The sequence below is a fragment of the Mauremys mutica genome, chromosome 11 (assembly GCF_020497125.1).
Source record: "Mauremys mutica isolate MM-2020 ecotype Southern chromosome 11, ASM2049712v1, whole genome shotgun sequence".
In the NCBI taxonomy this organism is placed as follows: domain Eukaryota; kingdom Metazoa; phylum Chordata; order Testudines; family Geoemydidae; genus Mauremys; species Mauremys mutica.
Window position 1 is genome coordinate 5,749,128 of NC_059082.1, and position 424,193 is coordinate 6,173,320.

Consider the following 424,193-nt stretch of genomic DNA (forward strand, 5'->3'; position numbering starts at 1 on the left):
CTCTCCATACTCTGAGTGATGATTTTATGTTTTCTTCCATGTCATTGGAAAAGATGTTAAATAGCATAGGATTGCTGGACACCTGCCTCTCCCCCCCCCCCCCCAGAAACAACTTCACTGCCATCTGTCTTCTTTTGTATTTCTGCCTTGGGGGGAGCAGCATTAAGTTTTGGGAACTCAACTCTGTGAGGGGAAGAAGGTGGGGGGGAGGGGGAGAGGGATTGCACTGAATCAATACATCTCCAACCACTATGTATCTATGTCCCCTCTGTGGCCAGTTCTGCCTACTTTTGGGTGTGTTCTGGCCTCTCGGGTGGCAGCAGAGAAGTTGTGATATAGAGCAACCACCTCATCCCGCACAGTGAACTTCCTGCTGCCTGTGATGATACCAACATTAGCTGCTGTGACCCAGGGCTGCATCTAGTCCAGAATTTAAAGAAACAGAGGCTTAGCCCTTGTATTAAGTAGTGCCCATTTGGATGACTGGTAGATTCAGAGAATCGGTAACAGGCTACATAGAACCTGTGGCCTCTAGGCTGTGTTCACAAATCTAGACCAGATTGTCTGTTCACTTCTGACAGCTATCTGGTGACCTATGTGAAATGAGTTTCAGGGCCAGCTTTATTACCCGCGGGGACCAACTGGAATACTCGGTGGCGGTCCGGGACTTCGGCAGCACTTTGGCGGTGGGGGATCCGCTCTGGGTTTTCTGTGGCACCGAAGGACCCCCCACCACTGAAATGCTGCCGAAGACCCCCAAGAGCGGACCGCCAGAGCGGACCCCCCTTGGGCACGGGGCCCACTTCAGCGCAGGGCCCGATTCCGGGGAATCGGGTGAATCAGCTTAAAGCCGGCCCTGATGAGTTTGATGGGTGAGTGGAGTTCCCAGTGTACGGATGTCCACCAGCACAACTGGCATTAACTGGCAGCTTCTACAGACAGATAGCAGACTGGGCAGGAGGGGTGTATCCTCTCACTCCAAGAGGTGGTTCCTCCAGGTTAGGGTGGAGGTGCTTTGGGGTGGCAATGGGCCGCTCACTTCCCTCATTGTAGCAGTGATGGGCTTAGAAAGAGGCAAATCTTGTCTCCAAGGCCATCAATCTAGCAGTTTTCATTAAAAAGAAAATAGTTGCTATTGACCTATTTGCCATTGCTAATTAGTTATGTATCCTATGTGCTTCCTTCAGTATTTTTTTTTCATTATAAGGGGTCTCTTCTCCTCTCAGTACACATGCATAACTTTCATTAATGTTAACAATAACTTAAAGTATCCCAGAGTGATTGTCCATCTATTTCAGTATCCTTCTCTGACACTGACCAATGTCATATGCTCCAAGCAAAGGCAAAACTCCACTCCACATTAGCCAAAACGCTCTTGGGGACATTAGGAAATTTTGTGCAGAATACATGGAGAAAAATATTTTTATTGACCTCAGGTGGCATTCAGCTTATGCTTGAAAGTATGAGGATTGGTAAGTTTTGTAATTTTATCCTAGCTAGCGTGACTGCACAAGCTATTCTTATTCATAGACATAGATTAGTTGTGTAAAAAGATTAGCTATTATTTTAGTAACATCCTGCAACAGGATGTTCCACAGGTGATTATACACTACACTTGCCGTTGTTGCCTTTAAGTACACTCCCTCATCTTGTATGATGATGAAGGATAAATCACCATGCTCAATTACTTTTCGTTATGCCTTTTGTTTTTACATACCAACATTTAGCTAAACGTTGGGCCAAATGTAGCTCTTATGTAAGTGGTCATAATTCCATTGAAGGTAACAGTGTTGCTTCCACTTATGAGGACTAAACTGTTTCTTCTAACACTATCATATCTCCTTTTACTCCCATCCTTATTAAATTAAGCACAATAGTATACCCTCCAAAGCAGGTGCCTGGCACTCACTAAAATCAAAGAGAGCTACATGAACACAACCCATGGCAGAATTTGGGCTTGTATAGGACTAGACTTGTAAGAAATCCATAATCACTAGCCTCGTCTCAACTAATTGTCAATGTCTTTCTCTAAAGCCTGTAGAAGTTTACTTGCACGTGGTCCGATTATGGGCCTGATCCAAACTCCACTGAAATTAACAGACTCCCATTTACATCAATTGGCTTTGGATCAGGTCCTACAGCATGTTTTTTGTTTTTCTTCAGCTCTGAGGGTGAAAGATTAATTTAGCATACATCCTTCTTACTTGAGAGAGTGGGTCTGTCTTTAAAGGTAAATGAAGGTTTTATCTGGACATAGGCCCAAATAAGGAATATGACATCTGGACTCCTTCAGGCTTTGGGGGACCCATCTCTACTTGTATTAGTCAACAGCCATGACAGGGAATCAAATGAAATGTCATTCCTAAAAATGCAGAAGTTAGATTTGTAATCAAGGGCACAATCCTGCTCTCCTTAGTCAGGTAAATCTCCCAGTGAAGTCAAGAGCAGAATGCAGAATTGGGTCCCAAGAAGCTGGATTTTCTACTGTACCTAAATCTAATATATTTTGATCTAATATGGATGTTTAGTATTAGTAGAATGGAGCTGGATGTAAAGGACGCCAGAACTATTATTCAACATTATTAATGATGATGTCTGCTGGTAAGTCTCAAAAACTAGAAAACGAATAAATTTTACATATTGAAAAAAATCACAGATAGATCAAACAAATATATAAATTCTTTAAAGTATTTAATATGTGTTAAGAGGACAGAATGATAAATTCAATATTGAAAACCAATATCAAGTTTACAATTATATGCCATTTATCATCACTGATTGCACAGACAGTGTCTTATTGCAGGGAACAAAGTGATTCATAAACTGAGACACTGAACAGTTCTATTAAAAAAAAAGTGTGTGTGTAAAAATTCATGCTACATCTTGGAAGCCTTGCTTTTTCTTCTACCGTTATTGTCAACAATCACTTGCATTTTCAGAAATAAATTATGCATGTTTAATTTCTTGATCTTTAACATTAAATGGGCAATACTTTTGTATGAGGTGAAGCTGATACTTTTACAAACAATAACATGAGCCAATATTTTGTTGTTCTCTACAGGACTGCTTCTCCCCCTTTGGAAAAGAAATGGCATATAGAAAATGTAAAAGTAGATAGGAAGTCTGAATTAGACAGAGGTAAGTATTTTGGAGGCTTCTATTTGCCTGCTTCCGAGTGTGGATTGACTATGAAAAGAGTGTATGAATGGCACCTTCTTACTCAACAGACCTAAGTTCTGGGTAAATTCCTTGAAATCAATGGCAAAACTCCTATTGACTTCAGTGTGGTCAGGATACCCTGTGTGTATTGAAAGTCAGACATTCTTGCTTTTGTGAAAGAGATATATTACTTTTAACTCTTGTCATCCCAGAAGAACTCTGGGAGAGGGAACTGGATTCTCTTCTGGCTTGCACTTTATCAGCAACATTGTAAAGTAGTTTGCAGTTGCAGAATCATCATTGTAACTCCATTGTCTTCAGAATCTGCCCTCTGTTAAACTTATGGTAGGGTTGCATATGTGTAACTAAAGGCATAATTTCAGGACAAGGGGGTTGCACAGGGTGTAACTGAGCAGAATTTGCCCTTCAGAATCTTGATAGGTTGTTCCTGGCTCATTAGTCAGATCTAGTTAACTTGACTTTGGCTGAGTTTGTAGGGACATAATGCAAGTCTGAACAAGTCAAGCCCTCACCCTTTTACTTGTAAACTGAGCACATTTAATATGGAGTAACTGATTGTATTTTAATGTGGAGCCCCACAATGCTTTTTTCTTTTTACACTAAGTCCCTTTGTAGAGTAGAATTGTACTTTAAGTAGAGATTGATATAAGGATCTGAGTAAAACACTAGCCATCCACAAAATGAGCAGTGTTTGTTTTTTTTTAAATCAAATCTACAGCCAGATACGCTCAAATCTACTAAAATGTTTATTGCTCCAGCCCTTTTTTCTCAGAAAGGGCAGAATCTTACGTTCAGAGAGTAACAGAATAGTCCATCAGTGGCAGCTTTACTGGTAAATGGAACTTTTTATTTGAATGGGATTTTGCCAATACAAGAACTGCAGATCAGGCCTTTTATCTTGATCATGGAAAAAAAACTACATTTAGGAGAAGTGTAATTTTTTTATCTTTGGTACCAAGAATGCCAAGGACTGTCACCATTTCAGATGGTATCCTGGACTTTTAATTGGGAATTCTGAATTAGTTGAAAGACATGTACAAATAATGTAGCACCTTGTTGGCTACACAATTTAGGAGGCTTAAGACAGCTGTTTGCTGTAGGAAGGGGCTGGATTAAATTATGTCCAATAAATGAGTTCTAGCTTCACATGTTTCAGACAGTGTTTGTGGAATAACCTGTATGTACTTGTTAACATTGAAGATCTGGAAAGCAGGAGATTTTTCCACAGGTGGACAGTTGTGAAACCTAGTCGTAAGACACAAACTGTGTCATAAGTACAGAACAAGTGGAGTTTTTAATATCCTTATACAAATAGTAAAATAATTAACCTGACTATTCAATAAATTTATTTCAAGATTTAATCAATATTCAGTGTTAAATATTGAAAATAATTGAATAAAGATGGTTGATAATTTATTATTGATGTTGTTAGTTAATAGGAAGTCGGTAAAAATAATTAAAAATGAGGCTGGAGGGAGAAGTCACCTTATAGACGCACAATTCTTCAGCTCCTGATCATGTTGCCTTAACTACTGGTGATGGGTGGGGGAGGGGGGAATAGCTTTCTGGATTTTGTGATTGAGTAAGGAGCTGGGTTTGGAGAAAGGTGGATACGTAGCCAACAGTCACATAATCTTTCCTCCTTGTCTTGGCTCAAATGGCTGATGGGGGAGCGAGGGAAGTCATAGTGCTGGGTTCAGAAAGAAAAAACAAAAAAATTTTTGGGGCAAGTGCTGTGGCAGGAATCAAGAAGTTTACTAGGAAGCTGGGAGATTACAGCTGAAATGGAGAGTTTCTCACTGAAAATCCAGGCTGAACGGGGCCTCGGTGAACTATGTCCTTTTTGGGGATTTGCTATCACCTGGCAATGTGTAATTGGCACGGTACCAACAAATCCACAATGTAAGGCAAAGGATGCTGGGAGCCCCTACTACATACATAAAGCATTCGGTCGGCTGGAATTCCATGATGAGGCTATGAGAACAAAATAGGCCCCTGAGCGTTGTAGCTGTGTTATAGAGAGGGGTCTGCTCTTGTGTTCCTTACATATGAACATAATATAAGGAATGCAGGATCAGGCCCAAGGTTGTTACAGGACTTAGAAAATGATAAATATTAACACTTGGCGCACAGTGTTTTTCATCTTCAAAAAATTTTACAAGCATGAAATCACTTAGCTGTTGAACTAAGTAAATTAGTAGTGGATTGTGCCTATATTTGAAATCACAGATCATAAACATTTTCTTTAAAGGAATGTTTTTATATTACCTTTGTCACTATTTTAATACATCGTTCTGAGGAGAAATTACAAGCAAAGCGAGAGAACCCTCCGCTATTTGGGTATCCAAGAGCCCTGAAGAGTCCAAAAGCACCCCAATGCCGCAGACCAATGTAAGAATCAGAAGGCTGCTGCTCTGGATTAATAGGGGATTCTAGGGAAGAGGCAAATTTTTCATAGTGCTTCCGCCTTCTTACCAGTCTTGCCTGGTGGCAGCTTTAGGCAGCTGCTGTCCATCCAGGGCTGATTTGAGCAAGGCAGCGAGAACGCTGCGTTTGTTTGCGTGGGAATGAAGGTGCCGGCGCCACATAGGAAATGCATGCATGTGCACCAGCAAATCCAGGCACACGGAAGTAGGGCCAGAAGTTTGCATGATCCCCGGTAAGCAAATCCGCAGAACTGGCTAGGTCCGGAGCCCTGGGTCTTTCAGCAGCAGGGAGTAATATTGCTTTCTGTCGCCTACGTGCGGCCGGGCTGCCAAGTGTCCTTTGCAGTTAGGGAGTTTGCATCTTCATGCAGATACATCTGCAAAGAGTTTGGGTCTAGTCTTGTGCTCGGTGTGGGGTGCAGGCTTGAGCCTCTGTCCTTTTGAGGCTAGTCGTGTAATTTTCATATAAAAGAAAAATTATCCTATGCAATACAACCCTCCCCCCTCCCCTGCAAAACCAGCCCCCGGACACGCCCCCCCAAACCACGCCCAGCCCCCCAGGGAACTGGAAAGTTTCTCCGCTTTGGCAACGTCTGCAAATGCACGAATCCAACGAGCCGAGCCTCAGCCCCGCGCGTCTGCAGCAGCCGCACCTGCCTTTGCGCACCGAGCCTGCTGGGGGGTTAGTTGCATCCCGGAGCGACGGTCCAGAGACGTGGCCGTGACCGGAGCTGCGCCGCGGGCTGAAGGGCTCCAATTCCCCCGCTTTCCCCGGGTCCTGCTGGGAGGCGGGTTTAAGGGGCGTCGCGGGGCCGCTGCAACTTTCCCAACAGAGCCAAAGGGGCGCCCGGAGCCCCCAGCAGCAGCCGCCGCCGCTGGAGCGGATCCGAGCGAGCGGCCCCGGCTCCCCCCACTGCAGCCCGGGCTGCTGCTGCGCCGAGCGCCGCCGCGGGAGGGAAGGCTCCGAGGTAGGTGTGAGCGTGGGGGGCGCCCCGATGTCCACCCCCCGGGGCAGGGGCTCCCCTCGCCGTGCTGGGCTGGTGGGGGGCCCCGCTGCACGCAGCGCCCTCTCTGCTGGATGCGGGGGGGGGTCCCCTTCTCCGCCTCTGGCTCCCCGGCGCTGTCCGGGGCCGGGGGTTCCCCCAGCCGCGGGGCCCGCCCCGCTATCCCAGCGCGCTGTAACGCCGCTAACTTTCTTCCGGCTGCAGGAGGCAGGTCCGGCTCGCCCCGGCGGGAGCCCTGCTCGGCTTGGGGCGCTGGGAGGGGGACCCCCCGCTGCCGGCGGGGGGATGAATGATGCGGGGGGAGGGACTGGCCCGATCGCTGCCGCTCAGTGCGGCCAAACGCGCCCTGCCTCGGGCTGGAGACACTTCCAGGCTGCTGCTGCCGGGTCCGGTGGCTCCCAGCCGGCAGGGAGGAAGCTGGGGAGTGTCGGAGCATCAGCAGCCTGGATGCCCCGGGCAAGGAAACCAGCCGCCTCGCGGAGATGCTCGAAGTTCGGTGTCATTAGCGTTCCGCTGCAGACATTGGGCGCCTCAAGGTACCGCATCGTATTTAAACAAATCCAGTGATCCTTAAATAACATGAAGGGTCTGACTGAAACCTACACTAGCCGGAGGAAGCTCAGAGTTAACTGGAGAGCGAGGGCTGAAATTCAGATCTTAATGCCCCTCCTGCTGGTTATTACATAGAAGGTTCCAAAACCCATCTAGGTTCCAAATTCAGTCAGACTGGAGAGACCCTGGTAATATTCTGCCCTGTGTATTAGTTGTATAAACCCCACTCTTAACTTTATCTCCTAGTTTGTCTTAGATCTTCTGATGTTACTTTAACAGAGCCAAATAAAAGTCTGTGGCTTTTGCTGGTGATAGTGTTAGATAAAAGTGAAATGAACTGACTGTACTTGTCTCAGTGGAAGTATGTTGGAGACCCCACTGTGGGATATTAGTTTGTGTGGTCACTTACAATCTAAGGCTCTGCTCCAGCAAATTCTTACGCACATGAGTAACTACACGCATGGGACCCTATCCCACTGAAGTCAGTGACTTCATTGGGCTTTTTATCAGGCCAGTGAATGATTCTGTACCCATGTGCATAAAGTTATTCACGTGTTTGCAGGATCCCTCTTGGTGGAAGTACATGAGTTTCTGCTTGGCAACAACTAAGTTACAGGGAATCCTTGAATAGCAAATGTTCCTTGAACTTGGTTTTCGTAACACCTTCTGTTATGCAAAGGCAGCTGTGAAGCATCTCACTCAGTCTGCTTAGTAAAGATTCATAGGGATATTTTGTTGAAAACGTTTATGGCCATATACAGATCAGTCATTTTTCAAAACAAAAATTTGTGCTTCCCTCTTCGCACCCTGTCAAAAAGAAATCACTGCTTTATAAACTTCCATAATTCAGTTGACAAGTGGGTGGCTGAGGCAGTTTACTGTACTATAGTGAGGTATTTTATGTGGCGGTTGTGGCTTTAATTAAAGCACTCAGCAATTTGGATGAGTGCTTATCATTATAATTAAAAATAAATTAATGAAGTTTGTGTTTTTAGTCAGAGCTATAAAACTGAAGGCGCGATCTTTTTCCCCTTTGTGCATGTGGGTGTAGGAATTTTTTTCACATAAAAATGGCCAAATGAATAATTCAGACTTTGCTTGAACAATCCATCATGCTTTAGATGTTAAATACCAGAATTCATTGTAAAGAAAATATACATAGTAAAATTATCAATTCTCAAAAATAGGGGATTATAATAGAAATGTAAATGCACTTTTAAATGCAATTTGTACAAACTACCTCTCTGTACTAAGACCACAGTTCTTTCAAGCCTTTTATCTATGTCAGTAAAATCATTTCTAATTCCATGCTACTACAAAGTGCGTGCCTGGTTATTGTTTTCAAAATCATGTGGTATGAGCTACCCCATGATTTTATATCATATAAAATTTATGATACGGCTTTGATGGTTCAGTTTAGAAAGAGAAATGCTGCATACTATTGCATACTAAATGCTCCTATATAATTACTATTTTTTGCAGTACTGTTGCAAAGTCCCTGGGGGCAGGAATGTAAATGGAGTGTTTATATAGTTCACAGTTACTTTATATAAAAGCTATAAGCTCTTGTCTACTTGGTGTACCAGAACTGCAGAAGTTGGGGAGCCCAGCAGAAAGCCTGTAGAGGGAGCACAGTCACATGTAGTGTTACCATTCACACCTTTCTTTAAGGGTTGGAGCATGTATCCCAACTGCTGTTGGCCTCTTAGGGCTGTCAGGTGCACAGTAAAGGTGTGCTGGTGTCCCCCCAAACTGCCCAGCCAGACCCCTTCAGGTGTAGAGTATCTCTGGATGTACCTCTGCACTTTGTGCTCTGGTTGTACAAGCACCCTCATTCTTCCTGCCTCCTGCACGAGTGCTCTAGTGAGCAAAGTGGTGCCTGTTGTTGTCCCCCCACGTTGCGCACACACGCTGTGACAGTCGGAGTCTAGCTGTGATCCAAAGCACCCTGAAGTCCTTGGGAGTCTTTCCACTTACCTCAGTGGGCTTTAGATCAGACCCTGTGTGAATACGTGTGTTGCCTATGTCTCAGATGCATATACGGATTGTCTGCATCTCAGGTGTAACTAAGAAATGATTTGCACCAAGTAGTAGGAAAAGCCTGAGACAACTGAAATAGTTATAAGTGATCATGAGTAAATGAGTTACCACGAAGGGCTGTCAGGTATTAATGAAAAGGATGAAAAAAACCCTCAGCATTGTTGCTGAGGCTGACAGAACTGATGTCCGAGTCAGCTCTGCTCTGTACATTGGAATTTGCAAACTGATGTTGTAACTCACTGGGCAGGTTCTATAAGCTAAGAAGAGAGGGATGAAAAAGTTTGTAGAAGAGTTAAAGGGCTACTCGCAAAGTAGACAAACTCCAAACAGAACCTGCTGTAAAAATTGTGGGTCAGATCTTGCCCTGTGGTGCTCCCCTGTGACTCCCGGTGGCTGCAGTGTGACTTGTGCATGTGCATCCAACGTCTTTTAAAAAATGTGATACTGACCTTGGAAATTAGAGCGTATAGGCCAGGTCTCTGGAGCATCACAGATTTACACCAGCTGAGGATCTGGCCCAGTATTTCCAAAGTGATGGCTGTAGCATAAGGAGAATCCCAGTTTCTCAGCCAAATTGTCCAAAACCAAATCCAGAATGCTGTGGGATTTGTGTGATTAAAAATAAGTGTGTGTAAATGATAGAATCATGTAGTCCAGGCAGTTACTGTTCTCTGGCTACCTGGCCTATACTTGCTAGGTCAGGGGTTATCACATGGTACTTCATTTCACCGCAGCCCCCTTCTGACAACAAAAATTACTACACAACCCCAGGAGGGGAGACCAAAACCTGAGCCCCCCTGCCTCGGGCAAGGGGGCCAAAGCCAGAGCCCCACTGGGCTGGGGGGGAGTGGCAAAGCCAAAGTCCGAGCCCCACCACCCCATGCAGTGGAGCTTGGGCATAGGCTTTGGCCCCAGGTGGTGGGGCTTAGGCTTCAGCCCGCTGGCCCCAGCAAGTCTTAACACCAGCCCTGGCAACCCCATTAGGTCCCAACCCACAGTTTGAGAACCGCTGTGCTAGGGAGAGTATTGAAACTTACATGAATCCTTCTCTCTGTAAGAAAGAAATCCAAGAGAAATGTCAGTGCTCTGCCTGCTTACAGCAATTCAGCGGGCAGAGATGAGAGCCTGTGCTACCTGCACACCATTGCAAACGATCAAAGCTGGTAGGTCTAATAATCTTTAAATTATTTGCCATCAGAACTGGTACTGAGTGTTACAGCCTCAGCAGAGAGGCTAGCAACTTGAAAGGGCACACAGGCTAAACTACATTCATTACTGGAGACATCCTCCTTCCAGAACAGGTTTTGAAGCACAGTGGTTAGAAGTATGGAGAACCCAGCTCTGCTCCTGCCTGTGCTGCGCCTTCTGTGACTTCATTCAGCACTGTCAACCCAACACCTTTTATGGGTGCTGAAAGTTGCTTTGAACATATTTTAAAATATTAAAAAGGTACCACAGAACTTCTTGTGTTAGGATATAACAGCTTAAAGGTGTGTCAAATGTGAGAGGTGTGATCCTTCTAAAGTCGCCGTTGATTTCACCTTTAGGTCTGATTAGAGATGGGTCCAAGTTGCAAAGTACAAATCCAGATTTGAGTTTCCCCAAAGTTCAGCGGTTTTTGGATTCCACATTTAGATCTAGACTTTTGCCAGCTCACAGTTTTATCACAAGTCTTGTGATTCTTGGTATTTTCGTTAAAGCCTCAGCTTCTGGAGTCTTGTGAATGCACGAGTATCTCAGCTTTCATGTACAACTTAAAAAAAAAAAAGGAAATTTCTAGCCCTTGTAGTTGAGGAGAAAAGCTCGAAAATGTGACCCCTTAAAAGCTCCAAATTTAGAAGAAAGAACCCAGCTATTATTATTTTTAAAGCCTCATAATTTTTAATTTAAATTTAGGATTTTGAGGGGGGCCTGGGTTTTAATGCTTCGGGTTGGTGATATTGGGATCTGAGCAGCACCACAGGGTGTGTGTACACGTAGAGCTGGAGATGTAAATTCCAGCTTGAGGAGACATACCTGTACTAGCTGTCGTGGTGGGTTAGCACAAGCAGGCATAGACCCTGGAATAATGATGCTGGCATGAGCTATTACAATAATAAAAGATTGGGAGCACCCCTTTGAGCGAACCTCTCTTTGAATAGCAGAGGTGGGAGCCTTTGGTATGGATTCTCCCTCCTTCTCAGTGTAAATTAGGGTTGCCAGGCATCCAGATTTTGACTGTTAAAAGTTCTGTCGGCGGCGCAGCAGGGCTAAGGCAGGCTCCCTGCCTACCCTGGCTCTGCGTGGCTCCCGGAAGCAGCCGACATGTCCCTGCGCCCCCTAGGTGCTGGGGCGGCCAGGGAGGCTCCATGCGCTGGCTCCAATGCTCTCATTGGCTCGGGGAAGGAGCAGGGCAGGGGGCGGGGGAAGGGTGTTTGGATTTCTGCAAACAGAAAGTTGGCAACCCTAGCATAAATCAGGAGTATGTGGAATTGCTTATCTTGATTTTTACATCAGCATGAGCGGAGAATCAGACTCTATATTTTGTTTTTAAAATCTACCACGCAAGGGCAGCATGGATGATTTGTAAGCAGTTGATTGGCATTTGGTACCTTTATAATACCACTATGTTCATATCACCATCTGGATTGATGTGCAATCTTTCAAAAAGGAGTTTGAGTCTAAAAAGAGAAAATAAAGTGAAGTCGCTTAGTAGCTCACAAGCATTTGGCTCAGGAGACTGGATTGGTCAGGAGATAGGGAGCGGGACATCTGGCTTGGTTGGAACGAGCAGTGCAGTTCCGAACAGACAGCAGCCCGTACCACAGAAACCAGTTAGTACACTGGGTTATGGTCCGGAAATACTCAGGGCAAAATATCGCACCGATTTGCATGGGATGTAGAATTTGGCCCTTCGTAAGGAGGCTGGGATCCTGCCCTTCGTTAGCAGTCTCAGCAGAGAGGCTGAGGATCGTATGGGATTAGGGACTGAGTTCTGTTTCTGCAGAGGGAACCTTCGCATTCAGGCTGAGGCCAATGAGTAGGCAGTGTCGGGGAGCTGGTACTGCCACTCCCGACCAGTGGATGACTGTTACCACAGGCTGCAGTTTAGACTCCTCCGATCAGCCCTCACATTCATGTTAAGAAAAGGGAAAAACAAAAAACCAAGCACCAGCCATTTTGGTCGAGTCTGGTTTCAGGGCATGTGTGTAAAGCCCTGTGTTTTTCACAAATACGAAATAAAATGAAAAGGTATAAAATGAAAAACGTCACCCCGCAGCAGTGGCTGTCCCACGGACTGGGCCTTGCTCCCTGCTGCGGGCTTGGTGCCCCGGGTCACAGAGCTGCTTACTCAAATTTGGCCTGGCCGCCCCTCTCTCATCACGGAGGAGCGGAAGCTGGGCCAAATCTGAATGGGGCTGTGACCGGAGTGGGGAGCCAGGCCCAGGCCTGTAGGGCAGGAGCTGTAGCTATGGGGTGGGCTTGCTCTGCAGCCCAGACCCCCATCCCTGGCCGGGGTCAGGAGTCAACCCTCCAGAAAGTCTCCCATATCTCCCAGATGCACGATCCAACACCTCCCCCAGGGACTCCCCCCTGAGTGCAGGATCACTAGGACCACTCGTCCCACCCCTTGTAGAGAAAATGAATAAAACTAAACATCAGTTTCCCTCCCAAATAAATAATAATAATTTCATGAGGCTCAACATATGATCTACCCACCTGTATTAGGAGGGAAACACTCCTTGAAGTGCAGTGTCATTTATAGTTCTCAGGTAAAGTGAAATGATAAATGCTCTTGAAAACAGAAGAGCTGTCAAAACAGAATTTGGCAATGTTTCAGTCTTTAAAGGGTTTAATTCACTTGCCACAGCTAGCTTAATTTCTAATGAAGAATTAAAACAATGGTGCTGTATGTGGCATTATTATAGCATAAATTACACTTTTGTTTGTCTTTAAAGAAGCCCTGGCAATTAATTTGAAACGAAATTTAACCTCTGGTTGTAAAAACAGGTACAGGAAATCAAAACCATTAAAGGTACAGTGCTCTACCATTTTTCAAACTCAGTGAAAATGTCTAACGTTGAACTGTTTTTCCCTTCATGCCCCCTTTAATTCCCCTTTTCTGCAAATATCAGATAGGCATTTTATCAGGTAAACAGGGCCAATTAGTTATTTTATAGATATCACAAAATTTACCTCTTCCAGATTTTGTTATGCTTTCTGCACAGCACCATGTGAATACTCATCCATTGCAACTCTGAAGAACCAAGTGTTCTAAGCCAACCTTTCCTAATAAAGGGATTTATAGGTTTTGTTTTTTTTTTAAGATGTTTTGGAATAATTTGTCAGACATCCATATCCATATGTGGTGGGGTGCACAAAACCCACACAGAGCAATAAGGGGTTAAGGGATCATTTTGGGCTCAGCCAGCCCCGTAGGGTTGCCAACTTTCTAATTGCACAAAACTGAACTCCCTAGCCCCACCCCTTCCCTGAGGCCCTGCCCCACCCCTTCCCTGAGGCCCTGCCCCCCGCTCACTACATTCCCCCTCCCTCGGTGGCTTGCTCTCCCCTACCCTCACTCACTTTCACTGGGTTGGGACAGTGGGTTGGGTGTGGGAGGGAGTGACATCTGTAACTCTGAGCCGTGGTTTCAGTGTGAAGGGTTTGGATAAGCCTATAATGTTATACTGGGTAGAACTTTGCATGTATTCACATGCATCTGATGTACATTATTAGAATTTTCTTTAATTTTTAAAATTTTCACTAAACGCTAAGTGGAGCCTTTCAAGTATAAAAATGGTTTGAGAGATGCATTTTACTATCATAAAAGCCAAAGAGCAGAGCGTATAAAAATCAGAGTGAAGACCAGGTTAATTCACCCAGCTCTTGTTTAAATTTAATGCAATGTGAATTTCTGCTGTACCCGTCCATTAAAGGGAGATGGCCCTGTGCAAACTATTTTTATAGGTGCCTTCTTTTTATTGTGAAAATATGGATCATCACTTAGCAGACTCAGTACATATTGTGTGCGTAGATTGATGTGTTTACTCTTTTAAGTAAAGGCGTGTAGTAATGTGAGTTTTCCCTGAGTAAGGATTTCAGGATCCAGCTCTATGTACACTATGTAATGTTAGGATCGTGAAAATTCCTCATCATTCAAATTTTGTCACGTAAAGTATTGTTTTGAGGCCCGAAGTACAGTATCAGCATTTACTGACTGGAAATACTATCCATTGCTTTCCCAGGAAATTGCAAAAATCCTGAATGATAAGTACCCCAATAAACCAATTTTCTTTAACTGTGTAAGTATAAATTGTAGTGAGAGGTTCGTTTGGTTGGAGTCTTCAGTGCCATTAGAACGATCATTAATTATGTATTAAGTGTTGGAAAGGAAAGACATCAGTAGCCTATAGGATATATTTGCATAGTAATTGAGGATTGATTAGATGCAATATCTGTAGTGAGGGCTACTGGGAATAAGTCACAAGTAATTTACAGCAGTGGTAAATTACATTTACAAAACATTGCCTGATAGTAAATAAAGATGATTAGAAATATCAAAAGAATTCTTATACTTTGCAGATGGAATGAGAGTTACAGTAACAGTAGTGTTCTGTTTCTTGGTTACTTACCATTAGATTGTAAGCCTTTTGGGGCAGGGATTGTATTTTCCCCACATACAGTGTGGTCTCTGGGTGCTTCTACTCTACAAATAATGAAAATAGGTCAGAGTCTCAGCTGGGGTAAATGGAAGTATGCCTGTTTACCCCAGCTGAAAATCTAGTCCTCTAACAATAAAATAATAAAGGTGTTAGCAAAACACCTACTAACAAAAACTGATTGAAAACTCTGGGCAATTCTAACAATGAGCAGGAATTTTTGTCCATTTAAGTCGACAGGAATTTGGCAAAGGCTTTTCTTTCCCATGTATTTTACCAGTTTGGGTAATAAAAATATAACCAACGTGCTTCTCAGACTGGTGCACAGGATCATCTGGGAGTTGGCGGGGGTTGATGACAATCTAGGAGAGCAGCACTCGTTACACCGGGGTCTGCAAAAGGGAAAAATGAAAGGGAGTTCCTGTCTAAGGGAAAAGTGTGTTAAATAGAAGAGGCAGAGGAGAACGTCAAGAGGGGCAGGAGCGGCAGAGGGGGCAATGACAGGGAAGGTCAAATGTATGTGTACAAACCAGCAAGGTAGAGAACCACAATTAAGCAAACAAACAAGAGGAAAGAAGGGGACAAATAAGATTTGATGAGAGATAAAGGGTTCACCCAGGAGTTGCTGAATTAAATGGGAAGGTAAGAAACCAGTTCTGTGCTGGATTCACAAACCCCCCAGAAGTATTTAGTGTGGTGATGCCACATTGATAACCTTCAGTATTAAAAGTCAATGTTTTATACATAACCCAGGTCTCCTTCTCCTCTTCTTGGGTGCGGTGTGATTCTCCCCCCTCTTTGCCAGTTAGGTTGTTTCCTCTCTCATCCTCCCCGGCATTTCTGGGCTGCTTCTAAGGTCTGGCCTATACTTAAAAATTAGGTTGACATAATTATGATGCTTTGAAAAATTCATACCCTTGAGTGCCGTAGCTTTGCCAACCCAACTTCAGGTATAGCTGCAGCTAGATTATTGGAAGAAAGCTTCCATCGACCTAGCTATTGTCCCTGGAGGAGGTGGAGTTCCTATAGCGATAGAAAAATCTCTTCTGTCGCTCTAGGAAACATCTACTGTACGATGCTACAGCAGTGTAGTTACTGCGCTGGAGCTGTGCCACTATAGCGCCGTAGGGTCGATATGGCCTAAGAGAGAATTTTCAGGTTGAACAGCGGCTTATCTCCAGACGTCAGTTTTAGGACCTGTGTTCATTTTATATTACATGGGCCTAAATGTAGTCTACTTTTCCACTACTGTGACGAAGTGGGAATGTTCTTAATATGCTCTTTGAATGCTGACTGGAGAGTATTGACCTGGGAAGGTTGCAGGGGAGTTTTGCTGGGACTGTCTGCATTGGGGATGGGAGACTTTCCTTGAGGGAGGATACCTGAGCATGTAACATGAGAACCCAGGAAGGGGGTTGGAGGCCAAGTGACACCTCTGCCCGGAAACTGGACAAAGGCTGGGGGAGGAGCTGGGGGGAGGCTGAGTGAGACGGAGTTTCAGTTTTGGAGTTGGCTGGGAAAATGGAGGGGAGCCCAGATGGGGCTCTGGCCTCCCTTTCCCCTCTTCCCCTCCCCTCCCCTCCTCCCCAAGATGCACCTAACTGAGGGGGTCCTGTTGTCTGTACCTGCAAGGCCTGTCTTGGACTGTGTTCCTGTCGTCTACATAAACCTTCTGTTTTACTGGCTGGCTGAGAGTCACAGTGAATCGCAGGAAGCTGGGGGTGCAAGGCCTCGTCTCCCCCACACTCCGTGGCACCTACATGAGAATGCGTCTTCTGGCTCTTCTTCTGCAACTGTTGTGGCCTACTCCAGGCTTCCTGAAAATCCATGCAGTTCGCAGGAATTCTGCAGCCAGAACTGTGCGGGAGATTTCTGGGGCTAGGCCTATGCTCAAGGGAAGGGTGGGGTGGGCGTGTCAGTGTATGCTAATATGTATGGTGCTGCTTGACTCTGCTGCCTCACATCATCTTCAGGTTATTCCTGACCCTGTCAGGATAATCTGAGGGCCGAGGCCAGAATGTGGGTTTACAGTTAGAATAAAAGCCCCCTTTAATAGAGGAAGCATCTGGTTCATAAGCTAGTAAATACAGGAGCTTTCCTTCTTGTCCCCAGAAAGGGCCAGGCCAGGGGATAAAAAGGTATTTCTTTTTCATACAATGGAAGTATCACTTATTCCAAGGGGTGTTTCTCACTTGGGATGAATTCGTTTAAATGGATTTTTACTTTCTACGCCTTTTCTTAATTGAATAATTTTAATTCAGAACTCTTCACTGTGATGTAAACCTCCCGTTCAGTTAATTGAGTTCAAATTCATTAAGAGTGGGATCTGACCCATAGTGATCTTGGTAATGGGGTACAGAGCTTTTCAATTCGAGGCCATGAACTAGAGCGTGACTTAAGCTGCTAGGGACCCAAAAGCGTTATCTGATGGCTGTTTGGTGGCCTTTGTGAAACGAGTGAATGTCTTCAATCCACTGTGTAGCTGTCAGGAGTTCATGTTACAAAAGTGTCCATCATGAGTCTTGTTGGCTTTATCCTGCAGAAACCAAGCACTGGATCACCTCCAGAGAAAGCTTTTTCAGGTCATGCCGAAGAGGGCAATGTGGGGAAAGCTTACGTTGCTGTTGCTTGTGTCAGACCTGTTTGATGGAGAATGGACTTCAGTTTCCACTGCTGCCAGTGCAGCACCTTTCATGAACACTGAATTCACTTATAAGCATAATTAAAAATCATTCCTGTCACTACTGCTGTTTTGCTTGTACTGTTAAGAGGCAGCATTGCAGATCTGTAGATGTTGTGTTTACTTTAGCTGTGAGCATGTGACTCTATCTATAGGTAAATCATTTTCCATATTTTAAAATTGGTGTTCTGTAAATTCTGGTTTTCTTTTGCATGCAGCGTCTTCACTGCATTGCTCAAAAAAAAAAAAGCAATAATTATGTCAACTATTTCATTCCTGCACTAAAGGAGAAATCACTAATGTCTGCATGTGCAAATAGTTAAACTTAGTAGGCAGTCTCTTAAATTACAAGCTAAGCTTCCTATGCATGAGAGCTGGAGCATCTGTTCCATTGAAGTATTCAGGATTGCAGTGCAAGAAGAGTGCATTCTTAAGAAAAGAAAAGAAAATCTGTCAATTCAGTTAAATTCTTAAGCCATGGTGGAGAATATTCCCTTGCAAGCGTATCTGATACCAAATTAGAACAATTGATCCTCCTAAAGAACAAGCAGGGCATATAGAAATGCACATATTTTATGGTACTTACAGCTGTTAGTCTGACACTTTATTTTATACTGTAATGGTACACCTCACTTCTTCAATAGCTACATGCAAGAACAAACAAACAAACAAAAAAAGGAAAAAGCGCCCAGTTATAGGTTCCCTGTCATAAACATCAAAAACTAACTAAGCAGAACTGCTTATTTACACAAATAAATGTCTTTATAGATTAGGTTTAGTGGCTTGGTACGCATTGTCTGCAAGATCGACAGCGAGAGCGTCCCCTCTTCCAGCTAACACTAACCACACAGGAGCTTCAGAGAGTAGGTTGCTTGGAATTGGGGTCAGGTAGCTTTCACTCCACCCTCCATAACGTACAGCTATTTATTTAACTCAGTGTCACGTTCCTCCACTCATACATCAGCCTGTCAAACCCTGGCAGCCTATGCAGAGAACGTGGTGCTGTTATGTGTTCGTTGCTAATGCATGATGGATATACAAGCCTGCAGCAGCATTCTTGCCTTCACTAAACCAAGGATGTCACCTTTGCAATGTTCCCAGCCTCTGCCAGCTAATAGGGTCAAATTTCAAATCTTATCTCAAACCAAGGTCTGCCATAATGCAAAGTGCTACCAGTCAGGCCACTAGACTATTACACAGAATTCTTGATATTCTTTTAAAAGGTAGAGCTGCTGTTGGACAGTAAATGGTGCTCTAAAGTCCTGTGGAAAGTACCTACTAGTATCTTCTATGTTCCTTGGCGATTTAGTCTGATATTAGCTATAGACCCATCTTTTCAGTTCTCTTTAGATTTTATGCAACTGACTTTCCTGTCAGGTGCTAGTAAGTCCAAAACCAACCAGTTTTATTCCAATTTATTGCTATATTTTGTGCCATTGGATGACCATAGTTTTCTTCCAGACCCGATTATATATCAGCATTCCAATCCAAATGGAGTCTGCTTCAAAATAAAACTGGTTGGGTAAGCAAAGTTGGATTGTTTGATAAACTCATCATGGACTTTTCTTCCCATAGATAGCACTTCTAATCAAGCAGAGTTATGTGTAAAAATTGTTGGGAGCAACAGAAATACCATTTTAATAAACTATTAAACATTAGGTCATCCACGTCAGCATTGATTCTACTTGGATTTAAATTACAATATGTGAGGAATACCAGCAGAGGATTGTTTAATTATTTTTATGTAAAATATTGCTTGCTGAGATAGCCTTGGAAGATAGATACATCTATCCATCTGTTTTTCATGAGGCCACATAGGTCTCCTTTTCAAATTTGAGTGTCTGAAGTTAAGTATCTGAATATCTGGTTTAGTCATAGCAAGTGCTGATGTAAGCAACTTAAATGAGGATATAGATGTCAAATGGACTGATCCAAAACCTGCAGCAGTCAATGAGCCTCTTTCTTTGGACTTTGGATCAGTCCCTAAATGAGGATTTGCATTGAAAGAGACACCCAAGTTTGTAAAGTGGAATCAGTGTTATTCAGTAAAATTTCAATTAAATTAAATTCCTCTAGCCTACAGAAAGACCTGTTGGTTTTAAAAGAAGCACAACTATTAAAATTTGCATCTGTGTTTCTAAATATGTAAAACTTGGAAAAGCCATCAAATTTTCCTTAGTCATGCCACCTCCCAAAGATATGTGCCCAGGTAATTGTTTTTCAAATAGCAAGAAATTGAGTTTGTAAATTGAGACGTTGTCTTGACTTATCTACCTGCTCCTCTGGAGTTTCTTATGCAATACAGTAGACAAGTCTAAATCATTCATCTGCAAAGTGGTGAGATACTACAACAACAACACACAAAGGTCGTTGTATGATTAATTTTAATGCATGATTGATAAAATACAATTTCCTCCAGCTTAGACAATAATTTAGGAAACATTTTAATTACCAAAATTGGGATCCGTATTTTAGAGACGGGTGGATTCATCCTTCTGAGTGCTGGAGAATTGTCTTTGCAGGAGTCCAAAAAACACTGTTGTTTTCAAACCACTTCCTTCAATCATCATGCTTCTGGGGAGAAATTTGATTTTTTGTGTAGCTTTTAAGTAAATCTTGTGGACAGCAGGCAGATGCATTAACTGTTCTGTGGACTGTGCTGGAGTTCACATGCACACTGCAATTACAAATGTTTCTTGTTGAAATGATTTTGTTGCAAGTTGCTTTATAATACACATTTAGGGTTAAATTTTCCAACTGCTTGACCACAACTACAGGGTCATGTTCATAATGCGCTGCTTCATGTCCATATTCTCCTCAGCAATGTCTGGAGGAACACAGGAACGGCCATACCAGATCAGACAAAAAGATCAGTTTTGTCCAGTACGCTGCTTCAGGTGTATAATGAGCAGATGTGCCCATATTATATACAGCAGGTGCAAAAGTTGCACTAGAGAATCAGGACCAATAGCCAGATAAGCCACAGTAGTCATGGTGCATGTTTGCTTCAAAATTAGAAAGAGGAGATCTGTTTAGGAATGTATTGGTTTGCTGCTGATTTGGGGGGAATAAAAGTCTTGTCATTCTTAATGGATCTATTTTTATTTTCATTTCAAACCTATGGCCCTGATTCAGCAAAGCACTTCAGTAGATGTTTAACTTCAAGCACATGCTGAAATCCTGTTGAAATAAAAAACCTAAATGTAAGCATGTGTTTAAGTGCCTTGATGATTCACAGCCCAAGTGTCCGATTCTGTCCTTGCGGGAGTTTGAATAGAGCACCCATTAACATCAACACACCCCAGAGCAGAATTTAGCTCTATAACAGCAACATATTATGTAAGGTAAGTAAATGCTTGACTGTAGAGAAGTCAAGAAAAGCTGAATATCCTAATTTAAAAGTACTTACAAAGTTGTGGGAGGAACATAATTCCCAGAATGATTATCATAACCCTGCAGTTTTTGTTTTGTAGAACTCGAAAAAGAATTACTGAAAAGTAAGCTGCATTAATAGGCATATTCTTTCATATTTCAGTAATTATTCTGTCACCCACCTAAATTTTTTCTTTCTTGAAGCAGTTTTTGTTGGTACTGAAAATCGCTGTAGGACAAGTGAAAGCAACCTAATTGAGATTCATAAATCCACTTTTTAATAAGCACAATTAGGAATAGTTATTAGAGAGCAGCTTGAAAACATCAGGGATAAGATTTTACCAGAGAAGGATTTTTATGTAGTTTGAAACATAGTTTGATACCAAAATCTAAATTAGATCACCAGAGAAATGAATCTGCTATTTAAAAGCTAATTTGTACACAGACAATTAATTCTAAGTATTCCTATTGATTAAAAATTATTAGGTCTTTTTAAGTTGCCTATTTTTGAAGGCAGGCCTGATGTGTAAGATGTTTCTCCTATCTATTGAAATAAGAGAAGTGGCTATTTGATTACACTGAGTATATTCGTGTCCAGTGGCTGTGTAATAAACTTCAACATCAGTCAGTTCTTCTATTACCTAAATTATGTAGAGCAGCATGCTGGGCTTCATCCAGAGAACATTCAGTTCAAAGAAAAGCTCACTGACTTCAGTGGGTTTTGAATCTGGCCCATCAGGCAAAATTTGTAAAAGCGCCTGACTGACTTAGGAGCCTAAGGGGCAGATTTTCAAAGATATTTAGGTGCCTAAAGATGCAGCTAGGCGTTGAATGGGATTTTCAAAAGTGCTTAAATGGATTAGATGCTTAACACCAAAGTCGCTATTATTTCGTTCTAAGAAGAACCAGTGCTTTTGAGATTAGTCCCCCATTGAGGAAATTTGCTTCTTATCAAGTTTAATTTTTTTCAAATGCACCAAGAAAACACTCTAAATTAAATCCTTATGTTGACTATGTCTGATATTCAGTAGTGTTTTGCAATAGCGGAAACCTAGCTATTTGAAAATCCTTATTAAAACATTTGGTAGATTTTCACATTAATTTTATTTCAATGCAGACTTTATTTTGGAACCGCTGTTGCAACAATGAAAGAATGCTTTTAGCTTAATTGAACTGAGTGTCTTAAAACAGCAGCTCATCAGTCAGCTTTGAGTTTGTTCCTTTCAGTTATGGTTAATTGTATTTGCTTCCAGGGTTTAGCCAAATCAATGTAAATGACAGAAGATATTTTTAGGAATACATAGATAAACAATTGTCAGCCACAATAAACCAGCTGCAAACAATAAAAATGTCTAATTTTTGGAGAAACATGCATCCATAATGTAATTTCATTGAAATCAATGATGCTACGCCAGGGTTGAATTTGCCCCACAATTGAATAATTCTTATCAAATTAGGTTGCATTTTCAGAGTTAGATGGGAGCTAACACATAGATGTGAAAGGAACTTTTAGTACATTCCTGATTGATATCAGACAATTTACATCCGATTACATTGATCTGTTGTGACCCAGATGTGCAAAAGGGAGGGCAGTGAGCAAGGGGGAAGTCTTTTCTCTGCTCTACGTGTGCAGCCTTGTTGGTTTTACGGAAGGTGCGTGGGTGAAACCAAGAGAAGAGTGTGTCATGAGCTCTCTTCTGCTGGAGCGGTTCGCTTAGCGGATGTTCAAACTGAAGGTAACAGAGAGTGAAAGTACTGATAGATGGCAAAGTGGGGCTGTGACCGTGTTAGAGCCTGGCCGTGCCATAATGGCTAGGTAGCTGGCCAGTGGGGACAGCTGTTAGTTATTTGAAAATAATAATGTATGTGTTATCCCTCTTTCTCATCCTTTCGGTGTTGCTTAGGGCCTGACTCAATGCCTGTTGAACTCAGCGGGAATCTTTCCATTGACTCCAATGGGTGTTGTGTAGCGGCCTCAGTCTGTGAGCTCTTTGGAACAGGGACTGCATCTTGTGGGTGCTACAATACACCCAGTAAATAATAATGGAGCTACAGTACTTACGGGCAGGCTTCAGGCTGTAGCTTTATGCTACATGGGCCAAAGGTAAATACCGGTACCCTTTATATGTATGTGGCCACCCCAGAAACAGCTATGCAGTTATTAAACCCAATGCAGGACTCGCTGGGTTATTCACAAGGTCAGACTAGAGGGTCAGAGTGGTCTGTGAGATTGGAGAAGTCTGCGAAATCCTTGTGAGGTTGTGATAAAGGGTTAGACTTTTCTATTAATTCTGTGATGTTCTCTGGTGATTTTAAACAATGTGTCTGTTATTTCAACGAGCAGAGCTTTCTAAGTTTCTATCTTAAAAAAACAATCCCTGCTTTCCCCCCCTCTGCTTAATGACCCCCAAGGTTCAGTAGTTGCTTAGCAGGCAGGAATTAGACATCCTCCTCATTGTCAGTCTGCTCCTGGCACCTCTTTCACTCTGGAGGATAAGGGGGCGGGGAAGGAAACCTCTCTGTCTGAGCTGCACACCAGATAGCTCCAATGTTGATCTCACTTAAGCTTGTAGTGGAGGAAAGGTGCGTAGGGCTTGGTCTACACTACAGACTTATGTCCATATAAGTACATTGCTCAGGGGAAATCCACACCCCTCAGTGACGCAATTATACCAACCGAATCCCTGGTGTAGACAGTGCTACGTCGACCAAGCTATTGCCTCTCGGGGAGCTGGAGTACTTACGCTGATGGGAGAAGCAATCCTGTTGGTGTAGGTAGTGTCGTAACTAAGCGTTAGAGCGGCGCAACTGCTGTGCTGTATGTGTTAGATAAGCCCTAGGCCTCCTTACACTGCTTTGCTTCATCTCAGGCATGTAAATCAACCAAACACGCAGCCAATTTATATACCAGCCGGTATATGAGGCAGAGGAGAGAGCAGGGTAGAACTTTTTGGGAGATTTGCCAACTTCTTTAGATCAAGTTCTCTTAGCTCTTACAAAATTGGGTTACCCATAAACTGGGAAGGAGTTTTTATTTGCTAGGTATAATTAAGCTGATTTTAGTAAGGCCAAAACCATTTAGTTATGATTGGTTATCATTAGTCGTATTTATATCAGATGTTATTAAGGACCCATCACCATGGTATCTGGGGCACTTTCCTCCAATAGGAAAGGACTAACACCATGACCAGAATGGGGAGCCTCTGTAACAGCCTACTCAGAGTTCTGTCAAAGTAGATCGTATCCAGAAGATTCAGCATCAGGGAAACCTTGTGCTTGCTGTTGCTGGAAATTCTGGATGAAAAGATTTCTCACCCTGACCATGGGCAGGCAGGCGCTCAGGTATATTTCCAGCAGGTTTTGTTCCAGATGTAGGGATGTCACGGACTCCCCCAAATTTCAGCCTGTGAGTATGTAGTCCAAGTGCACTTACCTTGGTAGGTCACGGGGGTGGGATCTCAGATAAATGTGGCTTGGACCATTTAAAGGCTTGTAGCTCACAAGCAGGAGGAGCCTTCCCAGAGCAGCCTCAGCTAGAACCCCTTGCAGCAGTCAGGCTGGGAGGTGGCAAGAGGGCGGCTTACCATAACCTATTCTGACCAGCTGGGAATAAAAGAAGCCAATTCTGGCCACTGCAATATCTGTGCTTCCGGGAGCAGTGAGACGCCTAATGAGACTTCAAGACTGAATTACTTTCACAACTGAGGTGGGCAGAGACCTTCAGTTGAAGGAGCCTGGACGAGCTTTGCCAGTTCACCAGAGTGCATCTCTCCGTTGACCATTCTAGTTCTACTGGACTGAGCTTAAGCCAGTTGCCTTCCATTCAGGTCCCTTAGCCCTTGAGGGGATGGGGGCGAAATCTCAGGATGTGTGGAAAAGGAGATGCAGCACTGAGTATTGTTAACATGGGGGTGAAACATTTTAACTGATACCAGTGTGTCCTCATGGAGCCAAATACTGCTCTCATTGATAGTGGTGAGAATCCAGAGTCATACTATTGACTTCAGTACATTTGCTTTGGATTTGCAGCAGAATTCATCCATGATCATATAGTACTGATGCATTCTCATTCTGACTAGGAAATAATTTGATAACCTCTCTTTTTATCTACTGCATTTCTAAAAGCAAAATATTTGCTAATTTGAATGGTTTCTAGCTTGGTACATGCAAAAAGTGTTCTTCCCTGACATGCTGTATTTCAGTATTCAGAGGGAGTCCAGTGGTGACCTGCATGACAACAAACTTCATTGTCATCAGCCCACTGCATGCTGGTGGCACTGGTAATCCTCATGGCTTTGACTCCAGAAATGTAGGCCTTTCACCACTGAGCTAGCTGAGAGCCTCCACTAATTCATCCAGTGGAAGGAACTTCAGGGAGTCGTATGTTTCCGAGCGCTCTGACTTGTTTGCCTGACTTTCAGCGATTGTGTGTTTCTAAGACTCCTTTCTCTGCTTAATTACCATCATGCTAATGGGAAAAAGTCCAAAAGGGCTGATTTATTGGTGGATTGCTTGTGCTCCCAAGTAATGAGGGATATGTCAAACACATACTTGACGTACGAGATATATTTACTTTCTACCTTCTGCATGTTATAGCAGAGTTAATAAACTGAGTGTTAATAATTATTTGGTAGCAACTTGTATCCCCAAAGGATCCCAATGTGCTTTATAAATTATACTCTGGTGACATACCTGGATCACTTCACCTGCCTCTTTGTGGAACACAGCAATGCACAGCAGTTTAGGATAGCACGTGAAGAAGAATGCTTCGGTTAATTGCAAGGAAGATTTAAGTAGGTTAAATGTACGTCCTACGGTTGGTCAGGATGCTTCAGTGACTTGCAAAAAGAGCCCCTGGACCTTCAGTGACTACAAGTGATCATCAGGACTTCTGTTGTTCATCTCATACAAAGATGGCAGAGTGTCTCCTGTCTCGGATGGATTAAAGTCTGGTTGGGAAGGAAGAATACTGCCTGTAACGCTTCTTGCAGTCTTTTTCACATTATTGTGAGGTCTCCTATGCAGAGAGATCAGTCCTATGAGATGAGGGAAGCTCACTTCCCAATGCACTGTAACATGGCTACAGGCAGCGAGTAGTGCTCTACCTTTCTATTTGCCGTCTCTCCGGTGCCCAACCTCCGGCCCGCGGGGTGTACATGGCCCACCAGAGCATTTCATAAGGCCTGTGACCTGCTTCAGCACAATATACTAACAGCCAATTCATTAGCGTTTTTGTCATCACATGTAAACTAAAATGATGTAAACAAGTGAGTAAATAGGCAATACTGTACATAGGTTGTTTCTATCTAAATACATATGAAACAAGCTGAACTTTAAAATATAAATCAGTACAGGTGACTTTAAATCTTATTAAAATATGTAGAATCTGTTTGGCCCACACAAGGTTGTGCTTAGGTTTGGACCCTCCTTCCTATGTAATAAGCTTGGACACCACTGTCCCAGAGGATCCTGTAAGTACATGTGTACTTAATAGACTGAGGATATTTTAAAATTTTTAAAAGCCTATTGTGGGGCTAGCACAGACCTTCCTTTCCTTCCCATATGTTGTTCCCTTACTTTTTTTTTTTTTTAGACCAATCTCTTCATGCTGTCCCTTCTGTCTTCCTTTCTCAACCGATGTGTGGATAACTGGCTGCTTCCACTGGCTGTCCAAGCCGCTCGTGCACTGAAAGAGTTCACCCACCAAAGGTCACACGGGGAGGGGGAAGGGAGTGCTTCCAATTAGCTTGTTACATGTGAATGTCAGATTCCTGGGGCTTGATGGCAGGCAGAAAATGATTGTATACTGGTGGAGCTCTGCTTCTTTCAATCATAATGCCTTGAAACCAGCCCTAGAGGGGAGAAAAGCAAAAGTAACCGTTAACACACCTGCTCTGTTTATGAACCAGTTGCAGCTGTAGTTTGTTGACCATCCAAATTGCTTTGGTGTAAGATTTCAGGTGAAAACGTGTCATGAGTTTCTCTTTGGTGCTATATTTTATTTTATTTTCCAATGCTGCTTCCATTTCATTATTAATTTTATCTGAATAATCAAATTCAGTGCACGGTAAGAAGTACAATCTGCCAGAGTTTATATGCATAATTCCTTTTAATGTATTGGCACATCAAGAAGAAAATATACCTCTTGGTGTTCTCAGAGTCTCAGCTTGACTATAAAAGATATATTTCTGCAGCAGATGTACACACATGCCACCATTATAAGGATACTGCAAGCAACATTTTCAAAGACTGCAAAATGCGTGAGCCAAACAAACTAGGGGTGCACTCCTTGACCACAGAAATCCTCACATTTTAGTGTGCAAATGGTTATTTCTGGGTGTAAATGTGGGGCTTTGATTTCACAAAGGACGCATATGCGTTTTACACAGTTTACCTGTTGCACAGGGCTTTTAAAATTAGGACGTAAATTACAGGGACAATTTGCAATGAATTACCTTAGTACTATCGTCTGAAGCCTGGGGAGACTTCTGAGCATTAAGAACCGCTTTATATTGAAATCCTCCATGGAGAACTGTGGGAGATGAAACATCAGGAAAATTGCCTTCTTGTGTCATGCTCCATGTAGCCAAAAGGACGACTATTCTTGTGCCTCTGAATGCAGGACTATCGACTAGGGGGAGTGTAGTTATGCTAGCGGCCCTTCAAATTGGGTTTTTCTGTATTCGAGCACTATGCCACGTAGCTCTGGAGATTATACATTTATATTTACATTTAAATGTCTGTTTTCCAAACTTCAAATTAGAGTCCCCCCCACCCCTTCTTATTTGGTTAGAAATACACCACTTCACTTCATTGCTGATAAAAATCTTCATTATAAATGTCTAACTCTACATTTTGTTTGCCTGTATAGGAAATGTAATTTTTCCCATCAGGACAAAGTCATTTTCGGATGCGCTCTGTGCTACTCTAATAGAATGAATTAATGTTTGTATTGTTGTGACAGTCTGTTTTGTTAAAAATAAAATGGGCAAATTAAAGTTGAGCTGCTGTAAGCACATCGGGAATATTCAGCGCTCAAAACAACTCCTTATAGAGCTTTGGGGCTGTTTTTAATATGCAAAAAGGTTGTGGGGGTGGCCATAAATTCATGGCTTTTGCTAAGCATATAACAAAATCAAAGAAAAAGCAACACATGAGAACAGATCTAAATAAAGTTACAAAGACCCCCCGGGGACCTTGCAATAAAACCAGGAAGTACCAAACCACTCTCATATTGTGTAAAAATAATAATAAATTTAGAGATACTAATCTGGACTGAAATAGAATCCAGAACATAAAATTTTATTAATTGTTATGCAGTGCTTTATGATGGACATAAAAAACCCCAGAAAACTGCAATGGCATCATGGCAAGGAGGGGGCATACTGGCTAATATATTTTAGGATTATTTTTAAATTTTTTTTTATCCCATATCGCTCATTAATTGTGAGCAAATTGTATACATTCTGGGCCAGATCTTCAGTTGGTGAAAATCTGATTTGCCACGGCAGAGGATCTGGCTAGTGGCTATTGGTTTATGGGGAAACATCTAAGCCAACCAGCCAGAATCTTTAAAGAGTGCAGAGAGAGAGTTCATAATATTGGGGTCACACTGGGGTGATTATATTTAGTAGTTTGCATACATTTTGACTGCACACTAACAAAAATCAGTGTAGGGGTTAATTACAGCTCATTACAGTTGAAGCCCTACCCATCAGTATTTTTATTACACGAATATTCCTCTTCATACATTTTGAATGGCATAGTGTGAATACTGGTGCTAATTTTCATCAATATCTTTATCAGTCACTGTGTTTAGCTTCTTTGACTGCGTACTGGAAAAACTTTGTGTTCTGAGAAATGGCAAGGATCATAAATTTTATTAAAGCTAATGTTAAAAAATTATATAGTGCACAGGTTGAGAAAAGAGTGTCCGTATATCTGGGCATAGTGCTTAGATTATCCACAAATACAAAGTTTGTTTTTAAAGTCATAAGATACACACAGTGCATTACTTTTGTATAAATTACATGGAAGTAGGTGGTTTTGCAATTTTTCTGGTTAACTTGCATAAAACTCAAGGTTACATGGGATGTAATTCGTTCATGAATAGAGACATTCGTCGCCTCATTGAAATGCCCGGGCAGTAGGAGTGGAGTGCTTGGAAACTTTATAGCTTAGCTACTGCTAACTTTTATTGGAATTTTACATATTTTCCCAGTCTTTTTCTTCCTGCAGTTATGTTTTTTATCGTATCTTGTTGTATCTGATTGCAAATGTTATAACTAACAATTTTTTGTCAACTGATGGGCATAATGTACCATGTTAAACTATTGCTCTTTTATCTTTCTCTTGATCATATATTTAGTTTCTTGAATGGATGTTAAATTGAACCTTGTATCATTTTATCTTTCTAAAATACCCATGAAGAAACGAACTCTATTCATCATTCTTATTTTAAATGCTATTAACTTCCAGTGTATAAAATGTATCCTCAAACATGTGTGGCTGGTTCTATAACACATTCCTCTTTCACCGTAAATGACATTATGTTTGAGTAAAACATGCATTAGGCTAGTATTCATTCTTACTGTTTGCATTTTGCAGTTTTTCCTGCTTTTAACAGACACAGAATGGGCCAAAAGCAGCCTGATGTAATTCAGCTTACACCAAAGATGGATTTTGGCTCTGTTTTACTGACAAGGCCATACTGTGGTTAAGACAAAAGTCTCTTGTGATCTTTTTGAAGTATTCAAGTAAATCAGTATTAAAAATCTGTTTAAAATATTACCCCATCCCAACCACTATCCCAATAAGGGGCAGAAACCCCACCCCAAACTAAGCAGTACTGAGTAAAATTGCTTTCTTATTTCTTAATCTTCCATAGGATTTATTACTTCTCATAAACTTTATATAATGGGGCTGGCCAGTCAGAGCTAGTGAAATCATTGTCCTAAAGATCAGTGTTTTGGAATCACTTTAAAGGTCCCATAGACCCACTTGCTTGCATTAATATTGTAGCATAGGAGTGAAGTGAGTTTATCTTAATGGACGTCTCGGGCACAGGACTGAAAATGCTAGCAGCGTCCTTCTGATAGAAGGCATGGTGTTTATTCTTTCAAGTTGTCAGCTGAGTGAAAGGTTTTTTCTGACTGCTTAAACAAAAACAAACATAAAAGGAACATCCCTTATAAACATATAGCAAGTTGTGATTGTATTTGCACTTCATTTTAATGTTTGGCTGGTAAAGTTTATGCTCATTTTGACTGATGCATTTGCTTTGAGCTTTCCTTGGTCAAATATGTAAACGTTGGGCAAGATTAATCTGTGGTGCAAGTCTCTTGGGTTCAGTGGAGTTACAGCAGGGATGAATTTAGTCTGATATGTTTTAAGTGAGTTGTCTGACTTCATTCACCTCTGTCACCATCCTCCATCACCTTTCCTGTGTTGGACAGCATCAGCATAAACTAATGTTTATTGGGTGAAACGTGAAGCTAGCATATTTTTATTCATAAGCATTGTCTTAACCTGCTGCAGCATCTGTGATTTAGCCCACCAGAAACATTGCTAATGTCATTGCCCTCATGGGGTGAACATTTGCATTTCTTATAAGGAAGCAGGTCATGTTTTCTTTCTCAAAAATGACTATTAATCGGAAGCTTTGAGAGTCGTTGCATTCAATCACTCTTCTGGTGATTGCTCTTTATTTCAGTTAAATATTTCATTGCAAAAGACTAGGAGTTTTAACAGGGTCTGATGATGGTTTTCTAGCTTATTTAACATTGTTTCTTTATTCCAGAGCTGTAGAATTATCATCTATTTTAGGTTAAATACTGCATGATCATCTGCCTTATTGAAATCAATTTCTGCAAGCAGGGGATGATAAGGGCCAGAATGTCAAGCCTAGCTCCTGTTGTTCCAGGCACAGTTTGCACCACAACTAATTGTGTCCACAGTGAATTACTGGTGAAAATATTAGTAGGTGAGGTCACCCATAACCAGCTGGCTGGTGGACACAAGCAGATAAACATCTAACTATTCATATGTTCTGCTGCAGATTGCAGGTGATAAAGATGCAGGTGTAGTTATTTGCTGGCATGAAATTCTTTCCACCAGACTGGAGGCCCATGTGAAACTCCCGGTTAGTCTCCTTCAATCTGTCTAGTCTGGATTTGATTTTCTGAGCCAGGCATGAAGCTTTTAGGAGAACAAAGATATAACAATTTTAGTTAACATTTTGTCTGCACAAAAAATACATCAGAAGATTTATGCAGTGTTCAAAGCTTGAGTTCTAGGCAGAGATTGATAAATAAGTAGAGTAATTGCACAGACCATGGTAAATTGGATGGCTCACTGCTGGGCTGCACATCTCCAAACCTTTTGTAATTTGCAAATACCATGGATTTAAAAAAAATAAAAGCCTCCTCCCTTTTATGTGATTATCCCTCTGAAGACAGAAAGTGTGCCAGGTTCCTGGGACACCTTTTAAAAGTTTCTCTCTCTGATAAATGGTGACTGATCTTTGAAGAGCACTTCTCTGGTGCATTGGGGGTGTTGCTTCATATCTAAGGTTGCTGTTGCAGACATTGTTCAATTATTTCAGATCAGGACAAGAGCATTTCTGAAGTGTGTATACAGAGATCTCTTCAAGTTCTGATACCATCCTGAAAATGTTGGTTTCACTCCATACTGCCTGCAAGTGACTACTTTTTTGAAGTAACTAACACTCAGTTACCAACCTTTGCTCCTTTCCTTTGTACCAATTTCATACTTGGATAGGATTCTTTAAAGGGGTCTCTTGTAGGTTACACATGACCCCTGTAGGTCACACTTTACCCTGTCTCTACAGGAACCTAATAGACTTTCCAGTTACATATGAAAAAGTTCGTTTCTAAAAATATGTATGGAATGAAACACGAGACAGTCTCTGTCCTGGAAAGCTTACATTCAATAAAGACAAGTGCAAAGTACTGCACTGAGGAAGGACAAATCAAATGCACAGCTACAAAATGGGGAATAACTGGTTAGGCAGCAGTACTGCTGAAAAGGATCTAGGCATTAGTGGATCACTAATTGAATATGAGTCCACAATGTGATGCTGTTGTGAAAATGGCTAATCTCATTTTGGGGTGTATTAACAGGAGTGTTGTATGTAAGACATGGGAGGCAATTCTCTTGCTCCATTCAGTGCTAGTGAGGCATCAGCTGGAGTACTGTGTCCTGGGTGCCACAGTTTAAGAAAGATGTGGATAAATTGGGGAGTGTCCAGATAACAACAAAAATGACAAAAGGTTTAGAAAATCTGACCTATGAGGGAAGGTTAAACTAGCCATGTTTAATCTTGAGAAAAGAAAACTGAGGGGGGACCTGAGGACAGCCTTCAAATATGTGAAGAGCTGTTCTAAAGAGTATTGTGGATCGATTGTTCTCCGTCTTCACTGAAGGTAGGACAAGAAGTAAGTGGCTTAATCTGCAGCAAAGGAGATGGAGGTTAGATATTAGGAAAAACTTTCCAACTCAAAGGGTAGTTAAGCTGTGGAATTGGCTTCTAGGGGAAGTTTTGGAACCCCCATCATTGGAGGTTTTTAAGAACAGGGCAGACAAACACCTGTCAGGGGTGATCTAGGTTTACTTGGTCCTGCATCAGCACCAAGGGGCTGATCTAGATGACCTCTCGAGGTCCTAGCTAGCCTTTCATTTCCATGACACGGCTGAAGGACTGTGTATTGTTCTGCATCACATGAAGATGGATCCCCAGAACACTCAATCAGTACAAGACGTGTGCAACTTATTATGAAGCCTGAACAGGATTTGCATGGTTAAGTTAGTCCTTAGCTTTTCATTTTCTTGATGGAATGTCATTCAATATCAGACCTTCATTCAGTTCACTGCACAATAAAGATTGCACTGTGCTGTTTCTAAGCCTCTTTTTTCCCCCCCTGGGGCAAAACATACGACATTCTGCATATCTGGCAAAGGCTCCCACTTTGTCTCTCCCCCTTTCTAGCTAGCGGCCACAGCTCATCCTACCTTCCGTTGATTTCCATTGAGTTGTAGCCCCTGTCCTATTCCTTCTTTCAGTGTGACCACCAAGAAATATCTCTGTTTATTTAGAAACTCCGAGGGCCGACTCCTCAGCTGGTTGTCAGTTGCTGTAGATGCATTGTCTTCAGTGGAGCTATGTCAGTTTACACCAGCTGGGGCCCTTTGATTTCAGTTGAGCTAGGTAAACTTTACACCCGCTGAAGATGTGGCCCTTGACTTCAACAGAGCTATGCTGATTTACACCAGGTGAGGATCTGGGCCAGAATGTGGCACTCGATGCCTTCAGTAACTTCATGGCAGGCTTCAAGCTGCTCTAGGCTAGTATAGGATACTGCAAAGGGTCCTGCAGATTTCTCCATGAGAGTTTACAGCATCCCTCGAGGACCCTATCCTTCAGATAAGTCACAGCAGGGGGCACCTAAATGTGTGGTGATAATTTTGCAATTTCATTCCTGAATTGAGTTTTTTCATTGTATTGTGATGTATGGAGAATTTCTGGCTAGCCAGGCGCCACCTGGTGGCACTGTGTTTCCAAATTGCACATCACCTCAGTGCCCCTTTCCATGAATTGGCTCAGACCTGCTGGAAATCTCCATGTATGCAACTATGGGGTTGGTGCTTCCACCTCGCCTTGGATGGTAAAGGTAGATCTGGAGGTTTGTCTTTTTCCGGGAAGAACACAGAGGCATTGACACAACGCATGGTGTGAGTTGATGTCTCTTCATTTCCATGGAAACAGATATTATAGGCTAGAGTCTGATCTGGACCATTCGGGGGGACGCAAATTGGTGTTAGATACACGCCGAAGACCCCAACTCAGGCAAGCGCTCAAGCACATGCTTATTTTTAATTGTCTGCTTAGGTTGCATTGACTTCAGTGGAACATGAGCCTGTGCTTAAAGTTAAGCATATGTTTATAGTTTTCCTGAATTGGATACGAAGAGATTCTAATTTCAGGTGAACCTTTGCTAGCTGAGCTGTCAGAAACGTGGGAGACCCAAGCATGCAGAGAGGAATGACTTACGAAGACTTAACTTTATTACCACAATGCATGAACGCTTGCGGAAACAGGGCAAATCAGATTTCCATATATTGCTCACCAGAATTCAATTATTCTGTCCTTTATGTCTGACATCCCTGCTCAGTTAGGTTCAGAAATGTACTCTTCTCTTATAGACAGAGTTGGGGGGAAAGATCTGCCATCGCAGTTCACCTTCCCTGGTAGCCCTGTGACTGTACATTTCAATAGTTACAAATTCTTTCATAATTTAAATCGCCGAATTGCCTGCTCATCTGGCAGTTTCTCGAGAAATGCTCTGCACCTCGTCCTTGTCAATAGTAAGGAGGTTACACTTCTGAGATGCATCATAATGTCTGGTTGAGTAGGCATATTGTCAGTCTTCACTCTATCCTCTGTAGATATTTTTGGTGGATTCCTCAACTGAACCAAATGCCATGCAGTCTACAGCCTGCCTCCCAAACTTGGTTCTGAGTAGCAGTCAGGCTCTGATGTACCAGTGTTCTTGCTTGTACGTCGTCCAATAGCACTTTCATTTAAGAACTGTGTTCATCAAAGGTCCCACTGTATAAAAGGACACTGACTTGTGGTTTCAGCTCCCTCAAATTCCTGGAGCATTCCCCGATTGTTGCTTTGTCTGTCAGTAGAGAGAGACATGCTTATCACCTCACCTACCGTGTCTCGCTAAAACCCTAGGACCAAAACAGCCACAACAAAACTGCAGAAACCATGGACAGCTCCATTAGAGTCAAGCCATAATCCAGGGCCTGTAGTATAAACTGTATGTGCTACTCTACTACAGCAGCGACCTGTTTAGTCCATAGGGCAAGCTTGCCTTCACTGTATTTTAGCTGCTTTCGTTATATGCAGCTGTAATGCAAGAAACCTACAGGCCTGTAAGACATTAACTGAAGCATAAGTTAGCACAAATGTGGTTAAGTAGGCCATAACCTTTGGCCTAGATTAACGGCCTAACAGTTACTTGAGATTTTGGGGACTAAGGAGAGCTTACTCAATGGTAGGCGTTAGAATGGTCCAAAAAGTGCTGCCCCAAGGCACGTGGATGTAATAACCGCAAATCCATTTAAGCAAGGGCTGATGGGTCTGAGAATGAGCTGAAATGGCAGTGACGTATCACTATTTTAACCGGTAGAATAAGAACACCTCAGTATTATGTGGGTGTAAAGGTTAAAAATAGGCATGGAGGATTGAGCATGAGCAGATGATGCTCACACCCCATAACAGGGCAGTTACCATGTGGTTTGGGGCTTGATCTCTCCTAGACTGCTTCCATTGCTGTCTGCTTTTCCACTACTTGCCTCTTCAACTCATTCAGGAGCTTGGCCCATCAGACACTGTTGCACGCCAGAGACAGGGCCTGGCCTTTTGTCTCTTCCCACCAGGTCCCTCAACAAAGGGCGGGAGTGTGCAATTCTAAGAGCTTATGCATAGAATGATACCACAGGTAACCCCGATATTGTATTATCTCTATCCTGTTATGTGGCTTGGGCCTTTTCTAGCTTTATCCGTTATGTTAATAAAGATGTCTAAGGTTTTACATTGCCTTCCACGTGAGTGTTCCTGTCATCCACCCCGAGACTCCCCACCAGATCCAACTCTAGTATTAGTTCGGTGTAGCCTAATTCTGGGGGAAGAATCTTATCGCAGTCAGATCAACTGGCTATTAATCCAAACGAAAGGGTCAGGCAACAGAGGGGGACAGGATATGTCTGAGAGATCTTGAGAAATTATAGCTCAGTATTTGAAGCAAAGCTCTAGTTCTGTTAGTGCTCGTGCTCTGGGTGGTAGCAGGATAAAAGCTTTCTATTGCATCCCTGATGTAATCTTAATGAGCAAAGTATAATAGAAATAATATACAGTGGTTATCAATCCCTTTCCCACACTTAATAAAGTGTTGAGTGGGTTCTGCATTTTCCGCCTTTATTGGGGACTGTTGTTCATAGCTGACTGCGCCTTTTTTCTGATTAGCCTTGCTCATACTTAATTTTTAACTTCCTTTATATGGCTGTAAATCCCCAGCACTGCTTGTGGACAAGAACAGATGATTGAGTACCATCTAGTGCATTAATGTACAATCAAGCACAACATACGATACAAAGGCAGCCTTGTTGATTATGCTGTCCAAAGACATGAGGCAGGAAATAGAAGGACACAGTACTGGGTATTTACTTCCCGAATGAGCCACTTTGATCTTGAAAAATCTTTGTATATTTGTCTTTATAAGTGATCTGTAGGCTTCTCTGACTGCCACGTTGCCGTTGAATTGCTTTGTACCACTGTATCCTCCATGAACACTTCCTTGTTCAGAAAGCTAAGCAAAGCATTAGTGGGAACAACTGGAAAAGATTTGGAGACTCTCACGTGGCATGAGTTCAGTCTTGCTTGAATAAGTTCAGGAGAAATTCAGCTCTCCAATCAAACATAGCTCTTTTTTATATGTTCCCTGGTTTCGCCTTCATACCATTTGTAATTTGGCCCTTTTCTAGCTCATGGCAGATGTTCTAAGTTTGCCAGGTACAGAACATCGATTTGGCATTGATTGTGATTTTCTCTGCAGTAAAAGGTGCTCATGCTGCACCTGGGGACCTAACACTGAACTCTTGTGGCACACTTTTTATCCAACAACTCAGTGTCTTACGAAAGAAGGGCCCTGTTTTATAGGTCGGGGAAATTGAGGCAGATGAAGTAATTTGCCCAAGTTTATACAGCAAGTCACTGTCACAGCCAGGTTAAACGATTTGTTCTGAGCAGCCGTTCTCTCGAGAAGCTCAGGATATTTTTTGGAGAAGATAGCTGCAGCACTCAGATTCCCTAAAGCCAAAGCCTCTGACATAGCTAACTTTAGTGATTTTTAATACCAAAAAAAAAAGTATTAGTATTTTTTTCATACAGTCCTCAGTTTGCCCTATTGAAGGTTATATTTTACTGGTTCCTTAAGAAATGCACCCGAGTGCCATGACAGTCTGTGCTACTGCTGTACGCTCCTTTAGAGCAGCGCCTTTCCAACACTACGTATTGATCCTGCTGCACATGCTGGTTTAGCAGCACTGTATTACTTTTAATTCCTTCTTTTTTGTTTGTTCTTCCTTGCCTGGTTATAATGGCTTCAAAGAATGGCCCTTCCCTGCTCATTAGTGCTACTGTAAATCTTACATTACCCTTTCATAAGCACTGTCAGTTTTAGAGATGAGACACCTGTTGAGGTGCTGTGCAAAATCCCTCTTGAGTTGAATTCCCTGGTCAGCATTCAGAAATCTACTACTGTAGCAGCTTTAAAATCCCTCCTTAGAGCCTGCTTTTGCTGCAGTGCCTTCAGATAACAAACACGTGGTACTCGTTACACTAGTGGCTAACTGTGACAGCTGAAAGCCTGGTACAAATGTTACCTAATACAGACACTCTCTTGTCTTTTATTATTCCTTTTTCCTCCCATGGGTCTGCTTATTCACCTGTTGCAGATTGTCAGGATCCTGGATGGTGAGCAGGGGCGGCTCTAGGCACCAGCGCAGCAAGCGTGTGCCTGGGGCGGCAAGCCGCAGGGGGCGGCCTGCTGGTCGCTGTGAGGGCGGCAGGCAGGCGGCTTTCGGCGACATGCCTGTGGGAGGTCCGCCGGTTCGGCAGCAATTCGGCGGCGGGGACGCCGGTGGCGCAGCACCGGTGGACCTCCTGCAGGCATGCCACTGAATCTGTGTTACCAGTGGACCTCCAGCAAGTGCGCTGCCGAAAGCCACCTGACTTTCTTGCTTGGGGCGGCAAAAAACACAGCTGCCCCTGATGGTGAGCAGTCTTGGGCAGGGACTGTCTGTGTTCCTTAAAAACAGCAAGGAGTCCGGTGGCACCTTAAAGACTTGTTTGTATAGTGCCTAGCATAGTAAGGCCTTGATCCCTCATTGGGTCCCTTAGATGCGATTGCAAGGGTAATGATCAGTAATAGCAATTGTAGGGCATATTGGGATTTCAGTAGATACATTTATAATGACAGACTTCATACAAAAGCAGTATGTTTGGGAAATTACCGAGCAATTCAGTGACCAATAGCTATCTCTGCTGTTTTTTCTCCTGTATGCAGGTCAATGCCTTGAGTAACAAAACAAACTGCAGTACTTGCCAAAGTCAGATGTGCTATTTGCTTCCCCTTTCTTTTTTAATGGGCGCGTGCCTTGTTGAGAAGGAGAGCTAATACCAGTGCATCGGTTTAGATAGAGTGCTTAGCATACTGGCTTCGGTGGCTTTTTTTACCTCTTGTCCCAAAGCTGCTTCTATCCCACTTCTGCCCTTACTTTATTTAATAGAAAACGCGGTGCTGTTTCTGGGATGCTTTGGGGTGGAAATCCCAGTGTTAAGGATCAATGAAGTTTATTAGTAGTGATTAATGAGAGAGTGTTGATTGTTGACTGTACTCATTAGAATTACAAACGGTCAGGCAGTTGGCAGGGAAGTGTAGCTGTTCCAACTGCAAAGCCAATTTAGATTCTGTTTGTTGCACTGTATGCAGTTTGCTTAATCTTCTTTAACCATAACACTAATTAAATAGCTTGACTAAAAACTACTGATGCAAAATTGCATATTGCATGCCACCATTAGTGCAAAAATAGTCTTTGTATTCTCTATATCAAAGAATCTAGGCTGACCTGTGATCTCAGTCATCCCAGGGTAAATCTGGAGTAGCACAACTGGTTTCAGTGGATTACTCTGGATTTACCCCAGTGCAACTGAGATCTGAAACAGGCCCTTGGGTTGCTAACTTGTTGTGGAACAGATTCTGACGGACTTACTTGTAGGTCTACTTACGGAGTAAGCTTGTACTCTGTGTGAGTGAAGCTGGCAGTATATGCCATGAAATGAAAGGGGAAAATGTGTGCATATAATGTATACAGAATTTCATGGACAATTTGTCAGACAAGGTAGGTGAGGTAATATATTTTATTGGATCAGCTTCTGTTGGTGAGACCTCTCAGTCCTCATCATCAAAGGAAACCTGCACAACACTTTTGTATGACGAGTCTGGGAGCTTAAATTCATAACCTTTTTTTCTAGACACCAGAAATAATGGACTGAATAGAGACACTGGATTTATGGCTTATTATAATAATCTGTAACCCACTAACCTCCCTGTCCCCAGCTGCCTTGGAGGGGTATTCACCTTGAGTGGTCCCTTGAAATATGTGTTAACTACTTATGCTAGACAATCTGTTTTACCCTGTGTTTAGCTGTGACAGAGTACCGTTCCCAGACCTGCAGAATTCTGTGTAAGCTTGAAAGCTTGTCTCTCACCATTACAAGTTGGTCCAATAAAAGATATTGCCTCACCCACCTTGTCTTGCTAATATCCTGGGACTGACACGGCTACTACAACACTCGTGGCCAATTTGTGTTTGTTTATTATTCTCATTTTATTTTCAGTGGGAACATGGCATTAGCGATGTACTAGGCACTCTGCAAATAGCAGATCTGTGAGTAAATTTGGTGATGGTAGTACATAGCTACAAAATTCAACCCTTCCCTTTCATCATGTCATGAAAGAAGAAGAATGCACACTTCCAAAGAAAACCTCTTTCTTTTAGCATGACATAACCCCTTTCTTAGCTGAAAGCGTAGTGCCGCCAGTTGAATTGCATGCTGTTTAATCTGTATTAGAAGCAGCACTATTTAGCCTTTGGCTGTCTTTAGGAGAGTAGGAACTGGTGAACAAAAACAAACAAAAATACATGAATGTCTTTCTAGCACAGATAGCTATTAATGGACTGCAACTCAGGCCAAGCTTTTACTCAGTAGCACAGCAGTTTTTTATATACCAACAGAGGGCTTTTTGCTCTTCGTGGCTTCATGCTTTCCTGCTTATAAACAAGAAAAGAAATAAAACTTGTGTTCACTTGATGAGAAACCTAAACTGACTTTCCTCAAAGAAATACTCTTTCCCTTGCAGTGGGTTGTGAAATTACGCCTTCATAATTGAGAAGGGGTTGCCAGGTGGAGTCTTGTAGAGGAAGAGTCTGATAAAACGATCACGTTTCCTGAGTTTTTGTTGAATTTGCTTTCTCTTCTTTTTATCGTTGTTAAAGAATTTGCCTGTGTTTTTCAGCACTGCTGTTCAGGTAGAGGAGCGTTTTCAGTAACCAGAGATGAAGAACTTAAGATGTAAGGAGATAGAAAAGAAGGGTGGGCTTATGGATAAAGCACTGCTCTGGGGCGCAAAGATTTGTGCTCAGTCCTTGGCTCTCCAGCAGACTGTCTCCTACAATGTGGTTTGCACAACACTTGGAACGCTACCCAGGAAATGTACATGACCAGGGGCGCTGGAACACTTTGTATCGTGGAGGTGCTGAGAGCCATTGAACCAAACTGTGAACCCTGTATTTGATGGAAACCTAGGGTGGCCAGACAGCAAGTTTGACAAATCGGGATAGGGATGGGGGGGGGGTAATAGGAGCCTATATAAGAAAAAGACCCAAAAATTGGGACTGTCCCTATAGAATTGGGACATCTCGTCACCCTATGGAAACCACTTCAAGCCAGGGGGTTTGGCAGCACCCCTAGTTCCAGCACCTATGAATGTGGCTTGGACAATTGATTTATTTGGAAATCAGAAAGCATCCTTCTGAGATGGATGTGTGGAAGAATGGAGCTGATCTTCTTCTGTAGTATTGCAGTTCCCACAAGTCAGGAAGAGAAGAGCCCCCTTCCAGTAGCTGAGTCGACAGTTATCGCCCATCTAGGCTTCTCCCAGCAGCCAAAGTGAAAGGGAAGGATGGAAGACGTTAGTGGAATGAGAAAAGATGACTCAGAATTGTCTCTTCCTCTCGAATTCCCTTATTTACAAGAAAGAAACAAACTGGGAAATTAAATCCAGAAAATGTTTATGCAACATTAATATTTAAAAATGTGAAAACAAGTTAGGAAAATGTAAAGTTTCTCGTGGTGACACTAACTCAGTCACATACACTTACTTCATCTTCTTGAGCATTACCAGTTAGGTTTTTAGGTGGATCCAGTACTTCGGTATACAGTATGTGCCAATGGCGGGAATCGGTGCAAGGGGAGACAATATGGGACCACACACTGAAATCCCTGGTAAAATTCCTCCTCCTGCTTCAGATTTCCGGTGTGTGGTCTGCAGCAGCTGAGAACACGTGGCCCATTTTTGAGCTTTTATTGACAAAACCGGTTTTGAGATGCGGGGTAGGGGTGCTCTGAAAAAGACAGAGTAAAATTTTCAAAAGCACCTCAGTGACTTGGGAGTCTGAGTCCCATTTTCAGAAGAGACACAGTCACTTAGGAGATTACATCTCATTGATGGGACTTTAGCTCCTGCATCCTAAAATAGAGCAAAGAAAACACTATCTGAGCTTTTGAAATATGGGAAACGGGAAATATTTTCAGAAGAACCCAAGTCACGTAGGAACTTCAATCCCATTTTCAGAGACTTACACTATGAAGTTCCTAAGTCACTTATGGGTAACAGGAAATGTTTTCAGAAGCACCTATTTTGAAAACTCTTCTAATGTTTTCTTTGACCTGCTTTGCCTCAAAAATGGCTTGTCCTAAAAACTTAAAATGAAAGATGTAACAGAATGTCTTGCCCTCTGGGCTGGAGAGCTTGGGGTTCAGCCAGCCAGATTACAGACTGAGCCCTACCTGAGGGGAACCAGGCAGTTTCCCCATTAAGAGTGGGAGATAGCTTCAGTAATGGCAGAGAGCCAGGCAGAAAGGTCAGAGCGTGAGAAACTCCCCAGGCAGGGAGAGAGCCTGATTAAGCAGGCAAGAGACAGAGGAGAACTTCAGAGGCTGTGTTCCCCCATCGGCCCCAAGGAAGGGACATACAAGCCCATCACAGAGGTTATCCAGCCCAGTAAGAGGGGGCTACAGGCTGAGGCAGAGCCCCAGAGAGGGGGAGAGATTTTTGTTTGTGTTAAGGACGGTTTTTGGGACTTACAGTTTGCACATTTGTGACCCTGGAAGGGGTCGACTAAAGGTGGTGACCTGGCTGGAGGGCGAGTCTCTGGAAGGGGAACCATCGCAGTGACGGTAGGGGGCATTAGCCCAATGAGAGTGCTGCTGTGCCATGCTGGTCATGACGGGGCTCCGAGCAGAGAGCATTCTCGGCCACAAAAAGTGTTTGCAAGATCTAGCACGTGGGATGTGTTTTGAGATAGGAAAAAGTGAATCTTTTGGCAAATTAGGCACATTAGAGTAGACTGTTCTGTTCTATTCAGGTTCTTACACAGTGCCCATCACCATGGGATCTGGGTGTGTTGGACTCTGTCACCAAATAGTTGTTTCTTCTAAATTTCACCTAATCTCTGAATTTTCTGATTTCTAATTGTGATTGTTGGATAACTAATGTTCTTCTAAGCTTTTATAACTTTGAGTTACCAATATTTACTCCTTACCTTAACTCCTGTTTAACCAAGTTTTATTTTGTTCTTTAGGCCGGGATATAAAATCCGTTCGATTTCATGTCAATGTTTTGTTCATGTGTTGCAAAATGATTGTCATAGACTTGCCCTGGCTTCTCTTTGCTTAGCTTAGTTTTGCTATCATGCCTCATGCTTGTACAGTATTGACATCCTCTCAGGTGACTAGGGAATCAGAACCGTAACAATGGCAAATCTTTGTATTGTTTCCCATGAGCTAGTAAATGGTTGGCTCTTGCTGTCATTCTGTGTGCAGAGCTCTCACCCGTGCCAGTGGCAGCTCTGTTTGCAGGTGAAGGGAGAGCTACAGAGCAGGTCTGTAACTTTGAGGATAGGCAGATTCCTCCAAGACAAAATTGCTCTTTGTGTGGCCTGAGGTGTGATATTTCTCATGCCATTGGAGAATGTGAGCTTTGCTTCTGGGAGTCCTCCTGCTTCAAGCTGGCCTGAGAAGCAAGAGCCCTGAGGATTCCCCTGAGCCAGGATCTTCTGCTTGGAATTCGTACAAACTTTTTTTTTTTTTTTTAAAGTCAAGGCAGTTTTTCAGGGCGAGCTTTGAAAAAGCATTTGAACTCAAGTGTTGTTTCAACTTTATAGATGCTTAACCCTTAACCTGCAAAATTATTTTTTCACTTCAGATATCTACACCCAAACGACTTTGAGGTGTCAGCTGACAAATTGTGTGGTAAACTTTAGTCCAGGGCTATATGAAAAAGACAAGATACCAGATGCCTCAGAACGATGGTCCTTAATAGACCTGGGAGAAAATTTTCAATCAAAATTTTTTTTGATGGAAAATGCAGATATGGGTTGACTCAGAACATTTTGCAAATTGGTGTAGATTTTGCTTAGTTGTTTTGGTTGGGGAGGAGGGGGGGCAATTGAAACGTTTTGTTTTGACTTTTTTTGAAATGAAACATTTTTGATTCAGAACAACAATTTAATTCAGCTTGTTAAAAACCATGAAAAGAATTGAAAGAAAACATTTAGTTTTGGGTTGAATGAAATGTTTGTTTGACCCTGTGACAAGACCGACTAGGCTTGGAGGCCTCAGGGTCCTGCCACACCCTGTCCCAGAAAGGAGCAGAAGAGAAGTCCTGCAAGCAGCCTAGAGTGGTTGCAGGGAAGCAGCCAATGAGAGAGGCTGCAGAGAGCAACCAATCATGGCCTAGTAGGGTCATATAAAAGGAGCTGCAGGGCCACAGTGAGTTCAGTCTGCTGGCCAGGACCATGAGAGTGATAAAGTGGCTGCCTGCCTGCCTGCCTGCCAGGACCGAGCCCAAGACAGTTGCTGGCAGGGACCAGGGGGAACAACAAAGGAGTTCCTGGCTGGGTGATGAGATTGAATAAGGACTGAGCTTGGGGAGGGCCGCAGAAAGGTAGTGTCTCCAGGGAGGAAGCCCTGGGGATATGGCCCCATACCAGGGCCGGGACTAAAAGACTGAGCCCAGGGAGGGCTAGAGAGATGCCAACCGAGAGAGGCCCCTGGTGAAATGTGTACTCCGGAAGGGGTCTGTTCTGATTCACATACAGACAGTGTGTGAGACTCGGCCGGAGGGCTGTGTCGCTGGAAAACATCCCAGGGTTTTCTCAGGCTGCACAGTTCCCTGGCTACACTGTGAGTCCCCAGCAAAGTGGACTGCTTCAGAAGGCCTGCTTTGCCTTCTCCTCAGACTGTTACTGCCCTCACAGCCCTTTCTAAGCAAGCACATTTACCCTTAAGATAAAAACATTACAGAGTAAACATTAAAACAAAAAGAACCTACACACATGCTAATAAACTCGCCAGAGATCACCCCAAATCCAACCGGGGCTCTGGCAGGTGAGCTGTCTTTCAAACCCCACCAGGGGGTTTTCTGTGGTCACCGGTTCAGGTCAGCTGTTAGGTCAGAACAGGCACTTCCAGGAATCTAAGAGGCCCTCTTTTATCCAGTCTGGGTCTTTGAAATGCAGAGACCATGACAGACAATGGTCCCGTACTCAGGGCAAAGCTTCAAAACGGTTTTTACATAAACGGAGCTGGTCATTCACCTGCGGCAGGTATTTCCTAGGAAACCTGCTTGGTTTGTCTGGCACATTGTTTGTCTTGGTTTGTCTGGCACATTGTTTCAAATAGTCCTTTGAAGCTCATAATACTTCCCCAGGTTTATATTGGGCATGTCCTCCCCCACCCTGAGAAGTTCCCTGCAAACCCACAATAATACATCAAATTTGCATTTTTAATGCAGTGGACTCCAAAGATACTTAAACTTAATTTAATAAGCTTTAACTTCATTTCATTGAGGTTTGCTCAGGGTATCGGAGGAAATTGCTATATCTGTTACACATGCCTCCTCTCTCACTGAGTTTGTGGCAAAGCCCCAGTCTAGCCCTTTGTAAATAAATAAGGCTCTGTTCCTGCCAAAGCTTTGCAAGATTGGGGTCTAAAACTCTGCTAAGTTGTTAGTCTCAACATGAAAAAAACACCCTTACAAAATGTGTAAGTTTGAAAAAAAATATCAATATTGACTGAAAATGTTTAAACTGATGAGCACACACTGAATCCATAGCTATATCAGAGACTGCGAGGAGGAATCCAATTCTCCTTCACAAACGGATGCTATGTTGACTAAAGTCAGCAGTGTTTTGTTTTAGTAACGGGTGGGGTTTTTTCCTCCCCCGCTCAAACATTCCAAGTAAATGATATTTAATCCATGGTGCATTAGACCTTGTCTGAAACTGTTCTATAAGTATTTATAATAAATTAATTAAAGTGGACGTTTTTAAACCAATCAATTTTGATGTGATTATGGTGTTGGTGTTTGCTACTCAGCAGACGGAACAATGACTCTTAAGCAGGTTTTTGTTTTATTTAAATTAAACCACCGATATCTTAAAATAAATTCTGCATGCGACACAGAGATGATCTCTGTGATTTGCTTTGGGATGGGAAGAAGTTCTGCTGGGACTCTCCTCCTTCTCCTCCAATTTCTAATGCCCATATCACTTCCTCTCTTTGGCAATGAAGGCTGTAATAACTCCCAGCCGACATCCTTACAGGGCTCTAGCCAAAGAGGAGCAACATGAAAATGAGCCGTTTTGTCCCCAATAAGAAGAGAAATCTGCCTCTGCTGCACCCCTAATCCCTGCTGTCTAGTATTCCTGGGACATGCCCATTTTCAACAGGGTAACCCTTTGGCTTGTGAAGTTTGCTCGTAGGATGATATGGAATTATGAAAAAATTCTGGAGCCAGTGAAACATCATGATGGCAAATTGCTGTGGGATGCCAACATTGCATGGCCAGATTGGAGAATGGCACCAAACCATGGTGTGGTGGTGATTGCAGACTCAGGCCTGCAGTAGCCTTGGCATCTGAGCGGTGCATGTTCGCATGCACATGCACCTCACCATCTCTCACGCACCTCACCATCTGCACCCCTGGCCACTGTTGAGCTGTGCTCTACAGCATTCTCTCTGCTCAGCCAGATTTTGAAGATGAATCAGCAATCTGCAATCACTGTCCATTGTGATTGCAGATTGCTGATTTATCTCCAAAATCTGGCTGTGCTGAGAGAGTGCTGTAGAGCACAGGGGTGCAGATTTCCTGCACCTGCACCTACACCCCGCATCCTGCCTCCGTTCCCTTCTTCGAGCTGGGGATTAGACAGGGCGCACTGTTTCCCCAGGAATGACTTGTTTCTGCAAGCCTGTGAATCTGGGATTCCTGTTTGAGCACAGACCACCAGAGAGCCTACTCTTAGAAGAAACTTAAGTAGTTCAGTGGTCTCCATTTTGAGGCAACCTCATTCTCCATTAGTGGGGATGGTGGGTTGCGTTTTGCATCTTGCTTAAAGGCTTGATCGATAGCCCACTGCAGTCAATAGGCAGACTCCCCTTGACTTCAGTGGGCTTTGGATCAAGGCCTTTATAACTTATGTTTTTCTCCCAAAAACCTTGATTGTATTGGGTATTGCTGAAGAGAGGGCTTTCTGTCCATTAGCGTATAAATAAAAGTCATGCTTCAATTCAGTTTTTATAAGGAGTGTTAGTACGTTAATGATTTTTCAACTGTTAATCCTAAGAGTGTGAGTGTGTGTGTGTGTGTGTGTGTGTGTGTGTGTGTGAGCGCGCACGCACGCATGTGACCGGCCCCGGTTTGCTCAAATGGCAGTTGGCCAAATTTGCTAAGAGAAGATTGTAAGTCATAGTCAACAGCAAATTCTGCTGACACGAGTAGACAGTCTGAAAACATCTGAAAGGCCAATGTTTGTTGTTGTTTTTTAAACAGGAGAAAAAGGTACGACAGGACTTCCTACTGTTTGAGTTAAACTGGATACTACAGGGCCTATGCTAGCTGAGCCGCATGCTGCTAGACTCGTCCTGATCTTTTCCAGGGGAAGTCAGTCTAAACCATATGACAGTGCCTTTGAGAGAGATTTAGGAAAGTAATTTGACCAAACTGTGATAAAAGAACAGTAGTTAAATCTGATAGATTGATAAGAAATATTTTTCAAACTCTATTTGCAAATTCATTGTTATGTTATATTAAGTAGATATTTTGATTATTTTTTAAATGGCTAACAAGTTGCAGCAGAGCATACATACTGGCTGGGGAATAAACTAGCTTTTAAGGCCCAGTAGCTTGTTTTGCTCCCATCCGTGAAGGCAAAGAAAAGAAAGCGGACAACACATTCAGAATGATAAATTTCCTGAACGAAGACACGTGCTGCACACACTCAGGACTATTGAATAGTGTACAAGCAGCGACCTAATTCCACTAATAAACCGTCAATGGAACTCATGCAGTGAGGTCCATTCAAGCATGCTGATTCCTTGACAGAGACCTTAGATGAGAAAGAGAGCAAATTAAATAGAGGAGGGATTTATTTTAGATTGTGACATTTTAGTGGAAAACTTCAGGAAATGGAAAGGCTTTTCATACACTGTTTTTTAATACATTTATTTGGTTATTTTTGGATCTTTTCCTGGAACTTTGAGTCATTCTCCCGTGGGGCCCCCACAGTCTTACTAAAGGAAGTTTAAAAATCGTGTATTTCAGGCAGTGATTTATGCACAGCTGGGATTGGAATTGTGCCCCATTTTACAGGTCAGATTAAATGTTTTCAAATACATTGGGGGTGGGAGGTGGAGGCGGGAACCATTACCTGAAAGTGACTGTGTTTGAGTCATTTTCAGTGGCAATGCTCTTAGGATCTGGCATTTAGAAACCCGGATGGAGAAGCATAGAGCTTACAACAGGGAGCCCTCCCTTTTGCTGAATACCATTAAGCATTGGAGATGATGCAATGGTGTGTGTTTTTAGAGATGACTGGATCTCCAATCCCTTACCCTGGGTTATTACTAAGAATATACATTATGTGATATCTCAGCTGCCAGAGTTTAGTCTAGGTCAGGGGTCGGCAACCTTTCAGAAGTGGTGTGCCGAGTCTTCATTTATTCACTCAAATTTAAGGTTCTGTGTGCCAGTAATACATTTTAACATTTTTGGAAGGTCTCTTTCTATAAGTCTATAATATATAACTAAGCTATTGTTGTATGTAAAGTAAATAAGGTTTTTTAAATGTTTAAGAAGCTTCATTTAAAATTAAATTAAAATGCAGAGCCCCCGGACCATGACCAGGACCCGGGCAGTGTGAGTGCCACTGAAAATCAGCTCGTGTGCTGCCTTCGGCACTCGTGCCATAGGTTGCGTACACCTGGTCTAGATCTCTGATTCATGGCAACCGACCGGACAAGCCTCTCATTGTCTACTGTGGGCAATGACCTTTTGAACTCTTTAATAGAACCGCTATGGATTTGGCATTTGCTTTGTTGCTTAGCTTAGAAGAGAGCCTCGGGGCAATGAGATTGTCAGGGCAGCTTCTGACGCTCAGCAGACACCTAGCATTTTTCTCCGACTCAGCCGCATTGTGGAAATGCTTCCTCCTGGGAGCGTGGACCCAGGCTCAGATGGAGTAAGAGCCTTTCTGCACCTGTGTCGATCTTTGTTGGATGAGGCTGGTCCTTGTGTGACTATATTAAGAGTTTATTTGAACAATACTGAATCCACCTTTGGACAGGTGGCTTGATTAATGTACAGATCCACTCCGTGCCAAGGAAACACTGGTATCAGATGAGAAAACCTGCTATTTCTTTTCTTAAACCAGATCTCCTTCTAACAAGGGACCTCTACTCTGTCCCAAATCATCCTTAAACGTTGATTACAATCTCCCACTGCTTGTCCTGCCAATCCCTCTGTTCAATCTACAATCCTGCCACTCATTCACATTCTACTTCTTCTTCAAATCCACTTATTTCAGGAAGCATCCACAGTTGGCTGTTTACTTTTCTGCTCTAGTCCTGTGCAGTACATCTTCTCTGAGTTACCTTGCAAGCTCCTTGGGACAGAGAATCTTTTCTTTCTGTATGTTCTTGGAAAGAGACCTGTTTGCTCATGGCACGCTAGAAATATTAAACAACATTATTATTAAAGGACGATATTCCTCATTGCAGTGCATTATGCAATATGGTTTTATGACACTGCAGCATTAGGCCCTAATTCTGCACGCTGCTCCCTGTAGATGCACCCTAGCATTCATGCAATGTTCTGTGCAAGATTGGGGCCTTGGATTGCACAGCATCTTTCAGACCAACTTTGGCCCAAACCCTGCCCTACTTGGGAAAAAAACAATGGCAGGACCACTGGGAATTTGAACTCATGGGGTTTCCTACACATCAAGCTGTTGGTGTATGCGTTCATTAACAGCCCCACCATACGCTCCCAGATGGTCAGAAGTGTGGCTTCCAAAGGACAGTATAGATATAACAGGAGCACAGAGTAGGATGCCCATTTCTGAAGTGGGAGGGAGAAGAGAGGCTACCTCCAAGTTTTTATGACCACACAGTATTCCAGTTAGGGTCAGTGTTGTCTTGTGTCGAATCGGAGGGGGGTGATGCTGTGCATTATGTGGCCCTGCAGGTAACAGTTATAACTATAACTAAGTGAAATCTTAAAATAAAATAAAAAGCGGTGAAAACGGAAAAAATCTTAACTTTCAGAATATTGGAGACTAAAACAAGCGAAGATTGTGAGCAGATTTCAAAAGAAGTGAATTGTGCTAAAAGATTCAAAAGAACTCATAAGCAAAAGCAAGAATGTCAAGGTCACTATCTACAGCACAGCCTCTCTTGGATCGAAACTGTACCGTGAATATTTAATAAACCAAAGCTCCATGTTTGGCTCTGTGGAATTTTTTGGAACACTGGGCTGGGGCTTTTTACAGGACTAAAAGACTAGTTTTGCATTCCTTACATCAACTAAAAGACTCCAGTTTCTTTAAAGTGGACGTTTGTCAGTGTAATGAGGGCAGGTACGGGTTCCAAATCGCCGCTCTCAAGGGCATTTTGTGATATGCAACCCAATGTGAATGGATTTCTCTGGGTCTGTTTAAAAACCAGATTTTTGCAAATTGTGGTGAAGGGAGTGACAGGATCCCATCACTGTGTAATCATTTATGGATCAGATAATGATTTTCTCCTGTGCCTTAATGACATTTCTCTACTCGGGGGAACCCAGACACATTTGTCAAATGTTGCTGATACACCCACTTATGTCTGCCAATGCTGATCAAAGAGAACTGTCTTATTTATATGCACTCTCATTGTTAAGTGAGCAAAGGAATTAAGTAAGAATTGTCTTCATGCAAAATCACTTGCGTGAAAATTCCTTGTCACTTCAGCAAAATGAATGTAGAAAATTGATTTATCCATAATGAGATTATTTTAAAAAGAATAGCCATTTTTGTGCTTTTTGAGAATTTTTTCAGTTTAATGTTGGAACATATGATTGGATATTACATTTAATAGGTATAGTTACTCCTCTGGGAATTCTGCTCCAAAAATTAAAAATTCTGCACACTATTTTAAAATTCTGCAAAATCTTGCAATTTTTTTTGTCAATAAATTGCATCTGGGTGCAGGGGGGCTCCAGATGCAGAGATTGAGGCTTGTTATGGTGTTGGTTCGGGTTCAGGAGAGTCAGTGGGGGTGTTCTGGGTGCAGGGGATGAGGCTTGGCAGGGTGTTCTGGATATGAGATGGTGAAACTGTGCCTCTGTGTGTCACAACTGAGGATGCCAAATTTAAGACAAACTGCTGAGAAATAGGGCAAACATAACCCAAAACTGGTGGCTATTCTTTCATAAGCTATACCAAACCAGCTATGAAAGTGAACTCCTGTTTCACCACACTGGCTAACAAGAAGTCATAAAAGCACTTTCCTTGGGCATTCCAGTTCTTATATCGCCACCAAAAACACTGGATTCAGGGATGAGTGGTTCTTTACAACCAGTCTCATCAAATAATAGGTTCTTCTGATCCCAAAGGACCAGCCACACACCCAGATCAATACATAACTTAGATCTTACCCAAAAATCCCGCTGATGCCAATCCTTCAGTATCTAAGATCTAAAGGTTTATTCATAGAAAGAAAGGAAGGTGAGAGTTAAAATTAGTTAAAGGAATCGATTACACACAGTAATGGCAAAGTTCTTGGTTCAAGCTTGTAGCAGTGATGGTATAAGCTGCTGGCTTAAGTCAAGTCTCTGGAGCACATCCACAGCTCGAATGGGTCATTCCATAGGCACCAACTTCCCCTCTGCCCAGTGGGTGTTCGACCGTCCCGTCCCGCCCCACCTTTTTCCCACCCCAGCCCTGCCCCCTTCCTGCCCCCATTCCACTCCCTTCCCCCAGGTCCCCTCCCCTGCTCTGCCTCTTCTCTGCCTCCTCCCCTGAGTGTGCTGGGTCCCCGCTCCTCCCTGCTAAATGCTGCCAAACAGCTGTTAGGTGGTTGGTGGGTGGGAAGCGCTGGGAGGGTGGGGGAGGAGCAGGGATGCGGCGCTCAGGGGGAGGAGGTGGAGCGGAGCTTGGCGCCTATGGGTCATTTAGTCCTTTGTTCAGAGCTTCAGTTTGTAGCAAAGTTCCTCCGGAGGTAAGAAGCACGATTGAAGACAAAATGGAGCTGTTTCCAGGGTCTTTTATAGCTTTTGCCATGTGGAGGGCTGTGGAAAATTACAGCAACAAGATGGGGTTTGGAGTCACATGGACAAGTCCCATGTCAATGGAATTTCCTGCTGTGACTAGGCGAAATGCATGAAGTGTAGAGGGGTTCTCCCATGGTCCATTTTCAGTGACATGTTCTTTTGATGGGTCACTCAATTTGAATAGTCCCTCCAAGATGTGCTGGCTAGCTACCTTGTGGGCGTTACCCCAGGAGCAAATATTTGAAATTGAAGTATAGAGCCAATGCTTCTAACTTCAAATATAAAAATGATACAGGCATACAGACAGCATAATCATAACCAGCAAATATAACCTCTTCATAGACACCTCACTTGACAACCTTTATACAAGATTTGCAGCAAATATATAACAGTGGTTGCAACAGTGGTCTATATGGTCATATTTTAATCAGATAACGTTACAGATGGGTCCAGATACATGGGGGTTGGGTGGATGAGGGAGCAGCTCCCTGCACAGCACCCCCTGCCCTCCCCTATGGCTGAGGAGTGATGGGGGCAGGAAGTGGGAGTGGTGATGTGGAGCTTCCTGCAACCGGAGAGGTTTCTGTGGGTGGGTCTGACCCAACCTTGGATGCTGCTTGCACGGAAAGAGGTATTCCTGTCCTGCCCAGCCCAGCCAAGACTAGCAGCTTAGCTTGGCACAGGGTAGGAGCCACTGGCTGGGGCGTCCCCAGCCCCCGGCCCCACTGATTTACCTTCCCGCTGGCTGCTCCGGGCCCCCAAAACAATGCACCCACACTGCTGGGGAAGGGCACGTGACAGCTCTTGCGGCTTCCCTTTGCTTCCACATCAGAAAGTCACTTTTCTGCGGGGAAGCAAAGAAATCTGCAGGGGACATGAATTCTGCGCATGGGCAGTGGCACAGAATCTCCCCTGGAGTAGTATAGAGGAATTCTAGACTCTTGCCAGAAGCACATAACTCAACTTATTTTATTTTTAATACAGCAACATAGTTGATAAGTTGTAATGGTTTTTTAACCATGTATGTGCCCCTGGAAAGGAAAGCTCGCTCTTTCTCTTACACATGCACTTGCACATACATATACAGGCACATGTGTACCATACCGTGTTTAAAAGTGTCCCAACATACATCATTTAAATTGCAGCCATTCAATCAGATAGCTTGACTAGAGTATCATTCTGCACCATGTCCTAGAATTTAGTTTTCCAAATAAACTCAGTGTGTCATTGATGCCCAGGGAGGATCAATAGAATGGAAATTGCTTGCAGTTTCCCCTAAAGTGTTGCAATGGATTATTGCTCTCAGATTTTCACTCTATAGTCTTTTCTCTGCCAGAGAGGGCATGCGTTCATTCCAAGCACATACAGTTTTAGGAAACAGAAAAATGAAATCTACAGACTGTGCCCAGAGATCATACTTTTCCTTCTCTTTTCTCTGTTACGTGTTTGTGCCCAATCCTGGGAAGTGCTAAGCTTCTTCATCTCCCAAAGAAGTCAGTGGACTCTCAGCACCTCACTAAAGGTGCTCAGAACCTTGTGGGATTGGGCCCTTATTTCTCAAGTATTGTGTATAGGTAATTATGAACAGAACAGTTTTAAGAGAGTTATAAAGAAGTGTGTGTGCGTGTGCACAAGCACCTGCCTCCTCTGATCATGGGTCTGCACTGCCTCCTAGGCCCTGGATTAAATCAGTGCAGCCTTAAGGCTGCTGTAAACGACACTAGCTGTTAATGCCCCCTAAGGGTGTTCCGGCTACTCTCTCTAACTGGTAGCTGGGAGAGATTGGTGTAGGATGCCTCTACTCCACTGGAAGATTCCCTGTGCAGGGGGAATCCTTCACTGGCTTATCTGCCAGCTTTGAGGCAGTTTTAAGCTGGGAGAAGGGAACAAAGCTTCCCTAACAGATGTAAGAAGTAAGCCTAAAACATGTGTGGCTATTTCTATGTGGTTTACTGAGCCCTTACTCCTGTGAAACCCCCATTGAAGTCGATCCTTGACAAGTTAATTGAACAAGTTAAATGCCACCAAAGCAGTTAACAGAAGGCTGTACTGCTGAAAAGTGTTCAGTAGCTAGCCAGGTTAGGAGAGTACTCTCCTTTTTGTGTAAAGTTTTTTGCCTTAGCATTAATGGGAGTTACTCATTTGCATCAAGGGGAGATTAGACTTCACAGATTGGTTTGTCATCTTTCCAGTTTTCCCTTCCCCACCTTATATTCCGTCTGCCATACAGTGTTTTTGCATTGTTTGATATTTACCCATATAAACTCAGTAAAACAGCATATGATAATGCTTAGGAAAATACGGGTACCTTGGTTAGAGATCCAGTTTCTATTCCAAAGCAAATAGCTTACACTTTCAAGGTTGAGTCACTCAGTATGTACACATGATGCAAATGAGTGAACTGCCTTTAGTGCTAGGCAAATTACATGCATTTTGAGACAAGACTGGACTCCAGCATTCACTAGCTATGCCCTCCTGAAACATAACCATAAGCATTTAGTTATTACTGTGCCTGTTTAGCAGCGCAGCCCACTCTTACCGTTTTCTAGTGTGTTCAGTCTGTAATTATTGCCAAGCTTTGAGCTCAGTGGAAATTTTGCCTGAGTTGAGGATGGAGTGAAAATTAAAAAAAAGGTCCTCAGAATCTGCTCTTGAGATTTGTATCAACCTATCTGCCTCTCTAGGGTTTTGTTAGCTCACCCATCACTGTGGTATCTGACTCCTGGGGTCTTTCAGTTACCCGTTTCAGTGACTTAGACAGTGGAAGATTTTGGGGCTTTCACCTAGTTCTTCTTCTGGGCTACTGTCATCCCCATCTCTCTCTGATTCTGGATATGTCTGCACTGCTTGTTTGCAGTCACTAGGATGAACTCAGAGACTAGCATGGACTTATTACCCATAATCCACCAAAGTGGGCCCGTCTCTCCCACGCTCCCCAGAGTAGTTTTTCCACTGCAGCGTGAGGTGTGAGAGTCCCATTAGGGTCTCTCCCTTACAGGGGTCTCCGTGGCGATCGTCTCTACCTACTACTAGTCCTAGGATTTGGTTGAAGCAAAACAAGGCCCCGGAACTTGGAACTTCATCTGCATACAATAGGTCAGGAGATTTGTTTGGCACTTCCCCGGTATCGGCCTCTATTTATATGTTCCCTGTGATTCCACCATCTGTGGATGTTTGCTTCAGCCACTGAATGTTATCCCAGTGCCCTGTTGTGCTGCCCGATACAAGGCCTGGCCTCGGGAACAACCTCCTTTCCCCAGTGTTGAGGAGTTCAGACCTATCAAAGGAGTGACACTTCCAAGCTTTGGCAGGGAAGCCGAGGGGAAGAGGTTGTCTGCTGGCTCTGTTCTTTCAGCCTTCCTGAAGGCCTGCTAATGGAACACCCTCTTGGCTGAAGAGAGGGTAGCGAAATAGTGCTGTGTGTATGGGTGAGGGAGCAGGGAAGAGTGTAGGGCTCCAACTCTGGCGTGTGTATGGTTATCTCATTTTCACCTACGGTGGAAGGACTTTGCTCTGGTGCTCCCTATCATCTGGCTGTTTGGCGCAATAGGCAGATGGGCACGTTTTCCAGATTCTTTGAGTGCAATCAAAGTACATGCTGCAACAATATCTTTCCTGTATACATGGAAAAAGCATTATCAGATAATTAGGCCGCCTGTGTCATGGAGATGTAATAAAAATCTTTAGGAAATTAATTAGTGTTCATGTACAATAGCCCCTTTTAAGCTGCAACATTTTAGCCATTTAAAATTAGGGGTTTTTTTAAATAGCAAAAGCAATTAGTTTCCTCTGACTGATCGTTTGCCAATTTTTTATTTCTTAATTTATAGCATTTCTGAGTTATGAGCGAAAAAACCAAAAAGTGCCTGTTCTTAGCTAGGAAAGCATCATGCCCTATAATTTTCTCTCTGCTCCATTTTTTTCTTGCCTCCTATAACCTTTAAGTGAAGCTTTGAAACTTCTCATTCATTGCATCTACAACTATGAGCTGATTGACTCCTTAGCATCAACTAATATCATCTGAGTTCACATGGAGGAAGTCAGGCAGCATTTGGTAAATCAGATAATTCCCTCCTGCTGGGCTGATTCTGGAATCTTACAAACCTGTCTCCCGGTTCACGGCATCCTGGGTATGAACTCAAGACCCCCATTATTGTCCCTGGCACTTGAACCAGGATTTTAGAAAAAGTAACCCAAAGATATCCGATGGGAAAGCTGTAAACACAGCATCTCACTAAAACACCAATAGGCCTTCAGCACTGAACTGAGTTTCCACATTGAGCCCGGATTCAGCAAAGTAGTGAGCACATGCCTGACTTTAAGCATGTGAATAGTAGTCCCCTTGGCTTCAATGGGTCTAGCGTTGTGATTAAAGTTAGGCACGTGAGCGTGTTGAATTGTTGAATCTGAGGGTCACACATTATTTGCAAGGGTTTGTGTGGTTACAAATAAATAACACTGCCCCTCCACCCCTGGGGCAAGGGATAGCTCAGTGGTTTGAGCATTGGCCTACCAAACCCAGGGTTGTGAGTTCAGCCCTTCAGGGGGCTATTTAGGGATCTGGAGCAAAATCAGTACTTGGTCCTGCTAGTGAAGGCAGCAGGCTGGACTCAATGACCTTTCAAAGTCCCTTCAAGTTCTAGGAGATACGATATCTCCATTAATTTAAAAAAAAAATTTACCCCCATATACAGCCAGTTACTGTTTGTAGCTAGAACTTGTTCATTGGTGGGTATTGTCCTGGGACTTGTGGGGTTGAAGAGAACCTATGGTCATCTCTCTCCAGAGAGGTTAGGCAGGCACATGGGGCCACATACTGCAGCCATATCCACTGTCAGCTGGGGGCATGTCTAGTCCTCCGACCAGCTCGCAAGCATGCTGTTCGTGGCAGCAAGTGCTAGCCAGGGGATTCATAGTTTCCTTTCAGTGTGTATCCCAGAACATGCCCTCTGGCTGGCAGGATTCCTTGAGCAGAGGATCTGTCTGTCGGTCTATCCCTACCCATTCCTACACTACCCACACAGCAAGAAATGGCCTCTACATTTTAAGATCCTGTGGTAGGAAGAGACGAATTATTGACTATGTGACAAAGGAGAAGAAGGATAACTGTGCATATTAAACAGGGGAAGAGTGATTGCTGAATGCCTGATGTAAAAGGAGACGCTACACAGAATTAAATACAAACTTTCACTGGAAAGTAACTGTTGCCTATAACGTATATTACAGGGTCAACATATAGTAAATTGTCTACCGCTGACTGCCTGAGTTTAATTTTCTTATAATTTCTGGTAGACACGTTTACCTGCTTCCCTTTCACTTTGGTGAATGTCCTCCTACAGCATCAAGCATTTTGCCTCTAACTGCTGTGTGCACATACATTTTTTTAACTCTTTTACATATAACAATTTCAAGAGAATTACGAATAACCTTGTGAGGTTTGGGGTTTTCTTTCAGTCTCAAGGTTCTCTCATTGCTCATAAACCTCTTGAGCTTTGCTGTCCAGGTTTATGACATCAATCAAAATCACTGGGTTGAATTATAGTTGTATTCTGTTCAATGCTGCTGGATTTACAGCGTCCACAGGTTAAGCAAAAGGAAAAAAAAATTTGCGTTAAATTAACTTAAAATGTTACTAAAATGTGATTTTTTTGCTGTATGTTAAAGGGCGTATTCTAGCCTCAGATAGAGGCCTACATTCCCACTGTAGGCAGCGTGACTCCCAGGCCCCGTTACGCTGCTCTGGCAGTGAAGAAGAGCTTAAAGTGGGAGTGAATATAATCCATAAATCCCCTTCGCACTGCCAACGTGGTCTAAAGGGGCCTTGGTGTCAATGAGAATCAGACTGTAAAATACAGAGAACGGTCAGACAAAAATGTACTGAGAGACACAGAAAACAGTAATAACTTAGATTAAAATTCTGTATTTAAATTGGGTGCTCACTGGGTTGTACTGAGAAGGGTTAACGTTTGACCAGCTTGCTGAAGACGTATTTTCAGGAGGGATTTGCGTGAGGAGAGGACGTGGTTTTAGCATGCTAGGACAGGGAGGTTGACAGGGTGGAACGAGGCCCGAAGAGGTGAGTGGGAGAAGGAAATGAAGAGAGCCCTGGGGCTGGCCTCCTGAGTGGAGCAGGGGAGACAAAGTGGGATGTGACAGTAAACAAGAGCAGAGATGTAGGTGGGAGAAGCAATTTAAAACCGAACGAAGTGGAGGGAGGGGGCTGTTTGACCTTTTGGTATTTCTGGCAACTTTCATCAGAGCTTGTCACTATTACTTTGTGACCTTATGGATCTATCTGTTAATGGTGAAGTCTCCTATGTGTCATGTCATTAATAGTGGAGCTTATTCAGCAAGAGTGTGTGACCTGTAATCAATGGCTGAGACTTGAGATGGTAAATTAAATAGCATTTGACTAGAACCTGAGATTGGGTACTGCATAAGCGAGAACTACAGTAATGGCATCTTATGAATAACATAATAGCCAAGAACCAATGAACAAGTGGAAATACCTGGAATGGAAAGCAACATGATGGCTAGTTTACCTATCACTTGACGTTAAAAAGGGTATAGTCACGGTGTCAGACAGATTGGATGCTTGTTGAAGGCTCGCATGGGGGCATGATCATTTTGCATTATAATCAGTAACTTGGGTGGGTCAGCAATGCTAAAGAAGAGGTGGGGTCTTTTATCTGTGTGACTGAGGATAAGACCGAATAAAGGCGGCTTGTCCACCTATCTGTGGAATATGGATTTTGACAGCAGATTTGCAGAGGGTTGTATTTTTAAAAATTGCTAAACACTAAGGCTGTCACCGTTCCATGTGTCTTCCCTGAAAAATGAGTGCTAACGTAATGTAACTGCAAACAATTTTTAGGCTTCTCCGAGCTACTGCTTGGGATTTGTTTAAATATTCCTTTTGTTTTGGAACATTACTATGTAAAACCAAAAGTGAAAGGAATGGACATTGTCAAGTAATTTAGACCAGACATTTCACCTGATTTAACCCTGGTGGTATTTAGTGGGGGAATATCCTCTAGTGTTAAGATACCTGTTTTTAGGGAAAAAAACAACACTCCCATAACTGAATTTGAAAAAAAACATACAAGCCAACCCAGTAGCTACTCTTGGGATTAATCTTCTGCTGAAATGGACTACAGATGCAAATAGGCAGCCAGCAGAGGGAGCTCAAGATAACTAACCCTGGGCCCAATCTTCCCACTGCACAGGGCCTATTAGGCCATTTAGGAGGGTCTATTCTTGTGCTTAGGAGCCAGACCATTCTCCAGCACTGATGGATGGTCAAGTACATTTTTTATAAAAATCTTTGTTTTCCCAAAATGTCAATGCTTATTCCTACATTTCTGTAAGCTCATGTGTTGAGGAGTTCTACCTGTTAGCCTTTCCCTTTCCCACAATGCACCCCAACGCCATGTGCTTTAACATTAAGGCTAATAAAGCTCTCTGTCTGTTTGGGATCTAGTTTTAGAACTGGCTTGTTTAGCCTATTTTCCTCTCAAAGCTGCTTCTCTTTAATGTAAAACAAAACTTTGGCTAAGGCTGATCTGCTCCCTTGTGCTCCTAGCCTCTTCTAGCCCTTGTGCTGATGTGTGCTCCCAGCTTTATGTTGGATCCAGAAGAGCCTTTCGGGCAGAGGCTGCTGAGGGGATGTGCTGAATTTGTATAGTCAGGGAGGGTCTGCTCTCCTCTCCTCACTTTTTAACCTGTGCTAGTTTTTATAAGGTCTCCAGTGGTGGGGAGAATTGTAGCCACTTTCCAGCTCCATTTGGTGGACTTTCCAAATTGGAATTCTGTCTGCATTTACCTTGGTGTAATCAAGCTTGCAGTCTGATCCAATATTGCCAGACACAGGCATTCAGAAATAACACTAGGATCCCAAAAATCATAAAATTGGCTTAAAAATCACAGGATCTTAACACACAATAAAGAGAGTCCCATGTTTGAGTCTTCTAGTGCCATAGCCATTAGAGGTCATGTTTTCAAGATTTTTCTTTGAAACCTTAAGGGCTAAGACCTTTTTAAAATGAAAGGTAAGATTCTCATGTAGTCACGTGACTCCAGGAGCTTGAGCTTTAAGCAGAGCATCAGATATAGTGAGGCTGATGATGGTTGGCAACTCTGTTCTATTTGAATATCTTAAGGATTGAAGAAGTTAAAGACCAGGCACTCAGATTTGATGAGTGCAATATAAAAAGCTGAATAGGGTAGAATCGTTGTTGCAAGAAGTACAAATGGGAGGCGAACTACATATCGAATGGAAGGGATTGTCTGTACAGGCCACCAGCAATGATGGCGTAGAGATAAGCTGGTAGTGGTGTGCTTGGTGATGACATCCTGAGATGTCCAACTATTCCTCGCTTCAGAGTGAAGTCCCTCACCTTGCAATTACCTCAAGGCCCATCGTTCTTGTTCTCACTATAACAAAACTTGATTGTGGCACTCAAATTTCATCACTCCTGCACTACTGTTATAAAAGGCGAAAAATCATACTCTGTGATTGGTAGCAGATTTTATTAATCTTCTTGTCAGCTGCTGGAAATCTTTCCAATTAAAATATAACGTATACTCATGAGAACTACCAGAAGTCCAGTGTCTGCCCTCCTCATCTCTTCTTCTTCTAGGAGCTTTAAACAAACGAAGTTGGGTTTTTGCTACTTGAGGTGCTGATAATTACTTACCCACCTCCCTGGTGTGTTGTGAGGATTAATGAATGCATGCACAGTGCTTGGAAAATACTGTATAAATCATTGTGTAAGTGCTAAGTGATATTATTATGTGACTGTTGTAATGTGCAATATGTATAGTGCGTGGTGTGGGACTCGGTTCTGTCGCTGCTTATTAATGTATGTTAGGCAATTAGAGGCAGTTTTGACAAAAGCCTGGATTCTTTACAATTTGTGCACAATTTGTGCTGGCAGAATTTGCACCCACACAGTGCACTAGGGCTGTGTAATCTGTGCCTGTCTGTAGGAGTGGGACTTGTCCCTCTTGCGGAGCTGGTCACATAGTCCTATGGCTTTGTCACCCTGAGATTAGATTACTGCATTGTGCTCCACCATGGGGAGACCAGGTGGAAACCACAGAATGTGGCTGCCAGCTTAATGAGCTGTGCGTCGTGCTCAAGCCACTGTGCAGCAGGGCCCTGTAATCCCTAGAGCCCTGCAAATCTGCAGATATCAGCTCATCATTTTTGCAGATTGCGGATCGGATGCAGATACAACTTCTGTATCTGCGCAGGGCTCTAGTAATTGGCACTACTAGCCAGTCTTTTTAAGGTGGAGTTGGAAGAGTTGGTTTTAACCTATCTGCCCTTGTGATGGCTCAGAGGCCAGGTGTACCTGAGATCTCTCCTCCAGGCACTCCGGGGGTTGCTCTTTCCAAGAGACAGGCTTCTGCCTGTGCTCTTCCAGGGTGGAATTCCACGGGCTCACCCCATTTTAGACAGAACCACCTGGCTACAACAGCCTCTATTCCCACCATATGACCACAGTTACAGGGCAAGCTGCTCCTTGGGAGCCCCTCATGAGTCCGCCCCTCTGGTGAGTGCTTCCACCACCCCTCTCTCTGGGTGGAACCCCCCGTCTCAGCCACTTGGAGACAGGATCCCTGGATGGCAGACCCTTGTTTCCAACTGTGTTAGGCCCAACTGCAGTTGGCACCTGCAAGACATTCTCTTTGGGTGCCTGTGACCAGTGGCTGATGAAAGTGATCCATAACAACCTCTTCCAAACAGATGTCCCTAAACCTACAGAGCAAGCAGGGGGAAGAGTTAGACCCACAGCAGGTCCACACCTGCTGGGGCTTGCCTGCAGCTTGTCACCCCTCTCAAAACTTAGGCGACCCCAGCTGTCGGAGGCATGTCCTAGTTCCTCATCTGTGCTGCTTGTCCTACCTGTCTGTCTCTCTCCCCAGGACAGCTGTCTGCTCTCCCTTTTTTGGTCTTGGCCAGGGTTTTTTTTTTTACAGCTTGGTGTTCTTTTGCTCATAGGCCTATTTTTCCAAGTCCAGAGATTATCACCCTTCTGGCTACAAGCAGGTAGGGATTTCCCCATGACTAGCTCATCCATTCTTTCTCTCAAGGACCCTTAGGATTCTCCCTGGAGATACCTATCTCGGTTATTGTTTCCTTTCCTGCTTGCTCTCCCCAACCACCTTCATGCACTCAGCCAGAATAATACCGAGCAGGTAGACTCAGATGCACATAATAATCATACAGAATAATACAGATATCTCCCTTCTCCACAGCCCTAAGTGGCTTGAGACCTGGTTACCTGAGAGTTTTCACTTTCCCCATAGAATGCTGCTGTAGGTGCGATGAGTGGAGCTGGAGGTCCCTTGTTTATGCAGGGAAGGCCTCTGGACTATGGAATCTGATCCCCCAGTTTGGTCAGCCAGAGACCACGTTTGTAAACCTTCCAGACATGCTGCAAAACCATTATTTTTGCAGGTGGGTTCATGGATTGGTGAGCTGGGATGCAGGGAGTTATTAGCGTGATTATCTGGATGGCTTGTGGTAATGATATAATGGCAGTTCAGTTAATATGATAAGATCTTAATTGGTGGTGTAAAATATTGTCTTTTTAAGCTATGCAAAGTGTATAGGGCATGAGAAGGAGTTTAAAATCTAAATAAAACCACAATGCCTGTGCCTCGGACTTCCTCATTAGCCTCTGCCAGCAGACTGTTAACGATGCAAGCGTCCACATTCCTGCTGAGAGGGTGAAGCCGTTAATGGTGCAAATTGTGCCCACAGAAGGGAGGTCATTAAGGCCCAGTTTCCAAAAATAGAGGCTCCAAGTCCATATGCAGAAAAATATGCATGTGTGCTGGCCAACGCCAGTGACCTCCAGAGCTGAAAGCACAGGTCGCAGCAGTCGGAGCTAAAGAGCGGTGCTTTGTAGGTGGGGCTGTAACAGACTCCCATCCTCTGATATTTGGCACAGAGGGGAACATGGCACGCTGAACAGGGGTTATATAGCACGACTTCATTTACAGCAGGCGCCTACTCAGTTAGCATTGGCAGTTGCCGAAATGTTGAAGGCGCCTTCGAGGAGTGTGTCCGGGGTGCCCCACTTCCGGTGCGCATGCGCCTCCTTTGATGGGGTGTTTTTGATAGCAGCGCCTGTTCTGGCTTGCGCGTGTGCTGTAGAGGTCCTGGTGCCCCATACTGAGGCTAACAGAGCTGTGTGGGCGAACGGCCCTCAACTGCCCTATATCCTGAGATGGAGCATCTAGTAGCTGTAGAGTTCTTAGTGTTAGTTTAATTTACTTAGTTTATTGGGGTTGTCTTCATTTAAAACCCCCTTTAGCCCCCTCCCCCCATCTGAGGGGTTCTCTTCACGGGTTGTTGTTGATGTGGCCTGCCGAGATCCCTGGATTGAAGCACTTCCTCACCTGCTGGGGATCTGACCTTGTCAGCAATAGCCGTTCCTGGTGCAGACGCTGTCTGAGACACCCACATTCCAGATAAGTGCAAAATCTGCTCAGCTTTTAAGAGCAGATCGCTGGGCGAGGGGTGGGGGGTGGCGGACAGGAGATTAAATTGAGGCTCTTTATGATGGAGCACTTCCTTTCATCATTCTCTGACCTAGGCCCAGATACCCCTTTCCATTGACCTCCGAGTGACCATAGTGCCGTGTCAACCTCCGTACCCCACTTGCCTGGATGTTTATGGATTAAGAACACAGAGGGTCCTGGTAAGGCTCCCAGGAAGTGAGGAGATCCAGATCTCCTCACAGAAAGCCTGCTCCAAAGAAGCCTTGGTCACCGCAGAAATCGATTTGTTTTGGAGACCTCATGTCCCAGTATCGCTGAGGCTAGAGGCTTCTCCGGTACTGAAGGCTCATCAAAGACCTTGGGGTCCTCCTGGACCCACGGTACCAAACCTGCCTCGGTACCAAAGATATCCTCAGTATTTCCCAAGCATGGCCACACCAGCAGACACTCTAAACATTGCGACAAGGAAGTCTGCACCATCTATAGACATTTCGGTACTACCTCCAGTGCCAAAACCGGCGCTTCAGACTGTAGCACTGGTATCTCCAAAGTCTTCAACACCTTTGGTGCTGGCACCATCTATTAGGTACCGCTGAAACAAACACCATCCTCAGTGCCGACATCGGTCACAGCAGAGCCTCGTCCAGTCTCACCGCAGATTCACCATGTACCACAGGAGTTTAGATTCTCCAGTGGCTTGTTTGTGTCAGACATGCTGGAATCTTTGTTGTTAATGGGTACTGAACAGCTGTTGGTACCATGAGCTGCTGGTCAACAAGACCTTACCTTTCCCTGATACTCATTAGTTCTCTGGTATCTTCGGCGCCAGGCAGACAATCATCTTCACCCCCAGTGTCTGCTCCTCCTCTAGACTACGCTGGGGACTCCTCCTCAGACTCCCAGATCTCTGTGCAGGGATCCCCTATCTACCCTCACAGGAACATGTCTCCTGACACTATTACAGAGAGAGAAGACAATCACGTGCCCCTTCTTGCTAGTATGAATTGCACTGGTTTACTCCTTGTCTACCTTATGGCCTCCCTCAGTGGCCATATTGGGACCTGTGAGCTGCCATCATCATCAGTTTTCATGCGCTCCCAGCTGTTTCTGTAGGGATCATCGAGAAAGGCCGTTTCCTGCTCCAACACATCTTCCTCAGCATCCTCAACCGTAAGAGGAGTTTTTGGAAGAGCAAGAAGCTTGAGTAGACGAGGTGACACCACAAACTAATATCGCCGCATCTTCACTGGATGAGGCTGCAGTGCCTTCCTTGCCGTTGTATGATGATGACTTTAAACAGTTTCAGGAGCTGGTGAAACGGATTGCAGATTCTTTTCAGATCCCACTGGAGGAGGTCCAAGAGTCACAACATAGGACTTCCTCCATACGACAGCCTCTGGTCTTGTGGCTTTGCCAATGAACGAGGCTCTATGTGACACTGCAAAGACCATCTGGCAGACTCTGGCTAGTATACCACCTACATGTCAACAAGCCGATTAAAAAGTAATATGTTCCCATCACCAATTCCGAATGTTTGTTTTTTCACCCTCCACTCAATTTTTTAGTTGTAGACATGGTCAATGAACAAGGTGGACAACGCCATACTAAGTCTACGCCATACGATAAGGACCAAAAATGCCTTAACCTCTTTGGTTGTAAGGCCTACTCCGCCACGACCCTTCAATTTATTTTGCTCTGATGGTAAAGTATGATCACACCAACTACAGTAAATTCTGCACTTCTATTGAACATCTTCCTTCAGAACATCAAGAACAGTTCCAGGCCATCGTAGCAGAAGGTTAGTGAGGACCTCATTGCAAACCTCCCTAGATATTGCCAGCATTGCAGTTCCTTCCATTTCTACTGCTATCATCATTCATACAACATCTTAGCTCCAGCAGTTGAATTTCCTAGGGAGGTTTAAAACAGTGTAGAAGACCTTCCTTTTGCTGGACTAAAACTTTTCAGTGAGCCCACTGTTGAATCCCTGCACACCCTGAAGGATTCAGTTACTACACACAGGTCTCTTGGCATACACACACCTGCAAATAAAAGAAAATTCAGTAGATCCCAGATGGTACAGAGATCCTGTCCATTCCAGTATTCCAACATCCAGAGATCTACTGAACCACATAAGAAGAGACTGAGAGACCTCCCACTGTGACTATTAACACCACCCAGCCTTCCTCATCATTGAAAAACCAATTTTGATGGTTTGGTTGTGGTCCGGAGCATCCTTACCTCATGAATCCTTAGTTGCACCACTCTACCCATCTCCCACCTTTTGGTCAGGATCCTGGCACCTCTACGGGCTTACGTCCTAGACCTATTGGGTGTTACATATTTGGAAACTGACATTTTTGACCTGTGTGGGAGCAAATTACCTCTGAGAATTGGGAGTGAGAGGTTATAATATCTGGTCACTCCATCCATTTCACTGCCGTTCTCCCTTCTCAGGGACTCATCTCACATTGCTGAGACAGGAAGTCATCTCTGTCCTGGGCAGGGGAGCAAGAACCAGTTCCAGTCCAGTAGAGGGGGAAAGGATTCTATTCCAAGTATCTTCTGGTCCCAGTAAAGGACAGGGGATGGAAACCAGTATTAAATATCAGACTCCAAAACACCTTTGTAGAAATGTAGAAATTCAGAATGGTGACTCTTGCAGCTAGAATTCCACCATTAGATTCCCAGCATTGGTTCACAGCCCTCGACCTTCTGGATATGTACTTCCACATTGCTATTCGCCCCTCTCACAAGAGGTTTCTTTGAATCAGCCTGGGTGACTTCCAGTATTGAGTGCTTCCCTTCAGCCTCTCCTGAGGCCTAAGTGTATTCACAAAAGTCCTGGCAGTGGTAGCCGCTCACCTTCGTTGGCTGGGAATAATCACCTTCCCTTACATTGATGATTGGCTGTCCATTGATAATGGGCCGGTCGTGTGACAAAGCTCTCTCTGCAATACAGACAGCTATGTGCCTGTTCCACATGATAGGATTTCAACTCAATATTGAAAATTCTACTTTGACTCCCATTTCAACAGATAGATGTCACAGGAGCTTCTCTGGATGCCGTAACATCCAGAACTTACCTACCTACCTGCAAACAGGTTTACAACACTAACAAACCTCATATCCAAGGTTTAAATAAGCTCCCAGACAATGGCAAGAAATTGTCTTCAGCTGCTAGGTCATTTGGCAGCTCTTCTGCTTTCATAACACAACCTACCATACCTACACAACCTACATTTCCGCTGCTTCCAGGGATGGCTCAGGACAGTCTATATTCTGAACAAACGCAGTCTAGGCAAACTGGTGTATGTCCCTTGTTGGGTATTAGACTCACTCAATTGGTGGAAGGACCTGTCCAAAGTTTGTGCAGGAGTTCCTTTCACCCAACCACCTCCTAAAAACACTATGTCAGATATGTCCCTCATGAGGTGGACACATACCATTCAGAGCCAGTGATCTGCCCAAGAGTCTCTTCTGCACATCAGTTTCCTGGAATTAAGAGCAGTCAAGAACATTTGGATCCACTTCCTCCTTTAATCAAGTTCCAAGCTGTCAAAGTCATGACAGACAATGTAGCCTGCATGTTCTACATAAATTGTCAAGGAGGGGGTGAGTTCCCTTTCTCTTTGTGCCAAAGCAATAAAGCTATGGAACTGGCATATAGCCAATCACATCCTCATCTTTCCAGACATCATGGCCGAGGATCTGAGCAGGCACTTCTCCCAAGATTACGAATGGAAACTGGCTCCTTGATGGTTCTAGGGGATAGAGGTTTCTGGCTTGACAGAGGTACAAGAAGTCCTACTAAATAACAGAAAGGTTTCTACTAGAAATACTTACCTTCAAAAATGGAAGAGATTTCACCATTGGTATTTAGAGAGTTTTTCCTGTTTTGTTTTCCCCTGTCTGCTGTTCTGGATTACCTATTGATTTTAAAGAAGTCAGGTCTTTCTGTGAGTACCATCAGAGGTCATTTGGCAGCTGTCACCGTCTTTCCTTCTCCTGTGGTGGAATTCTCAGTGTTTGCTCACCTCACAACAGCAAGATTTATCAAGAGATTGGTTAACATTTTCCTGAAGATTAGCGAACCTGCTTCTGTATGGGACTTGAACTTGGTCCTGAGTTTTCTCATAAAACCTGCCTTTGAACCACTAGCTGAGTGTTCTAGGCTACACTTATGAGAGACAGCATTCTTGGTGGCCATCGCTTCTGCCCAAAGAGTCAGAGAATTAGGGGCATTAATGGCTGATCCTCCTATGACCGAATGCACCCCGGTATTCACACCCTAAACACCATTGTAATAATCTTTGTACAAAATATGTGAAGTATCATTTGAAAACTAATAGCTCACTGGTTGATAACATCATGGTGAAATATCTGTGGAAACTTTATATTTGAAGTTATGAATTCCCTCTGAATGATGATGGTGGCACATGTTCAAACCTACATAGCCCCAATTAGACAGGACTGCTTAAGCAGATCTTAAACAAAGGAATGTGTGTGTATCTCAGTTTACACATAAATTGTAAACTGAGCTCTCAGACAGCGAGAGGGGGACGACAGGAGACAAAGAAAATCTGCATTTCAGCAAACAGAAGTGAGACGAAACAGCATGCAGTAGGGTTACCAACTTCCTAATAACACAAAACCGAACACCCTTGCCCAGTCCCTGCCCTGCCTCTTCTTCGAGACCCCACACCCCCCTCACTCGCTCATTTGTACCAGGCTGGGACGGGGTTGGGGTGCAGGAAGGGTGAGGGCTCCGGCTGGGGGTGCAGGCTCTGGGGTGGAGCCAGAAATTAGGTGTTCAGGGTGTGGGAGGAGGCTCCGGGCTGGGGGGTGGGGCTGAGGGGGTTCGCAGTGTGGGAGAGGGCTCTGGGTTGAGGCAGGGGGTTGGGGTGTGGGAGGAGGCACAGGCTCTGGGCTGGGGATGCGGTTTCCGGGGTGGGGCTATAAATGAGGGTTTCAGGGTGTGGGAGGGGGCTCTGGGCTGGGGCAGAGGTGTGTGTGTGTGTGGGGTGTGTGGGGGGGGGTTCCAGGTTATGGCAGGGGGTTAGGGTGCAGGAGGGGGTGCAGGCTCCGGCACAGCACTTACCTCAGGGGGCTCCCTGGAAGTGGCAACACATTCCTTGGCTCCTAGGCGTAGGGGCAGCCAGGCCAATGGGAGCTGTAGAGCCAGCTCATGGGGTGGGGGCAGCGCACGGAGCCCCCCGGCCGGCCCTGTGCCTAGGAGCCGCAGGGACGTGTCGCCATTTCTGGGAGCTGTGCGGAGCCAGGTAGGGAGCCTGCCAGCCCCACCAGCCGGACTTTTAACGGCCTGGTCAGGAGTACTGACCAGAGCCGCCAGGGTCTCTTTTTTTGACTGGATGTTCTGGTTGAAAATTGGATATCTGGCAATCCTAAGGTGCAACCTTTTTCACCACCAGACACTGTGTTGCCTTTTTGGAGAAAATCCAGGCCTGGGAGAGTGTTGAGGTCACCCTGAAAGTAGTAGCCATGGCTGCTGGAAGCCAGAGTCCGGCTGGTGTTTGCAGACAGGCTGCTGGGCTCAGAGTTGCTGGACCAGGGCTGTGGCTACACCCAGACGCTCAGGGTGTGACCCGAATGCTCTTTGACTGATTGTGAGAGGCCCAGGTTGGGAGCTACAGCAGCAAAGCATTGTGAGGTACCCTAGGTTGAAGGGTAGGGTGACATAGCCCCTCACCAGCCTGTACTGCCCACGTTAACCAGGTTATCCACCTCCCTATTTTCCCCCCAAGGCAAGATCAGGGAGGAAGCTGCACTCCATACAATGGACATTAGAAGGGCAATGCCCTTCTATCTGGACAGAACCAAACTGTTTAGATTCTGTTGTTTCGTTAGTGGACTGATCCAGAGAATCTGATTTCCACCCAAGGACTTTCAAAGTAGGTTTCTGGGTATATTCTCTCTTGTTACAAGTCTGCGAAAGTTCAGCCCACTCTGCAGGATCCCAGTCTGTCTCCATGGCCCTGTTTAAAAACATACCAGTTGCCCAAATTGCAGCCTAGCAAATTCCCGCATCAGTTCACACTTTCCCCAAACATTATGCCCTTGTACATGCCTCCAGGTCAGATGCTCTTGTTGGCATGGCAGTCTTTTCATCAGTCTTTCATCTGGCTTCAAATCTCCGTTCTTCAGGGGAGACCGCTCGAGAGTCACCTGAAGTGAGCCACTTATAGGGACAGTAATTGAAGAAGAAGAAGAAGAAGGTGAGGTAACTTACCTCGTACAGTAAGTGGAGTTCTTTGAGAAGGGTGCTCCTATGGGTGCTGCTCTTCCCCTCTGCTTTGGAATCTTGCTTCTCGGAAATGAGGACGGTTCACCTATGCAGCTCTGTGTATCTTCGGCATGGGACACGAGGGACTCTAGAGTGCTCGTGCAGGCCGCACAGACACCACCGCCAAAAATCTCGGGTCACAGATGCATGGGGTTCATGTGCACATGGAGTATGGCACCCACAGGACACACTTCTTGAAGAACTCCAGTTACTGCACAAGGTAAATAACCTCTCCTTTCTACTTTCTGAAAATGTGTCCTTTAAAGGAAAGTATTTTCACTAGCGTGGGGGTGGGGCTCACTTTCTCCAAAAATATCTAATTTTAATAAGCCTTAGACTGCAAGACTAAAGGAAAATATAACATGACTGAATCCATCATGCCTTCCTTTTTATTTTCTCACTTGCAGCGTGCTATATTGTTGTGTTAAATTATCAGGATAATGGACACACACATCTCCTCATCCCCACCAAAGAGGTGCATTATAAACAGAGTTTTATAGTAACATCCAATTCAGTTTTAGTCACCTATTTTACAGTGTAGTTATTTCCCTTGAAATTTGTATCAACCTTCAATAGAGAGGGGTAATGAATTACCCAGAAAGGGCTTGGATCAGGGGTGCCCAACCTGAGCCTGAGAAGGAGCCAGAAATTTAGCAGTGTACATTGCCAAAGAGCCACAGTAATACATCGGCAGCCCCCCATCATCTCTCCCATCCACCAGCAGCCTCGCTGATCAGTGCCTCCCCCTCCCTCCCCACACCTCCCCATCAGCTGTGCAGGAGACTCTGGGGGGAGTGGGGTGGAACGAGGGCACGGCAGGCTCAGGGGAGGGGGCGGGAAGGCATGGAATGGGGGCAGGGCCTGTGGCAGAGCCAGAGCTGAGCAGTGAGCACCCCCTGGCCTATTGGAAAGTTGGCACCTGTTGCTCCAGCCCCGGAGTCGGTGCCTATACGAAGAGCCGCATATTAACTTCTGAAGAGCCGCATGCGGCTCTGGAGCCACAAGTTGGCCACCCCTGGCTTGGATCATTGTCCTGGATCATTATTTTTGGATATCTCAGCTCATGTGTGTCAATATTATCTATTATTGGCTTGTTTTCAGTAGTGCTCCGTGCTAGCTGCTGCACAGACACAAAAGAAGGGTTGGTCCTAGAAGACCAGACAGTCGGACAGAGATGACATAGAAATAACCGGATCAGGTGGTGAATAGCCACGTCTGGAATATACAGTATATTGGTGGTAACTTAAATATTTAGCTGTTTTCTTTAATATATTTTACACCTCCCCCCCAAAAAATCTTATTCTTAAGCACCTCCACTACCTACCCCACTGTCAGCCATAAAGGGTAGGTCTACAACTACACATTTAACCTGGTGATTGGTACCCAGGTCTGAGCCACCCAGGTTAGCCTAGTCTGAGTACGAGCATCCCCGCTGCAAAGCCCTACCCACGTTACTGCGTCTTCCTCGTTTCTGCACTTGACCATGTGTGTCTGGCAGCATGTCCCGTGGCCCTGCGTGCTGAGACGCTCTGAGATTCTTTCCCTATCAGTCATGGGAGAACTTCTCTGTGCCTCAGGGTGGGGAATGGCTGAAGAATTTGTGGGAAGGCCAGTGGACTCGAGGGATTTTACTTGCAGCCTCGCTGAAGCGTGGGCCAGTTCCAGCCCCGGCTAAAATTCAGCTTGGGCTTTAACCCAGCCCCCCAGCTGTGCAAGCAAGCACTGTTTCAAAGTGCAAATAGGCACTGCCTGAGGGTTTTGTGTGTGGACTGTAGGGGTTGGGCTAAAACCACATGTCGGAACATGGGCTAAGAGTACAGTGTGGACGTACCCTTAATTTCCTGTGGGTGTCATGGTAGGACTGGGTCTGCGCGAAGGATTTGGAGGCAGGTAGGGCAGCGGCTTTGCGGAGGGGCTCAGGCTATTCCGTGCATAGGAGGCAGCAGGGAAAGAAGCATGAAGACTCTCCTGGGGGAAGCAGACAAACAGTATTGCCAGCAGGGAGGCTGGTGTCGTTAGCGGAGCAGAGGAGATGGAGGGGACCATGCGAAAAGAACCGAGGGCAGATAAATAGTGAGGAGCAGAGTTACACGGGGCCTAACATCAAGGACAAGAAGCTTGATGCGATGGGAGGAAGAGGAGCCGGTGGAGGGATTCAAAGAGGGGGAAGACAAAGCCTAATATTTCAGGGAGTTGCTTGTTTAAGGTGATGAGTGAGTCCCTGTGCTAGGCTCCAGCCAGTCCACAAGCCAGGAGCTGGTTTTGTGACTCCCAGACCAGGTGTATAAGCCTCACCAGAGGAACAGCAGCTGAGTCTGCTCAGCGTCACTCCGGGGCTCAGAACTTCCCAGCCCTTAACCTGCTGCAGCCTTGCTCTTGCTCTGACCCGGTTCCTAGCCTAGTCCTACTCCAGCTCTGCTCCTAGTGCTGCTCTAACTCCGCCCTCGATGCCTGATTCGGGCTCCTACCACTAGGCCTGTGTGCTCTAGCTCCGACCACTAGGCCTGACCATCCCCATCACAGTTTCTGATAGCTTGGCTGTGAGTGTTAAAATGATGCCTCAAGGAGATCCCGGATCCAACCTGTCACTTAAGAAATTTAGTTTCCAGGCTGAATGTGTAGAGGATGTGATGTGCCCATCCTGAATATCACACATTACACTGAGCACATCTGCTTTGCAAAATTCCAGGGCCAAGCTGACCCGGCCGTTGAGCTACTCCTCAACTTCAGAACACTCCAGGAGCTCGTTTCACACATTGTGCATGGTCTAAGAATAAATAGAAGACTGCAGATTTCAGTGAGAGAGAGAGAGAGCACTTAATTGTCTTGAGCACATGTTCCCTCAGCTAAAGAAATATTCTTCCTTCCTTCTGTTTTTCTCCCCTCTGCCTTTTTATTAGGAAAGAGGACTGCTGCATCTTTAATGCACTACTTTACAGCCTTTTATGTAGAAAGATTAACAAAAAGGAACCGCACTTAATTTAAAATGACAACTTAGGTTTGCTTCTGGATCCTTTTTTGGCAGATGTTCTCTTAGTAAATTACATTTGACAACCTGAAATAAATTCTAACCAAGATTTATGCCTGCATTTGCTCTCAGGACTTCGGTTCATCAGATTGTCTGGTTAAAAAGCTATGAAAAGTAACAACTAATTTAAAAATTGATTTTTAGGCAGTGGGATACCCATGCTACCACTTCATCTAAGGGAAATCAGGGTTCTGAATGCATGGCTGCAATTTTGCAATTGATGATAGAGTTAGTTACAGACATTTGCATAAAAACAAGAAAACAGAACATTACAGAAGACTAAGAAATGGCTCCTAATGATAAATCTTCTGTTGCAACTTAACCAAAAAGAAGTGTTTAAAAACATAGCCAAGGACATGCCATCTTTGAAAGTTTTCCCAAAGGAGAAGTCAATGTTAGCCGAGATTGCCAAAATTTACTTTAGCTATTACTATGGATGAATAATTATGTTCAATTCAGCCAGTGATATGGGTTCACAGCAGGTTAATTGGTAATAATGGGTTTCATTCCAAACAGTGAGGAATGATATTTCAACAAAAAAAAGTTCTCTCCCTGAGAGCTGAAGATGTCCTTGCTTTCAGTGCTACCCATTCATAATGTCACGTGGTGCATGTCCGTGTGCTTGTTTCTATGGCACTCTGTTGCCCTCCCTTGCTCCTGGGGATTGAAGGAGGGTATAGCAACCTGCTGATGCATCTGAGTTTGTACAGCCTTGTCCCGTTTTTTGTAATCAAGAAATTGCCTTCCAGGGCCTCGGACAGTGATGTTATCTAAGGAGAATGCAGTGACCTTGTTAATATCAACAAAGCAGGAAGCTCCTGGTCTTAGTTATATCAGCATCAACCCGGAGTAAGTCATGTGAAATCAATTACACTGGTATTTCTTGGACTGAAGGCAACAATTGTCTGTTGGGGGAGGATGTGTGTGTCGGGCGCCTAGCACAGTGGGGCCTCTAGGCACTACCACAATACAAATAATAAATCATGAGAAACCCAGAACAAATCCACTGACACGAATAGAGGTATTGCAGGTTGATACTGGTATAACCGAGGTCAGAATCTGCCCCTCTCTGAGTGTAATTTCTTCCCCTAAAGCATGGTTAATTTATGGCACTATGTGGAATTCCAAGAAGTAGTCAAGTAAACGTCTGGGATAAGAGGAATCTACATGGGTGAAATTCACCTGGTGCAGAGGGGCAGCAAAGGGCCGATGCACCAGTTATATCCCGTGCCATTCGTGTTTGTGTTCCAAAGGCCCTTTTCACAAGGGTGAATCTCGTCCCATGGGAACTTCTCAGCTTTCTCCTTCTATTAGCATTCCAGTCACCGCTTGCTGCCTTGGTGATTTCTGCATTTGGTGATACTGGTGACTCTGTCAGGAGCTGTCCAGACTGTAATGTGTAAATCTTGAGGTTTTTTTTAAAAAACAATTATTTTAGTCTTTTCATTACTTCTCTTCACACACACACACACACGCGCACACACACCCAGTATATGCAGGGCCAGAAGCAGCTAAATCCAGCTCTAACTGGCAGATTTATAGGCCAGTCAGTCAACATGAAGAAAAGTTGGAAATACATTATAAGGACATTGTCAAGGTTGACTGGGCCAATATTTTATCCTTCACCCTAACAGCATTTTTTTTAAAATATCCTGGAGAGTGAACGGCTGCCATAATATAAAGATCCCCACTCCTTATATTGACAACCCAACCCCAGCAATCCCCTGGGAGTGGGGGCTGGCTGCCGGGGGACTGTGGGGAGGAGGATGATTAATGCATACAGACTAAGGTTGGGCTATTCTGTGAACTACATTCTCCAGACCTGGCAAAGGATTGAAATTGACCAGACTTCTTGCATGTGAACACCCCATTTGCCATAAATCCAGTGCCTTTGGTTGGTTTGTTTGGTGACTTGCCCAGACCAAGAGCTGGGGTGTTCTGTCCATCCGTCTCTCAGACATCTCTCTCCTTACAGAATGCTCATCACCACATTTTACCCCTGTTGCAGCCTTTGTTTTACAGATCTGGTAGCTTTTTCATAAGCAGGGGGATGAAGATGCAAATGTTAAAGCTTACTATATGTAGCAAGAATAAGAGGGAAAGGTATGGATACACTGCTTTTGTTTTTTGACTAGTTCACCTGGATAGAAATTGGTCACATGATAGAAAAAGACTAAGGGCTGGCTAATGCTAGAAGATTAGATCAAACCAGCTACGTCACTCAGCGGTGAAAAATCCATACCCCTGAGCGACGTAGTTAAACTGACTGATGTCCCTGTGTAGACAGTGCTAGAAGAATTCTTCCATCAACCTAGCTACCGCTGTGACGGTGCCCCCATAAGGCTTTATGGAATATGCTTATGACTGTGTATGTGACATAACTGGAATATGTTTTAGACTACATAGATATGTTTCATGATGTATGTAAAGGTTATGATCTACTGAAAGTATTCATCCCTGATATTCAGTCTAAATTTTCCCTTTCTTAATTTCTTCTTATTCTTCCTAGTTATAAGCCCTTGTGCTATCCTGTGCAATTCCTCTCCCTCCTGGGTGTGTATAGCCTTCAGTCATGAGTAGGCTGTTATCAGCTCTAAGCAGAGGTAGGATGCACTGAAGGGAACATATGAATAACTCACCTTGATGCCTTTATCTGCCATAAATAATGTTGGAAGACTGGCCAACAAGGCTGCCTGTCTCGCCCAAGGGTTGTCTATTAGTTCCACCAATGTCTCCTCCTAGAGAGTCCTACCCAGCAGCTGCCCTGCCCTCTCCTACTAGCAAGAGGAGCCAGCAAGCATCCCAAACATTGCTTACTTATGGGAGTGGGTTATATGCACTGTAGTCCATGGGCACACAGGGGGCCTGGTTCTCCTCAGACCGGCATCAGTGGAGATCAGGAAGAACTCTGCTGAAATCAAAGGTGCTGAGCTGCTGTTCCAAGAGCAGATCGAGGCCCAAGGACTTCAGTGCAGAAATCTTTGTGCTGGAGTTGCCGTGGGTCAAATCCTAGGCTCTTGCATGAATCTCTAAATACATAGAGGAGGCCAGATCCCAACTAGAGTAAATCAAAGCTCTGTCGAAGTCATTTTACGTCAGCTGGGGATCTGGGTGTTTTGTCTACTGCATAGTCTCAGATCCACAGTCATGGACCAATTACCCATGTCCATCAACCCTTGCTGCTCTTTGCTGCGGGGGTGGCCTGCCTTCAATGACCTCTCTATGGCTTGATTCTTTATTCTTGCTCCTATGTACAGGAGTGTCCTAGAGCTGAAATTCTGTATTTAGGGTCTCCTGCAGGTGCAGAGGGGAGGTAGGATTAGGCCCCGTGTCCTTGATGACTTCAGTATATTAGAACAACAATCCAAAGGAGTAATAAACCAAACAGTAAATGTGTTGGCTAAAATTAACCTTCTGCTTTGGGCATTATGCCTCTCGGGAACCATATTTTATCCTCTGGAAATATTTCAGTGCTTCTGTCCTCTGAGCCTGTCGCTAGTGTAATTGCATAATATACACACCATGCAAACACGAGGTGAATGCTGTGCTATGATGAAGGGTTTGCATACACAAACCAGGACATTCAAAGTTAAGCCGGGGCCTGATTCCAATCTCCCTCTCACCATTGTGAACTCTGCTTCTGTCTGTGGAATTATTCTGGTCTAAAATGGATGTAAAGCGAGAGCAGAAACAACCGACTAGCTGCTTATTGCTGTGTGCACACACACAGTGCGTTTCTCTCAAAGCAGTCACCTGGGGCCAGATCCTCAGCTGGTGTAAATCGGTATAGTTATATTGAAGGGAAATTTATCTGTGCCCTTAATCTATGGATCAGGCAATCCTGTGATGCTTTAATTTAGGGTGAGGTTTGATCCCCTTAAAAGCCTATTTAAAAATCATAGGCACCTCTGCGTGTGGAAAAAATTGTTTAAAATGTGTCCCCCCCCCAAATGTTTTGAGTGTTCAAAGCCAGACTTGCAGTGTTAGCTACTCTATGGAGATGGAGGGATTTGTAGGCAGATGACAGGAATGAATAGAGGCTTCGAAATTCTATATTGAAAACATTGGGATTGTTTGCTTTCAGAGAGGAGACAAATAAGCAGGACCACGATAAAGATCTAAATGAGTGGTCTAGAGAATGTAGATCAGGAACTTCTATTCACCTTATTCCCAAAACACAAGAGCAGAGGTCATCCAGTGAAAAGAAAGGTGGCAAATACATTGATAAAATGAAATATATTTTTCACACAATGCACAATTAGTCTGTGGAATTCACTGCCACCAGTTATTGGTGAGGCCAAGAGTTTAGCTGGGTTCAAAAAAGGATTGGAAGTTTATATGGATAATAAGACTATCCAATGTTATAATGGTAGGGGTTGAAAAAGAACCTGGAGTTTTGGATGGGATATAAATAGTCATACTTCAGGGCATCAGCCAACCTCTAGCTAATAGTGGTCAGGAAGAAACTTTACTTATGGGTAGTTTATTAGGAACCACTTTTTTTGTTTTTGTTCTGTTTGGATAGCTCCTAGCACAATAGTGGTGTGGTCCATGAATAGGGCTTTGCAACATTGTGGTAATAATAATAATAATAATAATTAATTGCCATCAAGTTTTCTTGCATCTACTTCTCAAGCAGCTGGTCTGACCACTGGTTAGTAACTTAGAAAGAAGGTTGGTCTAAATGGACCACTGGTCTAATCCAGTGTGGCAGTTCCTAGTCCTTATGTTCCTATTGCTTTTTCAGTGTAGGGAATGCTCTAATACAGCAACGATTAGTTACTGTGCAGTAAGTTTTTGGCTTGTCAGTTTAAGGAAAACTTCTGATTCTTCTGGCCTTGTATCACAGGAATTAGACTCTTGTAATCAGATTCCAAATCTTAAATATATTCTCTTACCCAGGCTCAAGGAGAAAATTTATTAGTGAAAAATCAACTTATTGATTTTTATTATGCTTAAGGTAGTGGGAATGTATTGATTGATATCCCGTAATGATATTCACTTCTGTTGTTTATATGTTTTCATGAGTGTAACTCAGATAAATGAGGACATATATCTATAATGGCAACATATTAATTCTGTAATAGTACAAAGATCTAGTTTCCATTAGTGCACCCTTCATACAGTCCTTTAATTCCTTGAGCTGGTCCCCAGACTAGTGATGGGAGCTGCAAAACTACCTCCTCCCGGCCTTTCCCAGTCACTGTTTGCTAAACTTGTTTGATAATCCACAGATTGCATCACCCCTAGTTCAAGGACATAATTTACTCCTGCTGTTTCTATCACCTAGGAAACTGAAACCCATGCCTGACACCAAGATTTTGTTCTAGTTAGGTTTGCTGTCACCTCCCGCCCCTCAGAATAGGAACAGTGCACAGCTTGTTCCAGGTGTGAGCACAGCCAGTTCTCCTCTTTATTTCCTCACCTCTCCCTCAGCCATCCCAAACTGCTCTGCTCCAAGAAGGGCAGAGTAGATGTCTGGTTCTAGTCAGTGCCTCTCCGCTGACTTGCTCATGGAGACACTCCTCCGGTAGTGGGGATGTGTGCCATGTCCCCAAAATATGTGGGGCCCAATTCTCCACTCCCATGGATGTAAACCAGATTGTACTCCATTGAAGTCAATGCGGTATAACCAAAGTGTGCGAATGGAGGGATTTGGCCTATAGAATCTACTGGTCTAGTTAATCAGAGTCTCACATTTGTCACTGAACCCAGGTGGGTCAGAACCAGGGTGGACAACAAGAGAAAAAAATCAGGGTGGAACATAGTCATCTTCAGTGTGTAGGGTTTTTTTCACAGGGGTTCTGATTTAATCTGGATTAACACCAGCCTGGTGTAAATCTCTAGCTGCCTTCCTCCATTTTTACAGATGCTGGGGTTGCTTGTGTGGCTTGGGTCCAGCAAACATACTTTGGGGAGGGCTTGTTAAAACTTGGTGGAGGGAAAGCGATGTTTAAATTAGGCTGCAGAAAAGCCTTAAAGGTTTACTTTTTGTTGCAAAAACCTACCATTGGTAGTAATTTAGAAGAAATCAGCTTTCCTGCATTCTTTGGAAGTGCACATCAACGATCAATATGGCGTAGTCTCTGAGCTTGTGATATCAGCAGGATGTGTGAGAAGAATATTTTCATGCGTCCAAAGCTGTTCATCAGAAAATATTTTCAGGCTTTTAAAAACAATCCGTGTGTGGTTGGGGTTTTGGTAACCTTTGTAAGGCTTCTAAAACTTTAGGGCCAAGATTTTTCTACTGGTTTTGGATCCCTCAAGTTTTGGACGCCTGATTGGTGGAGACACTTTCGAGGGGCTGATTTTTCAGAGGGGGGTGCTCCGTAGTTTCTGAGAACCAGTCCTTTTGAAGTATCTCCTGCTCGGCATGAAAACCTCTGGGTCACTTGTGAAAATTTTGGCCTACACACTGGCGTGCCTGGAGACTTTGTAGACCCTTGCTAGGATAGTACATTACAATTTATATCTGATTGTGTAACACTTCATTATTTATATTTTTTCTTGGCACTATTCAAACAAATGCAGAGCACCATTCATATACAAAGCAAGTAGGAAGAGAACATCTGTCACATTCACAGGTTTAGAGAGATTGAGTTACCTATCTGTAGGATTAGAATTTAAAATAAATTCATATTGCAGTTGTCATTGTAGTGTCTTGAGAGTTGTATTTAGTACATTTTGGACACCTGGAGAAAGTGATTTGTGGCATGAGACTTTGAGCATTTTTAGCTGTGCACGTGTTATCCCATATTCCCTTATTTTAATGATCAGTTTGGGCAATAGAAGTGATTATTTGTTTTAAGGGTTTTAAACATCTTTTTGGCACAGGATCCCTCCTTTCCCCCATATTGTGTTTGAACTTTACACCTCTTCCCATTTAAAAAAAAATAGGACTTTAACCTTCCTTTAAGAAATGCATCAGAAAGGTCAACTCTGTGTTTCCTCTGATTTTCCAGGCGCAGCTGGGAGCTGATTAAAGCTGCCAGCCATGGCTTGTCAGGTTTGTCAGAGACAACTATATAAACTCTTTGTTATTCACTTTGCTGTATATGATAAACATATTTATCTTCCTCTGTCAGGCATCGACAGGACAGATGCTCGAGGAGCAGTGCGGCAGTGGCATTAAATGCGCTATCTGTGTCATTAGTTAGTAACTCACACCAGGAAGCATGCACAGGATATTCAGGAAACTTGCTGTTGCTCTTCCCTGAGGAGCTGAGCGAGAAGGAAACGCCACCAAGTCTCTCCCACCCTGGCATTATTTATTTTTAGGAGACGTGAGCTCAAACCCTTTCAGCAAAGCTTGTGCAGTATTTTGCCTATTTTATTTTTTGGTAGCCTAGAGATCATGGGAGCAGACATCTGTCTTAACACTCCTAGAGAGAGTATAGAGACATTGTTAGTATCAGTGGACCAGGAGCACTCGGAGTGTAACAGCATCTTGTGCAGTACATTGTGGCCTGAAGGTTGTCTCTCTTTGGAGGTGTGATGAGAATTCTCAATATGAATGTTTTTCTCTGACTTCCTCCGGTATAAATCCAGAGGATCTCCTAGGACCTCAGTGGAGTTGCTCCTCATTTCCAGCAGCGTAACAGAGAGAGGTTTTTGGCTCCCTGGCTTTTCCTTTGGTCAGGAACCCGAACTTTGCAGACAGGCCCATATCTATGCTCAGCAGCTGTAGTGGCAGGTTGGGCGAAGGCCCCTAATAAATAAAACACCTTGGTTTGCAGCAAGGAGAACGAAGGAAAAGAAACAAAAGAATGAGTTGAAGTGGGAAGCCAGGCAAACGCAGTGCCTTCTCCTGCCACATTATGTTCCTGTTTCTCTGGAAGTCAAAGGGAGTTTTGCCACTGAGTTCTGTGGGAATAGGATTGGGTCCCTAATGAGATGACTTGCAGTATATTGCTAGAGGGAAGAAAAGAGCAGCTGGGGTATTGAGCCACTGTGTGTGGCTTTGGGAACTGAGAAAGTGTCTGGGACGTGGCAACCACAGAGGACTTTGTCACAGCAAATAAGCCAGAAGATGTAGAGGCCTGAAACCATCCAAGAGCTCTGCAGCTGTGACACCCCTGTGGCTTCATGTAGGGTTGGGACTGTGGTGTTCTGCCTTTGGAGCAATTCAGGGGGCGTTTGCTGGCAAAACTCATCATGGGGTAGTGGGTGGATTCCTTGCACAGAGGGGACCAAATCCTGCTCGCTTCACTCGCACAAAGAAAATGGACTATTCCAGGGTCCAGCCCCAGGAATGCCAGTGGTCTGTGGTTCATGATAGGAAGACCAGGGTGCAGCTTGCACTGTGGCTGGTGCGCAGGGAAGGTGGAAGTTGATTGCTTTTCGGTAGTGCTATGGGGAATTTAAACCATGTCGATTCACTCGGGTCCTTCAAGCGGGGCTGCTGTGAGAGTCAATCATTAGCTTAATTTATGGATTTTTAAAATGTGTTAATTAAGGACTCTATCCTGCTTCCGTTCAAGTCAGTGGCGAGCGGAACAGTCCCTGGACGTTAATATTGTATATAAAAGCAGCACATATTATTTCCAGCCGGTGTTGGATGTTTGTGGGCAAAGTAGAGAAAGCAGGCTAGTGCTGTTAAGTTAAAGGGATGGTTTCCAGGCTTTAAGCCACAATATTCACGCATTCTGTAAATATTGTAGCCCCGTCTGAAAACCAATGGGGCATTTACTTGCCAACCAGTTCCCTGCACCTTGCTGTCAAACTAACAACATACATACTAGGGTAGTTTGGACTCCTGAAGGCAAAACCTTCCAGATGGGGCCATTGTCAAGGTGAGGTCAGTTCAGTTTAAAAACTTCATCAGTGCTCTTTAAAAGTTACTGCTGTGACATTTCACTCCATATTCTTAATGAAAATATGCTTATGATATGAATATGACATAACTGAGATATACTTTATGCAATATGGCTCGTGAGATATCATTGGAAAGGTTATGATTTACTGATATCTTCAATACTGCGTACAGATGTGGTCTCCTCATCTCAAAAAAGATATACTGGCATTAGAAAAAGTTCAGAAAAGTGGAACTAAAATGATTAGGGGTTTGGAATGGGTCCCATATGAGGAGAGGTTAAAGAGGCTAGGACTTTTCAGCTTGGAAAAGAGGAGACTAAAGCGGGATATGATAGAGGTATAAAAAATCATGAGTGGTGTGGAGAAAGTGAATAAGGAAAAGTTGTTAACTTGTTCCCATAATATAAGAACTAGGGGCCACCAAATGAAATGAATGGGCAGCAGGTTTAAAACAAATAAAAGGAAGTAGTTCTTTACACAGCACAGAGTCAACTCGTGGAACTCCTTGCCTGAGGAGGTTGTGAAGGCTAGGACTATAACAGGGTTTAAAAGAGAACTAGATAAATTCATGGAGGTTAAGTCCATTAATAGCTATTAGCCAGGATGGGTAAGGAATGGTGTTCCTAGCCTCTGTTTGTCAGAGGGTGGAGATGGATGGCAGGAGAAAGATTACTTGATCATTACCTGTTAGGTTTACTCCCTCTGGGGCATCTGGCATTGGCCACTGTCAGTAGACAGGATACTGGGCTGGATGGACCTTTGGTCTGACCCAAAATGGCCGTTCTTATGAGTGTGATTATCCAATTTATATGCCTTTATCATTTCTGTAGCTGAAGTTAGGAATATTAACTATGTATCTGTATTTCAAATGTGTTACTTTGGGTGTCACCCAACCAGCACTTCAGGTACAACAATGGAAAAGCCAGGCAGGGCTAATGGGCCATTAGCAGAGACAATGGACTGTAAAAGAGCTTAGTCTTCCCATGGACGCTGGAGACCGCCTACGAGCAATGGCTGTCACAGCCATGGAGAGACATGGGTCTGAGTCACCTGGTGCTGGACACATCTCCTCCCCTTTTGGAATGCCAGTGGTTTTCCACTCGAAGACAAAGGGGGCTCCCACCTTACACAAGAGCTATATAAGGCAGGAGAGTGACATCACCAGGGTTCTCCTCCGCGTCCCCACCTAAAGAGACACTGAAAAAGACCTGGAAGCAAGAACTGAACTGGGGGGAAAAGGGTTGAACCCAAGCTGGAAGGGCATCTAGCTTGTGGGTAATAATACCCGCGGTATTAAGAGGGAGACCAGTGCAGTTGTCTTTCAAGACTTTCTGTAATCTGCCTGCAACAATATTGAGGGTGAGAAATACTGTTTGTAACCAATTTCTTTAGTGAAACTTGCTTAGTTTGCATGTTTGGTTTCATTTGCTTAGTAATCTGCTTTGTTCTGTCTGTTATCTCTTATATTCACGTAAAATCCACCTTTGGTAGTTAATAAACTTATTTCTTCTTTATCATAAAACCGAGTTTATGTAATTTCTAACTGGGCATGGGCAAGAAGTGTGCACATCTCTCTTCACATTGAGGAAGAGGGTGGATTTTTATGAGCTTGCGCTGTGCAGATTTTTCTATACAGTGCAAGACAGTATTAGTGTGGGTTTATCTCCCTAAAGGGGTGTGCATGTCAGTGCTGGGGAGTCCTCTCACACAGAGCGGATTTCAATCTGTGTCTGCAGCGGTGTGTGTGTGTGTGCGCGCGCGTGCGCTTCAAGAGGCCGGAGAACCTAATTCAGCAAAGCAGGGAGAGGGAACTCAGGCTGATTGAGCAGGGGAGGCTCAGTGAAATCCCAGTACATCAGGTGGCATCCCAGAAGGGGGGTCCAGCCTGTCACAAGTGCCTTTGAGTCATAAATTCTACTTTACTTCTGTACCGTTCTATGTTTCCAATATATGGTTATATATGTGTGTGCATGTATATAAATCTAGGAAAATACAGAAGTCTCTTAATGAATAGGCAGATGAGATATGGGCAGACAAGTGAGAGTAATGAGTACACTGAAAACGTATCAATATGCTCCTGGATGGACTCAAAGCATGGAATGGGGAATGAAGTGAGTAGGTAATAACAGAGTAACAGTTTCACTGCAGAGATCTTCTATCCTAGAACTTGATTCTCCCAGTCAGCAAAATAATACAATATGGACCTTAGTCATTGACTTCTTCCCTTTTATTTCTCACGGGCAGTGGGTGGACAGCCCTGGTTTAGGATCTTCTCTGGTTTTTCCTGCAGAACCTTTCTACATTTAGACTAGGCTGGAATATTTGTTTTTAAACCCCAGTAAATTGAAACTAGTGTTGACACACAGTATTTCCACAGGTTTATTGTATTCTACTCTCATAGTTGAGGACATGGCTTTTAGTTGTGCTTAGCCACACAAGCAACATTAATGTTCTTAACAAATTCCCTCATGGACACTTTAATCAGGAAAAGTGATGTTTACAAATTTGAACACGCTGTACAGTATAAAAACAACCTGTTGAAAGAGGAGGGAATAGAGTGGAGAAAGGCAAATGGAGGTTTTCTTCCAGGTCATGTCTGAGTGAATGTATTAATACTCACATTTGAGGCAAACTTAGGTTTCCCGTTATAATCAATATTTGACATTAGTTTAATCACAGGAAAACATAAACTGGGAAAAGAAGCCAGATTTCCCCTAGGAAAACCAAGTGGAGAAAACAATTCTTTGGTGATCCACCTCTAATCCAAACCAGTGCTTCAGTGATCTCTATGCTCATTCATTTGTTTGTCCCCGTTTCCTCGCTCTGGCGTGGTTCCTTGGCTAGACAGCTGCATTAAACAGCAAAGTACTTCCCATGTGGATTTATCATCTTTAATACAGTGCAGGGTGTTTCTTTACTTTTGGTAAAGTAAAAAACAAGTTAGTTTTACTAGTATTACCATATAAAGCGACAAAGAGTCCTGTGGCACCTTATAGACTAACAGACGTATTGGAGCATGAGCTTTCGTGATCATGTGTCTGGCAAAGTGGGTATTCACCCATGAAAGCTCATGCTCCAATACGTCTGTTAGTCTATAAGGTGCCACAGGACTCTTTGTCGCTTTTTACAGATCCAGACTAACACGGCTACCCCTCTGATACTAGTATTACCATCTTTCTTCAGCAACATATTTTGCAGGCAGATACACCTGCATGGTCTTGCCCATGCTCACACTCTAAATTTTTGCCCAGAAGCACAACTGCTGCAGGAAAGTTAGCTTTGTAGTTGAGGCATTTGTTACTCCCATGTAAATAATCTGACGAGCTATGTAATGGGATTTGAGTTGTGACCAAGTGCTGCAGTGTCAGGCATTGTGCCTCTATAAGAATAATGCCTCCTAGGCTCTAGGAAGAAGAGTGGGGCAAGCAACATTTGCTTTACCTTTAAAAAGGTGCCCAGTGTTCCTGCTGCTAGGGCTTGCGTGTAGAGTTGGGTGAAATTTTTCACGCAAAACCTTTTTTCACCAAAATAAAGGAAAAATTTGCAGAACAAGCCAATTAAAAAATTCGAGTTGGTGTTGGGAAATTGTTTTAGTAGTGGGGGGAAAACCCCCAGAAATGTCAAAATTGGTTCATTTCAGCATTTCCAAAATGAAATATTTCAACTTCATTTCAAAAAGGTGTTTTTCGTAATTTCCCTTAAATGATTGAAAAAAATCCTCAAAACTTTAAACTAAACATTTAGTTTCAGGTCAATTGAAACATTTTTGGTCGACCCACAACAAACTTCTTTGGATGTTTTATTGTGTCAGAAAATTTGAAACATTTTAGTTCCAGGTTGATCCAAAACTATTTTTTTTTCTGATCTGCACCAAAACTGGCCATCCAGGTAGCACTACCTGTGAGTCCATGAAGGTGGCAATGGTTCCCAATCCCCTCCTGCTCACAAGCTCCTCCTTTAGGCCACAGAGTGTTGTGTTCAAGGCTGGATTCCTGGCTTGCATTCCCCAGTGCCCAGCAACCAGGCTGTGACTGTCTGCTGCCTACTATTCTCCCTTGTAACCCACCCACTCAGGTCCCTTCAAACTTGTGGGGGATAGAGAACAGAGACTGGCACCCCCAGTCTGCAAACTCATTGTTTGATATAGTCCTCTCCATCCATGTCTTTCTATAGCCTTCAGCCTCTAAATAAGAGACTCTCAACTCTCACAACTGTATTGATTTTTTGAGGAGTTGGGTGGGGCAGGGACTGGCTAGAAAACCAGAATTCCATTTTATGAAAAATATCAAGTTTTCAGAGCTTGTTTTTGTTCCACATTGAACCAAAACTTAGACCTTTGGAAATTGTTTGTGGAAAAAAAACAGGAGCAAGAGAGACCCTCACCCATCACACTATAGTCAGTAGCCTGGGAATAGGGGAATCCCAGGTTTAAATCCCAACCTGGGGCTGCTACATGCCAGGTGAGTGCCCTAACCACCAGGCTATGGCGTCAGTCTCTCTAGCATAATACATATTTAATAATTTATCTGAAGTGAAGCAGCTTCAACAGGCAAGATGGAGAGAGAGCTCTTAGAATAGCCCATAGCTTGGTGATTAGGGCACTCAGCTGGGATGTAGGAGACCCATGTTTAAATCCCTGGTCTTTCAGAGCAGGGATTTGAACATGAGTCTCCAACATCTCTCTCACATGCATCAGAAATTCCATCCTGGACCTTGCTCATTAATTTTGGTCAAACCTGATACATTACTGCAAAAAGTTCCAGTTTTGATGAATTGGCACTTTCCAGTGGAAAAACATTTTTGAAAAATTCCCAACCAGCTGTATTTTTTTCCCTTGTGTAACCTTGGGAATAATCAACCCTCTTCAAAGTCAGGAAATGTAGTATATTAAATGGCCTTGTGTCTTTTCCATTTGAAACTGAATCTTGTTAGTTTGTGAATATAAGGAAGCCCTTAAAAATGGCAGCTATACAGATCAGTAACTAGCGGCGCGTGACAAGTGGAGAAGCTTGGCCAGTTGTTCATGTCCAAAGTACATGGCGCAAGAATGTCATTATCTCTCTCTTCTGAGATGCGATTGAGCTAGCTGGTAACAGACTTTACAGATTATCCTCATCTACAAAGATGAGAATTACGGTAGTATGAAATTAAAATGAATAATTCCATCTTTAGGATATTGAGTCAGAGGCAGCCTAATATTCTAGTGTTTGTGAAACCTGGGATTATTTACAGTCCAGTTGGTTATAGAAAAGTAAACAGGAATTTGAGACATTCAGCGTTTTTATTTTGAAAGAAGCACTGTTTCCTGATTAAGTCTCCATCTCAGAGGTATGTTTGTCTCTTTTTAGGCAAATGTTGTTTGGCACATCTCAGAACTGATGTTTCAGAGTTGAACGGCTAGAAACTGGGAAATCGTTCAGTTGCAAAAATAAGCAATAGTTCAGGTGTTAAACTACTGATGTGGAAAATTGCTCTGACAGTTATGATGTTGCTCTTCCTTTTAGTAAGACTTACATTATCATTTACTTCAAATACATCAGCTGATGTCGTGCTGCCTGGTACAAGCCAACTTGTGCTATTTTGTTGCAGTGATGTGTGCGTGCTAAAACAATATATTGAATGAAGAGGGGCAAAGAACTTTGCTTTATTGTACCTCAGATATGGGAGGAGTTACCTGTGTTGCAAATTCGTGTGTTTGCTGAAGCTCCCTATAGATATTAATGCAACAGACAGGAACGGCTTTGTAAAACCAGCCTTGGGTTTTGTGCCTACATTTTTACAGCTGCAATTTATTTTGGAGGCAGGCATGCAAGCAGTCATTAAAGGCTGTCTTTTGAGTTTAAATTTCTGTCTTCATTTTCTAGATTCGTGATTTGGTGATGAAGGAAAAGCAAATGAAATTAGGAAAAGTTTTGGTATTTCAGATCCTCCAATCTGGAAGTAATTTTAGTTGTAGCTTGGGAGAAAGGGCTACTTTAGAGAACTGTATATATATGTGGCCCGGGAGATTTTTAATAATGGATCTATTTATTTGTTTTTATATGCTGTGGAATTGTTATCCGGGGAAGGAAAATCTGCAAGAGCTGTAAGGAACTAAAATTCTTAAGTGGCGGCTGCTGCTACTTGTAAGACTGATTCTCAGAATTTCCACTCTAGGAGACCAGTAAATCTTACACTTTACTTTAGTGTCATTTCATTCATTGTGGAAGGTACAAGCACACTACGATGGTTTAAAATGCATACAAAAATGACTTTGGGAACTACTTGAAAACATTGTCTGCCTTAGATAGGTACCTTGTGGAAAAACATGCCAGTAATATGATTATGAGAGAGAAAAAACGATAGGCCAGTCACACAAACTTGGTACACTTGTAACTTAGCGAAATAGAATTAGATGGTTCTCAACACTTGCAGTAGGTACATCATTTTTCAATACAGGAAATATATAGAAATAAGCCTTTTTGTTTCCTTTCGCCATTTATATTTAAGTTCCCCTCCAGCCATCAGAGTGATGATCCCAGCGCAGAATCTTTTCCCAAACACATGACTTTTTCTCTACAATACTCAAGTGGCTGAATTTGACTAAGAGTTATGAAGGCTGATGGTGGAAGGGAAGATGAGTGCCCAGACAAATAAAATTTGGCTGTGAGGAATATAAAGACCTCCCTGATGTGAAAACTCCTTCATTCATTAACATCCTAAAACCCATCATTTTTGTGAACACCCTGAGACTGCCAGAAATGGCAGCATGGGGAGAAATGTCAAAGAATGAGCATCAGCTGTGAGGCTTTATGATGTCATAGAATCATTATGTCACTCAATGCCAATTGATTTCTAAGGCTGATTGCGAGCAATCATTAATCATTTTGTATTGAACAGCATGCCAGCTCCATCGCATCTGGGGCAAATACAAGCGGCACCTATTTAACCAACATCCTGCTCTCAGCGCTTTCATTCTTCAGCTTTCAAAGTAAACCAAATTGCTAGAGTTGCAGCAAGGTTGCTTTTTCGTCTTCTTTCTTTTGCCAGAGATTCTAAACTGGTCAAAATGAAAGCCTCAGCATGCTTGTGAGCCCGCTGCTCTTTGCCCATACTGACAGTGATGTGCCACTGAGCTACCAGAATATTTCAGCCTGTTCCCAGTGGAAGCTAGCATGGCCGCTGTAGTAATACTTGAAATTTCAGAACTATAGCACAGTATCATGAGCTCCTACTGAAGGTGTGATATTTTGTATGTGCATTAACCCCAGGGAAAGGAGGGACTATGCTACTGCCCACTATTCATGCCACTGTAGCTTGGGTTGATGAGCCAAAAGCAAGATGGAGGCCCTGTTTTGGAAATGTTTATGCAAACGCTGAGCTTAGGCTCACAGAGCTCAGCGCGTCTACTTCCCATGTGTATAAAATTAATAAGGAAATGCGTAAGCATTTGCAGTTTCAGGGCCATAGCTTGTGGGAAATCAGGATCCAAATGAGATGAGTTTTGTAAATATCAGCCCCCCCCCTCCCCGCCTCCCCCTCCCACAGCAGCTGTCCTACTGCGATACTGTGAGGCATTCTGTCCATTCTTTGTGCTGTTGTCATCTGAAGCCAGGTGATCTTGTGTCTTTAAGTTCTTAAGAAATCCTTCACCACATCACAGTAGTGAAATTAAAGTACCTTTTCACCACACAACTTTGACGCTCATACAAATTTACAGAGACATTTTGGTTTAGAAATCACTTGGAAAGGCATATTTTAATATAAACTTCCCTCGATACCTGCTCTTGGAAGCTATCAGGTATTGGTAGCCAAAATGTCGTATTTCAGGAGATTATTAAATGCTCTTGCTCTGTTCTTATCTCTGATTAAGGATCTTTACTTACTCTTTTGAACTCTCTGCTTCGTTTCTGTTGGTACAGACCTTTATTGCATTGCCAAAAGCCTGGGTCATAATAGATCGGTGTCAGTTGCCCAGAGGCAAAAGAAAAATAAAACTTGTCAAATGGTCCCTTGTGGCTGGTGCTGTTCCACAATTTGGGAGAGAACTCACCTACAAATTCAGGTGTTATAAGTAGGACAGATCTCATTACTAAACTGGGCCATCTGGTATATACGCTCAAATGTCACAAATTATTTCTGTAGAGAAGAAAAAAATGTTAATGCTAATTCCTTCCTAAAGTTTCCTAAACAATAGTCATTGAAGTAAACCTTAAACTACAGATACTACATATTTTTATTTTTTATGTAGCGTAATTAGATAATTCTCCAAGGAACTTTTTAATCACATGTTTTCCTTAATTAACATTAAATGTCATGAGTAGTCAGTCAACTTCACTTGATCAAAGACAGTATCAGTATTTTGAGAAATAACATATCATTTACTAATTATATTATTGATCTTTATGGTCTGAAAAGTCCTAATTATATGTGATGCAAACTGGACTTGTCTGAGCCTGCTGGGGGAACTTTGAACATGAATAGTTCCTGGCAGTTTCCAGCATCTCACTTGTATAAATCACTTCTGGGGCAGATTGTGCATCTGTTTTCAAAGGTGATGATGTTTTAATGGACTTTGAAATCTGAAAAAGTGTGTTCCGTCTGACTCCGCATGAAAGAGGAAAGTGCTTTGGGATTTTTTAGTTCTGATTTTAACCGTTCTGAAAGAGATTTTAGATCTGTAGGCAGATACATTTGAAAAGTAGAAGTAAGATGTGATTAGTTTATTTTAATTAGTGGGCCATACTAATACAGATTTTTCCAAAGCTCGCAACAACTTTTTTTTTTAAATTAGATTTTTAGTACATTCTTCAAAGCTAATGATAGTTTTAAATGTTTGAAATCTTAGTCTTGTGGAAAGGTAAAAATGTGCCAAAAACACGTGTCGGCTGGTGACAATTTGATTAGCACAAAGGCTATATCAGGTAGCAGGAATTATCATTAATGTGGCTCATGGTGAAGGAGTGAAATGCTTTCATAGGAGGGAGACAAGGAATTTAGATCAGTGACATAATTAGAAAATGTTACTCCTTTCCCTTAACGGCTTATACTTAAGAACTTGAAAAGCCCTGTTTTATACAGAGCATGTGTGTAATTAATCTATGCAGTTTCATGACACTGCAGTTTACGCTTAATTCATCGTAATAAGGAAGTAAGACATGACTCGCAGATATTTTGTTTAAACTGTAAAATGCTGGGCATTATTCAGGCCGCAGCCTGATCTTTAGTTTTTCAGCTGTCACTTATGTGCCACATCTCCATTTCACACTGGGATGCTGTAAGGAACGGATAGGGATATGGTGCAGAAATAACTCTGAAGTCTGCAGCAAGATATTTGCTGAAACAATACTGTCGGATGTTTAGTAAATGCCAGGAGCGCCAATTGCAATAAGCAAAAAGGACTGCTCTTAAGCCTTATGGTCACCAAGAAATTCAAGTGTTCTTGTATATTCTAAATTCTGGTTCCGCTTAAGTCAATGGCAAAGTCCTATTGATGAGGCCTTGTGTGGCTGATGTTACTGTCTGTAGTATTGGGAGAGCTTTGTATCAGAAAGTGATTGTGCATGGGCCTAACCCTACTGGCCTTATGAGAGAGGCCCCAGCTGAAGTCAGTGGGATTACTTGTGCACATAGGGTGGGAAGGATTTGGCTTATATGAGCTGCCATAATATGTAGGCACAACCAGGACTCTCAGGAGCCACCCTGCCAGGCTGCGCTTGACTTCCCCGCCGTCTGAGGGTTTTGGAGCTCAAGGAGCACCACCCATAGTGTCAGCTTTACCAGACTCTGATTAATCCTCACAGGGTTTGTGGAGAGAGAGTGTCGCTGAGGCTGATCTGGCCATTCTCACAGATTCCAGTTAGGGTTACCGCCCGGCTGGTATTTGACCAGCCTGGCCAGATTTTTATATGGATTTGCCAGACAAAAGAAAACCGACAGATTACATTATGTGGGTCTAAAGATTTGTGTTGTTACCACTGTACACTCTGATATCTGATGTTAAAAGTTTCTGTGTCCAGCTAAAGGTGCTGCAATGTTCTCACTTCCACAGCTTATGCGATAACCCATCAAAACCATTGAAAATACATCAGCTGTCTGCCCACCAACATGCAAGTGCACTGTGTGTGAGAGAGAGAGGGTTTGAGTGACTATAAAGGCCTGTTGAAGGGAGGGGAAGGTTGCGGAGTTGCCTTGTGGTTGGGGATTGGGGTTGCAGCAGGCTTGTCTTGTGTGGAGGGGTGTATGTGTGCTGGCTGGGTTTTTTTGCATTTCAGAGGTGGTAGCCCTAATCCCAGGCCCCATGGTGGGTGCTCACAGAGGGGCTTTCATAGATTATAAAGCCAGTAGGGACCCAATATAATCGGACCTCCTCTCTGTTTTGGCCACAGGAATGTCCCTGTATTGATTCTTGAACTAGAGCCTACAGGGGGAAAAGGAGATGGTGCAGTAGAGGGGTCATCTTCCTTTGCTTTCGGCAGCCATTAGATCTGTCCTCTCCACTAACATGGCAGCGAAGGTATGATGTTGTGTTGCCGCCTCAAGGGGAGTCGTCAACAAGCCAGCGCTACCCCCTTGCAGGGTGCACACACCTGACAGGAGCAGAATTTCAGTTCCCTCCAGGTGAGCGGCTCTCCGACTCTGGGTCACGACCCCATTTTAATGGGGTTGCCAGGGCTGGCTCGGACTTGCTGGGTTACAAGGCTTCAGCCCTGGGCAGCAAGGCGCAGGTTACGGACCCCTGCCTGGGGCTGCTTTGCCCCTTCCACCCGGGTGGCAGGGCTCGGGCTTTGGGTTTCCCCTCCTCCCCCATGTGGGGCCGCGGGGCTCGGGTGGGCTCAGGCTTCGGTCCCCGCTCCTGAGGTCACGTCGAAATCTTTGTTGTCAGAGGGGGATCGCGGGGCAATGAAGAACCCCTGCTCTAAGTGACCGTTTTAAACGGGGAAGCCCTTTGTGGGATGCAAACACTGGAAAAAACGTTGCTGATCTGCTTCTCAGGCCTTGAAAGGGGAAGAAGGGGACAGGGGAGGTTACCACAGCTACGCGGCCGTCTCCTGCTGATGTTCTGTGGAGCACAGATTGGGTCCGTGGGTCAGTCAGAAACTTTACACCGCCTGTGGGGTAATGTCAGGATAGTTCCTAAATAGGTGGGTTACAGATGCAAACAGTGCCGCCCCCCCTCCGAACCAATCACTCACACCTCTCTGATCTTTCAGCAATAGATGGAATGTTTTCACTCTCGTATTATATTATACTGGAGAGTCCAAATGGGTAAAAAATAAGAGTCATCAGTCTAAAATAGTCTTTAGTTGTGTTAACTCAAAAACTAGCTCTCTTTCTAGACAAAAGAGCTGTCTATCTACATATCTATGTATCTACTATTCTGTCTGTCTGATCTCGCAAGCTCCGTGTCTATCATTCTATCTAGCTGATCTTGCTAGCTCTGTATCTCTTTATTTATGGTATTTTTATCATGCCATCACTGTATCCAGGCACTGTAGGCTGTATTAGAGGGATGGAGAAAGGAGTCCATTTGTCTGATTGGCACATTTTATAAAGCCATTTAAAAACCAGGAGAAGAACTACCCCTAGAGACTGAGAGTAGCACAGTGACAATGCCATTAGTTAAGGGATTGTTTTGAACTCTGCTTCCCAGGGAGAAAAAAAAATCAAGTAATAAAGGTTGTAGCTCTTCTTATAGCAGATTATTTATTGAATTCCCAGCCAAATAATGTCATGAAGCTGGTGTCCTGCTTGTTCAGAAAATATGTATCGGTAACAGGAGGGGGAAATACCCCATTAATAGAATTTTGTGTGTGTGTGTGTTTTTTTAAAGTTCTAAAGCCAGGGCTTTAAAAGCTAATGTTGAACTGAAAATAACCCAAATATTAGAAAGCATGGAAATGCAGAGTTAGGGTACCACTGTGCCTCCTGTCAGGTAGAGATCTGGTGGACTGACCATTGTGCTGGGACTCAGTGTTCTATTCCTGGGTCTGCCATTGAATTTGCATTTAGATAGCACCTTTCTTCAAAATGCTTAACAAACATTAATGAGGCCTCACAATCTCCTCTGTGAGGTTTAGAAGAAGTACTTGCCCTATTTTACAGACTGGAAAACAGAGGCAGCGAGAGGTTAAGGTATATGCATACGCAGCCCTCAGCTTGCATGTGCGAAACATATGCTAGTCTATTCTATTCTTTTCACGTTCTTCTATCACTTTTATCACCAAAGTATCTGAGCACTTTCCAGTGGTACATGAAGTGATGTGACTAATGTCTGTCACGTGTCGTTCATTCTTTCTCTCGTCTTCTCCCCAGGGAGAGAACTTGGGCACATGTACAAAAGCACATGGAAAACTGAGGCTCTGCTTTGCACATCAGGTCTGCTACACAGCTGGGAATAGAACTCTGAACTCTGGACTCCCAATTTTGTGCTTTATGAATCCAATCGGCACCTTAGGAAGAGTGTGGGGAAGAAGGAGCACTCTGACAGAGCAGGCTAGAGAACTGTTCGGTTAGAAAGGGTAAGGTCGAAAGTCTAGGCAAACATTACATGCTTTCATTCATGTGTCCAATGAGGGACCGCAGGTCATACGAAGACCTGGAGGGAGCAGCCTTCTAGAGAAGTTCAAGCTGTGTGTTTCGGGTTTGGTATTGTCCCTTACCTTGTTACAGCCATTTTTATTTCAGAGTTATTGGGTGGGAATCAGAGAGAACGAAAGGTTACTTGGCTGGAAATGCCCAGAGGTTTTACTAATGGTGCCCTATCTAGCAAGAGGAATGTTAGCCTCTCTTTTTTTATTGTGGACGAGGTTAATGAAGTGTAGGCGCAGTGCATGCTCCTGCCCACAGACTCATAGATTCCAAGACCAGAAGGCACCCTTGTGATCTTCTAGTCTGATCTCCTGTATAACACAGGCCATACCACTGCCCCCAGAACGATTCCTAGAGCAGATCTTTTAGAAAAACATCCACTCTTGATATAAAAATGGTCAGTGATGGAGAATCCAACATAACCCTCTCTTAGTAAATTGTTCCAACTGTTAATTACTCTCACCATTAAAAATGTATGCCTTATTTCCAGTCTGAACTTGTCTAGTGTCAATTTCCAGCCATCGGATCGTTTTATATCTTTTTCTGTTAGATTGAAGAACTCATTCCTAAATATTCAAGCTGGAAGGGCATATCAAGTGGGGTCCTGCGGGGATCAGTTCTGGGTCCAGTTCTGTTCAGTAGCTTCATCAACGATTTACATAATGGCATAGAGAGTACACTTTAAAGTTTGCGGACAATGCCAAGCTGGGAGGGAAGTGCTTTGGAGGATAGGATTAAAATTCAAAATGATCTGGAGAAATGGTCTGAAGTAAATAGGATGAAATTCAAGAAGGATAAATGTAAAGTACTCCACTTAGGAAGGAACAATCAGTTGCACACATACAAAATGGGAAATGACTGCCTAGGAAGGAGCGCTGCAGAAAAGGATCTGGGGATCATACTGAATCACAAGCTAAATGTGAGTGAACAGTGTAACACTGTTACAAAAAAAGCAAACATCATTCTGGGATGTATTAGCAGGAGTGTTGTAAGCAAGACACGAGAAGTAATTCTTCTACTCTACTCCGCGCTGATTAGGTGTCAACTGGAGTATAGTATCCAGTTCTGGGCTCCACATTTCAGAAAAGATGTAGACAAAGTGGAGAAAGTCCAGAGAAAAGCAACAAAAGTGATTAAAGATCTAGAAAACATGACCTATGAGGGAAGATTGAAAAAACTGGGTTTGTTTAGTCTGTAGAAAAGAAGACTGAGAGGGGACATGATAACAGTTTTCAAGTACATAAAAGGTTGTTACAAGGAGGAAGGAGGTAAATTATTTTCCTTAACTACAGAGGACAGGACAAGAAGCAATGGGCTTAAATTGCAGCAAGGGGAGTTTAGGATGGACGTTAGGAAAACTTCCTAGCTGTCAGGGTGGTTAAGCACTGGAATAAATTGCCTAGGGAGGTTGTGGAATCTCCATCATTGGAGATTTTAAAGAGTAGGTTAGAAAAACACTTGTGAGGGATGGTCTAGATAATACTTAGCCCTGTCGTGAGTGCAGGGGACTGGACTAGATGACCGCTTGAGGTCCCTTCCAGTCCTACGATTCCATGGTTTCTTCTCAGTGTAGGTTCTTTAACTGTGATCAGATCACTCATTAATCTTCTCATTGTTAAGCTAAATAGATCGAGCTCATTATAACACAGGTTTCTAATCCTTTAATGTACCCATTTAGCAGGAAATGCAGAAGAGAGCAGAAAATGTGGAGTCGAGGGTGACTCCTGGGCAGGTGGTGAAAGCAGCGGTTCAAGAATTATTTGAATAGCCAGGTGTTTAAAAAAATCAAAGGGGCTTTAAAAACTGGATTTGTGCTGCATCTGTCCTTTCCCCCCTTGTCTCTGTCTGTGTTGTCTATTTAGAGGAGCCACGGACCTGCTCCTACAGGTGTGTAAAGCACCTTGTATCCTTTGGGTGCTATAGAAATAATCAGTCATGTGATATGTTGGTTTTGGAGCAGGCAAGAGGTAGTTAGGGTTCTTTGTGTCTGAGGGATGGAAATTGATACTGCCTGTGGCAGGGGAGAAAAGAGGAGGCTAAGGCTGGTAAGAGTGAATGGGTTATTCGGATACAGCAAGGGATGATGAAGCTTGAATGAGTGGCAGGCCCATAGCTGAAATCCCCCATCTGGCTTTGAGGGAGATCACCTTAATCTCATGCCTGCAAACGTTTTCACACAGGAAGAAGAGTTGCTTCTATCTTGGGAGAGGGGTAATCAGGAACATTGTAAGCGCCTGACCCGTTGCCCTACCACACAGCTGGCATACCTGGAGGCCCAGGAGATGCTAAAAGTTGTAACTAAGAGCCTGGGGGCTACCCAGGTCCCCCTGGACACAGGCATAATTAAGTTTGAGTGTAGTGGTGGAGGTGAGTTTTGTGGAGGAATGATATTGAAAGACAGCTGCCAGTGATTTTAAATTGGATTATTCAGCAGTATCTCTGGCCAGCATTGTGTGGAGAAGCAGGACATAGAGGAGGGAGGATGCTTAGCAGGGTAGAGAAATGACTCTCCCAAAACAGGAGGGAAGGGGGAACTGGCCGAGTGCGCCCAAGGGAATGGAACATTATAAAACCAGGGCTGACGAAAGGCAATGCCATTTGAAGTGGGCTGTGGGGAGCTGCGAGGAGCTTCATTTATGTGAGGTCATGGAGAGGAAACAGTAGCTTGTATGGAAAATACAGGATTTCCCTAGGCCAGATGTTAAATAAAACAGGGCCACAAACTTACACTTGCGCTGAACAGTGGTTGAGGTTGTGGATCGGTGTCTAGTCAGTGCAGGAGAGGGGCATGCATGCAGTGATCTACTGAAAAACATTCCTTTCTCTGAGGTTCACCTCTGTCCCTTCTTTTTTAGATCTACAAAGACAGGCTTTAGATTTCTTGGGGCAAAAAAAGGAACATGTAAGAGCGTACTATTAAGATCTGGACTGCTGTGATTTCCTCCCTGGGACATGTCCTCAATCACTCTTGGCAAGTCACGGGGCTCTTTTCTTTCCTCTGAGCAGCTAGGCAGATTCCAACTCGTCCATTCCAGCTGGAGAGAGTTCGCTAACACAGAAGCTTGCTCAGCCTTACATTTAGAATCATAGAACCACAGGGTTACAAGGGACCGCAAGGGTCATCTAACCTACCCTCCTGCCAAGATGCAGGATTTGTTGTGTCTAAACCAGTGGTGGGCAACCTGTGGCCCGTCAGGGTAATCCACTGGCGGGCTGTGAGACAGTTTGTTTACATTGACCGTCCGCAGGCACAGCCGCCTGCAGCTCCCAGTGGCTGCGGTTCGCCGTTCCCGGCCAATGGCAGCTGCGGGAAGTGGCGTGGGCCGCGGGGACGTGCTGGCTGCCGCTTCCTGTAGCTCCCATTGGTCAGAAACGGCGAACCGTGGCCACTGGGAGCTGCAGGCGGCTGTGCCTGCAGATGGTCAGTGTAAACAAACTGTCTCGCACAAGCTGGATAAACCATGGCCCCAGTCCTGCAAACACTTATACACATGGACGGTCCCAGTGAGCTCAAAGGGACTGGTGCATAAACTCTGCAAGTGTTTGCAAGACTGTGGCCTACATGAGGACATAGCAGAATTTAAGCATGTTTTTTAAACCAAGGCCTATGGTTTGCCTGAACTGAAGGAAAATATCTTGCATCCCTAGGGCTGGAAATAGGCATTAAGTCCTAGAAGCATGAAGTTAGGCATGTGTTTATGTACCTCACTAAACCAGTGGGCTGTGATGCAATATTCTTATAACTTCTGGGGATGTCTGGGAACCATTTCTGTTCCCTGGTAGGTCAAATTCCCTGATAGGTATTGGATTGTCTAACTTTGGTTTTGGCTCATGTGACTTTGGTTTGGGGATAAGAGAACTCCTGTTCCAGTGTAGGAGGATATGTGCCCAGGGGCCCTCTCATGCTACATTCACGGTTAACCTCACAACAGGGCAGATTCTGGCCTAGTGTGCAAAGAGGCAGAAAGGGCACAGGGAATTCTGCAGCCCCAACTCTTTTGTGTTCCTGAGCCTGGGTGGGTGAAAATCCGATTGAGTTTTCCCTCTGAGGGCCAGGGGTTTGAAAGCAAGTGGGAAGAGGAGAGAGCCGGTTATGGAGCGGGAAGTAAAAGAGAGTACCTTTTATTGTGACATTCTTGATCAGAGGGCGAGAGAGAAATGTACTTGTTCTCAATTGTGCAGAAATCATTAATATGTATTGGCTCTGAAATTCCCTTCAAAGCCAGAGATCAGCCCACCACTTTTATCTCGATTACAGTGTAACGACTTTGGGAATAACAATAACAGTGTATGACAGCAAATTTAAAAGGGCAAGGCCCGGGAGAGAGATGGATCACAGCCACCTATGGAGGCCAGATAACGAGATCTGCATTTGCCCTTCAATTAATTCCTGTAACCCTCGTGCCATCTGCATCCGAAGACCGAACTGCTCGGTCCAAATTCTCTGCTGGTGGAAACTGACACATTGACTTCACCAGAACTGTGTCATTTACACCAGTAGAAAATGTGGCCCTTCTCTTTCTGCATTATATTTAAGACATTTCACTGCAGTCCCTTGGTTCATTATGGGTTTGCTCTTTCTGATGTATTAATGAATGTTCTTCCCCGTCCCTGATGACAGATTTTTTTGCATGATGCCCTGTTACTGTAAGCCAGGTGCTTTTACCCTTAATGAACAATTTCCTGGAAAAAAATGAAATAAACAATAGATAAAGAGAGCCAGAGAGGCAGCGGAGTGAAGAGCTTAGCACAGTTTTATGTGAAATGAAATAGGGGTTGGGGTCACGTTCTCGTTTTGTCTCTCTCTTCATTTTTCCAACAATTCAAAGCCTTGGAACAAATTTTGAAAGTTTAAATGATGGTTCCTGGAAAGGTAAGGATGCTCTATGGGGCCAACCAACTGCCTGGATCTGCTGGGGAGTCTGGCCAGATCCACCTTTCTCCAGCACACGGCACAAGGGAGAGCAAAGGAGCAGAAACAGTCCCCACACATCATGGAAACGGAGGATTTGCAACTCCCTCCAAGCCCAAGGAAACCCTTCTGTATGAATATATGATTGGGTCCTGTAGGCAGTCAGGGTGTGACTAATGGGAGGGTCAGTGGTGAGGTAGTAACTGGGCAGCGTATTCCCTTGAGGAAGGGCTCAAAAGCAACTGCAAACAGCTCTGAAAATTAGCGCTTCTTCAGCCTTCGCTATCTCCTCCACAGTCAGCCTCCCCTTCGCTGAAAGGGTCGACCTACTCAGCCAGTGTGTGGGGCTGCTGGGGGAGCCAGTGGCAAAAAGGAGTGTGTACAAGGCTGGGCTCGTGAGGCAGACAGAGGAGCAAACTGCCCCATCCATCTCGCTGGGGGTTTTGAGATGTCTCTTCCCCAGCCTTGGTGGGTTTTGAAACCCTTTCTCTGTGCTTCATCAGTGAGCCGCCATCCCCACCTGGCTGAAAGCATGATCTGGTGACAAGGGCCTGACTAGGATATTCAGTATGTGTTTCCCACCCATGGGAGAGGAGCCCCGGGCCTCTGAATTTGGCCTATGTATTTTGCTGTCAGGGTTGTATTCGTTGAGATTTAGGCCCGTTTAGGGGGATGGTCCTTAACTTGCCAGTTGCATTACCTAGGCCTTAAATAACAAAGGTCACCGTTTTCTCAAAGTTATGTGCCTAAAACTAGGCATCTGAATCCACATTTAGGCAACTAAATAAGTGGCTTGATTTTCAGAGGTGCTGAGCATAGGAGACACAGGGATTTAAGAGTGCTCAGAACCCCTGAAGATCAGGGCACTTAGTTAGGTGCCTCAATATGAATTTAAGCTCTTAACTTCAGGCTTCCAACTTTGACACTGTGGGGCAAATCCCTTTACTCCAATATCTACTGTAGTCCAGGGGTCCCCAATAGGGAGTATAGGGAAGTATAAAGGAATGCTATAGCTGGGTAGCCTCATGTGTGTAAGGTAAAATGGGCAATTTTTTAAAGTGCCATCATTACACTTGAATTTTCATGCCACTGGAAATGTAGAAATTGATTAAACAACCCTCTCAGATTTAGCAAGAACTTGGCAGATGGTGATTTATTTTTTTTTAAAGTGAAGTTTCTCTCTCGGCTGCCCTGCCAATGCCTTAATGGATATGAAGTTGGAAAACTTTGGATTAAGGTTTCTAGAGGCTCAGGGGAAAATTGCATGCTGGAAGAGAACGTCTGACTGCCTCTGTAACTGAGAATACTACAGAGGATAGAGTGCTGGGGAAACAAAGTGATCCGGAGAAGGGGATCAGATGAAGACTTACTTTGTCAGACCAGTGAGGTTTCTAAGGGTGTAGAAGCAGGAGAAACAGAGATTGTTTCCTTAGTGTGTATGAAGGAACGTAAAACAAACAGTTTTGACCTGTCTGCAGCATTTCATGAAAATCTGAGTTCAGTTTTCAGCAGTTTTTGTTTTATTTGGATTACAATCTCAAGAGTTTCTTTGGAGACTAAAAGGCATTAGCAGGCTTTGAAACCAGACTGGAAAAACTGAATCTGGACTCTTGTTGATGTCTCCAGGTTTACAGACCAGCCTTCTCCCAGAAACACAGCACTGTTCAGGAATCGAAGAGAGAGGGGCCTTTGGGTGAAAAATGAGATGTAGCATTGGGATTCGATAGCGCTGATATGGATCAGCAGCCATCAATCTAATTTAGTTAATTTGTCATTTGCTCAACTGTTCATTGTACTTGGGCTTTTTAGTTGTTTGGTTCATTATAATTTCCTCCAAGATAAATGTAGACAAAAAAGAGGTGATAAATAGCAGCAGTGTATTCAAATGAAAATACAGAGGAAACTTTGCACTTCCTAACAGAGGCTTCTGCTTGACCTTTGTGCTGCATTAGAATGCTGCTGGATTTGTTCAGTTACACATACTTGAAGTTGCTTATTTTTCATTCAGTTGTGTCAACGTCACTTGTCACTAATCTTGCCCATAATAGAAACACACATGGGTTTGTAGTTCAGGCCGCATCTACGTGCGTATTTTTGCACTGGTATAATTATTTCTGTTAGAGGTGTGATTTTTGTTTGCTTGTTTTTCACCAAAACAATTACACTGGTATGATCTCCTACTGTGGACGCAGTTATACTTGTTTAAAGGTACCTTGTACCAGTATAATGTATTCCTCTTTCCTCCCAAGAAGAGCTATCCTGGAATAAAGCAACTATATACTGGTATAACTGCATTCACACAATGGGGTTCTCAGCTTTAACTGTACTAGTATATAGTCAAAGCAATACGACTTGTGTGTATAGACGAGACCTACGTGTGTGGTTACCCTAGGCATACTGCAGCCTGGTGGTGGTAGGATGTATGGGATACAAGGTCTGTGTTGTTTGAAGTAGCAGATAAAGCAGGGGTTGGAAGTGTTTTAATGTAACTTTTAAATCTCACCCTGTGTCCGGAATGAGGCGATTGGGTGGCTTCCTAGTGTGAAGGATGCTGGGGACTGTGATGGCTACACTTGATCTAAGGCTTCCTTGAGGCTATATGTCACTGTGATCATGTAGGGTGAGCTCTTCAAAAGTGCTTCAGTTGGAGCAGAGTTAGGCCATTGCTGAGCTGGGCCGGCTCCAGCTTTTTTGCCGCCCCAAGCGGCGAAGTGGGAAAAAAAGATAAAACCGCGATTGGTGGCACTTTGGCGGCAGCTCTACCGCGCTGCTTCATTCTTCGGCGGCAATTCGGCGGCGTGTCCTTCGCTCTGAGAGGGACTGAGGGACCCGCCACTGAATTGCTGCTGAAGACCCGCCCCCTTCCATTGGCTGCCTCAAGCACCTGCTTCCTTTGCTGATGCCTGAAGCCGGCCCTGTTGCTGAGTACTTTTGAAAACCCCATCCTTAGCTACGGCTGTTTGCACCTGCAGTGATCACAGGTTGCCAAAGCAGAGGCCATGCTGAGCTCGGACTAGATTATCACGATGGTCATTTCTGGTCTTCGAGTCAGGCTGAATCAAGCCCATTCTGCCTACGCCTGTGACAAATAACGCTGTAGTTCTAGTGAGAGAAACCATATAAACTAAAAGAAAAGCTTCAGTGGTTTGTACGTGTCACTAGAAAGACTCATTACAAGAACAGTTTAATACTTGGGGTGTGGTTGGCTATTTCACGGACTGATGTAGGTGCCAGCAAAATAACACAGTCAGCACACCGAGTTGTGTCAAACAATGCAATTAAGATTCTAGTCCCAGATACTGTAGAAGCACTAACCATAGGTGTTTGGGAGGACATAGTGCTGCAGTGGATCAGCTTACCTGCCTTTCACTCTATTTGAGTCCTAGTTTATAGCATATCAGTCACAGGAGGGAATGTACATAAAGCTGTGAGGGGTGCCCAGGTACTGTTATCTCTATGGGGTCACTCTTCCCCGCCACACACCCCAACTCTCTAGCTGCAAACAGCAGAGCCTGTATAGCTCCATTGTGCAAGGAGATTGAAGTAGGGAGAGGAAGGGACAGTGCCGGGGTTCCCTGCACTCTCCACAGCTCCCTGCATGGCAGTGCACAATAGGCAGGTGAGAATGAGCTGCAGAGGGGTGAGACCAGAGAATCTACCCAGTGGATTGCCAGCCCCATAACGTGGGTGTGTTGGGACCGTGGAAGTCTTCACCAGACATTGGGTGGGCTTGCCAGCTGCTCCATAGCCCACAAGCCTTCTTCCCCTTCAGAGATACCTCTGTGTGTCTGGATTTTGCCCGCAGTGCCTGCCAATGTCCCTTTGGGCGAAATTGCTGTTGAAGTGTTTGCCGTGTGCGTGAGAGTTATTTTACCCCCGTCGAATCCACCATCAGGGCTCTGTGTCGAGAATGAACATTCAAGTCCCAGTGAACTTGACTTCAGAATAATGACCTAAAAGTCCAAACTTTCAAAGACCTGACTGCTCATTTTATGCCAGTTGTTGATTTCAAGCGCAAAATTACAAGGTAACATTTTAATTTTATTCTAAATAAAATGACAGGCCAGTTTTTGAAAAATAATCTCTCTGAAAGGAAACCAGCGATTGTCTGCACTTCGGCTGTGGTTCGCTGACGTTTTTATGTGCTGTTGATGTAGTGTTTTCATTATAGCTGCGCTGGGCTGTCCATTGATTGTAATTACTCAGTTATTTAAGGAAAAGATTTTTTTTGGATTTTTAAAATTAGATCGTTAAAGATGTAAAATCACAAGTATTGACCCCAAATGACATGTCCCAATTTCCTAACATATTGATCTCTATATACCTCTAGTGCCCCACAGTCTTTAATGTATTTATCCTCCCAGCAACCCTGAGACATAGGGTGGTGCTGTTAGACCCATGCTATGGATGGAGACCCAAGGCACAGAGACACTAAGTGACTTGCCCAAGGGCTCACTGCAAGTCTGGGGGGGAGGAGAGATTTGAACACAGATCTTCTTAGTACTAGACTAATGCCCTAACCACTATTGCACTGTATGGCTTTCATAGCCCTTAACAAAACCAGTTACATATATTGCTTTTGCTTTCCTTTCTGCTAGATCATTGAAAAAGCGGATGAATAATGGTCTGTATGTGGCACTCTGGCCTCACTCTCCCTTGAGGGGTTGGAGAAACTCCATGCATTTCCAAAAATAATCTGCAATAGATTGATGAAACTTCTTCAGTTATTATTCATTCCATGGCATTGGCTTTATCCTGCAGTCCTCTATCCAGCCAAGCTCCCAATAATTTCAATGGAAGCTTTCTCAATGAGATCGCTACTGACTGCAGAACTAGGCTTTTAGAGCCAGATTTATTGAAGGAATTTAGGTGCCTAATTTCCATTTAAACTAATGGGAGTTGGGCACCTAAATACTTTAAATAAAGAAATAAATCTGGCCTTTAGATGTCTTTGCAGTATGGCCCATGTACTGCTCTTGGTAACAGTTTAAATTGATACTGAAATATTTTACAGATGAGAAGTTCAAAGATGCTTAATGGATTGGGAAGCTCAATTCCCATTAGAAATGGGTATCCTGATCCCTTGGTCAGTTTTGGAAAACTCAGCTGATGTCTGTCAGAAAATGTGCTAAGGGATGACAACAGGGCTCCCTTTAAATACAATCAACCCCCCTGTATGGTTAGGGCTCCCGTGGGGTTTTCTACAGTCTAAAAGAATCCCTTTTAAAATAGGTCTCGGTAAATGCAATTTCTTCCTTCAATTTTCGAAGAGCAGATTCTGACCCTTGTGATCGCACTGCGCACACTGAGCTCCAGGAGGAGTCCGGATGAAGTAAATTCTCCTCAGATTGAGCAAGAGAATCAGGACCTGGCCCTTTACATGGTTTCACCCTCCCACCCCCCAATTTCTCAGTAAATGTGTAAACCCCATAATTTTTCTTTTTTCTTTTCTTTTCTTTTTTCTTTTCCACATCAATTATCTAAAATGTCACCTGATCCTTGTTTAATTTCTGTTTCATTCCTACCGTTCCTTTTTGCTCCTGCAGTAAAACGTTGGCCGAGCAGCAGGGGTTCATGGCCCTTGTGTGTAATTTTTCTGTAGTTGATAGAATGATTTATCCTGAAAACATGTGTTTCCTGTTGTTGCTGGAACATCTCTACGTCTGGAAGGACAGATTTTGTACTTGTGTCTAAGGAGAGAGCACTTCCGGGCAGACTGCTAGTGCTGCTGGCACTGGCCTCTCCAGAGGGGTTGGGAACCGACCTAGCCCTGCACAATGGTGTGTGTGTGTGTGTGTGCTCTCCCTCCCTTCTGCTCCTGTAGGCCCAATAGGTCCCATTCATGGTTATGCTATGGCTCTTTTATGCTAATTCAGATCTGGTCTAGGTCACCTTGTGCAGGCACCCCCAGTGCATGAATCATATTGGGACTTTTTGCAGAGATGAGTCATTCCTGTACCCCAGCTATTTCCAGCAGCCGGACTGCCCCCTTGAGGCCATAGGCAGAAAGCACAAGTTAAGGGAGCCCCAGGGCTGCTCTAAGCTACACCAGGGCCTGGTTGTGACTGCAGGGAATAAGGGAGGAGGTAGATTTATGATAGCATTATTTTTGCCTGGTGCCCTGTTACTGTAAGCCAGGTGCTTTTACCCTGAATGAACAAAATTGGAATGGCAATGAATTCCAGAGGTTTAAGCAAAACATCTTCGATTGTTAGCAGAAATATTTCCTTGCCTTTCGTGCTGTGTATTCCTATTAACACCTTAGATAATAAATAGAGGAGTAATTCAGAAATGCAATGCCCAATCCAGTGTTTATACCAATGGCTTTATCATTTGCACTTATCAAAACGTGGACAATGAGAATCAATTGAGTTGGTTTCAGGTAATCCGTGTTTTAATGTTGGGTAACAGACGTTTCCAGTAAAAGTTTACCTGTTTTTAAAAACTATTTTCCAGGGGAATTAAAAATAAATCATGGAAACATTTCTATGGGTCTTGGCCAAGATTTTCAAACATGGCTAGTGATTTTGGTCGATTAACCAGAGACCCCGTGAAGTGACTTGATTTTCAGAGTGCTCAGCCCCTCTTTATGGTGTCTGAAGTTGGTAACCATAAACTTGCTAGTCAGTTTTAAAACCCATGGCCAAGCTTAGCTTTTTTTAACAAGATCTAGTGTGAAGCCAAGTGTCTGTTCAACCGGTCCCTTGCTTAAACTATCACAAAACCCTCAGATGGGGAGAAAGGACTGGGTTCTGTCCGTAGGACTCTTGATTCTTCTTAGACAGTAGAATGGTATGATCAACAAACACACAGTCACTTTTCATACTTAGCTCAATGGTGTCTGTCTAATTCATCATCTGCCTTAATTGAAAGGGATAGTTCTGTTGTGTCTTGCAAAACTGCTCGCATACATTTATGAGTGAACACCCCAGTACCCTTTAATCCAGTGCCTATTGATTTCTCCCGTTAGGATATCTGCTTATGTATGCTTGTTTCTCCCATTTCTACCTTAAGCCACTTCTGCTCCCTCTCACCACTTGACTGTACCTCTTGACTGTTTGCAGTGCCCAATGAACTTTTGAAGAGCCCAGCTCTGCCAATGCAGTGTGCGTTCCTTAAAGCCCTGATAGTCTGTAGACACAGGATCCAGGAGGAATTTTCAACACACTGAGGTAAGGCAGTGTAACACAGATGCTTCTGCTTTGTTATAGGGTTTTTAGAGGAAGAAATGTCTTTTTGTTCACTGCATTGGATGGAATCTGTGGACATCTACCTCAAAAACATAGCTTAGGTTAGTGTCCTGATTCTACATTTAGGCACCTAAGGGGGAGAGTTTCAATAGCTCCTGGGGATTTAGGAGCATCAAATACCACTGAAAGGTCATTTGAGTTTTGGGTGCTTTTAAAATCCTCTCCCTTAAAATGCAAGTGTCCTGCCTTTCACAGGTACTGGGGAACCCCAAACGCTACTGAAATCAGTGGGACGTACGGGTGCCCAACACCTTTGAAAAGGGAATATTTCTGCTGCATCTATGGGTCAGGGGGAAGCAATCTGTTTTTATCTGTGTTCGTGTGACACTTCATTCAATTTAAATGATTATCTGCATCTTTCATTGTCTCTGCAAACCCAACCACCGTTTCACCAACAAAGCATTTTGCAAAAGGAACTCACAGACAAATAAATCAATGGCTTGCCACTTAGTGGGTTTTCTGTAGCTAAGATTAGTGGGTTAACAGTGAGAATGCATTACCATTCTGCTGCGATGAAACCAGTGGAGTGGGTTTCAGGAGGCAGGATGAATACTCCTGTGTCAGTACTATAGATAAGGTCATGAAATTAATTCTAAAAAGAGCCTGGTATGTGAAAATGGCTTAATGTATAACAGACACGTGACCCAATCCGTTGTGATTAACAGAGAGCGACACCATGGGAAAAATTACACCATGAACGTTTTGGACAGCAAGGGCCCCTATTTTGTCAGATCATGCCTAGCCTTGAGCACCTTCAACTCTCAGAGCAAGCCTCTGGAGCTCCATGTCGGCCAGCCAATCACAGTCATCCCTGATGGCCCACTACCGGCCCACAAAGAACCCACTGATTGGCTGGCTTGTGGGACTGAGCCTTGAGGTGAGAGATTTGGAAAGGCACAAATGGGAGCTTTTGACCTTCTCTCCCTTGTTGAAATTCTCTCCCTGTTGTTCCTCATTCTCCCTACTTTGTGAACTGGACCAGACTGGGGTTCTTAGCTATGGCTTTAGGGCGCTGTCTGGCGTCTGATGTATTTGGGATGCTGTTTTAGTGGCAGCCGGTAATAACCCACTGCGTTTCCTGGAGTGCATGTGCAGCCTGGTGAGATGGTTTCATTTCTACCACCCTGCATGACAAAGATCACAGCTGTGTCTGTGGTCAGGCTGAGGGCAGGTAGCCTTCACGAGAGGGCTAGTTTCTAAGGGTCAGATTTTGCTCAGGCTTGCGTTCAGCACCGAGGCCGGGTACCAAGCCAATCCTTGGGCTGAGGAGGTGCAAGGATGCAGCGCCACACTTCCAAGGCACAAGGGGAGATGCAGCACAAGGGCCCACCTGCCTCCACGTCAGCCAGAAGAGGGGAGAGGGAGGAATTGCATACTGCAGCAGTGCTCCCTCTTCCCTCCAGCAATGCAGGGCGCCCTACAACGAAAGTGCCTCCAGCACAGCTGATGGCTACATAGCCATGTTACTGCCCTCAATTGTTAGTGGCTTCAGTCATTCTGCAGGTGGGGAAGCTAGGTCCACACTTACAAAGGTATTTAGATGCTTAAAGGTGCAGAGTGGGGTTTACAAAAGGGCCTGAAATCAGTGGGACTTAAGTGCTTTTATAAATCCCACTAGGCACCTAAATACCCGGGAGCGCTGCCAGCTTTTCTGGAAGGTCCCGCCCCCGAAATACTGCTGGTGGCCGGGGCGGCCGCCACCCCCCAAATGTTAGTGCCCTAGGCGACCGCCTAGGTCGCCTAATGGGTTGCGCCGGCCCTGTAAATACCATTCAGTCTGACTCTTAGTCTGTTGGGGGATGGGTTGCCTCATGAGACCTCAAAAAACCCACTTTAGGGTTGTCAGGTTTTGGCCTGGTGCCTGCTGTAGCTGCAGGGCATTGTCAGACATGCTGGTCTGGGTCAGATGGCCAGGGCTGTGCAGACTAGCAGGCTGGGTCCAGCTACGAACCATGAGAAGTCCCTGCACTTTCTCATTAAACTCAAGGAGCTGCCAACAATTAGGAGCCTGGTGCACTTGCCCTTTGCTGTGAGTATTGTCTACACTCATATCGATTAGTTGTGTCTTTAATAAAACTGTGGTCAGTGTGCTCCTTTCCCTTAGAAAGGTGTCGCATCCTCCTTCAGCAGATACCCACAGGCGTAAGTGTATTCTTCAGCGTGCTAACGAGCGACTTTGCTATGTGTTCCCCTCGTTACTAGAGCTATAGACAGGAATAGCTTTGGAGCCTCACAGGAAGGGCCTGATCCCAAGCCCATTGAAATGAATGGGATTCTTTCCTTCTTGTTCTCTGGGCTTTGGATCAGCTTTACCGCTCTTGTTCATTTTACTTTGTGCTTATATGCTCAACGCGACATCTGTGCTGGGCAGGATCAACCCCTTAATGTGGTCTTTATGCCAGTTCCTGCAGTGAGGTAATGTAATGAGAGCCATGTGTTTTGCAGACAGCAGAAGAGAGATCTGTTCTGTTGCTAGGGGAAGCCTGCTGGCAGTGTCTGAGGTTAAGTTATGGAACCGTGTTGGTCACAGTGCTGTATTAGAGGAGGACATATTTATGTCAAATGCCTGAAATGGAAATGGTAATTTTATTGTTCGCTGAGTTTTAATACTTTATTTCCTTAAGAGGCTGCATCGTTGGATGCAGGGTTGACATATTAGCCCCAAGTTTTCCATCCAGCTGGAGTTCTCGACAGGCGTTTGAGAAGTCTTGATTAGTAGCGCCACTCTGGTCTGCAGATCGAAGTATGTTGCCTAGTTGTAATGAAGAGGTTTGCAAAGCCTTTTCCCAGGGCTGTACAGGTTGAGATAGTTGATGCAAGGAGTGTGAAGAGGTTACAGGGGAGCCTTTGGAGTCGTATTCTACTTGGCTTGCTCATTTTAGTAGTCTCTTTGAAAGCTGCTCTCATGAATAAGATAAGAGGAATTTGGCCCTAGGTGATTTTCAGTTAACCTCAATGGCCACAACACTGACAAACACAGTGTATTCAATTTATATTTATAGATCTATGTATAAATCTTCATACATATAGACTAACACTTCTTCAGATACATCTATCCTTATAACATCGATTAGATGATGAAGAATCCAAACCAAATGAGTTCAGGCATTTCTACTTCAGACGTTCAACATGGCTATTATTTATTTCATCATTAGCATGACATGGTGCAATCAGCTGACCTCTGTCACTCCGAATGGACGCCTCTTAATAAAAGCAGAAAAGTGAATTGATTTCCCCTCGGTCATGTAATAAGCATATATCTTTGAGGTCTAGCCTACTCTGACACATGTAAATCCCATTAAAATTAATGGGAGTGGGTTTCACCCATGGGTTGATGGGAGTATAGATTATTTTAATAGCTCAATTATTTACTTTATTTGTGAAATCAGCCTTAATGATCTTCAGTATCAAAAATGTTCTTAGGGAGAATCATGGGTATTGATATCTTGGGTAGTTTCACCCTCAAATTTAAGCTCAAACCTACTGAAATCTAGATTCCTAACTTTAGGACATGCCTCTGCACTGCTTCCTTAGTAGTGGGCTGATTTGCCTTTTTGCAGGTATCAGCCCCACTATTAAGGCTGTGTTGAGATGCATGAATAATAAAATGTATCTCTCACAAATTTACAGCAATGGCTCTGATTAGAGGATGAATTTTTTGAGAATTTTCCGGTAAATCTGTAAATTAGTTTCTGCGTTATAAGCATGTTAATATAGTTCTTTTAAGAAATTATTTGGTGAGTCTCATCTGTTTCTTTTCCAGAGCTCTCTAGTAAATACATTCCTGATTGCTCAGATCTGAATATTGACTCGTCTAGATTGTAGCAAAATATAAGGCATAGGCCACTTACTGACTTTATTATGGTGTCAATATTTTATTTATTAACATTTCTACTGATAAGCCTTTCTGTCCATACCATGATAATAAATAATTGTCACTTGGAAATATTGTTTTCAGTTCATTATGGGTACGAGGAAGGGGATCAAAATGAGTTTGTGCTGAAGTTCAGGCCTAGTGTTGGAAATATTAAGCAGATGTTCTTTCATACTGAACTGTTAATGAACATTGTTTTGTTCTCTTCATCTAGAAACAAGGATGGTGGTCTGCATACTGTTGTGGTGGATTCTAAAAGTGCTTACCCTGTCTTTCCTGCTGAAAACGACTCTGTCCTTAAATCCAGATGATCCTAATGTTTGTAGTCACTGGGAAAGGTAACGTATAAGCAGTGTCTCCTTCGTTTGATAGCCAGTTCAGATTTGTACACGGTAATGGCAGAATTATTATCACCAGGAGTCAAATTCTGTCACCACCCCGCACAAACAGACTCTGATCTATGCTGCAGATCTGTGCACCTGTGTCTGGATTCAGAGCAGCCAAAATAATCAGCACCAGGGCTATGCATGAGGGAACATAGTGCCATACTACTTATCTTCTGTCCTGCTCTGGAATGCTCCCTGGTGGCTCCTGTACAGGAGCTCTCTCCATGCATTCAGGGTTTGAGTCTGTCTCCCTCTTGAATTGCTGGGTGCAGATTTCCTGGCCGGTGGCTGAGCGCAGTGTTTGCCAGTGTTTGGCACCAAGTATTGATCCTTTGTTGGTACAACGTGCAGGTTTGTATTGTGAATTCTGAACTTCTTGGTTTCGCCTGCGGAATTCCCATCAACACAAGTGAAAGTTCTGCATATGAGACAAAGGCAGAATATGCAACACAGACCCCTAGACTAGAGAGCTCTATGCACTAGAGACCCCAATTGAGAATTAGGATAATTTTGCTCACAGCACATCTTTGTTATAGTGATAGGCTCACGTCCCATAACTGGGTCTGTGCAGGTGGGCTCTTGTGTCTGCATGGAGCCGTTTTTGCCTTGAGTGGGGCTCCATACAGATGCAGGGGTCCATTTCCAGAGACCACAGATACTACAGTTGCTGCACTTTTAGGTTTAACTCATGGAGCTTCCGTCCCAGTTACGTGTGTTGTTCCAGCATAGGAGTGAATGGGGCCCTAACATTTCTCCGTAGCTTATACTACAGCAAGCATGGCTCCTGTAACAAGAGTAAATATGCATATGTAGCATAGTGGCATTTATGAAGTTCATTATGATTTGATTTTTGGAGGTCTTTGTTAGAGCGTGAAGTGGCTTACAGGAAAAATGCAGCTGCAAAGAGAAGCATGTTTATGTGCAGAAATGGTATTTTGCAGTCGTGGTGAGGGGCGATGCATTCAGAGCACAGGAATAAAATATTGATTTTGTGTGAAGAAAGTCTGCAACCTAGAGACCCAGTGAAGGAGAAACAAAAATTAAATAGCAAAATGGATTGGTTGTACTGACCAAGACGACTTTGTTACTTAGACGTTAATAAATCAACCGAAAAAGATTAAGTTGGTGTAACGCTGGGTAACAAATAAAATCATAAAATAATAATAAAGATTCGTGAATGTTATTGTTTTACATTTATAACGAGCAATGTAAATAAAAATCCCACCGCCAACGAAAACCTCCAGCAAGTTGTAATACAGAGACCAAAAGTGATTGTCTTGTGGCTGCCCAGGTAGAAGGGAAATATGACAGATAGATCAATGTATTAAGAGCCCAATCTACTGACTTCAATAGGAGTCAACTCTCCAGGAAAATATTTTGACATTGTCTATTGTTAAGAGTGCAGTTCTGAAGCCTTTAATCACGCCAGCAGTCTCATTGACTACAATGGGATCGCTTGCATGATTAAGACCACTGATTTAATTAGGGGCTTGCAGGATTTACCTCATAGGTCCAGGTCCTGCAGTTAGTAAAGACTGTAGGTTTTTGCAGGGAAGATCAGTGCAGGATCAGGGCCTTAGAGTGCAAGATTCTGAGCTTTGTGTTTGCCTGTCTGGCAACACGCACACCTAGGAGACTATGGGTGGAATTTTCTAAAGCATTTAAGTGATCTAGGAGCACTGTATCACAGTTCAACGAACTGCCCCAGTATTTCCCCTCCCTGTTCCCTTAAGGGCACCCAATTCTAGGCTCCCAATTCCTCAGCTGTCACCTATCTCGGGTAGAGACCCACATCTTTTTTCCCTTCTGACTGGGGTTTTTCCAGCCTGCAAAGCTCCCTGCTTACAATGAGTTGTCCCCAGCAAGTCAGACTGCCTAAAAAGTCTGCGCTTTGCTTTCTCTGCGAAGGCTAATGAACAGCTGGAATTGCCAACGGTTACAAGTTACCACACAGCTCTTTATAAGCAAGTACATTTATTCTTAAGGGGAAAGCCTTACAGAGAAAACGTACTGAAAACAATAAAAGAACCTACACGCATGTGATAAGCTTACCAGAGATCACCCCTACTCCAACAAGGGCTCTGATAGGAGTCAGTCCTTCACACCCCACCAAGGGTTCTTTCTGTGGTTATAAGTTTGTAACGGCCTTAGCACAGACCAGACACACCTACGAATAGGTTAGTCTTTCCTTTACACAGCTGGGCCTTCAGACTATAGATAATCAGCAGACAGTGGTCCTCTCCTTCGGGTGTAGCTTCAAAAGGCTGGGTTTTTGCATCACTCGAGGTGGGGAATTTGCATTCACCTCCCCCTAGAGATTCCCGAGGCTAACATTAGACACTGTTTGTCCCAAAAGTCCTTTCTTGTCTGGCCCATTGTTCAGTCTAGTTCTTTGAAGTTCATAGCACTTCCCAGGGTTCAAATCCCATCTGCCCCCCTAGAGAAGTTGCATGCAGTCCCAGCCCACAAGAATACATTTTTTGAGGTCTTTGTTAGAGCGTTTGCATTTAATACAATGGACTCCAAAGATACTTAAATTTAATTCAGTAAGGTTCTTCCAGGATGCTGCAGGAAATTCCCATTGATGTGGGAGTGAGACGTATGGCATTTGTGCTTCTAAGTCACGTAAACTCTTGAAAATACCAGCCTCATCTAAATAAATATAATTAATAATAGTAAGGTAGTACCTGTTGCACAAAATAAGTAATATGTAGTGATGGGGGATGACTGCTGACATCTTCCCAATGTCTTCGCTCTTTGTAATTTTTAACCAGTTTACCCAATTTCTGCACATTGCAATCTGTTCAGGTCTGTAAAAGATAATATCACATTCTGTCCAAATCTCAAAACCTTACCATGCCCAGATAGCACTTAACTCCTAATTTTATGATCTGCAATTAGTTACCAGGTTATTTCTGCTACAAATTACTTAGGATTAAATTTGTGCAGTTTAAAAATAAACACCCTTGAGACCTTTTATACATTATCCCCGGTTTGATTGGTGCTCCCAATATTTGTTGAAGTAATGACGCTCCTTCATCATAAAATGAAATGTAAGAATCCCACCATGCTGGTAAAACTCAGCAGCATTAAGTTAATATGTGCTCACATTTGCATTTTGGTATACAAGCAAAAATTAACAGTCCTAACAGGAAGACCTCTGATACGATTTAAAGACACGGAGCATTTTATAGATCTTCTAAGCCAAACTATTTTGCTCTACATAAGTTTTGTTTTTAGAAAATGTAAAGTGTTTACCAATTGCCCTTCCCAGCTTTTAAAACATGTAATGCGTTTTTTTGGAACATTTATTCCTAACTTCGAAAGAAATGGATTTTTAAATCAGTCGGAAATACTCCATAAATGTCTCAGTTGTGCCATCTATGCAATGGTCCGAGCTGGGAGCAGAAGCTCTAGGAGGGATTCTGCTTCTAGGTGAAAGTGGGAAGATTTCTTTGGGCTTTGGATCAGGCCCATAGTTTCCAAGCAGGGCCAGCTCTAGGCACCACCAAACCAAGCACGTGCTTGGGGCGGCACAGTTTCAGGGGTGGCATTCCGGCCATCTTTTTTTTTTTTTTTTGCTTCGGGCGGCAAAAGCCTAGAGCCGGCCCTGGCAGCAGCAGCGTGTCGTGCATGGGGGGTGCCCTGGGGCCGCTGCGGTTCTCGCCGCAGAGGAGCAGCGCCTGCACCTTGTGGATGGGCCGGGCAGGCTCTGAGTGGGGGACACTTGGGCTGGAGGCTGCCCCATGGGGCACATGGAGCCGCCTGCAGGTGCCGCAGGGTGGCCGCTCCCCAGTGCAGCAGCTGGGGCTGGGTGAAGCGGCCCGAGCCGCCCAGGGACTGCGGCAGGGCGGCCAGAAGCAGCTGCAGCGGGGTCATAGAGGGCGGGACACTGCTGTGCAGGGCCTGTGTCCCGCTCTCTGGGGCTCCGCTCCCTCTGGGGCTACCCTGCCCCGGCTCCTCAGCCCCCTGCTGGGGTTGTCACCCGGCTCCGCCCTCCTGGGTCTCGGCCAGTCCTGGAGGTGGGAGCCCCAGCTGGAGGGACCCTGGGCTGAGGCACGGCCCAGGAGCCCCACTGCTTACCCCGACCCTGCCAGCGCCGGACCGGCTGGAGGCGAGGGGAGAGCGGGCGGAGTCAGCCCTGGTGGGAGGGAGTCCAGGGCTGGGGCGGCAGGGGGTGTGGGTGGGGGAGAGCACTGGTGTGTGTGTGGGGGGGTGAGAGCTCAGGGCTGGGGTGGGGGGCAGCCAAAATTTTTTTTGCTTGGGGTGGAAAAACCCTAGAGCCGACCCTGTTCCCAAGGCTGTCGGTTTAGTTATTTCTCAGGCTGGAATTAGGTGTGGGCGCATGTCAAGGAAGCAGAGGGTTTTTGTTTTTTTTCACATTGTAAAGAACTGTCTTTCCCTCTCTTTCATTGTCTGTTCTTAGCTATGCTGTGACAGTGCAGGAATCTTATGCTCACCCTTTCGATCAGATCTATTATACGAGATGTACTGATATACTGAACTGGTTCAAGTGCACTAGACATCGGTAAGTGCTGTTGCCAAGATATTTTAATTGTCTTTTGCCCTTTCATCTCCCCGTATAACCAAACCTTTGTGTTACCTCCTTCCTGATACCGAAGGAAATACAGGCCTTTCTGCAACAAAATCTTTGTGACTGATAATATTTCAGAAGTCTTTGCACTGAGAAATCCAGAGTTCAGGGCAATCTAGGAAACCAGGAGAGGGACAGTGACTCTCTCCTGAACTTTGATTCAGCTACATCAGGGATTCTCAAACGGGGGGTTGGGACCCCTCAGGGGGTTGCGAGGTTATTACATGGTGGGGTCACGAGCTGTCAGCCTCTACTCCAAGCCTCACTTTGCCTCCAGCATTTATAATGGTGTTAAATAAAAACGTGTTTTTAATTTATAAGGGGGGTGGTCGCACTCAGAGGCTTGCTATGTGAAAGGGGTCACCAGTACAACAGTTGGAGAACCACTGAGCTCCACAGAATACTTCAGTTGCCTAGTGCAATATGGGACCAAATGGCTTGGGATGTATCACAGAGTCTTTCTTTCTCTTTTAGACTGTTAGTTTGAATATGGGTCAGGTTGGAGATGACTAGAAATGGGACCAAGCTACAAAGTTTGCATCCAAATCTGAAGCTGAAACTTCCCATACATTTGGAGTTTGGAGCCCATCTCCATCTCTAGCACGGAGGGAAAGTTGTTGCCATCTGATCAGATTCTCCTGGGTGGTGTGAAACCAGCTATTGGCGGCCTGGCTCCCAGTGGAAAGCCATTCAAATAAACACCCAGCACAACTGATCCTCTTGGGGTCTCTTCCTGCCAGCAGCTACTAATTGGGCCCGATTCCCATTGACTCAGCTGAGGGCACTCAACACCTTGTAGGTTTGGAACTCCATTTTAGTTTCTGTGGTCTGGTGCCCAGAATTGGGCACAGAAGTTGAACTGCTCATGCCAAGAATAGTGGTTTGGTTGGAGTATAGCAGATTAGGTGGGGTTGACTTGTCTAATAGAAAGAACAACAAAGGCTGAGCCAAAGTGCATTTTCCAAAGTATTGTCCTCTCTGCTGCACGGAGAAAGCTAAAACTCCTACAGAATGCTCAGTACGGTGGCTTTTTATTTATTTATTTTTGCATTAGAGGCTCCTGGTAGGGAAGGCTGCCTTACGGTGCTTTCTGGATTGCAGTGTTATGCCATCTTGCAAGGGAATGAAGTCTGGGAATAATTACCTAGTGGAGACAATGCACTTCGGGGGTTAATTTCCCCGTCTCCTGTAACAAGAACTAGAGATACAGCTTGCCAAGCAATAGTTCTTTGTGTGGCATACTGAAAACGTAGTTTCCATAGAAGATTGTGTTGATCCCATTGCTGATAGCTGACCTTGCTGAAACACAGAGAAGAATGGCTATTCCTGAACAAGCTGCTTGCCCTCTCTTTAGTTCTGTGACAATGTTCTCAGCTAGCAGTACCAAGAAGGGCTGTGTAGGCTGCAAATCCTGTGTTTATAATAAATGTTCTATTGCAAGTTTCAAAATACATATTGATTTTTTATGGTGTTTTTTTTAATATCAAATGCCTTCATGCATTTTAAAGTAATTATTGAATGCTCTCCTTGCTATAATTTAACACAAATATAATTCCAACCGTAGGCATTGATTTCCAATACTGTCAAATGGCTTTCTGTCTTGCAATTTAGAATAAGTTATAAAACAGCATATCGAAGAGGACTAAGAACAATGTATCGGCGAAGATCTCAGTGCTGCCCTGGATATTATGAAAGTGGAGACTTCTGCATACGTATGTATACAGTTTTGATTCATACGTTACAATTAAAAAATATCTTCACCCAGAAGGTATAGAAAAATCAAAGATGCTAATACAACAGTAATCAATAAAATTGAGGGCTGATTTCAGAGCTACTGAGCATCCACCACTCCTCTGACTTCAGTTAGAAGTGTGGGTGCTCAGCATCTCTGAAGGTCAGATCTGAGGCCCTGATTCAGGAAATCATTCCAACTTCAGCGCACACTTAATTTTAAGCATATGCCTAAATCCCAGATCGTTTGCATTATTTTTAAGTGCCAGATGTTTGCCACATTACTTTAAAAAGTAGTAATGCTCTGAGTCTCCAACCAAAAGATCAGGGCATGATAGCACAGTGTATCTTTCCAGTGTAATATTTTTCTACCTGTTCTTTCTCTTTCTAATGTGTCAAGTCCCACACTGGTTTTGTCCATATTCATTTTCAAGAGCTATTTCCACTCTAAAGATCAGGTTCTTCACTGATCCTTAACTGCAGTCATCACAGAACCCGCCCCCCCCTCATTCTAGGAGAGTGACTCAGGTGGAGCAGACTGTGGCCTTGTTTACACTGCTAAAAAAGCTGTATTTTTTTAAAATCTTAGAGTAACTAATGTCCATGAATCCGTCTGAGCTATCCTGAGGTAAAAACAAAATGAAAACCAGGCACATCAGTTTTACCAGGAGGTATACAGCTCTGTACCCCTTCCAGGGGTACAATCTCAGTGAGTTTACCTCACATTAAAACGAAAGTGCCTGGTCTTCACTATGTTTTACCAAGGGATAGCTCTCACTCATTTATGTGCGTTGGGTTCCCTGATGTGCAAAATACACCCTTTTCAGCACTGAAGACAACTTAGGTCTGTGTCTACTGTTGAGATCCTTCCCGTCTCTTCCCCTCCTCATCTGCCACCTTGTCTTTGTTTTCTTTAGCCATCCTGCCACTTTCTGTTGGTTATCTTTGTTTGGGATTTTTACATGGTGATCACTACCCTGCTACTGTCACTGGACCATCTCACTCCTAGCAGTGTAAAGTATCTTGCTCCCTCCCATGGCAGAACCCCCAAAAAGAGGCCAGGGGTCACCAAGAAATTCACCTCATTGAATTCCCTTCCAATGCTGCCTTAATGAGAGGAGGAGGAATGGTTTGGAGACTGGGATTCAGCCTCCAAACTACACAGATCCTGGGTCCCACTGGGGAAAGGAAGCTCCAGCCACTACAAAGGAGGTGCTCCTCCACATTGCTTCACTCAGCCAGTCCTTTAAAATCTATTTCATTAGGATTAGTGGGAGTCAATGGCATGTGGCGAGGGGAGACTATATCCCGCAGTGTGTATGATGATCAAAAGAAAGTTTGATTAAAAAACAGTGTGTAGATTAAAGGCTAATTGGGTCTTCTTTCATTAATAGCAGCCTTTATTTCTTGCAAAAGTTAAATAGCTTTGTAATTAACAATGACATGCTTAGGCTGCTGAAGGCTGAGTTTAACTCTCTATTACTGGCTCTTTCTTGGATTAAAAGCAAGAGAGAAGGCTTTTTTGTTATTGTTTTGATCCTTTTCCCCTCTTGTTTATTGTCTCTTTAAAGAGGAATGTTAGATTTCTTTTTCTCGCTTGTTGTGTTGGTATTTTCTGTGTGAATTAGCACTGATATAATCTGTTTTGCTTAGTCTTAACTACTCAAGTAATCCAGAGATGTATGGCTCTGCCTTTCATTCCGTGGTGCCTTTTTCACCCTTCTCATGTCAGTGATGATGCATTGTGGACAGTGGCAGATAGGCAGAGGGTCAAATATTTTTCTTTTTTGAATGGAAAATCTGCCCAATTCTGCATTGTCTAGTTGGAGTGAGATCTCTTCGGGACAGGGACCAGTCTTTTTACATGTCTGTAAAATGCATAGAACAGTTTGGAGTGCAGTGTAACACTAATCTCTAATTCAGTGTCCTGTCTCTGCTACGGGAGCAGCTGTCAATTTAGGTTCTCCTCTTTAGCTCCTTGAAGTCCCCAGCAAAACTCCCATTGCCTTCAGCAGGAGTGCGAGCCGGCCTCTGTGGCTGGGATCATTTTGTTGTTAGTAATGAATTTTGGATACAATAAATCAAAGAATGGATGTTGTTGCTAAGGAGTTGGACTAATGTCGGCAGTTGTTGTGTGACATTTCTTCTCACGAAACTCTGGCAGAATCGTTTGGTTACAACTTATACCACCCCTCGCTAGTTAAATACTGGTAATTTTTCAACAGAGATTGCCATAGGGGCTGAATTGTACAGAGCAGAGCACTGCTTTTCCATTATGGAGGAATGTTTACTAGGAAGTACATTGAGCCCATCGATCTCATTTTATTGGTGACCTAAGATGGATGTGACTGCATGTCCAGAGGTGAAAGGTTAGAGAATTCACCTATTTCAGCATCTTACCATATAGCTTTGGGAATTTAACTTTGAGGGAGGAGTTTGTCTTTGTGGCTTTTGCTTTTATTGCCTTACTAGGCAAGATTTAAAATAAAACAAAACCAAACACGAAAAGTGCATGCTTTTTCCCCACATTGGTGTCTTAGAAATGCTCCCTATCAGTCTGGTAGTTGTGCAAAATGATTTCCGCCTCTCTTTATATTTATACATGACAGAGCTTTCCGCTGAGCTGCCTCTGAAAACAAACTGCATCCTCCAGGTAGTAGATCAGAGCAACTATGATTTAGTATACTTTGTTTGCTAAGGGAAGCTTTTGGCAAAGCAAGTGCATAAACTACAGAAAATCTTTTTTTTTAAAACAACGACAAGGGTTCAAATGCCCTTCAGGAAGGATTTTTAAATTGTACCAACTAGATTAGCATCTGTGGTAGATAAAGCGGCTTTGAACGCTTCCTTGCTGCTTTAAAAAAGAATGTTACATGAGTCTTTTGTTGTTTTGCCCTTTGAGCAGAGTGTAATTGAGGATTTCCCTTTACAAAGTGCGTCAGGTGGAAAGAGCCCCTAATTCACTAAATGGACAGCTGTTTGTCTGGGAGACCAATGCTTTCTTCAGTCTGTCCCTTTTAATCTTTTCTTGCAGATCAGATTTATATAAAGCATCCACAGGAGAAGTTTGTCCTAGGTAGCACAAGGGGCAGAGATCCAGGCATGAGAAAAGTGTAGGGGAAGGCAGAAAGCAGCATATTCTCCCTTCCACCCCAACCCTTGTATATTGATTCTTGGCAGGAAAAACAGTCAAAGGACAGGAGGATGACAATTCACTTTTTCTTCACATTTTGGGCCATAGAGTATTTTAATCACCAGATGGTTTTTTATTTTTAATTTTCAAGGCTAGTATTCTGTTTTCATTCACTTTCTAATATATATCCCTATGCAGTGTGACTGGATGGCTCAGAGATTTGATAATGGCAAATGGAGTTATTTAGCTCTAGGTCCTTGGCTCAAACCTGACCCAAGTCAGTAGTGTCTGAAATTGGTTGTGTCTTGGTGGTGCTCTCTGGGATGAAGCGAGGTGATCACAGCTTGCTCCCAATGAGCAATTATTTGTGTTACAAAAATATTGTCAGTATTACTACTGATTGGCCCCCTTGCTAGCAGTCTTTATAGAGAAACTATGGATTTCACTGGTGGAATCTCCGCTCTGTCAGCCAGAGTGGTGCTCCATCACGGTCAGTCTAGGCACATGATGATGTTTGTGGTTCTGTCTGGTCTGTCAATAAATGAAGGATTTCATCCAGTTGCCAGCGCAAGTAGTGACCTTTGAATTCACTTTTGAACCAAGGAAGAATGACGTCACCATCAGGACGGAGGACACGTAGCTGTGCCTGTCCAGTCTGGGGGCAGCCTACGAGTTCAGCAGGGCCTGCCTGAATCACCACTCTGCCTGGCTGGCTGAGGAAGCCCAATGGCCGCGACTGATCTCTGGTTGCTCAATGCTTATGCCTGCAGCTGTGATTGCTTCTGTGCCTGCCTTGTTCCCAGCCCGGCGCCTGCCCGGTCTGTTCCAGCCTTGCTTCCCTACTGGAGTCCTGGCTTTGGTTCCTGACTCTGGCACAGACCCTTTGGCTCTGATTACTGGCTAGGACCCCTGGCTTCAGTTTCTTGCTCCTGCTCTGATCACTAGATCTGATTCCAGTTCCAGCTACTAGGCCTGACCACCCACATCTGGGTTTCTGACAGTTATTACAGTAGTAAGATAAGGTGGTATTATGTACAAGTGAGTTTTGGAAACTGATTATGGTCATGATTTTTAAATAGTGTATTCCATGTCTAATATTTTAAATACAAGCAACAAATTGCAGTATATAATTTTGTATTCTACTTGTATGACAATTCATACCTTAGCATTATACTGGGTTTACAATGTTGCATATATAGTGTCGTTTATTTAAAAAAAAATCTATGAAAAGATTGTTTTATTGGAGCCATATGGCCTGATTGTTAAACATCTGTGCGGTAGAAGTAACAATTCCAAAGCGTCCTGCCATCTGGATGAATTCCAATACTTGAAGTTTCGTGCATATGATGCAACAACACACTGACACAGCAGTCAAGGATTCTTATGATGAAAAGAAAAATAATAGCGTCTGTGATCAGTGCAAAAGTTGGAGCGTCGAGGAAAACACTGAATCAGCAGTTTTAGCTTCCTGAATATTCATAGCATTTGTTTGTATCATGTCATAAGATTTGTTGATTTCCTGCCCCCCTCCACTGCCCACGGATCATTAACATTTTAAATGTTGGCCTGTGATTTTAAATTTCTCTTGGCCAGCAGTCCTGTAACTTAAAGTATATTTTCTAAGTCTTAACAGGTTTCAAATGATATTTTTTTTTCATCTTTGTAGAAATGTGTTATGCCAGTGTTAGTGCTTTCTGTAAGAGCCTTAGTGATACATTATTCAGGCATCCAGCATTCTGTGCATCAATAATGCATCATAAATAAATGGAAATGATATAACTATACATAGACACTTTATAGCAGGGAACATATATGCTCTTTCTCTCTCTGATTTTATAGGGTGTGTGTGTGTGGACACATACACACACAGAAAAATGGTATGGAAGGCTATTGTTCCTGTGGCCTTAGTAACTATGGAATTGAAGTGACGATGGGAAATATGTTCTCAGCTCAGATATAACACAGTTTGTTTGTAATTCCTCCTTTTATGCCCATTTTGTGTGTAACTTCACACAGGTTCTCCTGTGCCGAGTAACAAGGATACACAAGAACCCCACCCCTCCGCTCTAGCCTTCCTAGCTACACACACCTTTGGGGCAGTGTTCTTAGTTCCTGTCCCTGCTGAGTCTTTCCTCCAAGGGACTAGCTCCCAATTCTCCATTCTTCCTAGCTGGGTCCTGCTCCCTGCAGGCTGGCCCTCCCCCAGCCCCTCTGTCTGAGTGCTAAGGAGAATCTCTGTAGAGCGGCTCAGCCAGCCGCCTTGTCCCTTTCAGTCTCTCACTGAGCTCATGCTGACCTTCCTATCTCCCAGCAGGCCTGGTTCTTGATCACATGCTCCCATCCTGCAGACCCCCGTGCTTGCTCATTCCCTTCACCTTGAGAGGTAGGCTAGGACTTGAGCAGGCGAGACTGAGCCCCAGCCCTCTGAAAGGGGCAGGGTACCCTGTGATTCAGACAAGGTATAGGCAGGGCCGGTGCAACCTATTAAGCAACCTAGGCGGTCGCCTAGGGCACTAGGATTTGGGGGGTGGCATTTTCTTCGGCAGCGATCACGGCGGCCGGATCTTCGGGGGGGTGGGGAGCTGCCGTGGGGGAGGTGCTTCGGGGGGGGGGATGGGGAGCTGCCTCAGGGCTCGGGGAGGGGGTGGAGCAGAGGTGAGCTGTGGTGGGGAGCTGCTGCATGGCTCCCTGGCGGGGGTGCGTCAGGGCGGAGGGGGGGAGCTGCTGTGAGGGGGGGTGCCTCAGGGCGGAGGGGGGGATGGGGAGCTGCCTCAGGGCTCGGGGAGGGGGTGGAGCAGAGGTGAGCTGTGGTGGGGAGCTGCTGCGCAGCTCCCTGGGGGGGGTGCCTCAGGGCGGGGGGGGGGAGCTGCTGCGGGGGGGTGCCTCAGGGCGGAGGGGGGGTGGGGAGCTGCCACAGGGGGGGCGTCTCAGGGTGGAGGGGGGGAAGCCTCAGGGGAGGGGAGGGGAGGGGCAGGGAGCTGCCGCGGGGCTCGGGGAAGGGGGAGGGCGCAAGGTGGAAGTTTCGCCTAGGGCGCGAAACATACTTGCACCGGCCCTGGGTATAGGGCAACTATTGAGGTAAAGGAGAGTGTGCAGACCTCATTGGTGAAGATGTGACAGGCATGATTCTCTTCTGCTTATGCCATTGTAAATCCAGAGTAATTCCCTTGACGTCAATGGAGTTACACTAGTGTAAGTGAGAAGATAACGAGGTCCCACCAAGGGAAGGTGATATGGAGAAGGTGGGCTGGAAAGAAGAGAGGTAGGACAGTTCATGGACATGAAAAGAGAGAGGAATGGAGGAGAAGAATGTAACAGCAGAAGGGGTGGGGTGAGGCTGTAGAAAGTCTCAAAGTTGATAAACATTTAGAGAAAAAAATTAAGGCACCCTGGTTACCTGGGAAAAGGAGGTAGAATTACTTGCTATTTCTGTGGAATGACAAGAGAAACGCTTTCCTGCATGCTCCAGACGGTAGGCAGGAAATACAACAATCGAGAAGGACACAACGAGCGGGATCAAGGTTCAGCAATGCTCACACGTGTATTTGTGTTAGCAGCGCTCCAGTGCAGGAGGGCTTGTGGGAAGCAAACATGAAAGAGTCACAGACACAGTCAAACGTGAATTCACTTTCAAAGTCAAATATCCAAGGATATATTTCTTCAGTTAAGTTGCTTAGTTCTAGCTAGCCCTTTAAATGGAGAGTTCCCAAAGACAGGCTGGTGGAAATCAGCATAGTTCCATCAAAGTCAATGGAGTCTGTGTATTGCCTTCGAGGCTTTATATAACCTTCTCCCCGCTACACTTCTGCTTTAATATCTGTCTTCTCCCCACCTCATGCTTTAGTCTTCTCCCACTTTCCTCTCCCTCTGTCTTCACTGCTCTTCAGTGGTGTTATGCTGATTTGCTCTAGTGAAAGATCTATACTGAATAGGACAATTACTGGATTATAACGCATGCCATATGAGAATTGAGAAATCATCGTCAGTGATGATTGCCACCTATGCAATCAATTCAGGTTTATTATAGGCTTGTCAATCCTCAGTAAGTGACTGATTTAGTCCAGTCTCTGTCAGTTCCCATGTTTTGCTACCCTTGCATGGATAATGGTTGTATATGAATCTTTGAATTACAATTTAAAGCAAAGAAGTTTTAAGGTATATTGTTGGCTCTGGCAGCCATAGCTGCTGTGGTGTTTGTGGCTTGTGGGGCTGGCATTTTGCTAGGGGAGGTGCAGCATGTCCTTCCTTCAGCGTCAGTGTAGTGCCATCAGCTGCTGAGCAAGGCTGTGGCCCATTTCGCGTGAGTAGTGCTGCTGCTGGTTCTAACCATGGCCCACATGTTGCAGTCAAAGGCCTCGGTTGCTCGGCCCATACTCATGCTGATAAGCACCTACTCACATGAGTAGTTGCATGAGGTGAGTGAGTGCAAGCAGCAGGATTCTGGCTGTCCCTGTGTGGACAAGCTCCCTTGCATCACTGCCTCCTTGCACGCTTGTGTGCGAGGCACTTACCCTCAGTGGGCACGGTGAAACTCCGGAAGATGGCAAACATTTTCACCCCAAAAAGGAATTGTGAATGTGATTGATAGTCTGGGAGTGTGGCGATGTCTTGAAATCAATAAGATTGAAAAGCAAAAGGACGTGTGAAATGAAATCCATGTTTAAAATTAAAGTTGTGTTCTTAACCCCTCCTTTCTGTCCCTCTTTAATGGAATGATTTTCCTCTGCTCTGATGTAGTTTTAGGGGGAAGGGGGCAGGGAGGAGAGAAAAAAATAGCAACTATGTCAAGATAACCTTTAAAAAGCACTCCTAGTACACACACAAAATCTGAGCTAGCATCTTTTTCACTTTCTCCTATTGTAGTCTCCTCCAGCTGTGACCCTCCCCTGACTGGTCCCTTGTTCTTTGTCCTACAATAGCTCCCCTGATGTTTAGAGCTATCAGAAATAGGGGGACAAATCTCAAACAGATTCCCTTGTTGATTCAGAGAAAGAGCTACTGGTACCCTGGGTCTTTTTTTTTTTCTTCTTCCCATTTTTGGCTGCCTTACACCTTTTAAACTCTAACTGAAAATGAATCAATATCACTACAAGGACGTTTGACGAGCATATAAAACAGAATAAAAGTGACATGCAACGGTGCCATATCTGATAAAACAGGGTCATCAATAGAAGCCTAAGTGAACTTTCTTGGGTTTACTTAGTCTTTGTAGTTCTGTTGTTCTAATGGCAACAGAGAACCATTCAGAAAGCTGGTGTGAAACAATCTTTCAAAAGATCTTTCTGAAGAAGTGAGGTTTTTTACCCATGAAAGCTTATGCCAAATAAATCTGTTAGTCTTTAAGGTGCCACCGGACTCCTTGTAATCTTTCAAATTATTTCCCAAGATAATTTAATAACCTATATATGCCACTCTCCACTTCCACCTTAAATGGTGAACGCAGAAATCATATACAGTAACTCCTCACTTAACGTTGTAGTTATGTTCCTGAAAAATGCGACTTTAAGTAAAACGATGTTAAGCGAGTCCAATTTCCCCATAAGAATTAATGTAAATGAGGGGGTTAGGTTCCAGGGAAGTTTTTTTCACCAGACAAAAGACAGAGAGAGACAGACAGACAGAGAGAGACAGACTCTCTCTCTCTCTCTAAGTTTTAAACAAACAATTTAATACTGTAAAAAGCAACAGAGAGTCCTGTGGCACCTTATAGACTAACAGATGTATTGGAGCATAAGCTTTTGTGAGTGAATACCCACTTGGTCAGACGCATGTGGTGGAAATTTCCAGCAGCAGGTATAAATATGCAGGCAAGAATCAGTCTAGAGATAACGAGGTTAGTTCAATCAGGGAGGATGAGGCCCTCTTCTAGCAGTTGAGGTGTGAACACCAAGGGAGGAGAAACTGCTTTTGTAGTTGGCAAGCCATTCAGTCTTTGTTTAATCCTGAGCTGATTATGTCAAATTTGCAAATGAACTGAAGTTCAACAGTTTCTCTTTGGAGTCTGATCCTGAAGATTTTTGTTGCAGGATGGCTACCTTTAAATCTGCTATTGTGTGGCCAGGGAGGTTGAAGTGTTCTCCTACAGTTTTTTGTATATTGCCATTCCTAATATCTGACTTGTGTCTATTTATCCTTTTACGTAGAGACTGTCCAGTTTGGCCGATGTACATAGCAAAGGGGCATTGCTGGCACATGATGGCGTATATAACATTGGTGGACGTGCAGGTGAATGAACCGGTGATGTTGTGGCTGATCTGGTTAGGTCCTGTGATGGTGTCGCTGATGTAGATATGTTGGCAGAGTTGGCATCGAGGTTTGTTGCATGGATTGGTTCCTGAGTTAGTTACTATGGTGCGGTGTGTGATTGCTGGTGAGAATATGCTTAACGTTGGTGGGTTGTTTGTGGGCGAGGACTGGCCTGCCTTCCAAGGCCTGTGAAAGCGAGGGATCCTTGTCCAGGATGGGTTGTAGATCACTAATGATGCGTTGGAGAGCTTTAAGCTGAGGACTGTATGTGATGGCCAGTGGAGTTCTGTTGGTTTCTTTCTTGGGCTTGTCTTGCAGCCGGAGGCTTCTGGGTACACGTCTGGCTCTGTTGATTTGTTTCCTTATTTCCTCGTGCGGGTATTGTAGTTTTGAGAATGCTTGGTGAAGATCTTGTAGGTGTTGGTCTCTGTCTGAGGGGTTGGAGCAAATGCTGTTGTACCTCAGTGCTTGGCTGCAGATGATGGATCGTGTGGTGCGTCCAGGATGGAAGCTGAAGGCATGAAGGTAGGCATAGCGGTCGGTGGGTTTTCGGTACACAGTAGGGGGAGGGACACCGCTGAACTGCAGGCAGCTGCTGCACAGGGAACTTAGGGGAGCGGGGAGCTGATGAGGGGGCTGCCAGTCCACCCTGGTTCCAAGCCCCCACCAGCTAGCTGCAATGGGCTGCTCTTCCTGCAAGCAGTGGACAAAGCAGGCGGCTGTCCAGAAGACATTAGAAGGGAGCATTGCACAACTTTAAACAAGCATGTTCTCTAACTGATCAGCAACGTAACAACGAAACAACATTAACCGGGACGATTTTAAGTGAGGAATTACAGTACAGTATTTCCCCTTTACATTGCCATTAGGAATTTGCATGCTAGGAATGATTCTTTTGCCTTACCACTTCCTCTGAATTCCTTACCACAGATCGTACTCATATTAAACTTGCTGGAAAGCAGCAATGCCAGGTGAGCCTGTCACTTCAAGTATTAAGTCAAAATGGTTCCATCCAGTGACATTAGTTATGCTGTGCAATATACTGCATGATGTCTTATGAAAACAACCCGGCTCCTATACAGCTTAATGCAAATAGATTGTATTTTAATTATTAAACAGGCCTTCAAAATGTGTGTGGAACGTAGCAAGTAACCACAGAGGGTGAAATTGTGTTAAAAAAGCCTGTGATTTAGGAGATGAAGTCCCACTTTCAAAAGTGGCTTAGGGACAGATTTGCAAAAGTATTTAGGTGCCTAAAGATGCATATAGATGCTTAGTGGGATTTCCAAAAGTGCCTTGGCACTGAACTCTCCTTGAAATCAATGAGCACTAAATTCACGTAAAATCTCAGAGACAAGAATTAAAGACAAGCATAGATAGATCAAATGTTGAATGCAGGGAGTTTGGATCTGATCTCACTAACTGCTGAAGCCATTGAAAGTTCTGCCATTGGATCGGATTCTGTCTTCCTTCCCCCATGACTAGCGAGCGCTCAGCATGAGTGACAGAGGTAGAATCTGGCTCATAGACTTCGATGGGCGCAGGAGCAAGCCTCTCGTCTTTATACAGGACTGTAAAGAACCAAACATACTTTTGCAATATGAGCCTGATTTTTCAAAGGTGCTGAGTACCTGCAGCAGCTTCTATTGATTTCTCTGGGAATTGTGGTCGCTCAGCATCTGTGAAAGCAAACCCAACAAACAACAATCATATGTGCTGGGGGTGAGAGTGAAACTAACTGGCCAACTGCTGGTTGCAGGGGTGCTCTTGGTGGCCATGCTAGCTTTCCATTTATTCATATAGTGCTGTAATTTCTGTGTGTTCAGCATTCATTGCTTTGGCCTGATGGAAGGTAATGGAGCAAAAGAGCAGGAAACTTTAGTAACCAAAAGTAAACTGAAAAATGTGTGATAGGTTGAAATAGCCAGAGGAAGTGAATTCAGGGCTGGTCACTTGCATGCATATGTCAGTTGTAGGTTTGCAGGGAAGCCATTCATGAAATTGGTGCTCATTTCCGGTTCCCTACTTGTTTTCAGTCAGGGAAGAGGGTGAAATTGGCTAATTGCTTGGAAAGTAGAGCTTTGAAAATCCACGGATATCCACAGCCCGTTTTTGTGGAATGTGGATGGAGGCGGACCCAAATTTTATATCCCAAATTCTGAAAATCTGCGGATAGCTTCTTTATATCAGTGGCTCATTTTTGTGGATCGTAGATTGGGTGCGGATACAAAATTTGTATCCGCATAGGGCTCTATTGGAAAGCGTCTGTCAGCAATTCTGAACTGAGTGCTGTGTAAAAGAACCCATAAAACATCAAAACAGATGTCAGGTTCCCCTCTCCCCCATGTGTTTTACTGTATCTGTAATCAAGATCCCCCCATAGATAAAGGGTCTTAAGGGTCCCACACCATGGAGAAATCTATATTTGCTGCAGGGCCAGGCCTGGTATAAACGCCTCTCTGGATTGGGTACAGAGACACTCCCAGTGCTTTCCTCTTACAGACTTTTTTTCTGTAAGACTGTAGCATTTCACTTTAAATGTGCATGTGGTTGTGTCTTGGAGTCTATACATCCCATGGTGGTTTGACAGCCAAAGGGTTAATGAAGCAACTGTCTGCTCAATCAGAGCTGATTGGCAGCCCCACAGCAGCTGTGAGGATAAGAGGGCAGGGTGGTGGCCAGAGAGACTGAAAAGGAATTTCTGCAGCAGACTGGTGATAAGCTTCCAGAAAAATCCACCACTCCAGAGGCAGGACCAGAGGCTGGGGGAGCCTACAGAACAGGAGAGGTAGGCAGCAGCTTAGGGAGCAGCAAGGGACTGAGAGGGGCTTGCTCTGGCTGCACCCAACAAGGGTGGAACCCAATGGAGAACGCTGGAAACTCATCCCCTACCAACTCCAGCCCAGGGGCATTTGGAGGAAAGGGTCTTAAAGGCAGGAGACCTAGGGCTGATTAGTCCCCATTAGAGCCACAGCTTCTGACTCCCCGCTATCCTAAAGGGAAAGGAGACGACTGAGGTCCTGGCCAGGAGGGCTCAGGTCACAACAAGGTCTTGACAAATGCAAAACTGGGTGTGGTGGCATAAAGGGGGATGGCACCAGGTTGGTGTACCCCCCTGTCTGGCCACAAAAGGGGTGCTAGCAGACAAGGCCCCATATTACAGGTTGGCACTATTGTGGTACATGCATTCCCCTTAATAAGTATTTCTTAAAGTCCTCCAGGGAAATTCTGCTTGAAACTTGGAGCATTAAGAGATTTCATTGAAAAAAAAATAAAATTAAGGTTGGAAGGTTCAATTTATCTCAAGCTCAGTATTTCAACCATTGATATTTTCACTTTCCAAACCTCGTTTTCTTGGATACAGTGGGTAAAGAAACACTGTCAACCTATTTATGCCCAAAGTTTACTGTGCTTTAAAAATACAAATCCCATTTACCATCCCTGATTAACATTATGATTTATTTGTGTTACTGTAGCATAGAATCATAGAATACCAGGGTTGGAAGGGACCTCAGGAGGTATCTAGTCCAACCCCCTGCTCAAAGTAGGACCAATCCCCAGACACATTTTTGCCCCAGTTCCCTAAATGGCCCCCTCAAGGATTGAACTCATAACCCTGGGTTTAGCAGGCCAATGCTCAAACCACTGAGCTATGAATTGGACCATAAATCTGACTATCGCGATAGTAAAGGGTTTCCCTTAACGATTAATTATGAAGGCAAGACAATGGGCCTGTATCAGCAAAAAGAACGAGGAGTACTTGTGGCACCTTAGAGACTAACACATTTATTTGGGCATAAGCTTTCGTGGGCTAAAACCCACTTCATCGGATGTATGGAGTGGAAAATACAGTAGGAATATATATATATATATATATATATATATATATACACACACATACAGAGAACATGAAAAGATGGGGGTTGCCATACCAACTCTAACGAGACAAATCAATTAATGTGGGCTATTATCAGCAGGAGGGAAAAAAACTTTTATAGTGATAATCAGGATGGCCCATTTCAAACAGTTGACAAGAAGGTGTGAGTAATGGTAGGGGGAAAAATTAGCATGTTTGTGTAATGACCCATCCACTCCCAGTCTTTATTCAGGCCTAATCTGATGATGTCCAGTTTGCAAATTAATTCCAGTTCTGCAGTTTCTCATTGGAGTCTGTTTTTGAAGTTTTTTTGTTGAAGAATTGCCACTTTTAGATCTGTAATTGAGTATCCAGGGAGGTTGAAGTGTTCTCCGACTGGTTTTTGAATGTTACAATTCTTGACGTCTGATTTGTGTCCCTTTATTCACAAATATTATGTTGGTGGCCTGAGATCAGAATCAGCCCCAGTAGTTGTACAGCAATTTATGTCCTGGATCTCTCTTTCAGCTCAATTCCCTAAATTACTTTGAAATGTAGCTAGTATTTTGCCACAGTTTCTTTTAAAGGTGAGACTATTGTATTCATATAAATATTGCATCCCCACTAAGGTTAGTCTAGCTCTCCCAAAACACTCTAGCATGATCTTCAAACTGATTGCCCCTCTGTCCCTGATCTCATCAGTATGACCTCCATTTGCAGTGTGGGGACTCATCTGAAATGAAATCTGATGTTGGCCCTGTAGGACACGTGTCGTATAATAGCCCAGCTTCAGTCACAGCTCTAACTTTAGCAATTTGGCCACATTCACCCTATTTATTTGTGTTTTTGGAGGTGGGGGGAGGGGAGGGGAGATTTGTTAGATTTGTTTGATGGAAGTTGGAATATGACCGAACAAGGATCTCATTTGAAAAATCAATACTTTCCTCAGTGCAATACAGGGCTAAAAGTCATCTAGGGAAATCTGTGTAATTCGATTTTATTAGGCCTTGCGTTGCAGTGCAAGGAACGCAAGAGGCATAGCGTGGCCAGGAGTTCTCAATTTGTCTACTTTTGATCTTTCTGATATAGTAATAACATTTTTGTACACCCATTCTTGCTCACATACACAGTACACACGTTCTGTCTATGAAGATCAATCGGCAGTGAAGCAGTGTCACTCTCGGACAGAAAATATTATTTTCATGGGAAGAGGGCCATAATTCATGGCAAGCCAGCAATCAGGGAGTTATGGATATGTGGCAATGTTTTGTGATACAAGAAATATGTTTCACAGAAGCTAGGTTATGATAGATTGAATTTGTACCACAGGGGAATTCACTTAATATCCTGGGTGTATAACTTCTAGGAAAATGTGCAAGCAGTGCAGTTCTGCAGTAATTTCTAGATCTCCAAGGCTGCATAGCTTTGAGACGGCATTAGAACATTAAGGGCCAAGTTCTGCTTATGTCCTTGTCACCATGGCTCCAATTGCACATCTAAGGGCAGAATCTGGCCCTTGTAATTGATGTTCTAATTGCTTTTTTGATAATAGCCCATTTACTTTGGCATTCTCTCCCATGCTTCCTTTATCACAATTGAAATCTGACAGGCACTAGACCAGTGTCGGAAAGTAGAAGGTCTCAGCATTATTTCAGTAATGCCGTCATCGGAATAAGCCAGGGCTAAGCATAAATCAGAGCAGGGTTTTGGAAAATAGTAGAGCTGAATGGGCTAATGTGAGGCCCTGCTGTCTAGGAACAGACTCTCCCTTCAGCTGAAGGGTTCTGTGTGTCCCTGCCCATACATGATAGAAGTACTTACCTGATCATCTAGAAATTGGCGCCTCTTCATCTGAAGGCCTCTGTATGCTCCAACCTCTGTATGTGATGGAAGTGCTCACTTCTCTCTGACATCCCATTTTTAGCCACAGGGGGGTTACTGTGCATGTTGGATATGTTACCGCTTCTAGCTGTGTACTTGGGAGCTGGGACTCCTCTCCCACTCAAAGCCATCCCCTGGGCCACCTCTGCGACAGGGCTCCTATGGAGCCCTGCCCTCACTCATAGGTGCTGACTCCGTGGGTGCTCCGGGGCTGGAGCACACATGGAAAAAAAATTGGTGGGTGCTCAGCACCCACAGGCAGCTCCCCGTGGCCCCGCCCCCTGCTTCAGCTCGCCTCTTTCTCCGCCTCCTCCGCGAGCGCACCACACGTCCTGCTTCTCCTCCCTCCCAGCACTTGCGCCGTGAAACAGCTGATTCACGGGGCAGGGAGGGAGGAGGAGAGGGAGGGGGCGGGGATTTGGGGAAGGGATCCAATGGGGCGGGGAAAGGGGCAGGGGGCTCGGGCACCCACTGGTGCTGGAGGAAGTTGGCACCTATGCCCTCACTTAAAACTGCCCTCCCCACCTAAGCTCTTGAAGGAGGGCACCAGTCTAGCCACTGCCTGTGTCCACCTGTGTGAGTTTAGTTTCACCTTCCCTGGGCCTGTGTGGGTGAATCAACTTCAACCTGTGCAGATTATACCAGGGAGACACATGGTGCAGATCATGCTGCTCAATGGGGACACCTCTCCTGCCTCCATCAGGCACTGCTGCTTCTCTGTGTCCTGGCAAGATGCCCCAGAAACTCCTTAGCTAGGTAGCAGCTCCTCTCGCTCTTCCTAATTCAGATTCCGCAGCCTGGTGAGATCTTACTTCAGCTCAGGAGGAGGGAGAGCTGCACTCCCCCAATCCTAGGAGCGGGGGCAGATCTCTTGCTTTTAGCAGAGCAGGAAGAGTTGGTTTCCCCTCCGGGCCTCATTCAGGCAATACTCCGATTGACGTCAGCGTTTTGCTGGAGTGAGGCCAGCAGGATCAAATCCTTCAAAATCAATAATTTGCAGCACACAGCACGAGAGAGAAGTGTTAAATATTTCTATATTGCTCAGAAAATACAAGTCGTTACCTCACAACAGCTACAACATACAATACCATTCATAGGTAAAATCACATTAACCTTGCCGATACCAAGGATCAGTTTCCAGAAGAAAATCTGTGACTGGAAGAGTGTCTTGTTGGTGAATTTAAAAGAAAGAAAAAAGAAGTTTTCCTAGGTCAGGTGCTGTGTTCTGCTGATTCCGCCCCTGTTTTAACCTCATTAACAAGTTGAACAAGTGTGTTACTCCTTGCCAAGTGCGCTAATGGTTGTTTTAAACCTTGCAGTCGGGAGTGGAAAATCATTTATCAGAAACTGTTAAATGCTCAGAATAATCCCCAAGAATATTATTGTACTAGAACATTGATTAGCAGAATTGATTGAAGCCATGCAGCTTTCACATAGGAGGAGGACATGATTGTTTTTAGCTGGAGCAGCAGCAGGGACTTTATAAAACCAGTTGCTGACTTTCACTGATGCACAATTATTAATATTTAAACCACTTTGAAAGAGTCTTTGGAGGCCCAACCCTACTTGCCTTGAGGACAGAGGAAAAAGATTGGGCCCTAAAAGTGGCAGGGTCTATGTCGGCCTAATACTCGTAGGCTATTATACAAAGAAAGTAGTATGAGTTTGCTTTCTTAACACAATGGCTAAACCCATGGGGTGAGCTTAAGTTCTGTGAAGATTCCTTGCAGAGGGTGAAATCCTGGTCAATTGACGCCAGTGGCAAAACTCCCACTGACTTGATAGGGCCAGGATTTCACCCAGAGTCACACGTCATTGAGGGGCATAATTTACTTCCTTATTCCACAGAGCAGGTTGTGGGGCCTGTGACACTCCCAACACTGACACAAGAGTATGAGTACCAACCTCAGGGTTAAAAACCAGGGTACAAACTCCAAATTGGTTGTGAGTTGTAAATTTAGATTTCACCAACCAACTTCACCAAGTGCAAAGTCCTCAGGCACTTTGACAGCCTTAACATGGCATCACAGACTGTCCCCGTGGATACTCCATCTGACTTGCCAGCGAGGAGAGCGTGTCTCTGTGATAAATGGTCCCTTATGCCAAGAATCATGGCAATATTCAGGTTAGTCCTGGTCCCAAAGGACTGGTCACTTACACCAGGTCAATTTTAGTGTGAAACATAAAGCACAGTGCTTGCAACCAATCCTATAGTAATCTATATGAATGTTTATTAAATAGGAAAAGGAAATTCAAGAGTTATTTACAGGGCTAAAGCAAACGAATAGTCAGGTTTTAAAAATAATACACTTCTACCCTGATATAATGCGACCCGATATAACACGAATTCGGATATAACACGATAAAGCAGTGCTCCAGGGGGGCGGGGCTGCGCGCTCCGGTGGATCAAAGCAAGTTCAATATAACACGGTTTCACCTATAATGCGGTAAGATTTTTTGGCTCCCAAGGACAGAGTTATATCGGGGTATAGGCTTCTTTATTCAGCAAGTTTTGCTTGTCCTTTAGAGCTATTCCCAGCTGGGGATCTCTTGTTTATGTCTAGAAACTCCTAAATACTCTAGGCTCTAATTATCCTACCCTATTGCTGTATGCTGCCTACAATGTTCAGGCAGCATAGAGATCCCTAGTTCCTTTTGGTTGGGGTTTTTATCCCTCTCCTGCCATGTGCACTGAGCTACAATCTTGGCTGATGGGAAGAGTCCACCCGAGGACTCATCTTCATGGGGAAGAGAGCAGAACAGCAATAAGTATCTTTAGTCTTTTTGTTGGGGGTTTCTCGGTCCAGATGTAGGGAGTTTCCAGTTGTAAGAGCCAACCACAGCACATCTGGTATCAATGGGTCTCCTCTCTCTGGAGGGTCTTACCAATTTCTGTAGAAGAGCAGCTCTTCACACTAAGTAATGTCCCTCTCCCGTATGGTGATTCATTGGTCACAGAGGCTCACAACATAACCACTCAAATAGTATGTTACGATATGGAACACAGATATTACAAATAAGATGAATAAATACAGCAACTCACAAGTATTCAATAGAGCTTACACATTAAATGCAGTCCTATCATTTGAATGCCTGTTTTATCAATACTAATGCATGAGTGAGCCAGCCCGATCCTAGCTATGTGTCTGTCAGTGTCCAGTTGAGAGGTGGTGATGTTGGCTGGCCAGGTTCCAGCTCATGCCAGCATCACAGGTCCTGCCTCCCCAACTCCCGTATGGAGGCTGTGGGTCCTGGATCCTGGCTGCATGGATCTCAAGGTTCCCCCTTAAATAGACTATGTTCTTAGCACTCTTGAAACTGGACATTAATATGTCTTCACTGCAGAGTTAGCTTGGGCTCTTAGGTGTTCTCATAACCCCGCGTCTGGTCCACAGAAAACCCCCTCACTTGAGTTTGATGGTTCATTAAACCCAACCTAGCTGGCATGGCTGATGATATAGGCTTGAGCTTGAGTGCTGCTTTCACATGGGCTGGTAACCTGCCCACTTTGCAGTGAGGACACTGGCTAAATCACTCAAGTGCTGATAGTCCTCTAGTGCCCAGGACAGACAAGTTCTCCCACAGTTTACTGGCAAAGAATCCTAAAGTGACTCAGCTTGTGCCCCTGGAAGTCCTAGCAGAGCAGGGTACAAATGAGGAGACAGTAATTCAGGTAGGGCTTTCTAGTGTGGCTGCTCACTCCCAGGCCAGGCTAACCCAGGTGCTCAGACCGAGGTGCTGATCACCCAAGTTCATTCTTCACTGAGGACATACTTTAAGCAGCAGAGATGCCCACCCATCGCATGGTCCCATGCAAGATAAATACACTGTGGTATTTCCAAAGCTCCACAGCCAGGAGATCTGGATGATCTTTCAGGTTATCAGACAAAACACTAAATTTTTCTATTCAACTATTTAGTATCTGGAGCCCAACATTACTAAAGCAATTAAAAATAAACACTAAAGTTAGAGAAAGCTGAATAACAATGCAAAGTCTGGGAAGAATTTAATTTGTAGGTCTATTTCACTGAGGAATGACCTTATATGTGGAGTGAATCAGTGTTTGTAATTATAAAGTGAATAAGCGATAAGTATCAAATGAATTGTTTCAGAACTCCCTTTGTTGACTTTATTCCATGATTAGGAGCAGTTGCTGTGTGACCTTGAATATGGTGAAATAACTCATGCTAAATGCATTGCTACAAAGTTGGCATTTTGGCAGGACTTTGATGTAGGTCATTTTATTACCAGGCTGAATCAAACTACAAACTGATCTGATACTCATGCCAAGAATGCTAATAATAAACTGATCAATGAGATGCTGGATTGTTCAAGAGAAGGTGATCCGGGGGAAAATGCAGACATAAAATCACTGGAATTCCAAGGGTTGACGTGTCAGCCTTTGTGCTGGGAGGGATTATATTACCTGCATTAGTGCAAGTTTTCTTCATTCCAGGGCATGCTAGCTGTGTGTCAAACAGGACGGTGTCAGCACGCACACACTCATCTTTATTTTTCTTGACCTTTCCGTGCAAGTGATTTTTATAGTTCCATTAACTAGTAAGATCATTTGAAAACCACAGTACAAAGTTTATTATGAAGAATGCCTTGGGGCCCATTGTATCTTATAATGTGTAATGTTAATAGAATGAAAAATTAAATTAAACTCTAAAGATTATAGCAAGACAAGACTTCCCATTTTATATGGGAGAATTTGAAATTTTTACTTGCATTGGTAATATTTCGGAGTAATGCCCTACTCTGACCTTTTATATGGATGCTATAGATCTGATTCAGATCAAAGACAATAACAGCATTCCTGATTATACCCATCCTAGAATAAATTGGCTTATGTCAAACTAGCCTTCCACTTAAGGCAGGGGCTTTCTGTACCTTTTACACACAGGGCCAGTCAGAAGTAATTCCATTGATTTAAATGGCTTTACTTCAGTAAGGTTAGAATTGGGGCTCTGCCCTATTCATTTAACACGTCTGTTCTGTCTTGGCAGTTTCGTGTGTAAAAAGACAAACTGGGTCAAACCAACTCAGAAAATTGGTGGCCTCCAAAAGGGAAAGCAAGGCACTGGGTGGTGGGGTGGCATGAGTAGAGTCCTGCAAACCTGCGGCTATCTGCTTTGTGTCCGTGGAATCAGATGCGGATCTCCACAGACCACGTTTGCGGAATGTGGGTTGGAAGTGGATACAAATTGTGCAGGTCTCTAGGCAGTTGAATTTTTGTTTTCATTCCTCTTGGACTTCCAACAAAGTCTAAGATGTGCCTAACTTTACCAACTAGTGAGATGGAGGGTTCACCGATGGAAAAAGCAGATTTTGCCCATTGTGTTTTCATGTCAAATTTTTTTTGTCATAGTGAAAAACGTATCTTTCACATTGCACAGAATGGTGAAAATAAGACTTTTTGTGCAGCTCTCATGCAGGATGCAAGCTTCTTTGTGCTATGTAACAGTAGACATCTATTTAAGGGCTGTAATGTATCACTTTCTCTACCTAGCAGACATCTGTTTGAGGCATAAAATACGCTACAATATGCTTCTATATCTGTTGCCATTTAAGCTTAAATAATAGACCAGTAATGCACTGAAAATGCCAGTCAGTTTCACATACTGCTTAGGTGACAGAAATCCTTATGTGGGAGGGAACAGAAATCTCTCATGGTCAGCCTGCTGCCTCACAATGTATGCCTTAGCCGGGAGCTAAAATAATTACTAGTTTTAAAAAAAAAAAAGGTGCTGCACAGTTTCATGGAAAGAAGATGACCTGCTGTTTAAAATATAAATAAAGGGAACAGAAATATCTTGGACTCTTTTGGTCTAGATTCTCTCCTGTACACCAGTGTAAATCATGAGGGGGTCTCTTGAAGTCAAAGGACCAATACCGGTGTCAGTGAGAACAGAGTCAGCTTCTAGGCTAGAAGTAGGCATGGCATGTGCAAATGTTGTTCAAAGTACTCTCCACAGCTCTTCCAGCATATTAAGCCTTTATATTGACCTGTAACTCCACTGCTGGTCCATACTCGATCTCCTCCTGAGTGTAGATTACCAACTGTCCTGAAATGTCTTTGCTAAACTGTGTGGTGGCTCACATTTCTGTATGAATGAATCTCCATTTCTCTCTTGTCCTTGATCCCATGCTTACAGACCAGAAGAATGCATACCTGTCTTTGGAAACCCTTATGGAAATAAAATAAATGCACAAAATAGGGTAGGATAATTAGAGCCTAGAGTATTAGTGATCAATATTTCATACTCCCTGCAATCCTGTCCAAACAAGAGATACGAAATATGAATGAATTACAGTTTTGACACACACAAAACCCACAAAGGAAACAAGCTGATAGAGAGAAATCCTGCAGTCTTTACAGTCAGGCAAAATTCCCATTGATGTTAATGCAGGATTTGACTGGCTGAGGGCTAGAAGTTTTGTCCCGTAGTTAGGATTATAGGAAAACCACTTACCAGCTGGAGCTGGAGAAACTCTCAGGTGTGAAATCTGAACAGTGTCCCTGATGATCCAAACCCAGAATTTTCAGAGAAATGGCCACCTAGGGTTTAATACCAACTTGTGCTGAAACATGGCTGCAGAGATCCTAGCTGGTATTCAGAACAGACTGGCAAATAAGAGAGCCCTGCTGTCAGCGTTCAAACACATGCCTAATTTGTGGGGATCCTAAGTAGAGATCACAGAGTGATTTCCCCTCGAACACCTGGCCTTGGCCACTGTTGGAAGACAGGATACTGGGCTAGATGGACCATTGGTCTGACCGTTCTTATGTTCACATGATGGCTGTTCACTGGCTAATGTGAAAAGAGTTTGGTGATCACAGTGAGTATCCCAAAAAGATACTTTCAGAGTCGGCGTTCATAATGGCCTTGTTTTAAAAACCACTAAGCTCTGGACATTTTAGTTATGGAAAACCTGATGGCCTTGAAAAGACAGGGGTACACCTGCAGCAATATGTGTAAAATTATTTCTTTTCCTCAGTCTATTTTGACAAATCTGTTTTGGATCTTAATACATATTAACACCGAGTTCTTTTTTTCCTTATGAGCTGTAACACTTTTTTGTCTGATTGTGTTATAAGAAGCTGGCATTCTCAAATTACAATCATAAGGGTCAATTTGGTAAAGGTTTTATTTATTATGAAGTAGTAATTGCTACACAAAGTAATTACTGGTGTCAGGGTTTTTTTCATTACAAAAAGTCAGATTGGAATATGAGATTTTTAATGTCTATCAAGAGAGACCTGTATGGTTACTTTAATAATCTAGTATTAATTAAAATCTGCAAGTAGCGCTTTTGTTTTTTTTTAAAAGAAAATATTGACCTTTATGATGCAATTTAAGTGTTGTGCTTACCAATCATTTCACACATTTGACAATACCGTGTGGCGTTTCTCCTTCACAGCTCTCTGCACAGAAGAGTGTGTGCATGGAAGATGTGTATCTCCAGATACCTGTCATTGTGAACCAGGCTGGGGAGGCATTGACTGCTCCAGTGGTGAGTAAAGGCCCAGTAAAAAATATGGGTATATTAAAGACACACACTGTTTTTAAAAACAAGAAGTCTGAATTAAATCTGTGGCTTAGGATGCAGTTACTTTAAATAGAAAATGAGAAACATCGGTTTGGTTATTTTGCAACAGTTAATTAATTTGGGGAATCACTCGTGCTAATAAAGAGGTGATGGCTTTAATTTTCTTTGTTCTTGTCTTTATAAAGCTTTATTAAATGCAGTGGAGGACATTTTTAAACTCTTATTTCCTGTTAGTCAAACATTAATGATAGATGCTCATACAAGACTATCTCTGAAGTGAAATTGCATTGTCTCGTGTTTTAGCCATGCCAAAGTCTTCATCAAAACACTTCCTGTGATGGACATGGGTTTTGGATGAAATCCTGGACCTGTGGAAGCCAATGGGAGTTTTGCCATTGACTTCAATGGAGCCAAGATTTCACCTCCTGATTCTAAGCTTGCGTGCTTGTCCTTTATCCAAAATGCAGGAATGGATGATGGTAGCTGGTGGGTGTTGTGCTCATTTTAGATATTTTCATTAGAAGATTCATTTATACTTTAGAGCTCAAGAGTCTTTCAGCTGGAGAAGTTGCATATGTCAGAGCTATTCTTAGTAAAAATAGGTTTCTGCTCGTGTGTTTAGTTCTTGCTAGAATGAAACTGCTAGTGTTATTTCCAGAGTAAACGTTGGAGAGTTATGCAACGCAGGCTCCAGCCATTACTGGCATAATGGGAATAAGTTTACATGAAGGCTCTTTGTGAGGCAGGCAACTGCATAAAGCTGCATGATTCTAGAAAGATGCTGCAAGTCACGGACTGAATGGTTTTGGTTCCTCCCACCACTTTCCCAAATTGATTGGAAGCTGGAAAAAGACACATTCTTACCAAGCATCAAGATAATAGACAAGGTAACTGTAGAGAGAGACAGGTTAGAGATATTGACAGGCTCAAAGGGCAGTAGCAGTTAAATATCCCCCTTGGGTAAAAACAGTTCCTGAGATTTTATCATGTTGCCTGAAGCCAACGGGATGGAACTTTGTCTGGCCAAGGACATCATGAATGTTCTGTCTTCAGCTTTCACAGTGTCACTCCAATTGAGGGAGCAGAGGCAGTTGTGGGATGGGAGAGAGTAGGAAGTTCATGAGGACATAAGGATTCACTCTGTTTAGGGGATGGGAAGGCCTCTAAGTCTTCTCCGCCAGGGGAAAAAGAATCAGAAAGGCAGCATAAAATATTGAATAGCTATTTCTAGTAACATTTTTTAAAGCCCTTGGGAAAAAGAACTCCTTCAATTATGAAATATTGCCCAGAATCTCAAGAACAAATTCTACCCTTCGGTTATTTTAAAAAAATAATGCTTTTGCCCCTAGTCATTCAGTATTTGTGCCGTATATAGATAAGCACTTCACTTATGGATGTAGAGATGTTAAAATAACAAACCTGGGAGGAGAAAAAACCTTGTGATAAAGTACATACAGAGTAATAAAAGCTCCATTCTGTGTAATAATAAACAGTAAAGGATGAGATGTCAACATGGAGATGGGTCTCTGGACTAAAACTGCCCAGTGCCTCTTATTAAATTGTACTAATCTTGCAAGTGAAGATAAAAAGAAAAAGGGGTTTTTCCTATATTGAATATTTAGCTTTTTAAAGTAATTAGGAATATTAAAGCACTGACAATGATTGAGATAGAAACATTATTCATAACTTTTATTTCCGCACTGGGCAGCGATCCAGTATATTTCATTTATGAGGTTTCAGCTGTGAAGAGAGGCGAGTTAGCCAATTCTTAAATTAAATATGCCCTGTTAACTTTTATAAATGATATTCCTAGGATTAGCCTCAAACTGTAAGCTTTCATTTTATTAATAGAATTACTGTATTTACTGGACTATAGTGTCCATTGTGTCTCATACCATTTGTAATATGTAGTGCAACAAGCATTCTTGTCTTAAAGCTGATTCAACAAGCACTTACTGCTACCAAGCATAGTGCTTATTACTGTGAATGGTCCCATGGACGTCAGTTATTACTGACCTCCATGGAGCTACTCGCAGTACAAAGTGTTGTGCTTGGTGGTTAGTGATTCGAAGACTGGACCCTTAACCCTAAGGGGCTTTGGTTTTGTTTAGATGAACACGTACACAATAGATTTTGATTCTATATAATACACAAAGAATCACAAAGAGCTTGTTATAATGAGTTATGTGCTGGTAATTTAAAGCAGGTCAAATGCCGGTGCCTCAAGAAGCTTTCTGAGGATGGAATTAATTTCTGGTGAGCTGAGTGAGAGAGTTAGTGAGACCGAGCCTGACCCAGAATAGCCAAGAGCCTGGTTGTTATAGTCCTCACCTTGGTTGTGGGAGAACCAGGTTCAAATTCCTACTCTGAATAAGGTAGAGCAGCAACTTGAACCCGATTTGGCTATTCTGGGCTGGGTCTCTCTCCATCTTTCCTGTTGGAGCTGTACCACTTTTATATAAAAAAATAAGTATTTAGTATGGCAGGGACTTGAACCTGGGTGTCCCCCTTCCCAGGTGAGTGCCCTGGCTGCTAGTCTACTGAGGGAGGGGGGGTCTTTTGGTTTTGTCCTGATGCTGAATGGGAACATTTTTGACATCTTGAAAATATTTGTGGGATGGGACAGCGAGCGTAGCTATGCTGGTATCTTTGTGGGCAAAGACAGTGGCCATTGTGCCCTCAGCACTGGGTATCTTAACTGTTTTAGTGGGAGAGGGATTGCAGAGCAGATTACTTGAGTCGCTGCCTACTTTTTGGGATCTTTTAACTGCTTCCTGGGCAGTCTCATTTAGGATTAGAACCTATTCGGTACTGAGCACACTCCACTCCCGTTTACTTCAGTGGGAGTTGAGGCTGCTCAACCTCTCGCAGGAGAAACGACACTTCCTAGGCTTGGATCCTAGCACCTGCCCAAAACCAAATGTTGCACTATGGGTGAAATTCACCCCTACGCTCAATGGTGCCATTTAAATCTTCAACATTGGACTGAAGTGGGACTTAGCTGGTGCATGGGCTTTCTGTTGGCTCTACACATGGGTGAATTTCACTCTACCAGGAAGGATTATGAGTCGAGGTGCTGACACTGAGCACAAATCTATGATCTTTTTACTCATAGGCGAGACTCTCACATTAAATTTAGATCATTACTGCTAGCAGTGTTAGTTGACTGGAATAGATACAGTTAATGTTTTTTAAATAGTTGCATCCATGGCTGTAGTTACTCAGGCAGCTTCAGACGTTCACGCTGATAACTCATCTGGTAGGACAACCTTCAACTTAGGATTCTCTGCAACTTTCCCATGACTGATGGTATTGCGTGTTAGAGTTCAGCTGTTGCCAAGGTTAAAATAACTTTGGATGAATTGCTAAACAATTCCAACCTTCCCACCCCCGAACCCTGTGCCATATTCATCTCTGCATGCTTCTATACCTGTTTTACTGCATGCTGTCGTACATCTGTTGATGCCCGCAGGCCTAGCCTTGATTTCATACTATAAAGCTGCAATATATTATGGCGTGATTACCATAACAATAAAAAGGGGAGTAATGAGCTATTAACTAAAGAAACTGTTGAATAAAATATTTTAAAGGTCTTGATGATGCTAAAAGAAAGAATTTTCATTCATTAAAAGAAAAATCATTTAAAAACATCACTCTTGCCCCCCTTCTTAAACTTGCTTTCCACAGCCTGCTCGTTTTGGCCATGCAATCTGCAATGTTTTTTTCAGATGCCAAGGAGGACAGCAAATGCTCCATGTGAACTTTCCTGATCACCTGTTCAATTATTTCAAAGCAATTAACTTCAACCAGCATGACATAGTGGCTTGGAGTTCTGGTAGGAAAGTGATTTGGTATGGGGGGCTTCACCATTCTGAATAATAGCCTTCCGGATTTGCGAGCATTTAGGCCCTGATCCAGCCAAGTACTTAGGCACATACTTAACTTTAAGCAGGTGAGTGACAATGGAACTTGAGGACCTGATTCAAAGCCCATTGAAGTCAGTGGCAAGACTCCCGTTGAACTGAACAGGCTTTGGGTCAGGCCTTTATAAAAGTAAGACTTTTCTTTCATTTTAAAATACTGTAACTCATCAGGCCAGACTGTTGAAAGGAATTAATGGGGTGGGTATTTTTCGTTTTGGGGAACATTAACTTGCAGCCCACACCCCCTTCCTCCCAGCACCGGCACTGGGATTCATGTGCATGCGTGAAGAAACTGACAGCGTAACTGGGGATGGGCGTGAGGCACACAGCTGAGATTGAGAGCTGACTTTCCCGAGAGTTTGGGTGCCAGGATCAGGGAATTTAACTCAAGGGAGCAGGTAATAAATGAGGTTTTCAGGACGTTTTATTGTATCAATTTGGGCAGCAAATATAGTACTCACCTAAATAGTTAATTTCGGGAGTGTTTGCATATTACTACCACAGGGCAGTGGGGGAATGCATCCTTCATATCCCCTCGTTTGAGAGACAGAGATTCTAACAGTCCTGACTTGTGACAGGTTATATACAAGTAGTTTAGTTTTCATCAGAATTTTTTTATACAAACTGTCATTAGAGAGAGAACCTATTTCATCTTTATCTCTGTGTCAAAAAATAGCGAAGGTCATAACAGGCAAGTATAACATCTCAGCAAGATCACTTTTCAGGGTATAGCCCTGGAGCAGCTGGAATGCTTCAGTTCTGAGATTCGTGATGAATGAGAATGGTAGCTGGTTTGCTAAATCTGAAGGTGGTTTGCTTGACTAGCCATGAAAACAGTGGTAAAAATCAGAGGAGGAAAACGGGAGTATTTTAAAATGAGTCTGTGACATTTTCCAGGCTTGATATTTTGGGGGGCTCAAATGTTCATAAAAAGCTTTGGACAGTTTCTGCGTGGACAATAAAAGCTCTAGGGAACCGCTACTGATCTGTGAGTACAGGTCAAACTCAAATCAAGGCAGATTTCAAGGACTTTATCTGCCTGAGTCAAAAGTTCAGCACAGTTCTATCCTCAGCTTTTTAATGTAAGAGGGGATGTCTAGTGGAATAAGTGGTTGTGAGCTGTGCCACTCACATGACCTGGACTTTAAGGGGCACATCCTCAGCTAATGAAAATGGTCATAACTCCATTGAAGTCAGTTTACATCAGTCAAGGATCTGCCCCCAAAGGTTAACACACTTCCACAAAGGAATTTAGATATTTCCTTTCATCTGAAGAAAATTTAAAATTGGCCCAAATAAACACAGTTCTTGGGGGAGCGCCGGTTGTGGGCTCACGTGGCAGATACCTGCCTATCTGTGCTTGCTGCTTTGTAGTCCAATAACATTGTCATTCCTTACTCCTGTTGGACTGAAAATCTCTCTTTTGCGGGAGGAGCACTTGATGGAAACTATTGATTACGTGCTAGCCACAAAGAGCTCTGAAATCCAGTTCCCGTGCCCTTCAACATGTTCATTTTCGCCACCTAGCTTGATTTAACAAAAGACTCTGAGAGTCTAAACCAGGAGTGGGCAAAGTACGGCCCACGGGCTGGATGTGGCCCGTCTAACATTTCTGTCCGGCCCACCAGGCTCTTTGGCTGCCCCTTGGCGATCTCCGGGCCACTAAAAGTCTTTCAAAGCTTGGTCCAGTCTTCAGTGAAGTTGGGACTGATTTATACATGTCTGGAGTTTGCAGTTTTAACATGGTCTTTAGTGCAACCAGGTCCAACTTTGACCGTGTTTTATTTTGACTTGAATTGAAAATTAAATGTGAGGATTGCATCATGCAAATGGACGCAAATGCACGTGGATCAGAACAGAAACTAATGCTCAAATGAAGCCCTGCTAAACAAAAACCCACTGAAGAGCCTTCTTGGCCAACCTTTATAGGCAAAGGAGCTTCCTGTAGTAATTAAGGAGCAGAATTGATTTTTGTCTTTTTCAATCCCAGCAATCTGCTCTTTCCTTAAAAGTACTTTTAAAAACACCCCAGTCCATCCAACCGCTGCCAAACTGGTGTAATCACACCAAGGTTAACAGCTTGTGTTTATGTTTTTCCTCTGCTGGATGTTGGGCCCACGCACATGGGCCCATGGGCCCACTTTGTGTGTGTGTGTGTGTGTGTGTGTGTGTGTATTACAGTGTCTCACTGCCAGCATAGGCCCAGCCTACGCAGGGCTCTCTCGGTCCAGAGAAATGATGATGTAAACACAAGCTGCTTTTTAGCGCGGGCAGGAGCACGTAGGGATATTCCTGTATGGTTTTTAAACTTTGGCTGAATCAAACTGGCCTGATCTATCATTTCTCCTTCCATGCCGCTCAGGGAATTCTTTTTCCTGCTGGTAGGTATTAAAATCTGCCTAATAGATTTTTCTCGCTGTTAGTGGCTGGGGAATATTCTCCACTTTGCAACCTCTGTAACAGAGCCACATAAGAAATGCCACAAGCTTTGTCGTGTTCAGGGCGAGATGCAAAGCTCGTCTTTTGGTGTAGCCTTTCCCAGAGCCAATAGAAGACGGTAGCTGCCTGTGGTTTAAAAAAAATGAGTAAGATAAAGCATTTAAGAATGTTTTTGAGAGAACTGGCTGTGCACCTTGATATGACTCATACATTAGAAACAAATAGATCACGTGTCCATCTAGCCCGATACCAGCTGCTTTGGAGAGAGGCAGAATTCACATTCCCTGTGCACTCTGCCTTTTCACACCAAGCGATGCTAGTCTTTGCATCCTTCCAGCTGCCAGAGGACTTTCTTTTGAGTCCTGCTCCTTAAATCAGCTATTGGCATCTGTGATCAAGGGAGTGGCAAGAAGTTTTCTCCTAGCAACAGCAACCTTCCTTTGAGACTGCCCTCTTTGCTTTTGAAGAGTCGGTGCAGCTGATGGACCTGACCCCTCTTGTCGGGCTCTGGAGGGGACTTCCTTGGATCCTAGTTCCCTTTGTTAGGGTCTGACCTAGCAATGTGCTTAAACATGTACATAGTCCCATTAAAGTCGGTAATGGAACTTCTTGAGTGCTCAAAGTTAGGCATGTGCTTAACTCCCTTGCTGAATCTCAGCCTAGGGAGCTAAGATGGGGCACCATAATGATGAAGCCCTCCCCTCTCCCGGCCCCTTACTGATGAGCAATGCAAAGCAGTTCCTCCAGTGATTGACTAGCACTCCCAGGTCGTGCCAATCCAGAGAGGCCGGAGCTTGACTCCAAATATCCTGCATAGCAGAGCACAACCAGCAGGTCAGTGAGCTGAACCCACTCATTAATTTTAAAGAGTGATGTTATTCTAACTTAACAACAACTGAAGTATGTGTGTTTGGGGGGTAGGGGGTGGGAAGGCAGGTTGCTTACCAGGCCTACAGTTGTATAATTAATACAGATTTCAAAATTGTAATATATTATTGGAATAATTCAATGCAATTATCTTAGGGTTACAAGAGTCACTACTTTTATGGAAGAAACCAGTTATTTCCATGTTTGGCTCCTTTGGTTAAGGAGGTGAGCTGGCAATGAGTTACGTGTTGAAGTGAATATTCATGTATAATTTAGATAATCTTCTGGCAGTGGACTCCTGGTCTATTAAAATCCTCTTTCTATTTGTATCCTGTCAGAGTGGCACCTGCTGGAACAGCTTTATGGTAACAGCTTGTACCGTCCACATGGCCTGGTGCCATGCCACCGTGTGCTCAGATCTTGTCAGCGCTCTCACGTGTTGAGGGGGGAATATGGGTCAAGAGTAAGCTGGGAGACCTCCAAGGAACATCTTGGTGCATCAGGAAATACTGTGGCGACTCCGAAGGTCCCGCTGCCCCTTCAGACTTAATATGGAACCAAGGCCTCAGAATTGCACTAGAAGTTGTGCTTTTGGAGGTGCTGGATGGGAAAGTCAGACTTGCCTCGGGAATATAGATGCCCAATTCCCCTTTTATTTCTAATGGGAACTGGGTGTCTGAATCACACAGGTGACTTTGGACATTTCAGCCTCTCCCTTTTTGGTAAGACGTAAATCAGAGACCCTGAGCTGTGGCTAAATTGCGAAGGATGAATTAGTTTATGTTTGTAAAAATGCTTTGAAGGTGTACAGAATGTATAGTGATTGTTCATAAAATAAAATAAAATAAATCTCATGGCACTTTCCCTGGTAAATAGCATATATTAATCCCGGGGGAATAGTGCACCAAAAAAAGTTAAAAATTCTGTGCACAATATTTTAAAATGCTGCATATTTTATTTGTCAAAATAACACAGTATAATCATGCCAGTTTCAATTATTTTGGTAATTTATTTCAAAATACCTGTCAGCAGTATGTCTATAACAATACAGCCAACAGAAAAGATTCAGGAAATGTTTTTTGACAAATAGATTCCTTACTAGGTATATTAATACAGAATTTTGAGTAATGATTTTTTTAAACTACAATACAGAAATGTATTTCCCGAAGCAGTGCAAAGGCTTAAGGAAGTCAGGGGGGACAGAAGAACTGAGGGAGAGAGAAGTAAATTGCTAGGTAGGAGCCTGGAAGTGAAGCTGGAGGGTTATTGGGTGTGGGTGGGAGAAATATGGAACAGTTTTTGAGGGATGGGGGGAAGGGATTGTTTTTGAGTTGGGTGGGGAGCTTCCCCCATGCAGACCCTGGCTGACCCCAGCTGCTCCCATTCAGTCAGGCACATCTGCTCCTGTCCCCATGTGTCCCTGTATGTTCCCTCCCTCATGTGTCCCTGCACCTCCACTCAGACACCCTTCCATCCCATCCACATGCGGCTCTGCGGCTCTGCACCTCCATCCCAGTCAGTCCCTGGCTCAATGCTGCCACCCCCCTAGCTCCTGTGCCCCCACCTCAGTCTATCCTCCCCCACTAGCCCTTCTGAACCCCAGTCTGTGACCCCCCCAGCAGCCCCATGTACCCCACTCTGTCCATCCCCCTCCATACCCCATGTCTCCTCACTTGGCCCTGCAGGCAGGACACTGTGAGGAAAGCAGCCACTGCCCCCTCCTTCTCCACGGCTGGGAAGCCTAAAGTAGGGGCATAGCCAGCTGTAAGCCACATGGCTTCTGGCCACTGAACATGGTGGGCAGTCTGTCCCATTCCACGGGAGTTTGGAGAAAGGTGTGACCTGAGCACTCTGGCTGATCCTCAGGTGGTGTAACAGCTACTGGGGGCTATTCTAGCACCACAAATGCCCCAGGAGTGGCGGTGTGGAAAGGTGGGGGCAAGACAACCCTGCTCTCTTCCTCATTCGCTGTTCCTGGGGATCTGGCCCAACTTTCCAAAGGGATCAAGGGACACTATTTCTCCACTTGGCTATTGTATTATTCTATGGACTGTGATTAAAGGTTACAGTCGGAAAGGAGAGATGAGAGGTTTTGCTCAGAGGACAGACTTGGAATTCACTTTAACTATTTTCCAGCAAATTTTACCTGCTGGAGGCCCAGTCATTCATCATCTGGCATTAGGTGCTTTGAGCAGATGGTTCCTTGAAAGTACAGAAAAGCTAATAGGATCCAACAGCAGCCAAAGAGTGCTTGAGTTTCTAAACCCTAGGGTGAAAGCCTATAAATCGAGTGATTGTTCCGCTACTTTCTAGTAAATCTAAATTGTTTAAAATAGCTTCTCGTGACCTTGATACTAGCTCGAGCACTTGGTTAGAGATCAGCTTCTGCTGAATCACTATGAAGGTTTTAGCTCTTCATTTAAAAAAGTTTAATTCCACTGGCTCAGCGGAGTCACTCCTGATTTATGTTGGGGGAAAGGAGCACAGATTCAATGACCTCAATCAAAATACTCACAAAGAATGCAGCCTAAAGACGTATCCCCAATGCCAGGAAAGGTGTGTGGGTGGGAAGTAAGGAGTTAGGGATGCAGCACTCCCTTTAGCACCCTTCTCCTGGCTGGCTGACTGTAATTTCTCGCATACATATGCAAAGAGGTCACAATGCTGCATTTCCACAAATAGCAGCTAGACTCTTGACCCCTCCCATGTTTTTGCTGCTCTCCTAGCCTGGGCTTAGGTCTGTCTGTAAAGTCAGGGCAGTGCTCTTGTTACTGGCGGAGTGCTGCGTGCTGAAATCTTGCCCCTCACCTCCACACTGATGTTGGGTGGAACCCATACAAGCTCCTACAAGGGGCTGGGTACTTCCAGTGAAACGGTGAACACCTGTAGTTACCACAGACTTGAGTAGGAGTTGAGTGTGATCAGCACCTTAATCAGATCAATAACTCAATCAAAAATTGAGAGACCATGGTGGGTTCGTAAGAGTTCTCCATTTCTGAAGAACGCATGTTCGCCATCAGTGGAAGTTCTTCTTCAAAGGAGAATGAGGTAGAATATGGCACCGAGCATTGATACCATGTGTTGGAATTCAGTAGGCAGTCTGGAAGCTGATTTGCTAACTTTAAATATATACATCGATCATATTTTTATGTCTGCAGAAGAATACACTAAAATTATGGATCATGACAGTTCAAAATGAGAGAATTACAAGCACTGTGTGCTCCTTTGCATAATGGATATACAACAATACATAAACCATTCCTTTTCATAATGGATATACAACAATACATAAACCATTCCTTTACTAAATGTTGCTGGGGAAGTTATTTCCATGTAAGAGAGATTTGTGCGTAAATGCAAGAAATTTTCAAGAGACAAAATTAGCAATAAATATTTCACTCTACAACAGGTAAAATTCAGGTCAGACTCTTCTCTGGAGTTTCCAAAGACATTTTGTAATAACCTCTCCACTGCTTGTTGTTGTGATTTGGTTTTCAAAGTCCTAAGTAGTTGCCCTGAACTCTAATGCTTTTGAAAATAAATCCTTTAAAAAATGGGAAGCAGCAATGGGCTTTCTCGTTTGTACCGTCTGCATTGCCATAAAGTAAGTGTGTGTGTGTGTGTGTGTGTGTTTATGCACACCACTTGCAACAATTTGAGGCCTAATTCATCACTGTGATACTCCAACCTTATGTCGGTGTAACTCCATTCAAAACAAACTAAAAGTGTTTGGAAAACTGAAGTTTTTGTCTCATGAGAAATTTCAACCTTCTGAAACTAGTTTCCATTCAAAGAAACAAAAAGTAAAAAAAAAATTAAAACTTCTCAGAATGCAACATTCCAAAAAGTTTCAAATCAGAAAAGTTGAAATGACAGATGTTGACATTTTTGATCAAATTGAGACCATTTGATATTTTGAAATGATTTTTTTCATTTTGATTCTCACGATCAGATAGGGTGACCAGAGAGCAAGTGTGAAAAATCAGATAGGAGGTGGGGGATAGTAGGAGCCTATATAAGAAAAAGATCCAAAAATCGGGACTGTCCCTATAAAATCGGGACATCTGGTCACCCTACGATCAAAAAATTGAAAAACTTCTTTGAAATCAATTTCCCTTGGAAAATGTTAGTTTCAACGGAGCCACATTTTCTGATGGGAACATTTTTTCATGCATTTTTTTTTGGACCAGCTGTATCCAAAACAGCAGAGTTACATCAGCCTAAGAGGGGGAGGGAGAGCTCAGTGGTTTGAGCACTGGCCTGCTAAACCCAGCGTTGTGGGCTCAATCCTTGAGGGGGCCACTTACGGATCTGGGGCACAAAAAAAATAGTTGGGGATTGGTCCTGCTTTGAGCAGGGGGTTGGACTAGATGACCTCCAGAGGTCTCTTCTAACCCTGATATTCTATGATTCTAACATGGGAGCAATACACTGGTCAGTCAGGCCCATAATTTAAGCACAATTGTAAAGCCTTCTTTGATATCTTGATCTGCATATCTCTATACAAAAATGCATGCCAGTGTTCCTATGAGCCAGTCTACAATAGCAATGGGCCTGGATAGAGTATGTGTCTCCACTCCTGTCACAGAGCAGGTTTGGGAAGCCCTGGAACGCTGCAATCTGTTTAGACAGCTGTTTCTAAGGGAGAAGGAACCTAATGAATACCAAGCAGAATCCATGGCTGAGTTGCCTGGTAGCTCTCAGAGCTTTCATGAGCCAACAGCCGTGGAGGAAAATGTGGTTTGGAGAGTGCTAATATTTTCTCTCATAAAGATCGATAACTCCTGGTTATTCTGTCTCTTCCCCAGGAGCCAACCTTGAGTTCTCACTCTACCCATGTAATGCATTTCCAGACTGCTAATGGAAACAACGTTTTGAGATGCAAACTTTACAAAATGCATATGTTTCCAGTACTTTTTAATTTTAAATGCAAAACACTCACCACATCACCTTAAGAACATTTTAAGCAAATTTGATTTTTTTTTTATTTTATTTTCCAGAGTCACTTTCCAAATTTAAATTTGAGCTTAGATTGGAAACAGAGCTTGCTCTCAGAAGAAAAAAAAATGTTTTACAATTGCTGGGCCAGATGTTGCTCTGGGTTGTATATGTGATTCCCATGGGAACCAGTGTTTTGAATCTACTGCTGTGCCTGATAATCTGTACAAATCTCATCAGCCTCAAGAGAGGCCTAAATTAATATACTGTCATTATGGAAGATGATAAAAACAAAGCCAGTTTCTCCAGTTCGAAGAACAGAGGGATATGTTCCTCAGATGTGGTGGGACTAGTGCTTCTGAATTCAGTTCTGGTGTCCACAATTCAAGAAGGATGTTGATAAATTGGAACGGGTTCAGAGAAGAGACACAAGAATGATTAAAGGATTAGAAAACATTCATTATAGGGATAGACTTAAGGAGTTCAATCTATTTCTCATCAAGAGAAGGTTAAGGGGTGGCTTGACTATAGTCTAGGTACCTGCATAATACAAATGTACAAATATTTGATAATGTGTTCTTCAGAATTGCAGAGAAAGGTCTAACATGATCCAATGGCTGGAAATTGAAGCTAGACAAATACTAACTGGAAATAAGGTGTAAATTTTTAATAGTGAGAATAATTAATCATTGGAGCAATTTAATTTCTGTCACTGACATTTCTTTACATCACGACTGGATGTTTTTCTAAAAGATTTGTTCTAGGATTTATTTTGGGGACGTTCTGTGGCCTGTGTTGTACAGGAGATCAGACTAGATTATCAAAATGGTCTCTTCTGGCCTTGGAATCTGTCATTTAGGCTCTTTGGAAAATAGGACCCAGAGCCCTCAAATTATGCCCTCATGCTTGTCAAGAGTCTTTGCAAAGGGATGACCAGAAGGGTAGCCATAGGAGGACACATCTTACATCTCTGGGTCATGTGACTGTGCATGCAATCAGGTTGCCACCATCTCTTGATAATAGTGAGAGAACTTGGTTAAAAGGCGGAGAACAATTATAAACACCAATCTGATTGTGAATCCAGGAGTTGGCAGAAGAGAGTTTCCGCTCTGGATACCCATAAGTGATGGGCATTTTGCTTTGATTGCTAATCTAGCATTGGCAGGGAATGTAGAAGGGAAAAGTATCCAAGATGAGGAAAGGTGTGGCGACCAAGGAAAATAAATGAATAGATGGTGTGCTAGCCGCATACCTGATGCTTCTAGAGGAGATTAGAGTAGTAAAGCTACCGATTACAATTGTGGTTGAGACCAAGGGGCCAAACCCAAGAAGATCTCAGGGGAATAAAGTGCAGTAACATGAAATCAGAAGCAACAAGAACTAAAATGAGACAGGGCAGGGAAGAAGTCTGGGGAAAGAAAACAGCTAAATCAGAGCAAGCAAACAGGTGAACTGACACAAGAAAACCATTTGGGATGGAAAAGGAGCTCAGTGGAAATAGAAGTGGACAGATGACTGGAATTGAGATAGTAAATCGCAAGGCTCAAAAACACTGTGAGATGAGCAGCACATTGCATATGTGGGGAAGAGAGTTTCACAGACTTTTGAGTAGTCGGTTGCTGGCTGACACTGCTGAGTGTAAATTACAAATTGCATCAGAATGAGACCGAGATGGTGGGAAAACTAGCAGAGCCAGGGCAATGATGCTGAGAAGAGAGAAAAGAAGAGAAAAGGCAGATTAAGAGAAGACAAACCTCATGAGTGTGTAAGACTGTCTCAGACAGAGGAAGCTGACCTACTAAAAGAACGTCTTTGTATCATCCAAACAATTTAATGAAGCAAGAAAGGACCGTATGATTGTAAAGTAGCAGTAATAATTTGACAGCAGAAGGAGTCAGAGATGAGTATTCCCGCTAAAGAGGCATTTATCTCCTCGTGGTGCCCGCGAAGGTATCTGTTAAAGTGTTTATGAAAGGATGTAAAGATCTCTTTTATAGTAGTCACCAGCACTATAGCCTCAATAAACATTGTTTAATGTTTAAACACGACGTATTGAAGTGGGATGCTGGAAGTTACAGTGCATTCAACTGCCAAAACTGCTTTTTCTCTTCTAGAAGAATGTTGCAGGAAGAAAATGCAGTTTTCATTTGTCAGTTTTTAGTTTGTTACTAGCATCAACGTTGGGTGAAATACCAGAAATTTTGCAATTTAAGGAGTATTTCTGCAAAGGGAGAAGTTCACTGGTGTTCTTTTGCTTGTGAAACCATTTGCACGTCTCTACCTTTAACCCTTTGATCATCACAGATTTCTTTCCTATACTGTCTTTAGCCAGCACTACTTTGGGTCACTTCCCTACAGTTCAAAGTCACTTGCCTCAGACCAGAGAATTTGTAGCTTCTCATTAATTAAACAGACCTATGCTAAACCCAGCAAAAATCAGGAAGTTTTGGAATTAAGCGAGAGTCCAGAAATGCTCCATCTTTCTGAAGATAGTGTGGTGAAGGCTGTCAGGGAACCTGATAAAGATCCCTGATAAAGATAGGGGGGAGGGATAGCTCAGTGGTTTGAGCATTGGCCTGCTAAACCCAGGGTTGTGAGTTCAATCCTTGAGGAGGCCACTTAGGGATCTGGGGCAAAAATTGGTCCTGCTAGTGAAGGCAGGGGGCTGGACTAGATGACCTTTCAAGGTCCCTTCCAGTTCTAGGAGACTGGTATATCTCCTATTATTATTATTATCCTGGGAGTTATAGATTTGGGTGTCGTCATCTTTGCGATGGCAAGTATATTGAAATCTGAAGAATGAGGAGGACTGCATAATTGGAGCAGATGTGGCGTTCCTGTGCTTGTGTGACTTATGGAGCGCAATAGAGAGAGAATGATTGCTCCATGAGGAATGATGTTTAGTGAACTTTGGGAATGACTCTGGAGAAGGGATGTGTGAAAAAGAGAGAGGGCATGAAACTAGTAGTGGCCAGTCATGGCTACTGTATGGTAGTTAGGAAAAAAAGCAGAACCCCTATGGTGTATGCTGTTCAAAGAAGGATTTAGGGCCCAGTGGTGATCACAATAACTGCCAAATGGAAATTTATCTGTGTAATGTCACTGAGAGGATCTTATATCAAGAAGTCCTTGGTGGGCTTTGCCTATGAAGAGAAGAGATGAAACATTCATTCTTCATTGTTGGGGAGTGGATATTCTGTGTCCTGTACCTGCATCTCTCCAGTTCATCATTCTTCATTGGCTTTCCTGTCTGGTATGCCATGCCTGCTCATGTTCTATTTGTTAGCCCCTCCCAGGCCAGACGGAAGGATAAAAATAATGTTTGTCTAATGTGGTGCATATTGATTTTGTGAAATTATCCTGCACAGTTCAGGTTTCAGCAGAGCTAGCTAAAGCCTAGGTGGCAGACACCAATACTAATAATAAGAGGTTGAGGGGCTTAGATCTCATCTCAAGCATTCATTCCCCTGACGGAACTCTCTGTAGAAGAGCTGGAGTTTACTGCAGTGTTCCTGCTCATGTCACAGTGTTTCTAAATAATGAAAAATTGATTAGAGGAGAGTTTAATAAGGGCTCAATGTAGTTTTCCCAAGTAAAACCGAGGGCAAGTGTGTTGAAAGTGAGTGAGAATGTCCTTTTGGTTTCCCCCCCGAGCCCACCCTCCACCACCAGGGTTGCAGATTTGCCTGCACAGTTTGCCCCTAGTGAAGAAGGGCTCAGGGCTTGCCTGAAAAACTGAGGAACTGTACTAACACGCACACCCTCTTAGCTGGATTGGTTACCTAGACGGGGGACCGCTCAGTAAGGGGCATTCAGTCTGGGGCTGTATTACCCCTTCCAGGAAAGGTACATGGGGCGGAGAAGGGATGATGTGCATCCCTGCTCGTCCTGCCCTCGGCTTTCCCTGGCCCACCCAGTCTCCAGGCACTCAGAGGGCTCCGCCAGTTCCAGAGGGGGGACAGTACATCAGATGTGGCTGAGCTCCACTTCCCACTCACTGGTCCGGTGTGGGTACGAGCCAGCCCGGAGTATGGATCTTGCGACCTGGCTCAGTGGCTTTGTTTAGAGCATCAGAAGAAGCATCAAGTGGCTCCAGCGCCACACATTGAAAATAACATTGAGACAAGAGGCCAGTTGAACTGGCCCGTCTATAGAACCTGAGGGAGCCAATCCTGTTTCAGGGTTCTCTGTGGCAGAATGTTTGCATCCAATAGGGTTATTCTCTCAATGCTCAGGTAGGGCGTTACAGTGAGCCGTTGTCCTCAACTCATAAGTGGCTCCTAATCATCCTCTGGGGGCCTGATCCAAAGATTACTGAAGTCATTTGGAGTCTTGCCATTGTTTCCAGTGGGCTTTGGATCAGGCCAGCAGGTCACAATGAATTACAGATGATATTGTAGCACATGCAATATACAGGTGGTAGACTAGAGAGCAGTGTTAAAAGTCAATGGGGATCCCCTGCATCTAAGCGGGAATTTGATTCTGTGGATCTATTTAAGCAAAAACCTATCTAGATGCACTTACTGTGAGTTCGTACAATGCTAGGAAAACAGGCTTTTAAGCCTGTGTGTCATAAATGTATTTTTGGTATTAGTAAATTAAGCTCTATGGCTGCATGCCAGTTGATATTCCCTCTTCGTCCTTGAGAACTCAGAGTTCTCCAGCTGAGGCCTAACCAGCACTGAACAGAGCAGTACTATCACCTCCCATGACTTGCATGCTATGCCTCTGTTAATGCAACCTAAAATTGCTTTTGCTTTTTGTTTTGCAACAGCATTGCATTGTTGACTCATGTTGAGGTTGTAATCCACCACAGCTCCCAGATCCTTCCCAGCAAGCCAGTTATCCCCCATTCTGTACTTGTGCTTTTGTTTTTTCTTCCCCAAGTGTAGCGCCTTACATTTGTCTTTGTTGAATTTCATTTTGTTGTCTATAGCCCAGTTCTCCAATTTGTCAAGATCCCTATGAATTTTAGTTTGATCCTCCAAAGTGTTTGCAACCCCCCTCAGCATTGTGTCATCTGCAGTTTTCATCAGTCTGCTTTCTAGTCCTACATCCAGATCATTATTAAAGATGTTAAATAACACAAGATCCAGAATAGATCCTTGTGGAACCTCACTCGAGACCTCCTAATCTGACATCATTCCATTAATAGTTACTTGTTTGCGGCTGTTTAACCAATTATATATCCACTTAATGGTAGTTCTACCGAGCCAGCGGTTCTCCAGCTTACTTATCAAAATGTCATGTGAGACTGTGTCAAAAGTCTTGCTGAAGTCCAGGTATATTATGTCCATTGCATTCCCCCTATCCACCAAACCAGTAACCCTGTCAAGGAAGGAAATCAACCTGGTTTGGCATGATTTGTTCTTAGTAAATCCATGCTGGCTGCTAGTGATTTACCCCTTCATCCTCCAGGTATTTGAAAATCGAATGTTTTATACATTGCTCTAGTAGCTTCCCAGGTATCGAGGTCAGGCTGACTGGTCTATAGTTCCCCAACTCCTCCTTCCCCCCCTTTTTAAAGATAGGCACTACGTTAGCCCTTCTGCTGTCATCCATGAGTGTGCAAATATTATTGCCAGGGGCTCTGAGATTTCTTCAGCCAATTCCTTCGCCACCCTGAGGTGAATAGCATCAGGCCCTGATTTGAATTAATGGAAAATAGTCTGAAGACCTGTGAGATTTCTTTACTTATCCGGATCTGCGTCCCTTCCCCTTTTTTGTCATGATAACTTTGCTAGTCATCTGGTCACATTTTTTTTGTTGTTTTTTAAGAGGACTGAAGCAAAGTAGTCACTGAGCAACTCTGCCTTCCTATCATCTTCCATTACCAGCTCACCTTCTCCATTGAGCAGCGGAGCTGCACCATCTCTGGTCTTCCTTTTTTGTCTGACACATTTTTAGAATCCCTTGTTGCCTCTAAAATTTCTGGCCAGCTGTTACTCGTTCTTTGCCTTGGCTTTCCTGATTTTTGTCCATACATACTCATGCTATTCCCATGTATACATCCTTGGTGGCATGCCCCTCCTTCCATTTCGAGCATGGATCCTTTTTAGTTTGTTAAAAAGGTCTTTGTGCAGCCACTGTGGCCTCTTGTGGCTTTTCTTATCTTTGCTCCGCGTGGGAATAGCTTGATGTTGAGCCTCTAGTATTACATCTTTTAGGAACTGCCAGCCCCCTTCAACTCCTTTTTCTTCCTAATTGGTCTTTCCATTGGACCTTGCCTACTATTTCTCTGAGTTGGTTGAAGTCTGCCTTTCTGATGTCCAGTGTCCTTGTTTTGCTGTTCTCACGCTCAAAGGCATCTTTCACACATCATTATATGGAGGATGGACTGTATGGAACCAACTCTTTGTGAAGACAATCTGGTGTTTGTATGAGAAAAGGACGTTGTTGTGGATAACGGAAAGGGGATCATTAATACCCATATTTCTTCTGACTTCGGTCTGTCTCTGCAAGTTCAATATTTTTTTATTCACAGAAATGAATATCTTTTGCATCTTCTGCTCCCTCATCTTAAAAGCAGAGCATACTGCCCTTGAGAGGATATTGGACCAGGCTCTGATCTGAGTTATAGTAGTGTAAATCTGGAGTAAGCAAATAGAATTATTCTGGATTTGCATAGATGCAAATTATATCAAAACCCATGATCAGATGTTTAAACCTGACATTTAACCTTCCTCAGACTTGTTTGTTCCTAATGAGTGAAGTCCTCCTGATTCCAAATGCTTTTTTTTGTTTTGTTTTTGTTTTCTGATTTGATTTTTGTTTTGCTGCGGTTGGGGGAAAAAAACAGTAGCTCCTATGTGTATAACACACAAACAGTGGCCAGATCCCCTTAAAATTATTTCAAGAACATGTAAATCTAATCCTTTGACAGTGTTTTTGCAAACTCCATATCACCAATGATGTTGAAGTCTCGGTGATGTTGTCATATTACAGTTTGCTCTTGATGCTGTGTTATGGCTTCTTTTATTCTTGGTTCTTCTTAGCTGGCCTGTTGCTGTTTGTTTGGGTGAGATGAACAGGTGGAGTTGAGATGAGGATGCTGAGAGCTAGAACCTCAATGGAGAGAGATTTATTCTCTTCTCTTTCCATAAGCCTCACTGCAGGTGGAAGGCATCTCTTTCAGGAGCTTGTCTGGATCCAAATATCAACTTCTGTGACCTTTTCATCAGCCCAACATCTTCATGGAATGGATTTGGTAGCATCTTCAGCTCATGAATACACAATGTGCCAATGCATATGCAAAAGAGTTGTAGCTTCTCTAACTTTGTGGTTATATTGCTTTGTCTTTGTGGAGGAAACTTCTCAGTTTTAACTTTTTTTTTTTATTCAGTTGGTTTTCTGAGTGATCCTTTCTTTCCATTAATAGCAGTTGAAATTCTGTTTCAAATAAATTCAAACATCCCATTTTCTAAGAAAAAGTCTTTCAGCTTTTGAAATAGTCTTTTAAAAGATTCTTAAAGAGAGTTTTTAAATGGTCATTAAAGAAGGTGGTATCTCTTCTTAACAGTCCTTGGAGAGGTTCTTCCTATCTTTTCTGAGTTTGGAAAGGAAGTTGCTTTAAGATAACCAATTGATTCCCTAATTAGTGTAAATATTTGTATAGTGAAATGGCTTCTTATATTAATAACCTCTTACAGCGAGGTCATTTGATTCTATATTGGCACCTAAAACATCCCATTATTCAATAACGATATCAGGAATGTGATATAACGATATCAGGAATGTGTTATTAGATGCTTGCATTTAGAAAGAATTTGCAAATGAAAATCAGAAATGAAGCTTATACTACCTTAAGTATTTAAGGAATAAACAAAAGTTTTCACCTTTATGTGGAAACATGAGTTTAGGAGTAACCAAAACATTTCCCAACTATTGATGTTTTCCTTAAGGGTAAAAGAAGGAATGCTTTAAAGTGTGCATGAAAGTCTCACTACAAATATTTCTAGAATATTTTCTGTGTGTGTTTAAAAGTGAGGTTTCTCTCCTTGAAGAAATGAGGGGGCGAGAAGGTGATGAAAGCCTCTTGGTTTAGCTTTTGTGGTCTCGATAAACCAGGTGCTACACATCACTTCTCTTTGACATGTACTAGAAAAATGTGTCCATGTTCTTTTAACAAGGGAGTGGTGTCCTGCCCTTTTGAGAAGACACTCCTGGTCGTTGTTTGCCTTCTAATCAAACAGTTCCCAACATTACAATGTACAGTAACTTTATCCACAGTGTGCAATTAAAGGCTTCTACCAAATACTCTATGGAAGGCAAAAATCATAATATTTAAGTAAAATATAAAGTATAAACCTGAATTCTGGAGTTTTTGCAATCAAACCTGGTGGTCATAGGTCCAATAGAAGTTATGGCCAAGGAGGTGGTATTCTTCTTGGCATCATTTTTTGTGTGTGTCCCTTATCGAGAGAGAGCAGAAATTTCCTACCAGTGTCTTTAATTAGCCTTAATATGTCCGTTAATAAAACAAGCAATCAAAAACATAAGCACGTGAGATGTCATTCTTCATGTATCGTGTATATAAGAATAACTATATTTCCTAAAATTCAGTATAGGCAAGTTTGCAATAACTTAAAACTATCACAATAAATTGGAACTGTATTAATAATATATTTAATTAATATCTTTGCTCGAATACTGAGCTTTATCCCCTACACTCCCATTAAAAGATCGCGTTGGAAAGAAGGAAAATATTTTTAAATATTCTGATTGGGGGACCTATTTCTGTTGCCAAAAATTTACCTTTTATAGTGTAAGTCCGTGTATCATGCACTTTGCTCCTCTGTAAAGGGCCAGTGTGAGTTTATGCACATTTAAGTCTCATTTAAGCCCTCAAAGTAGGGCATAAGTGCTGGAAGGACCTGGTGCTGAAACTTAAGTCTAGTGATTCACTGGTCTTGTGTGACTCCTCTGTGCGGGGGTGAATTTCACTCTTTTACAGTACACAGTGCATTGGTTACATTTCCAAAGCTTTGTCATTATCATACTAATGGCTGCATGACTGATTAGCTTTTATTTACCTCACTCCAAGTGTCTTCCTCTAGAGCCATGTGTATTCATGGATGCAATCTAGAAACTGAAATTAAATGTCAACATGGCCTCTGATGCTTCTGAGGAGACAGGTTTGGAAAACCCTTATAAAAATAGTTGAAAGAAATCATTTGAATTTTATCTCGGCCCTAACCCGAGATATACTGGATTCTGTCTATATGCTGGTTGTGTGTAATTGCTTTTTAAGTAAGTGAACAGACTGGCCTCAGATGCAGGATTATTTGTTTGTCTATAATTAGTTAAATTAATCACCAAGTTTCTAGTGCACAGTGCAGTTCTTCTGAAATGAATTGCAAATGACAAATCTAGCTGTTCGCTGTGCTGACAAGGTTTAAAACACAAAGATCGCTAAGGTGAGTCAAACTTGCAAGACTATTAGGCTCCGAGTAAATGAGATGAAGCTTTTAAACAACTCCCGCAGAAGGGCACAGACGGTTAGTGTTACACTAGATATGCTGAGGTTTTAAACAGGGACAGAAACATAGATCCATCTAGTTTAGCAGTTCCTCTTCTTGTGAGCTAAATGCGTGTACATCATTGGATGTTAAGTTCAGGCCACGGATAGATATTAATTTGTTAATGCAACGTTGTCCCACCCTGGGGGCTGTATCTGGGCTGTCTATCTGTGCCTACTGACGTCAGTGATGTGGTTCCAGAAATGTATCTGCTTCATAGTCTGGATTGTTTTGTGTTCTCCTTAAGGGGCGACTTACGTAACATGCAGATTGATAGTGCCACCAGTCCTTTTAAAGACCAAAGTCTATGTGGCTGAAGTCCTTTACACAACCCCCTGTTGTTAGCAAAGGGATATCTGACAATTAATGGGAAATACAGAACGACACCTTAATGAGGCTTTCTCACTTGGCTGCCTTTTTGTGTCAGTTAGTCTTTCAGCACACTGATCCTCTGGCCATGCTGAACATGAATCAGTCCCTTTGTTTTAGTAGTTGGAGTGCAGTCCCATCCCTCATTAAAAATCTTAGTCAAAGCAAACAATGTCAAGTTTCTAAAACTTTGATTTTTGTGTCTAGAATTTAAAGAAGAAAAATCTGTGATTGTTGAATTTCATTTAGTCGTCTATAGCCCAATTCTCCAATTTATCAAGATCCCTTTGAATTTTAGTTTGATCCGCCAAAGTGTTTGCAGCCCCTCTCAGTTTAGAAGTCTCATAAATGTCAAGTTTCTAAAACTTTGATTTTTGTGTCTAGAATTTAAAGAAAAAAAAAACGGTGATTGTTTGTTTATAGGTCTCATAAAGGCTGTAGAGAAGCCCAGCTTTTCCTGGTTACTCTTTAGGAAAAGTCCTTGTGATGTAAATCTGGGCATGTTTTTAAATCAGTGGTTCCCAAACTTTTTCAGGTGGAGACTTTGTTGCTACAGATCAGTGGATAGATAACTTCCAATCCCCTCCTGCTAGGCCCGGCCCCAGACATACTTGCTATGTCTGTGTGTGTCTCTCTCATCAGCACTTTTTTCTCTTCTCATCTTCTCTTTCACTTTCTATTTTCATTCGTTCTCTTCTTCTTTGCTTTCCTCCCTGCCCCCTCTAATACCACATGAGACTTGGGGTGAGCGCTCCAGTGCTGGGACACTTGCCCTCCCCTCTGAGCTGCTTCCTGAACTTGCATCTCTGTATGGGCGAGCTACTCCTGTGGGTAGGGACAACCACGGGGCAGAGAGTAAAGTGGGTTTCAAGGAGTTGCCCACTGCTTTACCTACAACAACTTACTTTCAGTAGAGACTAAATGGCTCTCAATCCATGCAGTGTTTTTTAGAACCCTGCTGCTCCTCTCCTTGTGCTTTACACACTAGTCGCGTGCGAGTGTGTCCCTGAGCAGCCTGCCCCATGGATAGGGAAACTGTTCTATATCATGGGAGGAGTCCCAAATGAATTTCAGAACGACACAACCCTTTTTCAAGCCATCAGCACAAATAATATTTATTCAACGTGGCTGCATTCTGAGCTGAATCATTGTTTAAGTGGGAACAATCAGGCAGTTGTGGTCTCCCTCTCTGATTACTGTGCATTTGCGGATCATATGTTCAGAACAGAGCTGGGCAACGGGAAGCGCTTACTTAGTGTAATTTGTCACAAGTGAATTTAGTACTTGCGAGGGATGCAAGACTGACAGCCCTGGAGACTGAAGTAATCTATTTATATGCTTGAACTTTAATTACCCACCCCCAAAAATACATCATCATTTACCAGATGTTTCTTATAATTTAGGAACTAAGAGCAGACAGTCTGTAAAGCACAAGCAAGCTTGCTGTTGTTTATTGTTTCACTGTATTTTTACAAACTGACACAAGTTCATATCTGCAGAATCAGTGGCTGTTGCTGAAACGCATTAGCGCTACCATCTGAACCTAATTTCACATTGCTCTTCGATACAGGTGCTCCGGCTCCAAAAGCATAATTAGAATGAACAGAATCACCTTTTCGTTAGAAATTGAACCCAAACCAATCTGGGATGCTGGCGTACTCTGAGAGCAGGTGGAGATGATGAGGTTTCTGGTTTTGGCCATATATTGCACCAGGTCTCCTGGCAAATAGACACTTATTTGGTGTCTTTTATTACTTATGATCATTAAAAAGTAATTAGTGGAATTAGTGAGCTCTTTTGGGGGTAACACACTGAATATTTTAAAGCTGTTTTTTGTTTGTGTGTTTGCCCCAACTTATTTCCTGATGAAGCTGTTTCCTTTGGAACTCAACAGGGTCAGAATATGCACATGTAAACTCCTGTGTTTGCTGTGCATAGAATAAATATACGGAGCTAAATTGTGCCCTGCCCCTAGTGGGTGCACGAAATGGAGTGTGCTCAGAGCTTCCCCTCCCTGTGTAGTCCACACAAGAGCAGGCAATAATAACAGTAATGCTCCTCTCCTACCACCCCAGTGCATAAACCACTCCACAAGTCACCCCACCCTGTTTGTACCAATCAATCCCGCTAGCTGTGTGTGTGCCTGGGGATCGGGCTACAGGACCAGAGCAGCATGTGCATTCTTGGTGTGTTACGGAGTTCCAAGAGGCAGAGTGAAAGCACGGTCCCTTTTGGAGTTCCCCCTGGGCTGGTAGTTTGCTTAGCACCAAACTGTGTGCGTGCACGCATAGGTGTGTGATGTGTTGCCATTCATTTGTGTAGCACATTTCATCACCTACCAAAGGATCCCTTACAGATTGGAGCCTTTGGCTGAGATTTCCAAATGGAACTGCCCAAATCTCAGCCTTAAAGTGTAAGTCAAATATTCACTTCAGTTCTGTGCTCACTTTACCATAAATTATTATTTTTGTAGAACTAGCCAAAGTTAACTCAGCTGCAGTCTGAAAGAAGGTGAATATGCAAATATTGCATTAACTTGTGGGGAGCTGAATTATTTGTTTCCAGCGTAATTTTTTATGCACCCTTTTGTATAGCAATTAATATTTAACATTGTCTGAAATAAAACTGCCACAAAATATAGTCTTTGCAATATGATATTAAATTATCTACCTATTCCTTATAAACCGTTGTAATAAAGCACCGGGACAACCATATTGAGTGGTGATTTAGTTCAGTTATATTAATTCAAATACAAAGATGGGGCTTAATAACTCACTTCATCTGATTCCATTAAATTTTTTAGCTTTATGCAAGAGAGAGTTTAAAAAATGCAGGGTATAAGGACTTTTATGATTTTTAAGGTATCCGTTCAGTGGTTTTTTCTCTCTCACACGTTTTGCAGGCTGTCTGGGAATGTATTTCAATTTAATTCTCTAGTTATAAGCAATTTGCAACTTGAGGAATAATCTTCATAACCTTTGCTACAATTGTGTCCTTGATGTAATAGGAAAGGTTAAGGTAAGACATTAGTAGTCCCATGCTGAGCTGTGGCTTTACCTGAGATCTAATGATATTTAACTCTGGACCTAATTTGAGCTTACAAACGATTACAAGCTGTCCTCTGGGACATATGCTGCAGAAGAATTTCCAAATAATTTGTCACTGGTTTTCAACTTAACCTGTAGTCCTGTCAAAATCAATTATCTCGCATGACAACTCAACTATGCATTCTCGTTTGTTGTACTGCAATATGCTAAAAATGGGCAAAAAATAACCAAGTCCATGAATATCAAAATTTTATTATAGGATTACTGTTCCAGATTCTGCTTTTATTGTGCACCCAATACTCCCATTGACGTTAGCAGGAACTTTGGATGTGCATGTGCAAAGAATCCATGTTCAAGCCTATCATTGATAAAAAGTGATTACACTAAAAATGCCACCAAAAACTTTCTGTTTTACACATTATTATTCCTGGTGGTGTCCAATCCATTGGCCATCTTCCACACTGGGGTTCTAAATCTACTTACTATTGATGAGCTCAAGCTGCAAAATTAATTTCTGGATCCAAGTCTGGATTGCAATACCCTTAAAGATTGGGAGTGCGCCAAGACTGCTCTAATTTACACCCTTGGACACAGTGGATGGCAAAGTAAGCTTTGAGCTACCATTACCCCTTTGGACCTATCCTTAGTGCAGTTTAGATAGTCCCCTGAACCTGGCCTGTGCTCTTGAGGTTTTGAAACAGTTGACACTGCTCAGACCTATTGTTTTAGGCTATCTGCAGACTCAGGAAGGCAATGCTGCATCTGTTTATACTCAATTTATGTTTTTAAGGTTCTCTTCCCTACTGTGGTGCCTAGGAACATCTTTTAAAACACATGGAGCCTGGAGCACAATCCTGTAGCTGTGAGACTGCCAAATACATGGGGCCCTGTTTATGACAGTGGTACCTCTTGTGCCAAGATTCTTCAGTGGCTTTGGAAGTCTAAATGAGTAGAAGTATATTGCTGGTGGAAGGAATTGTGTAACGATTCTTTTGCCATGGAGTAAATACAGCAGGACCCGTTAGGATCCTTTTACCCCGGTTGTTCTTTCTTTTTAGTCTTCGCATTGATTTTTCTCCTCTTCGTGCACAATCAGCTGCGTGTCCCTTGACCTGTTGCTTGGAAATATGTTGTGGCACCAGCAATAAACCAAGTTAAAAGAAAAAGCTGGTTTTCAGTATATTTAAAGGGATGGGATCAGTAATATCAGTACATGGAGTCTGAGAAGCCAGTCAGGTTCTGTGCACAATGTATTTATCTGAGGCTTCCTGCTTGTTGCTGAACACAGTGTAAAAAACATAGTCAGTCCTGAGGCTCAGCTATTCTACTGTATTCATCGTATGGTAGAAAAAGAAACCTTGTGCCCGATATTTAGCATTTGACACTGAAACAGAGGGTCAAGCAAATCTCTGCCCTCGGTTTCGGCGCACAGTTATCCAGTTTGCATGTGCTCATTTGCCGAATGCCCTGTGGCTAACACACTGAGCGTGTCTTCTTGCTAAGAAGATATACAGGAGGGGGCAAAGGTGGTGGTGGGGGGAACATGTGTATGTAACTTTGGAAAGCTGGAATAGAGTTCTTAGTCTCTTTTAAACTTATGCAACATCCTCTCAAATGTGCCATTGGCAAAGAACTTCCTGAAAGAACATCTGTGCTTTTTAATGAAAGCCTCCATTTAAGATTTCATGGTTGCTTTTTAACTCTTAGTTCATCCATAGCACTGACCTATATGGACAGTCTGAGCATCTGCAGGTCAAAGTGCAGGATGTCCCACTGTAGAACCTTCTCCTATGAATATAAGGGCTGTTCTCTTTTGGAGCGTTATGCCGGGTGCAGCCACTTCCTCATCCTTTGACAGTTTTTTTTTCCCAAAATGCTCTTAATATTTATTGTTGTCGAGCAGTATTTTAATTTAAAATATCCACCTGGCAATACTTGATATCGCAATTATTTTGTGACTGTTACAAAGAACAAATATAGTGAAGGTAGAAATTTCATAACTCTGTACAGTGCAGCTTTGGATTTTCCACAATGCAATTTTTAATAATACAAATAATGGTAATTGTTTTATTAAAGTAGGACCTAGAGATCCCCAGTCAAGCCTGGAGCCCCATGGCCATAGGCACTGTACATACATAGTGAGAAATAATCTCTTCCCCAAAGAGCTTAGGGGGAAAAAGGATAAAACAGAGACACTGAGAGCCAGGTTTTCAAACAAAGGCACAGCACCCAAAATTGGGGCTGGATTTGCAAAAGACTCAGCTCCACTTTAGGCAGCAAAATAAGTGACCAGAGTTTAAGAAAATCAACTCATTTAAATATCCAGCCATAAGTGGCACAACGGGAACTGCTGGGTGCTGAGTGCTTTGGAAGATCTGGGCCCAGTTGTGTGTGCTGAACACTTAAAACCTAGCCCAAGCAAGTGCAGTGACATGCCTAAGTCACACAGCAGGAGCCAGGAATAGAACTCACGTCCCTGTCCAGACCTGTGCCCATTGGACCATTCGTGCAGTTTTCTAGCACGGTGCATCTGAAGCATCACAAAGGTTTTAATTGCACGTTTTTGTTTTCATTGGAAAAATGTTGCACTTTTCACTGTTGGTGTGTGTGAGGTTTTTTTTGTTTGTTTTTAAAAACACTCTGTTCTACAAAGAAAGATAGGGACCCATTGATAAAACATGTAAAATGAAAGGGTGAAATCTGGGCCCTTTTGAAATCATGGGGAGTTTTGCCATTGACTTCGGTAGGGCCAGGATTTTACCCAAGATATTCTTCTTTGTCAGGGTTGCTCATGTCTGCTGTAATGTAAATAAATACCAGTAGCGAAAGTTATCCAGCTGCAATTACTTTGTGCATTACATCCTAAATATCTACTTGTACATGACATTTACTAAAGAAAAACACTTGCAAATTACATGTTTGATTAACATTACATCTTTCACCATTTAAAAAGGGTAAGGTAATTGAAAGCAGCCTTACTTAAAAACCATGAACTTTATTTGAGATCCACTCTGACTACAAATCTTTCCATTCTTTTATTGAATATTTTTCTCTGGATTTATTAACATGTGTTTCATATTGTGTGTGGGGAAAAAAAGCCCTCTTAAAGCAAACATTCCTGAATCCAAAGATGATGAGTCATTGATATTTCCTGCTTTGTCCTTCAACAATGGGACAGGGAAGATGCTACTGTAAGTAGCTTTAGGAAGAATATATGGGGTGGAATCCTGGTCCTATTGAAGTCCATGAAAATTTTGGACCAAATCCGGACTTCAGTGGAGCTCTGCCAGCATGTGCCATTGGTGAATTGGACCCTACGGTATGTCACCAACCTTGAGGACAGTGGGTGGTTTTTTTCCTCCTACCAGCTGAGGCCACGTAAGGACATCTTAGCTTTAAACAATGGACATGTGAGGAAGGGGAATAACTACATTGTATTTAGGGCGCCCCAGCAAAATAGAATTAGGAGTCTTTGTGAAATGGGCATCTGAGATATTGTGGGCCAGATTCTCAGCCAGGGTAAGCTGGCACAGCTCCATTCACTTCAGAGAAGCTCCGCTGATTAACACTGTAAACTGACTATAAATACATTTAGGCTGGAAATTAGAAGAAGGGTTCTGACCTGTCAGAGGAGTGAGGCTTTGGAACAGCTTCCCAGTAGGAGGAGTGGGGACAGACAACCTAGCTACCATGAAGCTGGGGCTTGATAAGCGTATGAAGAGAATTACATGACGTGCCTGTGATAGCAGGAGACTGGACTCATTGACCCAGAAGGTCCCTTCCAGTCCTATGTACACCAGCTCAGGATCTATCCCCGTTTCTTCAGCTGCTGTTAACCGAGTTCCCTGTATACTGAGCTGAACGATGGCCCTTAGTCACATGGAATGCACTTTTAATGAGAAATAAAATCCTCCAGGTGTCTTGGATGTGAATGCATTGGGAATATGATAGGACTCCGATGGGAATTTTCCTGCACTGCAGTCCAATTCCAATGGGCAAAAACGAGGCTGATATTATATGGATATTTCCCTCTGCAGCTCCTATTTCAGTCTGTGCTGCAGGTGTTCAGCATCTTTGAAAATCAGATCCCTAATTTTTCTGTTTGGGGAGACGGTATTAACATGAAAGTGAATATGATGAATCTTAGCGCTGATCCAAATAAATCGTACCTAGGCTCTTTTGTTGCTGCTTATGATGCGGGTGTGATGTAAATTCTGAAAATCTGTTTTTGTGCTATTGCCAGAAGCCTGGAAGTCGAGTAAATAAGAGTTATGGCAGCATTAATGGCATCACTTATGAGGAAATAAAAAAAGGCAAACATGTCCATATAGTATATATAAATCTATTATAAATTGCTATCTAAAGTTTGCTAGGTTGTTCTCATACTATCTCCATAGCACCATGCAGTTGATGCAGTGGAGAGAATTTACGGTGCATTAAAGTTGCAAACGGATTATTTTGTTTTAAAATACTGGAATATTTTTTTTAAAAAACCCTAATACATTTTAAATATATGAATGGCTGTATAGGGGTAAGATTTGTAAAGTCAATTAAATGTTAATTTGAAAGTTATTATTCATTTGTAATTGCAGTTGGATGCTCAGAAACATTTTCACGTGGCATTTACTGTCCGAGGGCCAGATTCCAATGTCAGCTGCACATGGCATATTGGGATTGATGTTGAGAAAATCACTGCCACCCTTGCAGACACCTGTTGTCAATAGAAATTCCATTTGGAATCCAGCCTCAGAATACCATAACCTGGTTTACTGATGCATCAGTTAGATTTTTCTGTCGCTAGATACATGTGTTGCCTAGATAAAGTGGGCTAGATTGTTACTGTAAGTGCACCCTGAGCATGAGGAATACTTAAGTTGTACTTCCCCAGTGGTAGCCATGGGGCAGGGGGAATACAGTTCCTTCCAGGCCAATTTTTGCCACCGGTGGAGGATGGGCAGTAATGTTACTATTGGCCTATACCAGCTCCACACTGGCTCAGCTGCTCTGGGTGGAGGATGGGGGTGGAGCCAAGGTGCTGGCCAGAATGTTCACAAATGATTAGTGATTTGGGGTCCCTCAGTTTTTGGTGCTGAACTTGACACTTCAAAGGGCCCTGATTTTCAAAGGGCTCAGCACTTTCTGAAAATCAGGACCCTGTTTGAAAATATTGTTCCTGCCCCCTCACCCCATCTACCTGCTGATTGATCGGCAGCCTTCCCACTATCCAACCCTGCCAATCCTCAACAGTTTCCTTCCAACCAACCTGCTTGGAGCCGGGACTCTCCTCTGGGATGCATTTGTGTGGCGGTTACCTTGAGCAGTTCTGCCCCTCCGTACATGGTCTGGCTCGGGTGTGGGCCTTTCCATGTAGTGAATTTTACCATAAAAGATTTGTAGAGTTGAGTGGAATTAAATGGTGCAAAATATAAATTCACAGTTAAAACCTCTGGACATTTCCCCTCAGACTGGGTTTTATGGTATTTTGATTGTTGACCCACCCATACCACATGAGTGTTATCTCCTTATCTCATTACTCAGACTGCGCCACAGCTCCCAGTGGCATTCCCGAAAATGTCATGCTTGCTTTTTTTTCTTCTTCTTTTTTTTTTTAAACCCTTTGGGTTCTGCCCCCTGCAGTGTGCTCATATGCAGTAAGCCATGATGATTAATAATTGTATTTCTACCCATTTTCTTTCTAGTGTGGCCTTTGCCCCTAGTGGAGCAGACAGGTCACTGTGCAATATAATTAAAAATGTAATGACACAGAATCGAAGCACTGTGGTTTAAAAAAAAAAAAAAAAAAACCTGTTTCGGGGAAAGCATTAAATAAACTGAACTGCGCTGGCAAATCTAGGGAAGCTACTGCACTTGCACTGTTCAGGCCTTTGAAGTACAGTTGTGTAATGTATTATTTACCATGCATCTGCTGCTTCCCCAATATCTGCTTATGGGGAGGGATCTTGTAGATGGCATTTAAGAATGTAGAGGAACATGAAGTAGCCCCAGTGAATCACACACGTTAGGCCTGGCTGTTCCTATGTGAAGGAGCTGCAGATGACAGAACTTCCCACTCCTCTGACTGACTAATGACTTATGCGCCGTGAAGCTGTGTCCATGGAAAGGAAAAGAACTGATTTGCTTTTTGTCACTTGGGACCCTGGTCAGCCTCTGCATTAGCAGGGCCTACAATGCCCCAAGGGGTGACCCACCTCCAAGGAAGGGCAGACGGTTTCTCCAGTGCCACGCTCTTTCGGGGAATTGCCAGGCGTGGTCAGAATTCAGGCCTTGATTCAGCAAAGTGCTTAAGCAAGTTCCTATCTTTAACTCCCATTCATTTTGCTGAATGACCATAAGCCAGTTAGGCCCACTGTGGTTCCTGTTTCCCATCCATTCATAATCTGTCCCAGACTCGTCCCCTGCGCTAGGAGCCGTGGAGAGTAGAATAGGCGTTGGCTCCACCAGATCTGTAGCTTCTGGGGACTCACGCATGCTGGGGGTCTTCCTACCAGGGCTTGTACAGCAGCTTTGCCATCCCATTGTGCCACTTGAGCTGTGGAAAGGGGAACAGATTAAGAGATAAAATGTGTCCTGTAGCTCTGCTTCTAATATTGAATCCCAACAAAGCACTGAGAGGAAGAGCTTGCCTAGGCTATGGTGATTCACTTGTGCTTATTGATGCCATAATGGGCAGGACATAAATGTTACGTCAGACACATGACTTTTGGGGGAGGAGGGGAAGGGAATGTGTCTAGTGATTGGAAGCCAATTAATTTGGCAAAGACTTCCAAACTGCTGGCTCTACCACAGACTTGCTGTGTGACCTCGCGTGGCCGTTTTACCTCTCGATGCCTCAGTCTCCCCACCTGTACCCCGGGGATAACAACACTCACCTCAGGGATGTTGTGAGGGTGGATGCTTGTAAATCACACTGGGATCCTCAGGTGGAAGATTCTAAATAAGTGCCAGGAATTATTATCTCGTAACTGCCTTGGGAAAAAAGTGTGTTTGGCTGGAACATTGGCTTTGCAGCTGGTATGTTCCTATAATAAAGATGTTTATTTGAAAATTGCATAAGCTGTTTGTTTACTACTGTACATGAACTAAGGAGGGTTCTCCATTTCAATGATAATGGAATTCTCATATTTGCCTGTCTACATTATATAAATTATCTCCAGAGCACCTAATTTAGTACTATTACAGTCCAGATGAAATATTTGTGTAATTTCCCTTCTTTTGGTATTAAGTTCAGTTATAGGGAGAAAATTGACTGTAAAAATGACATTGTAGGACTCCATATCTATCCTCTCTCAGTGATTTCCATATCAAATTGACTCTGTTTGCCAGTTAAAGGTTTTATTCTTTTCTCTCTCTCTCGCCTACTTGTAAGCATGGCAAACTGAGCATGAAATTGTAACATCATGCTGTGTTACTCCAAATCACACTTGTCACCCTTGCTGGTAATCTCAGCAGAGGAAAAAGACTCACTTGGCATACAGGCTACACCTCTAGCAATGATCCCTCTGCCTCGGAGGAGCCCGAGTCAGCTGGCAAGGGCCAGCAATGGGTTTTTTTGGTTTTGTTTTTTTTTGCTGTGTAGACATACTGTCTGCTGAAAATGAACTGCTTTTCAGGGATGCTTTGCAGGGAGTACCACTGGGAAAGGTGGAGGATAGAGCATGATGTGGAGGTGGTGCTGGTAGATAAAGTCTCTTATTTAGTAGCGGGCCCTGAACACGTCCAGCTTAAAAAGTAAAAGTGACGTATTGAGAAGTGGAAAAGAGCCAAACTAAATTTCACATTAGATGGTTGGGAGAAACTGTTGCAATAAAAGGCTGCGTTTTCAAAGGGAATGGCATTCCTGGGTCGGATACAAGCGGGTGCGTTTCTCTGAGTTTACATTGTCCGCAGTGACACATCAGATGCTCGTTGAATCTAACCCATAACTTTTAAATTGCTCTGTGCCATATCTTGTCTTCCTACTGAAGTTTTTAATGCAAGCGAGGGAGAGAAAAAATTCTGACTGTTGAACATAAATACAAATTTAATGCCTGGCAGGGTATTCCATGTAAAGTCAAACTGATGATCACTGTTATTTTAAATAGATTATTTCTTAAAGGTGAAATCATTTTTTTTAAAAAAAGCTTAATTTAAAGCTTGTATTTTACTGCCAAGAACTCATTGGTTATTGTTTAACTCCGTGATTAAAACAATGAACAATCAGTAAACACAAGTTCTACACAGGGACTTTTGTCCACTTTAATTTCCAAGGGTCTATTATTAATACACTGTTAAAGAACATCCTTTCAGTCCAGTGAGGTACCTTCTTACTGACATGAATTAATTTCCTATGACTGTCATGCACTAGTACAAAACACACTACTGTATATTCTGGATTGTGCCTCAACACTTAAAATTGCAGTGTTCCTGTGCTCTGTTGCTGAAAAAAGGATGGTATGTTCATAACTGTAATTTACAGATGGCAATTAGCTTTCTAAAACCACTAACCTTTCAACCTCCTTCCTCTTTGCGCTGGAATATATTGACATTTGGAATCTGCAAGCAAATGCTGCAGTAAGAAAGTGAATTTTTTTAAGGGAACTTCTGGTGTGTGTGTATGTATGTATAAGTATATATAATTTGCATGCATGTTAATGTATATATTGTTCTGAATTTTAATGGGCTGTTTTACATTGGAGAAAAATAGCTGATGTAGTAGCCAGGACTTAATGAGCATAACTTTAAACATACCCAACGTGGATGAAATTCATCCTCTGCAGAGGGCCAGAATTACTACCCTCCAAACAGGGCTGATGTGCTACATAAACTGTGCTGGCCCGCTGCATAGAGGTGATGCCTACAAGAAGCTTAACAACAGTTACGTAGCTGCTTATCATGCTGCTCAGGACTGTCTGATTGTTTCCTTGTGTAACCCTTCTGCCCGGTGGAGCCAGCAGCAACCAGGGCCGGTTCTATATCTAGAGGTTCCTTTCAATTGATACAACACAGAACTGGCTCAAGCCCCCACCCAGTAACCTGGGAAATTTACACCCCACCCCGGGTGCCACTGAGAGGCAGCACTTCCCTACTCGCAAGCACAGAGTCTGAGTGTGGAAAAGAAACTTTTAATAAAAGGAGGGAAGCAACTTGGTGTTAATTTGGGAAAACACCGCAGACAGGGTTCATAAACATAAACCATGAGTAAAAGACCCACCCCCAAGTAAGTTGGGCAGTGCCCTTTTCCCTTCAGGTTCTTAAGTTCAGCAACCAAAAAGTCCCTTTCACGTGCCCGACCCTTCTCTGCACCCCACTCACAGTTGCTGTCTGGTCAGTGAAGACTCAGAGTCCAAAGGTGCATCTGTAGAGTTCACCTCCCCCCATAGGTGGGGTGAAGAGGAACCTTACTTCCTCTGCTGCTTGGGCACTCGCTTGCGGCCCCTCTAGGCCAGCCACCCTGCTGGCCGCTCATCGCGCCTCTCCGCCACACCAACCACTCGTTCACCAGCTGACTCTCGGTCCCCTTTGCTATCACCTGCCTCTCTGCTGTGACCTCTGTATATCAGTCTCTTTGTCATTTTCAGCTCTTTGCAGGCTGGACAGAAACACTGCCCCATCTCAAGTGATTTCAGCTCTGTGATTTTTAGCTCCTAGCAGGCAGGGCAGAAACACAGTCTTACCACAACTGATTTCAGCTCTGATTGGGCATTAACATAACAAAGAGGCTCCTAAGGAAGCCTCTTTAGCTCTGTTTTATGAACAGTGGGGAGGGCCAGGTTATACCAGTCTAGGGAGGATCCTTGATGAGGGTGTGCAGCCTCCTGGCTGGGATACCTGTCCCCACCCCTTACTTTCATAGGGCTCTGACATTTAAGCCCCTGGCTTAACAAGGTTCTTTCCACTGGGGGTGGCCCTCTCTTTTGGGACAGGTTAAGCACAGTCATGCTTTCCTGTATTCCTACAATAATTTACAACATTGGTAACCATATGTCACTAACCCTGCATTCAGTACAAAGGTGATTTGTATGCCATGCCAGCCAAAGTTGATCACTTTGATACTGCTGTATCTGCTGAATATGTAAGCAGAACAGGAGTAAATTGTATTTACATAAACACACCCAAAGTCCGTCCCCTCCCAGCTAGCTGTCAGGGAAGCACTCATTCAGACCCTGCTTACACTTGTGCTTTCTCTGTCTGTCTGCGTCCATCTGCTGTCTCTCGACTTATATTTAGGTTGTAAACTCCTAGGGGCAGGGGACTGTCTTTTTGGTCTGTGTATGTACAGTGCTTGGCAGCCCTCATTCACCGCTGTGGCTCCTACAAATAAACAAACAATAATTAGATGAATTTCACCCAATAAACTCTCCCCCTCTTTACTTTTTTGTTTCTTTATACCTGGGTGAATGGGGGATGGGAGTAAGCATGGATTCTGCACCAAAGGCTAATTTATCCCAGGCACAATCACAAATTTCTCTCCCTCCCTCCCACCCTTACTTTTACAAATACAATATGCCCCATGTTTGGCTTTTCTCTTGGCTTTCACTGGATGTCTTCCTTGGATGACTTTTTTAATCCGTCTGGTGTGGGGCAGATAAGCCGGGTCCTGAGAGATCTGAGCCAATCACACTTCATCACAGGACAGAGAGAGCAGACTATTACCACCTTTTGTTTTGCTTTTTTGATAACCGGGTATCTTTCCTTTGTTGTCTTATCACTACACTTTTACAGCCCCTCAAAGTTAAGTTGTGTTGATGGTCACCATTAGATAACCGTTGAGCTGAAACCCATTCTGTTGAAGGATATAGCCAGAGTGTCTCTTGGGGTATGTCTACACTACGGGACTATTCCGAATTTGCATAAACCGGTTTTGTAAAACAGATTTTATAAAATCGAGTGCGCGCGGCCACACTAAACACATTAATTCGGTGGTGTGCGTCCGCGGTCCGAGGCTAGCGTCGGATTCTGGAGCGTTGCACTGTGGGTAGCTATTCCCTAGCTATCCCATAGTTCCCGCAGCCTCCCCCGCCGCCCCTTGGAACTTCCGGGTTGAGATCCCAGTGCCTGATGGGGCAAAAATCATTGTCGCGGGTGGTTCTGGGTAAATGTCGTTAGTCACTCCTTCCTCTGGGAAAGCAACGGCAGACAAGCATTTCGCGCCTTTTTCCCCTGGATTGCCCTGGCAGATGCCATAGCATGGCAATCATGGAGCTTGTTTTGCCTTTTGTTGTGACTCTCACCGTATGTGTACTAGATGCCTCTCACAGAGGCGATTCAGCAGCGCTACACAGAAGCATGCTTTTGCTTTTGCATGACAGCAGAGATGGTTACCAGTCATACTGCACCATCCAAACCCTTCCATAAATTGGAACTGGTGAGGATGATTATGGCTACCAGTCCTTTTGTACCATTTGCTGCTGTCATAAGTGCCCCTGGCTGCTCTTAGCCAGGGGCGCAAAAGCCAAAATTGGGAATGACTCCCTGAGTCAATCCCTCCTTTTTGGTATCTAAAAATAGAATCAGTCCTGCCTAGAATATAGGTAAGTGTTCTAGATAACCACTGTATCATAGAACCAGAGAGCACAGCTGCTCTGTGTCAGATCCTGCAGAAACTTGATATGTATGCTATTCACAGGGGGTGCTCCTGTAACAACCCCACCTGTTGATTCCGTTCTTCCCCCAGCCTTTCTGGGCTACCGTAGCATTGTCCCCCCACTTGTGTGATGAAGTAATAAAGAATGCAGGAATAAAAAGACATGGTGACTTGTTAGTGAGAAATGAGCCTCCAGCTGCTATGATAGTCCAGACAGGACATTAAGCAGTGTGTAGGAGAGAAGCCCAGCATCCCTCTGCTAGTCCAGGGGCAACTGAATCTGTTCTTTACACATGAAGGGTGGGGGCTGATGGAGCTCAGCCCCCTGTTGCTATGATGACGATGGTTACCAGCCATACTGCACCATCCACCATCCACCAGAAAAAATTAGAGCCAGGAGCCCTTGATCGACCTGACGGATGCTAGTCAGCATGGTTACTGCCCCATGTGCCAATAGGCTGATGACGAGGACGGTTACCAGTCCTTTTGTACCATCAGCCACCCATGGCAGGGGGGGAGTGAGGATGTTGGTGTTGACGGCTGCAGCATCGTGTCTATCTGCAGCATTCAGTAAAGATAGGGTGACATGTAAAAGAGTCAGAGGATTGTTTTCCCTTTCACTTCTGGGGGTGGGTGGGGGGGGTGAGTAGATTGCCAAGCTATGCCCTGACCCACCGCGGACACTGTGTTTGACCCTAGAAGCATTTGGAGCTCAGCCAAGAATGCAAATACTTTTCGGAGGCTGCAGGAACTGTGGGATAGCTTCAGTCCTCCAGTCCATGAGCGTCCATTTGATTCTTTGGCTTTCCGTTACGCTTGTCACGCTGCAGTGCGCTGAGTCCCTGCTATGGCGTCTGTCTGGAGATTTTTTAAAAAGGATTCTGAATTTCATCTTCTGTAACGGAGCGCTGATAGAACGGATTTGCCTGCCCTTACAGCGATCACATCCGCATGGTCCGTGCTGGAGCTCTTTTTTTATTTTGATTTCGGACTGCATCGCCACCCGTGCTGATCGGAGCTCCACGCTGGGCAAACAGGAAATATTCAAAAGTTCGCGGGGCTTTTCCTGTCTACCTGAGCACTGCATCCGAGTTCAGATTGCGGTCCAGAGCGGTCACTGCTGCACTGTGGGATACCTCCCGGAGGCCAATACCGTCGATCAGCGTCCACACTAACCCTAATCCGATATGTTAATACCGATACTAGCGTTACTCCTCTCGTTAGGGAGGAGTACAGAAACCGGTTTAAAGAGCCATTAAAATCGATATATGGTGCCTCCTAGTGTGGATGGTTGTGGCGTTAAATCGGTTTTACGCTCCTAAAACCGGTTTAAACGCCTAGTGTAGACCAGCGGTCATCACTTCAGTGTTCTGTTAGCAAAACAGCGCGACTACTGTGTGTGACATTAATGCTGGATGTTACATCTTGTCTTGTCTTAGATTTGTTGATCAGTACATGCATATTTTAAAGGGTCACCAGCAATTTAAAAATCCCACTCCTGTCCTACATTTTTTACCAAAAGTGCTACAACTGAGAGATTAGAGGAAAGAAATATTTCTTTTGTTGTTTTTGTTTTATTTTGTTCAGTTGACAGCACTTTGTGAATAGCTAGTTTTACTCTTTCTCCTGTTGGTTGTGTGGACGTCTTACATAGCAACAGGAGTGAGACAATCACTTAAAATACAAAATGGGATTGTAAACCCACAAAAATTAATTGTGGGGACACAGGACCTGAGACAAGTTTTAACGTATGCTTTACAGTTGACTAGGTTTCAAATTGACAGTGTTACAGTTCCACTGAAAATATGTGTATGAAAATACATAGGTAATAACTATATTAAATATATACCCAAATTTGAATGTACCTCTTGGAGTTTTATTAACCATGGGTTGTTGAAGTCTCCAAAGTGGCTGTGAGCAGGTGGGATAATTAATCAGTACCGTAACTATAATTATTTGAAATTTTTGAGGGCATGTGACTGCAGGTTAGTGGCTTGCTTTTCAGAGAGGCTTTGTTTTGTAGAGACTCTTAAGGAGTAGGCTAGAACTGGTACAGAGTGGAATAGCAGTCACGGGAAGCACATGCTGATAATACCGCTGCAGCTGGAATGACTGTATAGAACATTGGTTCTAAAACCATCCACCAGCATGGACTTTGGCAGAAATCTATGAGGAGGATGAGGCTGTGCTGATAGGAAAGAAGGGAGGGAAATAAGGAAAATTTGCATTATTAATGAGCCATGTTTAATCAAAGGTGAAGCTTTACAAAAGCCACAAACTAATTTAACTTAATTCTATGAAACCATAAAAGTGCTGTGGATATCAAGGAATTGTGTGATCTACCCGGACTGTTTACTTGCCTCATGTCTGAAAGGAAATCTCTAGGCCACAAACGATCAAAATTAGTATTTGCATTGCTTTCATGAAAGGTTACCTGGAGAGTGCCGCACATTCATTGTGAAATTTATTTCCTGATGAATCCAATTTACATTAATGTGGGCTCATTAAAAGATAATTATTGTACTGAGAAGAGGGCCACAGCATACATCAATGGAACATCTGTAATTGTGTTAGTCGTATGATAAAGAGATAATCCTGAGTTCAGCATTTCATAATGCCACTTTTATAAATGTCAAAACTAGGTTCTTATTTTAACAGCTATGGCAAAACTTAATTGTCTCATTACTCTTATAATTGTTATCAAGCTGAGGATGCCTGGCACCAGATCACCTCTTTGATGTTACATAGAATAAAATTCTTCAATGTTTTGCGAAATTGGGATTTAAAAAGTGATCATTAGAACCATAAATATTGTAATGACTGAAACAGCTGAGTTCTGCTGAAGGAAAAAGGTTAGCTTCTGATGGATCCTTTCAAAGGGACTATCTACTAATGATCCAGTCGCAAAAACATCATGTACAATTTCCCAATTTTCGATAAAGCTTGGATGAGTTCTGTAATTGTACTAAATGGAAGGTGCTGCTTATTCTGCAGGGATCTGACTAAAGGTTTGAAAATATATACTGCATCTCCAGTTTTATTAGCTGACCCCCTGCTTGACACTACATAATAATAATTAATGATTACTTAGCATTTATATAGCTTCCTTCATTTTCAAAGTACTTCACAAACATTAACTAATGAATCCTCACAAACGGCTGCATGAGGTAGGAAAATATACTGTAGAAGAGAACTCATGTTCTGTAATCCTAGTCTTCCAGGACAAAAGCACAATAATTTCTTCACAGTGTGTGTAAGCAAGTGTCTTGTTAAATGGAGGAATGAATAAAGAAAATGAAATGGGCAGGAAGGAGCTTGTACAGAAGGGCAGATGAAAGACCCAGTCCATGTCCTATTGAAGTCAGTGGAAGTGCTAGTTTCAAGAGTGCTCCATATATGTATGGGGTGTGTGTGTGTGTGTGTGTGTATATATAGTGACAGGGTCAGGCCAGATCGCTATAGGAGAGTGATAGAAGGCAGATATATTAGCCCCAGGTTAAGCAGGTCCCCTTTCCCTGGATAAGATAACAGGGAAGGTTCCAGAACAATCAGGAGCTTTCTGGAAACAATTAAGGCAGACAGGCTGATTAGAACACCTGCAGCCAATCAAGAAGCTGCTAGAATCAATCAAGGCAGGCTAGTCAGGGCACCTGGGTTTAAAAAGGAGCTCACTTCAGTTTGTGGTGTGCATGTGAGGAGCTGGGAACAAGAGGTGCAAGGAGCTGAGAGGGGGAGGGGGAGAGGGAGAGGGAGAGATCGCTGCTGGAGGACTGAGGAGTACAAGCATTATCAGACACCAGGAGGAAGGTCCTGTGGTGAGGATAAAGAAGGTGTTTGGAGGAGGCCATGGGGAAGTAGACCAGAGAGTTGTAGCTGTCATGCAGCTGTTACAGGAGGCACTATACAGCTGCGATCCACAGGGCCCTGGGCTGGAACCTGGAGTAGAGGGCAGGCCCGGGTTCCCCCCAAACTTCCCAACTCCTGATCAGACACAGGAAGATCTCTGAGGCTAGCAAAATCCACCAATAAGCACAGGACCCACCAAGGTAGAGGAGGAACTTTGTCACAACATATATATAGATAGATATAAAAAATAGGTAGCTAACAAAAAATGCACAAATAGATGGTGATCAAGAATATGTAGCATTGTTCGTGGGTTTTGTAGGCTCGGTAAAGTTCATTGTGTTGTGCACCCCAGAAGGCTTCTTTGTGCAGCCGTCCCCATTGGCTCTTAAAGTGCCTCTTTGGACTTTATCAGAGGGGTAGCCGTGTTAGTCTGGTTCTGTAAAAGCAGCAAAGAATCCTGTGGCACCTTATAGACTAACAGACATTTTGCAGCATGAGCTTTCGTGGGTGAATGCCCACTTCTTCGGATGCAAGACTTGCATCCGAAGAAGTGGGTATTCACCCACGAAAGCTCATGCTGCAAAACGTCTGTTAGTCTATAAGGTGCCACAGGATTCTTTGCTGCTCTTTGGACTTTGGCTGCTGGGTTTGGGCCCAAATTGAAGAAGAGATGGTGGGGTTGGACCTCTTTTGTAAAATGAACATACATTTCATTCCTGCTTGTGGCCCCTAGAGATAATGGTGACCAGGGCCGCCCAGAGGGGAGGGCAAGAGGGGCAATTTGCCCCAGGCCCTGGGCCCCACAGGGGCCCCCACCAGAGTTTTTCGGGGCCCCCGGAGCGGGGTCTTTCACTGCTCCGGGGGGCCCGGAAAACTCTTGCAGGGCCGGCCGCAGGAGCTTCTCAGCTCCCGGTCTTCGCCGGCGGGGGGTCCTTCCGCTCCGGGGCGGAAGGATCCCCCGCTGGTGAATTACTCCGAAGACGGAGCGGGACCCGCCGCCAAAGTTCAGCTCGGTCTTCGGCGGTAATTCGGCGGCGGGGGGCCCTTCCGTTCCGGGACCCGCCGCCGAAGTGCCCTGAAGACCCGCGGGGGGGGGGCCCCCTCCGCCGAATTACCGCCGAAGACTGGGCTGAACTTCGGCGGCGGGTCCGGCTTCGGCGGTAATTCGGCGGCAGGGGGGGCCCCCGCCGCGGGTCTTCGGGGCACTTTGGCGGCGGGTCCCGGAACGGAAGGGCCCCCCGCCGCCGAAGACCCCGGGCCCCCGGAATCCTCTGGGCGGCCCTGATGGTGACAGGCACATTAACAACAAGAAGGAATGCTTCATTGTCCAGAAAAGAACAGATGTTTGTCTGCCGAGGCTGTTAAAGGTGAAGTGCGGAGCTGTCAACCAAAACCCTGAATACTACTTGTGATCCCGCATCTGTGTCAAAACTGCTGGAAGGCACGCACGAGGGTAATAATCATACTTTAAACTTCTGAATCCCTTTTCATCGGAGGACCTCAGAGCATGTTGCAAACATTAATTAAGCTTTGCAGCACTTCTCCAAACAGGTAAACGGAGGCACAGAAAGGTTGAGTTGCTCCAGGGTCACCCAGAACATCATTGGCTGTCAACAATTTTTCCCAGAGGTCCTAAGTGCCAGGCCCCCTGATTATACCCCTAAATCATACTCCATCTTCGAACTATAGTACAGCATGTATGATTTTTTCCTATTCTATTTTTTTATTTCATTGCAAAGGGAGAGGGACCTTCTACTGTTTTTACATTTTTTAAGTTTGTGTGTCTATACTTAAGCCCTGATTCAGCCGTTCATCCCTATTTAAGAAAGCACTTAAGCACATGCTTATTAAGTCCCATAAGCATGTACTTAAAGCTAAGTGTGTTCTTTTAATGCTTTGTTGAATCAGGGACAGAAGGAATACCTGACGACTTGATGTCGTCTAAAAGTTGTATCATTGTTTACAAGTACCAAAGCCAGTCATGACTTCTGTGACCATCTCAAATGAGTGTTGATCGCATCTTTATTCCATACTGCCCCATCACATAACTCTATACGTGACACATGCTTTCCAGCCAAAAAAAAAATGTTTTTACAAATGTTCCTCGGTGGATGAAACATTTATTAGAATTCCTATATGTGTATCTGTCTTTAAAGTCAGATGCCTGAGATAGCATGAAGCCAACTATACAGAACTCAGAGAGAGCTTTGAACACCTTCTTAAAATGATCTGTAATAACTTTTCTATACTAAAAAAAAATAAATCACCATTGTAAGGTGCAATATCTTGGCCCATTCCATGGCTAGAAGTAAGTTCATTTCCAAGCTGGGAGTCTCCAGTTACCTAGAATATATCACTTGGATCTCACCAGCACATATATGGTAGAATGAGCGTAGATATAGGTATCTGTATGGGTAGAAGATAATATAGATGTATTGTATACCCACACTATTAAAGCAATCTGTGAAGATGTTTTCATATCCAGAACACACATCTGAAATACCACATCACATTGATTTGTGAAGTAAAACCTAACCAGATGTCCTCCTAGGAACACAGGAGATTGATTTGCTTACTAAGTCACCCAGGGGGCAATGCTGATGATAAAAGTTAAAGCAATTACAAAGAATGGAGAACAATTGGATCCGAATCTAAAGTGATTTTTTGAGAGGGCTGTTCCATTCATTTCCTTTGGCTTTTGCTGTGATGTAGGCATCTATTCCCATCTCCCTGCCAGGGTGCTGCATGCATAAAGCCATGATCATTGTGAGGGGCCTGTATTCCAGGGCCTGGACAAACAGATCTATAGATTCTTTCTTCTCTCTCTTGTTCGGTTTACAAAACCGTCCTAAAGGGATTCATGTCTAGATATATGCATGAACGTGCTTCAGCTTAAATGAAAACTAAAGATCTTGTGTGTGAGGGGAAACGTTCCGCTATTGGTTACCCCTGTGCAGTGCCAGTAACATAAACAGTGGGGTCATATCCTCAGCACCGAAGTCAGTGGAGCCGCAGCGCTTTGTCACTTTATACCAGCTGAGGATCTGGCTCGTTGGGCGTACGCCGTTTTTTCTGACAGCTGAATTTGGCCCATTCTGCTAGAACAAACGTGTGAAAAGAGAGAACAAAATATACTCTGCTAGAGCTGTTCAGTTCCCCTTTACTTGCAATGAAAGTGTTTTGTATTTTAGTAAGGGCCTCTCCCTCACAGTCCAACTTCTTTTGCTTGATCCTGCAATGACGCAATATGACTAGATAGGGCCTCAAGCGATGTTAATCTGTGCAGCTTCAGTGATGGCCGTGGACCAAACTATTGTTGAAGCCAATGGTTTTCAATCTTTTTTTCATTTGTGGACCCCTAAAAAATTTCAAATGGCGGTCCGGATCCCTTTGGAAATTCTAGACACACCACAGGTTGAAAACCACTGGTTTAAGCACAAAAAGTGGCATATGTAGTTCTTAGCAGTGCTTAGTAAATATGGCTGGAACAGCCATGCAAAGCATCTGAAAAGAGAATAGATTTGTGCTGCAGTTTTAATGGTGAAAACATTATCTAAAAGTTGTATCTGAAAGTTTCCCACTGTGGAAGCCTCTTCCCTTTCTTTAAAGGATGGTCCCGCGTGCCATTGAACCTTTGTTACTAGCTCCCTTTTTTATGTTTAAAAAAACCCCATGAGAATGTCATATGCAGAGTTGGAGTTCTCTTTTAATGCTTTATAATCCTTCATTTCAGTCATTCTCTTGCTTTTGAGTTTATTCTATGAGAACAGCTATCAATTCTGTTAAATTGTCTGCCACAATGATCATGAGCTAATTATGATGATTAATACAGCCAGATCTACTCGAATTGAAATAAACCCCGGGTAAAGCACTCTTGACTTGTGAAGGGTTAAAAATGCCAAGTCTGCTTTGTCACCTTCAGCTGTGACACAATGTTCTCCCCTCCCCCTCGCATCTTAACACCAATTGCAATTCAGACAGAAGCCAGCAAGAATCTGAAAGCTGGAGCAAGTCAATTTGCTTAGACAGTTTAATCCACCTTCTCTCGGCTGCATATGTGAGGGGAGTCGGCAAGCACCCAGTTTCTGCTGATTTGGAAAACACTGCTTACGAGTCCCTGCCTGAGAGGGGCTTGGCAGACCTTGAATAAGCAAACCGCAAACATCAGCGCTATATTTAGAAAGGACCTGACCTTCTGTTGTCCTCATCATTGATTTGTGATCAGAAAAAAATGAATAGTGGAATTTGATAAGTGACCTCTGACATGCTGGAATACAGCACTTACATACCGAAGCAGCAGCCAGGGAGTAAGATACCTTTCTGTGTCATTTACAGATGGAAGGCTGATAAGGAATAGGCAGCCATATGTTTCTTGCTTTTTAACTGTCCTTCTTTCCACTGGTTTCTCTCTGTCACCCTCTGTCAGGAGAGAGATGATAGTAAAGAAGTTTTATTACACATTAAATTAGCATCAGTAAGTGCTGTCATTAACTAGATAATAAAAAGAGGTGTTGAAAAATAATTGTTTTTAAAAACGTCAGATAATTACTAAATAGCTCCAACTCCTGCCTAATGGCTAGCTATTATTTCCAGTAATGGAGACCCCAGCAACGCAGCATAGGCTTGTCTACGCCTCCCTCCTACAAAGATGTACGTTAAATGGGCCCTCACCCCTGGTGTAGAAGTGGCTTTGGATAGTAGCTGGTCCCCTCCACTCAGTCCTTGTCGCTTCTGGACATTCCAGAAAGGAACGTTGGCAATGGGATGATCAGCTACAGAATGGGATTATGAACTTTGTTTCCCGAGTAGTCCCAGTGATACCATGGGGAGCAAGGAGTGAGGGAGAGATAGTGGCCCAACCTGGCCCTAAATATTTGTTTCTGTTTAAGCTAAGAGGAGCAGTTACACAACAGAGCAGAGGATGGGGATATGCTCCAGGAGGCACCAACCTTACATTTTCACTCGTCTGTTAAAACATATGTATTACTCTTGATGACACCAATGCAGAGGCTATATAGAATCTCAAACCGCCATCTGAAAACCAGCTTCTCATATTAAGTTGGAACATTAAGCTAACATTTTACATTTTCATAGTGCCGTTTGTGTGAAAAGTGAGCCTGTGTTATTGTGGGGAATGGTTTGGGATAGGATGGGACCCCATTTTCCCCCAGGCCTCTGAAAATTGGCTTCTCCTTTACTGTGCATGGCTCTGACTGAATCTTGACTGAGACGGGTTAAAAATCTTTCCTGTTTATTCAGAGGAACGCTATTTTCACCGTTCATGTTGCCTGCTGTATTTAAGCCCCGATTCAACAAAGCACTAATTTAAACACATGCTTAAATGCTTTGCTGAATGGGGATGGTCTTAGACACCCGTTGAAAGTTAAGCCATTGGATAATTGCCTTGTTGAATCAGGGCCTTTGTTATGATTCTTCTTTTGTGCCCTGACAATTATGGGTCCTGTCCTTCAATCTCTGTGCATCTAAAGCTGTCATTTACTTCAGCAAGTATGCAGCAGTTGCCCAGAAAGAATGTTCAGGAGCTATAGTTGGCTAGAAAACAAAATTAAACTGTCAAGCCTTATTTACAGTTTAATAAGGAATAATCAGTTACATTAATATATTGTACCATCCTGCCTTGAATATTCATGCTCCTCCCCCCATTCTGCCTGTCTGTGTAACACAGTGGATAGATTGCAAGAAACAAATGAGATGTTCCTACAAGTGTTGTATAGAAAGCGCATAGTCCGAACATGCTACCTTTTCACTGTTCTTCAATGCCCATTGACTCAAATGCCAGGATTTGTCCCCTTATTAGGGACAGTTATCAAATAGGTTGATTTCCCCCCGCCCCCCCCCCACATTCCCCAGCAAAATGGCCACCTCTAAACTGAGGCCAGATTATGGGTCAAATTTTAATAGGGAGCTCAGGGAATTAATTAGGCTGTAAAACTTGTCAACAGTAATGAGAGCTCCTTGCCAAATATGTAACCTATGGTTAAAGAAAAGTTACCACCTGGGGACATATCCAGACACTGATTTTTATGTAAACGCTCATTGACTTCTGTGGGAATTCAGTGCATGATGTGAAGGTGGAAAATGACCCTCTGGTCATCGTTCCTTGCCTACAAGGTGAGGTACAGAGAATAGTTCTTCCGGTGGAGTGGCAGAAGGCTTTTATTGACATGAGTTTGGGGTTACTACATAACCCAGCAGTGACAGAACCATTAGTAGATTATGTGGGCGTCCCAGACTCCTGCCAATAAAACCTACATTGTGTGTCACACTGTCGTCTCTTGGTGTGTGTGTGTGTGTGTTTGTGTGTAAAATCGGCATATATTAAGAAAAACAGGTTTGTAAATGCTTTGCAGAGTTTTAGTACACTTTTGTGGGACTATTTTTCATATCCCTGCACCAGGTGTCATAGTTACGCTATGGGTGTCACTGTATAAAAATCTCAAAAAGCAAATCAAACCCTCTAAATGCTCTTTTGCATTTCTGTGTACAGAATTTCATGACTTTAAAGTCTGTTCCCTTGGGACTTTGCAGGCTAGGAGTTAGTGTGGGGCCTTTGCCAATAAGAAGCTGAGAATTTTCCCCTTTCCAGCAGTACAAAACTCTCATTTAGCTCATGGCATGTATAGAAAACCTGTTAGTGTTTCAGGCCGAATCTTTCCCATGCTGGACCCTGGGCAATGAGGTGTAGTTTTGGACAAATGGGGATGAGGTGAGAGGGAATTTCACAGTTTGGGTAAAAGGCAGAAACATTTTAGTGATGGGTTAACCTTTTTTTTAAGTGGTAGCTGTCAGGTAGGGATTTGGAAGATTGAATCAGTCCCCAGGAAGATGGATTAGTGAGCAGATTTCAGGTGAGATGGACAGTTTTGAGATGAGCTCATTTATCCAATGGATTCATATTGTACGTGTGTGTGAATATATGTATGTGTGTTTAGACATATATGTGTGTGCATATGTATATACAATAAATAATATAGGAAGTTTATTCCTTACCAAGAATTATTATTAGAATACTGATGAGATCATTTTGGCAAGGAAAGCATGATGGTATTGAACAACGTCTCAGTAATACAAAGGGAAATCTTTGGTGCATGGCTTCTTCATGAAATGCTAAGTCCAGTAAAGTGACTGCAAAATGCATACAAGGGAGAACCACAAGAGAGAAGAGAGTGAAAAGGAGAGGGAAGAAAAGAGCAAAAAGGAGGAAACTAACGAACCAGATCCTGACTCCGGGGACACACAGGCAATTCCCATTGGTCCATATTCCGATCTCAGTTACACAAGTATGAATCTGGAGTAACTCATTGACATTAATGTTTTGTAGACCAAATGAAGTTAGAGGTGGAAAGGAAGTGGGGTATTAGGGAGTTGTAAAGGAGGAAAGAGAACATGGAGCAAATGTAGGGGTCTCAACAACAAAAGATCTGGGGGTAAAATTTTCAAAATCTGACTGAGGAGCCTACATGTCATTGGAAATAAATGGTAGTTAGGTTCTTATTTGCCTAAGTCATGTCTGAAAATGAGACTTAGGCTCCCAAAGTCACGTAGGCACTTCTGAAAATTTTACCCTAAATTCAGTATTTTAATTATAAAAATTAAACAAGTAAGCAATAAGCCATAGGCTACCGCATCTGTGCAAGTCTTTACTGTGAGTATGATGGGCATTTTCTTTTGTGTTTGTGATTGCTGAAAGTCACTAGTACGGAGGTAAATTTGAAGTTGCTGTTCTTTTTAAAAACTTAGCTACACAGTCGCGAAAACTGGGAGGGGACTTCCTGGGCATTGATTTCTAAGCGTTTCACGTAGTTTGGAACTGAATCCGTGGGATGCTGTATGCAGGGCTTTTATCATTTTTTACAATATTTGGAAAGTGTTTAGAAAAATCAAATATGTGACGAGACTAACATGTTGTATATTAATATGATGCATTTTTGAGGCTCTTAAGCTGTTATTAAGACATTAGAATGAAAAGTCATTCCATCCAGAACACATTATCAGTTAACGCAAACACAGGGTTTTAAAAAAGCTATTACATTCTTTGTTGGTGCTTGCAGCAAGGAAACAATAAAGCAAACACAATCTCATCAGCTCGCATTTGTGACCTCGCAGGGGGTGACAGTACTTCATGGTGCTCTCTGTAAAGTTATCAATAACCCACTGTATGACTCAGTTATTCGCTGTTGAACCACTTAACTCTCTTTGGAAAACAGAGCCCGCTTGGGACAGCTCTGACTCTAATTAGAAGACAATAGGCAGTCACAGCTCCCGAATCTTCAAAGGGGGTCAAGAAAACCTTTTGATCAACTAATAGAAGCGTTTTAGAATGGAAGTCACAAATGTTAAAAGCCCATTTCAAAGCAGTCTTGGAACAGAATAGGCGATGCTCTGAGCAGCTGAGATCAAGCAATTGTTTAGCAGCCGTTCTTGACGCAAACGACAGCGGCTACCTGGTTGGTGAATCAACAGGCTGGTGCTGGAAGAGGGTGAAATTACCTTCTGAGGTTCAAGTGTATGTCCAAAAAACTAGGGCACATTATTCTACAGAAAAGTGCAGCTGCACAAATGCAGACAGCTAGGAATGCATTCCTATTCACAGTAGTGAAGAAAACAGCATATAGTCTCATCCAGGGAGGAAAAAGGGGTATTACCTTGGGGAAAAAATGCATTATGCTGACCATGCAATCTGGTGGGTCGCGCACTGGCTGGCTGCTTGCAATTGATCTCAGCACCAAGGGTGGAGCCACAAGAGTTGCTTCAATCTTGGCCAAACTGCCAGTGGAGAGGGGAGATGTGTGAAAGGTCAGCCCAGGTTGACTGGTAAGGGAGACAGTGAGGTACCTTCAGAACCCAGTAGGTAGCATGGGGAGGTTATCTGCCCCAGGTGCCTGCTTGAATCTGTGGATTCCAGGATCTGGGAGTATTTTTGTGCCTGCATTGTTACTGAGGCCCAACCCAGCAAAGCATTTAAGCCACAAACATAACTTTAACCACAAGTGGGGCCACTGACTAAGTATCATGAACAAATGTTGTGTAATGCTTTAAAAACATTACTTCACATGCATGCTCTGAATAAACGGCACTATAAGTACAATATAAATCATTTAACTAGCAATCTTTAGGGTAGATAGATAAATGTCCACCTCTAATTGAGAAACATGGTTTTGAAAGAGTCCCTGGATGATCTTTTCTTGATTCCTCAGGTGCAATTTCCTGGCCTTACTGAACTGTGGTGTCCATAGTTAGCTTTTGAGTTAGTGTTTGCTCTGCTTCACAAGCAGGAGAGCCTGCAGGAGTCATTTGTTTGTTGTAACTCAGTCAGTCATGTTGTTGGTGGTAATAAGAGTCTCTGTTAGTTGATTAGAATTAGATAGTAGTTTGCCACATGCAATTTTGTCTATTTTGTCACCTTTGATCATCTTATTTGTATTGCTGTAGCATTAGTTACGGACCAGGACCCCACTGTGCTAAGAGCTGTACAGACACCGAACAGAAAGATGGTCCCTACACCAAGGAACTTACAATCTAAATATGAGACAAGAGACAACAGATGGATACAGACAGGCAGGGGGAGCACAAGTTAACAATGAGTCAAAGCTGGTCAGCATGATAGGCAGTGATCTCTTATTGTGTATAACACTTTTTATCTGTGACTGAGTGGTACCTAGCTCCCATATTTGTCTTCATGGGAGGCTGCTGCCAAACTCTTTGGTCTGTATCAGTTTACATAAGATAGCATGTTGTCTCCTGCCAGCTTCTTTTACATGCTTATTATAAAAGATTCCTCAAAATTCTGGTTTTAGGAGATCCACTCGAGAAAATTTCGTCCAAAAAGTAAACCCGATGGTGCCTGGAGGGCTGTTCTGTTCTGTATCTAATGTTTCCATTAGTAAGTAAGATGATGAGCAGTTTCTTTCTGACTTCATGGGATGCAAGTTGCCCTTTAACATTTGAACAAACAGCTCAGTTGTGCCATTGGAGTGTAGAGAGTGGGGGGGGCAGTTGTTGGGTCTGTGATTCTATTTAACATAAATTCCTCAACTCTGATGAAGTAAATTGTGGACCATTCTCACTGGTGATCTGCTTTTGGATACCAGTTCTTGTAAGAGCCAACTCCTCAGCTGGTGTTAATCAGCTCCATTGGAGCTAGGACAGTTTACATCAGCAGAAGATTTGGACATAAGTGCATAGTGCTTGTTTGGTATGTGCTGATGAATACCTCTGGCCATTTTAGGTAGGAGTCCATCACAGCCAGGTCCTGGAAATGTCCCTTGAAATCCACATGCTGCTATAGTATCCTCAGTCTCTCTCAAGAATAGCTGGTGCCTCATCTGGTGTATTGTGTATTTGTTGAAATGTTGAATGTTGGAGAGTGTTTCAATTTGGCTATCCCTGTATTGCCCCCAAACGTAGGTTCTTTCCAAAGCTTTCATTGTAACAATCTCTAGATGGTCTAAATTCAGGTCTTCCAAAGCTTGTTGCTGCTTCCTCAGAGTGGCTATTTGAATGCCCACATTAGGAACCCACTATGAATGGCAAGCTCTTCCTTGTGACCACAGAATGAGGAGAGAATATACTGGTGGTCAGGCCTCTGTCCTTTCATAGTAGCCTAATGAACCTGTGCATAGAGAGGATCACTCCTATTTTCTATCCTCTGTGTCACACAGGATATGGGTCAGGTTTCTATCTGAGATGGAGTAAATACATCCACTGAGTGTTCTGAATGAGCAGAGCCCATCTTAGTCTCATGAAAGCTGGCAGTTCCATTTGCAAGTGCAATTTCTGAGTGCCTGTGGAAGTCTTACTGTGATAAAATCTGCAAGTGGAGGTGAGAACTGTGAGAAGACATATACATGCAACTCAGTGTGTTGGTGGAATTCATTGAGTTAGCGATTCCTCCAGAAATGCATAGATCTGTAGGAGCCTAATGCAAATGCCTCCAATTTGTTTGAGCTTTCAACTGGTGGCACCTTGTGGACCATGAAAAACTAATGTACCCTCTTGTTTTGCATTCCTTTCCTCTCAATATGTGCAATACCCTCCCATCCACTTAGTATGGGATTGTGTTGAAATTAGGAGTGAATGTGATGTGATATATTCCCTAACTCCAGGGTTATCATAATAAGGTTAATACAGGCTGAATAGCAATTAAATTCCTATAATAAAGAAAAGATGGGTTAAACCAGGTGGAACAGCACATGTAAAAGACTTAAAATAAAGACTGGATTTGGAATTTATAACCATGATCTTATAGTCACTGAGAAATAATAGTTCATGCAGCCTTGGTTTTTCTCTTCTTCCCTGGGCAACTGCCCAAATTTGGCATCTCTTGAGTTGTAAGGGGAAGTTACATTTGGCACTAGTACAAATTCCACAGTCACTGAACTGCTTTCTTCATTTAGTTAACAGTCTTTCCGAGCAACACTGGGTTGCATTCATCTTTATTATACAGCGATGGGAGTCGCTGCATGATAGGCTGGGATCGTGAGTTCCGCATAAAATTGTAGTTTACAGATGCTTTTATCTTGCAAACCATTAGCACAATAGACTTAAAATTGATATCTAGGTAGGTGTCTGTCATATCACTTACCTACAAGTGAAGAGTGATGAAATTTAATGTACTGCCTGTGCTTTGGAGCTGCTGAGCTGTGATGTGACCCCCACATTTAGAAGTACAAAATGTCCATCACTGCCACTGACACATAGTAGAAAAATTGTAAATGTACTGTGAGAAATAATCCAACAATTTCTGCAACAGTGGGCAACTTTAAAACGCCTTACCACACTGATACTACGTTTTAAGTGATTTTTAAAAAAAAAGTAATTTTTCTCGCTAAAGCCAATGCATTGAAAAGATAAATGATTCCTATTTAAAGCTGTCCACCATAGAGTGGGCGTCCCAAGATAGCTCTGGATTTTCACATTTAAAAGATATGGACAGAGAAAAAGGCTTTTGAAAATCTGGCTTAGTAGAGTATAGTACAATACAGTTGCAAAGGGGAAAAAAAGCTGCATGCTGAATTTCTAGAGGGTGATAGAAAGGGTCAGTGTGAAGCTGAATGGGGGGAGGGATAGCTCAGTGGTTTGAGTATTGGTCTGCTAAACTGAGAGTTGTGAGTTCAATCCTTGAGGGGGCCACTTAGGGATCTGAGGCAAAAATCTGTCTGGGGATTGGTTCCCCTTTGAGCAGGGGGTTTAGATGACTTCCTGAGGTCCCTTCCAACCCTGATATTCTATGATAATTTATTATGTGGCACTTGGGAGCCCTCAAAATGGACCCAGGACCCCATTGTGCGAGGCACCATACAAACAGAACAGGAAGACAATCCCTGCCCCAAAGAACTTGTAGTCTGAGACACGAGAACAGATGGATGCAGACAGATACAAGGCACACAAGCAAACAGTGAGACAGTATTGGTCGGCATGACAGGTTCTGGTACCAGCACACCAGCTGGCTAACCTTGGCCCAGTTTTTTGTAGGCATCACAGAAAAGGACCGTTTGAACAAGGATAATAAGATAGCTCTGCTGATGTTTACTGGAAGCTCCTCCCAAGTGAGAGGCAATATCACAGACAGCACCAAGGTGCAGTGGAGGCTTGCATCATGGGATGATGGAGGGAGTGGACTTCTTGATAGTGAATGAGAGATGATAAGTAGAGTGGGGACAGACCATGAAGGACCTTGGAAGTACAGCTTATGTACGATGCGATGGAGCAAGCCTGTGGACGGATGCAAAGAGAGAGGAGACCTGGTGAAACAGATGGGCTAGTAAAATGATCTTTGCAGCAGCATTCTGTGTGGATGTGAGAGGGGCAAGGTTGCATTGAACAAGTTCAGGAAGAAGGATGTTGCACAAATCTATCATATACAATACATGATGATTACACAAGGAAGTATGGTGCAATGTAAATTGATGTCTTCTGCAGTCCAGTAAAACATGGGACTCTAAGTATATGCTCAATTTCTCCAAGGGCATAATTTGACCCTAAATTTGGAAATGCTGTAACTACCAGTGTTGTATGAAATAAAGAAATATTAGTGGCTTTACATGCAGTTTTTTCTTAATGCCCCGGGAAGTGTTATTCTTGTAATGCAAACTTGAATCATTAGACTGATCAAACTCTTGGACACATGCTAATGATTACAAAACAGTCATTTAACTGTCTTAGCTTTGGAATTTATGCAAATTGTGATTTTATTTATGGTATTGTTTAGATTTTCCCATGTTTATAAATTTTTATGCTGCTTAAATATTTAGTTTGAGTCTGTGCATAACTGTTAGCTTTTATGGGTTTCTGTTGCCTAAATTATCCTGAAAGTTCCCCCATAATTATCCCCTGGCTTATGACTAAGCACATAAAAATTCCAGCTACAAGGAACTTTCTTGCAGAAGTTTAGAAGAGGGTAATTAAAATGAGGGTTCGAATGGAAACTGTCTCATGACCACAACTGTGGAGTTGCTGTTGTAGCTCCATGTGCTGTAAAATTAATTGCTTAAAGTATGAGCTGACCACATAATTAAAACATGGCTTAACACCACTTTTTTCCTTGTTATAGTCTCCTTCTGCTTCTTCACATATGAATACATAGATTAGATACATGCATGTATGCCTTGGTAACAATGACATTGTTGTTCTGGGCAGATATTAGTACCATCTGCAAATGTTGTATATGGTTAATTTATATTCTGATTTTAGAAACATAATATGTATATGATGGCTGCTGTGACTATATACAATATGGGATCTAAACCTATTTATGTTCAGTGAAACTATTGGTTTTTTTCCTTTTTGATGTTTCGTGTATTCCTCCATGTTTTAGAAAGGAACCAATGGCACTTGTAAGATCTATTCTCATAAGTCAAGATTTTGTAGTCAAGGTTCGTTCTTTCATTTTATTCTTTCATTAAAATGTTTTGACGTGTAGAGGGGAGGATCAAACTCTTTCAAACAATTTATGAATCACAAATCAGAATTAGGAGACCCTTTTCACCCACCCCATGCTACCAAAGGTGCAGTGACTGTTACGTGAATATTGGATGCTTTACTGAAGTTTTTTACGGTTCCTATTTTTTGATGCAATAAAGACACTTGTTAATGATTTAGTACTTTCACCTCTGTTGCCAGAGCCAAAAACCTTTTCTCTGTATTACCAAGGTTCTGTTCTCTGTTTCTGCTCCATTATCAATTTGGGCAACTTTATTGGTTACAGTATCTAAGTTAGAATCAAAACACCCCTCAAGTGTGTGAGCAACTGTAAGATTTGATTCAGTGGAGCTATTAGGTATGGTAAATGGTTAACAGGAAACACGTGTAATGCAAGTGTATGAGTGCAAGTGTAACTTCAGGCTGGTCTACATGACAAAGTAAGGTCGGCTCAAGAGTTCTTCCATTAATCTAGCTACTGCCTCTTGGAGAGGTGGATTTACTTCAGCGACATTGCTATCATAAGTGTCTACCCTACAGCAGTGCTGCTGTCATGTGTCTAGTGTAGACATGGCCTAAGGGAAAACATGGTGAGGATTGGCGCACCAGGGAGGCTTCTTTGTGTTAGCCCCATGTGATGCCGTAAGAGTCTCTGTGAAAACATTTCCTAAGGCAGTTCTCTATCTTCACTTTTATTATATGTAATCCTGCAACCCTTACACAAATATCCCCATTAGAGTCAATGGTACAGGTCCCATGAGTAAGGACTGATCGCTGGAAAGGTAGCAGGAGCAGGCTCTTTATTTGTCATTCATTGATTGTAAACATATTACAAAGGACAATGAAGTGTAAGTTAAGGAAATTAGCGAGTGGCAGCGCAAATGAGAAGTACTGCATTATGACCATACTATTGTGTGCTGTGCAATGCAGCCTATTGATTTGGTGGTCATTTCCCTCTCTCACTCTCTAGTATAAAAACAACACTAAGATTTATATGAACTGTACTGTTTTAGAATACAAACTAGGCCTGCAAAACACAGTGTGAACCTTAGGAAACTTACTATTGGAAAAAAAAGAACAGTCTAGGTTAATTCATAAAGTGCTTTGCAAAATAGGATGAATGCCTTGTGTTACACGGTGGGATTCCTTGGCTTTTTCCCTCACACCTGACTGCCTATTAATCTGCCTTTTAACTGTGCCTGCATGCAGCCGCACATGTCTAAAATCACCAATAAGGTACCTCTCTCCAGGCCTCTCCAAACTGGGTCACCCTTTTGCTATTGGTTAGCATTAAATTATTCCCTTTGAGATAACCAAGACACTCCACGGTGCTATCTATTGTCATGTTCTGGCACTGAGATTTTATAACAAATTATGGGCAGTCTGTCATTTTAGGCTGTTCAAAGATATATGAAAAGTTAGACACACGTTGATCTCTCAAATTGAGGAGTTTTAACAAAAAAATATTTTTTTCTCTTTATAAATGCATGTTCCATTATTATTGCCTTTTAGAAATGTTGTGATTAAAAAAACTATGATATGTAGTTCAAATAAAAATTAATAATTTTGGTGAGTTAGGTGAGCATTTGTGATAACAACATTTGTATGGGTCTTTATGAAGAAGAATTTCAAATACCTTCTGTTACCCTTGCCATGAGGCTCCTCACTTAAGTCAGAAAATGCCAGCCTGCAATAGTGATTTGCATGGACACGGAGGTACACTTAGGTTCTGATTTCAGGATTTGAGCCAAAGGTGATGGGTACTGTGGTGTTTAAATGAATGAATACAGTTATCAGTCAGTTTCACCTTTTGGTTATTCTGTAATGGGTGTGTCCGAAGGTTACTTTAAATGTCTGCTGCTTCTTTTAATTGGTAAATGAAAATCTAAGTGGTTTCCAATACTGATGTTTTGATTTTAGAATGAGGATTTTCACTTTGGCATAAAACATACCTAAGTATGCAGCCTCTGGCCTGCATTCAGCAAAACACCTAAACGTGTGCATAACTTTAAGCACACGCTTAAATCCCTTGTTGACTTAAACACTACTGATGCCTCCTTAATATGTTGTCATTTAGCCCCAGATTCAGAAAAGCACTTAATCATATGCTTAAGAGGTGGAGTTCAGAATGTGCTTCGGTCCTTTCCTGAATTAGGGTGTAAGGACATGATCTAACACCTACTGAAATCAATGGAAACATTTGTATTGACTTCAGTGGGCTGTAGATTGAGCCCATGAGCAGTAAATGTATTTGAGTGCACATACGTGGATCTGAATGGATTGATATGGTATTAAAAACTGTATATGTGTGTTTGGGTGTATTGTATGCCCATATGCATGTTATAGATATGTATTTATATACAGCCACATATGTATGAGTGTGTGTGTGTAATATAAAATAGACCTTCTGTATCTAATGAATGATAATTCCAGGCTTCCTGATGGCTATTAATGTGTAATGAAGACTCTAATCATATGCGCATACCGTAGAGTGAAATAAGCGACACTCTTTCATTTTGCCAGGGTTTTGCTTTATTGGCTTTCATGTCACTTCCTTTTACTGACCCTTATTTCTACTCGATAGTCCTTTCAAAAGAGGCTTTTTGCTAAAATGGAGGCAGCTGGTGCCCTTGACATTACTTTATTTGCTCTTGTCAGCAGTGCTCCCCTTTCTTGCCTTTTCTGCCTAAGGGGGCTTTTAAGTTCAAAAAACGTCATGGTCTTTTTTCCCCAGACATGAATTTGAATAGTGCTCTCTGTCTCGTTGAATGCTCTGTCTACAATCTCTGTCTGGAGTTCCTCTCCTTCAACTCCACCATGCCCCACCTCCACTCTGGCTTCTGTCCCTTGAACTCCACTGAAGCTGCTCTCACTGAGGTTTTCTAGTGAGCTTTTCTCTGCTACCTCCTATCTCAGCTGCTCTAAACAACACCACCATTCCACCCCGTAACCTGGGTGTCATCTTTGTCCTGGACCTCTTTCTAGGTCCTCACCTTCAGGCTATCTCTAAATCTTGATGATTCTTTCTGCACAATGTCTAATGTCTGGCCTTTCCTAGCCATCTATGCAGCTAAAACGCTCATCAGGTCACATCTTGTTTACTGCAACTTCCTTGTCTCTGGCCTTGACAAATACAACCTTGTCTTGTGCATATCTGCTCCGAATGATCTTTGCAGAAGCATTTTCCTAGACTAGCACTTTGACATTGTCATCCTTCCACTGGCTTCCCTTCTGTATCACATCACGCATAAATTATTGGTCCATTCCCAGCCTGTCCTCACCCTACCTTTCATCTCTAATTCACTACTGAGATGTCCGTTTCCCTCCTTTGATCAGCCCAGGATGTCAGCCTCCATCACCCACTTGTTAAATTTTCAATCAAGCACCTTCGTGCTTTCTCCCATGCTGCCCCTGACACTTGGGAGGAGTTCCCTGCAAACGTTCACAAAAATAATGCATTATCCTCCTTCAAAACGCTCCTTAAAATTCTACTTTTCCATGGAAGCCCCCAAAAAACTTGCCAGTGTCGGTTGCTGGTGTACTGGGACCACCGGACATCATGCTGACCAACATTGTCGCATTGTTTCCTTGTACTCTGTCTATATCCATGGGTTGTGTCTCGTCTTTTACTTAGATTGTAAGCTCTTTGGGGCACAGATTGGCTTTTGTTCTGGATTTGTACAGCGCCTAGCACTATGGGGTTCTGATCCATGACTAGGACTCCTATGTGCCATGGTAATACTACTACTAATAATTATTAATGTCTGTTCTGCGCCTCTTCTGCAATATACATTATATGCAGCTCTCCAAGCCCCAGCTTGAGAGCCTGAGGGCTTGGTGCTGCTAGGTGCCGGGTTTGGATGGGACTACTTATGGACGAAAGCACATCCTTAAATGCTCTGATGGATTGTAATTGGTATATTCAGCCACTTGCTGGATCAAATTCTGAATTTGCAAAGTGCTGAGTGCCCTCAGTTCTTGTGGATGTCAGTGGAGTTTTAAGAATTCAGGCCCCAGATCAGCAAGGTACTTTAAACTCATGGGTAGCCCAACTGAAGTCAATGAGACTATCTCTGTGCTTCAAGTTAGGTGAGTGCTTAGGTACTTTTTACTGAATGAGGGCCTCTGAATTTTGCAGACTCTGGCTCTCATTATTGTAAACTCTGGACAGAGGTAATCTCTGATGTATAAACATTGCCTGTTGGTAGCTGTGTTGAACATCTTTACCTAAATCTGTGCGTTAGGGGGAGAATTGTTTTTCAGAATGAAATTTGCAATACAAACATTAAAATGATACAAACTGTTTAAAATGTCTCATCTCAAGTCAGTGCAGTGTGTAATGCTTTCCAGTGTGGCATGTGATTTTATATCTGTGTTTACAGTGGCCATTACAAAGAGAGAATACAAGTGGAGAAGTAATTAAAAAGAATGTATAAGCCAATCGACTTGTTGAATACAGTATATATTTTAATATTATTTATGGAGAGTTTAAATAATCAAAGCAGCAGCTTCAGAACATTATGGAAACTGATTTTATTCTATTATAAAAAATGACTTACTAGCACAGGGGTGGGATGGTGACTGCTTCCGGCCCTGAGAAAAGGCAGTTGGTAGGTGAGCTGCCCTGGGGCTCGCGTGGTAGAGGGTGGGCATAGTAATCTGCACCAGCCCTAAATTTGGCTCAGGATGCTTCCCCTGCTGTGTCAGCTCAGCTGTGCTGGCCAATGCATTAGAAGGATGAAGGCTTTGTTTTACTCACTTCTTGCCCACCTGAATGGGACGGGAAAAGCATCCCCCATAGATTCTGCTCTTCCCCCTCCCCCTGGGATGAGCATTCCAGGTAGTGAACACAAGGGAAGTTAGGGGGTTCGTGGTGCCCCATACACCGCTGCCCGATCATATGGCAAGGGTCACAGTCTGCCAGGGGCAGCTCTACAAATTTGGCCGCGGGAGCAGCGGACCTCCCGCGGGCATGACTGCGGAGGGTCCGCTAGTCGCGCGGCTCAGCTGGACCTCCCGCAGCTGCGGGCGGTTCGCTGGTCCGGCGGCTCTGGTTGAGCTGCCGCAGTCATGCCTGCGGGAGGTCCGCTGCTCCCGGGGCTCCGGTGGACCTCCCGCAGGCATGACTGCGGCAGGTCCGCCGGCCCAGCCTGCCGCCCCCCCGGGAAAGGGCCGCCCCAGGCGGGTGCTTGCCCCGCTGGGCTCTGGAGCCGGCCCTGCAGTCTGCCCCCAAACTGAAACCCTGGTCCTGATCCTGTAATCATTAGACAGGCAACGCTCCCCATTGAACTCAGTAGGGATTTTTGCCTGAGTAAGGATTGCATGGGACCCTAATGCATAACTTCATGTGAGACAAAATAGTACTGTATGTGAAAAGCAAACCACTCATATTTTTTCCTGGTTTAGGCAGTTGTGCACCACAGATACATGTTTACTAACTGGATCTTTATTTGTGTTGTATCTTCCCCTAGCAAACATCATTTTAGGAAGCTGTATTTTATGCATACATTTGGTGTGTACATTATGAACTCTGGAAATGGCATGCTGAGTTGACATGATAAATAAACGTTGGACTCTGAAATGCTTTGCCAGTCTTGGCATCAGAAGCTAGAGCTTAAGCTTCGTACTGTTTTATTGGTCATGAAAAAACCGGCTCTTTTCAGTCTATCTTGCTTGTGTCACTTGATCTGTCTGAATGCTTATAGGTTTCTCATGGTAACCCACTCTCACGTCAACTGCAAGACCAAGAATGATTTTTAAATGGTGTCATAACATTTGTCTCCTGGCTGCTTGGACAATCGAATGGGAGTGCTTGGGAGTTCTGAATGGTGGGGGAGCACTTAGGGATCTGGGGCAATAATCAGTACTTGGTCCTGCTAGTGAAGGCGGGGCTGGACTCGATGACCTTTGAAGGTCCCTTCCAGTTCTAGGAGATAGGTATATCTCCAATTAAAAAAAAAATGTGCAAGGACAGCAGGATCAGGATCTGTGTTAGCTCCTGTTGCAACGGTTCCCATCACATGGCTGAATCTCATTTGTTTGTGAGCCAATGCCTTCATTTGAGTTTGACCTCTGAGCAGGCAGTTTGCAAAAGAAAAAACCCAACAGCTGACTACATATTTGAACCTTTCTTGCTGTGTGCATCAAGCTGCTTGACAATACATAGTACTGTAGTACATACAGAGCCTGCTTTTGAACATTGCTTGCACAGAAAGGTATGTGCCATTATGTTTCTAATTTGTATATGCATTTACCATGATTATGGAATCATGGACAATTAGATGCATAAATAGCCATCTGGGAGTATTAAAAAATAGGCACGGATGTTTTTGGGTGCACATGTGTTTAAGAAAATCAGGCTTGTAATATAGTCCTCAATTCAAGTAGGCTGGAATGAAATGGACTAGACCAATTTGATCTTTGATTTAACAGCCTGTATTCCTAACAAGTGCAAGAAGGGAACTTGAAATCCAAGGGACATAACAACTAAAGCTTTAACCCCAAAGTTTAATCACTGCTAGTCAGGGAAGACTAAAAAGACAGCTTTATTTGACCTGCAGACAAGATTCATAATACAGGGCATGGGAATGTCACGGCGACAACCAGGCTGAGCTGAGGAAGGCCTTTGCATTTTAAAAAGGCAATTTTAAGATCCCTAGAGTCACTAAGAACTTTGTCCTCAGCATTCTGTACAAGTCATATATCTGGGACCCTGGATTATAATGGAGCAGAGAATGGATTACTGCCTCAGTATTAGATAAAGACATCCATATGGAGATATTTACAATAAAATATAGATTTATATAGTACCTGTCATACAAGTATTGCAACAGTTTCTTAGGTGACAGAAAGATGCTCCAGCTACAGATGTTATATCGTGCTGGGAGGAATATCTGTCTTGAGAATAGAATCCATATTCCTAGCAACACCTGCAATAGTGATATAACTGTGCCAGAGCAAGAACAATATTCCAAAGCCGGGTAGCAGGCCTCCCATTGAATAATATCCAACAGACAGGATAAAAGCAAACAATGGCAACAACTATAATAATCTGCTGCTGCAGCAAGATAGGTTGATTATCATCAGCATAGCAACGATCATCTCTGTTCATTGTGAAAGCGGGATCCCAATACACTGAGTCAGTCACATCTCCAAAATTGCTGGGTCTTGATGGAGGGTTGTAACCCCGCAGTAGAAATCCCTCGAAGGAAAACATGTGCTCACTTCTGTGGTTTTAGCTGTCCCTTCACCACTCTCTTAGAAGTAGCTTGCACTCGAGAGGATGCTGGCAGAGAGTATTGCCCAAGACTGTGCCCATCTCCCGCACGTTGGCATAAGATAGAATCCTTGTACCCTTTCAGTCCCCCTTGAGCACCTGCATTTGTCCAGACATGATCTAGTCTGAATATGTATTTGAATCACTCTTACATGCACCTTCTGTTTACTCAGTTTTACTGCATGCTTGTGCAGAGATATGAAAATATAGTATCCATTGCAGCCAGAGTTGGATTTTTTTTTTTTTCTTCAAGCAGTTTGGTAATGAGCTCTTTAAACATTCCTATAGGTTGTGGCACATCCTACAAGTGTCAACATCCTTCTCAAAGTAATTTAATTAGTTGTGGGTGCATTGTTATCTAATGGTATCTGTTGCTGATCATTCTGATTCATTTCCTTGTTTCACGAATTGCTAAATTTCTGAGCACTAGAAGGTATAAAATTGTCAGCAAGGAAGCCTTTGTGTTCTTTGGATAGGACAGTAGGCGGACCTAGATTCATCATGCATGATGCTTAGTACTGTGGGTCTTCCAGCTGCCTTTGGTGGCAGATCTGAATGCAATGGCAGCTCTGGGCCTTTAGCTTCTGTACCTCACCCTCTAACTCTAGTGAAGGGGGAAAGATGTTGCACAGTGAATGCTTCAGAAAGAAGAGAATGAAGAAAGGATTGTTCTCCAGGGGAAAAATAAAATGAGTATTTGTCACCCATACAAAAATGTATACCTCCCCTTAATTCAATCAGGTTTGAGTGAAAGGAAAATAAATGGCATGAATGTATTCATCTTGAGTGAAATTTCCCTCTGTGCAGAGAGCCTGCACCAGGCCTGTTTTAGATTGCGAGCCCTCTGGGGGAGGGGCTGTCAGTTACTAATGTTTGTACAGCATCGAGCACAATTGGTAGGCACCGCCAGTGTGCCCTAGTAGCTAGAGCACTTGATTGGGACTCAGGAGACCTGGGTTCTATTTCTGGTTTTGCCACTAGCTTGCTGGGTAATTCACTTCAACTATGTGCCTCTGTTTCCTCATCTGTCAAATGGGGATAATGATATTGACCTCTTTGGTAAAGCACTTTGATATCTATTGATGAACAGTTAGGTATTATTATAACCACAATATAAATATTAAATTATAAGAACAGTAGCACACCACTTAGGTGCCACTTAAGCCCTCGATGTTGGGCTTAAGTAGAAGTTAAGTGCTATCTTGGTTTTGTGCTGGCTCCGCACTGGAGTGAATTGCATCTCAGATGCATCCTTGAATTCATCACCCCTGTGGTTTTTAGAAGCTCTACAGCACGGAGGACTGGATTTTTCCAAAACAAAACAAAAAACCTCTAGCCTCTGTGATTATTTTTAAGCCTGCAAGTTAATTAAACGCTCCATTTTGTTTTTCTGTTTGCAGTCTCTTTTCACATGGCTCATATGATGTGCAGTCTCATTAATATCTATGTGGCATCATGTTGACACTAAAGACTGGTATGGATTGTAAACAAACACCACCTTGATGAAATTCCATGCTGGCCTTTACATCTTTCCCTACAGCTCAGTCAGGTTGTACAGTATAAAATTAGTGCAGAATCTGACCCTTTTCATGGTCCATACTTATCTTTTCTGAGAAACATATTACTAGGGCTGTTTAAAAAAATTTCCATCACAACTTTTTTCAGTGGGAAAGTGAATTTTCAGTTACATGAAAAAATTTGTGGAAAGTTCTTCTTGCTTCAGAAATTTTTGGCTTTTTATCAAAAACTTTTAGGTCAAAAACCAAAAAAAAATCTTTTTTGGACAAAAAGTTGAAATTTTCCATGGAATTTTTTGATGATTTTTTCCCATCATTTTAAATTGAAATTTCCACCGGGATTTTTTTTTTCAAACCATCTTTCTGTATAATCACAATGCAAACCTGAAATACAAAGAAACTCCTCCTTGGGCTGGTTTCACCAGAGCCCTTAGACAGCTTGTGTTTTGCATGAAAAGGCTGCTTAGCTATTATTATTATCCTGCTTTACTCTCGCAGGACCTGAAATGAAGCCTGTTTAAAGCCAATAGCAGTTCTCCCATTGACATCAGTGGGCTTTGGGTCTGCCCCAAGTATTCTCAGTGTATGTGAAAAATGAAGGTGATAGAGTTCAGTGACAGATGCACCTTTCCCTTCTTTTACCATCTTTTGCTCTTCCATGTCCACTCTTCCCCCCTGCTCCCCTTTCTTTTCCCATTCACTGTCAGGAATGGCCACCTCTGGAGGTCTGGTTGAGCACAGCATCACGCCAGCAGAGCCTAGTGGAAACTGCAGCTACAACAGTGAGTGGTTTCAAAATATCAAGTGTCTAATTTTGGGTGTGGTCGGGTGTGTGTTGGGGAATTAGGGTGTTTTGGTCCAAATTATTCCCTGTGCATGGTTTCTCTCCTACGTGTGCCCTGACTGACCATGTTCCTCTGGAGCCCAATCCTGACAGATGCTGAGCACCTGCAATTGTGCTCCAAGCCAGTGGGAGATGTCTAACTTCAGCTGGTGCTCAGCGCCTTTCAGGATTTGGTCCTTTGTTGTTTTTAACTAAGTTGACTCTTTTACACTCCTGTGTTTTAGGCAATTGATGGATGTGATTTATGGGTCTGTATTTTTTCCCTCCATATCTTGAGCTGCAATCCTGTCAGACATCACAAGCTGAGCAAGCTGAGGCAGAGTTGTTTGAGAAGCCTCCAAAGAGCCAGCTAGATGCTGCATGAAATGGGGTTAATGATTTAGTGCCTGGCATTCTTTCCCAGCCTGGTGTTGCTGAGAGATAAAATTGATGTCCCGATCCCTTGAGGTCATTAAAGATCCCATGACACTTTTCATTAGACTAGAGCTGTTAACTGCATATCCCGGCCAAATTTCAACTTGGGTAATTATGTGGGACAAACCTTGAGGTCCTCGCTCAGTTTTTACTAATTCTTTACTCAGAGACCTAGTGAAACTGGCTCTCATTCAGTTTCCATTGCACAGAGCAGTTTTTGCTTGCCGCTCTATTCTGTTCTGCAGTGTTTCTCGCCACCCAACAGTTGCTGTGTCTTACCCCAGGTTAAAAAGATCTTTGTATTGTCTGTGTCTTAGTTTATCTAATGCCTTGGAAGCCGTTTTCATGAACGGCACTGTATGAGTGGAAGATATTATTACTAAGATTGCATTATTTTTTTCAAGGACTGACTAACAATCCCAAACTAGGGATAGATTCACAGGCTCATTCCAGTTGCTTTGCGCTGCTGTGGCAAAAACAAATCCATCCAGCTAAGCAGGGTTCACAGCTGCTTTGCATCACCAAGGCAATGTAAAGAAGCTGATGTGTACTGGTGAATGTGGTGGTTACTGGTTTTTACTCTGTTCCCCCTTATGTGTGAGTGGCTCACAGTCACCAGTACTGAGGCTCAGTGATAATGGAATGATGATGTGTGTAATTAACACACCAAGGACCAAATCTGCTGCACTGCTGGTATAAGTGGAATGACAACAGCAGAACTGCACCCACTTACACCAGTAATTAATCTGATCTTGTTTCCCTATGAAAACGGTCTTATGAAAGCATGGGACTTTCTTTTGACTAAACTTTGTTAAAATGGTATTTACAACGGACCTGTATTTGCTACTGTTGTAACCTTGGTTTATTTTTTTTCATGCATGTATGTGTATTCACACTGCATGGGCATTTAAATGCCAGCGGAAAATATATTTACAAAATCAATTAAGAGACATTTTTAAAAATGGGAAGTTGTAAAAATGGAGTTTGCAATAATAACCAGACCAAGGATTTGGTATTTACTGTGCTTTCACAAAATAGTGATTCCCTCATTAGTTATGCATGAGTGAAAAGGTATTCCCTTATCTCCTGGAGATAAAGTCCAATACTCTTTCGTTGCTAGGACAAATATATATATGTATGTATAAAGACTTCTTGCATTGCCAAGTAACACTGACTGATTAAAGTCAGACACTTGTTTTTTTGCTCTGATCTAGGATCAACGCCAGCAATATTACACAGCAAAAAAAGGCAGACCAGGGCCTGATTCTGCTCTCAGTTATGCTTGGCTAATCGAGAGCAGAATCTCCCTCGATGACTCGGTTGCTAGTGTAATGAAACTATCTTTGGAATACTGACATTTCCCTTATGAAATCTGGACACGTTCAGAAACAAAGTTGTGATGTAGTTGGAATTTACATAATTAAAAGTTAGGTGATATATTTATAGGCTGTGGACTAGTTTTTGCCCTCGGTGCAGTCAGACATGGGTGATACGTGCATAGGGGTCGCATAACAGCCAGAAACCCCAGGATTAATTCTGGATCTCACACAAGCTAGACAAATTCAGACTGGAAATACATTTTTAACAACGAGTGTAACTAACCACTGGAACAATTTACCAAGGGTTGTGGTGGATTCTCCATCAAGGGCACTCTATAAATCAAGACTGGATTTTTTTCTAAAAGATTTCCTCTAGGAATTATTTTGGGGAAGTTCTGTGGCCTGTGTTATAGAGGAGGTCAGGCTAGATGATCACAGTGGTCCTGGAATCTATTAATTGACACACACAATCAAAGAGATATGTCTGGCAGTGTCCCCATGAAATCAATCCGCAAGTAAAAGACCCATGCTCACATAGTGGGGCTCTCTGTCGCCCTCTAATGGCTGTACCACGTATACGTTTGAGTCTGTAGAGCCTCTGAGTGGAGTCTCATAGCTGATGTAGTAGAGGTTCACCCGTATAAATCCAGAGGTCCAGGGTTCAGTGCCTACCAGAGTCAAAGCATTACATTTGCAAGAGCATGCCTATCCATAGTCTGGAAACCAGGTCTCTGATTTCAGTGTCAATGACTATTCCAGCCCCTAGGGCAATAGATTCTCACTATAATGCTCAATGTGTCTGTCTCTTTCTATACCAATGGCTTGGTTTATGTGATATACCTACATGCACTGTGTATGTATGTGTATTATTTTAAAGACTTGTCTTGTTCGTGGTATTGTGTGTAAAATATACATAGGACGTTGCCCAGGATATTTTCATACAACTCTGGAAAAAGAAGGTATTCGCAACTGTAGTCTTCACATTTCAGCATGCAGTTTGTGTCTGCTAACAGATGGGCTGAATTTTGGCCCACAGTGTTTGTATGTGAAGTCTGCCATAATATTCTAAACTAAATAAAACCAGAAACAAATTATACAGGAAAAAATACATGAACAGTTTAAAAGCACGATTGTGTTCCACATTCTGTTGCTTTTCAGTTGCCATTTCAAGAATAGTAAACATTAAAAATGAATTTAAATAATTTACATCTTAAATTAGACGTCTTCCTTTGTGAAACGAGCCTAGAATGAAAATGAGCTGGGATTCTAAGGCCATGCATAATGGAACACATCAGTGAGACCTACATTCTTAATTAGCTGTCCATCCAAAAGGCGAAAGAGCCATCCATGGCACTCCCAGCTTCTGTTCTGCAAAGCCATAGGCATTGGTGCTATTGTGCAGTTCAAAATCAATCCCTGCCTGTCGTAAGGCCTCACGTGAGCAATTCACTATTAATGTATGATTTGTGCTTGAGACTTTGTGGGACGACTCAAATACTCCTCCTCCCAACCCCCACACACTTACCTGATGCTTCAGCCCAGCACCTAGGTCTCTGCTCTGGGTGCTCCCATAGCTGCAATCTGTCTCCTCTGCCTTTCTCTTCTTCCTGGGCATGTCTTGTCAAACAATCCTGATTTCATTGTGTGAGGAGATTACACGTTTAGGTAATAAAGGTAACCACGTAGATGTAATATACTTACTTTTGTAAGGCGTTTGACTTAGTACGGCACAACATTATAAATTTTAAAAAATTAGCAACTGTACAATGTGTATAAAGCCAGTTCTTAATATATTTAACAGATGCTAATTCAAAAAGTGGGCAATCATCATTGTACGGAAGTGTTTCTCGTGGGGTTCTGTGGGGATTGGTATTAGATCGAATGCTATTCAACATTTTCATCAGTGACCTAGAAATAAATATAAAATCACTGCTGATAAAAATGTGCGGATGATACAAAGATTGGCAAGGAATGATGACAAGGAAGTCATGGAGGGTGAGCTGGATCACTTGATAAGCTGAGCCCATTTAAACGAAACGTGTTTTAATACATCTACAAGAAATACAGGCCATACCTTTAGAATGGGGAGGCTGTATCCTGGAAAACACGACTCTGAAAAGGATCTGGAATCACAGTGGACTGTGTGAGCTGCCAATGTGGTGCTGTGGCAAAAAGGACGCATGCAATCTCTGGCTCTATAAACAGGGGAGTAGTGGGTTGGAGCAGGGAGGTAATTTTATCTCTGTGTATGGTGCTGGTGTGAGTGATGCTGGGCTACTGCATCCAGCTCTGATGTCCATGTTTTCAAATAGATGTTGAAAATTTAGAGAGGGTGCAGAGAAGAGTTGAAAAAATGATTTCAGAGCTGGAGAAAATGCCTTACACTGAGAAACTTAGAGAGCTCAATCCTTTTAGTTTATCAAAAAGAAGATTGAGAGGTGATTTGATTACAATATATAGGTACCTTTACGGGGAGTGAATGCCCAGAACTAATGGGCTCTTTAATCTATGAGAGGAATGCGTAACAAGAACCAAAGGCTGGAAGCTGAAGCCAGAAAACTTCAGATTAGAGATCAGGCACATATTTTTAACAGTCAGGGTGCTTTCCTTTGGTAGTTTGCTCCACAGGTTAGTAGTGGATTCTCCTTCTCTTGAAGTCTTCAGATCAAGGCTGGATGCCTTCCTGGAAGAGATGCTGAAACCAAACACAAGCTGTTAGGCTGAGTACAGAAGTAACTGGCTGAACTGTAATGGCCTGTGTCATACAAGAGACCAGACTAGATGATCTGACTGTCACTTCTGACCTTAAACTCAATGAATCTATAACTTGCTGGCTGCGGACACTGGTAATGGGAGAAGAGCATTTCACCACCAGGGCAGCAGTTCTTTTATGGCCCAGGTCAGCAGAGACATAGACACAACATGTATCTGACAGGACTCAGTACTGCTCTTAGGGCTTGATCCAAAGCCTATTAAAATCAATGAAAAGACTCCTATTGATTTCAGTGGGCTTTGGTCAGGCTCTTAATGCAGGTACCCTATAGCCTCATTGAAGTGTAGTGCTGGAAGAGACCTTGACAGGTCATGTAGTCCAGCCCCTTGCACTGAGGCAGGACCAAGTACACCTAAACTATCCCTGGCAGGTCTTTGCCTAACCTGTTCTTAAAAACTATGGGGATTCCACAACCTCCCTTGGAAGCCGGTTTCAGAACTTAACTATCCTTATAGTTAGAATGTTTTCCCTAATATTTTAAAGTAGATCAGAAGCAGAAAGCCTGCCAAACAGTCAGTGGGGAGGGAGGCAGTACCCCATCAGGTTGAGCATCAAATTGTTGGCTCTTTCCATCATACCATTGCCAAAGAGGCTAGTGGGGATTTCTCCTTCTCACCTTCGGAGTCCACTTTGGCCCAGTGGCCATCCTCTTCTCTGTGGCTGACTGACATAAATCTGTCCTGTGGAAAGACACCAGGTCTGGGGATGCTAAACATATTTGGGTCATACAACAAATCACAAATCTTCCCAGGCTTACTAACCTCCAATTCCACTTCCAGTTATTGTGGGCAGCTACATAGTGTTCCAACCAACACTGCACAACTGCAGCTGGAGGCGTTGGAGAAGTACCTTTCCTTGGAACCCCAAGACTGGGTAGCCAGGACGGTGCTACAGAGGTTGCCTTTCCTCTTAGCCTGTAACATTCTGAGACTTATCAGCAATTCAAAATGGGCCGCGCTCAGCCGAACAAAATCTATCCATCAATCTACATCTGGAACGGGGCCACAGACTACACCCGAGGTGACGGTTCAATTGTACTAATGATCAGCCTCACTTATGAATTCCCTTCCTTCATTGGATTCTTTTTCTCTTACGATAATTTAATTGATTGAGCACGCTGGCTTCTACTTATGAAGCTCTCCTTAGCGTAACTCTCGCTTTTCAGAATCATTGCTTAACATCCCTATAATTAGAGTTTGTTGCTAAATCTGTATCCAGGTGATTACCGGAGTACAAGAGAAACATATCTGGAATTGATCAAATCAGGGAGTTTTGAGAAAAAATGTCCTTGATCCATATTTAACAATTTGTTGATATATTATGCTTTTGGAGTGAGATTTTTTTTCCAGTTCAGATGACTAAATGAAGTAGAATTACTGAGGTTAATGTAGAATTAGGAAGATGAATAGTGAATGAATATACATTAAAAAATGTATAGGATGACATGAATGGTTCTTCAATGTTGTATTTATAATGGAGAGGAACTCAGAACCAACATAGTTATGTTCCATTCTGGAGCCTGCAATGCAATGTATTCCTCTGGTCAGTAAGACCATTCCTTCTTACTATTCCATTCTGCAAGTGATTCCTAATTTTAAAAAAACCCTGAAACCAGATGAGCTGGTTTGAGGTTTTCTTCCAATTTCCAGTGGTTGATCCAGGTTCACTGAGAGGTTTATCAGCTAGCACAGACCTTTGTGCATTGCTTTAGTCCCACTTGTACGCTGGTATGCCCAGGCCTAGTTTGTAAAGGGTCCAAACTGGGTTGGGAGCAAGTCTGGAATGGTGTATGGTTTCAGGTGGAAATGAAAGAAATCTCTTCACGCTTTGATGTGCAACCAGGTGAAATATGGGAGATTTGGCAAGATTTCCCTTTCCCTTTTGTTTTGAGTCCAAACCACACAGCCAAACTCAAGAGGTGCTAACCCCCACCAATCACCACTGAGAAAATGTATGAATGACTTCTGTAAACCTGAACCCAGGATACTCTCCCCACAGTCCAATTGACGACAATGAGGACTTTGCAATTCGTTTCAACAACAGCAGTATTGTGCCTTATGAGAATATGCATAGTAGGTCAATGATTTTCTTGTCATTTGATCTCATTGGATTGCTCAAATCAGCGGTACACATGATTTATGTCTTTTTTTGACTTTATAGGAGACACCAAGGTAAAATTTGATTTTGCTAAATTTATGGTATGATCAATCACCCTAATAAAGAGTAATGGTTCCACAGTCTGACCTTGTAGGGTATCTGCTATGAAACTTAGTATGACGGTGGAAAGATTGTTTACAAGATAACTCTTAGCTAGGGTATGACAGTCTATTGACTGAAATACCATTAATGCGCAAATGAGATTATAACCTGAGAGAGTCTTGATTGCTCTGGGTCTTCTATTTGATGCAGTTTTCTGTTACAGGCAACTTTTGGACACCTTTTTTTGAGACAGTTGTATATAGCCAAGACATTTCTTATGTGAAAAATGATACATCAGTAGATGCTATGGCTGGACTATTTTCTGAATTCTCTTCCATGTTTAAGAGACTTGGCTATGATGGGGCTATTGCCTTTGGCTGCTCTTCATCCTTCAGATCTCAGACTCTGTAATGGTGTCTTGGCTGTTTAGTTTTCTGGAAAGTCCAATGTGGACGAGACAGAGAGAGCAAGCACAATTTTACATTCTAGTGGGGCGTCATTCTGCAGCTGGGGAAGAAGTGAAGAATGGCTTTAGTGGCCAGCCTCCATTCCATGTAAATGAGCAGAACTGCTTTACTTCCCCCTTAGGTATAACAATTATTACGAATTTATATTGCAATTCATTCTCCGTAATAATGAACAGAAAATGTTTTTGCACTCTTAACCTTTGCTGTTAGATAGAAATAAAGAAGAAGCAGTAGTGACTACAAAGTCATCTTATGTGTTTGTGGCACAATACGTATTGCCACTATTTATACTCTGGGAGACAATGACTTTATGCTATATCATGCCTGTGCTCCCTTACAGCAAAAGTAACCGGTTAACACTTTCTTTTTCTTCCTTGTATATTTGCAAAATAGATTGATTTATTGCTTAAATAAAAGCATACAACGTTCCACGTATATTCTGCTTTTTTTCAATTAAATATATATTTAATTTTAAATATAGGAATTGCCCCAAAAGTAGCTCTAATGTGTTGCAATCGAAAGTACATTTCAGTATCTTATTAAAATTTAAACAGCCATTATGTACATGAAAGAATTTTTTGTTGTGGTTTGCGAGGTGGTATAACAATAATTACCAGAGTGCATCAATCATTTTTCATTGCCTAGTTTATATCAGTGGGATAAGTAGCGCCAATTAAAATCCCATTTTACATAAATAGATATGGGTTGTAACAAATCACACTTTGTTTCCCCCTTCTCAGATACCCTGCCATAGGAAATCTTTCTCATTATTCAAAACGTATGCTGTGCACTGCTTATCTTTTTATGCTTAAAAAGACATAACTCTGCAGGCAGGCATGCCTCACTACAGGTTTGGCAGGAAATAAATAACTGTTACTGTAATTATCTATCAGTTTACTGTTCCAAGTATTTTTAGCCAAAAACTGATTTAATACAAATCACATGTTTATTTACTGACACATCATGGATGGAGTAAGCAGAAATAAAGGATGTTTAGTATGCATTAACCACTGTAAGAATAATTGTATTTTCTTTAATATTAGCGATTTGAGCTCTGTCGTACAAGTGTTATGCTGAGGCTGCTTGGACTGTAATGTCGAGCATTGTGAAAAGTGGAAGATGGGGCAATTGGGCTGGTTTCCTATCGCTAGAGTGAAACTAGCCCTGCTGTGTTATGCAAAGAATGGACAGATTGAGCCTTTTTCATTTGCCCCTGTGCACAATAACTTTTCACAGTCCCAGCCCTTCGCCCCTGAACACCAGGCTAGTGATGACCACAGTGCCGGTTCCCTTGTGTGGGGAAGGGCGTGGACATGATCAGCTGCCACTCCTCATTGGCTTTTAGAGCTGGGGGAAGAGGGAGGAACACTTAATAAAGGCTATAGCCAGGGATGTTCTGGCCCATGTTTCCCTTTGCTCCTGGGTGCAGTGTGCTTCTGCACCTCCCCAGTGCATGCAGGCAGGGGTTTACATGGCATGCTCTCCTTCTCGCTGGGGTGGGCCCAGAGTTCTGATCTGATTGCAGACATGCATACACCTGATGGAAGTGCTCCAACCATTGCTGTCACAGGGGAGCTATATTGGTTGTACCAATGGGGTAGGGGGGGGATGCTAGACCCTGGTTTAGAAAAGCACTTACGCATATGCTTAAATCCCACTTACTTCAATGCAACTTAAATGTCTGCTTAACTTTAAGCATGTGCTTAAATGCTGTCCTGAACAGGGACTCTTTGGTGAATCAGGGCCTTAATTGAGACCAGGTTGCAGAGGTCACTGTCAGGAAGCTTTTCCTGATCTCTCTCAAATTTTTCCTTTTCTTCAGTGGACAGTGTCTTCAGAAGAGAAAAGTGAGGGGGGCGGATTTGATAGCAGCCTTCAACTACCTGAAGGGGGTTCCAACGAGGATGAGCTCAGCTGTTCTCAGTGGTGGCAGATGACAGAACAAGGAGCAATGGTCTCAAGTTGCAACGGGAGAGGTCTAGGTTGGCTATTAGAAAAAACTATTTCACTAGAAAGGTGGTGAAGCACTGGAATGGGTTACCTAGGGAGGTGGTGGAAACTCCATCCTTAGGGGTTTTTAAAGCCCAGCTTGACAAAGCCCTGGCTGTGATGATTTAGTTGGGGTTGGTCCTGCTTTGAGCAGGGGGTTGGACTAGATGCCCTCCTGAGGTTTCTTCAAACCCTAATCTTCTATGATTCTATGAATGTCTTCTAGCTTTGCTTTCCCCAGCTTGTCGCTATTATGAAAATGCCCTAGGTTGTATCAGAACCATAAAGCACCAGATTCAATTCCTGAAGTGCTGAAGCAGTAGCTAGTGCCTGTGTTTTTATTTGTAAGGTGAAGAACACCGGCTCATAGCTTAGGGACCATCAGGCTGGTTAGCTGACAGAGTCAGTCCCACTCGTGGGTCTTTTTTTTACTTTCTCAACAGGAAATCAATTCTGTCAGGAACATTGGGATCATTCTACTCTTCCAATCAATAAGCTCTGATTAAACCAGTGGTGTCTGTTGGGTAAATTTGCTGCATCATAATTAGAATTATTAATTAAAAATAGGAAATCAATTGACACAAATTAAGCAAAAAAAGAAATTTGGTTTATTTCTTTGACCTTGTCTCCAGAGTCCCTGATAACTGTGACAACATGGATGTGACTGAACTCATTTGTCAGTTTTTAAAAGTAAGAATCATGTTTTAAAAACTGTCTGCCTGGTGAAATGTAGCGGGTACCTCTGAACTTGTCACCACAGACATGAGGGGTTGCCTGTGTGAGAAATGATCATTTGTTTATTACATTTAATCATTCTCTGGGTGTCGAAGGGTGAGAGGCAAATGTCATCTGAGCATCAGTGAGGAAAAGGAAATAGCTAGAGACTACGGCTGGGTGCAGGCTGTAGCTTACCCCTTCTATCATTGTTCTACATTTTCTCGGTTAACAAGGGTAAACAGATTGATTTGTTGCATAGTAGACCTAGTGGGCCACCCTCTGTTGCTAACTTAGTAATACGTGGTGGTGACCTACATTATTCTCCTAGGCCAAATTATGTGGGCCACTAATGGGGAAACCTTGCTAAATGTTTTTGCAAGGGCAGTAGGAATAAAAGTCCCTCCTTCACCCCCAGCTGTCTTTACCTCTCCCCTCTCTTGTTTTTATTTCTCTCTGTAGTTGTTTATCTGTTTTTTCCCTTCCTCTCTTCCAGCCTTGTCCCTTTTTCCTATTTCTTGGGGGGTGGGGTTCAGATTTGTTGACTTCCTTTCATTCCTTTCTCTTTGCCTTGTTGTTTGTTTTTCATTCTTCTGTCTAATTTTTTCTCTCTCTCCTACATTTTCTTTCTCCTCCTTATCCTCTTTCCAGCAGGCTCAATAGAGTACTGCAACACTAAGCTCAGGAATACTTTGAGGATGGCAACTGGCAAGAATTGAGCCAATGCACAGCCAGTATGCTCTTGGGCACTTTCTATCTGCTGTTAATATCAGGTGATTTGCAATAACCTGCATTCAAAGGGTATTCTAGCTGTTGGGAAGCATGGTAGGGTGCTTATATATGACACTTTGTTGTTGATGCACCACATTAATTCTTTGGGGGAAAACGTGTTCTTAAGTATTTTGAGGCTAAGTTTCTAATTCCTGAATTATGGTTGAATAAATTTTGATATATTCAAATGGTAAAGGGATTTGACAGTGGATCAGGAATGGATAAGTGCTAATCTTCATGTTTTGTTATGATCTCCTGCATAAAATATGGGAATAAGGAATCTCATGCATTTATTTCTTAATAAGTACATGCATGTGATGATTTTCAGTGGGTTCTAAACCAGTTAGATACCTGTATCCAATGACTTCCAGTTAGATTTAGCACGTGACTCCGATCCTAAAGTGTTCATCTGTTTGTGCCAAGTTTTGTTGCCATAGGTGAAGTAAGAAACTGGTTCAAAATGAGTTGTCAGTTATGATGATGTAAATCTAGAGTAACTCCCTTCAGGTCTATGGAGACATTCTGAATTTACAACAATGTTACTGAGAGCAGAATTTGGCTACTTTGCCATAGTTATGCTTAGTAAAATATTAGTTTTAAGTAATATGCTCTTTTCCGAAACTAATGGTTAGGAGCCTCTTCCTGAAGATTATCCTAGCTAGTGAATGTTAACCTATAACTCAGATAACCCCAAGGCACAAATTGCAAGATAGTTTATATGCAAGCAATTAAGGGCCTGATCCTGCAGTCTTTATTGGGACAAAACTTCCATTGATTTAAAAATCAATGTGAGTTTTGTCTGAAGAAGGACAGTGGGATCAAGGCCTCAGGCTGTAAGTAGAGACGTAAGCTTGAAACTCAAAGCTGAACTCACCATGACCTTTGTGGGGAGTGGCTTTTAGATTTAAACCCCTGAATGTGAACCTGCTCCAACGGTTATTGGTTCAGGGTCAGATCCAGATCCAGAAGGAGTCTATTCCTGGATCCAGTTTAGAGAGACAGGGAGTCTCTCAAGATTCCACCATTTGGGACTAAAATATTGTAAGATTTCGGCACTGTCCAACCTCAAACCATTACACCAAACCCCAGCCTCACGTGGTACCATGTCTGGTACGTATCTGGAGCTAAACACTACCTCTTTGACGCATCTTGATGTGTAAGTAGACTTTTTCTGCCACACAAAGATTTGGCCATATATGGGCCCTCACTGGTTCACAGAACGACGTTAGATACAGCATGTATATGCAATGAACTTTCTATCACAACCACCAGATGCTTAAAACACATTTCTGCAATCCCTCCCGAACACTGGGAAGTTTTGTTGAAGAGGGACACAGGAGGGATTTGGCACCTTGAGTGAAGAACTTGTCCTGAAAAGGAGAACTAGACTCAGGAGAGACCTGGAGACAGAGAGATTGGGTAGGTGGGTGGCAGAGCATAACGTGATGTGTATTTACTAATCCTTAGCGGTATTATTAGTTTCCTAATTATATCAATCTGGTCCAATTACTTAATTGCTATAGAAGTCTTGGTCACCTGCAGCATAAAATTAGCATATGTAGAAAATATGCTTAATGAAATCTGAGGCAGTTACCTTGGAAATAATCCTTAAGCAAGAACAGTGGAGTGAGTTTGTGTGCACAGAAGCAAACCTTGTCTCTTCTTATCTTTGGGATAAGTTGAGTAATTTATTTTTTGTTTTTTATAGACATTGAATTATGAGTGGCAAAGTTTCTGGACCATTTACATAAGCTGAATGGCCATGAGCCTTTACTGAAAACTTGTACCACAGTAAGATTTAAGAATCAAGTTTACAACTATTCCATTGAGAGAAGCTTTGCTACTTGGTTTCTATATTAAGATATTATGGTACTTCCTAATGTCACAGTGCACTTTTCAAGTGCTACTAAATGAGCTTCCATTAGTCCACTGGGAACTGTAATAGACATTATTCTTACAAACCCTGGCATTTTTATTTTTATGTTTTTAATGTCCTTATTTTTCCAGGGAATGGCTCTTTTTATTTTAGCATGTAGTAAGTAGCTGATGACCTGAATTGTTCTTCTGGGTAAAAAAAAAATATTCTTATAGTCTTCACACTGTAGGAAATCCAAAGCCTGCAAAAATCTAATCAGCTCAGTTGTGCCAAGCTTAAAATATTTAGGAATTCAAGCCCCATATTTGTTTATGATCAACTTAAAGTTAATTTGGCTTAATAACTTTTACAGAATAAAATAAGGAAGTGTTTTGTGGGGAGACGCTGACAGGAAAACTTTACTGTTTTTTAAATTATAATTAATGGACTTGTTTATTGGGTATTATATTACACTCAGACTTAAAGTAATACTTTACGTTGCTATTTAGTACTAATATAGAATTCTAGTTGTTCCATGTAAGAGGGAACAAGAAGAAGATGATTAAGAAATACCAAAGAATGGTCATGCTGACTCAGACCAGTGGTCCATCTACCCAGTACTCTGTCTTCTGGCAGTGGCCAGTGCCAGATGCTTCTGAGGGAATGAACAGAACAAGGCAATGATCAAGTGATCCATCCCCTGTCGTCCAGTCCCAGCTTCTGGCAGTCAGAGGTGTAGGGACACCACCCAGAGCATGGGGTTGCATTCCTGACCATTTTGGCTAGTAGCCATTGATGGACCTATCCACCATGAACTTATCTAATTATTTTTTTTAATCCAATTATACTTTTGGCTTTCACAGCATCCCCTGGTAACGAGTGCCACAGATTGACTGTGTGTTGTGTGAAGAAGTACTTCCTTATATTTGTCTTAACCTGCTGACTATTAATTTCATTGGGTGACCCCTGGTTCTTGTGTTATGTGAAGGGGTAAATAAGACTTCCCTATTCACTTTCTCCACACCATTCATGATTTTATAGACCTCTACCTATCCTCCATAGTCATCTCTTTTCTAACCTGAACAGTCCAGGTTTTAGAAATCTCTCTTCATATGGAAGCTGTTCCAGATCTCTAATCTGGAGCCTTTTTTAAAAATCAGTGCTACATTAGCTACTCTCCAGTCATCTGGTACAACTGCTGATTTAATTGATAGGTTCATACCATAGTTAGTAATTCTACTACACCTCTACCTCAATATAACGCAACCCGATATAACACAAATTCGGATATAATGTGGTAAAGCAGCGCTCCGGGGGGGGAGAGCTGCACACTCCGGTGGATCAAAGCAAGTTCAATATAACGCGGTTTCACCTACAACACGGTAAGATTTTTTGGCTCCCGAGGACAGCGTTATATCGAGGTAGAGGTGTATTTCACATTTGAATTCCTTCAGAACTCTTGTGTGAATACCATCTGGCTTTGGTGACTTATTACTGTTTAATTTACCAATTTATTCCAAAACCTCCTCTATTGACACCTCATATTTTTCATGTAAAAAGAATGGGTCAAGTGTGGGAATCTCCCTCACGTCCTCTGCAGTAAAGACCGATACAAAGAATTCATTTAGCTTTTTCACAACAGCCTTGTCTTCCTTGAGTGCTCCTTTAGCACCTCAATCGTCCAGTGGCCCCACTGATTGTTTGGCAGACTTTCACCTTCTGACGTACTTAAAAAAATGTTTGCTGTTAGTTTTTGTGTCTTTTGCTAGTTGCTCTTCAAATTCTTTTTTGGCCTGCCTAATTATACTTTTACACTTGCCTTGCCAGAGTTTATGCTCCTTTCTATTTTCCTCGCTAGTATTTGACTTCATATTTTTAAAGGGTGCCCTTTTATCACTAACTGCTTCTTGTACTCTGTTGCTTAGCTATGGTGGCATTTTTTTTGGTCCTCTTTCTGTGTGTTTTTTTTTTAATTTTGGGGTATACATATAGTTCGAGCCTCTATTATGGTGTTTTTTAAGTTTCCGTGCAGCTTGAGGGCATTTCACTCACGTGACTGTTCCTTTTAATTTCTGTTTAACTAGCCTCCTCATTTTTGTGTAGTTCCCCTTTTTGAAGTTAAATGCTACTGTGGTGGGTTTCTTTGGTATTTTGCCCCTATAAGGATGTTAACTGTAATTATATTATAGTTGCTATTACTGAGTGGTTCAGCTATACTCACCTCTTGAACCACATCCTGTATGCCACTTAGGACTGAATCAAGAATTGTCTCTGCCTTTGTGAGTTCCACAACTAGCTGCTCCAAGAAGCAGTCATTAATGGGACCTAGAAATTTTATCTTTGGATCATGTCCTGAGGTGACATGTACCCAGTTAATATGGGCAGGGGCGGCTCTAGGCATTTTGCCGCCCCAAGCACGGCAGGCAGGCTGCCTTCGGTGGCTTGCCTGTGGAGGGTCCGCTGGTCCCGTGGCTTCGGCGGACCTCCCACAAGCACGCCTGCGGGAGGTCCGCCAAAGCCGCGGGACCAGCAGACCCTCCACAGGCATGCCGCCGAAGGCAGCCTGCCTGCTGCCCTCACGGTGACTGACAGAGCGCCTCCCGTGGCTTGCCGCCCCAAGCATGCGCTTGGTGTGCTGGTGCCTGGAGCCGCTCCTGAATATGGGGACAGTTGCAATTCCCCACTATTATTGAATTTTCTGGTTTTGGAGCCTCTATAGTCTCCCTGAGCATTTTACAATCACCCTTACCAACCTGATCAGGAGGTCAGTCGTATACTCCTATTGCTATAATCTTCTTATTCAAGCCTGGAATTTCTATCCTTGGAGATTCTCTGGTACAGTTTGATTCATTAAAGATTTTTACTATATTTGACTCTATGCTTTCTTTCACATACAGTGCCACACACCCACCAGCATGACTTACTCTGTCATTCCTATATATTTTGTACCCCGGTATTACCATGTCCCATTGATTATCATCATTCCATCAAGTTTCTGTGATACCTATTATATCAATATCCTTATTTAATACGAGGGACTCAAGTTCACCCATCTTAGTATTTAGACGTCTACCATTCGTATACAAGCACTTATAAAATTTGTCAATATTTAGTTGCCTGTCATCATATGATGTAATTGAATGGGACGTCTTTCGTTTGATTGATTATGATGCATTTATGTGGTACTCTTCACCCATGGTTTCTAAGGTATTTTGTAATAATAGTAATCACATTTTATCCAAGTATATTTCCAGGAACAGTCAAAAGCAGCAGAAGATACAAATGTCTTTAGTTTAAATGCCAAGAGCAGTTTGTGCAGGAATCAGGAAAAGTATAGTTGTTAAAAGCCCTGATTCCAAAGACTTACGGCTATATCTCGGGCAGACTAAGGCCTGGTCTACACTAGGCGTTTAAACCGGTTTTAGGAGCGTAAAACCGATTTAACGCCACAACCGTCCACACTAGGAGGCACCTTATATCGATTTTAATGGCTCTTTAAACCGGTTTCTGTACTCCTCCCTAACGAGAGGAGTAACGCTAGTATCGGTATTAACATATCGGATTAGGGTTAGTGTGGACGCTGATCGACGGCATTGGCCTCCGGGAGCTATCCCACAGTGCACCAGTGACCGCTCTGGACCGCAATCTGAACTCGGATGCAGTGGTCAGGTAGACAGGAAAAGCCCCGCGAACTTTTGAATATTTCCTGTTTGCCCAGCGTGGAGCTCCGATCAGCACGGGTGGCGATGCAGTCCGAAATCAAAATAAAAAAAGAGCTCCAGCACGGACCATGCGGATGTGATCGCTGTAAGGGCAGGCAAATCCGTTCTATCAGCGCTCCGTTACAGAAGATGAAATTCAGAATCCTTTTTTAAAAATCTCCAGACAGACGCCATAGCAGGGACTCAGCGCACTGCAGCGTGACAAGCGTAACGGAAAGCCAAAGAATCAAATGGACGCTCATGGACTGGAGGACTGAAGCTATCCCACAGTTCCTGCAGCCTCCGAAAAGTATTTGCATTCTTGGCTGAGCTCCAAATGCTTCTAGGGTCAAACACAGTGTCCGCGGTGGGTCAGGGCATAGCTTGGCAATCTACTCACCCCCCACACCCACCCCCAGAAGCGAAAGGGAAAACAATCCTCTGACTCTTTTACATGTCACCCTATCTTTACTGAATGCTGCAGATAGACACGATGCTGCAGCCGTCAACACCAACATCATCACTCCCCCCCTGCCATGGGTGGCTGATGGTACAAAAGGACTGGTAACCGTCCTCGTCATCAGCCTATTGGCACATGGGGCAGTAACCATGCTGACTAGCATCCGTCAGGTCGATCAAGGGCGCCTGGCCCTAATTTTTTTTGGTGGTGGATGGTGCAATATGGCTGGTAACCATCGTCATCATAGCAACAGGGGGCTGAGCTCCATCAGCCCCCACCCTTCATGTGTAAAGAAAAGATTCAGTTGCCCCTGGACTAGCAGAGGGATGCTGGGCTTCTCTCCTACACACTGCGTAATGTCCTGTCTGGACTATCATAGCAGCTGGAGGCTGCCTTCCACTCATTTCTCACTAACAAGTCACCATGTCTTATTCCTGCATTCTTTATTACTTCATCACACAAGTAGGGGGACAATGGTATGGTAGCCCAGGAGGGCTGGGGTAAGAACGGAATGAACAGGTGGTGTTGTTCCAGGAGCACCCCCTGTGAATAGCATACAGATCATAATTTCTGCAGCATCTGACACAGAGCAGCTGTGCTCTCTGGTTCTATGATACAGTGGTTCTCTAGTACACTTGCCTATATTCTAGGCAGGACTGATTCTATTTTTAGATACCAAAAAGGAGGGATTGACTCAGGGAGTCATTCCCAATTTTGGCTTTTGCGCCCCTGGCTAAGAGCAGCCAGGGGCACTTATGACAGCAGCGAATGGTACAAAAGGACTGGTAGCCATAATCATCCTCACCAGTTCCAATTTATGGAAGGGTTTGGATGGTGCAATATGGCTGGTAACCATCTCTGCTGTCATGCAAAAGCAAAAGCATGCTTCTGTGTAGCGCTGCTGAATCGCCTCTGTGAGCGGCATCTAGTACACATACGGTGAGAGTCACAAAAGGCAAAACAAGCTCCATGATTGCCATGCTATGGCATCTGCCAGGGCAATCCAGGGGAAAAAGGCGCAAAATGCTTGTCTGCCGTTGCTTTCCCAGAGGAAGGAGTGACTAACGACATTTACCCAGAACCACCCGCGACAATGATTTTTGCCCCATCAGGCACTGGGATCTCAACCCGGAAGTTCCAAGGGGCGGCGGGGGAGGCTGCGGGAACTATGGGATAGCTAGGGAATAGCTACCCACAGTGCAACGCTCCAGAAGCCGACGCTAGCCTCGGACCGCGGACGCACACCACCGAATTAATGTGCTTAGTGTGGCCGCACGCAATCGATTTTATAAAATCTGTTTTACAAAACCGGTTTATGCAAATTCGGAATAGTCCCGTAGTGTAGATGTACCCTGAGCAAGCTGTCAGTTATGACCTAACTAACAATAGAGAACATATGGATACCAAGGAGGATCTTTCAGATATGTTGGACCACAACTGTTGAGTGACTGCAAAATAAGCTGCGAAACCTTGGCATCGATAACACATTTTACAGGGAGCAAATGTAAATTGTGTAAAATAGGCTGGATGTGTTCAAGCAGTCAGAACCCATGAGCAGGGGTGCTGGCAGCCACATCCTGAACTGTGTTCCGAATGGGACATAATAAAGAACACCCATGTGGGACACGTTACTGTAATTGAGCTTTAGACAACAGGGACTTGGACCAACAGTTTCAAATCTTCCTTGCTAAGTAAGGGTCTAGCCCCAGCAATATTTATATTCAGTAGCTAGATCTTACCAGAACAAATCAATGGATAAACTGGATGACAATGTAACACTCCAACTCTTTATTTTCAATGATGGTCTCAAAAGAGTATTATCAGATGGAATTTGCTTAAACTGAGAACCCCACTTAGCAAGTGCTTAGACCCAATTAACAAGACTTCTGTGGTCTCATATGCCATTAGGGTCTGATCAAAAGCCCATTTAAGATGGAAGGACTCTTTCCATTAATTTCAAAGGACTTTATATTCAGCTCCTTGGTTTGATTGTAAGCTCTTTGGGGCAGGAACCTGCTTTTTGTTGTTTGTATGTGCCTATCACAGTGGATCCCTGGTCCATGACACTAGTGCAATTCAAATAATAATCAGTAACAAAGGTTAGACTACAATTTTATGGCAAACTGCCGTCAATCTTACCCTCAACTCTCTGGTCAGAACTAGAAAATGCTTAAGGCTAGTGATCTACAAATTTTTTTCCCAGAAGCACAGGGAATAGAATTTGTTAGTTAACTTCGGCGTAAAGTGTGTCTATTGTTTCTTGGTAACAAAGTGGTGTGTTATCCTTGTGGAGCTTAGATTTTTTTTAAAGGTATATTGTCTTTTTTTTATGTTGTTGATTATATAGTCCTTCATTTCAAGCAAACCTGTAAAATGACACACTGCTCATTTAAATGTTACCTTTTAACATTTAATTCTTCCAGTTTGCTATGAAAGTTAGCTCTACGTCTCTTACTAGCATCCTCTTACTCTGAACAGTGGAGACAAGATAGTGCTTCTGTTCATAACAACTTGGAACATTGACAGGTATCCAGTTAGAACTAACTACAGAACTAACTGCCTTAAAATCATTTCGATCTTCGAAGTTACAGACAGCATGAACTATGGGCTCATTAGAGTTTTCCAAGACATTAGGCATAAAACCTGTAATGGATCCACCTTTGCATTGAGTTTAAAAGAGTTTTTGTTATGCAGTTACTAACAAAGTGGCTTTGAGTTGTTTTTAACTCCATTCAGCTTCTGTTTTCGATGATATACCAATTAGATAGCAAAAGACCTGCCATGTTCGACTGCCCCATTAGTGTTAAAGAATTAGAATAGTGAGAGATCCACAATACAGTTCAAAGGAAGTGGATTGAATTGCTACGTTTACTGTGTTTCCTCAAGATCTGCTTATGAGAGGAAATTTAAAATGTAAAAACAAATTATTTTTTTAAACTATTCATGGGCTCCCACCTTTTAAACCTGTCTATGAAGGGTACCCTCTTGTGTCTTTAAGCTTGTAGATCCAACTATTTCCATCACTTTAATGCCAATACTGAAAACTAATTTTCTGCATGCAATCAAAAAAGAAGGGATAAATCTTGGACTCATGATGTTACTTTCAAGTCTTTCTTATTTCGTATTCACTGGGGGTGAGGGAAAGAAAGAGAAATATGCTCAACATTTGGACATTTACGCTTCAGTCAGTACTTACACTGGCTTTACAAGTGAGAATATTAAAATCCTTCTAGCACTCCAGAAATAACAGGCTGAACAGAAGAGCCTGCGTACCTGTGATTTCTAGAACAATACAGGGTTTAAGCTTTGCTAGTTATAACGTCTCTGTAAGGAATGAGGAAAGCTTCTTTGCTACAGTGTGAACTTAATTCCTTTTACACTTCCTGGATCTTAATTAAAGAAGACTTTAAAGTAAAAATGAGTCGATCAGCTCCTTCAGTATCTAAATGCAAAGTTTTACTGCCTTTTGAATTCCCAGGCTTGCCAAAAGTCTGATTCTCCCAGCCTGGCACCCAGTTACAAAACAATATGTAATGTCCCAATGAAACTTGAAGGAAATGGTGGCAAATACTGAATCATTGCTCTTGAATTTTTTGTTATTAGATCCAAAAGAAATGGAGATTAAATAAAGAGGAAAGCAACATGGTTCTGAGAAAACTGATATGCGTAATGTGCATGAAAATGCTGATAGATGAAAGTATAAAGAAACAGAATGGGGAGTGAGTGTTCTGACTGTGTCCATTCTGTAATTCTTTTCAAACTTGGCATTGTGAAACGGAGGATGGGAATCACCTGATTTGGAATCTTTTTATTCAGTTTCTGCATTGTGTTCGTTGTAACTGTCCAACTTGGCCTCGGAAGTTTCTGCAAGCTTCACTGTGTTGAGATGCGGTTTAATATTTGTAAAAATGTTAGCTGTTAGCTTCACATCTAAATCTGGAACAGGAGTGCTCCGTGACTAGGGAGAGCCCATTTTCTTATCTTTCTTTTTGCCCATCCAGGTCCCATTTCGTTCATATTCCACAAGTTTGAGGGAGGGGAAGTAGATAAAACAGAGAAGTGATTGCTGTTTTAGCCTTCTCTAGGTAGAATCAAAATCTCCTGTAAAGAAATCATTGCCTCAGGGTATGTCTACACTACCCGCCGGATTGGCGGGCAGTGATAGACCCAGCAGGGATCGATTTATCGTGTCTAGTCTAGACACGATAAATCGATCCCTGAGCGCTCTCCCATTGACTCCTGTACTCCACTGCCAGAAGAGGCGCAGACAGAGTCGATGGGGGAGCGGCAGCAGTCAGGGCTGGCTCTAGGCTTTTTGCCGCCCCAAGCAAAAAAAAATGTTGGCTGCCCCCCACCCCAGCCCCAGGCTCTCACCAGTGCCCTCCCCCACCCGCACCCCCTGCCTCCCCAGCCCTGGGCTCTGTCTCCCCCTCCCCGCACCCCCTGCCTCCCCAGCCCTGGGCTCCCCACCCGCACCACCTGCCTCCCCAGCCCTGGGCTCTCCCCCCACCCCACCCCCTGCCATCCCAGCCCTGGGCGCTCTCTTCCCCCCTCCCCCCCGCCACCCGCACCCCCTGCCTCCCCAGCCCTGGGCTCTCTCCCCCCCGCATACCCCCTGCCTCCCCAGCCCTGGGCTCTCTCGCCCCCCCCCAACCCCTGCCGCCCCAGCCCTGGGCTCTCTCCCCCCCCATACCCTCTGCCTCCCCAGCCCTGGGCTCTCTCTTCCCCCCCCAACCCCTGCCGCCCCAGCCCTGGGCTCTCTCTCCCCCCCCGCCACCTGCACCCCCTGCCTCCCCAGCCCTGGCCTCTCTTCCCCCCCACCCATACCCCCTGCCTCCCCAGCCCTGGGCTCTCCCCACCCCACCTGCCCCCCCGCCACCCCAGCCCTGGGCTCTCTCTTCCCTCGACACCACCTGCACCCCCTGCTGCCCCAGCACTGTGCTCCCCCCCCCCCGCCACAGTGCTGACTCCGCCCACTCCCCCCTCACCTCCAGCCGGTCCAGCACTGGCAGGGTCAGGGTAAGCAGCGGTGCTCCCGGGCCGCGCCTCAGCCCAGGGTCCCTCCAGTCAGGGCTCCCGCCTCCAGGACCAGCCAGGACCCAGAAGGGCGGAGCTGGGGGACGACCCCGGCAGGGGGCTGAGGAGCTGGGGCAGGGTAGCCCCAGAGGGAGCGGAGCCCCGGAGAGTGGGATGTGGGCCCCCCATGGCAGCACCCTGCCCTCTGTGGCCCCGCTGCTGCTGCTGCTACTGCTTCTGGCCACCCTGCTGCAGTCCCTGGGCAGCTCGGGCTGCTTCGCCCAGCCCCGGCTGCGGGGTTGGGGGGTGGCCACCCTGCGGCACCTGCAGGTGGCTCCGTATGCCCCGCGGGGCGTCCCCCAGCCTGAGTGTCCCCTGCTTGGAGCCTGCCCAGCCACAAGATGCAGGCGCTGCTCCTCCACGGCGAGAACCGCAGCGGCCCCAGGGCGCGCCCCATGCTGTTAGGCTTTTGCCACCTGAAGGGGAAAAAAAAAAGATGGCCAGAATGCCGCCCCTGAAAATGTGCCGCCCCAAGCACGTGCTTGGTTTGCTGGTGCCTAGAGATGGCCCTGACAGCATTCGACTCACTGCGGTGAAGACACCATGGTAAGTCGATCTAAGTAAGTCGACTTCAGCTATGTTATTCATGTAGCTGAAGTTGCGTAACTTAGGCCTGGTCTACACTGGGGGGGGAGGGGTCGATGTAAGATACACAACTTCAGCTATGAGAATAGTGTAGCTGAAGTCGACGTATTTTATTTCGACTTACCTCCTGTCCTCACGGCGCGGGATCAACGGCTGCGGCTCCCCCGTCGACTCCGCTTCCGCATCTCGCCCTGGTGGAGTTCCGGAGTCGACGGGGAGCGCATTCGGGTATTGATTTATCACGTCTAGATGAGACACGATATATCGATCCCTGATAGATCGATCGCTACCCACCGATCCGACAGGTAGTGTGGACATACCCTTAGATCGATATCTTCCCCCACACAGTGTAGACCAGGCCTAAGTGTCACTTATTATCATTTTTCATATCTTAACTAGAGCTGGTATGAAAAGCTTAGATGAAAATATTTTCTGATGAAAAATAGGATTTTGTTTTCATCTACAACTTCTGTGAAACCCCATTTTCTACACAACTGTATTGCTGTCCAGAAAATTTCTTCTTCATTTTTGATCAGTATTAGCTTATACCCACTCTGAATTCCTTTTCTTTGACATGTGTGACTGATTATTTTTTTGTGAGTTGGTATCATTTCTCAAATAGACATTGGGGGAATGGTAGTGTGTGTTGCTATGTTTATTAGACATATGTTTCAGCTTCCTTTTTGGATTTGTGTAAATTACACGTCACTGGGGACTGTGATGTCTACCCAGCCAGCTATATCTTCTTTGTTACTGTTTGAAAAGGATTGAACAAGTCAATTATTTGATAATTAAATATCTTTAAAACTATTCAGCAAATTAGAAGTGACAGCTTATCTAATGAAACTGCTATAGTCAGAAAATTAAATAACGTAGATAAAGATATTGCATATGCTACTTCAGTTTTAGGGTCGGTTATTTAAAAAAAAAGTTTATACAGTAATATTGATGAAATACAGAAAAAAATTTCCATCTGCAGATGCTATCTCTATATGCTTAAAAGAAACACCTTTCAGCATGTTGATTAATCATTAACTAACCTTACTTTTTCTGAATTCAGTAAAGCTTGGAATTAGAAAAATTTTTAAGGAATGTATTATACAGTATTTATAAAATGCTCTCGGTCTTATTTTTGCAATCTGAATCTATTTCAGCCTTGCCACAAACTTTTCACATGGCCTCAGACAAGTCACTTACTGCAACCTGCCTGACTCAGTTTCCCATCTGTAACATAGCAGTCATATTTGGCTTATAAAGGTGCTATGAAGTTTGGTTCATGTTTGTACAATACTTTGAAAATAAAGGCCCTGATCCTGCAATCTATGTACACATAGATCCATAGGCTCTGATCCGATTGTAGGATCAGAACCCTAAACTATTGCATAATATCATTGCTAGTATTTTCTATTAATATTAACTATGTAGTATTTTGTTCTATAGGTGCTGGAGCTACGGGTGCTGGCTTGAAGTGGTTTCCAACATATACAAGGTTTACAGTTTGGTTTAATGGCTCTTAGCACCCCCACTATACAAATTGTTCCAGCCCCCCTCAATAAATTATTTTGAAAATCCAGCAATTAGCAATTGTTTGTAAAAATAAAACACACAAATCCCTTGAAAATTGAATGTCATAGACTGAAATTCAGCCTGTGATGATCAAGAAGGAAGACCTTCATAACAAAAACGTGCTGCATCCAACGAAGTGGGTATTCACCCACAAAAGCTCATGCTCCCAAATGTCTGTTAGTCTATAAGGTGCCACAAGACTCTTTGCTGCCTGTGCTACAGAGAAACTTAACTCTTAATAGTATGAGTTATTTTTTTAGTAACGTCTTCCAAAAAAAATTAAAAGATGCTAATTTTCTGTCTCATCCGATTTGTGTACACACGTCAGAAAAATTTCTGAATCATCTTGTTCTTGACAAACTTACCAGATAGAGTTCACTATTTCCCTAGACGTTTCTTGTCTAACAGCAAGGAAAATGATCTGATCTCAGGTCATGGTCATTTTTCTTCCCAGCCTCGTATACAAATAATCTGTCCTCCATAGTGCAATCACATGTAGTTCCCTTGCTGGTATTCTAACAGGAAGTTGCATGTGTCTATTATTTCACTTTTTCATTTTCCCAGTGGCAGCTGTCATTTTAAAAAATAGATAGATGACCAGACAATCACTGTTACAGTAGGTTAGTTGCTTTAGACTGCTAGCCTTGACACAGATGCTCAAAGCAGCAAGATGCTACAGGCCAGAGCTTCCGATGCTGTAAACATTTCCAGCTTCATTACAGTCAGTGGGCGTGGGCCCACACACATAAACTGAGCTACCATCCCATGAGGCATAAACTTGAAGAGAAAGGTGTAAACTAATTATTGATTACTGTAGTTTTTCCACATGAGGCTATTCAGAGCAGTAGTCCACGATGGGTGAAATTCATTCTAGTGCACAGAGCCCGAACCCATCACTATGCAAAGCTGGTCAAGAATTTTCTGATTAAATGTTTTTTTCACTGGAAGATGCTGATTTGGTGAAAGGGAAACAGTTTGCCCAAAAGCGACAGTTTTGACAAATCTCCCAATTCAGAAACTTTTTGAAAAAAAAAGAGTTCTGAAATTGTTGCAACGTCCCATTTTCTAAACGAGAAATTTCATTTTCAAGTTCGAAATAACGTTTTGGTTTAAAATTTTAGTTAATTTATACTATTAAAGGAGGTTAAAAAAAAAGTAGTAATGGTCAAATCACAATGAAGTGTGTTAAACTAATCAAAATGAAATGTTTAGTTGACCTGATCCAGTTTGGTTTTGGATGATCAGTTTGTGTCCTGATTCGGGATGAGAAAAAAAATTAGAAATCTCAAAAACTCCTGTGGGACAGGAAAATGATTTCCTGCCTCCTTCCACCCCATGCCACTTAAGTCCTGCAGTGGGACTGTGTGTGGCAGGGGCCACCAGGGGATCAGTAGGGCAGGCTGTATGTCATGGAAGGTGATAATGAATGTGCTGATCCTACGCAGATTGGCACTGGACAAAGGCCACTAGATCTGCGGTGGTTCAGATCCACTGGCTTTAGCACCCTGTGCAAATGGTGCGGAGAGGCTGCAGCCTATTCCGGAATAGCAGAGCAACTGTGAAGGGAATTGGTTCCTATGCCCTGTTGTTGGGTTGGCGGTGGGCATTTTGCCCCTTCACACCTGCCATGCAGCATCCACATAAAACCATAATTACTTGGGCTTTATGTGGGCAAAGCAATTCCACCCCTTGCAATTAGATATCATCTCCAGTATCAGTCTATCTTGCTGTGTATCTCTCTTTTGTATTACTGTAACACCCATCGCCTTGGTACCGAGACCCTGGAATACAGTAAAAAACGGGGTATATAATATTCCAAATAAAAATAGGTTTTATTCTCACCTTGCGAAGATTAATTGCCTGTACTTGTATTTTTCTTTTTCATCCTATTACTAGGATGGTCTCTTTCATGCTCACCGGTATTTCTCCACTGTTTTCTAATGATAAATACCAGAAGCTGTTTCGAAGAGGCTATGTCCAATTTTACAATAAAGTTTTGATGATTGAACTTCCTAGTCTTCACCGGCTTATGTAGAGAATTGACCAGGACTTAAAAAAAAAGAGTTCTTCCTTTTATGTGCCTAAAAGGGACACTGGTGTTAATAGTTTATTGTCAGAGAAAGACAGCAGTGTATTTAAGCTACCTTGAAGATTTTATGTAATGTTAAAGACCTGTGAAGATTTAAATATGCCTCTTAGAAAAGAGAACAGCAAGTAGCCAGGTGTAGATATTTGCATCTAGACTTTTATAATCTTTGAACTCTTTTAGATATGAAAGATACCCATATTTCAAAGGCCATCAGGCATGCTGCTGCTCTGATTCTCTTCTGAAGTTCATGGGGAACATAATTTGCTTTAGAGCAGTGGTTCTCAAACTAGGGCCACCGCTTGTGTAGGGAAAGCCCCTGGTGGGCCGGGCCGGTTTGTTTACTTGCCGCGTCCGCAGGTTCAGCCGATCACGGCTCCCACTGGCCGTGGTTCGCTGCTCCAGGCCGATGGGAGCTGCAGGAAGCGGCGCGGGCTGATGGATGTGCTGGCCGCCCTTTCTGCAGCCCCCATTGGCCTGGAACAGCGAACCGCGGCCAGTGGGAGCCACGATCAGCCGGACCCGCAGACGCAGCAGGTAATCAAACTGGACCGGCCCGCCAGAGGCTTTCCCTGAACAAGCAGCAGCCCTAGTTTGAGAACCACTGCTTTAGAGCATCTGAGATCCCAGCCAGAACAGATCACTGAGGGCACAGCACCCTTAAAACTAAACTCCATTAGTTAAGGAGCTGCACACAACTGCTATAACCGGGAGCGTAGGTGCTACGGCAAATGGGAAGATGCAGCACTGTTAATTTTACAGCCGCACTGTCAAAAATAAAGCCAAATATCAGAACCCACACTGTTTACTTTGGTATTTAATAGTGTGGCACTACAATGAATTGCTTATTGATCACATTAAAAATGAAGGATGCGTTAGCATTGTGCTGCGCTACGTGTAAGGGATATGGTTCTTTGTCCCCTTGATAGGGAATCTTTATTACTAGCTGTGGCATTTCTATACCCAGCACTGTTATATCTCGGCACTGTTTTTTTCATAGATCAGCCGTATGTTTTAAAATGCCAATTAAATAATTGACTGTATGAATTTGCATACTGTCCTGTTCAGTGGAAGTAGGGTGACCAGATAGCAAGTGTGAAAAAGCCCCAAATATCGGGACTGTCCCTATAAAATCGGGACATCTGGTCACCCTACGTGGAACTGAAAGGCTAAAGATGCCCTAGGCATAGCAGTTGGGCTGGGACGCTGGAGAATGAGAAGAAACACATTCTACAACACTTGTTTTTGTGACAAAGGGTATTCAGTTTTACCCTTAATACCGTATCTGTAGCTATAGCTACACTGCCTGACTGCCATAGAGAGCATCATCAGCATTATCTTCTGGACGTGCACTTTGGATGCTCTGTTTATGTGCTGCTAAAACATAAAATAGGGACAGTTAAAATGCTGGGCCCGGGCATGCACTGCGTCATGCTTCGGGAGGAGTGTCACACTGTGGGCCATATTTTGGTCCCCATTCTGCCTGCTTTGCACTACAAAGGAGGTGTCTAAACTAGTGAGCTAGGGTTACCCTTCACGTAGGACAATCCACAGAGGGCCCACACCACCACCCTGCTCAAGGCCATGAGCGTTTGGAGGGCGTGGTTGCGGAACAGCCAGCATGGTTGGTGTGCTTCTGTGTTACTGCCATCCCCAGAAATGTAGGGACAGATGCTTAGCTGTTTTGGGCGTATGCCTGGCACCCTAGGGTTGGGTGAGCAGAGGCAGATTCTTTTCCCCTCTCTGGGATATTAGGGCCACTTAAAGCAAGGTCCAGTGAGACCTTCCAGCAGCTGGGGATGCCATCTCCCCTTCACATTCTTCGGTGCAGTCAATCTGGACTACCTGCTTAATTTAAGGAACCAGGGCCTGGTGCACTCCTCTGTTGGGGTGCATCTGTTCGCCATTTCGGCCTTCCATCCACCAATCCAGGGGCAGACGGTGTTCTCCCACGGCATGACGATCGGGTTCCTTAGAGGCCTCAAGAGGCTCTTTCCTCAAGTCTTGTCCCTGGCCCCTCAGTGGGATCTCAACTTGGTTCTGTCCAGGCTCACGGGTCCGTCCTTTGAGCTTTTGGCCTCGTGCTCCCTGTCTCACCTACCGGGAAAGGTAGCTTTCCTGATGATGGTGACATCAGTGAGGTGAGTCTCCGAGCTGCGAGTCTTGACCTGAGAACCACCATACACTGTCTTCTATGAGAACAAGGTCCAGCTCCAGCTCTACCCAGCTTTCCTTCCCAAAGTGTTGTCTGCTTTCCCCATGAGCCAGGACATCTTCCTTCCGGTCTTCTGCCCTAAGCCCCATGAGACTGGCAAAGAGAGGCGCCTTCGTGCTTTGGACATAAGAAGGACCCTGGCTTTCTACCTAGATCAGACAAAACCTTTCCATAAGTCGACTCAGCTTTTCATCTCTATAGGTGATAGGATGAAGGGCCTCCCAGTGTCCACGCAGAGGATTTCTAACTAAATCACCTCTTGTATTCGCACCTGCTATGAGTTAGCGGGAGTCCCTCTGCCGTTGATGGTCAGAGCCCACTCGGCGGCCTTCCTGGCACACATTCCGATCCAGGACATCTGTAAAGCCATGATGGGGTCCTTGGTGCACACGTTCACAGCCCACTATGCCATCACGCAGCAGGCCAGGGACGATGCTGGGTTCAGCAGAACTGTATTGCAAACTATATGTCCATGAACGTCTACCCACCTCCGAGGGGTACTGCTAGGGAGTGACCTAAGTTGAATGGACATGAGCAATCACTCGAAGAAGACGACGACAGTTACCTTTTTCTGTAATTGGTGTTCTTCGAGATGTGTTGCTCATGTCTAGTCCACGACCTGCCCTCCTTCCCCACTGTTGGAGTTTCTGGCAAGAAGCAACTGAGGATGGAGGGGGCCAGCGGTGCCCTATATGCCGCTGCATACACGCGCTACTCCAGGGGGTGCCAGAGCCAGTCCCCTACGGATACTGCTGAGGGAAAAACTTCTGGCACCTGTGCATGTAGCGAGCGCACACACCTAAGTTGAATGGACATGAGCAACACATCTCAAGGAACACCAGTTATGGAAAAAGGTAATAGGCTTTTCTGCAGTATATGGGGTTTAGATGTTGTAACGGTCACCATAGCTCAGTGCCAGAAGGCTTCCTCTATCTCTACGTCGGCATTGTGTAGCTCCTGTTGGGGCAGTGATACTCTTGACCCCTCCTTGTGACTTTGGCACTGCTGGTCTTTGATGTGTTGCTCTACCTCCCTTGAGGGCGGAGCCTTCTTCATTCCCAGGGATATGGTGGCAACAGATGTACACCCCATAATTCAGCAGTCTGACCCCAATTGCCTTTCTTGTTAAACAGTGTACTGTTTGCTAAAGTAAAAGGGGAAAGAAAGATAGAAACAAAGGGATGGATTTTTCTCTTGGTCTCATGTAGACTCAGTTGCTCGAAGTTACGTGTCTGAAGGTCGGGGGAAAGCTATGGGTTGTTAGCCCTTTTCTTGCATGCTGTTGGCAGTGCTCCAGTCCATAGCTATTGCATTGCCCAAACATCTGTGTTGCCTTACTGCCTGCAGACACTGTCTTTGTATCTGAACCAAAATGCCTATTGAAGTCATTCGGAGACTTTCTGTTGACATCAGTGGGCTTTGGATTATGCCCTTCTAGAAGGAAGCTGATCTGTTCGTTCATTTCCTCTGTGCCCCTCTTCTGTTTGGTTCTCAATATTCCGTTTCCAATCCAAAGTGCCTTAGGCACATCCAAATTTGTTTCTGTTCCTTGTAGAGTCTTCCTATGGAGAAAACCGGGAATGCTTCCCTGCAGAGGCATTAGAGCAAATTTCATGCAGCCATACACAGCAAATGGTAATGTAAAAAAAGGATTTGCCTTATTAGTGGAGGGATTTACTCACTCCACAGAGCCTAATACTGCAGTCCTTGCTCCGGCAAAACTCCCAGTGAAAAAAAGAGAGACTGATGCAAGGTTTGTCCAAGCAAGAACCAAGCAGAGGAAAGACAGCAAATTCATTTGGTTTTATTAGACGCTTGGTGCCTATGTGTTCTTCCTCCGGTGCAGTAAAATTCTAATTAAAGAACAGATCCTACCTCCCATTAATATGACTCTAAAGTAACATTTTAAAGATTGTAACATTTTTTTAAACCAACCTTATAATGAAAAGAAAAGCAGCCAGTGTTGTATATAATGTTGTCTCTCTCTCTCTCTCTCTCTCTCTCATGAAGCATTTCATGATTTTGAACTTCTGGTAATGTCTGGAATGTCAGAAGACTTACAAGCTCATTTAATTGAGCAGTAATTTCTACAAAGGAAATGACTGGCTTTCTCTGGGAAAAAAAATCAAATTTCAGGTCTTTCGAATCCTTCCTCGAAATAGCCCTTGATGAAAATTCTTAAAAAGCTTCTTTGATGTCTCTATCAGGAGAAGGTCTCATTTCCCCCCCTCCCCCTGCCGTTTTACTGCTTCCAAAATATAGTGAGATCATTATAGCACTTGCAAACACTCTAACTTTCCTCTTCCAATTAAAGGAGGACTTAGGATGATTTTCTTTTTATTTGAGCAAGGAGTAAAATGTCTGAGAACAATCGTACAAATTTTTTAGCCTTTTCACAGAACACTGTGGGGATGTTCTCTAAACTAGGATTACTTTGAGAAGAAAATATTTCCACAAGGAGCACTAACTAAGGAAATTGGGAGGTCTCAAATGTACAGCAATTGAATTAGGCTCTGCATCTTGGAGAGTCAATGACTAGTGAGATCATCATCCAAGATTAAATCATGACCTGTATTACCATACAGTTCCTGTCAGATGTAGACAGTGAACTAATCAGTACAATCTTTCCCTGAAGACTTCCTTGCATCCATTTCAAAAATGAAGTTTAGATAGATTATTCCTCACAAGATGAAAATCACTGATGCTACTGAAGTTACCTTCCCTTCTTTTCCCTTCTCACAGATGAAGGAAGATCTCCAGCATTGGGAAATTACATTATCAAGTTCTAGCGGGTTTCAAATCAACCTCTGATTTTATGTCCACCTATGTTCCCACATGCAACTAAGGCATATGATCTCTCAGATACCTGTTTGCGTGTGGAAAGTGTGTGCCCCACCTAGTCTTGCAGATGTAAAGACTAAGATGAGCATTTTCTTTTGGTGTAAGATTGGACACCAGGGCTGAAAATTTGGCACTCAAGATAAAGGTTCCAACAAGTTCAAAGCGTGGTGTGTATATATAGTATTATTACACAGAACAACAGACATAACAAGAACATTAAGGTTGCAGAGTCAAGCACGCAAAACTTAGGAAATGCCAGAATGTGGGGGAAATAGTCTGTGATCATGTAATTAAAGACTGCATCATCTTGCATACACACAAAGGAGCTGAATTAAGGTTCCACAGACGACTTTAATTCTCGCACATCCTAACATTTGAGTGCTGGGCTTTGTAACTCTTTGCAGTTCTTTTATGATAGCTTTTTGGGTGTAATATCATAGCTTTTAAAAAAAATCAAACTGAAAGAAACAGATATTCCATCAAGTGAGAAACAAATTGACATCCACATGAGTCATCAGCATGGTTGGAATCTTTAGCTCCATAGCATAGACCTCTGCCATTTGATCTAATGAACTAATAGTAGAAGGTTGTCGTCCTCTATGTGCAGTCAGTTGCTAGAGCGGGATGAGAGAGACAGTTGCCCTGGGCTGGCAGGAAGAGCAATTGCAAGAAAAGTCCTACTAAGTCCCTGAAGTCCTTGGCTACAGCATGCGTAGTGCAGGCGGCATTTTAGGAGAACTCGTTGCCAAACTATAACTAATGTATACCTAGCACAAGCAAACTGCAATTTTTAAAGGTTTAAAACTGGGTCAAATTGGGGTGGATTTTCACTGGGATTACTTAAAGCATATCAGTGACATGTGGGCAACTCTCTGCTAAATCTCAAGCCCTTTCTCCAAAGCACAGAGGTGCTAGAGCTCCTCAGCAAAAGTTGTAAGACTTTTTTAACATGGGCAAAACAATATATTTTCCCCTGCTTTCGTTCTCTGAAACAACAGAATCATTTCTGTTGAAACTATCCAAAAAAATTCATCCTGAGGGAGACAGCTGGCATGGGAAATTTTAGACTGGAGTGTTAAATTATGGCAGTGTTAGAAACAAATGAAAGCAGGGTCTTATAGTGGAAAGTGATGGAGAATCTTAACTATAGGCAGTGTACCAGTTCTGCCTATAATTCATAGGTCCATAGATTCCAAGGCCAGAAGGGACCATTATGATCATCTAGTCTGACCTCCTGTATAACACGGCCCATAGCACTTCCCCAAAATAATTCCTAGAGCACATATCTTAGAAAAACACCCAATCTTGATCTCAAAATTTCCAGCGATGGAGAAATCACCATGACCCCTTGGAAATTGTTCCAGTGGTTAATTGCCCTCACCATCAAATATTTATGCCTTATTTCCAGTCTGAATTTGTCTAGCTTCAACTCCCAGCCATTGAATTGTGTTACACCTTTCTCTGCTAGTCTGAAGAGCTCATTATCAAGTATTTATTTCCCATGTAGAAAATTGTAAACTGTAATCAAGTTATCCTTTAACCTTCTCTTTGTTTAAGAGAAATAGATTGAGTTCCTTAGTCTCCGGCTATAAGGCATGTATTCTAATCCTTTAATTATTCTGATGGCTTCCTACCCCCTCTCTAATTTATCCACATCCTTCTTAAATGTGGGGATCAGAACTGGAGCTAGTACTCCAGTAGCGGTCGCACCAGTACCAAATACAGAGGTGAAATAAATAACCTCTCTGGTCCTACTCAAAATTACCCTGTTTATGCATCCCAGAATCGCATTAGCTCTTTTGTCCACAGTGTCTGGGAACTCACGTGCAGCTGATTATCAACTACAACCCCCAAATCTTTTTGAGGGTCACTGCTTTCCAGGAAAGAGGTCCCCGCCTTACTAAACAATCTAGATCGCTCGGAGTCAGTGACCCATCCTCTTCATTATTTACCACTCCTCCAACTTTTGTGTCATCTCCAAACTTTATCAGTGATGATTTTATGTTTTCTTCCAGGTCATTGATAAAAATGATAAATAGCATAAGGCCAAGAACTGATCGCTGCAGAACCACACTAGAACCCCACCTGCGTGATGATGATTCCCCATTTACGCTTAAATTTTTAGACCTATCAATGGGCCAGCTTTGAATCCATTTAATGTGTGCCATGTTAATTTTGTCGCATTCTAGTTTTTTTAATCAAAATGTTCCTGGGTATCAAGTCCAGTGCCTTACAGAAGTTTATTATGTCAGCAACTATTGCATCCACTAACCAATACCCTTCTGATAATCTAAGACAATCTTTATAAAAGAGTATTAAAATATAGTTTTTAACATCCCAATGTCCCAATATATCTTTTATCTACAGAAACTCAATGTGTTAACTTCTTTAATGGTTGTAACATCTTTCAGTCCTGTAGGGATTAAGCAATGTGTCTCGACTTGCAGTTTATCATCACTGTCTTGATAGTCAAGTATCAGAGGGGTAGCTGTGTTAGTCTGGATCTGTAAGAGCAGCAAAGAGTCCTGTGGTACCTTATAGACTAAAAGACGTATTGGAGCATGAGCTTTCGTGGGTGAATACATCATTCATCTGACGAAGTGAGTATTCACCCACGAAAGCTCATGGTCCAATACATCTGTTAGTCTATATGGTGCCACAGGACTCTTTGCTATCTTGATAGTGTTCGGAATAAGCAATTAAACCATTGTTTCAATGGTGCATCTTTATCCATCTGTATTCTCTAGAAATCTGGCATTTCAACGTGGTTCTCCATTATTTTGCCATCGCATAAGTTTGATGTTTCTGCCACTGAGCTTTTGTGCAAAATTCTTTGAAAGGATCTTCTGAAGTTGTGATTATTTTGAGGACAGCTGTGATTTGTAAGGCAAGTGTAGGAAGCTGTTAGGATAAGCAGTCTTCTGGGTTTAGATTCAAGCAGATCAGAAAGAGATTTGTATCCTCCTGGATCTTTCCTTTAGAACAGATGTTGATGTGTCTTTTAATGCTCATTAACATGAGGGATTAATAGAACTGGCCGGAGCCAAGTGCATGGTAGTGTGTGAACTGCCTTTGTGACCCCAAGGATTCCCCTTTCCTGCATCTTATTCCAGTCCTGGGCATCTCTTGCCAACTGTGCTGAATTGTGCCAAACTGAATGGTGTGGTTATCACGTGGGTAAATGTCAGCTAGGTACAAGAACGTGAGCACACCAGATTTTCACTCTTGACCCAGTACAGGATTTGCAAAGCTAGTGGATGATTTTAACTGTTTGCTCCGAGTGGCCTGGCGTGGGGTATTTTAGGTTTTACTGCTGTCTCTTCATGTTTGTTAGTGGCTTGGGTCATGTGTTCCAGACTCAGTGTCATGTAGAGATGTGCAATCATGTCCTAAGGCAGAGTTAAAGACAAATATAGAACTAAATTCTGCACTAATTATACCCATGCAGTCCTATTAACTTCAGTAATGTTGCAGGTGTACAGTTATATTAAGGGCAGAAACTCTTCGTGGTTTCAAAAAATGCATTAAATAACTCATGATAATCCTACTTTACAGGCACCTTCTCATCTCAGATACAGGTCGTTTCGTTTGATTTGTTATATATCCTCTTAACAAGGCTAGTGTTTTATTTAAACATTCCCAATTGAATTTAGAAATATTCCAGAATAGTGATTATGGGCTAAAATCTGCTCTTGCTTACCCTGGTGTTAATCTGGAGTAAATCCCTTGAAGGTAATGTAGTAACTCCAGATTGACATCAGCATAACTGACAGCCGAATTTGGCCCTTTTTTTCTTACACTGAGATAAGGATGCCTACGTTACTTTTCTCTGCTTTATCTTTGATAGAATGTCGATAAGATTCTGTTGATTGTACGCACATAGAGTATGAATTTGGTCACTGTTTAAAAAAACAAGAACCCACCACACATGTAAAATTATGATATGAGGTCAAATAAGCACAGCTTATGGAAATTATGGTGCTGGTGCTATATACGGTGTCTTTTTTATATTAATAGTGTATCTAGAGTGTGATGGAAATTCACCACAAGGGCACTAATGACTGTCTCTCATTGGCATAAGTCGTTTGATAAATGGCATAGTTTCCTTGGAAGTCATTTTATTTATCCACTCGATTTTTAGACCTCTGTTTGCTTCATCTTTGTCCAACTTGTGCTGCCATGCTGAATTCTCGATAGATCTACTGACCCTGAACACAGTGGGAGAATACAGTTGTTCCAGGGTGAATGGGTTTCTCAGACATGGCCCTATTGGGTGTGTATTGTGAAACTAAACTGACAGTGGGAGAATAGAATTTGGTGATGTGATAATACATGTCATAGTAGCTCTCAGAAGTCAGTGCACGATATAATTAGCATGCACTTTCACTAGGCCTGATATTTTGTATTCTGTTAGAACCGTGTGTTTTGCAGAGGCGTGACTTGCTCACCTGTAGATCTGTAATATGCAGACAACTGTGATTGCACTTACGCACCCCACCTCGTCCTGCACATAGCTATTTACCCTTTTATTGTTGGCAATTAATCTATGGTGGTATCTTTGAGAGGAAAGGAAGTGAATGAATACCTTTGCCAAGGAATGTTGTCACATGACCTGAAGTATGGCTGCTCTCCTTAATACAGCCTTTCCTAGGTGAGTGCTACACAGTTCAGGCTTATCCCTCTCAGTATTTTTTCTTTCTCTCTCGCGCGTGTGTATACACACACACACACACACACACACACACTCTCTCTCTCTCTCTCTCTCTCTCTCTCTCTCTCTCTCTCTCTCTCTCTCTCTCTCTGAAAGAAGCAGTCATACCTCCCTGACATCACCGCTCTCAGTTGGCTCTCTTACTGATGCTGCAGTTCCAGTCTGTGCATCATTTTGACATTTTAAATAGCACGTGCATTTACAGTATAGCTCCTGTGTAAGCTTCGATCACTCTCCCACTCTCATGTTGTTGCTATTGTTATTTCTCTATTACAGTAGAGCAGGGGTCGGCAATCTTTCAGAAGTGATGTGCCGAGTCTTCATTTATTCATTCTAATTTATGGGTTCGCGTGCCAGTCATACATGTTAACGTTTTAGAAGGTCTCTTTCTATAAGTCTATAATATATAACTAAACTATTGTTGTATGTAAAGTAAATAAGGTTTTTAAAATGTTTAAGAAGCTTCATTTAAAGTTAAATTAAAACGCAGAGCCCCCTGGATCGGTGGCCAGGACCCGGGCAGTGTGAGTGCCACTGAAAATCAGCTCGCGTGCTGCCTTTGGCATACGTGCCATAGGTTGCCTACCCCTGCAGTAGAACCTAGAGCAGTGGTTCTCAACCTAGTTACCATTGTGAGCCATGTATGCAGCATTCTGTGTATTATGTGGGCTGCATTCACACAATATATATACTGCCTGTATGGCCCTGAGGATGTCACATGGGCTGCAGCTGTGAGTTGGTTGGGCCACAAGCAGCCTGCAGGTTGAGAAACACTGGCCTAGAGGCTCCATCAGGAGCAGGGCTAAATTGTGCCAGGCCTACATGATGTTTTACAGAAAGATTTAAAAATGACAGCTCTCTGCCCCAAGGATCTTAGAGCCTAGAGGCTTAACTCTGTGTGATGCTGAGTGCTCTGAACTCCATCATCCTCACCTGGAATTGAGTCCACGCAATGGGAGTTAAATCTGGAGCCACTATTGGGACATAAATTAGGATTTCACACACTAAATTCCATGCAAAAAGGTTCTTTTTTGGTTAAGGTTTCATCTGCTTCTAGTGTTTTATTCTCCAACTTGAACTGCTAGACCCTGATCCTGCAACCACTTACACAGACGAATAATTTTACGCACATGGGTAGTCATTTAAGCACAGTGGAACTACTCAGACGTAAATATTTGCAGGATCTAGGCTTTAGTATATGAGCTCTTTGGGGGAAGGACTGTATCTTTGCATGTGTCTGTGTAGTGCTTAGCACAATAGGGGTCCTGGAAACTATTGCAATATAAATATTATATCATATAAAATACAGCCTTACGACTAGATTCTGGTTTCAGCCACAGAGATGAAAATCCAGGGACCCAATGTAAATCTTTTATATTGATATCCCTGGAACCAGAATCTGGCCCACAAACCCCAATCTTTATTTTTATTTTACAATGATCCATCTAGCAAAGACACAGTTTGTCAAGAGGTTTATTGCTTTAAGAGAGGAATAAACAACAGGAACTGATAGACTTTTGAGGAGAAAGATCCAACTTTCATGTTAAATTGCTCAGACATGAAACCTGGAGGAGATAGATGGAGGCAATGAAAATACAAAACGCTTTGTATAAAATCCCCATGGCACCTCTGAATACAATAAGCTGATACTCCTCTAACACCCGTTTTACAACAGCACAGTGGTACTGAGTTCACCTGCTTTACCTCTGTTATAGGCCTTCATCCATCTCTCACTGAAGTTAGTAGAAAGACTCCTAGGCATTATCTATACCACGAAAATTATTTTTTGCTGACAATAGGCATCAACGCTGGGTGAACAGTGTTGAATGTAACCATAGGGATGGAACCCTGGTTCTAGACTCGTGAACCTTTATTGCTTGAGATAAAGGGTTCGGTCTGCAAACTCACAGGCAAGTAGTGGACTCATCAATGTGATCTAGCCACTAGAGGGTGACAGAGAGTGACCGGCTATAGTTTAACCATGTACTGTTTCAGAAATTGTGATTCAAACTGCCTGTAGTTTCTGTAAAGTAGAAAAGGCTCCATTGACTTCAGCAGGAGTTGGATCTGGTCCCTGGGGCACTGTAAATGAGAAACAAATCTGGCCACATCTTTTTTTTCTCCTCAGTGTTTTCCATGAGGAGTCTGCTGCCTTTTTAATCCTTATTTGCATGTCTTCTTTTAAATACGTCCCAATGAAATTCACATTCTAGTATCTGTTATGTGCCAAGCTCTTTTATTTGATAGAAAATTAAAACATTTTGGCTGGCTACCTTGAGCTAAACATACTGAATGATGTAATGTGTGAGCACTGAGGCATTGCGTTTAAAAACCTTTGAAAAATCCATCCAACGGCCAGCCAGTTTCCCACCCACTACAAGCCAGTTTTACTATCCAGATTTTTTAAAATGTTACAGCCAGTCAGAGGAGTTGCTACACCTTCCTGGTGCACCCTGATCTTCCTTGTGAATAAAAACACCTTGGCATATTTAGGGCTTGGCTACAGTTACAAATTTGCAGCGCTGCAGCAGGGTGTGAAAACACACCCTCTCCAGCGCTGCAAATTGCGGCGCTGCAAAGCGCCAGTGTGGTCAAAGCCCCAGCGCTGGGAGCGCGGCTCCCAGCGCTGTCCGTTATTCCCCACAGGGAGGTGGAGTACGGACAGCGCTGGGAGAGCTCTCTCCCAGCGCTGGCGCTTTGACTACACTTAGCGCTTCAAAGCGCTGCCGCGGCAGCGCTTTGAAGTGTAAGTGTAGCCAAGCCCTTAGTCTTGAGAAAAGAAGACTGAGGGGGGACCTGAGAATCTTCACATATGTTAAGGGCTGTTATAAAAAGGATCAGTTGTTCTCTATATCTACTGAAGGTAGGACAAGAAGTAACTGGCTTAATCTGCAGCAAGGGAGATTTAGGTTAAGTGTTAGAAAAAACTCTCTAACTATAAATTTAACCCTGGAATAGGTTTCCAAGGGAGGTTGTGGAATCCCCATCTTTGGAGTTTTTTAAGAACAGGTTTGATCTAGGTTTATTTAGTTCTGCCTCACCATAGGACCTTTTGATTTCTTGAGGTCCCTTCCAGTCCTACCTTTCCATGATTCTATGATTACAGCATGGAGTGAGATTTGGCAAAGCTAGAGAAAGAGAGAAATTTGAAATAAAGGTTTAAATAAAATGGGCACATATAAACGTTAAGTAATATCATAGTGGTGTTTAGGGGACCAGTCTGGACTAGCCACTGTATAAACGTAGACAATTTCCCTGCCCCTCCAGCATACATACAATACTTTTCTTAATGCTTTACGAGATACACACATACATATATTTCACATGGACACTCAATAATTCTAGATAATACTTAGTCCTGCCTTGAGTGCTGGGGACTGAACTGGATGACCTCTCGAGGTCCCTTCCAGTCCTACGATTCTATGATTCTAATTCAGTACATGTGAACAGAGAGATTTGTATTCTCAGACCATTTTACACTGCTACCTGCAACTTTCATAAGCATCGTCCCTGTTGTACACTTGAGGGAACTGAGTCAGAGCAATAAAGTGACTTGTACAAGGCAGAGCGAGGATTAGGCCAAAGTTCCTCACACCCTGTCCTGTGCTCAGGTTGCTAGGCCATGCAGCATGTAGTTGTACAGTTAATGAGATAAACTTGTGCCTGGGACAGGTAGCTGCACCTCTTTTTGATGCCAGTGGAGTTGTTCCTTCTCCCAGGTTGATTTTGGCCTTTTATGCTATTGTTCAATACAGGCTTTTTAAATGAATGAATGAATGAATGAATGAAGATCAGCAATGCTGGTTGAATAATGTATCTTCCTCTTCACCTTTGCTGAAGTTCCTCATTCCAAGCCACTAATATGCAACTTCCCAGAAATAAGGTGGTCAACAAATTATTATCTATTTTTCATGGGAGAGACTCCACCTCTGATAGAAGCTATCTGAAGAGTAGAGTAGACCTTGCGGTTGTAGGACAAGTGCTTCCAATGACTGTGGCTTTTTTACATTTTGAAGTCTTGCAACAGCAGTACGAAGCATGTGTAGCTTGACTTCAGTGCAGCCAGGACTTCAACCTATACATCTAATTCCATCCTGAGTTTGCTCCTTCCAGCTTTCTCAGGCATACTGGGAGAGAGGATAGTAAAAGTTGGAGGTTCTAATCCAGCAAAGCACTTAACACTGTGCTTTTAATTTTAAGCATAGGACTAATCCTGCGCACTACTCATGTGCTAAAGTACCTTGCTGGATCAGGACCTTAGTAAAACAAGTGTTAAGACCTTTGAGTAAGTGCCTGATATTAATCATGCCTTTTTTCTGTTCATGCCAGTCTAAGCTTCGGAGGATAGAATGAGACTCAATATTAATGCACTCCCCTAATCGTCTCAGTAAATGAACGTGTCTTTTACAGGTTGTGATAGCGATCACTGGGGACCACATTGTAGCAACCGCTGCCAATGCCAGAACGAGGCTCTCTGCAACCCTATCACTGGCGCCTGTGTCTGTGCAGATGGGTACAAAGGATGGCGGTGTGAAGAGCTCTGTGACCCGGGGACGTACGGGAAAGGCTGCCAGTTTAAATGCCAGTGCCACAATGGAGCAACCTGTGACCATAAAACAGGAGAATGTCATTGTGCTCCCGGCTACACAGGGGTATTGTAAGTTCAATGACAGGCATATTTTACTGTGCATCACTTGACAGCCTTGCTTTGACCCCGCTTAGTGCAATGCATGTCTGATAAAACGTACACAATCGATACATTATACCTTTTACTCTCTAGAAACCAGGTAACAGGATTTATGGGAGACTGAACAAAGGAGCACTGTTTATCACTGCTAATTACAGCTGTCAACACATGGAAATCAAATTTTAGCCTAAAGAGAGATTAAAAATTCAGGAGATTTACCTGCGAGTAAAATTACTGTAGCTGTGGTGTGAATATGAGAATCAAGCCATAGTACTGTACTTACAAGCAATCGGATATACATGTTTAGCTATCCAGTGCAGTACCAAATGGAACTCCTTTTCTCTGGCTTATCTGACTTTCAGTATAACTGAGGAAGACTTAAAGATAACTCTGTCGGCTTAGTATCTAGGGGGCACATTTCTAGCTTTGTGACTCCCGTTAACTGTAACGAGAATCATGTCGCTAAATCCCCATATCCCACGCTGAAAGTTTACAAGTTAGATTCACCAAATCTGCATATTAATTTTAGGGCATCTGAGCAATAGTTTCTTGTTTAAAATTGCCCACGGTATAACGTCAGTTCTCATTAGAGATCTTGCAGTAGTTTCAGTAGTAATTATGCTTTTCAAAATTATTTAAAGGCAACAGGAGAATTTCCTGGGGGCAGGGGTATTTTGTTCCCTGAGGCCTACTTACAGCTTTTTGAAAATCTATGACAAATGCCCTACTTTTTTTCTATATGCAGGGTAGTTGTAGCTGTGTTGGTCCCAGGATATTAGAGACAAGGTGGCTGAGGTAATATCTTTTATTGGTCCAACTTGTGTTGGTGAGAGAGACAAGCTTTTGAGCTACAAAGAGTTCTTCTTCAGTCCCATTGACACTGATGCAGATCTGAAGAAGAGCACCTTGTGGCTGAAAAGCTTGTCTCTCTCACCAACAGAAGTTTGATCCAATAAATGTTATTACCTCACCCACCTTGTCTCTCTACTTTTTTTGGGGGGTGGGAGGGCTGGGAGGTAATCTAGCATTCTTTATGGGTCAGCATGAAGGAAAGAATGCTTATGCCTAGATAGAAAATAAAGATCGTATTAACCTGTACCAATAAATTGTGTACCTTTAAATATTTTACTACATACCTGATTTCCTTGCAATATTATGGACTCAATCTTATAAGCACTTACTACCAAAGGTTCTGCTTACTGTTGAATAATCCCATTCACATGGATGGGTCCACTCACCGCAGTAAAGTGTTTGCAGGGTCAGCAACTAATATGTTGCATGAGCATCTCTATTTGGAGGAACAGTCGGTTGTTTGCTTGTGAAGAGCCTAATCTGTTAAAACTGGTAATATGAGAAAGCAGCAGCCAAATGTGGTGAAAAGCACCCAGGTGCAGAGAGCTAGCACGAGGCCTATCTGGGTCACTTCAGTATCATGAAAGCCATGCAGTCCTTGCATTGACCTCAGCAGGCATTGGATGAGAATTTCAGGGCTCAGGTGGCCTTGTGCCTGCCCTCTGCACAGGGGGGAATTTCATTTGACATTCTGTAATAATTTTGGAAGAACAAAACACTTCAACGTTTTGCAGCATTTTATTCCTGTTTTATTTTGTTTGTGGCTTGTTTTATTGCTGCGTTGCGTAATTAAGCTTTAAAGGCTTGATCCTGCAACCCTGATGTGCACGAGTTGTCTTTACTCACAGGAGCAGTTCCCCTGAGTAAATGCATGAGTGGGACTTCATGCATGAGTAGAGAATACACACGTGGCTTGCAGGGCTGGCTCCTCAGAACACAGACAAGCGTCTTGTAGGAATTTCAATGTTGGAATTCTTGGTTAATTGATTTTTACTGTTGACATTGCCCATTGAAACGTCACTGATTTGCATAAGAGCTCCCATGATGCTCTGTGGTGTGGATTTGCCCGTTTCTTGTTCATGTTTGCTTTTAAAGTGTTTTGATTTGTGTTTTTGTTCCCTCCCACACACCCCATTTGCCCCAAGCTGTGAAGAGCACTGCCCTCCAGGCAGTCATGGAGCTCAGTGTGAATTGCACTGCCCGTGCCAGAATGGGGGCGTCTGTCACCATATCACCGGCGAGTGCTCCTGTCCTCCTGGATGGATGGTATGTAACAAGTTACTACTCACCCCACCTGTAGATCTTTGCTTAGAGTTCCTTTGAAAGTACAGTATAATTTACTTACTCACTGTCGATCGCTTGGGCTCCCTCTGTCTGCTCCCAGCATCCACCGGCTGTTTCTTGTCATATGCTTTGACTGTCAACACATTGCAGTGGGGCCCGTCTCTTCAGTATGTGCATGTACAGCACGTACCGCAGTGGGCCCCCGGGGCACTACTGCAGGGCAATAAGCACATAAGAGACTGTGACAAGCCTTAATGCACCCCCACAGGGGAGCGAGGAGGAATAAGGCTCCTCCACCCCCATATGGACCCTCCCCACATCACAGCTGAACGTGTAGAGAGGAGAGCAGGGGCTGCATGCCTGAGCAGCTGGGTACGGAGAGGGAAGAGCAGGGTAAGGAGGGGGCAGAAGCGTGGCTCCCCCATACTCAAGTGCTGAGCAGCAGAGCTGAGCCCGTGCTAGGAGAGGGAGGGTGCTACACCCTGCAAAGAGCTGTAGCACACAGTTCTCCCCCTCCTCCAACAGCACCCTTGTGGGCAAGCGGGGAGCAGGGAGGAATTGGGCCTCTCTGAGTTACAATTCCTCCTTGCGCCTTCTCCTGGGATAGTGCAGCTACATGCCACCCTTACGCAGAACGCTGAGCAAATGCCCAACCAAGTCCTAAGCGCGGTGTTGTTTTCATAACGGGAGAGGGAGAAGGTGAGAGGACAGCCGTGGTTCTGCTACAGAGAGAATAGATACAGCATCACGGGGCCACGGAGATAGGGTCAGTGCTACTGTCCTTACTCAGGCATAATTCCCATTGATTTTAATAGGAGTTTTGCCTGCGTGAAACAGTTGGCCCCGAGAGAGCAAATTACCCTCCGCTTTAGTTTTGTGTGTCGAGAAAGCGGGGCCAGACATTTTTAAAATCCTTAACTTTCTCAATAATGTGATAATTAACTCTCTCCGGATTTGTCAGATCTCCCAGGCCTGCACACCATTCAGCTGCGCTTCGTTACCTGGCACTTTGCCAGTATTAGCAATTAGTCTCTTGGCAGTCCTGCTGGAATTGAATGGAAAACAATGCCTGTGATTTTTTCTAATACCTGGTATGCTATAAAGATCATCACACATTACAATTTGATGAGGATCTAATTCCATCTGGGAAGTGCAGGAGTGAGAGGGGACTTCGTATTCCTCTAGCTCTTTAAAGTACCTCCATGTGCAGGATGGAAGAGGGAGAATTATGCAGCATATCCTGTGTATGGAATGCTAATGTAGAGTAGGTTCACTCAGTTCCAGCCTCTGATACACAAATGAGCATCTTCCATTACCCAGAAAGATGTCCAGGTGCCGCTTCCTTGATTTTCTAGATGCATCGTTATGCTATGACAAGTAGTCCGATCCTGAACAGTGTCCTCATTGTCAGCAATCACAAGCTTGCAGGGGAATAGAACTGGTGTTTGGGTCCGAACACTGAAAAATAGTGATCTAACTGTCTCTGTGGTGTAACTCTGTTTAAGTCAGCGGAATTAAACCAGGGATGGATTTGATTCAAGACATTTTTTTTCACCCCCTCTCCCAGTAATAGGAATCTGCCAACACACTGAGTGTAAAGTCATTGCTGGTGTAAAACAGTGCACCTTCATTGATTTCAGTGGGACTGGACCAGTTTACACCACAAGGAATTTGGCCCCAAAGAGGTTTAAAAAAGCCACGTTACCTGGAAGATAAACTTTGGTTGTGAGAGAGTTGAATTAGCTTGTCAAAGACATTTTGATCGTGGTGCTAGCTCCAGATAAGATATTTTCCTCGAGATTCTGGTGGCAGGTTGTAAGATATCACAGGAGGATAGAGATGCATGAGCAAACCACCCCTTCAGACTTTTCAACGTAAGCTGTTCCCTATGTTAAGAACTCCTAGTGGATCTCTCTCATAAGACACTCATAGCCAAAGTGAGTGGTGACACAGTGATGGCACGAAGCTGGTCCAAAAACAACCAGCAGTGTTAATACAGGGTAAGTCACCCTCATTTAGCATTCAGTGGGTGAGCAAAAGACCGTTCCTCCCTGAGGGGTGGGTAGCTAACAGATGAGGCAGGCAACCCCGTTGTTTTTCTCAGGCTGGCAGGCAATGCTGCCACACTGCAGTTCCCCCTGATAGTTGATTAGTAAAAAGGAATGAGCACCAGTATGCCACCCAGAGATTTTTTTTTCCTGCCACCAGTGTTCCCCTAATATTTGTACTGCACATACCAGCGTTTCTGAGACTCTAAACTGGACTCCCCCTTATCTGCTGTCTGGGCAGGAGACCTTTTCTCGCAGGGTGGAAATGTCACTAAAGAAAAACAAGAATGTAGAGAAAGATCAGAAAGTTTTAGAAATCTTTTACGGTGCAAGGTGGGCCCTTAAGGAGAGCGCTACAGCACCGATGCTGCTGAGCAGGTGCAGCTATTCATTCTGTCCCGTTTGTGCTTGAAGTTTAGAATTTTCTCTGCAATACTCAGTGTCCCAGAGGGACTTTCCTGAAAACTCTGTTGTTGGCTGCTTAGTCTCCAGAGGAAAACCTGGAGTTAACAATTGTGTTTGAACTGAGCATAACTAAAAATTGAAGCGAGAGATCAAGTATTCTGGGGGAAGAAACTGAAATTATAAGCAGAAGAATTCAGCTTGTAAATGTTGGGATTTTAAATTTAAAGGGACTCTCCAGGGTTTTCATGAAAGGCTGAAAATCCAATGCCAAGAGAAAGAGTAACCAATTCCTTTCTCTTGCTGGAGTTTTAACTCTTGGCATGTACTGTGGCTTGTGCAGCCAGACAAAGGTGGGCAATAAATGAGCAGAAGAGATGGGGCTGCTAAATTCATTTTGTCTTATAGTATTGGTAGTCTTTCTTGGACAACTGGAAGTTTACTTGCAGAGGATACTTCAGACTCTGTGTGTGCGTGCACGCGTACTGGAGATACACTGCATGTGTGTACTGGAGATACACTGCACATGTGAGAGAGTGAATTCTCCCTGGATTTATACTCCAGTACTGAGTAAATTTACTCACATTTTATAGTTCCTGGGACCTGCCCCACAGCACTTTCTGCCCCTCCTGGGCTGCAGACATTGGAGTTACTAATGACAGGTTTGCTTCCTTAGGAGTTGTGGTACCTGGGGGACAAGGCACCAAACTGAATGGGTAAAAGTGGACTAGGGAGGTAGTCTCTGGTTTCCCCTTGGATCAGCCTCTGAGGGAAGCTGTTTCTTCTGCCCCTCAAGCTGCCTTGTAAAGCCCTCTCCTTTGAAGGGGGAATCCGACAGAAATGCAGTGAGTTACAATAACTCAATATTTAAGTATTTATTTCCCCATGTTTTTTTCACCAGGACAGCATGCAGTCTGTTGTATGAAGTATTACACTAGAAGAGTGGCTTCTAATGCTAAAATGTATTGGGCATTTTTCACTCCAGTGGATGTGGGTGTTGGTTGGTGGGTGCTTTAACCTCCATCTCAGCTATGTGCAGGTTTCTTTTTGTTGTGGTGGTTTTTGTAAAATGAAATAAACGACGGGGTGGGAAGACCTTTTCTAATAATCTTCCTAATAATGCTGGGAAACTGTATTAAAAGCAGAAGCCCGAGAGTTCGGGGTCTTAAAAAATAAACTTTGCTGATAAGATGCGTAAACTACAAGAAACTTCGGTCTGACATTTGATCTTCCACAGAGGGGTGTTTTATATTCTCTTAGCACAGATTAATGCAAAAAGTTATGTCTAAAGATCCCTTTGGCTCCAGGGGATAGATCTCAGAGTATTCCTTTCTCATTGTTTGTTGATAGAAATCCTGTTCTTTTTGAGACATGAAGTGAAAATGCATTTATCCAGATAAATGGATACCTGCATTTCCAAATATATAGTATTGCTTATTGCTCCAGCCTGGAGAGACATGTTTGTTACAGCAGAATCTGACTGGTCTTGAATTGAGGCCAAAAGGTCTGTTTTCTAGCTAGGGAACCACCTATCACAAGGCTGAGAAAGGCTTGAGGGGTCTGGTTTAGGGTTAGAGAGAGAGGCAGCCTTTCCATTGCGGATGTGTTGCTATTACAGAACTTCCTAAGCTGCCCCGGAGGAGGAGCTGTAACTGTGAATATCCTCATTTGTGATGCTCCGTATTTCATTTTTGTGTAAGATTTATTCAGTATGTGCTTTGTTCAACATGAGGAGCCCCTGGCACTTGGTTGGGGAAATGAGACTTCACAGAGACCCAAAAAAAGAAAAAAAGTTCAAGGAAAATCCCCTGTGCTTTTCTGTCACATGTTGTGTGTGGTAGGTGATGCAGGCAGTGCCTCCAGTACTTCAAGTTTCCCAGCACGTTCCATTGAAAGACCCTGCCTCAGTTGCTTATACCGTGTCCAACTTGGATGGTTTGGGCTGAAATTTTGCATGCTAGGTGTCTGCCTCAGGCTGAGGTGAAGGGAAAACCTGTTCTTTTGCCCATGTTACAGTTTTACAACCTTTTAGTTGTGGAGCTCTAGTGCCTCCATGCTTTGGAGCAGGGGGTTGAAATTGGGCAGGAGCATCGCCCTGGAGTTTCAGATGTGCCTTTAACCATCCCTGGAAAAACCTGCTCAAATTTGGCCAAGTTGTGAGCCTCTGGAAATCTCAGTTGGCACATGCTCAGTAGTGACTTGTTAGAGTTTGGCAGCTCAATTGTCCCAAGACGCGATCTATGCTGAGTATGTGGTATCACAGGGCTACATGGGCGGATCAGGACTTTCACAGTAGTTGCTCCTCCTGGCTATGGGGGGTTGTTGCGGTACTGGCTCTGGAACCGAGAGGAGGGAGGCTGTGTCTCCCTGGCTTTCAGCTCTTCTGCTGCTACTTCCCAGACAGCATAGAGTCGGAGGGAAGAGAACAAGGGGGTGGGAGGAGCAGAGGGATGGGGGATCAGGACATGGAGCCAAAGGGATGGGATTGGGGCTGGGATCTGGGGGGCCCAAATGGGCCGTAGGTGGCGTATGGGCTTGCTGGTGGCCTGATGCCCCCGGGTGAGTTTCACCCCGTGTGAACAGCCAGTTGTTTGTTGAGTTGTGATGGGAATATTTTCTCTCCCCTTTGATTTCAATGGGAAGAGAATTCTGAACTGACTGTAATTAGGTTTAAAACTTCCAGGTGAAAAGGGGCTGCAGGAGCATATTTTAAATGAACGTGTTTTAGTTTATAGGCCGATGGGGTTTGGGGTTTGTACATGATGCTCGTCTGTCTGTGCTGGATAATTCTCAGCCGGTCTAAAGGCTGGAAGTAGGTGTACAGAGAGATACTGAAGTGCAGGTTGAGGGCTGTCCATAAATTACGGAATGCATTAGCAGGTGAGCGGGTCCTTAAATGTGTGCATTTGTCTCAGTGTTACAGGAGGTGGGTGGATCTTGAAAATCACCAAAAACTGTGGTACATAATTTATGGACAGCGCCTTAAGTAGCCATGGCTTATGCAGGTTAAATCAGAGGGCTTGTTCCCTGCAGAGGTCGAGGTTGGAGGCTGCAGAGAAGGAAGTTGGGGCATGGCTCTGTAGCCGTGTAGTTGAACATCACTGGGGAATCCAGTTATATCTCTACAGATTTTGGTTTGTCCGTGCAGAGAGATGCCAGGTAGATGTGCCTGGCATCACGCGTTGGCATCAATCATGTCAGCAGGCCCCCATGTCCTCACCCCACATGGCTGCAGGGACAGAGCAGAGATTTCATTGCAGTTACTTCTCCTGCCCACCAGGCACCTGCAGTAGTGATGGGCCTCGGCAGCCAGACGGCCTCTCTGCCGCCTGGCTGGCAGCTGTCTACTCCCCCTGCTGGTTTGCAGCCAGCATAGTGCCCCTGGGTTAGAGGAGGAGGCGCCTCTGTTTCAGTGCCTTGCTGCAGAGGAGGTAAGGGGCCAGTGGAAGGGAGTAGGATTGGGGCAGGAGTGTTGGAGTGGCCAGGGGTTGAAAGGCAGGACAGGCTGAAGCCAGCTGCCCCTGGCACTCCTCAAGCCCTCCCACCTCTGCTTCTGAGGGGTGCAGAGTCCGTATCATTCTTGCCTCCTGCTACACCTGCTGCCTTTGCTTGAGGAAGCCCCCAGAGAGAAACCAGTGACTTGTCATCACCAGGGAGACACGTTGTAAATGGAGGGATGGAAGGCAGGAGTTCATTTGGGTGGCAGAATTTTTAGGCTTGTTTTGATCTTATTTTAAACCATATCCACAAGAAACATTGCCAACTCATTTAGATCAAGGTGTGGCAAGACAGACAAATAAATATACTAGCCAGAAAGAAAAGCTCAGAACGTTGCAACTTTTCACTGAAACACCACTCTTTCTGCACCTCCCTAGGGTTTTGTATGTGCACAACCATGCCCTTCCGGAACCTTTGGAATTAACTGCAGCCAGGATTGTCCATGCCATAATGGAGGACAGTGTGATCATGTGACAGGAAAATGCCTGTGTACAGCTGGATATATGGGAGACAGGTAATAAAACACATTGCTCTTCAATATTAATCTTAGACAATCTTGCTCTCTGGAAAACAGTGTGTTACGTTCCTATTGCTGCAGTTAGGTGCCTCTTCCTAGAGCGGTTCAGACTTTATAAATATGCCTTTGTTATTACTTTTCAGTGGCAGTGCTCGCTGTTTACTGTGAGTTTTCTTTTTTTTACTGTAACTCTTTTAAAAATTTAATGGATTAAATTAAATTTAGATATTTACAGCGACAAATTTAATAGAAAGCATTACATGTTTACAAGATATGTAAATGAACCATATTTATACAAATTAATATCCTCAAGAGTAAGCAATGCAGCAGTTTAATATGTCCCTCCCTTCCCATCTGGGTTGCTGCAGTCTCTGACACCAGCAAAAAGTGATAAATCCTCAACATTTATAAACCAGAGGAGCTGCCTTAATTTGATCAGAAAAGATGATATTGTTTTACAAAGCTGTCTTGGATTGAGCAACTTCATTGAAGTATATTCAGAGGGCCTATACATCACTTAAATCCATCTTAAGTGATAGCCCACTGAATTTTATCCCTAATGCAGTGGTTCTCAATCAGGGATACGTGGGGGACGCAGAGGTCTTCCGGGGGTACATCAACTCATCTAGTATTTGCCTGGTTTTACAACAGGCTACATAAAAAGCACTAGCGAAGTTGGTACAAACTAAAATTCCATACAGACAATGACTTGTTTATACTGCTCTATATACTATACATTGAAATAATATTTATATTTATATTCCAGTTGATTTATTTTATAATGATATGGTAAAAATGAGAAGATCAGCAATTTTTCAGTAATAGTGAGCTGTGACACTTCAGTGTTTTTGTGTCTGATTTTGTCAGCAAGCAGTTTTTAAGTGAGGGTATGCAAGACAAATCAGATGCCTGAAAGAGGGACGGTTGTCTGGAAAGGTTGAGAGCCACTGCCCTAGTGCATAAGGACGTTTAGAGTTTGTTGGAGTGTCTTATTTCCTTTCGTCTTTATTTGTCAGCTATTCAGAGGACACAAACAAACCAGCTCTAAACGCTACACTTACATTTAGAAGGCTATTCTGCTGTGTTGCAGCCATGTAACTTCTGTTGAAATCAGGTGTCTTCATGTAACTGATGCCAGTGTTTGCTTTGGGAAATGTGTCAAATAGCAGCTGCAGCTAGGTAAAGCAGATGGAAGTAGAAGTCATTCTAGGGAAGGTTGCTTTAAGGAAAATCCCCTGTTCTTACAACAGCGCTCTTTATAAAGCTGGTGGTTGGGACCTCATGGCACAAAGCCAGTGCCCCTTTAGTTGGGGGAGCCTTTAAATGTCATGGCTAATCTTAGCTTTAACTTTCTTTTAAATATGGAGATAGCTTTCCAATGAAAAGTGATCACCAGGGCTGAATGTCTATCATGGTGATTGTGCCTGAAATCAGAGGCTCTTTGTACACTTAAGCCTGGTCTACACTGCGGGGGAGGGGGAATCGATCTAAGTTACGCAACCGTGCTAGAGCTGTTGTGAGCTCCCAGCCAGCAGCCGACAGCTAGGCCAGCTCCTTCACTCCATTGCCAGCCACAAGGGGGCATGGCGCTGAAAAGGAACTGGCTCTGCAAGAAATAAAGGGAACTGCCCCCAACACAGGCAGAGCACATGCAGCAACGGGAGCAGAAACAGTCCCTTGGAAGAGGAGGCCACAAATAGCGGGCAAAGGAAGGAGGGATCGAGTTTGCCCATGCTCTTGGCAGCAATCCCCAGAGCCAGGGAACGGATAGCGGGAAACCTAGCGATGTGGGGAGGGACAGAAGAGGATGCACAGGTTGAGCTTTAGAGGGGTGGGTGTGTGTGTGTGTGTGTGTGTGTGTGTGTGTGTGTGTGGCTGGCTCCTGGAAGGAGGTGGGATCTCAGAGGGGAGAGAGAGGAAATATTAGGGGCCAACTGGAAGGTGTAACAATGGAAAGTGGGCAAGCCAGGGAGATAGAGAGGTGTGAATATGGGCCCCAATCCAATCAAAGCTTCTAAGTAAGTAGGGCCTGATGGAACTGCTCAGATGCTTCGCTGGACTGGGAACTGTGAGGAGCAAAATAGACATGAAGGACAGAAGAAGTGGGGTCAAGAGGAAGTGAGGGTATCCCAAAGGGAAGCAGAGGAAAGGAGATGCATCCGTTTTCAAAGCCAATATGCATAGACTTTCACACTCAACTTCTCTAGCAGCAAAAGAGGCTGGGAGCAGCCTGGAGATTCCCATCCTCTATTTAAAAGACTCTTCAGTTTAGATGAAGCCTGGAAAGTTTATGGGAAGCCCAAAGAATTACCTTATCGATGGGTAGAATCCTGGCCCAACTGAAGTCACTGAAGAGTTTTGCGATTGACTTCATTGGGGACAGGATTTCATCTGTAAAAATTTGTTCTTAAGGTGAGCACACTTCTTTTACCTGTTGTTAACTACAACTAGTTAATTGTAAATCCCCCATTGACTTTAATGCTGTGATTTCACTCAGCTGGGGCAATGGGACAAACTAGTCAGATTCATTTTAGGGCTCTAGTCCATTTTGCTTTCCGGGTCTCATACTATCATAATGCTACAACATACATTGCAGCCGCACAGGGGAATATAGTTTCCAAACAAAACAGTATTTTCTTTGACTTTTTTTTTTAAATCAGGAGAATATTTCTATTAATACTAGATCTTGATTATCTGCCGATGTTCTTTTTTAATTGTCTGTAAATAGCCATATACAGTTTGGAGTCCGGTAAGACAGATAATGACATATAGTTAGATAAATATTTGTGGACTTAACCAAGATACAAAAGCCTGTAGAAGTGTAATTGTCACTTTTTGTTCACTCCCTGCTTTCTGGGAAGTGGTACCACACTACTTACCTAGAGCAAATTGACAAGCACTATTGATAGTTCCAGATAGCTTTGTGCTGAACTAAAATGACTTAAGCGCCCATGTAAATGTCTGTATTGTAAATTATTTGAATGGAATAATAGCAAAAGCACAACTGGAAAGTATGAAAATTCTATGGCTGACAACAACAAAAAGTGAACCTAGCATTTTAGCTGGGTTTTCCATCTCGTCATCGAGCCGATAGATTGAATCTTAATAGGATAAATACTACATTTGTTATGATAGAATAAGCAAACCTATTCTCTTGTTTTGTTTGTATAAATATTTCATAGCTATGAAAACCGTGATCTCCACAGTTTTTAAGTGTATTTCTGATAGCTTTTGTTATTGTACAAAAGGTGATCCTTGTAAAGAAAACAGAGCCATTATTCTTCCATAAGAACGATTTCTAGCACTAATATTGGAAAATGATGTAGGCTCTTGTAATATTTTCTTCTGTTAAACAGGCTGTCTTATGTTTAATATTTTGTGAAATTGCTTCCATTAATTCTACAGGTGACAGCCATATTATCCCAGCCCAAATAATTGTAGAACATATTAAAGTTCAGTAGATATTATAATGCGAGTCTCCCCAGATAGGCAGAAAGCAATGTAAATTAAACAAGAAACACAACTAGGGCTTAGCAGCTCATTTTGTAATTTAATTGAGCAATGTATCTGGTTGTTAATGGTGTTATGGACACATTAGATTGATATGTTGCTAAGGAAGGATGTTTCAGTAGAAAGCTAATTCCTGCTGTGATTATCCTTATGTTTCAGAGGAATCGTTATTAGTATTCTTCGTATAAAATTCATTAGCAGTAGCTGCTTGATCTCCAAATAAATAAGTTGGTTAAATTGTTAGTAGAAAATGGCTAATTATGTAAATGGATTAGGTCGTCAATATTTCATTTCCAGATGCTTTTTTCCCTTCTATGTAATGTTTCATCTTCTATAAATATAGAATGATATAGTGCACCGTCGACTGTGCATTCATCTTGTAGAGTACAGTAGTCTCCTGCTCACTAGTAGAGCTGCATGTGGCAATGGAAACATAAGACATCTTAATACATTCATTGCATTTCATTTGTTTTAAGTGTTTCAGTCCTATTCCCATTATTCCTTGTTGGCTATTACTCCACAGTTGGACGGCACTGAGAACTTCAAAGCCAGCAGCCAATAGTTAGCTCAGGGTGACTTAAGACTTCTTTCACTGCCATTTTTTCCACATGTTCCTCTAACTTCCAATCCCAAGTCTGAACTTGAACAATATAACAACGACCGTGCTGAAATATGCTGCAGTTAAATCACTAGCTGGGCTTTTTTACTTTACTTTGTTTATTTTTAGTAAAACATCTTCATCTGAGGCTGCGACCCGTGATTTCTCTTCTTAAATTTTGAGCGTGTTCATTTCAGTTTGTTAGGCTTGCATTGTACCTTAATCTTTTACATATTAAGTCTCACATGCCAGCCGTGAAATGACCTGCAGAAAGACATTTAACACTGACCTCTCTCCACTGCATTTATAGTATACATTTTAGTCAATGCATGGGATTAAATTAATGCTGATAGGCTATTTCCAATATCTGGTATCCATGAGATAAGGGAATTGGCTTTTTAAGTGAATAAAGCATAGCTGTGCTTCATGATGAATCATGTAAACTGAGGTACTAATACCTTGTAAAATTCGGAACCCATCAAGTTGCAACAGGCACAGAAACAGTTCCATTTTCTAGGACTTTTATTCAGGGCCGGCTCTAGGCACCAGCAAAGCAAGCACGTGCTTGGGGTGGCACAATTCCAGGGGCGACATTCTGGGCTGTTGTGCCCTACTCCCTCTCCCCCCCCCCCCTTTTTTTTTTTTTTTTTTGCTTGGACAGTTGCGCTCTCAGAGTTTGGGGCAGCAAAAAACCTTTCAGGTAGGAAATGTGATCTCTTGGATTGCTTTGCACAGCACTGTGAAACAGACTGTTCAGAATGTATTGCCCCAACATTTCATAAATCATCCAGTAGGGAAATATTTGAAATATTACAGGAAAGGTGCAGTTAAAAACAATTTGTATATACTGTTCATGGGGTTCTATTTTTGTGTGTATCAGGTATTACAAATGTTGTTAATTCTGGAGAAGTAACTACACTGAGAGTGAAAACTGTTTGTCCGAGCTTTTGTGCTAGTGACCATCCCAGTAATAATAAATGAAAAGAGGATTTTAGGTTCAGACTGCTGTAGATAGACAGTACATATGCAACAAGACAAGGGGCCAGTTTCACTTTTGTTATAAAACAGGTGCAAAAGCAGTATAAAGGGAAAATAAAACCATTTTTGTTGTAGCACATTTTTCTTAATATTGCTTAATTGATCATGCTTATTTTTCAGCCCTGATTAGCATTCCAAGTGTATGGTACACATTTAAGGAAGTATGTGTGTAGTGCTTTGAAAATTAGAAGAAAGCAAATATAGATGACTTTCTTTCAGGAAAGTAGCTAATTGTGTATCAAATTGTTCATGCTTTCTGGATGTAATTATTGAGGAAGTGATAGCACAGTCACTTTGTTAACACTAGTGTAAATACTGTGAAATTTAATTGGACAGAGATTAAATACACTTTAGGTTCGCAGCAATTTACATGATCAAGATAACACGTCACCTCAATGATTTCATTTGTTCAGTACATTACTTAAATAAATGAGGTATGATTTTATGCTTAATATATCAGCCAAAATATTCCCTTGGAAAAGTTGTAAACGGACTAGCCTCTCTTTTTAGCATTTGGCTTTCATCAGATCTCACATATTTCTTTGCAGGTGTCAAGAGGAGTGTCCTGTTGGGACATATGGCTTTCAGTGCACTCAGAAATGTGACTGTCAAAATGGTGCAAAGTGTTACCACGTAAATGGAGCATGTATGTGCGACCCTGGGTTTAAAGGGTTTCGTTGCCAAGAAAGAATGTGTCCAGAAGGGCTTTATGGCCTAAAATGCCACAAGAAATGTCCTTGTAATATTAACAACACTCTCAGGTATGTACATCATACTTTCTACTAGTAGCCGGACTAATAGGTACAAATAAGAAAGCATTGAGGGAAAAATTTGTATTTGACTCCATCCCTTTCTCCCAGCAGTTTTCTTTAGGGCCCAATCCAGCTCCTGTGAATTATTTCTTTGATTCGAGTAACTACAGGCTTGGAATCTTAAGTCCCAGTTCAGCACAAGACTTAAGTGTGGGCCTAACTTTAGGAAGATGAGTAGTCCCACTGAATTCCTGAACATTCTGATCTATGTCCCAGTCCGGTAACCGTTACACATAAATCAGGATTAGTCGCACAAGTAAAGGCTGTAATATGAGGCCCTTTATGGCTATGCCTACCCCTTTTATAGACATTGCAAACCATCTATATCATAGGCTGCAATTCCCACCATTTCTCCCAGACGAAAGGATGCCAACAACAACATGTTTTATTCATCACATAAAGCATCAGAAGGATAAAAACTTTGCAAAGATTGGATGGATAACACCATGATGCTGAACACTTCATTTTTAAATTTTCAGTCAAAATATTTTGTATTTTTTATTTTAAAAAACTGTCAGAAGTTCAAAAAACAGAAATATATTACTAACCTCCATCTCTCAGACTCGGTTTATGACATGGAATTTCTTGTTGAGTCTACGCACTCCAAACACAGTTGCAAAATGAAACCTAATTTGCTTCATCTTATGTCTCATGGCAAATTACCTTGTTGAAAACACTTGCGGCAGATGTATAAATAGACGTAAATCAATATCCCCCAGTCACTCTCCAGCACTCTAACGAAGTCAACATTGTCAAAATAGACTTATCTCCCCTTCTCATGTGTGCCTATTTTTGCTCATCATTTAGTACGTGCATGTGTAAAATATTCAAGAAAATAATTATCAGGGAAGGGTACCTGAAATGGAATAAACCGCACTGAAAAGGTCAGATCTTAATTTTTTATTCCTTTTTGCTTCATTTAAGACCCAATCCTGCGAGGTTCTGATCACTAAATTCCTGCAAGATGCTGAGTGGCTGTCGCTCCCAGTTGATTTCAGTGAGGGTTACTGAACACCTAGCAGGAAGTGCTCAGAATTGGGCTCTTCATGTGCCAGACCAGCACCATTGTATGTTGACTCTTTTCTACCAGGCAACAATAGAACAGGATAATGTAAGGGCTTGGACTGGTAAATGAAAGGGATTTTTTTTAGTCTCCCTCCTGCTCTGATTCCTGATTTCCCATCCCTTACTGGTAAACATTCACAGCCAGGCCAGAGTTTTGTAGGTTTCATAACGAGGTAGGGAGAATTGATGCTCAAGCAAATGTGCCTTTGATTTGGACATTCTTCAATTTTAAACCAGACTGGTGGAAACCTGACTGCTGACAGACCTACACTGCAATCTTGCAGCCTGCTAAAACACACATCCTTACTCCTTAATTATATATGTAAGCAGCATAACTAAATTCTTGCACACACATAAATACTTCAGGCAAATCTGCTGCTGTGTTTGAGATAGACTGTATCAGTCTGGAAAACAACTGGGTGATCTTACATGTGGAATAGTTCAATTGTGAGTGTTAAGATTTGTCACTTCTACTTTAGCAACTATGGGTGACTTAAAAACCCCATCGTTTTGAGCAGAGCAAAGATTACAGGTGTGCTCCCCAGTGAAATAGTTGCTTGCACTGCGTGTTTTGCCTCTGAGGAGACTCTGCACCGGCTAAGACCAGGCTCACACAGCTCCCAAGTATTTTATAGAACATCATGGAAGCCACTGCCGTGAATAAGAGTGCTAGGAGTGTATAGCTGAGAGTTAGACACGGTGGGTTAAGGCCGGATCCTTATTCAGATGAGGGCTGAGTGCAGGGGTGGCTCTATGTTTTTTGCCACCCCAAGCACGGCAGTCAGGCCGCCTTGGGCAGCATGCCTGCGGGCGGTCTGCTGGTCACGCGGATTCAGCGGTGTTTCTGCGGGTGATCTGCTGGTCCCGCGCCTTTGGCGTACCTGCTGCTGAATAGCCACCGAAGCCGCGGGACCGGTGCGCCTCCCGGAGGCGTGCCGCTGAAGGCTGCCTGAAAGCCGGCTTCACGGCAGCCGGCGCACTGCCACCCGCGTTTGCTGTGCTGGTGCCTGGAGCCACCCCTGGCTGAGTGTAGTAGTGAGGCAGAACAAGTGCAGGCCCTCTTGATTGCTGTTGGCTCAGTTGCTGGCTGGAGTGGTCAGGGCTGTCTCACTTGGGAGGAAGACATGGGCAGCGGGTATCGTAGGCCAGGGGAGGCTAAGCCTCCCCAATCTAGGCCGTGTCTGCGCCCCAAGGCCCTGTCCTCGCTCACCCTCTCCCCTAAGGGCTCAGGCCAGCGTCCAGGGACCTCAGTGGTCGGGCTGGCTGGCAGCATGGTCCTCGGGCCGGCCAGCTGGCCGGCAGCCCAGGGGTTGGCCCGGCCTGGTGCTGGGGCTGGTCTGCCTGGCTGGGGCAGGCCGGGGCTCTTCCAGCCGCGGGGGTGGGGGCCGCTCAGGCAGAAGGGGCGGGGCCGGGGGTTAGCCTCACCGAATGGGGAGTTCACCCACCGCCCATGGAGGAAGAGGAAGGACTCAGCTGGAAGTGTAAGAAAGATGAGCACACTCTGAGGGAGTAGAAAGAAGATCCTTTTGGGGTGGCTGATTGGGCTGGCTGGAAGAACCTGCATTGCATGGGGACAGGCTAGGATGAACAGTGTGTCAAGGAGGGTTAGGGCACGTGTTTTTAGAGAGACTCAGAATGTTGGTGGATCGAGGCCCCTCTTAGCTTTGATCCCCTGTAGTAGTTAGTTACTTTCTACATCTGATCTGCTCTGGGTTGCTGCCCAGCCAGTGCTTCTAATGCCTTTCCTTCCATCTCTGCCCCATCAGCTTCACCTGCAGCAGCGTTTGCTCAAGATGGTATCTCGCTCTCCTTAATAAATGAGTCTAGTCTCTCCACTGATAAAAATCTGTCTTTTCCCTGCATCTTATCACCACTGTTGTGGAACAGAGAGATACCAGCAAGCTGTAGAGCTGTAAATGTTCTTTCATTCATCCTGGTATTTCAGCCTTCCACTTTTCAATGAACTCTACAGAATCCTGCCAGTTTCTGAGCCAAGTAGTGTCTGAGCTGATAGGAAATGACCTTCTCCAAAGTCATTCCATATTTTGAACAACTCTTTGTACAGACTTTCTATTTGGTCCCATGTAGTGCATTCCTTACCCAGATTTTCTCTCTCCTGGGGCGGCTGGCTTCCAAAGTGACTCAGTTTCTGACAGCCACCTGCTTTCCAAAACTGCCATTAAAAACTGGTGGCTAGTTTGTTTTGAGACCTTAACAATCTGGGATAATGTTATTAGCCATTGGATAGGATGGATGGGAGAGGCCGGCTTCTTTTTCTGTCAATTGTTTTGTCCTGTTCAGTTCAGTCCTTGGACAACTAGCTGAAAGTGTAGCTTTTTGGGGGGAGGCGGGGAGAACATGATTTGAAGGACAAGATCAGCTTTTCATAGAATCAGAGGTTATAAAACCTGAGAGGCCCATCGTGATGATCTAGTCTGGCCCAATAATTCCTGCACCGAGGCATTCTGAGAACTCCCGTACAGGGTTTCAGCCAATCCCAGTGCCAAGGACAAAGGGCTCAATTGTGACTTGAACTGTACACCCAAGGAGGCAGAGGAATATAAAGGTGTAAGAACCCCCACTCCTGCGCAGTGTCTACTTGGACACTGAGAGCAGGTGTGCAAGAGTACAAAAGGCTTTACTCCCTTATGCCCAGCAGATGGGCGAAATCTTGGCTTCATCTCCCCAACTTGCTGGCCAGTGCAGCTGAGCCAGCGACGGGGATTAGCAGTTTACTGCTAGCATGGGCCAGCAGCAAATGCTTTGTCCCCACCAGCAAAGGCAGAGCAAGAAGGGGACTAGGACTCCTTGTGCTTCAGCCCACATGTACGAACCCACCTGGAACCCTGAGTAATTACTAACCCATGCTGAAGCCAATGCTTCTGTGCCTTCACTGCTCTGCTGGCTAGATTAACGCTAGCTGGGGTTTGTCTACATGAGTTGCAGTTGCACCCCATGATTGCGGTGTAGACATACCCTAAAAAGCATTTCTTAAAGGGAAATTGAGCGGGAGAGGGCACCAACAATAGAAAATAGCAGCAAATAATTAATAGGAGTCGGGCTGATGTTAATTATAGCAAAATAACAGAGTGGGGGAAATGTACTGCTTTTACATGGGAGTGCAGGAGCAGAGGAGACTGTTCTAATCTACGGGCTGCACTAGTAGCCCCAGAGCAACTCCACTGTCATGCCGGGTCTGAGAGGAGATCACTCCCCATTTCCATTTCTCCCCTGCCCCCAGCCAGGCTACTTGGGCCTGGTGCCGGGGACATGTTTGGCCCTTTGCATTCATTCTGTCTCTTCCGCATCTTTCCTTCCTAACATGGGGGGACATTTTAAGTAATCGTATTTGATAAGACTCGGTTTAACATAGAAACACACATTGCAAGATGTTGCAAGAGCGTGAGGGGAAACGAATGTCCCCTTGCTGCAAGAGATTGAAAAGCAGATGTTAGTGAGATTGCCTTCTCTGATTTGTCCACAGGTCTTGTGTTCCCTTACCAGCTCATTGGATTGTCTATATTGCTTGTGTTTCTTAATTTCAGCTTATTGGCTGGCAGGGAGAAATTTCTTTCACATGTTATCCATCAGGCTGCCAGAGCATAATGTAGACAGATGAGCTTGAAGGGGACATTTTCAAAATGGGGAGAGAGGAACTGTGCACACCTATCTGATTGTTAATGGAATTTCCTGTGCATTACTTTAAAACTTTTACCTTCCAGTGTCTAAAGTCTAAAACAGTGTCACTTTGACCTACCGTATGTGGTGAATTAAATTTACTAAATTATATATATAGTTAAGTTTACACATGGACTGGATTTTTACAGAATGGTGATCACAAAGAAGAAGAAACAGAAAAGGAGATTCCTAAATCTCTCTCTGTTTTCATGACAAGGGGCTTCATTTAGATTATTATGTAACTCTACTGACATTAGAATGCAGTGGTATAGTTCACAAGTACCAGAGTCTCAGTAATAATATCTGAATACTTGTATGGTGCTATCAATTATAAATCTCAAAGGGCATCCTCATCCCATTTTACAGGTGGAAAAACTGAGATGCACAGAGAGGGTAAGTGACTTGACCAAGGTCTTGGCAGAATCAGGAAGAGAACTCAGGTTTTCTGACTTCTGACATAGAGCCAATCTAAGTCCATGAGTAAGGCTGTCTATCAATACAACCTGGTTGTCAAAGATTAATGTTATGTTTCAGTGCACTGTATCTCTATGGGGTGTTCACCTACTGTTTCTACTTCCACAGAATATAAAAAAGATACCACAAAGCTCAGAGTTTTATTTAGAGGATTTTCCTGGTTCTCTGGTAGCAGCACTCTTTAATGGAACATACAGGACATACCTTTCGAAGAATCCTAAGAAATACGAGGGCCGGGCCTGAGGGAAAAAACCAGTCTCATTTCTCTAGTATGCTTGGACTTCGGAAGAAAAGGCTGATTATGTGAATCTAGAGGCCACAAGCTTCTGTCGGGCATGTGCAAGATCATTGCCCTCTTCCAGTCTGGAAGTGGAATTGGATCCATGGAGGGGTGACAGTGCTTCCACATACCTGCTAGTGGACTTGGGGGTGGATTCCATTCCCCCAACTTTTTAGCCGCGCGCAGCACAATGCCAGTTTACTCTAGCTTTGTTGTGGGTGTTAGGATGAATTTTGCCCTTAATAAATAGCCCACATCCCATGCAAAAAATCTGTCCTATTTGATAAAAGAGCCTGCCTTCAAGCAGAAATGCTTACGGGGTAGAGAATTTTCAATTGAATTGTCATAGACTGATTCAAACTGCTGTGATCATATATTATTTTTGAAAGATTTAATTTAGACAACAGATGCAGCACCGGTGAAACCCTGTAATACGTGCAGTAGAAACAAAACCAAAGAAACAAAAAAATCCTTTCCAGAAATATTCCTTTAATGTTTGGCTTTCTGCTCCCATTAGATAATGATGAATAGATGCACAGGGAGAAAAAATGAGCTTTTATTATTTTTATCTAAATGTTAAGAGGTGCTGCGTGAGCAACCATCATTTCAGGGGATGCTTTGTCAGAAGAATTTCATGGCTGGTGGCTCATTAGGCTGATGAATTGTTTTAATTAGTCAGTAAAACACTATTTATGATGAAACATATGACAGTCGCAAAATGTGGTGATTCTTAGTCACAACAATATGTGACTAATCTCTTCTACCAATGAGTGCATAAAATAGGCTCACAAGCCAGGCTTTCTGAGGTTACCTTTAAAATGAACATACAGGATATTAATGGTATAGCTACAAAGAAACCCATTCAATCAAGCCATGCCAACAAGTAACTATAAACAGTAAATAGAGTCTGGATTGGTAGGAACCAGGGAAAAGATGCCTAGGGTGATCTCTCTCTATAGACTTTTATGTTCGAGAATAGGAGAGGAAATCCCCACTTGTCTCAAAGTTATTCCTCTTCTCTCTACCCTAGGGCCAGATGGTGCCATTACGGCACCACAGCCTTATGGTGCAGAGGCCCAGAAGGAGCATAGTGCTTCCCTGAGTACCCCAGCACCCCGGAGAAGCTCATCCACTGGAGCATGTAACACCTTCTGCATCCAGCTGGCTTCACTGGTCAGTGTAGAGGAGCGGCAAGGTGATGGCCATGCCCCCTTTGCATGGCGCGTGCCCCAGGGGAGCTAGAAGGGAGCAGCTCCTGCACAGAGAGGAGGAAGTGGGGGAGGGCACAAGGGGGCGCCCACTGGCTGCTCTATGATGTGTGTGTGGTGGGGAGGGGCGTGCAGGGACAAAGGGAAGAAGGATGCTTGTCCCCTACCCACCTTGAGACCTGTACGAGGACCAGGCACAATCTGGCCCTTATAGCTTGATTTTTATTTATACTTTGGCCCGTTTCTGCTGCCAGATGGGTGCCAAGGGGCCTTAGTGAGAATGGGATTCAGGCCCTTAATGGCTAGTGGAAACACTCGCTATTCAACATTCAGGTACCTTAGAGAGTTCTGTTGTGTCACACTCACAGAGGCCCTGGCTTGAGAATTTGTCACAGGACTCCCGTTGATCCCAGCCCTGTGCACAGCTTCAGGACCGTGGCTTTGCTGAGCCCCATTTGATGTAGCTGAGGATTCCGGGCCTGGTCTTTTCTGCGAGAGAAGAGTTTTCCTCATCTACTTTCCCTGTGTCTAGTTTAGCTGCCCTTTCTGAAAGGTTCTTCCCTGCCATCACTCACCTCTGTGCCAGGAGGCTTGGAAGGGTTCTGTTTAGAGCTCCTTTCCTCTCTGATCACTATACACAGACTCATAGACTTTAAGGTCAGAAGGGACCATTATGATCATCTAGTCTGACCTCCTGCACAATGCAGGCCACAGAATCCCACCCACCCACTTCTATAACAAACCCCTAGCCTATGTCTGAGTTATCGAAGTCCCCAAATTGCGGTTTGAAGACCTCAAGCTGCAGAGAATCCTCCAGAAAGTGACCCGTGCCCCATGCTGCAGAGGAAGGCGAAAAACCTCCAGGGCCTCTGCCAATCTGCCCTGGAGGAAAATTCCTTCCCGACCCCAAATATGGCGATCAGTTAAACCCTGAGCATGTGGGCAAGACTCACCAGCCAGCACCCAGCAAAGAATTCTCTGTAGTAACTCAGATCCCAACCCATCTAACATCCCATCACAGACCACTGGGCATACTTACCTGCTGATAATCAAAGATCAATTGCCAAATTAATTGCCAAAATTAGGCTATCCCATCATACCATCCCCTCCATAAATTTATCAAGCTTAGTCTTGAAGCCAGATATGTCTTTTGCCCCCACTACTCCCCTTGGAAGGCTGTTCCAGAACTTCACTCCTCTAATGGTTAGAAACCTTCGTCTAATACAGCGATCTCCTCCTCCTTTAGTTTATTGTTACCTTCAAATTGTTCCGAGCCCCTGCCCATCCTAAACTGGCCATATTGTGCCTAAATACTGCCATTTATGTGAGGCCTCCATTGATGTCTATGCCAAAACTCACATTGATTTGAATGCGGGGGAAAGAGCAAACGCCACGGTGTGTGAAATCCTCTGCTCTTTGCAGGTTTCTGAATGTCTGTGACAGGTTGGCGTCATGTCACCTTCAGGCAGACATTTCCTGCCTTTTATAGCAGCCCTGAACAAATTTTAGCTTTTTTGTAATTTATAATCTAACGCTGGCAGATATTTGACTTGGAATTTTCTACTTTAAGGCGGTGTTGCTATTTACAAAGAGGATTGTTTATTCATCTGTACCTCTCCGTAACGCCTGTCTTTCTTCATTAGCTGCCATCCACTCTCCGGAGAATGTACCTGTAAAGCTGGCTCGGCAGGACTTTATTGCAACGACACCTGTCCTCCTGGATACTATGGCGAAGGCTGCCAGCTGACCTGCCTTTGCCAGAACGGTGCAGATTGTGGTAGTGTGACAGGAAAATGCACCTGTGCTCCAGGATATATGGTGAGAGAGAGACAAAAATAAATGGGTATTTAACATGGGGTGCCTGCAAAAAATAAAAGAGGAATTTGGTCTCATGGTCCTTTGTTCTGATGCTCCCCAGCTGCTGTCTCCAGAAATGGGGGAGTGGAGCGATGCTTTAAGCTTCTTTTGTCCCCTACTGCAGGTTCTGCGTTGAGCCTGAGGATTGGAGTCCCAGTCTGCTTTTTAGCAGTTGTCTCAATGAAGTATATATTTTTAGACATGTGGGGTAGGATTTTCCAAAGTGCCTAAGGAAGGTAAGTGCCTAACTCCTGTGGGTAGTCAGTGGCTGTTGGGCACCTAACTTGCTTAGGCATTTTAAAAAATATAGCCCATGGAGCCTAATTCTCCACTCATTAACACAGGAATAAATCAGGAGTCAATCCACCACTGCGAAACCAGGGTAAGAAAGAGGGAGAAATAAGGCCCACCGCATGCTGATAGCAACTGTAAAATAAAGATACTCTTTCTTGCCAGGAATACCATTCAGATTTACAACATACAAATATTTTGGGATCCTTTACTCTTCCTATTAGTAAAAATATATATTGCAATATATATTGCTCCCAGACTGCATTACTGCAAAGATGAAGCCTAGTAAATTCCTATAACCTTGCTTCAAAATAATATTTAATCTCATAATGAAGAGGCTTCTTGCACAGATATTTAAGCAGCGTGGTTATTGAGGATAGCTCTATAGTCACTGAAGCATATTTAGGCATTAGTATCATTGCTTTCTCATAATGTACTATAATCTCTGGCAATTAGTCCATGAGGGGATGTAAAGCCTTGAAATTGCTAATTTATTGCCTCTGAAGTGTATTTGTCATTCATACACATGCCAGATGAATGGAGTTACAATAGTTCTTTCAGATGCTAGAGAATATAGGCTGCAAGGAAGATTCGGCAGAATCTCAGACACCTTTTCTCCCCACCTTGAACCCCTTCTCCCCCGCTGAGCTAGCTTTGTGGCGCATTCCATCTTCCGGGCGTGGAGCAAATATTAATGCTGCACCATGGAGCAGCCTGCAGGTCGTGCTGTAGATGCAGGGCGGACCAGAAACCTCTCAAGTCACAAAGCAGATCATCTCAGTGACAGGCTTGAGACCAGATTCAGCCCCAGGTATGCACGCACGGCTCTTGCCGGAGCAGTGGGGAGCTGTCAGAGCAGAATTTTGCCCTTGGACTCCACCAGCCCTGGGTGTGAATGGAGTGTTTCTCAATGTGGGTGTCTGGCACATGGCAGCACAGACGATAGAGTGCTGCTGGTATGGAACTGGACAGAACTAATTAGTTGGGGTTGGCATAAATGAATTGTTTCGTGCTTTTTTTTCCCTAATGTGAAGCTTGGTTGCTGTAGCCCAGAGGGCAGCAATTGTGACATGTAATTGCAAAGAATTAATGTGAGATAAAAATCAGACATTCTGCAAAAGTATTGGATCTAAACAGAAGCTTCCATAGCAGGGTAAGGTAAAAGGTCTCATGTAAGATAGGAAGCTGTTTAATGTACAATAGCTGGAAAGGCAGATAGGTTGGACCCAGAACGTTTCAGTTTGTTGTATAGCTAGAAAGGGTAGTGAACAAGAAATGGCAGGGCCTTTTCCTGGCAAAGAACTCCCTCTACCTACTTCTCTTGCACAGATGGTCTGTTTTTTTTAACTGTGCCATGGCTCGTCTGTGTCAGGGCAGCTGGGCAGGGTTTCAAAATGAGTCATCTGCGAATGCAGCCAAAACTGGGAATTTTTGTTGGGACGTAGAACAAGCCATTAAAAACACAAAGCATCTGGTCACCTTTGCTAAATGTATTTAAGTGGAAATACAGCCATCCCATAAGTTGAAATGCGTGTGAGTAGTTTGCTAAATTTTTGGAAGTTAAACAGATTTTAAGTTTTAAAATAAAAACGTACAGTATCACTGTGAAAATATTTATTAGATGTGCCACGTCTAAAAATTAAAATGCCAAAGCAAAATATTGGCCAGCTAAAACATCTTGGATGGGGTTTCAGATCATTTTATATCTTTATTTTCCTTGATGGACATTTTGGGTGAAAGTCTGCTGCCAGATCTCCACATACATGTCTCCAAAAAGTGACTAATGCTGGTATTAAAGGTTTCTGTAAGGATATTGCTTGTTTCTGCAAATGTACAGTAAGTAAAACTCTGTCCTGACTAGGGGATTAGATCACTTTAACAATATTGGTTTCTAAGCCAATATAGTTGAAGTGGTACAAAAACTGTGTGTAGACCCGCCCTAAGGTTTTGTCTGAAAAATCTAACTGATCTGTGCAATTTTCCCATATTCCTAATTGTGTTTAACTGAGTCCTGACCTTGCCAGGAATAACTCACTGGAGTTAATTGCTTCCCTCGCTTACTGTGGATTTGCACTAGTGTAACAGAGTTCAGATTTACATTGGTGGATGTGAGAACAGAATCTAGCCCACTGCCAACAGAGTCTTCAGATGAATATGTAACTCACATGTAAGGTGTGTGTCACATCCCTGTCTCATAGCTAGCATGGAAGATAACAGCCAATTACTTCTAATGGTGACAGAGTTATTCTGTTAGATCAAGAGGTAGAAGTCTGTGCTGTGGTGCTGAAGTCTATCGGTTCTAGCCCTGCAGATTACCTGTGGTTCCAAACATTAAATGTAGCCACCAAGGACATGCCTATGCCCGTATCTTTACACATCTGCTAACGTATAGGGCAGATGGCAAATTTCAGCAGGTAGGAACTTTGTCTGAGCTGAGGGCAGTCCACACACTGGCATGTTTTCTTTCCCTGTAACAGTTCAACTGCGTGTGACCATCAGCACCTGGGAAATGGAAACAATCAGAACAGCATTGTTTCGCCAGCATGAGGGAAGGGACGTTGTAACTGAGCTGGAGGAAGGGCTGCCACTGATGCCGAAGAAGAAGCAGGCAGACAGTTGTTTTGTGTATGTGATGAGGTGGTCCAGATATGGCGGAAGGATACCGTGTGAATGTGGTGAGGTGGCCCAGATGGTGGCGGCAGGATACCGTGTGTATGTGGTGAGGTGGCCCAGATAGTGGCGGAAGGATACCGTGTGTATGTGGTGAGGTGGCCCAGATGGTGGCGGCAGGATACCGTGTGTATGTGATGAGGTGGTCCAGATAGTGGCAGAAGGATACTATGTGTATGTGATGAGGTGGCCCAGATAGTGGCGGAAGGATACTATGTGTATATGGTGAGGTGGCCCAGATAGTGGCGGAAGGATACTATGTGTATGTGGTGAGGAGGCCCAAATAGTGGCGGAAGGATACTATGTGTATGTGGTGAGGTGGTCCAGATGGTGGCGGCAGGATACCGTGTGTATGTGGTGAGGTGGCCCAAACAGTGGCTACTTTATAATACAAATGGAAGTGTTTTTGTCTATTTTGAGGTAATGGGGCATTGGGTAGGGGAGACGAATGATTATTAATACATTTCAGTTCTGATCTTGGACCCAGTGTACAAGCAGAAAGTGGGTTGTGTGATGGGGGGTCCATGGGAGTTGAGAGGAACAGAATCTTCTCCCCACTGGCTGCAGAGCTGGCTCCACAGCTGCTCCAGCAACATCGGGGGTGTAGTAGGTCCTGCAGCTGCTGAGCCTCTCCTATGCAGGGGATCTGAGGGGCGCAGCTGTGCCGTTAAGATGACTGTGGAGCACTGTAATGACAAGCAAGCCCACTGGGAAGTTAGTATGCGGCACTTTTAATAAGCATGCATGAGGACAGCCTCTGATTACTGAGCTGCTTAACCACCAATCATGGATTTGAAAAGCCCTCCCCTAGGCGTACCTGTATATTGGGAATGCACACTAGTGACACAGAAGAATCTGATAAACACATACAAGGAGCCACTGTAAACTGGGGATTAAAGCAGAGGAAACGTCTCTAATGGTAGAAATTCCACCCACTCACCCCTACCACAGAAAGTCACTCTGTATTCCTCGTGATAAATGACTTGAAAGTAATTGTGGAGGTGGCAGTAGGGTTTACACTGACTCACTGTGTCCTCCCTTCCCAAGATTTTAGCATTTTGTCTGTTTTCTAAAAGTCTAAAGGCCAGATTCTGCCCTCACTTACACTGTTACAAGCCCACTCAAGGTGATGGTGCTACTGGGGTGTAAGTGAAGTCAGGATTTGCCCTGACCTTTCTTCTTTTGTTTTTGGTTCACTGAATTTTATTTCTGTAATTCAATAAACAAGGCAAAGAAGGCCAGAGGATATGAATTAAATATGACAGGAGACCACAGGAATCCTGACCTTCTGTCTCGCAAGGAAATCTCGAAACCAACCCCCAGCACATACCTATCAGCTTTCCAGTTACTCAAGTCATTATATATGCTGCTGAAATCAGGCTGAAAAGTTCACTCTCTCCATTCTGCAACTAATTGCAGCTCTTTGAGAAACTATGGTTAACTACTGAAATCTTGTTTGGCTTTATGCCTTTGTTTCTTTGTGGGTGTTTCGTTTTTCCTTTGAAAAACATATTTACCTTCCGATTCTTTTTTGCTATCTGATGTTGTAAGGAGATATGGCACTAGAACATTTCTCAAGCCAAGACACTTTCAGCAAACTTTAACACTTGTAGATGGAGTGTTTGGTCAGCTTTTACTTCGGTGGGTGCGCAAAGTCTATATTTCATATCTGGGTGACAGAACTTATATTACTTTAAAGGTTTCATCTATTTATGCTGCAGTTTTTTGAAGACCTGTCTATTTTTATTGAACCCTACATGCTGGCAAGCAAAGCTAGCACTTCATCACCGAAATGAAAGAATTCATTCTGACAGTTCTTTTTCTTGACTATATTGGTAGTTCCCATACAGGCCCATCCCTGTATTATTTGGTAAGGAAAGGGTTGGAAACGATAAAAATAATCTCTTTATAAGAGATGACTTTTCTTTTGGAATATCCCTCCGAGTCCTTTAGGCTTGCCCAGTTATGACCCTGTATTATGCCTCTATAGTCATTTGAATCTTTTGTTATTACGCCATCAAAACTGGATTTTAAAAACATTAATAAAGGGATGTCCTTAGATCCTGTCCTGATCTTTAAGCCCTTATGTGTATGTAACTCCCATTGAGCTCAGTGGGGATTTTGTCTGCAGAAGGACTTGAAGTTTTGAGGACTTTGGGCCCAGGTGTGTCTGAGTCCTTAATTTTGTGTGTTAAGTGGTAGTTTCTGAATGCAATACTTGGTCCCACCACTGAGAAACAAATTCAGCCTTTGAGTTTACATCTACATTTCTGCACATGTTTGGAGTAGAATCTGTCCTCTGTAACACACCATAAATAACAGGGTAGACACTGTATAATATAATTAAATAGAAATCTACTACAATATACAGAACAATCCTAACAAATAATCTATCAGTTAACACAAACAAAAATCTCTGGCCAGTTTTCAGCTCCTGTAAAAGAAACAAATAGGCCTGCACAGCCCACACCAAAATGAATAAAACCACCAACTACCTTTTTCCACATTCTAAATCTGCAAAGGGGGACTGAAGTGGTCTGTTGAGTGTTCCCTCTGGCACACACAACATCTGTCCCTGGATCCTTGAAGGGAATACACAAAAGAGAGGAAAGCCATTTGTTCATCTGCAGCCCTTATTCACCCATCACTTTGGCATGAGGGCAAAGAGTCTTGGGACCACAATAGTGAAGATAGTAACCTCCTGGAAATAATTAGGGGGAAGAAATGCATTGTGCCAGAATGTAACTTAAATTAGCAATGATGCATGGTGGAGAGGGTTAAATAAGAACATCCTTGGTATTTTTACCTTGACTGTGTAGATGCACGTAGAGAAAGTGACTGTCTTTCTATGCTGAATGTTGGTTCATGTCTTGTCACGTTGCATTATGTGGTGTAAATGTCTCAACCTACACCAAATCTCCCTCGTTCTTTTTCTGCATAACAGAACGTCTGGTACCCACTCTCCAGTTCTGGCCCTTTAAAATTTCCTCTTCCTTGAAGGAAGGGAGTATCTTACAGAAACTTAGTGTTCTTCGGCTGAATTTACCAAGCAGGGTAAAAATCCCATGCAGATCAGGAGGAATTTCAAGGGCAAGTGCTTTCTCTAACACTCATGATTGATAAATATAAATGTATCAGAAGAATCACATTCTTCCCCATATTTGCTTTCAACTTTATTATAAATGTACCATCCTTCACCATTTCAGAAGTAATATTGGCAAATGAATGAGATTCTTCATGGTCTTATAAACCCTTGATTCAGTAGTAAAGGTATTTCATAAACTTCACAGAATTCTTGTTATGAAAAATGATCCTGGGGTTGAGATAGTGGATCTGTTTTGGGGTCTTTAATTCATTTAAATGATCAGTTTCTCTTTGAGGTAATTCTAAAAGTACTTCAGTGGAAGCTCATCTCAGAGCAACAGGGCACCTCATCAAAAGATTTAAAAAAAAAAAGGGGGAAAAAATCTTCAATAGAGCCTCTCTCCTTTTATCCTTGATATACTGAGCATATCGGTTACCCCCCTTTGTGAACAGCTCTTTTCATTTATAAGTATAAAATAAATTCAGCTCTTTTATCATGGTGTTTTTGTTACCAATCACCAATATAAATTTTACTGGCAGGTGAGGGGGTGGGGGCGGGGAAGGTTTTGTGGCACAGCGATTGTCGAATCAACTGGAATATTACAGGCAACAAAAATAGTTTGCCCAGTCTTATTTCACAAATTACATAACGGCACAAACAAGTTACATTTTCTGCTTGCCCATATGTATTCGTAATCCATTGCTTCAGAATAAAGGTGAACAGCTAGTAGTAGTGGCAACCGCCAACAGAGGGGTTGCACATATGGCTTTTTGCTCAAGTGTTAGCAAGGTGTGGCTGAATCAATAATCAGTTGCAAGACCAAAAAAACACCCTGCATCAAGGTCCCTAAAATAAAAAGGACTTTGTGTGGCCAGAGTCTGAGCTTGGAGCATGATAAGGAAGGAACTTGTCTTTATACCATCAGCCTTTGCACTCTTCCTCCTCCCTGGATGTTTTTTCAACATGCCATTTATTGCCCCTCCTTTTGTTTTCTTCCCTTATAGTCATATAACTGTGCCTAGGGGGATTAACTGTCTGAGGTGGAGTGAGGCCACAAAATGAGATGTTAAGAGTAACAAGAAGGGTTTCTTCAGGTATGTTAGCAACAAGAAGAAAATCAAGGAAAGTGTGGGCCCCTTACTGAATGAGGGAGGCAATCTAGTGACAGAGGATGTGGAAAAACCTAATAAACTCAATGCTTTTTTTGCCTCTGTCTTCACAAACAAGGTCAGCTCCCAGACTACTGCAGCACAGCAGAGGGAGGAGATGACCAGCCCTCTGTGGAGAAAGAAGCAGTTCAGGACTATTTAGAAAAGCTGGACGAGCACAAGTCCGTGGGGCTGGATGCACTGCATCCAAGGATGCTAAAGGAGTTGGCAGATGTGATTGCAGAGCCATTGTCCATTATCTTTGAAAACTCATGGCGATTGGGGGAGGACCTGGATGACTGGGAGAAGGCTAATGTAGTGCCCATCTTTAAAAAAGGGAAGGAGGAAGATCCGGGGAACTACAGGCCAGTCAGCCTCACCTCAGTCCCTGGAAAAGTCATGGAGCAGATCCTCAAGGAATCAATTCTGAAGCACTTAGACGAGAGGAAAGTGGTCAGGCACAGTCAGCGTGGATTCACCAAAGGCAGGTCATTCCTGACTAATCTAATTGCCTTCTGTGATGAGATAACTGGCTCTGTGGATGAGGGGAAAGCAGTGGACGTGTTATTCCTTGACTTTAGCAAAGCTTTTGATATGATCTCCAACAGTATTCTTGCCAGCAAGTTAAAGAAGTATGGATTGGATGAATGGACTATAAGATGGATAGAAAGCTGGCTAGATCGTTGGGCTCAATGGGTTGTGATCAATGGCTCCATGTCTAGTTGGCAGCCGGTATCAAGCGGAGTGCCCCAAGGGTTGGTCCTGGGGCCAGTTTTGTTCAATATCTTCATTAATGATCTGGAGGATGGCGTGGACTGCACCCTGAGCAAGTTTGCAGATGACACTAAACTGGGAGGGAGTGGTAGATACCCTGGAGGGTAGGGATAGGATACAGAGGGGTCTAGACAAATTAGAGGATTGAGCCAAAAGAAATCTGATGAGGTTTAACAAGGACAAGTGCAGAGTATTGCACTTAGGACAGAAGAATCCCATGCACTGCTACAGACTAGGAACCGAATGGCTAGGCAGCAGTTCTGCAGAAAAGGATCTAGGGGTTACAGTGGACAAGAAGCTGGATATGAGTCGACAGTGTGCCCTTGTTGCCAAGAAGGCTAACGGCATTTTGGACTGTATAAGTAGGGGCATTGCCAGCAGATTGAGGGACGTGATCATTCCCCTCTATTCAGCATTGGTGAGGCCTCATATAGAGTACTGTGTCCAGTTTTGGGCCCCACACTACAAGAAGGATGTGGAAAAATTGAAGAGAGTCTAGCGGAGGGCAACAAAAACGATTAGGGGGCTGGAGCATGTAATTTATGAGGAGAGGCTGAGGGAACTGGGATTGTTTAATCTGCAGAAGAGAAGAATGAGAGGGGATTTGATAGCTGCTTTCAACTACCTGAAAGGGGGTTCCAAAGAGGATGGATCTAGACTGTTCTCATTGGTACCAGATGACAGAACAAGGAGTAATGGTCTCAAGTTGCAGTGGGGGAGGCCTAGGTTGGATATTAGGAAAAACTTTTTCACTAGGAGGGTGGTGAAGCACTGGAATGGGTTACCTAGGGAGGTGGTGGAATCTCCTTTCCTTGGAGTTTTTTAAGGTCAGGCTTGACAAAACCCTGGCTGGGATGATTTAGTTGCGAATTGGTCCTGCTTTGAGCAGGGGGTTGGACTAGATGACCTCCTGAGGTCCCTTCCAACCCTGATATTCTATGATTCTTTGAACCTAAACCATGGAGGAGGCAGGCAACCACATCTTGCACCAGCCTGACCCTCATCCAGAATGTGAAAGATGGAGTTTTCTGGTGAGAGAGAGGTGAAAGGAAGTGGTTTTTAGTCATTGATACTTCCAAGTCATACAGAAAGTTTCTCTGTCGGTTGGACTGCATGCCTGAAGGCCTCCATTCGTTGGTGTCCAAGAGAGCCCTCTGTGGCATGATCTATATTTTACCACACCCTTCCACCCTAATAAGTTCCAGCATCTCTACAAGGGTCCACCTTGTTGGTTTTTACCATTCCCCATCCAAGACCAGCAGTTGGAGGGCCACCGTCCTGTCACAAGTTGCTTTTGAGAAGCAGACATCCTGAAACCATTTCCAGGAACTGTCTTTGTTCATGTCCAGGTGGAGTGGCCACTCCCGTTTGGTTACTGGCAAGGATGCCTAATGTGGCAAGGGGTTTAAGAAGGCTTGGCTTTCCTGTGCAAAAATGGACTCAGCCAGGTGAATGACTTGTAATCCCTGGGAGTCCCCCACTGAATGCTCAGAGACCAACAGAAGGTCCTCATTGGGTCCCACCTTGATACCCCTGCAAAATTATCATCTCTGAATTGGCAAACCTGTCTGCTTGCATGCACAAGAGATCTGCATGTCCAAAATGGCTGCCTTTGCCATTTTTGTGGGCATAGGGGACTGGCTGGTCCAGGAGATAAGCCTTTCATCCCTTGGCTACTGGTGCAAATCTGGGCTAAATCAGTACAGATTGGAAATTATCTTCTGTTGGCTGTTCAGTGGCCTGTATGAAATGAATTTGGTCTCAGTCCAGCTCCCAGTGGGCATGTGTCCACATCACTAATCTCATCTCTGTTGGCACTGATTGGCAAACTTGCTGCTAGACTGAACCACCCTTTCATCCTCAAGGTCAAGGTCAATAATGGGGCTGTGTAACCAAGCTTATGATACCAATCCGGGGCTGTAGTGTTTCCGTGGATAAATAGAGAACGCTATCCCTTAGAACTGTCAATCCGGCGCCTTTCACAAGCATTACATTCATCCCAAACTGTGTTCTGTTTTTGTTACATTGTAGACACCTTTTTGAAAACTTGGTCCCCTATGGGATGGCACTGCCAGAGCAGCAGCCTATAGAATTGGGAAAAAATGGTTTAGCTGGAAGCTGGGCAGGCACAGTTTAATCAGGGCCAATTGCAAGAGAGGAAAGTTTTTTTTCTCAGCCCCAGAATGTAAAACAGTAAGACATCCGGCAACCTGATCCCAAAGTAGAGTCATTATTGGGAGACCACCTATCCATTTCCAGGCTTTCAGATTCAGCTGCTTCCCAGCTGCCTTTTATACCAACAGACCAGGTGCTTGCTGCCTATTAAACTTGTCCTCCTTCTCCCCCTGGAGCTTCTGCTGACCAATTAGACCTTTTTGCCGGATCACTGGCGGCTACACTGTCTGGGAATCTTTGTGTCCATAAACCTGACAATGTTCACATCAGCCTCTGGCTGTAGGGGACATAATGAAGGGTCCCCTTACGCCCACAGGCATTTTTTGTGTGCTTTTTAAGAGGTGAACTATTGTGCCGGAATATTTAGCAAGGTTAGGGGATGCAGTTCACAGTGGTTCTGCATGGTTGGCAGAAATGATGACTCTTGCTTTGAAATCCTTGCAGGGTTTTATTTTCAAATCTCCCTTACAAACTTCCTTTGTTTTGTTTTGTTTTTGTTTTTCTCTCTCCACTGGAGGAGCCTTTGAATCTGTACTGGGTTGGCCAAATTCTGCTCTCTTACTCCAGGTTTACTTTAGCATCAATTATTGGCTTCCCTGGCATTGCCCCAGATTTATAGGAGAACAGAATTGCCTTCCTCTATTAATGAGCCATGTCTGTTGTCCCCCTTTTTAATACTTGTTCAGTTGTATGCAGCATTTATAATCTGAGAACAGCAGTAGTCAAGTCCCACTTCTCCTCTTCTTTCTTCTTTTGTTTGCTTTTTCCTGTAAGCTCTGCCGCTGTTCTATTTACCTCAATACTCCAGAATTTTGTAAGTGGGTCCAAAGGAGCTAGTTTCATATAGGAACTCAGAATGCTTCTCTTTGCTACCAGTTGACATATTGCTTCTGTTTCACCTTTAATTGGCAATGTGGCTATGTCAAATTGTATTTCCATTTCTGTAGCCTCATCCAGTACCAGAGGGGCTCAATACTTAACTGCAGACTGAGTTATTTTATATGAATTTTGCAGGGAAATCTATTGTTTGTTTCGTTTCCAACTATTAAATTTCTGAACTTTAATATCTTCATTGGTGCTATTTGTGTAGCTGTGGACAGGGCTTTGCATAGCTGCTAGTTGAATCTCTTTGTATTTCAGATTCCAGATTGAAAACTTAAGGGTTGCTAAAACCACTACAATAGAATGTAAATCATTGGTTAGTTTTTCATTTCATTTTCTGTTTAACTGTGGTCTCTGAGGGCTCGATTTTATCCTTTTTAGAAAAGTGCACGTAAGTCCAAAATCCCAGCATAATTTTGCATGTTGTGAGGGCAAAAGAACTTCTACCAGATGCCAGTCTCTGTTTTTTCAGGGTGTGCGTGCATGCGTAGACATGTCTTGTTTGTCTGTCAATGGGTTCTTCGCTTCGGCTAAATGTGGCTTAGTGTTGAAGCCATATTTACTCAGTGTGTGTGTGTATATACATGTTTGTATTAACATGTGCACGTTCTTAACCACAGAGGTATTGCCATGATTTTATAGTGTGTGTCTTCAGTGTTCTGACAATTCATTATAGAGCTGAAACCCCCCTGGTCTTTTTTTTTTAATGAACATGCATAGATCAGATAGTAGCAGTGACCAGAATTATGTTAAGTAGACGATGCAATATATGCATATTAAATTGCCCAGTTCAGACTGGTAGAACCATAAATACGTAGCACTGAAAAATATGATGGACCAAATTCATCTCTGGTGCAAGCCCATTGCAGTGAGTAGATTCACCCAGGAAAGAGTTTGGCCCAGTATATTGTCACATTTTGTACTACAGAGTTGCTGTACTTAGTGTGGGATGATTGAAGACAAAGTCATGTTACATACTGGCTGCTCAAAAGGTGACGTACCTGAGCCTAAAACCAGCACCCGCTGTGCTGTTCAGTTCTTGCCATAAAAAGCACCTTCTCACCTACACAGCATCACTGGAGTATTTTAAGAACAGGGTAGGCAAACGCACGTCAGGGATGGTCTGGGTTTACTTGGTCCTGACTCAGCGCAGGGGGCTGGACTGCATGACCCGTAGTGAGGGGGCCTGGGCAGTCGTGTCTAATGGGTTAGTCAGGTGCCACAAACAAAGGTCAGAGCTGGAGTCAGCCTCAAGGGTGGGACGCAGGAGCTGGGACTTGGAGTGAGGCAGGAAAGCAGGGACCACAAACAGATGGGGGTAGGATAAGGAGGACAGGAACAAGCAGGAAGGCAGGGCTCCGGAGTCAGGTGAGCAGGCAGAGTCCATGGCAGCAACCAGTCAGAGATTCCTCTAGTTTCTCAGACAACTTCCTTTGCCGCTTTCTGGTTTAACTAGAGCTCCCCAGCCAATTAGTGATGCTGGAAGTTTCCCCCGGTCGGGAACTTTGTGGGCAGGTCCCTTTGTGAGCTAGCGCTTTGTTGGCTAATGTCTCCAGTGATTCAGGTGAATTGCTGGGTGGCAGCCGTGGTCTGAGCTCTGCCCAGGGATCCATGGGCCCAGGTTTAAGGCCTGCAGTCCCTTCTGGCCCTACACTTCAGTGTTTCTCTGAGAAGTAATTTGCTTTCCATTGAATTCTCTCACCCGCGGTGTCCTGAAGTGGTTGACAAAGACAGGGAATGCTGCCAGCTCTCTAGTAGACCTGTAACAGAGAAAAAGGCTACATCTGTGAAATGATGGACTCCGGTCATTGACTTCTGGACCTCCAGGGAGTGTTGCAAAAACCACAGGATGCTCTCGAGTGCTAGATTGTACGTCTAGCTCCCTGCTTAGGCTGACCTCCCTACTGCAGAGCTGTGCAGCCTGCTCAGTCGGGGGCCAAAGGTACTAGTTCCAAAAAGGCAAGAGGCCGCAATCAATACTTGGAGGCAGATGCTTGTCCCATGCCCCTTCCTTTGGGCCATTTTGGCAGTGCAAAATGAGCAGAAACCACTCCTAATTCCAGCTGGGGATTTCCCCCACATGGAGACATTCACAGCAGATGCAGAGTCAGGATAGCCAGCTCCTACATCTTCCTCCTTGTCCAGGGAGCAGAGTGGGATGGGGCCGGAGTGCAGTGTGCTCTGGCTATCTTCAGCTGGTGGTATGGTTTCTTAGTTAGAGCCAGGGCTGGGTCGGAGAATCAGGGAGCCGGAGCTGGTGGTTGGTTCTTATTTTCCCCTCTCTGTGCCTTCCCCTGGGGTGCCCGGGGCAGTGACGTGAGGAAGGGAAGCCATTCTTTACTAGCCACTCCCTGAGCTCAGTCAGAGCTAGGGGAGCGTCTGTTGTGCTCTCCTGGGGGCTCCGAGAGCCTGGCAGGAAAGCAGAGGTACTTTCTCTGTCCTCCCTTGCGATGCACCTGGTGTAAATTAGGTTAGCTTCATTGAAGTCAACAGAGCAATGCTGATTTACACCAGCTGTGGATCTGGCCCATTATCTTTGTTAAATTCTGTATGTATTTTGTTTAACGTGCATGTCTAGATGATTTGGATCATAGGAATAAAACTCCTGCTGGAATCAGGCCCATTGTTTTAATATGCAGAATATATTATTTGCATCGAAAATTTGTTTTAACTGATAATATGAAGGGGGAAAAATCACACCAGGCTAGATTCTGCCGCCTTTTAATCACACTGAGCATTACTTCATTCCACAAGCAATTCCATTGAGTCAGAACATTTCCCACCTTTGATGCATGAGGTGTGTTAATGCTAAGCACTGGACAGAGTGTGGCCAGAATAGCCTGTGCTATTCTGTGAAACTGGCACATCCCTAGGGAACTGTTAATGTAGCCGAGAGCAGCCCTTAGGCTGCTCTAATTGACACTGGGAAATAAAGCGGCCCCAATGGGGGAGTGGAAAGGTACCTTAGAGCACAGTCTGGCCACATTCATAGTTCTGGCCCATTTTCTTCAATGGAACTGCTTGTGGAGTAAAGTACTGCTCACCATGAGTAAAGTGACAGAAATAGGCCCATAGAAAAAACATTTGGGCTCCAATTCACAAAAATTCACTACATACAACTGTCATCTAGACCAGTGCTTCTCAAAGCCGGTCCGCCGCTTGTTCAGGGAAAGCCCCTGGCAATCCGGGCCGGTTTGTTTACGTGCCACGTCCGCAGGTCCAGCCGATCGCAGCTCCCACTGGCTGCGGTTTTCCGTCCCAGGCCAATGGGGGCTGCAGGAAGCAGCGCAGGCCGAAGGATGTGCTGGCAGCCGCTTCCCGCATTGAAAAAAACACCAAAGAGTGTTTAGTTTTGTTGTCAATTTCCACACTCAATTCTGTCTGCTTTGTTTATGCACAGCAGGGGCTTTGGTTGTTACACCATTAGAAATGTAGCCAGTACTTCCTTGTTCTGATCTTTGGGATTTATGCACCTGTATCTCAGATCTCACGATATATCTACCAACAGGACTCAGAGTATGTTTTATTTTGCTGACTAACCGTTTCCCGGAAGTCAAGCTTTCTGTTTTGTTTCTGTTTCACTAAAACCCTTTTACAATAAACTAAATTTCAGAATTATTACCAGGAAGGCAGATTTTTGAACTCTGCATTTACTATGATGTTTACTGTATACATTAATATATTAGGACCAATTCAGAGGTGAAGTAAATGCCAATGTCAGTTACATCCATTGGTAAATCAGTGTAAGTAGATGTAATTTAAACAGCAAGGGATAAAGGGGTCAGATTTTAGAAGAAAAAGCAACACATCACACCCACATCCAAATGCATCACCGCCACCTGTGGCAGTAATTGGTATTGTTGTGTTTAGTCTCGCTGGAAAGCCCCAGGATTGATTGGGTGTGGAGAAACTGAACTAACTCCTCGCTTCTAGAATTGATGTCTCCAGAAGAGAGATGATGCCCTCAGAGGAGTAGAATGGGGAAGCCTTCACTGATGCCGTATTGAAACTGCTTTATGACTAAATAGAAGACTTCGGTCTCCAGGACCATCAAGCCCTGTAACTTTCAGGAGCACTAAATTCCCTCTTTAAACAAGCATCACCCTCCCTCTCCCATCCCCTCTCCATCTCAGAAAAGCAAAGAGTGAAATAATGAAGTGAAACTGTCACTGGCATAGGTTTTTCAGTGGCTACTGCAGTATGTATGTGCATTTAAATATCTGGCACAGCTACATCAAATGACATAACAAACTGAGTAAAGGAAAATGTGTCCTTTCTCAGGAACAGTGATTATCTGCAAATTTAAACCCTAGATTATACTAGTAACAAGAACCTTATGGCTGTTGCACTAACCTTTTTTCTGCATTTTATCATTAGTACCAATAACAACATCTGCAGGGAGTAATTAGTATCGCCCAGAGGGGAAAGGAATTCTGCCGGAGGACATCATTATGTCTGGAAAACTAAAGATGTTGTATCGTAAGGTCATGAATAAATTGCTGGAGTCTGGGGTGGAGGAGAAAATAGATAATAAGTTCAAAGTTTCATATTTCTGTTAATGTGCCTAAGAAGAGCACGTTAAAATTTCCATTGGAATGTCATTAGGGAAATTAGTCAGTTCCGCCAGTTCACTTTGCTGGATACCATATGTTTACCTTGGGGGAATGTTTGGAGAGAACCACTTTGGGTTGATTGTAAATGTCACAATTAAATAAGTAAATATTACAGAGCTGTATCTGTGATCTGCACCAGTGCACAGATCCTGTATACCAGTACGTTGGTGTGCCCTATTATGTATATATGCACATATAAATATGTACTTTGATAAGCTGATTGCTATGGATTTAGTCTATCTGGACACACAGACACCGGCCACAAACAGCATCCATATTTTGTCTTCCTGATCTGTTTATCTCTACATACCTAAGGCACAGTACATGCCCTTCTGCATCCATTCCATCTATTTTGTGCATGCCTTGTAAACTCTGAGGGCCTGTGCATGGACATCCCCTGTTGTGGTGATAGGAGTTGCATATATAACTCACATGGTGCAAAAAAATATTCTGCAAATCTTTCCGTTTTCAGAATATCAAATTAGCCATATAGTGAGTACAGTTTATTATTGGCCCTAATATGTGGGACAGTAAATGTCCTCAATTCCTATTGATTCTGCTAGGTGATGAGGGTGCTGCCTGGCCCTTAAGAACACTTACACAAAACTGTCACCTAGGTTTTTAAAATGTGAACTTAAGGCCACATTCAATAACAACTCTGTTAGCCTTCTGCATTGCAGAAGCCGTGGAAAATTGATTTTCTGTTTTCCCATTGACCTCAGTGGATCTAGATTTGGTCCCGCAGTGTAAACTTTTCCACTGGATTTTATCCACTTTTCAAAGTTTTAATTTCTCATCTCTTAAACGTTCAAAATACAAAAGCCACCAATTATGGCCACAGCTTTGTGCTTGGCACAGTTGCTCATTTTTACAATCACAGCTGGCATCAGAATACTGGATACCAATTTCCAATATTTTTTCCCCCGGAAGGCTGCTTTTTAGGCATTTAAGGACATTAAAGTTAGTGAGAGTCTTTCTGTGGACTTCGATGAGCTTTGTAACAGGCCCTTAAAATGTGAGAGCCATTGTTTAATGTATAGCAAGAGCATGCCTTTAACAGAAACAAACAAGCTTACCCATGCTGTTAAGGCAATCATGAATAGGAAAAGTGCTTATTTCTTTAAGGATCCACAATTTGTTCACACAATAGCACTTAAAGCCTTGGTGTGTTTATAAGCTCTGCTTCCCATTTTACAATAACTGTTTTGGGGAAAGGAAATCTCCACCTTACTTGTGAACAGAAACAAGACATGTTATCGACTGCCATCTGGGAAGATGGATGCTCTGACCCTCATGAGTCTATTAATATTTGATGCTGATGGATGTGAACTGGCAGCTTGCATTATTGATGGGATTTGGTTCCTTGGACCTAGCCTATCAATACTTAGGGGCAAATTAACAATAATGAGCGTTGCATGCCCAAATCTCTGCCAAGGAATGTAAAAGCCTCTTATTTAGTTTTAGCAACAATTGGCTAATATTTACAGTATTATTGTTACTATTAATCAACTATTCATTCTGATTACAAGTCAACTCTTTGGCGTCACCGGTGCCAGACATCCCATGTCTGTATGCTTGGTGTACTGTGATGTTCCCATCATGTTCAGAATTAGAGCAGATGAAGGGCCTGCTCTTTTTAGTTGCTGAGCATGCCGAGAAGTGCTGAGTAGCCTCAGCTCCTGTTGAATTGAGGTGCTCAGTATCTCACAGGATTGGGCCTGAAGAAGATGATGTGTGAAGTGAGAGGACATGAATCAGGCAGACACTGCTTTACAAGGGGAGATGGACTTGAATGCCACAGTTTCCTGAATTAGGGCTGATCCAATTCCCGTTAAAGCCAGTCACAGTCTTTCCATTGACGTAAGTGAGAGTCGGATTTGACCCTTAAAGCCATAAAGTTTCATTCAGATGGATACAAGACATACATTTTGATGAATTGAGCCTTCAACTTGAAATACTGGAGCAACAAAATTAAGCACTTCTGAATGTTTATGATGTCCATATGGATCACTCTGGTATAGAAGAGAGACGTTAAATATCAGGTTATTTATAGCTAGATTTTTTTAATATAGCTGTAATGTTTTCAGGGGTATACATTTGATTGAATTAGCTATTCCTTCCCATCTCACATACCAGATTCAGGCTTTTCACTACACTCATTAACCTTCTGAACTTCACAGAAAGAAAGAATAATCAACATAAGGTGCACAGCTGTTGATTAATTTTACTAAATAGGATAGAAATATAAAGTGCCATATTGCAAGAGGGAAGATCTAGTAAACATCATTTGATACCAGTTTAATAGAACATATAACTCATTAACAACTGGATAGAAATGTACTGCAATATTATCCAGTGAGGCAGGTGGGAAGAGGTGCATGGAATTTACATATCTTTAACAGTACCTTAATGTATTTAATTCACAGGTCATTCTCCCAAATCAAGTTCAAAATGTTAATAACTGGTTCTGCATTTATAATTAATAATATCTTAGTGCCAGTGCTACAGTTCAAGTGCATTTTCCTATTATATAATTAAGAAGTTAAGTGTATGTGGCAGTTGTCACTCAAAGGGTGTTCTGGAGGTCTGGCTAGTTATAACCAGGGAGAGAAATCTCATTAAGCCAGCTAGGTTGGGGAGACAAGGTGTTCTGTTTTGCCTTTTTAATTCAAGGTTGTTCACACAATTAATATAACTGCGAAGGGACAAAGTGGCTAATTGCGGTTAAGCCACAAAATACAGTATACTTAAATTACGTATCACAATGCTCCCCAAAACCCAAAGACATTCAGAGTAAAGGCTGAATTGTCATGATGGTACTGGGCATTTGTATAACACCTTTCTTTTGAGGAGGTCAAAGTGCTTTATAAACATTTACACCCCTCATCCCTGTGACTAAAGTGGGGAAATATTATTGGAGCCAGCCCTACAGCTGGTGCAGATAGTGATAACTCTGCAGAGAATTTGCACCACCGGAGGATCTGCCCCTTGGTATCCATAGTACAGCTGGCTGAATGCCTCTCTAACATCCAGATCAACTCCCGGTTCCCCCACATTAGTCTGGAGGCACATATGACAGTGTGGGTGAAGAGAGCATTCAGACACCCTGGCTGTCAAACCGACTCCTCTGTGCAGCCAACGTTTTTGGGGGGCTTGTCTCTCTCTCTCACCACTAAAGCCATCACCTTTTACAAACACTGCATTCGCTACAAAATTAGACTAGAGGATTTGCCTCTGGACAGAGCATATTTGTATGGTCTAGCTACCATGCCCCTAAAACAAGGGTTCGCTGTACAGCAGAAAGGCTGAAAGTCTCTTACTTACAGTCTCTTACTGTACAGTAGAAAGCTGGAAATTCTCTTAACCATCTATGGATTTGTAGTACTATAAAATCTGACCTTATTTCCTTTTGATGTCTTATTTGCTGCTTAGTGCTGTAATACGTAGTTTCCCCCAGCGAGGTGGTACTTTTTTAGAGCCTAAGCAAATTGACATTTTGTACATTTGTATCTGCTGATAAATGCATAGTCACATCAAAGGAGTGATGGTTCTTCTCCTGGGCATACACACATGAAATCTGCACCTTTGATCTTTAGCTAAGATGTGGGTGTCAGAGCAGTGCATGGTGGCTTTCTGTGACATAGAACTGCATATTCTAATTGAATTCACTGAAGAAGAGCTTCAGTCTAAGCTCATTGTGACTTACACAACACTGCTGCACAAGGAAGTAAAAGAGGGGGTATGCTTTCCCTGTACACTTCCGCGGGCTCCTCAGATCTTGGGTCTGGGCATACAGGACTAAGGGGATACTGCTCACCATTTTACTCCCTTGCTGCAGCAGGTGGAGAGGGTATGGACAAAGTCTTGGTTCCATCCCCTACTTGCCGACCAGTACAACTGAGACAGCTCAGGGAACACTGTAATTTGCTGCTGATGCAGGCCCCTACCCCAGAGCTAGACAGCAACAGGGGCCAGGCTGTAACCCACAGAGGCGTCTGAGTCACAATGCATCCATAGCTGCTTCTCCGGCAATTCAGGTTACGCATCACCCCTTGTTCAAGGCTCTGTCAAAAGTCACAGTCCAGCCCTAAACAAATGCATACGCCAGCTAGGTTAGTGTATCAATATGAAGGTCTAATGCACTTCGCTACTTAATTTTTCACGCCCATGATCGGTGGTGGATGCATACACATGAGCTGTGTTAGGCTTCGGTTACTGAAAAATCCTTTCTTTGGAGCATTTGTGTCGGCTCAGATGCGACCGAGCTCTGCAGAGCTTCAGACTCTGTGTTTTGTGATTAGTGTTTTGTAAGCGATGTTTTGGTTAATATTCTAACATCTGTTCTAGGCGGTTTGTTTTTGGAACTTTCATACCTCCTGTTGAATGGCTGCCAGAAACTTGTCCCTTTCCTCCAAGTCAATCAAACCACTAATTGCATCATCATCATAGGACTCAGAGGTGACTGTTCAAGCACTGAAGACTAAGCTATCAAGTCTCAGTGTGCTGTGTACCTTGCTGAAAGTGAAAGCTGCCTTTATGTGCAGATGAGAATTTCCTGAAATCCATATTTTTCTGCCTGACACTGGTTTTATTTTGGTTTGCAGGGAGACGATTGCTCCACGGCTTGTGGGGCCGGAACCTATGGAGCCAACTGCTCGTCAGTGTGTAACTGCAAAAATGATGGTGCATGTTCCCCCGTGGATGGCTTGTGTCTTTGCAAAGAAGGTAAACGTAATTCAGATGGAAGAGTTGGCTACGGGTTGCATTGGATGCCGTAAATGTCACTGTCCCTTTTAAGTTAAAACAATGTAAATTGTAATTGATTTGCAACTAAGCAGAATTGCACAGTCAGCAGCTCCAGCGTGTTCCATTTGTAAATTATTAACTGTCTCCATGTGTTTCAGAAAGAGTCTGAAATGGCAGAGTTCACGACGGGCTAGATTGCATTTGACAATCTGCCCAGATGAAGGGGTGGTGTGGAGCTGCACTGCCGCTCTAGCAGACCAGCGAACAAATTGTGATTCAGAGTCACAACTCCTCCCCCACTGCCCATTGCTGTAGGGGCAATTAGTTACCGCTCCGCGTCTTGTGTAGCAGTTCGCTCCCTGGCGTGCACCTGGACTGCCTCTCTGGCTGGCAAATGGGAGGGAGCAGAGCTAGGGCCCGTCACACTCTCTGCCCCTTTCTCTCAGGGTGAGTAGCTCGTGCTCTCCCACAGTCTGAGGCCTTCCTCTCTCCTCTTCTTCCACTGAGTGGCCGAGCAAGGGCTGTGCCAGTCTAGCCCTGTGCTGTTACCCAGCTAACTTACTGCAAATATTGATTCACAGTGAGCCTGGCTCCCATCTGGGTAAGTGGAACCTCCCTCCATCCAGAGACCTCCTCAACTCCAGTCCTAGTGCTTCCCCAAACACAGGCCCTGGTGTGGTTAGCATTCCCACAGGGCCACCCTTCAGATACACGCACCTCTCTGCAGACTGCGGCACCTCCTTCATGGGGATAGCAGTAGGGTGACCAGATGGCCTGATTTTATAGGGAAAGTCCCGATTTTTGGGTCTTTTTCTTATATAGGCTCCTATTACCCTCCCCCCCATCCCGATATTTCACATTTGCTGTCTGGTCACCCTAGATAGCAGCGAGCATGCACTGCCTGTGCTCAGGGGAGCTCTGGGGCTTTCTGTCTGGCCCCATATGGCATGCTTGAGCCCTAAACCAGCACTGAAGCAAAGAATAATAAAGACTCGAAGAAGAGTTCTATGTAAGCTTGTCTCTCTCACCAACAGGGGTTGGTCCAGTAAAAGATATTACCTCAGCCACCTTGTCTTTCATATCCTGGGACCAACACGGCTACAACAACGCTGCACACAATAATAAAAGCTGGCATTTCAAGCAGGAATTAATCAATCACTGTATAACTCCATTTCACTACAGTGCATAAACCATGGTATTTCTGCTAAACTCCATTACATGTAGTGGCAGCGTATTGAATGCTGCTTGGTGTCTAGTAGTTAAGAGCTGAGCCTCAATGGCTAGGTGTTTTTGTGTGTGTGCGTCTGTGTGTGTGTGTTAGCTTCTTTATATTAAAGAGTATTCCCACAAAAATAGAATGTAAAGAACCAGCAGTGACATGTAACAGTTCTTCCACTTATGTTGTATACCAGCTCTTCAGTATGCAAAAGGTCTTGGTTGTTCCAGATTCTCTCCCTGCCTCAGACCCTTAACAGTGCTGGGGCCAGAGAGCCACCAGATCTCCCCAGCTGGTGCAGCCAGCATAGCTGTCTCCTGTATCTCCCCCACCCAACTCCTGGCCCTTAGGAGTCAGAACCAGCAGGCACACCTTAGCTCGAGGCTGCTCTAACCTCTGCCAGGGCCAGCCAGAATCAGAAAGCTGCAATTTCTGCGCTCTTCCTCCCTGCCACCTCCACCCTATTGCACCTTACAGATCCTAGGTGCAACAGAGAATCTTGGCCATTCGATCTGTGTGGAAAGTGGGCATGATGCAAGATGTGTTTGTTAACCTGCTGGCTGTAGAGAACAGTGCAATACTGCAAATGGACACCTGTAGCTGTGCGTTCATTTTTATTTTTTCTAACAATGACAGTTGAGGAAACATCACTGAACATTGTTTCTGTTGCACGTCTCTTTAGGATGGCAGGGGGTTGACTGCTCCATTCCATGTCCAAGTGGAACTTGGGGTCTTAACTGTAACCAAACATGTTACTGTGCCAATGGAGCAGCCTGCAATCCAGTGGATGGGTTTTGTCTTTGTTCGCCTGGATGGCAAGGAGAGTACTGTGATCAGGCATGCCCTGTAAGTATTAGTAGACTACACCTGCATCTGTTTTCAATAATATTCCCAGATGATGTGTATGGCACTCCTAGAATATACGATAGATCGATAGAACGTTTTTGTCATGGGCTCTAATGGAGGAATGAAGTAACTAATCTGTAAATAACAGATCAGAGTTCTAAGTAGTCAAGTAGACTAGTTACATTTTGTACTACATGCTGTCAGAGCTATCGTCACGTAGTGTGTGTTGTCTCTTGAACATTGTTTTGTGTTCTGAGTTTGGTTCTATTTAGAAGCGGTAGGCATCACATTTTTTCGCCTGGACTGTCGCATGTTAATTTAAAAAAATGCAACTTAGCATTAAAATGGGCGTGATAGATGATTGTGCACATTTAAGGACCAAAATCTGATTACTAAGGCGCTTTTAAATTTGTTTTTGGAAGGATGGAACATATGGTCTTAATTGCAGTGAACACTGTGACTGTAGCCATGCAGACGGGTGCGATGCTGTCACTGGTTATTGCTGCTGTCTTGCTGGGTGGACAGGTAACATTACTAAGCTATTCTGTGTAATATGCACGATTCTGATTCTTATATCACCTCGTTAGCTCAATTGGCTGTATAATTTTAAACAAAATATACAGGAGAGAGATTATAAGAATTTATGCCGATTAGAAATGCTTATGATGATGGGACAGGATAAATGGCTTTGATTAAATCTGTATTCATATTCATTGAAGAAGGCTTCAAATCCTTGAGCCAGATATTACCCTTCTGTAAAAAGAATTCTTGGTCACGAGGAAGCTGTTTTGGAAATCTGCAAAGTTTTCCTCGTGCAGTTTTCTCTTCTATTGTCCTCTCCATAGGGAGACATTTGTGAGACTGAGACCTTTATATCAGGGAAAGCAACTAGCAAACACGGGGATCCAGAAATGCATGACACTTGTTGCTTCTCCTATGGCAGCGTAGCTCCTATGGGAATCATATGGCCGCGAGCTGTCTCCTCTGTGTTTAGACTTTACCCATTAACCACGCTGCCAAGAACAGTAGGTTTGGGGAGCAAGTTGATGCTGGCTCTGCAATCCATTCTCCTGATTGCATAGAAGGAGCAGAGAGAGGCTTTCCATAAGATCTCAGAGAGTGCTGGCCAGCCTTGGAGATCCCAAAACGCTATCTGAATCAAACTGAGATTCTAGTGCTAAAGAGTCTCTGTGGCCATTGCTGATCTTGGGTCCTTTAATATTGATGTGATTCTAAGAGGACAGCAATGAAAATAAACCACAGCTTACACAAAGTCAAGCCTCTGCTCTGTTCGAAGCAGGGCAGCAGCAGCTGGAGACTTACTTTTAAAAAATGAAAGTTGATCTTCGTGGCTTTGAATGCAAAGTCACATCATTATCCCGGCTGCCCAAGGGTGGCAGTAGCAATGGAGATGCATTAACAATGCAGTTGCATTAACGGTAGCTTGCTTGGGGAACTCAGCTGCTTTCCTAAGAAATGTAAGATATGGAGCAGGAGCAGCACTGGGTGGTATGAGCTAAAAGCAGCCAGCACATTCAGGGTCCTGCAACCCAGGTCCTAATTAATGGCATAAGCCACTGCCTCCCTCCTGCTGAGTGGACTCCTCAGCACAGCAGCTCAGGTTCCTAGGGAGAAAAGCAGACAAAGCCACGTGAAGTGTTTAAAATTTGAAAACAACTTTTATAATTAAATAAGATGTAAAAATAAGAAGTGCAGCGCACTGTTTAAAAACTGGGCTGCTTTTTAAACAGCATACTGGACACGCATACTTTAAAACTGGCCTTTGCCAAGAAGATCCGTTTTATAAGGTCACTAACACACCCTGAGGTTTGCATTCCTTGCTCACTATACCTAAGTCTCAGTGGCGTAGAGGTGTTCAACTGTCCTTGTGCTTCTCTGCCGTCAGTACATCCATGCATCGGGCCGATCGTGTGTTATTGCTGACTTTTCAATGAGTAATTAGAGCAGGGGTGGCCAACCTGTGGCTCCGGAGCCACATGCGGCTCTTCAGAAGTTAATATGCGGCTCCTCGTGTAGGCACCGACTCCGGGGCTGGAGCTACCGGCGCCAACTTTCCAATGGGCCAGGGGGTGCTCACTGCTCAACCCCTGGCTCTGCCACAGGCCCTGCCCCCACTCCGCCCCTTTGTGCCCCCTCCCCTGAGCCTGCCGTGCCCTCGTTCCTCCCTCTCCCTCCACAGAGCCTCCTGCACCCCACGAATCAGCTGATCAGGAGGTGTGGGGAGGGAGGAGGAGGCACTGATCGGCAAGGCTGCCGGTGGGCAGGAGGCACTGGGAGCGGGGTGGGAGAGCTAATGTGGGGGCTGCTGACGTATTACTGCCTCTCTTTGGCAATGTACGTTGGTAAATTCTGGCTCTTTCTCGGGCTCAGGTTGGCCACCCACTGAATTAGAGGGTACCCCTTCAACAGGTTTTTTGGCCACCATTCCAAAAGAGATGAAATGATCTTATGAAAATACAGTTAATCCCAGAATTGGGTATAATTTTGGAGGTAGGAAGGAGGAGAGTTTACTATGTTCTAGGATATTTTCTTTGAACGCCTTTTTTGCATGTAGCGTTACACAAAAAAGTGTTTCTTGTCCTCAACTGCTATTCTGTACCTCAGGCCGATATAGCCAAAAGGAAAATTTCTAATAAACATTCTACCCTTCTTCTCACAAACACAGGCACACTTTCAAATGTACCACACATGCAGGCACAAGCCACTCTTGCTAAAAGTAAGGATAATTTCTGCACTACCCCCCTTGCTTTTTTCTTTCACTACTGGATAATATACACACTTGTTACCTGCTAAGGCCTAACTGCACCCTGCAAATTCTCCAGGCATCGAATGCCATTGACTTCAGTAACTTCAGGATCACGTTCCAATTAGGGAAGAAAATATTAGGTTAGAATTTCAGCCCCGGTTGAAATTGATATCTTGATGGTAAAGTGATGGGTACGTAAAAAATGCTGATAGACAAAGCCAACATGTATTTTGTCAATTCTGCTTTCAGTGTTTTTCCATTTGGCTTCACACCGAATAAAAGGATAAATTCGACTCATTTGTGTTTGAAAGTATGTAATTTCAGAGACTCGTCATTTAGATAATTATATATTCACATTGGTGCGTGTGTCATCAGAGAAGATTAATCTTATGGTCTGAAGTTGTTGTGAACTACTCTGTGATGTGTGCCTTACAAACACGATGGGATAAATAATTTAGGATAAAATTTGTGCTTTCTGAGTTTGCTACTAATTAGACATGGCCTGTAAAAGATGAGGAAAGTCCAGGAACATCTGAAGATTTTTATTACCCACTCACACCAGGCAGAGAAATTCATGTGACTTTCTGATCCTAATGGCCACAAAACTTCATCTGAAAAAGCATATTCTGTATGTTCATGCTACATGTGGGACTCTGTGCGAAGATCAAGGGGAAGATACAGCCCATGTTCTTTAAAGTAGGTTTTCAAGATGTTACTGATATAAACGTTCAGAGACAGAGAAGATGATAGGAACACACAGGAAAGACTGGGTAAGAAAACTGATGGGGGCGGGGGGAAAGCCTCATAAGGACTGAGTATACAAGGTTACTAAGTAGTAGTCCCCCAACCCCCTGTTGTATTATGATGGCACCTATTGAGACTCAGTTGTTCAGGGCCGTGTACGGTGCAAGAGACAGTCTGTATCCTGCAGAGTGTACAGCCTAGATTAAGACAAGATGCAATCAGTGGTTGTAACAGACAGCGGGGTGGAGGGAGTCAGAAGTATCAGCAATGGAATCACAAAGTTGCATAGACCAGCTGTGTGCATAAATAAGCAATTCACCATGTCAGCAACAAGCTGTAAGTGCTCACTCTGGCCCAGATCCCACCTTCAGAGAGATGTACATTATTGTCAGTGGGAGTCCCCCACACATGTTCAAAGGTAGATCTTGGACCTACGTAAACAGATGAGAGGTGAGACAATTTCTCCATGTCTTTATTACTGAAAATTAACCCCAAAAGGACATGTCGGCCTGGTACACATAAATATCATGTTACTAGTAGCTTTGGAGATCTCTTGGAAGGAGGGCATCTGTCATTAAAGAAAAAGAAAAGTTGGCAAAGGGCTCTCAGATGGCAGAAGCCAAGTGAGATGTGTTCAACCTGGGCCAGAATCAGATCTCAGACATGTGCACATGCCGCTGAATTTTGTTCCACATGGAGGAAGCGGTTAATGTTTTAAGAAATAAGGTCTGAATCCTGCAGGGAATTGAGTGCCCATGGCCCTGAGTCAACACTGCATTTAAGCACCTGCTTAACTTTAAGCACTTGAGTAGTCTTGTTGAAATTAAAGTAAAGCACAGGCTTGAGTTCATTGCTAGACAGGAGAGCCAGAGGGTTCAGCACTCGGCAGGACTGAGCCTGAAGTGAGCAAACTCAGAGCTTTTTAAAGATTCGCAAAGGTCTCTCTTGTTCTAAGATCAGCTGTGTATTTCAGCACCCATCACTTCGTATTTTCTTCCCCACAGTGCACCTCCAGCTAACCGTGTGCATCAGCCTTAGACCTGCCAGCGTGGTAGTCATGCGCGTTCAGGTTAAAATCCCTCAAACATGGAGTGCTTTAATGTTAATTGTAGTGGGTTAATTTGGGACGTCATGCACGTTGAGTTCCTTCTGAGATAGTATCAGAGGGGTATCCGTGTTAGTCTGGATCTGCAAAAAGCAACAAAGAGAGTATTCACCCATGAAAGCTTATGCCCCAGTATGTCTGTTAGTTTATAAGATGCCACAGGACTCTTTGTCGCTTTTTGTGAGATAGTAAACACTGTAGTGTGAAATAGTGAACACTGGAGGGAATAAGTGCATGTGGGAATATTTGCTGATTTGCAGCAGTGTGCAAGCAAACAGAGCAAAGAGGATCAAGAGTCCCAGATCACCTAGTGAAAGCCAGGGGCACTCAGGCATTGTGCTCTGGACATAAGTTCAGGCCAGGATCCTCTTAGGTTTTGTAACTAGAAATTAGAAATAATGGTCTCATTTGCCTTGGTGGCTCAGCCAGGGTGAGCTTTGGTAGATGTTGTCCATGAAGTATGCATGATGTCAGCTGCAGGTCCCAGGAAGTACAGCTACTTTGCCACCCTTATAAAAGGGAGATGCTGCAGGAGCTCCTCTCCAAGCCCTGCCTGCTTGGCCCTCCCTTCCTTTGCTGTGGCTAGTGGCGTGAGCCAAGAATAGGCCTTGCACACAGAGAAGCTCAAGGACTACAGTAGGGCCCAACTCTTGCACAGAGGCACAAGAGTGGGGAAGCTTCTTGCATTGACCCTCTCCCTCATGCCGGAGATGAGCCCAATCTGGCCCAATGAGCTTCGTGTTTGCAGCTCAGTTCTGCATGGACAATGACCTCATTGCAGATACCAGCATCCAGTTGTCATTAATTGGCCACTTAGTTGGTAGTCTCAGTAGAAAGGCCAAGGGCTGAATTAATCATGGACATGGATCTGTGCTCTCACCACGGCAGGTGGCTCCTCTAAAGCTGGACAGGAGTGCCGATTTTATTAACCAGAAACTGTTCACAAAACTGGGTTGGTTTTGATAAATCTCTTGACTCAAAAAAATTTTGGAAAAAAATTGAATTTTTTTGAATTGGAAAGTTTTTGGGTTTTAAGTCAAAATGACTTTTCCTTTTGAAATGTCAGTAAATTTATACTAACGGGGGGAAAAAAGGGTTGAAATCAAATCAAAACATTTTGATGGACCCAAACTGAAAATATTTGTGAGGTTTGCGAAATTTTCTGAGAGTTCAACTTTTCATTGTGATTCGGGATGGGAAAATTTTTCAAATCTTGAAAATTTCTCCCAGGATGGGAAAACATTCCGTGCCAGGACAGAGGGACATTGGCAGGACTGTATGCGGAATCGTGCACTGCCAGAGCTGTGCTGCATCTCCAAGATCAACATTGTAGCACCTTTCGCAATCGCACACCACATTCACACACACAGTTAAACAAAGCCATCAGTCTGTGCTGACACACACAAGGTGTCTAATTCCTCTCTGCTCTGACTTGGAATGTTCTGCCTAACCCTTCAAGTTAATTGTGATGGTGTAGATTTTGCTATCCTTTTTGATTTTGCAGTGGGATTAAATAAGAAGGTATAGATAGTGGGAAATTTTCAGATCCTTTAAAGTTAAGATCAGCACAATCCTGTTTAGCTGAATTCCTTGAATCTGAAATGCTCTAATCTGAATCCTGGTTATGTCTTATTTTCCGTCTCTGATTTTTATAAAATACCAATAATATCTAGACTCTCCCAATGCGAATAGTTTGGTTTAGCCAGTAACTCCTCTGATTATCCAAATGATTTTGCTGTCCCCAAAACATGCAGAATAAATGGGGTTGTACTGTAAACATAAGATGGAAAATACTCAACAGTGTGGCTAATTATAAACTCCACTGGGAAAAATCAGCAGGTTTTTTTAATACACGGTCCCATGATTTTTTTCCTTTATTGCAAACACAGTCCGGGAAATGATTGTGCTGTTGAGAAAAAGGTATCCCATTATTTCACTGATGCTTTTAAATAGTTCAGTTTGTTTGTGTTTCACAAGATTAAGTTGCATCTCTGACATAACAAATACGAAGTCACAATATGAATTTTCTGTCATCCATAATCTCAATCCTTTTCATAAATTGCTAGCCATATAAAGCCTAATTGTCTCTTATTACATCCAGAAAGATGGTACAGTGGGTGTGGTAGTCTCAAATTGTAGGGATTTCCTCATGTGGTTGTATACGTGAGCTAATGGGGTCAGGAAATGTAGGCTGGTCACAGATAAGGTTAGCTTTGAGGCATGAGACTTTGCCTTGGAGAGAATTTGCAGGCTGCAAGCGACATCTGCACTGTCACTCAAACACAGAAACATGTTTCTTCTCTCCTGTGGACACATTAATTCAGTAAAACTGATAAGCCTTTTACTCAAGGGAAGGCCTTTTTGAATTTTAAAGAAACAGTGTCCACTTTGACAGTAAGCTCTGAGGTATTTTTAACTTCTCTCTATTTAGGCTCTTTGTGAGACGATGATACACTTTGCAGGGAAGGAGGAAAGAGAGAGACTTTCCATTAAACAAATATAAAATGCCATAAAAATGAATGTTTATATTAACATGACACTTCCCCATTTGTTGCAATATTTGGTTTATAATATCAGGGTAAGATTTTTCCCTCAGTTACCCTGGTGTAAAGCTGGAATAATTCTATTGTCATCAGTGGAGATTCTCCAGGTTTACACTTGCATAACTGAGGGTAGACTCTGGCCCTATGTATTTAAAACCAGGAGAAAATCTAGAAGTAGTGCATTTTAAAGTAAGTACAATAAGGTTTTAAGTAGTTTGATACGTATTATTTCAGGCACACTTAAAGCTACTCCTCTACCATGGTTACTAGTTCTCTGCAATATTGCTTCACCCAGTGTTTGCAGAGAGCAAAGCTTGTGACAAAACTGCATGATATGCCACATTGACCATTAATTAAAAACTTGTTTACTCTACCACATAGTCGTCTGCCCTCAGCGTACCCATTGTGGATAAGTTTACCGTGCGAGGGATTTACGGTAGAGAACGTGTGGCGAGCTTCATGATCCGCAGAGAAAATGACAAATAATTATCTTGTCTCAGACCCCAATCAACATCAACCTGGGTTTGATTAACCACGAAGGCAATGGAGCCACCTGAATCAGTTTCATACTGGACATGGAATTTGTGCTGCAGCAGAATTTCAGTGGCGTTTGAGACAGGCTACCATGTTGGTGTGGGGAGCCACAAACCATGGCACATATTTTTGAGGACTGCAAACCAACTCCGCTTCCTGGAAGTCCTCATGCCTTGACCATCGTTGATAAGAACGCTGTGGCTTGGCTTGACCGGATTGCATATGCCAAATAAATAAATAGGAGGTTGATACACAGCACTTCAAAGTGCATTATGTTGTGACACAAATAAGCCTTTTTCTTTTAATCAGACTGTTTCACACTTTCTTGGTCTGTGATACTAAGCATAAAATATTAGAATGAAGCAACAGCAAATTCCTATTAAACATGCAATTTCTAGATGTCTAATACCATTTTACAAGCCGTATTTTAAACTTTATCATTCTTGGCAGTCTTATCCCAGATTTTTAAATTAATAATTTATTTTTGTGATTATTCTGTATCCTTATATTAGATTTAAACAGATGGGAAAACTAGACATTTCAGGAGTCATTTCATTCTCTCTCTCCTCTGGCCTGTGCCTTTCAAATGCAAAAATCATTTCCATCTGAAAAGGTCTGTGGTTACTCTCTGGGTTTCCACAAGTGCCCTTCAGTCTATAAATGTAACATAAGCCTATTAGAAATTAGCTTTAATTTTTCATTGACTTAATTTCAAGTGAGTTAATAAGATTTTAATGTCATTCTGTGCTTAAACATTCTCTCTTTGATGGGGCCCTTTAAGTATGGTTCCTGCTGATACAAGGCAAATTTTCAGAAATCTGAATTATGAAGTTATATCAAAGACTTCATTGATGTCCTGCTATTAATTATGTCGGTGGCATTCCTTGACCAATATCTAGGTGGCCCCAGAGTCTCATCTAAATCAGACTTAGTTGTGTTTGTCTTAAGCCAAATCTGAACCAAATTTAGGGCACAGTCCAGTTTTGATACCTCGGTGGGAGCAGGATCCGAGTACAAGAAGATAATGCATATTGACTCCAGTGAGACTACACTTGTGCTTAAAGGTAAGCTGTGCAGGATCAGGGCCATAAATAGAGAAAGTATGAACATAATTTAGTACAATTTTAATTCCTTTTGGTTTTCATATGTAGCCAGATTCTTATCTGGTGTAAGTAGATGTAGCTCCATTGATTTCATTGGAGCTATGCTGACTTAACCCAGCCAAGGGTTTGGCCCAAAAAGTTTAACTTGGCGCTAGATATATGCAACTATTTTCACTTAAACACGAATGTATGTTAAATACAAGTTTGAATATGTGTATGGGAAGTTATTCTGTAAGTAGATCTGAATAATAGTTATGAACTGTATAGTGCCTTAAATACTGAATGTCAGAGCGCTGTGTTTTGGAAGGAAGGAAGGAAGAAATGAAAACAATTTGGAAAACAACTAGCAAGCTGAAAATTTTCATGTACATTTTTGATGAAGAACTTTGAAAAATGTAAAATATCTGTTTTCTACACACACAAAAAGAGAGAAAAAATTGAAATTCACTAAACATTACTCAGTATAAATCATTTTCCCAGCTCTACTAGTAGACTAAGATCCTGCCAACCATCTTCCCAGGTCATGAGTTATTGTAGGGGTTAATCAATAAAAGGGCTGGACAACAGTTTAAATTGCTACCTTTAAAAAGCCCCTCCCTTGCCAGCTGATGGATTGCTTGGTTCTGCCCCATTTCATTCCTGCTGCTCCCTGGCCAGAGGCCATGTCAAGAGTATGGGGTAAGGTATAAAGGAAGGGTATTGAAAGGAATGGGCTGAAATTGACTCCCCCCAGAACCCCTGTCCCTTCATCATCCTTTCTCCCTGGTGGCCATAATCTCTCTCTCCTCCCTAGTGAGCCCCAGAGAGTATCTCGTAACCCTGGAAATGGGCCAATGCTTAAGGCAGAAAGAAAACCTTCAAAGTTTGTACAAATTCCCAGGTTTCCAGGCTTTATAGCTGAACTGTTCTATAGCTCATTGAAAATGGTGATAGGAGTGGTGCTCCATAGAGGTGCAGTAGGCTGTAAATGTATTACAATCAGAAAAACACTTACAGTAATGGGTGTTTATATCCCCCATGCATTGATGAGAGAAAAAACAATTTAATCTTTCACTGGCTGCTGGAGCAAACCTTGTACTTCATCATTTAGGGCCAGGCTATGGAACCATCGCTCTGACTGATGAGCTGTAACTCACATGAGTAGCCCCATTGACTTCAGTGGGGCTACTCACTTGAGTAAATGCTCACCAGCATGAATATCGGTCCCACAACTTAGTGCTTAGGATGGCTTCTTGGCTGGAATGGCATACTGAAGACTACAAAGAATGTGACGGCTGTTTCCTCTGTAGAATAATTTCACTGTGTAAAAACAAAAATCACTTCTACTCTGCAGACTTCACAGTGGTTATCAATTACTAGTGTTTTCCTTTCCCTTTAAGGGAGATCCCATTTTATTTATTTCTATCTCCTGCTCTCCACAAACAGAATTTTCTGGTTCTCCGGCCTTCCAGTAGCGGAACGATTTTGTTCTTTTGAATTTTACTCTGGTGTTTCTGATTGGATCTGAGTCAGCCACCCAAGGCAAGTCTAGAAACTGGAATAAACAGAGAGATGTGGGAGGGGGGGGAAAGGAAAGCATCAAGAATTCTTTACGCCATCCTGTTTATGTGCTACCATAATCCCTTCTGAATGGATGGTACTGCGCTAATCAGACACAGTTCTGTCTAGTGTTCTTATTGAATTTTCTTTTACCTAATGCAGACTGAAGCAGCAGCATATTCAGTACATAGCAAAGCATGCTGATCCAGTCTGTAATACAAAACAGATTGAAGCAGATGTTATAGATAAGATAAGAGTATAGCCGTATTAAATGAACAATGGGAGGAGAGGAGGGAAGGATAAGGAGATTATTATAGATGATCTGAGACATTTGCTTTGATTGTTATGTATCAGAAAATTAGCATGCCCAGATTTTGGTGAAACCTTTTTCTGTTCTGATCTTGATGGCATCTCCTTGTAAGTTAAACACATTGGGCTAATTGCACTCTGACTTCCTTTTGCTGTCCCACTGAAGACAAGGGGATGGCAAAAAAGCACAACTCAGTCATTGCAGAACTTCACACGCCGAGCTATTGAGCAGACTTGAGCACCTTTGCTTAGGTGCCCGGTTCTACAGTTAGGGGCAAACACTGGCACCTAGACACTAAGGCCCAGATTTTTAAATGTATGTGGGTGTTGCAACATCCAGCTGATTTAGGAGCCTAAGTCTCATTTCCAAAAGCAACTTGAAAGTCAGTGGTCTGTAGGCTTCTAAATCAGTTGGGTGTTGCAACACTGAGTGGAGAAACGCCTAGATCCCTTTAAAGATCTGGGCCTAAGGGCCTGTTTCAAAGCCCACTGAAGTCAGTAGGAGAGTTCCAGTTCAGTGGGCTTCATGGGGTGAGGCCTTAGACTGGGTATTTGGGTGCCTGAGTGCTCAAGACAGCTCCCTGGTGTGAAACTGGGTGCTAGCTATTGGGGCATATGGCTGCTTCCTAAGCATGGTGCAGCAAGCAGGTTGCCCCACATGGTAAAGGCAGGACTGTGTCTTGTGAAGGCACATTTCCCACTGGAGCTAAAGCCACACAAGGCAGTATCTGGCCCTAAGTCAGCAAATAAATACATGTCTAAAACAGTCTTTCAGCCTGTGGTCATTAGGACATCTACCAGTTTTTTAAAGTGGATATTATTATGGTTTCAAGGTGTGTCCACAAACTAGCATTAAGAATTTTACTGCTGGAGATAAAGGTCAGCTGACAACCCAGAAAGTCAGGTGTGAAACACCAAACTTCAGGCCTCCACTGTATTTCCTGCACAAATTTGATGCCTGTTTGTTCATAGAAAAGCAGTTCTTTCCAAAGCTATTTAAATGCCAAGGATAAGAGATTATTATGACATCATATCATACTGAGAGACAGGTGGAAGAGAGTGAAATGTTTGTGTTGGATCCAATATGTCTATGGAAATCACGCCTGTCATTGCTAATTCACATTACATCTGTCTTTGGATTGTGATTATTGAGAAAAAGTTGAAGACCTCATTCAGAGAAATAATTACAGTTCTACATCAATAGATATATAGTTAAACCTACTTCCTATAATTTATCATCCCTGGAAAATAATTACTCTGTGCAGTACATGGATCCTGCTGCAGAAGCTAATGTCAAGTGAATAGATTGGCCCAAAACAGGACACTGGCTCTCATTTATTCGGTCCACTTTTTCTCCCCTCTTTGTTCTTCTGGAGGCAAGTTAGAAAAACAATAGTAGGCTTCTTTAAGAGCAAAAGATACAACCACTGAGCATGAGCAATCTGGAGTGAGAGTCCCCGGTACCAACCTCACGGCACCATTCACAGGCACCGAGACACCTGTCTCTGGCACCAGATGAGCAGCACTGCTCCCCGGTGCAGTACCGCTCAGCACCACTGTGGACGTCTAGGTCCAGGTCATCTGACTCCGAGGCTGACTCCTGCTATTCGAGGCGCAGCCGGTACCATTTGGACAGGCGCAGTCACAGGCAGTACGCTAGTATGGTGCTGTGGCAGCCGCCGGCACAATGGTCCTTTTGGACCTTGTGGGCCTACCACCAGGCCAAGGGCTCTTTCTCCAGGGGCCTGCAGTCGGTGGCCTCTGAGGGACGCGCGCCCCCACCAGCCAGGAACCATCCTTCTCCTTGGGGTTCCGAGACCACGTCGGCTCGTGGCACTCTGCGGAATCCAGCTTCTGCACCTGCGCCCGGCACTGAGACTGCAGTTGACACCGAGAGCCATGGGGCTGATCAGGACGACAACAGGCAGCGGGAAGGCCAGGAGGGCACGGTGCCGCCTCTGGCTTCGTCGATGTAGTCACCTGATGAAGCAGTGACAGGATCTTCTGCCTCTGGATCGCCCCTGGAGTTGCAGGCGGAGGAGGTGGGTTGAGCCTGAGGACCCCATGGTTGACACAGGCACTAGTGGTGCGTTCCACAAGGGCACAGGTCTCCTCAGCGGCGTTCCTAGCCCAGGGCCCAATTCAAGAAATCCGTAGAGTGGCAACTTTGTCGTTGGTTCATATGTTCACCTCTCATTACACCATTACCCAGCACACCAGAGACAATTGCAGCATTCGGCAGAGTGGTCCTCCAGTCAGCGATTCCATAACTCCGACCCCACTGCGTAAGTAAGGAGTCACCTATTTAGAATCGATAGGAGCAACTACTCAAAGAAGAAAAAAATGATTACTTACCTTCTTGTAACTGTTGTTCGTTGAGATGTGTTGCTCATTATCCCCCCGCTTCCCCTCTGTTGGAGTAGCCAGCAACAAGTAACTGAGGAGACGCCGGATCGGCAGGGTCATATATTCACTGCCATGAAGGCACCACTCCAGGGGACTCCACAACCAACCCGACGGCTGCTGCTAGGGGAAAAACTTGCTGACAACTGTGCACGTGGCACGCACACCTAATTGGAATGGATAATAAGCAGCACATCTCGAAGAACAGCAGTTACGAGAAGGTGAGTAACCATTTTTACGAGAAGGTGCGTAACTATTTTTTCTTTTTCATGAGCACAAATCCCATCTTTTCAGTGAATGTTCCTTTCCCAGAGGAAGCATTGGCACCAGAGGTTTAATGCAGAATTAGTGCCGTGGTTAAAGGCACTAACCATTCCCTTTTTGTTCAAATTCTCCCAATTGCAGAGAGTGAGATTATCTCATTGCGCGGCCTAAGGAGTATGATCCCCATCTCACCCATGCCTGGGCTCAAGATGGGCCAAACACTGATGAAATGCAGATCAGCAGGTGTTTTGCCAGTCATAACGAAGTGCCCTGACGGAACCCTGGACAGAGACTGCGTATCACATAACCACCCTGGGGCTGCTTCGTATGAGGGCGGTCATGCTTGCCTTTTATGCTAATAATAAATTCTGCCCTTTTAAAATAATAATTAAAAATCAGCATTTCACCCATTTGGTTCCATGTCTGTTGAGAAAGGTTTGTTTATTGGGTGTAAATGACTATGCAAGGCTCTCTGTACCACTCAGGCCATGTGGTGTATGTGTTTTGAATATCAGGGTTGGAAGGGGACCTCAGGAGGTCATTTAGTCCAACCCCCTGCTCAAAGCAGGACCAATCCCCAGACAGATTTTTGCCCCACATCCCTAAATGGCCCCCTCAAGGATTGAACCCATAATCGTGGGTTTAGCAGGCCAATGCTCAAACCACTGAGCTATCCCTCCCCACTGGCAGAGCGGCCATACAAGACCACAAATACAATCAGCCCGCTCAAATGCAATCATGGCAACAGGCATTGAGATCATTGACTATGCAGATCCAGTGACCCTAAACACTCCTATACCTCAATGGCATAGAGGGGACAGTGGCCAATACTCCATTTTGCAGGTTGGCTTAAGGGCTGGGATCAAGATGCTTGCATTGGCCCCCAACACCTGTGTCTTTTGCTCACATACAGCTGATGACTCTGGCTTTATGTAAGTGACCATGAATTTCGCTCACTATATATCCCCAAATTATTGTTTGAGAAGCTCTTGGTGTGCTACCAGGGAAGCGTGATTTTATTCTCTCATCAGCAATTGCAACAAGAACCTTGTGCAGTAAGTCATTTCTTAGCATTCAGGAAATTGGGTTTATGAGTGGAACTGCCTCCTGCAGCTTTGAGAATGTATTCTTATGGTAGTTGTCTTCCTAATTTGTGCATAACACATGTGAAATGAGGCATTTGTTCATAAATCACGAACCTTTGGTTGCAAGTTGAAATTATGCTGAAATGTGTGGAATTCAGCATTTTTTTTTATAATTCTGGGAATTACATATTGAACACTAATTGCTTATCAAAAATGTTCATCTGCAAATTTCTAAGTAAAGATTAAAGTTTTACATTAAGGAAGCTTCATGCTCCAGTAACTCTGATTGTAAAGTAGTTGGGCGTGATATACTCAACCTTACTATATTGTCAGATTAGGGAAGTGTAAACTAAGGTGCTTCTTCAGCAAAATTCCATACAATGCACATGCCCAGGTTCAAATTTAACTGCTTGTTTTCACTTGCAGTGCGAGGTGGGTATTATTTTTGTGCCTCCAAAAGAGAAGTCTTCCAGAAGAATTACTTTAGAAATAATACAAAGGGGGTTCTGTAAAAATGTATTGCAGAATCTTTTCAATGGTCTTTTGAATATTAATAAATAAGAGGTGTAATGTGTGGAATTGGTCTTATACAAAGGCTGTTTTTCCCCCCTTCTACATTTAGTTAGAACAATCAGCCTCACAATGACTCATTGCCTCAGATAGGAAGGAGAAGACATCCCTCATTATTCATTACTTAGGCAGACTCTTTTCTGCTGCAAAGAACGTCTATGGCATTCTAATTCAGCTACTTTTAAAGGAGAGGAGTCAATGTCATTCTTTCTCAAACTTTGGGAAAAGAGACCAGAAATAATGCTGCTTAATTGTCTCCATTTATAAATAGCCCCTCCGCAGGAGGGGAATTGTATTTTTAATACTGCAGTCAGGAGGAAAAGGCACCCATCCTTCTAAATGTATGTCTTGGGTTTAATTCTGGGAGCTCAAATGGGGGCATTTAAAAGTATAAATAATAAGCATATATAGTGTGTAAATATAAAATGTACTTTATTTTATTGAACTATTTATAATACATTATATACTTACTCCTCTCTCTCTCTCACCTAAACAAGCCAAAAGATTTCTTTTATTTCAGAGATATTTTTGTTATGACTGCAGCTTTCCCTTGTATTATTTAGCTCATATAAATTCCCCTGTTCTTCTAGTCCCTTGTCTTTATATTGAACCCTTTTTGTTTGGGTTTGTGTATTGAAATGTGAAGAGGGGGAGTTTTTACTATGGGGTTTCTTGTATCTTAATTTGTTTTTTGTTTTGTTTTTTTAAGTTGTACAGCCTTGGTTGTGGCTCTTTAAATAAAGCTATGAGTAGCTATTATTAGAAACCCCATTTTAAACTGAACTTTTAACTTTCCACCCCTGCCAACCTTTGTTAAGATTTTCAAGGAAGGTTCATCATAATCATGTGATTAATCTTCAGAAACAGGAAATGTTGGCTCTGTGATATTTCTCAGAGAGTATTTACTTCAGAGAGTTATAAAATGAACTTGAAACTGCACTGTAAGTGTGTTTATAATGACTTTTAGCTGATTTAATAATCCTCAACATTTGGTGACGGTACAGATTACAGCTTCACAAATGCAGTACATTACCTGTAGCATCCAGATGAAGATATCAGAGGCATAGGAAATTACTTGGGATTGTATTTATCCTTAGTAGTGCATTAATCCAGCCTCTGGCTGAGGCTGGATCTTTCAGCATCTTTGTCTGCATTTATCCCATTATGCAGTGGGAACATGTGCATGGATGATAAAGAACTTCTTCATGTTGAAAAAGTAGCTGGGGCACGTGTACACCATCAAATCTTGGTGCAGCAGTTGTAAAGCACCTGGTGTGGTAATGCTGTTAGGAGAATTTTTAAGCCAATAGAAAATTTTTATATCGATATCTACAATGTGCCAAAGCTAATACCACTTCCTACTGCTGGCAGCTCTTTATGTCTCAGCTCCTGATCTAGCAACCTTTTACTCACCTGAGGAGCATTTAGTCATGCAGGTAGTTCTGTTGATCTCAGTAATAGGTCCTAGTTGATCTCAGTGGGCCTATTCGCATGAGTAAGGGCTCCTCACATGGGTAAGGGTTTGCAGGGTCAGGTCCTTAGTTTGATTCAGGTGTCTACAGAGACACAGCACAAGATTGTATTTAAATGTCACCAGTGAAAACAATACTAAAGAAATGCAGCTTTTAAGTTCCCTGGCAGCGTTTTTCTGCACCTTTGAAGCTTTGATTGTCATAAGAATAAATGTCAAACAATTGCCTTGGGAATAATTTGAGTCTGAATTTGCGATTGCCAGTCTCCACTTGTTTACATGTCAAATTGTGTGCCGACAGACTCCTGCCCACATGTCATTGCTTGCAGGATCAGGACATTAATGTATTAACATACAGACCCTCTGTTGAAAACACAGCAAGCTCTGAGGTGAAATATGGCAATGGTGCAATAACACAGACACTATACAGCGGTTTAGGACAGAAAATGACAAATATACTGGATATAATTGAATCTAAGTACAGTGGGAAATTTGAGAACTAAAGTATTTTCATGGCGCTATGATTCGTTTTTCTTTTTCAATCTTTTATTTCACAGCAATGGTTTTGTGACCAGATTTCAACGGACTCTTTATTTCAAGACCTATTATTTGAGATACTTGGTGATCTTTAAAAATTGTTAGTCCTTGATCCCACCGAAGATGACTAAATTATGTCTACACTGCGGCTGGCCAGACAGACTTGCCTTAGCGGACCTTGAACTAGCATGCTGAAAATATCAGTGTGGACGTACGTATGTTGCGTTTTGGATTGCAACTCGGACTCTCAAGAGAGCCCAGGCTGCCACATCCACGCTGCTATTTGTAGTGTTCTTGCTCAAGCTCAACTGGTATGAATCTGCCTATCTGGGGTGGGCGGCTTGCTCCAGCTGTCGGGGTCGACATACCCATAGGGCTCAATCCTGCAGGATTCACTGCTGTGCATTTTGAACCTTCAACCTATCAGGCAGGTAGGAGAATAGTTATTTTCTAGCCAGGCTCCCTTGCTTGCTCTAATGCCCTGTAAGTTACAAGCCTACCCGAGCATCTGTTTTATCAGCGAACTGAATGAGCCGTGCTGAAAGCTAATGTATCCATTTGCATTCTGTAGGCATCCATTGTGATAATGTATGCGCACAGGGCCGCTGGGGACCAAACTGCTCCATCTCTTGTAACTGTGAGAACGGGGGATCCTGCTCGCCGGAGGATGGGACTTGCGAGTGTGCGCCAGGATATAGAGGATCCATGTGCCAGAGAAGTAAGACTTTCCATTTCTGCGGTGGGCGAGGTGCTTCTGAAGCAAAGCAAAGCAAAAGAGGAAGAAAGAGAGGCCCAGAAAAGGCCTGTGGTAGTAAGGGGAAGAGATCTCATACCAGTGTGCTCCCGCCTCATGTACCCATTCACCCATTCGGGACTGCCCAGACCACAAAAATGATTGTAGCCTGGTAATTCAGTTCCTGGAGGGCAGCGTTCTCAAGAGAATACCAGATGTTGCATTATTTTGGCTCCATAAGCGGGTCTAGAGAATAAAAAAGGAATCCACAGGGCAAGATATTATTGTTTAATAAATTGTTTAGATGTAGGCAGAACCTGAATGCACAGCCCCCCAGCAATAGCCAGTCCCCCATTGTCCTTCCGAAGAGCCTCACTGACATAGAGTCAGTTGGGTGGGGTGGGGGCGGCAGGTACCGCTGTACAATGCTTTATCTGACATTCCATAGCCATTAGGAAGGGGACGTTTATTGCTGGAAAGGCGCATCCTCTGTGGGTACAGAACTCAGGAAGGTTTGGGGCAAAAAGGAATTAAAAGTTGTGCCAGGGTAACTGTAGGATGCTCTGTTTTGGGATTCAGCGAAAGAGCACAGGCTGCGCACAAACAGAAATGGGAGAGAGGGAGGAGCTTTTTATGCTTATTTTTATTATTGTGCTTGAGTGTCACATGAGGTCCAGTGAACAAATGTAAAAAACTCTGGAAGTAGAGATCATCGTCCGTCCAGCACAATGATCAATGGAAGTCAGATTGGGCTTGTTATATACTGAAGAGTGGCTAGTCATTGGCTATCAAAATAATTGGAACTGACATGATGTTGCCACAAGTTAGTTTCAAGAGCCTGCACTCTAGAAAAAGAAACACACAGGCTAGATATCAACCTGGAATAGCTGCAGTCTCCTGCTGCATATTAAAATGTGCCAAGGAGATAAAATCTTTTCATTTGCCTTATCTAGAAAACCATTTCTCTTCCCCTGTACCCCTCATTTGACACTTAGCAGGGCCGGCTCCAGACCCCAGCGCGCCAAGCGCGCGCTTGGGGCGGCGTCCCACGGGAGGGCAGCAGGCAGCTCCGGTGGACCTCCCGCAGATGTGCCTGCGGAGGGTCCGCTGGTCCCGCGGCTCCGGTGGAGCATCCACAGGCATGCCTGCAGGAGGTCCACCGGAGCCGCGGGACCAGCGGACCCTCCGCAGGCACGTCTGCAGGAGGTCCACCGGAGCCGCGGGACCGGCAACCACCAGAGCGCCCCCTGCTGCGTGCCGCCCTGCTTGGGGCGGCGCAAATCCTAGAGCCGCCCCTGACACTTAGTAGCTCTTCATACATCTGTGGAGACCACACACCATTTTCTTGCTATCTAAAGAGAGATGGATTCACTTTTATTAATATCTTTTGCTGCGGTACCCCTTCACACCCACTGTCCAACCCCAAATCACATGCCTCCTCTGATTTTTACAGGCAACACTTGCCACCAGCACACACTCATCTCTAAAAATAATTTGTAGCTGCCAGTTTTTATTTAAAGCCCTTATAGTGGTGACCTCTGTCACTGCTGTAGTTAATGGCCTATAAGCATTTTCATTAAAAACCCCTCTTTCCGGGTGCTTCAGCATATCTGTGCCACTGTAAAACTCCTCTCCAAGGCTGACACATGACACTCAAAGCTTCAGGGAATTGGGCAGGAAATTGTATTACAAGTTTGAAGCCCTAAGAGTGCAAAAGCAAAGGAAGTTAATAGTTTCTGGCCTTCCTGAGCTGAAAAACAGCTTAGTTTTATCAGCTGAAGGCATGGAGGCCATAAGGGGCAGCTCCTGTCCCCAGAGCACAGCTCCAGTAATGAGGCTGTGCCCTGACAAGGTCCACAGGGTACTTGTGGGAAGAGGAATTCTTCCCTAAGTCACAGAGGGAGTCCGTGGCTGTTCATGCAGTAGTTCCCAAGCCTCTGAAACCCCCTTCTGTGGTGGAATGGCTAGAGGATCCAGCGCTCGCCCACGCTGACCCTACAATTCCTGGGGCTCCGGCATGCAGTGAGCCTCTAAAGAGTACAGCTCTGAAGCTGCAGCAGAGTTTGGCCTCCCTAAGCGTATTCTGAGAATCCTTCCCCTTCAGGAAATTCAGAGTTAGGGATGGAATCCAGGGCTAAAGGGCAATTTTGCAAAAGTGGTACCTTCGTACTCAGCCGGTTTGCTTTCGGTGTGTATTCAGAATAACTTCACTGACAAAAAGATTGGATAGTTGTTAGCCCTCCAGAACCATCTGGGAGAGGGATTCGGATTGCTTTATGGCTACGGTCTCATCAACAGAATTAGCAGCTAGGTCTCAACTGCGGAAACTGTAGTAACATAAGGACCTCGATCCCACAGTGAATTTATGAGCTGGCAGAGAAGTCATCATTTGGCTATAAAACTGAGCCAATGGGGAATCTCATGAGTAAAAAAGGGAAACACATGATGTAATTTTTGCATTTTTCTTCCTGCAATTTACACTCAGAGTGTGTCTGCCTGTTGCAAGGTTTTCCATACACCATGTGCTTAAGAACAATAATGCAGATTTAGAAAAGACACTTAGCCCTAATTCTGTTTTTATTCATTTGTGTGCAAATCCTACAGTGTTTTTTAAGTTTTAAACAAGTTAAGCACGCAATGTCTGGACTAATCGATATAGGCGTCTGTTGTGATTGCCCATGCAAATGGGGCAATCTTGCATGTCGCTACCATAATTACCCTTTTACTCTCACAGTTACCTTTGTTGGGTGCTGCCACTGCACAAATTTGATGCCCAGTTGCGCATGTGTTCTGCATCTAATTTGTTTAGAAATCAGGCACTTATTGTGGGGGGGTATAAGTAACGGAAAGCAATTTCTAATATATTTTATCTGATATTTTTAGAAATTAAATGAGGCTGTTTGCCTTAGCTTATGGCACAGGCCGAGAGCCCTTATAAAACTGATTAAGGGAGAAGGTTCTGATCTTAAAGTCTATGAGAAGACCTCTGAACTCCAGTGACTACTTGATCTTGTTCTTGCTTTAGTTTGTTCACCTGGCTTTTATGGGCATCATTGCAGTCAAGCATGTCCCCCGTGTGTGCACAGCAGCGGGCCTTGTCACCATGTTACTGGACGTTGTGATTGTTTGCCTGGATTCTTTGGCTCACTCTGCAACCAAGGTACCGATCCCAAGATACTCTCATGCCTACTTTTTCCTACATTTATGTGCAAGGGACTCCTTGCAGCAAGAACTCTTACAGACCGTTTTCAAGTTATCTGCTTTGTTCTTTAGTCTCAGCAGTTTAGATCACAAGAAACTGTTTTACTTCACGGGTGAAATGCAAATGGGTACTTAGTCATCTTTTTGTAAATGTGTTGTACTCTGACATGCATAAATAAAACAGTTCTGCAGCTCAATATTTAAGCGCATATAAAATGTGACACTTTCTGTAAATAAATCTGCTGTTCTACCATTTCATTTTCCTTCTGTTAATCCTAGTGTATCCTAAAGGTACGATGACACTTTCTAGTACACTTTTTAACCGTAAGAGGCTCACATCAGTTAATATAAATATAAAGGCCAACATGCTGAAACTTGGGTACTTAAATCTAAATAGAGGGCCAGATAATTCATGCGACCCGTCTTGGCAGTGAACAGCACCTGGCTCCGTGAATGGTGGCATTGAAATCAGGTATTACTGAACACAAGGAAAGGAGGCAGGAAATTTGTTCCAGGGGCACTTAAATTAGTGGCTTGATTTTTCAGAATTGCAGAGTGACCCCAGCTCCCATTAAAGTCAACTTCTGAGCACCTTTACAAATCCAGCCACTCTTATTTAGCTGTCTAATTTAGGCACCTATGTTTGAAAATGTTGGCCTCAATTTTTTAGTTGTATCCTACACCACCTGCAAAGTCACTGCCATGTTGTGCAGGACCTGATTTATTGCCTGCTTCTATGAGTATTTTCTACAGATAGATTTAATAGAGATTACTCTTAATGGCTACTGCTCTGGTTAAGTGGCAGGCCTTGTAAAAAATTGAACTGACACTTTTTAATTACCTGTTTTTCAGTGAGTTACAAATTACAGACAGTACTTATGCAAAATCATTAAACACAGGTTAAATATAACTGTATGTTTTCTTTTCCCTATGCTTTATATTCAGCTAACCAGTATACCAATTGATGTATTAGAATAAACATACTTCAGTCAATTTGTCCATTTTATGTGAAAAGTTAGCCAAATTTCAAAGTGTAGAACTGGGCTAATTATCTGGCTAATAAAACTCAGTTTTATTTTTGTTTAACTTTTGAGTACTTCTGGGTTTACTTTGAAATGTTGATCTATCCAGCAGAATCACTTTAAAATATTAATGTCCTAATTAAAATCAAATTGTGTTGCAATTTGTCCTAATGAGTTATCATTTAACATTATATTTCTAAAGAGAAGAATGCTAGTTAATGTTTTTCTTTTAAAAATAATGTGAAACAAAGATTGTACTTCATATTATCACTCTGCATTGACCTTTTTCTAGCTATCAGGACATTTTTTCATGGTAGCACATACCTACAGTACACTCTGTAAGATCAGAAATTCCATGTATTGACACAGTTTTACTTAGAATTCTAAGCAGCAAGCAACTGAGCAGCTGTTTTCATAAATATTTTTCATAACCATGTAGCAAATTGGATTGATGATACATTACGGCTGCCAGAACACACCTGACATCTCAGTGGGACTCTTAGTCCCACTTCAGAGCTTTTATAACTAATTAACATCACAATCAGGGTTGTTCTGCCCACACAATACTTGCTTATAGAGGCACTAGTAGTCCTTATTTCAGAGCTGTGTTTAAAAATATCTTGAAGCTAATAATAAATGTTTGTTTGGTGCTCACCACTTGAAAGGAGAGTCATCATATTAGAGCGTAACCAGGTTTCCAAGCCTAAGGAGAGCAACCATGTTAGCAGAATAGTTCTTCTGCTCTTTCTGTGTTAACATCCTTTAGTACATCGTACCAGTCTCCGAGCTGGAGGAAAGACAAGCAGATGCTCGCACAATCCCACCGCTAGCCTCCATCTCCCATAACCGGAAGTTTCACTTGTGAGATGTGTAGCCTGTTGCCTGTGTCAGTGTCAGAATTAGTATCACAAATCTGTTCTCAGGCATATTGCAGAGTAAATCAGCTACATTCTTAAGTAAGCTTTTTGAGAACTGTTATTTAATTTTAAAAAAATCCAGTTCTCATTGAAGTGATGCTATCTATTTCCATCTTAATGATGCAATAAAAATATTGTATTGAAGTACTGTGATTAGAGCATGGGATGGAATAATGGGACAGAACACAGGCTGACAGAGCCTTTTAATTCTTTCTGCGGCTTGCTGGTTTTTCTAACTTCTTTTCTTTTTCTTTGTTCTGTGTAGTTTTATCTCTTTTCATTTAGAGGACTATTCTGTTTAGTACATAATTTGAAAGTCAGCTTTATCCCTCTTGGAGATAAGTCTGTAGCTAGACTATATGCTATTGTCCTCTTCACCATGCTTAGGTTTCTGTGGTAGTAAGGGTAGAGGATGGTATACTGAGCAAATGAATCACAGCTCAGGATTTCAATCTGCGACGGATTCACATTCAGAATAGATTGAGGTCATCTGCAGTGAATGCATATAAGGAAGCGAGAATAGTTGAAATGGTAAAATAGTTGAATAATTCAGAGAAGTGCCTTTTTTGACATCACTATTATTTACAAGGATAGAAGTCCAGTTCTGTTTGTTACATTCTTCACAGAGATGGACTGTGTGTTTTATCTTGTTTTGAACAGACATCTGTTTTTGTCAGGGAGCGCAGCCAATAAGAACCCAACAATTCATTCATTGTGCAGAATAAGACAAATACTGAGCAAAGCTTTCCATCAGTTTTAATGTTAAAGATTTTCTATAATTTTGCAGGAGGTTAAAGACATACCTATCTATTCATTTTTATATTTCTTTGCCTACACTGCAGAGAAAAATCAGACAGCTTTTTTCCCCATCTTCTTGAGTAAACTGCGCTTGGTGAACCTATAGGAATAGTTTTGGTTTGTTTTAATTTGTGGAAAACCTCTTTTAATAAAGCACATACAGGCATATCTAAGACTTTTGTTGTGATCCATTGATAAACATTATTTTTTATGATTTTATCATAATGGTAAAACTTAGCTTACAGTGATGGCTGCGCTTGTAGATCGCTAGATAGATGCTGACTGAGAGAAGCCTGAATTTTCAGCAGTAGCACTTGTGCTTCCTTGTTTTTTTCCAGGCTTACATGGTGTAAATATTCAGGCCTTGTTGGCTTGTCATGCCTTTCTGTTATCCTCCTAGGGCCTGATTCTGCAAGGTGCTGAGGGTCCCAACTCCCATTGACTTTGCTGAGAGTTGGGAAGCTCGGGGGAGATTTTCAAAAGTGCCTGAAGGATTTAGAAGCACAAGTTCCATATCTCCTTCCTCATGTCATGTTGAGATTTGCAGGATTTAATGCAGTGTTGTTGTCACATCAGTCTCTTATATCATGAAAATAATTTTACATTTCTTCACATGTATACGCTTAGTTGTACGGCTAGTGATCTTGTGAAGGGGGATTGTATATTATAGGCAAACTCCCTGCTGGTTTGTATGCTGCTGTGCATCCCAATATGAGAGACTTACACTCTGTGCATTAATGACTTCAGGTACCCAGGTTGTGTACCTTTCCACCTAAGACATCAATGCCAGGTTAAAAAGAAATGTTTTCGATTCCTCGTAATATGCATCACATTAACAAGACTCCCATTCTTGGGCCAGGCAGGCAGAGCACAGATAATTGGTGTGTCAATAACTTCCAGCGCTCTGCCAAAAGATGTGCAGTATTGTTCTTCTGTGTTCCAAAGATTTATTCACAGAAAGCTTGCAGTAGCATGCAGGGCAGATGCAGTTAGCTCCTCAGTGTAGCTTCCAGCTATATTCAGTTCACATTTGTGGATCTCAACGTGAATAAGTCTAGCCTTCTTGAGACTATTGTGCTAGGAGATCCCACCATTAAGACATTTTTTCCTGATATTCAGCGTAAATTGTTCCTTTCCTTAATTTAATCCCAATCATTGTAGAATCAAATAAATGTAGGGCTAGAAAGGCCCTCAAGAGGTCCTCACATGCTAAAGCAGGACCAAGTATACTGAGATTGTCCCTGACAGATGTATGTCTGGTTATAATCTCTTGAGCCACCTTAACAGTTCCATCCCTTCTTTGGAGTTTTCTTCCCTCTGTAGGCATCATTTGGCCGAGTTCTTAAATCAGTCCCTTCTGCCCCTTCAATTATGTCTCTGAATTCCCTTCCATTTGTTTTTCTGGTACTGCAGTGCCTACAACTGATTGGTCTGCCCCCTCCCTTTAATTTCTTTCAGTTATTGTAATCTTGGGTGTTACTGGTAACCACCTTTTCAATCAAAAATATGGGTTTTGAGATGCCAATGTTACAAGAAGGTGTTTTATACCCAGAATGTTGCCAGACAAAATGGACTTGGTTAGTGTCTTCCTTTTAGGGTTTTTTTGTTTTAGTTTGGGTTTTGTTGTTGTGTTTTTTGGAGTAAGAGTTGTCCCTGTTTGACTTACACCCTTTCTAGGACAGGTGAATATCATTATTACTTGTAACCAGTAATTGCTAGCCATTACGTCATATTATTTCCTAACACTTGTGTCTTGTATTTCTACAGTGTGTGCCAGTGGACGGTATGGGAAGAACTGTGCTGAGGTCTGTCAGTGTACCAACAATGGCACATGCAATCCTATTGATGGATCTTGTCAATGTTTTCCGGGATGGATAGGGAAAGACTGCTCTCAGAGTAAGCAAAATTTTGGTTTTTACATATTTTATTTGAGTTTTAAATGTGCTAAAGTTAAGGACAAAAATGATATTTCCAGGGAAATCCCTGAAGTGTTCTAGCAGCCAGTGCTTTATTCTCTTTATAGCTTATTTCTTTTAATTAATCTGTTATCTTTGGCTTGAATTAGCTTCTGCACTGGAATTTGCATGGATAGTTACTAGCTCCTATGATTGTATAGCAAGGTCACAAGCTCTTCTCAGTAAAGAAAGATCCATGCTCTCTTTTAATTTCTAGCTGAATTCCATTTTTAATCACTTTCTTTCACCTATTACATGAGAAATTATTAGCCAATAAATGTTTTCAGGTGCCAGGCCCACACCGTTGAGAAATTCAGAAGATGATATATTCCTATTAAATGTAATTTAATTGTAAAAGGCAATGTGGGTTTGGAGGGATGCGTGGCTTCTTGCTGAAAATTGCCCAGGTAGAAGATTGACATTTGCTGATCCCAAAGTGTCATTTCCTGAACATGTTCCTTAATTGAAGACAGATCACAGTGGGAAGCAATATCCTACCATTCTGAAATGTTACTTCATATTCAGGATACGACTAGCATATTAGACAGCATTCAGAATAAAATATATTAAACTTCGGGTGATAAAGTATGAATCGGATAAAAACAGATGGCTGTAATTTTGCTATTATTGTGTGTCTTCCACAGGCAGAATATTGCTGTCACTCAGAAAAATAAAAAAGGCTGTAAACTCCATGGATTGTTCATTATATTTAACCGTGTAATTGGAAAATGACTGTTAGCATCTGTTAACCTTGAAAAAAAATGGGTTTTTTGCTTTCTGAGTGGGACCTGATGGTTTCTTCGGGGTTAGAAAATGTGAAAGTTACCAAAATGAACTCGGCATTGTAGCTGGTGTCGTTCTAGGGCTGTCTACTGCAATCTCTGAAGTCAATAGGTAAACTCTTCCACAAAGAAATGGTATTAGACCTCCCAAACACCGAGAGTTACTTGGGGCGGCTGAGAGGGAGAGCCGCAAAGGAGATGGTTGTGGCTCCTGGATCCCAAAGCCAGTTCTAAAGCAGCTGGAGAAGCGTGCAAGTCTCCTCTCACAAAGGCAATGTAGCCAGATGGGCATTTCTGCTGGTTTCTATGTGAATGCCTTGCACCAGATCCTCCCCTAACTTGCACCTTGTGAATTCAGTGATCTTTTCTGCGGTTTAAGTCATCTTTCCTGTGTATCCTGGCCACCCACTTAGGTAGGTCTGTCATACACCAGAACCCAGTTATTTACCTTCCAAGCTGCAGCCAGTGGAATGTCATGGGCTGGCTAGCGCGCAGAGATTTGTGTACAACATATGTGGCAGCATGGCTAACTCTGTAAACCCTAACACTGCGGTTGTATCCCTCTCTCTCAAACTGAGCGCCCACAACACAGAAAGAGGGAGAACTCTGCATCCACTCCCATATCAGGCGGCATGGAAATGTTCACCACTGCTGTACATTCAGGTTGCCTGTGAACTATTTCTTGCCTTATAAATTCTTGTCTTCAGTATGAATCAATGGGAAGTGTCTTGTTTTTTCTTTGAAAGGCAGCAAAAATACAGGTGTTATGCTGAAGGGTTATTAACCGGTTGGATCTTTTTACCTGGTACTAATAACTACGTGACTTACCGCAGTCACAGGAGGAGGCTTAACATGCTAACTTTTGAAAAAGCATGAGCATACTTGAAGACCTTAGTTTATCTAACAAAAATCCTCATAAACGTACACCGTCGGATGTTATGGATTTGAATTTACCCTTCGCGTTCTTTACTTTTTTACAACATTTCAGTACTGCTCTGTAGTACAAACTAAGTCAGTAGTTTTAGTACTTGATTGCAAATCAAATGTAAACCAGGAATAGCTGTGTTGTATTATGCAGGAATTCCAGAATATGAGGGGGGGGATTAAATTACTTTCGTATCTTAAAACTCTGTCTAAATTGAGTCTGTAGATAAAGCCACTGAGGCAATAAGATTGAATAGAATATTTAGAGCAATATGCTGTCTGGATCACGGAGATGTACCTATCTCATAGAACTGGAAGGGACCCTGAAAGGTCATCGAGTCCAGACCCCTGCCTTCACTAGCAGGACCGAGAACTGATTTTGCCCCAGATCCCTAAGTGGCCCCCTCAAGGATTGAACTCACAACCCTGGGTTTAGCAGACCACTGTAGCACCTCACAACTTTAATGTGTTTCTCCTCAGAACACACCTGTGAGGTAGGGCAGTGCTGTTATCCCCATTGCACAGATAGGAAACTGAGGCACAGAGAAACTAAGCGACTTGCCCCTGGTCACACATGAAGCCTATGGCAGAATAGGGGATTGAACCAGTGGCTCTGAAGTTCTAGGCCAGTGCCCCTGCACATATGGATCAAAAACCTTGAACCTACAAATTGACCTGGCTGATGGACCAGTGTACCTGGTATGTAGCTCCATTGATTTCACTGGGTGTAAGGATCTCCCAGCATGGATCAGGTTGCAGGATGTGGGCCTAAATTTGAAGAAGGTTTTCCTTGGCTTGAAGCTAAGTGCTGTTGTCATGAAATCCCTGTATTAGAAAGTAAGCTCTGCAGTGTGTAGGAGGGTGTCTTTGTATCTTTGTGCAGCACCAAGCATGTTGTCATCGCTTAACAACCATCAGTAACAATCACCTGTTAGTCTGAGTTATTAATTGCACTCTCTCTCTCTCTCTCTGTAGCTTGTCCAGCTGGTTTTTGGGGACCAGATTGCTTTCACACGTGCAACTGCCACAACGGAGCAATGTGCAATCCTTCCGATGGAGAATGTAAATGTACCGCTGGTTGGACTGGGCTCTACTGTACTCAGCGTAAGGCTTTTAGAGACACTGTTCACCTGTCGGTGAATCTAACAGAGTATATGCTGCTACCTTGTGTCAGTTCCGGGCATTACAACACTGTGTGTTAATACACACGCTAGCATCTGCGAATCATTTTATCTTATCACATACAAAAAAGGCCCATCAGTATTAAAGGTCTCTAATAAAAGGGCACCAGCCACATAGTTTTGTGACTTATTTTCATATTTTCACAAGCTGTAAGCAAGATCCAGGCCTTTAAATGCCCTTATACCTAGAGCCTAGTCCAGACAAAAATACAGCAGGCTTCTCGACCTGTCACGGCCAGGTTTCAAGCCTTGAGCAGGTTCCTGTAAGAGAGAAGGTGCAATTCTGGAGGGCATGCAAGAAGCTCCCGTCATTTGCAAATAACTGATTGATCTGTAGCCTTTAAGATAGTTTCTCTCTGTAACCAACTCTTTAAAAGTACAGTTTATATAGATGGTCAAGTTTTCCTTTGAATCACTAAAGAGGCAATTCTGAAAGATGCGGGGAAACACTGTCCAAGAACATTGACTGGAGGTTCCTCTCTGCATTTAGAGTAACAAAAAATATTATTAAAAATATGTAGACCTTAAAACACTTTGTACTTTTAATGCTACTAAGTTTATGTGTATTTCTGATTCTTTCCTTGTTCTGATTTTTGACAGGTTGCCCAGCTGCCTTTTATGGAAGAAATTGTGCCAATGTTTGTCAGTGTCAGAACGGAGCAGATTGTGACCACATCACTGGGCAGTGCACATGCAGAACTGGATTTACGGGCAAACAGTGTGAGCAAAGTAAGCAGCAACGTTTCTTCATTTTCCATTTCTCCTGAGGGGTTTTTCCCTTTAGAACCATGGTGGAAATTATAGACTTGGTACTGCTCGCAATTCAGCTTGAAAGAGGTTTGCTGTAATAAACATATTCCCTGAATTTCTTTGAAAAACTGGGAAATATTCAGGCTGATCACTAATCTTCTCTTTGTTTTCTACTGTAGTTTGTCAGGTTTAAAGGAATGGAACACAGGTTTGTCTCCCAAATAGAAATCAATACAGAATGACAGGCTTCATGGAGCATTTCTGCCTTTGGGTTCTAACAGTGCCAGGCTTCCTGGAGCTTTATCTGTCTTGGGGTTCTAACTTGGCCCTGGGCTGTCAGTCAAAAATTGTGCTTTTTCTTGACAAAATGCTTGCTAAGTAGCAAACTATGGAATAATCTGATGTTTCCAAATATAATGCTTTTTTAAATTAAAATACTCGTAAGTCATGGGAGGGTTAACAGAGATGGAAGAGACCTATGAATTCATGGAATACGTCCTCATGACAGTCAGGGATAGTCAGTTCCTGGAGGCAGGTCTATCAGATATTAAACTGATACTGCACTTGGTCCTTTGAGGCATAGCAGCCTGTTTGTGGGACTGTGGAACAGTACAGCGAATTCAGTGTAAAACTGGGAGAGCTGGATGAAAAAGGAGTGGGGGTGGGGTGAGGTGGGGCAGTCCTTCCTAGTAAGAAGCTACAGGCATGATCTCAAATTTGTGCTCAATGATTTTTGCCTCATTGAGTCCCTTCGGTGTTATCCCAACAAGTCCTGTATCTCACTCAGTACACAGAGCATTTTCTGCGGCGCTCCTGTTAGCACTATTAAATAATGTGACAGATTTTCAAGAGCTCATGATGCAACAGCTGCGGCCACAGTTGTGCATGCAAATCAGCTAGTTAGACATGCAGTCAGGAAGCTGTACATGCAAATGTGAGGTATTGCAGACCCAGTGGTCATGTGCTCATTGACTTTTGGAATGTGTGCATCGTTCCTAGATAACCCTTGGCTTTCAGAGTGACACGGACTGTAGTGTGGTTTGCATGCCACTCATTTCATGCTATGGAAAGCAAAGAATGCAGGCTCTCCTTAGCCACAGGGGAGCAAAGGGCCGCTAAAGCAGAAATGTCCAATTTGTGAGCCTTACAAATGACCGTCTTTGCATCCCAGGGAGTGTTGGGATGTCAGGACAAAACCTGATTGGCAAAGCTGGCTCTGAACCATTCGATGCTATCCCGAGCTGTAGCCGTCAGGAGGGCCTCACTGCCCAAGCAGCCGATTCACACACAAGAGTTTTAAGAAACAGGAGGCGGCCTGTCAAAAAGAGACATTTCTATTTATCTCTCTGCCTTCCTTCCTTAGGGATTTCTGTAGCACCCGTCGCCCTCTGTAGCACCCAGTCACCTTTGCAGCGAAGCATTTTCACCAGTCTTCTGTGACTTAGACTTTGGCTACACTTGCACTTCAAAGCGCTGCCGCGGCAGCGCTTTCAAGCACTAAGTGTAGTCAAAGCGCCAGCGCTGGGAGAGAGCTCTCCCAGCGCTGTCCGTACTCCACCTCCCTGTGGGGAATAACGGACAGCGCTGGGAGCCGCGCTCCCAGCGCTGGGGCTTTGACCACACTGGCGCTTTGCAGCGCCGCAATTTGCAGCGCTGGAGAGGGTGTGTTTTCACACCCTGCTGCAGCGCTGCAAATTTGCAAGTGTAGCCAAGGCCTTCGATGCCAGGGGGGGAATTTCCAAAGGCGCGCAGGGCAGTTAGGGCCCTGACTCTCACTGAAAGTCAGTGGGAACTGGGCACCTAAGGCCCTTTTATGCCTTTGAAAATCTCCCTCTAGTGAGTTGCCAGCACTGCCGGTTTGGGGAATTCTTTACTGCCGCTATGGGGTGTTCACTGTGCACCACCCTATTGCTGCCCCACACCGGCAGATGTCACTGCTACAATGCACCAGGCCCAGCTTGGGCAGCAGGACTCTTACAGTCACCCTCTGACCTCCATAACCAATATGGTTTTACAGCAGCTAGAGATTAGAGATGAGTTTTAGGCACAGCCTTGGGCAAGGGGTAGTGTGCAAGCAGCCTCAGGTGACATCGTGCCTCAAGGGCAGCCCTCCGAGTAACAAGTCCTCCCCTGCTTCCTCCTTGCGTCCATGGATTAGTAATTTATTCTTGGTGTATATTCTTGCCAGCAAGAAATTCACTGCTCAGTTATTCTGCCCAGTAACTGAGGTCGGGTGGGGAGGAGCAAGGGGGCTCTGCCCACTCCCTTTCCCACCCTGCCCGGGGAGGTGGCAAGCAGAGAAATTGCCTCACTTACTCCCATGTGCCTGGACCCAAGGTCCAAGTAGCCCACTTTGGGGATTTTTGCTCCTTAGTCTGAGTCAGAATGGAATCTAACTGAGCCATGGCGCTTTACACTCTGTTTTTGTTGTTTTTATTTCTTGTGTTTCATTGGTGTGAACCTAAGGAAAGTTTCGCTGTTATGGTGAAACTAGATCCAATGGACAATAGCCTGTTACCAGTAGCTCAAGTAAGTGCTTGGCAGTATTGGAAGGATGTGCATTGAACTAGAGGACTGAGTGAGTGTTTAACAATGGAATTCAATGACTTTGCAAGGATGCTGGCATTGGTGATTGTAATTGCCGTCAATTTCTTCCCGGCCTATTTAATACCAAGGGCCAAACAACTTCTTCTAACAACAAAGAGTAGGGTAGGGTATCCTGCATGTGTTGTACTTGAATAATTACCAGCTTGTCTAATGTAGTAAATCAGAAGAGAATTCCCACCCACTTATTTGAATTCCGAATATACGGTGAAATCCAGCTCATCTTCCTCATGACATTGGCCCAATTGATTTCTTTGCTTGCATACTGGTGTGCGCTTAGCTGATATTGTAGAGACAAGATGGGTGAGGCAATATCTGGACCAGCTTCTGTTGGTGAGCGAGACAAGCTTTTGAGCTTGCACAGAGCTCTGCTTCAGACGATATTGTAACATTTCTGCCAGAATTGCAAATAAAATCCTAGAAAATAATATCCGCGAGCTTCTAAGTATGTGTTCTTTTATTCATCCTTTTAGATATATGTGTATATATTGATGAGATGCATTAATATGTTTGCCTGTGTGTGCATGCAAGAACATGTGTAACTAGTTTGCTCAGTATGCTCAGTTAAAGATGGTGTACAAGAGGCTCATTGCCATCTTAGTTGTCCATTTGTATGCACACTCATTGCAACTGCGCATGCAGTAGGAACATAACCACATAGGAAATTCCATATTGGAACAGACCAGTGGTCTGTTCAATCCAGCATCCTGTCACCAATGGTGGCCAGTACCAGATGCTGCAGAGGAAGATGCAATAGGCATTTATGGGGTAACCTGCCTTCACTGAAGGCTTCCTTCTCCCCCATTAGTCGGAGCTTGCCCTATGCCCTGAAACCTAAGGGCTTCTGATGCTTCCCAAACTTGTTTTTATTTTTAATAGTTACAGTCACTCTCCATGTTCTTGATATCCTTACGAAAGGGTAAACTTTCTTGGGACCCTGCAAAGATCGGACACCGTAATTGAAGCATACAAATCCAAATACCGTTTTTGTACCTCATTCTGAAAACCTAGCCTTTGAGTTGATATAAAACTGTGCACTAATTAGAACAATTTTATTTTTCTCATCTAGAAATTTGCATGCATAATGCGAGAGAGAAACAATTGTATAACTTATTAAATGTGTTATGAATCATTATACAGATACTGGCTAATATTCAATACTTAATATCAACGTTTGGCTACAAGAAGTTACTTATCTAAGGTTGACATTGGGAAGGTAGCATCATGCTGTGACATTTGTTCATAGTAAAATATAGGAAGTCATATCTTAAAACCAGTAACATTTATTATAGAGAAACATAGCAACTGTATATATATATTCAATAATGCGCCTTCTCTATATAAAGTAGTAGGAGTTGCCAGAACTTGTTTACGGGCTTTCTTTCAATTTGTTATTGAATGTTGCCTGAAGAAGCATAATAAGCTGCCTACAGATTTATTGTAATAGGCCATCATGGTAATTGTATGAATAAATTTCTCAGTTAGACATTCAATCATTTTGTCTGTGATAGAAATACAAGAAGTCTAATATCATATAAGCAGAGTAAACCAAACCATTCAGATGCTCAATTTTGTAATTCAATCTGCACTATTCTGTCTATCTTTTGGTATTAGTGGAGGTAATTATGAATGTATGTGGTCTTTTAGTAAAAATCTATTGGGTTCTTATAAATATACATTAAAAATCACATTTGCAACTCTTCTGGAAAAGTTCTACAGAATTTAATGGAGAATGATAACCTCTGTCTAGAATTTTTAAACCTCTTCTGAAATTCTGTAGAATGGACCTGTAGACACTTAATGCAATTGCTAGGGAGATCTTTTCATTTCTGTAGAACCTTATCGATTTCATCCCCATAAAGTCCTATCAGACTATTCCAGAAGTAAAATTAAAACCCACTAACTAGCACACCAGGCTGCTATTGTTGTTTGTTTGTGTTACCATAGCCCCTAAGAGTCCTAGTCATGGACCAGGACCCCAGTGTGCTAGGCACTGTACAAACACAGAACAAAAAGACAGACCCTACCCCAAAGAGCTTACAGTCCTAAGGATAAGACAGGAGACAATGGTGGATACAGACAGGTAGGGTTGTACAAGGGAACAATAAATATAGAATATTTACCTCCTGGATTAAAAGATTAAGATGAACGCTGTCGGTGAAATCCTGGCCCCATTGATGTCAAGCTCAGATTTCCCCCTTCCTTGATAAAAGTAATAAGGTTCTCTCCAATCCTTACAGAGTGCCCACCTGGATCATTCGGTTATGGTTGCAAACAGCTATGTGAATGCATGAATAATGCTACATGTGATCATGTCACTGGTACATGCTACTGTAGTCCAGGCTTCAAAGGAATCAGGTGCGATCAAGGTATGATGAAATTCTGTGCTTTAAAAAAAAAAGCACTTTCTTAAAACATAAACCTTGAAATATGACTTGTGCTATTCAATTTACAGTGTGTTATGAATTATTTTTAACAGCGGCTCTTATGATGGAAGAATTAAATCCCTATACTAAAATTAGCCCCGCTCTCGGATCAGAGAGGCACTCAGTGGGAGCAATCATTGGAATTATTATTCTCCTTCTGATTATTATGGTTTTGCTGGCACTGTTCGTGTGGTATCGACGGAAACAGAAGGAGAAGGGGCATGACATGCCAAGTGTATCTTACACACCAGCCATGAGGATCACTAATACAGATTACTCACTTTCTGGTAAGGGTCTTTTTATGTTAATCAAATGAGGATTCACATTACTCTCAGTTGGAAAAAATGAGTTTGTTGTGTACAATATGTAGCACTTTGCTTCAGGAATGATTGTACCTATATTCTTCCTCCAAATGTTGTGAGCTTTTACACTCACTAAGGGATTGGGGGGCACGCCTAACACACAGCTTGATATCAACTAGGTAGCATGTGAAAAAATAACTACAGTATACTGCCAGGGACCATGGCATGATGTGTGCAGTGTTTAATATATAGGGGCCGAGCCCAGCAGCCCTTACACGGACTGCATTCCCCATTGAAGTCAGTAGGAGTTTCCCCTGGGAGGACCTGCAGGATCCAGATTATTAAAGTGAGGAACAGGATGACTGTGTTAATCGTGGGATTTTATCTGACAGTGGCATCTTCTGTTTTGGGAGGGAAGATTTGCCCCCTCCCAGTTGGTGTCACCTTCTTCTCGGCAGCCCCTGTCTGCCAACCTCTTACCAGCTGATGAAGATGTGTGAGAGAAAAACCAAGCTCTTGTGATGGGTCTAAAGGGAGCGTTAATAGCTGGGCAGTTCTGCTCATTTGTTTTTTTTTATCTCCAGTAGTTGGAGGAAGCTCTTCTTGATGGCTTGGTTAGGTTTTGGAGAAATTTACCTTTTCTTTAGTGACCTTTTCCCCGCTCTCGGTTCTTCCTTCACTAATATAAAGTAGGATGCTCCATGGTGAATTCTCTGCTGGAAGGTTGTATCCTGCCCCCTGTAGGGAGCTCCCTGTAAGCATTAGCCCTCTAGCTGTGGTTTGTCCCTTAAATGGCTGAGAGGCTGGAACTCCTGCTCTTGAGGTGAACAGAGGCTTCAGGAACTGGTGGAGACAGATCTAGCACGTGTGTTTTCACCAGTCCTGCATTGCCCTCGGAGTCCTGCTACTCTTTGCTGTGTCTGACTTGCAGTAGCCCCCGTGGTGACATGGAGAAATCATGCCCTGTGTGGAAGGAATTCTTTTGGGTGTGAATTGCTGCCAGTTTGTGGACTATTAAAGATATGGAAGGGGGCCTGTCCGTGTCCAGCAAAGTCAGAGCTGGTCAGCCTCACAACTTGGATGTGTTCAGGTGCTGGGTTCTACAAAGGTATCAAGACTTCAGTTCTGATGGCATGTGCACGCTTCGCTAGCCTAGAACCATAGGGTTACAAGTTGACCACAAGGGTCATCTAGGCTAACCCCCAAAGATGAGATGAGATGATATGCAACATCTCAGACTTTGGCTTCTCATCCACTCAGTCTGAGCTCTTCTCTGGTCCACCTAGCCTTCCTTACCTGATAGCTACAAGATAAAATCCGCCGACAATAATCCTTGGATCCCCTCTGCCTATCTCTCTTGTTGGATTTTAGTCACAATGTACGTATCTCTCTGATGGAGCTGCCTATTTGGGTAGCCTGTAATGTGGGACAGTTGCCAAAGAGGGCTCCTCTGACCATCAGGCCAGAGACCAGCACAGCTTGGCATGCAATTTGCCACTTCAACAGGATAAGAAGAGCCAAGCTGTGAACCCCCAATAAGAGAAGTGTTGCAACAGGGCTGACGGTGAATAGTTATGAAGTCAAAGCCGGCCAACCCTCCCCTAAGTGGAGAGGAACGTTCTGATCTTCTCAGACATTCGTTTTCTTTCAGGTTGGTTTTAATTTCTTTAGAAGGTTTAATCAACTTAATATATTTTTTTGGTTTTATAATTAATGGCACCCAGTATGTGCAAGAGGCGCATTGGAAAATAGAGGAATATTGCTGTAGTTTTAAATTGCTGGGCAGAGCTGGTCCAGCCAGAGAGCGGAGTGAGAATTGCACCCGTTTCCTTTCCTCTTCGATTTGCTGCAAATGGAGAACTTTCTCAGTTAAACCTGATGGCCTCCCAGTCGGACGTTCTTCATCAAGTCAAAAGATCTGCTAGTGCTGGGAGTGAACACTGCCTCTCTCACCCCTGCAAGTTACACCTAACAGACAACTCCTCTGCCCATGGCACGTAGACAGAGCCGTTAAGATTGTGGCAGCCCAGGCCTTGCTTTCGCAGGCTGCTGAATTTCTTTACACCACATTCTCCATCCCTCCCCAACTTGTAACTTTCCATCCCAGGACTCATTATGCCCTCGTCACTTGTACCTGTTGGCCTAGCTCTTGAGCAGCTGCACGTGCAGAGGGAAAGGGCCATGCGGATGGGTGACTTCCAGGCTGCTGCACAAATAGATGAGCTCTACATCTTCCACATGCTGCAGCGTCTGGGACACCTTCAGGACCTGGTGCAAGGATAGAAAATAAACATGAGACAGTCGTGCCCTGTTCCAGGGTGGCCCAGTTACAGGCTGACGTGCCAGCTCCTTGTTGTTCCAAGGAGCGGATACTGGGGCTCGGCGTCATTGTCTAGGCTTCCCTAGAGGGACGCTGGATAATAATTACTTTAGTTCTTCCAAGTCCAGCTCATCCTGTCCGGGGGAAGCTAAAGCTGGGGGGAGGGGGTTAGGTTTGGGTCTGGGTTCGGGTGTTTTTTGAATTTTTCCTTGTATGATTTTTTGACAGTAGAATTGTTATTGCTCAGGAGCCTGTAACTGAGCAGGGTCTGCCAACCCTTTTCGCTGGGGTCACAAGAACAGTGCTTTCCCTCCTCGCCCCGCATCTCCGTGTGCTGGTGGGAGGATAGACCATGCTGTCTGACCTGGCCGTTCTAGCCGCTCTCTTTGTGAAAATCTCCTGTTGGTGTCAAAAATAGTTCTGCAGAGCTGGCCTTCGTTTTCATAGGGCCTGATGCGAAGTAACACATGGGGACTCCATGCAACTCCCTGCCCACTTACGACTGGGCCCGTCAACTCCTCCCCCAGCTATCTTCTGCCTGTCTGTAACGCCCTGAACTTTGACCCTTCCCTCACCTGTTTGGGATGCTCAGCAACTTCTGCTGCCTACTCCTTCTATAGCCCAGAAAGCCAGGAGGTGGAGCACAGAGAAGGAAATAGGGGGCTAGCGATTCAGACAGGAGCACAGATAGGGAAGGCTGGCAGTCTGGCTGGAGGGGTGTGGTGGGGCCGGGGGCATGTGGTGGGAAGAGGACAGTGAACCTTGAGGATAGGACTTAAAGGTTTTTAAGGTCAGGCTTGGCAAAGCCCTGGCTGGGATGATTTAATTGGGGATTGCTCCTGCTGTGAGCAGGGGGTTGGACTAGATACCTCCTGAGGTCCCTTCCAACCCTGAGATTCTATGACTTCAGTGCCACCACTCATGTCACATACACCTCAGGCTGACACTGGAATTCTGTACATGGGTTGAGGGCACAATAGGATAAGGTTATTTCTGCGCACTCCTGGGTACCTACAGTGACTCTCTAGTCGTCCTCACCTATATGGAGCAGCTTCTTACCTAGCCGTAGCCACGCTGCCACCGGCTAGGAAGTATGAAGCTTCAGTGCCCAGGGACGTCAGTGGGAATTTGGCTGAATAAAGACTGCATGATCAAGCCCTAAGTGGGTCAGCTCCACAACATGGTTATCCTCTGTGCTGTGCACAAATTGTGATGCCAAGACCATTATTTTGCTAGTTTCCTTTAGTGGCCTAGGGCTGCTCCTGTGTCTGGAGTCTGTGTCTGCTCCCTTTCGGCTCGCTGGCTCCCAGAGATGTAGAGTAAACAGTGAAATTCCTTTCCAAAGTCACACATTATTTTAGTTCTGAAAGATGGTGTTAGAGCTTTGACTTTTAAACATTATTGAGGCCAAAAATCCATGCTCATGTGTAGTGGGGATTATAAAAACAGAGGGCCCCATGGGCAACCCTTAGACTATTTTGCATCAGTGGACAAAGAATGTGGCAGTAAAATAGACTCTCTGCTCTCAGGTCTGCCTGGCTAACGATGGGAAAGAGCGCTATCCCAGGCAGGGAGAGCAAAATATTGGATCTAAACTGCATCACGTGGATCTGAAAGCAGAAGTTCTCCCCGAAGCTTGAAAGCAAGTACATACGCCCAAAGATGAGAACTGTACACTCACTTCTGGTGGAGTATTTTAAACCACATATCACAGAACCAGAGCTATAAGTCACATTATTTTTACTGTGTCTGAGGGTCTGTCTACACTACAATTAAAAAAACCTGCGGCTGGCCCGTGCTAGCCAACTCGGGCTTACTGGGCTTGGGCTCAGGCTAAGGGCTCGATTAATTTGCAATGGAGAGATTTGGGCCCATACTGCAGCCCAAGCTCTAGGATCTTCCCACCTCACAGGGTCTTAGAGCCGGGGCTCCAACCCGAGCCCAAACATCTACACTGTAATTAAACAGCCTCATAGCCCGAGCCCTGCAAGCCTCAGTCAGCTGGCATGGGCCAGCCGCTGGTTTCTAATTGCAGTATAAACAGCCCCATAATGCTTTAGAGCTGAGGGGGGTTTCGTTTCTATGATATAGTTTAAGGATTCCTCCAACTACATGTTTTTGTTCATTTGTTTGCACTAAGGGTGAGGACCAGCACGAAGTCCTACGGGGCTAAGTGGTGTCCAGGGCTGTGGAGGCTCTTGGCTCAGGGGTGAGTTACACCCCAAAACCCCCTAATTGTGCAAGCACCACCCTGATAAGTAAAACTGACCCCGCTCCTGCTGCGAAGAGTTCACAGTATAACAAAGACCTTTACAGATGAGGGTCCTGATGCTGCCGTGTGATCTGCTAGCACCAGCCCTCACAGTCAGAGTCCATATGCTCCCATGAGTCTCTGCCTCGGTGCAGGAGTCTGCTGCAGCAGATCCTATCCCAGGATCATGGCCAAGTGATGGAAGAAAACAATACACTGGTGTGTGGTTTGTTTTTTAATTATTTCATTGCTTCCAAATTCCCTCTTTTGTTACCAGACTCTGTGCCTGGCTGCCACTGCCTCACTTTGAATTCTTCAGCCTGATTTCACCAGGGGACATGCGTGAGCAGATCCTTGTGTCCTCCTGTTGTCCCACTGTCATCACCAAGACTCTGGATCGTTACGCCTGTACAGTGTCCCATTGAAGTCCGGGAAGGGGGCTGGTGTTGATCCTGCTAGGTGCTGATAGAGGTGCTGGAACTACGGTGCTGTGGGGGCACTGCTGGACCCCTTGGCTTGAAGTGGTTTCCATCATATACAGGGTTCACAGTTTGGTTCAATGGCTCTCAGCACCCCCACTATACAAATTGTTCCATCACCCCTGGGTGCTGAGCACTCTGGCCCTGATCCAGGCGCTAATGGGACTACTCATGCAGTTTAAGTGTTTTTACTGGATTGGGGCTGGAATGCTCAGTACCTTCCAGAATTGAGCCCAGCCTCTCATGCTTGTGTGGAGATCTTCATGGACCCCTTAGCAGGATAGATCCTTCCATACTAATGTGCATTAATCCTAGCCTGGCATCCCTGGGTTTTCACAGTTTGGAATGGATATAAGCCTTGCCTGAGATAAGTTGTTTTTCAATAGGGACAGGAGTTGATCTGCACTTGATGAATTTTCAGCCAGCATTTATTAGTGCTTCTTGAACAAGTGTGTAGAAATCGGACACTGCTAGTCAAGGTGAATCAGCTTATGCGGATACTTAATGGAATTGCATAGAAGTTGTCATTCTGAGTATGTGGTAGTGCCAGTAGTAAAGGAAGAAAAGATTTTTGGCAATTCAAACTCATGTATTTATCTCTCAGTGAATACAGACTCATTAATCCAGCACTGAGTTTGGTATTCAGGCAGCCTGGTAACACTTTTTCAGCTGCTTTTAGCTACTGGTTCTTCTCAGATATGAAAAGGGGCATTACAGATAACAGTGAGGGTTACATGTCAATATCACTCAGCTGGTTGCATTCACCTCTAGGCCAGGAGGTTATGGATTCAAGTCTGTAACTGGGACATACACAATACTGACACGTACTTCAGTGAAGCTCTCAGGAGTACTGCCCCATCTGATCTTTTGTAGAGGCTGTCTCAGTGAAAGCTAAAGACCCAAGTATCCTGGAGAACATTCAGTCTCTCAGTAAAGCAGGTTCAAGGCTGTGTGTGAAGTACTTTATTTCTGATGAGCACATAATGGCTACCACATTTGTGCTCCAGTTGCAGTTCTTGTTTGCAGTCACACAGTGGTGGCCATGTCTTGTTAAATTTGATTGTAAATGTCACAGAATTATAGTCCTAAGAGATGGAAAGGTCCTGGCAGGCCATCTATGCTCCCTGTCCCCTGCAATGTGCAGCATTGTCCATACTGTATATTCACTCTGGATCTGTCTGTCTGCATATTTAGATACTTATATAGCCCCTTGCACTGTCATAGCTGAATACTTAGGGGAAAGAGTTTAGTTATTCAGGTGCTGTGGTTAAAGACAAATGCACAAATCCTATCTGAAGGAGGTTAAATACAAAGACCTGTAAACAAAACACTGTGTAAGACATGACCAGAATACAGTACACCAACTTTAATCCTTCAGGCCTGGAATCACTATACTCTGGTGTGATGTATTTTGTTGGCAATAGGTTCACAACAAATATCTGAAACGAAAAGGTTGTATCACAGTTAATGCAAGAATTCAGCTCTGTATTGCAGCCAAAGTATATTTGCTGCCATCAACTGTTCACTAAATTGCTCTGGGTGATCCAGCAACAAGTCTGCATTGTCAAAGGTGTAGGTTCATGTGTGGCCTCTTTACTCTGTATTCTGCCCTAGCACTTCTGTTATGTGCACAGTACAGATGAAACCCTACAGCTGAATCCTTTGCAAACTAGATCTCCACAAGATGTCAGCAGAGCAGAGTACATGTTCACACGAATACGCACATGTGTTGGGTAAAACTAATCCGTTTGCTCTTTACAGACTATTACTCCGTTTGCCTGTTGTGCTGTTTCTTTTTTAACCTTTCTAACCTATCCTCCTTTCCTTTGCTATTCAAAGTCACATTTCAACAATTTATTGTTAAACTGAAAAAAAAAATCTGGATTGGTGTTTACAGGAGAACTGCCAATATAGATACCATGCTACTCTTTGTAAAATATTTTGTACAATGAATAAGTGTGTTCTTAATTAACAAAAGAAATACAGAAATGTGCCTTTAACTCACCAATACAGTTACTGATGTTTGCATTTCAGTGGTATAGCACTCCTTCCTTTAAGCCTTTGATCAAAGACAACTATAGAAAATATGTTTAACCCTTGGTACAGACATTTACAGGACCTTTCTTTCTAATATTATACACTCATAATAAAAGGTTGTAATTAAATGTTCATAAATATTATTTTCATTAATGGTTAGATGGTTTAATCTATAGAAGAAAGTGTGCGATAGACTTGCCATTCTCCAAGTTTTGCATTTCATCTTTAAAATATAATGCACTTTGTCTACCAGAAAATAGTTTTATTTTTTATTGATGATCTTCAAAAAGATAAAACTACATGCTCCTTAAATATTTTGCTTTTGTGGCTGATTTGTAATCAGTTGTATGTTAATAGTAAAGAACTTCACACCATCCTTAGGTCAATTCAAAATAATTTAACTGATCTGGAAATTTATGATGTATCTACTAGTGTGTGCTTATCAGTTTCTGGGACCTGATCTTCCTTAAAGTGTATTACCCATTTGCGACTTCCAAATTATCTTTATGGCTTCCAAAGTATTTTGTGATGACTTGTTTTCTTCCCAGATGTATCTCAAGGTAGCGGCAGTGTACATTGTTTTTCCAATCCAAGCTACCACACTCTGTCATGTGGTGTGACTTCACGCTTCTTTACCAATAATCTGGATGGAAACAGCTCCAGTAAGGTAGATATTATCACACCCCAATGTAGCAATGTTCTTATCAGTTCAAGGAAATATACCAACGTAATGCCTTTTGACTGCTGCTTTCTCCCAGCCTGATTTTAACATTCTAATAATGAAGAATCCTAATGCTTCACCCTAAGTTACACAAAAAAGTCTGCTGTCCCATATGCGTATCTGCATGATCTCTGTGCATGGTAATTGGAGCTTCAGCATCTGCAACAAGGGGACAATAGACCTCAACATTTTAGCAATCTGAGTTTACTTCATGGAAAAACTAACGAATAGCTGTGCTGGCATTTATTTAAATTTAAATCTCCACTTCTTAATAAAACAAAAGTAAATGAATGAGCCATAAATACAGTAAGCCATATAACTTCACTGTTAGTTGTTTAACTCATGGATCCCTCTGGAGAATACCCAGATGTAAAGGAAAGTTGCAAGACGTTATCTAGCCCCTTGGTGAACGTGATGCTATTCTAAGGGAGCGCCAGCAGCTCTGCTGATACTCACTGCTGTTCAGTGGGGGTTCTTTCAGGTCGAGTGTAATACCCTTACATTGTGCAGTGTCTTACTCAACACATGCCCATGGACTTTAGTTGGACTTATTCACAGGGTAAGGTACTACTCACTGTGATTAACGGGTTCAGAATGTGGCACCTTGGCATGACATTTAGACGCTGTTCGTCGGTGAGAATACCTCTTCCTGTGGGGCCACACCAAGCAAGCAGTTATTTTAGGAAAAAGTCGTAATTGATTTAACTGGGGATGTCTGCTCAAAAAGTGATGGTACGCTGTGGTCCATGTCATTCTGATCAAATGTGGCTCTTCTAACCAGAAAGCCACCAGGGCAATATTAAGAAAAAAAGAGTTTTACTACTGCACGCATCCTCCCTCCTGAATACTCAAAGAAAATCTCATTCCAACATAATAGAAAAGTTAAGGCAGATATTTAAATAATGGAACTGCCTTTTCAATAGATTGATTGATTTTTGTTAATAATGCATTCTTTTTTACATGTAGATGCCCCCCTCCACATTATACGCTTTTGCGCCCCAGATTGAAAGTGCAAATGCTAATAGTTGTCAAAATTGAGGTTCATCTCCACGGGCGTGAGCCTTCCCAGCTAATCCTTCTGAAATAATCGCAATGAATTCTGAAAAGGTCAAAGCAAGCACCTAGCTTGGTTTCCCAGCCTGCAGTGCCAGTTTGTCTCCTCGCCTCTTAAAATATTCAGCTGCTGGAAGGAAATAAAACCCAGAGAACATTTCAGACCAGACTGGAAGCCATTTCCTTTCCTTTACTGCCCTCTGTCAATCATTCAGTTAAAAGGTTGTCACAGTGTTTTAAATGGAAAAACAACGGATTTTATATTTTTCTTAGAGTACTTGTCAAAAATATATGGCCTGGCTTTTCTTTTCGGTTCCCCACTGTCTTACTTATTCATGAGAAGGTGCTACAGCGTTGTATTAGCTAGGCTGGCCTCGAATATGCTGCTTCTCTATGCAGGTTTCTAGACAAGTAAGGCAAAAGAGCATATAAATCCCCTAACGGCCACCTTAACGATTTTCATTTCCTAATCAGTTTGTCTGATGCCATCCCCGCTCTCTGCAGTGAAATGTGCACACTTTGTACTCGGAGTACATATCTATTTACAGTGCGGGCTGGGGTCACAACAGTCCCAGGGACAGAGCACAAGAAAGCACAAGAAGAAAATGACAGGAATTCCCTGGGGTGTTGAGTGTGCCTGGACCAGAGCAAGTGGGATTTCTAACCATCCCTGCACGCGATAAGAGGCAGCAGGCCTTTGGGGCACGGAGCTGGAGCTGTTCCAAGATTTCCTTATTGGAGGGCAGGGGACAACCTGGGTGGAGGGGTGAGAGAAGAGGACAAACCTTGGTCCAGGTTAGGAACTCTGTCTCTCTCTAGTGCGGTCTCTCTCTCCTCATCTCTCCCTTCCTCCCACTACCCGTCTCTTCTTTTTCACTCCCTCTCCTGCTCCCTGTTGTCCCTTCCCTTATTATCCTTTCCATTCCCCCCTCTTATCCCTTTACCTGTGTCCTGTCTCATCCCCCTGCATTTTCTCCATCTTCCACCCTCTCGCCTGTTTTCTCTCCTCCCCCAGTCCCTGTCCTATGTCCCTGTTTCCCCCCTACTTGGCGTAGCTTGCAGGCAGCTGCAGCAGCAGAAAGTCAGGTTCACTGAATGTGAGAGAGGTCAGGATGTTGACTACTTTGCTATCCTTAAGCTTCTTCAAAAATTCCATCCTTGTCAGATTGCAAATGGTTGCCCCGATAGTCCTAGTGCTGTTTATACTCGCGCTAGACTCTCGTTGATCTCAGTGGAAGTTTTGCCCAGATAAGAACTAGATTTCTGCCTTATATAAGTTGATATGCTAGGACTTTTTTCATTGGGAAAATTTACTGTAAGGGGGAAAAAATTCCAAAACCAGTTGCCCTCCACGGAAGATGAAAAGCATATTCCATCTTTGCAGAAAATAACAACTTAACGTACCACAAAAAGACAGTTGTAATCAGACTTCACACAATTGCTGCATTGTAAAAACTCAGAAATGGCCCAAAACTATTCAATTTAAAAAAAATAAAAATCAGTTCTGGTCCAAAGCTCTTCATGTCCAGTTTTCGTTCAGTGGGCTGAGTTTAAATGGGCTTGGAAGGATTAGATTTTTATCAGTGAATGCCAGTAAACGTCACTCACTGTACACACACACCAACCAACAAAAAATACTTCCATTGACAATAATCAAAATTTACCGATAGGCAAAGTAAGAAAAATGCAGCTTGAGAACTTAGGGTTTGATTTAAGGATATTTACTTTACAGATTTTGACATGTGATATTGACAAATTGTATTTTGCCAGTGTTAAAGCTTTTATCTTTTGAATCTCAATGTCTGTTGTCATTAACCAGTTATTGTCTGAACCTCCCCTCGATTTCCCATAACTGTGAAAATTTAAATCAATAATAATTTTCAAAGTTTAAAAATGAATATCAATACTACCCATAGAATTTCTTCTTTTTTTTTTTTAAATCTAATTCTGCCAGACCTGTTTAAAAACCCTGGGAAAACAAAGCTTTTAATGAAACTCTGTGACCCAAATGGTGCAGCTGCATTAGAAGTCACCATTCATTACTCGGCATTGCTACTGCAAAGCCTCAAACCAAAAAAAGGGGGCCACAGGCTCAGCTGGTGCAGACAGACATTGAAGCCATTGAAGCTGTGCCGGCTTACACCATATAAGGATGTGGCTCAATTTGTGTGGTTCCTTTCTGTGTTACAATGTTCTAAATAGGCTTGGCAGAATTTGATTGATTTTTTTTTTAAATAATTTCAATGGGTAATATTGAGGCTTATTTTTAAAGGCATTTTTTAAATTTTTATTGATTTTAAATTTTCATAGTTGTGTAAAATTAGTGGGGAGGAAGGTGTCAGACAACTAACCTCAGGGCAGATTGTTAAATACCAGAGGACAAATGCCAAATTGGTTGTTAGTTCTATACTTAGATTTCACCAACCAATTTTAGCGGAAACTACTCAGGCCCTATAACAGCCTTAACATGGAGTCACAGACAGCCCCCTTGGATACTCCAGTCTATCTTGCCACCCAGCTGAGCCTGCCTTTGTGATAGATGGTCCTTTACACCAAGAATCACAGCAATATTCAGGTTACTCCCATTCCCAGAGGACCAGTCACTTGCCTCAGCTCAATTGCACCTTAGATCTCTCGGCAAAGACAACACTTGCAGCCAATCCTATAATAAGCTATATAAAGATTCCTTAAACAGGAGAGTTGTTTACAAGGTTAAAGCAGATAAACATAGATACACAAATTGAGTTACAATTTCAAGTTTCAAAAGGTAATAGAAGCGTCTATAATTAGCAAGCTCTATATGCCCTTAAGGGCTAATCCAGGCTAAGTAGCTGGGGATCTCTTGCTTGTGCCTGGAAACATGTTACCCCTCCCTCCTCCTGAGACTTGAAGAAGAGCTCTGTAGCTCGAAACCTTGTCTCTCTCAGCAACAGAAGTTGGTCTAATAAAAGATTCTACCTCACTCATCTTGTCTCTCTTATATTCTGGGACCAACATGGCTACAACAGCACTGAAAAATCACAAATTGTCAACATCACATGTCAAAATAAACAAAGGAAATATCTTTAAATCAAATTCTAAGAAGTCCTCAAGCAGCATTTTTCGTACTTTGCCTATCTACGTATCAATTATTATCTGTGGGAATATTTTTTCATCGGTTCCTATGTACAGTGAAACTGACATTTACCAATACAAATCTAATCCTTCCACACCTAGTTGCAAAGCTATCTGCTTTTTAGTGATTGATTGCTACTTGTCTGTGTTTGTTATGACTGTACCATCTCTGCACATGGCATATGTTTATCTCCCTCAATGCTTTCCTTGGTTTAGAGAGCGAAAAAAGAAATATTGAATAAAAACCGAATAACTTCTATCTTGTGTATTAGTGCAGTCCAGATACACAGAGGAGCCAGCCCGGGTGCGAGCATGCCCAATCACCAGCCACTGTTCTCAGGCGGAATGACTGTGATTAGAAATATCACACACAACCAGAAGGTTTATCATCTTTGTCTCTGCTTCTGTCTATCTTTTGGGGATGAGGGAATGAGAAGAGAGGCTGGCAGAGAAATGACTAATGGGCTGATAACACATTTTAGCTTTGCTGGCTGAGCAAGACACTTGTAGACAGAAAATTTGAAGGAATAGAATAAAGCAACAGACATTGCTACTGTTGCTCTGTCTGTTCTACCTAATGTTAGATTAATAGAGTCTTAGGCTTTAAGGCCGGAAGAGATCATTGTGATCCTCTAGTCTGACCTTGTGCCTAGCACAGGTCATAGGACTACGCTGGATTAATAGTCGTGGTAGAACTAAAGCATATCTTTCACAGAGATTAGGAAAAAAATTGACTTGGATATTCTATTCCTTCAAACCTAGTGTTCTAGCATTAGTCCAAATTGTGTGTGTGTTTAATGGGTGTAATCACACCTGTTATGGCCTGAACCCTTATTCTGATGTGCAAACCAGCATTTGTTGGCCCAAGTATCCATTTGTGTACACAATACCACACTTTATAACTCCAGATATGGGGACTCAGTGTAACATGTCTTCATGTTTATTTTCAGCTAAACTGTTTCAGAAAGCAGTTAGAGAACCACAGTACTATAGGTTTACGTGTGTACATGTAGATATCGTCTCTTGTATTTTATACGTTGAGTGCACACACACAAAATGGGAAATGATTGCCTAGAAAGGAGTACTGTGGAAAGGAATCGGGGGTTATAGTGGATCATGAGCTAAATATGAGTCAACAGTGTAACATTATTGCAAAAGAAGCAAACATCATTATGGGATGTATTAGCAGGAGTGTTGTAAGCAAGATACAAGAAATAATTCTTCCAATCTACTCCCTGTTGATAAGGCCTCAACTGGAGTATTATGTCCAGTTCTGGGCACCACCTGTCAGGAAAGATCTGGATAAATTGGAGAAAGTCCAGAGAAGAGCAACAAAAATTATTAAAAGTCTAGAAAACATGACCTCTGAGGAAAGATTTTTTAAAAATGGGGTTTGTTTAGTCTGGAGAAGAAAAGACTGAGGAGGGACATGCTAACAGTTTTCAAGTACATAAAAGGTTGTTACAAGGAGGAGGATGAAAAATTGTTCTCCTTAACCTCTGAGGATAGGACAAGAAGCAATGGGCTTAAATTGCAGCAAGGGAGATTGAGGTTGGACATTAGGAAAAACTTCCTAACTGTCTGGGTAGTTTAGCACTGGAACAGATTGCCTAGGGAGGTTGTGGAATCTCCGTTGCTGAAGGTTTTTAAGAACAGGTTAGACAAACACCTGTTGGGTCTAGTTGGGTCTAGGGATGGTCTAGTTATTACTTAGTCCTGCACTGAGTGCAGGGGACTGGACTAGATGACCTCACGAGGTCCCTTCCAGTCCTGCACTTCTGTGATTGTCTGGGTTCCCTGTGTGTGTGCTAATGCACGTTGATACTCTATATAAAACACATGGGACTCCTGCAAACAATTAGAAGTGAGTGTGGGGGAGTAAGAACTGCATGATTTGGCCCATGGTTATTACAAGTCTTCACTTAAAGTAAACTCCAGGAAAACCTAAGACAAGAGTGTCCAACCCTGCCCTGGTGCCGGAGGAAAGGGAGATGGCGTAAGGAGTCCCCCCAGCTTGTGCCCCTGTGCGTTGGCTGCAGGACTTGGACCCACCCAAGCACAAAGACCCTACAAGGCTAGGCACCTAAATGGGATGAGCCAGCATCCCATCTACAGCAGCTAGCTGAACTGCCCCAGAGGTGGCAGAGTGGCCATGCCTCCCCTGAGCTCTGGGGAGCATGGTGCATGCTGCGGGCACATGGCTTCCTGGAGCTCCTGCTGGAGCAGTGCGCATCGGCCTTGTCCTCTACCACGAGCTGCTCTCGCTTCAAATGGCTCCAGGGCTTGTGATTCCCATGTACCTGTCTTTTTTTAAACCTACCCACAGCCCCTACCATATCCAAAACTAAGTCTCACCAGTAAAAATACAAATGCATCCCTTGCACTCCCTAAAAGGGAGCATCAGTACAGAGTTGCGTGCAATGCTAGTGACAAGCCCTAAGGATCTTGTCCAATTCCATGTGCTGTAACTAACTCCAAACTCAACCACGATTTAGGAAAGTTCCCTGAGCCCTTCAGGCAAACACAATTCATGCTTTCACATTAGAACTGTGACTTTAGACATCTTTGCACTGAGGCCAGGTGAAACTTGGCGGTTTCAGTTGGAATTCACACGGAGGTCTGGATCCATTCAAACCCAGAACAAAGTGAAATTCTGGTGCTACGAACACATAAGATCACACTCAGCGTGAATGAGCTTTGCACAGTTCCAGTCTCACTACGGCACTAGGAGCACTCACCCAGTACCATGTGAAGTTTTGTTCTACACTAGGAATAGCGAATTTCAGATTGTACAATTGAAGTGCCACTTTATGTGCATTTCTTGAGTAACCTGTTAGCCTTAAGCACACTACATGTGGTTCAGTACACACCGATAGATATTGTATAGAAGAATTTATTCTGAGGTAGCTTTTGTTTTGAGTTTGAAATTAAAATGGACATTTATATATCAGATTCACTGCGTGCAGTTGGAAATTTACCGTGTTATTTCCATTCTAGCTATAGGAAATGCCAGAAACACTGGGCTAAAGTCAAACACCGGAGCATGGGAAATAAATGTGTTTTGTAAAATGGTGCCCACAGTGACTAGATAACTGCTAGAGCTGGGCAGGAAACAGTTTTCCCATCCCAGGAGAGTCTTCAAGATTTAAAAAAAAATTCCTGGCCCCAGATCTACCAAAATCTTGAAAATGTTTGCAACAATAACCCAAGAGAAATTTCAAATCATGTTATTTGAAAGGTTTTGTTTTGAGTTTGACCTTTGCTTTTTTTTGTATAAATTAATTGAAATTTTGAAACCCCCAAAAATTTTCATTTAAAAATGTTGAAATGGAATGACTGACAGATTTCAAAACTTCTTTTTTTTTTTTTCAGAAATGTTTTGAATCAGGAGATATGTCAAAATGGCCCTTTTCCTACAGATAGTTTTGTTTTCAATGTATCGTCATTTTCTGACAAAACATTTCACTGGAAAATTCCCAACCAGCTACAGCAAATCACAGGCCCTTCCTGTTTATCCATAGGCACCTTGGCTCTAAATGTAAGGTCCATAAATTCAATAGTGCTAACGTCTCTGCATACAGAGACCCAGAATGTGAATGAGCCCTGCACAACCACCAGAGTGGTTCCTTCTGCTCCTTCCAGTGTGAGGATGGAGTCATCATCCTTCTGCATAGGTCAACATACAGGGGGAGCATTGTGCATCAGCTCAATGGTTGGTGCAAAGTGCCCACTTTAGAACAGTACTAGAGAGGTCATGCCTCAGATAGATACCGATTTCTCCAGTGCTTCTTCTGGGCCATGATGTCTCTCCAGTGCCCCCTAGACCAGGCTTGTGGCTAAATGCTAGTCTGGCTCAGTTTAAGCTTATCTTGACATACAGTCTGGAAATGGCAGCAAACTCAAGAGCATATGGTAACATGCTTAATACAATAGCAGCCTTCACTGGACGCTGCTGTTTTCTGTTGCTGGCAACATGGGCTGTTTTCCTTTTAGACTTTCTCTATCTGCTCTAGCACAGAAGCCAACTGCTAGTGCAGCCTTGGCACATGGCATGACCCAGATGCCAGTCTCTAAGATAAAACTTTCCAGCAGTGGTATATGGATGGAAGCCCTGGACTCTCTTCTGATTGTGTTGGCAGATCTGCCTGTGGCTTCATGCCTTGTTCTTCTGGATGTTGTTTTCCTTGAATTGTGAGAAATCTTGTATCTTTTATATCTGTTAACTAAATATATCGATGCATAATTAAATCCCCCTTATTCCAAACAGCTCATGCCTGCATGCTTATGTAGGTTTTTTTTTGCTATATTCATCTTCATCGTTTGCTTTGAAGCTGCCAGTATGTCTCTCCATTTGCACAAACATTTGATTTATAATTAATGGTTGCCCTAGGAAGTCATGCATTTTTCCAGCATGCTTGTGTACATTGCTTAGTGAAGTGTCCTTCCTCTGTGATTTTTCCTGTATGGTAGCTAAAAACTTTCAAATGATATATATAAAGAACTGAGCTGGTGAGGCAGAAGTAATATTCACCTACCATTTTGGTTTATGGTATAGTTGGGTCAAGGTCTTGAGTGGCGGGGTTGTTTGTTTCAGTGTTAACTCATTGTCATGCTTTTTGAACAGCTCAGTAACAAAGTCCTTGACAGAGAAACTGCAGACCGGAGGCCGTACAGCTATCTGAATGAACTAGGTCAGTAATTTTAAACAATTTAATTGTTTAAGTAGAATTTAGAGCAATTCCAAGGCCAATTCAGTCATCCATAAAGGCACTAACAATAACATAATATTGGCATTGTCTTTATTTCACGAAAAGAATTACTAGTGGTGAAAGATCTAGACTTGACAGTAGTTTTCTTTACCACAAACCACACCTTGCGGAAACTGAGTGGACGGTCTGGCTTTCTGGTTTGGTCTGTTGAACCACACTGATCTATTCCATGCATGGGATGTCTTTTTGGAACTCACTTAGAACAGTGGAACTCATTCAAGTTATGATTTCTGTCCCTCTTTCCTGCTTAATTGATATAAATTATTAAATAAGTTGGGAACCCTACAAACCTTACTCAGTAAAATTCCCTTTGAAGCCTGTAGCTGGAAAGGAGGGGTGAGGTAGGAGCGACTACATCCCAGTTAATCCTCCAGTGGCCAGGTTTAGATCTGCTTGGCACCACCAGTTGTGGTAGAAAGCAACCCAACTGTAACAGTGCATCTGTCCCAATGTTCCTTTCCATTCCCCAGCATGAGTTCTGACCTGGTTTGAGCAGCTGGTATCTCCAAGTAGGTAAAATGCCATATTTTAGATGCTGCTGAAAAGCTGTCCCGTCTGAACACCTGAAATGTAGCTCGTCAATGACAGAAAGCATTTGCCTCTTACTTCTGGTAAGTTGTGAAGTATTGGCTGCTGAAATCTTGCTGGAAATAAAGTATGCAGAAGGGCTAGTGGTAAGCAGAATTATGTGAGCTCTCATAACACTCCAGGCAGAGGAATGAATGTGAAATACCATTGGGCCTTACACATGTCACTATTCCCTTAATTAGACAGTGCTTTATTGGCACTGAGGATAGCAATGCCTATACCCATAGACCAAGTGTCATTTTCAATTCCTGCTTCAGGAAAATCACAAACCTGTAGGATTTCAATGCAAAGCTTTCTGCATCACCAGCCATTGATGTGCTCATCTGCATGGTAATTCATAGAGCTGCTGTGCTATCCTGATGTGTGTTTGCCTATCGTATATAGAGATTGAGGGGAAGGCATATGAATTCTGCACAAATGAAGATTGTCTTCATCTTAGTTTTTCCTCTACCACGTTATCACTCCTTTACTTGCAAACACTGTTTTCATTTGCTTGTGGCCTCTTGCACCTCCTGCGTACCAGACTTGGTTTGCACACCTGCATCGTTTATTTTACTAGCAAAAGCATTTCTAGGTGCCTTTGGATATGAAAAGAGTGACATTCAATAATGATGAGCAGATTAGTAAGAGATCTCAAGGAAAAATAGATACAATTTCTTTCCATTGCACTTTGTAGCCCAGATGTCTTGTTTTAGACCAAATTTTCCAGAAAACGTTCAGTTTCACATGGAAGCATAAAAAAATGTGCAATTTCTCTGAGTTTCAGCATGGAAATTGATGATCACCCAGCCTCATTTTCAAAATGTTGAGGTTTTTGCTCCAAAACAAGGCCATTTTTGCATGAAAAATTAGCAGATTCTCATTCGAAAATGCTGCTGCTTTTGAGCAATAAAAGGCTCAGAATCAGCTATCTTCGCAAATTCACATTGAACTGTGAAAACCTCAAATTCTGAGTCGCAAATACTTTTCACAGCCATTTCAGGGAGTAACATTTCAATGGAACTTCTACCGATAGGGTTGAATGCTGGATCCTGATCCCAAAACCATACACTGGGTCAAAGATGATGGCCGAGGGTTGCTCCTTTATTGTGTCCCCTAAGAGCTCCAGAAACAGTAGATGTGTAGGTTAGGTGGAGATGGGGAAGACAAATCCATGGATGCTCAGTGGCAGACCAACCACCACAAATGGAAAACTCTTATCTTCCTCCATTGCTTCTCAGCCATCTCACTTGTTTTCTCTTGGTGAGACAATAGTGCTGAGGGAGGCGCTTTTCAGACCTACCAGACCAAAGGATCAGCTCCCAAGGCTCCTACAATCAGGTTAGAAATTGTAACTATTATAAACACTAATTTCAGAAAATAAGATTAAATCTAAGAATCCCTCTTTGGAGACTAACTCAGAAATATCCAGATGTTAAGCCCTATGAATTCAGAAAGAATTTTCCAGTTCTTCATTCTTGCTTGGACCTCAGACCTGTGAAACTGGTTACTGCACAGGCATAGTAACTACTTGTGTGTGTGTGTATATATATAAAATATATATATAGCTCTGGAAGGACCTAGGGGATGCATTTTGGACATGCCATGCATGCTAGCAGGCTTCTCAATATTCCCCTGCCATTCCAGCGCATAGGTAACTGCATGTGTAGATGACAAAACAGAACCTTCGGTAACCTTTTCTCCTTCTCCCTATCATCCTAAGGGGACCTGTACAATAAATCTTAGATATTTGTGGTTTCTACAGTTCAGATTGTTCTGGCAGGCTGGACCTGTTTTTACACCTTTGGGAAACATCTTTCCTTTTGATTGTCCACAATTGCTAGTTTACATCTGTCTTTGCTGGGCTGTGGGTCATTCCCTGTTTTTCTTAGTGGAAAAGAGAGAGAGAAATGCTGTCTGGGAGCCATGTTTCAAGTTTCCCATCTAAAGGACTGATCGTAATTGGGGGTGGGGAGGAACGGGCAAAGGAATGGTTCCTTCTTTCAGATGCATTCCCTTTAATCACGATCCAGTAATGATGAAGATCTAGGAGATAAATCCATTCTAGGAAGGACTAGCCACAGCTTTATCCATTGGTGGCTGAACACGGGAACGGAACTGTAAGAATGGTTGAGCACTTGGGCGCGGACTATTACCAACGCGCTGCATTAACAAACTCTCTGCATTTATAACCAAGGGCCCAGTCCAACTCCCAGTGTGAGTCTGTCCGTTGATTTTAATGGGAGCTGCTTTGGGCCCAGTAGAAGGGAAGCCGCTCAGGAAACAAGTGAGTTATCCATATGCAGTGCTGTCAGTGGGGCTGCATGGAATTTGGACCAGCATCCTTGCAACTTCCTTAGTGCACACTAATGCCTTTTAGGCTTGTAGATCCAAGGAGCAGAGTCAAAGTGTATTAAGAGCTTTAAGTTGCATCAGTATATTCTTTACTTGTTTTACTGAGTTGTCATTTTTCATCCCTTTGATTCCTGCTGGAAAGTGAACTCACTAGAGAAGGAATGGCAGGCTTTGGCAGGGACCAGGTTTTTAATTGAGTCCACAATATTCACACATTCAGATGTTTAGGAATATGTGGAAGGGCAACTTCGATCTCAGTTAAATTTCCATCAGACTTTATCATCATAACTGGCACATTTCCCTCCTAGATTTTAAACTGGTTGGTCAGCGCTGGTGCACAGAGGTAATTGTATCTGTTTAAGGGGATTGGAGGAACCCTGATGGGAACAGGCACGCTTCAGGCAGATAAACCCCAGTACACAAGTTATTGTCATGGATGCGCTGCAGAGAGATCAGTGTTTGAGCTGTAGACTTTGATTCGGGGTATATTACTTGGCTGCATTACCTGCATGAAACCTAGTTCTGTCAGCTTCAGGGAGTGGCTTGTCTTTGTTTTTTCTCTTCCCTGCCTCCCACGACAGGAATATTGAATGTATTGCCTGTTTGTCTGGCTTTAGAATATTCTGGGTCATGTTATTCTGGTGTGGGTGACACCCAAAAACAGTGGTTCTCAAACTGGGGACGCCGCTTGTGTAGGGAAAGTGGCACGGGACAAGGGATTTGCTGGCTGTTGCTTCCCACCGCCCTCATTGGCCTGGAGCAGTGAACCGCGGCCAGTGGGAGCCGCGATCGGCCGAACCTGCGGACCCACCCAGCAGGTAAACAAACTGGCTCAGCCCGCCAGGGGCTTTCCCTACACAAGCGGTGGCCCCAGTTTGAAAACCACTGCCCTAAAATAACAAGCTAGTACGTGTGTGCATGGAGAGAAAAATACCAGTAAGTGTACAGATTTTAGCCTCCGGAGCCCATGCTAAATAGGTCCAAAGTCTCAAACTACTCAATAAATTTACAAAAAACCACATTATTTTGCTAATTAAATCAAGTCTTAGAAGCAACATGCTGTAAATAAGAATGGCTGATTCTGTCTGCCATGGGGCTTTTTATAATACTGTCCCCAAATGCAGTGTCTGAGCACCTGATTTGGGGTATGTTTGCAACAACTAAACAGCCATTACTAATACAGATATGCTTCAATTGTTTGAGATCCACAATGTTTGGATCCAGATTTGGGTCAAAATTTTCTCAAAGGTCAGGGTGTGCAGGAGAATGCTTCCTTCAATCCAGGATTTTGGTGTAGTCAGTAATAGAAGAGGCTAGTAGCATACTGTGGATTTAGATTCAGACCCAATTTTTCCCTAAATTCAAGATCTCCAGAACTGGAATATTTATGTATTTTCACATTCCAGTTAACAAAATAATACAGCACACATCTCTCAGGAGCTCTGGGGCCCTGCAGGAGAATTTTGAGGAGTGTCGTAAACACCAGTACCAAAAGAGGGTTATGAAAGCATGATGTAGCAGAGACTCTCTGTGTGTGTGTGTGATCTTGCTTATACGGTTTTGGAAATTAGGTTGAATTGTATTGATGTTACTCCTGTTAATTTTCTGTTCATCTCTTTCAAATTGAGTCCAGATCACAACAACAACAGAAACATTTCTGAAATATACAATATGTACGGAACATACATATATGTATATGTATACATATATATGGGGATCAGTCAACTAGTGCTCTCTGGCTCAGTGGAAGGTGACTTGATCATTATTTTGGTCTGTCTGGTATCCGGTTCAATAGTAAAACTAGCAATTATATTGTCTTTGGCAGCTGCCTTACCACAGGGCACATACCAGTATGTCTTTAAAACGTTAGTCTTCATAGTTTTCTGTCACTTTTACGCAATGTTCAGTGAACATAGGATATGTTCTGTTCTGGGCTCCATGTGCTCTCTGTTCCACTTCTCCGGCCTGTTTTGGTTTCGTGTTTAGCTTATTAGGCAATAGAAAAGAGGGGAAAAGTCATGAAAATTCCACCGCGGGGTTCTTTGAAAGATCACGTTTGATTCCACTGGAGGATAAGGAAATGATTGACATTGCATTAGGAAAAGAGACCTAACTTAAACTTTTGCAGTCCTAGGGTTAGTGCTTCACTAGGCAGACATCAGCTTTCCTCATGCCTATGCTGTATTCTGTATTCTGACCTTTAGCTCAGCTGCATTATGCTAACCAAGCCTGCTAATTCCTGGCCTTTCCATTTTAACTGCCCAACGGTACAGAAATACACACACTCAGAAATCTCGGTAATCAAGGAGAATCTCCAGAAGGTTCTTTCTGTTTAGAAACTGGGCTTTACAGGCACAATTCTGCAAACTCTCATTCAAGCAAGTAGTCCTTACATGAGTAGCCCCATGCAGTTCAGTGGGACTTGTGCAGTTATGGTCCACTCATCTGGGTAAGGACTATGTCCATGGGTAAGCATTTGCAAGACTGAGTCCTGTGCATTCAGAAAAGCTTGGTCTAACAAGTGGTTAAAACCAACAGGTGAGGTGACTGGTAGAGACAGGCCCAAGCTGGATTTGGATGGGAACATTTGGGACGATCGGGGCATCTGGATCATGAGCTTTGGTTTAGCCTCTTCTCTCCTTTTAATGAGAAATAGACAAATCTTAAATATAAAGGATATTTTCAAGGTTATGCGGCAAAATATTGACCTACCTGGAAAGTAATTGGAAAAGGCAGATCTCATTATTATTCCTATTCTACCATAAGTGTGCATGGTGGTTGACAGACAAATAAAAGCTGAGGTTCCTGCTCCAAGCAGTTCACACACTAAAGGCCAAATTCAGCTCTCAGTTGGAGTGAATCTGGAGTACGTGTATTGCCAGTGTCAATGGTACAAGCTCCACTGAAATTACACCAATGGAATTGAGATCAAGAATCTGGCCCTCATGAAGAGTTACTGAGGGATTTCACAAAACTGGGTGACTGGATGAAAAATGGGCAGATGAAATTCAGTGTTGATAAATGCAAAGTAATGAACATTGGAAAACATAATCCCAACTATACATTCAAAATGGAGGGGTCTAAAAGCTGTTACCACTCAAAAAAGATCTTGGAGTCATTGTGGGTAGTTCTCTGAAACATCTGCTCATTGTGCAGCGGCAGTCAAAAAAGCGAACAGAATGTTGGGAATCATTAGGAAAGAGAGAGATAAGAAGACAGAAAATATCATAATGCCGCTTTGTAAGTCCATAGTATGCCCACACCTTGAATACTGTGTGTGCGGTTCTGGTCTCCCCATCTCAAAAAAGGTATATGAGAATTGGACAAGTACAGAGAAGGGCAACAGAAATTATTGGGTATATGGAATGGCTTCCATACAAGGAGAGATTAAAAAGACTGGGACTGTTCAGCTTGGAAAAAAGACAACTAAGGGGGGATATGATGGAGGTCTATTAAATCATGAATGGTGTGAAGAAAGTAAATAAGGAAGTGTTATTTACTCCTTCACATAACACAAGAACCAGGGGTCATCTGATGAAATTAATAAGAGGGATTAAAACAAACATAAGTACTTCACACAACGCACAGTCAGCCTGTGGAACTCACTGCCAGGGGATGTTGTGAAGGCCAAACGCATACCAGGGTTCAGAAAAGAATTAGATAAATTCATGGAGAATAATTCCATCTATGGTTGTTAGCTAAAATGGTCAGGGATGCAACTTCATGCTCTGGATGTCCCTAAACCTCTACTTGCCAGAAGCTGGGACTAGGTCATGTTCTGAGGATTTTGAGCCACCAAGCAAGGTTGTTCCTCTCCGCTCTGTTACTACTTTTGTAGGTCAGGGACGCTTCATGTGATACTATTGCATTACATAAGCAGTGTCCCTTCCCATGGTCCCCACCCATTGCTCATTGTAGGCTGGGACTCCCCTTCGTCCCTGCTGCTGCTCCCTTTATACTGGGATAACCCACTCTACCTCGCTAACCTTCAAGTGAGGTGTCTGCCGCTATCTCTGTTCCATACAGGCTGAACTTCTTATCTCCATCCCAATTGCTATTTGATTGTAATCGGGCTCCTTCTCCTTGCCCAACCCTGCACAATACACTGCCCGCCATTCATTCTCCATCCCCACTTCTGCAACTACGCTGGCCAAGTAGCTCTGCTCCTCGTGCTGATGCTCTGAACGTTGACTCTTTCTACAGTTATTCTGGACACTATTAAGGGCTCAATGTCCCCCCCTTAAGGTAGTGCCCCACATTTGGGGCTGCTGTGGAGTTGCACACTCCACCTCAAAGGTGAAGCCTCCTGGAGCACCACCAACCCTGGGGACATGTGCCCACTTGTAGCTCCATGCATGTAAGCAGATGAGACTCTAGTACACACCAGGAGACGCTGCACTGAGTGAGAAGGTGCCATTTTTACACAGCTACTTTCCACTTCTGCTGCACTGGAACCAGTTCTCCATTGCACTTAGAGCCCCTTTCTGCAACTCTTGCAAAATAAAAGGGTCTTCAAGAGGGAAGAAATAACCCCCAGGAATCCCCCTATGTAAGAGGGCTCCCCCACTGGCTTAGAACTGCCAACGTAGCCCTGTCCTGGAGGATATGCTGGGAGAGGACGGAGGGCGAGGAGGAGGCAGGCTGGGCCAGGATGGTGGTTCATAGCGGGCTATGGGAAGCAAACTGTGAGGTTGCTTTACTGTTGCCAGGGGCTCTACCAGCCCCAGAATACAGGAAGCACGAAGGTGGTGCAGAGCCACCTCTGCCCTGCCCCTCCAGCCCCCTTTCCTGTGCTCTGCTCAGGGATGGGGGAGTTGTGAATCAGGGCCGATGGTTTTTAACTTTGGACTGTCGGTAGCCTGAGGGCAATGGTGACTTATTCAGTGAAAAACAAGGCTGCAGCCACCACCTCTGGCATGAAGAAGGAGCCGTGTGGATACTGCAGGTTGCTGCTGTGGGGGGTGGGGTGAGAGATCATTCTTGTTCTCTGCAGAGACCAAGGACACTTCAAGATGAATGGTTAGGAGAATCCATTAACATCTTATTCACAGGGCTTCTCTAACAACATAGCTTGGTTACTTGGTCGTGAATTTTAGAAGTTATATGGTGCTATTTCTGTAACTGAGTTTGCATTGGCTCTGCTAGACTGTAAGAAATGCCAGACGATGGAGTTAAGAAGAATGTAGGAGCTAGAGTTGGTGTTCTCTTAAACCTGGTTGTTACCTGGGGTGATTTTAAGCAACACCAGCTAGTAAACTCAAATAGGATCCCCTCCCCCGCAAGTAACTTGAGTGGCATGTTCCTATGGAATTTCATAAGTCAATTTCTTTGAAATTGGCAGCCTGCTGTAAATTGCTACACTTTGAACCAGCTATGCAACCACTTCAGGATAATTGTCTTGTCAGTTTATTAAATCATGTGTAGATTTTAAAGTGAAGTCAACATCTCTGAACCAAAGCTAGTGAAAAAATAACTTTCAAATCCACAGATGAAACATCCCCTAAAATTAACTGTCTTGCAATATAAACTGATCCATAATCTGAAATTTCTAGTGTTTATATTGGTTTGTTCGGGTGGTGCTTTTTTTTTTTTTTTTTTGCATACATCTCTAAACTAATTGCTTCACTAGTGAGCTTATCAGCAGATTTTTTTTCTCTTCTCCTGAAGGGTAGTTTGTTGTTGCTGATAAGTGGTGTGCTGATTCAGGAAAGCACTCCTATTCAGAGAAACTCTTAAGTAGGAGCTTAACTTTAAGCATGTGCTTAAGTCCCAATGAAGTCAAAATGGGGCTCAAGCACACGTTTAAAGCTAAGCCCATGCCTAAGCGTGGCCCCGAATAGGATCCTTAATGAACAGAGGGGAAAGAATATATGCTACGCATTAGTCAAAGCACTCCAATTTACACAAATATTCATTTGTTTTCCATTATATATCATTTTTATGCAGGTGCTTGTGGGATGGATAGACGTCAGAACACATACATAATGGAAAAAAGCTTCAAAGGTATAGTATTGAATGCCTGCAGTAACCCTAGCAAGGAGTTTGACAGGAGGGGTGTGGTAGAAGAGGGGAGATAGGAATCCTGAACACCTGAAAAATGGTTGCCTATGAAAAGAAAGCATATGCCTGCATGGCTCAGTGGGTGGCCCTCTTGACTCTGAGCCAGAGGTGTCTGACCCTGAGATTATGGATGCAAGTCTTCATGAGGTCATAGGCTAATACCTAGTGTAATACTTGCAGGGGTGCTGCACTGCCATTGTCATTTGGATGAGTTGGTAAACCAAGATGTGTCTAGCTAGGTGGAAGTTAAAGGTCCCTAGCACAGCTGAAGACCCTAAGCCTGCGTTCCTACCAAGGCTTTGGGGAACAATTGCTGAATATGTAATGGCTGCTGTGTATGCCTGCTAAGTTACTATAGTCACTTAACGTATTGCATGGTAAAGCTCTTTAGGAGACCTTTCAGTGTGCACAAAACTATTATAAAAACAAATTGCCTTCTGTCTGTGCACTACCCACTGCAGCATTACATAATTGACCAAACACTGAGCTGAGTGCAGCTCGCACCGGTGGAGCACACAGGACTTGCCTGAACGCTGCTCAGACCAGAGCCCAGCTTTCTTTATATGTCAGAAGCCCAGGGGCTGCTTTATTGCTAATTGACTTGGGTTATTCAGGTTTTGAAGGCGAGAACCACACACACATAGTGAGCCCTACGCCCACAGAACCCTTCCTCAGGCAAGACTCCCATTGACTTCCATGAACCTTTGGGCCAGTGAGGACTGCAGGGTTGGTTCAGAAGGTGAAACAAGGGGGACTCAGTATCCCTCTAGAATATGCAGGTTTGTGAGGCCAAAATCTCAGCTGGTGTTGACTTCAGTGGAGCCACCTCAGTTTGCACCATCTGAGAATTTGGCCCTGTGTATTAGTTTGCGGAACTAAATATTGGACAGTCTCCTTCAGTAAGATACTTTGCCACCTTACTTGTGCAAGCTGTCCTTACATGAAACCGAATGGGACTGCCTATGTGAGTAAGGGTTGCAGGATCTGGCCCTTTTTAATTAAATTGATGGAAGATGGCCCATGAGTATGAAACATATATATGGCAATGACCAGCCCTGAGAGGTGTATTACTAGCCCTCAGCCAGGCCTAGAGAATGAAAATATTTTTTGTTCATAAAAATAACTAATATAATATGTAAGAAAAGATTGATTTATCCCATTGCCTAAAGTGAGAATAGTTAGTACAGCTTCAAAAACTCTCTATACATGATCTGTGAAACTATTAAGAGAAAAAAATGTTAGTTTTCCATATGTTTTTCCTTATTCCATTGACTGGTAGTGCTTCCAGTGACTTGACTGATACCCCTTTTCAGTAACAGCCCTTTATCTTCCAATGAAAGAAAATCTACTGTACAATAAATTACTCACAGTTTCGTCAAAGAAACTATCAGTACAAAAGTAGATTAAAGTAAATCACTATTTATTTTTACAAAGTGAAAATAGTGATATAAACACACAGTCTGAATTCACACCAGACTGAAGAAGACCTGAAGAAGAGTTGTGTGTAAGGTCAAAAGCTTGTCCCTTTCACCAGCAGAAGTTGGTCCAATAAAAGTTATTACCTCACCCAGCTTGTCTCTATAATTAGGCTTGGCAGAATTCAAATTTTGTTTTATCATTTCAACAGATAATATTGATGTTTATTTTTAAGCTTTTTTCTGGTATTGATTTAATATTTCACAGTTAAGGGGGATTAGGCAGTACAGTGACTGTAGACACTGATATTCAAAAAGTTAAAGCTTTAGAACCCTTAAGGCACAAATTGTCAATATCACAGGTCAGAATATACAAAGTAAATATCCTTAAATCAAACTCTAAGTTCTCAAGCAGCATTCATCTTATTTGCCTACCTTCCGATTTTGATGATCATTGATGAAAATATTTTTCCATCAGTTTGTGTGTGTATGGTGAAATCGACATTTACCGATTAAAAAATCAAATCCTTCCAAGCCTAGCCATAATATATAGAGAGAGATATACAAATATATGACTACATATGTGAAGATAAAGAAGCACAGCCCCAGTGGGCTATGGAAGGTTTTCCCCACTGTTACATATTTAATTACTTAGTTAGGATTTTAGCCTTTTTCTTCACATGATCAGTTCACTTTGCTTGTTGCTGTTCAAAATTCACACCTGCAAGTGGTCCAGTCCACTGAGAATTCGGTTACTTCTCTTGGAAGTAAAGATCTTCATTAGTTGTTTGATCACTATAAACACACACAGCTGATAGTTAAAGGGATGTGTCACTGACTGCAATAAGCAATGAGACAGGGCTGGATTTTCAAAGGAATTTAGGTGCCTGCAGATGCAGAGAGGCACCTCGTGGGATTTTCAAAAGGGGCTGTGACGGGATTTCAAAAGAACAGCACCATGGGCCTGAGCTGCACTCAGTGGGCAGAGCTCAGTAGGTGTGAGCGGAGTTCTGCCCATTGACCCCAGCGTAAGCGTGTCCGATTTTATTGTTTGTATGCAGTCACTCTTTGTAGGTTAGCCTCAGTGCCATACAGCACATAGGGAGCTGTGTCACAGACATCTACCCAGTCATGATGTTTTCCCCAGTCATTTGTATACGGTTCATGTGATTCGTGCATCAGGTATTCAGAGTAACTGGTTTTCTGCAGCGAACAGGTATTTAAATGACAGAAATGTATGCATCCTACTGAGAATGCGGTCTGGGGTGCTGGGCCCCTGGGGGTGCGGTGGGGGGAAAAGAGAACTCCTGGACTGTAGGCAGAACACTGCTATTGCTCTGAATCCAGCAAGTGTTATGTTTTAATAGAAGGCAGAATACGAAACATCCGGTGAGTTCAGCTCTGTGCGGGGGCATGTTCTACTCACAGCACCCAGGCTACTGATCTGTACGTAACTCTCCGAACCCATCTTCTGCCCCTGAGAGCGGCAGCATGTCTGCAGGCTGAGTCACTCAGAAAAGACAGTCCCAGCTCCAGGACAGTTGGAGTCGCACAGAGAAAAGCTTTGGCGTTTATCCCCCTAACCATGCGTATAAGTCAGGTTGCTTCGGCGAGGGCTCACCTGAGCTCTGGTGGTGGTGGAAATCCAGATCACTCAATGGGGACAAATTGTGCCAGGCTCCCCTACTGCTGCACATACACAGAGAGGAAACGTAAAGAAACATTGATACAAAATGCTGACACCTGATCCTGCAGACCCTACTCACCCAAGTCTGCCAGCAGTGGGATGACTAACCTGAGTAGGGCTTGGAGAATCAGGCCATTAACCCTTCTATTTCCCAATAAGGAACGTCACATTCTTTTTGTTATTGTTTGCGTGACAGCAGCACCTAGAGGCCCCAGTCTCAGTCAGGGCCCCATGGTGCTGGCAGCAGTACAGACACACAGGAATAGATCCTCCTTGCCCTGAAGAGCTTACAGTTTACACAGAGGGGCAGAGAGAGGCTTACCCAAGATCACACACAGCTCGGTGGTAGTACTGGGAATAGAAATGTCTGGACTCTCAAGGCAGTCCCACCCCACGAGACCAGGCTTGTCTCCTAGCTTGGCTGATTGGCTCTGCCTTTGCCCATGTCAATTGTTTCTGGAGAAAACCTGCTTTGCATTTTAAAATGACTCTTCATTCTTGGCAGATGAGTTCAGAGAGTCGCATACAGCTCAGCAGCAGAGAGCAGGTGACAGTAGCAACCATAAAAAGGAGGAAGCTAGCACAATGAGGTGTATGGTGAACACTGCCGCATTCCCGTTCTCCCATCTCATCCCTTTTCTTCTTGTTTTGCTCTGAGTCTGCTTTAAAACAGCTTCCAATGATACGTAACTCAGTAAAGTCTGCAATCATCTCAAACTGTGTTTTGCATGGGTGTGTATTTTGGGTGTGGGTGGATGGAAATTGTCATGGCTTGTCTCATCAGACACTTTCTTCAGGTTCAAGTGCCCAGGGAGTCTCCTGTTTATTATTGGATAAATTCTGCCTTTCGCCCAGCCATTGGTGTTCTTTCCACACCTCTGCTCTTATTGTTGCTCCGTCTGGTCCAGCAAAGATCATTCTGATTTTTCAGCAGTAGCCAGACTGGTTTTATTCTTAGTCATTTCTTGTTGCTCGCCAATTTCTTTCAATGTTCAGCATTTACAAGAGTGATTCACACTTTAGAAAGCCACCATCAACCACTCTGGGCTTTGAACATTTCAGTCCGGCAAAACACTTAGCTGATTTGCTCAAACACACAGATTAATATGCCCACCCTTGCCAGTTAAAAGCATGGATGGGATTGTGGGTGGACAGACCTAGGTTCTGGTTCCACACTGCAAGGTAGCAGAGGCTCCTCTGCAGCAAAACATTCAACCTGCTTCATTTACTAGTTGCAGATTCCACCAACACAAAAGGTACTCAGCCTCAAAGCCCTGGCCGCTGCCTCTGTGCTGGCTACTTAGAACAGACATGATGTAATCTTCAGTGTAGGACTTGAGTCTCAGCGCTGCCTATGCAGCTTCCTGAGGTGAGAGAGAGAGAGAGAGGTCCCTTTCCTATGCTCTTACATTAGGAATGCAGTAAATCTATCTTTAATACAGGCTCAAAGAGTCCAGATGTCCTGAGCTATACAAACTGGAGTCATCCTGTCCCCAGTATCTGGTCTGATGCCACCTTCCTGTAGTGGGGAAGCAGGGATGGAAGATGCATCGGGGCAGTGAAGGCCTCAAAAGCTGTATTGCCAACTCCAAGTGCTCAAAAATCATGAGTTGGGCCCCCAAATGAGATTGGCTTAGAAATCTGAGAGATTTAAAGAAATAATCAGTGTGTGGTCTTTCGATTCGCCTGCTGGTGTTTGCGCCTTTAGGGGTCACCATTACAAACTTTCCTTTGCAACCACAGGGGCTAGAGACTTACTATATGTTTTAGATGAAAGCAGAGACTCTTCTTTGAGTCGTGTCCCTGTGGGTGCTCCACATCAGGTGCGCATGCACCTTTCAAGCCCTTGATGGGAGAGTTTTCCACTAGCAGTGCCTGTTCAGCTCGCACATGTGCTCTACACCTCCTCGTGCCAGACACCAAGGTGACATAGGGTATGTCTGCACTACCCGCCAGATTGGCGGGTAGTGATCCATCTATTGGGGATCGATGTATTGCGTCTCGTCTAGACGTGATACATTGATCCCCGAACGCGCTCCCCGTCGACTCCGGAACTCCACCAGGGCGAGAAGCAGAAGCGGAGTTGACGAGGGAGTGGCAGCCATCAATCCCACGCCACGAGGACGTGAAGTAAGTCAATCTAAGTCAATCTAAGATATGTCGACTTCAGCTACGCTATTCTCGTAGCTGAAGTTGCGTATCTTAGATCGATTTCCCCCCCCACACACACACACGGTGTAGACCGGGCCATAGAGGTGCACGGGTGAACTGCCCTCCGTTCCTCCTTGACCGCCTCGGCCTGAGATGCACACCTAGCATGCCCGTCTTGACCATACCTCAGCTATTTTGTATTCTTCTTATAGTTGTTTAAAATTAGTTAGTATAGCCAGTGGTTAGTAGTCATTCTAGTTAGTAAGTGTCAGTTGTGAGAGGATAGATTTTTTTTCCTCCCCTCTCTCTCCTTGGGGAGTCTTGTCTTCCTGGCTTAAAATGCTGCCTCTTCTGCCGAGAGGATGTATCCATGAGCGATGGCCGTTCTAAGGGTGTCTGTTGTTTGGGGGAGTCCCATGTCTCCCACAAGTGGAATTTCTGTCTAGATAGGGTGACCAGATGTCCCATGTTTATAGGGACAGTCCCATTTTTTGGGACTTTTTCTTATATAGGCACCTATTACCCCCCACCCCCTGTCCCGTTTTTTCACAATTGTTATCTGGTCACCCTATGCCTAGACCACAAGTCTAGGCCAAGAAAGAACAGGGAGACTCAGCTCAGACTGTTCATGATGGAGCACTTACTTTGACCAGTGTCTGAGTCAGGTCAGGAGACACCCCACACCTCTGGTACATCTGTCATTGGACAGATCCAGCTCCCCTTCCACCTTGGCACAGGCTTCCCCTAGGAAGGGCAGGTCAGTGGAGGCTTCTGAGAAGACTCCCAAAAACAGGAGCACGGACTCTCATCTGAAGGAGCCTGTTCCCAAAAAGCCGAGACCCCCTGTGAAATTGACAGCCTCCAAAGCCTTGAACTCTCGGCCCAGTACCGCTGAGCTGGAGGACTCATCCTCTGTGGTCCCAGAAAGCCCCAGAGCTTGAGGGAGAGACGGCTCTGACGTGGCTTCAATACCCTCTACCAGGGACAAAGAAGACAAACATAAGTGCCCCAGTCCCGTAGCACCAGGCTCAGTCCCACCATTGGCACCTACCCATTTGGCACCATAGGTACCAAGACTTCACTGGCATCTGCATTGGTATGCCCGCCATTGACCGTACTGTCAGCTTCAGCTATCACATCTTCAGCTACCCTGTTGGTACCAATTCCCTGCTCGGCACCACAGGAGTTTAGATATGCAAGGGACCTGCCATAATGGATGAGCTGGAATCTCTGCTCCTCGTGGGTACCTAGTGCCTTTTGGTACTGAGATCTCAGTCTCCACACTGCTACCATTTCCCTGGTACTGTAGGACTCTCCACCCTTTTCAATGGGGGCTTCTCTATTGGACCATGTTGAAGAGAATGAAGGGGACTTCATCAGTCTCTTCTATTTCAGTCCAGGGTCCCCCAACATATCCTGTCAGGAACCCATTCTTTGACAGTCACAGGGAAGATTGTGACCATCATTAAGAGTTGAGGAACCAACCCTGCATGCCACCATGAGTCCCATATAGGCCCTCCCATACTTGGGCTGCTTACCATCAAAAATTCTCCAGACCACTGATACCATCTCAAAGGGAGATTATGATTGTTCAGTCCTCTCCTCTCCAGGAGATGTTTAAGGAACAAGAGGCCAGGGCAGATAAAGAAGCCACACCTCAAGCACCTATTTCATCCTGCAGATGAAGTGGTTATGCCTCCACCACCTTCCATGGCCAATGATTTTCGGCAGTATCAGGACCTCAGAAAGAGAGTAGCTGACACTCTTCACTTCCACTTGAAGACATCAGGAATTCACAACACAAGCTGTTGGATATCATACAGTCAGCAACACGCACCCGGATGGCGTTACCCATCAACGAGGCACTCCTGGATCCAGCTAAAATTATGTGCAAACGTATAAAAGAGCAGAGGACACTGATTTCTTGTTCACCCAGCCTCCACCTAACTTCCTAATCATGGATGCGGTAAATGTTCAGTGCAGGCAACACTTCTCCAGGTCTGCTCCACATGACAAGAACCAAAAGAGACTGGATCATTGAGGTACAGCAACCTGTTCTCTGCTCCATTTATCTATGAAGATGGCCTTTTTAGTAGCCATCACATCAGCCCATAGAGTTGGGGAGATTGGTGCCTTGATGGCAGATTCCCCCCTTTAAAGTATTCTTCAAGGATCAGGTTTCTACATGCCCACATCCTAAATTCTTACCTAAGGGTCTCTCGGAGTTCCACCTTAACCAGTATATTCATCTACTACTATTTTTCCCACAGTCATGTCATTATCTGCAGGAGTTCTCTTTTCACACCCTGGATGTTTGAAGTGTGCTGGCCTTCTGCTTGGATAGGACCAAGCAATTTCAAAGGTCACCCAGGTTGTTAATCTCCTTAATGGATAGATCTCAGGGATCCACAATTTCTGATCAGAGACTATCAAGATAAATATCTGGATGTTGAGAGAGACAAGGTGGGTGAGGTAATATCTTTTCTTGGAACAACTTCTGTTGGGGGGAGAGACAAGCTTTCCAGCTTACACAGAGCTCTTTCTCAGGATCTGAAGATACTACCTCACCTAGGTTGTCTCTCTAATATCCTGGGACTAACACGACTGCAACAGCACTGCATACAACATCTGAATGTATTGTCATTGGTTATGAGACCACAGACATTCATCCTCCTCAAAGGGTAACAGCACCTTCTGCCAGGTCACTCCAAAGGAGGTAAGGGAGCACTCCACTGTTCCAACTGGCCGTCACGGGCGGTAAGAAGGAACTGAGGAGCGGACGGGCCGGCTGGGGTATATAACCAGCGCCGTGGCGGCGCCACTCCAGGGGGCGCCAGCCGGCCCGCCGGGGTTGCTAGGGTAAAAATGTTCTGGAGAAGCCGTGCACGCGCGGCGCGCACACCTACATTGGAATGGATAGGAGCAACACATCTCGAAGAACAACAGTTACTACGGTGAGTAACCATCTTTTACACCCTCTGTGCAGTGATTGCAGTTCTTTGAGATGTGTGTCACTATGGGAGCTGCAGTACCCAGGCATAGAAGGAGGCATTGGGTGCATGGGGCACTGCTAGTGGAAAAATCTCTGATCAAGGTCTTGAGAAGCACCTGTGCTCCTGACGTGGAGGGGCCTTGGACAGGGGGGAACACATCTTGAAAAACCGCAGTTCCTGCACAAAGTGAGTAACCTCCTCTTCTCATGTAATGACATGACTCCAAGAGTTGAGACTTTAAGAACACCAAATACTGCAAGACTCATAATAAACTCCTGAGAGCTGGCAACAGTGCAAAAGGTCTGTACCACCCATTGCAGGAGCTTCTTTATTTTCATTACGCCAGAACGCATCACCACAAGCATCATACTATCGTGCTGACACGCACAAATCAGCTGCCGTTACATTGCATTTATGGAAACCAGTGGAGATGTGCCAGGTCAGGGGGAAAGCACCTTATTAGATATACACTATTTGTGTCTTCCCTAGTTTTGATTACACAAGGGAGATTGTATTTTTGCCCTGCTTGAAACATTATACATCCATGTTTATGATTTTATAAAGCATTTTATAAATCATGTTTATGATATTCATGATTATACATTCTAAGTCTTGTCATTATTATGCCCTAGGATACTCAAGAAGTGTATAGCAAAATGGCATGAAGGCTGATCTGTGGAAGGGACTAGGGTATTCTGATGTTAGTAGAAAAAATGAAATCTCATTCTGTGGCATGGTCCTCACAGTGTCTGGGGAACTTGGGCTCAGGGGGTTAAAATATAAAGAGCAGACATTCCTTTGATTTCTATTTGCGTCCCATTTAATATATTTATTGAACATAAATGCAAAATATAGACGTGCTGGTTGTGATCCCATAGTTAAGGTTGAGTTTTGCACTTAACTCAAGGATTCAGCCACTTTGTATAAAAAATACAGCATACCTAGAGTTGGTCAGAATTTCTTTGTCAAAACAGTTTTCCATTGGTTCAACAAAACTGAAATCTTTCATGCAATCGTATCAATTTTGACAACATTTCATTTAGAAAAAAAACTGAACATTTTTGGAATGAAAAGTTTTGATTTTTCATTTCTAAATTATTTTAGTTTTGACATTTACTTTATTGTATAAATATAAAAATTAAATAAAAGGGTTGAAACATTCCGATGTATCATGAAACATTAAACATTACAAATGTATCAAAAAGAAATATTCGGATTAATTTGAAATGAACATTTTTTTCAGAATTTCATTTCCCCAAAATGTTGAAATTTTGGCATTTTGTTCTGCATCTGGGTGATTTTATTTTTTAAATCTTCATTTTTTTGTGTGTGTGATAGGAAATTATTTTTACCAGCTCTTAGCAAAACCCTCTCCCCAAAAGCCCCCCATACTGATTTTTTGAGCACAGAACGAATTTTCCACAAATTATAAGTAAATCGGTAAATTGATTTGAGTTAAACTTAATTTTAAAATGGGTCTTGTAACAAATGTAGCACCTCATGTCAGACATTTTTTTTTCTTCCAAATCATCTTCATAACAAACTAACACAGACCTCTCCAGTCCTCTTAGAGTTAAAACTCATTGAGCTCCAGTGCATATTGTAGCTGATAATGGCTCCCAAGTGCAACATGTTTCCAGGTACCTGCCGTGCTCTATAAATTACATCCTGTTCAGAGCGAGGAGTTGAGTCTCTTTGTTTAGGCACATAATTCCCATTAATGTCAGCAGGAATCATCCCTTTGGGATACTGCTTCTCCATGCCCACTGCTAAAGGCATTTGGCCAGAGAATGGTCCAAATGAATCTATGTGGTCTGAGTGACACTTCTCCGATACTTTATGGCATAAATCCATTGATTTCACTAGTTACTTCTGATTTATACGGCTCTGAGGCCCTGCTTGCACTTTAGTTATGGTTCTCGCAGCAGTTCTTTGTAAACCCTCATTTGGGAGATACAAATATCTGAGCCAGATTGAATCACGTTCACTGTAGGGTGGGAATTTGGCCTGGGTCAGATCCGATGTGCATGTTTGCAAATAAGAAACAGCACAGATAGTTCAGCTTGCTCCAGGCAGAACAGAAATAAATGTTTTTTAAAACTTGTAGATGAAATTGTTCTGCCGGTATCTACTTTTCAAGAGTTTAATCCCCAAACCTGTGCAGATCGGGTCTGTTCTGGGCCTCCAGGCAGCTCTTGGGCTGTTTGAAATCTGCTGGTTAGCTTTTCAGCTTGCTTTGACCTTTATGATGTTCTTGATGGTCCTTAAGGCTACAGGGCCCTATTGATTCCTGCTTTTCGTCCCCTGGGTACACCCATTCATCACCATGAATAGGGCGAGGGAAGTAGGTTTGCTACATTCTCACTTTACTTGATTAAACAGTTTCTGTTTCCATAGAATTTATGGCCCATTTTTATTAAGGTCTGTCCATCAATTCCTCGAAGGGTAATTTGTCAAATGAACAGACTTTGCTGTGAAGATTTACTAGCCACCAGAGGATGCCTTTTGCTGACCGCTAGCTGGGGCTTCCTTTTGCTGGAATGGAATAAAAGTAACGTTCCTGATACTGCAGTCCTAGTCAGGGCCTGTCCCTCTAAAGTGCTGAGCGCTCCCTCGCCAAGGTGAACCCAGTGGGAGCCAAGAGCACTCAGCATCTTACCGGATCAGGCCCCTCAGTCCTCACTCAGACAGAATTCCCACTGAAGTCAATGAGAGTTTTGCCCTGGTAAGGGCTGCAGAGTTGGGCCCAACGCATATAGCACAGGTCCTTTCATTCTAGGGCTTTCCATTTCTTTGCATGATTCCTGTGTTCTTTGTGGATCGTCCCTCAGCTTTTTAAGCAGGGATACAGCACAGACCTTTATTAACTCAAATACAGTGTGAAAGGGACAAAACCAAAGTAGCTGGAGCATGGGAGGCTTTGATCTTTTGGGGCCTGATCCATTGCCCATTGAAGGGAGTGGAAAGCTCCTGCTGGTTTCAATAGATGCTGAACCAGGCTCTTAAAGTCAGAGGGCCAAATTCTGTTCCCATTCACACCACTGTAAATCTGGAGTAACTTTTGTAATCAGTGGGGTAACACCACACTTACATTGATGTAACAGAGCAGAGTTGATTTGTTTTATATCCTTCCAAACCTGTAGTTTTGTAACAGTAGGAGAGCCTTAATTTGATTGTTGTAAGCACTGCACTGGTACCCTGGTTCCTGCAGTGCTCTCATTCCTTTTGTACGTGCCTTGTGGGTCTGGTCTGTGGAGCTAAGCTCTCCACGTCTCTCCTCGCTGATCTGCTAGCCTGCTCCTTCTCCCCAAACTCCCCCGCTGGTCTCGCCCCACTTGACTTCTCACCAAAGGTTTAAGAGCCGAGTGTTACGATGAAGGTCGCTTGTTGCCAAGGTTCCAGCGCTTATGCAAAATGCACTCTAGCAGGTTTACTTGGACACTGTGAAGGGTTGCAAATAACTAAAAAATCAGCTGCGGTTGTCAAAAGAAGTAACGTGCGTTTTGTGATGCAGGATTCTGGAATTGTTTTTGCCCTGCTGTTAGCTTTCTTGCTACACAGATGTATGCTGTAAATCCTTACTCACACGAGTAATTAATTAGTGCCAGTGGGATGGTTGTAAGAGCAAAGGTTTGCAGGATCAGGCCGTGGGGGCTTGCAAAGTTTGGAAATGCACTGTGGGCCTCCTGGGTCATTAGCATGAGTTAATACGCTTCTGCTCAACTCCTCCTGTGAGATTCACAGTGTAGCTGGCATAGGGATGCCGTTAATTTTTGATGGGTGGTTTTTGTTCTGTCACAGACCTTCATTGAAATGGAAAAGACAAAATATTTCCCAAGCAGATGCTGCTTAGAGAGGGTTCCAGAATTTTGTTGTCAATCTGAGATCTCCTTCTGGAGCTGAAGCCAAGCATCAGAATAGAAATGGGAAAGTACAGACAGCCTGAATGCCCCGCCCTTGCCCCAGACCCCCATGTGGAGGGGATCCTGTATGTTGAGTTGCCTTTTCCAAAGGGAGGGCATACCTCTGGTCCAAAGAGCTGTGTGGGAGGAGCAGGCAGCCAGGGTGGAGGGGAAGGCACACTGGCTCAGATCCTTAAAGGTATTCAGGAACTGAACTCGCACTGATTTCAGTGGAAGTTAGGTGCCTAAACACCTTTGAGGATCTTGGCCCCTGTCCGTGGAACCATGCTGTCAGGAAGGGGTGGGGAGATGTAGCAGGGCCCTGGGACATTGCGCGCGCACACACACACACACACGCGTGCACACACACAGAGGTGTCCCCACCAGCAGGGAGGATCACGCACTGAATCAGCGAGCAAACTTTCCCACAAGGATTTGTACCAAGACTGTGTCTGTGAAGAGAGGAGATTGAGTTTGCTCCTTGCTGACCTCAGCTGAGGAGCTGATCCTGCAAGATACCGGGTGTCCTCATCCCCTTCGGTAGGAGTCAAGAGCTTTCAGTACCTCCCAGGATCAGCCAACACTTTTTGGTTCGTGTATTATCCCAAGCCATCATTATCCCACAGCCAGGGGCTGTACTAGACTCTACATACACACCAACTCCTGGTACAGCATCCCCAAAGCTTATGTGGAGATGGTTACACAACAGATTAACGGGAACATATGATACTGGGTCAGACCCCAAAGGTCCATCTAGCCCAGTACCCTGTCTTCTGACAGTGGCCAGTGCCAGGTGCTTCAGAGGGAATGAACAGAACAGGGAATCATCAAGTGACAAAGTATCTCATAGTAGTGGAAACAAATAGCAGCAGAGAAATATTTTTAAAGGGGAAGAGATGTCTTTGTTGTCTGTTTATTTCTTAACCTGAATTTCTCTTTTTGTCTCCCATACTAGACAGCGGGGGCAACTGGGAATTCAGATATTTTGCAAGTCCCACCATTGCACCGGGCGTGTTTCATAGATACCAGGATCTGCCTTTGTACTGTAAACCAGCACAAGAAAATGCCTCATCTTTCATTGCATCGCTCTAGTTCTAAATTAATGGCAATGCACAGCAGCAGGACTGCACACAGCAGCAATGGCACGTCATTGAAAGTCAATGTTAAGACTTATTTATTCTTTCTTTTTTATTCTTTTTAAATAGCACGACTGGCACTACTGTTTGTAGAAGGCTGAAATTCTCAGGCCAGTTTCAGGACTGGGTAGTTCTTGGCGGCTTCCTTGTCTCATGCCAACCTTTCTCTCCTCTTATAATTTTGCCTGTGTTACAGTCTGACGTATTTATTTCGTATTGGGGGAAGGGAACAATCAATGTTTACAGCTTCAAAAAACCCCAAGAGACATAAGATGAGCTTCATCCCACTGCAGAGCCTGAAGAATTTCTCTGAGAGCAGGGGTCTCCCTTACAGAATTGTTATCATCAGAAAGGAACATGAAGAAGAAATCTAATCCTTCCAGTGCTGGATAGCCCCTGAAATTACATCTCACAGAGACCCACTAAGCACTTTGATTGAAGCAGTTCTAGGGCTGCTGGAAAAAATAATTTTCAAATATACGGCATTTGATATTGACTGCAGCTCGGGACACTAACCCTGTAGCTTTTCTAGCATACCAAGTACCAACAGAAATGACTACTTTCAAAGCTGGCTCAGAGCAAACCTGTGCATGCTTCCCTGGGTCAGTGCATGTGAAGAAGGGATGACATTAGCACTTAGGTCCTCGAGGGTTGTGGAGGGCTGGGGAAAGTTGCCATCTGAAATTAAATGATGTTGCCAAATAGTGTAATGAAGGGCGGTTAGACCCTTTTACAGGAATGGCCTTGGAACCAAGTGGGGTTTTCCTACTAAATGTTGAGGAGATGGATTGTGGATGAGTTTGGATAAAGGGATGATTTCTAAATGTCATGCTCTGGATGTGCCCAAAGCATAAGTGTTGGATTTTTGTATTAGATGCCTCAATGATTAAAGTTCTTCCCCCTCTCTGCAGAGGTTCAGTTGTAGCCATTCACATCTATCTGGCATTTCTAAGAAATCTACTCTGTTCTTGTCTTGCAGAGTATATGAAAGAATCTGTGTGTAGTTCAAGCACCTGCTCTCTGAACAGCAGCGAAAACCCATACGCCACCATTAAGGATCCACCCATCTTGACATGTAAACACTCGGAGAGCAGTTATGTGGAAATGAAATCACCCATTCACAGAGATTCGCCCTATTCAGAAATGCCAACCTCATCAACGACTAATAAAAATATATATGAAGTTGGTAAGTGTCCTAGATAACCAAGGAAGCTCAGTAGTTCAACAGAAGCAAACATTAGTTTTAGCAGTATTCTCTCTTGAGTTTTACATTAGGGGCAGTCGTCATTAGGATTTGGCAGAATCAAGAGACAACTGTGCTTTATAGGATAGGGACTGTGTTGATTTTTCCTATCTAGAGTCCCAAGTTTGGGATCAAAGAGGAATACAACCCTTCTGTGAGCTTGCTTGTTTTTAAACTGTTTTGAGTTTCAAATCCCAATTGCAAGATTAAAAAAGAAATGGCAGATCGTTTGAAAGCGTTCTTTGCAGTGCCCTTGGAACTAAGTCCGGAGTAGCAGAAAGTGTTTGGAAAGGATTTGCCTTTATGCATGTGTTAACATGAGCATGTAAAGCTCTGACGATCAGAACTAGCAGCCTGCTAGCCATTGTAACCCATTTTTCATTGTATCTTCAGAGCCCACTGTCAGTGTGGTCCAAGAAGCCCGTGGTCGTAGTGCTAATTACAACCAGAATCCATATGACCTGCCTAGGAACAGCCACATTCCTAGTCATTATGACCTTCTCCCTGTAAGACACAGCCCTACCCATGGGGCATCTTGGGACAAGCAGTCTTAAAGGGATACACTTCGCTGTCGCAATGCTGCGAACATTCTCTCTGACTCAAGGAAAGAAACGAAGACAATCCTTTCTGGTTTTGCAATACGCTGACATGACTTGAAATAGTATTACACAAGGAACCTAACCTAACAGAACATTTGTTTGGGCCAACTTGCTGCTGCATGATATGGAAAAAGATGTTTTTATACAGATTACAGAAAAATAAAGAACCATCATCTCCATCTGACTGGAATAATTACTCAAGGAAGCAGTTTGCATAGTCCAGTCAAAGACTCTATAGACTGTGTTCTCCTAACTGTAAACTAAAAACAACCCACCCACCCCCACCTGTAAGTACTTACAGCTACAGATGTACATTTCTACCACCCACATAAAGAGACCTTTACTGTTAGAAACAAGACGTCTAAAAAGACGCTGGAATATATTTTACATACACATCGTGGAAAAGGATACACTCAAAAAAAACCCAGGAAAGACTGCTGTTTAATTCAGCTGATATAATTTGTAAACCTTGGTTCATGCTGTCGTCATATCCATTCTGTGTACATGTCGATTTTATTCTTGGTAAATTAGTTTTGTAATCAGTTCCTGTTTCTACTGGCTGCCAAGATATTTTAGTAGAGGACTATTACATATACACCTTCCGTGGTTATTCTCAATGCCTCCTGCTCATTTTAAGCGATGTAAATCTTCACAAGTCTCCAGTGATCTTTTACCATAGAGCTCATCTAAACAGTGTGTCTCATGCCCAACATATATAAGAACGGCCATACTGGGCCAAACCAATGGTCCATCTAGCCCCGTATCCTGCCAGAGGCATCAGATGGAATTCAGTCATTGAGTGATCCATCCCCTGTTGTCCAGGCCCAGCATCTGGCAGTCAGATGCTTAGGGATACATTTTTAACAAACTATGGAAGCCTTTGATTGTCGGTGGTGTTTTATTTGTCTTATACAGCTGCTACTTTATTCGATACAGTGGCCCAGACTGTCGTCTGCTCTAAATTGGCATATAGCTTCAGTGACTTCACTGGAGCTATGCAGATTCACAGCGGCTGAGAAGCTGTTCCACTTCAGTGTGTCAAAAAATAGAACCCTATTTCTGTTCTGCACCCAAACCAATGCTTTCTAGACCATCTTTCCAAGCCATTCCATCATAGCTAGATTAATTGCATGCCATTTATAATAAACCCTTTAATTTCATCTGCATTACCATGTAGTGCAACTTTATCCACCCCGAGTCTACCTGAAATGTCATTAAACTGAGCTGTGACCGGATTTCCTTTTTAAACAGCTGTTCATGGAATAATTACCATGAGGTTTGCCTGTGGTATGGCTTTGGAATAAGCCTCCCAGATTATTTTTTGTAGTCCTTGACATAGAAAATAGAATACTTGCTATTAAGCAGTTTCTTGTAGATCTTGAGCATGAAGTAGTATTGATGCTAAGTATGTAATTTTATTAGGCAAATGTGGGAGTAGCAAATTGATTGCATCTTAAATATAAAAGTCTGTTGCACTTTTGCTGTTCTGATGGAACTGTAAGAGCAAGAAAAGCAACTGTGATCAGTTTGTTAAAGCATGAATTGATTAGTTAAAAATACTAATACAGGAAATAGTGGCCTAAGGGCCTGGTAGTAAGATTCAGAGCCTTTCACCTCTAGGTCACTGGTTTGAATCCAGCTCTAGCTGGGAGTCATTGTTAGTGGATGACAGGCCTGTAGGAAATGAACTGGTCTGGGGGCCAGTCTAGTTCCTAGTAGACAGGAGTTGAATGGCATATGGCAAACCCCATTGCAGTTTGAACCGTTAATGGTACTCGCCCAGAGGCCAGGAGCTGAGTGTGCTGTGGAGACTGAACTACCCGCTCAGTGCCGGGCTTGAGGCCTCGTGCCAGGGCAGTGCAAAGACGCGTGCATTAATGCCGACCGAGCCAGTGCGACACTTCTTGGTGCTTCACTACTGTCAATCCGGTAACGTACTAAATTCTCTTGGCAAGGGGTGGGGAGAAGTGCTGGCAATACAGCGTTAAAAAAAAGCTGGAATCTTTCATGGGCAGAGGTGGACACAAGTTCAGAAACCCTTTATGCAACTGGCAACTTTTGCAATTCAGACAACTGAACTAACTCCAGAGAGCTCTTTCCCCATAGGGTTAAAAGAAGCTGCTGTTCACCTTGCAAGAAACACATAAATATTTACATGAATGCTGCATGTATGCATGGGGGAAAATGATTGATCAGCAATAGTAATTTTGCTTTCCAGAAAAGCCTTATTCAAGATGTAACTAGACTATTATTTTGTAGGGCCAGGTAGGGATATATTTTATTTAGCATATAGAAAGACTTACCTCAGAGATATCACTAAAAAGGCAGTTAATTACATAAGGCTATTGTTAGAGACTTACCATACGTCTAGCACTAGCACAAAGCAGTGTAAGCTGCAAGCCTAAACAATGTATATGTTGTGTTTCTGTCCAGTATGAGATGGGACTTTGGAGAGCAGCGATACGCTGGGCTTTTTCAAAGCTGGATTTCCAAACCAAATGAAATGATGTGCGTAGAGGTTAACAGGAGGGGGGAGGGGGAAATACATTCTTGTACATTAGCATTAGTTTAGAAAATAGACACTGAAATGGCAATACTTTTTTAAAGCAAGACAGATTTGTAATATATTTGTTCACTGTGCTAAGGTACTTATACCTTGTACAAAATAAATGGCATTTCTCTCAATGTGCACTTCTCAAACGTACTCATTTGCAGCCTAAACCTGTTGGAGGCATGAACATTCTCCATACCACAGGCCTGGTTACCGAAGGGCTTACATTCGCCTACCCAAACGACTCTGAGAACATTCAAGCCAATTTCAGGCAAGTAAAGTAGAAAAGTTAATTTCAACAGTTCTGAGAATGAGCGAATCTAAACCCAAACAAGTAAATCAGAGACTGATTCCTAAGCCAGGGGCCAGTCACATCCTAGCTTTAAAGCAAGCTGTAAGTACCTGGTGAGCACCTTTTCTTCAATGGCTCTGGCAACTCTTACTCCCCCATTAGTTAAACATGCATAAGCAGAATGGAGCATCATAATGGTGCTGTCAAAGCCTGGCCCAGCTCACATACAGCTGTAGGAGCTATTTCAAACAAGGTGCGACTGCCAGGTCCCTTTAGGCTTTTCGTGCAGTAAGCTGAGGCTGCGATCCTGCAGACATTATTGTTAAGGCTAAGATTTTGTCATGGTTATTTTTAGTAAAAGTCACGGAGAGGTCATGGGCAATACGCACAACTTCACGGAAGCCGTGACCTGTCTGTGACTCTTGCTGCTGCAGCTCCATGTTTCTCCTGTCACTGTGGGGGCTGGGACTGGGAGCTGTGGTGTTCCCTGCCGCCCCGCACGCACGTATTAGGCTGTCCTCTGTTGCTGGACCCCTGAGGCAGCTGTCACCTGTCACTGGAACCCTGCAGGGGGACCCTGAGGAGGCTGCCAGCTCCAAGGGCTGAAGCAGAAAATGTCATGGAGGTCTCTGGAAGTCACATGACCTCCATGACTGACACAGAAATGTAGCCTTAATTATTGTACAAGCTGTACCCACAGGGAGCCCCCTTGACTTCAGCTGGCTCACTGTCATCCATCCATGTGGTGTGCAGTGTCAGGGCCTAGTCCAGGGATAGGCAACCTATGGCAGGAGCTGATTTTCAGTGGCACTCACTGCCCAGGTCCTGGCCACTGCTCTGGGGGGGCTCTGCATTTTAATTTAATTTTAAATGAAGCTTCTTAAACATTTTTAAAACCTTATTTACTTTACATACAACAATAGTTATATATTATAGACTTATAGAGACCTTCTAAAAACATTAAAATGTATGACTGGCACGTGAAACCTTAAATTAGAGTGAATAAATGAAGACTCGGCACAGCACTTCTCAAAGGTTGCCGACCCCTGGCCTAGTCTATTGTATGTATTAATGCTAATCAGTAAATTACAAGCTAACCTGTGCAGCAGAAGCAGCTACAGAATTAAGCTCTCTCCACAACAGTGTAGTGAACTGCTAAATTGAGACTTTCAGTATTTGTAATTCAAATGTCCAAAAAATCTTGTTAACCAAAGCCACACGCACAATCCTCTTATTTTGCCACTCACTAAGCTATTCAACTCTGGAAATTCATCAGGTTTAAACAGCTAAATGTAAGTAATTGTAATAAGGTGTAATTCTGCACCCTTTACCACAAATACAAGGTGGAAACTACTGATCCTTGCAATATGGGTTTATAAATGGCTAAAATCTGGGCTTTCAAAAAAGTGTGTGCAAGTAAAGACTTCTGCTAGCTAAACCTCATTTCATAATTTAATGAAAAACTTTTGTGGGGCCCTCTAAAGTTATGCTGGTTCCCAAGCGCTATATCTTATAATGAAGTCACCTATGTGAGAAGAGAAGAATCAGTGTCATGTATGCTGCTGAGAGCTTAATCTGTAATGGAAGGGCAGTAAGGCCCCTGCTGGGTCATTTGTTCAGTATCAGCTCAGAAGGAACCGTTACACCTAGTGAATACTTACAGGGACTTTTTGAAGCACCTTTTTTATTCCTTGGGGGTTTACCCAGCTGAGTAACAAACAAGACAAACCCTGCTTACAGGTGGAGGGTGGATGCGATCAGAACTTAATGTGGTGCTACATATTTGGACAAAACATATTGCAGAGACAGGAACTACCAGCAAAGGCTTGTAATGGGTAAGAACTCACCTCTGTAGTATAAAAGCAAACATTGGCTTTGTTATATTTGAAGAGAGAGAGAGAGAGAGAGAGAGAGAGTGAGTGTGTGTGTGTGTGTAAAATTTAGTAAGATTTTTCTTTGCAGAGTATTTCATGAAATTAATTTATAATTCCATTTTGCAGCAATCCATGAGAGGTAAAGAGTCTACAGGGGGTATTTTTCCTGCAAGGGATTCCTGTGTAAGATTCAATATGTTTTTAAATCTTGCCCAGATCGTTACAGTTATCCTACCTTTTTTGCACCAATAATGCAGCAAGCACATGAGGCAATTTTGGAGTCACCCTCCATGCTAAGAGGGGCCAAGTGGGGAGATGAGCTGGACAGGCTTCAGTGAGAATTTCTGTACTTTGGTGGGTTTCATTTTTTTCTGGCATCGGCAAGGATATGTTTTACATAAGGTATGTTAAGCAACATAGAAGGCTTATGTCAACCTGACATTAAGCATGGCCATCTATTTCATGAGGTGAATTATGGGTGAGCTGGACAGTCACAACACAACAAAAGTTTGAGGGGAAAGTGAAAAGGCTTTGCAGTTTGCGCTACAGCCATTTGAAAATGTCATTGTCCATGTAGTGAACCAAGTCTTGTAAAAAATACTGTGAGACTCCTCTAGTGGTCACAACCATTGGCAGAGCCTCTGTGTGTTTTCTCATCAGAAACCCTATCAGTCACTGGCTCAGGATGAGTGCCACCTGTTGGATCACCAGTAGTACTGCCTGCCACACTGTTTTCCTTGGAAGTCTCCCGTCTGTACTGATCAGGCATGAGGCCGCTTAGACCAGCGGTCACCATCCCTAAAACTGGCAGAGTTAACACCTTATCCGGTTCTAGTGCTCCAAGATTAACTTTGGCAGGAAGAAACTGAAGGAATTGAAGAAAGAGTTGGCAGGGTGTTGCATTTGATCTCCAATACTATTGCTAATTTTCTTGACTACATGATCATTATTTGAAAGAAAGCTTGCAGAAGCTGTTTACAGGTGAAAATGGTGGAACCACTGGACAAGGCATGGAGTGCAGCTGAGGGCACAAAAATGTCTTGGAGCTGCCAACCTATGGTGAATGTGTATATCACTGAAACAGATGACTGGGCCTGGATTCAAAACACTTCCACATGTGTAGGTGAGAGAAATTGAGCAGCATTGTCCCTTCCTTGTCAGTTGCTTTAGGTGTACTCCAGTTGTACCCTTGGACATTCTTCCATTACAATGCACAGCCTTAGTTGCATACATAACATGTACCCTGAAAGGCAACCCATCATTTTGCCAAGACAAATTCCAGTTCCCAAAAAAGTACCCATGACAATATATGGAGTAGTCCCCTGTAATTCTTTATTATCATGAATGACTATTTTAAATCAATATTTAAAAAAAGAATCAAGTTACAGAACGTGCATAAAATACAAAGTAATTTACAAACAGATCCAATAGCATCTTCAGAACTGATACACCAACAGGAGAAATGGATTTAAAAAAAAAAAAAAGAGACTGACTACAGCAATGCCTTCCGTGTGCCTTACACATCATGAGCACCGCAAGACAGAAAGGTTGGCTAATAAATGCAGCAATTTGTGCATGCCCACATACAGATGTTCCAGGTTGATTGTATCAGTGTCTGAGGAATGTGTCTCCTCCCACCCACCCCGCTCCAATCATTTTTCATAGCTTTTTAAATACTACAGGAGTTTAAGTGCCAATAACTCAAACCATTTAGTGGACAGTTTGGAGATGAGAGAGAATTATGCAGTACTTTCAAAAGTGTAGTGACAGAAGGCACAGTTCACAACCTTATCCCTCAGTCTACGTCAACTGCTGACTGACTTGTACTGAAATCCATCTATTAGCCGCACACACTTTCAATAAGAAAACTATTCCAGATTATCCTAACCAATGAGTGGAGCCACTGTTACAAGAGTCCTTCATAAATTCTTTAGACATCACAGAAGTTGGTGACCCCAGCATTAAGCATTTGCTAATATAAACAAACTCTGGGTACATGATACAATATCCCTCAAGTTTTCTACTCATTGTGGAAAGGAAGAACTTTCTCATCCTCTGACACTGCCTGTACCATGGAGTCCAATTCCCGGGCAACACAAAGTGCTGCAAGTTCCAATATTAGAGAGAAAAGTGAATCCGTTACTTAGCTCATGTTGCTTTGTCTTATTTCAGAAGAGGCACCTTGAATGAGCTCCTACCTGTATCTCCCATTTCAGCCTCCCAGCAGCACTTCCTCCCATGATGACCTCATTTGCACAGTAATTAGAACTCAAGAGCCCCATTGCACATAGTGAAGTCTGCAGCTTAGCTGCAAAACAAGAATTGTTTTTGCCATAATATTTAGTAATAAAAACCCACATACCTTGACCACCTCAAGATGTAACTGAAACATTTAGCTTTACTGTAAAATTGCATTTAAGAGCAATTTTTGGATGCAAGACATAACAGCTGGAGTGGGGAAAGATGATCTCATTTAAATAGCCCAGAGATATTCACTAACATTGACAGTAATGTTTTGGGAAGGTCAGAATTAACATTTCTGAGCTGGATTACAAAATGACATTCAGTAACCCAACTGGTGGTCATCGTGTTGGAAAGTAATCAATTAGAATATTAAACCAAGACTGGCGAGTCAGAGTTGTGAAAATGCTGCAGCCATTTGGAAGCAATAATGATTTTAACACTAAAATCAAAGTGTTAAGACATGAAAAAGATCAGAAGGAATAATAAGAGGAAGTAATTGAACACAAAGAAGTAACCACAAGAATTACAAATATATTTAAATCTTGGACCTGGGGAATATACACAGCCTTTTAGGAAAGAAGAAACAATTATATATTCTGACAGCACTGCATCTTTGGTTTGTTTTCAGTGGTTGGTGGGACATGGATGGGAACCACATTGTTGCTTGGAGACATATCATTTTCACGTCTGTCTGACATTTGCTTTTGAGAAACAATACGATAGATCTCTGCAAAATGAGAACAGGAACCAGTTACTATGCACATATTTTCAATCACAGCAACACCAATAAGTTACTCAAATTTAGCATCTTCTGGATTTTATATATAAACCAGCAAAGTTCGTCAATACCTCATAACAAAATGAGAAGCACAGCTGTGTAGGTTACATCATATAGGTATCTTCACAATCAGTTCATCTGTACCACCACATTTCCACTATCCTGTGACTAAGGCTCATTTGCTTTTTTACAAGACTACTTATAGTTCCCTACACCTTTGCTTTTATTGTTACTTCCCTTGAAGAGAGCTATTTTGCAGCCAGAACTTACTAGCAAGAGAATTAGGCTATGGGAGACTAAAATGCCCATGCTAGTTTTTAAGAGCTGTATATGGCTTTTGCTCCTGATGATCGTAAGGCTGTGGATACATCTGGAGATGCTAGCATGGCTGAATGGAGCTGGTTGGCTGCTACAGTCCCACCTTTTGGAAAGAGCTCAAAGAGGCAGTTGCTCCTCTGCTCCAAAAGACCCTCAGGCCTGTCTTATGTCTGATGTATTTGCTGTTGGGAGAAGCAGTCTTAGATTGTAAAAAATTATGTAGAGGTGTCCAGAGTATGGGACAAGCTTTGTTTCTGTTTAGATTCATGACACACAACCTGGGGAGAGTTACAGAAAGTACTCCATGTCTGAACAGCAAAGATCGGACTTTAAATCTACAGCCAAAATTTGGGCTCCAAACTAAAAGAAAAAGTTTGAAATGGAAAGCTCAGCTCAAATTCTTGTTCCATTCCTAGTGCCTCAGAGGTGCAGCACATACTTTGATTTGAAGCCTCACCTCAAAATGTCCTGGAGTTAGTGAGTGCAAAGCAGACCAGGGGCATTAAGCATTTCTGCAGCTGTAGTGAGTGCATCTCAAATGCTCAAAGAGAAAGAAAGGACAGTATGACCGTGGGCAGGCAGCTGGCTTTAGCAAGGAAACTTACCTTAAAATGGAGAAGTAAATGAGAGACTCTCTTGCAAATTCTTATTCAAAACTACAGTCCCCTTCCAAGCTTTTCTTAGGTAAGTGGAAAAGTTTTTTGAGCTCAGTCCAAAGCTACCCTGATTTCAAACTAGAGTGAAGTATGCCAGTTGGTACTGCCTCACCCTCTGCTACAGCCAGAGGAACTGTTCTTCTGAGGAGGGGCTGAAAATAAATGAACTCCTCCACCCAGCAGTTTGCTGCTCCACACTATGCAATACACTAAGAGTTCCATATAAGTTCAGAGGGCTGGAGCACAAGACATTTGCACTTTACTCTTTCTTCTGGCGCAGAATGAGGAAAAAGCATAGCTCAGCAAATATCCCTCGCTGCACAGAAAGCTGTGATCCGAGTTCTCTTGGAGTGTCCCAGTCAGTTATCGGTACGATAACAATTGCCTGACTGGTACCTTATTTAACCCCAAACCAAGAAATATTTCTTCCACTAGAGAGTAGCATTTGTTCAGAATGTGAGCAATAAACTGCTTAGAATTGAACAACCGGACATTTCAACACAAGCAAATTGAGCAAACGTGCAGATAAGTCTAACATTTGCTGCTAAGGGCTGAATACACACAGCTCTGTGTCTGCTGCTGTAACTAACAGGAAGTGTGTGAGAAAAAGGTCTTCCAGCAAATAAAGGTGCAGGGAAAGGGCAGCGTTTTGAACAAGTTGTGAACAAAGTTAAACCCCAGCAAATGCAGTCACCAAGGGACCGAACAGGCAAGTCAAACCTGAAGTTCTCCTGCAGGACAGACAGCACAAGTGCATACAGCCATCTGAATGCTGACTAGCAGGGCAACTGGACAGAATCACATGAGTCCAGTGCACAAGGCTTGTTGAGAATACAAAGAAAATATCAATATCTGTCAGTGGCACATTCGTTCAGAGAAGAGCAGCAAGTTGGGGATTCAGAACTGACACATCCCACATCTCATTAAATACAAGAGGAAGAACCTGTTAGGATCATCTCAGTTTGACACAGTTGGCTACACACGTGAATTGCTGATATAAGCAAACCCAGCAGTTGCCACACTGAAAGGAAGAGGGTTTCTGGTTTCAGAATTACTGAAGTTTTCTGTCCTATCTTTCCAAAGCAGCCTGAAATAGCATTAATGGTCTCTTGTGCATAGGAGCAAATTCAGGTTGTAAATGGGGTGAACGTCAATGAAATACACACACATTCCTCCAACAGGTCCCCAGAATTGCAGAGATAGCAATTCTAAGGGCGCACGCTCTGAGTTTATGCACCATAAAAAGTCTGTTCTACAAGCCAAAAACCCACACACCATATCACCTCCCATGGAACACTTGAAAACTCTTCTTTAGATAACACATGCAGCTCATCATGCATCAGGGCATTTCACTCTGAAGTACTGCTGGGTCGGGTGGGATGGAATCGGAGCGCCTCAGGCGCCAAGATCTTCAGGCCAAGGTTTACCATCACACAGCTCCTACTGATGTCAGTAGAGTTTCCTGTGCACGTCCAAGGGCAGAATCTGACCTATTACTATTTAAGAACAAGTGACTGCTGCTGCCTTTATAGTTATAACTCACCAGCAGCACTTCAGCAGTGGATAACCTCTGCAGACACCAAGCTTGAACACAGTATTTTCATGAAGGAGCATTCCCGAGCAAACACTCCACTGCATTAGCACTAACAGTCCTGTAACATTAGACATCACACCCGTCCTGTTCCATAGCTATGAGCAAAGATTTGCAACTTACAAAAGAGAAGCTTCTGTTTTCCTGTCCCCATATCCTACAGGCTTCAAGCTCTCTCACCACCACTACCCAAGAATTGGATGGCATTTCACAGACTGACGCACTGCTGATTCCTCCTTTGGATGCTGAAATTTACACTGGTCTGACATGTGATATCTACAGCCTGCCTGCCGCACGGCCTTATCCTGTGGCATCAGCAGCAGAGGCTCTGAGGCCTGCACGAAGATTATCAACGTATGCAGGCCTATGCTATACAACTGGGCAGTCCCTAAGGATTCCACGCCAATGAAGATATGCGGGAGGAGAGAGATTAATACTTTACACTCCATTCAGTAACAACAAAATCCAAGTCCCTATTAAGTAGCACGGGTCACTGTAATTGGCAATCTCTGCTCAGAAGAGGCCTTGCACTGCAACAGGGCTCGGCAAGTGACATTGCCCTAGATCAGTGTTTCCCAAACTTGGGGCGCTGCTTCTTTAGGGAAAGCCCCTGGCGGGCCGGGCCGGTTTGTTTACCTGCTGGCTGGCAAACAAACCGGCCCGGCCTGCCAGGGGCTTTCCCTGCACAAGCGGCGTCCCAAGTTTGGGAAACACTGATCTAGGGGGAACCTTGCACAGGGCCTGCTTAGGCCACTGCTACGTTGCCCTCATTCTTAGGCGCACCAAGCTCTGTAACAGGCAAATCCCCAGATTGTTTGTCATTGGTGGGAACCCCCCACAGAAGTAACATTACAAATCACTAGGAGAGAAGGCAGCCCCAGAGGAAGGACAGAGCTGCAAGAAAGAGGCTGATTCGGGGGGGAGACAGCATGTCACACACTTGAGACCAGATTCCCATTTACACCAAGGCCACTGTCCATTGCTCTGGCCATGCAGAGGATTTTACAGTGGCCGTAGTTGTAACAAATACTCACTGTAAGGCCCCCGTGCATTGCCAGAGCAGTGCGCAGCAGTGCCATGGGAATCAGGCCCTCGAGGTCTAAATGTTGCCTTGTTAACAAGGCCATTTGGATCATCTGCTTTGGCTGCAGAAGGACAGACACTGCCCGATTTGGTAACAGTCCAGAACCTGTACTCCCGAGCAGCTGAACCCTGCCCCAAGCTGGGCGCTCACTAGGTATGAGCTTCTACTCCAGCTACCCCCCCATCATGAGCTAAGAAAGGGCATCCCCCCCCCCCCCCCCGCGCCGTCGGGGTGCAGTACGTGTACATGTGTAAGCTGCCATAACACCAGGGGAATCATCCTTCCCATACCCACAAACCCTAACATTTAAAGCTGCTTTTAACAAGAATGAAAGGCTGTGAATGACACTGTTCTTATCGGGTTCTGGAGAACCCTGAAGTTGGCCTCGCTGGTCCGACACATTCCAGAGAAATGGCTCCCGCTATAAGTAACACCAGTTCAGCTGAAGTGCAGTTAGCAGGGCTGAGAGGCCTACTACAGGCTGGCTGCCAGTACTTTGAAACACCATGTCAGACCAGCTCTGTGCAGGGTTGCATAAGCAACTAGATGTGGAAAACAGCAGCCGCAGCCTGTTTACAGTGCGGTTCCAGCACTGCTAACACTGGGGACATGATGGAACATTGAGTCTCCACTTCTGTGTGTCACATTGGTTATTAGCCTGTCGGGTTTTAGGTTTATTATTCTTCTACAAAGCAAATCAGATCAGAGCCATAAGAAATGCTTCACCCTCAAACATCCTATTTGTAGAGGTGTCAGGGACATAACCCTTTGCCAAGAGTAAATTGTGCAGAGCAAGCAGGGGCTGGGTAGCACCAACCAATTTGAATTTCACACACTTGAAGTAACCCCCCCATAATTAGTAGGTTTTGGCTGGAAAGAGCCAGCTATGACAAGCGTTATCAAGAAGTTTACTGGGAGAACATTCATCCTTCACACACCAGTTGAAGTGTGGATGGAGGCAACCTGCTGCTAATATATTTACTTCATTTTATCTCCCTGACACAGGAGCTCAGCTAGAACAAGCCACATGCTCTCTAATCAGTAGAAGTGTTTCCTCAAACATGATCCAACTCCCCCTGAACAGAAACACCATCTGCATGCCCGACAATTCTTTATCTAAAATACTGTCACCGCAACACGCAGGGAACATCTACATTTGTTGAGCAGCAACCAAACCTTCCAGAAGCCAGTGAGGGCAGGATTTGATTCACTTATTCTCCGATTACACAAAGCACCTTGTAAAGGAAAATTAAGCACGGAAATAGAATGTCCACTAACTATAATCCAAAACAACTTTGGAATAAAAGATGCTGATAAAACAAGCTAGTATAGGCTGCTTTGAAAACAACCTTCATTCATCTAGCTATTGCCCAAGAGGTAAATTGCTTCCCCATGGCATTAGCAGTATATTAGTCTGATTGTCACCCAGCTGTGTGCTAAGGTAGCTAAGACAGCAGCCTCGTGCAAACAACAAACTTTTTGCCTCAGTAAATGCCTTTATGGAACAGTACAGTGCAGCAATAAACTTGGGGCAATCTGATGATGAGTTTGAGTTATACAGAATTTGACAGCTTTGGAAGAAACCAACGTACACAGCATTCTATCTGCTGGATTTCCAGATTTCTGTTTCCTTTGCACTGCCAGAGCTGAACTAATAAGCTAAATACTAACACCTGTGCCAAGGGTCTTTACCCCCTACCAGTCAAGATGGGGCAGGCAGCGTAGCTGAAGAGAAGCTATTCAGTTTGAAGTGTAGAACACATCCATAAATACACGCTGCACACTCGGACATACATTCTGATCACATGCTGAAATGTACATGACCCTGGGAGATGGCAAAGGTATGTGGTTCCTGGGACTTGGAGGGCAGTTAGAGAGACTGCTTCTCCCAAAACACTTGTGCAAAACGGGCATGCCTCAGGCTGAACCTTGCAGACTGCCTGAAATGGAAATGGATGGAGAAGATAGGAATTCCAACAAGCTGGTTAGCACCTGTCTAATGCTGTCTACTTATTACACATCAACCGCTCCCCTGCCCCACACCCAGAAATAGCATCAGTAGATACTCCGCAGAGAGAGATGCAGGTTGACAATGCTCCTTGTGTTGTCCAGTTTTAGTATTCGCAGTAATCACCACTGACTGATCTGATGTTTTTTAACAAAGGAGCCACAAACAGTGGTTAGAGCAGAAACTGGGAATCAGGACTCCTGCATGCTAATTCCAGCTCCGCCCCCAGCTCTACATGGACCTGAGCAAGTCAATTAACCTCCTTGGGCCTCCAATCACCTGTCTGTAAAATGGCTACACTTATGTACTATACAGGGATGCTGAGGGATTTGGGGTTTAAAAAAGCCTTTCAAGAGCCTCCAAGAAACATTAAAAATGCAATTTCAATTGCAGTAATTAGATGTTCTATTAAACAGGAAATTCATGAAGGAGAATCTGTCTCAAACATGTAGCACTCTCAAAAAAATCCTGACACTTTGGGTACTTCCCTTGTTTTTTAACAAATACCTGTCTGTTCTTGGCAAAACATGCAAATTACCTAGGAGTCAGCAAGGACTGCTTCATTGTTCATACAACAGATGTAAGCTCAGACAAGATCAATTGCAATAAGTAATTGTCCTGCCTCAAAGTAATCTCCAAGGTAATTCATGAATACTGAATGATTGCATGCAAGTTATCTCCTCCTACATTTTCACATTCTAATATAGCTGCTGACAGTCTGGCCCTCTTCAGTGCATTTTAAAGACACAAAGTATTAAATTCTCTGGCCTATCATGGGCATCTTCCAGATAAGAACACATTCAAACAGACTAGTGCCTGCTAGCACAGGAATGGAGGTTGGGTGGGTGCTGAACAATACAGAGACAGGTATATTTTAGAAGTAGGACTGCACTCCTACCAAGACAGGGCAGCCAGCCAGGCACAGGATAGATGCAAAGGTATATGGGCTAGATCGGTGGTTCTCAAAGTTTTGTACTGGTGACCCCTTTCACACAGCAAGCCTCTGAGTGCAACCCCCCTTCATAAATTAAAAACACTTGTTTATATATTTAACACCATTATAAATGCTAGCGGCAAACAGGGTTTGGGGTGCGACCCCCTGGTGGGTCCAGACCCCATTTGAGAACCCCTGGGCTAGACTCACTGATGAGTACAGTTGCAAGGGCACCACAGAGGAGCTCTCCGATGCCGCAGTTGGTTCTACTCCAGTCCTGGTCTTGTGTAGATTCTAGCAGTTTAGAGGGCCCTCTGGGCTGTTCTCATTTGCACTGGCTGGCTATAGCTCATAAGGAGCAATCAACTAGGGAACTGTTGGAACTCGACATGCTGCAGGCAGCCATGGCTCCTCTTGCCCTACTATGTCATGGACTGCAGGAGGTGGGGTTCAAGCTGGCTATGCCCGCTGGAAATTCTAGATGTGGCCAGTTTCCAGCCACTACATACTGCTTGTGCAGAGCAGAGGACATCTAATGTACCTGCCTGGCCCCTGAGTGCCTCACAATCTTTAAGGTATTTACCCTCACAACCCTCATGTGAGATAGGGTAGTGCGGCTCTCTCCGTTGTTTACAGATGGGGAGTTGTGGCGCAGAGGGGTTAAGTGACTTGCCCAAGATCACACAGGAAGTCTGTGACAGAGCAGCAAATTGAACCCAGGTCTCCCAAGTCCTAGGCTAATGCTGTAACCAGCAGGCTAGAAAATCTGGCCTGTGGTCTCTACATCTAGGGAAAATTGCATGTTTAAATGGCAAAGTTGCATGCAATCTGCAGTTCCTCCCCTCAGCAGCACACAGACAGACCTCACAAAGCACTACGAGGCTCACCTGTCAGAATAGTCTGGAAAGCAGCTTCCACATTCGTAGAGTCTAAAGCAGATGTCTCGATAAATGACAAGCCATTCTTTTCTGTGTGGGCAGAAAGATCGTAAATTACAATGCAGGCATCACACAAGCGATTCTCATCAAGCACTCCTCCTGTGCCAGAGACTGGATTTATTGCAGTCTGTGTTGAAAACCTTGTGTACGGATATAAGTGTAGTTATGAAAACAAATGTTCTCTCTTCTAAAGGGGGCAAGGAGAACAGTGCTATAACGGGGTAGTCTGTCCCCTTAAGGACAGTAGAGCCTAGGGGGTCAGCCAAGCCTTGTTCTGTAGCATAGCCCTGCTGAGAGATTTGGGGAGTTCTGAGGTACTCAAGGGATTAAGAAAATGGCAGAGGCAGCTATGGGGAGAATACTTTGTGGAAAATGTGTGCTACTGTTCCTTTAAGGGTCATGGGCCTGGAGCCTTGTAAAGAGGGTGGGGCAAGGCTCCCTGCTCTTCCAACCAACCAGGACTAGCTCTGGGAAAGAGGGCTGTATATATTCTGCCTCTTCTCTGAAACCAGTGACACACCACCAGGAGAAAGTCACTGCCAAGGAAGCTCTTCAAACCCAGGGAGAAAAGCACTCAGGTAAGAAGGGCCAGCTGGGGAAGAACTGGTTAGAGACCACAGCTGTCCTGAATTAATGAGCACAGCCCCCCTTGTTGGGCTGTGGGCTCCTGTACCAAGGAGGAGGCTGGGGGACCCCTGCACCTAAAGGGAAGCTGTCTTTATTAAAACTAAATAAATTAGACCCTAAAAGTAGGGAATATTGTTTAAAGACTCTGGATGAGGGTGGTTTATTTCTGAACTCCAGAAGAGAGGTAGCTGAGGGAACCATGCAGGACCTCCCCATGCCATGAGGGGACACTAGGATGGCCACCTGCCATGAATGCCCACTGCCAGTAACACTCTCACATGCTGCATGTTTTAGGCACCAGTCTACCCCTAGGCTTATCACCCCAGTATGTGCTAGTGAGACTTTATAGCAGTGGATCTCAACCAGGGGTATGTGTACCGCTGGGGGTACTCAGAGGTCTTCCAAGGGGTACATCAATTCATCTAGATATTTGCCTAGCTTTATAACAGGCTACATAAAAAGCACTAGCGAAGTCTGTACAAACTAACATTTCAGAAACAATGATTTGTTCATATTGCTCTGTATACTATACACTGAAAAGTAAGTACAATATTTATATTCCAGTTGATTTTTTTATAATATATGGTAAAAATGAGTCAGCACTTTTCAATAATAGTGAACTGAGACACTCTTGTATTTTTATGCCTGATTTTGTAAGTTTAAGTGACAAATCAGACTCTTGAAAGGCCTACAGTAGTCTGGAAAGGTTGAGAGACACTGCTTTATAGTACTTCCACACACTGGGGGAGCAAGGGGGGCTTCTAGGATTATTCCTCAGCTAGTCCCTTACCTCCGCCCTGGCACAGCAGCACTATGGTGTAACTTCTTGAACGAGGTAGTGCCGCTTCTGAAGGGGTAAGATTGGGGTGTTGTTCCAGTGTCATGTAAAGGAGAGCTTGGTATCCAAACTTTACCCCTCTCTTCCCCTCCCCCCAAGATATTATGGAACTTCACTTCAGTGTCACCAGAGCACTGAGGTGTGAGTCACCTCAGGCAATGAGTGATCACTCGGTGCAGGGAGAGGCAAAGAGTCAGGTTTAGTTCTTTTACACTTGACTTCCATGTTGGTTTCTTCCATTCTCTCAGCCTCAAGTTTGGATGTTAAGTGTTACATGAAAGGGGGAAATCCCCTTGCAAGCATCTCAAAGCTGCCCCCTGTGTCAAAGGGGAATGATCCTCAGGGATTTTGAGTCCAAAAAAAATGCAGTTTCTGGTGTCGTCCTACTTGCATGCAAACATCCTCACTTGGCCACAATCTGTGTGCAAGGACCTGCATAAATCAGTGACTAACTATTATTAATGCAGGGAACCCAAATCCACATTCCAGTACAAAAGAAACTTGACCTGAAACTTGTTATTTATGAAGATGGCAATGACTGACCCAGGCAGGTGACCCTAGAATTTAATTTCACATTACTGAGATGATCACAATGGTCCCTTCTGGCCTTAAAGTCAATGAGTCTGAGAGACAAAGCTCTCATTTCATGAAAAGGCCTTACCGGTTGAGTTTGGTACCTGCTGGGGGTGCTCAAAATCAAGTTGAACAGTCCATGTCCATATATTTGCTGCCTTCACTTCTGTGTCTACAGCTGTAAAAGCTAAATAAAGCATGGGCAGCGGGTATCAGAGTCAGCCTCCCCCAAACAGCCAGGTGTGGCCCTTCCCATTCTCTGCCCCTCCCCCATCCTGCTTCCTGCTCAGCAGCGCACACCCTCCTGGCTGGGGATGCTAGCCTGAGGTGGAGGCCGGCAGCTGTGTGTGTGTGGGGGAAGACCCTCTGGACTCCTGTGGTGTGTGTGGAAGGGGCGGGGCTGGGGGATAGCCTCGCCCAGCCAGTGGTTCACATGCCACCGATGAAATAAAGGCAGGTTGGAGGGATTGGCAGTACTACTACACAAGAGACTTAGGATCTTAGCATCCCTGAGAGTGTTAAAGCTCAGGAACACATGAGATGCTGTATCTTGGTTTAAATGGATATTGTCACAGCACAAATGCCTCTGGCTGATCCAAGGAATGGCATCAGTATTGGTGCCAGTAGGCTGCTTGCTGAGAGAAAAGCTCTGATGTCTATAGGGAAGCGTGTTAACAGTGGGCTGAGAGGGCCAGTAACAACTCGCTCCTTTGTTCTTTAAAAGCCTGCCTGTATTTGGCTGCAAAGAATTTGAATCCCCAGAGAGGGGTTCCCATCAACAAACTATATTTAATCCACTAACCTGCAAAAGCTCTGGCCTCATCTGTAGGGACTGCGCGCAGGTGACGCAAATCACTCTTATTACCCACCAGCATAATGACAATGTTACTGTCAGCGTGATCTCTCAGTTCTTTCAACCATCGCTCCACGTTTTCATAGGTGAGGTGCTTGGCAATGTCATAAACCAACAAAGCCCCAACAGCCCCACGGTAGTACCTGTGGGCAGACATGTATTCTTGAATCAGCAACAAACATGATTCAAACAGTCTTCCTCTGTGCCTTAACAGAAGGTGAATCAAATCTGACTGATTGTGCTATTTGACAATCCGGTCTTAGAAGAAGCACACCCAAGTTCATTTTGTTCTCATTTACCTTCCACTTTAAGCCAGACAGTTATTCCAATTAGCTAAGGCTGCTGCATGGGGACTAGTGTCTACTACAGCATTATTAGGGTTTCTGCTTTTACGATAAAACCTCAAAGTACAAAAAAAAAAAGGGGTTATAAATAGTTTGTAGTTAGCTGGGTCTCCAAGCTCTTTACACAGTGGCAGGGCCAGATTAATGCAGGGGCTGCAGATAAGGGGGGCTCCGCAGGCCTGATGCAGCCTGTTGCTTCTTTTCATCCGGCTCATGGCAAGTCTCCATGCTGTGGGCCAGTCCCCGAGCCTCAGTGCCCCCCCCCCAAGCCCAGAGCTGCAAGCACTGGCTTGCTGATGTGCCCCTGCAGTCCCTAGGCGAGTGGCATTCAGGGAATCTCTGTGCACTGCCCCTGCCCCCCAGCTGCAGGGCAGTACCTGTGGGCACGGGCAGCTTGCACCTTGCAGATTGGCCTGGCCCCTCTGCCTAGGGGCTAGACATGCCGCCACCTCAGGGAGCAGAACAGCATGGAGCCAGAGCAGGCAGGAATCCTGCCTTAGCCCTGCTGCGCCAACCAGGCGCCACTCGAGCTATGCGCCTCCTGACCAAAGTGTGCACCCCCTCTCACACCCTAATCCCCTGCCCCAGCCTTGAGCCCACTCCCCCATGCCAAACCCCCAGAGCCTCCCAAAAAAATCTAATAGCCCCAGGCCCACAGGAGAGTTAATCTGGCCCTGCACAGTGGGCAAGTAATATTGCCACTTACAGATGGACAGAGAAGCAGACAAGTAAGATGACTTGGTCAGAGACTAGCTAAAGAACCTGGGGTTTGGTTCGGGTCAAGACTGCTACTCCAGACTTCCATCCATAGCTTAGCGACATCTGATAAGATCTCAAATATCCCATTTCCTCTCACCAATATTAAAATAGCCCCATACACTCAGTATATCTGAATGGGGCTAAATCAATCAAGTTCAGAATTTTTAATAGAAATATGTAACATTGAAGACAATTTTTACTCCTGAAACCTATCACACCACACAGATGCCAAGGACATTAGAATTCAGTAAGTTTGCCTACAAAATACCATGCTTTTACCAGTCTCAGGTTTAACCATTTTACAGGGAGATGTTTTCCAGCATTCATTACGGCACAAAGGATTCTGAGTTCTAATTTCTCTCAGATTCAGGAGAAAACTGAAACCAAAAACACTAGTTCTAGTAAAAATATACACTGTACTTATCACTTACGCTGATGTTATAGCTCGGTATCGTTCCTGTCCTGCTGTGTCCCATATCTGCGCCTTTATTGTCTTGCCATCAACTTGAATGCTTCTTGTCGCAAATTCCACTCCAATAGTGCTTTTGCTTTCCAAGTTAAACTCATTGCGAGTGAATCGAGAAAGGAGGTTACTCTTGCCCACACCAGAGTCTCCAATAAGTACAACTAAAGACAAGACAAAAGTGTCATCAGAATTGCACATCATCCGCAAATATATGCCAAGCAATTTTTATAATTTGCTTTATGCACAGAAACAATTACTTTTCACAAGGAGATGTGGGCAAAAGGCGGCAGCAAATGTAACTGCTCAAATATTCTCCATGCTTCCAAACAAGTGGAGATACCAAATCCAGCACCGTTTGAACAGGGTCTTTTTACCATTGTTTAATTCAAATCTTAATCTCCCACAGAGTAGTAAAATATTCCATAGTTATCTAGCAACTTATTAGGGTAATGAGTCATATCTGAGCACCTCATAAGGGCCAACAACTTGAATTTCACATCAAGGCGATCCTTGGAGTAAAGTCAGCTGGAGCTTGCCAGTTGTGATTCTGAAACAAGAGACCCATGGACCAGATCCTGGCCCTCAACTAGATCTCCTTTGTGTCTTTTGGTAGGGAACCACAAGCTTCCCCAAGGGGAAATTCAGGGATTCCTATCATCAGGGGAATCCCTGGGATGCAAAAAACCAACATGGTCAGTCAGCTTTGTCACCTTCTTGAGCCTGGTGGGTTGTGGCTTTGCTTGCACCCTAACACATTCAGTAGTCCTCTGCTGGTAGAATTTGCTTTAGGATGCTGCTTTAGCCAGTGTAGAAATTAGAGCAGTCCATCATACCTGAGCCGTTTTAGCCTTTGCCCAGCTCCAGAATGAGTGGAGCTGAAAGATATTAGAGCCCCCACCACTTCACCTGCCGATTAAATCCAGCTCATAGAGACCCAGGAACCCGACCCCTTAGGACTACACCACAAACCTCACCCCAGCTATGGTTTGGGGATTCAGCTATGGATACATTTGCAGAAGAAGGGAGATTGACAGAAGGTCCAAAATCCAATTCCTGGAGAAAGTGATGATCTTGTGAGGGTTATTTGGAGCAGGCTGTGCTGTTGAGGTTAAAGGTGTAAGTTTGGGTATAACCTAAGGGCTCACAACAGAGTGGAGGTGACACATTCAAACTCTAGCCATGCCACTCCTTTGATTCACAACAGCCCAGCAGGATAGTCCTATGCCCTGACAGTGATAAAACACTGCACTGATAACAGGGAAAATAAACAGGATAAATAAGGGCCTAGAGAAGGAAGGCAGATCACCTTGCAGCTGGGAGTGAGTCAACGCCAGCAACAGCAAAGGAGAGCCCACAATTGCATGGCAGGTGATTTTGCTGGGCAGCTTTTGTTTTTAAAATCTGCAATATTTGCTCATAGCACCTCAGATTTAGCATTAAAAATGGAGGTATTCCAGCACAAGTATGTTGAGGATGCCTTCTGAAATACTCACACTCTTTCAAGGTATAAGAGTGGAATGGTGTAATTAAACACAGCTCAAGTATTAAAAACCAAGCCCAGGCTGAGTTCTAAGTCTGCAGAGAGCACAGCTGCAGCTTAACGTGACAGCCTTCCCAGTTACTGCCCACTGCTTCTGAGTCTTCTGTGCCTAATTTAAAAAAAATCAAAAAGCAACACTGGTAAGAGGATTTTTCCTTTATTACAAAGGCCATCGCACCAGTGACGCATCTTCTGAACTCCCCCCTTGCCACAAAAAGCAACACATACATTAGCATCAAGAATGGCCTTAGAGGGAGTCCTTCATGAAAACATCTTTCTGACTTCCTCTGCCAGCTGACTCAGCAAGAAGCTAGCCATGCTGCAGAAGCTGTACGCAGCACAAAGTCTCGGTTAACCATTTGTTTAGCGATCGGGTAGTTTATTAGGCTTGTGACGTCCACATTTGATACAGACCGAATCTGGCTTTTATTCAAGAATGACAGCTCAATATTGTCACATTTCAGTTGTCTTCCCACAGCTCATTTTGCTAACATAGGAGATGCAGGAATATAACAACCCAGGTGCAAGAGACAAGTCTATTTAATTTACTCCTGGGGGAATTCTTCTCCACCGTGCACATGCAGAATTTGCAGATGTCTTTCTGACCCAGAAGCAAAGGGAAGCCACAAGAGTGGTCACATGCCCCTCCACAGCAGCGTGGGCAAGTGGTTGCGGGTGCCCAGAGCAGCCAGCTGAGAGGTAAATCACTGTGGGGAGGCTGCGGATGCCCTGACTGGTACCAGGTCAGACCCCCACCCTCCATGCATCCAGACCCCTAGCCGAGCCTCACCCCATGCACCCAGAACTCCCACACCAAGCCACCCACACCTGGCTCTCCTGAGCCCTACCCCAGGGCTGGGGATGTCCCGGCTGGTGGCTCCTACCCTGCCACCGGGCTCAGCGGCTATTCCCAGCTGGGCTGGTGGAGGAACACACTTCCACTACAGAGTTGGTCAGACTCCCCAGCTCCACTTCCTGCCCCATTGCTCCTTAGCTGCAGGGGGAGGAGTCACTATATGGGGGGCTGTCCACCCAGCCCCTCTGCAGCTGGATGCCCCCATACCCAGATTCCCCCCAGCAACCTCTGCACCCAGATCCCCCTGGATCTGGATCCCCACCCCTGCATCCAGACCACTCCCCACTGAGCCCCCACACTCAAACCCCCACCCTGACAAGCCCCACCCCTATGCACCTGGACTCCCAACACCCAGACCCCCTCTACCCCCACTGAGGCCTAACCACCTGCACCTGGAACCCTCCCAGCAAGTCCCTGTGCATCCAGATCCCCACTGAGCCACCCACACCCAGACTGCCCCTCTCACTCCACACCCCACACACACACTAAGCCCTTCTACACCTCGATGCTGCTGGGCTGAGCCTGCCTGCCCACACCCAGTGTGCTTGACAGGGATGGGGAGGGCCCCAGGGTGTTTCTGAGGCAGGCCCAGCCAGTGCACTGTGTCTGGGTCAGGTGCAACATCTCTGTCGAGTCCATGTCCTGGGGGAGAGGGGATGCAGGTTGATCTCCCACCTTTGTGCAGCCGGTGGAGCCTCATTTGTTTATTGACAGACTTGGCAGAATTTTATAATAGTGTGCAGAAATTTTTTTTGCACAGAATTCCCTCAGGAGTATTAATTGTATCAGTGTCACCTGACAATTTACCATAGGCTTTTCCTTTTGTTGGCAAAACTCAGTAACCAACAGGACTAATGCAATCTTTAGATGCATAAGCATAAGGAATCTCAAATAGCAGTATCTATTGGGTTTCCGGGAAACGGGGCGGGCAAAGCCCGCCCCATGCTAACGGATCCCCCCCAGCCTAAGGGGAGGTTCCACAGGGCCTCAGAAACCCACTAATTGCGGGGGACAACTAATAAAAGAACAGGGACAGGAGTGCGGTCAAAGGGTCATAAGAAGGGAGCCTGACGGGGACACCGAGCAGAGAACCCCGGACAGCGCCCACTGCTCCTCGAAGGCGTCAAGGGAGCCAGCGGACTCCGCCCAGAGGAACTCCGCCCGGAGACGTGAACGGACTAAGGATCGGAAACAAGCCCCACAGTCGCAGGAGTCTCCATTGGCCAACCGCCTCTCCCTGGTCACGTAGATGGCCATTTTAGCCAGGGCGAGGAGGAGGTTGACCAGGAGGTCCCGCGACTTTGTGGGGCCACGGATAGGGAGTGCGTGGAGAAGGAGGTGAGGGGAAAAGTGCAGCCAGAAACGCAACAGGATGTTGGTCTCAAGTAGCAGTAGAGAGGTTTTCACCTCTGCATTTGGCACTGGTGCAACTGCTGCTGGAATACTGCATCCAGTTCCAGTCCCCACAATTTGAGAAGGATGTTATTAATTGGAGAGGGGTCAGAAGAGCCAGGAGAATTATTAGAAACTAAAAGGCATGTTGAGAGACAAAGGGCTTATCTACACTTACATTTTATAGCACTCTAACTTGCTGGCTCGGGCTGTGAAAAATCACCCCCCCCCCCAGTGCAGCAAGTTTGAGCACTTTAAAGCGCTAGTCCAAGCTCGGAGCTAATCCCCTCATGGAGGTGGATTACCAGGAGGCTGGGAGAGCTCTCTCCCAGTACTCACTCATGACCAGTGCTTTGAAGTTTCTGGTGTGGATGTAGCCTCAGAGCTCAATCTATTTAGTTTAACAAGGTTAAGGGGGTGACTTGATTAGTCTACAAGTACCTACATGGGCAACACCTAGTTAATCTATCAGACAAAGGTATAACATGATCCAGTGACTGGAAGTTGAAGCTAGACAAATTCGGACTGGAAATAAAGTGTACATTTTTAATGGTAAAAGTAAGGAACCAGTGGAATACTTTACTAAAGTCATGGTGGCATCTCCATCACTGACCATTCTAAAAATCAAGATTAGATTTTTTCCTAGATCTGCTCTAGGAATTATTTTGGGAAAGTTCTATGGCCTTTGTTATACAGGAGGTCAGACTAAAGATCACAATGGTCCCTTCTGGCTTTGGAATATATTAATCTCTTCTGGCAAGTTTAGGCCAAGTTTTTAAATAGCTTGACAATGACCGAAATTGCATACCCATAGAAGTTATTGGGAGAGGGAACCCTTCAAAACCCTTTTTACCAAGTTCTACCTCCTATAATCAAACTCCTAGCATCCAGCTGTTACGCTAGGGATTGAAGAGTTTTCTTGTTTGGTAAATTTCTGCTTTCCCCAAATTCCCTATCCCCAGCAGGTTGTGTAGTATGACCCTGCAGCATGGCTATCAGCTAGTTTAGCTATCCCTGCTCCCACCATCACCAATATTTTTGCTATTTTTCCTGAGTACTACACATGAAAAACTTCAGTCATTCCACAAAACTTGCCATGGTTCTCTCTCAGCTAGCCGGAGTCCCATGCTGTTGCTGACATCAGTGAACAGTTACTGTGCCAAATTTCAAAAGAAGCTACAGTGATCCAATTAAGTGAAGAAAATATCAGACTTCCCCATCTCTCTCTTTTCTCCACTTAATTGGGCCATTATAGCTCCCCTTGTACATGGCAGGGGAACTTTGCACAACATCAGCAGATAAGACTCGGCTCTAAGCCTGACAGAGGCAAAGCAAAGGCAAAATTATTATTCTTTTAAAACTGTTAAGAAGCTGTTCATAGCTAACACACACATAATGAAAACTAAATTTGGTAACACTTTAAAAGAAGTCTCTTCTTCCCTCCACACATACCCACTTCAATTCTGGCATTTTGATACCATCCAATATTCTTGTGAATCCTTAAAAATTAACATTTTAAATCATTCAGAAGCTTGATCCCATGCTTTCAGATAGAAACATACTGTGCACTAGCTCCAAAAGTTACAACAGCTACTAAAATCCTGTTCAAAACTGAAGTGTGGGAGAAAAACAATGATGATCAACGTGTACAGTAACTCCTCACTTAAAGTCATCCCGGTTAACGTTGTTATGTTGCTGATCAATTAGGGAACATGCTCGTTTAAAGTTGTGCAATGCTCCCTTCTAACCTCGTTTGGCAGCCACCTGCTTTCTCTACTGCTTGCAGGAAGCGCAGCCCGTTGCAGCTAGCTGGTGGGGGCTTGGAACCAGGGTGGACAGGCAGCCCCCGCTATCAGCTCCCCACTCCCCTAAGTTCCCTGTGCAGCAGCTGCCTGCAGTTCACCTGTCCCTCCCCCCTGCCATGTGCTGCTCCTGCCCTCTGCCTTAGAGCTGCTCCCGAGACTCCTGTTTGCTGGGAGGGGGGAAGGAAGAAGGAGGGCTAATGTCAAGGTGCCCCCCCCTGCACCCCGCTTACCCCATCTTCCATAGAGCGGGGGGACACACCAGGGCTCAGGAGGAAGGGAGCTTGCAGCAGCTGTGGTCTCAGCAAGCTGATCTAATTAACAAGGCAGTGTACTTAAAGGGGAAATGTGCATATCTCCCTCTCACACATAGGGTGTGTGTCTCTGTCTGCGATGTCTCCCCTCTCTCCATTCCTGCTGCCTTGTAGAGTGAGGCCTGGTCTACACTGGGGGGGGGCGCGCGGGGGGGGGAATCGACCTAAGATACGCAACTTCAGCTGAATAGCGTAGCTGAAGTTGACGTATCTTAGATCAACTTAGAATCACTTAACTTTGCATCCTCGCAGCGTGGGATCAACGGCCGCTGCTCCCCCATTGACTCCACTTCTGCCTCTCGCCCTGGTGGAGTTCTGGAGTCGACAGGGAGCATGTTTGGACATTGATCTATTGTGTCTAGATGAGATGCAATACATCAATCACTATCCTGCAGTTAGTGTAGACATACCCTTAGAGAGTGACCCCTTGAGGGCTCAGCCAATTGCTAGTTCATCATTTAACAGTAAAGGAAATATCCTACCCTCTGACTCCTCCACCTCAACCATGCTTCACAATCATCACTGTGTACCAGGATTAAACTGTTTGTTTAAAACTTATACCCACACAGTATATAATATAGTCTTGTCTGGTGAAAAAAAATTCCCTGGAACCTAGCCCCCTCATTTACATTCATTCTTATGGGGAAATTTGGATTCACTTAACATTTTCACTTAAAGTCACATTTTTCAGGAACATAACTACAAGGTTAAGTGAGGAGTTACTGTAATTCAAAGGTCCTAACCATCAAGGCTGGAAAGTAATTATATACGCAACTTTGGGGTTTCCAATGGGTTTTATGGCATTTGTTTCGAGGCCTAAGGACTTGTCCACACTTACATTTTATAGCGCTCTCACTTGCTGGCTATGGGGTGTGAAAAATCACCTCCCTGAGTGCAGCAAGTCTAAGCGCTTTAAAGCGCTAGCGTAGACAGGCTCAGAGCACTGGGAGCCATGCTGGAGGTGGATCACCAGGAGCGCTGAGAGAGCTCTCTAGCACTTCAAAGCGCTGCAGCGGGAGCGTTCCCATGGCAGCGCTTTGAAGTTTCCAGTGTAGACATAGGCATTAGCAGTCACTGATCGAGGATGTAAGACAGTCCCATACTTTGGAGCAGTCTATATCTGCATATGGCAATTGGGATCTGAGAAGTATCAAGGTAGGGAGAGCAGATGGGAGAAAGTGTATATTTAAAAAAAAAAAGCTACAAGATGACTCAGGCTTATAGAGCATTAAGCCTGGGCATCTGTACCAGCCACAGCCTTCACAGCTGCAGAATGAGGCCCACAGTGCTTCCATAACCCAGCTTCCCAAGAGCCACTTTCTTACTGAACAGTTCAGCTCATTATTCTTTGCTAGCAAACAAACTGAATACAGTATTTTTAAAAGGCGCCTCGGCAAGTGTCTTCTCAGTTTTCAATAGAGACACTTCATTTTTAGTCATCTAGTCTGATTGCAAAACATTATTTCTCCTTTGTGAGTTCACTCTCCCCTGCCAGGTTGCTGTTGTCTGATTGTTACTTGTGAATGAAGATAAAAAAATATGGCTTTGTTTTTATCCTCAGTGTGATCAAATCTCTGAGAACAGCATCCAAGTGAACAGATCTTTGGGGATATTTATAGTTAACCACTGTGCAACAGGGAAAATATTATACTTGACATCTACTGTAATAGCAACTGAACTGTTGATTGCCTAAATCTATTTACAGTTTAGGAAACTGCTTTCTTGTGAGTGGCAATTAAAGAAATTAAACCAGGCTTAAAACTCTTGCCATGGTCCTTTAAACATGTGACACCACCAAAGCTAGAATGTCCACCATCTAGCACAGGGGTCGGCAACCGGTGGCTCGCGGCTCGCCAGGGTAAGCACCCTGGCGGGCCGGCCCGGTTTGTTTATCTGCCGCGTCGGCAAGTTCGGCCGATCGCTGCTCCCACTGGCCGCGGTTCGCGGTCCCAGGCCAATGCGGGAGACAGGAAGCCGCGGCCAGAACATCCCTCGGCTCGCGCCGCTTCCTGCCTCCCGCATTGGCCTGGGACCGCGAACCGCGGCCAGTGGGAGCCGCGATCGGCCGAACTTGCCGACGCGGCAGATAAACAAACCGGGCCGGCCCGCCAGGGTGCTTACCCTGGCGAGCCGCGAGCCACCGGTTGCCGACCCCTGATCTAGCAGATCAAAAAAATTAATGAAAGATTCCAATTTCTAATAGTTGGCCATCCTATTAAAAGGTAGTCCTTATGCGATTTACGTTTAGCTAGTGCAATTAGTGTTAGCATGATACTAAGCACTTGTACAACACTTTACAGTAACAATTCAGCTAAATGTTAGTAGTTTTACTATTGCTACTGCCATAGCAAGTCCTGTATTTTGGTGAACAAAATGAAATTCCTTTAGTAATTGTAGTTTGATTTTTTTGTTGTTATATTCTCTAGATTGAGTTCTGTACAAGTCCAAAACATGTATATAAATTCAGCATCTTAGGCTGCAAGAAAACCAAACTATTAAGATGAAAAGCCCATGACAAAAGCTGCGTTCCCATGTTTAACCTTTGCCTTAAAGCTTAAAAGCAACCATTTTCTCAAGTATTTCAACTAGCTAGTGAAATTATATTCTTAGACTCCAGTTTAAACATTAATGGTGAACCTATAACTACAAATGTGCATTGTCTAATTGCAAAGATTGGGGTGGAATACAACAGCTAACTGCAACATCATAAAGTTTAGGACACATTTACAAGCATGGAAGGGTTACTTCTGAAAACACAGATTTATTATTTATGCTTTTGTTCCCACCACAGAGAGCCATATCTAATAACAAACCTTTCCTATATTTTAGGTCTTTATATCCCTTATCCATGTGAGGAACTCTATAAAGTCTGAAAAGTTACTATACTATCCTTCAAATCTCTCCTTAAAACCCAAAGCCCTCTCTACAATGGCTAGGCAGTTGTTAAGCAGTGATAACACATTATGTTTATCCTCTCACTGTTAATCTTGTGCCCTCCCCCTTTGTTTTAAAAACCAATTGTCTCATCTTATACTAACACCAGAGGACTTTGGGGTAAGGGACAGACTGTTCTGTGTATTTGTAGTGTGTAACACAACCCAGCTGGAGCCTCTAGGTAATATTATAATACAAATGAATAAATACAAATCTTGTTCTCTACATTCATCAGAGGCAGCAATGAGACTTGCTACATCACAAGAAAATCCCTTCATTTGTAATGGAGAGAGAGGCCCAAATAGGGTTTACTAGCATTCTAAATAGCAGTGGCTTTCAGGTGACAGGTTTTTCCATAAACAGAGCAAGTATGAGACAGTAATGCAAGGTCTGAAACCCAGACCAACAGGTTTGGGCAGCTTTAGCAGAGCTTCTTTGATTTAGTAATCAAGTTGGAGAAAAATGAGCAAGATGCAATAACTCCTCCTGTCAAGCATATCTAACAGTCAGCTGATTGTCAGTGCAGTCAGGCCCAAATTCAGAAATGGGGAAGTGAGAGTTTGCTGGCTCACTGAGCTGTAACTCAATGAAACATCCAGCCAGTTGGATAACTTATTTCCATAAATACAGAACCATCATTTTGGTTGGAATAGTACCTACAAAAGATTTTTATAGAACTGAAAGATCAGGATGAGCATGGAAAAGTTTCACAGAAGGTGTAATTGACAATGTGCAGCCAAGTCATCTTAAGATTCGTATAACATATCCAATACATAAACTCACAGTGGGCAACAGTTTGCCTACTCTAAGGCGTGATCTGCTGCTTAGATAACAGGCTGGTTCTACAACATGGGTATAAAAATTATATTGATAAATTCAGATCTAATCCTAAATAGGGTAATAAGAGGGTAGTGGCTGTCAACTTTTTCCCCCCTAAAATAAGAGTAAAAAAAGTGACTGGAGATCACAGATCTCATCTGCTTTCTGCAGGGCAGCCTCCAAGTATTCTGGCCATTGCTGTCTTTCAGGCAGTCCAAAGATAGGCACCTGAAGGGCAACACATTGGAGTGGGACAGCCAGAAATGACAAAACCCAATTTATTGTAGGTCCCACTGAACCATGCTCAAGTCTTGAACAACAGAGTGGGGAGACAGCTAAGTTGCAACAGCTCCTCTGACTTAGTTGTCACTTGTAGTGTAGGTTGGCCCATACCCTACATGCCAGATTTGGAGATAAGGTTGTCAGTCTCTGACTCTGCAGAACAAACATTGTAGGTCCTATACAAACAGGGGAGGAGGAGTGTTTAATCCACTGGGGAGGGAGGGAGAAGAGCAGGAATAGAAAATATCACCCCTGTTACTTTAAGGTAGGTTGAAGATTGAACTCAGTCGCCTCATCCATAAGACCTCCCTTATGCTCACTTTATTTTCTTGCATTTTTCCTTCTTCTGGAGATAAACATGTAACATTTGGATTAAAGAAGTAATCAGTTTATATAAATTTAAACTAATTTTGCAATTTTTCATACAAAAGACTTATCCTTTAATATGTCCAATTTATACAATTTTTGTAGTGCTTGTGTTTTAGGATGGTGGTTTAATAATTCAGTGTAAACAGTAGAGTAACCAAGACAAGAGCACTGGATGTGCTCAAATTAATGACCACCAAGATGGCTTTTCTATACTGCAAAAGGAAAATGGATTGTAACCTTGCCAGGTAACAATTGCTGTTGTAACCAGATTCCCTGACTTGGGTTTAGTTGTAATATACATTTACCCTGACAGATGGTTGTACTTAGGGAAAAGTATGGTAAAAAGCTGCTTTCCAAATGGAAGAACATACAGAAAAGTTTACTTAAGTTATTGCAGTTAAATATAGGGGGAGAAAACCTTTGCATTCTCCCTTTCAAGGTCCATCCTTACTGTCATAACAGTAACATTTCAGATCTCCTTTGCTATTACAAGGTACAAACTAATATTTTAATCCAGTGTTCAATACATGGAGATTTCCACTATAGTATTACAGCATGTGGTTATATCTGAAATATTTTCAAAATAGGCAATTTAAGTGTTCACTTTAAAGTCAGTAAATACTGTCACCATTTCACTGTGCTTTTGCAGCATGTCTTACTTGTGAACATTTCCAACAACTGCTGTTTCATTTGGCAGAAAGATAAATGGACCATTTGCTACATTCTGATGCATCTTTAACAAAACTCAGTTGAACCAAAATGAGAAGAATCTGTCTAGACCCTGGAAAACAAGGAATTTTTGCCTTAATCTTCCGGGAGCTTTGAAGTGACAAAACAGGAAGTGAGATCAGTGGGTGTGAGATAATGGTTATAGTAACCACTGGAGCAGAACTCCATCCAGCACAGTATGAGGCAAGTAATGCAATATTTACTACTGCATGAAACTAATTGTGCTTATGATGCCAATGTCAACCCCTGAAAAAGCATAGCTTGCCTTACAATACTGTTTAACCTGTAAACTGTAATAGGAAGTGACTTCTACTCTCCCTCTGCACAACCGCTACTTATTTTATTCAGCACCTTGACTGCTCTCTTAGTTCAGGAGCAGCCTAGCACTGCACAAAGATCACCGCCCAGGATGACTCTTTCACATTAAGACTAAATCTTGGGGCAGTTTTAATTTGGTCATTTTAGAGTAGTTTTGTCCAAAGCTACAGCCATCCCCTACAAGGCTAGTATAGCAATACTCACACCTCCATATTTAAAATCAACACTCTACAAGTGCAGGAAATCTAAAAGGGTTTCTGGAGTTTTATCTTTGGTGATCATCATTCAGCCTTCGTTGGGCAATAATAAGATCCTGACAACACAAGGCTCCCTCCAAAACAGAGGGCTTCAGATAGCAGGTCTCCATCTTATAATCTGACTATACTTAGAAACTGAAATGTAAATGTTAAATCACGTGTTACCCTATCAAACCACGAATAAGCATCTCCGCGAACCATTTCCTCGGTCCCACAAAAGGGAAAAATCAGAGACCCCGAGGTGGCTTTGTGATGATGACGGAAGTGGCTTACAAACTAGGTTTTTTTTAATAGTGAAGCAACCTCCGGAATACACTTCAAGGCATCCTCTCAGTCCACGGCTGGGGCGCACCAACCAGGACCACCAAGCTGTGGACGGGGTTGGGGGTACGGCTAGCTCAGAAGGTGTTACAGGGGAGTCAGATTTCACCCTGGGCCGTGATCGTTCAAGTCAGGGGCCTGGCACAGAGCCTGGAGCATCCTGCGCTGTCCCAAGGCCGGCCCAGAAGAGGGGGCCCCTCCCCGCACACCCACCCACGCCTGGGGGAGGGGGGAGGAGAGGCCGGCCGGCCGGGGAGGGACGTTGCCCAGGGGATGCTCCGGGCTGAGCTGTCCCTGCTGCGGGCGGTGCTGAGGGTTGCAGGGCCCGGGAGGCGATTCCCCCCCGCCCCGGGAAGGTGACCCCTCCCCCCCCCCAGGGCAGCGCTGGCGGCCTGCCTACCTTTGAAGAGATAGTCGTACTCGTCGTCGCGGGTGCCCATGGTGCGCGGAGCCAGAGAGCGCGAGCCGCCGCCGCAGGAGTGAGGAGCCGAACCCGGGGCCCCTCCTTACGGCCGCTGCGGCACTTCCGCTCTCGGCGCCCCGCCCCCGCCCCCAACCGGCGAACCGCTTCCGGGGTCGCCGCGCCCGGGGGCAGCCCTTCCGGGGTCACCGCGCTGACTCCGCCCACCGGCGGGGCGGGGCCGCTGGCCCATCGCCGCCGCCTCCCGCGCTGGGGCGGCGCCTCAGGCCGTGATGCCGACACGGCCCCGACAGCGCTGTCCCGCGCCGCGCCTCAGAGCGCCACAGCGGGCCCGGCCCGGCCCCCGGCGCACAGGCTGCGGCGCCCGACGCGCCCCCAACTCCCCTCCGTGCCCCGAGACGGGCGCTCGCCTGCCCTGTTCCCGCCCTCAGCCCGTCCCTGCGGCGAGGGACCGCCCCAGCGAGGGGTCGTGCCCAGCGCCGCCCGCCGCTCTGCCCCTTTCGCCCCCTGCTGCTCTGACCCACACGGGGCAGGACCCCGCAGGGCGATCCCGCCGGGCGGGGGCAGGGAGCTGGGGTCCGTGCTCGCTGGCGCTGGTCGGAGCCCGCCCGCAGCAAGGCTGACAGGCCGCCTGGGCTCCTCACTGCCAAGGCGGTTCCATGGTGTAATGGTTAGCACTCTGGACTCTGAATCCAGCGATCCGAGTTCAAATCTCGGTGGAACCTGATCGTTTTTACACCAGCCCTTCCCGTGAGTTTAGAGTGACAGAATCATTATTTTCAATAAAAATACATTATCCGTTTGGAATCCCTTACCCAGCCTAAGCGCGTTGGGGAGTTATTGTTTCCATCCTAGTAGTTGCTGTATAGTTCTGCTATTACCATTATTAATGTATCGTTAGGGGTGGGTTAATATTCAGAAGGAGACCATGTGTGGCACCATGCAGCAGTGTCTTTACAAAGAGCAGCCTACAGCTAGGTCCGCTGGGAGACTCAGCCAGGCTCGCAGACCTCTCAGCAATAGCACAATGTGGGCTGAAGCAAAAAAAAGTTACAAGCAAATCAAATATCAGAGGGGTAGCCGTGTTAGTCTGGATCTGTAAAAGCAGCAAAGAATCCTGTGGCACCTTATAGACTAACAGACGTTTTGCAGCGTGAGCTTTCGTGGGTGAATACCCACTTCTTCGGATGCAAGTAGTGGAAATTTCCTGGGGCAGGTTTATATATGCAAGCAAGAAGCAAGCTAGAGATAACGAGGTTAGTTCAAATCAAAGCTGAGTTGGGGTTTGAGTCCCTTTGCCTAGGCTAGGTCGAATCTCTCCAATACAGGTATTATTAGGGAAGTGCTTGAGTTGAAAATGTGCAGCCTTCACATAACTTTCTTTGGCCTTATGACTACAGAGGGACGCTTTACATCCGGGTTTCTCAATTAGGGGTCACCGCTTGTGTAGGGAAAGCCCCTGGCGGGCTGGATCGGTGTGTTTACCTGCTGCATCCGCAGGTTCGGCCGATCGCGGCCCCCACTGGCCGTGGTTCGCTGCTCCGGACCACGCTGCAGGACCAATGGGAGCTGCTGGAAGGGCGCTGGCTGAGGGACTTACTGGCCGCCACTTCCAGCAGCTCCCGTTGGCCCAGAGCAGCGATCCGTGGCCAGTGGTAGCCGTGATCGGCCGGACCTGCGGACGGGGCAGGTAAACACACCGGCCAGGCCCGCCAGGGGCTTTCCCCACACAAGTGGTGACCCCTGTTTGAGAAACCCTGCTTTACATGCAAGTAACTCATCACCCACAAGGTGTGAACAACATAGCATAGGAGTTTTACATGATGGATTTTGTACTCTCTAGGTATTACCAAGCATGGCACTCCGTACAACAGTCAACTGAAGGAAATGGTCTCCAGTTGTGGGAGTCTCCTGTGAGATGTTGATGACTTGGCAGAACTGTCACATCAACAAGGACAATGAAGGTAAGGGCATGGCTACATTTGCAGATGTAGAGCGCCAGCAGTTAAACCAGCCCTCATGGCAGCGCTTTTCCTGCTGCTGTCTCTGTGTTCACACTGTCAGCTGCAAGCGCAGTGGTGTGGCCACATTTGCGGCACTTGCAGTGGCATTGGTAGTGGTGCATTATGGGCAGCTAGCCCACAGAGCACCTCTTCCCATTCTGGCGCTATGGCTTGGGGGGGGCCCACGGGACATCCTGGGTCCTGTCCCAATGCCCTGGGATGCATCGCTTCACATCCCAGCAATTCTTGTGCTTCTGTCCACATTTGGCGCCATCTTTCAGCGTTTTTTTTACTGTGTGCTCTGTCTTCCTTTTCGGTCTGCGGGAATGGATCCCAAACTGCTGAGGAATATGCTGATGGGTCTCACCAGCACATCACAAATTGCAGTCGAGTTACTCCTTAAGCTACAAAGTAACAGTGAGGAGTCCCACGATGATGTCAACACACATAACGCATATGACACGAGATTGCTTGTGGCATTCACGGACGTGCTCACCACAGTGGAACATTGCATTTGGACTCGGGAAACACGCCTTGCCAATGTGGACACCTCAGGAGTTAGGGCGATCAGGGCTGATTTAATGTGCTCCAACTCGCACGTGTAGCAAAGGCCTAAGCTAATATTCCAGACTGCGAAACAGTCCAGTATGTAGAAGGCTCATGGTGCTGGGGCTTGGAGAGGGAAGCGTGTACGATCGAGCCTTGGGTGTGTGGATCTCTGGAAACATGCTGTGTCTGCAGACAGAGTTAGAGAAATATAGATCTATTCAGGAGCAAAATGAAAGAACAGTCAGCGTGCTCCACTTCACATCACCTCAGTTCAAAGGCTGGGTAGGATTTGGATCAAGCCTGTCTCTAGTCTTAAAGATCTTTACTTCTTTAGGAGGTATGTTTTTCCTGAAAAAATTAACTATTGGGGGAAGGAGTAGGCCATAAAGTTCTGCTTGGCAGAGGGAGACTGCCCAAATAAATTCAGGGAGGGTTTGAAAGACTCATTTAGCAGGAGGGAGCAGAAGAGAAAGATATTCAAGCATTAGTTTGGGCCAAAGGAGAAACAGCCCTGAACGTGGAAAAACATGGCAATCCCTATGTCCTGCATGATGTGAAGCCCAGAATAAAAATCCAGTACCGCAATGTCCCTCTTAGCAGGAGATCAGAAAAGACACAGGTGAGCAAAGCTACTTTGTGCACTTATTCAAAAATACTGGTGGGAAAATGAGTGTTGTTTAAAGGCAGTCTAACATAAAGCAATCATGCTTGGGTGCAATCCCTGACATGCTTATGTTATAGGAATCAAATTCATATCTATGGAAGTCAATGAGAGCTTTGCCATTGACTTCCATGGCACAGGATTGAGACCAAGATGTGAGGAGTTAAAATGATATTCATGGCCATATAATTGAACTGGAGCCTTTAAAAAAATTTTCTTTTCCACAGGATTGCTTTCAGCAGTGGAACTGATAGGTTACTCATCTGCATAATTAAGGGGAATGTTCTCATCTCCATGTATAAAAATGTAGCCCAGTAGCATTAAGGAGAGTTCTGAATGTCAAGCACTGTTCGTTGGGGTAAGAAGAAACCCTTTAACATAATTTTTGTTGTTTAAAAATACATTATGCTGTTAAAATAACACCAGTGTGCACCTTTCTGTAGCACTGAAAATAAAAGATTGAGTAGAGACATTGATTTGCAATAAAATAACAAATTACATAATAGCAGTTCAGCTATTAAAGAGGAAGGATGGTCTAGTGGTTAGGGGACTAGGTTGGCACTCGGGAAATCTGGGTTTCATTCCTTGGTCTACCACAGCCTGGCTCTGTGACCCTGGGTAAGTCACTTTGTTTCTCTTCATATGTCCACATTGCAATAAAAACCCATAGCGCCGAGATCAGGTCAGCTGATTCAGGCTGCTAGTCTGAAAACTGCATTGTAGATACCTGAGCTCTGAAACCCTCCTGTCCAGGGGTCACAGAGTCCAGGCTCCAGCCTGAGCCCCAACATCTACACTGCAATGTTATAGCCCGTGCACGAGTCAGCTGTCCTGTGTCAACCTCAGGTCTTTTATTGCAGGGTAGATTACTTTCTGTGTCTCAGGGCAGAAGCTCTGACTTGTATTTTTCCCGGTGGGTGCTCCATCCCTGCCCTGCCCTCACTTTGCCCTTCCCCCGCTCTACCTCTTTGCACCCCCACTCCACCCCTTCCCCTGAGACTCCGCCCTCACTCTGCCTCTTCCCATCCCTGCTCTGCCCTCTCCCTTGAGCCCCCCGACCTCCTGCTCCCTGCTCTCCGGCTCCCCTTCCCCAAGTGGCTCCTGCCTGCCAAACAGCTGATTTGCAGCCAGCCCTGGGGCCACCGAGCAATTGATCGGCAGGCAGCCCCAGGGCCGGAAACACTGTGGCTAGTGGGTGCTGAGCACCCCCTACTGTTTTACTGTGAGTGCTTGAGCCCCGGAGAACCCACCGAGTTGGCGCCTGTTTCTCAGGGTATGTTCACACTACAAAATTATATCAATCTAAATTACTTTGCTGTATAGCCACTGCAGTAATTAAATCACTTTTTCATGTCCACACTACGCTCCTTCTCTCAGCGGTGAGTGTCCTCACCAGGAGCGCTTGCACCAATCTGTCAGTGTGGGGCATTGTGGGATGGCTTCTGTAAGGCAGCAAACAGTCAATGTAAGCAACACAGTGTCTACACTGACACTGTTGACCCACTATATCAACCACAGATCACTCTCCCATCGACTTCGGTACTCCACCGGAAGGAGAAGCATAAGGTAAGTTGACACGAGAGTTTCTCCTATCGACCCAGCACGGTGTAGACACCACAATAAGTCGACCTAAGGTACGTCAACTTCAGCTATGTTATTCACAAAGCTGGAGTTGCGTAACTTCGGTCGACTTAACCCCATAGTGTAGACCTGCCCTCAGTGTGGTGGGCAAATTACGTCAGTGGGAGCTACATTTTAGTGTAGATGCTTACAGAGTTAGCTCGACTAAGCTGCCTTGTGTCAACCTAACTGTAACATAGACCAGGGCTCAGTTCCTCTTCTGTGCAATGGGGATAATAGTGCTGCTCTACCTAACAGGGGTATTGTGAGGATAAATACATTACACAGTGTGAAGCTCTCAGATACTATAGACATCGCAAAAGTACCTAAGGTGTGAACTTGAAATTTGTCAAGCTTAGTTTCACCCTTTAAAAGATTTTTTTATCTTATTAGGGGCGGGGAAATAGCACAAATCAAATGACTTTTTGTTACACAGCTGTAAAAAAAAAAAAAAAGGCAACACAAAAAACCTAGTTGTTTTCCTGTGCTTTTATAGAGTATATTTATCAGTTGAAATTTCAGAAAAAACATTTTAATGACACTTATATACAAGAGTAATTTCATCCTGCACCTAACTGCAGTTATTTCTGGGGTTGCTCAAGGTAATACAACATAAGAGTTTAGAACAGAAAGTAAGAATCGATACTGTATCCAACTGAAATGAGCATAATGTTCTTTATATTTCTGTATGGTTCTGACCTAATGTAAATTATAATAGAGGGCTTTTGCCAATCACGTCTATTAAGATGAACGTGAGAGCAGATTGCCACATGCGTGAGTGGTAGTAGGAGTTATCTTTAGCTAAGCCAATTTAAACTAATTAAAATAATTTGTAATCATTCTCTTCTTGGAGTAAATAGGCAAGATTAAAATATCAGAGAGTGCTGCAGATCAGGACAGAGGTGCACTGACAGAACTGTCTGGAGACAGGATTGGGATAGCAGGAAATGCTGCAGACCAAGAATGAGGAGTATTGGCGTAGCTGTGAGGGCAGCCAGGTTTGGATTATATGGGATACTTCATGTCGGTAATGAAATGTATTAACACTACTAATGTATATGTGCTCAGCACTGGAATAGCAGAGGATTTAGCAATTCAGGGATGAAGTCCATTGGCAAATCTGGTCTCTATGCTGCCATTAGTTTCTCATTTGCATGAGCATGAAATTCAGTCAAAGGAAAACAACACAAATTATCACATCATAGTTTCTCCATTCTTCCTTTAGATGCACATGTTTCTGTAGTGAGCAGAGACACAGCACATTCCCAAAAGCTAGAGCACAGACAAAACATGAGAGTCACATAGCTCCTGAATGTTTTATGTGCAGGAGAAAAGGAGACCAGGTCACACTTATAACTGTGCATTTATGGCCATGTTTTGGAAATTCATAGACCAGCTACCAAAACAAGTCCAGAAATATGCTGCAACAGCACCATTAATGTATGCATGTAGGTATCAGTGTTACAGCTATGAGCTAGGCCGTGCACATCCGTGACTTGTAAATGAGACCTGCAAGGAGCACAGATCGACAAGGCACCATTGATGGGTTACGGATATATAGTCAAAAACACATAGGCATCTACCCCTAACTTCTAGGATGAAATCCTGGTCCCACTAAATTAAATGATAGTTTTTCCACTTACTTCAATGGTGCTATGATTTCACCCTGCAGATTGGTCTCTACCTGGGATTTGAAGGAAACAAAATGAAGGTTGGCAACTGTCCAGCACTACCATTGCTGGGTTGCAGGTTTTCTGGCAGATGCCTGAACTTGGCCCTACATTTCCAGTATATGTGTTGCAAATTCCATCAAACAATGAGCAGTTCAGAGAATGATTTGGATCAGCAAGTGACAATAATTCAAAATTGTCCTTGAATGGCTGGTGACCCAAATTCCCACTTTCCCAATCAAAGGGACAACCGGCTTTCCCTGTTAACAGGCAAGAGGTACAAAAGCAAAGCAACACAACCTCCACTACTGATTCAGAGGAGAAATATTTCCTAGGGGGGAAATCCAGTCAATACTTTCCAATTTCCTAACAAGCAATGAGTCATTACAATGATGCAGAGATAATTCACTCAGCTTTCCAATCAAGTCTCTAAATTATAGAAGAGAAGAGTCACTTTAGGCCTCACCAGTTTCAGTTTCACATAATGTCACCCAGAAAAAGAACTCCTGAATATAAAATCTGTCCGCTTAAATAACAAACTTCCTTTTTAAACAGGCCTGACCAGATTAAAGGGACTATGGTGTACAAGGAGTTCCACTTTCCCTGGCACTGGTGAACGTAATAGAAATGCAAAGCGGTCGATAGCTTAGCTAACTGAATTACAGCTCTAAACTCTATACTTTCTAGTTCTACAGCTCATATGACAATGAGGTGGGCCCTGTCCAGGTCATTTCCTGTAAATCAACCTTCATCTCCCCAAACTGCAGAGTTTGAATAACATGGGACTCAGATCTGAAATTACCCTAGATATGTTTTCAAAACTAGCCCTAATTTTGCTACTCTCTACGTATCTGTGTATCTCTGCTGGAGAAAGAGAAGGGAGAAGGTCTAGAAAGAGTCAGCAGTTCTCTGGGACCAGTGTTAAAGTAGATCAGTGTTGAAGTAAATGGGAAGGAAGAGAAGCTTTCTTCATTCTGTGGGGAACAGGAATTTAATGCAAATGACCAGGTGACTCAGTGCTTGATGAGGTGAGTCTGTCATGATGTGAAATCATCTATTCCCTGTCTCCATTCCGGATTCCACAAACAAACTTCCCTGGCCTGTTGCCTCCACAGACACATTTTGAAAGAGAGCACTGGCTGCTCCGTGATTGCATATTGGTCAAGAAGTAATTTCTGAAGTTTGTGCTTCAGCTCCACACCTTTTCGTACCACTTGTTATTGTCTACAAATAGCCAAATTCTGCTCTCAGTTACACCCGTTTCACTTCACTGACATCTAGGTAGATTATCTGAGTATAAATACAATCCACAGGACAAGAACAGCAAGGGCAGCACCAGAACAAGCTTCTCTATCCTGCCCACCGAAACACCTTGATTTTAATCTGAAGGGACCGGCTCTAGGGGATTGAGAAAGCAGTTTAAACTCCACGGCCAATTCAATCCCTGCTCTTGCTGCTGAGACGGCCAACAAGGTTGGCAATTAGTGCCCAGCGCGGTGCTATTCCTTGCTACGTAAGCACCTGTCTTCCAAGAACTAGACTGAGACTATCAAACTCATCACATTTAGATCATTGAACAGTCATCAGCTGGGACCACTGTCCATTGCTGCCAGACAACATTGGTTTTGCTTGGGTGAAGAGCTCTCTATCATGATTCCAGTCCTCTGATACAGCCAGTTCCCCATAATGCTTTTTTTAAAGACAGTGAAATAAAAGTAATAGTATTTGAATACAGTCTAGTAATAATAGTAGCTGCCTCTTAAGGTAAATTGGAAGCTGTATCTAGATTCATTTAGTAAACTGAGATCCTGATTTTACTATGCTTCCTCTACAAACATATTCATGGTTCATTATGCCAGGAAAATGACAATGTGCTGATAATAATCCTTCTTGAAGATATTCCTTAGAAATCCACTAGGTGTCCTACCCTTTTCAAATAATTTAAGATGCAGAGAGGTTTCACTAGTATCTGATATTCCAATTTTACATAAGCCGGTTTTGTAAAACAGATTGTATAAAGTCGGAGTGCACGCGGCCACACTAAGCACATTAATTCGGCGGTGTGCGTCTATGTACCGAGGCTAGCGTCGATTTCCGGAGCGTTGCACTGTGGGTAGCTATCCTGTAGCTATCCCATAGTTCCCACAGTCTCCCCCGCCCATTGGAATTCTGGGTTGCGATCCCAATACAAAAACAGTGTCGTGGGTGATTCTGGGTAAATGTCGTCACTCAATCCTTCCTCCGTGAAAGCAACGGCAGACAATCATTTTGCGCCCTTTTTCCCTGGATTGGGAGCTCAGCCAAGAATGCAAATGCTTTTCAGAGACTGCGGGGACTGTGGGATAGCTGGAGTCCTCAGTACCCCCTCCCTCCCTCCATGAGCGTCCATTTGATTCTTTGGCTTTCCGTTATGCTTGTCACACAGCACTGTGCTGTGGCCTCTGTCTATCATAGCCTGGAGATTTTTTCAAATGCTTTGTCATTTCGTCTTCTGTAATGGAGCTCTGATAGAACAGATTTGTCTCCCCATACAGCGATCAGATCCAGTATCTCCCATACGGTCCATGCTGGAGCTCTTTTTGGATTTGGGACTGCATCGCCACCCGTGCTGATCAGAGCTCCACGCTGGGCAAACAGGAAATGAAATTCAAAGGTTCGCGGGGCTTTTCCTGTCTACCTGGCCAGTGCATCCGAGTTCAGATTGCTTTCCAGAACGGTCACAATGGTGCATTGTGGGATACCACCCGGAGGCCAATACCGTCGATTTGCGGCCACACTAACCCTAATCCGACATGGCAATACCGATTTCAGCGCTACTCCTCTCATCGGGGAGGAGTACAGAAATCGGTTTAAAGAGCCCTTTATATGGATATAAAGGGCCTCATTGTGTGGACGGGTGCAGGGTTAAATCAGTTTAACGCTGCTAAATTCGGTTTAAACGTGTAGTGTAGACCAGGCCTGAGTTTGAGCTTCATTTTTCTCTTTAGCAGAAATTAAACCTGGACTTTCAGTGGTGAAGAAAGCCACAGATCTGCTTTCTGCACCTTGCTGAGGTATTCAAGCAAGAAATTTGGCTCATTCTGGTGAATATCCACAAGAGCTTTCCACAAAGACCTGTGCAAGGATGGAGGGACTTTAAAGAATCTTCCGCCTTCCCTAGAGAATGCAAAACTTAGATTCACCAGAGCCAAACATTTGCCTTGCTCTGCCTTGGGAAGCTATTTATAGGAGATTTAAAGTGAGCCCTGTGCTGACCTGGAGGCAGTGATGACACATTCTTAATTGCAGAAGCTCTTCAAATAGTGCAGTTTTGACATTCCTGGACAAGGTTCCAGCCCCCTGCACTTAAACACAATGCGCGGACTGGGGCTCTGGCATACCAGCACTCATGCCTATCTTCTAAGGCTGTCACTGTACCCACTCAGAAGGTGTTCTGTCAGTTCCAGTACAGTCCAGTACAGTGTCAACTATCTGGTAAGAGACAGGCTGCAGAAGAGCAAACCGTGGCTTCCCTTGTCCATGACACCCTCTTATGTGCCTCGAGTACCAGCTTGGGATTCCAGACTTTCTTAGTGGATTCATACTTGTAGATGTATGAGAGCGTTTTACTAGCATTCCGGTCTCTTTCACAGTTCAGTTATCTACCCAAGGTGGGTCTGTGCAACTCTTCAATGAGGGATGATTGCAAAGTTGCTTCTTTGACATTTCTCTCACTGAAGCACAAATAACACTCTGCAGAAGCTCTACAATGTTGCATCCCTCCACTAAGCAAACTTTGTTGGCACTAAGACTACATTATGGGCCAGATTGGCCTCTCATTTTCACCAGTTTTATACAGTGTAACTCATTTGAATGTAACGGAGTGACTCCTGCTTTACACCAGGTAAGGAAGTAGAGATTCAGGCCCATATTCCAGAAAATGCAGGAGACAGGTGCATTGTCAGACAATGAGTTTAGCACCTTCTCATTACTATGTTTAGGAAGCTTTCTGGCCAGAAATATCCTTATAGCTATTAACTGTACAAATAGGCACCAGGCAGTGTGTCTACAACAGCTTATGGCATTACCTATAAGGGGAATGGGGCTGGATTCTGACAATAGCCTTGTATCCTTTGGCTATAAGCATTCTCTGCTGCAAGATACTTTGCCACCGAGGCAATGCCTTGCATATCTCCCACGCTGCATGTTTCATTAGTGGGTGTCTTTCTTGCCCTCTGTGTTAAGTGCCTGATGAGTGTTTCCCCAGCACACTGTGAGGGAAATAGGCGGCCTAATCTTTCAATTGTACGTTTGTGATTCATAGGTAGCTGTTCTGGTGCTGGCCATATGTGATGCACAGCTCACCCTGGAAAGGAATACATTCAGGAATCAAAAATGGTCCAGCACCTATATTAGCTGTCATACATAACAAATACCTCAGGCCCTGCCATGAGTCAGTACATTATGTGTGCGAGCCATCTGGTCCTGCATCTTTAGAAGCAAACTGGAACATCGGGGATGCCTCATTGGTAAAAGCACAAACAGTTGAAATGAGGAAGACGAAAAAGATGTTGACATTATACTCAAGATTCTCCCTCTAGGGGACTGGTTTCATGACCCATTTCATCCTTCCTGCTACTCTAGAGAGTTACAGTCAGGCAGACTGTGCTGTCAGGTCTGTCGGTGTGAACACCTTTGGGATGCTAAAAATGGGTTTCCTGTGCTTGGACAAACCCAGTGGGATAAGAGTTTTTTCATTAATCAGCTGTGTCATAGCAAGCTGTGCAAGATGTTCACTTTAGAGTGTATTCCAGGAGTAGGCAACCTATGACATGGCATGCAGGCTGAAGGTGGCACGCAAGCTGATTTTCAGTGGCACTCACACTGCCCAGGTCCTGGCCACTGGCCCAGGGGGCTCTGCATTTTAATTTAATTTTAAAGGAAGCATCTTAAACATTTTAAAAATCTTATTTACTTTACATACAACAATAGTTTAGTTATATATTATAGACTTATAGAAAGAGACCTTCTAAAACGTTAAAATGTATTACTGGCACGAGTAGAGTGAATAAATGAAGACTCGTCACACCACTTCTGAAAGGTTGCTGACCCCTGGTGTATTCCATAAAACATTGTTTGATCTAGAATTCTGATTTGTCCTAAGTTGCACTATTAATCTACCTGTATGACTAGTCATTAGTATCTGTTCAACACCAAGCAGAACCAGCCCCTATGGTTTTGACAGACTGAAAAAAGGTCACACCTAGTTTATTTAGATGGTCCCAGCTCTAGAGGATCCAGGAATGCAGAAAAATCCTAGGCTGCAATAGGAGATGGATTACCAGAAGATGCATCAGTGAACGCAGCCCAAATAGAAGGTGGTAGTGTCTGGTACTGCTAAGATTTGGTGAAGGTTTCCTGTGCATCTAGGACTAGATCCTGAGCTGCTGGAAATAGTTATAGCTTGATCGTGGAGTTACACCACTTTACAGTAGCTCAGTAGCTGGTTTCTAATGTCCACAAAGCATAAGAGAAGCAAGTATACAGAATGTGCCTATGTTTGGGAGTCTGCACAGTGAAAGTACGTGCCTGAGGCAGGTGCAAGTTTGTTTCCCCAGACACCGACTTAATAGAACAGAGAAAAACAAGTTATGGGTTTGTTGTTCCATGATGGCAGTTCTAATGAAAGATCATTTGAGAGTTTGGCCTATTTCCAAGATGGTTAGATACAATACTCAGATTAATCCAGACCAGCCTTCCTGGTGCCACGCTCCCTGAGAATAAATCTGAAAAAGTCAATTTGCTGTGAAATCAAAGAAGTAATAGAATGTTATGCTTATGCAAATAATACAACACTTCCAACTTAATATAGTTTAGCTTCATTCCCAGCACTCTCCACACCAGACCAGTATGAGCAGATGTGAGTCACTGATAAAAGAATAAAAGCTTTTATTTATTATTCACCAATCTCCAGGGTTTAAAACCACTTAAAGATAGTGCATTTTCCCATATACATTATTTAAAACGTAATAGTTCAACATAGATACAGCTAGAGTAGGCAATATACACTGCCAAAGTATCTACTGTGTTGTATTTCCTTAGACCCTCTTACAATGTCCTTGTCCCACATAAACTTCTGGTTCTAGACATAAGAGGGTGCTTTGTATTTAAGGATGATGTGGCAGGCATTAAGTTTCTTGCTTTGATCAGTGTGTCTCAGCCTTTGTGATCTCACTAGCAATGGCATTTGATAGAATTCAGTTTGAGTGTTAGGGTACGTCCACACTACCCACCGGATCAGCGGGTAGCGATCAATCTATCGGGGATCCATTTATCGCATCTCGTCTAGATGCAATAAATCGATCCCCGAACGCGCTCCCCGTCGATTCCGGAACTCCACCAGGGCGAGAGGCAGAAGCGGAGTCGATGGGGAGCCGCGGCAGTCGATCCCACTCTGTGAAGACGGGAGGTAAGTCGATCTAAGATACATCAACTTCAGCTACGCTATTCTCGTAGCTGAAGTTGCGTATCTTAGAATGGTTCCCCCCCCCGCCCCTTCCCAGTGTAGACCAGGCCTTAGTAGGTAGAATTACTATGTCTGTTTTCCAAACTAAGTTCCTGTTTTTCTGAAAATATTTGAAGGCATCTTTCTCTTTAATTTATTTTCAAATAAAATGGCATCCACTGATAGGTTAAGAACACAACACACAAAGAACTCGATAAGACTCCAAAATATAACACTATGGACTTTCATGGCCAAATTCTGTTCTCACTTATACATGTGCAAATCTCCTTTGACCTCACTGGTGTAACAGCAGAATCTAGCTCTCTGAGCTTTGACATGCATTTCCAGTTCACTAGTGTCAGGTCCAAAGTGTCTACCATATGTGGATAAATACAATTTCAACATAACTGTTGCAATTTCCTTGGGAAAGTTACAATCTCAAAGGAAGCATATGAAAACATAAGTGTTTACTGTACACGAACCCCAGTCCTGTAACAAGTATGTGACAATTGCTGTTGGTTAAATGCAAACAAAATTATAGGATCAAATTTTCCACTAGTTTAGCTGCTCCACTGACTGCCAGAGAGTTTTGCCCATTAACACCAGTAGAGAATTTGGCCCATGTGTTTAAGTTTATTTTTAAAATTTGTGTTGTTTCCTGATCTTTTAGAGAGAAACAGTGTTTGCGCTGAATTGCTCAATCCATCCGTAAGTGAAAAATAGATGTAGTATGCATTCCTGGTGCATCTGTGTTGTGCAGGGGAGGGTGTAGCTCTGTCCTGTTCACTAAGAATTGATTGATATTTGTACATATTTAACTACTTTTTCCTTAGCTGTGAGTGCTACATAATTGTAGCTGGAAGGGTTTACCTTAGCAGTGATATTTGATTGCAGGTAGGTAGGTCTCCATAGGCCCTGGTTCAGGAAAACACATAAGGATGTGGTTTCCTAAGCAGAGTTATAATTGTTATTCTGTAAACTGGGAATATATTTTTGGTCTTCTTTAAAAAACAAACAAACAAAAAACAGGCATGTTAATTTCAGCACCAAGGGAAAACACTGAATTTAAAAAATATCAGTGTTTGCAAAATGGAAAATGACAAAATCTGCAGAAAAATTCTCCCCCCGCCTCCCTTTTTCCCCCTTCCCCAACCTTCTAATGGGTATTGTAGACAATGGAGAGAAAAAATACATTAAAAACAGCTAACAACTTACATGGCAGTGACCTTTTAGAAAAGACTTTACATATTATTTTTAAGTCACAATTTTGCACATATGCTGTTCAACAGCTGCTAGTATTAAAGTCCAAGCAAGGGGTATCAGAAATGCAGGATCTGAAGGTTTTCAGCAGTTGCTGAAGGCAAAATCTCCTGAAATTGTAACAGATGCTGCTTACTTCCTGTATACTTATCAACCACTGTAAAAATATTTATTCCTTTTTAGTTGTTATGTTGAGCATAACTATGGAGATTCAACACAGTCTATGCAACACTGACACATTGAGTGATTACTATAAATTTGGTTTTGAATAGTCAACCAAAGTATTGTTCTTTCTAGAATCTCCCTGGACGCTTTGAGGAAGTTTGTTAGTCACTGGACTTGAAATCTAATGACAATCAAATGACAGTACAGGAAATAAGTCAAATGTTACGTTACTACTATATTCAGTAAAGATGGGTTTAAATATCACAGATTTACTGTTGCTTACTGCACCTACAATGGAATCCTTTTAACTGAAGACCTGATAAGTAAGTAACATGCCCATTTCATTTGGACAATTGCTGGAGCAGAGTCAGTGTAATGCAACTTCATGATACTAAACAATTGGTAAATGGCATGGATAGTCTGTTTAAATGGTGTTAATTGCAAGCCTGAGTTAAAAGATGTGAACTAGCATTTGCTTGCATAAATTTCCTGCTGTGCAACCCATTATTAACTTCAGCCTGCTTGCCTGCACTTTTATGGTCACCAAATGTGTTAGTTTGGTCTTAATGTGTTAATTCTTTGTATATTGCTTCTCGCATGCTGAAATAAACAGCAAGATATCCCAGCCCAATGTGTTCTTCTGAGGCCTTATCTATACTAGAAAAGAGCATCCATTTAACTAAATCAGTTGAAAAATCAATTTAGTTTCACCAGCACTAGCCCCTAATGTAGATGCACTTAAACTTGTTTAATCCTTGCTTATGTTGATTTAGCTTCCATTCATAAATTACAAGTTTAATTTAAATTGATATAAGCAAGGATTAACCAAGTGCATCTATATTAGGGGCTTGTATCAGTTTACCTAGATTGATTTTTAAACTGACTTAGTAAAACCAAGGCATGTTCCTAGCATGCTGATAATCAGGACAACCACTTCGCAGACACTTTTTTTTTCCCCTTGGAAGTACCTGCCATAATTTTCTGCTGCTGTGTTTTTTGCTTTGAGATTTTAACAGTTAAGTTCAAAGATAGTTTTGGAGTGGTTCCTCTGGCTCTGTAGACAGAGGTTGATGTTAGAGATCAAAAATAACATCTTGTATCTGGCATGACTGTCTGGTAGACATGATTATACACTGCCCATGGGAAATGAGAGGTTTCAGAGCAACAGCTGCTCCATGGGTGCTTATAGTGTTACACATGATGTTATCAGGAGAAAGGGCACAATTCGTTTCACTTTTGCAACCTTCCTAGCAGCTGGGGCATTGGACTGAAGCCTTGAAGAAGAGTTCTTGCGTTGACTGGCACTGTAGGTATATAGACATCTATTTATGAAATTATTATTATATATTTCATTTCTATAGAACTATAAAGCTACATGGCACTTTACAAACATGGGACCAAATCCTGCAAAATTATACCAGTAGTTCTTACTACCTTGAAGCTAATGGGACTGTTCATGGTAGAAAGCCTGGGAATAGGTGCTTAAATGTCTGAGGATCTGGGCCTAAGAGCATGTTGGCTCAGATCTATAGATAACCCACATTCATTGCCCTGAAGAGACAAGATAAGCATGTACAAGACAAGACAAGCATTGAGAAGAGGGAGGTTGTGGAGATTAATGATGAGGAGAAGAAGAGATGGGGGACCGTTTGAAGAGGAAGGATTTGCAGGGGAGTGAGGATACTTGCTGGATGTGGACAAGGAGACTGTTTCAGACATAATGGAAAGCACCATAAAAGGTGGGAAAAGCGGAAGGCTTAGGAAGAGCTGTATAGTAGGTGGGGCAAAATTCTGGTGAGGAATCAGAGCTTGAATGTGATGTGAATGTTCTCTGTCCATTGGAAGTAAAGGAGTGCCTGCACTGCCATCAACACATCCATCCCACTTGCAGCTCTGCATTAACACAGGGACTATAATCAAATTTCATGCTTCAGAGCTTCAACTGGTCACCTGTATGGGTCAGGAAGGATTTTGTCCCCTAATACACAATTGTCCAGCTGTATTCGGTGTTTTTTTCTGTCTTTCTCTGAAGCATTAGGGATTGACCAGAGCTGGAGATGAGAAACCAGATGACGTAAAGCAATGCTCGGAGGTGATAGAATCATGTTTCTAGATGCCCGGCTGTTGTGTCTTGCTCACATGCTCAGAGTCAAACTGATGTCCAGATTTGCGGTCGGGAAGGAATTTTTCCCCTGGTCAGATTGGCAGGGATCTTGGAGGTTTGTCACCCTCCTCTGATCCATGGGGCACGGATCGCCTGCTGGGATCATCTGGGCATATCCCACCTAATCAATTTCTGGTCATTGCAGAGGTCTTGGGCATTGGTGGCACCTTGGTCTTTCCTGTTCTCTGTCTGAGGCACACAATAGTCTAGTCTCCTGAGAACTAAAATGATTTAGTCTAACTAAAGTGTTTGGGCTCAGTATAGGGGTATCTGGGAGAAAATGAATGGCCCATGATATATAGGATGTCAGACTAGATCGGAGTTGGCAACCTTTCAAAAGTGGTGTGCTGAGTCTTCATTTATTCACTCTAATTTAAGGTTTTGCATGCCAGTAATATATTTTAATGTTTTTAGAAGGTCTCTTTCTATAAGTTTATAATATATAACTAAACTATTGTTGTATGTAAAGTAAATAAGGTTTTTAAAATGTTTAAGAAGCTTCCTTTAAAATTAAATTAAAATGCAGAGCCCTCCGGACCTGTGGCCAGGACCCGGGCAGTGTGAGTGTCACTGAAAATCAGCTCATGTGCCACCTTCAGCACACGTGCCATAGGTTGCCTACCCCTGGACTAGATGATCTAATGGTCCCATCTGGCCTTAAACTCCAAGAAATCTGAAATCTATGAAAGGGAGCATACGGAAGAGTTTAAAGAGGCAAGTGACACCATCAGATTATTGAGAGAGGAAGACTTTAGTAGATGCCTTATAGACAAACTGGGTGGGATAAGAGGTGATGTGGCCAGTGAGAAGGTTATGGAAATCAAGGAAGAAGGTGACTAGCACAATGTCAAGGGTTCAACGGAGGCACTGGGCACAAGGAGGAAAGAGTAGATTTGGGAGACATTAAAGAGGGTGACTGATAGTTATGTCACCCTTCGCCTGGAGAATGCTCAGTGCAGCAGCGATACTGAATGTTAGTAGCTGGGCCAGCTTTCACACAATGGTGCGAGAAGGGGAGATTCAACTTTGTACTCAGCACAAGGCCAGATGTGTCACAAATAACTGGAGTCCAAGTTGTGCCTAAATGAAACAGAGAGACTTTCAGGAGCTTACTTATAGTAGAGTTGCTGAGCTCCAAGATTTGGCTTAATAGGGACATTTATTAATAACTAGATAGTCATGTACATTTTAATTTTTATTGGTTATAAGGAGTGACATATGCTACACTATAATGCATTCAAGTAGCCCCCTTCTTCTGCTGTGGTTAGAGTCCTTGCTTTAGTGAATGAATGGTATAGCTAACTCATATGGGGCTCAATCCTGCAAGGTGCTAAGCACTCTAGCCCCAAAACGAGCAAAGCCCTTATGCACTTCCTTAACTTTAAGCATGTGAGTAGTCTTATTGACTCAAGTGTTTTGCTGGATCAAGACCAGCGTGCTCAGCGCCATGCACGGTAGAACCTTGGTTTGCACAAGAACAGTCCTGTAGGAGTCACTGAAATCGTTTATTTAGATTGGGAGTATGTCTAATGGTTAGAGCAGTGGACTCCTAACTCCTATTCTGTTCTTCTGGGGTTTGTTCTTTCACTGACTTCATTCTTGACTTTTTCAAGACCTGTGTTAACACTCTGTAACACAGTGTTACCTATTTGTAAAATGGAGATAACATTATCCATTTTGCACACATGGGCGTCCTAGGGATTCAAGGCATGCTATAAGTGCAAAGTAATGTTAGTATGAATGGTAATGATAATGAATATCTGTACGTAACTGATATTTTAAACTAGATATTAATACTTAGACTGGACAAACCACTAGTAAATGTACAATAGGGCATGGTCTTGCACTGTCTGAGAGACAAACTAGATCATCTAAGAGGGCTTCATTTTACCAAAAAGGATGTAGGTTTAATAATTAATTCTATTTTAAATGGGCTTTACTCTGCATGCTTCAAATTTTGGAAAAGCTGCTATTCCCTGGCCCCATTGTTAGTGTTTTAGCAGCTGTTTTCCATTGTTTTCTCAGTAAGAAAAATACATATCACTAACAGGAACTATCAGCAGCATGAAACAAGCTGACTTGCCAAGAACATTTCCCCCACTATTGTTATTTATAGTAAAAAAAAATTTGTACTGCAAGTCAGACTGTGATTCAAGGAATTTGCCAGATTTCAGGGCAATTTTGTGCTACAAACGGATGGATGCGTTTCACACACAAGCCACAGTTTTCCATTAATCTTCACCCAGATAGAAGAATAGTTTATATAGCTCCTTCAATGTACAAGGTATCCCAAAATGCTACATGGTCCTGATTCACAAAAGCATCTCTATTCAGAACACTTGCATGCATGCCCAAGTGCTTTCCTGAAGCAGGGGGCATAATAATACTCAGCAGTTATTTCAGCCAATTTTACATGTTTGAGGAAGTGTACAAGCATTCACTAATCAATCCATAACACCCCTGTCTGTCTGTGCTATTACATGGTGCTCAGAACTGTGGTATCTGAGTGCCTCCCAAAATTAAGAAGTGTACACATCTTCTCCCAGTGCTTCATTTGTAATGAAAGAGGTGCCAGGGATCAAGCAATTAGGTGCCAGGGATCAAGCTTTTTTTTTTTTACATTCATAACTGATGCAGCAAGCCCAGCAGTGCTGGAGCTATGAACTGCCAGAGGTGCCAGAGCTCAGCCCTGGCAAGTCCTGGCACAAATTAAGCACTGCCCTTCTACAGTTAGCAGAAACTGGATTTTGAGGATACTTTGGTTGGGTTTTTGTAGGGACGAGATGGCGGGGAAGTTATGGTGTTATTTTGATTGGATAAGTGGGTTGCATTTTATTCTGAAGAGGCATTTTCTTGGAAATCATCCATGACAATTAGTCAGAAGAGGCACCCAGTGTTTTCTTGCCATACAAAATAATTGTTATGCTCAGTGATGTCATTTGGATGGAGTGCTCTTTGTGTTTCCAATGAGGTGTCCTGTTCAAGCTTGTTTGGAAGAAAATAAAAGGCTTTTTATCTGTGTGAACAGTTATAAACAGGGGTCTCACATCAAAGCCCAGCAGCAAATCTCCTGGTTGTATCTTAACAGCTCTCAGTCTGATTTTCAGGTGTCCTGAGTTTATAATTGTCAGGTTATACCCCCCAGATACGTACAGGAATGAGGTGCTTTATGTTAGTTTTACATCTCACTTTTTCCCATGACTGCCAAGATGTTAGCCTATTATTCATAAACAGGCGATTGTAAATTAATAATGAAACTTCTATAGTGGCTTTCTTCTGCAGATTTCAACATGTTCTACAAACACTAATTAATTAAGCCTCATAAAATCTCTAAGAAGTAAGTAAGTGACACATATAGTTCAGTTAACCCACTGTGATATATAGTAGTCTCTGGAATGCAGCAGCTGTTTAAAAATGTTATTAAAGATAATGTTAAAAAATTATATAATACATAGGTTGGGAAAAGAATGTCTGTACATCTGGGTATAGTGCTTAGATTATCCACAAATATAAAGTTAGTTTTTAAAAGTCATATGATACACAGAGTACATAAACAGCAATAACCCACATTTAGGTGAATAGATTTAACAATACAGTTTAGATATTAGAATCCGAATACTCAGGTACATCACTCATGAAAAGTTGTACAGAGATTTGGTTGTGGAAAGCAAAATATAACAATGAGTGGAGATTGTCCCTCAATAATTGAGAATTAATTCGGTTGTCCATTTAGAAAACACAATCCATGAGGAAAGTATTTCAGTCTAACACTGCACAAAAGTTTAGGATGGAAAATGACCAATGGAAATTGCATGGAAAGTTTAGATATAGACTGTAATTACATGGACTGGGATCTGGCCATGATTCTGGAGTGAAGACTCATTCTTCCAAGAAGTAAAAGCATGAGATCTTTAGTGAGCAAAGGTGCTCATAACCCTTGTTTTATATCTCCTCTAAAGGATGGTATCTCCAGCATGATGGTACCTCCTAGCAATGTTCCGAGCAGGAGATTCTCTGCTGACTCAGAGGAAAGAATGCCACCTGATGAATCACCTACATGCCTTCCCAGAGCACACAGTTCTGAACGGTTTTCCACCACAATACTGACTTGGCCTTTCTTGTGTGAGTTGACAGGAGCACAGCAAAGATGGTGTGGATGCAGGCTGCTATTACATATGCTTCATTCTCGTGGAAGGTCTTCCCCTATCACTTGACATTGAAGGGGCCATTCCATTAATATGGTCCAGCTGTAGGTATTTATAAGCCAACAGCAACAAGAAGTGGAGATGTAAGGCATCCAGTTTGCTCAGTGTCACATTAGCCCAATGTCCTAGTCATAGCCACAAAACCAAGCACAATGGCAAAACTGGCCCCTTTTTCCCTCCCGTTGGTGCAGACATCCTGCCAGTGTATTTGGACCTCCTGACATTTGCGTGGAGAATGTTGCAAAGCTGGAGCAGCTTGCAAATAGTTCTAACATTAGTGAAGAATAATTTCCTGGCGCTCATTCTAAAGGTCCGAGGAAATAAACCCTCACTGTACAATGAAACAAGAGTGAGTTTTTATCAGACTCTTGTTTATAGAAAAGACAGAGAGAAATTTAGGTCACTTCTTTAGAGATATTTTTCTTATTGTTTGTGTTTCCCAGTCCTTCTGCATGTCTGTGTCTGTGGCCTCCTTTACTGGCTGAAGTCCTGCATCAGTACTCCACAGAAAGCCTTGCCAAGGCAGTCTGCTCATGAGGGGACACGGCTGCTCATTTTACTCAAGCAAGCACAACCACTGAGTTCAATGACTAGAGGGCCAAACCCTGAAAAAATAAATGGTGGAGCAGGCCTTGTGTTCTCCAGTGAGGGCATGGTCCTCTGCTCCTGGCTTCGTGCAGAAATGGCTCCGACACCTCCACTTTAGTACCACCGCTGTGTACCTTATTTGTGTTATAGCAACCACCACCCTTTTACAGTCCAATGCAACAAGGCTATTTACAGTGACACATAATTATTATCCCCTTTTACCAGAGAGGAGAAATCCCTTCGTGCAAAGATCTCTCCTGACTAGCTACTTGCTCCCTACTCTCCTGTGTTCAGCCTTCCTGTGTTCCTTTTCTACTCATCTAGTTAATAGGTTAATTATCTCTTTAGGTCCCCCTAGCTCAGGCTGATCTAGGCCCTCTTGGGATGCAGGGGGTCGGGGGGTGGGACTACACCTCTACTTCGACATAACGCTGTCCTTGGGAGCCAAAAAATCTTACCGTGTTATAGGTGAAACTATGTTATATTGAACTTGCTTTGATCCACCGGAGTGCACAGCCCCCCCCCCCCCCCGAGCACTGCTTTACCGCGTTATATCCAAATTTGTGTTATATCGGGTGGCGTTATATCAAGGTAGCGGTGTAATTGAATGTACAGTGACCAGAGTGCTGGTTCAGCTGCTGGTTCTCATTATTCTAGCACACATCCCTATGCAGTAGGGCAGATGTCATCCTGGCTCGTTTGGGGCAATATTCTGCACTGTTACCTTTATGCAAATTGCACTGCAATCAGGGGCAAGAGAGGTTTAACTGAAGGCAGAAATTTGTGCTTTTGTGAATCAACTGGTTCATGTCATAAATGGTCTTAACCATACGGACATGATCCAAAGCCCATTGAAATCAATGGGAGACTTTCCACTGACTTCAGTGGCTTTTGGATCAGGCCCTGTATTTGATTAATTTCTTCACATTTTTAGCTGCCGCAGCACTTTCCATATCTGGAGAAGTGTTTGAAATATTTTTTTTTTGCATGCACAATAGTCTATAGCCTCTTTTATAATTTATAGGCAGTGAGTGTCCCTGCAGTTTAAAAGCCTTTCAGAAACACTGCATTGAGAGCAACCAAGGGAAGGGTGATTGCACCAATCTACTGCCACGTCATAACATTTAAATACTCTATTTTGTACCCCCTGCTAAAGTTTAATCATTCCAAACAGGGAAAGTCAAAAGGGATCAATGCCAAATTTTCAAACAGGCTTATTTTTTAAAAATTCCTCATGAAATTGCTGCCCAACTTTCAGTATGAATATAGTTTGCCAAAACCTCCATTTCAGTGCATAACCCTCAAGATGTAGATACATTATTGTATTGCAAGTGGATTACTGGTGAGAATAAGGTAATTTATCATCTGAAATGCAGAGTCTTGTTTTGTCAGTTACAAGTTTTATAATTATCCATTAGCATTATCTTTACAGTTATTTTTTCCAAGGTTATGGATATGTCACATCTTTTAAAAAGATGTTCTGTCAGGGATTTTTTGTTTGTTTGTTTCAACATATTGAAGTCTGATTCTCCTTTCACATCAATGTATATCAGGAATATATACACCAGAACCAATTGAGTTCCATAGGAGTAAAACCAATGTGAGTGTCACCAGAATAAGGCCCCACAGTTCCAGGTTTAAAAAAATGAAGTAATCATGCCAGTGAAAAAACAATTTCTATAGGGAAGTAATAGTAGTAATAATAATGTGCCTTCTTAGCACCTTTTAAACCCATCACACAGATTAAGGAGTTAAGCCTCACAACATTGGGATAAAGATTTTTAAAGCAGGGTACTGGGACTCATGAATTCTCGGTTGTATTCTTGGCTCTTCCACTGACCATCTGCCACTTAGCCTCTGTCTAGCTTCAGTTTACCCATGTGTAAAATTCACTTAAAATAAAATCCATGCTCTGAAAAGGACTTCAAAACCACAAGTTAGAAATTTTGGTTTGCAGCATGGACAAGAAACGGTTCTGTGGCTGCTGGCTCGTAGAAATTCCCTGGCTGCCTTGCTGAGAAGGCTAAATATGACTGATGAGGCTCCACCCAGTATTTCAGACTCTGAAATGCTGAGGCTGCGGAATCATAGAATCGTAGGACTGGAAGGGACCTCGAGAGGTCATCTAGTCTACTCCCCTGCACTCATGGCAGGACTAAGTATTACAGTCCCACTTTAGGCACTCATGTTGCCAGCCCACTTAGAGTATGTGGCAATTGTTCCCAATTTACTTACTATGCACAGTAAGAACGTAATCCAAAACTCACTGGAATAAGTGGGAAGGTACCTAATGACTCAATTAACTTTGAATCAGATTTCATGTGGGGGCAAGATCTGTCTAGAGGAAATTCCAGGAGTTTTCCCTAGAGTTCTCTAATGTTCAGTTGAAGGGAAGGGCTTTGCACAACTGACTAACAAATCACTTCTGTGTAATGAGCCTGCAAGAGCAGTGTACACAATAAATATGTCTCTGCCAGTACAGTAACTCTACTCACTGGTTCTGATTATCATTGTTACAAATACAGTATTATACTCATTGTCTTCACACGTGGCATTACACAAGGCTTTGTAGAGAAAGTAAATGACAAGCCAAACAGAATAGTTTTTAAGGCTAGTTTTAAAGTGGGAGAGATGGCTTGATGGCTCAGAGGAAAGGAGAATATTCTGAGTACCTGGGACTGTATGAGTAAAAGACTAAATCGTAGCAAAGAGTTTGGGGCAGACCTGTGGGTACCCTGACTGACCAAGAAGTGAGAGTGGCAGGTGGGTCAAAGTCAGAGAGCAGGTTGGAGCTGAGTGGAGTAATCAGTGTACACTGTATTTGTATGCTGCCTAGCACAATGGGGTCCTGCTTTATGCAGTGGGGGCTCCATGGTGTATAAGAACATAAGACTGGCTATATTAGGTCAGACTAAAGGTCCATCTAGCCCAGTATCCTGTCTTCCACAGTGGCCAATGCCAGGTGCCCCAGAGGGAATGAACAGAGCAGATAATCATCAAGTGATCCATCCCCTGTTGCCCATTTCCAGCTTCTGGCAAACAGAGGCTAGGGACACCATTGTATTCCATGGCAACAAAATTAGCCATAGACTCTTCCCCTTGCTAAATAATTGTCTTCAGAATCTCAGCTTTCATTACAAATATAAATTTCTACTCCTAGTGATGGAGTGGTGTGGAGACAACCTCAAAAAGGTGATCCAGATGTGAATCAATGCAGAGATGGTCTGCATGAATGCAGAAAGCCTGAAACAATAGCTCTGAGAGGTGTGAAATGCTCCATTAATCCCAATCAGGTGCTAACTGAAACCCGAAAATGACACTAAATTGAAAACTCAGCATGTACAGATAGCATAAAATATTCTGAATGTATTATCAAAATAAGTAACATAGGTAATTGCATAGATTGCGTTATTCATATTCATATTTAATTAAATAAAAATTTCTATTATTAAAATATATCTTAATCCACTACAGAATTTTGAAGAATTTTCACCAGAGCACTGCACAGTCTGAGGACGTTGCTGCAGAACGTTTATCCAGTTTGCAGCAAATTACAAGAGGCTTTGGATATAGATGTCCTGTTTATCCCATTGGCCTAGATCCTCAGAGGTATGTAGGCTCCTAACTTCCATTGACTCCATGCCTGGATTATTGTGTCTAGAAGAGGCCCTAAAAGGTCTTTGTGGTGAAGCTGTGCAGGTAGCTGATGTTTTGTATTCCTTGCTCAAAACAATGTCTTTTTAGCATTGAGCAATCTCGGTGCCTATTCTTTTACACTTTTCATGTAACAGCCTGATGTGGGCTGTTAAGACTGCAAAAGATTCTCTGACTGCATGTTCACCTGTATTGAAGATAGCTGACACCTGATTAGGTGCTGATTGGTTTCACCATATAGTAGGTGAGTTCAGAAGCCACAATAAACACTTCTGGGGTTAGAGATGAGCTTATTAGATCTCTTACAAGAAAGAAGCAGCTGTCTACACGTGGGCTTAGAAATAGGAATCAGGGAAATGATCAATAAGTCATATTTTAAATTTTATCATGTATTTTTCTTAAAGTATAGTTGCAAGTTTGCTGACTTGGAAGGGGGTTGGTGAAGGAAACTGCTTGGACAATGAGGAGTCCTATACAATATTTGTGTTGTTCAGAGACTTAGAATAAGAATTAGGATTGGTTTTGAGTTGGAAAGAACATATATAAAACTTCAGTAGTATAGTCAGCTGTGTTGCTATCTATCTGAATCACTTGATCCTGAAAACCTGTTCCCCCAGGGTAGAAACTTTTTGTTTTCCCCCCTTCCCCAGGCCTTGCTGCAATTGTGTTGCGAAAGAATTTGCAATTCCATTGGGGACTAACCAGAAAAACTACTACTAGTTCTGTTGGGGTCCCTGATACCATGGTCAGGAATTGGGAAAGTTGTGTTGGAATTGAGTGAGGTATGCGTCTATCAAGAAACTTTCTCTACCTTTGATCTTCAAGAACTATAAATAGAGGGAGGGCAATGGGAAAAGCATCTTGTTTTACTATAGCACTCATGACTACTATGTTAAAGCTTCCTCAAACCCATTTGACTGTACAGCACTGTAGAATTCTAGTTGTAACTGTACACAAAGTATCTTGCTGGGATGAAATTTCAGGGTATAATTGTCCTGACTTCTCTCTTGTAAGTGAGCTGGGTCAGAAGGAAGGTTACTTGTCCCTGAGCCATTAATGTCTGGTCTGCGGGTACCAGAAGCCTCTGCTTTTATTGCTGATGTGTTCAACTGTAGGAAGGTTCTACTAATCTAATGATGCAGATAGGGTAATGGCTAGGAACAGGTGGATGCTTTTAAAGGTGAAGTAAGTCAAGGGTGAATTTAAGATTGATTCTTATCACCTTCTCCTGTTCCCTGCCCTATGTACTCTTAAACCCAGAAATGTGTAAAAACTAGCCAGTATTTCTACAGATCGTAGACTAAGTGGGCATAGTCTCTATATACTGCCCTGCTCCTTGAAGAGAAGTAGTAGGTAGCTGTAGACTAGACTCTACAACTGATGAGACTAGGGAACAGCACAGACCAGCCTTGTGTAACTACAAGGAGAGGGAAAGTATGCTGTTCTTGTACAAAGCATTTTATCTCCACAGGGGATGGGGATTGTGTCTCTAGAAGCTGGATGAAGCTATACTGCCCATCTGGGTGTGAGCTGGTTTCAAACAGTTTGTAACAGGCAGGTCTGATTGGGAGGGGGGATTAAGGGGAGAGACAAGTGCACCTGGGCCTGAGCTCAGGGGACACCCATCCCAAAGTCTGTAATCCTGTCAATAATATAAAATGGAGGAGGGGAGAGTGGACCCCAAAGTTCTCTGAGGAGGCCTGGTTACAGGACAGGGGCTCTTACTCAATCAGGTAGGCTAGTCATACTCAGACTGAGGCTGAGCTGCAAGTGGCTCTTTAAGGCAGTGATTCTCAAACTTTTGTATTGGTGACCACTTTCACATAGCAAGCCTCTGAGTGCAAACCCCCCCCCCACAATAAATTAAAAATGCTTTTTAATATATTTAACATCATTATAAATGCTGGAAGCAAAGCAAGGTGTGGGGTGGAGGCTGACAGCTCGCAACCCCCCACATAACCTCATGACCCCCTGAGGGGTCCTGACCTGCAGTTTGAGAACCCCTGCTTTAAGGTCTCCTGTAGTTCTTTGCAGCATATGATGTTAAAACACTGTGTGATTTAATTATTAGCCACTCAGGATGTTTTATTATGTTACTAACCAATTGTAGTTGATACAGTTGACTGGCCAAATATTATTGTAAGACTAATATACATGTATATAAAAACTAAATCGTTCCCCTGCCATGGTGTTTAAAACTGAATATAACTTAGACAATGTCCTCACCCCTCTAGCCATGACATTTAGTATGAGGTCACAGGACTGTGCCTCTTTTGGGTACTGTTGTTGATCCTTAATTTGGTTACTGAACCCCTGAGGTCTGAGTATCCCTGAGCTAGGAGATGTGTCTGTATGTAGATGGGGGTGCTGCGGGAAGCGGCAGGGAGCACAGATTGCCCTGGCGGTAGGGGGGAAGGGGACACTCCTCGCGGGAAGAGGGAAGCGGTTGGGGGGCCCTGCTTGCCCCCCCCGACCCCGGCTCTCGCCCCGTGCGGGGGATT

General features: G+C 43.5%; 2 protein-coding genes and 1 non-coding gene across 3 annotated transcripts; 2 read left to right on the forward strand and 1 right to left on the reverse strand.

Moving 5' to 3' along the window:
- The first annotated feature begins 6,293 nt into the window (after positions 1–6,293).
- Positions 6,294–367,272, forward strand: MEGF11 (multiple EGF like domains 11). The gene is made up of 26 exons (XM_044980598.1): positions 6,294–6,574; positions 105,621–105,728; positions 109,895–110,018; positions 114,493–114,594; positions 116,272–116,372; positions 138,933–139,025; positions 243,323–243,569; positions 245,597–245,717; positions 252,061–252,197; positions 257,895–258,107; positions 266,507–266,681; positions 286,963–287,083; positions 289,003–289,166; positions 289,589–289,691; positions 306,712–306,858; positions 309,899–310,033; positions 314,579–314,707; positions 317,448–317,576; positions 318,254–318,382; positions 323,248–323,376; positions 323,487–323,720; positions 331,371–331,489; positions 340,335–340,401; positions 349,348–349,404; positions 363,725–363,931; positions 364,382–367,272. Exons 3-26 carry the CDS (start codon positions 109,903–109,905, stop codon positions 364,540–364,542), a joined length of 3,336 nt encoding a protein of 1,111 aa, XP_044836533.1. The 5' UTR covers positions 6,294–6,574; positions 105,621–105,728; positions 109,895–109,902; the 3' UTR covers positions 364,543–367,272.
- A 3,342-nt stretch (positions 367,273–370,614) lies between these two features.
- On the reverse strand, positions 370,615–396,806 carry RAB11A (RAB11A, member RAS oncogene family). The gene is made up of 5 exons (XM_044979795.1): positions 396,649–396,806; positions 384,281–384,476; positions 382,696–382,889; positions 379,805–379,885; positions 370,615–372,275 (listed from the first exon to the last, which is right to left on the reverse strand). Exons 1-5 carry the CDS (start codon positions 396,686–396,688, stop codon positions 372,136–372,138), a joined length of 651 nt encoding a protein of 216 aa, XP_044835730.1. The 5' UTR covers positions 396,689–396,806; the 3' UTR covers positions 370,615–372,135.
- Positions 396,807–397,322: 516 nt separating this feature from the next.
- TRNAQ-CUG lies at positions 397,323–397,394 on the forward strand. The gene has a single exon. It is a non-coding gene; the product is annotated as a tRNA-Gln (tRNA).
- The last annotated feature ends 26,799 nt before the right edge of the window (positions 397,395–424,193 follow it).

Excerpts from the sequence above, each read along its gene's own strand:
- MEGF11 (XM_044980598.1), top strand. The coding sequence starts at position 109,903 with ATGGTGGTCTGCATACTGTTGTGGTGGATTCTAAAAGTGCTTACCCTG. Across the intron at positions 252,198-257,894 it reads GCTGGATATATGGGAGACAG|GTGTCAAGAGGAGTGTCCTG; the intron begins GTAATAAAACAC and ends ATTTCTTTGCAG. Across the intron at positions 318,383-323,247 it reads GGGCAAACAGTGTGAGCAAA|AGTGCCCACCTGGATCATTC; the intron begins GTAAGCAGCAAC and ends CAATCCTTACAG.
- RAB11A (XM_044979795.1), bottom strand. The coding sequence starts at position 396,688 with ATGGGCACCCGCGACGACGAGTACGACTATCTCTTCAAAG. Across the intron at positions 379,886-382,695 it reads TGAGGCCAGAGCTTTTGCAG|AAAAGAATGGCTTGTCATTT; the intron begins GTTAGTGGATTA and ends CTGCCCACACAG. Across the intron at positions 372,276-379,804 it reads TTTCCAGACTATTCTGACAG|AGATCTATCGTATTGTTTCT; the intron begins GTGAGCCTCGTA and ends CTCATTTTGCAG.